This window comes from Trichosurus vulpecula, chromosome 2 (assembly GCF_011100635.1).
Source record: "Trichosurus vulpecula isolate mTriVul1 chromosome 2, mTriVul1.pri, whole genome shotgun sequence".
Lineage (NCBI taxonomy): Eukaryota > Metazoa > Chordata > Mammalia > Diprotodontia > Phalangeridae > Trichosurus > Trichosurus vulpecula.
In genome coordinates, this window is record NC_050574.1 from 46121316 (window position 1) to 46698031 (window position 576716).

General features: G+C 41.6%; 1 protein-coding gene across 1 annotated transcript; it reads left to right on the forward strand.

Annotated features, from left to right (window-relative positions):
• Nucleotides 1-49734: 49734 nt before the first annotated feature.
• On the forward strand, nt 49735-414010 carry LOC118836418 (putative uncharacterized protein C1orf196). The gene is made up of 3 exons (XM_036743722.1): nt 49735-49909; nt 375029-375186; nt 413924-414010. Exons 1-3 carry the CDS (start codon nt 49735-49737, stop codon nt 414008-414010), a joined length of 420 nt encoding a protein of 139 aa, XP_036599617.1.
• Nucleotides 414011-576716: the final 162706 nt, after the last annotated feature.

Genomic DNA, 576716 nt, shown 5'->3' on the forward strand with positions numbered 1-576716 from the left:
TAGTAACTCTTGAAGACTATCTCTAAACTCTCAGAGGGGCTGCTTTCTGCTTTGGTGGAGAGAGTGTCCATGATGACAAAATCACAAATACACAAAGTTAGCAAAATATTAAAATATACCATGGTCCTTGGGGCAAATCACCTCCAAGCTCTCTCTAGCCCTGACAGTGGTGCCCAAAGTGATGGCTCCTATTTCTGGTTAAAAGCAAGTCTTCCTTGTAGGTAGGCTACCCTGCCTGCTGACAAGAAAAGACTCCAGGTCAGCACATTGGTGTTGCATACAGTGAACACACAATGACCTTGACCTTGGGGTTGTGAGGAAGCACGGGACCAGCAAGCAAGGAGAGTCAGATGAAAATCAGCTGTCCAGAGGCATTTGTGCTCACCATGTGTAAATCCATTGACTCCTGCCCCCATCCCAGAACAGATGTTCATGGAGGTGGCCTGGGAAGGCTCAGCAAACAAGGGGACAATAAGCTGAGTAGACTTTCTCATTCTCTCCTCTCTGCAGTTGGTGACCCATATTATTTGACTTTTTAATCAGATGGAGGAACAGATTTTTTTTTTCTATTTTGGTCTTATGCATGTGTCATTAAATTTGCTTAATTTAACTATAACTTTTCTATAGCCTACTTAGTCTCTCTCCAGAATACTCAAGTAAGAATAGACATTATTAATTCATTTCATTTCAATTCAGTTGTACAAATACCTGTTAAGTACCTATCTATTTATGTATGTGCAAGGCAAAAACAATGGTGGGCATTTATTAAGTGGTGATACAAATGAAGGCAAAAAGAGGGCCTCTGCTCTCAAGGAGCTCACATTCTAAAGGGAGAGGCAATAGGCAAATAATACAAAATTCAGGAGGGGAGAATTCTAGTTTTTGGGTGGGGGAGGAAGAGAAGGTTTATAGAAGGTAGAACTTTAGGTAGGTCTTGATGGAAACCAGGGAAACTGAGATGTGATGGTAAGGGATTCCAGAAGGGTTGGGAGGGGGGCACAGCCAGTACAAACTCATGGAAGTGGGATATGGAATGTCATGTTTATAGCATTTCATAGTGAATAGGGGGCTGGCCTTGGAGTAAAAAAAAAAAAAGAGCTGGGTTCAAACCCTGCCTCTGAGAATTACTAGTTGTGAGACTTTGGGGCAAAGCAACTTTGTATTTCAAGCAACTAACTAAGACTTACTGACTAAAGGCACAGATGAGGGGTGATCTGGTAGAAGGAGTTTCCTCATCAGGAAACTTCCATGCTTGTGAAATCATTGATCTTTTGTCTGTTCGTACTCTGTGCAAGATACTAGGGATGCAGAAGCAGAAGTTTCTGCCCTCCAGAAGTCTACAATCTATTGCAGGGATACAACCTACATACAGATAAACAAATACAAAGTAACTTCAGAAGGCAGGGAGAACTAACAATTAGCGAGATCTGGAAACATTGTATGGAACAAATGGCACATGAGACCAGCCTTGAAGGAAGCGAGGGATGCTAAAAGATGGAGGGGAGGACAGAGCGTGCAAAGTTGCAGGAATGGGAAACGGAATGCTGAGCTGTCAAGCCACTAAGGCTGGAGCCTAGAATGCATGAAGAGGAAGGGTGGAGCGTAATGATGCTTGTGCAAAACTCAGCAGAGTTGGTGCTTCCCAACCTTGGCCGTCAGGTCGCATGGAGCAGAGCTGCAGCAAGACCCAGCAGGGAGCTATAGCACTTCTGCTTGGCCTACAACTCTTTCCTTCTGATTTGGCCATTACTATCTACTCCTGCTGCACCCGGTCACTTCCGTCCTTCCTTTCCTTGAAAGCCTCGAATGAAGGAGAGGGAGCTTGAGGATAAGGAGTGGGGTGGAGCGTTAGAATTCAATTAAAGGAATGTTCATTTAGTGTCCATGAACCAAGCTCTGGGCCAGGTGCTGGGATACAGAGACAAAAATTCAAAATCCCTTCCTTCAAGGAGTTTACATTCTACCAGATTTTGTTGTTTGTTGTTTGTCCTTTTTTCTTGAAGAAGACCAATGACATCAGGAAGCTGATGCCATGGCTTGCCAAGGGACCCGAGTGAAACTCTTCCTTGGGTACACTTGGTGCAAGCTATACCACTGTAAATTATTATTTCTTGCCATGGAAGGAAACATGCCACAGTGGAAAGAGGTTGCTATTTGTTCCTCATTCTTGAAGAGGACCATGACATCAAGGAGGTGATGCCGTGACATGTGAGTAAATTGGATTTAAGTGAGGGAGGGCTGTGCAAAGTCACCAGCCTCACTTTCTCCTCCAGAGCCATCTGGCTCCAGTGGCAAGGTATAGATCAGGATGACTGGATATGGCTCCTGGTGAAAGAAACAACCATGGCAATATAAGCCTAGGTCCTTGAAGAAAATGAAATCTTCAGCTGATTACTTTTTGAATGAAACTGTCAGCAGTTTCATTCTAATGTAGTATCTGGGGCCACTTTAGGGGACGTCTCACTTCCCCAACTCTTTGCCTGCACCCAAGCTGGAAACTTCCTGTCCAACACCACCTCCCCACGATATCTTCTCATAACTATCCCCATCATAAAGCTATTTATGGGTCACCCAAAGCAAACAGAGCTAATCTTATAATCCATAGATGTTTTAAGGCCTTTCAGTGAACAGAGGCAGCTATCCACAGCATGAACTGGAGTCCCTGGGATTTCCTCATATGGCTGTACCACACATCTGTCCTATTAAGGCTCTCTTTGTCTCCCAGTTCTGTGCCAGTCTCCACACCACTGCGCCTGTGGTTCTCCTGGGTTCCCAGCAGATGGCACCTGAACTCTTCGTCTGGTTTCTGAGTCCAACATGGGAGCTCTTGTTCTACTTCTCATGGAAATCTCTTTGTTCCCTTCCACCGTGGTGGGGTAGGGAGATTGCTTCAAGAGTTCCCTAATATTGGCCTGGAATATAGGGCTTCTGGCCATCAGTGTCAAGAGGTGTGAGAGCAAGAGGAACCAGCCTTGGAAGCAGGCAATGCACCTCCCCAGCTCAACCCTCCAATTACCTTTCATTTGTTTTGTGAATGTTGATAAATGTGCATATTGTATCCCTCTATAGAATGCAAACTTCTTGAAGGCAGGGGCTGTTTTGATTTTGTATTTATATTAGCACCTGGTATGGTGCCAGGCCCAGTAGTAGACACTTGGTGAATGCTCCTCGATTGATTATTTATATATGGCCTGTGATCGATTTCTGTGTGTCAATGGCGCTTGGTTCTGGATAGAATTTCTTTATCTCAGGGAAGGACTAGAGCCAAACAGAAGAGTTTAATGAAAAATAACCCATCCTTTCCTCACTCTTTTTTTTTAACTGGATAGGACATTGCATTGGTAGAGAGAACTCCCAGGGAAGACACTTTCTCCACCACTGGCACATCAATCCTATCTATCCCTGCCACTTGAGTCTTGGAGAGTTACATGGAGTATTGAGAGGTTAATGACTTGTCCTCGGTCACACAGCCATTTGTGGAGAACTGGAACCCAGTTCTCCTGACTCTGAGGATTGCTCTCTGTCCACTACACCATGACTGCCTTTCTTCCTTCATTAATCAAGTGAAAAGATTGTTCTGATATGTTGTCCCTCAAGAGTTTGCTGGCTCTTGGGAAAGTATGGAAGGAAAATCAGAGTGATTCGTATTGCTTTGATTGGGACTCAGGGACTACAATTCTGCCTCTGATAGATTTCTGGTGTGACCTTGCATAACTCATTTTATTTCTCTGAGCTCCGATTTGCCCTCATCTCTAAAAGGAAAGAACTGGATTGGATGACTTGGAAGGTCCTTTCCAGTTCTGATGCCATGATCTTATGACCGTTAATGATGTAAACCTTACAAGTCACTTTTCTCCCAATGACCTGGGGAGGCAGAAGACATGCAAGCATTAAGGCCATTTTCCACTGAAGCTCAGTCACTCAGTCAAGGAATACTAGAATCTCAGATTTTAGTGTAGCTGATATTTATATAACACTTTATTGTTTGCAAAACACTTGGATCTTCACAACAACCCTGGGTGGTTGTACTATTATTATCCTTTTTCAGACGAGAAAACTGAATCTGAGACAGAGTAGGTAACCTTCCCAGCTAGTACTCATCTGAGGCAGGGTTTGAACCCAGGTCTTCCTAGCTCCACATCCTATGCTCTATCCACTGTGCAACACTGCCACCTGTGGGACTCCCCTCTCCCACTTATCATCTAGTCCAAGCCATACTCCAAAAAAGAATCCCTCCTACAACATTCCCAGCCTCTGAACCCAGGTCTTCTCCTAACTCAGGTCTCAGAGCTATATAATAACTAGCAAGTTTTGAGCAGAATGAAATGTGACCTTAAATCAACTTTCTGAGGCAAATTCACTGGATAGAGGAGGCTGGCAGCAAAATAAATCTTGAGGCACCACATTGTGCCTAGGAGACAGAGATTCTGGGTTACCGTGAAGATTCAGGATTAGAAGAGTGTAGGAGAGTGGATGGGGCCAGGTCTGGTTGGAGGAAAGACATTGGGATTTAGGGACAAGTAGATTATCTGGAATTTTAACTAATTATTCTTGCCAAGTAGGTGCTAAATTCACTTGTTTTTCTGTTGGATACAGCTAGATGGTACAGTGGATAGAAGGCTGGCCCTTCCTTTGGCATGGAGGGGACAGTATCATATGTCCTGCATGCCCCACTGGGAAACTATGAGTTGAGATAAATGAATGAATTTTAAAAAAAAAATTAAATGCTTGCAATGTACCAAGTACTATGCTAAGTGCTAGAGACCAGAAGTAACAGGAAATGTGAGCTTCCAGGATCCCTTTCTCCTACAGAAATTCCAAACCTTATTACATCTCCCTCCCCTTTGGCATAAATGTCAGCCAACTTTCAAAGAGATGACGAAGAGCAAGATCCAAGGGTATTACCAGAGTTCAGTCATTTGGAAATTACTATAAGAATCATGCAGGGGGAATTACTTTGAAAAATATAAAGTGGCGCAGAAATGCAAGGTATTAATTAACAACTTCTGCTTTCAGACAATGGCAAGAAACATATTAGGGAAATGAGCCAGCTGTATTCTGGGAAAGTGGGGGGAGAGTTGAGCTGAGCTGAGCTCAGGAGAGGATAGGCTGTAGAATTCCGCAACTCTCAACCCAGCCCGTTTTCAGTTTATTTAGGCCACCTGGAGACCTATATCAGGTTTGGGATGCAACACCTCACCAATGAACTATTTTTGTATGAGAACCAGGGTTTAATTGGCACATCTGTTTTAAAAGCATTTTCTATCTCCAATGTAGTGGTGCTGGGGCATCTGCTTGCTTTTGACAGTGGTGGAGACACAAAGGAGAAGAAAGATTAGCACAGGTGAGCTCATGAAGATGGCAGGACAACTAGACATTCAGCCTCTGGGGAGGTAGCTACCCCAGTTAGTTCAAGACTCAAATTAAATGAATGAGTTGCAGAAAACCAAAGAAGAGAAACAGGAATGATTGAGCAGCTCATCCCAAAGAGGGAAAGGTTAAGAAATGCTAGTTGACTGGCTGACAAAACGTGTGATACAAGAGATAAGTCAGAAGGAATTGATTCTGGGAGAGAAAGAGAGTTTGAGTAGATAATTAAATTTCCCATCACTACTATATCATGCCTCCTATAATTTCATATCTATCTATCTGTCTGTCTATCTTTCTCTCTCTCTGTCTCTCTCTCTCTCTTTCTATCTGTCTGTCTGTCTATCTATCTTAGTCTTATAATTTCCCCCCTAAACACTTTATGTATTTCCTCTTTCAGTCCAGGTGGTCTGTATCCTACCCAGATGATAATATTACTTCTGTTTCAGTCTCCATGATCTTCAGCTATTATTCTCCACTAAAAGATGGGGGGAAGGGAACAAGTGTTTATTAAACACCTACTATGTGCTAAGCATTGTGCCAAGCACTTTGCAAATATTATCTCACTTTATCCTCACCATAACCCTGGGAGATAGGTAGTATTATGGTGACCATTTTCATAGCTAAGGAAATTGAGGTTAAATGACTTGCCCAGGGTCACACAGCTAGGAAGTGTCTAAGGCTGGATTTGAACTCAGTTCTTTCTGTGCCTCAGTCTGGTTCCTGGATTGAAAGATGTGTTTATGTAATACTGCTCTATTCCCCACCCCCACCCCACTGCCCACCTTTTTCTATCCTGCTCCACATAAATAAGGTATATCCAGAGCTATATTCTAGGCATGGGTCTCATCCCACCAAATTTGGGTGATAATCATGAAGTCAAACTTATCGCCCCGTGTTAGCATCTTGAGTTCACCTCTCTTGCTCTTTAGTTCATTCATTCAATAAGAATTTATTAAGTGCTTGTTATCTATTAAGTACCTAATATGGACTAGGAAACAGAGATCTGGTGAGATTAAATGATCAGAACCAAGAACCAGGTTTTCAACCCTGGTCCTTTGACTCGAAAGTCAATGCTCATTCCACAACAACCTTCTGGAGCACATTCTTTGGGGCTACCAGCCCAAACTTCTATTAGCATTGGTAGGTTGGGTCCCCAGAGGACTAATGCTGTTTCTCCCCTCAAGGTCCTAGAGGACCTTGGAGTGGGGGAGGGGGAGCAGGATAGGTGATTTTCTGCTACTCATATCTGCCTCCACTAGTGTGCTTCCCTCAATGATTAGCAGTTGATATAAATTAACTAGCCAGACAATTACATTTTAGATGGGAGTATTTTCTAATTTGATTGGCAGATAGTGCAGTAGATAGTATGTCAGGCCTGGAATCAGAAGGACCTGAGTTCAAATCAGGCCTCAGGCTCTGGGCAAGTCACTTAACCCTATCTGCCTCAGTTTCCTCATCTATAAAGTGAGCTGGAGAAGGAAATGTCAAAAAAAAAAACCCAAATGGGATCACAAAGAACTGGACACAAATGAACAGCAACATTTACTAATACTGGGGGTACTTGCTGATATAATAAAAATAGTTGGCACAAAACATCTCCTCCCTCCAAGTCTGGAACACATTCTCCCACAAGTACGCACAAAGTCCAGGGGAAAGTGGGCTCAAGCTTAGAAATTACATGAAGTAAAGGGACTAACTCATAGCTCTTGGAAGCCCTTTTGCTGTAAATCCTCCTTGGGCATAAGCTCCTCATGGGTACAGGTAGGGTTTTCTTCTGGATTTCCTTTTTTTAAGGGGGAAGGAAGGGCAATTGGGGTTAAGTGACTTGCCCAAGGTCACAAGCTAGCAAGTGTGTCAAGTGTCTGATGTTGGATTTGAACTCAGATCCTGTGCTCTACTTACTGCACCACCTAGCTGCCCCCTTTCTTCTAGATTTCTTGCAGTCTTGAAGCTTCCTTTTCTCAGTGCATCTTGTTTGTCCTTGGCTTCCAGTGCTGACACTGCTGCCTATGGTGCCTATTTCAAGGTCACTTCCAGGACTCTGATGAGAAATCCAAATCTTCTTGACCTTTTGAAGTTCTCAGAGACTTCCTCTGGTCAAGGAGGAATGGGGAGGAAGACAGAGACTCTTCTCTTTTCCTTCTCTCTCCTAGGTGATTCCTTCTTTAAAAAATTTTTTAAACATTTTTAAAGTTTTGACTTCCAAATTCTATCCTTCCTTTCCTCCCTCCCCTCCCCCGTTCCTGAGAGAGTAAGCAATCAGACATACATCATACATGTGTAATTATGTAAAACATTTCCATATTAGTCATTTTGTAAAAGAAAACTCGAATAAAAGAAAAAAATGAAAGAAAGAAAGTGAAAAATAGCTGCTTCATTCTGTATTCAAATAATACCAATTCTTTCTCTGGAGGCAGATAGTATGCTTCACCAGGCAATTCCTTCTTACAGGCTTGGGGGAACTGCTGTCCAGACACTAGAATGCTTGGGTTCCCAACAACGTTTCTATTTTATTCAAATCCCATGGGGCATGACTGAATGTCTTCAGCTAATTCCAATCCATCTTCTATGCTGAATCACTCCATTTAATCCAATGGCTTTCACTCCTTTCAAATTCATCAAGGACTTCTGGCCTCTGGTCTAATGCCTTTGATTTATTAATTCAATAGAGATCTCCTATTCATACCTAGTTCATTTCTCTGATTGATGGATTCAATACGGAAATCTGTAATCATTGTGATGGGGTGGGGGGGGGATGGAACACCTCTCTTAATATTTCTTTGTTCTAAGGATCCTACCAGCTCTGATATTCTGTATTCTACATTTCCTCCCAGCTCTGCCATTCTATATTCTCTGCTTTAAGGTCCTTTCTAGCTCTGTCATTCTCTCTTCCAAGATCCCTGCCCATGCTGTGGATCCTCTGCTCTAAGGGTCTTCCCAGCTCTCACATTCTATTCTATCATCCCCATTTTTGCATTCTGGAATTCCTCCTATCCTCTGTGGATTTTATCCCCAGGTGGCCTGGGGATAAATATGCCATTATGTATAGTAGTTTGTTTTAGACACATCTATGCTTGGGATAACCACAAGTGAGCCCTTTAGATTCCAGTCCTATCACGGGAAATGGGTATCATTCTGTGTTGGTACCAGATGATGAGTGATGTTTCACTGATGTATCTGATCTCAATGATCTAGATAGCCTAACAAATACGGCCAATCACAACCCATCTATAGGGCCAGTAAAGTAAAGGTCCATGCAAGAGGATGTCCAGTAACTTGAAAGACTGGTCCAGTAAAGGCAGCTTAGTGTTTGTTGTTGTCATGTCTGACTTATTGTGACTCCATTTGGGGTTTTCTTGGCAAAGATACTGGAGTGGTTTGCCATTTCCTTCTGCAGCTAATTTTGCAGATAAGGAAACTGAGGCAAACAGAGGTTAAGTGACCTGCCCAGGGTCACACAGCTAGGAAGTATCTGAAACCAGATTTGAACTTGGGTCTTCCTGATTCTAGGTCTGGTGCTGTATCCACTGCAGCACAATATAGCAAATAAAGCACCAGACCTTGAGCCTGGGAGACCTCAGTTCAGATCCCTCTTCTTGCATCTGTAAGCTATGTGACTCTGGGCAAATCACTTAACTTTTCTTCATCTTACTTTCCTCATCTAATATGAAGGGGCCAGACTGGATGGCTCCTAATGCCTCTTCCAGCTCAAAATCTTATGATCCATGTTCTCCCATAAGTTTCCTGCAGAGAATCCACCCAATGATTCCTCACTTTCTCTTGACTTGGCAAAGATACAAGTGGAACACAAGAACAAGGGAAGGAAACAAGCATTTATTAAGCACCTACCATGTGCCAGGCATTTTACTAAGCACTTTCCAAGGATCATCTCATTTAATCCTCAAAACAACCCTAAGAGGGAGGTGCTATTATCATCCCCATTTTATGGTTGAAGAAACTGAGGCACAAAGAGGTTTATGTGACATGCCCAGGGTCACACAGCTAGGAAGAGCCTGAGGCTGGATTTGAACTCAGGTCTTGCTGATCCCAAGCCCAGTGCCGTATCCACTGTACGACAGCCTCAGTGCCTAGAAGAAGGCCAGCTACTCGTTATCCCTCCCTCCATGTGACCAGCCCGGCTTCCCTTTTAACCATAGACTTCTCCGATGACTTTCTTTACTTGAATTTTTCTTGGTAGTTCCTTGTTTGTTATGTGTTACAGGCTTTCACACCTGCCCACGCCAGCCCCTCCACTGCCCAGGGAGTGAGTAATGTTGCTGCTCTGTAACTGGTGATTATTAATAGCAACAGGGGAAAACACAACCTAAGTGAGGAATTGCTTAGCCCAGTGCTGGGTTCTAAAGCCTGGTGACTAATAAATCCCTCTAAGTGACACTTGGCATCCAGCAGGGTGGTCTTTCTTCCTTGTAGGATCATCATAAAATCATGCAATGCTACGGCATGGAAAGGCCTGGAGAAAAGAATGTCAGACCTGGGAGGGCCCTTAGAACATAAAGTGTCAGACTTGGGAGGGACCCAGAACACAGAATGTCAGAGCTGGGAGGAGCCTTAGAATACAGAATGTCAGAGCTGGGAGGGAGGGCCCTTAGAACATAGGATGTCAGGCCTTAGAATGGAGAGTGTCTGACCTGGGCGGGCCCTTAGAACATAAAGTGTCAGACTTGGGAGGGACCCAGAACACAGAATGTCAGAGCTGGGAGGGGCCTTAGAATATGGAATGTCAGAGCTGGGAGGGCCCTTAGAACTCAGGATGTCAGAGCTGGGAGGGCCCTTAGAACACAGGATGTCAGAGCTGGGAGGGCCCTTAGAACACAGGATGTCAGAGCTGGGAGGGCCCTTAGAACACAGGATGTCAGAACTGGTAGGTACTTAAGAGTGTCTCTAAGTCTAACTTGGTCAGCAGGTCTCCTGACTCCCAGTGCAGTGTTTTCTCTACAGTGCTCTGTAGGTACTCAGAACCATGGTGTTGAAATTTAAACAGCATCAGAAATGAAGGCAGAGCCAGATGCTGTATGTAGCGCAGTCCAGACCAGCAGGAGCAGTCATTTCTTAACCACATGTCAGAAGCACCCCTGAACTGACTGTTCCTGCAGTGACATTCACGAGCCAGCAGCATGGTTCATGCTGTTCCTGTTTATTCAGGTAGCTGGCAGTGGAAAGAACTTTCAATCTGGAGTTAGAAGACCTGGGTTCAAATCCTGCTCTCTACTACCTCACTTCTCTGGACCTCAGTTTCCTGTATGTAACCAAAGGATGTTTGGCTGTATGGTGTCATGGAAGAAGCTCTGGACTTGAAGAAAGAGGGGCCTGGGCTGAAGTCCAGAAGCTGCCACTTGCTAACTGCTTGAGCAAATCACTTCCACTCCCTTGCTTTCAGTTTCTTCTTCTGCAAAATGAAGGCAGTTGTATAAGAAGACCTCTGAGATTACTTCTGGCTCTAAATATATTCTACTTTTATAATCTTAGGATGAAACTCCTTTATTTGGAATTTAAAGTCTGTCACAACCTTGCTTCAACCTATCTTTTCAATCTCTTTACATATTGTTCCCCTATGGGTCGAGGTGTCCCAAAAGTCTTAGTGCAGTTTTGAGCTACCAAAACTTAAAACTGCACTAAGATTTTTAGGACACTTGTATCTTATGGTCTGGCCCATTTGTTGTTTTTTTTTTTTTGAGCAGGGGAGACAAGGTAATTGGGGTTAAGTGACTTGCCCAATGTCACATAGCTAGTGTGTCAAGTGTCTGAGGCCTGATTTGAACTCAGGTCTTCCTGATTCCAGGGCTGGTGCTCTACTCACCGTGCCACCTAGTTGCCCCTCATTTATTGTTTTGAAAGAATAATGCTGCATCTCCTATCTCCATGTCTTTGTATGGGCTGGAATGCTTGCCTGGAACGCCCCTCTTTGCATCCTTAGTTCCCTTCAAAGGCTGTCTAAATGTCTTCACATGAAATCTTTCCTGATAATCCCAGATTCTGGTATTTTCCACCCTGTAATTTTTACTTATATCTGTTGTGTACATATTTTAAAAATCCTATGTTTGCATGTTATCTTCTACAATAGATTGCCAGTTCCTTGAGGGCAGGAACTATTTCCTTTTTTTTTGTCTTTATAGATACAGAACCTAGCTAAAGCATACAGTAGCCACTTAATAAATGTTTAGTGATGGGTTAGTTGATTCATTGCCCAATTATTTTTCTACTAAAACAATAAAAAACCCATAATTTGCCAGGAAGTCAGTTGCCAGAAGAATAAAGGACCAATGGTCCCTTTGAAGACAGTACTCCTAAAGTCAACCAAAGCTCCACAAATCTGATTAGAGTTGGAAGGATTTTGTTGAGGTCATTTAGGTCATTCCCTTGCCTCTGGACCATATTGTATCTAACAATGCCTTCCTGCTCCCCTGTTCTCTCCAGTCTCTTCTGTTCAAGTTGAACATGATCTCAACAGGCAGTGTCAAAGCAAGTCCTGTCTGTCCCTCATGACTCTGTCTGTGCTTTATGGGAAATCTTGTTCTGCTTTCCCAGACTTTTGGATGTGAGACTTTGTTTCCTCTATCAGACGTCACAGATGTAAATACAGAAGGGGCAAATCATTCTGTTTTCTCAAAGGGACATCCAGAACCGGCTTGATGGAAATGATTCTCATTGTTGGTGGAGCTTTTTATCCAGTATGAAGGATATAGCTGAAACCTGGAAGAGGTGGTTCTATGTTCTATCTGTGCCCAACCAAGTTCCTGCCTAGATACTGAGGTCAGGGAAGTTTCATTTCCAGAAGCAATTAAGATTCTTCTCTATGATTTTATGCATGTGCATGGAATGTACATGCCTACCATCCTTCATAGCTTGGCACAGGGACCACTACCTTCGAGAAGTCCTCCCAGTCTACAGAGATTCCTCTTCTAGATTTTAAGGGGCTGATTATTTGGCCCTCATAAGACACAGTCTTGCCTTCTCTTTTCTATGCATGCATGTGTCATCAGCCAGAGAGAGGCAGAGACCACAATTATAATAGATGACATTTTTATAGCACTTTAGAGTTTTGCAACATGCTTTTCATAGTTACAGTGTAATTCTCTGATCAACCTTGTGAAGTAGTTACTTACTATAGCTATTATCCTTATTTGGCAGAGGAGGAAACTGAGCACTCAAAGGGGTAAAAAGATTTGCCTGTCTGGTAGACTTTGGTAGACATGATCCAGCACACTGGGTGAGGCTGAGCATTAGAGAAATAGGATGACTGACGTTTCCATCTATTGGAAAAGAGATAGAAGGACAGGATCAAAGGTACATATGGAAGGATTGGCTTTGGCAAAGAGAAAGGCCAACTTGGGGGAGAGAATGGCCAATGATATCAACAGGTTTTGAGATGAAGAGAAGAGCTCATGTCAAATGGAGTGTTTTCTTAGGAAAGTAAAAGTCATGGTCCTCAGGGAAGAGGGTAGGGATAAGAGGAGAAAGGGAAAGTATGGGAGGCTTGAGGAAAGAAGAGAAGGTTTGGAAGGTTTGGTATAGCTTCTGAGGGGAGTGAGATTCAATTAGGGAATAAAATAAAAATTAGGAATAAAAAGATTGCCTTGCTGCACTGAGAGCTCATTTGAAGTTGGACACAAAAACCAAATATTTCAGTTGTATGACTTCCTGAAATTCCATTCAATAGCCTTGAGTAAAAATGGAGGAGGTAGATAGAGTAAAATAGGGCTGAGGTCTGGCAAGGATGAGCACTGGGTGATGAGACAAGGGGTATTATGCATTATAACTTCTTTAACCATTCCCCATTTAATGGGAATCTACCATTTTTCAAGTTCTTCGATACTATAAAAATACTGCTTCAAATATTTTTGGTGTATATAAGACTTCTTTCTTTCTTTCTTTCTTCCTTTCTTTCTTTCTTTCTTTCTTTCTTTCTTTCTTTCTTTCTTTCTTTCTTTCTTTCTATCTTTCCTTCCTTCCTTCCTTCCTTCCTTCCTTCCTTCCTTCCTTCCTTCCTTCTTTCTTTCTTTCTTTCTTTCTTTCTTTCTTTCTTTCTTTCTTTCTTTCTTTCTTTCTTTCTTTCTTTCTTTCTTTTTCTTATCAGTAACCTCATTGTGTTATACTCCTAGCACCAAAATCTCTGGGTTAAGGGGCATTTTAGTAACTTTTTACATAAAATAATTCCAAATTACTTTCTAGAATGGTAGAATCATCAATTCACAGTTCCTTGAACAGTGCAATTGTGTGCCTGTCTTTCCACAATCCTTCCAACATTGTCTATTTCCATCTTTTTTCCATCTTTGCCAATTTGCTAGGTATGAGGTGAAACCTCAGTATTGTTTTTATTTGCATTTCATTTATTGTCAGTGACATGGAACAAACTTTCATCTGGTTTTTAATGCTTTACAATTCTTTTGAGAACTGCTTATTCATATCCTTCTGCCCCCAATGTTTTGGAGAATGGGTTTTAGTCATATATTTCTGTTAATTGCCTATTGTGTATTTTGGTTATCATTTGGTTAACTCTTCTCAGAGATATTTGATACAAAGTTGTTTTTTTTGTAATTGATGGCTTCTTTTCTTATTCTGGTTGCATTAGATTTGTTTATGCAAAAGCTTTACAATTTCATATAATTGAAATTATCTCTCTTATCCTTTGTGTTAGGCTTTATCCCTTGTTTGGCTAAGAATTCACCACCTAACCATAGCTTCAACAAGCATTTATTAAGTATCTCCTATGTGCAAAGTATTATGCTAGGGGTTAGGGATCCGAAAACAAAATGGAAAAAACCATTCCTGCCCTCAAGACTCTCACATTGTCCAGTGATAACAGAGTATTTACATAGATGAAAAAATAAAAGATAATCTGAGACAAGAGAGAGCACTAAAATCTAACTAAGTCAAGAAATGTGACAGCAGAGTCCTCATCTCTCTTCAGAGCTCCAGACCTACCCATCTCTGCCTGGATGTCCCACAGTTATCTCAAACTTAACCGGTCCAAAACACAACTTCCCTGAAATCCACCCTTCTTCTGAACTTCCATATTTCTGTTGAAGACATTACAGACCCTCTCATCTCAGGGTCAAAATCTCTGAGTCTTCCTTGACTCTTTCTTCTACCTCACCCTGAATGTCTTATCAGTGGCCAAGTTAAATTGATTCTTCTGCCACCATATTTCTAGCCTCCATCCTCTTCTCTATGCTCACATGCCCACCACCCTAGCTAAGGCCTTCACCTTCTCTTGTCTGGGCTGTTGTGATGGCCTCCTAGTTGGTCTCCCTGTCTTGTGTCTCTCTCCTTACCAAATCATCTTTCACAAAACTTCTAAACTACAGATCAGAATATGTCATTTCCCTCGAGAAACTTCAGTGTCTCCCTCTTACCCCTAGGATAAAATACAAACTCCCATTTGGCCTTCAAAATCCTGTACAAACTACCATTCTTGACTGATCTATTATTTCCTCTCATATACTTAACATTTCTGCTAACTGGTGTCTTGTTCTCCACACACAACAATCTGTCTCCTATCTCTGGGCCTTTTCGTTGGCTGTCCTCCATGTCTGGAATGCTCTGCTCCTTCAAATCCAGCTTTTAGTTTCCCTGGATTCTGTTAAGATTCAGTTCCAATCTGACCTTCCTCATCCTCTCCACTGCTAACATCTTGTTGCCCTCACAGATTGCCTTCTGCCGACTGCTTATTTACCTTGTACATACAGTTAGCAAGTGATAAAGTCAAGATTCAAATCCCATGTCCTCTCAGTTCTGGTCTAGAACCCTTCCTTCCTTCCTTCCTTCTAAGCACAAACATTTTAGGTAGTGAGCTCCTTGAAAATACCGACTGTCTTTTTGTCTTTCTTTGTATCCTTAGTACTTAGCACAGTGTCTGGCACAGAGTAGGCTCTTAAAAATATTTATTGACTGAACAAAGAAAGACAGAAAAGAGGATTGCACATGGAACTGTGAATTTCTGTTCCATATGGTGGTTTTTTTTAAAAGTCTATATTAAATTTAACCCTATAGTAACAAAGCTGCCTGGTTTGTGTGTGTGTACTCTTAGGAGCTCCTTTTTCTCGTCTGTGTATTTTAAGAAATGTTTTACTGTTGCTCTTTTCTTATTTTTTTTTTGGCATCACAATCATGGCTTACAACTTTCCCCCTCTCCACAAAAGAAGTCCCCTCCATTATAAAAAATTATAGAAGAATGATTCAGGGGCAGTTAGGTAGTGTAGTGGATAGCGCACCGGGCTCTGGAGTCAGGAGTACCTGAGTTCAAATCTGGCCTCAGGCACTTGACACTTACTAGCTGTGTGACCCTGGGCAAGTCATTTAACCCTGATTGCTTAAAAAAAAAAAGAATGAATGAATCAACACATTGACCATATCTGAAAATGGATGACTCACTAAGCACCTCCAGTCCATCCATATTGACACAGTTGTCAAATGAATAGCGCACTCATTCTGGAGTCACAGGACCTATGTCCAAATCTGGCCTCAGACATTTGCTATGTGACCTTGGATAAGTAACTTCACCTCTCTGGGCCTCAGTGACCCCATCTGTAAAATGAGAAGGTTGGATAAGATAGCCTCTGAAGTCTCTTCCAGCATTGTGTCTGTGATCCTAATGGCCTTTCTGCTGATAAGAGGTGAACACTATCCAGCATCCGAAGTCATGGTTGATTATTGATTGCATTGATCATAGCTATTAAGTCTTTCAAAGATATTTTCCTTTACATTATTGTGGTCATTGTGTTAATTATTCCATAAGTTCTGCTCATTTCATACAAGACTTCCTGGGTTCTTCTCAATCTGTCATATTTGTCATTTCTTACAATGCAGTAATATTTCATTCCATTCCTTAAAATGCTATTCATAGAATATAATTTGTTCAGCCATTCCTCAGTTTATGGGCACCCATTTTGTATCCAGTTCTTTGCTACAACAAAAGATGCTACTATAAATATTTTTGTATATGTGTGCCTTTTTTCCTTCTGTCTTGGACCTCTTTGGCTGTATGTGCCTGGTAGTAGTATTACTGAGTAAAAGGGCAAGAAGAATTCAGTGATTTTTTTTTAGTATAGTTCCAAATTGCTTTCCAATTGGATGAACCAATTCACAGCTCCACCAACAGTGCATTAGTATGCTTGACTTTCCACATCTCCTCTTTGTCAATATGATGTGTGAGATGGAATGCCAAAATTGTTTCAAAATGTGCTTCTCACTTTTTACAAAATACTTTACTTTTTCTAATTACATGCAAAAACAATTTAACATTTAAAAAAATTTGAGTTCCAAATTCTTTCTCTCCCCTCCTCCTTCCTTGAGAAGGAAAGCAATTTGATATGTTTTGCAATCATGCAAAGCATATTTCCATATTAGTTGTGTTGTGAAAGAAAATGCAGACTAACCCCTCCCCCTCAAAAAAAGTTTTTAAAAAGTGTGCTTTGATTTGCGTTCAGACTCTTTGAGTTCCTTCTCTGAAGGCAGATTGCATTTTTTTTTTCATCAAAAGTCCTTCAGAATTCTCTTAAAATAGATCATTGTATTTCCAAGAACAGCTAAGCCATTCACAGTTGATCATTCTACAATGTTGCTGTTACTGCGTACAATGTTCTCCTGGTTCTGCTCACTTCACTTTGCATCAGTTGATGCAAGTCTTTCCAGGTTTTTCTGAAGTCTGCCTGCTCATCACTTCTTATAGCACGATACTATTCTATTATGATCACATGCCACAACTTGTTCAGCCATTTTCCAATTATTGGCATCCCCTTGATTTTCAATTCTTTGCCGCCACGAAAATAGCTGCTATAAATATTTTTGTACATATAGGTCCTTTTCCTTTTTAAAAATCTTTCTGGGATACAGACCAAGTAGTGGTTTTGATGGGTCAAAGGCTATGCACAGTTTTATAGCCCTTTGGGCATGGTTCCAAACTGCTCTCCAGAATGTGGCTTTCTAGGTCCTGAAGTACGTCTCTTTGACTGAATCCAGGCTTCACAGAACAAATCCCCTTAATAAAATGATTTGTTCTGCAAAACTTGGACTCAGTCAAAAGACTGCATCAAAGGACCTAGAAGGCCATTTGCCATTCCTGCTCTATATATTTGAGAAATGAGATTTTTAATCAGAGAAATTTTCTGTTTCTTTAGATCTTTGTATTTACCCAAACACTAGATTACTATGGTCATTTACTACTGTGTTTTGTATAGCAAATCTATTCCACCGACCTGCCACTTTCTTAGGGAGTATCAGATGGCTTTGATGATTACCATTTATGTAGTCTGAGACCTGGTGATGCTAGGCCACCTTGTTTCACTTTTTTTTTCTTTTCATCGATTCCTTTGATATTTTTGACCTTTGTTTTTCCAGATGAATTTTGTAATTATTTTTTTAGCTCTATAAAATAATTTTTGATAGTTTGGTATGGTACTGAATAGGTAAGTTAATTTAGGTAGAATTGTCATATTTATTGTATCAACTCAGCCTGTCCATGAACAATTAATGTTTTCTAATTGTTTAGATCTGACTTTATTTGTGTGAAAAGTGTTTTGTAATTGTGTCCATACAGTTCTGGATTTGCCTTGTCAGGTGGACTCCACATCTCTCTTATCAATGGTGATTTGGAACATTTTTAAAAATCTGGCTGCTGATAGCTTGCATTTATTCTTTTGAAAACTACCTGTTCATTTCCTTTAACCATTTATCTACTGGGGCAATGGATTTTGTACTTATATATTTGTACTAATTCCCTATAGGTCTTGGACACATTTTTCTGATAGTTTGGGTATTTAACATTTTAGAAGTATTCCTCTATTTCTTTTCTGTTCTCACTTTTGTTAATATGTAACTGTTAATATGTTCTGAGTATTCTTTTAATTTCTTTTGGTTTTGCTACGACTTCTCTTTGCTCATTTGCTATTGTATTGATTTGATGATCTGCTTTCTTCTTTTTTAATCATATTAGCTAAGGGTTTATCAATTTTATTAGTCTTTTCAAACTACCAGATTTTAGTTTTCATTATAATTTCGTGGTGTTCTTATTTCAATTTATCTATTTCCCCTGTAATTTTTAATATTGCCTCTTCTGTGCTTATTTTAGGTTGTTAATTTATTGGCTTTCTAATTTTTAAGATGCATATTCACTTCATTAATCTTTCCCTTTTCTATTTTTTAAAAATTTGTTTGAGGGGGGAAGGCTGGGCAATTGGGGTTAAGTGACTTGCCCAAGGTCATACAGCTAGTAAGTGTGTCAAGTGTCTGAGGCCGGATTTGAACTCATGTCTTCCTGACTCCAGGGCCGGTGCTCAGCTCACTGTGTCATCTAGCTGCCCCTATTTTCTTAATCTATTTTTGTAAAGATATGATTACCTCTACCTCTACCTCCAGGACTGCTTTAGCTGTATTCTTGAAATTTTGGTATGTTGTTCCATCATTATCATTTTCTTCTACATAGTTATTACTAGTGTCTGTGATTTGTTCTTTTACCCACAATTTAGAATTTCATCATTGTCTCCTTTTGGCCCATTTCTTTTGTTTGTGATCCTTGAACCAATTTCTATTTTTATTGCATTTTGTTCTATAAAGGATGTATTAATTTGCCTTTTTACATTTATTTGAAATATCTCTGTACCCTAGTACATGGTCATGTAGTTCTGGGAAATAAGTATATTCTTTTGCTGTACCATTTAGAAGATGCAATATGTCTTTTAAATCTATTTTTCTCTAGCAATTTGTTTGGTTCCATATTTTCCCTTTTGTTTATCTTTCTGTTAGGTTTCTCCAAAATGAAGAGAGGAATATTGAAGTCTCCTGTCACTCTTGTATTGATGTCTTCTTGTAGCTTAGATTTGGATGCCAAGGCATTTGGAGCTTATAAGTTTATCGTTGATATTAGTTTGATGTCTATGGTTCCTTTCAGCATAATGTAGTTCCCTTGTTCATAACCTTTTTATTTTTTGAATGTTTGTTTTTATTTTGTCAGAGAACATGATGGCAACTCCTGCTTTTTTGGATTTATTTGAAGCATATCAAATTTTTTCTCATCCTCTCAGTTTTATTTAATGTATGTGTTTGTTTAATAAATGTGTTTCTTGTAAGCAACAGATTGTCAAGTTTTGTTTTCTTATCCAATCTGTCACTCTTTTATTTTGTTGGATTATTTAATCCATTCACATTTTAAGTTGTAAGAGGTTTATATTTTCCTCCAACTGCCTCTAATATTGTTTTTTTTTTTGGAGGGTGGAAGGCAATTGGGGTTAAGTGACTTGCCGAAAGTCACACAGCTAGTAAATGTTTCAAGTGTCTGAGGTTAGATTTGAACTCAGGTCCTCCTGACTCCAGAGCCAGTGCTCTACTCACTGCACCACCTAGCTGCCCCCTAATATTGTTTTTTTAAAGTCATGATTTTCTCCCCTCTTCTGCTATAAACTACAATGTTATGTTCCTTCAGTAAGTTTAGTTTTTAAAAAGGTAGCTCTGTTTCCTCTGTATTTGAAGGTCTTTCTTCTGATCACTTGCAGAAGTCAGTTTCTGAACTGAATTGTTAAATTTAAACACGATATTTCTTGGAGTTCACAGCCTTGGCATTTTTCTCAAATGATCTGTGAGTTTTTTTTAATGGATAATTCACTTTCTACATTCAGAAGTTCTGGGCAGTTCTCTTCTATTATCTCCTGCCTTGTAGTATCAAGTTTTTTGTCTTGTCATGTTGTTCTGGGAGAACTATGATCCTTAGGATGTCTCTATATCTTGGTTTCAAGATCAGTACATTCTGCTTGCATAGTGAGCATGTTTTCTCTTAAGGTTTTTAATTTTTGTTTCTCTTCTAGGTTGTCCTTCACTTTTGTGTATTTGTCTTCCCAATATATTATTTTCTCTTTTGTTTCTTTGCTAAGGATTGCCAATACACACTCTATTATTTCTATTCTACCCATTATTTTGTTGAATTGGTCATAAATTCTGCTCTCATACTTCTCTTTTCTCCTTTGAACCTTCTCAGGAACAGAGTGTTGTGGTTTCATGTTTGCTTCAGTTTCCACAGCGTCCTCTGTTTCATAATGTGTTGGATCATTTTCCTTTGTTTTGCAGTATTTATTCACAGATGCCTGCACTTGTTTACTAGATCTGGAGCCCATATTTCCTTCTGTTGTTACTGCTGATTTATCTGATTATGTTCAAGGTCTTTGAATTTTCTTCTTCCTGAGGTCTTTAGTAATTTCGGTTCTCCCCCACCCTTTGTTTTCCCCTATTACTCACTTTCTTAGTCTCTCCCCTCTGATTTTAGTTTCCTTGGGAACTAGATCTTAAAGGATCTCAGCCATTTCCCACACCGGATTTGTGCTTTACCAGGGTAGATCTCTGTCACAAGTGACTTTTGGGTAGTTAGAACTGCCTCCAGCTGGATGCTGTGCTCTTCCCCTCAGGCTTAATGGAGTGTTGCCCCCCTCTCCCCGCCCCCCAACGCAGACAGTGTCTTGTCCTGGTGTTCTATCCCACTCCTTCTGTTCCTTAGTTCTTTTGCCTGTTATCTGTAGTTTAGAGCTTTGCAGTGCTGGTGCTACAGAGTTGTCTACCCCAGCACTGGCTCTGTTCTGTTATAGGGTTGCTAACTCCAGCATCAGCAGTTCAGAGCTTTGCAGTGCTAGTGCAATGGGTTGTGGCCCCTGGTAGGTTTTTGCTCCATAAGGGCTGCAGTTTTGCTGGCTATATCTCATGCCTAAAGCAAATTTCTGCAGTCTGGAACTGGGGTCTCCATGGAACTGGAAAGAGGAGGAGAGAGCAAGGTACAGGGATGAGTTTTGTTATAACCCTGAGTCATGTTCTAGGGTCTGCTAGTACAACCTCACTGCAAGTAGCTTGAGAGGTGAGGGAGGGGAGCTAAGTGAGTTCAGGTTCAGTGAACATCGGTTTGTGGATTTTTAAAAACCTTTTTTAGGGGGAAATCTGAGTGTCCTAGATCATGGAGACAGCTGAAGTTGCTTTATCTTTGGCACACAGTTTCTGTATTGGAGAAGTTTGTGAGGTCATGGGGATCAGAAAAAATGTCTAGTATTTCATCTTGTTGCTCAATCTGGAAGTCTTAGACATGTTTTTCTTTGCCTCTCCAGTGTTTAGTGCAGTACCTGGCACAGGGTAAGTGCTTATTAAATATCTGTAGGTTGACTGTTGAATGACATCAGACCTTCATCAGATAATTTTGCCTCACATTTTACCCCAGTTAAATGTTTACATTCTGATTCTAACATCCTTGTATATACATGTGGAGGAGGGGAAGGGAACAGATACAAGATTTTAATGTCTTAAATGAAGAACAAAGAAAGGTTTTCATTTGTTAGCCCTTTATGAAGTGTGAAGGTCTTCCTGATAGAATTTGAAGACCAGCTTTGGTCACTTGTTGGTCAAAGATTAGCCAGGGCCTAGCTATTCTTTAAAAAGTTGACTTTCCAGCTTGGGAGAAAGTGAGAGAAAGGAAGCAGTTGCAAGGAGTGGTGCAGTTCTAGAAGAGAACCACCGATTGAAGAAGTACCCAGCTCTTTTGAAGGGGATTGCTTTTCATCTTGTGCTCTACCGGACAGTCCTTAGGTAGGGAGGGGGGCATTATATCCATTAGGCATAAAATTTTCTAGCTAAGCTACTTTTCTAGTGGGAGACACAGCACCCAGCAAGGAGTGGGTCCAGAACTGAGAGTCTAGATGGTCTCTAGAGGCAGGTCTGAGGAGAGTGGCCCTTGGCAGCAGAGAAGAGAGCCCTGTATTTTTTTTTTTGATTTATATTTAGAATTCAGAGTTGATCTGTGAAGAGAAGCAGAACAAGAGAATACAATTGAGTGACCTAGCCACCAAATACTGCACCTGGAGGGGATATAGGGAAGGGGAATGGAATGAGGATACCATGAGAAGAGGAAGGACAGTGGGACCTTGCAGTACCAGAGCTATGAGTTGCCTTGGCCACATATGTTCCCTACATTCTTTCCTCAGTGCCTGTGTTTGTATGTTTGTATGTTCTCATTCTTTCCTCCAACATTATGTTTATTTGTGGGTGAGTGCTCCATAGGTTTATAGGGGAATGTTTTATAGGTACTACCCTTAGTATGTCAGCTTTGTAAATGCCTTTGGTTTGAGCTAATTGTATCTACTGGCTGACTGTTAAAGATAAGAGCACTGGTGGAGGCTTATGAGCTATAGTTTTAGGAGTGTAGACTTACAGAGTACCTTTTGACCCTGGGTAGTAGTTATTCTCTAGGAGTCTCAGCCTCTGAGTACAATTTTCTGTAATTAAAATTGTCTATTTTAACTTTTACAATCCTCTCTCTCCCTATCCATAGCAGGGACAGATCCTTTCCTTTGGTTATGATACAACCATTTTATTTAGGTTCTATGTCCATTTGGAACTTATTGTGATAGATGGTGTGAAATGCTCATCTAAACCTAATTTCTGCCACCCTGCTTTCCAGTCTTCCCGGAAGAATTTGTTGAATAAAGAAGCTTTATCCAGTTCTCTTTCCATAAGATTTCACATCTCACTTTGACATTTGTAAATCAATTTACATACATTGTCTCATTTGATCCTCACAACAATATTGTAAGGATTATCATGACCTACAGATGAGGAAACTGAGACTCAAAAAAGTTAAGTAACTTCTGTATGGTCACGTGTAGCGTGGCTTAGGAAATGTTAGAGGCAAGATGTGAACCCATTTTTCCTGACTCCAACTCCAATACTCTAGCCACGATGCAATGATATTTAAATCCTCTTGCTGATAAGGTGATGTGGAAGTTAGCTTGACATGTTTTGCAAAATCACTGCTAAAACTGCTGAATATATTTGTTACCAATGGCAAGAAACGAAATTATCTATTATAGATCAAGGTGATTGTGAATGGAACAAGCAAGTGAATTATTTACCATTTGAGTTGTCTTGTGTACTACAAACTAAGCTGTATAAATTAGGTGGAAATCTAACATGGATCCAGGGCAAAAATTCAGGGTGGTTATGTACTATTGGTGTCAGAAGTCATCAAGGCATAGCTTATAGGAGTAGAGGAGAAATAGTCCCACTGTACTTTGCCTGGTCGGACCATACCTGAAGTATTGGCTTTACTTCTGGGTGCCACAGTTCAAGAAGGAAAAGGGTTAAATGGGAGAGTATCTGAGGGAGGACTATCAGGGGGATGAAGAGACTGGAGTCCGTGTCATGAGCATCAGCTGACGGAACTGGGGATCAAAGTGAACCTAGAGAAGAGAAGACAGGGGATCAACATAACAGCTGTCTACAAGTATCTGAAAGACTGCCACATGAAAGAAGGATTATAATTGTTCTGCTTAGCCAAAGAAAGCAGAATCAGTAGCAGTCGGTGGAAGTTGTAAAGAAGGAAGTTCAGGCTTGGGGTGTGTGTGTGTGTGTGTGTGTGTGTGTGTGTGTGTGTGTATAAGTGCCTACTATGTGCAAGGTCCTGTGCTAATATGTCAGGGAAAAAATCTTCCTAAAAATAGGAATACATTCTCTGTGTCTCTGTCTCTCTCTGTCTCTCTGTCTCTGTCTGAGTCTCTCTCTCTCTCTCTCTCTCTCTCTCTCTCTCAAGCATTTATTAAATGCCTACTATGTGCAAGGTCCTGTGATAATATGTCAGGGAAAAAAGCTTCCTAAAAATAGGAATACATTCTCTGTGTCTCTGTCTCTCTGTCTCTGTTTCTCTGTCTCTGTCTCTGTCTGAGTCTCTCTCTCTCTCTCTCTCTCTCTCTCTCTCTCTCTCTCTCTCTCTCTCTCTCTCCAAGCATTTATTAAATGCCTACTATATGCAAGGTACTATGCTAAGTGCTTTACAAATATTATGTGAGGGGAAAAAACTTCCTAAAAGTAGGAGCTCTCTTTCTGTCTCTCTGTTTCTGTCTGTCTGTCTGTGTCTCTCTCTGGACAAGCATTTATTAAGTGTCTACTGTGTGCAAGGTACTTTGCTAAATGCTTTACAAATATTATGTCAGGGAAAAAAAAACTTCCTAAAAATAGGAACTCTCTGTCTCTCACTGGACAAGCATTTATTAAGTGCCTACTACGTCCAAGGTACTGTGCTAAGTGCTTTACATATATTATGTGAGGGGAAAAAACTTCCGAAAATAGGAGCTGTCTGTCTCTCTCCATTTCTGTCTGTCTGTCTGTCTGTCTGTGTCTCTCCCTGGACCAGTATTTATTAAGTGCCTAACTATGTCCAAGGTACTGTGCTAAGTGCTTTACAAATATTATGCTAGGGAAAAAAACTTCCTAAAAATAGTTGTTCAAAAGTGTAATGAGCTGCTTCTTGGGGTGATGGACTCCCCTCTTACAGAAGGTCTTCCAAAAAAGGTTATATGACCACTTCTCTGGTATGTTGTAGAGGGTATTGATGTTCAGGTATGGGGTTGGATTAGGTACCACTCTGATGCCTTCCAGCTCTAAGAGGGTAAGGTTCTGCCATCTCCCTGTGTCCCATACCCCCAGATTTCACAGATAAATGATACAGATGTGTTCAGTCTTAAAGCCCTAAGGTGTCATGATTTGCATCCAGTTTTAAAAGTACTGTTCCCTGTTCCTCTTGCTAGTCCCTAGGTGAAAAGGTAAGCTGTAATCCCCACCTCCAAGCTTAGAATCTCACAGTTGAGAGACTTCAGCAAGGATTGATTCTAATCCATACTTCACCAAGAACTTCCTCTCCAGAACTCGTGACATGAGTCACTCATTCAGTCTATGCTTGGAAACCACCAGTAACAGGGAGCTCATTTCTTCCTTGGACATTTCATTCTTTGGTAAACTTTTATTATTAGTAATTTTTTACTTAGATTGACTTAAACTCCACCTGAGGCTCCTCTTTTTTCTTTCTGGAGTCAAGTTGAAGAAGAATAAATCATTTTTTGAATAACAGCCCCTCCTTTTTTTTTAAACCTCAGATCATAGATTTAGAGCTGGAAGGAACCTTAGAGACCACTCCTCTCATTTCACAGGTGAGAAAACTGAGGTCCAGAGAGATGAATTGGCTTCTCCAAGGTAATTCATGCAGGAAAGAGGCAATATTTGAACTCAAGTCCTCTGACTCCCTTGCTCTGCATCTCCATTTTAAGGACATGTAGAGGACAGTGGTAGATTGATCTGACTAGACCTGAAGGCATGATGTAAAAGAGAAGAGTTATATTTGGATAGCCAGGGTGGGGCTCCATTATGGAGGCCTCAAATGCTTGGCTAAGCTTGGGTTTGGCATCAGAAGCCAACCTGGGAGGGAGATGATGAAAGTGGTGTTTTAGGAAGATTAATCTGGCAGCCGTGGGCAGGATGGATTGGAAGGATATAAGTGAGAAAGTGTCTTTCAGAACTTCAGCCAAGAAGTGAACACTTATGGAGAGAAGGGAGCGTACCCTGGACTGCCTGGTCTGATTGATCTGACTTTAGCTCAGACGCCCACCATGGCTTCCTCTAAGTAGGAAGTGGCAGATCCAATATTTGAACTCAGGTCTTCTGACTTCAGATCCAATCATCCACCCCAGATGGCTATCTTTTCCTGCTCTTTTCTAGGATCAACATCCATGATTTCCTTCCTTTCAAGAAGACATTTTCCTTTGAATGTGCTGAGATTCATCCCTGGGGAAGGACACCAGATAATCTGGATTTGAGTCTTGGTCAAGACCTGGAAGGATAATCTTGCTTCATTTCCAGGGTCAAAGGGGTGGGTGGGTGCATTTCCCATCCTATTCTTAGAGTTGAGAGATGATTGTGTGGGCTTTCTAGGGGGTGGGTGGAAATGGGAAGAATATCTTGGTTTTGCCTGTGTGATGTTGGATAAGTCACTTGCCATCTCTGGGCCTCAGTTTCCTAATCTTCAAAATGAGGAGATTGGAGCAGATAACTTTAAAGCTACAACGTTGAGAAGCCAGTCAGATTTGTAGCAGTGAATATCCATGAACATAGAACCTTTAACAACACTGTTACCAATGTTGTACTGTCTCACCTCTAGGCAACTCAAAAATGACTAACTGCAGAGAAGAAAGTAGGGTGGAGCAGCTAGGCCTTTGTCCTAGGGTGCCAACAGTACTTTCATTACTTCAGCTGCTCAAAGACAATTGAATTTGGCACCTAGTTACTAAGGACAGTGCATTACATTAGGAAGCTAGCAGTAGGCTTCACTTTAGTAAGCTTCTTGGTCTTGAATTTTCCTGAGTTTACTTTAAAATATTGATTTGAGGGCAATTTTTATGGGGCTTACTGCAGACCACATTCTATGAAACTTGTGCTGGGTGAAAAAAAATGCTAGAGTCAGTTGGCATGGAAGATAGGGAGATGACCTTAGAGCCTGGAACAGTTGGGTTCAAGGTACATCTCTAACCAGACAGCCTTATCTTATCTTGGGGAAATCGCTTAAACACTCAGTGGTCCAGCCAATTCTCTGAGCCTAGAAATTGCAAATAAGTCACCAATCTGTATTGGTAGAGGGAGTTTCCACACTGATTAAATCACAGATACGGACCAAAAATGTAAGTAACCAGGAGGACTGGATTATTTGACTTCTGTGATGCTGTTTATCCCATAGCTTATGATGGGGGTAGGATTTGGGGGGTAGGGGATGCTGTGCCCCAGCTACAGGACTTGCCCTGAGGTTCTGCCTGGACACTTGGGCCAGAATCAAAAGGTTTGATGCCTTCTCCAGTGAACTCTTATTTAAGATTCTCCCAACCAGAAATGGGTTAGGCAAACCATCTGCTGAAAAGTAGCAGGGGATCCTCTGGTGACTGAAAAGTATTTCTGTCAGGTGGCAGAATATCACAGGGTAGAACATGCTCCTCCATCCAGGGACATTGTAATAGAAATTGCTCCGTTTTCCCAGTAACCTCTGAATTCCTCTGTCTAGATTTCAGTTCTCATAGTGCTGGCTGGTCCAGTATAATGGAAAGAGTACTGAAGGTGGAATCAAAAGACTTGGATTCAGTCTTGGTTCTGCTGCAGGTCTGACGAGTCACTTAAAATCTTTAAACCTTGATTTCCCCATCTGTAAAATGACAGTATTGGATTTGATGCCTATCAGCCTTTCCAGTTCTAATTGCTATGACTCCAATGCCCTCTGTTCTTAGATTTCCTTCGATCTCTTTGAACATTTCTTCTCTGTCTCTTCAGTCGTCTTTCTTTTTCTCCTCACTCTCAAAATTCTGTTCACTATTTCCCTGGAGAGTCTCATCTCTTCCCACTGTTTTATCTATTTACTGCTAAGTTAATACCTTCCAAATTTCTGTTTGCCTTCCCAGTACCATCCAGTGTTCTCATTTAGTATTTCATGTGGGGTGTCTCCATGTGAGTGTCCAAACCCAAACTCTCTTCTCTCCCTCAGCCCCTCTCTTCCCATCCTCCTCCAACATATCAAAGCAGAACAAAGTGGCTTCTTAGTGTATGCAGTTCTCTCATGTACTGCATTGGAGAGGGTGCTGTGACAAATAAAAAAACCGCAAGAGACAGAGTTTCTGGGTAATTAATAATAACCAATTTATTTATTAGGCTAGCCGGCAATCAATAAATTGATGGTCAGTGGATTCACTTGGTAACCAAAGACAACCAGTGGAGACACTGAATGCCTTGAATATAGGGAATAAATGGGAATGCCTCTGACAAGGGAGAATCAATCCTGATTGGTGAACATTTAATGAGGAGGTGATCTGGAAGTCTTCAGCTCCTACTGCTGAGAATAAGGCTTGGTCATGAGACTCAGCTGCCTCCAGCAATCTGGACAGGGGAACTGATCTCTATTCATACCACTCTGACTGGTTTTTTCCTTCATGAACTGGGTCACTCTAAACTCTAATGGAGGCATACAAGGACAGGGGCTCATTCCCTGACCAAGAACCTGCCCAGACTGGATTCTATTTACATTCCAAACAGAAGATAGATCTCCTAGTTGGATGGGGAACCACCCAAGACTGCAGAGCATATTCCTTGAAGGCTAGGACTAATCTCATCCATCAGTCATGTCCTTCAAAGATTGACTTTAAGAAGAGCTGGGTCTTAATGAGGAAATAAAGGAGAGAAACCTGGATCCCAATTTAATAATTGGTAATTAATACAATAGTAAAATAATAAATTTTCTGGGCACTCTTCATGGAGTGACAAGGCCTGCTAGTGTGAGTGGAGGTTTGGGGTGAGTGATTTTTGCCAAGGCTATGTAAGGATCGGTCGATTCAGAAGATCTGAGTCAGAATACCGATTCTGAAATTTCCTGTGTGAGCTTGGATGAGACACTTAAACTCTATCAGAGCCTCACCTGGAGAATAAGGTTAATGAACCCGGTAATAGCCACCTCTCAGGGCAGCTGGGAGGAAAGCACTTTGTACACCTACCAGCACTTTGGAAAAGTTCTCCTTCACCTCTGCTTCTGGGCATCCCTATCTCTCTTCAAGACTTACCTCAAGGGCTATCTCCTCCCAGAGGCCTCTCCTGCTTCCCCAGGACCTAAACAGTGTATGGAGCACTTGCTGAATAAGTGAGTGAATGAAGGAAATTCATCTCAAACAATAAGAAAAGTGCTAACGCAGCTGGTGGGATGGTAGATAGAGCACTGGGCCTGGGTTCAGGAAGACCCAAGATCAAATCTGGACTTCGACACTTAGTAGCTGTGTGACCCTGGGCAAGTCACTTAAGCCCCCTGTTTGCCTCAGTTTCCTCACCTGTAAAATGAGCTGGAGAAGGAAAGGGCAAACCACTTCAGTATCTTAGCCAAGAAAACTCCAAATGGGGTCATGAAGAGTCAGACATGACTGAAAAAATGAACAACAATAAAGAGATCTCAAGTTGGATGAGATAATTTATTCTAACTCCCTCGTTTTAAAGATGAAGAAACTTTGGCTCTGAGAGGGTGACCTGGCCCATAAGTAATAAACATCAGAAGCAGGATCTGAACCCAAGGCCCTTTGAATCAAGGGCCAGCGTTCTTTCTACTGTATCAAGCTGACTTGTTATCCATGTTATCCATTACACTATCCTGCCCATTGTGGAGAGAGGAGAGGCCCTGAACACATTAAGCTTTAATTAACAAATGCTTCTTGAATTGAATTCGGCTCAGCATTTTGTTGTGTTTCTTATGGCCAAAATCAATTTTTTGCTTGTGGTTTTCTCCATTAGACCACGAGCTCCTTGGGAACAGGGACTGTCTTTCACTTTTTTGTGTGTGTGCTTAGCACAATGCCTGGCACATAGGAGGTGCTCACTAAATGCTTGTTGACTGACTGACTACTATTATTATCTTAATAATTTTTAAAATTCCAACGTTGCATGAAACAACAAAAAAAATCAGTTTGAGATCTCAAACATGCCTTGGAAGCCGGCAGTAGCTTTTATTTCCATTCTTTGATTAATTAACAATTCCTTATTCAGATGATAAATTGGCAATCACCAAGGGATTTTTTGAACAAATTATTGCTCTTAGACTGTTCCACCCGCCCGTCTGTTCCTTCATTGTGTGCACTGGGCTAATTAATGAAAGCCGAGTTAGTGCTTTTATGAGCCCTGTGTTTGGGTGAATTACTTCATCTGCAAACTGTATTTCTCTGATTAGGCTGATGAATTTGTTGCTCTTCCCTTTGAGAGTTAGCTCCTCCCTGACTAACTCTACCTCTCCCATCCTCCCACCCTTCACTAGATGGATATTTGGCCTCCGTTCCATTTAGGGACCTCATCATCACTCCTTCGTTGCAGTCAGAATTGAAATGCAACCCAGGAATCAAAATTAGATTCAGCCAGAGTCACGCTGTACTGGTGAGGAGCCCATGGAATGTTAGCTCATGCCCAAGGTGGGCAAGGAGTTCAGAGGCTGTAGTCTAATCTGTACTTGAACAAGAATCCCTTCTATAACCACCTCAACAGTCTTCCCTTGAAGACCTCCAAGGACCGGGAGAACCCACCATTTCTCTAGGCAGCTCATTGCACTTGGGGACAGCTCTGATGGTTAGGAAGTGGTTTTCTTCTCATCAAGTTGAAACTTAACCTCTTTGAATTCTGGACCTGGAGTCAGAAAGACCTGAGAACCTCCTAGGGTTGTTTTAGGGATCCAGTGAAAAAATATTGTAAAGCATTTTGCCGACCTTAAAGTGCTATATTATTTTAAGATGGGTGTATTGTACGGGGATGTTGTAGCCTAAAGGGAAGCAAGAATAGAAGACATTTCTAGGATCTCCTCCCTCCCAACCTTCTCCAAGGGAGACTTTGATTCCTTCCAGAAGGGGAAGTAAAAGGTTGGGACCACAGGCTAGCTACCACTCTGCTGTCCTCAGAGAGAGGGGGTACTAGGCTACCATGAGATCCACCTGCTCCCTTAAATATAATTAGTCTGGGGGAGCAATTCCTAGAAAACCTCACTCATTTATTTAAGTCAATAGCTGTAACCAGAATTGTCTTTGTTTTCTTTGAGTGACTCAATTTATCTCAGTGAGCTTTACTAGGTGCTAAGCCCCAGGCCCAAACGCCATTAGGTGTTAATGTAATCCATGTGGATGTGAACATCCCAGGGTCCTAAGGGGAGGGGCCAACTCAAGAACCATCACCAGAGCCTGAGCTCTGATGATTCAGATGATGTCTGATGATGTCTAAAGCCCTATAAGAAGGGAGGACAGAGCTATTGGTGCGGGGCTCTGGAGATGGTGTTGATGAGGAGACTCTGGGCAGCTGTAGCTAAGGAGCCCTCCAGCTTGTAAACCCGGATGTTGAAACTTTGTTGAACTGTGGTAACTATCTGTTGGGACTTGAATCAGACAAAGTCTATTGATGTCTGGAATTTGCATTTTGTTTTGAAGTTCAGGGTGCTGGTTTTTTTCCCCTGAACTAACTGAATGATATTTGAATTAAACCCCTTGTCAACCCCTTCACCTTGCTTTCCTTAATTAAGCAGATCAAAAGAACCTGTGCTGTTGGCAGCTTTCTGGGTGTTGGCTGTGGGTGAATCTTATACCCCCACAGAAGCTGCCAGCCGGGTTGTTGACACAATAGCAAAACAGAAATCAGAAAAAATATGGATAGAAGCTAGGCAGCTATTTGGTGCTATGGATAGAGTACCAGGTCTGGAGTCTGGAAGACCTGAATTCAAATGTGACTTCAGACACTTACTAGCTGTGTGACCCTGTTTGCCTCAGTTTCCTCATCTGTAAAATGAGATGCAGAAGGAAATGGCTAAACCACTCCAGTATCTCTGCCAAGAAAACTCCAAATGGGGTCCCTAAGAGTTGGACATGACTGAAATGACTGAATAATAACAACATAATAGGAGAATATATACCAGATACCACGTAATACTCATCATCTGACTCTGCTTTATTCTAGTTATAACCACTGCCCCCACGCCATGTTTGGAGGGTACTCTCTCTTCACCTTTATCTCTTATAACTTCTTTCCTTTACTTCTGGTGATTGCTTAACAACTGGCTCCATGGGGGAAAAATACAGATGATACCACTTTTCAGTTTGATCTGCATGATTTACTTTCTCAAGTCTAGACAATCATCAAAACTATCCAGGCATTTATAGCATTTGCTGATTTCCAAGGTAGAAATGCTCACTCTGAAAATTTAATAATTGGCTCTCATGAGCCCCTTTGACTTGGCTTCAGCATGTCCCTGCACCCTGGTTCTACCCTCTGGGGTCAAGCAGAATAAAGCTTAGCCCTCTTCCATGTGAAACCCTTCAAATAAGTGAAGGCAAGCGTCATGTCAGTCCTGAATCTTCTCAGGGCTAAAAATCTCCATTTTCTACAACTGATTGTCATGTGACGTGAGCTTAGGGCCCTCCACCACCCTGGTCACCCTCCTCTGCACACTCTTCAGCTTGGCCATGTCCTTCCCGTGCCATCTCTGAGCTGAACACAATATTCCCTATGTGTCCCACACAGAGCAGAGAACAGTGATACAGTCACTTCCTTGTTTCAGAACACCATGTCTCTTTTAGGAAATCTAAGATTATAGCTTTGGGGGATGGCCAGAGCACACCATTGAGTCAAATGGAGCTTGCAGTCAACTTGGTTGTCTTTTTTCCGGAAGAACTGCCTGTCGTTATGTCCCCGATCTTGTTCTTAGTTGATTAGAATAGATTTCAATTCAACAACAAAACCTTATTAAATGTCTGCTCTGAAATAAACAACACATTCCTACCCTTCAAGGAGCTTACACTCTGTTACGGGAAATTTAACATGTATAACACAAGGGGAATTGTGATGGGGGAATGGAAAAATCTAGATGACCACAGAACCTTAAACGTGCAATATTTCTCATTATCCCCTCTACAACATCTGGACACGTGATCATTCAGCTTTTGTGTGAAGGCTTCCAGTGATAAAACTCTGCATAAAACTCCGATCCAGCAATACCACTTCTAGGTCTGTATCCCAAAGAGATCACAAAACAGGGAAAAGGACCCACATGTACAAAAACATTTATAGCAGCTCTTCTTGTGGTGGCTAAGAATTGGAAGTTGAGGGGATGCCTATCAATTGGGGAACGGCTGAACAGGTTGTGAATGTAATGGAATACTATTGTGCTATAAGAAATAATGAACAGGCAGACTTCAGAAAAACCTGGAAAGACTTACATAAACTGATGCTGAGTGAAGTAAGCAGAAACAGAACACTGTACACAGTAACAGCCAGAGTGTGCGATGACCAGCTTTGATAGACTTAGCTCTTCTCAGCAGTGCAATGATCTAAGACAGTTCCTAAAGACTCATGATGGAAAATGCTATCCACATGCAGAGAAAGAGCTATGGAGTCCGAAGGCAGATCGAAGCACAGTATTTTCTCTTTTTGCTGTTATTTTTTCTTTCTTGTGGCTTTTCCCTTTTGTTCTGATTTTTCTTTCACAACATGACTAATGTGGAAATATGTTTAATATTTAATTCAATATTTATTTAATAGCCTATATCAGATTGTATGCCATCTTGAGGAGGAGGGGAGTGGAGGGAGGGGGAGAAAATTTAGAACTCACAATCTTATAGAAGTGAATGTTGAAAATGAAAAATAAATAAATATTTTTAAAAAAAGATAGTGAGAGGGAGCTCATTACCTCCCAAGGTAACCCATGCCACAAAATGCTCTAAGAATATCTGAGGAAGGAGAATCAGAGAAGACTGTATGTAGGAAGTGGCACTGAAACTGAGCCTTGAGAGAAGAGACTGATTTTAACTGGCAGAAGTAAGGATGGACACCCCTTCAGGAAGGGGGGATGGCCTACAGGAAGGCAGGGAAGTGGTGAGATGGCAGAAAGAGATCTGTGAACCACTACTGGTCTGGTTTGATAGGAGTGGGGAATGAGTCCACTGGAGGCAAGGGGAAAACACAGAAAGTTAGAATCACAGACGTTCCCAATGGGAAGAGGTCTCCAGTTCAACCTTGAATAATTTGAACTGGGACTTGAATAAGAGCCCAGTTAGCATCATAACTGACAAATAGTCATCTGGCCTCCTACTGAGGAGGAACCCACCTCCACCAGGCCAGCTTGTTTGACTTTTAGCCAATGTTAATTAGGAGAAAGTTCTTCCTCAGATCTGGCTGAAATTTGTCTTTTTGTAACTTTCTCCTTTTGCATCCACTTCTGCCCTCTGGAGCCAATCAGAGCAAAGAATCCCACTCCACAAGAGAGTCCTTCCAGTAACTGAAGACAGCTGTCATATATCCCTCCAATATTCTCTTGTCCAGGCTAAACACCCCCAGTTCCTTCAATGGCTCCTCATCCTTGGGGAGATGAGATCTCAACCTTGGATCACACAGGCTTCAAGGCTGTCTCTAGGAAGGCGGATGATAGGTATACACTTACAGCTTCAATTTTTTTCCTTTCCTTCAGGTCCTACTTTCTTAAAAGTTCCTCCTTCTCTTTTCCACCTTTCCTGTTAATCCTCCGAGTAGGTCCTGGCAGGTTAGTTATAGGCTCTTTCCTCCTCTCCACCTTCCCATCCCTGACCTCACACCCACCTTCCTGCTAATAAAGCCTTCCAGCCAGGCTTTTCCCCCAGCATCTGACTTCTTCCCTTTTTTCTTTCTCTTCCTTCCTACCTTCCCTTGCCCATCAGTACCAGGACCTTTAAGGTATAGATTAGTATTGTTTTCCCTCCAAACCTCTCTAGGCTTTCCCATCTCAATGTGAGGCTTGCCTCAAATGCAAGTTCTGTACATGGAGAGATTGAATCTGCCAGGTGAAGAAAAATTTTAAAAACCTTTTAATAAACATAGGCAAACACTGAGTGAAGTTATATAAAATATCAAGGACAGAAAGCTGTAACTCTCTGGTTCCACTAGATGCACCCAGGTTAAAATCAAGAGTGAGGCACCATGGGAAGAGTGCTGGCTCTATAGTCATAGGCTCTGAGTTCAAATTCTGCCCTTAATCCTATCTGGGTGACCTTGGCAAATTACTTCACCTCACCTGTGAAATGAGAGGGTTGGACATCCATGATCTATGAACAACAGCCAGGAGGGGAGAAAATAATTCCTCATATCTGAAGAGCTCTCCTCCCTCCTTGACATTCAATCTTAGAATCCTGGGCTTTCACCAAGGCTTAGCCCAGGTGCCACTTTCTGCTGGAAGCATTTCCTGATACCCTTTAGATGTGGATCTTCCAATGAAGATGTAGCGTGCTGTATTCCACCCCTTCCCCTCAGTAGAATTTAAGCTGCTTGAGAGCAGGGGCTGTTTTTCATTTTTGTTTCTGTATTTCCAGCATAGTTCCTAGCCCAATGGAGATGGCTGAAATGTACTGATTGAGCTAAATTCTACTTCTCATGTTCTGTGGTTTGAATGTGGCATTTCTGAATCCTCCAATGTTCTACGTGATGCCATGGGGATGGGGAGGGACAGTATGTCCCCTTGGACCATGATCCCTATTGTGAGCTTTCTCTGATGGTGAATGAAGAGAAATAATAGAATCCCAGAGCTGCAAGGGACCTCAGCCGTTGTCTAGTCCAAAGCCAGCCCACAATTGTATAGGAATCCTTTTCTCTGCAGCATCCTCTGATTCCAAGGACTCTCTGGCTGCCTACAAACAGGTGGGCAGAGAGAAGTGAAAGTAACAACTAGAGTGACCGATAAGGGCTATGCACTTAATCCAAGCTCTTTGATCTAAGACATATTCTCACCAGTTAAGGGATCACTTACTTTGAATGGGGGCGATTTGAATGATTTATTCAATCAGGCTCTTCCCTTACCCCTGTAATACCCAACACATACTTATACATTCTGCCTCTCTCTTCTCTGTCTCTGTCTATGTCTCTCTGTTTCTCTGTCTCTGTCTCTCTCTCTCTCTCTCTCTGTCTCTGCTTCTGTCTGTCTCTGTATCTGTGTCTCTCTCTCTTCTCTGTCTCTGTCTCTCTCTCTGTCTGTCTCTCTGTCTCGTTCTGTCTCTGTCTGTCTGTCTGTCTGTCTCTCTCTCTCTCTCTCTCTCTCTCTGTCTGTCTGTCTGTCTGTCTCTCTCTCTCTGTCTCTGTCTGTCTGTCTCTCTCTCTCTGTCTGTCTCTCTCTGTCTCTCTCTCTGTATCCGATGAGAGAATCTCAGGAAAATACTTTTCAAATGTTGAAAGGTTATATAAATGTCAATAGCACTCATGACTAAGTGAATGGAAAATCATTGGTGACGTATTCACTATGTGCCCAGCACTGTGTTAAGTTCTGGGGATACCATGAGAAAAGTGAATGATGCTTGCTTCTATGCTCAGACTCTAACTGGGAGAGGAGGAGGAGGAGGATGGCATGAAAGAAAATTCAGCTGCAGGGTGGATGGGAAGAGCCCAAAGTCCTGAGAGGGCAGCAGGGGGGATGATGGCAACAATAAGAGCGATGGGGAATATTTATGTAACATTTAAAATTTTGCAAAGTGCTTTACACAATGATCTCATTTTATCTGCCCTGGGAGGTAGGTATTGTTATCCCCATTTTACAAATGAAGAAATTGAGGCAAACAAAGGTTCAATAATTTGTCCAACATCAGGCAGCAGGTAAATGCCTGAGGCAGAATTTGTCTCTTCCTGACTCCAAGTCCAGCAGCCTCACTGCTCCCACCTATTGACCTAGATGACAAGGCTCTAGGCTCTAGGCTACATCTGTCAGTCAGATGAATCAGTGGGAGCCTGAAGGGCAAAAGCAGGGCAGATGTTAAGGCCTGGAGGTCCCCTATCTCACCAGAAGGGATGAAGTTGGTGATTGTCGTCTTATTTAAGCCATGTGAGCAGTCAAGCAGTGCATATGGGTTCTGAGTGGCCTGGGGCCAGTGGAGGGGGGCAAAGGGCAAGAACAGAGGGAGTGAGGGGATGTTCTTATAGGTTCTTAGAAGCCCCCCTAATTGGGGATGGGCCCAGTAGGGGAGGGAGGGATGGGTGGAAGGGGAAGGGGAAGGGAAACTCTGATGGTGGATGAGTTATCATCACCACCACCATCAGCACCACCATCACCACCACCACCACCATCACTACCACCATCACCACCATCATCACCACCATCACCATCACCAAACAGGCCCAGTGAGATTGGAATACAAGGTTCAACAAATGCTGTTGAATCATTGATCACTGATATGACCAGGTCCAGAAAGGGTTAACATTTTAAGGTCCTCCTTATCTAAACCGTTCACCTGCTATCACCTCTAAGGGTTGAATCCATAATGCTGTTTGGGTTTGGAAAATGGACAATGTACTCAAATAAGAAACCATGACTCATTGCAATATTCAGAAGCTGGTGACTCAGGATGACTCATCAGCACCAACAGTTTCATGCCCAGCCATATATGATGAAAGGCCACTTGGAGCCATGTATAGGAGGCAACATGAAGTGGTACCTGATTCATATCCCATCCTGGATCTCTGTGTGGCCATGAGCAAGTTACTATGCACTTCTCAAATGGTTTTCCTACCTATATAATAGGGATAATATTTGCATCAGTAAAATGATTTGATGCCAGAAGGCAGGTGGAAGTCATTTGGTCCAACTCCCTTTGTTTTAGAGATGAGGAAGCTGTGGCTTGGCCTGTGTCCTAAGGTCATGTAGAAAGTAGTAAAGCCATAGCTTAAACCCAGGTCTTTTGACTCACAGTCCGCCAGTAGTCTTCCCATTGCACCATGTGCCCCGCTTCCTTACTTTATGGGGTTACTTTAGGGAAAGCTCTTCCCCTCTCCCACCCCCTCCTCTTCTTTTGATCTTCCTTATTTCTGTTGAGGATGGTCTCTCAGAGTCATCCTTGATGCCTAAGTCTCCCTCACCACATGCAGCCAATTGCCAAGTCTTGTTGATTTTATCTCCACAATATCTCTTTTTTCCATCTCCTTGTCTACACTCCCAAGGTCAGCACTCTAGCTCAAGCTCTCATTAATTCACTTTTATCATTGATAAAATGGGGATAATGATGGCACCTCCTCACAAAATTGTTGTAAGGATCAAATGAGATAATGTGGGCAAACAATAGAGTTGGGTTAGGACTATTTCTCATTCTGAAGTGGGAATAGGTGTTGGCAATCTAAGACCTCAGGGTTCCTCCTAATTCTCTGCTTCCCTGTGTGACCTTGGGTAAATCACTTCCCTTCTCCCTTCCTCCACTGAGGAAAGACCTTCCCCCCTTTTTGAAATGTCTTAAATTCCAAAGGTCTACCCCTCCATGCCTTCTCCTTCTCTTTCTCCATGAAAGCCTCTTTTTTTAATAAATCATAAATAAATTTATTTTGTTTTTTTGGAGGCTGATGACTTTGTTTTATTTTTTTCTCTTAAACAATTATTTTATTATTTAATATTTTAGTTTCCAATGTTGATTTCCACAAGATTTTGAGTTACAAATTTTCTCCCCATTTCTACCCTCCCCCACGCTAAGATGGTGTATTTTCTGATTGCCCCGTTCCCCAGTCAGCCCTCCCTTCTGTCACCTCCCTCCCAATCCTCCCCATCCCCTTTCCCCTTACTTTCTTGTAGGGCAGGATAGATTTCTATGCCCCATTCCCTATATATCTTATTTCTCAGTTGCATGCAAAAACAACTTTTTTTTGAGCATCTGTTCTTAAAACTTTGAGTTCCAAATTCTCTCCCCTCTTCCCTTCCCACCCACCTTCCCTAAGAAGGCAAGCAATTCAACATAGGCCACACATGTATCATTGTGTAAAACACTTCCACAACACTCATGTTGTGAAAGACAAACTATATTTTTCTCCATCCTATGCTATCCCCCTTTATTCAATTTTTACCCTTGACCCTGTTCCTTTTCAAAAGTGTTTGATTTTGATTACCTCCTCCCCCATCTGCCCTCCCTTCTATCATTCCCTCTTTTTTATCTTCTTCCTCTTTCTTTCCTGTGGGGTAAGATACCTGATTGAGTGTATATGTTATTCCCTCCTCAGGTCAAATCCAATGAGAGCAAGATTCACTCATTCCCCCTTACTTGCCCCCTCTTCCCTTCCAACAGAAATGCTTTTTCTTTCCACTTTTATGTGAGATAATTTACCCCATTCTGTCTTTCCCTTTCTCCCTCTTTCAATATATTGCTCCCTCATCCCTTAATTTGAGTTTTTTAAAGATATTGACCCTTCATATTCAACTCACCCTGTGCCCTCTGTCTATATATATGTATATTCCCTTCAACTACCATAATACTGAGAAAGGTCTCATGAATTACACACATCATCTTTCCATGTAGGAATGCAAACAAAACACTTCAACTTTAGTAAGTCCCTTATGATTTCTCTTTCTTGTTTACCTTTTGTTGCTTGTCTTGATTCTTGTGTTTGAAAGTCAAATTTTCTATTCAGCTCTGGTCTTTTCACTAAGAAAGCTTGAAAGTCCTCTATTTTTTTTGAAAATCCATATTTTGCCTTGAAGCATTATACTCAGTTTTGCTGGGTAGGTAATTCTTGGTTTTAACCCTAGCTCCATTGACCTCTGGAATATCATATTCCATGCCCTTTGATCCCTTAATGTAGAAGCTACTAGATCTTGTGTTATCCTGATTGTGTTTCCTCAAAACTCAAATTGCTTCTTTCTGGCTGCTTGCAGTATTTTTTCCTTGATCTGGGAGCTCTGGGATTTGGCAACAATATTCCTAGGAGTTTTCTTTTTGTGATCTTTTTCAGGAGGCGATTGGTGGATTCTTTCAATTTCTATTTTACCCTCTGGCTCTAGAATATTAGGGCAGTTTTCCTTGATAATTTCTTGAAAGATGATGTCTAGGCTCTTTTGTTGATCATGGCTTTCAAGTAGTCCAATAATTTTTAAATTAATTCTCTTGGATCTATTCTCCAGGTCAGTGGTTTTTCCAATGAGATATTTCACATTGTCTTCCATTTTTTCAATTCCTTTGGTTCTTTTTTATAATGTCTTGATTTCTCATAAAGTCACTAACTTCCACTTGCTCCAATCTAATTTTTAAGGTGGTATTTTCTTCAGTGGTATTTTGGACCTCCTTTTCCATTTGGCTAATTCTGCCTTTCAAGGCATTCTTCTCCTCATTGGCTTTTTGGAGCTCTTTTGCCATTTGGGTTAGTCTATTTAAATTTTTAAATATTTTTAAATTTTTAAGGTGTTATTTTCTTCAGTATTTTTTTGAGTCTCCTTTAGCAAACCATTGATTTGTTTTTCATGGTTGTCTTGCATCACTCATTTATTTTCCCAAACTTTCCTCTCCTTTTCTTACTTGCTTTTCCAAATCCTTTTTGAGCTCTTCCATTGCCTGAGACCAATTCATATTTTTCTTGGAGGCTTTTGATGTAGGCTCTTTGACTTTGTTGACTACTTCTGGCTGTATGTTTTGATCTTCTTTGTCACCAAAAAAAGATTTTAAAGTCTTCTTTTGCTCCTTGGCCATGTTCCCAGCCAAGTATTTGACCTTTGAGCTTTTTGTCAGGGTATTACTGCTTGTAGAGTAGAGAGTGCTTTGTCCCATACTTTAGGGGCTGTGCTGCAGTTTTCAGAGCTACTTCTACTCCAACATTACCACAAGCTCTGCCACAGCAGCACTCCTCCTCCCCCAACAACTGCCAATGAGGATTGGGACCCAGATCCAAGCAGAGCAAAGCAACCCCTGCACTCCTTCTCTGGTCTCTGCTTGATTCCTCCCACCGTGTGAGCCAGGGACTCTGGAAGCAGCTGATGCTGGAGCTCTGGAAGCAGCTGCAGGAGCTTCCTCCTGCTGCTGACACCACTGCTACACCACCTCCACCACCCCCAGGGCTGGTGGCTGGACCGCTCTGTAAACTGATCTAGCAGTTTACCCACTAACCTGCTCCATGGTCTTTGGTGTTTGTGGGTTGAGAAGTCTGGTAACTGCCACAGCTCAGTGATTCATGGCCCTAAGGCTCTCTCCAGTCAACTCCCAGTCAGGTCTGTCCTGGCGTGGCCCATGCTGGGCTGTTCTCTGCTCCTAGCGCCATGTGATAGACCTTTCCCAGTGACCATCCTGGCCATTCTGGGCCGCAGACCTGCTTCCATCTGCTATTTCATGTGTTCTGCAGCTCTAGAATTTGTTCAGAGCCATTTTTTACAGGTGTTTGAAGGGATTTGGGGGAGAGCTTAAGCAAGTCCCTGCTTTCCAGTTGACATCTTGGCTCCACCCCCTGAAAGTTTCTTTTCTTGTGACCCCAAGGCATTGCTGTGATGTTTTCCAATATTCCCATGGATCCTTAAGGTCTCCAATGTGAGTATTCTTTCCAATAATATAGCTAGCTGGCATAGTGGATAGAGCACTTCCAGGAAGTCAGGAAGTCCAGGAGTCAGGAATTCAAGCCAAGAAGTCAAGTTCTACATGACACTTGCTTGGTGGGGCCATTGCTTATCTTGGCTTCTCCTCTTCCGTCTCTATTCTGCTTTAAGATGTTCTGTTTCTGTCTCTGATCTTTCCTTCTTTGGTTTCTTCTGTTTTCTCTACTTATGCTTTCTCCAGCGATTCACTTACTCCTCCTCAAAGGTAGGGTCTCCTTAAGTGAATTACCTTAGAGAAAATAAAATTTACTTTTCTATAAGACAAAACACGGAAAGGCAATGTATGCTTGTCCCATAGTCACTGAAAAGTTCTAGTTATCAGGATTTTCTACTTAGTCTCCAACAAAGCAGACATTTTGGCCATCTTTGCCTTTATAAAGTACCTTTTCTCAGAGGAGCTGTTTTCTCTCAAGTTCTCTCAGTATTTTTATTTACTTATTGCTTTTATTCACAAGTCCTCTGAGGTCCTTCTAAACACTGAGGTTCTACTTTCACAGAGATTAGGTTTGCTTAAAAATATCCAAGTATCTGCCCCTTCCTACAAATATAATTGCTTCATTCCAATAGGAACAGTACTTTACATGTACATAAAAGTTTTTGCAAACCTTAAAGCAGTATATATGTGAATTTTTATTCTCCCTGGAACTTTGTTCTTTAGCCTCCACTATAAAGGCTTGAGGCACAGGAGAGGTGATGTGATACATTAAAAAGGGTAGGGGATTTAGAGTTAAGACAATATGGGTCCAAATTCCATCTCTGCCTGTGAGCCCTTGGGAAATTCACTTAACCTCTTTGGGCCTCAGTTTCCTCACCTGTAAGAGGAAGTTGGATTTGACATTAATTGTGTCTTCCAGCTCTAAATCAATGAACCTATGAAAACAGTTTCAGTTGGGCAATCCCCACCTATACTTTATTTTTTTCCCCTACTTATACGTTAAACACTCCTAGATCTAGGGCTAGTGGCTTCATATATTTCACCTCTAGAGGAAGCCGCAGTGGCTCAGTCCTGCCTCTGTAATCCAGACCCCTTGACCTCCAAGTCTCAGCTATGTATACTCAGAATCATGGAATCTCAAAGTTGGAAGGGAACTCTGAGGCCATCTAGCTCAAGAACAATCCACCAATGAGCATTTATGAAGAGCCTCCTAGGGGCTAGTCACAGGATACAAAGACAAAGTGTGAAACCATCCCTGCCTTCAAGGACTTTACAATCATAAAGGGGAGATCACACACACATACACAGATACAGACACACAGATTATGTAGAAAATTGAGTATTCAGGGAGGGTATTAACAGCTGAAGGGATCAAGGAAAGATTCATGTAGAACGTAGCTCTTGTGTTGAGTTTTGAAGAAAGCCAGATGTGTCCAGAGGTAGAGGTGAGCAGGAATTGCAAATATGAGACAGGCCATACAATGTGTGTGACAGGAGGACAAGGAGGCCCGTGTGATTGTGTTTTAGAGTTGGGAAGGACCCTAGAGAGTATCTAGTCCAACGCCCTCATTTTATAGAGGTAATGGTGGTCTAGAGTGATGAAGTGACTCCCCTAAGGTCACATAGCTACCAGAGACAGGACCTGAACCTGGGTCTTCTGACTCCACAGTCAGTGCTCTCTCCACTGTCTCATGCTGCCGCAGTACATTTTCCTTGGTACAGGAAGCCTTTAGACTTGGTCTTGGTCACCATATTCCCTTTTTTCTGAATCTCATGATTCTTTTTATTCAGACTTTTTTTTTCTTTTTTGGCAATGGGGTTAAGTGACTTGTCTAGGGTCACTCAGCTCTTAAGTGTCTGAAAAAAGATTTGAACTCAGGTCCTCCTGACTCCAGGCCCAGTGCTCTATTCACTGCCCCACCTAGTTGTCCCAGCCTCTTTCAAAACTCTTTTCTGCACCTTCCTTGCCAGAATCTGCTCTGCTAAGGTACAGCAGGACTACAGGAAAGATCTCTGACTCCAGTTATAAGAAATATGGTGGAGCCAGGACCAAAACCCAGACCTTTAGACACGGAATCCACACTGTTACCACCACACTGTGCTGTCTTGCCTATCCATATTCTGCTCATGCTTCCGGATCCTGCTCAAGGTTCTCCCTCCTCTGACAACTCCAGTCCACACTAATCTCTTTCTTTTTTGATATTCTGTGAGTCATATAATCTAGCAGAAGTGTCTAACATGCAGTCCTCATGCTACAAGAGGCTCTCCACACTCTCTACTGTGGCCTGAACCAGATTAAAACACAATTGGGAAATATTTGATAAAATAAACAAAACTATAACAAAATATAGATGCTGTTGTTCAGTTACGTTCAACCCTCTGTGATCTCATTTGGGGTTTTCTTGGCAAAGATACTGGAGTGGTTTGCCATTTCTTTTTCCAAATCATCTTTACAGATGAGGAAACTGAGGCAAACAGCATTAAATGACTGGCCCAGGGTCACTGAGGCATAATTTGAACTCAGGAAAATGAGTCTTCCTGATGCCCGGCTCAGCACTCTTATGCGGTATGGCACCACCTAACTGCCCCCAAACATAGCTAACATTACATTTTAAAACTAAGTCAACATGTGGCTGGCAAGAATGCTTATGCATGGACTTTTTGTTATTGTTTACTCTATTAGTCATATCTGACTCTTCATGACCTCATTTGGGGTTTTCTTGGTAGAGATACTAGAGGAGTTTGCCATTTCCTTCTCCAGCTTATTTTACAGATGAGGAAACTGAGGCAAACAGGATAAGGTGACTTGCCCAGGGTCACACAGCTAGTAAGTGTCCAAGAATGGATTTGAACTTATATCTTCCTGATTCCTGGCCCAGTACGCTATCCATTGTGCCACTCAGCCGCATTATTGGAAGGAGTATTCATATTGAGGACCTTAAAAATTCATTGACGTAACAGATACCGTCGCAGCAGTGTCTTGGGATCACAGGAAAAGAAGCTTTTAGGGAGAACAGGAAGGAGGAGACTTGGAGTGTTTGGAGTAGAATTTAAGGTACTTCAAAAAGGGGGAAGATCTTTCCTCAGTTGAGTTGAAAAGGAGAATGATTTAGCCAAGATCACACGATGAGGCAGAGAGTTAGGAGGAACCCTGAGATCTTAGATTACCAACTCCTATTCCCACCCCAAAACTAGAAATAGCCTGACCCACCTTTGCTGATAGTAATCACACCAGAGGGCTCTAGTGATGAACAATTTCAATATGTCACACATATTTACCTATGTGCTTGTCTCATTAGTATGCAAGTCCCTTGAGGGCAGGGATTATTCAGTCTTTGTCTTTGTATCTTCATAGCCTGGCACACAGTAGGTGCTTAATACATGCTTGTTGGAGGATTAATAAGAGATTAATAATAAGGCTTTCTGAACCCTGAATAATAACGACAATATTGATGATGATGATAGTACCATCCCGATTATTCATGATCCGCAAGCTCCATGGAATGAAAAGCTTTCAAAGCATAGAGACCTAGTGGAGGAACAGCAGGCAGGTTCATGGCACCCCTTTGTCCTGCATGTTACTACAGATGCTTTCAGAGGACTTGCATGGGATCAGCTCAGAGTCGAATGTTTCTACTGTAAATTCAGCAAGCGGTATTTTACCTACCTATGTAATAGCCCATAAAACATTAACTATACAAGGATAGCGTAAAGATAGAGACTTATTCCAGGACCATTTCTATTTGAACTTCATTGGAAAAAAATGAGAAAAAGTTTATAATAATAGCAGCTAGCATCATATAGCCCTTTAAGGTTTGCAAAACCTTAATGTGCCTTACCTTCTCTGATTCTCACAACAACCCGGTAAGGTAAAGGCTATTATTATCTTCATTTAACAAATGAAGACACTGAAACCCAGGGACCCTAAGTGATTCAGGGCCATAAATCTAGAGCTGGAAGGGTCTTCTGAAGCCATTTAGGCATCCAGTCAATAAACATTTATTAAGGACCTATTATGGGCAGTTAGGTAGCCCAGTATACAGAGCACTGGACCTGGCGTTGGGAAGACTCATGTTCCTGAGTTCAAATCTAGCCTGACACTTACTAGCTATGTGACCCTGGGCAAGTCACCTACCTAGTTGCCAGAAAGAAAGAAAGGAAGAAAGAAAGAAAGGAAGGAAGGAAGGAAGAAAGAAAGAAAGGAAGAACAAAAGAAGGAAAGAAAGGAAGAAAGAGAAAGAAAGAAAGAAAGAAAGAAAGAAAGAAAGAAAGGAAAGAAAGAAAGAAAGAAAGAAAGAGAGAAAGAAAGAAAGAAAGACATCCTCACAGGTGCATCAAGGGACCTCAGAGGACATCTAGTCCTATCCTTTCATTTTACGGATGAGGAAACTGCGGTCAAGAGAAGTTAATGGTTTAGGACTACAATAACTAGATGGTATAGTACCCGAGTTTAAATCAAGCCTTAGATACCTACTACATGGGACCCTAGACAAGTCACTTAACCAATGTCTGCCTCATTTTCTCCATCTGTAAAATGTGGATAATAATAGCACCTACCTCCCAGGGTTGTTGTGAGGATCAACTGAGATATTTGTAAAGCATTTTGTGGTCCTTAAAGTGCTACATAAATACTAGCTGCTACGACTACTGCTCCTTCTACTACTACTTTTGCTACTACTGTTACTACTTCTGCTGATACTAATATCTCTGCTACTGTTGCTACTAGTGCTCTTCCTCCTCCTCCTCCTCCTCTTCCTCCTCCTCTTAGGATCTGGTACCTGGAATTACAAGAGACCTCACAGGCTATCTACTTCAATTCTTTATTTTACTGATAAAGAAACTGAGACCCAGGGAGTTTAAGTGGCTTAGGTTCCTACTTCTAGAGCTGGGTCTTCAGAGAGTATCTAGTTCAACACCCTCATTTTGCAAATCAGGAAACTGAGGCCCAACAGGATTAGGTGACTCGCCCAAGGTCACACAGATAGAATGTAGCAGAGGTGGCACTTTAGGTGTGAGTCTGAGCATCTCATTTTGTAAGTGAGGAAGCTGCAGCCCAGAGAGCTGAGCAATTCCTGAGGCCCCAGAGCTGAGAAATGAACCCAGGTCTTGACTCCAAAGCCAGGTCTCTTCCCATTCCAGGATACTGTCCCAGAGGTACCTTCCAATTCCACGTTTCCATGGTTCTCTGCTGTGTTTCCTGCCCCAGACAATTCATTTTTAAAACCTCACTGACCTGGATAACAGCCCCAGCAAAGAGGCAACTCAAATAAAGAGAATTGCTTCCATCAGAGAGACTCTCTGACCCCAATACCAGCTGTAATTTTATCTCTTGTCCTCTAAAAAAGGAGTCACTTCTTAAAACAGGAGCAATTCCTAGAGAATGGTAGATTTAGAGCTGGGATGGACCTCAGAGATCATCTTGTCCAATTTCCTGTTTCATTTTTATTTTCTTTTTCACTATGAATTTAACGATCAGCAACAGACAGGACCATTTCACTATATGAAGAACAAGAAAGAATACTACAGGTGAAATCTGGACTTATCTTTTGAACCTTTTAAACGGTATTTTTTATATTTTATTCTATTATTTTATACATTTAAGATTAAGTTTCCTGGCCCCCCTACCTTCCCTACACAACCAAGCTGGGAGGGCTCGGGCTGTTCCCAGGTTCAATGCTGTGACTGAGCTTCGATTTGTTCTGTTTCCAGCCTGGTCCATTCTTCTCTCCTTAAGCAACCTTCCCTCCCCCTTCCTGGTGGCTCAGCGTATGGTGTCAAATGGAGTGGACATCAGATCGACTTGGCCAAGCCCAGCTAGAGACTCCCAAGCATAAGAGGTCCAGGCTCAGACTGCTCAGCAGCCAAGATCACAGGCATTCACCACCACATCTGGTGCAAAAAATGTGTATTACATTGTAGGAATAAAATTACCATTTGCTTCCCCTTCTCATATTTTTATTTCTGTTTATTTCTGAAAATGTTTTATTGATGCTCTTTTTTGGTGATCTCTATTGCCACACTGTTATTATCATTCCCATTTCATAGGTGAGGAAACTGAGGCTCAGAGAGATTGACTCCCTGATGCAAATAATTCTTCCTTATAATAAACAAGGAAAATCACCATATCGTCCACATCTGAAAATGTGTCTCCTTTTGCATCTTTATTTTATAACCTCTTTGCTAAAGGTGGGCAACATGCTTCGCTGTCAGTCTTCTGAAGTCACTGTATTGAGCAAAAGCCTGTAGTCTTTTGGAGTTTTCCTTCACTTTATCGTGTCCATTGTGTGAATTATTCTCCTGGATCTGCTCACTTCACCCTGTGGCAGTTCATACAAGTCTTTGTTGGAGCTGCATCTTGTCTTTTGTCTTGCCACTGAATTCTGATGACTCCAGAGGAGAAAAAAGGGCTAATGATTCTGAAGATTCTGCCTCACTTAAATCCTTTTTCTTCGGAAGTCAAAACATCACTCTTATGTCATCGGTCCTCTTCCTGAATGAAGGATGACAACAACATCAGTATTCCATAACATCTGTTTGACTGTCTATCTATCTATCCATCCATCCATCTATCTATCTATCTATCTATCTATCTATCTATCCATCTATCTATCTATCTATCCATCCATCCATCCATACATACATCCATCCATCCATCCATCCATCCATCCATCCATCCATCCATCCATCTATGTATCTATCTATCCATCCATCTATCTATCTATCTATCTATCTATCTATCTATCTATCTGTCTAATCTATCCATCTATCTATCCATCCATCCATCCATCTTATCTATTTCATGATTTGTTCAGCCATTCCCAACTGATGGACAATCATTTTGTTTCCAATTCTTTGCCACAACACAAAGAAGTGCTCTAAACACGTGGGTCCTTTCCCTCTGTCTTTGGCTTCTTTGAGGTTCAGACTCAGTAGTGGCATTGCTGGGTCAAAGGGTATGCACATTTTACTGACTTGAATGGTATAGTTACAAAGTGTGTTTCAGAATGGTTGGAACAATTTACAACTCCACCAAAAATGAGTGCATTGGTGTGCCCATCTTCCCTCAGTCCTTCCAACAATTGTCATTTTCCTCTTGTCATTTTTTGCCAATCTGATGGAAACCCAGAGTTGCTTTAATATGTGTTTTTCTTATTGTTCGCAATTTGGAACATTTTTATGTGCCTGCTGGTTGATACGCTTCATTTCTTCATTTGAAAACTACCTGTTCATGTCCTCGTCGCTGGTTTTGTAGAAGAGCTATGACACATGGGCCTGTGGGGTACTGTTTCGGACTCACTTGCAGCTTTTCCCCTTCCTCTTTTGATGCTCATGAAGGGGAGCCTCTGAATTCCTCAAGAACACCACTGACTTACTGGCCTCAGATGATGCCGCCTCTCCAAATTTAGCATCCTTGGAAACAGCAGATGGGCTCCAATATAGAGTCCCTGCGGTGGCCATAACAGATGCTGGAAGGATTCGAGGAAAGCCCCTCTTGGTCCCTAGGTGGGGAAACTTCCCAGGTTTCCTTTGGAGCTAGAAGCTGACCTGGAGGGTTGGGGGCAGGGGGGAGTTATCTAGGAAGTCTGGCTTTGGCTTGAAACACCTCCAGCAGACACTCTCACTGCGGCTCTGGACTGACCCCTCCTGTCTGCTTCTGAATCGTCAGGGGCCTCCCTCTGCTGGTGAGGTGCCTTTTTTTTTTCCTGCTGCCAGGCGGGCTCTTACAATTTCTGGTCATGAATAGGTTAAAGCAGCAGCCAGCTCTGCCTGCCCGCCAGCCTGCCCGCCAGCCTGCCCGCCCGCCTGCCCGGGCTGAGTTAGCACTTCCCTGGGCTTGCTTGCAGAGCATCTCCAAGGAACAGCATTTTGCATCATGGAAAAGGGGTGGAGGTGGGGAAGAAGGGGGTAAACTGCGGGAGGTCGGAGGAGTCCTTATTTGACAACAGCTCCCTCCATCTCTTCCTCCTGGCTCGGCTGGGGGGAGGGGTGGAGAGGGAGTGAGAACACAATTTCGTAGGGAAGGATTAGCCCAGGCTGCCAGCCAAGAGGCTGTCTAGTGCCTACTGCGGATTGCTGCTGCTGCTGCTGAATTCAGCCGGGCAGAGACAGAGACAGACAGAGGCAGACTCTCACGCACAGCATCGGCTGGGCCAGCCACTATTTTGGGTGTGGGGGACCCCGGATCCTGGAGGTGGGCTCCCTCCAGGGCCAAGAAGACCACCGTTCCCCCAGCCCCTCCAACACACACCCCACCAGGACAAGCAGCGGGAGGAAGGAAGCTGGGGGCAGCTCTCCACAACAGCCCCAGTGCTGAACTTTCAAACCCTAAAGACACCAACCCCTTCCTAGTCTCTCAGGGTGAGTGGGGGGCAACCAGCCACCAGCTAGTCACCAACCAGCCAGGCCCACCAGAGGACTGTGCTGGAGGTGTGGCAAAGGGGACACTGTCCTCATCATCCCTTCTGGAGGAAGGGGAAACTTAGCATCCCTCCCCTTCCCTCCTACAGCTAGCCCAAGGCTTGCCTGGGTTTTTATTCTCTTATTTTTCCTTGACTGGGTAGCATTGTTTGAGATTTTGGAAGAGAGGGGCAGCAGGTCTAAGAGATGCTCCGATGTTTGTTTGGGCTGGACTGAATCGAAAGCTTCCCTGAAGGTTCCAGTGGCTGAGCCTTCACATCATTTGGACTCTTTACTCCCCTTACACCTGCCAGGGGGCCGATCTGGGGCCCTCGCCTCCAGTCCTGTGATGTCCTGTGAATGTGCAGGACACAGCAAGGGTGCCCAATACAGCTACATGACGACGACCAGGACTTCCAAGGACTCGGAGGAGAGAGCCATGGATTCGATGCTGGTGACCTCGGCTCCAGCTTCTGGGACCTTCTCTCATGTCTTCGGTCAGCAGTGCCAACTTATGGAGGCAGGTAGGAGGGTGTGTGTGTGTGTGTGTGTGTGTGTGTGTGTGTGTGTGCAAATGTGTGTGAGCTAGCATTGGTGGTGCTGGTTGGAGAGAGAAGTATGTGATCTGGCAAGATGGCTCATGGATTTGGAGACTGAGGCCCTGGGTTCAAATCACTACTTGTGTGACCTTGGACAAATCACTTAACTTCTATGGGTTTTCTTCCTATGTAAAAGAAGGGGGTTGAATGACATGATTTCTAACATCTCTTCCAGCTTTACATCTATGATCTGATGATGATGATGATGTGTATATGTGTGTGTGTGTGTGTGTGTGTGTGTGTGAGTGTTCTGATCAGGGAGTCCCATGTGGTCTTTATTCTGGAAGTATCCTGGAAACAAGATGAAAAATGGTAGAGCAGCCAAATGTTGTGTTGGCTATGAGGGGTGGGTTTGGTTTTGAAGGAACAAAAACTCCAATCAGCTTCAACCTGGGGCCTTGCCCCCCATCCCTTTCCCAAGGCTTGAAATGAAATTTTCAAGAGATGCTTCCCGAGCCTGTAGCTTTGGCCTAGTTGAGAGAATGTCCCCTAAGCTTGCTCTGCCATGATTTTTGTACCCTTTTTCTGGATAGTTGAAATGCACACATTCCTAGGGATGGGTTGCATGAGGGTGGGAGGGGGGAATGAGCCAAATTCTCATCGTATCCGTAGCTGTGAATCTTGGCCGGCTGACCTTTGGTGTGGGGAATGTCAGCCTTGGATGAGGCATTTAGGGTTAGTTAATTATTTTGGTACTTAAGTTTTTGACTTCAGCTTTCATGTGTAAGCTTCAAGGATACATAAAGATATCCTTATTTATTGTTGGAGGGATTCCTTTAAAATTTACTTGATGTCTTTACATCTCTGTCATTCCCCATTCCCTGGACCCCAACATTAAACCTTTCCTTTATGAGAAAGGAAAGCAGTCAATCAAAAAGCATTCGAAACATTGCGACGATGTATAACATATTCAATCTTAGTAATCCTCCACCTCTTTCATGAGACAGGAAGGTAGGTGCCTTATCTCTTTTTCAGGACTGCCAGTGTTTATTTGTTTTCATGATTCAAGCACAACTTCATGGCCTTCCATCCCAAAGGTCCCTCCAGGCCTTGGTTGAGCTGTGAGGATTTTTCCTTAGTCCCTGGATGAATTCCTCTTCCCCAGGGCCTGGAGAGTTGGTTTTGTTCATTGACTTGGATTGAATTGCTAACCTTGACTAGCTATATTACAAGTACACGGTCTTTTGGGGGACCAGGTCAAAGAGTGTGGATGACTCAGTGCACACTGATCCCACTAGCCAACTCCGTATATATTATTTATGGCGAGTCAGTCCCTCAGCCAGCAAGCATTTGTATAATCACTTAACCCTTCTGGGCCTCAGTTTCATTATATATAAAATTAGGGGGTTGGACTAGATGACCTTTAAGGTACCTTCCAGCTCTAAATTTATGATCCCGAGTGCCTGATATGTGCCAATTACTGTGCTAACACGAGGGATACAGAAACAAAAGTGAGGCAGTGTCTTGCCCTCAGGGAGCTTGTGTTTTACAGGAGTGTTTATAAGAGATATAGAATAGTTAAAATGAATATGATAATAACAGCATTTATACAGTACATTGTTTTATATGCACTTTATATACGACTTTTCGTTTGATCTTTACAATCATCCTGCAAGGCAGATGTTATTTATTATCTCCATTTTACATAGGAGGAGACTGAGGCAGGGAGAGGTGAAGTGGCTTACCCAGGATCACCTTCCTGAGTCCAAAGTCCAACCCTCTCTCCAGTGGGTCACTAATTGACAACCGTCAATTCAAGGGAGGACCCAGTGGCTGGGGGGTCGGGAAGGGCTTTGTGTAAAGGTTGGCACTTGAGTGAGTTTTGAAGGAAACCAGGAATTCCAAGAGGTAGAGGTAGGGCATGCCAGGTAGGGGGAACAGCCAATACAAAGGTGCAGATATGGGAAATGGAGTATAAAAAACAATAAGGAGGCCGTACCAGGCTGAACTATGCTGTGGATGGAAAGTTTGACATGAAATCCTCAGGCGATGCTTCCAGAGACCAAGCCTGCAACTCTGACCTAGTGGGGAGAACATCCCTAATTCTATTCTGCCATAATTTTTATGTACTGTATATGCAAGAAGACCAAAAATGTAAGGAGGGGCCAGCATGTACACATACATTTGTGTATGTGTGTGTATGTATATATGTACACACACACACACACATACACATATATATATAATCTACACACATACATATCTATAGGGATCTACTATGTGATAGACATTGTAAGGAGCACACACACACACACACACACATATTGAAATCTTGATTGCTTGAAGAACTTTTAAAAATGGCAAAATTTATATATGTGTCTGTGTTATACATATATCTGTATATCTATATATGAATCATATCTACATATGGATAGAGGGCTGGCTTTGTGGTCAGAAAGACTTGGATTCATATGAGCTGTGTAACAATGATCAAATCACTGAACCTCTCAGGGATGCTGTGGTGCTGGGAATTTGGAGAAGAGTTACAATTTGCATCAGTGCAGAGAGCTTCCATGAGAGGAGTAAGCATCTGACTCTGATGACACCGCAGGCCTGGATGACACACTCTGTCTCTCTATCTCTTTGTCTCTCTCTATCTCTCTGTCTCTGTCTCTCTCTACCCCCCTCTCCCTCTCCTCATCTATCTACCTGTTTATCTGTCTACTGACTTACCTGTCTCTCTACCTATCATCTACCTACCTACCTGCCTGTCTGTCTGCCCATCTACTTGTCATCTATCTACCTGCCTCCCTGTTTATCTGTCTGTGTCTCTCTCTCTCTCCGTATTTCTGTCTCTGTCTCTCTCTGATACACAGAGATACACACACACACACACACACACACACACACATGATCTGGTCCCTGAATTCTAGGAGACATGACATCATCACTGGAGACAAAACCCTGATTTAGGTTCCTAAAGGATGTATGAGCTACCCCTTAGGAGGCTCCCTGGAGGTCTTCAGACACACGTAAAATACATTGTAAAGGGGATTCTTTGCCTAGCAGGGCTTTGACTCAGTGCCCCTCTGGGAAACAGAACTGATCAACAGGAATTCCTGACTGTTCTGGGCTATCTGATGCTGAGCTAAGCTTCTGGGACAAACTGTGGAATCACCTTCTCTGAGGAGCCTTGAAGGCAGGAGTGATTCTCACTTCAATTCAGCAAGCCCTTATTAAATACATCCTGCCTCCCAGGATCTGTGCTAGGTACTGGCCTGCTGAAGAAAATGAGAAATGGCACCTGCTTGGAGTTGGAGGGCAAGGGATACAGCATCTACACTCATGGGTAAATACAAGCTAGTGAAGAGAAAGGCTTTCTGTAGAAGTGGGCACCTAAGCTGAGCCTGGAAGGAATCTACAAGGCGGAGAAGAAGAGGGATTGCATTCTGGCAGTGGGAACAGCCAATGTAAAGGAATGGAGATAGGAGATGAAGTGCCAGGATCAGGGAACAATTGGCCAAAAAAAAAAAGTCCATTTGACTTTTTTTTTTAAGAAGTGAGAAATCAGTAGTCTGGAAAAGGAGGCTAGAACTGGATTGGAAAGGGATTTAAATGCTGAGAGAGTAAGGGCTTTGGTTTTCATTTAGGGTCACTGACCTCCCCATTTGAGGCACAGTAGATAGAGCTGCTTCTGAAGAACTGGGTGCCTCATGCACATTTCATTCGTTCAAAGGGAGCCGACAGTAAAAATTCAAGTAGGTGATCATAATTGGGTTGAATTATTTGCATGTGGTCAAACAGTACCTAAATAACCCTTCAGATTTTTGTTTAAGCAATTTCAATGGGTGAGATCTCTCTTCATTTGATTGTGGGTGTTTGATTATATACCTTTTTTTTTGGTCACTTCGGTCAGTGTGGTACAAGTGAGATGGGACCTGGGGTTCCAAGCTCTGCCCTGAGGTTTACAAGTCATGTGATCTTGGCTGGGTCATAACCTTCCTCAGCTTATTCCTTCCTGAGGACGTTACCAGGGTTGGTCATTGCAATTAATTTGAGCTCATCACTCACCCTAGGTTTAAGCTCTTCATAGGATCATGGGCTGAGAAGTGAAAGGACCTTAGAGGACATCCAGTTCAACCCCTTCATTAGAAAAAATAGGCTTTTTACTAAAATCTCGTGTTTTTACGTCCTCTACGTTTCCCCAGTATTTCTCCATCTTTTTCCCTGCTCCCCGTGAGAGAGCCTCCTCTTATAAAAAAATGGAAGAAGAGAAAATATCATCAAAACTAATTAATATGTTGAAAAAAGTTGAAATTACATGCAATATTCCATACCTGTGGACCTCCGCCTCTGGAAAACAGTGCCAGGAGACGTCTCATAATAGAGGCAGCCAGGTAGCACCATAGCGCACAGAGCAAACCAGCCTCAGACACTTTCTAGCTGTGTGACCCTGGGCAAGTCACTTAATCCCCGTTTGCCTTCTCTTTTCTCATTTGTAAAATGGGGATAGTAATAGCACCAGTGTTGTTGTGAGAATCAAATGAGATAACATTTGTAAAGCACCTAGCACAGTACCTGGCACACAGTAGGTGCTTAATAAATGCTCATTCCCTTCCTCTTTACATCATTGTAGTCTTTCCTAATGCTGCCTGTGTTCCTGTCTCTTCTCTCTTTCCTTTGCATCAGTTCATTGAAGTCTTTCTCTGCTTTTCTGAATTTAGCATGTTCTTCCTTTCTTACAGCATAATAACATTCCTTTTCATTTATGTTCCAGAGTTTGTTAAGCCATGTCCGCAGCCAAAGGGCATTGACTTTGTTTCTAGCTCTTTGTTACCACAAAGCATGCTGCCATCAGTTTTTGGTGTCTGTGGAACCCTTCTTTTTGACCTCCTTGGCAGCCTCTTCATATTATAGATGGAGAAACCGAGTCTCCAAGAGATTAAGGACTTTTCCAGGGCTAGAAAGCTGGCAAGTATCTAGGGTAGGGTTTAAGCCCAGGTCTTCCTGACTCCGGGTCCATGCCTTAGCTGTGACATCGTGCTTTGTCCTGTCAGTTCTGACCAGGGTTGTGTTGCAACCAGCTCTAACAGGCTCATGAGATCCTATTGTTAAATTTCAGAATGAACATTTATGCCCCAGAAATTGGCAAGCATTTCCAAATCAGAGCTTGATTTATTCTTTTGTTGACTGTCTAGACTAGGGGTGGGGAACCTGTGGCCTTTGTTTTGTGAAGTTTAGATTTAAAATGCCACACTTGAGAACCTAGAGGGCCACATGTGGCCTTGAGGCTGTAGGTTCCCTACCCCTGGTCTAGACTTATAAAAATATTAACAATGCAGATTAAATTTAAAACCATGTCGCTATATATATTTGATTTTTTTCAGAGAGATAGTTGTTAAACATTTACCAGCAGCCCCCTGGCTCTGACTCAGTTGTCCATACCTATATACTCCACTAGCTTAAGTTTATGTTTTGAAATTAAATCTCTTTAAATTGGGAAGAATATCACTTTTTGGATTAATTTTTGGACTGCAATTTTGGGAGCTCATTCTTTTCAATTTGTTGACCAGATCCCACCCTCCCTCCTTGTGGAGGGAGGATGAAAGTGGTGAGATAATTCATGATGAGGTCAAGGCTAGAGCTAGGAGACCACACTGGAACAGTGGTTTGCTAGACCTTGCTCTTTTTCTGGATCAATAGAGAGAGAAATGATTATAATACCAATCACGGGACAGATCCAGGCTTTTCCCCTGTCTTATTTCCTTGTTCAAAGCCCAGCCTTTGAAAGGCATTATAGACCTAGCCAAAAATTTATCCCACCTAGACCATCTTATCTAAGGTGAATCCCTGCCCATTGTGTTCCACTCCAAGGGAGTCTGGGTGAAGGTAGATCCTTCCCGAAGATTGCCCAAGGCTGTTGGTGGTCTGGGTGTGGAGATAGTCTCTTTGTCCAAGAATGACTTACTCTCTCAGCCCCCATTGGACTGAGCCCACTTCCCATTTTAATATTCATTCTCTCATTAATTGTTAAACAATCAGCATTGATTGCCACCCTCAGGAACATCCACTCTTTCAAGGGCATGTAAGCTGTGAACCCACCACCATGAGAGGTCTTTGGCATTTGAGAGTGCCACTGACCTCTTTTATTAATAAAATTCTAGCATTATTGATAAAATGATTAATTATCCAGAAACTATGTCTCTGAAGCTTTTTAAAGGTCACAGCATTGCCTCTGCATAACCAGTTAGGGCTCTCTCCTTCAATGTCTGAGTCCAAAGTGAGAGAATCTGATTATTTTGACTTCCCCTCTTTGACATGTGGCTGGGATGAGACGTGAGTTAGCACGGTGCACTACAGAGATGAGCCTCTGACGTACCAACTGTGTGGATCGGTGCTCAGGAAGACCTGAGTTTGAATCCTGTCTTAGACATTTACCAGCTGTGTGACCATGGGCAAATTACTTAACCTCTGCCTCATCTTACACCCATGTAAGATGGGGGTGGTAATCACACCTGCCTCATGGGGTCATTTTGAGCATCAAATTGAATGAAACTTGTAAAGTGTCTTACTTTGCCAACCTTAAAGAGCTACAAAATATCAGATGACGATGATGATGACGATGATGATGATGATGATGATCTTCCCTCCTTCATCTGCCTCTCTCCTTGGTATCTTCCTAATTTTTTTTTTTTTGCAGGCTCTTTGTCTCTCCAAATTCTCCTGCCTTGAGGCTACCCGTTTGTTTCTTCACTGGGTATGGGTTCTCCACCCTCTTCTGCCTTTCCTATAAGACAAGACTCCTCCAAATTGTTTGGTGGTATCTTATAAGGTATTTTCCTTGAACAAAATTGTAGGTGACTGATAGGTTGTGTCTTGTCTGGGTGGATTTGGTGCCAAATAGCCCTAATAATAACTTAGAGGGAAAGAAAGACATCATTCCTTACCAATGAGAATGGATTACTTTGTACCTTTTGGTAGATTTGCTTGACTTGAACATCAAAGGAAGACAATAACTTATAAGTACCTGGCATGTAGTAAATACTTAATAAGTGCTTCTTGACTTGCTAAGACATAACACTTAGAAATGGGGATAGTCAGTCAACATGTATTTATTAAATGCTTACTGTGTATGAGACACTAAACATTTCTTCTCTCATCCATTTGTTCTATGTGTTATCCTATTCAGAGGATGCTAGAACAGCTTAAAGAGAACTGATTGGTATTATAAAGAGAACAATACAGCTAGCTGACATTTACACAGGCTCAGTGAGCACTTTATAGAGATTGTCTCATCTTATCCTTGAGATAACCCTGGGAGGTAGGTGCCATTATACCTATTTTGCAGAGGCCCAATGAAGATAAGGGACTCACCTGGGGCCACAGCTTGTGTCTACCCCCTGATTTGAACACAGGTCTCCGTGACTCTGGGTCCAACACTCTCACCACCGTGCCAACCCGATGTCTGCAGGTGGGTATTATAAGATAAACAGGTATTACAAAATCACAGAATCTCTGGGTTGGGAGCTTCTTCAGAGGGCATCTCCTCCAATGATTCGGAAGCCTGTGAACAGCAAACTCAACACATACTCATTCAATCTCCTTTTGAACCCATCACCTCCTAAGGCTGTTCCATTTCACTTTTGGAATCTGATTATTAGGAATCTTTTCCATGCATGGAGGCCAAATCTACCCTTCTGCAACTTCTCTTCCAATTGTTTCTTATTCTGCCCACTGGGGCCAGGCAGAATGACTAATTCCTCTACTCCACAGCAGTCTGTAAAAACAGCTATTGTGTACCCTCTGCATTTTTTCTTCTCCATCTCCAGTTTCTTCTACCTACCTCATCATTTTGGCTCCTCTGTAGGAATACTTCCAGGACCTTATGAGTTGTAATGCTGTTTCTCAACCAGGGACTCAGGGCACTTTGATGTGGTTAAGATATCCTCAGTGTGTTGTGCAATCTTGGGTTTCCTCATTCTCCTTTGTCACATTTTTTTTTAAACATGGAAGGTACATGTGGTTGGAGCCATAATTAATTTGGGACATCTGGGACTTAGCTTCAGGGTCCCAAATTTAGAGGATGCTGGCAATACTTACATTCTTTCAGCAGAATAGAAACAATAGAGCTTAGCGCCAACTTAGCAAGAATAGTTAAAATAGCAAACTATAAGTTGGGCAGCTAAGTGGTGCCTTAGTGCATAGCCTGCTGGGCCTGAAGTCAGGAAGATTCATCTTCATGAGTTCAAATCTGGCCTCAGACACTCACTAATTGTATGACCCTGGGCAAGTCGCTTAATCCTGTTTGCCTCCGTTTCCTCATCTATAAAGTGAGCTGGAGAAGGAAATGGCAAAGCACTCCAGTGTCTGCCAAGAAAACCCCAAATGGGGCCATGAAGAATAAGTTGATGGCTTCATCCTTTGTCCTCGCCTTGCCCTACCCTCTATCCCCCAAAGCTAAGGGCATCTGTATGTGGAGAACAGAGAGATAAACAGTTAGAATGGTACAATGGCAGTATTGACATTAAGGAGAATTGGACCTGAGTTCAGGTTTGTCATTTGCCAGCTGTGTGACTTTGGGCTTCAGTTTCTTAGTCACATGAATAGGTTGGACTTCATTTGTCTATAAGGCTCCTCCCAACTCCAACAATCTCTATGAATGTGTACATGAGGAGCTCGATCAAATTCATTCTATGGTCTCTTCTAATTCTACCAAGGATCGTAGATTCAGAGCTGGAAGGGACCTCAGAGACCCTCTAATTTAGCGCCCTCATTTTACAGATGAGGAAACGGGGATCCATGGAGGTGACTTTCCTAAGGTCACCTAGGTAATAAGCACAAAGCCAGAATTTGAACCCATGTCAGCTGCCCTATCATCTTTTGAATAGGATAACACATAGAAAGAATCGGTGAGAGAAGAAGAAATGCTTAGTGCCTTGTACATAGTGATCATTTAAAAATGCTTTTTGACTGACTGACTATCCCCATTTCCAGGTGGTATGTCATGGTATGTCCTAGCATGTCAGGCTAGGAAGAAGCATTTATTAAGCACTTACTAGGTGCCAGACACTTAGGAGTTATTGACCTTATATAAAACTGTAGGAGACAGAGTTATTGATTATCTGAATGGTTATGATGGCAGACATCCCTAATGATAACAAATAATATGCTGAGTTCTGGGCAAAGTCTCAAAGAAAGGCAAAACCAATCCATGCCCTCAGAGAGCTTATCCTACAACATACAAGCAACTACTTACACAGAAGATATAGACAGGCTGTACGGGAGACAATCTCGGAGGGGAGACATTAGCTTTGAAGGGGATCTGGGAAAGTCCCCTTTCGGAAGGTAGGATGTGAATGGATACTTGAAGGAAGCTGACTCTCACCCCTCCCCTACCTGGCCACTCCCTAAGCAGCCCTATCTATAGCCACATCAGCCCAGTCTTCAGCCCAGATGATGGTGGTAATGAAAACACTTCCAAAGCCCTTGGAACACCGGAAACAATGGAGGGGGCTATTCTAGACCACCACATTCAAGGATCTCTGTCTCTTCCTCTCCTACCACTTCCAAGATGACCCCATGTGTCCCCCAGCTCCTCCTTTGATTTTTAATCTCATTCTATCTGGGTATTTTCATCATTCAGCTTTTGGAGTGCACTTTCTTGATAGCATTCATTTTCCCCAATTCCCTGTAGACTGATAATGGGAAGAATGCCCAAGAATCCACCCCTAGGACTACTCCCAATAGGGCCCTCAATTGACTGGTGCTATTTAAGCTGAGAAGGGAGAGATAGACTTGAAAAACCTGAACTGGGTCAGTACATTTCTCACATGCTACTCTCAGGCAAAGTAGAGCTCCTTTATCTGTTTTATTTTATTGAAGTTTAAACGAATATAATTTTTACTAATTTTGAGTCCCCTCCCCTTAGATTTCCCTCTGCCTCACAAATGGAAAAGTTGAGAAACACTATATGAGAGGCTCCCTTAGAGGTCTAAGAGAGACAGAGATAATCAGAGCTTTTCCCCCAAAAGTGAGTTGACTCTCTCCCTGAGTTGTGTGTTTGCTGGGACTAGCATCCGTCAGTAGTTAACTAATGAGTAAACAGCGCCTGTTTTGACAGATCCATGGTTGCAATCCTGTGTTTTGTTTGTCCAATAGATGGCTCCTGTTTTCATTAGGAGCTATTAGCACAGCAAGATGGTGTTTGTGGGAACAGGCATCATGTTCAACTATCCCTCTTTTCAAGGCCAATCCTTGGTCTCTTGTTAAAAACCCTCTTTTGCTGAAGACCCTGGAACTAATGAGGGCAGCTTCCTGAATGAACTAAAAAAATATAAAATGAAATGGAAAAAAATATAAAATGAGTCACCCAAGTAGTCCACATTAATTGGGACAGGGGTTATAGGTAGAGAGGGAAGAATCCAAGCACTGTGGTGTAGGGAATACAGCCCTACATTTGGATTCAGGATCACCAGCCTCAGGAGCTTAACTAGCTGTGTGACCCTGGCTATATTATTTCACCTCTCTGGATCTGGGCTTCCTTATTTGCAAAATGGGGTGGACTGGAGTGGATTGAATGGCCTGCCTTCTAGCACTAAGTCTTATGAGAATACCCTTTTGTTTACTGGATTCCATCTCTCCACTCCTGGAAATCTGAAACAGTTTAATTGAGTTTTCCTTCCTCCAAGAGGGAAGATAGAAAACCAAATGACTGGAAGAAAGAGACTGAATGGCCCCCTTGAGCATTTTGGGCTTAAATGCTAGGATCAATCTCTCTAGAAACTGGGCAAATGTGGTGAAGAGATCGTGAAACAGGGTTTCACTCCAAAGCAGCAAGTCACCTAGAGAAGTGTTTGTCACCTCTTTGGGGTTAGCCAGTACAGTGGTATGGGTGTGTGTGTGTGAGAGCAGAGAGCCAAAATGATTCAGTGCCCTCTAGGTCCTGAGCAAGGCACCGTGGGGGTAGGGGTAAGGCAGGGAAAGAGACAGGAACCAACCCAACTGTGAAGAAATTAATTATTCTCTCCTACCCGCTGATTGTCTTCTTGGGAAACCAAGTGGAAAAACAACAGCCCATTACACCTGCCCTGTGAGAAACTAGCCTGTATCAGGCTCAGGAATTCCTAGGAGAGTGGGGCTTGATGGCCTCATTTTGTCAGGGTGTTGTTTGCAGATATCGGGCTGCTTTGATTGGGTGCTGCCCTGGCCCACCTCGTGAGTCTATCTGATGAGCTCCTCTGAGCTACCCTCTTACTTAGTCTGACCCGATTTCCTTCTCAGACTCCCACCAGTAATCCAGCTTCTTAGACATAACCCAACACTGGCTTTTCTTATCATTATCCCCCCAACCCTCAGCCTAGTGGGCGGCTTTGGAAGGAGGGCAAAGCACTTAACAGCAGCTCCCTTCTCCCCACTAATGAAGCTAAATTCAGCTGGAGCAGTATGCATAGAGACCCTGCCTCTTCCCCACCCAGCACACAAACACACACACACACACACACACACACACACACACACACACACACATACACTTCCACCAAGGTCAGTAGAATGCTGAAAATTTTTAAGGATTATCTGAAGAAGTAAAAAGTGATTTATCTTTTGGAGAGAAGGTTATCATGAATGCCCTAGAATGCTTTGAAGAATATTAAGTCATGTAGTGATATAAGGTCCTATTATTGTCTCCCTTCTACTATGGTGGCATCATTTGGGGGCAGTGAGGAGACTCAGGGTGTTGCTACTTACAGACTCATGTGTTTCAATTAATTCTTCACATGCATAGAAAATCGAGAGCTAGAAGGTTAAGTACAATGAAAAGTGCAATGAACCTTAAGTCAGAGGCCTCAGGTTCAAATCCCAACTCTGCTATTCACTACCTGAGAGGTCATTGAGTTGATTAATCTCTCTGGGCCTCAGTTTCTCCATCTGTAAAACAAAGGGGTCAAACTTGATAGCCCAAAATATTTCTGCCAGCTCTGAAACTGTGATCCCAGTGCATTTCTAGAAAACAGTCTTAATCAATAAATAGGCATTTATCAAGCACCTTCTACATAATAGACACTGTTTTACAGATGATGAAGCTGAGATCTAGAGAGGCAAAAGTTACATGCTGAGTCAAATAGCAGAGTCTGGATTCGAATCTAGATCTTCTGATTCTTAAGTTTTCTTTCTGTCATCTCACATGGCTTCCTTCCTGGGATGACTTCTCCCTTCCTCTCTGCCCAACCAGCAGTGGACCAGGAGTCAGGGGACCTGGATTCAAGTACCACTTACTTGATTCCAAAGCACTAAACCACCCAGAGAAGTTTTTGTCATCTCTTTGGGGTCAGTGGATACAGTTGTTTGGGGCATATGTGAGAGAACAGGGAGCCAAAGTGACTCAATTCCTTCTAGGTCCTTTTTTTGTCACTTACTATGTAAACTTGCTAGGGTCAGAGGTCAGAAAGACCTCACACAATATTAAGTCCAATTTTCCTAGTTTACAAAGGAGGAGACTGAAGCCAGCTCATGTCCTTCATTGTGTGCTACCCACTCTGCCTGGCACATAGAAAGTGATTGGTGGTTTACTTAGGTCCAGTTAGTTCAGAAGTGGCTTGGATTCTTGCTAATATAGGACATATGTGGTTGGTAGCTGTCCAATACAGAGATATGGCTGGACCAGGTGTGTTTTGATCTGAAAGCTGACCCACTCTACCTCTAAAGGAGACTTGGATTTCCACTTGTGTGAGAAGCAAAAAAAGGGTCATGTCTTCTCAGCTAGCTGGAAAGAGGCAGGCAGGATATCCAGGACTGTCAGGGCTGGGCAGTCTCTCTTGTACTCCTCTATCTCTCAGAGGTGTATTGGGCTAGAATTATACTTATCTATCACACTACAAATATCTGTAGTTTAAGGGTATAATAATCCACGATATTTCTCAAGGGGAGGGTATAATTTAGTCTATAATAGACAACTTAGCTCCCTCCCATCAAACAATAGTTACACAAAAGACTATTACAAGTAATTAGTAAACTTCTTTATCAAAGTAAGCAGTAAACACAAAGCCAACAGAAATCATGTGATTACCTCAACTGATAAAGAAAAAGCTTTTGATAAAACACAATTCTCATTTCTATTAAAAACACTAGAAAGCATAGGAATAAATGGCTCTTTCCTTAAAAGGATAAGCAGTATCTATCTAAAACCATCAGTAGACATTATCTGTAATGAGTGTAAGCTAAAAGCTTTACCAATAAGATCAGGGGTGAAGCAAGGATGCCTATTATCACCACCATTATTCAATACTATACTAGAAATTTCAGCTACAGCAATAAGAAAAGAAAAAGAAATTGAAGGAATTGGAACAGGCAGTGAGGAAACAAAGCTATCACTCTTTGCAGATGATATAATGGTACACTTAAAGAATCCTAGAGAATCAATTTAAAAACTAGTTGAAGTAATTATCAACTTTAGCAAAATTGCAGAATACAAAATAAACCCATATAAATCATCTGCTTTTCTATATACTACCAGCAAAGTCCAGAAGCAAGAGATAGAAAGAGAAGTTCCATTTAAAATAACATCAGGCATTCTAAAACACCTGGGAGTCCACCTGCCAAGACAACCCCATGAACTGTATGAACACAATTGCAAAACACTTTTCACACAAATAAAGTCAGATCTAAACAATTGAAAAAATATTAATTACTTATGGATAGGCTGAGCCAATATAATAAAAATGATAATCCTACCTAAATTAATTTACTTATTCAATGCCATTCCAATCAAACTACCAAAAATTATTTTACAGAGCTAGAAAAAATAACAAAATTCATCCAGAAGAACAAAAATTTGAGAATATCAAGGGAATCATTGAAAAAAATGTGAAAGAAGGTAGCCTAGCTGTACCAGATCTCAAACTATATTACAAATTGGTAATCATTAAACCAATCTGGTACTGCCGAAGAAATAGAGTGATGGATTTGTGGAATAGATTAGGTACATAATATACAGTAGTAAATGACCACAGTAATCTAGTATTTGATAAATCCAAAGATCCAAACTTTTGAGATAAGAACTCACTATTTGACAAGAATTGCTGGGAAAACTGGAATGCAGTTTGGTAAAACTGGACATAGGCCAATATCTTATACCATATACCCATATGAGGTCAAAATAGGTACATGACTTAAACATAAAGGGTGACGCCATAAGCAAATTAGGGAAGCATGGAGTAGTTTACTTGTCAGATCTATGGATAAAGGAAGAATTTATGACCAAACAAGAGATAGAGAGCATTATAGATGCAAAATGGATAATTTTGATTACATTAACTTATTTTTGCAAAAACAAAACCAGTGTAGCCAAGATCATAAGGAAAGCAGAAAACTAGGGGAAAATTTTGCATCAAGTTCCTTTGATAAAGGCATTTCTCAACTATATAGAGAATGGAGTCAAATTTATAACAATATACATTATTCTCCAATTAATAAATGGTCAAAGGAACAGGCAGTTTTCAGACAAAGAATCAAAGCTATCTATAGTCATATTAAGAAAAAGCACTAAATCACTATTGTTTAGAGAAATGCGACTTAAAACAACTCTGAGATATCACTTCACACTTATCAGATTGGCTAATTTGACAGAAAAGGAAAATGACAAATGTTGGAGGGGATGTGGGAAAATTGGGACACCAATGCATTGTTGTGAATTGATCCATTCTGGAGAACAATATGGAACTATGCCCAAAGGGCCACTACTGGGTTTGCATCCCAAACAGATTTTTTTAAAAAGGGAAAATGACGTATGTGCACAAAAATATATATAGCAACTTTTTGTGGTGGTAAAGAATTGGAAATCAAGGGGATGCCCATCAATTGGGGAATGGCTGAATAAATGTGTTGGTAATTAAGATGGAACTTTTTTTAACTGTTTTAGAATGCTAAATTAATTAAGTGTCTTTGATTGAGTCTTACTAGGTGCAAAACCCCAGGCTGGTTAGCAAACTAGTTCGCTAGTTTGAGAGAGGCGGGAAGCCCCCAGAGCTCTAAGGGGAGTTGCTAAGACCAGAGCCAGTAGTAGGAGCCTGAGTTCTGGTTGCTAAGATGATGTTTGATGATGTCTAAAGACCGTATAAAAAGAGAGAACAGAGTTGTTTGCTTGGGGCTCTCACTCCTGGAGGAATGTTGATGTGGAGACTCTGGGCAGCTGTAGTTAAGAGCCTGCCAGCTTGTGAACCCAGATGTTGATGATTTCTTGGTAACTATGAAATGTATTTGGTCTGTTTATAATGTATGTTTGCAATTTGTTTGTATTTTCTTTGTAGTTCAGGTTGCTAGCTTTTTCTCCTGAGATGAGTGATATTTGTATATTGGATTAAGGTAAGATTGTTAACCACCTAACATTATTTTACTTAGTAAAGCAGATCAAAAGAACCTGTGCTGGCAGCATTCTTGTTGTTGGGCTTGTGTTGGTCTTTCATCCCCACAGCAGCTGCTAGCCAAATTGTTGTTACAATTAATTATGGTAGATGATTGTGATGGAATAGTATTGTGCTAAAAGAAATGATGAGCGGATGCTTTTATAAAAACCTGGAAAGACTTACACGAACTGATGCAAAGTGGAGTAGAACCAGGAGAACATTGTACACAGTAACAGCAATATCATAGGATTATCAAATGTGAATGACAACTATTCTCAGCAATATAATGATCTAAGATAATTCCAAAGGACTCATGATGAAAAATGTTATCCACACCCAGAGAAAGAACTGATGGAGTCGAAATGCAGATTGAAGAATACTTTTTAACTTTATTTTCCTTGTTTTTTTTGGGGGGGGGTGTCTGTGTTTTCTTTCCCAACATTACCAATGTGGAACTATGTTTTGCATGACTGCATATGTAACCTATATTAAATTGCCTTCTCAATGAGGGGAAAGGGCAAGGTGGGAGGGAGAGAAGTGAGAACTTAAAAATCTTTTAAAATGTTAAAAATTTTTACATGTAATTGGAAAAAATAAAATATTATTTTGTTTTTCCTTAAAAAGTAAAGGAGAAATGAAAGAAAAAAGTAAGCAGTAAACAGAAATTACGGAAGGTATATCATTAGAAGTTGCATGAATATGTAAGAGTAAATAAGCTCTTTGGTTAGCAGTGAGAAAAGACCTTAGCACCTCCCCCCTAGAAAAATAGAATAATTTTGAGGAGGGGATTCCTCTCCTAGAAGTCTCTAGGGGTTCAGGTTCAAGGGACTTGGTTGGGGTCAGCTTCTTTACATGTCTGTGGATGCGGGGAAATCTATCCACCATTCAAAAGTTCATGCTTGCATTTCTCTTGGACATTTCACTCTCTTTTTCCAGCCAAAGAAAAACAAAGTTTATTAAAGATCTGCCATACTGGGTAGATGCTTAAGGAATCTGAGCATTTGTAATACTAATGTAAGCGGACCAGATTGAATCTGAGCCTGGACATTTCTCTTTGGAGAATTCTTTGAAAGTGTCTTCCCCTTTGGCAGATAATGTAGTGTCATCCTCAGAGGTCTCTTGGCCGATCAGGAGTCTCAGTAGCATGAAGGATCATAAAGCTGTTTCTCAGGAAAACCACCCCAGGCTTTAGTGGGAGTAGAGTTAAGCTGGTACCTTGAATGTTGTTACATAAAAGGGGCAATTTCTTTATAAAGGGTTTCACTGTTGTCTTCTGAGTGCTGTATATTACGATGGAATATCTCAGCCCATCACCCACAAGCTAATGATTTGGCATAGAGGTTCCATCTCCAATTTCCATGCTTCCCATAGTCTGTCTCCTATTCCTAAAATGTTCTCTTACACCTTTTGGAATCTCTGTCTCCAGTTAAAGGTCAGTACATGTTCCTTCTCCTACTTGAGTCTTTTTCTGATCCTCCAAAATGTTTCCATGAGAAACGTGCTCACTCTAGAAAGAACGGTGCTTGTTGTGAAGCCAGGAAAGCTTCATTTTATTCTTCTCATCTTCTCATTTTATTTTACATTTACTTTACATTTCTAGTGAACGGACAGCTCCGTAATAGAGGACACTTGCCCAGACAAATGCAATGCTATTTGAACCCCACCCCACCATTGGCTAGATGCAACCTCCTGAATCTCCCACTTCATGTTCTCTTACTTGGTATGTGCCCTCTCAAACAGCTCATTAAACATGCATACAAGCTTCTGACCTTTTACTTAATCGGAAGCCTGGTTCTGCTAGGTCACAGAACCAGTTACCTCTGACTTACATTCTGTTATCACTCAAAGCTGGGAGTAGCTTTAATCCTGTGGAAACAGAATTCCTTCTTTTGTTTCCCATATTCCTGATACTCCTTTTTTATGTATTTCATATTTATTTATCTGGCTATGTATTGTTTCTCTCTAGTAAAATGTAAGTTCCATAAAGGAGGGGGTTATTTTCATTTTATATCAGCTTAGCACAATTCCTAGCAAATAGCAGGTGCACATAAATCTTGTTGAAGGGAACCTTAGTGGGAGAGCCAAAACTAGGGTCAAGTAATCAGGACTTTAGCCCAGGATGCAGAAATTTTACATGGTACTCATAATATTTTTAGCCCTTCTGAGTATAGAAGCAGCTGAATTTTGCATCTAGTTAGTAAGAATAATTAATAAGCTAAAACAGCATGCACGATATGCTTCCTCTTTCCTACCTCTTTCCTAGCAATGATAATAATAAAAACGATAATAATTGTAGTTGAGTTATACCAGTCGTGTCTCATTCTTCATGACACCATTTGGGGTTTTCTTGGCAAAGATCCTGGAGTGGTTTGCCATTTCCTTCTTCAGGTCATTTTGCAGATGAGAAAACTGAGGCCAACAGGGTTAAGTGACTTGCCCAGGGTCACACAGCTAGTAAGTGTCTGAAGCCGAATTTCAACTTATGTCTTCTTGACTTCAGGCATGGCATCCTATGCACAGTACTGCCTAGCTGTTTCTAGCTGCCTCCTTGGCAATTATACCCTTGAAAGGTTTCCTCCTTAATCCTCAATTCAACCCTCTCCTTCCCTCTTTCCAAAGGCCTCCTAAAACATATTTTAGAGTATGTTTTCTTCTACTTGCTCCAGGTGCAACATTTGCCCATTCTGATTTTGTGGTACCACAACATAATTGAATAGGATTCCTCTCAACAATATCCAGGATGTGGTCATCCAAAATGAAGACCTTCAGTGATGAGGAACTCACCACCTTCTGAGGTTGCCTACTCCAGGCTTAAGCAATTCTAATTGTTATGACATTTGTCTTTATATCCAGATGATACTTGTGGGTGATAACCCCTGAAAATTGGTCCTATTGCTTCCCCTTGTCTGGGCAAAATGGTTCAGCAAAATGAGGCGGTTGGATTGTGTGATCCCTAAGTACCTTGCAGTTCTAAATCTTCTTATGCAATCATCCCATGAATCGGGTTAAGACATTAACCCATTTTTCATTTGCCACCTGCACTGATGACCCCCTCCATCACTCATCATGCCTTGTGGTTGACCTTGGGCTCTAGAAGGCTCTGCCAGCAGACTCTGAGCCCAGGCAGATCCTACCAAGCTGAAAAGCTGTCGGCCTGTCAAAAAGCATTTTTTTTAAAAGTGCCAGGCATTGTGCTAAGGATACAAAGGAAGGCAAAGAACCAGACCTCCAACAGTTCCCTTGGCTACTGTCCAGTGGTACTTGTTGGCCAGATCTTGCTATCTCTACCTTTATATCTGATCCCTTCTCTCTCCTCCCAGAGCTCCCAGGGCCCTTGTTTATCACCTCTGGTTTGGACTGCTAGAACAGCATCCTCATTTTGTCCCCCTGCCTCAGTCTGTCCTCACTCCGAGCCATTCCCCACATAACTGCCAAAGTGACTTTGCTTCCGGCAGGTTTGACCAGGTCACTTCCCAGTCAGTGAACTACCAGCGGCTCCCTATGAGCAGAGCATGTCCCAAAAGTCTTCATGCATTTTTAAGCTTTAGCAGATTAAAAAAACTCCATGAAGACTTTTGGAAACCCCATCTAGACTCCTTTGGCATTTAAAGTCCCAGCTGCACTTAAGGACCTAGAGGGCCATATGTGGCCTCGAGGTCACAGGTTCCCCACCCCTGCACAAGCCTTCTTCTCCCTCTTTGTTCCACCTGAAAGGACCCTCTTGTTGCAGCTCACACAAGAGCTTTCATCTCCCAGATTTAGCTGACAGTTTCAAACTGACTGTCCTAGAGACATCTCAGGTTCAGCATGTTTGAAACAGAATTCATTCCCTTTCTTCCTCAAACCCTCCCTTTTACCTAATTAGTTCCCTAGCAAGTTATTGGTAATTATTTATTTATAATTATTTATTATAAATTATTTATTTCGCTCAAAGACATCACCCAGGCTTGTGACCTCGGGATCATCTTCAACCCTTGACCCTCCTTCCCCCAACGTAACCCGTTCAGATGCTGAATCTTGCTGTTTCTACTGTGAAATCTTTTCCATCCTGCCCTTTCTCTCTCCTCTTGAGTGACCACTTTAGCTCAGGCCCCCACCCCTTCTCTTCTCCCATTATTACAGCCACCTCCTGATTGGTCTTCCTGCCTCCCAGCTTCCCCCAAATCCAATCCATCTTCCACAAAACTGACAAAGTGATTTTCCATAGATGAAACTCTTATCTCGTCACTCCCCTCCTCAGGCATCTCCGCTGGCTCCCCATGGCCTTCGGGATCAAATACACCCTCCTCTGCTTGGCTTTAGAGCCCTTCACTGCTTGTGTCTATTAAAGCCCTGCTAAACTTTCCAGTCTCATTATACATCACTCCCCTTTCTACTTTCTATGGTCCAGACAAACTGGCCATCTCTCTTCCTCACCTAGCACTCCATCTACCCTCTCTGTCCCTGACTGTCTCCCATCCCTGGAATGCACTTCACAGGATTTCAGATTTAGATTTGGAAGGGACCTTAGAGGTCATCTAGGCCAACCCCTCATTCTTTACAGATGGGGAAACTGAGGCCAAGCGGGACTAAGAGAATGGACCAAAGTCACACATGCAGTAATCCTGCAGAGGCAGGATTTGAATTCACATTCCTTCTTAGGAATTTCTCACTTACTCCAAGATGGGGCTGAAGCATCACCTTCTTGAAACCTTTTCTGACCCCCCTGTTAGCTAGGGCTCTTTCTTCTTCCCTCCTTCAGTTTTACTTTGTATTTATTCTGTTTATATTTAATCTCTTAATGTGTATGTGCATACCTCCATGCATGTGTTAATTTACATGTCTGCAATCTATTACCTATACACACATATCACTTACAATCTATCACATATATACATAGGGAATGTATGCTGAACAGAGGGGCCCTAGAGCTTCAGAGAAGGTGCTGATCTCCTTGCTAGAGGCGGTTCCTTATCAGAGCATTTTCTGAAATTGCCTGAAATCACATGGATAGACATATACATGTATAATATATACATGTTCACATGCACATGTCTCTCATTTCTATCCACCCACACATACACACTGCAGCTGGTGGTGCCATGGTACACCGAGCACTGGACCTGCAGTCAGGAAGACTTGAGTTCAAATGTGATCTTGCCAGAGGTCTGACCTCAAGCAAGGCATTTTACCACTGCCTGCCTCCTTTTCCTCTTCTGTGAAATGAAGATAAGACTAGCGCTTACCTCCCAGGGATGTTGTGAAGATAAAATGACATGACATGATATTTGTAAAGCACTTTGCAAACCTTAAAAGGCCATAGAAATGTTTGTTTGTATAATAGATACATATACATACATATCTATCCACACATTGTCTCTCCCTCTGGAATGCAAACTCTTTTTGGGGGAAGGGGCTGGGCGAGTTTTTATATACCCACGCTGTAGAACTGTTCCTGTGGCAGGTAATAGGTGCTTAATAAATACTGTTGATGAATTAACCGATTAATTCACCACTCCAACCAAATTTAAAGAGGCTCATGGGCGGGCCGGCTGAAGAGGGAGGATTATCGGGCTGTAGTAGCTCTCACATTCTGTCTACCACGTTATAGCAGGAGTTGAGATCAGCCTTGGTGGAGGGGTATACTCATACCACTGACTCCACCATTCAGGAGGGGACATCATGAACTCCTGAAGTGTGGAAGTCTTTTCTCCCATCCACAGAGAGCTGTCTCCAGAGCTGGCAGGATTCTCTTCCTTTGACTCTGGGAAAGTCCAGGGGGAGAGGTGAGGGAGGACTGCCATATGTTGTTTTCCATTTGTTTCCTAGGGACTTGATAGAGCTATATAACAAATGAGATGGATTCCCATGAGCCGCCCAGGGAACCCAAGTCCCAGAATTGATAGTCATGCTGGCCCTGGGATTCTGGGATTCTGTAAAGTGTGGCTGATGAGTAAGGAGGCTGGTTTTTTTCCATGTGGCTCAGGGAGAAATATGAAAGATCTGCTGTTTCTTCAGTATAGGGAGCTCCCTCTGTGGGAACAATCCACAGTCCAGGGGTGAGGAACCTGAGGCCTTGCGGCCACATGTGCTCAAGTGCGGCCCTTTGACTGAATCCAAAGTTCACTGAACAAATCCTTCTAGGTCCTCAAGGGTGGCCCTTTGACTGAATCCAAACTTTACAGAACAAATCCCCTTAGTAAAAGGATTTGTTCTGTAAAACTCGGACCCAGTCAAAAGGCCACACCTGAGGACCTAGAAGGCCACATGCAGCCTGGAGGCCACAGGTTCCCCACCCTGAACACTGTCATAGATTGCAACCTCTCTATGACTTAGTATGTAATAATCAAAGTGACTAACATTGATATGGATGGTGTTCTAGGGTTTGCATAAGGTTTGACACATCTTATTTGAGATCACAACAGCCTGGTGAGATAGATGCCCATTTTACAGATGAGGCTACTAAGGCTCCGAAAAGTTAGATGACTTGCAGAGGGTTTCACCACAAATAACCTTCAGAGGCAGGATTTGAACCCGCATCTTCTTGACTCCAAGTCCAGTGCTCTAACCACTGTAACCTGCAGTATTGTGATAATAGCAGATCACGTTTATTTAGTGTTTTGTATACATTATCTTAGTTGAGGAGATTAGATTTTCCCTCGGTCACATAGCTAGTCAGAGGTGGGATTAGACCCCGGGTAGGCAGACCCAGCAACAAGCATTTATTAAGTGCTTACTATGTGACAGGCACTGTGCTAAGCCCTTGGGATACAAATACAAGCAAAAAGAAAGACGAGTCCTGCCCTCAAGGAGATCATATTCTAGTGGAGGAAGAGAGCACATGGGAGCTGAAGAGGGGGCGGGGGCAGAGAGAGAGAGGAGCTGTCCATGCAGGGGGGTAAAGTCAAACCTGTAGAAAGTCAGAAGCATTTCCAAGAGCAGAATAGAGCACGAGCCATCTGGGCTCCTTCCCAAAATGGAGGCCCTGGAAAGAATTCACCAATGGGAGAAGAGATCCAGCATGGCAGGAAGGAGGTTCCAGCATGAGAAGGAAGTTGAACCATGGTGGCAAGGTCCAGAGAGACTCAGAAGCCTGGTTGGAAAGGGAACCCAAGCTTTCTTGACTCAAAGACTGGTATTAGATAAGTCCAAGGGAGTTGCCTTAGGTCTGTAGATATGAAAAGACTTGCTGTGGTTGGTTAAGTTGGTTAAGTGTCAGAGGTGGGATTGGACCCAAGTTATGCTGTCTCTAGTCTCTACCCATTATGCCGTACTGCCTTTTAGAAATCAGTTTAATTTTATTTGTAGCCATATCCTGTGCACAAAAAATAAGGAGAAGCAATCCATGGCCATCTTAAGGCTTTGACACACCCAGGCTTAGCCTTTCTACAAGATGTCTTTTCACAGGCAGGCTGAGCCCCAGACTCAGGGGTGGCAGGAGCAGGAAGGACCTTTGCTCGCTTCTCAGTGTCTCAGAGAATGATGCCAGCCCAAGAATTTATGAAACAGGAACCCAGAAGGCATCAGGAAAGGTCCCCAAGCGTAGTATGACCCTAGATGTGTCAAAGAGAGGAATGAGCATGGATGAGTTAGGGGAGAAGCAAGGGGTGTGTGTTTGTGTGTGTGTGTGTGTGTGTGTGTGTGTGTGTGTGTGTGTATGAGGAGGAAAAAGCCATATCCAGAGAAGCTCCTGTCCACCTCAGTCACTCAACGGGCACTGGTTAAGCACCTACTGTGTGCCAGATCAGAAAATATGCCGAAGCTTACCATCATTGAGAGTTGCCTGGAGGTTATGGGATATGGCCAAGGTGAGAGAATTAATAAGTGTCTGAAGTTAGATATGAACCCAGGTTTTCTTGATTCTTAGTCTAGGCCTCTCCCCACTGAGCCATAGAACAGAGATGGGATCAAAGCTCCACCCTCTGAAGTTAGCCCTCTGACCACTATTCCATGCATATTATTGTCCTCATTTTACAAATAACTTCTGTGACCTCTGTTCATTAAATGACTCGGCCAGTCCTGCAGCAGCTAGTAAGTTTCTGAGTTATAATTTGAGCCTAGAGTCTATTCACTATGCCAGGGGGACCTCTTGTCTCTGTGTGAGCTAGAATAATCCTGAAAGGCTCCCAGGAGGAGGTGACCCAATAGCTTGGGGCTTGAAGGTGCATTTTGTATGTGTTCTAAAACCCACAAATCAATGATGCTTCGCTTGAAGTGATTCAGGGTAAGATGTGGCTCCTTCTTCTAAACCACTTATGACCGGGGACTTGATTAGAAGTGCTTCCCCCAATACTATTTCTGATTTATAGAGTGGATAATGAGATTAATGAAAAATTTATGGTAGGGAGAGGAGGTGGGGGAGGGGTGAGGAAAAGCCTTTCTTTCGTTGGGCTGACTGAAAAGTTCAGACTCAGCAAAATCCAGAAGCATAAATGGAGATGAATGAAGCTGTACTGGCTTCTACCTTTCCCCCTCCTCTTTCATATTCTCTTCTGAAATATGGAAGGTTATGGCTGGTGACCGGTGCCCTGCACCTTGGGCACTCAGACCAGACCATCTCTAGGGACCAGTTTTGTAGGAAGTCTTTGTAATATGAATTAAGGTGGAACTTTTTTTAAAACTGTTTTCTCTTTTAGAATGCTAAAGTAATCAAATGCCTTGGATTAAGTCTTGCTAGGTGCTAAGCCCCAGGCCTACACCCTTTTGCTGTTTAGGTGTGAAGCCTTTGGGCCCTGAATAGGGTAAATAAACTCAGAGGTTAGTATTTTGTTTGGGGCTCTCACTCACTGGAAGAGTGTTGGTGTGGAGACTCTGGGTAGCCGCTGGAGCCCCCAGGCTTTGGAGAAAACCCAGATGTTGGTGCTTCTCTTTTGGTAATTATGTATGTGATGTCTTGATCAGACAAAGCCTGTCTGTTGAATTGTGTTATTTGATCTGTCGATATTTTCTGTTTGTAATTTCTATTTGTGTTTGCTCTGAAGTTCAGGGTGTTGGCTTTTCCCCCTGAACTAAGTGAATGTTACATGTATGATTGATTAAAGTGAGATTGTCAACCCCTTAAAGTTGTTTTCCTTAGAAAAGCAGATCAGAAGAACCTGTGCTGGCAGCTCTTGTTGCTGGTCTTGTTGGGTCTTACACCCCTACAGTAGCTGTTAGCCACGTCATTGTTACAGTCTTAGGCGTAGCCACTGCCTAAGCAGCCCCTGCAAAGCTTTGGCCCTGGAGTCTGAGGTGTCCTGGAGACATCCAATTCAAGAGTCAAAGTTCAGTGGTAAGTAATTGGTGGTTCCACCAACTCAACCAGGGCTAGTTACAGAGCTATCTGATGTCAGTCAGGTTCTAAAAGAAGCTATTTGTATTATTTTGTTAATGTTTTCTCAAGGCTTCTTTTTGTCCTTGTTACCATTGTCTAATCCCAAAGGATCTTCTCTCATAAAACCAACAGCAGCAACAACAAAACCAATTAACCAAACCAACTAGAATGGCATCTGTAACTGGCAGTGTATATGATAATCTGCACCCATAGTCCCCCACCTCTCAGTCCTAAGAGGAGGGAAATATTTGTAACCACCCATCTAGCCCCTCAGTCATCTCTATCTACTTACTAGCTGTATGACCTTGGGCAAGTCACTTCACCCTGTTTGCCTCAGTTTCCTCAACAGCAAACTAGAAATATTGCTAATAGCACCTGCCTCCCAAGGTTGTTATGAGGATCAGATGAGATAATAATTGTAAGGTGGATAGCACAATACCTGGCACATAGCAAGCACTATATAAATGTGAACTATTGTTAGTTATTATTATTGCTAATTTTGTGTAAATTCAGTATTTATAAGCAATATCCAACTGAGTGAAGCCCTTTACACTCACGAGTGAGGTTGACTGTATGAAGCTCAGTCAGTCATTTCACGGAGGTTCAGGTACTGATACAGTTCTTATCCCACGGGGGGATAAAGCCCCGCTTTTGTTTCTGTCCATAGGCACAAGGACCACCCAATTCTATTATTCTGTCTCACGAGAATGCTAGTGTCTCAGCTGTCAATTGCCTAACATCAGTATTCCCCATCTGCAAAAGGGCTGACCTGATAGATTTCTAGAGCACTTTTCTTTTAGTCAGTTAACAAGCATTTTTAAGGGTTTGCTCTGTATGCCCTAGGCATTGTACCAAGCGTTGGAGATACAAAGAAAGGGGAAAAAATACAGTCCTTGCCCTTGAGGGGCTTACATTTTAATGGGGAAGATGACACATAAGTGAGTAGGTGTATAGAAAGTACATACAGAGTAGATGGAAGGCGTTCGGAGGAGGGGGAAGGCATTGCTGGTTGGGGGGCTGTGAACAGCCTCTTGCCAAAGATGACCTTTGAACTGAGTCTTGAAGGAAGCCAGGGAGGCTAAGAGGCAGAGGTGAGGGGTCAGGGCATTCCAGGCATGTAGATGGTGGCGTGGGATGGAATATGTTGAGTCAGGAAGAAGTAGACCAACATATCTGGACCATGGTGTGTGTGAAGGGGAGTCAGGTGTGAAGCAGCTGAACAGGTAGGAAGAGGCTGGGTGTTAAAAGGAGCTTTAAATGCCAAACTGAAGAGTTCCCATTTGATCCTAGAGGTAATAGGGAACCAGTGTAGCTCATGGTGGAGGGGGTGTAAGCATGACCAGACTTGCACTTTAGATAAATCACTTTAGTGGCTGATTGAAGGATGGATTGGGGTAGGAATGACTTCTTTGCACAGCTCTGCCTCACTGAAATTCAATTCACGCACAAGTCAAGACATCAGCCTCATGTGAGGTCGTTGGTCCTCTTCAAGAAAGAAGGACAAGCAATAACAACAAAGCAGGAATATAATTTAGAAGAAGATGTAATCCAGGTGAAAGATGAGGAGGACCTAGACTAGGCTTGTGATTGGAGAAAGGGGAGACTGTGAAGGTTGGAGTTGGGAGAAACTTTTGAAATAATCTTGTTATAAGACTGTTAATGGATATACAGCTGGAAGGAACCCTAGAGGTAAGCTAGTCTAATGCCCCCATGGAGAGGCCATGTGGTAATGGATGGATTGATGACCTTGGAATGAGGGAAGACCTGGCAGGTCAATTCCTGCTTCTAATACTTCTTGGTGTATGTACTATGGGCAAGCCATGGAGAATTTCTCACTTACAGGAGTCTTCATCTGCAAAATGATAGAGATGGGATATACCTAGCAGGGGGCTTGTTGTAAGACTAAAATATTACCTGTGGGGTCAGGAGGATCTGAATTCAAATCTGGCTTCAGACACTAGCTGTGTGACCCTGTGTGTGGCAAGTCTGATTGCCTTAAAAAAATCACCTGTGTAAGATGCTTAAATCTTAGAGTGCTATATGAATTTCAGTTATTGTTATTAATAAAAATTAATAAATAAAACAAATGAATAAAATTAATAAAATAGAATAGGTAACATGGTATAGTGAGGAGAGTCAGGCAGAGATGGGTTCAAGTCTTGCCTCTGATACCCTTTGGTTGCATGACTCTGGGCAAGTTCTTGAATTTCAGTTCCCCAAGAAATTTGCTAAGATTAAATTGAAGGACAGATGATGAAGGACAGCTAGGAGGTGCAGCTGATAGAGCACTGGGCTTGGAATCAAAAAGACTCAGCTTTCAGGTGCAGCTAGGTGGTGCAGTGAGTAGGGCACCGGCCTTGGAGTCAGGAGGACCTGGATGCCTCAGACACTTGACACACTAGCTGCGTGACCTTGGGCTAGTCACTTAGCCCCAATTGCCCTGCCTTCCCCCCTCCAAGAAGACTCAGCTTTCTAACTTTAAATTTGACTTCAGACACTTACTAGCTGTATGACCCTGGGTAAGTCACTTTACCCTGTTTGCCTCAGTTTCCTCATCTGGAAAGCTGCTCCAGTAACTTTGCCAAAAAAGCCCCAAATGGGGTAACAGAGTTGGACATGACTTAGCAGCAATTGGTGAAGATCTCTGTTGGTATAAGGGGTCCCTTACCAGTATCTCCCTTTTGCCAATGAAATCACATGCCTAGCAATGTATATATACATATACATATATATACATTATATACATACATATATACATACGTACATATATATATATATATATATGTGTGTGTATATATATATATATAGTAGATGAAGAAATTGAGTCCAAGAGAGTTAAAATCATTTATTCAAGATCCTCAAGGGAGACAGAGCTGAGATTTGAATCCAGGTCCTCTGACTTAAAATCAAGGGCTCTTCTTTTTTTAATTAATTGGTGAGGAAACAGTCTGAGAGAAGGTGAGTGACTTACTCAAAGTAACATAGAGAATAAATGGCAGAGATGAAATTAGAACACAGGTTCTCTTAACTCCCGGGCTGGGGCTTATAATAATATTGGCTCCCTTTTCCGTAGCTTTTTTATGATTTCCAAAGCACGTTTCTCTTGGTAACCCTTGGAGGCAGGTGCTATGAGTCTTGTCCTCATTTTGTTGAGGAGTAAATTGAGTTTTGGGGGATTCCTGACCCCAGTAGAAAGTGTGTCAGCTAGGACAATCCCAGGTGTCCTCACTCCGAATCAAGGACTCTCTTCTCTACCTCTAAGGCCTCCTGCCACTCATTGTTAAGCCATTCATTTGCCCTTAAGGAGTATCTCTGTCACACGCCCCCATCCCCCTCCCACGTGCACACACCCTCATACCTGAGGAACCTAATGCAATATATCACTTCTTCCTTAAAAATTATATTTATTTAATGTATTCATTTACTACAATAATTTTATTTAATATTCACATTAATATAAATATTTTAAAATATTTACTTTTTAACAGTCATTTTTTTTAATCTCTTTTTTTTGAGGGGAGAAGGCAGGGCAATTGGGGTTAAGTGACCTACTCAAGGTCACATAGCTAATAAGTGTGTCAAATGTTTGAGGCCAGATTTGAACTCAGGTCCTCCTGACTCCAGGGCTAGTGCTCTACTCACTGCACCACCTAGCTGCCCCTTTAGTATTCTTTAAAAAATTAAGTTCCAAATTCTCCTCCTCCAGCCCCTCCTCTGCCCATGGAGAAGGCAAACAATATGATATTGATTATACATATGAAATCATGCAAAATATATTTCTATATTAGCCACATTGTAAAAAAAGCAAGAAAAATAAAAAAAGTGAGTAAAAATTATATTTCAATTTGTACTCAGAGTTCATCAGTTCTCCCTCTGGAGATGGCATTTTTCATCATGAGTCCTTTGTGGATGAATGGCACCACTTCTGAATGGTGGTTTATTGACATCACTTTAGATACAGCTGATGGAGCGATCCCCCTCAGCCCTTCCTGCACAGGCTCTCTCCTTTGATAAAAGACCCTCTGAAGCTTCTTTAGGCCATCTGGCCGCTGGCTAAGTGGGTGATCTAAGAACTCTTCATCACTACATCTTTGGTGGCAGGACACAGAGAGACATACTCTCTCAATACAGGTCAAAGGAGAAGATGGGGGGGCTGGAAACGGCGGTAACCTCTGAGGGAGTGTGGTTTCTCTACCTGGTCTGCACTAGTTGAGACCTGACTGTTCAAAAAGGGTAGAAATCCCCACTGCTTGCTCTGTAAGCTTAAAGTCGACTTGTGCAGCCAATGAGAAAATTTAAGCAAATGGAACGAGTGTTAGATTTGGCATCTGAGCCCTTGGGCTCAGCTCCTAGGTCTGTGTGACCTTAGACAAGTCATGACACTTCTCTGAGACTCAGTTACTCAAAATATTTGTAAGATAAGGGAATTGGAATGGATAACCCTTGGCTTCCCTTCTAGCTCTTGATCTTTCACCCTCTGAGCCTCAATTTCCTCATCTATAAGATGACCTCAAAGGGCTCTCTCAGCTCTAGGACCATGATCCATTGATGACATTTTGGTCATGCCTCCATGCCTCTTTCAGCTTATGTGGAATGTCCTCTCCACGCATTTCCACCTGTTTGAAGGTCTAGCTCAAGGTCTCACCTCTGATGAAGACTTTCTGGATATCACCCCAGCTGGAAGAGACCTTTCCCTCATGGAACTGATTGTATACAATTTAGGATTCTACACTGAGACCTGGAAGGAGCCTTCGAGGACTTTCAGAATACCTTCTTCTCATTTTACACATCAGAAAACTAAGGTCTACAGAGGGCAAAGTGACTTGCCCCAAGTCCCACAGCTAGTAAGAGGCAGAGCTGAGTCTTGAACCCAGGTCCTCGAACGGAACCTTTTCCACTCTCCCATGAAGCCTCTAATCCTTTTTCTTTAAAGATGAGCCAAACTGAAGCCCTGAAAAGTCATACGACTTGCCTAAAATCACATGATTTGGGCTACTACTACCAGCAGTGAGGGACGTTTCTTTAACCCTGTAAGGTTCACAAGGTGCTTTGCCCCCATTGTCTCATTTGAGCCTCCTCACAAGGCACATGCTCTGATCATTCCCATCTTATACAACCAAGGTCTTCAAATCCAGTGCTGGAGTACCCCATGCGATGCCACCTTTCTGGGTCTCTGTGTCCCTGCCATGGAGTCACAGATGCACAACTAGGAGGATCCTTGGAGATAATTTGGTCAACTCCTCCCATTTTATAGACGAGGAAACTGAGACTCAGATCAAATGACAGCTAGTTACTGGCAGAGGAGGACTCTGGACTTCTATACCTCCGTGTTTTCTCTGATATAGAATACTGACTCTTAACATCACCATTCAAGCTCAAGGCTAAGACCCTGGTTTATGTATGTTTGTCTTCGCCCTAGTGCGTAGCTTTGCCCAGAGTAGGCGGTTAATAAATCCTAAATGAATAAATAAAGGAGACAACAAAAGGTTGAAGGAGCATAAGGAAGTGTGTGTGTGTGTGTGTGTGTGTGTGTGTGAAAGAGAGACAGAGAGAGAGAGAGAGAGAGAGAGAGAGACAAGAGAGAGAGAGAGAGAGAGAGAGAGAGAGAGAGAGAGAGAGAGAGAGAGAGAGAGAGAAAGAGATAGAGAGAGACAGAGAAAGAGAGTGATAGAGACAGAGAAAGCTCCTTAAACAAGTGAAGGATCTTGGCTGAGATCATAGATTTAAAGCTGAAAATTATCTTAGAGGGCATTCCCTTCATTTTACAGATGAGGAAACTGAGGCCCAGAGAGGTTAAGTTGTCAAGTTGAAAAGCATTTATTAAGCACCTACTGTGTTCCAGCCACTTTGCTAAGCACTTGCTTAGTTGATTTGCCCAAGGTCACACAGATAATAAATAACAGAACTAGGATTTGAAGCCAGGTCCTCTGACTTCAAGCCAGCATTTCATTTATTTATCTATTTATTTATCTATCATTTGATTTATCTATTCTTTCTTTCATTTATATATCTATTTATTCATCCTTCCTTCCTTCCTTCCATCCATCCATCCATTCATCCATCCGTCTATCTGTCTATCTGTCTGCCTGTCTATCCGTCTGTCTGTCTGTCTATCTATGTATCTATCTATCTATTGCTTCAGCTCTTTCCAACTTCTGAAACCCTCTTTGGACCCTATTAATTTCTGCTGTTGGTTCTCTCCTGTCTAAGAAGGAGCAGGGTGGGGGTAGGGGAGCAGGCCAGAACAATAGATAGCAATGATCACTAATTCTGGATCCAAACTGGGACCTGAGTTCAAATTCTGACTCTGCTACTTATCAACTATGTGACCTTGGGCAAGTCATGTAAGCTGCCTGGGCCTCAGTTTCCTCACCCATTAAACGAGGGGGATTGGAACAGATCTCCTTGGAGGTTCTTCCACCTCTCAATCTATGATCCCAGGATCCCAAAGAAAGTCCTTTCTCTGAATCTCAGCGTCTTCATCTGTAAAAGGAGAGAAGTTGGAGTCACTGGCCTCCGAGGTAGGTCCCTCTTGGCTCTGGAGCTATCATCTATCCTATGATCTCTTCCATTTGTAAAGCATGTGAACCTTTCAGTCTTCACATGCTCCCCATTGCTGAAGGAACAGCTCGGGAGATGAAGGACTCTGGTACTTTCCCAGTGGCTGTCTCTGCCAGACAGAAGTAGGTTAGGTTAGATGATAAGATAAAAAGGCCTTGCATGTGATTTCAAGGACTGTCCTGCTCAAAGGCACTGGCCTCTTTAGGGCCCTTTCTTCTTAAGTGAGATTCTTTTTAACCCCTCAGAAACAGAGAGGTCTTTCTGGTCTCCTGTGAAGATAGTATGGATCAGGTTGCCTCCCTCTTCCCCTCTGGATTTTAAAATGGGTTCTTTTAAAATGCCTATCAGATTCTCCTAGCTCTGGGACCACATTGGTCAGGCACTAGGTGATGCAAGTTATGAACTCTCTCACACTCCCCCCTGACACATGCTAGCCCCACCCCCTACCCCATGAGACCACTTAGCAGAATGAATGAGGAATAAAGCAAAAATCACACAGATAAGAGATGCTTATTTAGTACCTGCTGGATTCAAGATCCTCCATCATCTGGGTTCAGTCCACCAAAGCAGCCTGCTCTTGGCCTACTGCCCTTGATATATTTTATATTTCAACCAAATTGGACTACTTGCTGTCTGTTCCCTGACTGTTGGCTTGTTCCTTTCCTCCTTTGTGTCTTTGCTCACATATTCCTTATGCCCTAATAGACCCCTTCCCCTCCATCTGTATCTGTTGAAGGCCCTCTCATTCCTTCAAGGCTCAACTCAAGCAATGCTTCCTCCATGAAGCCTTCCATGACCTCCTCAAAGGGTCACTTTGCTTCCTTCTACTTGAAAGACATTAGCAAAAAGAAATGTTTGTTGATTGATTGATCATCTGCAGGCATTTGCCAGGATCTCCTTTGCCTCATCATTCTCCACCTGGTGATAACAATAATAATAACGAGCATTGATATAGAATCATAGAGTCTGTAAAAAACACTTAACACATGTTATATCATACTTATTGGGTACATGACATATCTTTTATTCTTATTTTTAAATAATATTTTATTTTCCCCCCAAATTGCATGTTAAAACATTTTAAAATTTATTTTTAAAGTTTTGAGTTCCAAATTCTATCCCTTTCTCCCTCCCTTCCCTTCTCCCTGAGATGGTAAGCAATCCCATATAGATCATACATGTGTGATCGTGTAAAACGTTTCCATATTAGTCATTTTGTACAAGAAGACTCAAACAAAAAAAAGAATGAAAGAGAAAGGAAGGAAAGAAGAAAGAAACAAAGAAAGAAAGAAAGAAAGGTAATATGTCTCAGTCTGTACTCAGAAAATATCAGTTCTTTTTTTGGAAGCAGATAGCATGTTTCATAATGAGTCCTTTGGGGTTATCTTGGATCATTGTATTTCTGAGAATAGCTAAGTCATTCACAATTCATTGTGCTGTGCGCAATAGTTTCCTGGAGCTGCTTACTTCACTTCACATCAGTTCATATAAGTCTTTCCAAGTTTTTCTGAAATCATCCTGCTTGTCATTTCTTGTAGCACAATAACATTCCACCACAATCATGTAATGACATATCTTTTAATTAAACCATAAGCTTCTAGTTAAACTACAAGCTATTTTGTTGCTGTCCAGTTGTTTCAGTGGTGTCTGATTCTTTGTGATTTTCTTGGCAATGAGGCTGGAGTGGTTTGCCAAAGTTTAATATAAGCGATAGAACTTTGAAGTTCTAATTACACTAGAAGAGACTTGAGCCTCAGGGGTAATGTCATTTTTCATCTCCCCCAGCACCACTTCCACCCTTTAACACAGTGCCTGTGAGATTGAATGGAATTGGACTGTCAAGGTCTCTGCCATTGTAAGCTGTGGGTAGGATACTATTATTTACTATACAGGGTGTTCCTAAAGTCTTTTCACACAGGCCAAAAAACGTATTTTCAAGAAATGATACGAGTGAAATTTCCAACATTTTATTTAATTGGAATATTAACAAATAACATCTTCAATATGATTTCCATCATTTGTGATGCAAAGGTTGATGGGCTTTGAAAGATTTACATGAACTCAACGCAGTAACTCCATATGGCCTATGTGTCCAGACTTTAGGGACACCCGTAGAAGAAAACAATAAGGAAAGACTTTAGTGATCTTTGGGAAAGGAGGGTGGTGGTGATCCAGACCCTTTGCTTTCCCTCCCAACTCTCATCCCTGTACCTCCTCTGCCTTTGCTCTGGGCTGTGACCAAGATTTTGTTTCATCTTCCTCTGGTTATTTCCATACTCTTAAAGCTCACTTACTTTACGTAACTTTCTTTATGGAGAGAGATATGGGTAAGAAACCAGAGACACAGAAGGATTCAGAGCTGGGGGGGTGGGGTGTCCTCCCAGACCAGTTGCCTTCCCATCCCAGCAGAATCCTCTGCTCTGAGGGCTCCATCTCCTCACCTGCACCACTTTTTGAGGAAGGCCTCTAGCAATACTTCATTCTTCTCTCCCCTCAACTCATTCTCCAGACTTCCTTTCTTTACCAGCTGCCTTGCCTCCTCCTTTTCCAGAGCATCCTTCTCCGCCCCCATTTTCTCGCTCCCGTTTATGTGTTTTCTTCTTTCATTAGAATGTAAGCCCCTTGAGGGGAGGAACTGTATTGTTTGCTGGTATTTGTAGCCTCAGCTCTTTACTGTATGTGGCACACAGTAATTTACCTCTCTCTCTTTCTCCCTCTCCCAAGGGCAGCTAGGTTGTGCAGTGGATAGAGTGCTTGGCTTGAAGTCAAGAAGACTCATCTTCCGGAGTTCAAATCTGGCCTCAGACACTTACTAGCTGTGTGACCCTGGGCAAGTCACTTAATCCTGTTTGCCTTGGTTTCCTCATCTGTAAAAGTGAGCTGGGGAAGAAAATGGCAAACTATCTTTGCCAAGAAAACCCCAAATGGGGTCATGAAGAGTTGGGCACAACTGAAATGATTGAACATCGTCATCTCTCTCTCCCTTCCACGTAAACACTCGCTCACTCACACACACACACACACACACACACACACACACACTTCATAATTTTGTTGTTTTCTTGGCAAAGATATTGGAGTGATTGGCCATTTCCTTCTAGGACTCATTTTATGGATGAGGAAACTGAAGCAAAGAGGGTTAAGTGACTTGCCTAGGGTCACACAGCTAGTAAGTGTTTGAGTCCAGATTTGAACTGAGTAAAATGAGTCTTCCTGACTCCAGGCATGGTGCTCTATGCCCTATGGTGCCATGTAGCTGCCCTCCTTATTTTATGGATGAAGAAACCAAGCCACGGGCAGTTCACTGACTTCCCCAAGATTTGAATCCAGGTTCCTAACTCTAGAGCCAATGCTCTGTCCATGGTCCCAAACTGTCTCCTGAATAACTATATCTATAGCTCTGAATACTGGTACACTGGGCCAGTTTAGTTTGGGTGGTGGTCGTAATTTTGATTGGGAGCTCACTTCTCAGCTTACCTCTTGTCCCAGGGCTCCCCAAGTGCATTGCCTCTCTCTCTTTCTTGGCAGAATGTGCTCTGATAGTCCTAACATGCCATTTAAGAGGAGCAAGTGATATGGGAGTTCTACCACCAACTTGTTCTTGGGTTGCCCCTCTGCCCAGACACACCTGGTTCTGAATGAGTGAACCTGCATCATTAGAACTTGTTCCTGCCTGCTCCTTATCTCACCTGCTAGGGACTTCCTTCAAAGTTCAGTTCAAATGCCACCTTTTTCAATCCCCCAGCTGCTAGGACCTCCCCTTCCATCCCCCTAGATTACCTTGCATTTCCCTTGGATATAGTAAATATAGATTTATATGCATACATTTTTTTAATCTGCTCCAATAGAATAAGCTGTTTGAGGCACAATTTTATTTTTAAGGGACAATTTCATTTTGTTTTTGTATCATTATCACCTAGTACAATGCCTGGCATATAGTAGGTACATAATGAATGCCAATTGATTGACAGAGGACCACATGGGAAGAAAGTGTTCCCCCTGCCCCCAGATGTCAGCACCCCGAGGCACATAGTAGGTACATAATAAAATGTCAATTGATTGACAGAGGACCACACGGGAAGAAAGTGTTCCCCTCCCCCCAGATGTCAGCACCTTGAGGCAAAGCCTCTGTCCTCCCACTCTAGTTATGGCTCGGAAGAGAAATCTAACCTACTGATGCATTGTATTCCAGAGACCTGGTCCAGCACTTGAATTTTCTATACAGTCCTGACAACTCCAGCCATTGTCAATTTCTTCTGGAGTCCTAGGGCACTGTCTCGCCTCTCCTGCATCTTAACATTTAAAGATCCGCTATCTCATCACCGATGTTTCAAGTGTGTGTGTGTGAGTGACAGTAGACAGTTTCCTGGGATGCTTTTGCTCTTATCTTTGAGTAAATTCAGAAATTCAGGCATGCATCTCTTGTACTGTCTGACTTAGATGCTGTCTCATTAGTCTATCAGAGCTTCAAGGCTTCAGGTTTTGCTACAGGATGACCCTGAGTGGGAAGGATGTTAGCTCCCATTAAGCACAGCCTGGGGTCCTCATCTCCTTTCTTAATTGGTAGCTTCATATTCACAGTGACTGGTCACCCTGAAACGGCAAGAATCAGCAGAACACGCCTCCTCTCCTGCAGTATCTCTGCCTCCCTCCCAACCCCTTTCAAAGGGGAAAGATGCAGAGTTGAACCTTGGCATTCTAGAATAGCATTTCCCAACTGCTAGCCCCTCAGACAGACATTGAGTCATGGACAACTTGCTTGTGCTCAGGCGACAGTTTTAAAAGAAACTTGAATGCAGTGCTGTACTGCCAAAGGGGCTCCATTACTTACAGTTTCCTAACTGACTCTTCCTCTACTGTCCCCTCCTTGTTTCTGCTTCTCATATTTTTGAATCAACCTGTTAAAATTGATAAGAGCTCTGCACTGGAAGAGAGGGGACTTGGATTCAAATCTTGGCTACGATGCTTCCAAGCTGTGTAGACTTGGGCAAGTGACTTGGGCAAGTGACTCTGGGTTCCAGTTTCCTTGTCTGTAAAATGAAAGGACTGCATGATCTACCTCTAAGGTCCTTTTCACGTCTGGCCATCTATCCTTGCTCTAAATTTTCTTCCTAATCTAACATTGTATATTCTAAAGCAGTGGTATCAAAACCAAACAGAATCAGGGGCTACATATTGACTTAGAAAACCATATGTTTGTGTTACGTATGTTCTATTGTATTTTTATTTGTTTTATTAAATATTTCCCACTTACATTTTAACTGGGCTCTGCACATGGGAGTGTGGCAAGGTACACTTTTGTACTTTGCTCTTTATTCAGAGGGTATGCCATGCCATAACTTTATGTTTGTTTTTTGTTTTGTTTTGGAGGGGGGTAGGCAGGGCAATTGGGGTTAAGTGACTTGCCCAAGGTCACACAGCTAGTAAGTAAGTGTGTCAAGTGTCTGAGGCTGGATGTGAACTCAGGTCCTCCTCACTCCAGGGCCGGTGCTGTACTCACTGTGCCACCTAGCTGCCCCGATGCCATAACTTTAACAAGCCATTGCCAAGGTCATTTGGCATACTTGATCTGAATTTTGTTGCTATTTAGTACTGTTTTCATATATGAAGTTGTAGTTATGGTATATGTAGTTCTTTTGGGTGGCTTGGTGGAGCAGTGGATAGTGTTGGGCTTGGAGGCAGGAAGACTTTAGTTCAGATCCTGCCTCAGACACTGACTAGCTGTGTCACCTTGAGTGAGTCACTTAACCTGGGTCTGCCTCAGTTTCTTTATCTGTAAAATAAGCTAGAGAAGAAAATGGCAAACCATGATAGTATCTTTGCCACAAAAACTCCAAATGGAGTCACAAAAGGTTGGACAGGACTGAAAACAACTCAGCAACAGCAACCTTTGAAGGTTATTGTGAGGATTGAATGATATGTGTGTGTAAATATATGTATACACATACACATATATACACACACATACACACATATCTATGTATACTCACATTTATATATACATACATATATATATCTTTGCAAACCTTAAGATGCTATAGAAATGCTTATTAGAAATTTTTATTTTTAAATTATTTTTATTTCATTAAATATTTCCCAATTACATGTACAAATTTTTTAGCAATCTTTTTTTTAAATTTTGAGTCCCAAATCCTCTTCCTCCCTTCCATCCTCTTCCCTTCTTGGGAAAGCAAACAATTCGATTTCAATTATTCATGTGAAGTCACGTGAAACATTTTCATATTAGCTGTGTTGCAAAAGAAAACACAAACAAAATAAACAATAAAAATAAAGCTGAAAAAAGTATACTTTAATCTGCATTCAGGGTTCCTCAGTTCTCTCTCTGGAGGTAGATAGCATTTTTCCATCATGGGTCCTTTGGATTTGGCTGACTATTATGATTAATAGGGATCTATTTTCTTCTCTCTGCATCACTTCATATAGCTCTTTCTGTATTTCCTCAAATCTCTCCCATTCATTGTTCTTTATGGGACAGTAATATTGCATCACATTCATATACCACAGTTTGTTCATTTAGGTGTCACAGTGGTTAGAGCACCAGGTCTGGAGTCAGGAAGACTGGAGTTCAAATCTGCCCTCAGGCACTTACTATCAATGTGACACTAGGCAAATCACGTCACCCTGTTTGCCTCAGTTTCCTCATCTGTAAAATGAGCTAGAGAAGGAAATGGCTAACTACTCTAGTATCTCTGCCAAGAAAACCCCAAATGGGGTCATGGAGACCCCCCAAAAATGACTAAACCGCAGCAACAACAAGTTCAGCTATTTCCTAGACATTGGGCACATACTTTGCTTGGAGCTTTTTGCTGCTACAAATCATGCTGCTGTGAATATTTTGGTAAAGCCAAGTTGTTGGAGGCATAGACCTTGGAGATGGCGGGATGACTGCATCAAGGATATAGACACTTTTGTGACTTTTCTTTATAAAGTGTTTTTCTCTGTGTGTACACACACATATACATATATGCATGCACACATATATATTTATATATACATACATATGTATATATTTATATGAAATATAAAGCATATATATATATATATATATATGCTTTCCTCACTCTTGTACCCATTCACCCATAGTAAATGAATCCTGACTTTCTGTGTTGTATATTTTCTCAGCCCACTCCCATGTTCTTCAAAGAGGTCTTCTTCTCTCTCGGCTACTCTCAATAGTCTCTATTAAGATAGAGTTTAACAAAGTGGTCTGACCCTTTGTCTTGCAGGTGTATGGAATTGAATGTCTAATCTCCAACCTTTGGGGTACTGAGAAGGCCGATGACCAGAGAGGTCACTGCAGGCAGTGGAGAATCTAGACGTCCTAGCAGCCTATTGCATGTCGTAGGTTGGGAAATGTTATCCTAGAGCCTGCTGTGGCTCCAGGGGCTATGTTCCTGGCTCCGGCAGGCCAGTGCTTAAGCCAGGAAGGTTTCCTTGGTGGGTCATAGATGGCTGGAGAATCTGCCACTCCTTGAACACAGCCCTGCCTCTGCCAGCATGGGCTTGTTTTCCTGAGAGCCTTATGTATTTATTCTAAGGCTCAGGGCCTAGCATATGACTCAGCACACAGTGGGTGTTGGATGGCAAGGCAATGAGCTTGCAAAAGTGTGAATGTCCTCCTAGCATCATAGGACCAGAGCTGGAAGGGGCCTCAGAGATCATAGCCCAACCATCTCATATCACAGATAAGGAAGCTAAGGCCAGTAAGGTTAGGGAACTTGCCCAAAGCTCCACACGTAGTAAGTGAGAGAGACCATAAGCTCATAGATTTAGATCTGGAAGGGACCGTAGAGATCATTTAATACAGCTTTCTCCTTTTATAAATGGTGAACTGAGGCCCAAAGGTAGAATGACTAGTCCAAGGTCACACAGATAGTAAACATCAGAGCCTGGATTTTAAACCAGTCCCATGAGCTCTTTCCATTGTACCAAACAATCAATTAACACATTTATTTAGCATTTACTGTGTGCCAGATGCTGTGCAAGGCCCTGGGAATTCAGAGACAAAAATAAAAGGCCCTGCCTTCAAGGAGCTTCCATTCTACAGGGCTGCCAAAGAGGAAATGATGTTGATGACTGGACCAAAGAACTCTAAATGGTTCAGCATGCCCCCTAGATTGGGAAGGAAGCTTAGAAACAGTCAAATGAGGTAAAATTTGTAAAAATGCTCAGCACATAGTCAGTGCCGTTTAAAGGCCTATTCCCTCCCCCATCTTGTCCAACAATTCCGTTGTCATGAGGAACAAATGAGATGTTTGTAAAGTATTTAGCACATAGTAGGTGTGATATAGATGTTAGTTATAATGATGATGATAAAGTTGTAAGGGAGATAGTTTGGCAGATAATTAGGGCAAAACTGTCCAATAAGTAAAGAGGGAAGGAATAGCTGTATCATATAAGCTCCTTGAGGGCAGCGACTGTTTCATATTACAAAGGGGGAAACTAAGGCCCAGAGGGAAATGGCTTGCCCAAAATCATACAAGAAATCATACAATCATACAAGATCATAAAATCATATAAGAAATCATACAATCATACAAAATTATAAAATAAAACCATGCAAGAAATCATATGATTATACAAAATCATAAAATCATACAAGAAATCATACAAACAAAATCATAAAGTCATACAAGAAATCATACGATCATACAAAATCATAAAATCATACAAGAAATCATACAAAAAAATCATAAAATCATACAAGAAATCATACGATCAAACAAAATCATAAAATCATACAAGAAATCATACAAACAAAATCATAAAATCATACAAGAAGTCATACAATCATACAAAATCATAAAATCATACAAGAAATCGTACAATAACACAAAATCATAAAATCATACAAGAAATCATACGATCAAACAAAATCATAAAATCATACAAGAAGTCATACAATCATACAAAATCATAAAGTCATACAAGAAAGTAGAGGCCAGCAAAGCACAAGATTCGATTCAGATTCACAGATGACAAATTCTCTTGCCCTCCTCCTGCTACCCGATAGCTTGAATAAAACAAAATGAGTGTTTTTTTTAAACCCATGGTAATTTCTGTGATCAGGGACCAGAGGCACTACTTACTGTATGCAGTGATTAGATAGAGGTAATTCCTTGTAACCAGGTCAACAAAGCACCGATAGTATGAGCCATGGATATACTTTCGTGTTATAGAGCCTTTCTTTGTAATGATACTCCTTTATCTGCATGTACCCATTTCATAGACGGGTAAGTTCTAGGCCCAATCTTTGTATTTTCTTCTAGTCTAATCTACCAGGTATCTATTCTATACCTCCTATATGCTAGTTGTTTGTCTTGGTGCTTGGGACACTAGTGGTCTTTGGCACAAAGACAAAAATGAAATTGTCCCTTGCCATTAAGATGCTTACATTATGTTACTATTTCACTTACCAGACACAATTTTCCCCTAATTATCAGCCAGATCATCTCTGTTACCACTTTATCATCATCATCATCATAGCTAACATTTATATAGTACCTGCTATGTGCTAGGCCCTTTATAAATATTAACTTATTTGATCTTTACAACAGCCTTAACAAGGGTTAAGTGACTTGCCCAGGGTCACACAACTAGTAAGTGTCGAGGTTGGATTTGAACTCATGTCTTTCCAACTCCAGGCCTAGGGCTCTATCTATTGTACCACCTAGCTGCCTAATCTCCCTCTGTTTCCTCTCCAGCCTCCTTACTAACTGCAGTCTGAACAGACCATGACAGGATCCTGTTGCAACAATCTGCTAGCGACTGCTGAAGGGGTTTAAGACCCACCGACAACCAGCACATAGAAAGCTGCTAACGCAAGTTCTTTTGATCTGCTTTAGTAAGGAGAGCAACGTTAAGGGGTTAACAATCTTACTTTAATCCAACATACAAATATCATTCACTCAGCTCAGGGGGAAAAGCCAGCACCCTGCGCTTCAGAGCAAATACAAACAGAGCAAATAAACACAAATCAACTGATAGATTTCTATCTGACAAAATCACAATATACAGTTACCAGAGAAGCATCAACATCTGAGTTTTCTCCAAAGCCAGGGAACTTATAACAATGGCTGGCCCAGAGTCACGTGCCACTCCTGCTGTGGCTCAGAGCTCCAAAGGAGAAAGCCAACCTCTGGGTTTATATATCTTGTTCAGGGTCAAAGGTGTGTCACACATGCAACTCACCCACATGACCTAAAATCATCACAAAAATGCGACTTAAACCCACATGATCTGAAAACCTCTGATGTCACAAACATGTCACTCAAACCCATGTAAACTAGGCTTTCCCTTGAGGCAAGGACATCATCAAGGACTCCTAATTTAATCAAGGAAACAAAGGCCAAACTCTTCAAGGTCACTTGGTGGAGTAAGTGCTAAAAGCCCATCTTGATTGCCAATACAGGTCCTGATCTCTTGATTGGTGACTACCTTTCCTGAAATAGTGTTTCAGGAAAGGTCAAGGGGCAATGTAGTCATGCCTGGGAGGGCAGTTCTATTAGATCCTATAAAGTAGATGCCAGGGGTTACTGAGGTCATCAGCAACAATTCGGTCCATTAGCCATCCTCCTCTGGCATCCATTAACTATGAGCTTCCTACTTCATGGCCTTCCTGTGGCCTTCCTTATATGACCTTTATATGACCTTACGTGGTACAGAATCCCAGCCTCTGAGTTTACAAATGCAGGGCTCAACATTGAGGGGCTTCAACCCTTCAAACTCATAGACATTGACTCATTTTGCCTCCACCAAGTTGTTAACCAGGGCAAGGAAGTACTGCCTGGAAACCTCAAAATGTAGCTAATGTCTAGTTGTTCACATACGTGGCTAAGAGGACCAGATCCACCACAAATATTTGAGGTTACAGTGCTTATCACACAGAGGACAACCTTGATTTTAACCTACAGAAAGAATGCAGAAAGCATGAGGCCTCACAAAAGCCTGGACTTTGATCTTCTCAGTTTATTTTACTTGAAATTCTGTGACTGAACAGGCCTCTGAAGCATCAGCACCCTTTGAACCTTGCATAGTCTGATTCCTTTACCTCGAGAGGGTGCTTGAAAGCATTATTTTTGGGGAAGAAACCCTTAGGATTTCTATGCACAATGCTTGCTTGGTTACTAATCTTTCATCCTGTTGACTCATGAACATATGGTATGTAGTTGCTGAGAGGTCTGGCCTGTCCACTAGAATAATTATCTCATTTGACCAGATGAACCCAGGAATATTTATAAGTAGGGTTCAATGTTTTATTATCCCAGAATATGTTTTCCCTTTGCCCCTTTCTAGGTAAGGGGGAGGCAATATGTTGTGCTCGGAAGAGCCCTAGATAAGTAGCTAGATGGGGCCATGCATAGGGGTCAGACTTGGAATCAGAAACTCCTGAGTTCAAATCTAGCCTCAACCACTTACTAACTAGCTGTGTGACCCTGTGCACATCACTTAAATATCCTCAGTTTCCTTACATGTAAAATGGGATAATAATGTCACCTACCTCCCCCAAGGCTTGTTGCAAGAATCAAATGAGATGATATATGTAAAATGGTATATAAATGGTGATGGTATGAAGTCAGGGCACCTGGGTTAGAATCCTGTGTCTGATACTTGCTTCCAATGTATCTTTGGGCAAGTGATAATCTCTATGAGGCTCAGTTTTCCCATCTGTAAAATAAGGATGCTTGATTAGATGATCCTTGAGAATGCTTTTCTAGGTTCAGATCCGAAGATTGTGGTGGTGTATTCCCACCCTCCCCCCTAAAAGTACATGAAGATTAGCATTTTGAAAGAATCTGTCAACACTTCATCATAGGTGACCAGAAGATGCTAGGATTGGCCAAAGCAGTCAAGCTAAAGGCCAAAGGGATTCTGGATACTGAGGCTGGGGGATATCTGGTCCAAATGGGGAAACATGAACAAAGCTTAGATTCTGAGTGGATGTTGGAGATAGTGTTGAAAGGTCTAAGCCATATTGGGGTATTGGCAAAGGAAAGGTCAAAATACAGGAAACAGTGGTCAATGTCGAGGTTCAAACCAAACTGCAGGCAGAGCTGTAACTAAGGTGGGGAGCATAGGGCTCATACTCAATCAGAAACAACTCAATATGGCACCTCGAAAAGACTAATTATTTAGAAGAGGTAGCGGCTTCTTTCTCCTTGTGGCTGCCCTCCAGGTGAACTCCTTCTCTGCCTGGTCTTGCTCTGATTCCTCCCCCAGTCTTACCCCGACCCTGCCTGCCAATGGCCACCTCTCCAGCCAGGGCCCCTGGTATGTACGTTTGTGCCAGTTTGGGGGTGCTGGAGGCAGATGTATCAGCATGCCTGGATTGTTCAATTTTCAGCATGAGCTATAAATCAGGGCTTGATTTATTGTTTTGTTGATTGTCTAGGCTTAAGAAAGTGGAGGAGAAAATGTTAATATTGTGTCATGCATCTGCAGAGAGACAGTTAGTTATTAAATATTTACCAGCACATGGTGAGGTGAGGAGGGGGAAGACGTTTCTTCTAGTTGTTGAGACCATCCCCCTTCCCTTGCTGGCTAGTGGCCAGTGCCTTAGGGTCTCCATCTTCCTTCACCTTCTTCAGAGGTTGGTATACTCATGGGCACTTGAGACTTCAGGCATCCCCACAACTACATTTGTCTTAAAGAGTTGATTAGAAGGAACCTTTTGTTCTCCTTGCCCTGGGCACCAGAACTGCTAATTACGGCACTGCCAGAACATCAGAGGAGGCAACAGGGTCCAAATGTTTGGGCAGGGGTTGAGGCTCAGCCTGGGCATAACATGGAGATGGGGAGTGGAGTTTGTACAAGGAGACTGTGACCAGCATCTCAGGAAAGAATTGTTCTGTAGCTGGCTGGAACACTCTGGTCCTTGGCTTTTAGTGGTCTCTCTGGAGGATGGGGATAAAGGCTAGAAGATATGTCCTGGGTCTCCCCGCCCCCCCCGCATATTTTGGCCCCCGGCAAGTCACTTAACCTCTCCGTGCCTCAGTTTACTCATCTGTAAAAAGACAGAGTTAGATTGGAATGGCCTCTGAGGCCCGTTGATCTCTAAATCCATAAAATGAGGGCATTCTGAGGCTCTGGGATTCTGGGAGGATGCTCTCTGCAGTGAAACCAGCTGTAGCAACTCATGGTAACTGCAGAGGAGGGCCAGATCCTCTGGGGAGCCCTCATGATTCTATCTTGTTCTTCCTGATTCTATTTCAGTTAGCTCATTGACTACTGGAATTCTGGATATCCTAAGGGCTAAGGTCCTCGGGAATTTGAAGGGGATTTGGGAGAAGTAAACAGAACCTATGATAGAATTAAAGTGTTTCAAAATAACAAGCTCCCCTCCCCTCCCCTTAGGCAAGCCGTGTGGACTATTGATTAGTTTTGTCTTTGTGAGAAATCAAATCTCACACCTCTTTTTATCCTTGAGGATGCTTAACTAAATATGGGGTGGGGTGAGGCAGAGAGGAGGCCCACCCATAGAGCTTCCTGAGAAGGATGGCAAGGTCCCCCCACTATCATTTGGTCAGAATTTATTACCTTTGAAAATCCTGTGTTCCTTCACTCTGCAGCAAACAGTGTCTGTCCCCCTGCTAGGCTGACAGCAGCTGCAGCAAGTGTTGAGCCGGTCCTTAGCTCCCAGGGGTGGGGGCTTCATCCCTTGGCCATGTTGCTGACAGAATGGCTAGAGTTCAGATGGATTGTAAGTGGCCCGGGCAGAAGTCCATGGAGAGATTGGATCTGAGTTTACGTTTTGAAGTTAGACTTTGTAAGAGACCCCCAAGCTTTTGAGACTGATGTCAATACACAAAGTGTTACTCCTTAGGCCCTTAGATCGCCACCAGAATCTTGTCACTCGATCACTATCAGGGTGGTTTCATCTTGAAATCACTTTAGGAAATAGTCTTCATTGCTATAAGTCATTGAAATATGTGTTTATTGAAAGAAATAGTTAAATAAAACCAAAAGGCAGTGACTGTGCCTGATGCAGCACACACATGCACAGCAGTCCAAGTCAATAAACATTTATTAGGTGCTTACTGCATACTAAGCAAGGCATTGTGCTAAGCCTTAAGGAGATTGTAAGGGATACAGAGAGATAGAAAAAACCATGTTGTTCAAGTGACACAGTGGATGGAGTGCTGGGCCTGGAGTCAGGAAAGCCTGAGTTCACATCCAGCCTCAGACACTTACTAGCAGCGAGTCATTTAACACCTCTCTGCCTCAGTTTCCTCAATTGTTAAATGAGAATAATAATAGCATCCATCTCCCAGGGTGGTCATGAGGATCAGTTGAAATAATATTTGGAAAGTGCTCAGTGTTGTGTCGAGTGCACTGTTGTCCAGTCGTGTAGTTGTGTCAGACTCTTTATGACCGTTTTCTTGGTAAAGATACTGGAGTGGTTTGCTATTTACTTCTCCAGTGGATTAAAGCATGCAGAGGTTAAGTGACTTGCTTAGTGTCATACAGCTAGTAAGTATCTGAAGCCAGATTTGAACTCTGGCCTTCCAGACTCCAGGCCCAGTGCTCTATCCACTGAGCCATCTAGTTGTTACAACTGGTACATAGTAAGTGTTTAATAAATGCTTGATCCTTCCTTCCTCTCCCCCTCCCTTTCTCTTTTTCCTCCTCACTATCCTCCCTTCCTTCCTTCCTTTCTTCCTTCCTTCCCGCCCTCCCTCCTTCCCTTCTTCCTTCCTTCCTTCCTTCCTTCCTTCCTTCCATCTTACAGTCTCTAATGGAGACAACATGCAAACAACTATCCCAAAACAAGAGAGTGACAGGATAAATTGGAGATAATCAACAGAAGGAAAGGCCTAGCATTGAGGGGCATCTGGGAACGTCTTCTAGCTGAAGGTGAATTTTTAGCTGAGATTCAAAAGAAGCCGTGGATGCCTGGAGCTAAAGACGAAGAGGGTGAGAATTCCAACCCTGAGGGACAACCAGGGAAAATGGAGTTGGGCAATGGACTGTCTAGCCTGAGAGCAAGACCAAGAGAAAGAACATGTGTATGTATACATATACATATAGAAATACTTATACATACATGTGCATATATACATCTATACATGCATATACACATGTGTATATATTGTATGTATGTATGTGTATATATGTATATGTGTGTATATATATATGGGGCATGCATGTGTGTAATTCATGATTTAGAGCAAGACTTAAAGAAATATAAATTTGGGTATAATTTGGTATGTTAATTCCTTCCTCCCATATCTAGGTAGGAAATAATGTAACTCTTCCTGAACATTTTCTTGATACAAAAATTTCCTGGTAGTAGCTATGGGTTCTTGCTCTAGCATGACTAAGAGTCTTGGAGCTTCTGAATAGCTAAGCATCAAAATATTCAAATAGTTTTTATTTAATTTTTGACCCTTTCCCTAGCACAATATAACTTCAGCCACCAGCTGAATGAAAAGTCATATTTTTTTCTTGTTAAGTTGTCAACTCATAGCTCCTGTGTTTCCCTAATGCTGACGATCAGATATTAGAGAAAGACAAGGAAAATAATAGTTGTGTAAATGGTTAATGAATTTTTTGGGATATGCTTTTAAAAAATCTCACTAGACTTATCTGGTAACCTGTCTTATTAGCCCAATATCATTAAAACTGAAATTAATGTAGCTTGATTTCTTTAATAATTTCTTCAGGCTTCCAAAAATTTTACAGCTTTATTCTTGACATTTAAGGGATCGCCATTGGGGGTTAGACTAGCTCAGTATCCTTTTGTGTTAAGTGGACTCAAGGAATGTGCCATGTGAGGGTGTAGACATTTTCTCTGTTTTTGAATCACAGATTGCTGTAACCTCAAGGTCACTTAGATTTGGGATTTTGGAATTAAAAGGATTAGCTGGGAGGGCCCTTAGAACATAAAAGGTCAAAGTTGGGAAGGGTCTTAAAACACAGAATATAAGAAATGAGAGGGCCCTTGAAACACAGAATGTAAGAACTGGGAGGACCCTTAGAACACAGGATGTCAGAACTAGGAGGGGCTTTGGAACACAAAATGGTAACATACAGACTATTAGGACTGGAAGGGATCTTGGATACAGTTTCCAGAAAAGGATAAAGCACTAAGAAATCAATTTTTGGAGGTTACCTGACTAATTAATGGCAGACAGAGAAGTAGAATCCAGGTGTCTGCCACCATAAATGCAGATATATTGTGGTTTCTGTCAGTAGCCACTTATGACCCTGTTATTCATAAGACTTCACAAGATACATAAGACAAACTGTCTTTGAACATATGTACCAGTAAAACAAATCTTGAGTCCTCTTCCTCCATTTTTTAATCTTCTCTTTTATAAGGCATTTCAAGATAAGGATGTGAAGTGGTGGGAACCCTAGAGGATTTGAGGTCAAGAGACCTGGACTGGAAACTTGGCTCTGATCCCTGCTCCCTGCATGGCCTGGGCCAAGTCTCTCCCTCTCCTCTGGGCCTCAGTTTTTCATCTGTAAAGTCAGGGGTTTGGACTGGATGGCGTCTTGGCTCCTCCAGCATTGTCAATTTATCTTATATGATAGGGAGTCTGCTGCCTCTAATGACACCTTCCCCCATGGAGATGCTGGAGGGCCTGCTTTGGGGGAAGTCATGATGAAGTGCAATGGAAGGGCATGGAGACTGGAACATGCATGGACATTCTGCAGCTAGTTCTAGGTGGCAAACCTTTTGGTGAACAGGACGATCTCTGATGGCCTGCAGCGGCTTGAAAAGAAGCTTCTCAATTTATGCCACTCCCTCTTGGCCTCAATATTCTTAGGGGAGCATGGTGTGACCCCTCTAATGACTTGTTCCACTTATATGAACCAACCATGTAATCAACAAGCATTCATTAGCAACAAGTTAGAAGCAGCTGAGTTTCCAGCAGTGGATAGCACCCAGAATCAAGAAGACCGGAGTTCAGATCTTACATTTACTCATACTTACTAGTTGTGTGACCTTGGGTAAGTCATTTGGCTTTAGTTTCTTCATCTGTACAATCGGGATAATATCTCCCAGGGTTGCTGTGAGGACAAAATGAGATTGTATCTAACTATCTGTGTTGATAGATAGATGGATATAGATGCATGGATCAAAATTGTATATTGATTAAGGTGAAACTGACACTTCCCCATCATTAATGAACTCCAGGCACTGAAAAGGAGAGTGTGGAATTTATCTTTGTTTTAAAGGGTAAGATCTCCAGGGCATTTCAGTGCATTACTGAAATGAATGATCATGAATTTCCCAAAGCACAGATCAGTATTTCAAAGTGACTAAACACTCTACCTGCTCATCAGAATGATGGATGACATTTCATGTGGAGCTGACAGGTAAAATACTCGCCTCATTTGTTATTTTCCAAACCTAGAATTCAGAGGGAATGGATGGGGGTGGGGGGAGATGGAACATTGTGCATCGTTAAGTTTGTCTTCACCGCCTTTCGGAGGCTAATGTTGATAAGTCCAAAATGCACCAAGACATTTACAGAAATATTATAGAGTTCAAGAAAAAAATGACAACCAAAAACCCCTAGCTTCCAAATCAGGAAAGGTAGCAGTGTCCTTGTTGTTCCTTTATCTACCTCCAGAAAAATGATAAAATTCAGAGTTTTGAATTAAAATTCAAATTCTGAGTCATAGACGGCATTGCAGAGAAATTGGCTACGTGCTCAGGGCCATCATGAGCACCGAATCTCATTATTTCAGAGTTGGGAGGAAGGAAGTGTCATACCGTGGGGAGTAAGCTAGATTTGGAGTTAAAGGACCTGGGCTCAAATTCTAGCTCTGAGATGTGATCTGAGGCAGATCACTAAACCTCTCAGGGACTCGGTTTTTGTTGTTGTTCAGTCATTTCAGTCATGTCTGACTCTTTGTGACCCCATTTGGGATTTTCTTGGCAAAGATACTGAAGTGGTTTGCCATTTTCTTTTCCAGCTCATTTTACAGAGAAGGAAACTGAGGCAAACAGGGTGAAGTGACTTGCCCAGGGTCACACAGCTGGTAAGCATTTGAGGACAGATTTGAGCCCAGGTCTTCCTGACTTGAGGCCCAGCTCTCTATCCACTGAGCCACTTAGCCACCCCTGAGGGTTCAATTTCTTCCTCTATAAAATTAGAGGCTTGGACTAGATGGTTTCTGAGTTATCTTCCACCTTTAAATCTAGGGCCTGTGACCATAATAGCTTATTCATTGCACTTCTATGTAGCCCTATACAACTCACCTGACAGGTGACATCAGCATCTCCTTGGAGGCCTCCTGTAATGGGGAACCACTTGGCCCTGTAGGGCAGAGCCAGGCACAATGGGGAGAAGTTGAAAAGGGGCACATTTCAGCTTGATGTCAGGAAAAATCTTCCTGAGGACCAGAGCAGAATAGGCTGCCTCAGGCGATAGTGGGGTTGCTCATCTGCAGGCTGTAGAGGCAGGCCGAGCATGGTTTGGATATGCATTTCTCTTCTTATTAATGCTTTGGAGTGTTCTTTCCTATGGTTGTTAATAGTTTGTGTTTTTTTCTTTGGAGAACTATTTGTCCATATACTCTGACTACCTTTCTCTTTAGGCTCTATCTTCAAGAACATTTCCAGCTGGTGGTGGTGGTGTTTTTGAGAGGGGTAGGTGCTGGTGAAGACATTTAGTGCAGGGCTTGGGTGACTGATGTAGGGGAAAGAGTGGTGGCCTTGAAGTCAAGAGGACCTGGATTTTAATCCTCTCTCTGATTTTGGGCAAGGCCCTTAACTGCTCTGAGCCTCAGTTTCTCCCTATGTAAGAAGGAGATAATAATAGCATGTACCTCCAGAGGGTTCTTGTAAAGATCCAGTGAAATTGTTTGTGTCAAGGGCTGAGTAAACTGCGGAGCACTTTAGAAAAGTCAGCTAGTATTAGTATTATGTGGGCAAAACACTTCCCCCCCCCTCAAAAGGGGTTATTGCTTCAGGTATTGAAAGAAATTGAGTTATGGGGAGTGGAATAGTTAGGAGGAAAGAAAGAAAGGAAGGAAGAAAGAAAGAAAAGGAGAAAGAAAGAAAGGAAGAGAGGAAGGAAGAGAGAGAAAGAAAGACAGGAGGGTAGATAGATGGAAAAATTGAGAGAAAGACAGGTAGAAGATAGATGAGTAGATAGAGGACAATAGGTGGATAGGCAGATGGACAGATAGATGGATAGATGAATGCATAGATGGATGGATGGATGGATGGATGGATGGATGGATGGATGGATGGATGAATGAATGTATAGATGGATAGATGGATGGATGGATGGACAGATGGATGGAGGGATGGATAGATAGGTAGATAGATAGACAGACAGACAAAATGATGTATGGCTAGATGCATGGACAGATAGGCAGGTAGAGAGCATTTATTAATTGCTTATTATGTGCCAGGCCCTGTGGTAAATGCTGGGATACAAAGCAACGGAGGCTCTTTCTGCCCTCAAAGAGCTTCCATTTTTAATGACTCACAAAGAGGATTCAGACAAGCCCGTTGTGCAGATGGGCAGAAAGGAGAGGTAGTTCCTGGCAGGTGAAGGTGAAGCCCCCCTGTCTGAGCCCAGTAAAGCCACATTTTAGTGTTTTCAGGGTGTGGCTGAACTGTTTGCCATTTGCTATACCAGATTCATTACAATACAACCTGTCCACCACCCAGGATTTTAACCCAAGCATTTTCTGTCTGGATTCAACCAGTGACAGGCTTCTGCAGCAGACACTTCAGTGCGAATTGATTTGAGGGGCTGGGTTGTTGCGGGCTCTGGGCTGTGTGCCGTGGGCCCTGCGGAGGAGATAGATCACTGGGGCTGCCCACTGCCTCTCAGAATCCTGCAGTCATTAATCAGTGCCAAGCCTGGTTTATGGCCGGGATGACTTTGGCAACATTACTAGTAATGACACCCAGAGGTCTCTGGTGCAGGATATGGACACGCAGTCCAGGGGCAGCCACTTCTTACTTCTGAATGCCTGTCAGAATTGGGGCCTGTGGATGGAAGATGTAATGGAGAAGATTTTAGCTTAATTATGGGGGAAAAAATTCATAACAACTAGAAGTGCCCTCAAGTGGCATGGGTGGGCTCTGGAGGTAGCTGGAGATCTCCAAACAAAGGCTGGATAAGCACTTGGAAGAGATGCCACAGAGGTGCAGCCTGGACTAGGCAGCCTACGGGGGCTCTTTCAACTCTAACATTCTGTGATTCTTTGGCCAGATTTTGGAAAATTCAAGGGAGGTTGCAAAGATTGAAATTTTAGCAAGTTCTTTCTCATCTCTGGGCTTCTGTTTCCTTCTCCTTAAAGCCAGAGTTTGGTGATCTCCAAGGTCTCTTGACTATGAATGTTGGAACAAGTCAAAAGTGGGGAATCTTGTACTCATAGCTGCCTGGGAAGTCAGAGGTTCCTATGCTCAGTCAATCCTCAGGCCCATTTGGTAGTTTAGTTAGAGAGGATCACTATCATAGGAATATCTCTTCAGGGAAGGATCGACTTCCAAGGTCATCTAGTCCAACTATGAGGCCCAGAAAGATTATATGATCTGTCCAGGGCCACACAGCAGGGAGCCAAGCCAGGATATGAACCCAGGCCCCTGAAATCCAAATTAAATGCGTTTCTCTAAACCATACAACTTGTCAAATTGAAAATCTCAGAACCAAAAACCATAGAATTCAAGCCCTTCACTTTGCATGGGAGGTGGGATCACTCTTGTTCTGCTTGGCTTCCAATGGCACAACTAAGAACCATTAAGGAGGGCTGTAGGAAAATAAATTTTGACTTGATGTTAGGAAAAACATCCCCCTTATAGTTAAAGCTATCCCAAATGAAATGGGCTGCCATTCCATTGGAATGCCAGCTCCTGGAGGACAGAAACTGGGTTGGGGTTTTTTTTTAAAGTTTTTTTAGTTATTCCTGGTAGAAAAGCAAGGTCTGACACACAGGAAGTGCTTATAAATGCTTGTTGAATGATGAGTTGCCTGTAAAGATGATGAGTTCCCCATCACTGGAAGCCTTCAAATGAAGGCTGGATAACCTTTTTCAGGGATGTGGCAGAAGAGATTCTTTCACTTTTTAAAAATCATTATTTATTTATTTAATATTTTTAGTTTTCAGCATTAATTTTCAAGAGTTTGAATTACAAATTTTCTCCCCATTTCTACCCTCCCCCCACTCCAAGATGGCATATATTCTGATTGCCCCATTCCCCAGTCAGTACTCCCTTCTGTCACCCCACTCCCCCCAACCCCCGTTCCCTTACTTTCTTGTAGGGCAAGATAGATATTTATGCCCCATTGCCTGTATATCTTATTTCCTAGTTGCATGCAAAAACTTTTTTTTTGAACACCTTCTTTTAAAACTTTGAGTTCCAAATTCTCTCCCCTCTTCCCTCCCCACCCACCCTCCCTAAGAAGGCAAGTAATCCAACTTAGGCCACGTGTGTATCACAACTCATGTTGTGAAAGACTAACTATATTTTGCTCCTTCCTATCCTATTCCCCTTTATCCAGTTTTCTCCCTTGAGCCTGTCCCTTTTCAAAAGTGTTTGCTTTTGATTACCTCCTCCTCCACCTGCCCTCCCTTCTATCATCCCCCCCGCTTTTATCTCCTTCCTCTTTATTTCCTGTGGGGTAAGATAGCCAATTGGGTGTGTATGTTATTCCCTCCTCAGTTCAAATCCAATGAGAGCAAGATTCACTCATTCCCCCTCACCTGCCTCCTCTTCCCTCCCAACAGAACTGCTTTTTCTTGCCACTATTATGTGAGATAATTTACCCCATTCTATCTCTCCCTTTCTACCACTCTTAATATATTCCTCTCTCATCCCTTAATTTGATTTTTTTTTAGATATCATCCCTTCATATTCAACTCACCCTGTGCCCTCTGTCTATATATACATATATATATATATATACACATTTAAATACATATATATGTATATATGTATGTATGTATGTATATTCCCTTCAGCTACCCTAATACTGAGATCTCATGAATTATACACATCATTTTTCCATGTAGGAATGTAAACAAAACAGTTCCACTTTAGTAAGTCCCTTGTGATTTCTCTTTCTTGTTTACCTTTTCATGCTGCTCTTGATTCTTGTGTTTGAAAGTCAAATTTTCTATTCAGCTCTGGTCTTTTCACTGAGAAAGCTTGAAAGTCTTCTATTTTATTGAAAATCGATATTTTGCCTTGGAGCATGATACTCAGTTTTGCTGGGTAGGTGATTCTTGGTTTTAACCCTAGCTCCATTGACCTATGGAATATCATATTCCAAGTGGATCCCTTAATGTAGAAGCTGCTAGATCTTGTATTATCCTGATTATGTTTCCACAGTACTCAAATTGTTTCTTTCTGGCTTCTTGCAGTATTTTCTCCTTGATCTGGGAACTCTGGAATTTGGCGACAATATTCCTAGGAGTTTTCTTTTTGGGATCTTTTTCAGGAGGTGATTGGTAGATTCTTTCAATTTCTATTTTACCCTCTGGCTCTAGAATATCAGGAAAGTTCTCCTTGATAATTTCTTGAAAGATGGTATCTAGGCTATTTTTTTGATCATGGCTTTCAGATAGTCCAATAATTTTTAAATTATCTCTCCTGGATCTATTCTCCAGGTCAGTGGTTTTTCCAATGAGATATTTCACATTGTCTTCCACTTTTTCATTCCTTTGGTTCTGTTTTATACTATCTTGATTTATCATAAAGTCACTAGCTTCCGCTTGCTCCAATCTAATTTTTAAAGTAGTATTTTCTTCAGTGGTCTTTTGGACCTCCTTTTCCATTTGGCTAATTCTGCCTTTCAAGGCATTCTTCTCCTCACTGGCTTTTTGGAGCTCTTTTGCCATTTGAGTTAATCTATTTTTTAAGGTGTTGTTTTCTTCAGTATTTCTGGGTCTCCTTTAGCAAGTCATTGACTTGTTTTTCATGGTTTTCTCGCATGATTCTCATTTCTCTTCCCAATTTTTCCTCTACTCTTCTAACTTGCTTTTCCAAATCCTTTTCGAGCTCTTCCATGGCCTGAGACCAGTTCATGTTTTTCTTGGAGGCTTTTGATGTAGGCTCTTTGACTTTGCTGACTTCTTCTGGCTGTATGTTTTGGTCTTCTTTGTCACCAAAGAAAGATTCCGAAGTCTGAGTCTGAATCTGAGTCCATTTTCACTGCCTGTTCATGTGCCCAGCCAACTACTTGACCCTTGAGTTTTTCGTCGGGGTATGACTGCTTGTAGAGTAGAGAGTACTTTGTTCTAAGCTTGAGGGGATGTGCTATTATTTTCAGAGCTATTTCTACACAGCAAGCTCTGCCACACTAGTGCTCCTCCTCCCTCAAGAACCGCCAACCCCGGACCTGACTCAGATCTCAAGCATTCTCTGCACTCCTGCTCTGATCAGCCACTTAATTCCTCCCACCAGGTGGGCCTGGGGCCAGAAGCAACTGCAGCTGTAGTTCTGTAGCTGCACCACCTCCGCTGCCCCTGGGGTGGTGGCCCAACTGCGAACTCCTTTCACTCTGTCCCCGCAGCTTTTCCCACCAACCTTCTCTGTTGTCTTTGGTGTTTGTGGGTTGAGAAGTCTGATAACTGCCACAGCTCACTGATTCAGGGCACTAGGGCCTGTTCTGTCTGGCTTCTGGTCTGGTTGGTCTGGGTGCAGCCCACACTGGGCTCTGCTCTGCTCCCAAGTCTGTGTGCAATAGACCTTACCCAGTGACCATCCAGGCTGTCCTGGGCTGGAGTCCTGCTTTCCTCTGCCATTTTGTGGGTTCTGCAGTTCTAGAATTTGTTCAGAGACATTTTTTATTGGTGTTTGGAGGGTCCTGGGGGAGAGCCTTAGACAAGTCCCTGCTTTCCAGCTGCCATCTGGTAGAAGAGATTCTTATTGAGGCCTGGTATGGCCTAGGTGGTCTATAAAGCTCTTTCCAACTAAAAAAAAGTGATTCCTTGAACTCAGGGCCAGAACAGACATGTGATTTTCAAGTCAAATTAACAAACATTTCTATAGCACCTATTATGTTCTAGGGTCTGTACTAAGTGCTGGGGCTATAAAGAAAAGCAAAACAAAAACAAAACAGTCCTTGCCCTTCAAGGAGCTCACAGTCTACTAGGGAAGAAAACATGCAAACTCTGTACAAACAGAATAGTAAGAAGACTAATTGGGAAAGTTGGGACTTCAGCTGGGACTTGGAGGAAGCTGGGGAGCCAGGAGGCGGAGGTGAGGAGGGAGAGAATTCCAGGCCTGAGGGACAGCCAGGCAAAATGTAGTTGAGTTGGAGATAGGGAGTCCTGTCTATGGATTAGCAAAGAGGCCAGTATCACTGGATCTCAGAATACTGCAGAATGGGTCTAAGGTATAAGAAGACTGGAAAGGTAGGAAAGGGTCAGGTTAGGAAAGGCTTCAAAAGCTAAATAGAAGATTTGATATTTCTGGAGGTTATAGGGAGCCACTGAGGTTTACTGAGTGTGAGTGTGAGTGTGTGTGTGTGTGTGTGTGTGTGTGTGTGTGTGAGCGAGAGAGAAAGAGAGAGAGAGAGAGAGAGAGAGAGAGAGACAGAGACAGAGACAGAGATAGAGACAGAGACACAAAGACAGAGACACAGAGACAGAGAATCAGACCTGCACTTTAGGAAGGTGAATTTGACAGCTGAGTGGAAGATAGAGGGGAGTGAGGAAAGACTTGAGGCAGAGAGATCCACCAGCAGGATGCGTGTCCACAGTTGGTTAGAGGCACAGACAGTGCTAGAAGCCCAGAATTCTGACACTGAGGAAAGGGTTGGCTTGGATGATCCTTAAGGCTGACATTTGATGTTAATGTGATAACTAGTTCAAAAGTCTTTTCATTAGCTTAGAAAGCATCTTTAATTTCTGTAGGACCTACTTTCCATCATTTTAGTGTCTTTCCTCCGAAAACTCTGCCATCTTTGTCTGGCCCAGAGCAAGCCAAGCCAAGTGTTCCCACTGTCTCTGCTTGATGTCCCACCGTCAAAGCATCTGTGACCTAAACACTTGGCTTCCTCCTGATTAAATAATAGGGAGCCATTCATCTCTATCCCCAATGGGAGAGTTTAAACTTGCCAATTAATATCCACAAACAACAAGATTTCAAGAAATGATCATTTTTTTTAGAAATGGAAAGAAACCACCATATTTTTATTACCCAGCAGTCATGGTCCACAGGCACTGGGTAGATTGGATTTGAAAAATCTAAGCACCAATTAGCAACACTGCCTCCCTGGTGCTTTTTAAATGCTGTGCTTTGTGGCCAAGGAAAACCTGGCTGGGTCTGACAGGAACAAATTGGCTATTTGGTCTCTGCCAAGGATTCTGAGCCTCGGGGGCCTGCGTCTCTGCCTCTTCTTTCAGATAGCTGCTGTGTTGTGGAGGGGGTAGTATCGCTCAAGATGGAAACCAGCTTTCCTTTCTGAAAGTCTGAGAGTACAGTGGGCCTCTCATTGTATTCTCAGTGGAATCATAACGACCAGACAATTAAATATTTGAGTCTATGTTACGTCACCTCTGATAAGTTGTAAACTCCATTAGGGCAGGCCATCCATGTCAGTGAAACAATAAGCATTGATTAGCAAAGCAGAATTGAAGTAGCTCAAAAGAAATGCCAGATGCACAAATGTAGAGAATCCACCCCAAATGTCCACATGGATTATTTGTGCCTGACCTGTGGTAGTGCATTCCGAACTCATTTTGGTTTGATCAGCTACAGTTGGACACACCGTAACTTGACTCTAGCCTAGTTATGTCACTTTGGTCCTCTTGGAGAATGAAGGACAACAACCAACTGTTTTCCAAGCATTGTAATAAAGGCTTGGGATACAATGATGGTTTCTGCACCGAAGGAGCTTGGAATATAGCAAGGTGGGGTGGGGTGGGGGAGGGGAGCAGAGGGAAGAGCAACATGTATTCATAAAAGCACATACAAAATAAGTGTATATAAAATAGATACAAAGTAACAGGGAGGAGAGCAGCATCACACTGAATTTGAACTGAGCTTTGAAGAAAACTAGTTAGAGATTCTAAGAAGTAGAACTGAGGAGAGAGTGGATTCCAGGCACAGGCTGGGGTGGGGAGAGGGGGTGGTGGAGGGTGAAACCAGTGCAGACACATAGATGAGATGTCATTTATGGGGAACAGAACAACATCCAGCTAGCAGGAGGCCACTAGGTGGCGCCATAGTGCACAGGGTACGGAGTCAGGTAGACTCATCCTCTGGAGTTCAAATCTGGCCTTAAACACTTACTAGTTGTGTGACCCTGGGTAAATCACTTCACCCTGTTTGCCTCAGATTTCTCATCTGTAAAACAAGCTGGAGAAATGGCAAATCACTCTAGTATCTCTGCCAAGAAAACCCCAAATGTGGTCAACAAAGAGTCAAGGCAAATGACTTATTATCATCATCAACAACAGTCCTCAAGGGATTTGCCATTGGCATTGACCGCATTCTGTGTGTTTTCCGGTAAACTGGGTTTCCTCATTATCTTCAGCTTGTGCTACCATTATAATGAGTCAGAGTTCCGCCTTTTCCTCTGCCTGGAATGCCCCATCCCAGATTCCCCGCCCTTTTCCACAGCACTTATTTAGATGCTTATGTAGCTAATTATTCTGCCAGGAATTTACAGCCCAGAGGCAGAGCCAAGAAATGGATCATGAGATGGGAAGTTAAGGCCCTTGAGGGCAGGGTCCAAGACCATATCTTATATGCTACTTTATATATTTTCCTGGTGCCTAGCATGAGACCTTGAACACAGCAGGTTGAAATTAGGAGGATCATAGGATCGTCATATCTGGGGGAAGGGGAGATGGCACCTTGGAGCTAATCTAACGCTCACTTTACAGACGAGAAAACAATGGCCCTTGGAGCTTGTGACTTGCTTGAGGTTACACACTCCATAAATGTTTTTAATTAATTAAATCTTGATCACATCGGCTGATAGGTTGGGAGCTGTCCCCAGTATGTGATAGAGGCCAAGGATGGAGACAGGCTAAAGAGAAAAAGAAAGCAGGAAAAACCCCATCATGGGCAGCCTACCAGAACTCAAGTCACCAACAAGCATTTATAAGCACCTATTATGTGCCAGCCAGGCAGTGCACTGAGGGCTGGGGACACAGAGAGGCAAAACATCCCCTGCCCTCAAGGAGCTCATACTCTAATGGAGGAGAGAGATACAACAGCCTACAGCTGGGATGTGACAGTAGTGATCCCTTTTTAAGGCTGAGAGATGTAGGAATGGCATCTGGTGGGCACTCAATAGGGAAGAAATATGCCCGAATTGTGGCTGAGGCTTACAGGCAAAAAAAGAAACCATTGCTTTTCTGCCAGGCAAATTGTGACAAAATATTAAACAAGGCTGAATTGTCAAGGTCAAAGCACACCTCAGGTTTTCTCTAAGTTTATGCTGTGTTTGTGAAGTGCATGGCAATGGGGGCTGTCTCATTTTCTCTCATTTTCCCTCTTCTCGCCTGTAGCCCTCTTTTTTTTCCCCCTTAATCTCTCCTCCTCTGTGTCTTCTGCTTCTTTCTCTTTGCTCTCCTTCCCATTCCCTCTTCCTCCTCCTTTCCTCCTCTATTCCTCTCCTCTCCATCTTCCTTACCTCCCTTCCTTTCTCTCCCCCTCCCTCCTTTTCTCCCTCTCTCTTCCTTTCCACCTCTGCCTGCCTCTTCCTTAACTTTCTCCTATCTCTCTTCACTTTATTATTTTTTCTGTCCCTGTCTCAACCTCAGTTTCTGTAAAGCATACCCTATCCCTACTCTCTTGTCTCTCTTCTTTTTCTTTGTCTCTGTATTTCTCTTCTTTCTCTCTTCTTCCTTCCTTCTTTCCCTTCCTTTCTTCCTTCCTGCCTCCCTGCCTTCCTTTCTCCCCCCTTTCTCACTCTACCTTCTCCTTCTTCTCTATTCTGTCTCTTATTCTCTCTCTATCCTCATTCTCATTCTTTTCTTTCTCTCTCTTTTTTTTCTTTCTCTTCTCTCACACTGCTCTTTCAATTCTCCCCTAGCTCCCTTTTCTTTTTCTCTTCTCTTTACCACATTCCCTTCTCTTTCCTCAGTCTCTGTCTCTTTCAGTCTCTGTCTCTTCATCTCCATAACCTATCACCTATTCCTTCTTTCCACACTTCCTCTCTCATAAGAAAACCACAGACCAAGGAGGACTGGAGCTGGCAGTGTAGAATCCCTGAGTCCTGACTAACAGAAAATCATGATCTCTGAGATCCATGCAGTTTGTGATTTTGCCAAAATCCATGAAGTTTCTGCATAAACAATAAATGATTGAGCCTGAGAACAGAACCCTTGGGGATAATTCTGCTGCAGTAAAGAATGAACAGCCCAGAGGGGAAGCCCGGCTGGGAGGGGATATGTTTTCTCCTTATACCTACTGCTTTTGGGATTCATCAGAACCACTTAGAATCAAGAAGTTTTAGAAGTAAAGAGGGAACATTTATTCCAATCCCTTCATTTTATTTAATTTTAGTTTTGCTTTTTTTTAAACAGGAAAAGAGGAGTGCATATGAAACCCCCAAATCTCATTATGTACAGCTTAGAAAACTCCAAATATTTTCAACCATAAACATTAGTTCTAAAGGTTTCTTACTTGTCTCTGTTGCCCTCTGAACCTCCTTATGACCTCTTCTGTGCATTTTCTTTAAGTGCTTCCTTTCCTTTCTTTTTTTTGGGGAGCCATCATTTTCACTAAGCCCCTCTCCTCCTCCACCCTCTCTTCCTCCCCTCTCAAACTTAGCATAGTCAGGCAAAAGAAATCCACCCATTAGCCATGTACAAAAATGTATGACTCATTCTTTGTGTGTACCCCATCTCTTCCTGATAAGAGATGTTTTATCAAGATCTCTTGAAGTTATAATCTGTCATTCCCTTGGTCGAAAGTATTAAGACTTTCAAAGTTTATCTGCTTTACAATGCTATGATTATTGTATAAATTGTTCTCTTGGCTCTGCTCACTTCATCGTTCATCGGTTCATATAAGTCTTCTCAGGTTTCTCTGAATACACATCTTTCATCATTTTTAATGGTACAATAATATTCTGTTCCTTGCATATACATGCCCTATTTTGTTTAGCCATTTCCCAATTGATAGGACCTCGTTTAGTTTCCAGTTCTTTAATACAACCAAAAAATGCTGCCTTGAATATTTTTGTGCATATAGGACCCTCTTTCTCTTATCTCTTTAGGCTATCTGCCAAATAGTGCTATTGCTGGGTTTAAGAGTATCATAGTTTTGTGGCTTTTTAGATATAGTTCCAAATGGCTTTCTAGGATATTTGGATTGAACCACAGTTCCAGAAATATTGCACTAGTGTGCTTGTCCTCCCACATCCTCTCCAGCAATTGTCATTTTCCTTGTTTATAATCTTTGCCATATGATGGATGAGAAGTGGATTTTCAAAGCTGTGTTGATTTTCATTTCTCTAATTATTAGTAATTTTAAAAGCATTTTAATATGTTTTTTTGATAGCTTGCTTTTCTTCTTTTGAGAATTGTCCTTTCATATTTTTAGACCATTTAGCCTTTGGGGCATGGCTCTTATTATTATATATTTGAATCAGTTATCTCTCTTGCATATTAGACTTTTACCAGAAAAGCATGATGCAAAGATTTCCCCCCACCCCAGTTGATTGTTTTCCTTCTAATTTTAGACGTATTAATTGGTTCGTGTAAAAGTTTTCTAATTTTATATAATCAAAATTGTCTTCCTCTTTATCACTTGTATGGTAAAGAAAACTCATTTTCTATCCCTATTTGTGAAAAGTATCTTTTTCTATGTCCCTCTAATTTGTTTGTAACATAACCTCAAGTACCTATCTCCAAGGGCTGTTGTGACAATCCAGTAAGATAATAATTGTAAAGGACTTAGCGTAGTATCTGGCACACAGAATGCGTTATATAAATATTAGCTATTACTATTATAATTATTATTTTGAGCATCCATTTGTAACTTATTGCAGTATATGGTGTAAGATGTTGATCTAAATTGAATTTCTTCCAGATAGCTTTACAGTTTTCACAGATGTTTTTATTCAATGGTGAAACCTCATTCCAACAGTTGGGGTACTTGAGTTTATCAGATACTATGATGTGTATTTATTTGCTTCTGGATCTTGTGTTTTTATCTGTTCCACTGATCAACTTTTCTATTTTTTTAACCAGTCCTGTATAGTTTTTTAAAATCTCATTTTATTTATTTATTTTTGTTACATTTTAAGTTCTGAACTGTCTCCCTCCCCCTCTCCACCCCACACTAGAGAAGGTCATTTTTTCACACACACACACAGACACAAATATAAGGAGAAAACATATCCTCTCCCAGCCTGGCTTCCCCTCTGGGCTATTCATTCTTTACTACTGTGCCTGTGTATATAAAACCATACTATACGTACTTCTATTTTTTCAATTCTTTCTCTAGAGGTGGATAGCATCTTCCTTCATAGGTCCTTGGGAGTTGATTTGATAATACTCAGAATAACTTAGTCATTCACAGTTATTCTTTGAACAATATTGTTACTGTATACAGTGTTTTCTTGGTTCAGCTCATTTTCCTCTTCATTATTTCATGCAAATCGTTCCAAGTTTTTCTAAAATCTACCTGCTCATCATTTCTTACAGTGCTGTAGTATTCCATCACAATCACACATCACAACTTGTCTAACCATTCCCCAATTGATGGGCACCCCCTCAATTTCTAGTTCTTTGCCAAGTACTAAATAGTTTTTGATGATTATTTATGTATAGGATAGTTTGAGATCTGGTACAGCTAGATCTCTTTCCTTCCTACTCTCTCTCCCTTTTATTTCCCTTGAACTTCTTAATCTTTTATTTTTGCAGATAAATTTTGTGTCTCTTCCCCTGCCTCCCCAACTTTATAAAATAATACTTTGGTAGTCTAGTTGTTAAAGGATTGAATATGTAAATTAATTTATGTAGTGTTGGCATTTTTATTATATTGGTATGGCTGGCCAAACTATGAGAATTAATATCTCTCCAATTAATATTTCAGTATTTGTTTCTATACAATTGTTTTGTAGTTTTTTCATGTAATTCCTGTAGGTGTTTTACTAGATGAACTCCTAAATATTTTATATATTCTGTAAGTATTTTGGATGGATTTTTTAAAAAAATCTCTTCCTGCTTGGTTTTGTTGGTAATGTAGAAAAAACTCATGATTCATGTGGGCCCATTTTTTATCTTGCTACTTTTGTTGAAGTTATTGTTTCAATTAGGTTTTAGATGAAGGACCAAATGAGATAACATATGTAAATAACTTTGCAAATTTTAAAGTCCTATATAAATGCCTTAAATTATTACAAATAAGGTTCTCTAAAAAAACTATTATATACTCTGCATAAAGCTATGACTTTGTTGCCTATGCTTATTCTATTTATTTCTTTTTATTTCCTTCCTTATTTTGATAACTAACAGTTCAAAATCTATAACATGATTTCTTAAAACCTATAATGGTGATAATGAACATTTTTGATTTAGACCTGATGTTATTGGAGGACCTATAACATTTCTCTATTATAGATGCTGCTAAACTCTCAGTTTCAGATCTCTTTAACAGTAAGGAAAAATCCATTTATTCCTGTGCTTTCAAACATTTTTAATAGACATGGTTGTTATATTATCATAATACATTGTATTATATATTGTATTGTGTCAAAACCTTTTTCCATGGCTTTATATAATCATTAGTTTACTATTATTTTTATTAAAATAAATAATTTATATTTACTAAATTAATATTAACTGTTATTTATATTAATAGTCTATAATATCACACTGTAAACTATTTTAAATATATTACTGTATAGGCTGTTAACATTTTATTCAGTATTTTAATATTAATATTTATTAGGGTTATTATGTTGTGGTTTTCTTTCTCTGCATTATTTTTCTCTGGTTTAGGTATTAAAAACATATTTCCATCACAGAAGGAACTTGATAAGTAGGAATATTTGTTCTATTTTTACAGAGCTTATATAAGGCTGAAATTAATTGTTTTTTGAATGTTTGATGGAATTCACTTTTAAATTCATGTGGTTCCGAGTTCTGTTTCTTTGAGAGTTAATTTGTGGCTTGTTAAAATTCCTTTTCTGAGACTGATTTTTTAAATTCATTATGTCTTGTTTTGTTATCCCTCCACATTATGCACCAGGTATTATGCTGGGAGTTGGACATGAGCATAAATATGAAAGTATATTATAGTAGACAGAGACTCACCTCAGAGTCAGGGCACCTTGGGTTTAAGTCCTGCCTCTGACTCATAAAAGCCTCCTGACACTGAGCAAACCATTTAATCTCATGGTGTCCTAGGAAACCCTCTCAGACTATAAGTTGCAGAAAACTTGGAGATATGCTTTGGTGGAGGGAATTTTCTCACCAGAATATTTCCTAGACACACTAATGAAATCATAGGTACCAATTAAAAAATAAACACAATTAGAGTGGAAAAGATAGGGGATGCTCACATAGAGATGGGAGGGAGGGATCACATCTAGCTGAGAGGAGCAGGGTAGGTAGATGGGAGCTTCCTGGATAAAGCAGCAGCTCCAGTAAGCCTTGAGTTTTTGAGTGGAGGAGTTGGGGGATACATTCAGATACTGGAGAGGGCAAGCACAGAAGCATCAGATTAAATTAATGACACAAATCTACATTTTCTAAATGTTGGGGAATCAAGATGGGTTAGTCAAGGCGCTGCCCTCTCCCTTGGCTCACACTACACTACTAACAAAAGGGAGAAAAATAATTTGATAACAGATGATGTGTTATTGGGATAATTAAGGAAACAATCATAGCGGTAGCCTGCTTTAAGAAGATCTTGGTTTGTAATTTCAATGAATCTGTGATGTCTCTGATGAAGGAGTGACTTTCAGTGATGCTGATCACAGCCCTTTCATGCCCACCTGTCCTCCATGGCTCTTGTCAAAGTCACACAATATGCTAGAGGCCTTTCCGTAGTGTGGTCTCATGTAAAGAGACCTGGGTTTTGTGTCAAAAGGCACCTGAGGTCAAATTTTTGCCATTGACTAGCTGTGTTAGCCTCTCTGGATCTCAGTTTCCCCCTCTGTATAATCAGCGGGTTGGACTAGGTGGCATCTAAGGTGCCTTCTAGCTTTAGCTCTATGATCCTTTTACTCAGCATGAATATAATGGAGCACAGGGGCCATCCTCTGGTTAGGCAGATATCTGAATTAGCTTTGGTATTTTCCAGATTTGTGCTGGTGTCAAGCATTTTTGCTGGCTTTATTCCTGTGGCTCAGAGCCCATCCTGTGGGAGTCTCATCCTTGTCTTCCCATCAGATATCCCCCAATGCCCTGGACTCCCTCCTCTGCCTCTGGGAAATTTCCTATCTTGAAATCACTTGGGTACCAGCTTGGCTGTCCTTCTGAGCTTGAAAAGAAAGTGAATTATTGAACACTTGTTCCCATTATAAAAAGATCTTCCCTTTGCACAGAGGCTCTTCACTCTAGGTCTATGATCACACAAACTCTAAGATTCCTTTCAGGGGGCAGATCTGCAAGGTCCTTCCTCTAGCCAGGGCCATATCTGATCATCCTGCTCTATGCCTGACCACTGGACCCAGATGGCTCAGGAGGAGAAAGTGAGGCTGGTGATTTTGCACAGCCCTCCCTCACTTAAATCCAATTCACTCACATGTCATGATATCAACTCTATGATGTTGTGACCCTCTTCAAGAAAGAGGGGCAAACAACAAAAACAAGGTCCTCCAAACATACTCTGGTTTACAAAAATGTGAATGCTAGCCACACTATTCAGAAACACAGGTATGGCATACAGAAAGGGATGATGAGGTTGCCATTCATTCTCTCCTCCCTCCTTTCTCCCCTACCCATTTCTTGGAAACATGTTGTAATGGTAATGCAAATTTGAAGATCTTTCCCACTCATTAATAGGCCTATGTGACCTGTTTATGTCATAGGAAGCCTAAGTCACATGTGGTGGGAGGAGCTTGCTGAATGAGAGGAACAGGAAAGGGTGGAGCAGGAAATGATCAGAGCCATTAGAACTGAGGGAGAGAATAGATGTGTGCTAGCTGTGTTGTGAGTGCTTGTTGGTGGCAAAGCCCTAGCAGGGGGCAGGAATAGTTTTGAGATGGAGTTGTTTTCTGCTGTGATAATGACTATTAATTTCTTTGCTGCCATGATGGATTGGACTTACTGGTTTTGGGATCTGGTTCTCTGAATAAACGGTTGAATAAATGGTGTCTGAATAAATGGTTTACTTTTTCTACCTTCTATATGGAGAGTCTCTTATATTTTGCGATATGGAACTACATAGGTATATTTATAATTATCATCTACATTGTGATTATTGCCTTGCTAATACACACACACACACACACACACACACACACACACACACACACACACATACACAAGCACATGCTACCAGGTCCAGCCCTGACTCTTTCTCCACTAACTTTTGCCAGAAATGACTTCAGGACCTTTGACCAAGTAACAGGGAAAGGGGATGGTCCAGCTTAAAGGTGTTAAACTGAGGCAATGGGATTATAGGATCATAGGATTAGAGGTAAGTTAGTGGGTTGTACCAGATGATTTATTTTACAGATGAGGAAACTGAGGCACAGAGGCATGATGTAGCTTCTCCAAAGTTGCACAGTATCTGAAGTGGGATTTGAACCCAGGTCTTCCCAACTCCATATATGTATATGTATAAAGAAGTGAACAAAGTGAAAGAATGAGCTTGGCTAATTCATTTTTTCCTTTTGGGATCTCAGGTTCTTCAACTGAAAAATGAGAGGGTTGACTTAGATGGTCTCTGAACTCGCAGCTTTAGAGTTGTTCTCCAGTGACCCAATGGGCACCTCAGTACCGGCCATGTAGTAACTGGGAGGGGGCTGTCCTTCCTTGCCCTACTTACTGTGCTAATTTCTCTCAAGCCTTGCTCCTCTCATGTGTGATTCCCCTTTAAGGGCATCTTGGCAAGAGGAAGGTGGTGATGATGGTATGAAATCTTGATGGATCAGGGCAGATGCAGATGAATTTTTTATAATCACTGAGATGCCCACAGGAATGTCGGTCCTGGCAAGGCTATGTGAGATTGGGATCCAGGCTCAGAATGGCCAAGATTGCTCCTTTGTCTGTCTTCCCCATCCCTCTGCCCAGGCCACCATATGGCCACCATTTGTCCAGGCACTTTAAGGAATGATGATGATAGCTTTGTTTCCAAGAGCTTCCTGTGTCACCCAGAAAGAGGAGGCATGCAATGGTTGGAGTTCATCTGGCAGTCTTGTTCATTTAGTGGAGACCACCCTGGTAGATTCAGCTGTTGTGTTTTTGTACAAGCTATTCCAGAGTTCTCCCCTGATCTGAGCTCTAGAATCTTTCCTTCAAGGTTTCAAGGATCTGTGATTTTTTGGTGTGGGTACTTCTTTCACCAGTGCAGATTGCAGATCTACTGTGGTCAAAAAGAGGTAGGTGATCTTAGGAACTTCTGTAGGACTCACTCCAGAAAATATCCCCCTCTCCCCCACACATGGCTAATCTGGTGATGACACTCTGATCATGTCCAAAACAGAACTCATCATTCTCCCTCTCAACACACCGCCTTTCCTATGCCTGTTGAGATTGCCACCAAATTTCTAGTCTCTCGGGTTTACAGCCTCGGAGTCATCCTTAGCACCCTTCTTTCCCTGACTCCATATCCAAGCAATTGGAAAATGATGTCAGTTCTGCCTCCCAACATCTGTCCAATCCACTGACTTCTCTCACTCATACCATGACCACCCTAGTTCAAGGCCTTATTCCTTCACTCCTGGAATATTATTGTGGCCTCCAAATAGTTCTCACTGTCTCCAATCTCTTCTCTTTCCAGTCTATCCTCCACACAGCCACCAAAGGTCTTCTTTAAGCACAGGACTGACCACATCACTCCCCTACTCCTTGAACTCCTGTGGCTCCCTATTGCCTTTAGGATACAATATAAACTCTTCTCATATTTAAAGCCCTTTTCAGTCTAGCTGTTCATCCGCATGCACTGGAGTCCAGCAAAACTGGCCTTCTTGCTATTCCTCACATATACTACTATATCTCCAGTCTCCCTCCTTTGTCACAGGACAATCCCACATGCTTGGAATGTGCTTTCTCTTCACCCTTTCTTCTTAGAATCCCTAGATTCTTTTAGATGTCAGCTCAAGGGCCATCTTCTATGTGAAACCTTAACTGATCCCATCAGACAAAGTCTCCAAAAAATACTGAATTCGGAGTCAGAGGACCTGGATTCAAATCCAGGTTCTGCCATTGTGTTGGTAAGCAAAATGGGCTCTTAGCCCTTAGTTCAACAAGTGCCCTTGAAGAGTTTGGCTTTGTTTCTTTTGAGTAATTGAATGTATTTCATTAAGCCTTACTAGGTGCTAAGCCCCAGGCCCAAACTCCTATTAGGTGTGGAACCTATGTGTGTGTGGATTGGTGACTGGGGTGGGGCCCAAGGTGGGGCTGGCTAAGGGGAGGTGCTAACTCCAGAGCCATGCCCAGCTTGAGTCTTACTAAGTGCTAAGCCCCAGGCTCTAACCCCTATTAGGTGTTAACCTAACCTATGTGTTTGTGAACCTCCCAGGGTCCTAAGGGGAGGGGCTAACTCAAGAGCCAATCATAGCAGCCTAAGTTCTGGTCATTCAGATGACGTTTGATGATGGCTGAAGCCCTATAAGAAGAGAGGACAGGGCCATTTGTGCAGGGCTCTCACTTGTGCTGGTGTGCTGATGCAGAGACTCCAGGCAGCTGTAGCTAAGAGCCCTCCAGCTTGTAACCCGGATGCTGGGACTTTGTTAAACTCTGGTAACTATGTATTGGGATTTGAATCAGACAAAGTCTGTCTGTTGATGTTTGTAATTTGTTTGTATTTGTTCTGAAGTTCAGGATGCTGGTTTTTTCCCCTGAACTAAGTGAATGATATTTGTACGCTAAATTAAAAGGAAGATTGTCAACCCCTTCATGTAGCTTTCCTTAGTTAAGCAGATCAAAAGAACCTATGCTTTTGCAGTGTGCTGGTAGTGTTCTTGTTGTCGGGGTTGTGTTGGTCTTACACCCCCACAACAGCTGCTAGCTGGATTGTTGAAACAGCCATTTACTACCTACACGTCCTCAAGAGTTACTTACCTTTTTTGGGTCTCAGTTTCCTTATCTGTGAAGTGAGGGAGTTGGACTTGATGACCTCAGGGGTTCTTTCCAGCTTGTATTCCAACTCCATATATGCACATGTCTGCTTCCCATAGAAATAACTGACATTTATGTAGTCTATTTAAGTTTGCATAGTACTTTCTAAGTGCCATCTCACCTGAATCTCACAATAACCCTGGGAAGGAAGTGCTATAATGTTTATTTTACAGAGATGAGAACAGGCTTGGAGAAGTTTGTAGCTTAACTGCCCAGGGCTAGTCAATCAGCAAGCATTTATTAAGCATTTACTGCATATGCGCCTGATAGAGTGCTAAGTACTGAGCTTACAAAGAAAGGCACAAACAGGGTCCCTGCCCTCAAGCAGCTGCCATTTTAACGGAGGAGCCACATAACTAGATGCAAGATACAGGTAGAGGCAGGCAGCTAGTTCAATATCGGAGATGAAAGTTAAGCCAGATTTTCTCGACTCTAATGCCAATGTTCTAACTGCTGTATTACACTGTTAAGTCTCTATGGCCTCAAAGGTTCCAGTCCCTCTCCCCTGAATCCCATGTCAGGTCTGGCTCTAAGTACAAGGAAGCTCAGCAGTTGGGATGTGACTTGAAAAGCTCTGAGCCTGCCTGCAATGGCCCAAGTCTGGCCTCCAGATTCTGAGCTTTAGTAGTGATTCTCTGGGGGAGGTTTCCTCCAGCTTCTTCACTATCCAATCCACATACATCCAATCTCCAAGGTTCTCCTAATGCCAACAGGAGTTCTGTACGTAGACAGGTAGCATGAGGAGCAGATAAGAGATTGTCAGTACAGATCAGACAGGACAAGGAATGCACATTCCTGTGCAGAGACACGCATGGCTTCTTGTCTTCTCCCCAAATTCCTCCCTCCCAACCCATTTTTCACTAGGAAGTAATGGAATCTTGTCTGCTGTGGTTATTCATGCTCTCTGGGAAACTGAGGTCTCTAAGCTGTGCATCACCCTCAGAACTTATAGATGGAACTAACGAGAAGAAGGAAATAGATGGGCCTTTCCAGTATCGGTATTGATCTCATTATGGTTAGGTTATTGGCTTCATTATTGACTAAATAAAATAATATTTGCAAACACTTAGTATTTCTCTTTGGAACTACCCCCATGCCACTCTAAAAGCATTCTCACCTCTTGATGGCTCCACTTTCCCCAGGGGCCTCCTATTAGTTAGCCACCCATGATTTCTCAACAAGTCTCGCTCTTTTTGTTTACTGTTCCATCCTCCAGCCTTGTCTTGGGTTTCTTGCAAATTTGTCTTTGGCTTTGGACCTCAGTCTTTTTATCTATAAAATGAGGGAGTTAGACTACATGGGCTTCATAGCCTCTCCCAGCTCTGACATTCTCTATTCTAAGGGCCCTCCTAGCTCTGACATTCTGTGTTCTGAATCCTCTCCTAAATCTGGCATTTGTGTTCAAAGGACCCTCCTAACTCTTACATTCTGTGTTCTAAAGTGCCTGTTAACTCTAAATCCTATGACCCTATGATCTATAACAGCAGCTAGGTGGTGCAATGGATGGAGTACCAGACCTGGAGACAGTCATGGAGACTTATCTTCCTGAGTTCAAATCCAGCCTCAGACACTTATCAGCTGTGTGACCCTGGGCAAGTCACTTCACTTGTTTGCCTCAGTTTCTTCATCTGTAAAATGAGCTGGAGAAGGAAACGGCAAACCACTCAAGTATCTCTGCCAGGAAAACCCCAAATGGGGTCATGGAGACTTGGACATGACATAAGTGACTGAACAACAAAAATGATCTGTAAACCAACAGCTAGCAAAGTGATTTGGTCACAAAGAAGTCATGATAAGGTACACAGAACTAGACTAGAAGTTAGGAGACTGGGCTCTGGACTGGGTTTTCTTCCCCATTAACTGTGTAGCCTTGGGCAAGTCACTTCCCTTGTCTGGGCCCCATTTTCTTCACCTGTAAATTGAAGGACTTAGAGTAGTTGGTCTTCAAGGTCTTTTATATTAGTTTTGTGACTAATCCATCCTAATGGTTTGATAGGTTTAAATGAGTTCATTGATTCATTGACTTTCATTCATCTAGTACTTAATTGAGTAAATAAAAAAGAATTTATTACATGCTCACTATGTGCCAGGCACTGTTCTAAACCCTGGAGACACGAAGACAAAAGTGGAGACAATCCTTGACCTCAGGAAGCCTACATTCTAATAGAGGGAGATAGCACCTATTGGAAAATGGTGTCTAGGGAGGGCTACTTTGGTTTGGAAAGTTACAGCGATGGTGAATGGAGCAATAAGGGAATAAATTTCTAGTAGCAATATCAGTATTGACATTGTTATGGTTCAGATAATTGATTTCATTATGGATCAAACTATATAATATTTGGACACAGTGCCTGGCACATAATAGGTGCTTAATAAATGCTTGTTTCCCCATCCCAGAAACAGAAGGGCTTGGAGGGATGAGAAGAGTATGTAATAGCAAGGTGGCTGTTGAGAAGATGGCTAGTGAGTAAAATGGAGCACAGGAGGGGTATCCCTTTGTAAAGGGAGTTTTGTGAAGCCTTGACCAGTCAGGAGGAGGCAGGGTCAGGGTAGGAGTAACAGAGTTAAAAACGGTGAGTCCATTAGGGCAAGGCACCTACCACAAACATTGTCCAGTCTTTCTCTGTCCAAAAGGATAGCCACCTTCTCCTTTCTGATATCCCTTCTTTTCACTTCTCTAGAACCCCAGTATCTAGAAGATTCTATATTTGGCATAGTTTAAGCTAGAACCTTCAGGTTTTCTAGTTGATTGGAGATTTCCTACTCATGACCTCAGGGTTGGGAAACTGTTAAGATTAAGATCCACCTGTACCCCAGAAATAAGCTAGTCATCAGGACCCATTATGCCACTCTCTTCTCTACCTCCCATGAAAGTGTGGTTCCAAGAATCCTGGAGCAGTCTGGACCCCAGAACTTCCTGAGCTGATCTAAAATATAGACTCACAACTGGGGGTCAACAATTGTGGACTTCATCTTGGCAAGCTCCAATGATCATTGTGACTGATGCTCCCTGGTGGCATCTAGTGCTCATGGATCTTCTCACACCAGGCAGACCTGATTTGGAGGAATGAGTCTTAGAGCATTGAATTGGGAATCAAAGACCTGAATTCAAATCTCAGCCCTTCCACTTGTCACCTATGCAAACTTGGGCAAGTCAGTTTCCTCATCAGTAAAAAAATTAGAGTACCCCTAACGTCCTTTTCAGCTCTAGAAATCTGATCCTGTCATCAATGTTCGGGAGGTCAGTGGGCTACTCTCACTTGGAGGTGTTAGTCCTGATCCCATTGGGAAGGGGTGGATGAAATGACCCACTTTGGCGGCATCAGTCCTGGCTCCAACATAAATCAGGGTTTAGTGGGCTGCCTTAGTAATTTTCTATTCTTCCTACTTCCTTCTCCCTTGAGTGTTTACTGTTAAACCATGTGGCCTTCCCTTTTATTCCTTCTCCTAAACTCATGAAAGAAAAGAATCTATTCCTTTCAGCATTGACTGACTCTCCTAATTCTTCTGCAAAGCCTTTTTCGTCCCAGTAGTAGACTTGGACATGTTGATCTTCCTAAATCTCAACTCTGATTATGCCACTTACCTACTCAGAAACCTCTGATGGGTCCCCTCTGCCTCCAGGATGGAATCCAAACCCTTAGCCTGGTACTTAGGGCTTCCTTCACAATCTGTGCTCACTGTGTCTTGCCAATGTTATCTTTCCATGGTGACCCTGGCCTCCTCCTTGAATTTCCTGAAAGCTGAGCCTCTACCAGAGATCCATCCCATTATGTTTTCCCCTGTCACCAAAAGATCAGATTAACCCACAACTGGGTCAGTGCTGGCTCTGACATTGTCATTGCTACCTGGGCAGTCCCAGAAGAGCTTAAGTGGACTCAGCTGATGGCAGGAGGAGCCAGGATCTGAGCAAGGATAGAATTGGATTTGATCTGAGTCAGTGAGAAGAGGATGGCCAGAGAGGACACTGAGAACCGTCTGGCAGAAGCTGGACTGGGTCATCTTCCCTCTCCTTCCCCTTCTGACCTCCTTACCAACTCTGCCAAGTTCTCCTTTATCAACTGCTTCTCAACACTTATAACGTGTGTAATTGTAGATTGTTTAGAGCTAGAAGGAACCTCAGAGGCCATCTAGCTGAACCCATACCCAAACGAGAACCCCATCCCCTCCCCACCACAACACGGTCCCCCACCCTCTGCTTGAAGACCCCCAATAAAGGGGAGCCCACTCCCTCCTGAAGCTGCTCATTACACCATCTCTCTTCCAAAGTTTTCCCCTAACATTAGTTTAAACTTTCCTCTTTGTAACTTCCAAGCAGAAAATTCCTTCCAGATTTCTTATTCTATTTTCTAAGGCTCATTCCAGTTCTGACATTCTATGTTCTAAGGCTTTTTCTATATTGGATGTTCTGTGTTCTAAACTCCCTTTCAAACTCTGAAAATTTATGTTTTAAAAGCCCTCCCAGTTCTGACATTCTTTATTCCAAGTCCCCCTCCCCACCCAATTCTGACATTATCTGTTCTATCTATTCAGACCTCCTGGTTCTGACATTCTGTGTTTTAAGATCCCTCCCAGTTCTGGCATTCCCCATTCTAGGATATCTAGGACATTCTGTATCCTAAGACTCCTCCCAGCTTTAACATTCTGTGTTCTAAGGTCCCTTCTGGCTCTGACATTCTGTGTTCTAAGACTCCTCCCAGCTTTAACATTCTGTGTTCTAAGGGTCCACCCAGCTCTGACATTCTGTGTTCTAAGGCCCTTCTCAGCTCTGATATTCTGTGTTCTAAGGGTCCACCCAGCTCTGACATTCTGTGTTTTAAGGCCCCTCTCAGCTCTGACATTCTATATTCTAAGGGCCCTCTAGGACTGACATTCTGTGATGACTATGATCACTGAGAGTGGGCAGGTTATTTGCACCTCTCTGGGTCCCTCTTGCTTCCCACAGGTCTGAGATAGTTTCCCAGGATCAATAGGGAAGGGATTGCTTATCACCTCTATGCCTCCTGACTATGTGCCCCCCTTTTTGTTTTTAATCAAACCTTCCCCAGACACTTTTTGGTTATTTCAACTACAAAACTACTTTCTTGGTTGTACCTACAAAGGAGCTTTTCCTCTTATCAACTCCAGGCCACAAAGAATTCAACAATTTCTCTGACACAGTGGGATCCTGGTCTAGGATGCTGCTGAGAGGCAAGTAAGACTTTTTCTATACTGTGTGCATGAGTTTAAATAGTTTGTGTAGTTAGGCTGGCCTCTAGTGGTCCAATTCACTAATTGCACATTGATGTTCACTCATGGATCATAGGCCATTGAGTCTAATCCTTGAAGGAATTAAATTCCAATAAATCCAAATTTTTTAATTTAAAAGTAATTTTGTTATTTTTTTCAATTAACATGTATTTATTTTCTTTTTTCCTTTCCCTCTACTTTTCACCAACCTCCTCACCTCTCAGTCATGTCCTAAAATGTATGCCCCATTCTGCATTTTGAGTCCATTACCTCATTGTCACAAAGTAAACAGCATGTTTCATCTTTGGTCTTTTGGCATCATGTCAACTACTGTGTATTAAACTCCTACTGTATACAAGAGAGAGATAAAAATGAAATAATCTATGACCGTAAGAAGTTTACACTGGAAAACCATACAACCAACCTCAAATGATTTGTATTCACTCTTTCAATTGTTCAGTTAATCAACGGACATTTGTTCAGCTGGATAGGGGCAGCTAGATGGCTCAGTGGATAAAGAGAAGATCTGAGTTCAAATTTGGCTTCAGACACTTACTAGCTATGTGACCTTGGGCAAGCCATTTAACCTCTGTTTGCCTAGGAGACAGCCAGGTGGTGTTGCACTTAGAGTCAGGAAGACCTGAGTTCAAATATGACCTCAGACACTTACCAGGAAGCCAGAAGGTGGAGGTGAAAAGGATGGTCATTCCAGGCATGTAGGATAGCCCAGGAGTGAGGAACCTGTGGCCTCAAGGCCACATGTGGCCCTCTAGGGGCCACGCTTGAGGACCTAGAGGGTCACATGTGGCCTGAGGCTGCATGTTCCCCACCCCTGGTATAGCCTATCAAAGTCATGGAGCAGAGAGACTGAACTAAATGATCTTGAAGGTTCATTCTAGCTCCAAATCCCATGATTCCTATGATCGATAAGGTCTTTTCCAGCTACAAAGCTTGCTAAGTCTGCGACTTGTTCTAGGATGCCCTATGCTGACTCAGTAGGGATGAGGGTTAGGGATGGGGAGAGTGACAAGTTATATAGACCTGTAAGTAAGAGTGCTGGACCCTGGTGCAGACTCAGTTGAATGGTGGTTGCCAGGAAAGGGGGCACCCTGTCGACTAGAGAGTCAAGCCAGAGATTCCTTGGCTCAGCTGACAATTCCCAACCCATGACCTGTAGTTCCCCAACTTCTAGGTGAAGGGTTGAGGCAGTGGCAGAGGAATGAGGCAGTGGGGGAAGGTGGTCTCCAGAAGAAGGGTACCATGATGATAGTCCCTTCAGGACTGGCAGGTAGGGGATGTGCAAGGGAGGCTATGTGCACTACAGAGGGGAACAGGCTGATACACCTCTGTGATGTCTATTACTCTCAGCATGCCCAAACAAAGCTCCTGTCACACCGCCCTGGTTATGCTTCTCAATTTATGGCCAGTCCTATTCTATATACTTCTTTTTTTTAATTTTTATTTTTAGTTTACAACACACGGTTCTACATAATTTTGAGTTCCAGATTTTCTCCCCTCCCTCCCCCCTCCCTCTCCAAGACGGCATGGAATCTCATGTAACTACTACATATAACTTCGCATTGAATTAATTTATACACTAGTCAAGTTGCGGAGAAGAATTATGACCAATGGAATGACTCTTCTTTGTATCACAGTGGCTAGCAGTCTGATCTTGGAGTGCCTTGAAGGGACTGTGATGCTGGGTAAATTATTTAACCCTTTAGTGCCCCCAGGCAAATCTTTTAGAACTTTAAATTGCTGACTAGAATCTTCACTAATAGAGGAAGTTTCCTCAAACTGATATTAAATCATTCTCTTGCTTATTGAATGAATGATTGATTTTGTTAGTGTCCTTATAGCACAGAGCCTGGCACATAGTAGGCACTTAATAAATGCTAGATAATAAAGCCTGGGTAAATGATGGATTGATTTGTTTTGTCTCTGTTGCCTCCACCCCAAACATTCATACCAACCATTTGTGCCTGACCTGGGATGGAACATTCCAAACTCATATTGGCCTGATTAGCTGCAGTCAGACACACTGAAACTTGACTCTAGCATAGTGATGTCCTTTTGGTCCTCTTCTAGAATGGACAACAACTGCCACCAACCAGCCCCAATGCCTAGCACATGATAGTGGCTTAATAAATAAATACTATTGAATGGAATTTCATTGATGAAAGCCAGAAGTGGTTGGGAAGTCTTTCACTCAGTATTTCTCATAGACACAAAATTCACGCATCAGGTCTTTATTTCTGCTTTCTCTCCTTCCTTCTCTAGGACTTCAGCTTCAAAGCAGCTTTCAAGGAACAGTGTCTAGTTTTCATTTCAGAAAGATCTTTCTGGTAAAAGAACAGGGAGAGCCTCTCAGGAGACAATGGAATCTATGGTTTGGTTAGAATCATCCCTACTGTTCCTTCTTCCTTGGTGGGGGGATAGGAGTAGCACTGGCCTGCACTAGTGGGCACTCGACCCAATGGATGACCCAGCATCTATGACAGTCACTTTCATTCCAACTACTGCAGTGAGTGGCTCTCATTCCAACTGCTGCAGTAAATGACCTTACATAACATTCACCCCTGTTAGAGAAGGCATGCTTCGTTCTGTATCTCTAGTCTACTACTTCTGCCAAGAGATTGTTTCACCACGAGTCTTTCGAAGTCTTGATTGGTTATTGCTTTGATCAGACTTCTAAGGTCTTTCAAAGGTGTTTCCTCTCATCCTGTTATTGTGGGCAGGATGTATATCATTCTACTGGTTCTACTCATTTCACCCTGTGTCAGGTCATACAAGTCACCCCATGTTTCTCTGAATCCTTTATAGTAATCGTTTCTTATAACAGTGGAATTCCATTCCATTCATATACTATACTTTTTCAGCCATTCCTCAACTGATGGACTGAAAGATTTTTGATTCCCAGATCTTTTCTACAATCAAAAGTATAGCTATAAATATTTCTATACCTGTGGGTCCTTTCCTTCTGTCCTTGACTTCCTTGGGGGTATATGTCTAATAGCAGGATCCCTGGGTCAAAGTACAGTTAAGCGAATTTTGGAGTATGTTTCCAAAATATTTTCCAGAGTAGTTGCACCAATTTGTAGCTTCACTAACAGTGTGTTACTGTGCCCATCCTCTGACAGCCTCTCCAAAGTACCATATAATTTAACACTCGATTGTATACAGACAAACCTTGTCTAATGTTATTAACTGGTTTTGTAAAAAAAATGATGTTAGGTGAAACAACATTATAGGGGCCAGTTAATTCCACAAGAACACTGTCATAAATGCAATGACAGTGAGTTTTTAAGTCTTTATGATCAGGTTGCAAATATATTATGATTGTAATGATGCATGAGAAACAACACTGGTCAGAGGAAAATTACATCTGTGCTGTTTTGGAATGTTCTCTAATTGTCTCATCAGCATTATTAACCTTATTTTACAGTTACCTTGTAGGTTCCATGTGGGCGAGGACTGTTTTATTTTTATAGTGTGTCCCCTATGACATCTAGCCCAGGACTGTGCCGACACTGAATGAAGATTTACTGAATTGTCTTGAGATTGCTTGATTCCAATTCCATCTCTATGTTTCTTGAGCACACTCTCCACCATCTACCTCATGGGGTGATTGTGGGGCTGGTATCCTGTAAACTTTAATCAGGATGATTTTCATTTAGTGTTCTCCTTTATAAAATGAAGAGGTTTGACCGGATGACCTCTGCGTGCCTGCTGGTTTGAAATCCTATGATTCTGTATCAAAGGCCATATAAATGTGAAGCTATTGTTAATACGTTACAGATTGATAGCATTTTGTACTTGGTGTACTCTGGCCTGGCCAGGCCATACCTAAAGGACTGATCTCAGTTTGGGGCATCACATTTTAGGAATGATATGGAACACGGTGTTCAGAGGAGAGAGACCAGAACGATGAAGGTGGTTAGGATAAAGTGAAAGAACTAGAGATGTTTAGTTGAGAAAAGAGAAGGCTTGAGAGAAGTGTAGAATCAAGTATTTGACTTCCAGTGGAAGTCAAGTCAACAAGCATTTATTAGGTGCCTACTGTGTGCCAGGCACTGTGCTAAGTGCTGGGAATACAAAGAAAGGCAAAAGACAGTCCTTGCCTTCAAGGAGCCCACAACCTAATGGTGGAAACAATATGCAAACAATTCTTTATATACAAGACACATAATAAATTGGAGACAAATTGAATAATTTGGATAAATTGGAGATAATCAATAGAGGGAAGGAACTACCATTTAGGGACATCAGAAAAGTTTCTTGCAGGAGGGTTTTCTTTTAAAGCTGGAATTTGAAGGAAGCCAGAGAAGCTAGGGAGGGAGGAAGGAGAGAATTCCAGACATAGGTGACAGTCAGCAAAAGTACAAGAAGCCAGGAGATAGAGTTTCTTATGCCAAGAACAGCAAAGAGGCCAGTGTCACTGGGTAATAAAATATTTGGACAGGAGTAAGGTGTAAGAAGACTGGAAAGATAGAAAGGGTCCAGGTTATGAAGGGCTTTAAAAGCTGGATGATTTTCTATTTGATCTTGGAGGTAATATGGAGTCACTAGAGCTTATTGAATGGTGTTGGGGAGCAGGTGACATGGTCCAACCTACACTTAAGGAAGATCACTCTGGTTGTTGAGTGGAGGATGGGGATTATGAGACCAACCAGCAGCTACTGAAATAGTGCAGGTGGAACGTGATGAGAGCCTGCACCAGGATGGTGGCAGTGTCAGAGGAGAGAAGGGGGTGTATTTGAGAGATGTCATGAAGGCATGACTTTGTTCTGCTTAGTTCTAGGGGTCAGAGCAATGAGTAGTAGATGTTGGAGAGATGCAAGTTTAGGCTGGATGTCAGGGGGGAAAACAACAGCAGCAAAGACTTCATAACAATAAGAGTGATCCCCAAGTTGAACTGGCTGCCTTAGGAGGCAGAGGGAGTTCTCTCCTTTTGTGAGATGTCTTCAAACAGAAGTTTAGACAGGTCCTGGTTGGGGATGGTTTAGAGGAGACTTATATATGGGCATCTTTTGGATGGCATGGCTTCTGAGGTCCCTTCCCTGCTCTAAAATTCAGTGATTTGTGATGTGTATTTTTAAATTAAATAAATTAAAATTAAAATGTGTATTTTAAAATTAAAATTTAAAAATTTATAATTAAGAATTTTTTGTTGACATTTTCTGTTTCTTACATTGCCCCAATGCCCCACATATTACTCCCTTTCCCTTTCCAAAAGGGCAGACTCTTGACAGACTTTCCCAGAGAGCCATCCTATATGGCAGAGAATATATTTTTTAAGAGAGGAAAAAAAAATTCAGCACAAATGATCAATCCATTGAAAAAAGGCAGAAAACATGTACAATGTGTAACTCTTGTGGACCTCCCACATACACAATGGGATGGGTTGAGGGTATTTTCTCATCTCTCTTCATTTGAGTCTTTTCTTGGTGCATTAGTGATCTAGATGGGCTCTTAGCATTTATTCAACCAAGTGCCCTTGAAGAGTTTTGGCCTTTATCTCCTTGATTAAATTAGGTAATTAAGGTGGGGCTCCGGGTGGGGCCCATGGAGGGAGGTCTGATTATATCTTCAGTCTCAAGTAAAGAGTGCATAAAAAGAGAAGACAGAGCTATTTGCTTAGGGCTCTCACTCCTGCTGGTGTGCTGATGTGGAGACTCTGGGCAGCTGTAGTTAAGAGTGCTCCAGGTTGTAAACCCAGGTGTTCAGACTTTATTAAACTCTGGTAACTCTGGATTTCGATTTGAATCAGACAAGGTCTGTCTGTTGATGTTTGTAATTTGTTTGTATTTGCTCTGAGGTTCAGGGTGCTGGCTTTTTCCCCTAAACTAAGTGAATGATATTTGTATGCTGGATTAAAGTAAGCTTGTTAACCCCTTAACATTGCTTTCCCTAGTAAAGCAGATCAAAAGAATCTGGGCTTGCAGCATTCTGTGAGCTGGTTGTTGTTGGATTTACACAGCCACAATAGCCGCTAGTGGAATTGTTGAAACACTTGGTCTTTATAATTTGGTTACATTCATGTTTGAGTTTTTGGTGTGTCATCGCACTGTTTATTTACATTGTTACGATTGCCACATATAATGTTTCCTTGGCTCAGCTTCCTTTTCTCTGCAATCAGTTCATGCAGATCTTCCCATGGTTCTCTGTATTCATCATACGTTTCTTAGATCACAGTAATATTCCATTATATTCATGTAATACAATTTGTTTAGCCATTCCTCAACTGATGGACATTAACTTTGTTTCCAAATTCTCAGCTATCTGTGATCTGTTCTTTTTGGTATAGAGTGAGAGGCCACATGGTGTGGTGGAGAGAGAGCTAGCTGAGGGGTCAGAAAGGCCCGGCTTCAGGTTCTGCCTCTGATAAGTACCAGCGATATATCTGATCCAGATACGAGTTACAGAAGAGTTAGCAACCTGCACTGAGGAGGGGCTGGTGCCACAGAGGCACTTTCCATATCACAAGTTCCCCATAGTGATAACATTTCTGGACAGGTCCTGACCAAAACATCTCTATATCTCTATCTAAATCTAGGATCAGAGGAACACAGAAACTGAGACTTAAAGCTGGGAGGGACTTTTTAGGTGCCACATAGTCTAGCAGGAGCTATCTGATCGCGCTCGCGTGTGTATGTGTGTGTGTGTGTGTGTGTGTGTGTGTGTATTTTCAGGGCATAGCACAATTTCTGGCACATACTAGGTGTTAGATGTTTCCTAATGTTTATGGACTGACTGACTGATTTATAGATATTGAGGCCCAGAGAGGCTAAATAACCATAGTCACATAGGCAGTAAATAGCAGAGAGAGCCTTCTAGCACAGTAGCACAGTTCTCTCTCTCTCTCTCTCTCTCTCTCTCTCTCTCTCTCTCTCTCTCTCTCTCTTTCTCTCTCTGTCTCTCTGTCTGTCGGTATCTCTCACTCCATCTCTCTGTCTCTCTTCCCTCTCCCCCCTCCCTCCTCTTTGTCTTTCCCCGCTCTCTGTCTCTCTCCCTTCCTCCTTCCTCTTGTTCTCTTACCCTCTTTCCATCTCTCTTTTTCCCTTCCCCCTCTCTGCCTGTCCCCCCTCTCTTCTCTCTCCTCCTCTCTTTCTTTCTCTCCCTTTCTCTCTGTCTTTCCACTCCTCTGTCTCTCTCCCTCCCTCCTCTCTTTCTATCATTCTGTTTCCCTCTCTCTTTCTCTCTCCCTTTCCCCCTCTCTGTCCATCTCTCCTTCTCCCTTTCTCTCTCTCTTTCCCTCTTCCCCTCCCTCATTCTCTCTCTCTGTCTCTGTCTGTCTCCCCACCCTCCTCCTCCTCCTCTCCCTCTCTGTCTGTTCATACTTTAATGTTGTTTCTCACCTAGAGCAGTGATTTCCTCTAATGGAAAGTGTCTCATTGAAGCCAAAAAAGGCAGACTCTTGACAACTGGCTCTTTAATCTTAGAGCAAACCTTTCCAAGGCCCCCTTACTCTTTGCCATTCCCTCTCCCTTGATTTCTTTAGAGAGATGTTTTTATCTTTGGGGCTAGATCTAGGATTTACAGGGACAATTATCATGGCTTGGGGCTGGACTCTAAAGTCTGTACTTGGGATTTAAAAAATTGCATTAGGAAGATTTCAGCTATGGCCTTTAAAAACAAAACACCAAACCAAGATCCTGAGTCATCTGGTAGAGGGTTGTTACTTTCTGTCTCATCCATAGTGCTGAGGGTGTGATGGTCCAAGAGGGCCCTAGAAGCTGGGCTCTACAGAGGCTTTCTGCATTTCCTCATTTATGTGCTCCTTTGAGAGGATCCAGGAGAGGGAGACAGAGTCCATCAAGTCCATGTGAGCAGCGGAGGCTCTGAGGATTCTGCACATCCCCCTGGACTTCCCGGAATGGACTGTGCCCTCCCTCTGCAGCTGCCTTGGCCTCCAGGGGGTATGGAGTAGCTGGCCCATCCTCTCTTTCTCTGGCCTCTCAAACAGCCTACAGTGCTCTATCACTGGGAGAGAGGAACCCAGGCAGATGGAGAAGGGCTTCTAAGACTTAGAGGGATGGAGATGATGAAGGACCAGTTATTAACTTGTATCAGTGATAGGAAAAAGAAACACACACACACACACACACACACACACACACACACACACACACACACACCAGCTGGGGAGGGATTAAGGAAGAGGAATGAAAGGTCTTCCCTTTAGAGAATACTTCATGATTACAAATGACTGCTCTCTCCATAATCTCTTCAATTCTTGCAACAACTCTGATGATGCTACAGTAAGTGGTTATCATCCCCATTTCACAGATGGGGAGACTGAAACTTGAGAATAGGACTTTAAGGGAAGAAACAGACAACATGGTTGTCTGTTCCTAGAAACTGGGCTTCAGATTATCTTTCAGTTTCTTTTGAATTCGAACAGTCTATGTTCTAAGGCCACTCCTAGCTCTGACATCCTATGTTCTAAGGCCTCTCCTAGCTCCTACATTCTGTGTTCTAAGGCTCTCCCAGCTCTGACATCCTGTGTTCTAAGGCCCTCCCAGCTCTGACATCCTGTGTTCTAAGGCCCCCCCCAGCTCTGACATCCTGTGTTCTAAGGCCCTCTCAGCTCTGACATTCTGTGTTCTAAGGCCCTCTCAGCTCTGACATTCTGTGTTCTAAGGCCCTCCCAGTTCTGACATTCTGTGCTCTTCACTCTCTTCAAGCTTTCATATACCATGCTCTAAGATACCTTTCAGGGATGACAGCTGTGTTCTAAGGCTCCTCCCAGACATGACATTTTGTGTTTTGACATTCCATGTCTCCCAATCCCGCCTAACATTCTATGACCCTAATTTGTATCTGTCATGCCCTTCGTATTAGCAGTGATCTCACTCTATGCAGTGTCTGTGAGCGAATGTAGCAGACACTTGCAGACCAGCCCCTTAGAATCTGGCCTCATCCTGTTTTTCTTTAGCAGCTCTCAAATTACTACCATCTTTCCATCCTTTCCTTCCTTCTGGCAATGGCTGCTGATCTGCAGGGTGGGGGTGGGGGAGGATTCAGTGTGTAGAACTGGGTACGGCTCTCCACGGAGCCCTTGGTACCTAGTGAAGGCAGCCACGAAGGCAGAGAGGACTGGGAACCATGGAAACGGCATGAAGTCACCCATCCTCATAAGACTGTTCTGAGAACCATTCCTGAGCTTGGGGGCGTGGGGTGGGCAGGGAGGAGTCATCCAGCTTTCATTCACTCCCAGGTCCCTTCAACGGGTGATCTCCTGTCCCTCCCCCACCCCTTCCCATTATCTTGAGGCCTCTATTCTCTAAGAAAACCATACATTAAGAAGCCAGGCTGCATTAAAAATCCAGTATTTCATGGCCTCTGGAACAGCTTTGCCCCAAAGTCACTGGATGCCTGTGGGATAGATGGTCTGTCATCTTCCATCATCAAGGGCCTGCCAGCTCCAGTCTTAGGATATTGCAACACTGTGACTGATCCAGCGCTGGTCCATCTGAAGGAGCAAGACATTCTGGGACAGACTCTGTTTGCTATGTAGCTTGTCACACAGAAAGTGAAGTGCTGGGCCCCCTGCTCGCAGACACTGGGAGTTTATAGGCGCTCGTACCCTCAAAAGCTTATCAGGGCTCACATTCTGTCTCTCTTGCACTCTCAGATTTGTAAAGCATTTTTTGTCCTAGTGGAATTTCTCCTTTGATTCTCACAATGACCCTGTGAGGAAGGGTGTCACTTACCCCATTTTGCTGATGTGGAAACAGAGGCTCAAAGAGGTTAAATTACTTTTCTGGGAGTCACATAAGGGTCTGAGGCAAGATTTGAACTCAGGTCTTTCTGACTTGGTGCTCTATTGTATCTGTCATGCCCTCATGGTATGTATAGTATATAACATATAATATTATATTATATATAATATAAAATAATGTCTGTGTCATACGCTGTATAGTCAATGCTTTATAGGTCCTCTAGTTAGAATCCCCAAATCATAACATCATAGTATCATTGATTTGGGGCTGAAAGGAGTCCATTAGTCAGTCAGTCAGCAAGCATTTATTAAGCATTTACTGTATGCTAGGCACTGTGCTGACACCTGGGGATGCAAAGATTAAAAACAAAATAGCCTCTGCCCTCAAGGACTTCTCATTCTAATGGTAGCAACACCCACTCGTACATACACATATATACATACGGCATGTAGTTGTTGAGTTGTTTCAGTCGTGTCTGACTCTTTGTGACCTCATCTGGGGTTTCCTTGGCAGAGATACTGGAGCGGTTTACTATTTCCTTCTCTGGCTCATTTTCCAGATGAAGAAACTGAGGCAAATAGGGTCAAATGACTTGCCCAGGGTCACGCAGCTAGTAAGGGTCTGAGAATGGACAAGATTTGGCAATTGATTAGATAGCTGAGATTTGTGAGAATGAGGAGTGAAGGAGGACAAGGAAGGAAGGAAGAAGGGAGGGAGGGAGGGAAAGGGCAGAAGGGAATCTGGGCTACTAGATAGAGGTGTCCCTGATAGCAATAGGGCAGTTTGGAACAGGGGTGGGGGTTTGGGGAAAAGATATGAATTCTATTTTGAACATGCTGAGTTTGAGATGCCTGCGTCATATCCAATTTGAAATATTTAATAAGGCAGCTGGGGGTATGGTGCTGGGTTTTAGGAGGCAGTCCAAGCCCCTCCATTTATGGATGAGCAAGATAAGGTATCAGTGAGTTTAAGCAACTCGTTCAATGTTATATAGGTTGCAGATGATGGATCTAGGATTTGAATCCAGGTCCTTTGATTCCAAATCTGATACTTTCCCCACTATAACATGACTGAGAGAATCTAAGAACTTGATCATATTCCAGAAGATGCATTACCTAATGCATCATCTGATAGATTGGGAGACTAAAGCCCAAAGAGGGAAGTGGCTTGCCCAGGGTCTTACAGATGCTAAATAGCCAAGTCAGGTTTTGAATCTAAGTCCTTGAAATCTAGATCCAAAGAGTCTTTCATTATATCACCATTGAGAGGAGGTTAATTTGCTTGAGTAATCTTGGAGCTCTGCTCTGAATATCAAAGTTAATGACAGAAGTCAGAATGAGAAACTTCCTTCATTGCCTTCTTCTTCCTCCCTCCACTCCTTTTTCTTCCCCTTCTCCTTCCCCTTCCCACCCGTGGGGTAGCTAGGTGGTACAGGGGATAGATTGCTGGTCCTTAAGTCAGGAAGACCTGAGTTCAAATCTGCCATCAAACACTTACTAGCTGTCTGACCCTGGGTAAGTTACTTAACTTCTGCCTGTTTCAGTTTTCTCATCTGTAAAATGGGGAAATAATAAAGCACCTACCTCCCAGGGCAGTTGTGAGGATCAAATAAGATAATAGTTATAAAATGGTTAGCACAGTGCCTCCCACATAGCAGGCACTATGTAAAAGTTAGCTGCTGTTATCATCATCATCATCATCACCTTCATCTTCATCACCATCATCATTATTCCTTCTCTTCCTTCCTGTCCTTTCTCCTTTCCCTTTCTTCCCTTAATTTTTTTTCTTCCTTCTCTCTCCCTTCTTTCTCTACTCCTTCTCTCCCTTCTGTATGCCCATCTTTCTGGTTCTCTCTCTCTCTCTCTCTCTCTCTCTCTCTCTCTACCCCGTTAATGGGAAAAGGAGGAGGCAGATACTAAAGGCTAATAAGTTAGATAGACTGGCCTGGATTACGAAGGACTTCACCTTTCCCCGAAGCATTCCTTTCATGCATTATCTAAGAACCAGTTTCCATTTTTGTGAAACTCTAGTTGGGACTGGAGAACTCAGAACCCCCCCCCGCCCCCATCTTTCCCCTCCAATTTTTCTAGCTAAGCTTAGGGAAAGATCTGGAAGTTCTTCATCCTGGGCATCAAGTGGAAAGCTGAATTAGCATCTATGGAGTATTTATGTGACCTGTGCTCATGGAGGGGCCAGCGGCATGTTTCTATGATGATCTATAGTAACCATGGTAACTGGACAAATCTTAGAATGAGAAGGTCCAAGTTCCACCTCTGCCCTTTTCTGCTCACAATCTTGGGCAAACTTCCCTCTATCTCATCAGTTAAATGAGTGTCCTGATGCTTGCACTTCCTGCCTCACAAGGCTATGGTGAGGACTGTGCTTTATAAACCACCACAGAGTGAGAGCTGGGGGGACCCTGATGCTTCTATTCCAGCCTAGAGCTGAACAAGACTCCTCATATCCCAAATGGTCATCCTGCCTTTGCTTGAAACTTCAGTGAGGGAGAACCCCCAACTTCTAATGAGGAAAAGCCCACTAGCCACTGAAGCACCTCATCCCATCTTGAAAGTGCTTTAGGGAAGCAAGCCCTCATTATCTCTAAGGTCCCTTCCAATGCTAATATCCCATGGTTCCTTAATGCTGTCAACGATTCCCTGAGGTTCTGGGTTTGTTCTGTCCAGAGGAGGAGAGGCTAATGTAAGAAATGGGAGGAGGGATTTTGTTTCCACAGAATTGAAGGTGTACCTTTCCCCCTCCCCCACCCCAGCTTTAGCAGAAACCAGGCCTCAGGTCGGTCAGGTGAAAGGTCAGAGGCTTGTACGCAGGCTTAAACGAGCCATTTGAGGAGGGCATGATGTAGACAGTCAGGAGGTCGTATCTGGCTAATGAAGAGGCTGGTGGGAGATTCAAGGTGAGGGTCTATTAAAGGACTGGCGTCCATCTGAGTCCTTTGTACTTTCTCCTGTACTCTGTTCAGGGGAGGTACCCATTTATTCAGGGGGAATAAAAAATGTAAATTATAATTAAAATGTTCCTGACTTCCCAATGAGTCTTGCTTATTCCTAGACAATGTGAGTATGTTTCTAACAGCTAAAGACAAAAGTGAATTACAGCTTCAGGTTTTAAGCAGCCTAGGCATCTGCAGAGGCTCTGCCAGTGGCTATCTCTGCAGATGTGGTTGGCCTTCCTTATGACAGACTTGGACTGGGCAGAGGCTCTTGACCCTAAAAGGTGTTCTGTTCTGATGGATCCCTATAAGGAGAGAGTGATGGACTTGAAGTCAGGAAGATCCAGGTTTGAATCCCTCCTCAGACATTTATTAGCTGAGTCTTTCTGGGCCTCTGTTTCCCCTCCTCTAAAATGAGAGGCTTAGTTAGACTTGACCTCTAAGACCACTTCCTGCTCCAAATCTGATCTTCCAGAAGAGAAAGAATATTTGTCTGGGAGGTCTAGAATATCCTTCCTCTTTACCTTTCAGAAATTCAGAACCCCTTAAAAAGCTGAATGAGCATCCGTGGAATACTTAGTTCAGATGCTAGTGCTTATATGAAGACTTTCTTTATCCCCGGAGCCAAAAGACCTTGTATTTTTATCTTGTATGTACTGTAATCAATCAATCAACTTACACATGTGCACATAGCAACCTTTGAGAAAATGTAAGCTAGTTGAAGGCAGGGATGGTTTTAGTTTTTATTTTCTTGTAACCCTCAAACCTAGCAGAATGCCTGGCACCCAGTGAGCCCTGAATGGGGTTGATTGATTGTTTACTTAAATATGGTCAATTCAGTTCTAATCAGCCAGCAGGAATACGTGCCTGCTCAGTTCAAGGCATTGGCAATACAAAGACAAAAATCAAAATCAACCCCTGCCTTTGAGAAGCTTAGATTCTATTGTTCCTGCCCAAAGGCAGGGGCATGGACCAGTTGACCTCTCCAGGTCCTTTCTAACACAAAGGTGTTGCCAGGGAGCAGGATGCCTTTTTTTTCTTTCCTGACTCTTAGAAATCCTTTTGTTAAAGTATAGATAGAGTCCAGACTAACTGAAAGGCAAAGGGACTTTAGTGGCTTGTGTGGACTTCAATTTCATGGCTTGGCTAACTGATTTGACTCTTGTCATATCCAGTAAAATAAGCCACTCCAGGCTTCATGCATTTATGGCTTCTGTCTAATCGAGGATGGCCACCGAGATGCCAGATCGTGAAAAGGTGATGCCTTCAGGCATTAAATATCCTGGTAACAGAGATGGGAATGAGGAATGAAAGTGGGGGTAGCAGCCAACTCAAGCCTCCTGATGGCTTCAGGGGAGAAATGAAGAATACTGTAAATTTGCTGCCATTCTCCCTTATTATTCTCCAGAGCCGGAGGCCTTCTGGTCATCTCAGGATGCTGAGTTGACAGATGGCTTTGCTCATTTGTTTTACTGCCTGCAAAGATGCTTGTCCACCCTGGTCCCCGTAGGTTCATTCCTTCACTTTAGCAGAGAAGAATTTCGCCAACAAAACATGACTCTCAAAGAGCGCTGACTAACGTAATATAGAGAGATTTCTTGTGATAAATCAAAGTGGACGAGGGAGGCGCATGGGGAAAAGAGGTTTTCCGAGGATGCTGCGGTAAACAATGAAAAACTCCAAGTAGCAATCACCAGGGAATCCTTCAATAAATTGCTAATTTGGGTCCATCCACAAAACACCATCCTGGCTTTGAAATATTCAGAGATTTGGGGATTGGGCCCAAACTTGTTGAGTAAGTAGCCTGAGAGAAGGGTGGCTGATTCTATCCACACCCAGCAGGGAAATGCAATGAACAAGGATTAACCTGGGAGCCAGAGTAAAATGGAGGTTAAGTCAAGCCGAGTCATGTCAGCAAGCATTAATTGAGCTCTCTGTGCTAAGCTTTGAGATGGCAAAGCCTAGGCAGGTCCAAAACTTCCTCCTCTTTCCAGCGTTCTCTGTATTGTACCTCAAGATTGCACCAAAGGGTTTAATAATAATAGCTAGAGTTCATATAATGCTTTAAGATTTGCAAAACACTTTTTATACATTTTCTTATTTGAGCTTCTCAACAACCCTGTGGGTGGATGAGGGCTATTTTGATCTTCCTTTTACAGGTGAGGAAAATGTGGCCCAAAGTAGTTAAGTGACTTGCATAGGACTAGTCAGTATCAGGTAGGATTCTAACCCGGGTCCTCCTACCTCTAGGTTTAGCCTTCATTCCATTACCCCCACGCTGCCTCTACAGAGGACTGGCAGTTGAGAGACCAGACTTCTAGCCCCAGTTCTGTAGCTAGTGAGCTGAGTAACCTTAGACAAAATGTCACTTCCCTAAACCTTAGATCCTTCATCCATAAAGTGAGGGGGAAGCATCTCTTTTAAAAATTAGATGATTCAGATTTTTCCCCCTGATACTTCACCCTTGTTGCTTTGACTCTCCCCTTGGACTGTCAACTTACATTCTACACCAAATTCTCCCAAACCTTTCTGGTTGTTGGTTTCCATATTTGAGTAGGCTGGACCATATTCTTTCCTTATTTAACAAATGAAGAAGCTGAGGCATAGAGAGGTCAAGTGACTCATTCGAAGTCACAGGGCAAGTTAGTGACAGAGCTGAGGCTCGATCCCAGGTTTCTTAACTTCTAGTTCCAAGTGAACTCCTAATTCATTGTCCTATTGAACTCTTAGTCCATTGATCTTTCCATTATACTCTGAAGCAGTAATGGGTATCAAGAAAGAAATATAGGAATGAGAAAAGATGGGCAAGAGCAATGGAGAAGAGGTGGAGAACTCATGTTCACCGCTGGCATCCTCGTGAGGTCAAGAGAAAGGAAGGAAGGCCCCTGTGTGTAGGATGTGTCCCCTTTGTTGAGCTTATGGAAGTGGGATGGCATGGACAAGAGTAATGCTGGTTAGTCAAGGCATGGCTGGGTTGTGGTGGTCTTTATCATTTGGAAGGAACACCCACAGCTCCCTTGGGGGTACTTGGGTGTGATTATTTAATCCAAGTCTTCCTCCAATGGTCTGTGATGGCTTTATAAATGGTGGTGTCCACAAAACACAAGTTCTAGTTGGTCCTACCAAGCTAGACAAGCTCCTAGGATGGCTTCTTGGTGGGGGTGGGGGAGGTGTGTGTCTTGTTCAATTGTCAGTTGAGAGGGTCATAGGGAGTCAGGTTTATTTGATTTTCCCCTACCCTGCACACTCCAGATTTTTTGCCAGGCTACAGAGAGGGGTTATGTTCTGCATAGAATGGTAAAAAAATAGACCCACATTGATGAACTAAATCACAGAAGCATGGAAAGATTAAGGATAAATGCACCAGAAGATAGCTGTCCTTGGTCCTTAGTAGGACTAAGGAGCCCTATCATGAAGTTAGTGGCACTGTTGCTTTTAGGAGAGCAGCTAGGTGGCGCCTTGGTGCATAGAGCACAGGGCCTAGCATCAGAAAGACTCATCTCCCTTAGTTCACATCTGACCTTAGACACTTACTAGCTGTGTGACCATGAGCAAGTCGCTTAACCCTGTTTGCCTCAGTTTCCTCATCTGGAAAATGAGCTGGAGAAGGAAATGGCAAATCACTTTAGTATTTCTGCCAAGAAATCCCCAAACGGGGTCACAGAGGGTTAGACAGGACTCAACAACAACAAATGCTTTTAGGATCACAGCTCTGGGGACTGGAAGAGATATTAGAGATCATTTAGTCCCACCTCCTCATTTTACATGTAATCTAAGCCCTAGGGGGGTAGCCCCTTCCCATAAATTTGAACCTTAGATTTGGACCCACAGAGAGCTTGGATTCATCCTGTGAGGGTCCTGATCTCCAAGAGGGAAGTCAAGTTTTTCTCTCTATTACTGTTGAGGGCGCCATCATTTCCCCAAGGCTTCTCCAAGGCTCAGAACTTCAGCATCATCCTCAGTTCCCAACTCTTTCTCCCCTTCTCCCCCCACCCCATATCTACTTTGAGGCCAGGGCTTATTGATTTTACCTTTGTATCATTTCTCAATATACCCCTTCTCTCCTTGGGCATTTCTTCCTCCCTTGGGCTGGCCCTTATCTCCCCACACCTGGGCTCTTGCAATAACCAGCTACTGATTTTTCTCCCTGCCTCTCTCCCTCCGCCAATCTAGCCTCCACTCAGCTGTCAGACTGCCCTTTGTCAAGTACAGATCTGACCATGTCACCTCCCCTACTCCATAAACTCCAATGAGCACTAATAAATACTTAAAACATAAAACAGCCCTCTGCCACCTTAATTATACTGTTTTCAAACCTAAAGACCCTTTGTGGGACTGGGGGACAGGTATTTCATTTTTGATTTGGATGTGCATTGTTGGGGCAACTCACCTGGTCTAAATCTCTAGCATGGACCTCCTTTTTGTCCCTGTCTCTACCTACACCTACACAATTCAGTTATGTATGTGTTTATGCCCACTGCATACACATGAAAATAATTGAAACCAAGAGAGGGAAAGTGATCTGCCCAAGGTAACAAAGATATTAAACAATAGTTATCGTTGTTCAGCTGTGTCCAACGCTTCATGACCCCATTTGGAGTTTTCTTGGCAGAGATACTGGAGTGGTTCACCATTTCCTTCTCCAGCTCATTTCGCAGGTGAGGAAACTGAGGCAAACAGGGTTAAGTGACTTGCCCAGGGTCACATAGCCAGTAAGCATCTGAGGCTAGATTTGAACTCATGAAGATGAGCCTTCCTGACTCCAGGCCCCACATTCTGATCTACTTCGCCACCTAGCTGCCCCCTTAAACAATGGTACTGGGACTTAAATCCAAGCCTTTCCCATCAAGGTTGATACCTTTCAATGCAAAGTAATTTCAGGAGGGATAGAGGCCTAATATATTTGAGGACCCACCCAGGTAGTGCATTGAAGAAAACACATTCCTTGTGCCAGGCTCTGGGTGAGGTCCGAAGAGTGTGGCATCATGGGAGAGCTGTATATTTACAAAAGGAAGTCATGACTCTCTGAGTACTTGTTAAGTTTCTGAACTGAGGAAATTCTCCAGTGATGGGGAAGTCACTCCTCCAGAAAGCAGCCCACTTCATTTTTCCTGAGATTGAAGGGATTAGACAGAAATCCCTGAACACAAAGATTTGTCCTCCAAAGATTCCCTCCCCAATTCTGACTGTTCTCACGCTCTGGAAGTCTGTCTGGTGAGGCTGATTGATTCTCTTCTTACCACTAACACCCCATCTTGCTCTGCCCTCTTCACTGACTAGGTCCAGAGAATCTTCATTTCAGTGTAACTTTCCCACTCGGACTAATGACCATTCAGTTTAATTTCTTCCACAATATTTCCTGACCTTTGATCTTTGTGAGTGGTGAGGGGAGGGGGATGGTGGTGGAGTGAAGGAGAAATTGGCTCATAAAAATCGGCAACATCATCATTGCAATGAGTCCTGTGCTATGGCTGAACCAAGCCACCCCTTCACTGCTCAGGAGCTCATCAGATGGAATGACCTTCCCATCCAGAAAAATGATTCCATATGGTAATGCAATCACAAACGAGAAACATCATTTTCCTTTGGATAGTTCCCCGCAGAAAGCCTCCAAGAATGCCGTCCTCTTAAAGAATATCACAGGATGTCCAGGCCCCTGTCGGCAAATTTGATTGACTCTCCTTTATAGGGGAAGTGTACTTGGTTCGGGTTGGTAGCATCTTATTTTAAGGGTTCATTAGGCAGCTGTACAGTGCACGGGGCACCTGTAGAAGCAGAGATTATCTCAATATGAATATAAATGCCTTCGTTATGATCCACACCATTACAATCAATAACAGGTGACTTGTTAAAGACAGATACTTAAAATGAAGTGTGTGTGGCTGCATGCACTAATCTTCTGGCAAATGGAACGGTCTTGTTTCTTTTTTTTTCTTTTACATTTAAGAAGTCAGTATAAGGGAAGAATTAAAGCATTTATACTCTATTAGGCATCACCTTCAGAACCTAGTTGTAGGCAGGAAAACAAATATATGAAAATAGCATCTCACTTAATGAATCTTCTGTGTCTCTTTGAACTGTACTTGCCATGCTATGGAAAATATTTATTTTTCTGGCTTCCATCAGACAAACAGAGATGATTCAGCAGAGGCCTACCCTACTCGGGAGCTCTAATATATGCAGCAGAGTTCTTCATGCAGAAACACGGTTTTTCAAGTGAGGAGACTGGAAGGAAGAGCATGGGCTGGTCCATTGAATTCTGTCTTCAGAGAAGTTATTGTTGGGTCTAAGCAGGTTGCCTTGAGCCCCAAAGGTTCAGAGATGAAACTCTGGACCTGCAAACCACTGCTAATATTCTTGGCTCCCAGACTCAGGAGTCAGGACTACAAAATCTCAGAGGTAGAAGGATATTAGGGGTCAACTAGCCAAACTTGAACTGGAACAGGGAATTCCTTCAATCTGCAGGGGTGGAGAACCTGCAGCCTCCAGGTCACATGTGACCTTCTAGGTCCTCAAGTACAGCCCTTTGACTGAATCCAGAATCACAGAACAAATACCCTCAACAAAAAGATTTGGTCTATAGAACTTGGACTCAGTCAAAAGGCCACACCCAAGGACCTATAAGGCCACAAGTGGCCTCGAGGCCACAGGTTCCTCACTACTAATAGCCTCTTCTTGAAGGCCTCCAGTAATGGAGCCCATCCCAATTTTAGGAAGCTTAAAAATTTTTTTTTAAAAAAGTTTTATTGTTGTCCCATGTTTTTACATAGATCTCTTCTTAACCTACCCCACCTCCTCCCACCATCTTAATTATAATAGTGAACATTTATGTAGTGTTTACTGTATGCTAGGCACTGTACTAAATGCATTACAATTATCGTGTCATTTGATCCTCACAACACTCCTGGAAGGTGGATGCTCTTATTATCCCCATTTTACAGGTGAGGAAACTGAGACAAACAGAAGTCAAGTGACTTTCCCAGGGTCACACAGCTAGTATGTGTCAGAAACAGGATTTGAACTCAGGTCTTCGTGATTCTAGGCCTGGCACTCTGTATAGCTCTGAGCATCTAGGTGACTCAGTGGATAGAATGCCAGGCCTAGAAACACTCTTCTTGGTGAGTTCAAATCTGGCCTCAGACACTAGCTGTGCGACCCCGGGCGAGTCACGTTAAGTGTTTGAATGAGCTGGAGAAGGAAATGGCAAACCCTTCCCTTTTTTCTTCCTTCCTGCCCTCCTACCTCTCCATCTTTCCTTCCCTCTTTCCTTCCTTCTCTCAGTCATTAGCATCCCCTCTGTCCTCTGTTAAACCTGAAAATTTGGTTGAAGGAAACAACAGAGCTAGGTGAGAGAAAAATCCATGATGTTTATTATTTTCGCTTAAAGCATAGCGGAGCTAGCTTACTTGTATGTACAAGGAGTCAGAGCATAAGCTCTGGCTGTCTGAACAAAGCAATGAGAAAACTTATATACGTTATTTTAGCAGACCTAGCAAGCCTGTATGACCTCATGTTTATGACCCCCATGTATGTTTAACCATGATACGAGAAGAAGATTTTCCTTAATGGAATAGGGATGTAAAGAATATTGACAAAGGTCAGTTAAAACTACAGCCCAACATCTCTGTGTCTCATTGACATTCTATAACATAGTATATACCCGTAGAATATTAAGCGAGGTAGTCTCTTTTGGAGTTAGGGTCTCATCCTTTAACGGCTAACAGGGGTAAGAATGCCCCTAGGTCAGTCTAATCTGGCCTTGTTGACAGAGGTAAGGGTATTTCCTGAGCAAACTTTTAGAGAACAAAGAAGCCCAGGTCCTGGATCTTCTTCCAGTTACTCATTAATTCAGGCTCTGGGTCTAGTTGAAATAAGAAATGATATAAAATAGTATAAAACGTTCCACACCTCATGCACTCATGTTTACATGCCTTTCTGTGCAATAGCAAGTGTGTTTCCTTGGGGCTGGAGCTGTTCTTTTCATGTTGTCTTTGTATCCCTACTACTTTAGCATAATGCCAAGGGGATGCTTTATGCTAAGGGGATGATTATGTTAGGCATAATCCCTACCACTTTAGGATAATAACACAGCAGGTGTCTGATAACTGCTTTTTGCCTTTGCAATGGATGTTAATATCCACCCGGACCTTCTCCAATAGACTATAAGCTTCTTGAGGGCCAGGACTGCTTTGTGCAACATAGGTTACCAGACATATGAAGGGCTTAATCAATGTTTGTGGAAATAAAAGAACTAATGTAATTTTAAACTAATGTAATCACTTATGTGTCAAATGGTTTGTGTGTATTTTGGTTCCTTTCATTTGTCTTTACCTCATTTTGACTGAACATAAGAAATCAGGAACTCAGCTGGGGCTCCTTTGGCATCAAGGGAATCCTGATTGAGGTGTCATATTCACTTAACAGGAAGTTCCAGAGGAGAGGAAATCACTAAGTCTTATCCCCAGGAGGGAGGCCAGAGTGTCAAACCTACCCACATCTCAATCAGCAAATAATTGAAAGCAAAATGCATGTTTCAGTTTTAAATAGACCCTTTGGTAAAAGAAACTTGATGACAGTTTCATGGTTTCAAGGAGCATTTCCTGTGTTGGAGGCCCTGTAGGTGAATGCCCTATTACAGTTGATCTAGGTTTTTAGCAAAGCGTTTGGCAAAGTCCCTCCTACTGGGAGAGAAAAGCCTCCATCTGGAGTCGGGTGAGTGGGGATCAAACCCCTTGTTTGTCACTTGCCACTTGTATGACCCCAGGTAAATCACTTCCCCTTTCTTCAAGAGATTGAGGGCCTCAGTTTCTTCCTCTTTTTAAACTGGGAGGTTTGGATGAGAGGGTTTCCAATATCCTTTCCGGCTCTGGATCTACAATCCTGTGATTTTTTTTTATTTTTGTGGACGAGGTGGATAGATTTGGACTTAATAATGATAATGATGACGACTGGTACTAATATAATATTGAAATGCTTGCAAAGCATTTTGCAAATACTATCTCATTGAATTCACACAACAACCCTGAGAGCCAGGTGTGATCATTATCCCCATTTTATCGATAAGGAAACCATGACTAAGTGACTCACCAAAGGTCACTTGGCTTGTCGTTTTTCAGTCATGGCTGATTCTTCATGACCCCATTTGGGGTTTTCTTGGCAGAGATACTGGAGTGGTTTGCTATTTCTTCCTACAGCCCATTTTACAGTTGAGGAGACTGAGGCAAACAGGGTGAAGTGACTTGCCCAAGGTCACACAGCTAATAAGTGTCTGAGGCCAGATTTGAACTTACAAAGATGAATCTTCCTGACCCCAAGCCAGACTGTCTATCCATTATGTTGCCCAACTGCCCCCACTAGTAAATATCTAAGGTCAAATTTGAATTGTGTGGGACAAAAGACCACTACTCAATTAATCAAGACAACGGCTTGGATACCTTGAAAGCAGAAAGTAGTTTCTTTTTCCTGAGAAAGGGTACAGCCTCTTGTCGCTCAGCGTAGCAGCAGGGAGTACGGCTTGGGAACTGCGCCCCTGCCTTTTATCCCTAACACAACATTTCCCCTCCCTAACCCCCTGTTTCCTCTCCCCATTGGCTGGGTCTGGAGCTCACAACGTTTTTTGCGGGAATCTAACAAAAGGCAGTGGACAATGACAGGGTCTTGCCTGGAGACACAGAACAAAGGAGGTTTTTCTGCCACGTGTCCGAAAACAGGGTCTTGTGCTGCTGCAAAGCATGCTTTCACCAGGTCAGTTAGCTGTGGGTGCTGCTTTGTGAGGGAGTATGTTCTGACAAGCCCAAGGCTCATTTTCCCAAGGCCACCGAGGGGCTTCACAAGTTTTATTCCCATATAGAACTTATCTTCCTTATTCCAGAGCTCTTTCCATTGCACCTCCTAGAGGCTTCATTGTTAAGGAGTTTGTCACTACAGTGAACTTAAGCTTGACTCTGCAACTTTTGAGGATAAGATGAGATAAAATCTGTAAAGTGAAATTTATAAAATTTAAAATTTGTAAACTTTAAAGAGCTGTATAAATGCCAGCTGCTACTACAACCACCACCACCTCTACTACTACTAGTACCATTACTACCACTACTACTACTACCACCACCACCTCTACTACTACTACTACCATTACTACCACTACTACTACTACTACCGCTACTACTACTACTACCATTGCTACCACTACTACTACTACCACCACCACCTTTACTACTACTACTACCATTCCTACCACTACTACTACTACCACTACCACCTCTACTACTACTACTACCATTACTACCACTACTACTACTACCACCACCACCTCTACTACTACTACTACCATTACTACCACTACTACTACTACTACCGCTACTACTACTACTACCATTCCTACCACTACTACTACTACCACTACCACCATGACAACTACTACTACGACTACACTATTGCCACTGCTACTACCCCAAAGTGACCTGGGCTGCTTCTGGAGATCCCCCTCCCTCCCAGCAGATCTTTGAACAGGGGATATATGCCTCCTTGTAGCGATGCTGTAGTGAGACTGAGGGATTGGGCTGCTGAGGTCCCTTCTGCAGCTCTGAGAGTCACTGGTGCTACAATGATAAAGTAGATTCCCTCCTTCCTTCCCCCTCCCTCATGGAGCTGAGAGTCTAGAAGCAGAAATACTGTGAATATAAATACTTGTGATCCAGGCTAGAATGTGAATGAGCAGTAAAAGAGGGACAAAGCAAGTGCTTTAAGAGTTTGGAGGTGAGTCAGACCGACCAGATCACCTCTGGGGGATCAACAAGCATTTATGAATGCTTGTTGGGAGCTATGGGACAGAGAATGAAACTCCCCCAGCTCCCAAGGACTTGACATTGGGGAGATTCCAAGCACATCTAAAAACACACAGCATAAATATAAAGTTAATATATTCACACCTGTGCACCAAGTAGTTAGCTACAAGGTGGTTTGGGAGAGAGGATCGAGCAGGTGGTGGCAGTGAATCAGGAAAGAGTTCAAGTAGAAGATGGTGCTTTAGCTGCATGTTAAAGGAAGAGAAGGGCTCTCTGAGGCAGAGGTAGGGAGAGAGGGAGGGCATTCCAGGCATCTGGGATGTCTAGGGCAAAGGCACAGAAATGGGAAATGAGTGAAGAATTAAGAGGCCAGTTTGGCTAGATTGCACAGTTTGAGAGTTTCTATGTGAAGAAGAGGGGAACCAACAAAATCTTTCTGAAAGTGATGACATTTGAGGTAAATCTTTAAGGGTGTGTACAATGCTGTATAGAGAGTTAGTCTTGAAGCCAGGAAGACCTGGGTTCAAGCCTCACCCTTGACTTGCTCTGTGATCCTGGGACAAACCACTTAGCTTCTCCGTATTCTAGGTAGCTTTTAAAGACTATAGCTTGCAGAGTAGGTGGTTACCTGTATTTGTAGAGGGACTTTTCTCACCTGGGAGGTCCCTATACCATTAAAACCACAGGTTCAGTCCCAATTCCTTATCTCCTTGAAGAATGAGTAAGGATTAGAATGTGAGAGAAATATATCACAGTGACAGTAATAATTCTGACTCTCATTCAAACAGGGAACTCCCTTCATATATACAGATAGATAACTGTCTTTAACGTACACTTTGATAGAATTGCCTGGGGCCCTGAGAGATTGATTAAGTGACTCACCCAAGGTATCACAGATTGTAAAAGGCAAAGCCGTCATTTGACCCCTGGTCTTCTGAGCGTACTCTTTCTATTGAGCAACCAGAGGCCACAAGACCCTAAAAGAGATTCCAGAGATCATTTAGTCCAATCTGATTACAACTAGGGTCAGTAGAGGTCAGTAGGGCCAGTAGAGGTGAAGTGATTATACAAGATTGTCATTAACAAGCATTCATTAAGTTCCAGGCTCTTTACCAAGCATTCAGGTTACAAAGTAAGGCAAAAACATGGTTCCTGCCCTCAAGAAGCTTATAATCTAATAGGAAGGAGCAATAAAAAGAAGAACCAAAATTTGATCCTAGGTCTTCTAACTGGAAGACAGCAGAAAAGGGAAGTTACATAGACTTTACTAGTGTACAGCAATATTTAAAAAAAAAACTCCACTCAACTTTCCAATACAAACTACTTGGTCTGTGGTACCCAGGGTACAAGATGTTAATTTTATTTATTCTCACTACTGGCTTGACACACATTGCTAGCCCCAGGCCTAGGACTTTTTATAAACCTACCTTAATGACAATATAATTAGAGCCAATTCATCTCACCACTAATTGGATTGCCTTGCTGGTGGCATGTGCTCTATTCCCTGTAGAGAGAGGCTGCCCTTTTTTGAGACAGATGGGCTTTACTTGAGGCTAACTAGTTTGGTGGATGGAGCTTGGGACAAAGGTGGGGGGCTCTTGACCTTTTTGTGTATGTGTCCTGTGTGCCTTTGGCGATCTGCTAAAGTATATGGTTCCCTGCTCAGAATAATGCTTCTAAATAATGGAAGGAGCTGCTAAATTTAAGTTGGAGGTAAATGAAAATAAGTTGGAGGTAAATGAAATATTACCTCCATAATATGGAGGTAAATGAAAATAGATTGTAATATTTTCTCCATCCAAAATTTACAGAGCCTCCGGAATTTACTTGGAGGGAGTGGCCTGTGGATTACTGGTTGAGAATCCTTGGTCTAAGGCAGTGGTTCCCATGTAGTGGTTCATAAACCACTTGTGGGTTCACAGTGATGGTCTAAGGACTTTTCATTAATAATGTTTTAAGCAGTAAATATTTGCAGAATTTTAAGAGTACTATATTAAATTACTTTGGTTTACACCATACTTTTTTGGTCAAGGGGTTCACAAAACAAAAGCCATTTTCCTTTGCTAGAGTCAATTCCTTTAAGGGTGCGTCATGTTTGTAGTTGAGGTCCCTGAGTCCTAGGATAGGCCTAGAGGCTTCTCTTCTTCATTGGATCTAGGAGTTAAGAGATTATTGGTAATGGAGAAAGTGGTTTCAGTCCAGTGGCAGGGTCAGAAGTCAGATTGCAAAAAGGCCTATTCACTTGAAAAATGAATAGGAAAGAAGGAAATTGAAGCAATGGATGTAGATGTCTTTGCCAAGCAGGGAAATGTGGCAGCCAATTTGTAATATGAACTCAATTGTAAAATCTTGCAAAAGAGGATTGGTATTATGAGCAGTATCACCTCATTAAACAACAAAAAAAGTAGTAAGGGGGTTAATAAGTTTACAGCAAGCTTGATGAGAGACCTAATTAATCCAGATCATCACAAGAGCATTTAAGGATAAAATTGGAAATTGGGTAACAAACAGATGCAAGGTGGGGGGAATATTTCAAGATTTCTGTAACAAACTATTTTCTCCATCAATGATCATGGATCTACCATAGTTCAGCAATTCTTATCAGTGTCTGGTGTGATATTTGAGGAAGCAAAAATGGTATTAAAGGAAACAAACATGGGGTCCTGGGTTCATGGATTGAGAGGCAGAAGGAACCTTAGAAGTCATTTCATCCAAAACCTGAATTTAAGCAATTTGGAAACAGGTTAAGAAAGGCAGTGATGGGTAGGAAGTAGCAGAGTGGGATTTGAACCCAAGTTCAGTGATACCAAATCCAGTGGCACTAGTCACTGGATTAGGCCAAGTAGGTACCAAAGGTTTCAGAGATTAAAGTTCGAATTCCTTTCAGGCAGAATACCTGCAGGTAAGGGTGTGATACCCTATGTGGACAGAGGGAAGGGAGGTAAAGGAAGAAAGAAAGAGAATGAAGGAAAGAGAGAAAGAAAGGAAGAAAGAAAGCCATGTTGTCCAACTGGTCAGCTCGGTCCCCAGTGGGCAGCTCCTTTTCTACTCACAGAGATTGTTGTTTGTCCTTTATTCTTGAAGAAGACCATGACATCAGGGAGATGATGCCATGACATGCAAATGAATTGTATTTGAGTGAGGGAAGGCTGTGCAAAGTCACCAGCCTCACTTTCTTCTCTGGGGTCATCTGGGCTCAGACACCTTTGATAAAAGTTTGAGATAAGAATGGGTAGGTTTTCTAAATTATATTCTACAGCAGGCCACACCTTCGCAATCACTCAGTTTACTGAAAAAATGCAGGAAATACAAGATGCCACTGAAAAAAAGGGTTTTATTCAGTAGAGCAAAATGCTACCCCAACAATGTATTTCCTGTGCATATGCTAAATTCATACAAGGTTCCTTAAAAGATGCAACCACAGAAATAACTGTGTTCTACAACCTTCTGGTTAATTAATATCACATGAGGCATAAAATAAAGACCTTTAATCACTAAAGCTTTTTGCCACTTTTGTGGCACATGTCTAGGATAGAACCCAAATAGAAGAGCACTTCCCTACTGATGCTGTGGTCTGCTAGATGCCCCGAGTTGTGGATGACATTGTACTGATTGTATCAAATCCTGGAATATACAATGCCTCCTAAATGAGATTCATTATCACTCAAAAGTGTTTGGCCACATGGGAAAATCCGGGAAGATGAAAAATGTGTCTTGTCAAGGCTATGACGTGGAGTTGGATGGCCAATCCAAGATCCCATCCATCACCACGTCTCTCTTGAACAGATACTACAGTTGGACAATTAACTGGGCCTAGAATTGAATAAGAGGAAGTGAATAGTGTGAATTTCCTTTGGGAAATTGTGTGGGGCTTTTAATAACCCCCAATTCCTCCTGAAAAAAGGCCCATATTCTTCACACCAATATTCCTTCAGTGATGCTCTATGGCTGTGCCATAGAATGCCATGGCTCCAGAAGAATTAAAATCGTGGGTCACTGAAAGGATGATGGAGAGGCACATAGGAGGAGATTAAAAGGTTGAAAGCATATTATCAACAAAGAACAGTACAGGAGAAGAGCTGGGAAGGATAGCATCAGCTATGGAAAATGTTTCTGAACCACCTATTTAAGAACACATTTGAGAATTTTACTAGGAATTAATGTCGTACTTGACAGCCTGTAGTTTGAAATATCTATTTTCTCCCTTCTGTAAATTTGGAACATTTGCCCCTCTTTCAGTTCTTCTGCATGCCCCTCTTCTCCTTCTTCAAAGTTCACCAACACTGGCTCATCAATCCCATCGTCAATTAAAAAAAATGTTCTGGGGTCTAATTCAGCTGGGCCATGGAAGGTGGTTAATGAAGGCAGGCTTGCTCTATTGCCATTGTCTCAGTTGTCTCAGGCTTCAGTTCCCTGGAAACTATTCTCTCATTTCTCCTTACTGCCTGTTGTAAACATTACTCTCCTTGGGAGAGAAGAAAAATCCAAAATAGGAGTTGAGTAGTTCTGCCTTCTTTCTCTCATCCATCGGCATCTTTCCATGTACATTTTAGCAATGAACTTAGCTCTTTCTTTGTCTTCCTTTTGCCTCAAAGGTAGCTTTAAGTAATGTCCTGTTTGTTATCTTTAGCATTTACTGTAAGCCATTTACTTTTTTTCACATCAATCAACAAGTATTTATTAAACTTTTTTTTTTACTTTAGCATTTACTATAAGCCAGAGCATTTGGGTCATCCTCTTCATCCTCTTCCCAGAAAATCTAGGGCTCTGCCTGTGGGATTTGGAATCTCTGATAAGCATGTCTGGGATCCAGTCATTTACAAACCATGCCACTGTGCTCATAACACCTGTCCTTGCTTCCCACCCCTCTTTTAATGTATCTTCTCCCCCACCCTACTAGAATATGAGTAGCGTTTTGTTAGTATTTGTATCCCCAACACTTAGCATAGTACCTGGCACATAGTAAGCATTTAATAAAGGCCATTCATTCCTTCACAACTTAGACTGGGTTTTAGTCACCCTGAAATTGTTTTTAAAGGATATTGCCAACCGTTTGTATTTATCCTCAGCCATCTGCCCTTGCTCCCATCATAGACACACATGCACATAATACACGCATGTATACATATATAATGTTCATATATAACATATATTGATAATATGTTAATATATCAATATGTATTGCTATATGTCATTATGAGGAAAACCCAGCTGAAGACTTTTTACTTATATCTTGAATTAAGAGTAAACAAAATTTAAACAAAATTCTTCCATGTATCCTAGAAAGCAAGTGATTACGTAGATGGAAACACCAGAACCATTACTAGCCATGACTCTGCCCAGAGCAGGGTGCAGTGGTAGTGGCCCAGAGGAGAGAGCTCTTGTGAAATCACAACAGAACAGGGGGTGGCCCACCCCTAAAAGAGTCTGGTCCTCGCTCCATGAGAGCTGGGAGGAAGGTGGACTCCAAGAGTAGGAGTAATAGGATTTTAGGGGTGAGAGACCAAGGGTGATAATTATGCTCCTTTGCTAGAGGAAAGGGAAGGGAATAGCATTGCCATAAGGTAGGCATGTTTTCAAATTGTGTATGAAAAGTTTAAGACACAGAATAATTACTCCATTGGCATTGAGTGTAATCAGACCAAGACCATTTTTGCAAAGATCCAAGCAAAACTCCCTGACCTCACGATGAAAAAGGCAGAACAGCTCAGAAAACAGAAATCCAAGAGTTACTAAATTACCACTTAATAGTTATAACCAGTGCTCTGCATGCCCACAATCCCCACAAAGGAATATGCTCATTATCAGCATGAACTTGCTTTCCAAGCTTTTAAAAAAGTTAGCATACCTTTCTGGGGGATATTCAAATACCCAGTGTTTGCCTCCTGGGACAAAGCCCTAACCATCCCACACTAGTTAAAGGTTCTGGAAACACACATTAATATCTAATTATATTTTGGGGTTCTAGTTACTGAATAAGCTTTACTCCGAATCTCAATTTTGTTTAAAATTGTGTTTTTCAAAGTGGGCAAATTTTCCTCAACCTTATCACCTGTCTGAAAATCTTGACAATTTTCCTTGCTCTAGGCTAGGAGGAATTAAAAAAAAAACAATTTATAAGTCAGTTCATCACATTCCAAAACACGGAGGTCATTTTGAGCTCCCTTCTCTTTGAGAGGTATCATGTTATCATCATTGTCGACAGTATATCTAAAGTACTTTAAAGTTTGCAAAGTGTTTTATAAATATTACTTCATTTGATTCTCACAACAACCCTGGAAGTGAGGTGACACTATTTATCTCCATGTTACAATATAAGGTAGCTGAGATGGACCAAAGTTAAGTGACTAGCCCAGGGTTGCGTAACTAATAAGTGTCTAAGTCTAATTTTGAACTCAGACCTTCCAGACTCCATGTCCACTGAGCCACCTAGCTACCTAGTGACTACCACACTGGATGAGTCAGAAAGACCTGGGTTCAAATTCCTCCTCTGATATTTCCTAGTTATGTGACTCCAGGCAAATCACTTAACCTCTGCTTGCCTCAGTTTCCTCATATATGAAACAGGAGTACTGGATTTGATGTCCTCCAGGGTCTCTTCTGGCTCTAAAGCTATAATCTTATGATTCCTCTAAAAGTCCTGGGTTAAAATCCTTCTTCTGATACTTCTTAGATGAGTGATTGTAGTCAAGTTACTTCTTTGAGTCTCAGTTTCTTTGTTTATAAAATGGGGAAAATAATACCTGTAGTGCTTGGCTCTCAGGGTTCTTTTGAAACCCAGGTAAAATATGTAAAGTGCTTTGCAAACTTTCCTGCTGTGTAAATGTCAGTTATTTTTATCCAAAGGGATGCTAAGCCAGCAGCCCTTTAGGGGGTCTCTTACCTAAGCTGATCCATGGAACAGCCTCCCAGGCATTTCAGGACAATCTCACTCTGGTGCCATTTATGCGGGCTGAAATCAAGAGAACCAGTTCTTTGTTCGCTCCCTCCATCCTCACCTCTCATGTTCTGAGAGGAAGTTGTCACGTTGGGAGGAGGGAGTCATTGGTGGGGAAAAGCAATCTTTAAGAAAGCAAAGAAGGATGCCCCTTTACCGAAAGGTTATTCCTGAGAGTTGACTGCTGTTAGAGAAATTGGTTGGCCTTTTCTCTGCTAAGGGAACTCCATAGGATATGAAAGCATGGCTCCCTGATTAGAAGCAAATTGTTGGAACATGTGAAAGGAAAAATACCTACAACAACCCCCTCTCCCAACCTCCAACCTGCCAGGAACTGTTGCTATCCCTAGGAAGAGAGCAAGAGACAGGGAGGGGACTAATTGGCCTTTTACATCAATAGCTGCTCTTCCTCTCCTTTGGGATGGGGAATCCGGGTGGGGAGCTCAGGGAGAGGGAACAAGGTGTGGAGGAAGAGAGAGAGAGAGAGAGAGAGAGAGAGAGAGAGAGAGAGAGAGAGAGAGAGAGAGAGAATATCAAAGAATGAAAACGAGAATATGAATATCTGTCCCATTAAGGGAGGGGAGAATAAAGTGTCTGTCTCTGTTCCCCCCTTCATTTCCCATCTTCCTTTCTCTCCTTTCCCCCTTTCTCCCTCCCTCTGCCCCTTCCCATCCCTGATTCTGTCTTTGTCTCTCTGTCTCTGTCTCTCTTTGTCTTTCTGTCTCTGTCTCCATCTCCCTCTCCCTCCCTCCTTCCCTCCCTTCCTCCCTCCTTCCCTCCCTCTGCTCCCCAAGGTCACAATATGGGCAGAGATGGTTTGTCTACATCTGGTTTTCACAGGTAAAGTAGGAGGCATTTGAATTTATTTATTTATTTTTAAAGATTTTGATCTTAAAATCTGAAATTGTCCTCTGTCCTTGTTCCATCTTCTCCACCCTGACCCCCACCTCTGAGCTGACATCACAGTCACTCAGAGAGGATTACTAGACCTAGGATCATAGATTTAGAGCTAGAAGGGACCCTAGAGGTAATTTCATTTAAGACCCCCCCCTTCCCTTATAGATAAGGAAATGACTGCCTAGAGAACTGAAGAACTTGTCCAAGGTCATACAGGTAGGAAATAGCAAGGACACGATCTTGAACCCAGGCTTTTTGATTGCTAAGCCAATGCTCTGTGCTCTGTCCCACATCGTCACCTCCCATGGGGTGGTAAGAAGGGCTTTATTTACTTTCAGAGTGTTTCACTACCTTTCCAGTAACTTGTAGGATAGTCTGTAGCATTACTCATTGAGTAATTTTCTCCATTATGATATCTTAGACCTTGTAATGAGCCAGAGACAGACATTTTTATCATATTAAGATCTATTGCACTTTGACTTCCAATACAGCAAGCATTTTTAAGGACATCTCTTGTGTATAAATGTAAGGCAAGGAACAAGAATCTCAACTGAAAATGAGTAAGAAGGCAGAAGGAAAGGGAGAGCAAATGGTGGGTGGGAACCAATAGGAACTTTGAAGCATTGGAATACAGGGTGGCATCAGGAAAGTATATGAAGGAAAGAGAAGGTAGGCTGACTTGTGTGGTGAAGATGAAGCACGATGGGGGGAAGCCACAGTGCTTGCCTGGGGTGGGTGGGATGTCAGGAGAAAGTGAAAATATTCTCTAGCATGTTGGGTGAACTTTCTGTTGCAAATTTATGGAAGAACATGGATGACAGTTGCACAAGATGGGCAGGCATGGATAGGCTGCATTATGCACCACTGAAGAGAATATCCATATGAGTATTTGACATTAACTAGGGGCTGGGGATGCAAAGACAAAATTGAAACAAAGAATCTCTCACCTCAAGGAGCTTATATTCTACTGGGACAGTTTCTAGGAATCTGAGGGTAGGAAGTAATTTTACACAATAGTAAAAAAAGGTTTTGATCTTTTGTTTATTGACTCATTTTGTGGAAATTGTATTAATATCACCCTTGTGTCAGAGGCTCCTTTTTGATATTCAAAGCCCAGATTTTTTGGAGGGGACCTTGTACTTCTTTGGATCATTGCCCCCACCCAGGTGGAACTCAGGAACATTAACATCTGACATTCCCCTAAGAATAGTCACCAGTACCCCTTATAAGCCCTTAGGCTTTTAAGGTTTAAAATGTAAAATAGTTTTGTTTATCTGTGGAAACAGAAAGGACTTATATCTACTTCTTGTGGAAAACCCTCCATTCCTTCCCCACCGAGTCTTTTTTTTACAGTCCCCATGACCCATGGTACTGCTTTAGGTGGGTCCTCAGAGAAGAAGGTCTAAGTTTTCTCCTATACATCAGTGCTCATTTCTGTGGTCTCTTCATTTCTGCCATCTTGTTTTTTCACAGGTGGGTCTCACAGGCAGTCTAACACTTACCTTATATAGCTATATTAAGGTGCCAATAGGTGGTGGTTTCTTTTTACCATCCTCACTGCCCTCTTTATCTCTACCCAGCCCAGTTCTTGGCATTGCTTTTTACCATAGTAGAAACTACTATCACCAACGACTTCCTACAGTTAAGTTTCTCTGCTTGGTTCTGAAGTTCTACTACCCTCCAGCAGATGGTGCTTGTTACCTTCTTCAGGGGACTAGCTCTCTAGCAGCTGCTTCACATGGAGAGACCACACTAGAGCCATTGTCATTGGCTAAATGTATTTTTAGCTCAAAATCCAGGCCAGAATGCCTCTATTCTGCTGAATTTTTTTTTGTATACTCAGTCTTCATGACTCCTATGGGAAATGTATAAAGAAAGAGATGGGCTGATTGGTCATGTGATAAGGGTAAGAGATGGCACCTCTTACACAAATAGTCTCTCAAGGGACTATTACAACATTCCTTTCTTGCACTGGTGAAATAAATATTTGTTTTCAACTCTATACTGGCTTGTGGTGATTTCAGCCTTCTCTTTTTTCCAGCACCTTGGTGTTTTGTCTCCTTCTTGCATATGTACTTGTGATACGGAGAGATGCTCCTATGTTTTCTTCCTTTGTCTTGCTATCCCACATCTTTTCCCGAGGCATCTGAGCTAGGTTTTTCAAATTATTCTGAGGGTTTTTTCCCCACAAAAGACCTTCAAAAAATGAAGGAGGAGGCAAGAGAGGGAAGAGCCAGCTGCTCCCTGTGTATATGCCAGCTCTGGCAGAGAAGAGAATTTGCAGCTTCTTCCAAATCAAGAATAGCTCATGTTTGTATAATGTTTTAAGGGTTTCAAAGCCCTTTCCTCAGAACTGTGGAGTAAGTGACTTAGTAAAAGAGCAGGATGAAAAATGGCAGTACCAGCAGATGTGATTGCTAAGCTATTGGCAGTGATCTTTGAAAGGTCACAGAGAATAGGAGAGTACTGTAGGAATGGAGAGGGCAAATGTTGCTATAATTTCAAAAAAGAAAGAGAGTAGAGTCTTCAAACTATAGGCTGGCAAGCTTGACATTAACTCTGGGCAAAATTCTAAAACATATTATTAAGGGAGCAGCAGGGGTGACTTACAGCAGAAGCACATGGTAGTGAGAGAGGGAGCAGGTCCAAGGTGAACGAGGAGTATTTGTTTGGTGTAAATTGTCTTTAGATAGTGGAAGCATAATTGGTATAATGGGCTATTGGAGTGTTTTATGTTTCCAGTATTCACTCAGTCACCTGTGAAGCCTTTTCATTTTATTCATTTTCTGCAGTGGATGAAATAAAAGCTGTCCCACACAAAATATCCAGATTGTACATTGGGTATGTATGCTAAAGTGGAAATATTCCTACCTATGTTTGGGAAGACCTAGAGAAGAACCATATGTAAGCTTTGTGTTAGAGATTTCCTTGGAATTTTACTGTAGGATAGGAACACAACCATAAATGAGATACTGAGCCCTCTGGAAACAGGCCCCCAAGATTTAACCTGGTGTGTGTGAACCAAGAATCTTTTGGGGAGGGGGAGGGCTGGGCCATAAATGATATATATTTAGACCTAGGAGAGAAATATATTTAGATCTCCTAAGAGACCTTAGACGTCATCTAGTGCATCACTGGGCAGCTAGGTGACACAGTGGATAGAGCACTGGGCCTGGAGTCAGTACGACTCATCTTCCTGAGTTCAAATCTGGCCTCAGACACTTAGCAGCTGTTGTCACCCTGGGCAAATCACTTAACCCTGTTTGCCTCAATTTCCTCATCTGTGAAATGCGACATTAATAATAGCACCTACTGCCCAGGGTTCTTGTGTGGATCAAATGAGATAATATTGAAAATATTTGGCAAACCTTGAAGAGCTATCTAAATGTTAGTTATTATTATTATTATTATACTAATAAAGACATGATAGCTATGTTCAGTCTTTTGAAGGGGATTGGATTGGTTCTATTTGGCCTCAGAGGGCAGAGCTAGGAGCCCTGAGTAGATGTTACAAAACTAAATTTCCTGACAATGAAGGAAGGATTTAGAAGGAAGTGAGAGGAGCAGATGAAGTTTTCAAGGAGTTTAACCAAGAAGGAGAGAGAAGTTCTAATAACTAACATGAATGGTTGGATCAAGAGAGGATTTTTAAGGATGGCAGAAACATGGGCATGTTTGTGGGCAACAGGGAAGGAGCCAATAGATAGGAAGAGATTGAAGACAGGAGAGAGTGGGGATGATAGTTGAGGCAATCTTCTGGAGGAGATGGGAGGGCTTTAGATCAAGGGCACATGTAGAAGGCTTTGCCTTGGCAAGGAGAAGGGTGACCTTTTCACCTGAGATAGGCATGAAGGATGAATGAAGGGGAAAGATGTTGGAATGAAGAGATGAGGAAGAGAGGAAAAGGGAGCTTTTGGTGAATGGCTTAATTTTTGGGGGGGTAAAGAAAGAAGCAGGGTTCTCAGCTGAGAGAGGTATTTGGAAGCTTGATGAGGTACAGGAATGTTGCAAATAGCCACTGTGGAGAACTGGATATTGAATTATTCAGGGAGAAGTAGGATTACCTTGTATCCGTGAGTATCCAGTTGAGGTTCGATAACAAATTTATAGTGGACTCAATCAGCACAATTTTGTGATTTTTTTCCATTTCTATAAGTGAGTAGGAGCAAAGGAAGTACATGGGGAGAGTAATCTTAGGTTGAGGTTTGGCAAGGTATGATGGATAAATGACAAGGGGCAAGAGATTGAGAGTAGAGGGTAGTGTGGAGTTGGATTGGTTCACCGAGGCATTGAAATAGGGAAGGGAGGATACTGTCACTAGTAAAAAGGTGATGGTCTTAGACAAAACCGAGGGGTGAAGGGAATGGAGGCCCCAGAGAAGAACAGGGTTAGGGTTGTAAGACATTGAGAAAGATGGAATGATAAAGGATGATGATTATCTAAAGGAATTTCAGAATTCACAAATGGGGAAATGAAACATTGGCTTGGAATCACAGAGGCTCACCCTCCCTTTCTCTCTCCCTCTCTCTTTCCCCTCTCTCTTTCTCTCCTCTCTCTTTCTCTCTCTCTCTCCTCTCTCTCCTCTCTCTCTCTTTCCCTCCTTCCCTCTCTCTTTCTATCCTTCTCTCTGTCCTCTCTCTCCTTATTTCGCTTTCTCTCCTTCTCTCTCTCTTCTCTCTCTCTCCCTCTCCTCTCTCCTCTTTCCTTCTCTCTCTCCTTTCTTCTTCTTCTTCTTCTTCTTCTTCTTCTTCTTCTTCTTCTTCTTCTTCTTCTTCTTCTTCTTCTTCTTCTTCTTCTTCTTCTTCTTCTTCTTCTTCTTCTCTCTCTCTCCTCTCCCCTCCCCCCCATCTCTCTCTCAGGAAGGACTTGAATCCAGGTATTCCTGATTTCAAGAATGGCTGTGTCACTCTGGCTCTTGTCCTGGCATTTACAACTCTCCACCATTGGCTTCAACATGCCTTCTGGACTTATTTTATACTTCTCCCCTTTGCTCACTCTATAATCTAACCAAAATAGAATATGAGTCATTCCCTTGGGGAGATAATGTGCATATAGTATGGACTTGGAGCCAGGAAGAAGAGCCAGGTTCAAATCCTGCCTCTGCTACTTAACAGTTGTGTGACCCAGTACATATCACTCAACTCCTCTCAGTTTCCTCATCTTAACAATGGGTGGTGGTGGTAGATAGTTGGACCAGATGGCCTTTGAAGCATGTTCTAGCTATAAATCTAGGATCTTTATCTCAATTTGAACACACCTTCCTCCGAATACTTGTGCTAGCCTTTTTCCATGCCTGGATTGGGGGGCCTTTAAGTCACAAAAAGTTACTTCTAGTTTTATTCTTGTCTTGAATTTGTGTCCTGATTTGTATTACAGTTATTTGTGTGTGACAGTATTTGACATAGCCCCCTACTAGACTCTCAGTGAGGGTAAAGACTATGTATTACTATTTGTCTTTGAATCTCTTCCAGTGCTGATCACAGGACCTTACATATCGTGGTTGTGCTTCCTAAACATTTCTTGCAGGACACTCAAGTCTCCACACCCTTCTTTGTCACTAGACATGGTGCCCAGGATGACTGCTATGGGCCTGTGAACAAGCCAAGCAATCCCCCTGTTTTCTTAAGGCTGTTTTCCCAGGCACCTTTTGGCTCCATTCTGAACATTGGATAGATTGCCTTTAGGTCAAGGAACTAGGGGCGTGAGTCTAAATAGTAAGTGATAGTGAGGCAGATCATGGAAGAGGTTGAGAAAGTGGAACCATGTTTAAAATAATGAGCCACAAGATGAGTTAATAAGATAACTCTGTCAAAATGATACCGATCTAATCAGATTCTTGCTTGAGCCAAAGCTATAATGTGCCTGGTAGATGAAAGGAAATAGAGGCTTGGTGACACTAATATCAAGCAATTTACCAAGTGATAAAACTAAAGTAATTTATTATAATTTTAATCCCAGATCTTTTTTCCTTGGCTTTGCAAAGGTTTTTATTGCCTCAAGTGTAGCAATTTCCCTCTTACTAATATTGATTTTGCTATAATATCTTTCCCCTTTTTTATACTTTCTGGAGCTATTTCTTGATTTGGAAAAAATTCACATTTTTAGTGCGGTAGAAGATAGAACAGTGGAGCTTGGAGAAAATGTATTATGATAATTTTATTTTCTTGCTGGTTGCTAATGTTGTGTGTGTCCTGGAGAAAAAAAAATACTTCTCATGGCTCTGTGCTTAATCTTCTCTTCTCTCTGTCCACTTTTGGTTGTAAACAAAAAAGAGGTGATGGGCACCTCTCAGATTTTCAGTAAATAACTCACCTTGTTAGTTTAAAAAAGCTTCATTTCTTATTGGAATCTACTTTTGATTCAACTTAACTAACATTTATTAAAGCATCTACTATGTACTGAGCAATATTTTAGATGTTGTGGATATAAGGATAAAAATGAAAGAGTCTCTCCCCTCAGGGAGCTTACATTCTATTGGGATGAGTAACATGTTTTCAGAGAAGTTGATTGAAATAATATAAATACAAAGTGATTGGGGGTGGTGGTGCTGGGGAAGGTACTAACAACTGGGGGAGGGGTGGGGTGGAATCAGGGAAAGCATCAAGAAACAGGTGGTACTTGAGTTGAAACTTGAAGGAAGCCAGGGATTCTAGAAAGCAGACAAAAGGAGAGGGTGAATTCCAGGCATAAGAGATGGCCTGTTCAAAGGCAGAAGTGAGAAATGACATGTGGAGCTTGGAGAGTAGTAAGTCAACACCTTTGGTTGGAACCTGGAATATGGGGATGAGAGTTTTAGAAAGAAAGAAAGGTAGAAGAGTTGTTTGTGAGTCTGTCTCAAATCATTATTCTAGTAGAGGAGGTTTCATTAGCTTGGGATGATTTCATCATCTCCTCTTATCCCATTTATCAAGAAAATCCTCTCTAGAATACAATCTCCTAGAGGGCAGGGAGTGTCTTATTTTTGTTTCTGCATCCTCAGCACCTAATCCAGAGCCTTACATATAACAAGCACTTAATAAATGCTTGAGCAGCTAGGTGGCGCCATAGTGGATAGAGTGCCAGGCCTAGAGTCAAGGAAGACTCATCTTTGTGAGTTCAAATATGGCCTCAGACACTTAATAGCTGTGTGACCCCAGGCAAGTCACTTCACCCTGTTTTCCTCAGTTTCTTGGAGAAGAAAGTGGCAAACTACTTCAGTATCTTTGCCAAGAAAACCCCAAACGGGGTCACGAAGAGCCGGCTATGACTGAAAGATGACTGAACAACAACAATTCATGCTTATGAATACAGAGCATAGCCTCATTACCTTTAGTGCAGGTAATGCTGGCTAATTAATTAATTAAACAAATGTTTTTAGTACTTCCCATGAGCATTGTAATATCCTAGGGGCCAAGAGAGATAAGAATATTTCTAAAATAATCCTCAAGAAGTTCAGAGTTTAGTAGGGGGATGCAATATAAGTGCTTCCACAGAGGCCTACGATATTGTGGAACTGGAGAGACCTAGGTTTGAATCCTGTCCCTTAATGTTATGTCTATAGGTGTCTATGGACCCTCAGTTTCCTTGTCTGTAAAACAAGGCTAACACTATTGATGTGTGGATTAAACATATTAATGCATGTGTGCCTGTGTGTGAATGCTGGTGGTTTCAGGGGGAGCTTCTTAGTAGAGATTTTTCTGAGCTAAGCCTTGAAGGAAGAAAGATAAGAATTCTGAGAGAAAAAGATGAAAAAGAATTGCATCCTGAATGTGGGGAATGGTTTTGTCGAGAGGAAAAAAATCTCTCCTCTTCTTGTTAGTATTTTCACCATGACTGGATGTTGGTTTTCATCCAAGGCATTTTCAGCACCTATTGATATAATCACATGAATTTTTTAGTATAACATATTTTATTATTCCTATTGTTTTTCGGCTGCTGAGCCATCTTTGTATACTTGGTATAAATCCTGCTTTATATACCCGGTATAAATAAGTCATGTTAAACAATTTTAAGTGTATGGCTGAGCTCTGTTGGCTGATAATTTCAGAATCATGGGATCTCAGAATTCTAGTCCAACCTATATGAAAAGAAGAATTCCCCATTGTAACATAACTGACAAGTGTTTACTTAGCCTCTGCTTAGAGTCCTCCAAGAACAGAGAGCTCACTACCTCCCAGGTAGCTCATCTAACTTTGGAACAGCTCTCATTGTCAGGAAATTTTTCCTGACTTTGAACCCAAGTTGGCCTTTCTTCACCTTCTCCCTGTTGCTACTGGTTCTGTCCTCCGGGGCCAAACAGAAAGTCTAATCCATTTTCCACTAGATAGCCCTCAAAAACTTGAACAATCACGTCCCCTCTTCAGTCTTTTTTTTTCCTGGCTAAATAACCCCTGTGCCTTCAATTGGGCCTCATCTGAGATAGACTTGAGATGTTTCACTGTCCTGTTTGAGAAAGACAGTGTGGTGTAGTGGATGGTCCTGGGCCTGGCATTAGGAAGTCACTGTTCAGTTCTTTCAGTTGTGTCTGAGTCTTTGTGACCCCATTTGGGTTTTGCTTGGCAAAGATAGTGGAATAGTTTGCTATTTCCTTCTCTAGCTCATTTTATTTCTTTTCTTTTCCTTTTCTTTTCTTTTCCTTTCTTTTCTTTTCTTTTCCTTTCCTTTCTTTTCTTTTCTTTTCTTTCTTTTCTTAGGCAAGTGACTTGCCTTGAGTAATACAGCTAGTGAGTATCTGAGGCTAGATTTGAACTCAGCTCATCCTAACTCCAGGGCCAGTGCACCAGCTTATTTTACAGATGAGAAAGCTGAGGCAAACAGGGGTGAGTGAATTGTCTAGGGTCACACAGTTAAGTGTCTAGGGCCAGATTTGGACTCATGAAGATGAATCTTCCTGATTCCAAGCCCAGCACTCTATCCATGATGGTGCCCCCTAGCTGCCCTTGGCATTAGGAAGACTCGTGTTCAAATACTACCTCTGACACTTACTAGTGTGGTGTGAATATGGGACAAATTGTTTAAATCTGCCTGAACTTCAGTTTCCTTATCTTCAGATAGCAATATCACACCTAGTGATAGTGACAACACAAAATTATGGTACTTGAAGCATGGTGCAGAATTTTAAGTGCTTTGTAGATGAAGTTTATTATTATTACCCTCCCCTGGATTCTCCCCAGCTGATCACTGCCCTTTCTAAAATTTGGTTCTCAGAACTGAACACAGTGCTACAGATATGGCCAGACTGGGGCCACTTACGGCAGTCCTATCATCTTGCTGGGCCTTGATAACAGGCTTCTTTCAATGCAGGCTAAGATCATGTTCTCTTTCTTTGCTGTCTTATCCCATCATTGATTCAAATTGTGCTTGAGGTTTACTAATCAATCAATCAATCAAAGAGCATTTATTGAATGTTTATTGTGTACCAGGTGCTGTTAGGCACTGGGTAAGCAAAGACAAAAAGGAGGATGTTCCTGGGCTCAAGGAGCTTACATTTTATTGGGAAGGCACCAGCCACTGGAAAGTCTGGAAAGACTTCTTGTAAGAGATGACCACTGAGCTGAGCTTTGAAGGGAACTAGGGATTCTTAGAGGCAAAGTAAAGGAGGGAGATCATTCCAAAAAGAGGGAGACAGGAGGAATCAAGCAATAAACAAACATTTCTTAAGTGCCTACTATGTGCTGGACACTGTGAAAAGCACTGGGGATACAAAAAGAGGCAAAAGATAGTTCTTGCTGTCAAGGAGCTTACAGATCTAATCGGGGAGACAATAAGAAAGGACAGATATTGAACAAGGAAGAATATTGCATGGGAGAAATGACAGGAAGAACTATATTGTTTGATCATAGGGTTTGTGAAAGAGGTTAATGTATAGTAAATCTGGGAAATTGGGTCAAAGTCAGGTTATAAAGGGACCGTGAAGATAAATAGGAACTTGCATTTGACCCTGGAGGTAACAGAAAGCAACAGGATTTATTGAGCTGGTGAGTAGTGTGGACAGATCAGTGCATTAGAAATATCATTTTGGAGCTTCCCCATTTGGAAGGCAGATTGGAGGGAAGACATATTGGAGACTGGGAAACCGATCAAGGAGCTATTGTAATAGCTCAGGTGAATGATGCTAAGGCTCTGGCTAGGGTGGTTATGTTGTAAGTGAAGCAAAGTGGATTGATACAAGAGATACTGTGCAAGTAGAATGTACAAGACTTAGTAACTGATTGGATATGTCAAATGATGGAGAGTAGTGAGCTGATTATGCCTCTGAAGCTGTATACCAGGGTGATAAAAAAGATGGTGATGTCCTCTATAGAAGGGCAGCTATTAGATAAAGTTCTGGGCTTGGAATCAGGAAGACTCATCTTCCTGAGTTCCAATCCGATCTCAGAGACTTACTAGCTATGTTACCCTGGGCAAGTCACTTCACCCTGTTTCTCAGTTTCTTCATCTGTAAAATGAACTGGAGAAAGAAATGGCAAACCACCCCAGTATCTCTGCCAAGAAAAGCCCAGATGGGATCACAAAATGTAATACATGACTGAAAGGACTAAACAACAACAACAATTCTTCTATAGGAATAGAGAAATTTAGAAGAGGTGTGGGTTTGGGGGAAGTTAATGAGTTCTGTTTTGGATGTATCAAATTTAAGACACCTACAGGACATCAATTCACAGTGCCAGTTAGATAGTTGGTCATGGCACTAGAGCTCTGGAGTAACCTGGGCTATATCTATATTAATATTGACATCAATAGATAAATAGGTAAGTAGGTAGATAGATAGGTAGAGGAATCATCCTCATAGAGATGATAATGATGATGAAGAAGAAGATGATGATGATGAAGAAGATGATGATGAAAAACATGACAACAATGATGGAGTTGATGACTATGAATATGACTGTGAAGAAGATGATGACTATGAAGAAGATGATGAAGAAGAAAAGAAGAAAAAAGAAGAAAAGAAGAAGTTGAAGAAGAAGTAGTAGAAGGAGATGAAGTAGAAGAAAAAGAAGAAGAAGAAGAGGAAGAGGAAGAAGAGGAAGAGGAAGAGGAGAAAGAGGAGGAGGAGGAAGAAGAAGAGGAGGAAGAGGAAGAAGAGGAAGGAGAAGGAGAAGAAGGAGAAGAAGGAGAAGGAGAAGAAGGAGAAGAAGGAGAAGGAGGAGAAGAAGGAGAAGAAGGAGAAGGAGGAGAAGAAGGAGAAGAAGAAGGAGGAGGAGAAGAAGGAGAAGGAGAAGAAGAAGGAGAAGGAGGAGAAGGAGAAGGAGGAGAAGAAGGAGAAGAAGAAGGAGGAGGAGGAGAAGAAGGAGAAGGAGAAGAAAAAGGAGAAGGAGGAGAAGGAGAAGGAGAAGAAGAAGGAGAAGAGGAAGAGGAAGACGAAGACGAAGGGGAAGGGGAAGGGGAAGAGGAAGAGGAAGAGGAAGGGGAAGGGGAAGGGGAAGGGGAAGGAGAAGGAGAAGGAGAAGGAGAAGGAGAAGGAGAAGGAGAAGGAGAAGGAGAAGGAGAAGGAGAAGGAGAAGGAGAAGGAGAAGGAGAAGGAGAAGGAGAAGGAGAAGGAGAAGGAGAAGGAGAAGGAGAAGGAGAAGGAGAAGGAGAAGGAGAAGGAGAAGGAGAAAGAGAAGGAGAAGGAGAAGAGGAAGAAGCAGTAGTTCATAGGAGCTGTTGAGGTCACCAAGAGAGAGGATATAGTGAGAGAAGAATCAAAAGCCCTAGAAGGAGCATTCGATTAGGGTTAGGATTACAGTTCAAAGGGAAGGCCACGGGTGATGATCCCACAAAGCCTGAGAAGTGGTCAGACAGGTACAAGTAAAACCAAGATGGAGCACAGTAATACAAACTCCTGGAGGAGATCATGTCCTCTAACAGCCCCTGGGCATTTTCAGACATACTGTTAGCCAGCCACACCTCCTCTAGTTGGTACTGATGAAACTGATTATTTGAACCCGCGTTTAAGACTTTAAACTTATCCCTATTAAATTTCATGTTATTATTCAGTACAATGTTTAAGACTCTCAAGCTCTTTTGGGATTGTGATTGTCATTCATTTGTGTTCATTAGGGAAATGGAGATGTGACTTTCTTTTTTATTGTTGTCTTGGCTAGGTTTTAAATTAATTCCATATCTGCCTCATAAAAGATATTCAGCAGTCTCTCATATTTTCTGTATTTATGAATAATCTACGTCATATACGATGATTTGTACTTTGAAGATTTGAATAAATCTACTAATTGAACACTAATTGAAAAAATGAACTAATTTTAAGGGTGATTATTTAATGACTTGTCTTATTTCTTCCTCTGAAATCAGTCTATTGAAATTGTTGTTTTCCTATTGTGTCTGTTCTGACTCTCTCTCTCTCTCCCTTTCTCTCTCCATAAATATATATGTTTACACGCACATTTGTTGTTCAGGTGTTTCAATTTTGTCTGACTCTTTGCGACTCCATTTGGGGTTTTCTTGGCAAGGGTACTGGAGTGATTTGCCATTTCCTTCTCCAGCTCATTTTACAGATGAGGAAATTAAGGCAAACAGGGTTAAGTGGCTTGTCCAAGGTCACACAGCTAGGAAGTATCTGAGGCTGGATTTGAACTCACAAAGATGAATCTTCCTGACTTCAGATCCAGAGCCATATGCACTATGGTTCTCCCAGCTACCCCACATGTACACACACACACACACACACACACACACACACACACACACACACACACATTAATCATTCTTTTTACTTACGTACTCTAATTTGATGAGTGAGAAAGTAGTGTAGCATACTGGCTAGAGCAAAAGCCTTGGAGTTAGAAAGAACTAGGTTCACATCCTGCCTCTGATGCACCGTGGTTGTGTGACCAAAGACAAATCTCTTAACCTCTTAGTCCTCTACGGGACTCAGTAAGATTGTAAATGACCATGGAGAGAGTTGCCCTATCAGGAGCCCCACATTTAAGATGTAACGGGCTTGTCATATTCCTGGCTCTGAAGACTTCCAGGCCCAACGACAACAACAATACCCAACATATTTTAGCTCATTTAACTCTGCATGTGGAATTTATTCCATTCATAATCTAGCAGGGGAGACCATGGGGTTATAGATTTATAACTGGAAAGGGCTTTAGGAATTATATAGTAATAATATAAATAGAATGTATTAAACTTAGGAATTTAAAATTCAACTTAGGAACTTAGGCCTTAGGAATTATATAGTAATAATATAGATAGAATGTATTGAATTTATTTGTAGGGTGGATTGGAGGGGGAATTCAGTCCTGTTCCCATTCTCCCATGTGGTTCCCACACTCTTTCTAGAGGCCTCGTTTGAAAGTCACCAATATAGTCAAGGAGTTTTTTTTGGACGGCAGAAGGCAAGGCAATCAGGGGGAAATGACTTGTCCAATGTCATACAGCTAGTAAGTGTCAAGTGTCTGAGGCCAGATTTGAACTCAGATCCTCCTGACTCCAGGGCCGGTGCTCTACTCACTGTACCACCTAGCTGCCCCATTTCTACCTAGCTACCCCCAAGGACTCTTAAAGTCCAGCTGAAGTGACCTCTTTGCTGTTCCCCATACAGGACGTTCAATCTCCTGTCTGCACAAGTACCTTTGCAAAGGCTGGAGGTCTCATGCCTAGAAGACACACCTCCCTCACTTCTGCCTACTGAATTTCATTGTTAGCTACTAGGTTTAGCTCAGGTGCCGCCTCTAACAGGATCCTTTGCTCACTTATCCAGTTGCTAGTGATTCCCTTCTCTCATTAGTCTGTATTTACTTTGTATATGTCTTATATTTAATTATCTGCCTACCTGATACCTCCCCTTCCCCAATAGAATGTAGGTTCCTTGAGAACAGGGTCTTTAAAAATTATTTATTCATGTTTAACATTTTTTTATATCCCCAGCTCTTAGCACGATGCCTTATTTATTGCAAACATTTTAGAAATAGTTTTGAATTGAATCGAATTATTGGCTACTACCTTTCCTTTCATCATAAATCTCCCAAAGTCTGATGCTTTGCCTTGCTGGAAAGGCAATATTCTCTTGGGCTCATTGGTATGTATTAGAATAAGGCAGTTCCTTACAAATTGGGGTCTCTTGGGCCCAGTAGAAATTATTTTCAAATAATCTAGAAAGAGGTAGAACATAAGATCATAGATCTAGAACTGGAAAGAACCTTAGAGGTTATTGGGTTTAACTCCTTCATTTTACAGATGAGGAAACTGAGTCCCAGAATGGGCAATTTATTTGTCCTAAGTCCTCCAGTTGCTAAATGGCAGAGCTAGGATTTCCACTCAGGTCCTGTGACTCCATGCTGCCTCACATAGAAAGCTTTTCGTATTCTCACCATTTGCTCTCTCCCCAAATAGATTTCACTGTGGTTTTATATTTTGACACACCCTTGGCTCCATTTGAATGGCTTTGATTTCCTGTTCAGTGCTTAGGATTTTCATGTCTTGGTGGGTTATAAATATATAAAAAATGCCACAAGACCAAAGATTTCAATGGAGGATCCAGAGAGAGTAAACAGGAAAACAGGGCAATCAGAAAGGGTCCTGTTGTCCACCGGTTCTGGTTTCTCACTTATTGTCTTTCAGGTCTTTGTTTAAATTAGGAAGAGATGATTAGTTGGGTTTGGGGTTTTGTTTTTGGCAGCTAGTCCTGGGCCAGCTTACCTTCATAAAAATTCCTTTGCGGCTACAGAGCTTTCTTGGAAAGGGTTTGTGTTCATCAAGGTTCTATTTTCCTATATCCTCTTAAGAAAATACTGAAATGACTTGGCAGGGATTCTGGAACTTTCCTGCCAACTATCCAGCAGCAGTAGAGGCTTGCAAATGCCTTCTGTTGTCGTTCTTTTCAGAAGGAATCATAGATGTGCAGATTTCAGAGCTGTAAGACACCTCACAGTGTGGTGCAGTGGCTTTCAGAGATGAGTTCGAATCTTGTCTCAGACACCTATTAGCTTTGTGACCCTGGCCAAGTTATTTCATCACTGTGGGCTTCACTTTCTTCACCTGTAAAAGGGGTTGGGGTGGTCGTGCCCTTGATGAACTTGAAGATTCCTTCCTATCCTTTCCATGATTCTATGATCACAGGCTGTCTCGTTGAACACATACATGAACAAAGACCTCTTCCACAACGTATCCAACAGGTGGTCATGTAGTCTTTCCTTGAATAGCTCAAAGGATGCCAAGGCAGGTTTTCCATGGTTGTATAGGTCTAAGTGTTAGGAAGATTCTCCTGATATAAAGCAGCTTCCATTCTTCTTGGTTCTGCCCAGAGGAGTCAAGAAGAATATGTGTAATTCCTCTTCTGATCATTCTTCAAGCAGTTGGTGACAACCATCAAGGCTTTCTTAAGCCTTCTCTTTTCCAGGCTAATTATGCTTATCCTCTCCAATCAATCTTCTCTTACAAATAGGGGGAAAGAAGATGTAATGAAGTGGCCAAATCTATCCCAAGGTCTAGAGCCAACAGATGGATTTCTTTGGAGGACTTCAGGCCTGGGATAACCTTATTTTCCATCCCATTTTCCCCCTGGAGATCCTCTGGTTTGGTCAAATAGGGTTGGGACAATGATGTCATTGATCAGAATTGCAGAGTTGGGAGGGACCCCAAAGCAATCTGGCATAATCAGTGCCTGAACAAAAACTCTATCTATGATATTGCCAGTAAGTAGTCATCTAGCCTTTTCTTGAAGATCATCAGTGAAGTGGAAGCCCCTCCCTCCAGAGGGGAGTGGCCCAGGCCACTTTAAGAAAAAGGACTAGGTATGTTTGCAAATAGAGTAGACAATTTTTTATCTTTACAAAAAGTGTGGCCACTTCTAAGTGGACTTTTGGTTATTCTGCCTTGAAGATTTTCTGTCCTCTCCATGCTGCTCTTTTCCTGGACTAGCTATATTTATTTCCTCTTCTTTGGTTCTAATTTTAACCTTCTTCTCTACATACAGAAGAACATAATGGAGTGGGACTCATATTTACCAATTTCTGCTAGCATTGGAGTCAGAAGTTCTCAAATATTGGCCCTACCAGTTTCTACCTGTGTGATGGTGGGCAGATCACTTAAACTTCTCAGGTCTTACTTTCCTTATCTGTAAAATGAGAGCATTGGACCAGTTGACTGATAAAGTCCATTCCAACTCTCAATCTATGATGTTAAGTTCACATGATAATAATCATAAGAATAATGATAATAATCACTAGCATTTATATAGTACCTACTATGTGCCAGGTGCTATGCTAAGCCCTTTACAAATACTAATGCATTTGATCCTTGCAAGAATCTTGGGAGGTAGGTACTATGATTCCCCCCATTTTAAAGATGGGGAAACTGAGTCAAACAGTGATTTTTTTTTACATTTTTTCTTTAAATTTATTTAATATACTTAGTTTTCAGCATTGATTTTCACAAGAGTTTGAATTACGAATTTTCTCCCCATTTCTACCCTCCCACCCACTCCCAGATGGTATATATTCTGGTTGCCCTGTTCCCCAGTCAGCCCTCCCTTCTGTCACCCCACTCCCCTCCCATCCCCCTTTCCCTTTTTCTCTTGTAGGGCCAGATAAATTTCTACGCCCCATTGCCTGTGTATCTTATTTCCTAGTTGCATGCAAAAACTTTTTTCTTGTTTTTGAATGTCTGTTTTTAAAACTTTGAGTTCCAAATTCTTTCCCCTCTTCCCTCCCCATCCACCCTCCCTAAGAAGGCAAACAATTCAACATAGGCCACATGCATATCATTATGTAAAACCCTTCCACAATACTCATGTTGGGAAAGATTGACTATGTTTTGGTCCTTCCTAACCTATCCCCCTTTATTAAATTTGCTCCCTTGACCCTGTCCCTTTTTGAAAGTGTTTGTTTTTGATTACCTCCTCCCCGTGTCTGTCTTCCCTTCTATCATCCCCCCTTTTTTATCTTCTTCCTCCTTCTTTCCTGTGGGGTAAGACATCCAATTGAGTGTGTATGATATTCCCTCCTCAGGTCAAATCTGATGAGAGCAAGATTTACTCATTCCCCCTCACCTGCCCCCTCTTCCCTTCCTACAGAACCACTTTTTCTTGCCACTTTTATGTGAGATAATTTATCCCATTCTATCTCTTCCTTTCTCCCTCTCTCAATATATTCCTCTCTTATTCCTTAATTTGATTTTACTTTTTTTTAGATATCATCTCTTCATATTCAACTCACTCTGTGCCCTCTGTCAAATTATATATACATATACATATATATATACATACATATATACACATATACCCACACATATACATACATAGACACACACATATGTGTATATATACATACACACATATATATGCATATTCCTTTCAGCTACTATGATACTGAGGTCTCATGAATCATACACATCATCTTTCCATGTAGGAATGCAAACAAAACAGTTCACCTGTAGTAAGTCCCTTATGATTTCTCTTTCTTGTTTACCTTTTCTTGCTTCTCTTGATTCTTGTGTTTGAAAATCAAATTTTCTATTCAGCTCTGGTCTTTTCACTGAGAAAGCTTGAAAGTCCTCTATTTTGTTGAAAATCCATATTTTGCCTTGGAGCATGATACTCAGTTTTGCTGGGTAGGTAATTCTTGGTTTTAATCCTAGCTCCATCGACCTCTGGCATATCATATTCCAAGCCCTTTGGTCCCTTAATGTGGAAGCTGCTAGATCCTGTGTTATCCTGATTGTTTTTCCACAATACTCAAATTGTTTCTTTCTCGCTGCTTGCAGGATTTTCTCCTTGACCTGGGAGCTGTGGAATTTGGTGACAATATTCCTAGGAGTTTTCTTTTTGGGATCATTATGAGGAGGCGATCTGTGGATTCTTTCAATTTCTATTTTACCCTCTGGCTCTAGAATATCAGGGCAGTTCTCCTTGATAATTTCTTGAAAGATGATATCTAGGCTTTTTTTTTGATCATGGCTTTCAGGTAGTCCAATAATTTTTAAATTATCTCTCCTGGATCTATTTTCCAGGTCAGTGGTTTTTCCAATGAGATATTTCACATTATTTTACACTTTTTCATTCCTTTGGTTCTGTTTTATAATATCTTGATTTCTCATCAAGTCACCAGTTTCCACTTGCTCCAATCTAATTTTTAAAGTAGTATTTTCTTCAGTGGTCTTTTGGACCTCCTTTTCCATTTGGCTAATTCTGCCTTTCAAGGCATTCTTCTCTTCATTGGCTTTTTGTATCTCTTTTGCCATTTGAGTTAGTCTATTTTTTAAGGTGTTGTTTTCTTCAATATTTTTTTCAGTATTTTTTTTGGGTCTCCTTTAGCAATTCATTGACTTGTTTTTCATGGTTTTCTTGCATCATTCTCATTTCTCTTCCCAATTTTTCCTCTACTTCTCTAACTTGCTTTTTCAAATCCTTTTAGAGCTCTTCCATGGCCTGAGACCAGTTCATGTTTTTCTTGGAGGCTTTTGATGTAGGCTCTTTGACTTTGTTGACTTCTTCTGGCTGTATGTTTTGGTCTTCTTTGTCACCAAAGAAAGATTCCAAAGTCTGAGAATGAATCTGAGTGCATTTTCACTGCCTGGCCATGTTCCCAGCCAACTTACTTGACCCTTGAGTTTTTCAGCAGGATATGACTGCTTGTAAAGAGTACTTTGTTTCAAGTTTGAGGGGATGTGCTGTTGATTTCAGAGCTATTTCTATACAGCCAGCTCTGCCACACCAGCACTCCTCCTTCCCCAAGAACCATGAACCCAGACATGATGCAAATCTTAAGCAGGCTCTGCACTCCTGCTCTGATCCACCACTTAATTCCTCCCACCAGGTGGGCCTGGGGCCGGAAGCAACTGCAGTTGTAGTTCTGTAGCTGCACCTCCCCCTGCTGCCCCCGGGGAGGTGGCCAAACTGTGAACTCTATTCACTCTGTCCCCTGCAGCTTTTCCCACTAACCTTCTCTGTTGTCTTTGGTGTTTGTGGGTTGAGAAGTCTGGTAAGTGCCACAGCTCACTGATTCAGGGCACCAGGGCTTGTTCCGCCCGGCTCCTGGTCTGGTTGGTCCTGCTGTCGGCCACGCTGGGCTCCGCTCCTCTCCACTCCATGCGCGATAGACCTCACCCAGCAATCATGCAGGCTGTCCTGGGCTGGATTCCTGCTTCCCTCTGCTATTTTGTGGGTTTTGCAGTTCTAGAATTTGTTCAGAGCCATTTTTATAGGTATTTGGAGGGACCTGGCGGGGAGCTCACACAAGTCCCTGCTTTCCAGCTGCCATCTTGGCTCTGCCCCCAGTGATTTTTTTTTTTTAAAATGACTTGCCCAAAGTCACACCACTAGTAAGTGTCTGAGGCTGTATTTGAACTCAGGTCTTCTTGACTTCACAAAGATAAGAGTTCCTGCCTCCATTTCCCTCATTTTCCAATATAATAAAATCTTAATTAACTAGAACCCACACATAAACAGAACTAGTATATTTTTAGGGGAAGGATAGGGGTGAAGGACACCTTATTTGTCCTATTTTTATGAGAGTAGGAAATGACAAAATGACTGGCAATTATAAGTGAGTTAGTCAAAAGACAAAAACATTCTGTTGGTACTGTGGTTCAGGGGTAACAGGGTTGAACCTAGAATCAAAAGTCCTGGGTTCAAAATCTTAGTCTTTCACTTACCTGTGTGACCTTGGACAAGTCACTTCCTTCTCTAGTCCGGAAGCCTCCATACCTATAGAGTGGAGGTGGTTAGTCCAGATGACCTCTGAAATCCTTTCAGCTTTAAATCCTGGACCCTACGAACCAAATCCAATCTGAATTGGGAAAACTTTCTCATTGATAGAGGTGGTGTAGTGTGTTACAAAACAGCACGCTGGACTTCTATGGTAGGGAAGACCTGAGTTCAAATCTTTCTTTTGGCACTTACTAGCTGGGTGACCATAAGTACGTCACTCCTCTCTGAGCCTCATCTTTTCTATCTGTACAATTGACACTATAATGAGTATAGTTAATGTCTTATATTGTTGTGAGGCTTAAATCACATGATGCATATAAAATACTTTGCAAACTTTAAAGGGCTATATAACTCCAGTTATTGCTTTTAAGTATTTGAAATTGTCAAACAGATAACAGGTAGGGAGTTGATTCATTCTTATAGATTTTCAGGCTAGAAAGGGCTTGTTTCTATCATACACTTTCAAGTTTATGTTGCTGTTCAGTCATTTCAGTCATGTCCAACTCTCTCTGACCCCACTTTCTTGATAGAGACACCATGGAGATTTGCCATTTCCTTCTCCTGCTCATTTTCCAGATGAGGAAACTGAAGCAAACAGGGTTGAGTGATTAACCCAAGGTCACACAGCCAGCAAGTGTCTGAGACTGGATTTGAACTCACAAAGTTGAGTCTTTCTCACTCCAGGATCAGTGCTTTATCTGCTGTGCCACCTGATACATTTGATAAACTCAATCTTTCATAGGATCATAGATGGAAAGCTGAATGGGACCTCATAGGACATCTAGACCAATTTCATCATTTTATACATGAGGAAATTGAGGCTACCCAGGTTGAGTGACTTGTCAGTGATTATTTTTTAGGAATTTGACATTAACAAACAGGTCATTAACCAAGCAGGTGGGGATCTGAGTGCCTGGCCCAAGGTCACATAGGTGTGTTTGAATTGCTGAGGCCCTGGTGTGCCTAGGAAATTGGCCCGCCTCCCCTGATAATGGCTACCTGTCGTTTGAACAGTGTTAAAAAGGTGTCTGTGTGTTTCTCTCCCGATGAGAAAAATGTCAGCAAAAGACACTCTAAGAGGGCATCTGGCTAGATCAGGTGTCCTGAGCCCTTTTCATCAGAACTGGCTGCTCAGGCTGTGTGAAAACCAACCTGAATTAGGGAAGATAGATTGCATCAGCCTTTCTCAGCAGCTTGGGTCATTGGGAAAAATCAGCACTGAATATTGAAATGTATCTTTATCTCTGGAGAGTGTAACACAAACACAGTATCATTGCTATGTCATTGCAGCAAAATTGGACATGATGGAAAGACTGAGGTGGTTCAGCTCCCTGCTGCGGTAGATGGGGGATTCCTGAATCTGCACCATTTGAGAAACTCTGCAGGTGTGCTAATTACCTACAGTGCAGATGAACTCCCAAATCATAGGTGAGGTAGAGTAGCAAAATGATTAGAATTCGGGACTTGGAACTAGGAAGGCCAGGGCTTCCACCACTGATGCTTGCTATCTACATGGCATTGGGCTAGTTGGAGTCTTAGTTTCTTAAACTGTAAAATGAGGGATAAATTAAGCCCACAGCTCTAGAGCTGTAAGGCATGTCAGAGGTCATCTAGTCCAGCCCCTCCTGAAGAAAATGAGGCTTAGGGAGGTTAATTGACTGACCCATTTACATGGTTATAAGTATTAGAGGAATGATCTGAACCCAGGTCTTCTGACCCCTTGGCCAGGTATTGTTGCACTATGAGAAATGATGGAAGGGAAAGTATCAGAAAAACTTCAGAAGACTTGTATGAACTGAAACAGAGTTCAAACGTATCCCTTCAGTGTGAACATTTCCAGCTCTAAATGTATGACTGTGCGGTTGTGTTAATTCACTCTGGGATGAGCCAAACGCCTCAGTCATTTGAGAGGTAGTGGGGCATGGTAGATAATATATTGTACTTAGCAAAACCTGGGTTCAGATCCCAGCTCTTACACTTACTAGCTGTATGACCAAGGGCAAGACAGCCCCCCGCAGCTTCAGTTTCCTTATCTGAAAATGGAGTTAGACTTTACCTTGTGGGGTTGTTAGGCTCTCTCATAAGATGATGTAGGTGAAGGGCTTCACAAACTTTGTAAAGCCATATGAATGTTAGCCATTTCTATACCCAATTTTGTTGAGCTAACATAGACCCAGTCAAATATTCTATAGCAGTGGTTCTTAGAGTGGAGTCTGGGGATCCTTGGGATCTTTGATACCCTTTCATGGAATCTTCAAGGTAAAAAATATATTCATAATAGTAAGATGCTTTTAAATAATTTTTGAATAAATATTTTGAATACAGTGAATGTTGATGAATATAACCCATGTAGACTAAAGCTCTTTAGGTGGTCTTTAGCAATTTTAAAGAATATAATGGAGGCCTGACCCAAATGTTTGAGAATAGCTGCTTTATATTAATTTTTCATTTTTGAAAACATACAATATTGATGCTTTCCCCTTCTATTTTTATCACTCTCTATTCCCAATTCCCCCTACCCTCTTCTTTTTTTTAAACAAACATTTGGATCCATATTTGTTTTTATATCACCTTCATTCTGAATAGATTCCTCCATTTCCTAGCAAGAGAGTCATCTCTTGAACAAATGATAAAACAAAAGAAAGAAAACAATTGTACAAAAATTAGCAACATGTTAACCAATTCTGATAGTATATTCCTTGTTCTACACCCATAGTCCCCTATCTGTACAAAGAAAGGAGGAAGATAACATTTTCACCTCTCTCCTTCAGGGCCAATCCAGATCATTATAATCACACAAAAATCAGGATTTTTTTCCTTTCTTTCCATTTACATTTTTTTGGTTTAGTACATAGAGCACCTGGCCTGGAGTCATGAAGACTCATGTTTGTGAGTTCAAATCTGTCCTCAGACACTTACTAGCTGTATGACCCTGGACAAGTCACTTCACCCTCTTTGCCTCAGTTTCCTCATCTGTAAAATGAGCTGGAGAAGGAAACAGCAAACCACTCCAGTATTTTTGTTAAGAAAATGCCAAATGGGGTCATGAAAGTTGAATACGACTGAAAAATGACTCGACGACAAATTTATCATGTAAGCTGTTTTCCTCCTTCTGCTTACTTTATTTTGTATCTGTTCACATCTGTCTCTCTATATTTCTCTTTATCAATCATATTTATCACTTTTTATAGTTCATTAATGTTTCATTATATTCATGTACCATAATTTGTTTAGCTATTCCCTAGTCACTGGGCATCTACTTTGTTTCCAGTTCTTTGCTATTCCAAAAAATGATGCTTTGAATATTTTGGTGTGTATGGGACCTTTTTTGTGTCCTTGTACTCCTTGGGGCATATCCCTAGCAGTGGAATATCTGGTTTAAAAAAATCATCATTTTAATTACCTTATTAACACAATTCCAAATTGCTTTCCAAAATAGTTGGACCAATTCAGTTTCAGCAAGTAAGTGTATTAATTTGTCTGTCCTTTTCCAACATCAGTCATTTTCCTCTTTCCTCATCTTTGTCAGTTTTCTGAGTGCTTGGTGGAATCTCACAATAATTTTGATTTGCACTTTCCTTATTACTAGTGACGTCGATCAATATTTCATGCGACTAATAGGTTGTAATTCTTTTTGTTTAGTATTTTATTTTTCCTCCAGTTACATGTGAATACAATTTTAACATTTGTTTTAAAAATTTTGAATTCTGAATTCTCTCCCTTCCTCCCCTACTCCAGTCCCCCTCATTGAAAAGGCAAGCAATTCGTTATAGGTCATACATGTGTAGCCATGCAAAACATTTCCATAACAGTCATGTTGTGAAATAAAACATAGCCCCCTCCCAAAAAAGCCCTCAAGAAAAATAAAGAAAGCAAAAAAGTGTGCTTCAATCTGTATTCAGACACCATTAGTCCTTTCTCTGTGGATGGATAGCATTTTTCATCATAAATCCTTCAGAGTTGTCATGGATCATTGTATTGCTGGGAATAGCTAAGTCATTCACGGCTGATCATCTTACAGTTTTGCTGTTACTTTGTACACAGTGTTGTCATTCTTTTGAGAACAGCTTATTCATATACTTTGATCATATTCATTGGAGAAACTCCATTCTTGCAACAAATAAATAGTTAAGCAAAGCAATAGAAAATATTGGACATATCTGAAAATGTTTACCCCATTTTGTAGCTGTAGTCTACCATTTCTTTCTCAAAAGGTAGGATTCACATTTTTCCTTCAGGCCTCTGAAGTCATGATTAGATGTTAGAACAGTCTTTCCCTACATTATCAGTCCCTGATTCAATTAAATTCAATATAACAAGCATGTGTTTAGTCTGTGTGATGTGCAAGGCTCTGCCCTAAGAACAGAAGAGACCCTAGAACTTGAATGGGATTAGTGAGCTTAGGAATGAAGGCATTCCTTTCCATGATGCTGCTCCTAGACCATCTAGTCTGGTGTGTTTTGGGTAGCTCTTGTCCATGTCTTCTAGGTTCACCACTGATGGTCCGCCCAGTGTGCTGGGGAGCTGATTCATGAGCGCTCTTCCTTTGTTCTCATTCCAGCTCTGTGACTAACAAGGCGCCTCCCACACATGTGTCAAGATGACTTGAAAGCTATAACAACTGAGATAGCCTTGTTCAATCAATGGTTATTAATATCACACAAGGTATAAAGCAGAGAGACAGATTCTTGCCTCACGAATTTCTTTATCCCAATTCATCCTTCACAGAGCCGCCATGGTGATCTCGCTAAAGCTGACCATGTCAATTCCGTCCCCTTGCTTTGAATAAATTCCACGGCTCTATATTATTCTTAGGATCAAATATGTACTCTTCCGATTGTCATTTAGAACTCTTTGCTATTCAGGCCTTCTTACCTTGCTAGCCTCAATAATGCACCCCCCAATCCTGCCACCCCCATTTTCTAGTTCATCCACACTGGGCTACTTGTTTATCCAAGTCTGCCTTGCAGAATGCCTGGCTTCAGGGCTACCCCTTGCAGAAGCTATTATTCCCCCTCCCCAACTTTCACTGCTTCCACCCCCCCCACCCTCCCCTACATCAGTGCATGGAATGCTGGATTTGGAGTCAGAAAGATCTGAATTCAAATCCTGCCTCAGACACTTAATAGCTGTATGATACAAGGTCAATAACTTAACCTCTCTCAGGCTATTTCCTCATCTCCAAAATGGATTTCATAAAAGCACCTATTTCACAGGGTTGTTTGGAAAACCAAATAAGATGGTATAAAATTTCCCAAATGTAATGCCATTCTAAGCTCTAATAGCTTTTAAAGACTTTTGGAACACCCTTTCTAGGTAAGACACTTTGCAAACATTAAAGTTCTCTGTAAAAGTAAGCTACTACAATTACTATGACTATTAGCAAATACTTTTCTCTCTAAGGTTACCTTCTATCTCCTCTGTATTTATCTTGTATGTACCAGTTTATATAGCTGATGCGTTGGTCCCTTATTAGAACTTAAACTCCTTAAGGGCAGAGACTGATTTTCCCTTTTAGCTGTATCCCTAGCACTTGGCACAGTGGCTGGCACATAGTAGGTGTTTAATAATGCGTATTGATGGGCTGATGGATTGCCAAAGTTATTTACTCCTCGCTGGACTCCTCATTTGGACTCCTTGGCAGAGTCCAAATGGAAGAGAGGTTCCCTGTGAAACATGCTATCCTTCCAATGTTCCTGTTTGCATATGACATTATCCTGATTGCATCAGGCCCCAGAAGAGTTTAAATCCTCCTAAATGAGACCTTTACATTGCTCAAAAGAGTTAGTCTAACTATCCACACATGAAAAACCAAATGGATAAAGAGTGTACATTTCTAGATGAGGGCACTGTAACAGCAAGCACCCTAGTGTACCCAGGATTGCCTGTTAGCACAAGTTCTTTAATCTGCTTTTAAAGGAAAGGTAGCTTTTAAAGGGGTTAACCATCTTCACTAGTTCAGGGGAAGGGTCAGCGCCCTGAACATGGAGAAAATAGAAGCAGAGAAAGTTCAGAGAATACAAGCAGAGAAATTAGCATAAAGGCCAACAGACAGGGCTCTTAACTGCCTGAACCAAAGCAATATTGCTATACACTTTACATACACTGGATCGAGAGACCCTTTACATTTGAGCAATCAGGGAATTCTGAACATATGACTACTCAGAGTCTCAACCAGGGAATCACAAGGCCCTTCCCATAAGCAAACCCCCAAAGCAAATGCCAACTCAGAGTATATATACACTTATCAGAGTCAGAAGGCATCACAGTCCTTGTGACTCAGCACCTAATTAGAAATTAGCAAAAGGTGTGAAAGCCTTCCTACAAGCAAGCCTCCCCTAAGCAAGCCTTCCTCCCCCAATGGCCTCTGTGACTCAGGATGTATCACAGCTGTGAGCTGGGTCAGAGCTCAAAGCAGGTCATGTAGGCCTATTAATGGCTGGGGAAGATCTTCCTATTCCATTAACATCACAGGCTCTTAGTCTTTTTGTGTGTCCCGGACTCCTTTGGCAGTTTGATAAAGACGATGTACCACTTCTCAGAATCATATTTTGAAATTCATAAAATAAAATATATAAAATTACAAAGGAAACCAGTTATATTGGAATATTGTTGTTCAGTCATTTTAGTCATGTCAGACTCTTTGTGACCCAGTTGAGGTTTTCTTTGCATAGATACTGGAGTGGTTTGCCATGTCATTTTCCATCCCATTTTATAGATGAGAAAACTGAGGCAAACAGTGTTAAGTGACTTGCCTAGGGTCACAGAGCTAGTAAATGTCTGTAAGTTTGAGCTCAGGAAGAGAAGTCTTCCTGATTCCACGTCCAGTACTCTAACCATTAAACCGTCTAGCTGTCTTTTTATTGCAATATATTTATTCACATATTAAAAACAAGTTCCTAGACTTCAGCTTAAGGAGCCTATGCTTGCCTAGGATACATATATTTGGACTGAAAATGAGTTGGACCAGAATGAAACAGGATGGGGAAGACTGGGCTGATTTCCTCTGGAGAATTTGAAAGTTCTTTCCTTGACCAATACCTTCTCCCTGTAGCAAAGGTCTACCTTTTTAACTGCGTGCTCTTCCTGTGTCACAGAAGCTTGGATGCTTGGGTTCAACTCCCTTCTCTGAGGCTGAGAAAATGAGTTCATTTTGTTATGTTTCAGTTTCCTTTCATGTAAGAAGATTATTCACTTCAATTTAACAAACATTTATTAAGTGCCTACTATGAGTCAGGAACTATGCTAAGTGTTGGGGATACAAGTAAGGGATAGAAAGATGTTCCTCCCCTCAAGGAGCTTATAATCTAATGGGGGAAGACTATACAAAAGGAAGCGGAAAAGGTGGAAGGGGAGGCACCAGGTGGTATGATGTTTCCCTAGAATCAAAACCAAACAGAGCTGCTAATGGAAAATGGAGAGTTAGCTGGAAAGTTCTGAGCCCTCTATGATAGAAGGTTTTGGGAAGATTTTATTGCTCTATCCTCCAGCCTTCCAGGCAGAGGGGGTAATTTATTCACTGTCTCTCCAGCGTTTTGGGAGGAAGGCGCCTAGTATTTCTTGTAGTGCTATAGAAACAGGAGTGTTTATTATCAGGACCTCTTTGTAAATAGCTTCCTGTTTGGACTTTGGGGTTCCTCCCATTGATGAGTCCTCACTGAGGTCTCCAAACTCCTCAGCCCAGGCTAATGTTCTTTCTGAGCTATTCTTCCAAATGACCCTGAAACATCTGGATGAAGCATGAAAAATATAAGTTGGTCTTCTGGACATCTGGAGACATCTGGGCATTTGTAAACATCCAAGTAAACTGACCAAAATGTGTACATTCTCTCTGAATGTCTGGCATCCTGTAGACCAGACTCAAGCATCAAACATCCCAGATTCCCATTAGGCTCACACAAATAGTCTGACCTCTTGTGGCTATGGACCTGAGGGGGTAAAATGGATCCTGCCAGACCATCTAATTTATCACTGCGGCAGCTGACTCATCCCTCCCTGCAAACTGTTCCTGTCTTCAGGTCCTTCTGTCAGTAAGAATCATAATAGTTAGGCACATGTGCTAGTGAGTGTTGTGGTTAAAGCATGGGACCTGGAGTCAGGAAGAACTGAGTTTGAAACCTGGCTCACCTAACCATTAGCTGTGCAATCCTAGATAAATCACAGGATCTCAGTCTCAGTTTCTTTCTCTGTAAAATGGGGTTAATAATAGAATATTCGAATAATAGAGCCTCCCTCAAAGAATTACTATGAGGATCAAATGAGAAAATACCTATAAAGGTACTTTGCAAACCCCAAAGTGCTTGGTGAACAGGAGTTATTATTGTTATTTGTTAATATAGTATAGGATGGCATCTTAGGGGTTATCTACCTTAGCCCCCTCATTTTACCAATGAGGAAACTGAGGTCCAGAGACATTAAATATGTTTTCAAAGAAAATGTATGTGTGTGTATGTCTATGTCTCTCTCTCTCTATGTATGTATATATGTGAATATATGTATATATGTGTATATACATGTATATATGTGTATATATGTATATACACATACACATATACATACATACATATATGTGTGTGTATGTATGTATGTGTCTATATATATGTGTGTATGTATGACAAAATTTGAACCCAGATTCTTTTGCACGACATCTCTTGCTCTTTCTGGTATACCAAGCGACCTTCCTCTTTTTATTTCATTTGACTTGGCCTCTCAGAATAGCTCAAAGCCTTAATGAGAAGTGTCATGGCATGAGAAGCCCAATGAGACAATGGAAAGAACAGTGGACTCGGAAAGAAACATGGGTTCAAATCCCACCTCTGTGTACACTGGCTGTGTACACAGCCAAGTCACTTAACCTTTCTGGGCTGAGTTCCCTCGTTTCTCCAATAGAGTTATTAATTCCTTTAGAACTTACTTCACCAGCCTGTTGTGAAGCTTCAATGAGGTAATGTCTGTAAAGAGTGATGTTGACATAGTTATCATGTCAGTGTTGGATGGGGCCTCAGAGGCTGTCTAGTCCAATCCATATAAAAATGTCAGCTCTTAAATATTAATGCTGCAGATCCAAAGCGGGGGGAGTAGGGGGAAGCTGGATTGAGGTAAAAACAAAATCCTGGGTATTTTCCAAGCTAAGACATCACCATGGGATTACTGAAGGAATATTTCAAAAGGAGATGCTTTGCTTGAGGTGTCCTGTTGGTCAAAATTATATCAAATTCCCAGAATTATCTAAATCATATGGGGGGGGGTAGCAGATAGAGCACTATACAAGGAGTCAGTAGACCTGGGTTTGAATCCCACCCCAGACCCTTATCCATATAAGCTTCAGCACATCACTTAAATTCAATATGCCACAATTTTCTTTGTAAATGGAGGATCATAATTGCACCTGACATAAAATTGTTAATATAATGACAGAAATTGCTAATACCAAACATAATATAGACTACCACTCCTTTAACTGATCTTTGCAATGTCAGAATTTTAGTAATGTCCTTGTATTCCTACTTTTAAGCTGTTTACTTTAGATTAGTTGAGCTGAACCACACCCTAAGTCCCCCCACCCTGGGATTTTACCTTGTAAAGGAACCTAGCTTGAGCTGAATTGAGCTCCTGATGTCCTTGCCCCCTTCCATTGGGATTCATGGCATGAAGGGCAAAACAGCTAGAATGAAGTGATTTTCCTTATCTGGATTGTCAAGGGCCATTGGGGTCTCTTGACTAGGCCTTGCTACCTCATACTGCCTCCTTCCCCTCTCCTCCTAAAATGTAAAAACTTTTTCATCGGTCTCTTTGGTTGGGAAATCCACTGGACATCCCCCAGGGTCGCAGGTTTACTACCCTGTAATCTCAATTAAAGAAGTTTTATTCCTTAACTCATGGCTTTGTTTTATTTCAGGACTTGACATAGCTATCTGAAATGGTTGTTGTGGGGATCAAATGAAATAAGGGATGAAGAAAGATTTCTTAAACTGTTAAAGTTCTAATAATAATAATGATTAATTTCTCCCTAGCTCATCATATTTAGTTCTTGCAATAACTCTGGTAGGTAGGTGCTATGATTACCCTCACTTTAAAGATGGGTAAACTGAGACTGAGAGAGGTTCAATGACTTACCCGGGGTCACCCAGTTCAGGAGTGTCTGATGCAGGATTTAAACTCAGCTCTTCCCAGTTCTACATCCAGCTCCCTACCTACTTAGTTACAGAAATGTGAGTTGTCATAACAACAAGGATCCCAGAGATAATACCAATATCCATCTCAGTGTCTGGCATCATGTCCTGCACATAGTAGGTACCTAATGAATGCTGCTTGAATGAATGAATAAGTCAGAGGAAGTAGGAACCTTCTATTCTCAAGAGCAAAGCAATTTGAACAACTGTCTTCCAAATTGCAATTCTCAAAGTGTGCTGGCTTATGAGATGCAAACTGGAAACGGTTTTCTCTTGGGTCGATACTCTCCAGGAAGAAATATAATGTGAATAAACATGTACTTCTTCATAAGCCTCCCTTTGTGCTGCAGGCCTGGAGCCCTTCTACACTTGGATAAGCATCGATGTCAGCCCGATTTCCTGTCCTCTACCTTGTAAATAAATGGTGACAACTGATTTCTCAGTGGGGGGGAGGGGGTGGTTAGAAGGATAGGGAGAGTGATGAATATTGGGGTTTTTTTTTGGTTTATCTTTTCTTTTGCTCTGTTTTTTTCAACATGGCAAAAACAAAATTGAATCTTCTTTCTATCTGGTTCATTAAATCCTGTGATGGTACTTTGTATATAATCTTAGGGGTTTAAAATCTCTTTCAATAACGTCACCTTTGCAAATCCACTGTAAGCATTGTATAAATGTGAGCCCGAAGGCTGCAATTATCAGAGAATTGCAAAGACAAGAGAAATGATGGCATTTGGGATTATTAAGGGCCCTTTGACCTCCATACGATACATGTGCCAAAAAAGAACCAAGGGTATCACAGTGCGCATTTATTAACAGCAAAGAAAATGACTTTGTGGGATGCAGTGGGTCATACTGAGCCTCTTTCCCCTCTCACTCTAACAGTATTTTAAGACAAAGGATGACATGCTTCCCCTTCTGACAAGTTGGCTGCCCTATTCTCTCAACTGATTCCAGGCTATACCATTTTTAGACGTGCTATTTTTCTTCCAAAATGAATAATGATAATAATAAAAAGAATATCCCAGATACTCTTGTGACATCTCCCATGAGGGAGGAAGAGAGATTATAGGGAGAAGGAAGCAGAGGCAAAGGATGAGCAAGAGAGCTGACCGCTCAGGAGCCCCTCATTCTGGCTCCTGAGAGCTGATTGTTAAATGGCAAATGTTATAAAGCAGGGCTGGATTTATTGTTTTGTTGATTGTCTAGACTAAAAGTGATGGAGAAAAGAGTGTAAATTTAAAACTGTGTCCCACATGCATTTCTTTTTTCATCAGGATCTGGTAGTTAAACATTTACCAACATACCCCTGCCTCTAATGAAGTTGAGATAGATAGATGGAGTGTAGTGGAAAGAGCCCTGGATTGAGAGTCAGCAGAGTTGGACCCAAATTTGCTCCTTTCTACCTTGGCAGCTAGGTGGTGCAGTGGATAGGGTAGAATCAAGAAGATCTGAGTTCAAATTCAACCTCAGACATTTAACTAGCTGGGACAGTGAGCAGATCACAAATAATCTGCCTCAGTTTCTTCACCTGTTAAATGGAGATAATAGCACCTACCTCCCGTGGTTGTTGTGAGGATATGATGAGATAATATTTGTAGGGCACTTGGCAAACCTTAAATAACCTTGTATAAAGGGTCTCCTGGCTGGTCCACAAAGGACAGTCCATTTCTGTGCTCCTGGCATTTTCTCTGATTGTCCCCCATGCTTAGGAGAGTTATCTGTCTTCTCATTTTTGCTTACTGCCTTCCCTGAAGTTCCAGCTCAAACTCTCATCTTCTTCAGGAAGCTTTTCCCATTCCATCTTAGTCCTAGTGCCTTTCCCCCTGTTGATTATTTCCTATTTATCCTGTCTATAGCTTGTTTCTATATATTTACTCGCTTGTTGTCTCCCCTATTACATTGTGAGCTCCTTGAGGGCAAGGACTGTCTTTTGCCTCTTTTTGTATCCCCAGCATTTAGCACAGTGCCTGGCACATGGCTGATGCTTAATAAGTGTTTTTTGACTCTCTGAAATGCTAGCTATTATTGTCACTTAATGTCACTTAACCTGTCTAGGTCACAGCTTTCTCAATCAAAGAATCAATCGATAAGTATTCATTAAGTGCCTACCATGTGCCAGGTATTGTGCCAAGTGTAGGGGTACAAAGACCAAAGTAAAAGCCTGAGGTGGAATTCGATAGAGTCTTAATGAAGAATTCTGTGTGCCTGGGGAAAACACTATAAACTAAGCCACAGGAGGGAAGCAGCAGAGATCATCCCATGGGGGAGAGGAGGTATCCCTGCCCTGTGAAGGGGAGACAGAGACCTCAAGAATCTAGGCTTGAGGCAATCTCTAGGGAGACTGACATGTGGGGGAGGGGCAATCAGTATGGGATGCAGAGAAGCTCACCCCAGCCTACCATCTGGTGGCTCTTTAGTTTAACCCATTTTTCTCACTAACCAGGCACTAAACCCAGTTATCTTTACATTGTTGAAGGGTTATATGTCTCATCAAGCCTCCACTAAATTTAGCCCCCTGGGGCAATACCCAGTTACCTCCCTCCTAGGTATGGCTTTAGGATTCTATGGTCCTTTATGATCTATGTATCCCACAAACATTGGAAACAGTGGAGCTGGGCATGTTCTCCCTGTCTTGCTGACTTTCCAGCAGATATAACCAATCTGTGAAATTGAGAAAGGGATGCCTGGTGTGAGGGAGTATGTTCATCTGATCCTGGGTACTAGAACTAAATGTCTCTCCTGAAATCTTATAGCAAGTACAACGTTAAGGAAGGAGAACCAACCAAAGCAATATTCTGCTTTACAAAGTAATAATAATAATAATTAATAATAACAACTAGCTGGCCTTTACATAACACAGATTTAGGATTGGTGCCTACTGTGTGCCAGGCACTGTGCTAAGCACTTTATAAATATTGCCTCATTTGATCCTCACAGCAACTGTGGGAGGTAGGTGCTTTTATGATTCCCATTTTACAGTTGAGGAAACAGAGGCAAATAGAGGCTAAATGACTTTCCCAAAGTCACACAGCTAATGTGAAGCCAAATTTGAAAACCGAATTTGAACTTTCTGATTCTAAAAAGCAGTGAATATTTATAGAGGGCTCATAACAAAGTAAATTAAATGATACTAATTTAGTAGGGATACCTATAAGGCTAGGATAGCTGTGGTAAGTCAGCATGGCACTGTATATAGAATTCTGGCTTTGGAAGACCTGGGCTCAATCTTGCCTTTGACACTTCCTGCATCAGCTATACGCTTGGTGGCTCATTTTCACCAGGGCAAGTCGCTGTAACTTCTATTTACTTTATGTAACTTCCTAAGGTTTCAGGTTATTGTTCCTCCTCCTCCTCTTCCTCCTTCTCCCTCCTCCTCCTTCTTTTCCTCCTCATCCCTTTTCTCATCATTTTCCTCACTCTTCTTATCCTCTTCTTCCCACCTCCTCCTCTTGTCTTCCTCCTCCTCTTCCTCCTTTTCCTTCTTCTCTTCTTCCTTTCTCTTCCTCCTTCTTCTTCTTGTCCTCCGCATCCTCCTCTTCCTTCTTCCTTCTTTTTATTCCTCCTCCTCTTCCTCCCCTTTCCTCTTTTTCTTTCTCCTCCTCCTCCCCTTTTCCCCTGTATCCCACACAGTGCTGGGTACATTGTAAGCTCTAAATAAATGCATTTTCATCCATACATTCATATTTTAGGAAGGACATGGTTATGCTCGGGAACATCAAAAGGAGGGCCACTAACATGGTGAGCTAACCTTAAGTTTATACTATATGACAACTGACTGGAGGCAGCAGAACTCTTCAAACTGGAGAAGACAGGGGACCATGCTAAGCATTTCAAGGACCTTAGACTTCTTCCATTTGGTTCTAGGGGACAGAATTGGGAGGAATGGCTAGAAATTGCAAAGAGAAAAAAATAGGCTTTAAAAACAAACAAAAAAACCCTTCCTGACATGGAGAGCTATGTCACAGTGAATGAGATGTCTGTAGAGGTGGTGAATTTCCCTCACTGAAGATCTTCAAAGGACAGAGTGCTGGGCCTGGAGCCAAGAAGACCTTAGTTCAAATCTGATCTTAGACATTTACTAGCAGTGTGATTCTGGGCAAGTCATTTAACTTCTTTGTGCCTCAGTTTCCCAACTATAAAATAAGGATCACAATAACATCTGTTTCCCAGAGTTATGAGGATTAAACCAGATATTTGTAAAGTGCTTGTTAGCACAGTGCCCAGTACACAGTAGGTGCTTAAAAAATACTTGTTCCCTTCCCTTCTCCTTCCTTAATTGTTGGGTACATTCAAGAGAGGATTAATTTTCCGGTATGGGTTAGACTGTATAGCTTTTGAGTTCTTTTTCAATTCTGAAAAAAATAGGGCATTGAGAAAGGGCCACATCAGATTCATTTGATGGAATCGCTCATGTTATCTATGTGAACAATGTGGAGAAACGTGAACTGGATGAGAATCTGGTTAGGTAGACCTGTAGTTGGTCAAATGACCATACCCAAAAATTAATGTGTTCATGTTACCCTAAATGGAGGTCCTAGGGAGCAGGCTGCAGGATTCTTTACTGAGCCATGCGATGCTCAACATTTTTATGAAAGATTTGTCCAAATACAGAGATGGCGTGCTTATCAAACTTGCAGATAACACAGGATTAGTAGAGATATCTAGTGTGTTGGGCAACAGAATCAGAAACTAAAATGTTCCCAGCAGTACAGAATGATGACACAGTGCCGTAAACATAATAACCTCTCAGTAAATATTTGTTTTTCAAATAAATGACCCCAAACTAACAAAATGAAACTCAATTGGGACAGAAGGGAAATCTCCAGTAGGTGTTGCTATTGTTTTAAAAGCTGTACAAGTAAAGAATTGGAAAGAATGGGTTTAACAATATTTCTTAGGAAAATGATGGTGGAGGAGAAGGTTCTTAGTGTGCTTAGGCTCATCATAAATCATTGGTGTGATATACCAGTATTACAGTCAGAGAAGATAATATGATCCTTTAAAATACATTTTGTTGGTATCTTCTGTTTTTTCACTATCTATATTTTTCAATGTATTCCTTCCATTTCTCCTCCAAGAGAATCATCGCTGATAGCAAAGAATGAGTGAAAAAAAGTTCAGTAAAACTTAACACACCAACAATATCTACCTGCAGCGTTCCACTCCCATCATCTCTCCTGTCTGTAAAGAATGGAGGGCAGTGCCTTCTTAATATATTTTCTTTGGAGTCAACTTTCTTAATTATAATTGAAGGACATTTGGTTTTTATGATTGTGTATTATTCTTTCCATTTCCAGGTTGTAGTTGCCTATATTGTTTAACTGGTTCTATTTCACTGTGCATCAGTGTTTATAAGTCTTCTTATACTTCTCTGTATTCATCATATTCATGATTTCTTGTAGCATAGTAATATTACATTTCATTCCCATAACACAACTTGTTTAGCCATTTCCTAATCAATGAGCATATACTTTGTTTTCAGTTCTCTGCTATTCCAAAAAAGTGCTGTTATAGATGTTTTTGGTCTATATGGGGACCTTCTTTTTATCATTGACCTTTCTGGGGAATATACCCAGCAATAGACTCTGGGTCAAAGGGGTGTGAACTTTTCTCTCTTCTTTCTGGAAGCTCCATCAACAGTGCATTAGAAGGTCTGGTTTCCCACAACCCCTCAAACATTGACTATACCCATCTTTTGTCATCTTTGCTGATTTTTGATACACGAGGTAAAATCTCAAGGCCTTTTATTTGTTTTTGTTTTTGTTTTTGGTTTGCTTTTATTTTACTGTTAGTGATTTCAAATTTTCTTGCGTGTGATTGTTAATACTTGGAAATTCTCTTGAGAACTACTTGTTTACGTTCTTTCACCACTGTCTATTGCAGAATGGCTTCTGGGCATGTATTTTGATTAGTTACCTATATGTCTTGAATATCAGACCTTTATCAGAGATATTACAGATAAAAAATTCTCAGTCAACTGCTTCCTTTCTTATCCTACTTGCATTAATTTTGTTATGCAAAATATTTTCATTTTCCTGGGACCAAAGTGATCTATTTTATCTTTTATAATCACCTCTAGCCCTTGCTTGGTTAAGAATTCATTTCCTCTCCAAACCTATGAAAAGTAGGTTCTGATTTGGTTATCTTCTAATTTTTTAAAAGTGATATGACCTTTAATATTTTCAAGTTTTGCATATATTTGAGTTCATTGTAGCATATGGAGTAAGATAGTGGTTTTAACATAATTTCTGCCTGACTGCCTCCTGGCTTTCCAAGCAAACCTTGTTAAATAGGGAGCTCTTTCCTAGGTAGTTTATATTTTTAGGATGTTTTTATTTTCACTGTGTTCTTGAATTGAGTTATTAACTACTCTCTCATAGGCTATCCCTTGGTGATAATGTCAGAAGCAGGCTACTGGGCTGGATAGATCACTTACTATCAGTCCCAATGAGGTCTTTCAATGAATAGGAAGTAAGGAAGGAAGGAAGAGAAATTTGGGCAAATGGTACAGTTTCTTCCTTTATTTTTAGAATAATTATACTTTATTTTAACATTCATTTAAAAAATTTGAGTTCTCAATTCTCTCCCTCCCTCCAATCCCTTCCCTACCTGTTGAGAAGGCAAACAATTTATCAGTTATACAAGTAAAACCATGAAAAAATTATTTCCATATTACCCTTGTTGCAAGAAAGAAAAAAAAGAGAGAAAGTGGAAAAATATCCTTCATTATGCACTCACAGGTCAACAATTCTCTCTCTGGATATAGAGAATGTTTTCTTTATGCAATTTGTGGAATTGTCTTGGATCATTTTATTCAGTAGAGTAGCTAAGTCTTTCACAGTTGATCATTGCTATAATATTGCTGTTACTGTATACAATGTTTTCCTGACTCTTCTCATTTCATTTTGCAATCAGTTCATTAAGTCTTTCCAGGTTAGAGGGTTTTTTTAGAGGTACATTCTTGTTCTTCTGTACCCTGAAATCTAGGAACAGTGCTTGATTCTTGCTTGTTTTTCAGCTCAACAAGGATTTATACAGGTTTTTTTTTTTTTTTTTTATTACACACCAGTATGCTAGGTGCTGGGGATGCAAAGACAAAAGAGGAAAAATCTCTGCCCTCAAAGTGTTTACATTCTTTTGAGGAGTTACAACATACACACAGAGTATGTAGGAAGTTATACAAAGTAATTCTAAGAGAACTTTAGCAGAAAAGATCAGAAAAGTCTCCCATAGGAGGTGGTGCTTGAGCTATGCTTTGGAAGAAGCTAAGTGTGTTGGTAAGCAAAATGGGCTCCTTAGCATTTAGTTCAACCAAGTGCCCTTGAATACTTTGGCTTTTGTTCCCTTTGAGTAATTTAGTGTATTTCATTGAGCCTTACTAGGTGCTAAGCCCCAGGCCCAAACCCCTATTAAGTGTAAAACCTTAGTGGATGTGGATTGGCAACTAAGGTGGGGCCCAAGGTGGGACTAACTGCAGGGAGGGCCTAGTTTGCATGTCTGGGAGAGCAGAGGCTCTTAGACCTCGTGGGTTTAAGTCACTTGTTTGTGAGGATTCTAGGTCACCTGGGTGAGTCGCATGTGTGACTCGCCCCTGATGCTGAAAACGATATAAAACAAGGGGTTGGCCTTCTCTTCCTGGGAGCTCCTACCTACAGCAGTGGTGGCGCGTAACTCTGGGCCAGCCATTGTTCTGAGCTCCCAGGCTGAACCTAGATGTTGGTAACTATGAATCTGTATTTGATCTGTCTGCTAATGTTTGTTATTTGTTTGTAATTTGCTCTGAAGTTCAGTGTACTGGTCTCTTCCCCTGAACTAAGTGAATGATATTTGTAAGCTGAATTAAAGTAAGCTTGTGAACCCCTTCACCTTGCTTTCCTTAGTTAAGCAGATCAAAAGAACCTGTGCTGTTGGCAGCTTTCTGGGTGCTGGCTGTGGGTGGATCTTATACCCCGACAGAAGCTGCTAGCCGGATTGTTGAAACACTAAGAGACTTTCAGAGGGAAGGAATGAATTCTGGATCAGTCTTGACCTCAAAGAGCTTCCGTTATATTTGGTACACAATGGCTTATGTAGCTTCAGAATAGAAGATTTAGTCATTGGTCATAAACCAAACGAGACTCTCAAAAACCCCAGGGATGCTGAGTCTGAAGACTGCATCAAGATTATAGTCTTTAAAGGGCTGATCTATGGGAGAGAGATTGGACTTTTCTGCTTGAACCTAGAAGGTCCCTTCTTATTCTGAGATTCAGAAACTGCCAATCTCCATGTATTTAATTCCTTCTTCATAACCTTCTATGGTGCTCTAAAAGCAGACTCCTTTCCATTTTCTCTATGCTGTACATGCATTTCCCCACATAGTGCCTGGCATGCAATAGATCCTTAATAAATGCTCATTGGTTTGACCTGAAATATCAAGACAGTGACCAGTCTGTGGGTCAATCAACAAGCATTTATTAAATACCTAACATGTGCCAGGCACTATACTAAGTGCCAGAGATATAAAAAGAGTCAAGTTCTTTATTTTAAACAGATTTTTATTGCTACCTTTTATTTTCACATCACCAGATTTCTCCCTGTAACCTTCCCTCATTCCCAAATAGTCATCCCTTGTAACAAATAATTTTTAAAGGAGGAAGAAGGAGGGGAGAATCAGTAAGACCAATTAATATACTGAAAAATGATGTTATATGCAATGTTTTGTATCCGTGGACCTCCCTTCCCCTGTTCCTCCACACCTCTGCAAGGATTGATGGGGGAGGTATCTTTCTTATCTCTTCTTATTTCTCCATAATTTTGCAGCATTCATCATTAGTTGTTAGGTAATTATTCCCTCTTTTCCATTTGTTACTGTGTTTTGTTTTCCTGGATTTGCTTTCTTTGCTTAGCATTAGTTCCATGCTTCTCTGATTTCATCACTTTTAAAATTTCTCTTAGCACCATAATTTGTTTAGCAGTTCCCCAAATGGTGGGCATCTGCTCTCTTTGCTGTTCTTTGCTACTACAAAAAGAGCTGCTGTCAGTGTTTTGGTGTGTATGGGGCATTTCTTTTTGTCAGTGATGCCCTTGGTATATATGACTAGCAGTGAGTCTCTAGTATAAAAGGTAGGGAAATTCTGGGTGGTTGACTGTTCTCATCAAAAAATAAAAAGCATCTCCTCTATGATCATGAGACTTGGAGCTGGAAGAGACCTTTGGAGATACTTAGATCAAAAAAGAAAACCCATAATAATCCTTGCCTTCAAGAAGCTTACATTCTAGAAGTATTTAGTGGCACAGATCTTTTTTTTAGGTCTTCTGATACCAAATCGAGGACTCTTTTATCTGGGCCATCTTACTGGTCATGCTCAAAACAATCTCCATTCTCTTTCACCAATTAGAATACATTTTTACCCTAAAAGCCATTTCTTTGGGTCTAAGATCATGGATTTTCTCTATTGTAGGATAGATGCCATGTTACCCATGGATAAACAGCCTCTTCTGAACCTAGCTCCGCAAGTCCTGCACATATCAGATATTGTATCATTGCTCGGCTCCAGCTGAGATCCCTCCTTGTCAGCCTGATGTTTGGCATCCTCAGCCCACTCCTCCCCAGCTTCACGCAAGGCTCTAGCTTCCCCTGGAAGTCTAATGAGCAGGTTGCTATGGTAACTGGATGACATCCCCCCAGCTCCCTGCTAACTCGGCACCTCCCTAACCCCTGTGCCTGTTTCCCTGTTTGGTAAATTAATAACATTTAAATTAAACATATTAACTGACTTTGTGTCAATTAATTTGTATGTTAAGCTGGATATTGGCTTTACTCTTCTCTTCTCCCCCCTCCCTCGCCAGCACCCATTAATTAACTCCAGCAGAGCTGGGATCCCATCATCCTTGAAGCAGGCTTGTGGTGGCTTCCAGCGATCTGCAATTACCATCCTGGGCTCCCGTGTAGAAAGTAATCAATGTCAGAATAATTGCTTTTCACAGGTCTACAGTCAGTTGTCTTGTCAGACAGTTAACTTATAATTATGGCTGTTTGGGTTTCAAAAAAAATGTAACCAAAATATGACAGAGGGGCCCGTGATGGCTGCTAATAAAATTATTTGTTTTGTTCAGAGACCCTGTGTTTCATCTTCCCCCTTTTCTTATCTTCATTTTTCCCCTTCTGGCAGTCAGAATGCTCCCTCCCAGATGGATGGGTTCCCCTTGATACTTTGTAGTGTAAATTTTAGTCCCATAGATGAGGCAGGTATTCAGCAACAGCCAATACGGGAAAGAGGAAAAACGAAATGGAAGTGATCTGACCCAAATGAGATTGGTTCCCACTTTCCTTTTTCCTTTAGATATATCAAGGGAAGATTGGGCCCTCCACTTCCACCCCCAATGAGATTAGCTTCTTGGAGGCAGGAGCTGACTTAATGGATATCGATGCTGCCAGGACCATCGAATGTCCTGAGCTCATCGGGCATTGTATATCTAAAATGAACAAGTGATTTGCAGAATCCCAGAATCTCAACATCACTGAGCTGGAAGGGATCCCGGAAGCCATCTAATCTAAATTATACCTCGAACAGAAATTCCCTCTTTATGAAGAATTCTAAACCTGGGGTCAGTGAATTTTTTTTTAAGTAGATTGTTTGTTATCGTTCAGTTTTTTTTTCAGTGGTGTCTGACTTTTTGTGATCCCCTTTGGGGTTTTCTTGGCAAAGATACTGGAGTGGTTTGCTATTTTTTTCTCCAGCCCATTTTACAGATGAGGAAACTGAGGTAAACAGGGTTAAGTGACTTGCCCAGGGTCACAGAGGTAGTAAGTGGATTTGAATTTGAGCCTTCCTGCCCCCATGCCCAGTGCTCTATCTACTGTGCCACCTAGCTACTCCTAGTAGGTTGATAATTGTATTTCAATATAATCGGCTTCTTTTGTAGTCCTAAACATTTCGTTATATGCATTTAAAAATATGATTCTAAGAAGGGTTTTATAGGCTTCCTCAGACACTACCAAAGGACTCTGTGAAAGAAAAATGATTAAAGACTCTTAATTTTCAGAATCTCCAATGAGTGAGGGGAAACTTGTTCTCTCCCAAGACAGCCCTTTTGGATAGCTCTTAGTTTTAGGAGGGGCAGCTTGGTGGCACAGTGGATAGAGTGCTGGGCCTGGAATCAGAAAGACCTGAGCTCAAATCCAACCTCAGTCACTTACTGGCTGTGTGACCCTGGGCAAGTCATTTAACCCTGTGTGCCTCAGTTTCCTCATCTATAAAATGAACTGGAGAAGGAAATGACAAATTACTTTAGTATCCTTGCCAAGAAAATCCCAAACAGGGTCATGAAGAGTTGGACATGACTGAAACAACGACAAAGGAGTTTTAGGAAATTGTAACTGACATCAAGTCTCAATTTTCCTCTTTGCAAGTTTTTGCTCCCCAGTTCTGTCCTCAGGGAATAAGTGGAACAAAGTTCATTCTTCTTCCGCATGACAGTCCTTTGAACATTTGAAGGCAGAGATCGTGCTGCCTCTAAATTTTTTCTTTTCCATCTGAACACCACCGGTTCCTGAATGGCATTCAATGCTAACCAGCTCTTTTCTCTGGGTTACATTTTGTGGTGTCATATTTATGAGCAAGGGTTCTGATCCCAAAATAAAGTCCTCTAGGAAAGTACTTGGGGTTACATTCTTTTGCCATGGCTTGTCCCACAGAGGACCCAGCTCGAGGCAATCTTACTCAATTCTGGGGAACTGAGTTTGCCAAGAAGGATTAGATGCATCACTCTGAGGCTGAATTGGCAGATCATACTGCCATGCCTCAGAAAATCCTTCCTGGGTCATATTATTGTTTGTCCCTTCTCCCAAGCAGCATAGGGACTGATCTTAATTTTCAAGGAAGTGTAGCATCTCACGAAGATATATAGCAGCCAAGGCCCCACACAGTCACTCTAGAGAAGACCTGTATCATTACATCCAAGGTAGGACAAGCTCCTTGGAACCTCACCTGTTACCTGTTTTCCAACTCTTTCACATGCCCCACTGCAAGTCACACAAGATTTAGGCTGTTCTGATGGCAGTATGCCAGCAGAGAGTAGAACAAAACTGATTTAAAGACCTATTATTCCTGCCCTCCTGGATAGGGGTAAAGTTCATGATGTCTCTCTATAGGGTACCCTTACTACCTCAGCTAAGATCTTATTTTAGAGTAGAACTCTGAGAACCAGAGGGATCAAGTGTCTTCAAACCCAGGTCCTTCCAGCTCCAAGGCCTGTCCTCAGTATAATGTACTATACCATGCTGTCTCACCAGGGTCAAGCCTCTGCCCCAACAGTCTTTCCTTTAGGATATGGACAGCTTTGTGAGGTCTCTATTTATCACAGCCAGTCCCTACTTTTGACTTAAGATTAAAAACATTTATCGTTCAAGCCAAAATATTCTTCTGAGGCTTAAACTTCACTCTTCCCTCTACCCTTAATGAAGCTCACAATGTCATTGGTTTAGAAGGGAAGGCATAGATCAGAGGTGGGGAACCTGCGGCCTCAAGGCCAGATGTGGACCTCTAGGTCCTCAAGTGCGGCCCTTTGACTGAATCCAAACTTCACAGAACAAGTATCCTTAATAAAAGGATTTGTTCCGTGAAGTTTGTATTCATCGGGTCACACTTGAGGACCTCAAAGGCAGCGCATGGCCTCAAGGCTGCAGCTTCCCTGCCCCTGGTGTAGATTATCTAATTCAACATCCCTTTATAAGAGGAGGAAACTGAAGTCCAAAGAGATCACATGACTTGTTCAAGGGCACATAGCAGAAAGAGACTAGAACTTGAACCTTCTGGTTCCAAATCCAGTGTTCTTCCTACTACACCACACAACACCTGAGGATCTTCCACTCTACTGGCATATAACCAACCATAGCAACAATAACCACAATTTAGATTTTTATAGCACTTTAAGGTTTGCAAAGAGCTTTATAAATATTATCTCACTTGATCCTCACAACAATTCTGGAAGGTACATGCTGTTGCTGTTATTATCTCCATTTTGCAGATAAAGAATCTGAGGCAGGCAGAGGTTAAGTCACTTGTCCAGGGCCAAAAAGCTAGTAAATTTTAGAGTCAAGTTTTGAATCTGGATCTTCTAACTCTGAGTTCATCCCTCTATAAACTTCACCATCTGCAATGATCACAAGATCACCAAAGCTAATAGTTGCGAAGGACCTTGGTGACAGCCTAATGTAATGCATAAATGATTATTATAAGGTATCCAGCAAGAGGTCACTCAGACTCCACTTGAAGACCATGAAGGAGGGGGGTACCCACCAGCCCTTTAGGAGTCCCATTCCACTTGGGGACAGCTTCAACTGTTGGGAAGAATTTCCTAACCTCAAGCCTACATTGACCCCTTTGTAATTTCTACTCATTGCTCCTGGTTTGGCTGATGGTGGGTCTGTGAAATGGTGAGCATTTGAGCTTAGGTTTTCTAACCCCATATAACTCTCACTTCTCAGGTGAACTGTGCAACGTCAGTTGCTTTTTTTTTAATCTGTTTCTTCAATTGCCAGAGAAGGGTGCAGGGTATTGTATCAGTAATTAAGGTGGGACTTTCTTTTACTGTTTTCTCCTTTAGCACTTATTTAATCAAGTGCCCTTGAAGAGTCTGGCCCTTGTTTCTTTGATTGGATCGGGAGTCTTTGATGACTTGCTTGCCTCAAGGGAAAGCCTAGTTTACATGGGTTTGAGTCACATGTTTGTGATGCTTTTAGGTCACGTGGGTTTGAGTCTTATGTTGTGACGCCCTTTGACCCTGAACAAGATATATAAACTCAGAGGTTGGCGTTTTTTCTTTGGGGCTCTCACTCGCTGGAAGAGTAGCTTGTGACTCTGGGCAAGCTGTTGTTAAGAGCCTCTCAGCTTTGAAGAAACCCAGATGTTTTGTTTGGGGCTCTCACTCACTCAGAGAGTGGCATGTGACTCTGGGCAAGCCATTGTAACTGCCCCCTGGCTTTGCTAACCCGGACCCATTGGTTCTTTGGTAACTATGAATTGTGATTTGGTCTGTCTATATTGTATGTTTGTAATTTGTATTTGCTCTGAAGTTCAGGTTGCTGGCTTTTCCTCCTGAACTAAGTGAATGATATTTGTATGTTTAATTAAAGTGAGATTGTCAACCCCTTAAAGTTACTTTCCTTAGTAAAACAGATCAAGAGAACCTGTGTTAGCAGCCCTCTGCGTGCTGGTCGTTGTTGGTTTTACACAGCCACAGTAGCTGCTGGCAAGATTGTTGCTACATCTATCCATGCAGTTAGAAGTTGACTGGGATAGATAGCACTTTGCCTTTGAAGCATTATATAGGTTATCATGCTTCATCTTCTTGCCAGTTTTGTTCCGTGGGTGCCCTTAGTATCTTCATTTTCTATATGAAGCAACTGAGGCTGCATATGGGCAATTGATAAAGTTACCTGTCCAATTTCACCCAACTAGTAAATGATAGTGGCAGAATTTGAACCAAGATCTCTGCTTATTCTAAGCCCATCCCTTGTAATGGATGACCAGCCAAAGCATTGTGCTGGTAACTTCAGCACATTAAAAACAAGCAGAGGAAAGCTTCCAATATATTAGGCATATGTGCTGCCCAGGATTAGCAAAATAGGCATGGCATATGAGATGGTATAGATAGATGGGTTGTGACCTCTACTGGTAGAACTACCTACCTAGAGGATATCATGGATCCATTGAAGTTTTGACTTCTACAGTTCTTATTTCTTTTCCTTATTTTGGGCCTAAACCTGTGATTTCTTCAATGTGTGGCTCATAGAATCATAAATTTTGTGCTGGAAGGCACCTTAGGGGCCACTGAGTTCAACTGCTTCACTTTACAGATGAGAAAGCTGAGACACAGAGCAGTACCCTGCATCACACAGCTATTAAGCAAGACTCAAACTCATCTTCTTGACTCCAAGTCCAATGTCCTATTGATCACTTGACCCTAGTTGCAAGGGTGAGGACTCCTGGTTGGGGCCATCCCTCTACTGATGTAACTCAATAATGTTTTGTAACTCATAGTCTTCAAGCACTGCCTGGGGCACTGAGAGCTTAGGTTGGGGGGGAAGGAAACAAGCATTTATTAGGCCCCTACTCTGCCAGGTACTGTGTTAAACACTTTAAAAATATTATCACATCCTCATAATAACCCTGTGATTTTGTTATCCACATTTTACAGTTGGGAAAACTGAGGCAGATAGTATTTAAATGACTTGTACAGAGTCACAGGGCTGGGAAGCATTTGAACTCAGATCTTTCCCATTCTAGGCCCAGCACTCTATCCACTGTGTCTTCTAGCCACCTCAGACCCAGAGGAAAAACAACTTTTTTTTAGGGTGAACTCTTTTGGGTCTCCTTGACCCCAAGGTCATCTGCTATACCATCATGCCTTTATTTCATAGAGTTCTTATATTTTTGGATGGTGTATTTCACCCAAAATACACACCCTAAAATTACTGTATTTGGAATGAGACAAAGTGGGATCTGGGCAGTGAGGTGGCGCCATAGTGCACAGAGCACTAGGCTAGAAGTCAGAAAGGCCCGAGTTCAAATGTAGCCTCAGACACTTCCAAACTGCGTGATCCTGGGAGAGTCACTTCACCCTGTTTGCCTCAATTTCCTCATCTGTAAAATGAGCTGGAGAAGGAAATGGTAAACCGCTCCAGTATCTCTGCCAAGAAAACCTCAAATGGGGTCACAAAGAGTCAGATATGACTGAATAACAATGTGCAATCTGGTCCTGATTCTGCAGCTGGTTAGCCCTCACTGGCCCTGGACAAGTCTCTTCCACCAACAAATGCACAGCTCTGATGAGATCATTTCTACAGTCTCTTCCTGCTCCAACTCTCTCTAAGTCTAATTATAATGACTTTCCACAGTCACAGAATACAGAGAATCTACCCACGGGGCAGGCAGGGAATCTAGAGTAAATAATTTTCATTTCTATTGCTTGTTAGGAGGATTCATGAGCTCATTCCTATAGAATGATGAGAGCTATGTGGATAAAAAATGCCAAGGAAGGACATTGCAGAGGAAAGTATCAACGCAGCTGTGGAGATGGAGATTGTCCGTCTGTCGTGGGAACCCTGGGGGGCATTGCTGCTTGGGTCACGTCTTATTTTCAAGGAAAGAGAAAAAAATCCTACTGCCTTTGAGGATGTGTGCTCTCATCAGTCGCGGTGCTGGGGAGGTGAGCTTCATGCCCCTCTTCAGCTGCATCTTCAGCTAGATCTTTGCCACAGGATTGGAAAATAATGGAGTTGGGTTGCCATGGAAACTCATTCTGCTATAGTTTTGATATTATGGTTGAGTCTTTGTTGCTACTTTTATCTTGGGAAAGTTTCACGCAAATGTTTGTAATACTCCTGGCCTCCAAGGGCAGGGAGACAGTTAGCTGAGGTGTCTGATGAAGAGGGGATGTGGGATGGGGACCTGGCATATGGCTGTAAAAAGAGGACTGCGCTTCAAGTCCAAAGATCTGGGTTCAGGTCTTGCCTTTTGCGACTTCTTAGTGTATGACATTGACATCTCTGGGCCTCAACTTCTTCATCTGTCAAATGGTGGGGCTGGACTAGATAGAAGTTCTTAAACTGGGGTCCCTGTAAGGATGTTATTAAATGGAATGAGTTCTCCTTGGAGAGGCAAGGAAAGGGTGACAGATTTTGTGCTAGAATGGCCCTAGGAGATGAATTGAGTCCAATCCTTTCTTTTTACACAGAGGGGAAACTGAGGTCTAGAGAGGTTAAGTGGCTTGGCCAAGGTCACACTGGTAGCAAGTAGCAGACCGCAGATTCAGCTTCAGGGCAACTGAGAGAACTTTTTCCAACACATTGCACTGTCTCTAGCATTGGTTTTGTCCCCTGCCCCAAGGTAACAAGGGACATCATCTCCTGGGACATGGGGTCATCTTGTCTCGCAGTGCTCATGAACAAGATGAGCAGAGAATGCACCACGCGACTTCCTACACCTTGTGCACCAATGTCTGTCACACAGACAGATGACCAAAGCAGATCAGCATTTACTCTGTACCTTCATAGTCTACAGAGAGTTGCCTGAGTCTCTCAGGCGTTAATTAGCAGGGTCACACAGCTCTAGGATGAAGTCAGAGAAATTTTGTTTCAGAACATCACCGAGACCTACCAACTAAGTTGGCGTAGACCAGCAGTTCTTTACAGGGGATCTGTGGTTAGATTTCAGTGGGTCTCCATGAACTTAGAAGGGAAATAAGATATATCTGTATTTTGATATTATTAGTTTCCTTAGTATATTTCCTATGTCTTTTATTTTGTGTGTCTAAAAACATGATGCTGAGAAGGAGGCCCTAGGCTTCACCAGATAGTACCCAAGGGGTCCTGGACCCCAAAATGGTTCAGAGCCCTTGCCACAGAAATATTTAACTGATTATTTCAATGGGAATGTGGATATAGCAGAGGACAACGAAAAATGTTGGAAAATATGGTTCAGGATTAAGAAATGAACTTTAAAGCAATATATCATGAGTGATTTCTCCTAAAGAATGCAAACTCCTTGAAGGAAGGTGCCATTTTGTTTTTGTCTTTGTGGGAAAAGCATGTTGTAGGCAGCCTAGTGTAGTGGGTAGAGGGCCAATCTTAGAGTCAGGAAGCCCTGAGTTCAGGTGATCCACACTTAGCTGGATGACTCTAAGCGTGTCACTTTACTTCTGGGGTTGTTGTGAGGATGATAGAGGTAATATTTATAAAGTGCTTAGCACTTTGTACCTGGCATACAGTAGGTACTTAATAAATGCTTGTCCCCTTCCCCTCTCAGAAACATTTAAGAACAGTTGCAGAACATTTCTGGGTTTGCATTGGTGAAATCAGGTCCGGAAAGAAAAAAAAAATCTCTAGAGCCTAGTACAGTTTCTAGGACACACAGTAGGTGCTTAATAAATGCTTGTTGAGTTGTGAAAGAAGAGAGGCAGATGAGAATAGACATAGAGAACAAGCACTGAGTAAAATCATCCCCCTGCTCCTCCTGAAATTGACTCTCTCTTAACAGACAGGAAATGATTGATTGTTTATGTGGAGGTCATTTCCAAATGAGCTGTTTGGGTGCAGTCAGACTGTCAACTTTTCAGAGAGAAGGTCAAAGTAAGCATCCGATGAGAAAAAAGGCTGAAGATGAGAAGATTGTGCTCCAGGCAATTAAATCGGGTCCATCTGCTCTATTTAAACCAGCTGCAGGTGCCAAAAGATTGCATGAGAAGTAGATTTTGGAGTAAATGTGGTACAGTGGGCAGAGAGCTGGTCCAGGAGTCAGCCAGACCTGGGGTCGTCTCCTCTCTGACATATATTGTCTGGGTGATCTTGGGCCCGTCAGACAACTCTCTAAGAAAATCATCTGTGGAGTGGGTGTTGGTCTCCAATGCTAGATGGAGCTTTGTCACCAGGAGCTTCTTACATGGATGAAGTCACGGATTTGGCCCAATGCCCAGGCACGTTAGAGAGAAGCAAAGGAAAGTATTGTCTGAGGTTGCAGGAGAAAGGTCATTATTGATAGGGGGATCAAGAAAGGCTTCTTGGAGGAGATGGCATTTGAATTAGGCTTTAAAGGATTGGTAGGAATTCACCATAGGGAGGACAGTCATTCTGGGCAGAGGGGATAGCTAAGCAAGGGTAGATGGATGATGGATAGATAGATAGATAGATAGATAGATAGATAGATGGGATAAGCAGACAGACAGACAGACAGACAGACAGATAGATAGATGGGAAATTAGATGGGAAGACAGATAGATGTGACATTATAGAAGAATATATGGCAAGATAGACTGGGGGATACACAAATAAACGAGATGATAGATGGGAAGATAGACCATTTATGCAGCAATTATTGTGTGTTTTGTACTGTTATTAAGTGCTGGGTATACAAATATAAGCAAGGAAGACGACACCTGCCCTCGAGAAGCTTATGTTCAAAAGTAGGGAAGACAACCTATAAAGAAGAGCTGGAAATGGGGAAGAGGGGAGCCAGTATGATGTGAAGATGGCCGAGAAGTGTCATGGAGGTCTAGTTCCAGACAAGGTGAGGTGAAAGGCCAACTATCAGAGCTAGCAAACTCAGGGGCAGAGACAAAGTTTGTAGTATAGGAGAGATGAGAATGATGCCCAGAGAAGTACAAAAGCGTGTTGAGGGAGTAGGAGAGAACAAGTGAATAGACCAGCTTGGCTAGAGCATGAAGTCCATGGAAGGGACTCTGTGACCGTAGAAAGTAGAGTGACCATAGATTATAGGAAACTAATAGAAAAATAAATTTATTGTTTATTTTTAATATTTAAAAATTTTGAGTCCTAGATTCTCTCCTTTTCTCCCTCACCCATTGAGAAGACAAGCAATATAATAACAATTACATGTGTGAAGTCATGCAAAACATATTTCTATATTAGCCAGGCTGGAAAAAAGGAAAAAAAAATAAAATGAAAAGTTATACTTGAATCTTGTCGAGGAATGTCAAGGTCCCCTGAACTTGTCATTTTGAGTTGCCGAGTTTTCTAGAAACACTAGACCCAGACTATGCATGAAATCCTAAATGTGGAAAGGCCAAAATCCACCCCCCACAGCTGACATAATGTGTTTTTGCATCCCAAACTGGACCCCCTGTGTGTCCTTGGGAGTCGAGACAAGCACCAGTCATACTGCACTAGACTGGGAAATTGTTTGTGCAGCTGTTCCCAGGAAAAGAATTCGGCTTTTGCCATCACCTTGCTCCTCCCCATTCTGAAGAGGTTTTGTCCTTTTCCCACCTTTATGGCATCTTTCTCCTTCTCAGACCATGCTCCTTTAGGTGGAGATTTGTGTTTTCTCCTCCTTCCTTGGTCCACCTGTTAGAAATATGCAAACTTCTGTATGGATTGTGAACTCTTTGGGTTCCACATGCATATTGATTTCTTTCATAATAAACCTAGTTTTCACATAAGTTTTGTGAAGTTGTGATTCCCTATTGACAAGCTACACTCAGAATTCATCAGTTCTCTTTCTGGAGGTGGAGAGCATTTTTCAACCCTCATTTTTTGGAATTATCTCAGACCAGTGTATTGATCAGAGGAGCCAAATCTTTCAAGTTGATCATCATTACAATATTGCTGTTACTATGGACAATGTTCTCCTGGTTCTGCTCATTTCACTTTATATCAGTTCATATAAGTCTTCTTAGGTTTTTCTGAAACCATACTGCTTGTCATTTCTCATAGCACAATAGTATTCCACCACAAACTCTACAAATCATCTAACCGTTACCTCCTCAATTTCCAATTCTTTGCCACCACGAAAGAGCTGCTATGAATATTTTTATATACGTAAGTCTTTTTCCTTTTTCTTTCATCTCTCTGGGATACAGATCTAGGAGCAGAATTGCTGGGTCAAAGGGTATGCACAGTTTTATAGCCCATTGGGCGTAGTTCCACATAGTTCTCCAGAATGGTTGGACCAGTCCACAATTCCAGCAACAGTGCATTAGTGTCCCAATTTTTCCACATCTCCTCCAGCATTTATCATTTGTGGGAAAAGAGTTTGAACTGACTTGGGAGGCAATTGGGAACCACTGAGGTTATTTCCCCTTCTCCCCAGAGTGCAGAACCAGAAACAATCGGTAGACTTAAAAACAAGTATCACACAGAGGGCAATAAAATGATGCATAGTGGGCACGAGCAGTCTGCCACATAAAGCCAACAAGGGATTTTGAAGAACATCAGTAAAAGATGTCATTAGGTAATTGTATGACAGGAAGAGAAGATTGGCTGATCACGTGGGAAGAGTGAGGGATGACAGAAAGATGGCCACAGTGCTTCCCTGGCACCTTTGTGATGCTAGGAGGAAGTGAAGGAATACTCCAGCATGGATACTACGAGAATCCCACAGGAAGGGCAAGTGTGAATGGGAACTCTCAAATCAATGCCATTATAGACACATTTGAGTATTTAATATTCTAATTACAGTTTTTACAAAAGTGTGTTTTGTAAGCCAATCAGTGCGGCATATGGCCAGTGTGGTATGAAAGGGAGGACATTTCCTTGAGTAGGAGATTAAGTGACTTACCTAAGATCACTGTGCCACCAGTAAGTGGCACAGTCCCCTGGTTCTTATGCAGTGATCTTCCTTTTGCATTATGATATGGATCCTCAGATAACTATCTTCCTTTCTTTTCCCCCTTTCTACTCTTTCACCAAGTACACACTTAAATACAGGGTGCACAAAAGTCTTAGCTTCTATAACTTAAAAATTACATTAAGACTTTGGGATACCCTGTATAGACAAAGTCAACTCAAGTCCTGTCATCATCTCCCGGATGTCATGGTTCTCTTCGAGAACAAAGGACAAACACAACCTGTGAGTAGTCTGAGCTGCCTGAATGGGGACCCAACTCAGCTCATCCTCTCCTTCTTACTCTCCTTTTCCTCTCCAAAAGAAGGTAAATTTTGATGTCTAAAAGCTGCCCAGTTAACTTGGAGTTCACTGCCTACATTTCTCTTTCTTTTCTCTCTTTCTTTCTTTCTTTTTTCCTTCCTCCCTCCCTCCCTCCCTTCCTCCCTTCCTCCCTTCCTTCCTTCCTTCCTTCCTTCCTTCCTTCCGTCCTTCCTTCCTTACGTCCTTCCTTCCTCCCTTCCTTCCTTCCTTCCTTCCTTCCTTTCTTCCTTCCTTCCTTCCTTCCTTCCTTCCTTCCTTCCTTCTTTCCCTCCCTCCTTCCTTCCTTCTCCTTCCTTCCCATAGATGGGACAATAATAGGTCCCTGCCCAAGCACCACTTAATGCCTAATTTTGGGCCCTCCTGGTTCAGAGAGAATGTAAATAGTAACTGTTTCTCTTTTGGCCAGAAACTCTGAGGGTCTTCACCTCCCAGTGTGATTTTTTTGAGTTTTTGATTGAAGGGGCCATCCCTTGATTAACTTCTTAAAGAGGCCTATTCACCCAATGAACATTACCTCACTCACAGGGATCACCTGAAAAGACCTTAGCCTAAAAGGGCCGGGGTCTCCCAGTGCATCTTGGGCCATCTCTAGTTATCCTGGTGAATATCAATCCACTGGACCCAGACGGCTCTCGAGGATAAAGTGAGGCTGGTGATCTTGCACAGCACCTCCCTCACTCAAATCAAAGTCAAGTGCAAGTTATGTCATCATTTCCCTGATGTCATGGTCCTCTTTGAGAATGAAGGACAAATACAGCTTGAAGTGTAAACTTGTGAATCAGTACCCAATTCTCCATGAACTGAGCTCACTGATTGCTGAAGTTGGAAATAGTTTTCCACTTTCATCCAGGCAAAGCAGAAATCTGTTGGGGTAAGGAGCATGGAAATCTCTGGACCAAAATGATGTTGGAGCCAGAGACACTGTTGTTTGCCTTGCCTGTCTTTGGTTACTGAACTGAGTTATTAGATATTCTAAGAATGTAATTTAAATGGAAATCTGTTCTCAGACCAACAGATACATGTTTTTCTTCCTTTCCTTTTTGGTTTCCAAGTTTCCAATTTCATATATCATATGAACGTAGCTAATATGCCATCCGACCTGGATGGTTTTGCATAGTAAAGGGAAAAAAAGATATTTGTGAACATAAAGTGATTTCAATGCAGGAGAATCCTAGCTGTAATTTTACCTTTCCTAATGGCTTACTGGTTCTTGTGCTTCATCCATGACTTTTTGTACAGATTTGCAAATTATCATGCATAGGCTTTGTATTTACTTATGTAGCAAGGAGGAAGATGCTGTGACCATTTCTACTAGTTAATAGGACTGACCAGGTGCTATCAGTTACTTATCTATACTGCTTGATACCAGCGGATGCTCTGGGGGAATGTCTAAGCTCTCTCTGGCCCTCAGAGAGCTGGCTGCCTCTCTCCCCTTTGTTCTTGCCCTTTGAGGCTCGTGTCACACTGTCTTGTTGGTCTAGGGGTCCATGTATGTTGGTTATTTTTTAGTTGGTTCTAGTTCCCGCTTGTTTTTTGTAAATTCTGATCTTACCTCTGATGATTCTGACTGTTCACAGATAGCACGCTCAAGGATAACTCTTAACGTCAATATTAAGTCATTTTCTGTGAGTTTAAATGTAGTCAATTTCATTCTTTGTGATGTCATTTGGTTATCACCACATACAGTCCCTGCCAGCTTTTTTTTTTAAAGAAAGTGTTCATAGCATAGAGGTTTGAGTCTTTGGTTTCTTTCTTTAACCATACTTTCTCACGTATTTTCTCCCATCTTTACCCTTTTCCACCTTTGTTTTGATGTCACAAAGACTGAGTCTTTGCTGATCTTATTTGGAGATTTTTGTCAAGTTCTTCATAGAATTTCTCTGCCTCATTATCCTCCTCAACAGATGCATAAGCTATAATTATTTCCATGATGGTCTTTATGCAAATACTTATCATTAGGACTACTATACACAATGACAGAATGTTCCATGAAATAGTATTTCAAAGAAAGTTGACTATATTCTTTGAACCTCTTTGTTGTTTGGTCATTTTAGTCATGTCCAATGCTTTGTGAACCCATTTGGGTATTCTTGGCAAAGATACTAGAATGATCTGCCATTTCTTTCTCCAGCCCATTTTACAAATGAGGAAACTGTGGTGAACAAGGTTAAGTGACTTGCCAGGGTCACCCAGCTAGTAAGTATCTGAGGCTGGATTTAAATTCAGGTCTTACTGACTCAGGCCCAGTGCTCTATTCATTACCCCACCTACCTGCCTTTTGCCTCTCTAAGGAGTACCTTAGTTGCAAATTTCCAATTAGTTCAAACTTGCTTCTTTCATCTGGTTTAGTTTATAGCAAAACTGTCAAGATTGATATTGATTGATCAATTTGATTAATTGCTTCAAATTCTCCAGCAACCTGTCCACTGGTTGGTTACTTGTCTTAGACCTCACATTAGAATACCAACTGACAAATTAAAAATTATTGGTGGTCTAAAAACCACGTGATTCTTAGCACCCTTGGTCTCCTTTCCCTCAATTCTTCCACTCTCATTATAGAAGTCGAAGAGGGCTACATAGAAGCAAGGGCCACTTTAAATGTTTCTTTGTTTCATGTGTTGCTGTGGCCCAAAACATCTCTTCACCAGATAGCAGCCTATTGGTGATGTGTGCTCTGTGATAGGCTAGACTGATTTTTATAAAGCAGACTCAGTCTGTTCCTAGGGCCACAGTGGCTTTGCTTGTAGATGTTTTCAAGCCATTGTCTTCTGTGTTTATGCCTTGAGCTTCCCTGTCACCATAGTAGTTTTTTTATGGTTAGGTTCTTTTTTTGGTCCTTCATATTTCTAGCCTTCTTCTTAATTTTGGACTTTATGTTAGTGCTGAGCTCAGCTCACCTTTGGGGTAGGGGATGTGTAGCCTAAGTTTCAGTCTTTTATGTCCTTCTGCTGATTTAAAAGCTCAGTCTAGAGGCCTGGGGGTTTTTAGTACTGCCAAAGTGATGTTATCTGGGGATGATGTCTGTTTCTTGCCCTCCTGGTCTGTACTCTTCAAACTACTGATGTGGTTTGAGTCTATTGGCTTATGAGTGGTTGAATTGTGGTAGACTATATTGTTGGACATAGGCCACTGGGAGGTTCTATAGGTTTAGAGTGACTGAACTGCTTATTCCCTTTTGGTTTTGGTCTCCTGCTGTGGTTGATTCCATTGCAGATTTGTGTGGGGGGCTAAAAGGTAGTGAGTTCCCCCTCCGCTCTTGGGATCAGAGCCACATAGCTATATACATATGGGATTTGTTCTTTGCTTCATATATAGATAGGGACTTTGATCCCTCATAACTGCCACTGCCTTCTTTGTCTAAGAACTGTGACCCCACACCAGGTAGTCATTGACAGAGCTACTAGGTGGTACCCATTCCTGGTCCCAGTGATAGTACAGGGGTCCCTGGAATCTCTTTCTGTCTTGGTTTTAAGCCCCTTTATTGTCCCTGGGTTCTGGGATGCTCCCTACTGCTGCCATCCATGATAGTCTTGCTGCTGCTGCACCATGCTTTTGGTCAGCCCCTACCTCAGTGTCTGCAGACCTTTTTGTCTTTCTTCCTAAGCCTCTCTGGGCTATAAAGACTTGCTGTGACTTCTTCTTGCTTTTCCCAATTTGGTTTGGCATGTTTTCTAGGTTGTTGGGGAGGAGGTTGCAAAGGAGCAAAATTGCTGCCATCTTGATTTCACCCCTGGGACCATACTGGAAGCTATTCGGTCATAGGGGAACCTGCCAGAACTTAGGCTCCATTGGGAGCCTTTGAGAACCTCCATACTATGATGAGACAATAGAATCAGAATACTAGATATATAGATTGACGCATGAATGCTCTCCCTAAAACCCCTCCTCCTTCACTTCATACCATGCAATCCTCTTTAGACAAGGTAGCAACATTCTTGTCTCCAAGGAAGTCAAAAAGCCCCTGAAATCTCACTTGCTCCTCTGCCCTTCCCCCTGCTGCTCCCACAGAAAGCTGGCAAGGTCACAAGTCATAGATCACATGGATCATAGACTAAGATCTGGAAGAGACATTAGAAGCCACCTAATCCAACCACCTCATTTTATAGGTGGGGAAACTGAGGCTCAGGGAGGTGAAAGGAGCCTCAATACAGAGCTGGAAAAGACCTTGAGGTCAATGAGTCCAACCCCCTCTTTTTGCAGATTAGGACAAAGATGAGGACTTTTTCAAAGTTATATAGGCATTAAGTGACAGACATGAGATTGGAACCCACTTGGTCTCCCTGGATCTTTTCCATTCACAACAAAATCTTCTGGTGGGTCAATGTCTTGAAGATAACTCAGGAACTCAAACAGCTGCATAAGCATTTTCTTTGGTGGTGTAGGCTCTACAGACAGATTGTATCTAGCACTGTGGTCTTGTCCACCTGACTGCATTTTCTGCCCTGATATCTCTATTGCTTTCTGAGTGCAACTCTGCCCCTTTCACACTGGACAAGTGTGATGAGGTGGGTTGGAGATTTTCCCCTATAGGTCATAGACAACCTAGGTTATGAAAGGTCTGCTTTGAGGACCAGAGAAGAATGCTCTGGCTCTTCCCAAACAGGACTTATTGGGTCTCTTCAAAGATCCCTATGGGCTGCTATGACCTTATACATTCATAGGCACAATCCTTTTTTAACTTAACTACAGGGTTTATTAAATGATATCCAAACCACATGTTCCTATAAAGAACAGATCCAAGAAAACATATCCAATACAGCTAAGATTAAAAGGGACATAAATTAACTTGAAAAAATATCTTTGCTACAAGTTTCTCCAATAACGTCCTAATGTTTAACATTAACGTCCAACATGTTTAAGAAACTGATTCAAATAAATAAAAGTAAGAGCCATTCCCCAAAGGATAAATGGGGCACAATTCCCTCATTACCCCACCTCTGGTGTATACCATTGTTAATTTCTACCTTGTTACTCTTATCTATGTACATGTTGTATCTTCTCCTAGAATGTAAACTCCTTGAAGGTAGGGACAGTATTGTTTCTGTAGTTGACTCTCCAACATCTACCATAGTGCCTTGGACATAGTAGATACCTAATATATGTATGTCAAATTGAATTAAATCAATGGGGCTGCTCACTAGAGAGCCCGAGTTGGTTAATTCTAACATAGCATTCTTAAGGGAAGAGATTTCTTTTGGGTGTGAGGCAAATTGAGTTAATCATATGCACCCAGGGTGTGCTTATTATTATTTTTTAAAAAGGCCTAATTCAAAGGTTTCAAGCTGGGTCATGCACGAATTGGTTCTTTGTTTTTAACAACTGGAAGGAGTTTGCCATTTAAACTCTGAATTAGATGCACGAGATCTGAAAACATGAGTGCCCATCAAGAGTTGGATGATGAGCCTCAGTAGATTTTTTTTTCTCCCCTTTTCTTAATTATACAACAATGTCTCCAATTACTTTCAGTTGAATTAAGACATAGCCAGAAGGGAATGTTGTGCATGGTTCGCTGGGTGCATTTATTGGCTAATAGTAATGCCTATCACCACAATTCTGGTGAGCGCCTGATTATCAGCCTGCTTTATATGGCTAAGTGATAAGCTCTGGCCCAGCTGTCTTTTAGTGGTCCAATAAGGTTGATAGGAAAAGCTGAGGCCTTGGAAGAAAATCTGGCCTGCCCCTCCAAACCTCTTCCAGTATACACTGGACAATGGAAGGATGAGAGGGAAGCCGCTTGGCTTTCTACAGGGTCTCTGTGTGTATGAGGTCAGCTTTAGAAACTCTGAGTGCTTTCAGACTGGCCTTAGACCAAATGATTTCTCTTCAGTTTCTATCTGCCTCCCTTCACTTTCCTCTATTTAAATTTTTATTAATGTTTTATTTTATTTTATTTTAGTGAAAAAAAATATATTTTCTCTCTCCCAGCACCTCCTCATTGGGAAAAAGAAAAAAAAGAAAATTCTTGTGTAACCTCTATAATGAGTTTTCTTACATTGTTGCCATCCTACACAATAGAGCAGTCCCTTATAACAAGAAATTGCAGGTAAGCAAAATAAACAGAAATATTTGACAGTGCCTAATCACACATGCCTCATTTTGTGTACGTAGTTCTCTATCTCTCTGCTGAGAAAGTGGTTGGCCTCATCATATGTCTTCTGGAGTCACAACTGATTAGTGCATTAGGGCAAGTTCTGATGTCTTTTGCCATAGCTTTCCTTTCCTTTTTTTGTGGTGCTCATTGTCTATAAAGTATGTCCCAAAAGTCTTAGTGCAGCCTCAGCTTTAATAGCTTAAGCCTGCCCTAAGATTTTTGGGACACCTTGTATTGTTCTTGTGGTTTTCCTCCCTCTCTTCTGCCTTACTTCATATAAACCTTCACAAACATCTCTTAGATTGCTTTCATTTCTTTGTTCTCACAGTGCCATGGCATTCCATCACATCTATATGCCGTAGTTTGTTTGACCATTGACAAATCAGTGTGTACCCATTTTATTTTCTAGTCTTTTACTACCACAAAAAATGTGCCTCCCTCTTTTCCATGTAACCTCCAGCTGTAAGCCATTCCTCTCACTTTTTCAAAAGCCTGGTCCCTTCATGCTGCTGTGTGGGAGTCCAGCTTTCTCCCCAGCTGGGCCTTCACACTGGGCCTGTCATAAAATGATAAAAATGCTAAAAAGATCTAAACTATACTCTTGCCTATTGGAATGGTTTGTTGTGGGGAGAGAGAGAGACAGAGACAGACAGAGAGAATGACAGAGACAGAGAGACAAACACAGAGACACACACACAGATTGCCCATGCTTCCATTTATATACGTTCATCCTACTGTAATCTTCTGCTAAAATCAAAACTTACTTGTCCTGTGTCCCTCCCTCTTAAGACTTTGCCAAGTGACTTTCTAGTCTGATAAACATTTTCACATTAATTGCTGATAATGACTTAATTGACTTACTCCTCTCTAGAGTATTTGCATCTAATTTAGTTCCACAAACCTTTATTAAAACTTTCTATGCAGAGACCTATTCTGGGTAATGAAGGCAACACAAAGATAAATAGATTTCAAAGGATTTAGTCTGGAAGAAACCTTTGGGGGTGATGAGTCCAACTCTATTATTTTGCCATCTACAAATCTGAGGTGTAGAGGGTTTGGGCAACTTACCCAAGGTTACCTGGGTCCTTCTGCCTGAGACATTTCCTACTTACCTGGGGAGATAAAAATAAAAATAGAAGCAATGTGGTATAGAGGATAGAATGTTAAATGTGGAGTCAGGAGGACAGGTTTAAAATCCTAACTCAGTTGCTAGCTACGTGATCCTGGAAAAGTAATTTAACCTCTCTGGGTCTCAGTTCCTCATCTGTAAAATAAGCAGGGTTTTTGTTTGTTTGTTTTGCCTCACCTTCACTTGGATCAAAAAAAATTCAATCTTTGACTTTTTCCAATTTGCCATGGGAATGAGATATGATTTCTTACAAACATAACCACCCCATTTATGAAACTTTCTTTAACTTCAGTAGATTTGAGATCTCCCAGATAGCAGTACTCCCTCCAGTGATGCAGATGTCAACCTACCCATGGCTTCCCATCCAGTAAGATGATTGTCTGGGTCTTCCTGAACCTCCTCCAGAGGGCAGTTTACTCAACGCAATGGAAACCTTCCCTTGGTTCTTGCAATACTTTATCCATAGTAGTCCAGTACTATATTACACCTTATACTTTTTCAAGAGAAGGGAAATACCTTGAGGGCAGGAACTCTTTCATTGTTATCTTTGTATTCCCAACACCCAGATGGAAAGGTAGAGGGATAATCAGTCAGACAGATATAGATTATATTAATCACTGTTTCTTCTTTTTGCTCTTGTTCATGTTCTTCTTCTTGTTCTCATATGTTCTTGTCCTTCTCCTTATTCTTGTTTGCGTTCTTGTCCTTCTCCTTTTTCTTCTTCTTGTTCTTGTTTTTCTCCTCATTCTTGGTTTCTGTGCTTGTTCTTGTTTTTGTTCCCATTTGTGTTTTTGTTCTTGTCCTTCTTATTCTTGTTTCTTGTATTTGTTTTTGTTCTTGTTCTTTTTGTTCTCATTTGTGTTCTTGTTCTTGTTTGTGTTCTTGTTCTTCTCCTTATTCTTGATATTGTTCGCCTTCTTGTTCTTGCTTTTTTCATTGTTTTTGTTCTTCTTTTTCTTGTTTGTATTCTTGTTCTTTTTATGCTTCTTTTTCTTCTCGTTTTTGCTGTTTTGTTTTTTCTTCTTATTTTTGTTCTTGTTCTTGTTCCTGTTCTTCATATTCTTCTTCTTCCTCTCCTCCTCCTTCTCTCCCATTCTTTCTCTCCCTCTCCCTTCTCTGTCTTTCCATCTCTTTCTCTATCTCTCAGTCTCTCTATCTCCCTCGCAGTCTCTGTCACTCAATCTCTGGTAAATGGTCTAACCATTTTTTGCCGTTCTCTTCTCACAATTCTCCGTTGCTCTCCAGAGTGGGCAGTCCATTTCCAAGCTCCCCAGACAGCGCCTTGGTGCAGCCGTCTGACCACAACCACAACAACATTGACTGTTCCCACCTTTTGGCATCTTCACTGGCATGTGGGTGTGACGTAAAATCTCAGCGTGGCTCTGGTGTGCCTTTCGCTTATTGTCAGTGATGTGGAGCAATCGTTCCCAGTTGTTAACAGTTTGCCATTCTACTTTTGGTAACTACCAGTTCACATCCTTTGATTGGACAGTGTTTTCAGTGAAACTTTAATATATGGAAAAATCTTTGTATTGACTTTTCTGGAGCAGGTTCTTCTTGCTCCTCCCCCTCCCCCAAGTGTCCTTGCCTTGTTGGCAAAAGATAAGGAATGCATTCAGGACACTGGAGCTTCAAGATTCCCAGCCCATCTATAATTCCATCAACATTAACTCGTCTGCCCTTGGTTCTCTATCTCAGCTCACAGGAGACAACCTCGGCATGTCAGTCTGGAGGTGGCCTTACAGGCCACCTAATCTGACCTGAACAGGACTGCCCTCTACAAAATGAGGGACAGTGTGGCATAGGAGATCATGGCCTGACACAGAGGACCTGAGTTTATTTCCCAGCTCAACTATTTACTAATTTGCATGAGCTTAGGCAATCAGTCACCACGTATTTATTAAGTGAATTGGTGCTAGGTACCAGGAATATAGAGATAAAAGGGAAATAATCCCTGTCCTCAAGGAGCATTCCATAGGATGCCATGCATATCTATATAAGCATATATTTATGTATGTACATAGATTGATACACATAGGGTGTACCAAGAGTCTTAGTGCAGTTTTAAACTGTATATAGGTGTGTGTACGTGGGAGTGAGGGAGGGAGGGAGGGAGAGGGAGAAAGAGAGAGAGAGAGAGAGAGAGAGAGAGAGAGAGAGAGAGAGAGAGAGAGAGAGGAGGAGGAGGAGGAGAAGGAGACAGGGAGAGAGGAGAGAGAGGGGGGATGGAGGGGGAAGGCAGAGAAAGAGAAAGAAGAGAGAAAAGAGATAGAGAGGTTGGGAAAAAGAAGAGAGAGAAAACAGGAGATAGAGAAAGAAGAGAGAAAAGGGATAAATAGAGAGGGAAAGAAGGAGGAGAGTGAGGGAGGGAGAAAGAGAAGAGAGAGAGACGAAGGAGGGAGAGAGGGAGGGAGGAGGAGAAAGAAAGAGAAGGAAAAGAGAAAAGGGATGGAGAGAGAGGGAGGGAGAGAGGAGAAGGAGGGAGAGAGAGAATGTGAGAGAATGTTTTTTCCAGAAGCACACTAGCCACCTGGGGAGATCAAGAAAGGCCTCATATAGAAGGTGGTACTTGCTTTGAAGGAAACTGAAAATCCTAAAAGGTGGAGGTGAGGAAGAACATTCCAGTCATACAGGCAAATCCCTTAACTCTTTTGGGTCTCATATTCCTCGACTGTAAAATGAGAAGGCTGGATTTAAGCAAAACAGAACCAAAAACTTGTCAGGTAATATTGTAGATGTAAATTCTTATTCAGGTATAAAGTGAACTCTTGGCTTCCGAGGTCCTTTCCAGCTCTGCCATTGTATGATTCTGAGATGACCACCAAACACTCATCTCACGTCTGCTGGAAGCATTTGCCCTATGCCCTCTGCCTCTCAGTTTCTCTGGCCCCCTTCAAGATTCAGCTTTGAGCCACCTTCTGCAGGAAGCCTTTCCCTGTGCCCCTAGCCACCAATGCCTTCTTCTCTCAGATTGCCTCCCATTGACTCTATATTTCTTGTATGTGGTTAGCCATTTACATGTTGTCTCTCCCGTTACCATGTGAGCTTCTAGAGAGCAGGTACTATCTCTGCCCATCTTAGCATGCCTCAGCTCTTAGAACAGTGCCTGGCACATAGTAGCCCTTACTAAGTGCTTATTGACTGACTCACTGACTGCGTGAAGACCGAAAATAGCTCACTCCATTTCTAGGTAACTTTAACTGGCAGGAAATTTCCTCCTACATTGATCCTAAATCTACTCCTTGGCCATTTATACTCACTGTGCCAAGTTCTGCCCTCTGGGGCCCAGCAGAACAAATCAAATCCCTCTTCTAGGTAAGAAAAAAATCTTTGATTTGGAAATTTCTCTGACTGCTTCTGAAAGGTAGGCAGTGTTAGCTTATTGCAGTACATTTTGTTGGGTGGTCATCTGGCCTGTAAATGCTGCTTGTCCCTTGAAGACCTGAGGTTCGATGAAGCCTCTTAAGCCACTTGCATATCCTGCCTGTCATCCATGTTGGGCCGACTGCCCTCCAGACCTTGGCTGAATGAAATACCATTTCTGCATCACTGCACCAGTTCAGACTGCTTTTTTAAATAAGCCTGCCTTTGCCCGATGCTTGAATATCTGTCATACGTGTGCCCTGGGGACATATTAGGTGGCTGTGCATGTGGTAGCTTCGTGGGGTTTATGGCCCATTTTCCTTTTACTGTTACTCCCAGATGTGAGATACCCTCATGGCCCCTTCTGCCTCTGCCCGTAGACAGTTCTGGATTCTTTTCTGATCCAGCTTGTTGGTAACAAATTCCTTAGACTTCACATCACTTAGACTTCATGTCAGTAGTAAAGGGACAGGACAGATACTCCATTTATAGTAGCAACAACTGTGACATTAATGAAATCCATCAGCAGCAAATACTCCCAGTGTTTATAACTCCAGGCAAGCCACCTTGACTCCTGCCAATCTGTCCGGGGATAGAAAGTGGTGAATCTAGCCTATTACTCCAGACCACCAAGAGCAAAACAAGGAAGGATAGAAACACCAGGAATACAAATTTGGGTTGGATTATCTAGAAGTAGAAGGGGCCTTAGAGGTCAGCTCTCCCTCCTACCCCTGATTTTGTAGGGAAACTGAGGCCCAGAATTAAAAAGACTTGCCCAGAGTCGTACAGATAGGAAGCATGAGAAGTGGGATTTGAACCCACATCTTCTGATTTCCAAAGAACTGCCTCTTCTCCTCTTTCATACTATCTCCCTTTGTTAGTTGTCACAGAATCACAGAATCTTCAGGAGTGGGGAGTCAGTGTTGTATAATGCAGGAGCTCTGCTCTCCAGTGAGAGGTATACTCCTTCCAGAGAATGAATGAATGCAAGCAAAAGCATTTACTAAGCTTCTACTATGTGCCAGACACAGTACTAACCACTAGGGATCCAAATACAGGCAAGCAAGGCAGATTCTGCCTTCAAGGAGTTTACTTTCTAGAGGAAAACAACACATATAGGGGAGCTAGGGTTGGACAGTGTGGGTGGGAGAGTTGGCTGGTTTGAACTGGCCAGGAAATGACCTGGTGACCTGCATCTGGGTGGGATCATTTTATTCAGAAGAGCTGGGGACTCAGGGACCATAATCTGAGTTCCCATGAGAGGCAGAGGAGGGTCAGAGTGACTTTGGCATGGTTTGGAGTGGGATGTGAAGTAGGTGGCCAGGCAATGAGAGAAGAGCCCAGGATCCCAGAGATGGCAGTGAGTTCTAATGGGAATCACAAGACTCAAGCATGGTAAGGAGCTGATTGGGAAGAGATTTTCTGCAAAGTGGGGCTGGGCAGGAACACAGAGAGTTCTCCACACTGTAGTGATCACGTTGTATCAGCATCCCTCATTCAAACTAGGGAGAAGGGGAGGGGAAATGTGGAGTTCTCAAACTTCCAGTAAAGCATGGGGTGCCCTTCCTTCCTTCCTTCCTTCCTTCCTTCCTTCCTTCCTTCCTTCCTTCCTTCCTTCCTTCCTTCCTTCCTTCCTTCCTTCCTTCCTTCTTCCTTCCCTCCTTCCTCTTTCTTCCTCTCTTCCTTCCCTTCTTCCTTCCATTCTCTCTTTTCCTCTCTTTTTCTCTCTCTTTCCTTCCCTTCCCTCCCTTCCTCCCTCCCTTCCTTTCTTCCTTTTCCCAATGTTCAATTCCAAACTTCCTCATCCTGGTTGTGTTTTTTTTTGCCTCAAAGACGTTTGAGAGATGCAGTTCAGAGATCTCCTTGCCTACCAAGACACAGGTGTGTCCCAAAGCTTTCTATTGGGTACCATACCCTTATATCCATATATTGTAGGATCTAGAATGGGAAGAGACCTTAGAAGTCTCCAAAGATGATCCCTTCCATTTACAGAGAAGGAAGGCCTCTTGCCCAAGGTCACACAGTAGTAAGGAACAGGGAAAAGATTTGAACCCAAGTCCTTTGACTATAACCCCAGTGAAATTTTGATTGCAGCACTTTGCATAGTTGTCCATAGGGTAAAAAACCAAAAGTCAAGTTGTTCACTTATCAACAATGCTTAAAAGTTTCTCCATAACATCCAGGTAAAGAAAGAAAACACAGATTTGTTGATGGCAGAGGCAACCATAACCCCAACCCCCGCCATTACTTCTGCCATCTGGGGTCAAGCAAATCAAGTCTAGAGTTGTCCCTTCCATGTTGTGGGGGTTAGGGGTGCAGTACCCAAATGATCTGGAAAATCTGCATAAAATTTTTGGCCCTCACTTCATACCAGACAAGAAGTCTGATTTTTTTCTTTTTCTTTTATGAGGTGTTTACAGTACCTTATCATAAAATGTGGGTTAAGTATTTGGTCGTAGGCTCTCTGCCATCTACTGGCTTTCACCCATCAGCCATGGCTTCTGCAAAACTCCCCCCAAATTCCCATTCAATTTCTCGTGCCGATTCATGATATTTCAAAACCAAGATGGGGAAAGTCGTGATATGGAAGGGATAACTGCAGCCCCTCTTCTCTTTGCCAAGTCCAGACCTAAAGACAGTTCTCAGGATCCCCCAACCCTTCTCTTCTCCAGTTCGATTGAAACATTTTCTTTCAGTCCACCCTTGGCAACCTCTAAAGAACATGAATGTGTTCATACCATGAGGTGTCTCCTCCCCTTGAGGCCCATGACCTCCTCTATTTGAGGAAAGGAGCTGGAGACAGCTTTCTGGATTTTTCCTCCCTCCTTATTAGGAGTGACCCAGGTTAACCATACAGGTAAGATCATTCTGTGCATACATTTCAATATTAAATTTCCAGCAATGTGATTGACATTCACCCAGCTCTTGGATTTTAGCATTTCATTATTAACTGTAGCTCAAACTCAATGGAATAAGTGATCTCACTTTGTTAGGCCCAGCAGGCAAATCAATCCATCCATCAATTAATACATCTTTATTAAGTGGCGTCTATGGACAGCGTACTATGCTAGGGGCTTGGGATGCAGAAACCAGAGGGAAACAGCTACTGCCTTCGATGACCTTCTGTTCCATTGGAGGGAGAGAAGTTCAGAGGTAAGCAAGAATAGGACAGTATAATAATAAAAATAAGGGACATATGGTGCTTTAGAGTTTGTGTATATATAATACACACATTTATAAATGCACATGCATATACACATTCATATATCTCATTTAATACTCACAACAACCATGGGAGGTAGGTGCTATTATCACCATTTTATAGATGGAAACTGAGGCAAACAGAGGTTAAGTAACTCATCTAGAGTCACACAGCTGGTAAGTGTCTGAGGCAAGATTTGAATTCAGGTCTTCTGGCTCCAGGTCCAGCACTCTTTCCACTACACTATATAGCCTGTATCCATATCTAGATAGGTATGTGTATGTGTATATATATATATATATATATATATATATATATACATACATACATACATACATACACATGGAGAGAGAGAGAGAGAGAGAGAGAGAGAGAGAGAGAGAGAGAGAGAGAGAAATGAATGAGGGAGGGGAAGGGGAGGAAGAGGGAGACAGAGAGAGACTGGACCAGTGATGTCATTTTTATTGATTGTCATTGTTATTGGTGAGGAAACACTTCCTGCCAATATAGATTGGCATCTTTTCAGCAATTTGTAGTCTTAGACAGCCCTCTCCAGTTACCAAGTGGTTTAGTGACTTACCCAGGGTCACACATTAAGTATATGTCAGAGGTAGTGGAACCCAGGTCTTCCTGGCTCTGAAACCAGCTTTATATCCATGCCAAATTGTCATATATTCATCTATATAATCTATATTTATATCTATCTAGCTAATAGATAACTTGAGGAGGTAGGAAGGTAGAGAGACAGAGAGATGGATGGGTGGAGAGATAAATAGATAGATAGATAGACATAGGTGATAGGCAGATGAAAGATAAATAGCTCGATAGAATGATTGGTGAGGCACTGTGTGTGTCTATGTTTGGAATGGGAGTTTGGTGTGTCTGATATTTTCAAATGGAAATTGGGAAAATATGAATTCTCTCAGTTTCATATTTACTTGGCTCAGAAAGTAAACTCAGACTGGCCTGCTTACTTTCTCATCACATACAAAATCCCAGAAATAAGTAACATTTGCACCTGACATTTCCTGTTTGAAAATTGCACAGACTTCCATCCATTTCCAGCAGAGAAGAGTCAGTTATCTGCCACAGGTAGCCTAGATCCTGCCCTTTCTCTGACCTCAGTCCCTGCTAAGTGGTGCCTGAGCCTTGCCAGGAGGCTCCAACCAGCCCCACAGCCAGGATTCCTCTGCTTTCCTTGTTTAGCTCACCTTCAATTTTGATATCTAGAATGGGCATGATAATGGTACCTACTTCATAAGGTTGTTGTGAGGATCAGATGAAATAATGTGTGCAAAGTGCTTTACAAACCTTAAAACACTGTACAGGGGTGGGGAACCTGAGGCCACATGTAGCCCTTTGGCTGGATCCAAACTTCAAAGAGTAAATAATTTGGATTCAGTCCAAGGGATGCACTTGAAGACCTAGAGAGCCACACGTGGCCTTGAGGCCACAGGTTCCCCACCCCTACACTAGATGAATGGCGGCTGCTATCATCATCATCATCATCATCATCATCATCATCATCATCATCATCATCATCATTCTGAGATGGTGCTGTCCCATGATTCTCATAGACAGTACCCCGCCTCTCCTGCATCGTACCCATCACAGAGTTTCCACTTAAAAACTACTTTTTGAGTTGGATCTGTTTTAACAATCCAGCTAGCAGCTTCTGTGGGGGTGTAAGATCCACCCACAGCCAGCACCCAGAAAGCTGCTGGCACACTGGGAAAGCACAGGTTCTTTTGATCTGCTTAACCAAGGAAAGCAAGGTGAAGGGGTTGATGAGCTTACTTTAATCCAGCATACAGACAGCATTCAGTTAGTTCAGGGGAGCATACAGACAACATTCAGTTAGTTCAGGGGAAAAAGCCAGCACCCTGAACTTCAGAGCAAATTACAAACAAATTACAAGCATCAACAGACAGACCAAATATAGATTCATTCACTTGCTTCAGGGGAAGAGATCAGCACCCTGAACTTCAGAATATTCATTTAGTTCAGGGGAAAAAACCAGCACCCTAAACTTCAGAACAAAATGCAAACAGATTACAAATATCAACAGACAGATCCAATACAGTTCATAGTTACCAACATCTAGGTTCAGTCCGGGAGCTCAGAACAAGGGCTGGCACAGAGTCACAGTCACCACCACTGCTGCTCCAACCGAAAAGGGATCTTCAAGCTGTCTTCTCTCCTCTTATAGAGTTTTTGACATCATCAAGCATTGCCTGAATGACCAGAGCCAATTGGTTCTTGAGTTTGCCCCTCCCCTTAGGACCCTGGGAGGTTCACATCCATGTAGATTAGGTTAACACCCAATAGGGCATGGCTCTGGAGTTAACACCTCCCCTTAGCCAGCCCCATGAATTGTCACAAAGAGGCGGACTTAAACCCACGTGGTCTAAAAGCCTCTGCTGTCCCAGACATGTAAACTAGGCCCTCCCTGGAGTTAGCCCTACCTTGGGCCCCAAGGGCCCAGCACCTAGTAAGGCTTAATGAAATAAACTGAGTTACTCAAAGAAAACAAAGGCCATTTTGCCTACCGACACAAGATCACAGGGAAAAGTGGGTGTCAAAATGGACTTTGGTGTGTTACAAATAAAATTCTGAGAGACAAATTTTCCAGGTATTAATAATCAGTTTATCAACTAGCCTAGCCAACAATCAATCAGTTGGTGGTCAATGGTTTCTCTCAATCACCAAAGACAAGAAATGTAGATTCTGAAACACCTTAAACCAAGAGTGTGCCTTCTGACTGGGAACACCCTTGACAGTGAAGCTCAACCATGATTGGTGGACAGTTAATGAGGAGGAGGGCTAGAAACTCCCAGTTCCTTCCAATTACCACATCAATGAAGGTGAGAAGGTCAGCTGAGAGAGTGGCCTGGTCATGAGTTTTGAGTTCTCTCTAGGAATCTTGGCACCCTGACCAGGTTCTCTTCTGATTTGGTTTCTCTTTTATGAGTTGAGTTGCCCTGAACTATAATGAAGGGGGCCAAGGACAGGGTTTCTTTCCCCCAGAGAGGGACCTCACTCAAAGTGGATTCTGTTTATACCCTAAAGCGGTCCCTTGAGCAAAGCTGGAATGCTTCTGACATTCTTCAGCCAAGGAAGGACTCCACTCTAAGCTAGCCTTTTTACAGAGAAGGGAATATTCCAAATTATTGTTAATAATTAAAGGGTGCAGCATTAAAATTAATTTCTCTCAGATGGTAGGGAATATCTAGGAATTACCAAAAGCACTGCATACTTTTTCACTCCTTTTCCATTCCCATTCCCTTTCTTCTGGTCAATTCTGGGCCCAGCTCATTGCAGGGCTGCCTAATTTAGGGGTGACATCCCTTCTTACCTCATCTAGGCACATTGCAAATGTGACTGTTGGAAGAGATAATTTTGTAGGTATCACGTTGATTTGATTTAAGTCAACAAGCATTTATTAAGTGCTTATTGAGTGCCAGGCACTGTGCTAAGTGCCAAAGATACAAAGAAAGGCAAAAATAGACCCTGCCTTCAAGGAGCTCATATTCTAACAGGTTGAAGGTGACCTAAGAGCTCATTCAGTCCCTCACTGTTCTGATAAATGATAAAATTGAGGCCCAAGGAGGAAAAATGTCCTTTCCTATTTTTAATACTATTTAAAAATTTGAGTTCCAAATTATCTTCCTTTTTCTATTCCCTCTCCCACTCATTGAAAAGGCAAGCAATAGGATACCCATTATACATGTGAGGTCATGCATACAAGAAAAAGTGAAAAAAATATGCTTTGATTTGCATTCAGTTCATCAGTTGTCTCTCTGATGGGAAACATTTTCCATCAGGAGTCCTTTGGAATGGTCTCAGATCATTGTATTGATCAGAGTAGCTAAGCCTTTGACAGACAATCACCTTGACAATATTACTATTACTGTGTATGATGCTCCCCAGCTCTGCTCACTTCCCTTGGCATTGGTTCATGTAGGTCTTCCCAGGTTTTTCTGAAATCATCCTACTTGTCATTTCTTATAGCACAATGGTATTCCACCACAATTATATGCCACAACTTGTTCAGCCATTCCCCAATTGATGAACATCCCTTCAGTTTCCTATTCTTTGCTACCACAAAATAAGCTACTATAAATATTTTTGTACATATGAGTCCTCCCCCTTTTCTTTGATCTCTTTGGGATGCAGACCTAGTAGGCCTCTTGGCTGTTCCATGAACAAGACACTGCATCTCTTGCCTCTGGGTATTCTCTTTGGCTGTCCCTATGCCTGGAATGCTCTCCCTCTTCCATTCTGCCTATTGACCTCCTTGGCTTCCTTTAAACCCCAGCTAGAATCCCTCCTCCTATGGAAAGCCTTCCCAATCCCTGTAAATTCCAATGCTTTCCTTCTGTTAATTATTTCCTGTTTATCCTGTATACATCTTGCTTTGTATATAATCGGTCTTTCCCATTAGATCATAAGCTCCATGAAGGCAGGGACTGTCTTTTGCCTCTTTTTGTATCCCTAGTGCTTAACACATTTCCTGGCACATAGTAGGCACTTTATAAATGTTTATTGAATTGAATAGTGGTCTGGCTGGGTCAAAAGGTATACAAAATTTTATAGCCCTTTGGGCATAAGGAAATATACTTCTTAAATTCACATAGCTAATAAGAGACAAGACCAAGACCAGAATTCAAGCCCCTGACTCTTTATCCAATATTTTCCTGGTTGTGTCATTGTATCATATGAGACTGTGAAGGGAAGGCACAGGAAAGTCTAATGATTCAAAAATAGAGGCAGGGACCATAGCTCCTAATTTTCCTGCTTTGGGAAATACACTTAAATTCTCAATGGCATAATCAGAAAGCAAGACCACAGAAGCTCTGATTTGGTGGGGGCCTCAGAGGCCATCTACTTCAGTCTCCTCCTGAGCAAGCCCGCCTTCTCTGGCAGGTGACAAGTGGTCAAGCAGCCTCCACCTGAAGCAGTTGTTATTATGGAGCTGGAAGTCATCAGCGGCTTGGAATAAAGTGCCTCCCTGATGGCGGCTGCGCCTGAGGGTGCTGATGAATGGAGAGCATCTGTTCTGAGTTCTGCGGAGCTAGCTGCTCAGAATATCGGCTTCAATGTTTCATGTTCCTTCTCACCAGATGAAGGATTCATTTGAAATCCCCATCCTAAATGCAGCCAGCACAAACATTCCCTGAGCCAAAAAATGGGAACAAATGCATCTTAAATCTGTGGGGGCCATGCCCTTGCAGAGTTTATATTCATGAGTCTGAGAGTGAAAAGCCACATTTTGTATTTTTTTACAATAGTCAATTAAAAAAACCCACCCACCAACCTGGAGGGGAGGTGGGGTGGATAGTAAAATGGTAAAGAACACTCCAACATCTCTTTCTATTTACTGGTCTTTTGACACAAAACACAGGCCATTTTCCTTGGGGCTTTGCTTTGAGATGATTAAAGACAGCTGCAGAGAGGACTGGTGGAAACTTTCTCTTGGCCCTGGATGTAATGACAGTGTCCATTTCATGGTGATGAAATAAGACAAGTGAGGGATGATGTTGAGCTGATGATCAGCCACAGATATGCGTCTTTCTCCACTCATTTTCACTGACTTTCTACCTGCATATAGCATGTAGGTGGCAGTGTAGTGCAATGGATGGCACTGGATTCAGCATTGGATCTGGTTTTGAGTTCCAGATCTGCTGCTTCTTACCTGGGTGATCTCAGGCAAGTCACTGTCCCTCTCTGGGCCAGAGGACAGAGCTGGACTAAATGGTTTTTAAGGTCCTTTCCTGCTTTAAATATATGATCCTGTGATTCAGAACCCAGAGTGGGTAGGGATCGCAAGAGTATGGATTTAGGTCTTGGCATGACTTTTTATGGCAGATTTCTTTCCTCATCTATAAAAGGAAGGGTCTAGTTTAGAAGGCCTTTGAGATTCTTTCCAGCTTTGAATCTGTATCGCTTATGCCTGGAAAGTCCTCCTTCCTTACGTCTACATTTTGGAATGCAGAGAGAGGGCAAATATCTTGATTAGTAATAATAACTGGCATCTATATAGCACTTTAAAATATTATGTCATTTGAGCTTCATAACAACTCTATAAGGTAGGTACTGTTATGATTCCCATTTTACAGATGAATCTACTGAGGCAGGCAGAAGTTAAGTGACTTACCTAAGATGACACAGCTAGTAAGTGTCTGATGTTGGATTTGGACTTGGGTTTTTCTGACTCCAGGTCCAGTGCTCTCTATCTGTGGGGTGCCATGAGGATAAGATTTGTCATATAAGAGAATCTTTATTTTCAGGGAAGAACCAGAAATGGAAGCCGAGATTTCTGGAAGGTCTCTTTTGTGAACTCTCAGCTGTTTCTTCTTGAACACATTCCTGCCCTGGATAAATGTTACGTGTTGAATCTAGTGCTCCTAGTCCCTATGGAGCTCTCCTGTGAGATGCTACTCCAGAGCCTGGCCACAAGACCCCTCCTTGCTAGGCTACTGCTTAGTCTATCAGTCAATAAATCAGCAAGCAAATATATAACACCTACTGTGCAAAGTTTTGGGATACAAATTATTATTGTTCAGTCATTTCAGTCATGTCCAACTCTTTGTCAAGGCACTTGGGGATTTCTTGGCAAAGGTAATGGAATGGTATGCCATTTCCTTCTCCAGCTTGTTTTCTATAAAAACTGAAGCAAACAGGGTTAAATGACTTGCCCAGGGTCGCACAGCTAGTAAATATCTGAGGCCATATTTGAACAGGAAGATGAGTCTTCCTGACTCTGGGCCCAGTACTCTGTCCGTTGTGCCAGGGGTATAAATATGAAATGAATAAAAATGAAATGATACCACCTCACAAGAAATTTACATTTTAATGTGTAAAATGAGTGTGTACATACACATATATACATGTATAAATTTGTATATATATGTGTATTTATATAAACAGAGAATGAGTATTAGGTATTAGATACAAGGTAACTAGGATGGAAGGCACTAGAAGTTGGGGGGTCAGGGAAGGCTTCATGTAGAAGATTGTGCTTGAATTATGTCTTGAAGGAAGAAAGGGATCCTATGAGGTAGAGGTGAGTGGGGGGGGTCATTCTGGGCCTGGGGGACTCCCAGGGCAAAAGCACAAAGGTTGTAGATGGATTGCCATGAGTGAGGAATGGAGAAGAGTCCAGTTTGGTCAAACCATAGAGGAAGAGGAGAAGAAAGTTTTATGAGCCTGGAATTGGTAGGTTGGGGCCAGGCTGTGAATGATTTTATAAGCCTAATGAAAGTATTTATATTTTATCCCAGCAGCAATAAAGAACCATGAGAATTTACTGAGTAGGAGAGTGATGTGATTTTATATATATATATATATATATATATATATATATATATATATATATATATATACATATATATATATATATACACATATATGTATATATATACATACATATATATATGTATAAATAGAAGAAAAGTCATTTTGGCAGCTGTGTGGAGGATGGATCAGAGTGGGGAGAGACTTGAGGCAAGTCTTTCGTTATCATCTGGATGAGAGGTAATGAGGGTGGGGAACCTGTGGCCTCGAGGCCACCTGTGACTCTCTAGGTCCTCAAGTGCATCCTTTTGATGGAATCTGTCACCCTCTAGGTCCTCAAGTGTGGCCCAGCCAAAAGGCTGCATTTTAGGACCTAGAGGACCACATATGGACTTGAGGTCACAGGTTTCCCACCCCTATTACACCATACTATATTTTTGTAGTACTCTATGGTACTGACTAAAATGCAATAAGGGTTCTGAGAAGAAAGAGGGCGTTATGGACTGCAGTAGTCTAGGAAAACTTCCTAGAGGAGATGGTATTTGGACAAGGGAGAGGAGACAGAAAATAACATCAGCAAAAGCATGGAGAGATGTTCCAATCAATCCATTTTAATTATTTTCTCATTATTATTCTAAAAATATTTGACACATTTTGTTTTTGTGTCAACTACATTTCACTATACAAGGTGTCCCCAAAGTCTTAGTGCAGTTTTCAGCTTTAATAGCTATTAATTTAATTTAAAAATTCAATAGCTATTAACTGCACTAAGACTTTTGGGACATGTGGTACATTTCTTCTCTTCCCAGAGGAATAGAAACAAAGAATAGAAAAGAGAGACCAGAAAATTCAGCAAAACTAACCAACATATGTTAAAAAAGTCTGCTGTTATATACATTGTTGCAGCATTCTACATCCACACCCACAATCTCTCACTTCTACAAAGAAGTTGGGAGAGATACCTTCTTGCATCTTGTAGCCAAGCTTGGTCATTATAATCTCTCAGTATTCAGTTACAATTGTTTTGTCTTTGTTGTTTTTTATTTTTACAACATTGTAACCATTGTGTATATTGTTTTCCTGGCTCTTCTTATTTCACTGCATCAGTTCATATAAACCTTCTCATGTTGTCATCCTATTCATTGTTTCTTATAACTTAGGAATACTCCATTACATTTAAGTGCCATGATTTAGTCATTGTCATTCTCAAATTGATGGGCATACATTTGGGGCCTAGTTCTATGTTACTAAAAAAGCTGCTGCTATAGTCTGGTGTATGTGGGATCTTCATTTTGATTTTTTTCCTCCTTGGAGTACATGCCTAATGGTGGAATCTCTGGGTCAAAAGGTGTGGACATTTCCCTCATTTTCTTAGTGTAATTCCAAACTGTTTTCTGAAATGGTTGGACCATTTCACAGTTCTACCAATAGTGAATTAGTGTGGCTGTCTTTTCATAATCCTTCTTATACTGACTGGTCTCCTACCCCTCTTTTTTTTAGTCATCTTAGCCAACTTGCTGGGTATGAAGTGACACCTCAAGGTTGCTTTGATTTACATTTTTATTCCTATTAATGATTTGGAGCAATCTTTCACATGATTGCTAATAATTTGCAATTCTTTTGAGAATGGTTTTCTCATATCTTTTGAACATTTATCTAAATGGAGCTTTGGTCTTATATACTTCTGTTAGTTGACTATATCTTGGATACCAGACCCTTATCAGAGATGTTTGATAGAAAGTGTTTTTTCTCCAGTTAATCCCTTTGCTTCTTATCATAGTTGCATGAATTTTATACATGCAAAAGCTTTTCAATTTCATGTAATCAAAAATATCTATCTTATCTTTTATAATTACCTCTATTCCTTTGTTCATTTAAGAATTCATCCTTTTGCTATAGCTAATCTTCAAGATTCAGATCCTATGTCTTTTTTGAGTGTATTAGGATATATGGCATAAAATGCCCTCCTTATCTTCTCTTGTCAATGTTTCCTCAATGGCTACGCAATGGGTTTTTCCACTGGAGTTGAAGTCAAAGGATTGGTTCAATTTGTACCTCTTAAATTACTATTTGTTTGACCTCAGACAAGTTCCTTGACCTCTCTAGAGCTAATTTGTAAAGTAATGGCATTGGATTAGATGGCTGAGGTAGCTTCCAGTTCTAGAGTTAGGTTCCCATGATCCCAAGTATTTATATAAAGAAATGTTGGGGAGGGTGCAGAGGAATGCATAGCTCTTGATTAACTAAGGAGTTGCCTAAATTGGCCATACTCTGCCAGATCACGGGGCATCTGAAAGCTCCTTCAGTCCCTGGCTTTTGGCCTTATAGACTATTTCTCCTATGTAACTGGGCCAGCAGAGTGTTGATATTCTTGTCCCTCTATTGGAAATACAATTTGACTTTAATTCTCTGCCTAATGCCCTTTTATTGACATTACATTAAATTTGTAAGTTACTTTGGAAAGTACTATAATGCTGACTATTGATGAGCATCACTTTCTGTGTTCCTAGGAAGGGACTCTGCTGCTAATAGATAGACAGATAGATAGATAGATAGATAGATAGATAGATAGATAAATGGACTGATGGATGCATAGATAGATAGATGGATAGATAGAGGGATGGATAGACAGATAGTAGATGAATAGATGGATGGATGGGTAGACGGATGGATAGGTGGATAGATGCATGGATAGATAGATGGATGGATACATAGAGAGAGAGATAGATGGATAGATAGATAGATGGGTGGATAGATGGATAGACACATGGATAGATAGATGGATAGATGGATGGATAGATGGGTGGAAACACAGATCGATAGATAGATAATGGATAGATACATAGGTAGATAGGTAGATGGATAGAGAGATGGATGGATACATAGATACATAGATAGATAGATGGATAGATACATGGTTAGATGGATAGATACATGGATAAATAGATGGATGGATGGGTACATAGATAGAAAGATAGATAGATGGATAGATAGGTGGATAGGTGGATAGATGGGTAGATACATGGATGGATAGATAGATGGATGGATACATAGATAGATAGATAGATAGATGAATGGATGGATAAGTAGATAGATGGATAACCATAGATGATAGAGACAGAGGTAGATAGAAAATAGCAGATGATAGCGATAGATGATAGCAGGGTCATAGGACTCCCAGTTAGAAGAAGATTTTGAGATCATCTAGTCCATGATCCTTAAGTTTCAGAAAAGGAAACCAGGGACCAGAGAAGGACAGAAGAATGTAAGCTCATCACAGGCAAAGATGCTTCATATCTGCACACTAGCACTGTGCCTGATGCAGGGAAGGTACTTAATCAGGGATGATTGAATTGAGTTGTACCAAATTGACATTATGACTTGGCCAAAGTCACGACTAGTCTAGGCATGAATGTTATTCTCAGTGTCATTATGCATGCCAATGTCATTGTCTTTCCACCTGGACCATGTTCATCCTCATTCCCTCTGTCTTTCCTATCTCTACTTCTCACATTGGTACTCATCCTCTAATGCTCATCGTCCTTATCCTGGAGGATCCTCAACCAGGTATATTTAGGCTTGGCGCAAAGAATGATTTCTTACTCGCTGGAGCTATCCAAGAGTGGAGCAAGCTGCCTGGGGAGGAAGTGGCTTCCCCCTTCCTGGAGATCTTCAAGGAAAGGCTGGAGGACCACCTGTCGAGGTGGGGCTGCTGGCTGGATTCTTTCCTCGGTGCGGCTTGGACTAGATGGCTGCGGAGGTCCGTTTCCACTCTGAAGTTATGTGATTCAGAGCTGGAATGGACCTCAGAGGTCATCTAGTCTCATCTCTTCTTTGCACAGATGAAGAAACCAAGGCCCAGTGATGCTCCTTGCCCAAAGTCATGCAGATAGTAAGTTGCACAGCCATGTCCTCTGATATCAAATCCAGAATTCTTTCCATGCTTCTCCCTCCTCTGAACCAATGTAATAACTACAGCTATGATATTTTGTAATATTTAAGGTTTGCAAAAGCACTTATGCATATTATTTCATTTGATCTTTACAACAACCCCTATGAGGGAGATTTTATTATCTCCATTTTACAGATGAGAGAATTGAGGCTTAGAGAAACTAAGAGGCTTGCCTAGTAAGTATCCGAGGCAAGATTAGCACTCAAATCTTCCTGACTCCAGTACCAACCCACTGTTCACTGAACAACCTAATTCCCTTCTGTCACCTTGTGTATTTCTTATTACACTGTCACAATCTACCTTGTTTAGTTCTGTATATTGGTCTTATTCCCACTCACCTCTACTTCAATGTAATAAGTGTCCTCTATGTAGCAGGTACTGTGCCGGGCAGTAGGGATACAGAGCGAAAAAAGAAACAGTCCCTTTCCCGAAAGAGATTACATTTGACATGGAGCTTCAGGAGGGCAGGGCCATATTTAATTCATCTTTGTGTCTGCCATATTAGTTTGCATATAGCAGGTCTCCAATAAATATCCATTGGTGTTTAATGCACGCTCATCTGTGCTCTCTCTGTATAGAATAAACACTTACTGTTTGTTCACTTGGATGTATTGCTTGTATGAATGAGAAAACCTGTCAGATGCTCATAACTTGGGATGAATTAAGAAAGGAAGATTGAATGAAAGAGATAATCATTCAGTCAATAAGCATGAACACGATGTGCTCTTTGTTGTTATTGTTTAGTTATTTTCAGTTGTATCTGACTCTTTGTGACCTCTTTGGGGGCTTTCTTGGCAAAGATACTGGAGTGGTTTGCCATTTCCTTCTCCAGCTCATTTTACAGATGAGGAAATGGAGGCAAACAGGGTTAAGTGACTTGCCCAGGGTCACATAACTCATAAGTGTTTGAGGGCAAATTTGAACTCAGGTCTTTCTGACTACAGGCCTGGCTCTCTAGCCACTACACCACCTAGTTGCCCTTACTAGGTTCTAAACAGTTGTATCAGTAAGGCAAGAAATAGTTGAAACAAGAGATGACAAGGGTCTGTGCTAGGGTGCTGGCTGTGTGAGTAGAGAGAAGAGGACAAATATTAGGGATGTTGCAGAGGTTAAAAGGTACAGACTCGATGTCAGTTTGGATACGTTACAGTGAGTGTGAGTGAGGAGTTGAGGATGACGTTGAGATTGTCCGCCTGATTGACTGGAAGGATGGTGGTATCCCCTGAGAGTAATAAGGAAGATGGGAAGAGAGGAGGGTTTGGAGCAGGGAAAGATAATGAATTCTGTTTTGGACACATTGAGTCAAAATTCAACATGTAGAGAGCTAGCCTCAGAGTCAGAAGCTGTGATTCAAGTTCCAATTCTAATCTATATTGGCTGTGTCAATAAATAGCAGAATTTTAATTCAAACAACAGTCTAGCAACTTCTAAGTTAACCATGGGATGACCCTGGGAAAGTCAGTTAACTTCTAAGTTCCCTCAGGTAAGCTTCTAAGTCTATACGTTACAAGGAAAATGTCCATCTTGTTTGGTAGAGGAATTTGCTCTATGGACCTTCCTGACAGTGACAAAATCAAAGGTCCAGTAAAAAAACAAACAAAAAATAAAAACAAAACAAAACAACCCACAAAGCATAGTCAAGTGGGAAAAAGTACCACACCAGGAGTCAAGGTACTTGGTTTCAAGTCTGAGTTCTGACAGTAGCCACATGACTTTGGGAAAATTACTTTTTTGTTCTTAGCCTCAGTTTCTACAACCTTACTATGAGGGGAGTGGACTAAATAATATATATTACTTTCATCTTTGGCATCATATAATCCCATGGTCTCAGACCATATCATCCTTCTATTCTCCCAAACTTATCTGCCCCTTTGAGGCGAGACGAGAATCTTATCTAGGAAGTTTTTCACCAGGGGAAGTACTACAAGCCAAGGCCAGGGTAAGTGGCAATGAAATGTCCCCTGAGTTCGCTGAAAGTGGCAATGGCAGGGAGGACAGAGCTCCTTCCACTTGACCTTTTTTTTTTTTTTGGAGGGAAGGCAGGGCAATTGGGGTTAAGTGACTTGCCCAAAATCACACAGCTAGTAAGTGTGTCAAGTGTCTGAGGCTGGATTTGAACTCAGGTCCTCCTGACTCCAGGGCCCCTCATAGCTGCCCCTCTACTTGACCTTTTGGTAGCTCCTAATTTTAGCTAGTTACTGGGTGCTAAGCTCTGTTATTTCTATACTGCAGGTGGACAGCAAATGCTGCCATCGGCATCCTGGGACAAAGCCCCATTCATCCTATCCTACTTCCAGCTCTGGGAAAGATGGTTGAATGTGTAGTTAGAACACTGGAATTCAGATCCTGGTTCTGCTATTTAATACTGTTGTGACCTTGGGCAAGTCACTTCATGGTCCCTGTATTTCATTTTCTTGCTCTTCAGAATGAGAAGGGTCATAAATATTCTATGAGGTTCCCTCCAGTTTGTGATCCTATGTCTTTCAAGGTAGAAAGAAGAGACAGGAAGAGGAGGACAAAAGAGGAGTGTGTCAGTGAGACAGTTTAGGCAGGGAACTGAGCTTTCACAGGTAAGTAGTATAGGATACATATGGCATCCATTTTCTCATATAGCCTCATTTAGTCAGTGTGGTTAGTTAAGTGTTCCATGCACTAGGCAGCAAGCTCAGTGCTATGGAAACCACATACTCTAGCTCCCTGGGCGGGGAGAAGGAGGGGAAGAGCTGGAGTTCCTCTGTGGTGAATGAGATGAATAAAGGGGCCTTGTTAAGCCCAGTTGTTTGTGTTGGAGCTCATTACAGGATCTACCCTTTCCTATTTTAAAAGACAATGAGAAAGGAATGTTACTGTTTACAAGCAGAACAGTCTGAAAGGTATGCCCAGCACTCAGCCACAAGGAATATTAACTCTTCTCCTTCCCTGCAAAATTTGCCACTGGAACTATTTTTCAAGAAGCTATATAACAATAAACATTTCCTCAGCTGCCTTAAGATTTGTAAAGCACTTTCTCTGGCAACTTTGTGAGGAAGGTACCTTGGGAATTATTATTGTTTTTATTATTCCCATTTTATAGAGGAGAGAATTGAGGCTTGGGGAGGAGTAGAGTGATTTTCCCAGGATATCACAGCTAGTAGATTACCAGAGCTAAGAATAGAACTCAAATCTCCTCACTTCACATTCCTAGCTATTTCTAGGCACTACTCTATCACGTTATTCTCTTGTTTAACCATCAGGTGGCATGGTTAGCCACTACATTGAGCCTACTCAACAAGAAGGATCAGGTATTGGGCAAGTCCCTAACTTTTATGTGTTTCATTCCAATGAGGGGGCATTGTAGGGAGGTGCGAAGTTCTATGAATTAATGAAAATTCATTTATTAAGTACTTACTGCATTTCAAAATGAAATATAACAAGGTGAACAACCTTCTGTCTTCCAGCTATGCTTCTCTCTGGGTAGCGATGCTATCTCATTAGTCTAAGGCATGTATATAGTGTGGATTTACTCAATCAAAATAATTTTAAGCCCCCACCTAATGGAAATATTGCTTTTTTCTTGAATCAGCCATAGTCACATGAACTTTGCATAATCAAGGCACATTCCTTATGAAATCAGATAGTCATGCTTGGATAATACATAAAATGTTTTGTTCTTTCTGCATAGAATCAAGTAATAAATAATACATAATAGAACATTTATAATATGGCTGCTTACCTGTAGCTTTTCTATGACCTAGGACAACCTCTTGCTGTATATAAAAATTCTCTAGACCCAGAAATTCCAGGAATGACACAATTCATTTGTTTAGTCCTTTCATGGGCTCTTTGCCTATATATTTACAAAAAGTGTAAGTAATACAACACAGTTCCCACCTGATGTCTAACTCATTGCTTCTGGAAAGGTTGATCATTGGATGAAAAACTCCAGACCTTTGCTCCAAGCTGTGGTTGCCTCTTATATCATGGGACATGAACTCTGAAGAGCTCACATTATGAAAAGAAGCTCCTACAATCAGTGCTTTTGATTCAGGGACTTGTCATTGTAAGAGATGTCTTGATTGTTTCTCAAAGCAGCTGGTTCATAGATAGCAGGGTGGTGGAATTTAGGCAAGGGCCAGATGGAGAGAGAAAATTTCTCTGTTCTCTTCATCATCTGGCTTCCTCTGTCCTCCTATGTCCTTAACCTATCTGTCATGTTTCTCCTTTAGCAGCTAGGTGGCACAGTGGATAGAGTGTTGGGCTTAGAGTTATGGAGACCTGAGTTCAAATGATGTCCACCTTCACAGGTCTTCATGAGTGGGGGCTTAACCTGATACATGGGGACCTGTGAAGTGGTATGCTGGAGCCAGCTCTAATCAGCCCCAGAAAACTGATTATTAAAATTTCAGTGAGAGCATTTTCAGTATACCTCAGAAATTAGCAAATGCTACCAATTAGGCTTGATTTATTGGCTTATCAATTGTCTAGATTTAAGAAAGCAATGGAGAAAATATTAATGATGCAGATTAAACTTAAAAGTGCGTTGTTTGTACATTTTTGGGGAGCATATCCCTGACCATGTTATATTTCTGTAGTCTTTTTTACTTTAGTCAAAATAACCAGGTCCTTGCTAGGTTTGTTGCATTTTCCTCTTTTTAATTTTGGGCTTTTATACTGTCCCATATTGCTGGAATAGCCCAGTTATTTTCAGCATGTTATCATGAAAAGAAACATTTGGTTTGGAGTCAGATTCTGTGTTGTTTCCTGTTATGTGTGGCCTTGGGAAATCTAATCTTGTTGGTAAAGTTAAAAGTGAAATGATCACTGGTCTCAGGTAGCTTACAGTCTAACAGAAGACATAATATTCTCATACATAGGTATCCACAAAACAAATAAAAGGTAATTTTGTGGGGTTGGGAGAAGGGGGACGGCACTAGCAATTGGAGAATTCAGGTAAAGTTTCATGGAAAAGATGACTTTTGAGCTGAGCCTTGAAGGAAACTAGTTATTTGAAGAGAAAGAAGTGAGGAGAGAGTGAATTCCAGGCCTGGAGGACAGACATTGCAATGGTAAAGACATGAGGGTTGGGTAACCTGTATAAGGAACAGTGAGAAGGTCAGGTTAGCTGGACTGTAGCATATGGGAAGGTAGTATGCACTGTATGTCAGGGACTGTGCTAAGTGCTAGAGACATTCTATCAGGTTTTTTCCAGTTGTGTCTGACTTTTTGTGACCCCATTTAGGAAGCTATAGCTATGTAGCTATTTCTAGGCACTACTCTATCATGCTATTCTCATGTTTAACCATCAGGTGGCATTGTTAGCCACTATCTTGAGCCTAAAATGGTAATCCAGTTCATTTTACAGATGAGGAAATTGAGGCATATAAGATAAGTGACTTGTCCAGGAAGATGAATCTTTCTGATTCCAAGCCCAGTGCTCTAGCCACTGGACCATGTAGCTGCCCTGCTGGGGGACACAAAGAAAGGCAAATGACAGTCTTGCAGTCTAATGGAGAAGACAATCTCTAAACAAGATACATAACAGGATAAATGGGAAATAATCAACAGAGGGAAGGCAGAAGGGAAGAAATGAAAGATTAGGAAAGGTTTCTTGTAAGTGGAATATTATCTGGGATTTGAAGGACATCAAGGAAATTTCAATTTGATCCTTGCCTCACTTAAATCCAGTTCACATACAAGTCATAACAGCACCCCATGATGTCATTGGTTCTCTTTGAAAACAAAGGGTGAACAACAACATTGTAGCTTAGTCTCCACATGCTCCTAAATTTATTAGTGTCTTTCTTGAAATGTGGTGCCTGGAACTGAACCCAACACTTCAGGGGTGGCAATTGGTGAGTAATTAGCTTTCTTTTTGACCATGAAGGGACAACACAGTTTGTGTGTGTGTGTGTGTGTGTGTGTGTGTGTGTGTGTGTGTGTGACTGTATGTATGTATGTGTTCTATCACCCCTGAACACAAGCTCTTGAAGCAATGAGTCATCATTTTATAGTGGAGAGGGCAATAACCCTGAAGTCAGAGGAACTGGATTCAAATCCTGCCTCTGATACTTAGGGCCTGAGTAATTTTGGGCAACTCACTTCCCGGGGTCTTAGTTTCCTTATAAAATGAGGGAGTTGGACTAGATGGTCTCTGAGGTAGGACCTTTCCAGCTTTAGGCCCATGATCCTATGGCTACAGAATCCATCTTAAGCATTTTTTTTTACATCATCTAGTAGTTTGGTTGTTGTCGTTAAGTCATTTTTTAGTTCTGTCCAACTCTTTGTGACCCCATTTGGGGTTTTCTTGGCAGAGATATTGAAGCTGTTCGCCATTTCCTTCTCCAGCTCATTTTACAGATGAGGAAACTGAGGCAAACAGGGTGAGTTACTTGACCAGGGTCATACAGCTTACAAATGTCTGGGGCCAGATTTAAACTCAGATCTTCCTGACTCCAGGCCTGGCACTCTATCCACTGTACCATCTAGCCTCCCTCATCTAGTACTTTCTGAAAGTTCAAATATTAAATAAGTCTGGCTCCAACAAAGTTCTTCCTTCTAGAAATAATTACAAATGAATAAAATGCAATTCCTTCTCAGGTTCTCTGGTTTCCACAGTATTACTAGCGATGGCGATATACTTCCCTTGTACAGCCACGTTACGTGCAGACGAACTCATGCAAATATAGATATCTGATTACTGGTTGACCTGGTTCTGTGGAATGATGATCTGGCATGAATTGGCATCATTGGTATTCTTAATTGGGTGGCTTAGGATACAGCCAACTCTGATCACCTGGCCTACTTTTTTTCCCTCTTTCTTTCATATATCTAGGGTCACAGATGAGCTGCTTGCAACGAGCAATGTCTCCTTCAAATTTTACACCAATATTGTCCATCTTTTACAATTTAATTTCTTCAATTGGCTTGTCCAACGTATAGGTACCTCTATAAATAGCATTTAGACTTGCAAACTTCTGAGGCAGCTCTCCAAGGCCATAGAGTAGATAAAGATGTGGGCTCTTGCCAGATCTTGCCAAAGAGTCACTATAAAGTTTAATCCTGTTGATGATTTCATGACATGGTTGATCTAAGGAGTCTTAGTTCTGTAAAGGGTGAGGCCGTGACCAGTGAAATCGATGACATCTTGGCCCAAATCAAACTTCTTGTGCACATCTTGCATTGTAGTCTTACTAGGATCAACACCCTCAAAAGGTCCAGATTCTTTCTTATCAAAGTGGGCACTGTGTGATCTGAGATTTTAGGACAGGAAGGAAGAGGGGGGATCCCATCCAGCTGTAACTACTTAGGGGCCTCTTGTGGATCATCTCTCCAATCCAGTCTCTTCATTTTACAAGAGGAAAGTGACAGCTAAAGGGGTTAAGAATTGCCCGCAGTCACCCAGATAGTTAAATAGGGGAGCCAGGAATTGAACCCGGGGCCTCCTGACCCCATTCTAGTTCCCTTTCATAGGGTTTTGCATTAGGGTAGGAAATCATATTAAACCAAGACTTTTGGAAGGTAGTCTATTTGCAAAACCAACCAACCAATCAACCATACACACATATTTGTGTATGGGTGTGTGCATGTATATACACATGCATGCATATGTATATGCACACATGCATACACACCACACATATATGTACACACATATATACATACACTATACAGGGGGTCTCAAGTCTTAGTGTAGCTTTAAGCTACTAAAAGCTTAAAAAGAAGGAAATAAGCATTTATTATGTGCCGGGCACTATGGCTAAGGGCTGCACTAAGACTTTTGGGACATGCATGTATACACACACGTGTACATATGTGTCTCTATATACACATATGTGTATATATATACCACAATGCACATATACGTATAATGTATACACACATGTAACACAGACCCACATGGAGGTTTTAGTCTTTCAGAGACACAAATAACTATACATTTTTTTTGGAGGGGGGAAGGCAAGACAATTGGGGTTAAGTGACCTGTCCAAGGTCACACAGCTAGTAAGTGTCAAGTGTCTGAGGCTGGATTTGAACTAAGGTCCTCCTGACTCCAGGGCAGGTGCTCTATTCATTGCACCACCTAGCTGCCCCGCAAGTAACTACAATTCATAAGAAAATATGACAAGAACCATAAGGAAGATAAAAGCAAGATGCTATAGGGGTTTGGGCCTTTCCGTCTACCGTGCTGCTGCCCCTTTTATGTGTCATTCAACCCCCATTAGAGTGTGAGCTTGGCAGGAGCAGGGACCACCTTACTTTACTATTTATAGCTCCAGTGCTAATCCCCAGGGGCAGTGCGGTGCAGTGGGTAGAGTGTTGGGCTTGGAGTCGAGGAGACCTTGGTTTGAATGCTGCATCTGTCCATGACAGTGGCCCTGGGAATACTTTTAAGTACCTTTAACCTCTGGCGTGTCCCTTAATGAAGCTCAGATGGAAGGTGTGCTCTTCACAAGCCACACAGGGGCAGTATGGTGCAGTTGATGGAGCGTTGAATGTGCAGTCAAGGAAGCCTGGGTTTGGCTCCCCACTCTGGTGCTCACTATGACCTGGCCAAGCCCCTTACCCACCTTATGGGGTTGCTGTTGTCTGGACCCATTGTTTCATGAGCTAGAGCCATTCTGAGTGAGGACATTCCCTTCAGCTAAGGCAGATTGGGTTTGGAGAATTGCCTGAGGACATAAAGAGGTTTAGTGACTGGTCCAAAGTCACACAGACAGGGATGTATTAGAGTCAGTGCCTGATCCCACGTCTCTGATTTGGGAGCTGACAGTCCATCCACCGTGCCATGTTGGGGTGTTAAGAAGGAAAAATAAAAGATAATGTATATCAAGCACTCCACATAATCAGTTATAATTATTATAAGTTAACTTCTCTCCCTGTCCCATGATGCAAACTGTCCCCCCCTGCCGTCCTCTATCTTCCCCCAGACCTGACCAGCCATCGTCTGAAGGCTACTGCTTTTAGCAAAATTAAATTAAATTAAATTAAAATTTAATCACAAGGGGGAAAGAAAAAAGGAGAATAGTTCCCTTCAGCCTAACTCCACTATTAAAAAAGCAAATCAGCCAGTAAGGGATGCTCCTCCAGGAGAGACAGCATGGCCAAGTGGAAAGTATCTCAGGACCGGGAGTCAGGAGAGAGCTGGGTTTGAATTCTGTCCCTCATACTCACTGGCTGTGTGACCTTAGGCTTCACATCTTGGAGACCCCATTTCCTCTTCTGTGCAATGGGGAAACCTTGCTTCATGAGGTGGTTGGTACGCTCCATAAATCAAAAGAAAGCGAGGATACCCCTCTCCCCACCCCTGCAGCAGATTGGTTGAACTTTTGGTGAACAGATGGGAGAATTTGGCCGGCAATCCCACTGACTGTGCAGGCGGTCATCTGCGTTACTGGAGGCAACATCCAATTTGATAACATCATAGATGCATTGGAGTCTTTCACTTGGTCCTCACAGGGTGTTATATGGCAGAGGGAAATAAGCACTTATTAAGCACCTACTATATTCTTTACACATATTATCTCGTTTGATCTTCGCAACAGTCCTGCAAGGTAGGTGCTGTTGTTAGCTCCATTTTACGGGTAAGGAAACTGAGGCAGAATGAAGTGACTTGTCCAGGATCTCACAGATACTAAGTGTCTGAGTCCAGATTTGAACTCAGGTCTTTCTGACTCCAGGCCCACATGCTCTATGTACTGACCCACCTAGCAGCTCCCTTTGTCGAAAGGAGTAAACAGGTATCTTTCATCACCTCTTTGTGTGCATATAGAGCTCTAGAGAAGCACCAGCAATTATTATCATGCATCTTTCTGTGTCTACCTTCACAATTTCTGTCCATCCAACCACTTCTCTCCGCTTGCATATCTGACACCTTAGTTCAGGCCCTCATCACCGCCTCTCATCTGGGTTATTTCCCAACTGGCCCCTCTACCTCAAGTCTCTCTTCTCCAATCCTTTCTACACTGTCATTGAAATACTTTCCTTTAAGTACAGATATGACCGTGTCCCTCTCTTCCTCAACTAACTTTAGTGGCTCCCTATTACTTTTAGAAGAAAATAAAAACTCTATTTACCTTCTAAAACTATACAACCTGATTTCAACATCTTTCCATCCTCACTGGCATTACTCTCCCTTGGACAATCTGTCTTTCAGCCAAACTGACTTTCTATTCCTCACTCCCTAGCAGCCATCCCCTGCCTCCATTCTAACCCTCATGCTTGGACTGAACTCCCTCCTTATTGCTGCCTTATAATGTCTCTTCCTTTTTTAAAGATACAGCTAAAACACCATCGCTAAAGCCTTCCGTATGAGGCTTTCCCTGATTCCTCATCCTCTGCCAATTGCCAGTATCCTCCCTCCTAAACGGCTTCGTTTCTAATTGCTTCGTTCGCAGGTATATAAACTTTGTATTTATGCTGTGTGTGTATGTACACACATTTATATGTATACACACATATATGTATACACACACATATATGTATATACACATACATACCTACGCATACATATACATAAACAAATACATACACACACATATATTCTTCTTGTCTCTTCTATTCAATTTTGTGAGTAGGGATTGTTTTATTCTTTGTGCCTGTATGCCCAGTGACCAGCAACGTGCCCAGCATATAACAGGTGATTAATATATACTTGTTGAATGATTGATGCTGCAAGAGATCATATCTCCTAATATATTGACCTTAGTTATTTAGATGGTGAGCTCTCAGACCAACCCTGGGTTTGCCTTCTATGCTAAGAGATTTAGGTTGATTTTGTTAATAGGAGATGTGAACCAATGACTATGAATCCTTAGTTTTAGGAGGAAGGAACTGGGCATGGATAAGCTTTAAAAGGAAGATTCAGGGAGAACACAGTAGCAGCCTTCACATGTTTAACGGGTTGTTCTATGGAGGAGGGTCTAGATTAATTTCATTTGGCCCCAGAAGGTAGAAGCAGGAGCTACTATATGCAGCTAAATTATTATTTTATTTTAAATTTAACATGGTAGTTCTAAAATTGTCTTGCTTGCCTACATTCCCTTCTCCTCTTCCTTCTGCTCTTTTGTTTGTTGTTAAAAATTATTCACATAATATCCAACCATTTTGGAGAGCAATTTGGGACTATGCTAAAAGGGCTGTCAAACTGTGCATATCCTTCGATTCAGTAATACCACTTCTAGGTCTGTATTCCAAAGAGATCAAAGAAGAGGGAAAAGACCCCACATGTACAAATATATTTATAGCACCTCTTTTTGTATGGCAAAGAATTGGAAACTGAGGGGATGCCCATCAGTAGGGGAATGGCTGAGCAAGTTGTGGTATATGAATGTAATGGAATCATATTGTTCTATAAGAAATGATGAGCAGGAGGATTTCAGAAAAAACCTGGGAAGATTTATATGAATTGATGCAAAGTGAATTAAACATAACCAGGAGAATGTTATACACACTAACAGCAATACTGGACCTTAAAGAATTGTGAATGATTTAACTATTCTCAGCAATACAGTGATCCAAGACAATCCCAAAGAACTCATGATGAAACGTTCCACCTGCCTCCAGAGAAAGAACTGACGTTGTATGAATATGCACTGAAGCTTGCTATTTTTTACTTTCTTTCTTTCTTTATTTTTTTTGTTTGTTTGAGTCTTCTTATACAAAAAGACTAATATGCAAAGTTGTACATGATTGAACATGTATAACCTATATTGGATCGATTACTGTCTTGGGGTGGGGGGAAAGGGGAGAAGGGAGGGATAGATGGACTTTGGAACTCAAAACTTAAAAAACCCATGCATTACAAATTGTTTTAGCATGCATTTGGGGAAAAATGAAACATTATTAAAAATAATTATGATCGAAAAATTATTCATTGACCATCTTTTGTTTCTTTTCTTCCTGTTTTAAGATATCACTAATACTATTACCACTCCTTCCCCAATTCCGCCCTGCCTTGAAAAAAGCCCTCCCTCATAACAAATAAGTATAGTCGGGCAAATCAAATCCAAACACTGGCTGCATCTGATATTCTGTGTCTCATTCTTCACCTCTGATGCACCATTGTCTCTCTGCCAAGAGGTGGGAAGCATGCTTCATCATTAGTATTCAGCAGTTATCATTGTCCATTGTACAGTTCATAGGTCTTGAGTCTTTCACATTTGTTCCTGTATAATGTTGTGGTCGCTATAGAAATTCTCCTTCCAGTTTTGCTCACTTCACTTGGAACCAGTTTGTACAAATCCTGCCCGGTGTCACTGAATCCATTTATTTGATCATCTCCTAAGCTCCAGTCGTCCTGATCTATATCTGGGCGCTGGACTCAGATGGCTCTGGAGGAGAAAGTGAGGCCGGTGACTTTGCACAGCCCTCCCTCACTTAAATCCAATTTACTTTCAAGTCACAGCATCACCTTCCTGATGTCACGGTCCTCTTCGAGAACGAAGGACAAACAACAACAAGGCGCAATAATATTCCATCACATTGACATAATTGGATTTGTTCAACCATTTTCCAATCGATGGGCACTTTTAGATTGTAGCTCCAAATTGCTCTCCAGAATGTTTGGACCACTTCACAGCTCCATTAATAGTCAGTTGGATGTGCTGTTGACTGCCCCTTAATCCCTGCTCTTGGGGAAGCTGGTAGATCATGTGAGTAATGGGAGTTCTGACATATAGGTCAAAAAGTGCCCATTGATTGGAATCTTATATGTTTGTTGGCAGCTTGGATTTCTTTCCAGTACAGCCTATTCTTAGCCTTTGATTATTGGGAAATAATTTCATCTTTGTACCTGTGGCTTGTAGGTTACCCTCAATCTGATTTAGCTCATCTGCCAAGATGGTTTTACCAAGGTGTGGCCACTGAGCATGCTACAGCTTGTTGGATTCACAGGTGAGAGTTGGGTGAATCAGGTGACCACCCGAGATGGATGAGCAGCTCTAAAAAGGGCACCAGAGCTGCTAGTCCTCCTGAACACTCCACACACCCCAGCATGTACTCCTACAATACCTCTAGCACAGATACCTTCCCTCTGCTCTCATGGCCCCTGCCTCAGTTCAGTCACTCATCATTTCTAACTTGGATTATTTCAATGGCATCCTACTTGGCCTCTCTTCCTCTTGTCTTTCCACATTTTAGTCTATCCTCTACACTTCTTCCAATTGAGTTTACTTAAATGCAGATCTGACCCTATCAATCTCTTACTCAACATACTTCAATTTCTGCCTCTTACTTCTAAGATAAGATATAAAATCCTTTGTTTAGGTTTTAAAGCCCTTTACAACCTTATTTGAACCTAACATTTGAGCCTCATTGGGCATTATTCCCCCTCCTACTGTCTTCCAGTTATCTAGCCAAACTGGCCTTGTATCTGCCCCTCACACACAACACTCATTTCCTATCTCCAGGCTTTTGCACTGGCCGTACCTCATGCTTGCAATGCCCTCCTTCTTTGTTTCATAGTAGCTCTCTCTTCCTTCAAGATGCACTTTCTGCATGATGCCTTTCCTGATCCCCTCAATTTCTAGTGTACCCCCTTCCAAGCTACCTTGCATTTATCTTCCTTGTATTTGTTTATATTTCACTGGGGCCAGCTAGCTGGTGCAGTGGATAGAGTATGACACCTAGAGTCAAGAACACCTGAGTTCAAATCTGGCTTCAGACACTTACTAGCTGTGTGACCCTGGGCAAGTCACTTCACTCTGTTTGCCTTAATTTCCTCATCTGTAAAATGAGCTGGAGAAGAAAATGGCAAACTATCCCAGTATCTTTGCCAAGAAAAGCCCAGATGGAGTCACAAAGAGTTAGGCACAACGGAAAAATATTATTTCATGGCTTATAGGATCATAGATGTAGAGTTGAAAGGAATGTTCTAAACCAGGGCTATCCAAAATGCAGCCTGCGGGCCATGTGCAGCCTGTAGTGCGATTTATGCAGCCTCCTACAAGCGTACAAATTTACATAAATGCTTTAGTAAACGAAGCCGAGCTACCACAGAGCTCTCACTAAAATGGCAAATCAAAATAAAAACCTAAGGTTGGACAGCCCTGTTCTAAACCACTGGATCTAGTTTCCTCATTTTACATATGAGGAAACTGAGGCACAGAGGGTTTAAGTGACTTGCTCCAGGTTACATCTAGTTAGTGTCTAAGGCAGGATTTGAACTTGGGTCTTTTCCACTTTTACTCTATCAACACTATCCTGCCTCAATGTCTTCACATTTATTCTGTCTACACTTGTGTTTACTCTTATTGTCTCTCCTGTTAGAATGGGAACTCCTGGAGAATAGTGATTATTTCACTCATTGTGTTTGTTCCCCTAGCAGTTAGCACAAAGACTAGCAAATAGTAGGTGCCTAATAAATGCTTGTTGATTGATTTTCACAATGCCTGTTTGTGACATAGAGGTGATCCTGGCTTCCTGAAGAAGAATATGTGCTTTAGTGGGTCCTAAGTGCTTCAGGTACATACCTAGGGATGAGCTGTGCATCAGTCCTCTGAGGACCAGCCCAGCCCATTTTAGAGAAGGTCACTACCAGGAGAATGGCCACCAGGTGATATGTATTGCAACTACTGACACTCAAGGAAACAGTCTACTAAGGCATGGAGAGATTACTATCTATGACTCTTAATGCATCAAAACCAACAATAATAATTTATTAGGTGCTTACTGGGTATAGATTTGTACTAGGCAATAAGAAATATGCAGAGTTTAGGTTGACTTCCTAAATAGGGAGACCTCTCTACAAGTGCAATGCATTGCTGCATTACCCAGTGATGGCAGTCTTTAGGCAGAGGTTGGATGACCATTTGGGGGGACGGGAGGGTAGAGATTCTTGGTCAGGTATGGCTTGGAAGAGCTAACTTCTGTGCTCACTTCAGACTCTTAAATTTTGTGAAATGATGAAAGAGTATGATAAAAAGGGAATCCCCCTCCACCTAGAAGAACTTTTGAGTCAAATGGTCACATGACCAGGGATATGCTGGTAAATGTTTAACAACCAGTTTTCCAACAATCACAACACAATTTTAAATTTGATCTTTATTATATTAACATTTTCTCTATTGCTTTCTTAAGTTTAAACCAACCAATAAAACAATAAATCAAGCCATGATTTGTAGTATTTGTAGATTTCTGAGCACACTAAAAATTTGGCAGCTGGCTCTTGGGAGTCCTTATAAGTTGGCCCTGGCATACCCCTGGATATGACACAGAAACAGATAAGCACAATGCATGATATGGTATGCTAGGTGCTTTAGAGCAGTTTGGACTAAAGTGAGGAGGGGCAAAGGGATCAGTTATTATGGATCTTAGGGATGCACTGAAAGAAATTGGCTAGTTAGAGTCTCTCATGCTTTGGGGAATGTTCTCCTAGAATCAAAATATAGCAGCACTTGTTTTCAGTGCTGGGGTTGGAGAAAGGACTTCTATCATATAGACTGTTCTATAAATAATTTATTTCTGGAGTTGTTCACTTAGGGCAGTGTGATTTAATCTGTAGCACCATGGACAGCACAATGTGGTGGATAGAAGAGTGGCCTTGGAGTCAGGAAGACCATAGCCTTCCTCTGCTCAAGAATCTTCAAAGGCTCCCTATATCTTATAGGAAAAATTGTAAATCCCTTCATTTGGCACGTGAAGCCCTTCCAAATCTTGTTCCAGGCCACCATTCCAGACTTAGTTCCTATTATTTCCCTTCATACTTCCATTTTCTAGGAAATCTTGGCATTTCCCAACTTGGCATCTCATCTGCCATCTCTGCCTTTGCACAGACTAGCTCCCATACCTGGAATGCTGTCCCTCCTCCCTTTGCCTTTCCTGAATCTCCAGCTTCTTCCTAAAGTGAACAGAACACTGTGCCTAGAGTCAGGAGCAACAACAACTATTTATACAGCACCTACTGTGTGCCAGGCACTATACTAAGTGATTTACAAATATGGTCTCAGTTGATCCTCACCACAACCCTGAGAAGTAGGCACTGTTATTATCCTTATTTTGCAGATTAAGGAAACTGAGGCAAACAGAGGTTAAGTGACTGGACCAGGGTCACACAGCTAGCATTTTGAACTTAGGTCTTCTTCCTGACTTTATCCACTGTACCCCCTAGTTGTCCCTTTGAACCTAGAGAAAGACCCAAGTTCAAAACGATCCTCAGACTCTTATTAACCATGTGACTCTGGGTGGCTCATTTAGCTTCAGTTTGCCTCAGTTTCCTCGACTGAAAATGGGGGTAACAATAATACCTAACCTCCCACGGTTGTGGTGAGGATCAAATGAATGATATTTGTAAATTACATAGCTCAGTGCCCTCACACAGTAGGCACTTAATAAATGCTGATTTCCTTCCATTCTCCTTTTCCCTGTTCCCTTTAGTTGTTAGTGTTTATTTCCCCCTCAATTGTATTTATCTTGAATTTAATTTGTATTTATGTTTTGTATTCTGTTTTTGTATTTATTTTGTATTGTATTTATTTATATACTATATTGTATTTATTTATTTATTGTATTTATTTATGTTTCAATGTTGCTCCTCCCTTTCCTTGGCCTGAATAGTGTCTACTACGCTTTTTGCCTCGTAGGCTAGGCTAATCTTTCCCTAAAAGGTTAACGAAACTGTTGAGACTTAATTGGTTCAGGGCATTAAGCTGCGAGCAGTTTACTTGGTGATCTGGTGTCCTGAGTGCCAAGGTCCAGCCCCCACAGAGTACCCTCTGATGGCAGACTGAAACAGTAAGGCAATAATAGCAACGTAGATGATAATTGTCAAAATGCCTATGCAGTTCTGTATCGCAAAGTATACAAGACTCTCCACATAGAAGGTAGAAGAAGTGAACCACTTATTCAGACACCAGAGAACCAAATGCTCAGCTCTCAAAGCCAGTCAGTCCACTTTATCATAACAGCAAGGAACTTAAAACATTCAATACAGAAAATCACAACAGGGATCCTCAGCATCCCTAAACCTCTCTGACCCCCTGCTCGAACCTTCCCCAAAACAAACTCACAGTACAGCTAAGTCAGCCTGTTCATTCTAACCACCATGAGGGTAGCCACTAGCAGCCGCTAGCAGCCATATTGTCTCTCTATTTCTCGGCATTTTCTGTGACATAACTTCCTTTGCCTGTCAGGAAACTCCTCCCACCACATATGATTCAGGCTCCCTGTGACATAAGCAGGTCACGTGGCCTATTAATGGGTGGGAAAGATCTTCAAATCAAAATTGCTAATACACAGACCACCAGGGGAGCTGTGCCAGGAGGGACAGATGCAGAGTCCTTGATGAATGCCCTCCCCCCTCCAAGACCTAGGTTTGATGCTTACCTCTGACACTCACCAGAAGGCAAGACTCATTACCTCTCAAAGCCCTGACCAACCCTCTGAGGTTCTGAGTCACAGAGAAGGAGTTGATCATCATTAGAGGAGGAGCAGTTATCACCTGGGAGTTCCCGATAAAGTGAAATCGTTGTTTTTATCCTTGGATGGTCTGTCAGTATTTTATTCTGTCCCAATCCTGAGCATCACACACAATGGCACACTGGGCTTGGCTCAGGCCTGGCCCAGAACACCCTTTTATGAGGTTTCTTCCCCTTCTCCTGCAAAACACAGACTCCTTAAAGTCAGGGACTATATTTTCATTTTGTTTATACCCCTAATACCTAGTAGTCAGTCAGTCAGCAAGCATTTATTAAGCACCTACTATGTGTCAGGCACTGTGCTAAGTACTGGGGATACAAAGAATGGCAAAATACCAAAAAAGAAAAAAAAAGTATCCCAGGAGCTCACAGACTAAGGGAGGAGACAACATGTAAGCAACTCTGTACTGATAAGATTAGAAATACCTGACAAGGGAAGGCACTAGAATTGGGGGGCATTGGGAAAGGCTCTTTGCAAAAGGTTGGAATTTAGCTGAGACTTGAAGGAAACTAGGGAAGCCAGGAGGCAGAGATGAGGGGTGACACAGTTCCAGGCACCAAGGACAGCCAGAGAGATGCCTGGTGAGGAGCCATTGTCACTGGATTGAAGAGTGGGGGGAGGGGGTGGTTGGTAGAAGGTTAGAAAGCTAGGAAGGGAACCAGGTTAGGAAGGGCTTTATCACTTCAAAAGGGTTTTATGTTTTATTCCAGAGGCAACAGGAAGGCAACGGAGTTGGTGGAATGGGAATGGGACAGGGCATGACGTGGTCCAATTTCCAATTTAGGAAGACCTGTTTGACAGCTGAGTAGACGAGGAGGGACCTGAGGCATGGGGACCAACCAGCAGGCTACTGCAGTAAGGCAGGCATGAGGTGGTGCAGGTCACTGACCCTAGAAGCACATCTTGTTGTTCAGTCATGACTGACATTTTGTGACCCCATTTGGTGTTTTCTTTGGAAAGGTGGTGATGTGATTTGCCATTTCCTTCTCCAGCTCATTTTACAGATGAGGAAACTGAGGCCAATCGGGTGAAATGACTCACCCAGGGTCACATAGCTAGTAAGTATCTGAGGCTGGATTTGAACTCAGGTCATCCTGATTCCTGGCCCAGTGTTTTATCCATTGGGCTACTTCTGGATGCTTAGAAGTACATAGTATATACTTAATAACCACTTTTTGGTTATGACTGGATTCCACACTTACCTCCACACTGGTGAAATCATAGGTCCTTGACATCTTAATGTATACTCAGACGGGTAGGCTGAAAATTTGTACTGCGGTAGGATTCTTCTGTAAAAGCAAGCTTCCTCTGCGGAGGGGAACCAGGCTTTCCATTAAGCATCCTCCTCCAGAAGAATGATTTATAAAGACTGGCAATCACCCAGTCCCTTAAGGAGTGGGCACGTGAGAAACTGGTTCGTTTTTTTTTTCCTTTTAAATCCTAGCACAATGACTGGCTGAGATGGATGAAATGCCCCATGCTAAATAGCAACTACAAAGGAGAAATGAGGACTCAGAGCAAGGGTAATGTATCTGGCACAGAGAAATATTAACCACAAAAGAATAATATGAAATGGAGTCAATTACAAGGAATAATCCCCAAAGCAGGAAAAAAGTGAGTGATTCAAGCTGGAACGACATCATTTTCACACGTGGCACAAAGGAAGGACGGCTGAGCTGAGTGGAGAAAGCCACCATAATTACTCTTATTTCCATTGTGACTTTCATCCAGAAATCTTAAACCTGGGGAAGGCAGTTGGGTATTGGCCCCAACTGGGCAAGGCTCTGACCCTGTATGTTCGGTTGCTCATAGCCCCGCAGAGAATTCATAATCCAAGCTGTAGAACTAAAAAGGAGAAACAGGAAGAAGTATAATCTGGCTCCTCCAACACATCTCTTCTACAAAGGTCTAGAAAATGCACCAGACCAAGTGCTAATTAGACAATCCAAGAAAAAAAAACAACCTCAGGGAATAATTTTTCCAGGCCAACTCAGCACAGGGAAACATACAAAATGGTCTGTGGATACTGGGGACAGGGTGTGGCTAGGGGGAATTCTTTGTAGAGTATTCTAGCACTCAGGATTGAAAAAGTGCCAAAGCTGTGCCCAAGAGCAAGAAGAGGACCCATACCAGGGCACCTCAGCCTCATGTAGAATGCAGGAACAGGTGCCACCTGGCATCTCGGTCACTCACTACCTAGTTTCGGGTCATAGATGCAGAGTAGACTGAAGAGAGGACTTTCAGCTGTGGATGGGGTAGCATTCTGGAGTAGGGAACCATGGCATGCCCTAGGCTGTTTACTGAGCATAGAACATGTTCAGAAGCAAGCCTCAGCTATGCAAGGTGGTCTTGACCCTAGGAGAGGTACAGGATCTCAGTGCTAGCCTCCAGCCCAGTCTGAAGCCTACAGTGGCAGGAATCCCAGACTAATGATGAGCCCAAAGTTTTATTGTTCTGAACCTACAGAGCTTCCCAGATGGTTGGTTGTAGCTGAGTCTAGCAGCAGTCTACTGAAACTTCCAACCAGGGACAGACCCACAGGAGTGCTGCTCAGATCCAGACCTGGGGCTGGGTTGAGCACAGACCAGCAGGGCAGTGATCAGACAGCCCTATAGCATACTACTCTGGGAGCACTGACAGCTTGTAGGTTCCCATTTCCTGAACTGTGGTGTTTAAGATGCCTTTTCAACTCTGCAATACTTTGATTTTCAGAACTCTAGCTAATGAGTGACAAAGTATTCCCAAGGACAGAATCTTCCAGGTCTGGTTTAATGAATTGAGGCTACTCAGAAAATTAAGAGATTGAACTCAATGACCTCTAGGGTCCTTTCAAAGTCTAAGAACTGTGATCTTAAAACCCTAACATGTATGATCACTCAAATATGCAAGCCTATCCTTTATGTCATGCACTTGCACATTCCCTTCAAAGGTACAGATTGTGACCCCTTTGTGCCTGCCCTTCTTGTCCACATCCTCCCATGAATCATTGTGGGGGTAAATTGGGTTAGAGCCCTTCCTCATTTTCTCCTGAAATGTTCATCTTTGACACATGATCAACCCATTTTTTCCCTTTTTCATCCAAATCTTCCCCTCTTCTTAAGATCCCTATTACTATCTAAGGCATCAAGATCCCCCCAGTCTGTCAATCTAGGTGTTAACCCTCACTCCTTACTCTCCCTCACTCCCCATAGACAATCTTTTGCCAAGTTCTGTTGTTTTAATCTTCATAACATTGCTTGTATATGTTCCCATTCTCCTCTGATATTGCCACTATCTTGGTGCAGACCCTCCTCACCTCCCTAGCCTGGACTCATGCAATTGGAAGCACCAATCTCTCCCTTCAACCCACCCAATCCATCCAATCCAACCTTCTCTCAGCTATCAAAGAGTCACCCCCTCATTCAATAACTCCAGTGGCTCCCTGTTGATTCCAGGACCAAATGTAAGATCCCCTGTTTGGCTTTTAAAGCCCTTCAAAACCTGACCCTTTCTAGTCTTCTTCTACTCTATCATCCAGTCACTCTGGCCTCTTAACTGTCCCTCCTTCATGATATTCCATCTCCTGACTCCATTTCTTAATACTGGTTGTCCCCATACTTGGAATGATCTCCTTCTTCTTCTCTCCCTCCTGGCACCCCTCTCCTCTTTATAGCCCCTGCACCTTCTACAAGAGTCTCTCCTCATCCCTCTTAATGCTCGGGCCAGCCCTTTGTTGATTAGCTCCAGTTTTTTCTGTATGTGGCTTGTTTGCGGTTTGCATTTAGTCTTCCCCATCAGAATGTGGACTAACTGAGGGACTGTTTTTGCTTTTCTTCGTAGCCCCAGTATTTAGCGCAGTGCCAGGTACACAGAAGGTGCTTAATAAATGACATCTTTCTATCATGCATTTCTCTGATGACACTCTTTCCTTTATTTGTTTCCTTCAAAGTTTTTCAGTGAAGGGAAGGTTTCAGAGAAGCCTGGTAAGATTTGTGTGGGTTGTACCTCGGAGGGAAATGAGCAAAGCCAGGAGAACAAGGAATACAATAATAACGTTGTAGTGGCAACGACTTCAAATTCAGAGCAGAGATTAACCATGATTCTGGAGGACCAATGATGAATCACACTGTCCTTTTTTGTTGTTGTTCAGTGGTGTCTGACTCACTGTGATCCCATTTGGGGTTTTCTTGGCAAAGATACTAGAGTGGTTTGCCATTTCTTTCTCTAGCTCATTTTACAGGTGAGGAAACTGAAGCAAAGAGGCTAAGTGACTTGCCCAAGGTCACACAGCTAGTAAGTGTCTGAGGCTGGATTTGAGCTCAAGTCTTCCTCCTTCAAGGCCCAGAGCTCTATCCGTTGAACCACTTGTCTGCTGTCCATATAAGTAATGGACTCAAGATGCACAAGGAGGCACACATTTGGGATAAGACTACTATGGGAATTTGTTTTGCTTAACTATGCATATTTGTTCCAAGGGTTTTCTTTTTCTTTTTTCAATTTACTAGGGGTGGGATGGTTATATGATGCAAATTGCTCATACCTACCATGTGCCTTGTCATTGCTCTTGGTGTAATATTTATTTTTGGTTCTTTAAGACAAGAGATTGATGTATTTTATGTCTGGTCACCCTATTTAAGACCAACTCCCACTTCTATACTCTTTTTAAGTTTATAACACATCTTCCCCACAACAACCCTGTGAAACACTATGCCCACCTCGGAGATGATGAAACTGATGCTTAGTGAAGTTACCTAACTTGTTCTTGTCATAGAGCTAGGAAGTCTCAGAGCCAGGATTCACACTCAGATCCTTTGACTCCAGTTCCCTGGTTCTTTCCACTACACAAATCTGCATCTCAATAACACATTTCCAAAGTTCAGTTCAATAAAATTTATTAAGCACAATGTGCCAACCATGGAACTAAGTGCTACAAATAAGAAAAAAGGCCCTACCCCCAAGGGGCTTACAATCTAGTGGGAGAAGACAACACACAAACAGAAGCTGAAAGGTGGTGAAGGAGAAAGGGCCATCAGAGGGTTCCTCGTGTCAAGGCATGATGTTCTGTGGATTTGAGACCAAGCAGAGAAACTTGATTTACCTGGAAAGTTCTGAAAGTTCTGAACCCTCTAGAAAAAATAGGCTTTGGGAGTTTATTGCTTCACCTTCTATTCCTCAAATGAGGCAGGTGAGACAACAGAGTTGAGTTGAGAAGGTATCAGAAACTGATTCAATCCGCATGGTGAGGAGATTTCAGGTGATCAGTTTAAGAATTACAAAATGCTTTCCTCATACCAACTCTATGGTCCTATAAAGTGACCAGGGGAACTATTCCTCTGACCTTAAACTGACCAACCAAAGAGGAAGAACTTATTGGTAAGAGTGATGCTGGAGGAACCTTGGAAGAAAGAGAATATCGTCTAATAGCCAAGAGGAAAAAATATAGGAAGTAGTCAGATATGTACCTTGGGCACAATTTCATGTAGTAAAAATGAAAAATATGATCTCAACACCTGAAACTCAGAAGGGGAGCTCAGGATATCTGGGAAGCTGTCGATAATATGATTCTGACCTATTTTGTGTTTTTGTATCCCCAGTACCTGGAACATAGTAGGGGCTTAATAAATGCTTATTGATTGGTGCAGTATCCATGTGTGTCTGTGTGCACATTTTAGCTATCAAGTTACTCATTATATCTGTAGTTTCCCTGCTGTTTTTTTTCCACAAAATTCTAGTGTGAAGGGATTGCAGAAGTCACTGAGTCCAACCAGTACTTGGAAAAAAGAATTTGGGATGGCTGGGGTACAAATTGGCTTTTGTGAACCAGGCTAAAAAGCAGATCCTTGGTAGAGTCAGCAAGATATTAACATGCCTTCAATGACCACAATGATGAATACAGTCAATTATTCCTCTGAACCACCGATCCAAACCAAATTCGGCAAACCTAATCTGCTTTCCCAACATCAACTACACTGCTATGTTTTCTCCAACAGAACAAATGGTCAGATGGATCCTTATTGCAAGGAACCTAAGGCAGAGTATGATGCCCCCTACCTGCCCCGACAAAACCCTTCCATTAGACCACAAATTCCAACCCCAGTATCTTCAAAAAGCCAGGAAGGAGGGGATTAGAAAAACACTTTTCTTTCCTTCTTTGAGACCAGCCAGCAGGCTTGCAACAGCTGTATCTTGACAGGCAAAGCCCGCCTCGACATCCTATACATCGATTCTGAAGCAAGTTAAGAAGAGTCTGGATTAGCTATCCAACCCAAACCTGCTCCAGTAATTGGTGGATCAGACATTTTCTTTCATGTTCTATTTGAAACCATCTCCCTTGGGGGGCCATTTTAAGAAAAAATGCATTTCTGATTTGGCCCAGGATTTTAGAATAATAGTAGCTGGTGTGCGCTTAGAGATAGGAAAAAGAAAACAAAATGATTCTAACCAGGCTTTTAGCTCACAAAGGAATGCAATCCTTTCAGAAGCAATTGTTTCATCATGCATTAACCTCCCGTGCCCAGACACTCTCTCTGCTCTTCCTCTTGTCGATTTTCTAATACTTGAAAGGCCTGCTTCTTCTAGCCTTAGGTTTAAGGGTCTGTCTGCCCAGATCTGGCCAGGAGATATGTGTTGATGGGTATTTTCTTCCAAAACATCCAGGGCCTTTGCCATCTTGTACCTAAATGAGCTTCAGTCTATTATCAAGGAAGCACAGAAAGAGGCAACTTAATTGGTCATCCTGGGAATCATTTGGCAGGGTGGGGTGTGGGGATCTTATAGCACAGGCAGCAGTACTCAGGCAGAGTGTAAGTTGTGTCTGAACTCACCAGGTTTTCAGGTTAATCAGCATCCCTCCACATTATCAAGTGGTGGTGTGGTGTAGTAGAAAGATCCTTTGGAGTCAAGAAGACATCATTTCAAAGCCTGCTTCTGACATTTCCTATCTGAGTGATCACAGGCAAGTTGGCCTGGTGCAGTAGAAAGAATGCTAGACTTAGAATCTGAAGACCTGAGTTCAAATCTTCCTTTTGCTTCCTAGGTGATTTTGGGTAAGCAATTTTAATGAATGTGAACTTGAATGGACTTCAAGAAATAGTGGAGCTTGGCATGCTGTGGTCATTGGGGTCACGAAGAGTCGGACGCAACTGAAGGACTGAACAAAATTTTACCTCCCTGGGTCTCTGTCTCCTAATGTGCAAAATATGCATAATAATACCTCTAGAACCTAACTCACAGATTGTTGGAAGATCAACTGAGGTAAATCCAGCAGGGGCAGCTAGGTGGCCCAGTGGATAGAGTGCCAGGCCTGGAGAGAGGAAGACCAGAATTCAAATCCAGCCTTACTTACTTACTAGCTGTGTGACCCTGGGTAAGTGACTTCACTCTGTTTGCCTCAGTTTCCTCATCTGTAAAATGAGCTTGAGAAGCAAATGGCAAGCCACTACAGTATCTGCCAAGAAAACCCCAGATGGGGTCACGAAGAGTCAGATATGACTGAAATGACCAAAATACAACAAAAGTTTGCAATCGTTTAAAAGCACTTTATAGATGCCAATTGTTAACATTCTGAGTTATAACCTTACCCCTAAGACGGGGCTCTTCAAAGGATCTTCGATGCATCTCACCATTTTAAATTAGGAGCTGGAAGTGATGTTAGAGATCATCCTATCCCCTCATTTTCACAGATGAAGAAACTGCAGGGTTAGTTCTCCAAGGACTCAAACTCAGGTTTTCTGACTCTAAATCCAGCACCATGTTGCCTGGTCAAGAGAGGTGGGGAAATCAGTCCAGGGTATAACAAACATATTGGGGAGGACACCACAGCCTCTTCCTCTTTTTACCCCTCAGAAGTTGGCTGAGCTATGAGGCACCACTGGCCCAGCCAGCAATAGCTTGGAATCACTGATTGACCATTCATCCTGCTAGGGACAGGGAGCATAGGAACTCTTCAGATTCATGGAATCACTGAAACCTAATATGGACTGCGGCTTCAAAGGCAGGGCTGTGACTGGGAATTGTTGTATGTAGGGCAAGGGTCACATAATGCACACTCATGTGTCTAGGGTGGGACATCAACCTGGAGTCAGAAAACCCAGGAAACTGATGGCAGGCTGCTAGATGAGACCAGATGGGGAAAGGAGCTCACTGTAGGGGGTCATCTGCTAGCTTTTTACTTAAACTAAATATTCTTGTAAACAACAGGCTAGGCTCCATTATTTCTACATTGCTGAAAATGGCAATTCTAAATTTGGTGCCTTCTAAATTTGGTACACTGAGGCAAAACCCCATTTGTCTTGCCCTAGTTACAACTATTTGCATTCTTTTGAAGTATTTGCATTATTTTATCTCTTTTAACTGGACCATATGGTGCTAGATTTAGAGTTGGAAAACCTGGGCTTGAATCTCAGTCTTGTGTCCTTGGGCAGCTAGCTCCCTCTTCCACTCTGGGCCTGTTTACTTATCGATGAAATGAGAGAATTGGATGTCTAAAGTCAAAACTCCTAATTTAAAATTGTGAGATTCTTTTGTAGTCTTGAGAAAAGTCCTGAATTGAGGAGCAAGTTTGTAATTCAGAATTATAAAAAGTGGCATCTATAAAGTCCTTTAAATAAAATGGCTATTCAGTGAAACCAATCACTAAGAAAGAAGAAGGAAGTGTGGCAATCTGTAACAATTATGGTATAGGGGGTTAAGATGGTTATCTCTTCCACATTGGGGGTGGGAGTGGCTTGGAGAGCCACGTCCCTTCAATTTGGAAAATCTGAGTAAAATTTTTTGGCCCTGTCTTCCTACCAGAGAAGAAGTCTGAATTTTTTCTTTTTCTTTATGGGGTGTTTATAGTATTAAAAGATAAAATATGTTGATATTATATAATGCTATATAAATATTTTATGTATTTCTGAGTTTCTGAACTTTTTCTGTGTTGTATGCTGGCCCTATGGCTTCTGCAAAACTCCCCTCAAATTCCCATTTAATTTTTTATGCAGACTCGAGATATATAAAAGCTATGATGAGGGAAGTAGCAATGTAGAAGGGGTACCTGTACTTGGTATCGGGAAGACCTAAATTCAGATCTTACCTCAAATTCTGCCTAGCCATGTGATCTTCAGAAAGCCAACTAATTTTTCTCCATTTTTCCTCATTTATAGAGATAGTAATAGAACCTACTTTGTAGGATTATTGTGAGTATTAAATGAGATAGTATATGTAAAGTTCTTTGTAAACCTTAAAATGCTGTATAAACATTAGCTAAAATTTTTAATGATTTCTAAGGATAGAGAATCATTTTTTCCCCCTGCCTGTTGGGACAGCTCTGGTTCTAATATTTTTTTTACAGGAATCCTAAATCTACTCCAATTTTAATTAGAGCTCCAGACAGCAGATCTTTGGTGATAATCCAGTGGGTGGTAGGGTGGTAGGTGGGTGGGTGGGTGGTACTGAATCTCTACCACCTGGGAGAATGGATGGCGCCAGTAATGGAAGATCCTTAAGAGGCCATGAGGGAAGAATCTTTCTGGGGAAAGAGGTCATAGTCCAAGTTGTGATCAGAGAGAGAAAATCGCCATTGAGCCAGATGAAGATCAAGTTCATCAAGATAAAAGTGTGAGGCAAGAATAGAGTCTGTAGCAGTGATTGCCAGAGGCTGGGAAGTAAGCATTGGGGTCTTTCAGAACAGAGTTGTAACTAGGGAGAGACAATGGGGGTCTTCCCTAGGATCTGGGGATGTGGCAGGAATGCTTCCTACACACAGTGGTTCCAAGGTACATGGCCATCCTGTGCAACCCTGGCCCCTACAGCTCCAGTCCCAGAATCCTGCCCTCATGACATTCTTCCTCCAGGGCCTTTCTCCTCAGTTTCCGTGAAAGAATGAGTGGGACTCTTTGGGAAACAAGCAATTGCCCTGTCCAAGTGAGACTACATCCAGTGGTCTTTTGTCTAGCACTCTTCCCCTTCTCTGTCCCTATTCCCTTCAACTGCTCAAGTAAAGAAGAATTTTCTAGTTATGGCTCTGTCTTAATGGGGAAGCCTCCAAATAGGAATCTGTAAAAGAACTTAGAACAGAGGACATCAGAGCTGGAAGGGCCCTTAGAACCCAGAATGTCAGAGCTGGCGGGGGCCTTAGAACACAGAATGCCAGAGCTGGGGTGGGGGTCCTTAGAACATAGAATGTTAGAGCTGGGAGTGATTTTAGACATCTGTTTAGATCATCTCTTCTATTTTTTTTTTATAGAAGGGGTAATCAAGCCTTGGAAAAGGGCAATGACATTTCCAAGGTCCTGCACGTAATTAACTAGTAGCAGTGCTGGTATTTGAACCTAGAAGTTGCATGACTTCAAATCCAGTTCTCTTTCCACTACATGATCCACTCCTCTCCATTGGTAAGAGGTTGGTTTTTCCCTCAACTTCCTTGCCCCAGTGAACACTCCTTTTGCCTGTTGCTCTACTGAATGACCTCCTTGCTCCATCTGCATTGATTCATTGAAGGACAAAGAAGTAAGGTGGGCTAGAGCATGGAGTGGAGAAAGGAAAACAACATCCTTGCCTCTGAATGGACTTTGAGACACAGTACCAGCCTCCCTTCCCCAGTGTTGCCCAGGAGAGCCCTGCTCAGCTCAGTGCAGGGAAATGTGTTGTGACACACACACACACACACATGTATATATATGTGTGTGTGTGTATGTATGTATATAATTTTAATATAATTTATCTTAATTAAATTTTAATTTATATATACATATATTGTATATATGTATATGTGTATATATATGTATATAACATTTTCCTTGCATTGACCTGTTATTTGGCTCACTTGACAGGATCGATCAGAGTTTTTGGTGTCACACAAACACAATCCTCCTTTCACTTCCTTTGTTCTGCATTCTGTCACATGACTGGCGTGTCAGATCCATTAAGTACACATGCCTAAAGGCAGACTTCTAAGAGCAGGACATTGAGAGGGACAGACAGGCTTAGGAAGACTCATTTTTAAAAGCAGCCATCCTCAGAGGACCATTACGTAGGTGGGGGAAGTGGTAAGAAACTTTTTCTCTTTCATTTGTTGTGAGATGGTTTTCTCCTGGGTTTCCTTCTTCCTATCTAATTTCTCCTTTCTCCTTCTTAGTCTCCTTTGCTGAACCAGCATTCATGTCTGGTACTTTCATCTTAGATGTCCCTCAAGTCTTTGGCCTGTCCCCCCTCACCTCCTCTTTCCTTCCCTCCTCTCTCTCTCTCTCTCTCTCTCTCTCTGTCTCTCTCTCTCCCCCAGCCAGATGATGCAGTCAATAGAGGGTTTGTAGTCTAGAAGAACTAAGTTAAAATCCTGGCTCAGATGCTAAATATATTCTCCTAGCCAAATACCATTCTCAGTTTCCTCTTCTGTAAAGTGGGGATCATAACAACACCTAGCTCCCAGGGATGTTGTGAAGATCAGATGAGTTAACATGTGAAGTGCTTTAAAAACTCAGAGTACTTTATAGATGCTAGCTATTATTGTTTTTATTATTTTTTTCCTATAAATTTTTATTATCTCAACTATCTTCTCTTTGCCAATGTTTCCTGGTTCTCTGCATCTAGCCCAAGTCTGTTCAGGGCCTAAAGCCCAGTGCCAAATCTCCAAATTGCCCTTTGGATGTCTCCAACTGGATCATCTGATACTCAACATGTCCAGAATAAAACTTGTCTTCCTCGTTAGGTTCATCATCCTTCCTTCAGACTGTTCATTTCCACCGAGGACACCACCATTCTCCTCATCCAGGGTCATAGCCTCAACGTTTTTCTTAATACCTCTCTCCTCCTTACTCCACAAATGCAACAAGAAGCCAGATCTTAGCATTTCTTTGTCCACAACATCTCCCGCACCTTGCCTCCACTACCATGGGCACCACCCCTTATTTAGACCCTCATCACCTCTTGCCTGGACTATTGCAATAGCCTAGAAATTGGATTCCCTATTTCCAGTGTCTCCTCTTGCCAATTCATCTTCTCTATAGCTGCCAAAATGTCTTCCTAAAGCACAAGTCTCACCATATTGCTATCCTTAGAACCCAGAATGTCTAAGATGGAAAGGATCATAGAATCTAGAATGGCAGGTCTAGGATGGGCTTTAGAACATGGAATGGCAGAATTGGGAAGGAACTTACAACAGAAAATGTCAGAACTGGCAGGGCCCTTAGAACACTGAATGTCAGAGCTGGTAGGGGCCTTAGAACATGGAATGTCAGAGCTGGGAGGGCCCTTAGAATAGAGAATCCAATGTTAGGAGAGCCCTTAGTTATCGTCTAATTCAACCCTCTCATTTTATGGATGAGGAAACTGAGGCCCAGAGAATAAGTGACTTGCCCAGGGTCACACAGGTAGTAGGTATCAAGACTTATGATGTAAAGTCTAATCCTCTGACATCACAACCCAGTGATCCTTTTACATCACCGTAAGCCTTCTGAAGTCCCAGGTCAAATGAGTACTTCAAGGTCACAGAGATAGTAAGTACTTACGTAGTATAGTGGACAGAACACTGGATTTGGAGTCTGAAAGAACTAAGTTTGAATTTTGCCTCAGATACTTCCTAGCTGTCTGACCCTGGGCAAGTATCTTAACCTCTCTGTGCCTCAGTTTCTACATCCATTAAATAGGGATGGATTATAACAGAGCTGCCTCTTAGAGTTGTATCAAATGAGATAATGTAAACCACTCTGCAAACCTTAATATGCAATAGAAATGCTAGTGATGATTATGGTGGTGACGATGGTGATGGTGAAGGTGATGATGATAACGAGGAAGAATTAGGACCTGAACCCAACCCGCCTGACTTCTGGTACCATGCATATCCCACCAGCATGCTGAGATCCTGAAACAATGCTGGGTTTGAAGGTGAGGTGGAAAGGAGGGGAGCTGTGTTATTCCCAGTGGAGAAGTTCTCAAGAAGAGGCAAGAAAAGAAAGCTAGGGACATAAATGGAGGTTATACAGAGATAGCAGGGATTGTACTGTTGCCTTACTCTCTACTATGTTTTCCCTCCACGATGGTTAATTACAGTTAAGGTCTCGTAGATGCTGAGTGAAAGACTGGACAAATTATTTTCCCCAATTCAGAGAATTGTGTCCACGATTCCAGCTGGACTTTAGACAAAATGAAGACAACAGTTCATATGAAAAGGGATATTATTCTCACCAAGTTTCAAGTCCAAAGCACCCTTTCCTCCTCATTCCCTTCTCAGGGCTTCCCTGCTGGTCTAGCTACAACTTCTGGCTTAGAATCCTGGGCTCCGTGATATTCATGCCTTACGTTCCTGGGCTTAGGATGCCATTCTTTGTACCTAGAACTTAAAAAAGACAAATTCCATACCTCAAGCTCCTGGTCTGGGGACTCAATTGTGTGTACCTAGAACTTAAAAAAGAAAAACAAAACAGACCAAAATTCCATGCCTCAAGCTTCTGGTTTGGGGATTCCACTCTTTGTACCTAGAGCTTAAGCTCCTGGGTTGGGGACTCTACTCTTTGTACTTAGAACTTAAAAAAGACAAATAAAATAGACCAAAATTCCAGACTCATATTTTGAGGACCACATAGGCTGGGGATGGGGAGGGGAAAGTGGCCTTCAGATCCTTCCTTGCTTACTGCACGGTATCATCTGCTGAGAGTGAATGAGTCCTCTACCCCTAGATCCTACATAAAACACTTCTATACACTTCCTAGTGAAATCATGAATGGGGCATTCCCGGGTTCACACCCTTTATAATCTGCAAATAGGTCAGCCAGGGTGGTCATTTGAGGTCTCACACTCTTTACTAGCTGCAAAATGATCCAGTAAAAATCTGAAAGAAACCATTTAGGGTGGCCATTTGAGGTTTCACACTTTTACAAGGTGAAAAATGACACTCTGAAAATTTCATTCTACTTCTCCCTGACACTTGTCCTTTACATTCTATAATTTAATCAAGTGAGACTTGGGGGACTTAATTGAAAAGGGGTCCCATGAACAATACTGCCACAGAATATGTGCCAGTGGGCAAGTTCTATTGTTTGTCTACCCAACTTCATGTTGCCATTTGGAATAGGAGAATAACATTATGTATAGACAAAGGTACCCCCAGCTTTGTTAATGATAAAAGACTGGCCAAGTGAGCCAAATACCAATTGGTTGGCCACCTTAGTTGGAATACAGGGGGTATTCCATCCTATTATGCTCATTTCTAAAGCACCCACCATTTTGGAATAGAATCATCATAAATTTGGCTCCTTGCCCAGGGGATTCAAAGCTCTAACTACATCTATAAATGCAAGACCTCTGTTTCCTAAAAGACGTAATTAAAAATATCAAACCATCTCTAGTTCATGAATATCCCCAGATGATAATGATCTGTTCATTTGGGGCATGTCTAACTTGCAGAGATGCTTTGTCTGGTTTTTATCATCTCTTTGGAAATAATTCTAGGGCAGGGAAACATTGAACACCTTAGATTTCATGCCAAACATGCACCATTTGAATGACAGTCTATATTTTTCCTCTTTCTCATTTTAATTTCTCTGATTCATTTAGTTATTCATCCCTTCAGTATGCTTATATTAAGCACCCATGTTGTGCAGAGGGACTGTCCGAGTTCCCTAGGATACAAAGCCAGAATCGAAATAGTCTCTGTTCTCAAGGAGCATGGATTCTATTGGGATATACCATATACACAGATGAATAAACTACATACAAAGAGTTTTTGAGGGGCCGGAATGGAGAATATGAATAACTGGGGGTCAGCAAAGACTTCATGGAGGAGACACCCAAGTCAAACCTTCAAGGAAACAAGGGATTTACAAGAGGTGTAGGTAAGGAGGGAGAGCATTCTAGTTGAGGTTGGGGATGGGGGAGGTGGTAATCTGTGAAAAGGTAAAGAAATGAGAGAATGTCTTAGATAGAAAACAGGAAGTGGATCAGTTGGGTTAGAATCTAGATTGTGTGAGAGGGAGTGGTAGAGTAAACTGAATCCCAATTGTGAATGGCTTTAAATGCCAAACAGGAGAGTCAGTACTTTATTTTAGCAGAACATAGAGAGCTATTGAAGCTTCAATGCTACAGCCCCTGACTCCTTAGCAACTCTAGTTACTGAAAACCCAAAAAGAAAGTTCTCCCCACCAAAGTCCTTGGCACTGTCAAATAGTTCAGTATTAGAAATGACTGTGGTGTTATCAAAGAAGATCTCATTACAGAAGATGCATTACCATCTGTTCTACTACCACATCTGGGCTCTCCCATATGACTTGCAGCTGAAACCTCCTCTATATACTCTCTCCCCCATTAGAAGGTGATTTCTTTGAGAGCGAGGACTATCTTCCTTTTCTGTTTGTATGTCCAGGGTTTAGCTTCATGCTTAACATATAGTAGGCAATTAATAATTTTTTTTCATTCATTCTTGAACAGGGGGTGGGAGTGGGAGACATAGTTAGATCTGTGCCTTAGGAAGATCAGTGTAGTGGAGCTTATGTGGAACATAAACTGGAGAGAGAAGAAACTGGCAGCTCTGGGGTTAACTAGGAGGCTGTTGGAATAACCCAGGCAAAAGGTGATGAGGGACTCCACAAAGTGATGGTCATGTAAATATAGAGGAGACTGATGTGGGAGATGTCATGGAGAGAAAATGCAAATTAGGGCTGCTGAAAAGCAGTCACTTAGGGAGAAGGGGGGATAGCCTTTCCTGGGGTATGATATTTGTCATTGTTTTCCCTTTATCAGTAGCAAGCCACAGACAATTTTAAATGAAGCTGGGTTGTCCCGGAGTTCATTTGTGCTCATCTTTGTAAGGCATTAAGAAGAGAGGGAGGGTAGAAGAGGGCAGGTTCACGCTACCCTTCGCTGCTTATTTTAAAACAGGAGACAAAGTTGCATGGCGTCACCGATTCAAATGCAACTCCGTGTTTGTAAGCCATTGCAAAATAATCAATTCATATTTAAAGTAAAATCCAGTCAAAACACCCCAATCAGAACCCAGCAAGTGGTTTGATGATGATTTGGAAGGCAGATGAGCAGTGAAGCTGAGAAGCTTAGATTTGGAAAGGACCTCAGAGGTCATTTAGTTCAACCTCCTGTCTGAAACTTTCCTCTTCTCTTTGTCATTGCTGACAGGTGACAGTCACCTAGTCCCAGTTTGAACTCCTGTAGTGACTAGGAACTTAACCACCTCCCAAACAGCCCTTTACACTTTGGTGCCAGGCAAATTTCTTCCTTCCTTTCTTTCTTTTTTCCTCCCTCCCTCCCTCCCTCCCTTCCTTCCTTCCTTCCTTCCTTCCTCTCTCTCTCTCCTGTCTCTCTCTCCTCTCTCTCTCTCTCTCCTCTCTTTCTCATCTCTCTTTCTTTGTCTCTCTCTCTCTCCCTCTCTCCCTTCCTTCCTTCCTTTGTTTCTTTCTTTCTCGTAAATAGTATCTTCCAATTACATGTATAGGTTTCAGCATTCTTTTTTTAAATAAGATTTTGAGTTTCTAATTTTTTTCTCCCTCCCTCCCTTTCATATTCCCTCCCCAAGATGGCAAGCAATCTGATATAGGTTATCCATGTGCAATCATGAAAAACACATTTCCATTTTAGTCATATTGTGAAAGAAAACACAGAACAAAAGGGAAAAGCCACAAAAACAAAACAAAACAAAACAAAAAGTGAAAATAGTATGCTTCCATCTGCATTCAGTCTCCATAGTTCTTTCCCTGGATGTGGATGGCATTTTCTATCATGAGTAATTTGGAATTGTCTTGGATCATTGTGCTGCTGAGAGGAGCTAAATAAATCATAGTAGATCATTGTACAATGTTGCTGCTATGGTATACAGTGTTCTCTTGGTTCTGCTCATTTCACTCAGCATCAATTCATTTAAGTCCAGGTTTTCCTGAAATCGCCTGCTCATAATTTCTTATAGCACAATAGTATTCCATTACATTCATAAACCACAACTTGTTCAGCCATTCCCCAAATGATGGGCATTACCTCAATTACCAATTCTTTGCCACCACAAAAAGAACTGCTATAAATATTTTTGTACATGTGGGTCCTTTTTCCTTTTTATCATCTCTTTGGAATATAGACCTAGTGGTAGTATTGCTGCATCAGAGGGTATAAACAGTTTGATTACTCATTAGGCATAGTTCCAGATTGCTCTCCAGAATGATCAGATCAGTTCACAACTCCACTAACAATGCATTAGTGTTCTGATTCTCCCACATCTTCTCTAATATGTATCATTTTTCTTTTCTGTCATATTAGCCAGTCCATTAGGTAGTACTCCAGAGTTGTTTTTATTTGCTTTTCCCTAACCAGTAGTTATTTAGAGCATTTTTTTGTGTGATTGTAGATAGCTTTAAGCAAATCTCTAAGAAAGGTCCTTCCTTATGCAGCAGTACTCTACCACTCCCCTCCCTGACCCCTATATTCTCCCAACTTGCACTGGACAAATAGGTTAGTTTTCCAGAATATGGAATACTACATCTCAGTCAAGGGTAATTCAGAGGGATAATGGTTTTTAATACACTGTTACTCACAAGCCCCCACTGGTATTCTTTCCGCTGATTATCAGCCGGTAGCCCCTATTAGTTTTTAGCAAAGGTATTTATTAAGGTGGTTTAATACAAAACTATTGTTGGCTGGTATAAAAGACTTCCCCCCACAAGTTTGAGGCACATTCTCCCACAAGTACAGGATCTTGAGGAAGCATGTGGTTAAGCTTAGAGGATGATGATAGCGAGGCCCACATAGAGAAAGCACATGTGCTCAAAGTGTATACTCACAAATCCTGGTTACTAGAAGTCTTTTCTTGAATACATAGTTGGCATACTTTTCTGCTTCAAGGGGTCATGTACCTTGAAGCTTCTTCCTCCCTTGGGTGTTTATTTTTCTGTATGCATGCTTGTCCTCAGTCTCTTGTGTTTCTTTCTCCGATCCTGTCTGGATATATTTGTTACCAGTCCAGCCCTTGATGTTCTTCCATGCATGGATGCTGGGTTTGCTTTTTTGCTACTTCTGCCCCAGCTTTTCCTGTCCTCCTTCCCTCCTTTGCACTGGGGTGGGAGTAGAGTCAGTCTGGTCCCAGTTTTGCACAGGAACAAAGATTAAGAGCTGGAAAGGACCAGGCTGACTTCTTAGAATCCTAGATCAAGAGCCGGAAGGGATGCTGGACATTATCTGGTCAATCCTCTCATTTTACAGATGAGGAAATTGAAGCTTGACAAGGTTAAGGAACTTGTCATGTCATACAGGGAATGGGTAGCAGAGTCTGCCTCCTCAATGTGCTTCTCTCCTTGGAAGGGCCAGAAATTTGAAATATTTCACTGACTGACTCCAGACCAATTTGCTCTTTTTAGATGTGACCTAAGAAGCATGAACTGACCTTTTTTTTAGTGACAAAGTGTTTTCCCTGTGGCATTATTTGTCTTCATTCAATGTTGTTGTTGTTGTTCGGTCAAGTCCAATTCTTCATACCCATTTTTGGAATTTTCTTGAAAGAGATACTGGAGCGGTTTGCCATTTCCTTCTCCAGTTCATTTTACAGAAGAGGAAACTGAGGCAAATGGTAAAATGACTTGCCCAGGGTCCCATAGCTGTTAAGTGTTGAGGCTGAATTTGAACTCAGATCTTCCTGACTTGAGACGGGAGCTCTATCTGCTTCCCACAGTGCACCTGGCCTTAGAACACAGAATGTCAGAGCTGGGAAGGACCTTAGAACAGAGGATGTCAGAGCTGGGAGGGACCTTAGAACAGAGGATGTCAGAGCTGGGAGGGACCTTAGAACAGAGAATGTGAAAGCTGGGAGGACCTTAGAATATAGAGTTCAGAGATATTAGAGGCCTTAGAACACAGATCTAGAACTTGAAACCACTCGGGGTCATCTAGTTCAACCCCTTCATTTAATAGAAAAGGAAATTGGGGCCTCCAGAATTTAAGAACTTGTCTGAGATGATTTAAATGTGTTCGAAGGGCATTTGATTTCTGATTACAGGTATCCAAGTGGGAAAGTGAACAGAACAAAACAAAACAAAACAAAACAAAAACCCAGATTGGTTAGAATCCTTTAATTTTATTTCCTCAGCTAGCCTGTCTATAACTGCTCTGGTGCAGGCCTGCCTCTAGGAAAGTTATACCTGATAAATTAATAAAATGTGAAAAATTCCTTGTATCACCCTCACCTGCGGTCTCCAGGCCTCATCTGCACTGCTATAACCTTCAGACCCAGCCAACTTCTGCCCCTTTTTTTGGCACCCTGATCTGTACAGTGGTAGATAAATAGGCCTCCAGAAATTCTATTTCCCCTTGGCCTCAGCAGCAGGCAAACCAAGGTCTGCCAATGTCCATCAGAAAAAGCCTGAGTCACCTCGAAGAGGTTGTACACACACACACACACACACACACACACACACACACACACACACACATGCTACAATTATTCAACTTATGTATATTTCAGGGAAGGGAGACCAAGTGGTAAATAAAAAAAAAATAAAATTAACATTCAAATGAACTTTGATTGCACTTGAGAAGCTGTTATTCACACTGCTAAGTGTTAGACTTAAAAGAAAATGCATTTATATTCAAATTCCCCATTACACCCGTGCTTTGCAGCAGTAATTAGCATAGGACAAAACTCCTTTTTTCCCCCAGGAATCGCTTTCCTCCCTAACACACACACACACACACACACACACACACACACACACACACACACACACTCACACACACTCACACACGCACACACTCTCTCTCTCTTTCTCTCTGACATACACACATATTCTTTCTGTTTCTCTCTCTCTCACATACACACACATATATATACACATACTCACATTCATACTTTCTCTGTGTCTCTGTTTCTCTCTCTCACACACATACATACACAAACTCATATTCTCTCTCCTCTCTCTTTCTCTGTCTCTTTCTTACACTCTCACACATACACACACATACACTCACACTCTGTCTCTCTTTCTCACACACATGCACATCCTTTCTCTCACACACACACTCATATTCTCTCTGTGTCTCCCTGTTTCTCACTCACACATGCACACTCCCATATATACTCACACTTGTACTCTCTCACACACACATATGCACATTCTCTCTCTCTCTCTCTCTCTCTCTCTCTCTCTCTCTCACACACACACACACACATACACACCTATCTTTTTTTCCCATCGAATGACCATTCAGAAGATCATTGGCTACATTCTGAAAATCCCAAGGTAGTGAAAGGACCATCTGTTTGGAGCTCGAAGGGACCCCCCACCAAGGCCAACTCCTTTATTTTATAGACAAGAAAACCGAGCCTCCAGGAGATTAATGTGTTTTCCCAAGCTTAGGAACTACAGATGTTTGACTTAGGGAAGAGAAAACGGAGGCTGAACCTGGTAGCTGTCCTCAAGTATTCACTGACTAAGGGGAACAGTACAGAGAAGGTTAGACTTGGAGACCGGGAGACTTGAATTTGAATCCTGTCTCTGGCAATTTCTACCTGTGTGACCTTGGGTAAATCATTGAATCACCCTGTGCCTCAGTTTCCTCATCTGTAAAAATGGGGATAATAATAGCACTATGAAGGATTGAGGTTAGGATCAAATGAGGTATTCCATGCAAAGTGCTTTGCGGAATTTCAAGCATTATTTAAATGCTGGCTATTATTATTATTATATTTGAAGGCCTGTCACATGGAAAAGTGATTAGAATTTTTCTGTTTGGAGGGTAATATTAGGGACAATGAGTAGAAATTGCAGAGTCAAATTTAGGCTTGATGAAAGGGGAAAAAAAGCTTACTAATAATAAAAGATGTTCAAAAAGTAGAATGAGTTGCCTTGGGAGGCCGTCAATTCCTCCTCCAAAGAGGGGTATTCAAGAAAAGGATGGATAACCATCTGTCTCAATCAATCAATAAACACTTATTAAGCACCTACTATGTGCCAGGCCCTCTGCCAAATGTCAGGGATACAAAAAGTGGCAAGAGATCATCCCTGCCCCCAAAGAGCTTATAATCTCATGGCAGGGGAGGGGAGACAATGGGCAAACAAATATATACAAATGAAGCTATATAGAAGATAAATAGGATAACAGAAGGAAGATACTGGAATTTAGAAGAGTTAGGGAAGGCTTCCAGTAAATATGAGGTTTTAATTGGGACTTAAAGGAAGTCAGGGAGGTCAATAGTTGGAGCAGAGGAAGGAGGGCTTTGTCTGTGATGTTGTAAGAGATCATTCCTCTTCAGATATTTGTGGGTTGCACTGGATAGCCAGCGAGGTCCTTTCCAATTCTGAAATTTTGTGATTATGCAAGTTTGTGTCTAGAGAAACAGCGGGGAACTGGCTTTTTCCTGGTAATACATTTTTTAAAATTTATCTTATACTTTTGCTCAGCCTCCCAATTTGTGAGTGACAAAGGACACATGGGCTATTAACCCAATCATTGGTTTGTAGGATCAGCTCTGCATTAAAGAGAAGAGCCCTCTCCCTGTGCTGATATCACATTCAAGGTGTACGATGTGTTCAGGGAAGACTAGCACCTCTGGTGGGAAGGCTGCTGAACCTTTTCAGGGCTGCTTTCCACTTTTGGTATCCACCTGGTTCACTCAACTCTCACCTGTGGCTCTGTGTAGCTGTATTGCTCACAGTAGTCATACCCCGATAAACTGTTTTGGCAGATGGGCTAAATGACGCCCAAAGAACACAGAAGAGCTTGGATGTTCCTCTTGGAATATAGTGGAAAGGCAAGTGGATATCTCCAAAGAGATAACAAAGAGAGTAGAGATGAGTTTTAGCTCATGAAACTCACTCACCAGGAGATCACTCTGTTTCTTATTCGGGATATGCAGATTAGTTTAAATTATTCACGGCAATGCTTACTACAACAGGACATAAGCAAAGTGATGAAATATTCTGTGTCAAGGAAGCTCTAGCCGAGAAGTACCTGGGGGAAGAAAATAGTGCGAAGCTGTTATGTTGCTTGTGTGTATGTGTGTTGGGATGGAAAAGAGTAGGCTTTGGTGGCAGAAAAGAAAGATGAGAGGATTGAAAGTGACAAATTGTATTTCCCCTCTGTATTTCTACTATGAAAATATCCTGGCGATCAGGTAAATGAAGCTCAGGTTTGATCTGAGGGTCAGATACTTTTCTCTCTCAGGTATGGCCGGTTATGTCATTGCTATTCAGATTCTGAGATCAGGAATGAAAAAAGTCTTTTGTCTTTGTATGCCCAGGCTTAGCATAGTTCTTAGCAAAAGGCCAGACTATAGACTAGCTGAAACATCTGGAGGAAGCCAGACATGACCTATAACCTCCCAGCTGCCTTCCCCCAGAGGTGTAGGAGCCAGGGCTATGCCCAAACTGTCAAGGAAGAGGAGAGGGAAGAAATCAGATGTCCACAGTCAAGTTACTCCAACGCTCTCAGAGCTTTTCTTGGAATTCATATATAACTCCATTTCCCCGAAGACTGAGGACTCTGATGCTTACAAAGGAGGGCCTGTTTGACCAACATCCACCAGTCCCGAAGGCAGCACAAAGCCAGGTCTTCGTTAGGGTGGAGCCCTGATGTTTGCCCGTGTTGCCCACTCCCGGCCAATGACTATCACTGCCAATTGTTACCTGCTCTGAACAGTTTGATTACGATGTCATATTTATTCACAGGTGCTGTTTGTGTACTGTCTCAAGTAGCCCTGTGGTACCACTAACACCATGTAAATCAATTCTGGAATTTGTTTTATCAATTGGAGGACAGCGCTATGCAGAACTGCTGTGACCAGCGCACTGTTAACCCTCCCTATTGTGGCCTAGAGATTATATCAAACAGCACCATCGGAAATAAAATGTTCCCAATCCACGGACATCTTCCATGACGGGGCCCCAAGTGATACAGTAATGTTCAATAGTAAGGTCTTGGGGTATAACCATCTTAATTAACATCAACATTTAATTGACAATTCCTCTCTAGCAGGCTTTCTTCCTTAATGAATCAGACAGGGGATTTATTTAGAGGTTTGTTTTAAAATATCGCTCAGGAGAAAACAATTATTTTTTTCTATTCCTCCTTACCCCCACTACCCCATATACACAAGCACATTAATAACAACAACACCACACATACACACACACACACATACACACACACACACACACACACACAACATGAATAACTAGTCTTTTGAAAAGACATTCATTTCTGAATCAAAGAGAACGAACCTTAGCAAGCTAAAAGGTTTTTCTTAGGAAAAAGGTCCCAAGCAATTGCCCCAGTGACGCTTTTCTTGCTGTTCATTAGCTTCTGCTGGGGTATTGGATAGAGATTTCATAACTACTTCCAAAAAGCTCTCTCCTTCCTTTGGGATTGTCTAATGATGGGATCTCCTAAAGTCACACAGGGATAACTGTATAGTAGAGAGCAGAGAGCTCTAGGATGGACAAAAGGGAGGAGCCAGGCCTGGTTCTTCTGCTCTGCTACAAAAAAAAAAGATCTTTGCTGAGCTGCTTCATCACTCGATGCAAATGGTGTTTTAGGAGAATAGTCAATGAAATTCAAACACTCCATCAATGTGAATTTATTAAGGGCCTGATTATTATGGGCTTGGGGACAGCTAGGTGGCACAGTGGATAGAGCACTGGGCCTGGAGTCAGGAAGATTCCAAACACTTACTGTGTGACCCTGGGCAAGTCACTTAACCCTGTTTGCCTCAGTTTCCTTATTTGTAAAATGAGCTGGAGAAGGCAATGGCAAACTATTCCAGTATTTTTACCAAGAAAAGTCCCAAATGGGGTTACAAAGAGTCAGACATGACTGAAAAAGAAATGAACAACATTATGTGTTATACACTGTGCTAGGCACCGGGGACACAAACATGAAAAATGAACAAAAATTCAGATCTTACATTCTTTTGGGAAAGAAGGCATGGTGCATATGGAAAAATAGCAAAGTACATGCAGATATACCACTTCCTCCTAAATAATTCAGGGATCTACAATTTCATTGGTACAAAGACCTCCATCACCACCATACACCCCTATATGGCATATTTTAGGTTGTATCCTTACCATGGTACATGTAAGCAGCATGTGTAAGCGTTAATACTTGTATATATCTCTCTAATTCATTCAATTGTGTGACATGGGAGACACTGGCACAGGACCTCTCAGCATGGTGTGGCCACATCAGAGAAAGTGCTGTGCTCTATGAGCAAAGCAGAATTGAAACATCTCAAAGGAAACACAGGATGCGCAAGTTTGGAGTATCCACCCCAAATGTTCACATGGACTATTTGTGCCCGACCCTGCGGTAGAGCATTCTGAGCTCGTATTGGTCTGATCAGCCAGTCGTTGAATCTTGACTCAAGCATAGTGATGTCATTTTGGTCCTCTTGGAGAATGGAGAAGAACAACCAACCAACCATGAATCACCTACATATGTGTTAGGCACTCTGTTAGATCTTCTGGATATAAAGACAAAAACAAAACAGTGCCTGCCCTCAGACGGCTCATATTCAGTTTGGGGGGAAACAGATACAGATTGATAATTATGAAATAATTACACACTAAATCATTTGAGGGGTGTTGCATAGCAGTGTATTAGTGCACGAGCAAAGACATATCACACATTCCATTTACATTCTCTCCGAACTTGGTACACCCCTCTGAAGGCTTTCCATGCCAGATGCACACCAGTAAGCTGGGAATTAAGGGCAATGAATAGAGAATCCTATGTAACAACTTACAGGATGATGCCCACTATTTGCTTTTATGCCCCTGAATGACATTTCAATGAAGTTGCCTTTATTAATATTTTTTAAACCTCTCTATCTCATTGAGGGTGTCTTAGGTCATTAAAATAGTCATTTTAGAAAAATGTATACAGATCAGTAAAAAAATGAATCGCTGTAGGTTTAGATTGGCTTCCTGGGACTATTTGAATCACCAGGGAATTATTCCATTCTTAGCATTCGGAAGATTCCCACTTCTCTGTCTATACTATAATCCCCTGGAGGAGACAGCTCTCTTTGGAAATACCCTTGGGTTTGCTGCCCTGTCAGTATGAGTGCACTAATCTCTTCTAACCCAACTGCTTTGTCTGGCATTTGATGTAGAGCCCCCAATGCCCTTTGGGTGGGTAGGAGCAAATTGGATGCTTGGTCTTGGTGTTGATGCATCTATATATGGGTCTGGGTCAAACTTGGTAGTTATGATATAAGATTAATCCAATGTGGCTGTATAAAATACTTATTCCAATTATGGAAAATCAATATTCCCTTTTCCTTCCAGTTCATGCAGGCTTTGTTTGCTTAGTGGTGTGATTGAAATGTGAAAAGTGGCTCTTTAAATGCCAGTGGTTAATTCTCATCGCTGGGTAGGGTTTTCCTTTCTTCTTCTCCTTTTAAGAAATTCTTAGATTTATAGCCCCTTTTCTCCAAAGAGCTCATAATACTAGCAGGCAGTGGCAATCCATTTGCATTGGCAAATTTCCTCCTGTCCTTTATTTTCTCCCCAGCTCCATGTCTCTTGGTTGAGTAACCGACCTGCAAGTTTATACATTTGCCCATCGATTGATACGGCTAAGTGTGGTGTAATGTACTTTGTGGATTTCATTTGGGCATGTTATTAAGTCAATAAATACATAATTTAAAGTCTAATTTTAGCCAGGTAGCTCTCTGAACTGGTTATGGTTTGTTATCCCCTGTTCAATAATTCAAGGCTCCATCTTTCGAGAGGGCCAAAGCTATGTTACACTGTTAGGAGCGGAGAGAACCATGGTTACAAAATTTTGAGTGGCGGCAAATAGATCAGTACTTTAAGGCCATTTTTGAGGTTCCTGCGTGAACCAGAATGAACAATAACCTAGGAGACACTGATCCCAGATCCAGAATGTCTTCAGTTTCGTAGGGTCTTAGATTGAGAACGGAAAGGATTTTAGAGCATAGTACCTAACATGTTGGACATTTAATAATTAATAAATCTTGTTGTCTGATTGATCACTCAATCTGGTCCAGCTCCCTCATTTTGCAGGAGAAGAAATTTAGACAGAAGGGGGTTACATTGCTTGTACAGGGTCACACAGGTAGTGAGTGGGAACATTGATTCCAATCCAGGACCCCGACTCCAACTCTGGCTTTCTTTTTCTCCCTGCCACGTTTTTTCTTGCTCTGTCAAATGAGAAGGTTGAGTAGTCCTCTCTAAAATCTTTGTTAGTTCTAAAACCTACAATTTGTAAGATGACCCAGCCTAGTCCAATTCCTTTGTTTGAGCGAGAAGGAAAATGAGTCCTGAGACAGGGAAGCAACTGGCTAGTCTTTGTCAGCTGGGATGGAAGCACAGGTATTCAAGCACTAGATGGCTATTACAATCCCAGGATGGCTAGGTGGCACCATAGTGCTTAGGGCACTGGACCTGGAGTCAGGAAGTCTCATCGTTTTGGGTTCAAATCCAGCCTCAGACACTTACTAGCTGGGTGACCCTGGGCAAGACACTTAACCCTGTTTACCTCAGTTTCCTCATCTGTAAAATGAACTGAAGAAGGATGCTCCTCCAGTATCTTTGCCAAGAAAACCCCAAATGGGGTCACGGACAGTCAGACACAACTGAAGTGACTGAACAACATTATGGTCTAACGCTATGATTCTATAGTCCTGGATTTGGAGTCCTTTCCACCCCACCACATTGTCCCATGGAAAGGAAAACCTAACTGTTACAGATTTAGATGTTGAAGGGACTTTGGAGGTTATCAGAGAATGGATTCAGAACTGAAAGAGATATCAGAGGCCAACAATCCTCATTTGACAGACGAGGAAACTGAGTCCCTCCCCACCTCAGAAGTGAAGTGATTTACCCAAGGTCACACATGTCATAAGCATCAGTGCTGGGATTTGAACTGAGGGGCACTCAGGGATGGGGAATCTGCAGCCCTGAGGCCACATGTTGCCCTCTAGGTCCTCAAGTTTAGGCCCTTTGACTAAATCCAAACTTCACAGAACAAATCCCCTTAATAAAAGGACTAGTTCTTTAAAACTTGGTCTCAGTCAAAGGCTGCACCTAGAATGCCACATGTACCCCTGAGGCCGCAAGTTCCCCACCCTTGATCTAGTCACTTCACACCCCTCACCCTACCCCCACCTCCCACCAAAGGTGTATTGGCAAAAGTTTAACAATTGTCTCTCCAAAAAAAGTATGCACTACACACTTTTAAGTTTAATTTTCATTAATAACTTTTCCCCCATCTCTTTCTTAAGCCTAATACAATCAGCAAAACAACAAAACAAGCCCTGATTTGTACTGTTTGCTGATTTCCAAGGTGTAAATGCTCACAACGAACAATTTGAGCTGGCTCTGACATATTTCTCTTCTAGCCTGTAGTACTGGGACAGCCTTTAACTACACACACACACACACACACACACACACACACACACACAAATGCATATATATATTTGTTATATATATATACATATACATAAATATATACATATACATATATATATATATACATATATATATATATATATATATATACCATGTTAGATAATTTAGAGAGTTGATTAAATGGGTACTTATCTGTCAGTAGTTCATGAGAGTGTAAGTTGAGGTAAACAATTCTATGTAGGACTTTGACAGTGGCTCCTCACTGGCTGTGGAAGAAAAAAAAAACATAGTGATTGACAGCACAGTGACTGAGGTAGCTAGGTTGAGCAGCGGATAAAGTGCTAAGCTTTAAGTCAAATAGACCTGAGTTCAAATCCTGTTCTTGCCTAGGTGTCCCTGGGCAAGTCATATCCCTACTCTGGGTCTTGGTTTCCTCAACTGTAATTTGAGAGGGCATGAATTAAATGGCCTTGAAAGCCCCTTCCAACTTCAGGTTGATGGTCTTATGAATGGAATATTCCCTAAATGACCCAAAGAGAAAGACTAGCTCCCTATGATTTCTGGCCCTCCCTTCAAAATATGGCCCATCCTTTGCATCCTCCCGCCCCTGCCCCCCTTCATTTCCCTTGGCTTCTTCCCTTCAGGTCCAGGAGACATTTATCTTTTCTGGGCCCCATTCTAGGTCTGTGCCTTTAAGTGGTGATAAACATCTCGTGTATTTTACATGCTATCCTATCTTCCCTGGGGCTTTCCAGCTGCCTCATTACCCTAGTCCCTTCTTTGATTTCTCTCCATTTATATTCTCTTGTACATAGCTGCTGTCCTCAGGGGACTATGGCTTGGTGTGAACAGTGCTTTGCAAAGCAGTGGGTAATATTTATCCACAGCACACACATGGTATTCAAAGCGTGCCCCCATGCATGATGGGACTGGGCTTTGTACACATTACCCCATCCTGAGTTTTTGGATTTTATTTCCTATCACAGTTTGTATAGAATGATGGAGAGATAGTGTGGGCTAGTGGAGAATACTGGGTTTGAAATCGGATGACCTTCAAGAAGACAGTGTGGAAGAGTAAGCAGTGTAGTAGACTTGGAGTTCGGGTGCCTGGGTGTGGATACAACTCTGCTGCTGGCTACCTGTGTGACCCTGGGCAAGTGACTTACCTGCTCTGGGGCCTCAGATTCCTTTTTTTTGGAAGGGGGAAGGCAGGGCAATTGGGGCCCAAGGTCACACAGCTAGTAAGTGTGTCAAGTGTCTGAGGACGGATTTGAACTCAGGTCCTCCTGACTCCAGGGCCAGTGCTCTACTCACTGCACCACCTAGCTGCCCCTCACCCTCAGATTCCTAATATGATAAATTAGGGGGTTGGAACAGATGACATCTGGGGTCCCTTCTACATCTATGGCCCAGATTGAAATCCTATTTAGGCTTTCTACCTGTGTTACCTTGGGAAATTAGCTTAATTTCTCTGGGTCTTAGTTTGATTGGATGCTATTCATATGGGTCCCTTCCTGCACTAAATCTGAGATCTTAAACTCTGGGTTTGAATGATTCTGCTGCTCATTACCTGTGTGAAGGTGGGCAAGGTTCTTTCTGTTTCTAGCTTTACTTGTCTTAGAGGTAAGGGAGATTGGACTAGATCCTAAATCTAGAGCTGGAAGGGGTCTCAGAGGCCATCTAATACCACCCCTCCATTTATCAGATTAGGGAACTGAGGCCTGGGCTTCAATGGTCGTTTACCCAAAGTCACAGTCTGTAAGCACGAGAAGGAGGGTTGGAAGCTGTGGCCTCTGACCCCAAAGGTCCCATAAGTAATAAGTAGCCTGAGTTTTCTATTTCCTTTTTTAAATGGTTTATTGATGTCCTTTGTTTTGCAAATTAAAGTCACTTCCCAACAGGCCCTTCATCCCATCTGACCCTTCCTTGTGACAAAGAAAGGCATTGAGAAAAAACAGATATAGCAATGTATAGGACAGAGCAGGCAACAGTCTGCTCCCCATAGTCCTCCACAATTCTACGGAGGGGAAGGAAAATGGCCTCCTGATCTGTCCTCCAGAACCAAGAGGAATTTTTGAAATCAGTCTTAGTAGTGGCCTTCTGGTTGTTCTCTCTGCCCAAAGTCTCTCTCCACTTCAGTCTATCCTCCACTCAGCCATTACCGATTTCCCTAAATCACAGGTTTGACCATGTCATCCCAAAACTAGATAAATTCCAGTGGCTCCCTATTATGTCCAAGGTCAAATACAGAAGCCTCTACTTTTAAATCCCTTTATAACCTCACTCCCTCTTTACCCTTCTAGGTCTCTTAGTCCTTCTTCTAAACATTCTGTGATCCAGTGACACTGGCTTCCTTGCTGTTCCGCCCACACATGATGCTCCATATTTCTACTCGGTACATATTCATTGGCTTAATGTCCCCCATACATGCAATGTTTACCTCCCCTCCATCCCCTCCCTTTGACATCCTGCAAGTCTCAGCTAACATTCCATGTTCTGCAAAACCATTTGCTGATTTTCCTTTTATTCCAGTGCCTTCTTTGTTGGTGATATCCATCATCCTGTCTATAGATTGTTTGCTGCACGTTGTCTCCCCAATTAGGATGGAATCTCCCTGTGGGCAATGACTCTCTCTTTGCTGACATAGCCCTTTAAATTTCCTCAACTGTAAAATGGGGATAATAGTAACACAACAGGGTTGTTGTGAAGATCAAATGATGTGAAATCTGTAAAGTGCTTAGCACAGTGCCTGGCACATAGTAGGCATTTAATAAATGATTGTTCTCTTCCTTTCTCAAAAGATCAGGTGATTTTCATTAAGTGATTCACAAAAACCATCTCTAGGAAGAAGGAGGGTACAAAAGAAAGATTATTGGGTTTCTAGTTAGAAGATCGACTGCCGTTGATTACCTGTGTGACCTCGAACAAGTCTCTTGGTCTCTCTAGGCCTCAGTTTACCCATCTGTAAAATAAAGGGCAGTTAAAATAAAGGGCCTACCTCTGTGTCTATGAGCCCATGATCTTCCTAAGGAGTTCAGGGTGGGCACTGTTTTGCATTGGTAGAAACATCAGCAAGAGTGGGATTTTGAAATGTTGAATTTTACCAATAAATGCTAATTGCTCAATGACAGCTTGTTCTCTTGAGTAGGTTAAACATGGCCCCCACCATGTTATTTACTCTATGACTTTGCTTAGCAAAAACCTTTCTTTCCTGATACCGACAATATCAACAGCAGCTCAGCCAGGTGGAACGATCCCCGATTTTATCCCACTTGATGAAAAAGTCTAGTTCAAATATAAGGGCTCACCTTGGGCTTCTCCCCATTGGATTAAGGAATCTGAGCTCTTACCTCCTTCAGATTTTAAAAAGACTTGACAATTTTTTTCTTACTAACTGCAGCCAGGATACTAATGCCTAACTTAGAATGGGTTTAATGCTTTTGAAAATTTTTTTTTGCGTTCAACATGAGATAAACTCACTGCAGGGGAAGCAAGGCTCGGCCAAGGCAGAAACAGGTGTGTGCAGCAGTACCAGAGCCAAAGCAGACCCCCTCAAACCCTCCCCCATGGCTCTCAGTTATAACTAGGGTAGGGGAACCTGTGTTTTGCCCTAAGCCTGTGAAATTTAGAAGATGCAGAAATTAACAAATGCATTTTCCAGAAATGATTTGTTAAAATAGGGAGCTACCAGGTAGAGCACATGCTTTGTTAATAGCACCCATCTGCGATCCCCTTTGGTAAATAGTCCCCCTCCCCTCTCAACTGCAATTGTCTTAATTGCTTCTCCTATTGCCTTTTCATCAGCAATTGCTCCGTTGATTGAAGGGTGCGTTTTCCCTCACTTACCATGGGTGACAAAATTGCTAGCTATTGCTCTGATCACACTTATGGGGAAAGTTGACTTTTTCCACTTTGTAGCACGGTATCTCATTGTACGAGGTGGAGCTCAGTCCTTTTCATGCTGAGGAAGAATATGATATGATGTGGTTATGGGAAAGAGAGTAGCTGAGGGAGATCAGAAGCCTGGGATTTAGTCTGTCCATGTGCTAGCTATGTAACCTTGAGCAAATCAGAAAGGTTTAGTTGGTTGCACACAAAGTCTGGCAGGGATTATGAGCTCAAAGGGCTGTATATCTGAATGAATGAATGAATGAATGAATAAATGAATGAATGAATAAGTTTTTAGTAAGCACTTATTATATGCCAAACACTGTGCTAAGTGTTTGAGACATAACCGCTAAAAACTTTTCTCACTAACCTCAGGGATGGCTTAAGAGCCCCAGGTATACAGTTATCACTTCCACATCATGGCTTTCCCCATGGTGGTTTTGAGATATATACATACACACACACACACACATATTTATATATACACACACATACATACATACATGCATATATCTATATCTATATCTCTCTCTCTCTATATATATATAGGCGTAAGAAATTGAATGGGAATTTTTTGGGAGTTTTGCGGAAGCCATAGACCATACATGAAGGCCAGCAGATGACACAGAAAAACTTTAGCCGTGCATTTTTTTTCCTTAAAATTAAATTTTTAGTAAAAGAACTGTGGCTCTATGCACTGGTGTGGGGATTTCAAGCAGGTTTATGGCAATCTTTTATGTGATATCTTGTGGTGACCTTGCAGAGATCTTTGTGTCTCAAGTTTCTTGTACCTTGTGTCATTTACATTGCAAAGGGAGGGCCAAAATTTTTTACACAGATTTTCCAGACCATGGGGGCATTTACATCTCTAACCTCTGTGATGTGGAAGGGATAACTGTAATGAAGTCCCTGACCTCAAGAAGCTTATACTCCAATAGGAGATTTAACACACATAGAGGAATGGTAGCCAGGTAGTGGTATTTTGGTTTTGGTTTGGAAAATTATAAGGATACTGAGTAGAACCCCAGAGTTACACACATATCCCTTCTTTTTTGTAGTAACAGTGGTATTGATTTGATTATAGGTATGGAACTGGAAAGGGGAGTAGTAGAGGAGAAGTTATATAAGTGTCAGCAAGGCAGCTGTTGAGAAGATGGTAAGGCAATAAAGTAACGCATGACCCACCACTGATATGTACATTTGAGGCACTTACCAGTCAGGCCCTCCCACAATGGGAATTCTGGAGCTGAAAGGGTTAAGTCTTCCAGGGCATGACCTCAGCTCCAGGTGGTGAGATGTCTGTCTGAGGACCAGCCTAGTCAAATTTGGAGAGCGTTGTCACCAGGTTGGCTATAGGGTAATGAATTTGTATGCCTAGTAACTCAGAGGTCATATGCTAAGTCCCAAAAGGCATTGCCTATTGTGCCAATGGAGGGAGTGCTCAACCTGATGAAGACACAGATAGTTGAAGTCTTTCAGTCTTCTTCTAGGGTTCTAATACTGTTCCTGATCCCCCCAGTGCCTTGTCAGGGCTGTCCCCAGGACAGCACAGTTTGGAGTGATTACCCTTCACTTTAAGGAGACAATGGCCTCTTTAATGGGAGACAATGGTGTGTCACCAGGGCTTGTAGAGCTGAGAGGGATGAATGGAACTGCCCTTCAAGGGAAGGCCCAATGAGGGGACCTGTGAAAGGAAATGGAATTTGTTATCTTCCTACAACCAGTTCTCCTGCAAGTGGCTATGCAGTCCTCCTGAAGCTCTCTCCCTGGAATAGTTTTCATGACTCTTTGCACTGGGTCTGTCGGCACTAAGGCCTTCCTGACCCTGCTTCTATCCATTTGAGGTATGCCAACAGTTTCTCCCAGGAGGGAAAGTGTGCCTTCCTCAGCCAAGTTATCTCATTCATGAAGGAGTCCTGCAAACAAATAAGATCTTTCACTACTGAAAACATTCTGCTATGGTTGTCTGACATAGGGATAAATGGATCCAGACAAAAGGTCTTATACCATATGGTTTGGTAAAGGTGGTGAGAAAATGATTTGCCCCTCCTGTCATTTCCTTAGAAGTTTGGGAAGAACCTTAGGACACAGTATGTCAGAGCTGGGAGGGCCCTTAGAACCCAGAGTATGAGAGCTGGGTGGGCCCTTAGAACCCAGTATATAAGAGCTGGGAGGGCCCTTAGAACACAGAATGTAATAGCTGGGAGGGCCTTTAGAACACAGGATGATAGAGCTGGGTGGACCTTTAGAACCCAGAATATGAGAGCTGGGTGGGCCCTTAGAACCCAGTATATAAGAGCTGGGAGGGCCCTTAGAACACAGAATGTAATAGCTGGGAGGGCCTTTAGAACACAGGATGACAGAGCTGGGAGGGCCTTTAGAACACAGGATGACAGAGCTGGGTGGACCTTTAGAACCGAGAATATGAGAGCTGGGTGGGCCCTTAGAACCCAGTATATAAGAGCTGGGAGGGCCCTTAGAACACAGAATGTAATAGCTGGGAGGGCCTTTAGAACACAGGATGACAGAGCTGGGAGGGCCTTTAGAACACAGGATGACAGAGCTGGGTGGACCTTTAGAACCCAGAATATGAGAGCTGGGTGGGCCCTTAGAACCCAGAATGTGAGAGGTGGGAGGGCCCTTAGAACCCAGAATGGGGAGAGAGAGAGAGAGAGAGAGAGAGAGAGAGAGAGAGAGAGAGAGAGAGAGAGAGAGAGAGAGAGAATTATTATTTCAGGTCACCCAGTAAGTTCTGGAGCCCAGAGAAGAATCCAAGCTTCCTAGGTCCTTGCCTAGCGTACCCACTTTGTCTCCATTGTACTTTTACAATTTTAGTTTTGGATAAAAAAGATTCTTTTTTGTGCACCTCTTCACACTTTTTGTTCCATATCTGAAGTTTCCAGAAAGTGTTTGCCCTGTATCTTTTGATTGTAGTTCCCCTCTCACTCAAACTAAAACATTCACAGAAACATAGATTCTGTGCTGAAAGGGACCTTCCAAGGCTCTAGTTCAACCCTCCAATTTCCAGGAGCAATCTGCGGCTTCAAGGGATTGGTGCTTCGTCACTATCTACCAGGGAGCAGAGGACAGGGCCAATATTTGTACCCAGCTCCTCTTCCTTCAAATCCCATTGTGTCTTCTTCACCAACTTGCCTCTATTGCTTATTCATCTTCCTTATAATATTCACCTTCTCCAATTTCTGAGCCTAGGCTTGTGACATTCCTAGATCATAGCTGGAAGAGACTTGAGTCATCTGGTACATCCCTACTATTTTTCAGAGGAGGAAACAGGCTCAGCGAGGGAAGGTGACTTGCCCAAGGCCATACAGGATGCAGGTTGCAGGGATTTGAGTCTAGTTCCACAGTCTCCAGGTCCAGAGCCCCTGTCACTGCTTCATGTTGCTCATCAGATCATAAAATATTAGAGTTGGGGAGGGATCTTAGCTTTCATCTAGTCCAGTAACATCAACCTTGAATAGAAATGGGGGCCATTAAACAGTGCATAAAGATTCCTGACCATCCCATATTGACTTAGAAAACCATGTATTAATATTATCTATGTTACAGTGTGTTTTTATATATTTTGCTGAATGTTTCCCAATTATATTTTAATCTGCTTTAGGCAGGACCAGGGAATGTTGCTGGCCACATGCAGCCAGTGTTTGCCACCACTGATCAAGGCTAACCCACTCATTTTCAGAGGATGGAAACAAGGCCAGAGAAGGGAAGAAGCTTGCTCACAATCATATACAGATTGACCAAATGGGGTTCCTTATGTAGAAATGAGAAAGCTACAACCAGAGGAATGGGTCCAAAGATATGAAAAGATGTAATTCACAAAAACCATCAAGTTTATTTCAACTTACTTTACTATGAAAAAGTGGCTATGTGTGTTATGTCTGGGGCTCTCAAGCCATTCCTGAGGTTAGGGAGGCAGGTTCTTAGCTATTATCAGAGATTATTATCACCCCAACATACCATTGAATCAATGACCTGTGCCTTTGACAATGGGGATTCTCTTCACCCAAGCACTTTGTAACCAGCCTATAAAGCAATAGCCAAGCTTAAGAAAGGGAAATGATTTGGTCAAGTCACATAGCTAGTCTATATATCATTGGAATATTTTGAACCCTGTTCTGGCTGACTCCAAAACTAGCCCACTGTTCACTATGTCTTCCTCTTCCATCCCACACTGAACTAAGACCAGAAGTCTGACCTCCAGCTAATGAGGAAGCAGTAAATATTGCCAAAACATACAGAATACTCATTGAGAAGACAAACACAGACACCAGAGTTGGAAGAGATATCAAAGACCATCTAGTTTGACCTGTAATTGAATAATAATTCCTTTTACCACATCCCTTATGAGCCTTTATCCAACCTTCTCTTAAATATTTGAAGTGAGGAGGAACTTTTTATCTCTCAAGGCAACATATCTCACTTTTGTCAGCTCTGATTATTAGGAAGTTTTTTTCTTACATTGAACTCTGCCAATTCTCAGGTTTTTTCCTGAAAGCAACCAAAATTGATAAAGAGTTCCAAAAGGGCACCTAGTCTATTATTACTATTATCATTATTATATTTCTACAAAGAAAGATAGAGGCTAAATGACGTAGGTCCCACAGCTAGCATCTGAAGCCAGATTCAAATTCTGGTCTTTCTGGCTCCAGGATTAGCATTCTATCCACTGTGCTACCAAACTGCTGGTCGTAAGGTCCACTTTTTCTCCGGCTTACAGCCTCCCTTATCTATCTCCTCTCTCTACCCCTACCTATGTGTCTACAATGGTGACAGGATACAGCTTGGGGCTACCCACTTGGTGCTGTCACTTGCTGTAGTTCTGAATCATCTTATCTCTCTTAGCTTTGACACCGCCTCTGGCCAAGGTGCTGGCAATACATTATGCATCACTTTTAGGAAAGTAGATGGGAATTTGCTGTGAAACTAGTCACTTGCACATCTAACAATAACTGAGTTTCTTTTTCCAATTTATAGTTGTGATCTTGCCTTCATCCTTATGCAGATATTGAGATCTGTTGATTGTCCGTTGGTAGCTTGAAAAGGATGCAGACAACCCATATAGCTTAAAGAGACCAATTTGCCCTGTTCTGCATAATGTTCAGGTTTTGACTCTGGCTTATATTCTTCTCGAATGCTGCCAAAGGGAACCTCTGTTTCCTGGTCCTTGATAATGAATAGTTTGCCCTGGTAATATCCTGCTGCGCCCACTGGTTTCCTTGAAAGGTGGATAACTGCCAAGGGAGTCTTTAGGCCAGACTGTGACCATATGGAACTTGAGTCAGAGAAAAAGCAAATGCTTGTTTTTCATGTTCTGATTCAATAATTACCAAAAATGTCTTGTCTGTTCCAGTAAAAATATGTGATCATATCCTACATGGGACAAATCATTTTAAAACCGTTCCAACCTTCTAAAATGCATTACTCAACTCAGCTGGACCCTAGCTCTTCTGGGGTCCAGAATGCTGACAATGCCATATCCTCTCTGTCTCTTAATTAAAGGGGATTGTTTGGAATGCCAGGTGTCTACACCCTGCAAAGTAACTCTCTATTTAGCCAACCTCAGTGCTGGATCAGTCGATATCCTCTGCTATATGAAGGTTAGTGGGAGGCTATTTTTGATGTAAAATTGAACTACTTATAGCATACAGCCTGTTGTTGACATCAACATCTGAAGTCATTTCAAGGTCTGTGATATTTCAGCAATACAGTGAGAGAAGAAACACAGAAAGTGGTGAATCCAGGAGGAATGCTACCTACATGGAAAAGGGTGAGGGGCTTGGCCCATGGAGTGAGCATGTTAACTCTTCCTCTCCATCTGGAAAGTCCATTATGCCCCCATAGGATTTTCCAAATGGCCTGACAAGAAACAGCATAGGTCCAGGCCAAACATTCTTTTCCCATGTTTTCACAGCAAACACCAAGATGCATGTTTCAACAGTCACCAGTTGGTGCCCTGGGTTTTAACAGGAAAAAGAAAGAGATTTGGCCCAAATCAGATTATATAATTAGACCAAAGACTCCCCAGCAAGGTCAGCATGCAAGGTCAGACAGAGCTGTTGGTGAGGAGAGAACCTCCTTTTAATTTATGCCTAGGGAAGACCTGAGGCAAAATTATGAAGTAGGTGAAATTTTCTAGTGCCTTCTTACATCCCTCTGTCCTTCCACCTTCTGGTAGCCCCTCATCTCTGATTTCTAGTTACTCAATGCCCTTTATCTGAACTCTGTGTGCTCAAAGCCTCTTGTGACACACTCTGTTACTCTGTCCTAAAATTATCACATATTAAAATTTTACCTCCACCCCACCTCCTTGACTCAGTGACACTGAGCTCATCCATGTGTCAAGGAGGGGGGCGGAGCCAAGATGGCGGCTGGTAAGCACGGACTAGAGTGAGCTCCGTACCCGAGTCCCTCCAAAAACCTATAAAAATGGCTCTGAACCAATTCTAGAACGGCAGAACCCACAGAACAGCAGAGGGAAGCAGGGCTCCAGCCTAGGACCGCCCGGATGGTCTCTGGGTGAGCTCTATTCCACACGGAACTGGGAGCGGGGAGCTGGGAGCTGGGAACGGAGTGGAGCAGAGCCCAGCCTGAGCGGCGTGGACGATCCAGAGCAGAAGCCGGGTGGAGGGGGCCCTAGCGCCCTGAATACGTGAGCAGTTACCAGACCCCTCGACCCACAAACACCAAAGACTGCGGAGAAGGTTAGTGGGAAAAGCTGCGGGAGTGGAAGGAGTTCGCGGTTCGGCTTCCAGCCCCGGGGGCAGCGGAGGTGGGGCAGCTACAGCTGTTGTTACTTCCGGCTCCAGGCTCACCTGGTGGGGGGAATTAAGTGGTGGATCACAGCAGGGGTGCACAGCCTGCCGAAGATCTGAGCCCAGTCTGGACTGGGGGTCCTTGGGGAAGGAGGAGTGCGGCTCTGACAGAGCTGGCACCTCCCCCCCAAACGTAGAACATAGAACTCTGTAATCTACAAGCAGTCATACCCCACTGAAAAACTCAAGGGTCAAGTTAGTTGGTTGGGAATATGGCCAGGACGCGAAAACGCGCCCAGATTCAGTCTCAGACTTTGGATTCTTTCTTTGGTGACAAAGAAGACCAAAACATACAGCCTAAAGAAGACAGCAAAGTCATAGAGCCTACAACCAAAGCCTCCAAGAAAAACATGAACTGGCCCCAGACCATAGAAGAACTCAAAAAGGATTTGGAAAAGCAAGTTAGAGAAGTAGAGGAAAAATTGGGAAGAGAAATAAGAAGGATGCGAGAAAACCATGAAAAACAAGTCAATGACTTGCTAAAGGAGACCCAAAAAATACTGAAAAATACACTGAAGAAAACACCTTACAAAATAGACTAACTCAAATGGCAAAAGAGCTCCAAAAAGCCAATGAGGAGAAGAATTCCTTGAAAGGCAGAATTAGCCAAATGGAAAAGGAGGTCCAAAAGACCACTGAAGAAAATACTACTTTAAAAATTAGATTGGAGCAAGTGGAAGCTAGTGACTTTATGAGAAATCAGGATATTATAAAACAGAACCAGAGGAATGAAAAAATGGAAGACAATGTGAAATATCTCCTTGGAAAAACCACTGACCTGGAAAATAGATCCAGGAGAGATAATTTAAAAATTATTGGACTACCTGAAAGCCATGATCAAAAAAAGAGCCTAGATACCATCTTTCAGGAAATTATCAAGGAGAACTGCCCTGATATTCTAGAGCCACAGGGCAAAATAGAAATTGAAAGAATCCATCGATCGCCTCCGCAAATAGATCCCAAAAAGAAATCTCCTAGGAATATTGTTGCCAAATTCCAGAGCTCCCAGATCAAGGAGAAAATACTGCAAGCAGCCAGAAAGAAACAATTTGAATATTGTGGAAACCCAATCAGAATAACCCAAGACCTGGCAGCTTCTACATTAAGAGATCGAAGGGCTTGGAATGCGATATTCCGGAGGTCAATGGAGCTAGGATTAAAACCTAGAATCACCTACCCAGCAAAACTGAGTATCATGTTCCAAGGCAAAATATGGACTTTCAATAAAATGGAGGACTTTCAAGCTTTCTCAGTGAAAAGACCAGAACTGAATAGAAAATTTGACTTTCAAACACAAGAATCAACAGAAGCATGAAAAGGTAATCAAGAAACGGAAATTGCAAGGGACTTACTAAAGTTGAACTGTTTTGTTTACATTCCTACATGGAAAGATGATGAGTATGATTCATGAGACTTCAGTATTAGGGTAGTTGAAGGGAATATGCATATATATATATGCATATATATATATGTTTATGTATATATATAAGTGAATGTGTATGTATGCATGTATCTATGTGTATATGTATGTATGTGTATGTATGTGTATATATATATATATATGTAAAAGAAAGAGAGCAGACACAGGGTGAGTTGAGGATGAAGGGAAGATAGCTAAAAGAAATAAAATGAAATTAAGGGATGAGAGAGTAACTTACTGAGAGAGGGAGATAGGGAGAGATAGAATGGGGTGGATTATCTCCCATAAAGGTGGCAAGAGGAAGCAGTTCTAGGAGAGGAGGGGAGTGGGCAGGTGAGGGGGGAATGAGTGAACCTTGCTCTCATCAGATTTGGCCTGAGGGGGAATACCATACATACTCAGTTGGGTATCTTACCCCACAGGAAAGAAGAGGGAGGAAGATAAAAAAAAAAAATAAAAGGCATGTGTCAAGGAGAAAGCATGCTGATTGGATGTGCACCAAAGTGTAGATTTCTTAATTATTTGCAGGCCAGGCAGTGTGCTGCGTGTTGAATATATACAAAGACAAAAATGAAGACTTTTCTTGCCCCCAGGGAACTTGTATTCTATGAGGGTAGACACCATATATATAAACAGGTTGTCCCAAAAATCTTATTTCTGAAATTTTAAGCTTTAATAGCTTTTACCCTAAGTGTATGCAAAATAGAGATAGGGTGGTTTTTGGAAGAGAGGGTCCTGGCAGTTAGTGGGAGGAATGGCAGGGATCAGGAAAAGCCCCATTTAAGAGACTGCATTTGAGATGAGCTCAGAAGGAAACTAGAAATTCTAAGAGATGGGGATGAAGAATGGGGGCCAGATAGCACTAAGGGTCAGGGATGGGAGGTAGAATGCTGTATGTGAAGAACAGCAAGAATACCATTTAATTAGGTTGTACTGTTTGTAGAGGGGAGTATTATATAATATGACTGGAAACATAGGTTGGAACCCAATTGTGAAAGATTTTAAAAATTGAAAATTTGATTTTGCATTCGATCCTAGAGGTAATAGGGTGCCATTGGAATTTATCAAGGAGGGCAGTGACGTGCTCAGACGTGTGCTTTAGGAAAATTGTTTGGTGACTATGTATTAACCCTTCCCTTTTATTTACATTTTAAAAGTGAATGTTTTGCAAACCCAAATTATCTTTTCGTAACTGGTGGAATTTCTGGCCGCATGGTAGTCATATTTGGGGGACAGAGGAAAACATTTCTCAAGCCCCATAAATCGCCTTTTATTTATAGAGTCCTAGAATCTCAGAAGCCTCAGGGAAGCTCAAAGTTTGCCAGTCTCAGATATTTCTTACTGAGAATCTCCTCTACAGGGTGCCATCTCCAGTCCTCCTCAACTACATCTGGCCACCAGACCCAGATGACTCTGGAGGAGAAAGTGAGGCTGGTGACTTTGCGTAGCCCAATCTTACTTCAATCCAATTCATTTGCAAGTCATGGTATCACTTTCCTGATGACATGGTCCTCTCTGAGAACACAGGACAAGCAACAATATCCTCTACAGTATTTCTCCTCTACAATATTTCTGATGAGTGCTGATCCAGTCTCTTCTGGAAGACCTCTAGTGAGGGGGAAATGCATTGCCTCCTGAGGCAGTCCACTCTCCTTTTTCATTGCTTCCCTCCTTGCCTCTGCCACATAGAATCATTAGCTTCCTCCAAAGCTATCCAAGGTGCCACATAATACCTGAGCTCTTGCCAGATTCCCCCCAGTCAGGGCTATCTTCCCATTGAAATAGCTTTGTGTTAACTTTACTGTATACATATGCATCCCAATGATAGAACGTAAGCCCCTTGAGGGTAGGAACTGTTTCATTTCTATCTTTTTACCTTTACAATCTAGTCAAGTGAAGTCAATAAGCATTTATTAGGCAGCTACTATGTTCAGGCACTGTGCTAAGCACTGGGAATACAAAGAAAGGCAAAAAATAGTCCCTGCCCTCAATAAGCTCACTTTCTAATGGTGGAAACAACATGCAAACAACTGTATAAGCAAAAAAATGCAGGATAGATTGGAGATGACTTCAGAGGGAAGGCACTAGGATTAAGGAGGACTGGTAGGGCTTCGTGAACAAGATGGATTAATCTGAGACTTGAAAAAAGCTGGGTTAGCCAGTGGTAACACATGGTGGGTGCTTAACAAATATAGAACTATTTAATTGCGTTCAGTTGTCTTTGTTGAAGTTTTCCCCATATATCAAGGCTGTCTACCTTCCTGAAATTTCCTCCTATAATACAGTGCTTGGCACAGAGCAGGTATTTGATAAATGCTTGCTGATTATTTGATTACTCCTAATCAATTGACTACCCTCCAGGACCAACTAGTAAGTCCTCAAAGACTTGAAGATAAGCTATCACGAACCCTCAGGTCTTCTCAAGGCTACATTCCAACTCCTTCAATCAGTTCTCATCATGGTATGGTCCCCTCCCCCCCACCCTAGCCATCTTTTATGTCAATGGTCCTCCTGAAATAAGGAGAGAAATGGACATCATTCTGCAGATATACTCTTCCTTCAAGTACCCGAGCCTAGCCTAGGTTTTCTAACAGTGACAGCTGTCCCTCGGTGGTAGATCCTGCACTGCTGTTCCTCAATTGGCAACATGCTGGCTTCCTTATTTCTTCATTTTTGGCTGCTACTGTCTTACTTCTCTCTACTGCCCTCTGAGGTGTAAATTACAGGGTCGAGGGATCATCATTAGGGATTTTTCTCTCCAGCACCATTTGGAGTCACACTCGATTTCCTAACTTGAGTGGAACCTTTGGGTCAATCATACCATTTCCCAGGGCCTTAATTTGGACCTTAAATCCAACTCAGAATGGGAGTGAGTTAGACAACAACTCAAACTAGCAATTTGGGGCTCAAGCATTCTGCCACTTCCTGTTTTCTATAGATCTTTTTCTGGCCTTGTTCTGTCTCAAGACACCTCTTTTTATCATAGAAAGACATAACTCAAGGTAATCCTTTCCCTATGCAAATTCCTTGCTCTCTACCAACCTGGATTTATCAGAATTAGAAACTTGTTTTGGCATTGAACACTTCAGAAATTATGTTAGACCTTGAAGAAGAATAAAATTGTGAGTTATATATGTATTATTTCTCTCTCCATATATGTGTATATACATATATACATACACACACATATGTGGATATGTATGTATATACATATTCATATACACACATACTCTTATCTGTCAATATCCTTCCTAAAATGTAACATTCAGAACTCAACAGAATCCTCCAGAGATGAATTTTGCTTGTGTGTGTGTGTGTGTGTGTGTGTGTGTGTGTGTGTGATGTTTCTACCACAGGGAGCTGTCCTTAGTATACACCTAAAAGTTATACTTATGGGCAGCTATGCCTGGGAGAAACATGGACCAGGCCCAGCTATCAATGGGCAAAGTACTATCTGGAGAACTCTGTTCAATCCTACATACTGCATTTTAGGAAGGATATTGTCAGATAAGGGTGTGTGTATGTGTGTGTGTGTGTGTGTGTGTCTGTAGTGTGGGGCTTTCAAGCTTAGTATCACACTTCCTACTTAGCCTTCCAATCTAGATCATCCCAGAGAATTTCCTGCCTCATGTTCTAGGAGACAGTGAAGCTAGATATCCTGGGAAGTCTCTTCCAACTCAAATTGTTGCATGGGAGAAATAACACTAAGAGTTGGAAGATCTGGATTCAAAGACTTGTTACTAGCTACCTATATGACCATGGTTCTATCATGTCAACTCTCTGAGCCTTGGTTTCCTTGTCTGTAAAATAAGGCATGTTGAAAAGGGGCTCCTCATTTGGATATGGTATATGTTAGGTGGCACAGTGGACAGAGAACCGGGCTTGGAATCAGGTAGAGTCATCTTCATGAGTTCAAATCTGGCCTTAGACACTAAATAACTGTGTGATTGTGAGCAAGTCACTGTTTGCCTCAGATCTTCATCTGTAAAATGAGCTGGAGAAGGACATGGCAAACCTCTCCAGTATCTTTGCCAAGAAAACCAGAAATGGGGTCACAGAGTTGGACATGACTGAAATGACTCAACAAATGGGATTTATCTTCTAATTCTGAGACTCCTGTTCTATAACAGAACAGATTCCTGTTCTGTAAAGGTGAGGGTCTTCTTCACTTTCTCTTGACATCCTGAGAATAGGGATGCTATGCTGCCTTAACATCTCCTTGACATCCTTTGCCTTCACCACATGACCCATCCATTTTTTTTCTTCCTCTTTGCCTTACAAGAGTGTTGGCCACACTTCCAGTGATGACTGTCCATGAGTCCCTACATAAAGGATGATCATAGATTCGGAGCTAGAGGGAACCTGAGAGATCAATTAGCTAACCCCTCTCATTTTACAGTTGGGGAATCTTAGACCCAGAGAAGAGAAGAAACTTGCTTGAGATCATGCAGCTATGAAATGGTGGAAGTAGGATTTGTCATGAGGTCCTCTGTCTTCAAGCCCTGCTCCCTTTACACTAGACCACCCCACTCTCGGCTTCTTCAGCTTAGCAGGTCCTGCTGGAGTTTACACTCAGCTGGTGAAGCTTTAAAGAAACCAGGATTGGCTCTAAGCACCAATAGGGCAGTGAAGGAGGACACCAAGGGAGAAATATCAACTCACATTTCTTCATGGCACATAGAGATCATTTGATCTTTTTTGTGTGGATGGTCAGACCAAACTTCTTGGAATGATTACAGATCTCTTTGAGGCGGCCCCACCATGCTCTGAGGGTTGATGCGATCAATACATCATCTACAAACAGGAGCAGCTGGAGGACCTCACTATCCAGAGGGAATCCATTTTTCAGTATATTCTGCACTGGATTTCCACTATGGCAAATACCATTGGTGAGCAAGAGATCTCCCAATTTTATGCCTCTTCTGCTATTTATAATCAGAGAGTTTTTGAACAAAGCCATATATATGGTTATATCTTTCAAGGAATCCTGCATGATTTTAATTCTACAGTTAGGAGACATATTTTTGGTATTTTTACTATCCAATTGCATGATTTTCCCACATAAATGAACAAACAGTAATGCACAGACAAAAAGCACAGTGAGATTTTATAGTCTCTACATCATTCAGCTAATGGAAAATGATAACGATATGGTTCATTATTGAAGATCATTTATGAAAGCCTGCTTATTTTCTCTTAATACCCTCATTGAAGATGCTTTCAACTGTTGGAGAGATAACTCTCATAAAGATTTTGTAGAGATGGGAAAATAAGCACATAGTTTGGTAGCTATTAATGTTTTCTTGCTCAACATCTTCAGTATCAGTATGATTTGCTCCCCCTCTCCTTTTTGAAATAAGTTTTTCCAATAAACTGGGAAGTATAAGGTTTTCAAAAAAATATTTATTTATTATTAATTAAGTTATTTTTAGTTTTCAACTTTCACTTCCACAATATTTTGAGTTCCAAATTTTCTCCTTATCTCTCCCCTCCACCTGCCCCAAGATGGCATGTATTCTGATTACCTCTTCCCCCAATCTACCCTCCCTTCTATCACCCCCCTCCTCTTATCCCTTCCCCTTCCATTTTCTATAGGGCAAAATAGATTTCTATACCCTATTGTATCTTACATGTATCTTGCATCACAGTTGCATATATAAACAATTTTTAACATTTGTTTTTAAAACTTTTAGTTCCAAATTATTTTTGATATGGGTTATACATGTGTAGTCATGCAAAACACTTCCATAATAGTCATGTTGTTAAAGACTAACTATATTTCCCTCCATCCTATCCTGCCCTCTATCTATTCTATTCTTTCCTTTGACCCTGTCCCTCCTCAAAAGTGCTTGCTTTTGATTACCCCCTCCCCCAATCTGCCCTTCCTTCTATTGTCCTCTCCTTCTTATCACCTCCCCACCCCATTTTCCTGTAGGGTAAGATAGACTTCCATACCCAATTGAGTGTGTATGTTGTTCTCTCCTTAAGTCAAATCCAATGAGAGTAAGGTTCACTCATTCCCTCTCATCTCCCCTCCAATGTAAAAGCTTTCTCTTGCCACTTTTTTGTGAGATAATTTATCCCATTCCACCTCTTCCTTTCTCCTCCTCCCAATACATTCTTTTCTCTCCTCTTAATTTTATTTTTTTAGATATTATCCATTCATATTCAACTCACCCTGTGCCCTCCATCTATGTATATATTCCTTCCAACTACCCTAATATTGAGAAAGATCTCATGAGTTACAAATATCATCTTTCCATGAAGGAATGTAAACAGTTCAACTTTAATAAGTCCCTTATTTTTTCTCTTTTCTGTTTACATTTTCATGCTTCTCTCAAGAATGATTGAAAGTTCTCTATTTCATTGAATATCCATTTTCCCCCTGAAGGATTATACTCAGTTTTGCTGGGTGATTCTTGGTTTTAATCCTAACTCCTTTGACTCCAGAATATCATATTCCAAGCCCTCTAATCCTTTAATATAGAAGCTGCTAAATCCTGATTGTGTTTCCACAATACTTGAATTGTTTCTTTCTGGCTGCTTGCAATATTTTCTCCTTGACTTGGGAGCTGTGGAATTTGGCTACAATATTCCTAGGAGTTTTCCTTTTGGAATCTCTTTCAGGAGGTGATGGGTGGAGTCTTTCCATTTCTATTTTACTCTCTGGTTCTAGAATATCAGAGCAGTTTTCCTTGATAATTTCTTGAAAGATGATGTCTAGGCTCTTTTTTTGATTATGGCTTTCAGGTAGTCTAATAATTTTTAAATGATCTCTCCTGGATCTATTTTCCAGGTCAGTTGTTTTTCCAATGAGATATTTCACATTGCCTTCTATTTTTTTCATTCTTTTGGTTCTATTTTATAATGTTTTGATTTCTCATAGAATCATAAACTTCCATTTGCTCCATTCTAATTTTTAAGGAATTATTTTCTTCAGTGAGCTTTTGTACATTTTTCCCATTTGGTCAATTCTGCTTTTTAAGGCATTCTTCTCTTTATTGGTTTTTTGGGCCTCTTTTGCCATTTGTGTTAGTCTATTTTTAAGGTGTTATTTTCTTCAGTATTTTTTGAGTTTCCTTTACCAAGCTGTTGACTCATTTTTTATGATTTTCTTGCATCACATGCTCATTTCTCTTCCCAATTTTTGCTTTATTTCTCTTATTTGATTTTCAAAATCCCTTTTGAGCTCTTCCATGGCCTAGGACCAATTCATATTTTTCAGAGGCTTTGGATGTAGGAACTTTGACTTTGTTGTCTTCTTATTGCCATATGTTTTGATCTTCTTTGTCTTCAAAATAGGATTCTATAGTCTGAGTTTTTAATGCTGTTTGCTCGTTTTCCAAGCCAATTACTTGATTTTTAAACTCTTTTTTAAAGTAGGTCTCTGCTTTCAGTGTCGAGGGCATACTGTCCCAAGTTTCAGAGGTTTTGTGCAGCTCTTTTCAGAGATACTTCTAGGGGCCTGTACATTTTCATTTCTTCCAAGGTGGTATGATCAAAGGAGAAGTGTTTACTCCTTTCCTGTGTTCTGGTCTGTGAGTGACCACAAACACTCTTTTCTGCCTTGGAACTGAGAGGCAGATTCCCTCTCCACCACCACCACAAGCTCCACCACATCAATGCTCCTTATCACTCCATAACCACCACCCAGGACTGAGACCCAGATCCAAGCAGGGCAAAGCAAGAGAATCCTGCCTCAGTAGCAGCAAAGAGATCCCTGCAATCCCCCTCTGATTAGCCACTGCATTCCCTCCATCATCTGTGGGCCTAGAGCTCCAGAAGCAGCCACTGCTGCTGCCACCACTGCCTCCATCACTCAGGGGCTGGGGCTGGACAGCACTCCTCTCTCACCTAGGTACCAACAAACCTTTCCTACTGACCTTCTAAGTTGTCTTTGGTGCTTGTGGGTGGAGAAGTCTGGAAACTGCCACAGCTGTCAATTATTCAGTCCCCTGAGGCCTGGGGTTCACTAGAGCCCCAGCTGTGCCAGTACAGCCTATGCTAGACTGTGCTGTCTCCCAGCCCCAGTGCAACAGACATTTTTTGTTGACTTTCTAGGTTGTCTTGGGCTGGAAATTTATTTTACTCTGTCATTTTGTGGGTTCTGTTGCTCTAGAATTTGTTTGGAGTCATTTTTACAGATATTTGGAGGGGTTTGGGGGAGAGCTCAAGCAAGTCCCTGCTTTTACTCCACCATCTTGGCTCTGCCCCAAAGTATAAGGTTTTATTGATAACCTTCCCTTAAAATAATATTAATTAATTAATAATTTTTTTTTTACTAAAGTCTTCCTGTAAAGACTTGTGGTGCATGAAGATCATTTGTGGTTCTTAAGGGGCTCTGTCAAGGGAGCATGAATTCTGGCAGGGTATGTAGGGGTCAGGGAGAGCTAACACCTTTCGTGTGAGAGCTGCTGAGCCTTTTTTAGCACTACTTATCCTCCTTTGGTGTCCACCTGCCACCCAACTCTCACATGTGGCTCCTAGAAGCTGTAGCATGTATAGTGGCCACACCCTGGTGAACTGTTTCAGCAGATGGGCTAAACCAGGCTGAGAGTAACTGATGGGCCTCAAACCTGTTAATGAGTTGGTGTGTGTGTGGGGGGGTCTACCCCAAGCATATGAAGACTTTTCCCAGCAGAATTGGCATATGTGAACAATTTGTTCCAACAGCCATGAAGGTGGCTGAAGCAGGGTCTGTGAAACACTCAGAGGTGTTGGTCAGACATCGAAGGTACCAAGGTCATCTACTATATCCTGGGCTATTGTCAGTTGTCCTGACTTTTGTTTTGCTACTAAACTTCAATGACTCTGGAAGAGAGAGTGAGGCCAATAACTTTGCCTCACTTAAATCCAATTTATGTACAAGTCAAAAGACATCATCCGTACCCCCGAGATAGTGATGTCATTTTGGTCTTCTTTGAGGAAGAAGGACAACAACCAACCATAAATTCTGGCAGATACTGCCAAGCTGAAAAGGCTTTAAACAAAAAGGCCCCAGGTCTGTTTCTCAAGGCCAGTAAGTGCCTTTGAGGGTAAGGATTGTCTTTTGCCACTTTTTGTATCCCTAGCACTTAACAAAGTACCTGGCATATAGTAGGCAATTAATAAATGTTTATTGTTGGTTTGATTAAAATGTTTTAGATCTCCTTAAAACACATTGAATTAATAAGTTACTCAATGCTACCTGTTCTTTTGGCCTGAATGAGTTGACTCGGTTTTTTCAAGTCCTTGGACTCTTGGAGGTAGACGCCTCCAAGGGCCCTAGAACTAGGTCTAATGTGTTTCCTGTGCTCTAATGTACCTGTAGATTGACCTTATATCAAGGATCTTTATAACCTTTTTATTCCCTGTGGACTCCTTGGTCAGTATCTGGTGAAGCCCATGAACTTCTCAGAACAGGGTTTTTAATGCATAAAATAAAATACATAGGATTGCAAAGGGAAACAGATTATATCGATTTACAGTTATCAAAATATAAAAAAAATTTCATGGACTCCAGTTTAAGAACCCCTACCCTATATCTATTTTTTATGCTTTTACTTTGGCATAGAAGATGCATCCCAGGTGCCTCAGGCACTTACTGGTTGTGTGACCTTGGACAAGCTACTTAACTGCTGTTTGCCTCAGTTTCCAAAATGAATAACAGTATCATTCCTCTCATCATTCGTTCTGGTATAGTTGTTGTTGAAAGGGATCACAGTATTCCAGAATATTCATTCGCCATAATTTCTTCTGCCATTGCCCATTTGCTAGTTTTTTTTAAATGTATTTTTATATAATGTTCATTGTCTCTCTCTCCTACTGTCTCTCCCCAACAGCATGATAACACAGCCCTCACAACAAATTTCCATAATCCTGCAAAACAAATTTCCACACTGACCATGTTTGATTTTATGCTTCATTCTGGATTTTAAGTCCATCTCCTCTCTGGCAGGAGGCAGGCAGTATGATCTATCTTTAGTCTGCTAGACTCAAGGTTTGTTAGTTCAATAATCAGTGTTCTAAAGTCTTTCAAATTGTGTTCCTCTCTCTCCTACTTATGCTTACTTCAGTATGCATCAGATCCTAGGAATCTTCTCAGTTTCATTTAAAGCCGCCTGTTCCATAATTTCTTATGGCACAGTAATATTGCACCATATCCATATGCCACAATTTGTTTAGCCATTTTCCAGAGCTGGGCTCCCCTTTAGCTTCCAGGTACAAAAAAAGATGTTGCCCAGTCATTAGGCATGTAATTTTCCCTCCTTGCTCCCTTTTTGATATACACAAGGGCTGCTATGAGTATTTTTGTATGCATGTCTTTTCTTGCTGTTATTAACCTTATTTGGATACAAACCTAGGATTAAAAGATAATATTTTCTACTTTTTGCCATATAGTTCCTGTAGCTGGGTAATTGGGACACCTTCTGATGGCTGTTCCAACAATGAATCTTCACATCACTGCCAATTTGGTGGGTATGTGGTGATTCCTTGGAATCATTCAATTTGAATTTTGAATGACTTTTGATCTCTAAGGTATTCTGGGAATTTTGTGGACTTTCCAGTTCATTTCTCATTTCAAGCATAAAGTTTAGCTTCCCACCAGGTGAGGCCCTCCAGAGTTGAGGGCATCTTGGCAGGCTGATTTTCTGGTCCAATTCAGTCAATCATCTTTAGGCTTTGGCAGGGAGACAAGTACTCAGCTTTGCATGCACCAACGCCAACATACTTCTAATTCCATCACAAGTGACAGGGAATGTTGAGGGTAATTGATGGCATTTTAAGAGACTTTAAAAAGCAACACCTCCACTGTAGTCACACTTTTATGCTTCATTGTTGTGGAGAGGTGACCTTGGGCTCTTGAAAGGTATAACAATGGAGCATAAGCCCTGACAGGGCCTACCAAGTGGCAGAGGCTTTAGGCTGAGGCACAGAGTAGACTAGTTGAGGCTGCCAAAAGATATCTTCAGAGTGTTTCACACATCAGAACTTACTTGATCCTCACAATAACCTCATCATTGTAGAATTTTTCAGGTGTAATTATACACATATCACATATGAGGAAAACGAGATTCAGAAAGGTTACCTGACTTTCTCATGGTCACACAGATTGGGGATAGGAACCCAGGTTTCTCCTAATTTCAAATCTAAACCTTCTTTCTTTCTCCCTTTCTCCCTCCCTCCCTCCCTCCCTCCCTCCCTTCCTTCCTTCCTTCCTTCCTTCCTTCCTTCCTTCCTTCCTTCCTTCCTTCCTTCCTTCCTTCCTTCATTCATTCCTTCCTTCCTTTTTCCTTCCTTCCTTCCTTCCTTCCTTCCTTCCTTCCTTCCTTCCTTCCTCCCTCCCTCCCTTCCTTCCTCTCTCTCTTCCTTCCTTCCTTCCTTCCTCCCTCCCTCCCTTCCTCTTTCCCTTCCTCCTTCCTTCCTCCCTCCCTTCCTTCCTCTCTCTCTTCCTTCCTTCCTTCCTTCCTCCCTCCCTCCCTTCCTCCTTCCCTTCCTCCTTCCCTCCCTCCCTCCCTTCCTCCCTTCCTTCCTCCCTCCTTTCCTCCTTCGCTCCCTTTCTTTCTTTCTTCCTTCCTTCCTCCCTCCCTCCCTTCCTCCCTTCCTTCCTTTTCTCCCTTAAAAATTCCTGATATCCCCACTCCCCAAAGAACTCCCCTGTGACACCAAGTAAAGCAGTTAAGCAAAGCCAAGCAACAACAGCAGCAGTTATCAGTTATCAGACCACAGACACCACTTTTGGCACCAATGGTGCCTAACCTGCCTGCCGAGAGGGGAGGGAGGTGTGTTTTACCTCTGTCCTACAGAATGAACACTGATCCTTACCTTCAGTTTGATTTCAGCTGCATTTCAGAATAATTTTCATTTCTCCTGTTATAGTCATTAGCGAATTATTCTTTTTTCTGCTTCTTTCGCTCAGAATCAGCACATACACATCTTCCAATTCCCAATACTTTCCCCATTACATTGTATTCCCTTCCTGTTACATAGCTAGGTTCGGAAGCACTCGTTAATAGAGTCCTGTCACTGAGAAGACTCTTTTAGCCACAGTAGCTCACGAAGACAGAAGCAGCATGGTGAAGTAGTGGATAGAGTGATGGACTGGGAGCCAGGAAGACCTGAGTTCAAATTCTGTCTCAGATATTTACTAGATGGGCAAGGCATAGCTTCTCTGGGCCTCATATAAAATAAACGCTTTACTCAATGGCTTCTAACGTCCTTTCCAACTGTAAATCTATGATCTATGATTGCTCATCAAGGAAACAAGTGTATGACAGACACGACACAGTGTTGGACTTGCAGTTGGGAAGACCTGGGTTCAAATTCCATCTCTGACACTTGTCATCTCTGTGACCCTGGGCGAGGCACTTTGTCTCAGTTTCTTTATCTGCAAAATGGGGGAAATTATGATACCTTCATCACTGGGTCTTTGCTAGTATTAAATGAAATTATGTAATGTGCCTTGCAAAATTAAAACACTATATAAATTCAAGAGTGCTACTCAACAAACATTTATTCAACACTTTCTTTGCACCAGATGCAGCTCTAGATGCTGCGGATATAAAGACAAAAACAAAAAAGTCCCTGCCCTCAAGGAACTTACATGCTATTGGAATGTGAGCTGCTATCACTCTACTGTAGCAGTGGAGGGAAAGCCCAAACGGATGAAATCATGGCTGGGAGACCCAATCAACCAGCATTTATTAAAGGCCTGCTACGTTTTAGACACTTTGGCTAGTCAAAAGTGAAAGTCTCTGACCCCAAGGAGCTTATGTTATTTGGGCAATTAAGCTACATCTAGTAAGTGCCTACTATGTGTCAGACACTCTGCTGGGGACCTCCTAACAGGGGAGAAGGGGAAAGGGAAGATACTAGTAACAGGGTGTGTGTGTGTGTGTGTGTGTGTGTGTGTGTGAGAGAGAGAGAGAGAGAGAGAGAGAGAGAGAGAGACAGAGAGAGAGAGACAGAGAGAGAGAGACAGAGAGAGAGAGAGAAACAGAGACAGAAAGACACACACAGAGACATAGAGAAACAGAGAAACACAGACATAGAAAAACATACAGAGAGACACATAGAGAGGGACAGAGAGATGGAGAGACACACACAGAGACATATAAAAGGACAGAGAGAGTGACACAGCGAAAGAGACAGAGACAGAGTGACAAAGACAGAGACACACAGAGATATAGAGAGAAACACACACAGAGACACAGAAAGACATACAGAGAGGCACACAGAGAGGAACTGAGAGATGGAGAGAGACACACAGAGAGACATACAAAGGGACAGAGAGGTAGACAGAGAGAGACAGATAAAGAGACACACGTAGAGAGGGACACACACAGAGACATAGACAAACACAGACACACATACAGACAGACAGAGAGAGTGACACATACATACAGAGATAGAGAGAGAGAGAGAGAGAGAGAGAGAAACAGAGAAACAGACAGAGAGAGAGAGAGACAGGGAAAGATAGAGACAAAGAGGGAGAGAAAGGGAGGAAGAGAGCGAGAAAGAGGCGGAGAGAAAGATACAGAAATATAGAGAGAAAAGAGACAGACAAACCAAAAGTTCTATCCCAGAAGGTGATGCTTGAATTGAGGATTCCTTTTATCTGAAACTGTTCAAATCATTAAAGTGAAAAAGAAAACCAACAACAAAACACCCCCTGTCCACCAAAGTGCATGAATGCTTGCCTCCCTTCTGGAATTCTAAATGGAAGAGAAGCCACATTATGAGTGATTTCCCATCCCTTTCTTGCTCAGTGGTCTTTGACCTTTAATTTAGGATCAAAGTAGCAGGTAGACAGGACAAAAGAGCACTGCCTTTCTCAGGTGTTGTCATCTTCTAACTGGTATCAGGAGCCTGAGCCATGGTCCAAAGGTGATGCTGATAAAAAGGCCAGGTCCAATCTTGAGGCAGGCTCTGAGCATGGCTTCTGTGCCCTCTGGTTCTTGACCCTTTGCTCCCATAAAGAGCTTCAGGTAGGGGACAAATTGGTCTTGTCTGAGGGATAGACCTCCTGTCATGTGCATCCTCTGCCCTGTTTTAAACTCGTATGATACAGATAGAAAATGTCATTGACTCTGAAGTCTGCTTTGATGACAGTCAGGTAAAGGGCCCAGTGCTCAAAGCCTTTGATATCTCTCAGGTATTTGGGTCTTTTAAAGTGTCTTTGTCTCTCCCATCACTGCTCTGGCTTTCTCTGAACCTCCCGTAGACGTCTCCCTGGAATCTTCACCTAACCGTACCCTCTCCTTTTGTTCCCTATCACAGTCCACCACGGCACCCTTGTCTCTGGGTCAGCGACAGCCATGGCCCTTACCCTCCCTTTGCCACACTCTGATTCAGGTTCTCCTTGTTCCAGGCTTGGGCAGGTGTTAGGTACTTTCCTGGCCCAGCAAGAGTGGGGAAGCAATTGTCCTCTTAGGTGAGCATGGAGGGAGGGTTGCTGGGAAAGCAGACTTGAACACTTCTGATTTAAACTCAGCCTCTGTCCCCACACTCTCAAATGCCATTCCTTATCAAAATGATTAAAATAATAATAATAATGATCTCCAGGCAGACATTTTCTTCTCTTTACCCTTTTTCTTTGTGATCGATGTGAAAAGCTGTCTTTCTGAAGAGGGGAGATTTTCCCCCCTGGTTTTAGCCTATGTTAATTTTGCTCTTTTCGTGCAATTCAATTTCATTGCCTTCAGCTCTGTTCTCAGCTGGATCCTGGTGTTTCACTCCATCTATTGAACTAGCTGAGCAGTCATGTTAGGATGAATAAGTAGCCTGACAGGCAGAAAAAAGCAAATCTTATTTCTTTGCTGATAATTTGCACATACACTGTTTTTCTAATCTGATTAATCAGCTATTTGGCTTTTGTCTGGGACTGGCCTGCTTTCTGCTCTCCCCCCACCCCTGCACCCTTCCAACACACACACACACACACACACACACACACACACACACACACACCTCCCCCACATTCCAGCCAGACCATCTCTGTTTTCACCACTTACAGACCCCATGCTAACCGAATTTGGGGTTTGGTTATGGTCTTCCAAGGAATTCAATTTACCACAACAAACATTTATTAAATACCTATTAGGATGCCAGGCGCTAGTAATATAAAGACAAAAAAGAAATAGTACCTGCCCTCAAGAAGCCTATAATTACCTGGGGGGTGTAACACATATATGTGCATGTACAGGTAAGTAAAAAGCATACACACATAACCTGTGGAGCCCCCTCCCTCCATCAACTCTGAACTTAGATTGGGCCTAATCTCAGGGTCTAAACTAAAAGAGTTCCCTGCCATAACCTACCACACAACCCTTGTCACTGGCCCAGTTATGGCCATGGACCTTCCCTTCACTTCGCCACACTCTGATTTAGGTTTCCTTTTTCTCTTGGCTCAGACAATTGATTAGTATTATTTAGTATTATTTATTTGACTTATTATATCCTGTCTTGGAGTTTTTTGTTTTTATTAAAGCTCCAAATATATTCATGTTTAGGTTTCCACTAATGTGAGTAAAAGGATCTCCACATACTATATAAGTATTAAAGATTACAAATGTATATCAAGTATAGTGCATATTTTGCCTCACCTACAGAAAACTTAGAATATATGAAGGATTCATAGGAGTTTATAAATAATTACAGAAAACACATAAGGCCCTCAAAATCCTTGCTATCAGAAGGAATTGAATTTGGCATTTCTATTGGGATAATAATTTGACATTCTGGTGTATTTCATAAAAGACACAGAAAGAGACAGAAAGATAGAGACAGAGAATGACATTTTATGAAACTTTTCCACTAGATCCTACATATTTCTTGCCTGACTTCATAGTGTCCCCTGTGGTTTGTATTCCCATCAGAAGGCAAATACATTTTATATCTCCTGGTGAGGCAATCCTCCTCTCATTGGACTTTCATTGTCTGGGTTGCTCATGGTAATGGTGGGGGCGATATCCAAGCCTAGAACTCTTGCGCCTACTCCTTACCCCTGCCCAACTTGATTCATTAGTTTGGCCCTTTAGGAGCAAAGGCCATGTGGAAGGATGATCATTATTTCTTCAAGAAATATGCTGCTTAAGAAATCCCTTCTCTTGCTAGAACTTTCTCTGAATTCCTGGATTGGATGTTGCTCATGGAGTGACCCCCCCCCCCCCCACCAAGGCTGACACTCTACCCAAGGAATTTCCCTTTTATGGCGAGAAGGCTAGATTCTAGGATCATACTGTCTAGGAAATCAAAATCCACTAACCTATATATCTCCATAGGACTTTGAATTTCAAGAACTTCATTTTCCATGACTTCCACCCTCAGATTACCTGGGCAAGTCATGGCAAAAAGCAGTTCTCATTGTGGGGAAAAAAATAAAGTTCCCAGTACAGAAACATTATCATTTCCCTAGCAACTGAACTCTCTGGGGCTGGGAAGAGTCTGGACCAAGTGCTCAAGAATTCTGTGAGTACGCACACGTAACTTCTGTGTGCTTTTGTCCTGTTATTGGCAGTTGTTACTGGTTCCCATGTTCCCTTTCCTCTAACCCCCTAGAACATGGATTCCTTCATTTATGTGTTGTAAAGGGTGAAAAAAGAGCTGGAAGCAATTTGCTATTCTCTTTGAAAGGCAGACCCAGAGGAGCGGCTCTTCCAATAACAGTCCTTCCTTCCTGGAGTCCTAGCCAATCAGTTCATCTTAGAGGCAGCCCCAGTCATTAAAATCCAGTCATGACCCTTTTCCTTTAAACAAAGTCTAGGTGGAGATGCCCACGTTCCCCATGGAAAGCTGCCCATCAGATGCCTCTAAAGTTCACTACTCTGTAAGTGAATCAAGTCAATTGGGGAACTCATAATTAATCCCCTTAAAAACAATGTAATTGGTGGGAGGAGGGAGAACATTGATAATTAGGAGAATCAGGAAAGGCATCTTATAGGAGATGGCAACAGGGCTGAGCCCTGAAGGGATCTAGAGATTCCAAAAGGCAAAAGAGAAGAGAGACATCATTCAATGATGAGGTGAGCAGCCTGTTCGAAGGCATAAAAATGTATAAAAGCTGAGATCACTTCTGGGCAAGTCAACAATTATTAAATACCTACTATGGGCTAGGCACTAAGGACACTGACTTTGATGCTTTGTTGAATCCACAATATCATCAAAGTTGGGGCTCCCTCCAATGGTGGTGAAGTTTAGCCATGTAAGTTATCTCTTCCTGTGGGACTTCTGTCTGTCTTCTCAGGAAATCTCTTCAGTGTGCCCATATAGTCAATCAATCAATAAATATTAGTTAAACATTTACTATTTGCCTAAGCATGATGTCAAGTCCTGGGTGATACAAAGAAAAATTTAAAAATAGTCTCTGTCTTTAAGGAGCTTATAATCTTAATAGGGAAAACAACATGCCGGGGACCTTCTATATTTCTTGATATTGCGCAGATAACAATCACTTCTGTACCTAGTTCTTCAGTAGTTCTTCATTCTTGTTACAAGTCTGCCTTCTTTGCCTCAATTCTATGTTACAAAATTCTTTGCCCCAAAAATGTAGATTTTCTGCTTACATTTACAGTATCTCTCCAAGATAAATAAGCTAATGTCCATCTTTATGGGTTGTTTATAATTGAATGCCACTATAAGTATTATTCATCCACTTTGTTTTTCTTTAGTGGATAGTTAGCCTGAACTGAGGGTATGTGGATAAAATATGACACTGTCATGTCTGCCTACTAAGCACAGACCCTGATAGACTTCTCAGAACCCCTTACTGAGGAGTTCACATTCAACTGGGGGAAGGGAATGATGTACATGTAGATAAATAACAGAATGTGATATGGGTGAAGGAAAGATGCCACACAAAATGCTCTAAAACAATCTAGAAGGGAGAAAATTTTTCAGTTGTGGAAGTGGGTGGGAATCAATGAAGGTATTCCTCAATGGGGTATCATCTGAGTTGATCCTTGATAGTGGGGAGAGGAAGATAAAAGACAGACAGATGGGTAGCAGATGGAAGGAAAGATAGATTATAGATGGATAGATTATAGATAGGTAGAGAGATAGATGAATAGGTAGATATGGATAGATAGATAGATAGATAGATAGATAGATAGACAGATATGATAGATAGGTAGATAGATAGATATGATAGGTAGGTAGATAGATAGATATGATAGGTAGATAGATAGAGAGATAGATAGATAGATGGATAGACAGACAGATAGATGGATGGATAGATAGATAGATAGATAGATGGAAAGACAGACAGACAGATAGATAGATAGATAGATAGATAGATAGATAGATAGATAGATGGAAAGATAGACAGACAGACAGATAGATGGATAGATAGATGAATGGATTATGATAAATAAATAGATAAGTTTTCTTCGATAGAATTAAACTCCTTGAGAGTAGTATTCCATTCTTTATTTTATATTCCTAGTACCTAGCACAGTTCAAGGTACATAGTAGGCACCTGAAAGTTTGTTGGCCAGTTGAATGATGGCTTCAAAGGAAGGCAGAAATTCTGCCTCTGAGAGGCAGAAATGAGGAAGGAACATATCCTAGCATGTAGAATGATCCTGGCAAATGCATGGAGGTGGGAGATTTCACATCAGGTTCTATGAATAGAGATTAGTCCAGTTTGGCTAGACTATAAAGTATGAAGGGGAGAGATGTGAAATAAAACCAGAAAGGTAGGTTGCAGTCAGATTGTAGAGAACTTTAAATGCCAAGTGAGACTGAAGGTAGAATGAAGAAAGAGTAAAAAATAAGGGTAAGCATGTTTCAACATATTATTTGTGTGAGAAATGCTTAGTAAATATTTAATGCAAGATTTCATAGAAGTTGGCAGTAAATAGTTATTTCCTTAAGCTGGGTTGTAACATTAGAAAAAGATAAAAGATTAAGAGCTGGAGGGAACCTCAGAGGTCATCACTTTGTCCAGCCCCTTGTTTTCTAGACAAGGAAATAGAAGCTCAGGGGGATGGGGTGACTTGCTTCATATAGGTACTAAATGATAGAACCAGAATTCTATATTTTTAATGTAATTTCCATTTAAAAAATCTATTCTTAGGCCATGTATATATTTTATTGGGATGTTCTGTATTTCAGACAATGCTCTCCTTTCTTTTAATACTGAACACATATTTTTCACTAATGTCCAGTGGGGACAAATTCTTTCTAAATATCTGTTGATAGATTTAGTGACAAGTTTCTGAAATTTATAAATGGGGAAAAAAGGGGAGAGAGGCAGAATCTACATCTCCATTCAGTATGAAATAGTGGAAAATATGCTGAACTTTGAGTCCAGAAACTTGGATTTGAACTCTGCCTTTGCTACATACTAGTTGTGTGAAATGGGGCAAATCACTCTCCTTCCTGACCCTCAGTTCCCTCGTCTATAAAATGGGTCTAATTAATAATGGCAATACAGTCCAACAGTTTCACAGACATTCATTAAATATCTATGATGTTCAAGCACTATGGATTTAAAGACAAAAGCTCAAGGAGTTTTGAGGGGACATAGTGTATGTATTTGTGTATTATATAAATATATATTATGTACAACATACACATATATGTAAATGTAATTTATACATATGTACATTTATACCAAATATTTGAGAGGGAGGGAAGACTGATAGTTGGGGAGGGGATCAGGAAAGTCTTCATGTAGGAGGTTTCACTTGATCAGTGCTTTCAAGGAAGCTAAGGATTCTAAGAAATGTGGATGAAGAAGGAGTGCATGGCTACCCACTTGTGCAAAGGCGTGGAGGTGAGAGATGAAACTGCATCACTTACTTTTTAAGGTGATTTAGAGAAAAGGGCTTTGTACATCATAAACTGCTGTGGAAATAAGAGTTGTCATTCTAGGATTGCTAAGAAAGTCCTATGGATAGGATTCAGACCTCTGTTCTGGATTATACATTTTTTTCCCATTCATGAACATCCCAGTGAAACAACTTTGCTTCTTTCTATCTTCTTTGAAAAGTGTCCTGTAGTAGGCACTGAGCTAATTGTTTGTTAAGGACTAGATGATTTCATTCCAGGAAATCAAAGCTCCTCCTTATATAAACCTAAGATGCAGCCTGGAGACCAGGTGCTGTTTAAGATTCACCACCGAGGGAAGGGATGCCTTTGTTCACCTCTCCCCATTCCCATTACCAATCTGTTGCCATCTTGTATTTATGCTTTCCCAAACTCTCTTAACATTTCCTCCTCTCTTCTGGCACTGCCATCTCACACCCAGACTATTTCACTAGCTGCGGCGGGGGTGGGGCTGCCTGCCTCAAGTCTCTCTCCCACTCCAATCCATCCTCCATTCAGCTCCTAATGTGATTTTCTTAAAGTGTGGGGCTGATGATGGCGGTCCTTCCCTTACTCAATAACCACTAGGGGCTCCCTATGACCTCCAGAATCAAATAGAAAATCATCTTAACCTGGTTGCCTCCTGCCTTTCCCGTAGGACTTTGCTACGTTCGCACTTTACTGCTCTCTTCTCACCCTAGGATCTAGGAACACTGGCAGCTAGGCAAATAGAACACAGGGCCTGGAGCCAGGAAGACCTGAGTTTCAATTCAGTCTCAGATACCTACTGTGTGATCCTGCGTAAATCACTCCACTGTCTGCCTCAGTTTGCTCAACTATAAAATGGGGATATTAAGAGCCTCTACCTGCCAGGGTGGTTTTGAGAATCAAATGAGATAAAATTTGTAAAATGCCTAGGCCAGTGTATCCTTAGTAAATCCATCCTTCCTACCTTCATTCCTTCCTTCCTTCCTTTCTTCCACTTTTCTTTCCCTCCTTCTATCCTTCCCTCCCTCCCTCAATCCCTCCCTTTCTCCCTCTCTCCCTTTATCCCTCCCTCCCTCTCTCCTTCCCTTCCTTCCTTCCTTCCTTTTCTTTCCCATGATAAGTTCTGCCTCTGACATATACTGACTATGTGACCCTGGACAAGCTATGGTAGGGGTAGACAGGAGGCTTCCAAGTAAGGCTGCCTTCTAGCTCTCCCGGCTGCCTTGGCATCCCAGTGACAACGCCCTTAGATGGCCACGCTAACTCACAGTACATGAAAATGAGGAAGATTCCCATGTATCTCCCTGTCCTTCTCAGTAAGGTTCTTTCCAGCCTGATAGACACAGATAAGGAGATGAGATGGGGCCTGAATGTGGGCTTCTTATGATTAGGGATCCTCTCAATTTTGCTTGTATCCCTAGTACCTGGCACAGCACCTGGAACATAGTAGGTGTTTAATAAACCCCCTCTACCAATGCAGGTCGTAGCTTCCCCCCTCCCTCCAATTTATAATCTTAGAAAAATGCCTGGAGCTTGGAGAGAAAAAGAATTTGCCTGGGGTGACACAGCCACTATGTGTTAGAGGCAGAACTCTGACCAGGCCTTAATGCCTTCAGGGCGGGCTTTGTCACTAAGCACAGGGAGAATGCAAATGTTTCTCAGGACACTTGTGAGTTTGGCATGATATCATAACATCACAGAACAGTGCCAGTCACTCCTGCTCTTTTGATAAGTAAAGTCTCCAGGTATTTATTCACCACCTGTTTCCTTTCTGGCCACTACTCGACTGCTTTGGGGAATCTGAAGGGGGGAGGGGTTGTTCTCTGCCCTTGAGGTGCTGGTAAGTGAGTTGTAGACAAGAGCTTCATACCTGGAATAAGAAGGGAACGATAGAAGTCAGGCAGCACTAAATCAAAGGCTAAATTGTGTGGAACAGACAAGAATTGCTAAAGAATTCAGACAAGGGGATTAGATGTGGAGTTCAGCCACTGATATTTGGGTACCTTATCTGGTCCGTATCTGTAGACTTCGGTACCACGAGGATCTGTGCTTTCCTCAATCTGACTAGTCTCCCCAAGCCAGTCTACATCACAACCCTCAAAGACTTAAGCAGATGACATTTCAGAGCTACTGTGGCCAGAAATTCTCCTGCTTTGGTACTAACTCTTATGATTTTAAGCCTTGTGCAGATATTAAAATATTGCTCCTGCCAATGTATCCTCAGGGAAAGGAAAGCTTCTCTTACTGATGCAAAGCCTGACTGTTATGCCCAGGGCCTTGGGCTTGTGAGCATGATTCACCTTTGCTATTGTTTCTTGGATTCTTTCTAGTAAAGCAGCCTGGGGAGCAGTTGACTGGGGCTGTCCTCTCCTGAAAATTGAGGGACCGTGGTGCCATGGAAAAAGATCTCAGTTTGGAATTGGGGGTCCTGGGTTCCAATCTTGGCTCTGCCATTGTACTATCTGTTTGATCTTGTACAAATTACTCAGCCTCTCTGGGCCTCTGTATCTTCATCTGAACCAGCAAGACATAAAGTCATAGTCTTGGACTCAGTCCTTGGTTCAAATCTCTTTTGATACTTAGTAGGTGTGTAGGTATGGGTGAATAGTGAATCTCTAGCCTCAGCTTCCTCTTCTGTAAAATGGGGGTAATACCAGTAGCATTTACCTCTCAGGGTGGTTGTGAAACTAAGAGATAAAAAGTCTTAGTTAAGTTTTAAACTATTAAATCTCAAAACGGCACTGAGACTTTTGGGACATCCTGTACCAGTAAAAGTCTATTTGTACTTTAAAGTGATTATTCCCTGCAGAATGGGTGGGGGAAGAGCCATGCCAAGGTTCCTCCTGGCTCAACATCTGTTATTTTGGCAGTCTAAGGTCACCCTGGCACTGGACTTTGTGGGATTACAATCTTGGGGTTCCAGAACCTTGGAAAAAATCATGGGATTCTGTTTTCAGAGCAGCTGACTGGAGACTGTTTCTAAGCAGAAAAGGAGCTTTCTGAACACTCCCTGATAAAGCAGAAGCATTTTTCATTTTATGTCTAAACTTCTTAACAGTGGGAGCTGCCCCAGAGTGGAATGAGCTGCCTTGGGAGGTGATGAGCTCCTTGTCCTTGGAGGTCCTGAGGAAGAGGCTGGCTGGCCAGTTGGTCAAGCATGTGATAGAGGGGACCCATTTGGTGTATGAGTTGGGCTAGATGGCCCCTTCTGGCTCCCAAATTCTGTGCTACTATCTCATCCATTCCCCCTATGCTTCCACCTCCAATAGCAAACAGGACCTGGGTTTTCTGCAGCTGAGGAGACAGGAAGATAGAGGTTTTCTGTTTTGTTCTCTGACTCCCTGGGGCTTTGAGATTGGAGGATTTTGCTTCCCAGAACATCAGCAGAGCTAACTTCCCTTCTCATTTCATCTAAGGTTTTTTCCTAGAAGTCCTATAAAAGAGACCATTTAGAACAGAAAGAGACCATCTTGTCCAACATCCTCATTTCTCAGATGAGGAAAATGGGGGCCTACAGATGATGACTTGTCCAAGGTCAAACGGGAAGTAGTTGGCAAAACAGGGATTCCAACCCAGGGCATTTGGCCCTCAATTATATCATCCTTTCTCTGTGCCAGGCTGCCTTTCAGTTGGTGAATTTTAGAGAGATTTAAGCACTCATTTGTGGTCACCAATCTGGTTAGTGTCACAGGTAGGATTTGAACCCAGGTTTTTCTTGGTAGCTAATTCACTTGTGTGTTTAGATGGAGAAACCAAGGCCCAGAGAAGCTAATAGACCCATCCGTAGTCATCTAGGCATTAAGTAGCAGAACAGGGATGTGAACCCAGAGCCCTTAGATTTAAATCAAGCACTGTCTACCATTACCATTTTGCTTCTCACTACATGGTATGCTTGTGGCTTGAAAGAGCTAAAATCCTTCCAGAAGTGAGCAGTCACTGATATTTTTAGTGAAGGAAGCAGGCCTTCTGTCGTTCCACCATCCCTCTATCTTCTGTGTGCGTGACATTAGCATCAGCACGGGACCAAAGGTGCAGGAAACATATGTTGGGGAAACAGATTCATTCTCTATTCACGGCATTCAGACTGAGCTAGGTTTTGCACCAAGACTGATAGGAAGGCGACCAGCATCGGGATTGTTCCTGGGTAAGGACTCAGGTCTGAAGTAGGGTAACTGGGAAGGCAGAACTCCTGGCTTCTGGTCCAACCTCCATCAATTGGATGTGAAAAGTAGACCATGTAGCAGAAAGCAAGCTGGATTTGGAGCGGGAGTCTGGCACTTACTAGAATTGCGATTCTGGACAAGTCATTCCATTTCCTGAGCCTCCCTTTTCCTCATCTGTAAAATGTGGATAGTAGTGGAGGGATGTTGTGAAGATCAGTGGAGGCAATGGGTAGAAAACACTTTGCAAATCTGAAGATACTGTGCAAATACTGGGGGAGCTTATTATTGGCTCATTTGTTCCATAACTGAGGGTGCACTCACAGAGATGAGCTCAGAGACAGTCCCTGAGTATGAATGAGCAAAGGATCCTTGATATTATAGGGTGTGTGTGTGTGTGTGTGTGTGTGTGTGTGTGTGTGTGTGTGTGTTTTGGGTGAAGGGATCTTACCTTTCAACCACTCTATAACTTAGTGAATAAATCTGGGGGAGAAAAGGACCCACAAGTACAAAAATATTTATAGCAGTTCTCTTTGTGGTGGCCAAGAACTAGAAATTGAGGGGATGCCCATCAACTGGGGAATGGCTGAACAAGTTGTGGTATATGAATGTAGTGGATTACTATTATCCAATAAGAAATGATGAACAGGTGAACTTCGGAAAAACCTAGAAAGATTTATATGAACTGATGCTGAGTGAGGGGAGCAGAACCAGGAGAATATTGTACACAGTAACAGCCACAGTGTTCGATGACTGATTTTGACAGACTTAACTCTTCTCGGCAATTCAAGGACCTAAAATATTTCCAAAGGACTCATGATGGAAAGTGCTATCCACATCCAGAGAAAGAACTACGGAGTAGGAATGCAGAGTGAAACAGACTATTTTCTTTTTTGTTTTGTTTTTCTTTCTCATGGTTTCTCCCATTCCTTATAATTCTTTTATGCAACATGACTAATGTGAATATATGTTTAATAAGAATGTATTGTAGAGCCCATGCCAGATTGCATGCCATCTTGGAGAAGGAGTGAGGAGGGAGGAGGAGAAAATTTAAAACTTATGGAAGTAAATGTTGAAAACTAAAAAATAAATAAATTAATAAATTGGAAAAAAATAAGTCTGGGAGAGTGACGTGAGACTGACAGCATAACTGACCTGCCCAGAGTAAAAAATAAAAAAAAATGTAGGAAGCAGAATTTGAACCCAAGTCTTGCTGACTGTGCACTCCATATTCCATCCAATGATGCTATCCTGCCTGTCAAGTAAAAATCCCAAGAATGGCCTTTCATGTGCTGCTAAATCAACAGCTCTTCAAAGAAGTGGGCAGGGAGAAGATCAAGGTGAGTCAGTGTGGTACAGTGGGGAGACCCCTGGGTTCAGAGTCAGGAGACCTGGGTTCGATACCAGCTCTGTCACTCAGAACTGTGGGGATCTTGGGAAATCACTCCCCATCTCTTGTTATGTTTCCTTGCCCATAAGATGAAGGGAATGGACTGGGTCATCACTAATCTTTCTAGTTTTAGGTTAAAAAAATCATTTGCTTTTGTGAGCCTCCTTGCTGTTCCTGGCTGCACTGGGGCAATGTTTATATGTTTGGTAGTTGTTCCTTCAATGCTTACCTTGTGTTCAGCCTAGCCCAGAAGGATGCAATAAAAAGAACTCATTGGGCAGAGCAAGTGATGGTAGGTGAGCTGTTCAGGGATAGCCAAGCACTCTTTAAACACCAGGTCATAAACCTGGAAAATAATGTCAAAGAGTGAAGCAAATATTAGAATCTTTGCAGGGTGTTTCAAATATGTCTTTGTGCCGATCAGGGCTTAACAGAGACTTAAGCTCCAATATAAAAAATTGGCCGGCATCTGATGTTGTTGGAGGGCGTCTTGCTGGTATGAGGCCATCACTGCTGAATCCTTCCTGGATTAGGCACCAGTTTTCCTGGCTTCCATCTCTGCTTCTCTGGGAAGAGGGAGTGAGCACCTTAAAAACGTCCAGGGGAGGGCACCCTTCTCTCACGACTTGGGAACATCTTCCAAGACTGTCTCCTCACAGATGCTGAAGGTTCACAGCCTTTTCTGATTTTTTCCAAAGCCTGAAACATGTCCATCATCGAGAAATGACAGTCACAGAGGGAACGATGGCTGAGCTAGAGGTTTAGCAAGTGATGGTAGGGAACATTGGCTCGGTCCAGATGGCTTCGAAGCAACTGGAGAATAAATCAGGTTTCTGAGACAGAAATTGGTCCTGTGTAGAACAAGGAAGCATCAGGGTAACTGAAATTTGTTTTTGCTTTTTGACTGCTTGCCTGGGCCCTGCATCAACATGGGATTAATGTGCTTAGTGTTTTTATGGAGTAAAATTTAATCCATGGACTCAGAGTCCCTCAGCAGGAAGGGCTGTCAGTGGCTTTCTAGTCTATGCAGTACCTGAAGGTGCATCCCTTCTCCGTGGCACTCAACAAGGGGACAGAGCCTGAGATCTGGAGTCAAGACTTAGAGTCAGGAAGGTTTGAGTTCAAATCCAGCCTCAGATACTTGCTAGCTGTGCATCTCTAGGCAAGTCATTTAATTTGTATTGGCCTCAGCTTCCCCATCTGTAAAGTGGGGATAAAAATGGCACCTATCTCCAAATCCTGATCCTGGGTTTTGGCCCCAGGCACTAAGCTCTGTGTGCTATGGTTAGACCCTTCCCAAAAGGACTTAGAACAAAGCTGGATAATCCCCACTGTTGAGTGCTATGGGGAAGGGATTCTTGTGATGTGGAAAATCGTTGTGTTAGGACTAAATGAGATAATATAATAGGCAGTTGTTGAGGGTTTGCTCTCTCCCCTCCCCAATATTATTATCATCATTAATTCACTCAGTCAACTATTATTTTTAAAACACCTACTATGTGCTGGTCCCTGTACTAAAGGCTGAATTAATGAGGTTCCATGATGTTCCATGATCTAACTGGATATCTCAGGGGAAAGGCCTGGGTTTGGATCCCAGCTCTCCTGTTATAACCTGAACGACTTTGGGCAAGTCACCGCCGCTCTCTGGGCCTCAATTTTACCATCTGTAAAAGAAGTGGGCTGGACTAGATGACTTTCTAAGGTCTCTTCCAGCTCTAATCTAGGTCCCAGGTACTTTTTCTTTCTCCCAGGGTGATGGTTGGAGGGCCAGAGCAAACCAGAAAATTGTCAAACAGGATCATAGGTCTTGAAAGCTGGAAGTGGCCAGAGAGAGAGATCTTTCTAGTTTAGATCCCTCATTGAACAGATGGAAACTTAGTCTCAGAAGGAACAGTGACTTATCCAAGATCACACAGTTATAAATAACAGTGCTGGAATTTGAAGTGAGGTCTTCTGGCTCCTTAACCAGTGGTTTTCTCTGTACAGCTCAGCTATCTCCTCAAGCAGATGATGTTTATTGGGGGTGGGGGAACATTTCCTCATCTCTTCTACCCTATTTCTCTCATTCCCATCCTCAGCTCTGTCTCTGAACATGAACTTCCTTCCTAGATGCCCATTTCTCCAACTGTCCAAATAGGGCTGAGCTCTCAAATACAGATCAGTATTCCTAGCCTTTTACCCCCTCTCCCCCTCCCCCAGTACCATAAAACTACTTCCTATTCGCTAATCTCATAAGAAATTTTGTATTAATGGCTGTGATGTCATCAGAATAGAGGACTCCTGGTATGGGGACTCCTTCCTCCCAAACAGAAAGTCACCTGCCCTGGCTCAGAGCCTTGCAGAATTGCCTGAGGCAAGGAGTGGTCATATGACCTTCTTATGGTCACATGGCTAATGTATATATATATATGTATATATATATATGTATATGTGTATATATATATACACATATGCATATATACACATATACACATGTATGTATATGTGTATATATACATATGTATACATATATAGTATATATGTGTATATATAACATGTACATATATAGCATACATGTGTATAGAGTATATATGTGTATATAGTATAGTATATACTACTATAAAGTATATGATATGCATGTAGTATATGTGCACATATATATAAAATACACACACATATAAATATATACATGTGTAAATTACTCAATTAGCATGCATTTATTAAACATTTTTAGGTGCCAAAACTGTGTGAAATACTGGAGATAGAAAGAAAAAGCAAAGATAGTCCCTGTACTCAAATCCTGTTTGGTTGATATATATATAAATCAGTACATGCAAGATAGGGTGGCTAGGTATAGGAGATGGAGCACCAGGCCTGGAGTCAGGAAGACTCATCTTTGTGAGTTCGAATGCAGCCTCAGACATTTCCTAGCTGTGTGACCCTGGACAAGTCACTTAACCCTATTTGCCTCAGTTTCCTTATCTGTCAAAGGAACTGGAGAAGGAAATGGCAAACCACCCTAGTATCGCTGCCAAGAAAACACCAAATGGGATCAGGAAGGGTCAGATATGACTGAAAATGACCAAACAACAGGTGATTAATAGGCTCCCTGTCTTGTCCCTGGGTTCAAAGAATTCCTGTATTCTAAAGTGGTGGCATGTCACACTCACAGTTGGTTGGCTGGCATAGATTTTGTTGAAAGATCCAACAGGACATGAGGAAGTTAGCCATCCCTAGATGACCCTAAGCATTCAAGGCTACTGTCACATTATTACCCTGCTGGGTCAGCAGCCTGAGCTTGTGAGACTCAGTGCTGGGAGCTCGAATAACATAAATTGGGACTTTTTTAGAGCAGAGGATGTTACTTTTGTGTGTGTGTGTGTGTGTGTGTGTGTGTGTGTGTGTGTGTGACTTAAATGGGGTCATGAGGAACTTAGAAAGGATTATTTAAAAAGATGACTCAACTCAGGATTTTCCCTGATTGGGTTGGGGTTACCATTCCGAGAGATTTCTTTTCCAAGGGTCCATTGCCAGGCATATTCCCAGGGGCAGGGGTGATACGTGCAGGCCTCAAGAAGCTATCATGGTCCAGTCAAGATCTTCCCTCTTCTTGGTGTTTTCCTGCCGCTCCATTCAAACGTTTGTTCAAAAGATGGCCAGTGGAACTCAGAGGGGCTGAAGGTAACGGAGGGGATGGATGGAGGGGAAGATGGCCGCATAAAGGGCAGTTCTTCCCATCATTCACTCAGGATATCTAACTGCTTATCTCTAGAAAATCCCATTATAGGACCAAGAAGCTTGGCGACGTCTCAAGGTTTTGCCATGAGTCGTATTTATTAAAGTGCTCTATGGTGGGCCCCACTCTTGTTGTCATGGCAAACCTGCAATGAGCTGTTTTCCACAGCACCTTAGGTGAGAGGAGCCAATCTCCTGCTTTTCTTTGATAATCTCACAAGCTTCAAGCAAAATTTGAGCTCAGATTGCAGGATCTTCAAACTGGAAGCATTCTTAGAGATGCTCTAGTCCAGCCCCATCTCCCCCAACCCCCATCATTTGTTTTGTTGAGGAAAACAAGATGCAGACAGGTTACAATGACTTATCTGAGGCCACAAACCTAATAGCAGAACCTGGATTTGAACTCAGGTCTATTGACTCCAGAGTCAGAACTGTAGCTACAGGACCAAAGTCAGCTCTATGGAATGTTCAGTGTTCACTCATTCATCCATTTGCTTATTCATTCTATAATATAACTACATGCCAGGCGCCATACTGGGCACTGGAGAGAGAGACCAAATAAGCAGTTCCTGCCTCAAGGAGCTAACATTCTATTGGGATGGGAATACGTAAGTAGCATATAATGTACATGTGTGGATATAGAAATACATATATGTGTGTAAACTAGACATGCGTATGTGTACATGGATATACGTGTATGTGTTTATATATATGTACATGCCTACATATATTCATAGGCATATTGTGTATGTACACACACACCTGTCTATGTATCTATCTATCTATCTACCTATCTATCTATGTATGTATACACACACACACACACAAAACTTTTAAAGGTGTGTGTGTGTATGCAGAAGGTGGTGGGGCAGATGGAACACTGCCACTGGTTACTTCAAAGGAATAGGAAGACCTTAGGATGAATTCAGAAGAGGATTTTCAAAGAGAAGGGAGAGGAGGCTGAGACAGCCAATGGCAGATGAGAGACTCAGAGCTGGCAATGACCTCAGAAGCCAGAGTTCAACCCTATAATTTTACAGAGGGTCCTGAGGGCCAGCGAGATCCTGTGACTTAATCACATGGCTGGTGAGCTACAGAGTCCAGGCAGGAGCCTGGGCTTTCTGGATCCCAGGGCCAGCCCCTCCTCACTGCAGTGGCTGCTGCATCATGTGTGCTACCTGCCCTGCCCCCACACACACCAGAGAAACCAATGGAGTTCTCAGAATCATCTCATTAGATACCAAAAACAAAACACCAAGCATTACAAAGGAAACCAGGTTTATTGAAATACAGTTGTTAATATGTGAACTTGGTCATATATGTGTACGTAAATATGAATATAAATATGTAGCATCTATACATATACACATACGTTTGTGTTTGTGTGTGTGTGTAAAACTTCGTTGGCTGCAGGTTAAGAATCTTTTATTTGGTATCTGTCTCATTAGCTCTCTGTCTCTCTTCTTTCCCTCCCCTCGCCTCCCCTCCTTCCCTCACTCTCTATCTCGGCGTCTCCATACCTCCCTCTCCCTCTGTCTTGATGCCCTATAAATATTATTGATATGATATTTAATAAACATTTTGATGGGCTTTTTAATCATTGGTTTTTCTTGTGACTTAGGCATCAAGGTACAGTAGAAAAAAGGGCACAGGACCTGGAGTCAGAGGAATTGCCTTTGAATCTTGGCTCAGTTATTTAATACCTATATGTGTGTGTGTGTGTGTGTGTGTGTGTGTGTGTATATATGTATATAGATATGTATATGGATATGTATGTTTGATATACCTGTGTACCTAATTATAACATAATATCATAATTACCTTTGGCAATATACTTAAGCTTCATATGCCTCAGTTTCCATATTTGTAAAATGAGGAAGTTGGAAGACATGACCTCTAATCATGGCACAGTAGAAAGAGCCCTGGCTCTAGGGTTAGAGGAACGGGGTTCTAGTAACACCTGCTCGACTGTTTACTGACTGGGAGACTGTATAATCCACTTCTTCTTTCTGAACCTCAGTTTCCTTACAGATAAATTGAGGAGACTGGGCTAGATGACTAGCAAGATCAGTCCCAGCTCCAAATCTCTGACTTTCTGGTCTTTTCCCACTCTAACCTTGCACCAGGCTGGACTATCCCCATGGCTCACACCAAGGTCCTTTTTTTCTGTCAGAGTCGGTATTCTCTTTGGTCTTCCTCTTTTCTCTCCAGGAGGGTGCCCCCACAGTTGTTTCCACTAATAGTAGCATCAGCTGCTATTATCCCTCCTCTGGTGGTAAAATGATGAGTAATTACATCTGAAAAAGGTTTCTTTTAGCTAGTCTGTGAGCCCTGGTGATTTTAAGCAGAAAAAACATCTAATGCAATGAAAAAAAGGGTTATGTTTGTAAGCTTGGCTTAAGCTCTCTCTCTCTCCCTCCCTCCCTCCTTTCTTCCCTCCCTTCCTTCCTTTCTTCCTTCATCTCTCCATCTCTCTCTCTCTCTCTCTCTCTCTCTCTCTCTCTCTCTCTCTCTCACACACACACACACACACACACACACACACTCCTCCATCAGCTTCCATTTGCTTGGAACTCTCCCAAATGCTGCGCATTAAATCTCGAAGCTTCTGTGCCTGTCGGTGGCCCCAAAGTGCAAATGTAGACTATTTTCTAGAGCTAAACTTGTCCTGCTCATCTGTTGTCACTGTTGCTGGGCAACACACGCTTTCCTCCTCACTTAGATTCAAGATGCATCTCTTCCTCCTATATAAATAACTTTTAAGTACGTTTTTTCCCCTTAAACCTTAGATTTTCCTCATTCATTTTGAGAAAGCAGGAATCATGGGACCTCAGAGCTGGGAAGGATCTCAGACACCATGTAGTGTGACCGGAGCCCAAGCAGTTATCATTCCTGGCGAGTGGTCATTGAGTTCCTGCTTGGATACTTCCAGTGATGGGAAGCCATCTCATCTTCCAGGACATTATATGCCTCATTTATAGATTTTTCTCTTGTGTCTTTATAAGCCTCTTTCCCCCCCAACGGCTCCTTGTTCTGCCCGTTATCATCATGTATAACAAGCAATTAACCCTTGAGATGACTTTGAAAACGGTGACTTTGTCCTTTCTAGTTTTCTCTTTTCCAGGTTAAACATTCCTAATTCTTTCAACTGTCTCTGGTTTCCTCACTGTACTGCCTGCCATAAGATAGACGTATTATAGGATCATAGGATTTAGAGATGGAAGGCATCTTAGCAATTACCTAGTCCCATTTTGTGGATGAAGAAACTGAGACCCAGAGAGGTTGCCCAAGGTCACAGAAGTTGTCATTAGCAGATTTGTGATTTAAACCTTGGTCTTCTCACCCCCAAAAGTTCAGTCATTTTTTAGTTGTGTCTAACTCTTTGTGACCCCATTTGGGCTTTTGTTGGAAAAGATACAGGAGTGGTTTGCCATTTCCTTCTTCAGTGGATCGTCATTTGTCAGAGTCTCACTTTTCCTCATCTTTTAAAATGGAGATAACCATTTACCAGAATTCTCCACTATGATCTGTCTGTCTTGGGTAATCCTGTACAACTTAGCTCAGAGTTCCATTGAGCTCACAAGCCCCTCCAACAAGACAAGGCAGTGATCTAGGAGGGGTCATCTCTGGTAGGCCCCTTATCTACCACTTTTTTCCCATTATTTTCCTTGAGATTCTTGACCTCCTCCAGTAAGTTTTGTTATTTTTTTCCTGGCAGTATCAAATAATCCTTTGGTAGTTTCATTGGTATGACACATTAAGTAAATCACTTTAGGTCATCTTATATTGGCTCAACCTACCCATAAGCAATGAATATTTCCCCAGTTATTTAGACTTGTCTATACTAGCCTTATTTTCATAGAAAGCATTTTGTAGTTGCATTTATATAGTTACTGTATATGTCTTGGTAAATAGACTCCCAAGAATTTTATACATCCTGTAGTTATTTTAAATCCTTTCCTTGATGTTTTACTATCTCTTTTAAACTCATGACATGACCCATGAAAAAAATGCCCTTATTTTTTGTTTTAAATTCTTAAATTTTATTTTTTTCTAATTACATGTAAAACAATTTTTAGCATTCTTTTTTTAAAAAACATTTTGAATTTTCAATTCTCTCTCTCCCTCCCTCTGCCCCCCTCTTTTTAAAGCTGCATTCATTCAGCATGAATGTTATAGCTTTAAACCAAGTCTGCAAATACAGCTATTGTGGGGTTCTTCTGGCACTGCAGAGAAACAGGAAGCTCTTGTAGAAGTCAGCCTGGGGAATATGCAGATGCCATGTAGTCAGCTCAGACACCCCTTTGCAGCACCCCTGTTAACTCCCCTTAGCAGCCAATGGAACTGAGTGCCTGAATGGGGAGAAAAGGTTCCTGGTGAGCTTTCCAGTTTACATTGGAGGGAGTCAGGCTCCGGAATGCAGGGAAGAAGGAAAGGGAGGCAGAGAGAGAAAAAGAGAGAAAATAGAGACAGAAGTAGTGAGAGGCTGTCTCCCAAGACCAAGAGCCCAGCACGGACCCTAATGGGTTAGTCTTGCAGGGCTGGATGACTTCGTGCTGGGTTATTGCAGGCTCTTCTTCCTGCCTTCATTTACGCCCCTTCAAAAACCCTTTCTATGCACTACTGTGGATTAATCTTCCCAGACCACCACATCCATCAAGTCATTCCCCTGATGAAAAGTCTACAATGGCTCTCTGTGGCTTTTCAGATGAGTGTGAGTTCCTCCTCTGTCTATAGCTTGGGGGGAGTGGAAGGAGTCAGAGGACCTGGCTGAGAATCAGTTGATCAGTCATTCAATTGACAGGCATTCCTTATGCTCCTAAAATCTGCCAGACACCAAGCTAGGTGTTGAATTGTATTAGCCTTGTGATTATGCGAGAGACATTAAACTTCAGGTCCTTTTCTGCCCCACCTCAGCTCTCTTTTCTTTCTTCCCCTGTCTCTGTGTCTCTGTATCTGTGTCTGTCTGTCTCTCTTTTTTTTCTCATTCTCTCTTCTCTCTCTTCTGTCTCCTTTCTCTTTTCTTCTCTTCTCTTTCACCTCTTTCTCTCCTCTTTCTCTGTATCTCTTCTCTCTCTCCCTCTCTCTCTTCTTTCTTTTCTCTTTCTTCTCTCCTATTCTAGTCTTCTCTCTCTCTTTTCTCTCCTCTCTTCTCTCTCTTCTCTTCTCTCTCTCTCTCTCTCACTCTCTCTCTCACACACACACGCACACGCACACACACACGCACACGCACACGCACACGCACACACATACTATTGATGCATTCTGCTTTTACATCACAGTTATTTGCAGACATGCCCCATCCCCCTCCACTGAGCTCTTCTTCGTAACAAAGGAAACACAGCTAAGGGCAAAGCAAAGCCAACACACTGAGCTGGTGTGATATACACAACACCCCTCACCCGAAGCCCCACCTCTTCCCTCTAGTAAAAATCGGGTGCTTTATTTCCTCATCTGCTCTCTCTGGGACCAAAATCCTTCACGGCAGTTACTCCAAGTTCAGGTCCCTTTCAGTGAGCCTTTAGTTGCTCAATGGTTGCCCATCCACAATGAGGTTCCCAAAGGGGAATGGAAAGCTGTCTGGAAGAAGTGTTTCAAGGGCTGCAGAACATAATTAGCCACCACAGTAGCTAGAATTTGTATAGCACTTTAAGGCCTGCATAGTACAAACATCATCTCATTTTATCCTCCTGACAACCACAGGAAGGAAGTGTTACTATAATTCCCATTTTACAGGTGAGGAAACTGAGGTACATAGCGGTTAGGTGACTTGCCTGAGGTTACCCAGCTAATAAATATCATAGGCTGAATTTGAACTCAGGTCTTCCTGTGTGAGGTAAATAAAATGTGAAGACTTCACAGAGAAGATATATATATATATATATATATATATATATACACACATATATGTACATATATATACATATATATAAAGAAATGTTTAAAAATCAAGAAATAGGGAAATATGGAAGTAAAAAAAAATTCTGAGGTCGTGAGAGACTGATGGCTCAGCCTCTGGGAAAGTTTACCCTGAAACTTTTTGTTCTTTCTTCTGGTTCTGGTTTAAAGATTTGCTCAGTAAGAATAGGGTCACTGTGACCTGCTTTCCTTTACTGTAAAAGTATTGTAAGAGAATGGAGAGGGTCTCCCCCTCTCCTTACCCTATTCTCCTTCTTTAGATTTATAGATATCACCTCAGCTGTAATCTTCGTCTAGCTTTTGTGTTCAAATTGTAAGCCCACCTCCCAGCCAATGGTGAGAAGGGTCAGAGGTGGGTGGGAATTCTCTTGTGTTAGGTATAATTATTGGTGCTTTGCCCCTTTGTAAAGCACCTCCCTTGCTAGATCTGTTCTAGCAGAGGATGCCTTATTCTTGTGAATTGAATAAAATTTATATCTGTTCCCACCCTGAGATGGCTTCTTATTGTAAATTTAATTGGTGAAGGTCTTTCACCCTACACATTCCTGACTCCAGGTCCAGGACTCTACCTACTGCACCATCCTGGCTTAACACTCAAGGTGCACTCGGTGCCAGGGATGACAACTTTTATACAAACAAGTAGGGCAGAAGATCTCAGTCTGGAAATTTGTAATCAGAAGAGGAGTCAGGGTTGGTTTGGCAGTGAGAAAGAGGGCTCCTGTGTAGATGGCTTCAGAGCTGCCTGATACCTATAGAATGTTCAGTGTCCTAGAGGAAGGCTTCAGGCATCATGGCCCGAGTAAACCTCAATGGATGATTTGTGGGAGGACACGGACAAGAAGGCATCAGCTTTCAGCACTGATGGGTTGTGATATGCACCACTGAAGGGACTGCCTACTTCAGGGAGCTCACAGATCTTCAGAAAAAGAAAAAAAAGAGGAAGCTCCAGCTTTCTCATCAGTGAGATGAGGATGATCATAATGTTTGCAATTCAATCCCCAGATTCAGGTTCAATTGGTGTGGCCCAAGGCAATGGCCTGATGACTTCAGGGGGAGAATTATTTTGATACAAGTTGCAAGACTCCCTCAACCCCCAGAAGCACTTTCTATCTTGCAGGGAGTTGTGAGTCCTAAGGCAAGAAAAATCATTTAACTATAATTAGAATACATATGTATAGGGGAATAAGTAGCTGAAATTGGTAGCTACCAGATAGTCCTTCTTCCTCCCTTTCCCTCCAGTGGCTATATTCCAATTGACCCCTCCCCTGTCTAGCCCACCCTGACACCATCCCCCTCAAACTTTAACGAGTTGATTTGAGGTTGCCTTATGCCACTTGCCTTAGGTAGAGTTTGTTGGGTGTCCCAGGAGGGGTTCTGTAATAAAAATTCTGATTGAATGAATGAATATCCAAAAATTTCACTGAGGAATGAGGGTGGTTATTGGAGTTACTATCAGTACGCTGACATTCTGGGCTTAGTGGACATTGGATGGGTCGTTTGGTCTTTTGGATATACTACTACTTATATATTCCCTGCTTAGATAGATGGACGGACGGATGGACGGACAGACAGACAGATAGATGGATATATAGATGAAGCATTTGTTAAGTGCTTATTATAAATCAGCTTCTCCCTTCAGGAAGTTTGCATTCTAATGTGTGTGGGGGGAGACAACATATAAAGAGATGCTGGAAATCATGGGGGTGGGGGATTGGGTCCAGGTGACTAGGAAATAGCATGGAAGCCTGCTTCTAGGCAAGATAAGGCAGAGGCTCACCCATCTGACCCAGGAGGCCCAGGCAGGGGCATAGTCCAATGGATGGGGGTGGAGGTCTGATGAGAATGATGGCTGGAAGGTGGGCAACATAGTGAGGAGAAGGCCAGGAGGTAGAATCATAGGAACCGAGGATTTTGACACAGAAGGGAACATCTAGTCATAGAACCACTGGATTTTAGAAGTGGAAGAGACCTTAGCTACCATCTCATCAAACCTATATCTGAGTAAGAATTTACTCTATCACAAGGGTACTTAACCTGGGGTCCACAGATAGATTTCTGGGGATCTGTGAACTTTAATGGAAAAAATCTCTCTCTCTCTCTCTCTCTCTCTCTCTCTCTCTCTCTCTCCATATACACATATGTATGTGTATATATGTATATGTTGGGTTCAAAGTATAGTGTGTCCAACTGTGGCTGATTAGACCAGTACAAGGTTAAAAAGCTCTGCCACAGGTCAGGCACAAATAATCCATGTGAACATCTGGAGAGAAGACATCTCTAAATCTCTCATCTCGTGTTTCTTTTGAGCTACTGTAATCCTGCTTTGGTCATAGAGCACAGTGTCTTCTTTGATGAGGGCACACCATGCTGGATGGTCCTTTGTCAACATCTCCCATGTCCCACAATCTATTCCAAAGTTCTAAAGAGAGAGACCTTGGGAGTCGATAATGAAGGACAACAATCAACCAAAAACCAATCTATATAGATATCTCTATCTGTATATATCTATAATCTATATATTTTCCATATAGAGATATATCTATTTGTTTTCACTAACCATTGGTTTCCTTTTTAATCCTATGTATCTGATCTTGCACATTGAAAATCATTATTATAAGGAGGGGTATGTAAGCTTCACCAGACCCTGCCAGAGGGATCCAGAACACCCATAAAACAGTCCTGTTCTACATAGTTCCCAACAAGGGAACACTGTTCACTTGAAGCCTACTAGTGAGGGGCAAACTGCTATTGCCGAAGCAGACCATTGTCCTTTTGGACTGTGCTACTGTGGGGTTTTCTATTTAATAGTATGAGCCTAAATGTGCTACTTTGTATCCCCTGCCCTATTATTCCTTGTTCCTTTCTCTGGGAAGTGAGGAGAACTAGTTAACCCCCTCAGTTTGACAGTTGAACAAACTGAGACGTGGAGAATGCAGTCACCTAGGAACATCCATTTAGAATTGGAGAGACATTAGAAGTTTAATGGAGCCCACCATTTTGCAGAATACAAAAGCGAGGACCATAGAGGCGATAGGACTTGGCTGATATCAGCCAGGGTCTAAGTAGCAATGCTAGGATCAGGCTTTGATCTGTAATCGGATCATAGGCTTAGAACTAGAAAGGACCTCAGAGGCCATCTATTACAACACCTTCATTTTACAGAGGGGGAAACTGAGGTCAAGAGAGGGGCAGTGATTTGCCCAAGGTCACTTGGGTAATAATTACCAGTATGGGGATCAAGCATTGGTCTTGCAGCACCATTGATGTGGGTAAGCATGATTCTGGTATTTGTGTGTGTGTGTGTGTGTGTGTGTGTGTGTGTGTGTGCGCGCGCGCACGTGCGCGTGTGTGCGTGTGTGTATGTGAATGTGTGTGTGTGTGTGTGTTTTTGTATGTGTTGTGGTCCTGCTTTAGAAGCCCACACAGTAAACCATCCCTTGCTGGGCTGCTCTCCCATGGGGCCTAGGAAATGCCAACAAGGCTGCCCGACTCTTAAAAGCCCTCCTCCTGTTTCCCACCAACTCTTTGCTCCCTGTGACTTCTTTCCAACCTGAAAAGACTCCTGTTTTGGTTTCACACTGTTTCTTGCCCTTTAGGCAAGTTGGATTTCATTGTATCGACTCAGAACTGTTTCACTGTAAAGGCTGCACATACAATTTTTTAAAAAGACAGAGGGAAAGGGTCGAGGGAGTCCATGCTGGATACAAAACCACTTCAGAGGGAATATGGGTGCTTTGAGGTCCTTGTAGCTAAGAAAAGCATCCCAGGGAACTCTGTTATGGCCTAAGGTGTGCTTTGCAGACACGAAGAGCCCGAGGTTCTCGTGGTACTTGAGGTGTGAGAAAAACCCATAATGGCTGGCTGGGAGATCGGGTACCAATAACAATGACCCGTTACTCAGTGCGAATGTGAAAAAAAAGAAACAACATGGACATTACAAGACACCAAGAAATAATAAAACTAGAAAAAAAACAGAAGAAAATCTGAAACACTTCTCTAGAAAAACAACTGAACTGGAGAACAGACAGAGGAGAGACAATATAAGAATTGTCAGACTTCCCGAGACAACATGTTTCCTCTGTGTCTTTACCTGTAGGAGATAGTATAGCCCAGTGGAAAGATTGCTGATGATGGGAGTCCAGAGTCTTGGGTTCAAATCCTGACTGTGACAATGATTATTTGTATGACCTTGAGTAAGTCTTTTTAACCCCTGTGGGCCTCAGTTTCTTCATATGTAAAATGAGAGAGTTGGCCTTGATGGTCTCTGAGCTCCCATCAGTTCTAGAGCTGTGATCCTATGCTTCCACCTCAGCGTCTCCCGATCTGTCTCCTTGTCTCTCGTCTCTCATCCACCATCCACAGAGCTTCCAAACTGATTATCCTGTAATGCAATGTTTTGACAAAGACAGGTATTTGGGTGTCTCTCCTCTCCCCTCTTTCTCATCTGTTTGTTTTACTTTGATTCATAATTTCACCCTTTCACAACCACGAAGTTTCCCATCACAAAAGGAGATGTGACTTTCTCCTAAAGCTCAATTGGATGGAATAGAGATTGGCAGGGCAAACTCACTAGGGAGAGCAAGGAAGGAAGCCTCTCAGATTATTACAGCACACACATGTACACACCCTCCAATTTTCCAGTGAAGGGAAAGGAAAAAGCATTTATTAAGCACCTACTGTGTGCCAGGCACTATGCTAAACACTTTACAGTAATTATTTCATTTTGTCCACACTACAACTTTGTGAGGTAGGTGCTATTATTCCCATATTGCAGTTAAGGAAACTGAGACAGACAGTTCTGTGAGTTGCCCACTCCTAGCTAGGGAGCGACGGAGGCTGGGCTTGAGCTCAGGTATTCCTAAATCAGGGCAGCTAGGTGGTGCAATGTACAGGGTGCCTGGCCTGAAGTCAGGAAGACTCCTCTCTTCCAGTTCAAATCTGATCTCAGACACTTACTAGCTGTGTGACCCTGGGCAAGTCACTTCACCTCAGTTTCCTTATCTGTAAAAAGAGCTGGAGAAGGAAATGCAAATACTGCAGTATCTTTGCCAAGAAAACCCCAAATGGGGTCACAGAGCCAGACAGGACTGAAATGAGAGAAGGAAATGGCAAACCAGCATCCCTGAATCAGGCCCAGCACTCGGTCTGCTGTACCACCCAGCTGCTTAGTCATTCCAACTTGGTTTCCTCAATTATAAAACAGGGATATTATCGCACCTCCCTCTCAGGGTTGTTGGGAAGATTAAATGAGATAGTATTTGTGGGGGACTTAGCCAAGTGCCTGGCATATAGATACTTCTTTCTCTCTTCCTTTTTTCCTCTTTCTCTCCTCTCCTTCCAACTTTCCTTCCTTCCCTCTCCTTCCCTCCTTCTCTCCTTTCCTTTTTCCCTTTTTCCTCCCTCTCTTCCTACTTCCCTCCTTTCCTCTCCTTCCTCTCCTTCCTTCCTTCCATCCTTCCTTCCTTTCTTCTTCTCCTTCCTTCCTCTCCTTTCTTCCTCCCTTCCTTCCTTCTTCCCTCCCTTCCTCTCCTTCCTTCCTTCATCTTCAGTGGTTCCCTACTGTCTCTAGGATAAAATAAAAAAAGAATCTTCAACCAGGTATTTAAAGACCTTCATAATATGGCTTCCACCCACCTCTCCAGCTTTATTTAATATTATTCCCTTCCCCTTTCTACAGCCTCCATTCCAGTCAATATGGTCCCTGGGCATAATATTCCATCTTTCTCCTCAGTGCTTTGATCAGGCCCTCTCTCTTACCTGGTAGGCTTCTCCCCCCCCCCACCCCAGCCCCTACTCTCTTCAAAGTACAACTCTATCCTCCAAAGCTGTATGAGATCTTTTCCAATCCCCTGCCCCCTCAACTGATAATGTTCACTATTTGTTGAGTTCATTCTGTAAATATTCTGTATTTATCGATTTATGCTACAGGTCATATTCTCTCCCTCTACCTCCCTTAGGAGTGTCATTGAAGGCGAGGGAGTTTTGTTTTTGCCTTGGTATCCCAAGGACCTTAGCATGGTGCCTTCCATACAGTAGGTGCTTAATAAAAAGCTCGAATTTCTGTAATACTTTAAGATGTGCAAAGCACTTCACATGTATATTTCACAACAGCCCCGTGGGATAGTTATTACTGCAGCTAGATAGAAGCAGCTAGGGTATTTTGCCTCCTTGTAACTACTCTCTGAGGCTCCTAGTTCTACCTTCTGGGGCCAAGTAAAGCAAATGTGATCCCTCCATTGCATGAGAGCCCTTCAAATACCTGAATACAGATATCATGCCATCTGGAGGCTTCTCTTCTTTAATCTAAACATTGCCCTTCCTTCCTTCCTTTGTTTCTCTTTCTTTCTTCCTTCCTTCCTTTCTTTGTTTTTTTCTTTCCTTCTTTCTTTTTCTTTCTCTCTCTCTTGCTCTTTCTCTTTCTTTCTCTCTCTCTTTCTCTCTCTCTTTGTTTTTCTTTCTCTCTCTCTTTCTTCCTTCCTTCCTTCCTTCCTTCCTCTCTGTCTCTGTCTCTCTCTCTCTCTCTGTCTCTCTCTCTCTCTCTCTCTCTTTCTTCCCTTCTTTGTATAATAACTTTCTCATTGAGATTTTAATGCAGATGTACAGGAAATTTATATTAAAAAATACATCTCCTATTCTTTCACTTGAAGTGGACAGAACACTAGCACTAGCCCTGGAGGCAGGAAGACCTGAGTTCAAATGTGGCTTCAGACACTAGCTGTTTGACCCTGGGCATATCACTTAACCCTGGTTTGCTTCATTTTTCTCGACTATAAAATGGGGGGCCAACCCTTCTCGCAGGGTTGTTGTGAGAACCAAATGAGACATTTGTAAAAGCACTCAGCCCAGTGCCCAACACATGGTAGGTGCTATGTAAATGCTTATTCCTGCCCCTCCTTCTCACAGCTTGATTGCCTTCCTCTGAATGTTCTCTGGGATATCGTTGTCTTTCTCAAAGTGTATATTCAGAGCTGGAAAGCCCTTTACTGTTAGGAGAAAAGGAAACAGTTAAATTGAAGGCCGCTAGTCATTCTTCATTGTTCAAACATGTGGGTCGACATCTTATAGCAGCCACTCTCTAAATAATCTAGATGGTGCCTTAGAAGCTGGGAATCTGAAGGGCCTGAGTTCAAATCCTGCCACAGACAAGTATCCCTAATTCTCCATTTCCTCACCTGTGAAACGAGGCAGTTGGATTTGATGCCCCCCCAAGTCCTTTCCAGCTCAAAATCTGTGATTTCACAATCTCAACCTTATCCTATAGCGTCCCTGGCAAATCTAGTCTTATGATTCTATTCAGTTGAAACAGCAGATCATGGAAAACACAGTTCATCTGTGAATGCTTCCCTTTCAGCTGAAAAATCCAGGGATAGTCCATCAGGCCTAAATGAAAGGGTTATAAAAGACAGAAACAGCGGCCCCAGCCAAAGGCCACTCCCAGAATCCTCTGCTGTACTAAGTATACACAGGGAACTCAAGACCCTTAGCTGGCTGCCCACAGTGGTGTGGAATGTGAGCTCTGGCTCTAGAGAAAAGAAACCAGGGCTACACATCTTAGGAAGCAGGCTTTTGTTGGCTCCCCAATCAACACATTCCCCTCATGTTCACAAGGGATGCCTTGCCACTGAAGTTCAAACCTTTCATTTTTCCTGGCTACATCAAGGGAGGAGAAAGACATGAGTGAGGAAAAACAAACAAATGACATTTCTCCAGAAAAACCCAAAAGAAAACCCAAACCACAAAAAAGCAAAAACTCAAAAAGCTCCAGCGGATGTGTGAGCTTTGCTATTTGCGTGTTTACTGTAATGGCGGCCTCCATCCAAGGAAAATGTTTCAAGTTGGAATTTAGTCTGATGGAAAAAAATTAAGGGATCAGAAAGAGATAAATCAAAAGAACAGAAACATTGTGTCACATTTTATGTATGCAGATAATTGAAAGAGAAAGAACAAACAGGTAGGGGAGAGCAAACTTGAATGCATGTGTTAACTTATCGAGCAGAACACATTTTTAATGAATGGGATTCAGAGACCGTATCAATTACATTTTACAACAGTGGGCTGGCCAGTTTCTTTCCTTTTGCTGACCATAACTGAATTGTCACACCATGATTAAAAGCGTTTTCAGTTTAAAATTATCAAGACACCAACCCAACCCCATAGTTCCTTGGATGGACGATGTGTACGGCTGGTTCCTTGAGACATTTATCTTGCACAGATGCTGCAAATGGACAAATTCTGGGCTTAGGGTTGAGCAGGAGGAGGAGGAGGAGAGAGGGGGTTAGATTGCCTCTGGAAAACTGTGCAATGTTTTTAATGACCTGAGGCCTCAACCTAAAAAAAATGTACTGATCTTTTTTAAAAAATAATTTTCAGGTTGGCACCGTATATGGCCACAAGTGATGGAAAACCAGTCTATTAGGAATTAAAATTGAGGGTCACCCAGAGGGCAGTGGAGAGGTGCCTGGTGGATGTGAGCAGGCTGAAGCAAACTATCAATATAAGATCAGGATATCACTAGAGAGATGGATGCCTGGAAGGGGGAGGGGGACCCAGTCATGTAGTGCAAGCGAGAGGTAGGGACAAGTGATGCTCAGACCGTGGGTTCTATCAGTACCCATGAAATGTCAGGAGAGCCAGAGGAAGGCTCTTAGCAGGTTGGTGGATCTCCATGGAGGTTGTATGGGAGGACATGAATGGGAGTCACTCAGGATGGGTAGGTATGAATGGACTGCAATCCACCTCTTTGGAAGGAGTGCAAATATTGAGAGCTAGGAGGGATTGAAGGAGGCAGTCTGGTATAGAGGCAAGACCGCTGGCTCTGGAGTCTGAGAACCTGGGTTCAAATCCTGCCTTTGCTTAATACTTACTCTGTCCTTACTACTTAGTCTACTTTGAGTAAGCCACTTAATCTTCCACAGTTTCCTCCTCTGTAAAATAAGCGGGGTTAGAGAAAATGACCTCTGAGGTCCTTCACCAAACTCCCATTATCCTAAGTTTCTACTCTTAGATATTTCTTTTATAATCTACCTTTCTGCTTCATGAAACTAAGTGATAGAAGGGCAGCCTAACTGCTGCTGTGGCGCCCATGGACATTAATAGCAACAGAAGTTAGTGTTCAAGGTTAGGTGACTCCTCCATAGCGGATTTAGGGTGGAAATGGACAGGAACTGCCCAGAATGAAAAGGCATGGATGGAGTGCAACCTGCACCAGTGGAGGGAGGCCCCATTCCTAAGAAAGTATAGATCCACAGATCCATCCAGGTGTCAAATCAACATTGCCTAAAAAAATCCTTATATTCCACTATATATTTCTTAAGTGACTACTCTCTGTGAGGCCAAGATTCAAAGGGAAAAACAAGAGAGCCTGCCCTCAAGGAGATGACATTCTATTGTTGATTGCTGGCCACTCCATAATCACCCTTGTCTATGCTTATCTTCCAAACATCAGAGTAATTTAATATCTATAATCTTGCAGCTGTAAACAGCCCCTTGGAATGCCCAGATCATTAACAACCTTCCCTTCATTTTAGGCCTCTTCATTTCATATTCCTTCCACCATCTTATAGTTCCAGAAACCTGCCTTCCCATAGGAGACACGGAGTCTGTAGCCAACTTCTCCAGTGTGGGTGTTTCTTCCCTTCTATACCCGCTCCTGCACACTGGGCCAGTAGGAGGGTCATAGGATGATGAGGTTAGAGCTGGCCGTCAAATTTAACCCCTTCATTTTACAAATAAGGAAACTGAGGCACAAAAAGTCACATACCTAGTAAGTATATGAAGTAAGATTTGAACACGGATCTTCTTAATTCCAAGTTCATTATGCCGCACAGTCTCAAGGAGTAGATGTCATTGCTCCCCAGTGCTACTTCCAGACTCTCTCCCTGCTTCCATCACTCAGAAAACTCTTTTCTTTGAAGGTTCACTCCATCTGTATTATCCTATCCACATCCTAATTGCTGTTACTTGTTATATCCACATCATCGTCCCTCCTTTCTCGAGGGAGTTAGCACAGTCTTCCTCTCCAGTCCATCCCACTCTCATACTTGGTCATTTCAATCTGTGTGTTATTGTTCTCTTAAGCACCCTGTCTTCCTCAATCATCAACCTTCTCAACTCCCATGCTCAAACCTTCTATTCTATTTCAATGATACATGGGATGGGGAAAAACGTTCTTTCACCTTTACCCTTAACTATTTGACCTCCAAGATGTAGAATCCTGAAATCCTTCCCTTTGAATGAAAACTACCTTTCTATCTCTACTGCCTCTAACTTTTATACTTTCTGAGACCTTCCTTCATTTTACCCCTTCTCTGTACCACCCCCTCCTCCAGTCCATGACACCTGCTTTGGACCTACTTTCCTCCCTTCAAAACTTTGGACCCTTTAGTTAGCAGGTTCAACTTTATACCTCCCTCTGTCCATAAATCCCTTGTGCTTTTGTCCTATCATCATTCATGCCTTGTCAAAAATCGATCCTAGGCTACCCCCACCATCTATCCACTTTCTCTACTCCTATTGACCTTCTGCTAAACAGACAACCTTAACTGAGTCTCCTCTGTGTTATCTATTTCATTTGGGTCTTCACTACTGCATGGCAATCTTAGGGTCATAGAAACAGAGCTGGAAGGTTTCGCCTAGTTCATCTGTTTCGATGCGTTCATCTTGTAGATAAGAAAACTGAAGCCTAGGGAGCTGTCCTTTTATCCCTCCCTGACTGACTCTCTGTCATACATTCCACATGGGCTTTGTGGCAGTAAGGGAGTGAGAGGGGAAGTGTAAAACAGAAAGTGAGACTATGAAGACAAAGGAGGAAGGTGCTGCCTATGGTATCTAGGTCAGAGATATAAGAAAGACACTAGCGTAGAATCGTGGCAAGCTTCTGTTGCTAGGGCTGGTCACCATATCCATACTTCCTGGTCCAAATGTGATGAGAAGCAGTACTAAGTCAAGTCAATAGGCACTTATTAAGTGCCTACTGTGTGCCAGACATGCTGGTAATGACAGGGCACTGAATAGAGAATCACGGGCCGTTGAGAGTTCCCATTTACACTTGACCTTAAGTCCATGATCCATGCCATGAGAAGTCCTGGGTCAAGAATTACTGAGTTTTTGTCTAAAGACTAGTCCTACTGGTGAGCAAGGCCTATATCAATTATGAACTATACTGTATTGTCTACCAATCAGAACACTAAACAAATTGAGCTGGGTATTTCCCCAAACTCCTGGGTTGGAAACGGCTAATATATTCTCTGAATACTGCCTGGGTTTGTGAAATGCTGTGGGCATGGAACTGAGTGACAGATGTATTATTATGTATTATATAATTTATTACTTTCCTTATCCCAATGTCAGGAGATAAGACACTGTATATAGTTTAGCATATTTCATCTAATCCTGCAGTGAAGCAGCGCCATTATGCCAAGGCCATGTGACTAAGGTTCAGTGAAATATAGCAAAAGCAAGTAACTGGGTGGCGTTTGCTATCAGTGGGGGCTCAAGCACTTAACAAATATTGACTTTATTGATTACATACTCTATATAAAAGGGAGAAAAGAGTTAGTCATTGAAGCTATGTCTTTGTTTTTAAAGGACTAGCCTGTTTCATGAGATAGTGAGTTCTTTGTACCTGGAGTTCTTCAAGTGGAGGTCAGATGTATACACTTGTTTCGAATATTGAAGAGAATTTTCATGTTTCATTGCATGTTGTCAAGATATGACCCTTGAGGTCTCTTTCATCTTTAAGATTCTGTGATTCTGCTCTGAGAAATAGGTAAAGATAGGGGAGAAGAAAATTTTAGGGCAAATATGATGGTCACCTTTCAAAATTTGAAGATCCCAAACACACACAAACACATATGTGCATATGCGTACATGTATGTATATACACACAACAATCTGTTACACACATGTGTATTACATGTGTATGCACACATCTATATGCATGCATGTGTGCACATACATACAAATATACACATGTATATACACATACATGCACTATATATTTTTATATACAGAAAATATTCATTAAATATTCTGATATTTCTGTGTGTGTATATGTATATATGTGTGTATATATACACATATATACATATACACACACTATATATACACATATACATACATACATACATATACACACACACACATACATACATAGACAGCACCTATGATTCCATCACTGTCAAGGAAGTCCTGATAAGAAACTCCTTCTCTACTAATTCAGGTTGCAGCCTCTCTGTAACTTCTAGTCTTAGAGAATTGTCTGGGGCCACTGAGAGTTAAGTGACTATCTCTGGATACCATACACAGTATGTATCAGAAGTGGGACTTGAATCTACGTCTTCTCTATTCCATGTCTAATTATGTGATACTGCTTCTCTGTGATTATTATAATGTCCACATTACAGATGAGAAAACAGGCTGAGAAGGGCTAAATCATTTGCCCAGGTTATAGAGCTGGTAAGTGTTCCAAGAAGTCATGGGCAGTGAGGTGGGTCAAAGGATAGATTGCTGGGCCTGGAGTCAGGAAGACCTGAGTTCAGACATTTGTTAGCAGCGTGACCCTGGGCAAGTCACTTAACCCTGTTTATCTCAGTTTTCTCATCTGTAAAATGAGCTGGAGAAGGAAATGGCAAACCACTCCAGTATCTCTGCCAAGAAAATTCCAAATGGGATCACGAAGAGTCGGACACGACTGAACAACAATCTTGTCTGCTTTTCACCACACAATCTGTATCCTCACTGCCAAGCCCCCTCAATCCCACATTCACACATGCCTATATACATTATGCTGCTGTGATTTGTTTCCTTTTCCAAAAAGTACTGAGTTATTTCAGATTTAAAGGGCTCTGATTTGGCTGTTACCGGGCTCTCTGTCTTGGCAGGCCTCTTGATATTTCTGAAAATCTGACATCCTTCCTGGCCCTGCCATCTGATTGCACGTGGTTCTCTGGGGGATTAAAAATTAGCAGCCTGCTGTCTGAAATGTTTATGAAAACAGCTAAATTTAGACCCTCCCAAATTTCGGGAACCTCACACACTCTAGAGGCTACAGGCTGTTGACATCTCCCCAGTGCCTGTTCAATAACGGAGCTCCTTCTCCCCAGGACCCTTTTAAAGGCGTTTAAAGTCTTCCTCTGAAGCTGTTTGATTTCTTGTTAATTGACTGAATGAAGTCAGGATTCCTTTCAACTCAACCACTTGGCATTTCTCACTGGTGGGGCCTCAGTTCGGGAATTGCTTTGGAAGGATGCTACTGATTTTGATCAGATTCCATGTGTCTCTAAAGGGTATCTTTGGGTTTGATTTGTGGCTTATGATGGTGTTCTTGAAGAAAACAACAAATGAGTTCCTCTTTTCATACTTTTGCTAAGACTGCAGGAACATAGATTTAGAGCTGGCAAGGATCTTGGAGGCCATCTGATCGACTCTCCTTTATTTATTATAATGAGGAAACTAAAGCTCAGAGAGGTCACACAGCTGGCACACAGGGCCACATTCACACAATGGTGGAACCTGGGTTTGACCCTGGGTCTTCTGACTTCCAATCCAGCCGTGCTATATAGAATCAGAAGAAGCAAAGAGCGCTGGCGTTGCTTTTGGATAAAGAGAGAGCTGCGGGTCACCTCAGAGGCCTTTTAGGACAGCTCTCTCATTTTACAGATGAGGAAATGGAGGTCCAGAAGTGAAATTACTAGGCCAGAGTCACACAGGAAATAAATAGTAGATCTGGCTTTCAAATCTAGGTCCTCTGATTTTAAAAGAAAGAAAAAGGATTGTGTGTATGTATGTGTGTGTGTGTGTGTGTGTGTGTGTGCATGTGCGCGCATATGTGTGTGTGTGTAGGGCAGCTAGACAACTAAATGGAAGAGTAGAGAGACACTGGGCTTGGAATCAGGAAGACTCATCTTTATGAGTTCAAATCCAGCCTCAGACACTTACTAGCTGTGTGACCCTGGACAAGTCATTTAACCCTGTTTGCCTCAGTTTCCTCAATCGTAAAATGAGCTGGAGAAGAAAATGACAACCACTCCAGTATCTCTGCCAAGAAAACCCCAAATGGGGTCATGAAGAGTCAGATATGACTGAAAAGATGTGTGTGTGTGTATGTGTGTGTGTGTGTGTGTGTGTGTGTGTGTATGTGTGTGTGTGTGTGTGTCTTGCTTGTACATATCACCAAGCACCAATTATCTACCACAGGGTGGAAAAAAAAGATGCTTCTTCTTTGAATTTAAAAAGAAAGAAAAGGGAAAAAAAATTCAGTTAAAATATCAGAAGTGCCCAGAGGCAGAGCCTTCTTCCCAGTGACTGAGATGCTGCATTCTCACTCTTGCCTCTGGGCAAGCCCCAGTTCAGTCTTTAAAAGGTTAGTTTGTCAACAGACAGCTCTCAAGCTGCATTTCTTTGCCAACCCTGCCAAACACTGCAAAGGCTCCTAATGAGGTGGTAGGTTAGTCATTCTGTGATGAGATCTGCTTCAGGCTTTGACATTTGTCATTCGATGCAGATGAGATTCATTTTTTCCCCCTCTTCAGTCTAGATTAACAACAGAACCTTTGGCAGACATAGAGGGTTGTGGTCAGGCAGTCAATGAGCATTTATTAAGAGATCAGACCTGTCCTAGGTGCTGGGGCTACGTATTCAGAAATGAGGCCATTTTTTCTCACTGAGAGGTTACATTTGAATAGGGGGAGACATTACTGATAAAGGAATGAGAGATTAGAAAGAGGGTTTGGTCTTTTTTTTCTTTTTAATCAATGTTACCATATGCCAGGTTGTGTGTTAAGGGCCAGAGATACAAAGGCAAGCAAACACATGGCCCCTGACCTCAAGCAGCTCACGAGGGGTTGTCAGCATGTAAAATACTGTACATACAACACAGATACAGGGTAAATGGAAGGGAAGAGGGAGAGGGGTGATCTGTAGAAAAGAGGGATCTGGACTGAGTCCTGGAGGAAGTGAGGGAGGTTAGCAGGCAGAGAGGAGGAAGGAGAGCATTGGGCATGTGGGACAGCAGCCCGTACAATGGCAGACAGGATGGATGATAAACTCCCCCCCCCAACACACACGCATACACACAGACACTCGCACAGACAGACACTCACACATACTCACACACACACACACACAGACACACCCACACAGTCACAGACACATCCACTCACACACACACAGACACTCTCATACTCACAGACACATGCACTCACACATAGACACTCACACTCACACAGACACACACACACAGGCACACACACTCACAGACACACACAGACACACAGACACTCATAGACATACACACTCACACACACATGCACAGACACACACACTCACAAAGACACACAGACACACACTCACACACATTCATTCCCTTCTCTCTGGTGAGGTTCCCTCTGAAGCTTGCAGAAGGATTTCTGTTCTTTGTTTTGAGGGCAGAAACTAGATCTTCATGGCTTCCATTGGCCAAAGTATTCTAAACCAAAGGAAAAGGCTCATTATCTTGCAGAGGTCATCCAGGCCTGGGCTGGAGAGGTCCTTTTCCTGGCCCAGCCCATGACCATAGGAAATCCCTTGTGTCAAGTTCCCCTCCCTCAGGTCATCTAAACAGAAGAGTGACCATCTTGGGTCAGAACCATGACTTCCCCTCTGGCTTTAAAAATAGCCAAGAGGAACAATAGTTGAAATTCTCTGGCTGGGGATATAGCTCTCTCTGCCCTCCCACCTTCCCCCTCTTCCACCTTCCCCCCCCATCCCAGGGAGCAGTGCTGGAGCCCCACCTCTCTAAGTGTGATCTGGTCCAAAGCTCCATGTTTCTCAGGGTGGATGGCACTGATCCCGTTGAACCAGAGGACCAAGTGGGCTTCAACTGGCCATGAATCTTGGCTCTGGTTCAGAGGAATGTGCAATTCAGCTATGTCTCATCCCATTGACTCAAAGATGCTGTAGTAACTGATACATAAAATACAAGGGGCGTGCTTTTAGTACGTGTTCCTTCTGAAGCAAAAATACCTGAAAGATTTAATTCATAGTCAGACAAAAAGCATTTATTAAGGACTTATTATATATTAGATACTGTGCCAACCTCCAAGAATACAAAGAAAGGCCAAAATAAAATTGATCTTTGTCCTTAAGGAGTTCACATTCAAATGGGAAAGACAACATGAAGGGACTTAGGACTTAATGTCAGAGCTGGAAGGGCTTTTGAACAGGAAATGCCAGAGCTGGGAAGAGTCTTAGAACAGGGAATGTCAGAGACAGAAAAGAACCTAGAACAGAGAATATCAGAGGTGGGAGGGGCCTTAGAACTCAGAATGACAGAACTAGGAGGGATCTTAGAACCCAGAATGTCACAACTAAGAAGGGTGTTAGAACCCAGAATGTTGGGGTTGTAAGGGCCCTTAGAACAGAGAATGTTAGATCTGGGAGGGCCCTTAGAACACAGGATGTCAGAGCTGGGAGGGGTCTTATGGATGACCTCATACAATTTTCTCATTTTTATAGGAAAAGAAACTCAGAGACAGAACCTTACTTGACAAACATCATTTATTTAATAACTAGCAGAACCAGTAATAATTTCACTCCAGCCTCCTGCCTCCCAGTTCTCTTTTCTTCCTTCCTACACAGTCTTACCCCCTTCCCTCTATCTATTAAGTGAGTGCCCCTCCTTTCCTTCTCTTTTCCCTCCCTCCCTTTGCTCACTATTTTTTCCCTGGCCTCCTGGAATGAAGGGACTTCTTGGGCTGTATTCATATTTGTGCATTTGGTCAGAACTTTTACTCAAGAGAAATAAATCCTTTCACCATCCCTCACCACATTTTTAAGCCAGCATACTTTCTATTGTAACATATAGAATCAGGGGACCAAAGATTCATGTTGTGGTCAAAGGATTTATTCATATCTTGGTCTCCTGGGCCAACACCTCATTTTATGGAGGAGGAAATCGAAGCTTAGAGTTGAAATGACTTTGCCAAGTCATTTCATTATTCCTAATCTATGTCTTACCCTTTCTGCCCACCATGATTTCCCATGTCTTTGCAGAGGTGGAAAACCATTGACTTCTTTGAAATGTTGGTTAGTCGTGCTAAACTTTCTTTTCTCCTTTGTTATATATATAAGGGGACCTTCTCTAAGATGAATATGGTTTGAAATATAGATTATTTTGAAAAATGAATAAAAGTACATAGGAAAAAGAAGTCTAGGTATTTCTCCTTTGTCTTGGTAGCTCCCAAATGCCTTTTATCCAGCTTTAGTCTTCTATAGAAGCTTCACATTTTACTGATGACATTCATCTTATCAATTTTAAGACCCATTGAACTGAAGCCTGTCTCTTCTTGGGTCAAGTTTGAATGGTGGAGAGGTGGCCACAGAGATACTCTGGTTCTTAGTGAGGAAAGAGACATGTCTAGTTAATCCTTTTAAGAAGAGAGGAGACGTTGTTTTCCCCAGTTGACACCTCCAGCCTCCTTTATGCCGAGAATGAGCAACATATAAATGAGGCTGATCCCTGCAACTCTGGGCACCTCACCCAGCCCAGCTGTGACTGGCCCCATGGCTGCCCAAAGGACTCTGCCAAGATTCCTGGGGCCATGAAGAAGTCAGCCAGCCCCAAGTTCCGTTCTTGCAGATTGGTTGGCCTTCAAGCTGTTCTTCCATCAGTGACTGCAACTTCTAAAAATCTGCAGAAAAAGACTAGGAAAACTGGCAATCTCCACTGAGAAGAAGTAGCTGAGTCTTCTCAGTTAAGCCTCCTTTGGGTGGCTATCATTTTGAGTGTGTGTGTGTATACACATACATGTGTATGCATGTACAATAGTCCAACCACTGTGAGTTGGCTAAATCTTGCATTTGTGTTGTCGTTATCCTTCGTCTTGAAGAGGATCATAACATCAGGAAGGTGATGCCATGACTTGCAAGTGAATTGGATTTAAGTGAGAGGGCTGTGCAAAGTCACCAGCCTCATTCTCTCCTCCAGAGCTCAGTGGCAAGATATAGGTCAGGATGACTGGAGATGGCCCTGGATGCAGTGGGAGACCTTGGCCTTTTTAAGCTAAGATCTTTCCAGGTCTCAGTTTGACCGAGGTAATGCCCATTCAGTGATTAAGGCTAGGTAAGAAATGAGGCAAAAATGGCCTCAAAAAATGAATCTGGGAGAAGACCCTTAGGGTTTCTGGCCAGTAAAGAAACAACTGCTACTTACACTCACTCTGAGCTATCAGGGCCCAAAGAATGGCCAAGTGAGGCTTAGTCTGGGACCTAGAATGATTTAGGTTTAAGGCATGGTCCTTAAAAAGAAATCTAGCTCATAAATCCCAAGATATCTTGTGAGGTTTCAGTGATCAAAATTTATATTCCTTTGGGCAGAGCTCCTGAAGGTAAGGATACGATACCCCATGTGAACAGAGGGAGAGGAAGGAGGAGAAGGAGGGAGGGAGGTAAGAAGGGAAGGAAGGACATACATCTAATCCTCTTTTACCATGAGAGGTATGTCCAGCACCAGCAGTATGGCAGATCCAGTGCTCAGCTTGGAATCTGTAAGACCTAGGTGTGTATCCTGCCTCTGACACTACCTATGGAACCAAGGGCAAGTCATTGAACATTGGTGGCTAGGCCCCAAAGTAGATAGAGTGCTGGACTTGGAGTTAGAAAGACCTGAGTTCAAATGTGGCCTCAAACACTTACTTGCTGTTTGACCATGGATAGATCACTTCACCACTGTCTGCCTCAGTTTACCTATCTGTAAAAATGATAATAATAGCACCTCCCTTCCAGGGTTGTTGTGAAGATCAACTGAAATAATACTTGTATAGCACTTTGCCAAAAAGCGTTATATAAATACTAGTTACTATTACTACTACTACTACCACCACCGCAACTACTACTGCTGCTGCTGCTGCTGCTACCACTGTTACTACTACTAACCTTTCAGTGCCCTGGATAACTAAGATTACAAGTTGCAGAGAAGGGGTGCTGACTTGCACTGGTAGATGAAGTTTCTTACCCTGAGTTCTCTGTAGGTTCAGTTAAAAAAATTCCATGATCTCTTCAGGCTTTAACTCCTATGGTCTCGGAGTCTAGCTCCTTTCCCTTCTTCCCATCCCAAATAGCACTTTGAAAAGAAAGGGCTCGGGGCAGCTAGGTGGCACAGTGAGTAGAGCACCTGCCCTGAAGCCAGGAGGACCTGAGTTCAAATGTGGCCTCAGATACTTGACACACTTACTAGCTGTGTGACCTTGGGCAAGTCACTTAACCCCAATTGCCCTGCCTTCCCCCCTGCAAAAAAAAAAAAGAAAAGAAAGGGCTCATTTACACTGAAAAACAAATCTTTCTACTTTCTGTGATGCCTCTGCTGGGAAGGGAAGTTATTTTGTTGGTAGGCATTCACTGCTTTGCTCAAATTCTTCCCTCTCTCTTCCTCCTCACCCCCAAGATTTTCTAAGGATTTGAAGGGGGCAATCCAGGAAGGCAGTTTGGTTTCAATACTTGAGACACTGCAAGGTTGAAAACCTGGGCACCTACTGCCAAATGCTTTGTCCTAAAGCAGATAAACATAAAAGAGGAAGCAAAATGACAAGTTTTGGAAGCTGAAACACTGAAGGCAATTCTTTAAAAAGAAGGAAGGGGGGGAAAGGAAGGTGTGAAGCAGAAAGAAAGAAAAGAAAGAAAGGAAAGAGGGAAGGAAGGAGGAAAGAATAGAAGGAAAGAAAGAAGAAAAAGGAAGGAAAGAGAGGAAGAAGGAAGGAAGCAAGAAAGAAGGAAAGAGGAGAGAAGGAAGCAAGAAAGAAGGAAAGTGTGAGGCAGATACTGAGAGGAGGGAGTCAAACTTAACCATCTGTTTTCTAGAGCCAAGATTGGTCATTATAATTAATCAGAGTTTAGATTGACTTCTAATGTTGCTCTAATTTAATAATAACTAGAATTTATATAGAGCTTTAAAGTTTACAAAATGCTTCCATGTGATCATATTTGCTCCCTACAACAACTCTGAATAGGTGCGGTTACTGTCCCCATTTCACAGATGAGGAAACTGAGGCACAGAGAGATTAAGTGACTTCCTGAGTTTAACATAGGGTCTGAAGCAGAATTCAAACTCAAGTCTTCCTGACTTCAAGCCCAGTATTCTATCCACCATGTGCCATTACCTTTGATGTGGCCATTTTATATATTCATTTGGTTCTGGTTACTTTGCTCTGCATCAGTTCATGCAAGTCTTTCCAGGTTTCTCTGAATTTCATATATTCCTCATGTCTTAATGGCACAATAGTATCCCAGTGCTCTTCTCTTCTCGTTCCTTCCCATTGTCCAGGTTTTATGAACAGTGTGGATTGACTGCCAACAGTGGCTCCAGTTCAGGTGAAAATGGCACCCTAACCCTGCGGAAACCTCACACTGTCTTCACTACCCTCGTCGTTTTAGTATTCTGAGAGCGTGTGTCCATTAGTGGTAACTGGCTCCCAGAAACAATGAATTGAGCTCTCTGTGTGTGTATGTGTGTGAACTAAATGGAGGACTTTTCACTTAACCCACAACAAAGACCCACATGACCTCAGAACTCCCAAATCTATTCTAGCCCAGAAATCTATCCTTTTCAGTCTATGCTCTTAGCTTTCCCTGGGAGTTATCACTCTGGGCCTGGTTCTATCTCTGGCAAGGGATTTGAGAAGCTCTCTCATTTGTATGTTAATAGGGGCCCAGGCCTGTGAAAAGATGGTATCACCTAACAAGGCAATATTAACCTATTGTTAGAACCTGTGTCTGGGAAGAGACGATTCCACTTTTCTATTAAGGCAATGGAGAGGCACCCTGGTGGGTGTGATTAGGCTGTATCACATATAAACAGGGAATTATGAAGGAGAAGGAAAATAAAGGCTGTCATCAAAGAAATATATGAGAAAAAAACAAAACAAAACTAGGTCTGGTTACAATGGGGTAAAGAGTATTTGTCTTTTAAGTCAAAGGACCTTAATTTGAATTGTAGATTCACCACCTGTCACCTGTGGGACCTTGCCAAATGACCACCTCTCTGGGCCTCAACTTAATTCTCTGTAAAACAAGGAGGCTGGGAGAACTGGCCTCTATATCCCCTTCTTGTTCTCTAAGATCCTGTCATTCTGTTATAATTCACAGATGTGTCATGGAAAGCCCATCCCACCCTGTCCCCTTCCTAGCTTTCTAGTCTTCTTATAACTGCATTCTCTCTTTGCAATCTACAATCCAGCCTGCTTATTGTTCCTCCCATAGGACACTGGGTGCCTTTGCAAAGAATCTATCCCCCATGCCTGGAATGTTCTCTTTCCTCACAGCCATCTCTTCATTTCTCTGGCTTCCTTCAAGACTCAATCCAACTTCTATAGGAGTCCTTTCCCAATTCCCTCCCCTCCCCACTCCTGAACTGAGATGATTTTTCATTTATTCTGTTTGCTTGTTGTCTTCCTCATTAGTCTGTGAATTCTTCAAGAACACGGGCTATTTATTTTGTATAGCCCCAGTGCTTAGCACAGTACCTGGCACATAGTAAGTGCCTAATAAATATTTGTTCACTGATACCTCTTGCCCACAAATAGGAATTTAACACATAGTAACCTTGTTCTATGATTTGCTATTATAAAGTAATTTGGCTGGGGTGGTATTTACTTCTCTTTTAAATTTTGTTTTATTTTTCAATTAGAAATCATTCATTTTTCTCCCCACCATGTTGGCATGCAGTTGTGTCTTTGTGACACCATTTGGGGTTTTTCTTGGCAAAGATACTGGAGTGGCTTGCCATTTACTTCACTAGCTCAAGTGACTTGCACAGGGTCACACAGCTACTAAAGGTCTGAGGCCAAATTCAAACTCAGGAGGATGAGTCTTCATAAATCTAGGGTCTGGCGCTCTATCCGCTGTGCCTAGCTGTCCCTTCTCCCTGCCACGTCCTATTTCAATAGGAAAGAAAAACAAAACCCTTGTAACAAATAATCATAGTCAAGGAAAACAAATTGTCCACATCTAAAAATGTATGTCTCATTCTGTACCTTTAACCTGTCACCTGTATGTGAATAGCATAGGTCATCAGATCTCTAGAATGATTCTTGGTTATTGTGCTGATTAGAGATCTTGAGTCTTTCAAAGTTATATGTCATTGTAATGTTGTTTTTGCATAAATTGTTCTCTTGGTTCCCCTCATTTCACTCTGTGTCAGTTCATACAAGTCTTCCCAGGTTTCTCTGAAGGCATCCCTTTTGTCATTTCTTACAGCACAATAATAATCCATAACATTCATAGATCACAATTTATTCAGATGTTCCCCAATTGATGGATATCCCCTTAGTTTCTCATTCTTTGCCATTACCAAAAGAGATGTTATAAATGCTTTAGAACACATAAGACCTTTTCTTCTTTTATTTCATTGGAGTATGGGTCTTATAGTGGTATTGCTGGGTCAAAAAGTATGTTCAGTTTGCTGAGTTTTGTGGCATAGTTTCAAATCGCTCTCCAGAATAGCCAGACCAGTTTATACCTCTACCCAAAGTACATTAATATGCCTGCTTTTCTGTAGCCCCTCTAATGTTTGCCATTTTTCTTTATTCGCAACTGTCGATTTGATAGGTGTGAGATAGAACCTCAAAGCTGTTTTGTTTAATTTTATTTTTTAATGTTTTTATTTATTTAATATTTTTAGTTTTCTGCATTGATTTTCACAAGAGTTTGAATTACAAATTTTCTCTGCATTTCTACCCTTCCCCAACTCCAAGATGGCATATATTCTTATTGCCCCATTCCCCAGTCAGCCTTCCCTTCTGTCACCCCACTCCTCCCCATCCCCTCTTCCCTTACTTTCTTGTAAGGCAAGATAGATTTCTATGCTCCATTGCCTGTATATCTTATTTCCTAGTTGCATGCAAAAACTTTTTTTTGAACATCTGATTTTAAAACTTTGAGTTTCAAATTTTCTCCCCTCTTCCCCCCCCCATAAGAAGTCAAGTAATTCAACATAGGCCACATGTGTGTCTTTATGCAAAACTCTTCCACAATACTCATGTTGTGAAAGACTAACTATATTTTGCTCCTTCCTATCCTATTCCCCCTTTATTCAGTTTTCTCCCTTGACCCTGTCCCTTTTTGAAAGCATTTGCTTTTGATTACTTCCTCCCCCTATCTACCCTCCCTTCTGTTGTTCCCCCTTTTAATCTTCTTTCTCCTTCTTTCCTGTGGGGTAAGATACCCAATTGAGTGTGGATGTTATTCCCTCCTCAGGTCAAATCTGATGAGAGCAAGATTCACTCATTCCCCCTCACCTGCCCCATCTTCCCTTCCTGGAGAACTGCTTTTTCCTGACACTTTTATGTGAGATAATTTGCTCCACTCTATCTCTCCTTTTCTCCCTCTCTCAATGTATTCCTCTCTCACCCTTTAATTTAATTTTATTTTTTTAGATATCATCCCTTCATATTCAACTCACACTGTGCCTTCTGTCTCTGTCTCTGTCTCTGTCTCTCTCTCTCTCTCTCTCTCTCTCTCTCTCTCGAGAAATATATATATATTTCCTTTAGCTACCCTAATACTGAGGCCTCATGAATTACACATATCATCTTTCCATGTAAGAATGTAAACAAAACAGTTCACTTTAGTAAGTCCCTTATGATTTCTCTTTCTTGTTTACCTTTTCATGCTTCTCTTGATTCTTGTGTTTGAAAGTCAAATTTTCTATTCAGCTCTGGTCTTTTCACTGAGAAAGCTTGAAAGTCCTCTATTGTATTGAAAATCAATATTTCGCCTTGAAGCATGATACTCAGTTTTGCTGGGTAGGTTATTCTTAGTTGTAATCCTAGCTCCATTGACCTATGGAACATCATATTCCAAGCCCTTCAATCCCTTAATGTAGAAGCTGCTAGATCTTGTGTTATCCTAGTTGTGTTTCCACAATACTCAAATTGTTTCTTTCTGGCTGCTTGCAGTATTTTTTCCTTGATCTGGGAGCTCTGGAATTTGGCAACAATATTCCTAGGAATTTTCTTTTTGGGATCTTTTTCAGGAGGTGATGGGTGGAGTCTTTTCATTTCTATTTTACCCTCTGACTGTAGAATATCAGGTCAGTTCTCCTTGATAATTTCTTGAAAGATGACATCTAAGCTCTTTTTTTGATCATGGCTTTCAGGTAGTCCAATAATTTTTAAATTATCTCTCCTGGATCTATTTTCCAGGTCATTGGTTTTTCCGATGAGATATTTCACATTGTCTTCCACTTTTTCATTCCTTTGGTTCTGTTTTATAATATCTTGATTTCTCATCAAGTCACTAGCTTCCACTTGCTCCAATCTAATTTTTAAGCTAGTATTTTCTTCAGTGGTCTTTTGGACCTCCTTTTCCATTTGGCTAATTCTGCCTTTCAAGGCATTCTTCTCCTCATTGGCTTTTTGGAGCTCTTTTGCCAAGATGGCCGCATGAAGGCAGCGTCTTACCGGAGCTCTCTCACAAGGTCTGTCAGATTCCTATAAAAAAGTGAATTTGAGCAGATCTGAGAGAGTCAGAAACCGCGAGCAGTCTGTGTGGGGCAAATTTCCGAGCCGGGAGAGTCTGAAAGGCCGGAGGCACGAACCTGTAGGCTCGGAGAGTGCTCGGTGCGGAGCTGCTCCAGACCAAGGCGGAAGTGGCTGGCCGGGAAATCCACGTGGGAGACGGGCTGGGAGAAAGCTGGGCACCCAAAACTGGCAGAGATCCCCAGGCCTCCCAACACAGGATGGCAGTCTGTGGAAGCGACGAGAGGCAGCGCAATGCCGCCCATGAAACACCGTCTCCAGAAGTTTGCAGCCCAAATGTATTAAACGTGGCTTCTTGAACTTCCAGGAGTTCTTAATGTCCAGGTAAACAGCTCTAATCCTTCCCCTCCCCACCCAGAGAATCCCTCGGGGGGGGAAAAAAAAAGAACGCTTGAACTGAGCAGAAAGTAGTGGGGCTTCAGTGGTCAAATAGCAGAAGTTCATTAGTCCCATAGGGGCAGAGTTGGCAGGGGTCAACGCCAGGAGCCCAGACGTAACCTTGCTCCCCCAGAGTTAGTCTATTTTTAAGGCGTTATTTTCTTCAGTATTTTTTGGGTCTCCTTTAACCAGTCATTGACTTGTTTTTCATGGTTTTCTTGCATCATTTTCATTTCTCTTTCCAGTTTTTCCTCTACTTCTCTAATTTGCTTTTCCAAATCCTTTTTCAGCTCTTCCATGGCCTGAGGCCAGTTCATGTTTTTCTTGGAGGCTTTTAATGTAGGCTCTTTCACTTTGTTGACTTCTTCTGGCTGTATGTTTTGGTCTTCTTTGTCACTAAAGAAAGATTCCAAAGTCTGAGTCTGAATCTGAGTCTGTTTTCACTGCCTAATCATGTTCCCAGCCAACTACTTGACCCTTGAGTTTTTCAGTGGGGTATGACTTCTTACAGAGTAGAGAGGACTTTGTTCCAAGCTTGAGGGGCTGTGCTGCTGTTTTCAGAGGTATTTCTACACAGCAAGCTCTGCCACACAAGCATTCCTCATCCCCCAAGAACCGGCAACCCAGATAGTGACTCACATCTTAAGCAGGCTCTGCACTCCTGCTCTGATCTGCCACTTAATTCCTCCCACCAGGTGGGCCTGGGGCCAGAAGCAACTGTGGCTGTAGTTCTGTAGCTGCACCACCTCCGCTGCCCCTGGGATGGTGGGCAAAATGTGAACTCCCTTCCCTCTGTCCCCGCAGTTTTTCCCACTAACCTTCTCTGTTGTCTTTGGTGGTTTTGGGTTGAAAAGTCTGTTACCTGCCACAGCTCACTGATTCAGGGTGTCAGGGCCTGTTCTGCCTGGCTCCCACTCTTGTTGGTCCAGGGCACAGCCCACGCTGGGTTCTGCTCCACTCCGCTCCCAGCTCCATGTGATAGACCCTACCCAGCAACCATCCAGGCTGTCCTGGGCTGGAGCCCTGCTTCCCTCTGCTATTCCATGGGTTTTGCAGTTCTAGAATTTTTTCAGAGCCATTTTTTATGGGTGTTTGGAGGGTCCTGGGTGGGGGAGCCCTAGGCAAGTCCCTGCTTTGCAGCTGCCATCTGCCCCCCTCAAAGTTGTTTTAATTTATATTTTCCTAGTTATTATTGACTCAAAGTGCTTCTTCATGTGATTATTCATAGCTTGGGTGTTTTCCTTCAGAACAGTCAATTCATATCCTTTGATGACTTATCAGCTGAGGAATGGTACCTATTCTTATAAATCTGAATCAATTCCTTTTATATCTTGGAAATTAAACCTTTATCAGGAAGCCTTGTGGCTTCCTTCAAGTACCAAGTAAAATCCCACCTTCTAAAAGAAGCCTTTCTTATCCCTTAATTCTAATAATGCCTTCCCTCTGTGGACTCTCTCTAATATATCCTGTATGTATGTGTGCATAGTTGTTTGCATATTATCTTCTCAATTATGTTTTGAGCTCTTTCAAAGCAAGGACTATCTTTTGCCTTTCTCTCTGTCCCTACCTCTTAGTGCATTGCCTGATATGTTGTAGGTACTTAATAATGGTTTTTTGACCAATTGGTGAATAATTCTGTGCAGACTGGTTCTACTTCTGCATTGACAGTTGCAGAGTAGAAGGAAATGGACTAGAAGGTGCAAGAATTACATAATTTTTATATTATCTATTTACTTTAATTTAGCTATTGGTACTCTAAGTTGCAATTCTGGTCTCATGTCAGTGACATGGAAGAACTGAACTGTATCATTCTTGACATTCTCAGTACAAACCAAACCAAAAGAAAGCTGCAGCTAAATGGATGAAAGACTCACAGGCTTTCAGAGGAGAAGGACAGAGTTGGCGGAGTTGGTTTTATTGGGTTCTCAAAAGCAACAAGAAGCACCATTTCATGAGACACTTGTTCTAATATTACAGTGCCAAAGGAGCACCATGAAAATAATCATAGCTTTTGCTTCAATATAAGTTTTAGAGGATAAACAGGTACACAAATGCAACAAAGAAGTCATTCAAAGAAGCTCTAATTTACATCAACCTGTACTATGATTCTTATGGTCTTCAGTGTAAAGGTAGGAACAAGTGAGGATGGTAAGAAATATATTGGACAACATGGATCAGAAATGAGAGAGGCCAAGGACTTGTAGATCACCTAAAAGCCTGAGAAAAGAACCTTTCTCAAAGTAAAGAATCAGAAGGCACTGGAACAAATAATGCCACCAGGGAAAAAAGGAATTGATTATATCTTACAAACAGGAAATGACTCATTGCTTATGTAGGAATCATTCATGAATCAGCTGTTCTGAGACCACAGAATGGCTAAAGAAGCAAAGAACAAAATTAGTAAAAAGCCAGGAGAGAGAAAGAGACAGCCAGGCACATGGACAGACAGAGGGAAAGACAGATATGTGCATCTGTCAATGTGCAAGTATGGTGTGTTGCAGAGATTAATATAATCACAGAAGGACCGGATCCCTCACCTGAATCTATAGGAGATACGTTAAAGCATTTGCCTACAATTCCACAAAAATATTATCAATCATATTTAGGCTATAATGCGTAAATTATTTATTTTTGGCCTTGATTACTTTATCAAGTGCAAATCCTTTCTAATTGGGTCGAGAAAAAAATAATTTAAATTTGGGTTTGTTAAATCACTCATACCTCTTAGGCCAATGTATTTAAAAAAAAAGGAGTGAGTCCAGGAATTAGCCAGTTCAGTTATAGAAGAGTTTCAGTTTTACAGTTTGTCATTTTGAGAGTTGGAGCCAGAAGTAGTGAAAAGCCAGGCCTTGAATGGAACTTGATTGTGAGAGGAGGAAGAGGAAACTTTCAGACTTTCCTCCCCTCCATATTCCCATCAATCATGCTATCATAGAGTCTGAACCTGTAGAAAGTAATGCATTCTTCTAGGAGTAAAAAAAATAACAAGCAGAGACATGGATATAAAAGAAAATATTCACCCAGAGGAAGAAGCAGCTTCAAGGAGTGTGACCCCTTGCACCAAAGAAGAATGTCAGTATGGATTCAGTAAAGGACTTCTAGACAATAAAGTATCAGAAATTGCAAGTTACCTTTTGCAATACATGTAATCCTACACATATGCCTCGTTACCATTGTACTTTAAATTTTAATTCACCTAACATTTATTAAGTGCCTACTCTACACATGTCACTGTGCTAAGCTCTTTACAAATGTTCTCATTTGTTCTGAAGAGAACAAAGAGAAGGAAAGTAGATAGATTAGACCAAGTATTCCCAGATGAGTCCATCTCCCAGAAGGCAGAGTTCTCAGGCAATTGAGGGATCAATTCAAAAAAGAGATCACATTGAGGGATCAATTTTCTCTTGTAGAAGGTAAATATTCCCCCAAATGGGGGAAAAGTCTTGGAATTCAATACCCAGAAGAGGCAACTCAACCATCCTGAGATGTTGTGTATATTTGTGGGAGAATATGCCCCAGGATTTTGGGTACTAATTGCTTCTTGCTTGTGTCAGCTGTTTAAATGCCTTTGAGAAGAGCTGAGCTTATTGGCTGATTGTTAGTGGGAAGCACACTGGTGGGGGCTCACAAGCTGTTGTTGTTGTTGTTGTTGTTGTTGTTGTTGTTGTTATTGTTGTTGTTGTTGTAGTAACTGTAGTAGTTGTAGTAGCAGTAGTAACAGTAATAGCAGTAGTAGGAGTAGTAACAGCAGCAGCAGGAGGAGGAGGAGGAGGAAGAAGAGAAGGTGACACTCACAGGTTTATTCATTGAGTCAGAGAGCAGCAGTTTCCACTTTGGGGACCCAGTCAGAGTGCTAGTTGGAGGAAGAGTACATAGGAAATGTTACATAAGAATAAGCATATAGTTTGTAATTAAGATAACTTCATCCTAACTTATTTAATCAAGTTATTGATGATAGAAAATGGGATTTGGATGAAAGAAAGGACACAGATTACATTCATATGGAAGTTTAACCAATGGAAATAAATTGCCAGCATGAGATCAAAAGAGCCTTAAAAGTATCTTATGTGGGAAACACTTGGCTTACTTGCCAATGACAAAGATGTAGAAGCCAAGGGCAATGGCAGTTTAAAATAAAAAAGACAAAACTCTTTTGTCGGATCTTCTAGGGAAGGCAATGCAAGATTGTAAGCATTATCACTTGATTAAATAAAGAGAGGCAGTGGAGAATAAAACCAGTCCCAAGAAAAGTTGGCAATAAATTCAACTAAGCAAAATCATCCCAAGGGAATTTAAGTATGAAAATGGAAGAAGGATACAAACAGAATGATAATGAAAAAAAATTGCAAAGACCTTTTATCACTCTTTTTTCACCTTCAAGGACCATGCAGCCACCAAACTTAGACTCATAATGGACCTAAATTTCCTTGTAGAATAGATAGAAATGTCACTTTGTTAGTGACAGTGGAGGAACAAACATTTCTTAAGTGCCTACTCTACACATGTCACTGTGCTAAGCTCTTTACAAATGTTCTCATTTGTTCTGAAGAGAACAAAGAGAAGGGAAGTAGATAGATTAGACCAAATATTCCCAGATGAGTCCATCTCCCAGGAGGCAGAGTTCTCAGGCAATTGAGGGATCAATTGAAAAAAGGTATCACATTGAGGGATCAATTTTCTTTTGTAGAAGGGAAATATTCCCCCAAAATGGGGGGAAAGTCTTGGAATTCAATACCAAGAAGAGGCAACTCAACCATCCTGAGTACCTACTTTTATGTCTATATAAGTTTTGAATGAGAATAATCTATACATATATCCAGAGAATCCTCAGTTAGAGGACTAGTAGGAAACATCCAGGTTTTCCCAAGCAATATTCCACAATAAATCCCTTTCACCAACCTGACTGCAAGATTGCAGAATATATTGAATTGCAGAATATATTGTTTGTTGGGTTTTTTAAAAGCTGTAGAACAAAGGCTTTCTTCCAACAACATGTCTGTCACAAATGTCAAAATTATTCAAGATTTTGCAAAACAGAGATACGCTTGTCTGAACATTCAATCAATTAATAAACAAACATATCAAGAAGAGAGTCAAATAGGGAGATTTTTGCTCACCAATGGAACACTACCTTAGAAGAGACCCAACGTGGATACCAAGTGGAAGAGGAATTCCTTATGGAGGGCGATATTGTATAGATATCTGTGTTTTAGAATACCATGCTGGTTAGGTATAGCAAGGCCCAGAAGATTACAGAGCCTCCTGGATAACATTTCCAGCTACTCAAAAGAATTTGACTTAATTTTCCACACAGGAAAAGAGAAATGGATGAAGAGTTCATTTGTTCAGGTTATAACGTAGTTAAATGGATCACCTGTAGAGCTCATTCATCCATTTATATGTGACAGACACTGCAAGTAGAAGAAAAAGCATGTTGGAGCTAGAATTAAATGGGAGAAGAGTAGATTAGATTGCCTTTTAAAAATTTTGAAGCTCTTTTAATGACTATAAACTTCTCCAAGAAACAAAAATTCATCTTTTTTTTAAAAAAATAATGATATTTGTTCACTTATTTTTGTGTCTGTGAATCAAGGAACATTACATTCATGGATGAATTAAAAATTCATGTCATCATTCAAAGAACAGTAGGAAGACTCATGGAGCACACAAGTAGGCTACAGCATGTTACAGATAAGGAACTAGGAAGACCTAGAGTAAAGGGTGTCATCAAAGAAATGTACAATTGAGAGAGAAGATGGTGAGAGTGAGAGATAACCATTGGATAGCCTATGTGTTTGCTAGAGAAAGCAAAGTCAGCCTACCCCGCTCCCAATATTTTGGGTGCTTCTACTATTACTGATGTATAGGAAGATGGGAGACAAGACTCACAAAAAATGGGTAGGTATGGATAAGTTTCAATCTGCATCATTGGAGAGAATATCCACAGAGGAAATCAGAGATCCATTTGAGTTTTGAAAATCCTAAGCTACCACTGTTTATCCTGTTTTGTATATATCCTCCACCTTAGCAAGAAGGACCTTTGTAACCAAGAGATTTCACTACGTCCCCTATTCTAGACAAAGGGTAAAGGAGGGTGGCTATGTGTATTTTGGTTCATTCTGATACTGGTATAGTAGAAAGAGCACTGGAGTTAGGGTCAAAAGAATTTGGCTTCAAATCATGGCTCTTGATACTCCTATTATTTTGGGCAGGTAGCAACCTCTCCGGGCCTCAGTTTCTCAGTCTATAAAGTGAGGGGTTTGGGTGAGTTGACTTTGAGTATCTCTTCTAGCTCTCAATCTATGATCCCATGATGCATCCCTTTGAGTACAGAGCCTTGTGTAGGATTATATTACCTGTTATCAAGTATTTGAAAGGCTGTCACAGAGGAGGAATCAGACTTGTTTTGCTTGGCCTGGGGAGGAGTAGAGGGAGAAGGGAGAAATAAGATCAGTGAGTAGAAGCTGAGAAGAAGCAGATTTTGACTTGATGTAAAGAGAATCTTCCTGACAGAGAGAGCTGTTCCAAAGGGGAAGGGAGGGAGTTCATTCTCCTTCCCCTGAGTAAAGGCCAAATGAACCTTTGCCAGGGATGCTCAAGGTGGGATGGGTTGGAGCTGGTGGCCTCCGAGGGACACAGGCCAATGTTAGCCTGCTTTTAGTACATGGACTTGGAAAGAAACGATTTCACTTTTATAGTGGGGTAATGGAACGGTGCCCTGGCTGGTGTGGGTAGGCTGTAACTCATTAAAAAAAGGAAATGATGAAGGAGAATAAACTGAATGAATGTTGTCAAAGAAACATGATTAAAAAAGAGTCAGGGTATTTCAGAGGAAAGTGAGTTATCTTTGGAGGCTGTAAGCTGTAGGTGCTATTTCATGGGAATGGGTGTTTTTGTTAACTGTTGAGGGGTGTGTGTGTGTGTGTGTGTGTGTGTGTGTGTGTGTTTAGGGAGATAAAGTTAGCGAGGCAGTTAAATGGAGTGTTGGGCTTGTAGTCAGCAAGTTACTGTTGCTCATTCATTTTCAGTTGTATCCGACTCTCCATGACCCCATTTGGGGTTTTCTTGGCAAAGATATTGGAGTGTTTGCCATTTCCTTTTCCAGCTTGTTTTACAGATGAGGAAACTGAGGCAAACAGGGTGAAGTGACTTGCCAAGGGTCACACACCTACTAAGGGCCTGAGGCCAGATTTGACCACAGGAAGTTGTCTCCTTGACTCCAGGCCTGGGTACTCTGTCCACTCTATCCACTGAACTTCTCCATCCTCTCCATCCACTATCCACTATCCACCACTCTGTCTACTGCATTCACTCTATCCCCTGCATCACCTAGCTGCCCCACCTAAGTTTAAATCCTGCCACAGAGACTTCCTGACTGCATGACCCTAGGCATCTCACTTCTTGAGTTTCATCTTTTGTGAAATGAGTGTAAGAGTGGTACTTACTTCAGAGTTGTGAGAATGAAGTGAGATAACATGAATACTATATAAATGCCAGCTACTAGAAGGGGAGTCCTATGGGAGCATGGGAGATTATCGAGTAGCAATTGTGATGTAAAGAACAAAATACATTAATAAAGCTTCCAAAATTACAATAAAATCGTCTCCTGAATGAGTCCCTTCCAGGTCCTCCTTATCCATCTTGAGCCCCATGCCAGCGCTGCCTCATTTCGATCAATCAGCAGGCCTCATTTAATTTTCAGCATTTGCTTCTAAGAAATGTTATGTTTGCAGTCCAGGCTCCTGGAAGGTGCTCTCTCCCACCTCCTGCAGAACTGGGCACAAGGAAAGCAGATGAGGGTTTGAGTAATGCTGTACTCATCAGCCTTGGCCTTCCTCCAACATCTTGACAACAGATTCCATCCTACGTGCAACCTTCTACCCTGAGAGAAGCAAGCATTTCACAGCTGCTTAATTCTGCCCAGCTTTGCCTCCTTTCCAAATAAAGATGGACAGTCACGCCCACTAGGAAAATGGCTTTGGTGCTTATGTGTTTGAAGGGCCAGTCACAACACAACAGCCAAGATTCCAATAAGCTATAAAGATAAGTACTCTTGTCAGCAAGGAATTATTTACACCGATAAAACTGAAGAAGGATATAATCCTTTATTTACTATCAGATACAGTCCTCTGAAAAAGCCAATCTGAGCAAGGGAAAACAACTTTAAGGAATGAGGGTCATTGGCTCAGCTGAGATTAGAGCCAGAACTAGATCAAGGGGACCACAGATTTTCCTCAAAGATTCACATTTGGTTTGCAAGTAAAAATGGACAGTCACACCCACCAGCAAGATGGCACTGGAGGCTTGTGTTGGAAAGGCCAGTCACAACACAACCAAGATTCCAATGAGCTGATGGTACTTGTGAATCTTCAAAGAATCACCTCTCCCACCCTACTGTGCTTCTCAGCTCTGTCCCCCATTTTTCATCCTCCCACACACGTACTTGGGTTTCTTTTCTGGCCACTTCTTGGATAACAAATGAAGAAATATGCAAAAAATATTTTCTAATGGTATATATTGAGAAAAAGCATGGCCTGTTGGCCAAAATCAGGAAGATCTGGGTTTAAGTCCTGCTTTGGACACTTACTGACAACAAGACCCTGGGCAAGTGATTTTAACCTCTTAGTGGCCCAGACAACTCAGCAGATGACTTGTTGCTCTTAGAGAAGGAGCACGGTGCCATGAAGATGATAGGGTTTGGATTCAGAAAACCTACCTGGAGCTAAATTGCTCCATCTGTAAAATAGAGATGAGGGACAGTGTGATACAGGAAGGAAGGAAGCAAAGAAGGGAAGGAGGGAAAGAAGGAAACAAGAATTTATTAAGCACCTACTATGTGCTAAGCATTTTACAAATATTATCTCATTCCATCCTCAGAGCAATGCTATGAGGTAAATAGGAAGGTGGCCTCAGAGGCACAGAGATCTGTGTTTATGCTCTACCTCTGACATGCATTGGTTGTACCAGTTAGTCATTTAACCTAAGTTACACTCTCTAAGATAATAATTTAAAGAGAAGGTGCCAACTTATATTGGTAGAAGGAGCTTCTTCAACCAAAAGCTCCCTCTACTAATGAAATTATAGGTCTCTATCCCTATGTATTCAACATTTATTAAATGCCTACTTTATGCAAAACACCATGTTGGGGCGCTGGGAGAGAAAGTTTTGGTTAAATACCATGATATTTTTCTCAAGGGACTTACAGTCTAGGAGGGAGAAAAGATACAACGTAACAATTCTGCACAGTATTATGATATAAAGCAAAGTACACAATGAGATACTGATGGGGAGAAATCAATGAATCCTTCCTGTAGGAGACAGCAGTTGAGTTGGCCTATAACATTTGAGGGTGAGTGGAATTTCAGTGCTCCCCTGTTGGTATAGCTAAAGGCACGCTCCATTAATATCTAAGAAATCACAGCATCTGAGAAATACAGTTATGTCATGCTTGTGACCTAAAAGAACCCCTATGCCATTTAAAAGGAAAAGAACTTAGGCAGTTAGGTGATGCAGTGAATAGAGTGCTGGTCCTAGAGTCAGGAGGACCTAAGTTCAAATATGACTTCAGATACTTACTAGCTGTGTGATCCTAGGTATGCCACATAACCCAATTCCACCCAAAAGAAAAGAACTGACAATGCCTCCTCTGGATTGAATTCATCCTATTAGCCCTTCCTTAAGTGGTACATGTTACTTTCTATTTTCTAAAATTTTCTCTAGTAGATCTAGGAGTGAAAATTAGATTAAAACTATCCCTAGCATGCCACATACCAAGTTTAGCTCCTAATGGATTGTGTGACTTAGGAAGAGGTTGAAGTTAAGTGAGAGTTTGGGCACAGGGCAATCTGCTGGAGAAATTGGGATGAAATGAGATCACTTGTGCATGCAGAGGGGTTTGCCTTGGCAAGGAAAGAGGCTACCACCTACCTCTTCATATGGGACCAGAGTAAAGGGGATGATAGCAGGGTAAGACATTTATCTTAGCAATGTAAGATGGAGAGGAGAGGAGAAAAGGGAGCTCCCAGCAAATGGCTTCAATTTCTTCAGTAAAATATGAGGCTTCATGTTCTTGGCTGAGAAGGTGGGGGGTAGGGGAGCCATGAGAGGTTTGAGAAGGGATGAAAAGCTTTGGAAGAGTGGCTGTGGAGAATAGATACTGAGTTAATTTGATTTAAAAGGATTACCTTGTAGCAGTGAGAGCCCAGCTGAGATTATGTAACATACATCTATGGTGGACTCAGTTGACAATTTCACGATGTTCTCTGGCTTCATTTAGCAACATGCAATTTTGAATTTTTCTTGTTTTCATGTGTTGCCATGGCAAAAAGTTCATCCCCAAATGGTTAGTCTACTGCTGAGCCTCTCTGTGCTTTGCTGGCTAGTCCTGAGAAAATGGAATCGTTCTGTTACTATTACTTTTACAGACATCAGTGGCATAGTAGATACAACGCTGGACTTGGAAATCAGAAAGATCTGAATTCAGCTATTGCCTAGGACACTTACTAAGTAGCTATGTGACTGGGGGCAGGTTATTTATCCTCTCAGCCTCAGTTTCCTCTTCTATAAAATGGAGATAATTGTACCTACCTCATAGGGCTGTTTTGAAGCACAAATGAGATAACTTATGCAAAATACTTTGCCAATCTTAAAGTAGTGCATACATGTTAACTATCTTTATTATGATTGGGCCATGCTTTTTTTCTTTTCCAGAATGATAGAACCTGCCAGAGCTTATGCTCTGTTGGCAGAGCTTTGGATTCCAAGGGTCACTTCCATACCAAGATGAGACATTGGATTAGGGCATCCTAAAAATGAATGAAAATAAATAAGTCTTGCCAAAAAGATATGTTTCCAGGGGATTTCTGGAGCCAGCTCCAACAGTTCTGATTGTTAAATTACCAGTATGAGCATGCACCTTGTAAATGGGCAAAGGCTATAAATCAGGGTCTGTTTTGCTATTTTCTTGATTGGCTAGACTTAAGAAAGGGATGAAGAAAAAGAAAATAGCTCAAATTAAATGTAAAAGTCCTCATGGGTAATTTTTTTTCCCTTTCTCAGAGAACCGGTTGTTAAACATTTGCCAGCATCTTGCTGTCTCAGATAAATGAGACACTCTAGAGTAGTGGAAGGATAAATGGGGGTAGAGTCAGAGCACTTAGGGTCAAATCCCCTATCTGCCACTCACTGCCAGCATGGTATTGGGACAGTCACTTACTGTTTATGATGAGGTCTAGAATGCTCTCTTTTCTCCCTTTTATATATACAGATATATACACATATAATGTTTTATATATAATATGCACGTCATACGTATGTACATGTACATATAGAACATACATGATATATTATGTATATATACACATCCATAATCTATATGTTAAAAAAAATCCAATCCTTCCTCTCCTTCATCCTATATATCCAACCACATGCTAAGTCTTGGCAATTCTATTTCTGAAAGAATTTCTCCTGTGCTTTCCCTCTGAGTTACCTTCTATTTTCACTGACTATATCTTGTATCACTTGTATGCTGTTTCCCATATTAGACTGTAAGCTTCTTGAGGGTAGGGACTTTGCTTTTACATTTTTTTTGGTATCCTCAGCATTTGACACAGTGTTTGGCACATAGTTTTATATAGCCCAAATGTTATAGCCCAACTCAAATGCTACCTCCTACAGAAAGCATTCCCTGATTTCTCCCCATCAGTACCTCCCTGTGTACTTTGCTTTATACCATAATACTGTGAAGAATGGCTGTGTTGTGTTTTCTCTCCTTCCCAAACTGTAATTTCCTTGAGGCAACATGGCTTGTTGTTTATGATGAGGTCTAGAATGCTCTATTTTCTCCCCTTTGACTTTTAAAATCCTTGGCTTTTTTCAAGAATCACTTCATTAATTCAAAGGATTCTTTAAGTGCCTACATATTGTGTTTCAGGCACTGTACTAAGTAAGAGCTGAGGATACAATGATAAAAGTGAAGGTCTGTAGCTCAGAGGGGTTAGTGGATTCAAGTGGAGTCAACCCCACCATCCTACACACACATATATAATATACCAGTTTACATATATGCAACTACACAAATGTATAAATATAATACACATCCTATGCCTACACATATAACATGTACCTTTATATAATTTATACATTATATACATATACACACATACACATATATACATATAATGTTTTACATATAATATACACATTATATGTATATACACATACATATAGAATATACATGATATATTATGTGTGTATGCACATCCATAATATATAAATTATATACTGTGCACACGATATACACATGATATATGCATATATACATTATATAATATACATTATACTCATACATACATACATGCATGCATGCATACATACTATACACATGACTATATGGAAGGGGGATTGGAGTGAGGAGAGAGTTACAACAGGAAGAGATTAAATAGGAGTCTATTATAATTGTATACATTATTACATAATATAAGGGAAACTAGGTGGCTCAATGGATAGAGTACCAAGCCTGGAGTTAGGAAGAACTGAGTTCAAATCTGACCTCAGAAACTTAGTAGCTGGGTGACCCTGGGCAAGTCACTTTACTTTGCCTCAGTTTCCTCATCTGTAAAATGTGCTGGAGAAGGAAATGGCAAACCACTCCATTGTCTTTGCCAAGAAAATCCCAAATGGGGTCACAAAGAGTTGGACATGACTGAATTGACTAAACAACGACATAGTAGTATATATGTATAGTATATACAATATAGTATTCAGTATACATACATATACATATATATATCTATATACACATACATGGATAGACAGACAGACAGATACATACATAGATAGAGAGATAGATAGATAGATAGATAGATAGATAGATGGATAGATAGGTAGATAGATATATAGACACGTAGGTAGATAGATGGATAGATAGGTAGATAGATGGATAGATAGATAGGTAGATAGATATATAGATAGAGATGGATGGATAGACAGGTAGATAGACAGATAGATACATGGATAGATAGATAGATAGATAGATAGATAGATAGATAGATAGATGGATAGATGGGTAGATAGATGGATAGATGGGTAGATAGACAGACAGATAGATAGATAGATAGATAGATAGATAGATAGATAGATAGATAGATAGATGGAAAGCAGATATATACAAATCAGGTACGATGGCCTTGGGGAAGAAGTCACTATCATTTAGGAGGCTGGTAAGTGAGAAGCAGGAAAAGACTTCTGTAATTAGTCATGCTGAGCTGAGTCTTGAAGGACCAGGGATCGAAAGAGATAGAAATGAGGAAGGGAACCTTCCAGGAATGGAGAACAGTCAATGCAAAAACCTGGATTTGGGAGCAGGCAGGCTAATATTCCTGGACTTTGGAAAGCATGGAAAGGAGGAATGTGTCATGACTAGAAAGGTAGGAAGCAATCTGCTTATAAGGAGCTTTTAATGCCAAACAGCAGAGTTTCTGTATTTGGTCCAGAATCAATAGGGAGTTATGGGAGTTCGCTGGGGTGAGATCTGTGCTTGAAGGAAACTATGACTTTATGGAAGGTGGATTGGAGTAGGGAGAATGTCGAGTCTGGAAGAACATCAAATAGATGTCTTGTGTAGTAGTCCAGGCAAAATGTGAGCGGGTGGCTATGTGAGTGGAGGAAGGGGGAACATATATGAAAGATTGGGCACTGGATTAGCTATACGGGAGAGTGTGTGTGAGGAACTGTGGATGACACTGAGGTGGTGACCCTGGGTGACTTGAAGCATGATGGTCCCCTTGATAATAACAGAGAAGTTCAGAAGAAGGGCTCGGAAGAAGGATTTGGCTGGGGAGAGAGAATTAATGAGTTCTGTTTTATATATGTTGACTTTGAGATGCCTACTGGATATCCAGTTCAAAATATCTATTGGGCAGCCTATAATGAAAAACAGGAACTCAGATCATAGATTTATAGCTGGAATAGAGCTTAGGGACCATTTGGTCCAATCCCTTCCTTTTACATATGAGGAAACCAAGGCACTGAGAGGTTAAGGGACTTATCCAGGGTCATGTGGTTTATAAGTATCTGAAGCAAGATTTGAACCCAAGTAACTCCAGTCTTCCTGTCTCCAGGCCCAATGCTCTGTCCACCAGATCACGCTGCTTCTCGGAGAGTAAGCTTCCTGAAGGCAGGGCTCTCTCCCTGCTTTTTCTATTTTTATTTTTCTTTCTATCTCTGCATCCCTAGCCCCTGGCATAGCGCCTTGTAAGTATATACTTAATAAACATTTTCTGCATTTGAATTTTGAAGCCCTCATGATACAAAATGCCTCCAGCCTTTTCACTTCATCCGTCCAGATTTGTGGAAGGCTCAGTTGATTGTACCTGGCTCCCAGCCTTGAAGCCTATGATTCTTCACTGATGATTGGAGCCTCTCCTAATTTTTGCTCTCTCCTAAGCAGAAAACCATGATCTGTCCCTACCCACCCTCTGGTTCACTAAATCCTTCCTCCACTTATCTCCTTCTTGTGTTTTTGAATGGTAGCTTCTCATTAGCAGCTCTTTGGAACCTCTGGGTCCTCATCATCCATAATGTAGCATCCTACGGACTGAGTGAGGGCAGGCAGAGAAATTCTGTTGGCAGGTCCGGCTCTCCACTCAAGTCAGACATCTATTTCACAATGTAAATGGGAGCAGCTCTCATGCTGATACGGCCGTGCCTACATCATGACAACTGGCAATGGGGCATACCTGACAGAGTACTGGCCTTGGAATCAGAAAGATATACATTCAAATCCCACCTTTAGTGTGACCTGATCAAGTCACTTGACCGATTGGGGTCTCAATTTCCTGGTCTGTAAAATGGGTATAGTAATAACACCTACCTCAAGGGGAGTTGAGATAATGTGGCAAACTTGAAAGAGACAGAGTATTATTATTATTTTAAATGGGGCTTCCTTAGGCTGTTTCCTGCTAAGCTTCTATTTCCTAATAAAAATTTATATGATATTTTAAGCCCTACACACATTATTTCATTGATTTTGACAACTCCGCAAGGCTGCACTTGTCTTCATTTTATAAGTGAGCAAACCGAGACTCAGAAGTACAATGCTTTGCTCAGAGGCATACGACTGATACGTGTCTGAAACAGGATTTGAACCCGAGTCCTCCAAATCCAACCTTTTATCCCCTACACTGTGGCATAGCTCACTGCAAAACTAGAAAAGGCAAAAGCTTGGAAGCAAACCAGAGAAGGACCGCAAAGAAAAGATGCAGTCGATCCCAGGGGTCAGGAAGAATGGTCCGAGACCAGGGAAAGGAAGTTGGGCCGAGTCATTAAGCCTTTGGTCGCTTAGCTGATAGGAACTGTGTCTGAACCCTATCAAACTCTAATAGATTTTCTGCTTTTTTTTCTGAGTGTTTATTGGTACTGAGCGAGAACTCAGCCACTGGTATGGAAAGCTTTTCTCTAAGTACAACTGTTAAGATATGAAATCTTCAGTCGCTTTGGGGTTGATATACCCGTGGCCCTGTGTCTAGCCTACTGGAGGCAACGTCCGTGTTCCTATTGTAGCTATTACCTGGATTCAAAGGAAAATTTGTGGTTTCTGCCCTAGTAGTTCTTCAGGCTCTGTGACTTTATCATATTTTTTTCCATGCGAGGCGATTTTGTCATAATTTATTGTCTCCTAATTTTCATTAAGATGAAATGGACTTGACCTTGCTCCCGTCATCAAGCTCTTTGAGAAGCATTGCGGAACTCAGAATTTCTCTTGGAGGAGTGCGTAGGCTCAGGTCTGAGCTGGCAAAAGGGGGGATGGGCAGATTAATGAAGTGATTTCAGGAAGGAAGTATCTCTAACAGCAGTTGGAGGACTCGGGGATGGCATCACAGACTAGAGCCAATGAACTGAGGATTGACGGAAGTCTAGGCTTCTGAGGCATAGATGAGAAGATGAAGTTCCCTCTGGGTCTAGAGGGTTATCTGGGCAAAGAATAGAGTGAGGAAATGGCAAGTGGAGTTTGGAGAGCAGCTCCTAGACTGTTTGGGCTGGAATGGAGACTAAATTACATGGCATAATGAAATAAATCTGGACAGCAGGGTGGCTGGCCCATCCTACTCTGTTGTTCTTGTTCAGTCATTTTCAGTCATATCTGACTCTTCGTGACCCCATTTGGAGTTTCCTTGGCAAAGATACCGGAGTGGTTTGTCATTTCCTTCTCCAGCTCATTTTATAGATGGGGAAACTGAGGCAAACAGGGTGAAGTAACTTGCCCAGGGTCACACAGCTAGTAAGTGTCTGGGGCCAGATTTGAATTCAAAGTCTTCTTGACTCCAGAGCTAGCATTCTATCCTTTGCACCAGTTAGCTGCCCATGCTACTCTGGGATAACTCTAATTTTTAGGCATTTTTTCCTTATGTAGATTACACTGCACAACCTGATGCCCTGCCTTCCTGCCTTCCCTATTACTGTTGAAGGTGCTGCCATCTTCTCAGTCCCCCAGGCTCACAGCCTGTCATCCTCAACTCCTCATTCTCTTCACCCCGACCCCCCTCCATATAATTCTGTTACTAAAGACCTGTTATTTCATAATATGTCTCACATCTGCCCTATTCTCTCTTTTGAGACAAGTACCTGGAGCAGGTCCTCATCACCTCATCCTCCACCATTGCAACAGCCTCTCGGTTAGTCTTCCTGCTTTCATTCCCTCCCCACTCCCCTCAGCTGTCAAGTTCAGGTCTGACCATGTCATCTCCTCCCATTCAACAAATTCTAGAGCCTCTCTATTGCCTCCTGGATTAAATATAAAATCCTCTGTCTGGAGTACAAAGCCCTTCATACTCTTCCTTGTTTTCTAACACCTTACTCCCCTCCATGTACTCTACAATCCAGTGACATTGGCTTCCCTGTGATTCCCCCCATTAGACATGCCATCTGCATTGGTAACTAAGGTGGGGCTCCAGGTGGGGCCAATGAAGGGAGGTCTGATTATATCTTCACTCCCAAGTAGGCCCCAAACCCCTAGCTATTAGGTGCTAAACTGGTGTGGGCGTGAAGCCCCCAGGGTCCTAAGGGGAGTTGCTAAGACCAGAGCCAATAGTAAGAGCTTAAGTTCTGGTCGCTCAGAGGACATTTGATGATGGCTAAAGAGTACATAAAAAGAGAACACAGAGCTATTTGCTTAGAACTCCTACTCTTGCTGGTGTGCTGATGTGGAGACTCTGGGCAGCTGTAGAGTGCTCCAGGTTGTAAAATCGGATGTTTGGACTTTGTTAAGCTCTGGTAACTATGCATTGAGATTTGAATCAGACAAGGTCTGTCTGTTGATGTTCATAATTTGTTTGCATTTTCTCTGAAGTTCAGGGTGCTGGCTTTCTCCTCAGAACTGCGTGAATGATATTTGTATGCTGGATTAAAGTAAGATTGTTAACCCCTTAATGTTGCTTTCCTTAGTAAAGCAGATCAAAAGAACCTGGGCTTGCAGCATTCTTGTTGTTGGACTTGTGTTGGTTTTTCACCCCCACAGCAGCTGCTGGCCGAATTGTTGAAACACCACCCCCCAATTGGGTGACATCTATATCATACTCCCTTACTGGGGGGATTCTCCAAGGCTCTTTCTTGGGTCTCCATCTATTGTCTCTCTCTTCCAAGTGATCTCATTACCAAGCTCCCTTGGCTTTAATGTTTTCCCTGCAGATGGCTCACAGATGCATATATTCTGCCCTAGGCTCTCTTCTGAGCTCCAGTCCTACATCACCAACTCCTACTAGACACTTAGAACTGAATGTCTTGTAGGCTCATTCTAAACTCAAAAAGTCAATTTGTAATATCCCCACCAAACAAATCCTTCTGAACTTCCATTTTTCTATCAAATAAACCCTTGTCCTTCCAGTCTCTTATCTTCATCATTTGGGCATTTTTCTTCCTCCCTCTCATTTGCTCTTCCTCTCTCTTCCTTTTTCTGGGTGTATATAAACATATTCACTCAAAAATGCCACAGATACATGTGTGTATACATGTATATTTGAACACACATATATTGTACACATGTGTACACATACAAATACACTATATACATATATGAACATATGATGTATACATGCTTAAATGCACATACATACACAAACATATAATGCATATATACATATATGCATATACAAACATATTTTGAGCTCATGCACATATTTGCATGTGTATATACATGTATGAATATATATTGTACGCACATAATATATGTAATACATGCACAAACCTATATTGTGCATACACATAATATATGTATGCATATGTGAACAATATAGTACATATACACATTTTAATATATAAATATATAATACATTGAATACACACATGTATACATACACACATGTGTGTATACACACACATATATATACATAGACATATATTGTTATAATTATTTAATATAATTTATTAATTCTATCTGTATATCTGTATCTATATCTATAATCTATATCTATCTATTTCTATCTCTATCTCTAAAATCAGTGGCTAATTCTGAAAATTCCTTCACCTGGCCTTTCTCAATAGCCCCCAAACATGTTCCTATTACTAAGACTACTCATCTTAGTGCTGGCTCTCATCACCTCTTGCCTAGATTATTATAACAGCCACCTATCCTACCTGCCTTGAGTATTTCTTTACTCCAATCTCTCCACTACACAGCTTCCAACAGATTTTCCTTAATTCCAAATCTGACCATGCCACACCCTCATTCAACAAATCTCAATGGCTTTCTGTTGCCCCTGGGATACAATATAAACTCTCCTGTTTAGCTTGTAAAGCCTTAGGCAACCTGGCCCCAGTCTATCCAGACTCATTGGTTATTATTGCCTCCTCCACGCTTTGAGATCCAACCAAATCAGCCTTCTCTCTGTACCTCATACACGGTATTTTCTCTCCTGTTTCTGTGTCTTTGTGACGGTTCCTTCATGACTGAAATGTACTCCTGCTTTACCTGCCTCTCCCCTCTTCCTAGAATCTTTTACTTCCTTCAAGACTTAGCTCAAATTCCACTTTCCTGATTCCCTCCCCCAACTGTTGATACCTTCTCTCATTAATTACTTTATATTTAACTGCTTTTTATTTATTTTGCATTTTTAGGCATATAATTGTTCCATAATATAAAAGTAATAGCCAGCATTTTTATAGCACTTTAAGGTCTGCAAAGTGGTTTACAAATATTATCTCATTTTTTTGCTCACAACAACCCTAGGAAGTAGGTGTTATTACTATCCCCCTTTTTACAGATGAATAAACTGAGACTGATCAAGGTTAAGGCTTTGGGGTCATACAGTCAGTAAGTGTCCATGGCAAATTTGAACTTAGGTCTTCGTGACTCTTGGCCCAGCAGTCTTTCCCCTGATAGCATGTCAACTCCTTACAAGCGAGAACTGTTTAATTGTTATCTTTATATCACTAGCACCTAGTGATAGGTGCTTGGCATATAATAGGTGTTTAATAAATGCTTGCCAATTGATTGGTTAGGAGAAACTAGGTGGTACAGTGGAAAGAATTCTGGGCCTGTAGTCAGGAAGACCTAAGTTCAAATTTGACCTTAGACACTAGCTGTGTGATCCTGGGCAAGTCACTTTACTCCATTTGCCTCAGTTTCTTCATCTGTAAAATGAGCTGAAGAAGGAAATAGCAAACCAATCCAGGAGCTTTACCAAGAAAACCCCAAAGAGTGGGGACATGACCTGAAGAAAAGATTGAACAACAATAAAATATGATTGTTTCTCTGCTTCCAAAGAAGGGAAGATGCTGAGAGTGAAAGTGCATTCTAAATTTCTGTCCCTGGGGCAAAACCCCAGTCCCGGGTCTTGTGGAGTTTCTACTAGACTTGTCTTTATACCCCAGGAGCTACCAATTTTCATTATTAGCTGGGACGGAGGGGGGCCACAATGTTCCATCATCAACATTAGATATGTAGGAAGAGTTTTATTCCTTCATTTAGTTTTAATTAATTAAATTATTTATTTTTTTTTAAAGAATTGCATGAATTATTTAGGTTCCATTTATTTAATGAAACTAGATTTAGGGACAAACTGGAAACTTGCGAGCGTCTGAATGCAGAATTCGTTGTAGAATTTCAGATACAAGAAAAAGCCTTTTAAAACCCAGCGATAAATGTGCCTGTTAGTTCACATCCATGGACCATTTGAATGAGGAATCCATAAAATTCCTAATATTTCCAAGCTGTGGGTTGGGGGAGTGTGTATTATTCTTTGTTAATCTGGTATAGCTTTCCGTAAAAACGTACAAAGGCCATTCTAAACGACAGCTAGACTTGCCTCCCTAAAATGAATGTTTTGGGTCCCGTTATTATAATTTCATGTTCTACGTGGTCTGATGAAAGGAAATGGGGCCACCACCTGGTATGCTGTCACTGTCCAGCCCCTTTCCTGGAAACATTATGGAATTTTATGTGAACATTCTATTTTTGCTAATGAAACGAAAATGCTGAAATTTGTAATTTATTCCTTACTCCCGCACATGAATGTGCCGTCTTTGCCAGTAGCCCCCAAATAAATACTTGTTAATGGACAGTGGGATTCAAATGATCTCCTTTATATAAATAAGCCTGGCATAGAAATGCTTGTTTTCTGTAGCCACAGACCAAGAGAATGCAAAATAAGTTTAACTTCTATTCCTATTTTTTTAAAAAAATAATCCACCAAAGAACTATTTTAAAGGCGTTAATTTCTTAAACTCAGGTAGGTAAGAAAGTGTATTTATTTGTGTGCTGTTTAAAAAGGTTCAAGAGATATCATTTCTGGGTAATTTATTCATTTTTTTAATAAGGCCAGCAGGCTATTAATAAAAGGATAGTCATTTTACCCTCTCTCTCAGACCAAAAACAATCATGGCGGCAGGTTCAAAGTTTATATACCTTTCCAATGAGAGGCCAATGTCACCTATCATCAAGTCACCCTTGGATAGAGAAAATATCTCTATAGCAGACCACTCCCAGTTATACCAGACCACTCCCAGCCTTGGGCTAGGTAGACAAAAAGATCTGTCTCCATTCAAGCTTGAGTAGAGCACAATGGGTTTCCCCACCTTAGATTAAATTCCTTGGAAGGCTGGGTGGGGTCTGACCAAGATGAGGAGAGTTAATGTAATCTCATTATCAGTAATGTCCTTCAGACTGAACTTTTAAAGGAATAGAAGAAGGGGAGAGCTGTGCATCTCCCCCCAAATTATTGGTTATTAATAATTTCTCACACTTGGTAATCCATCACATGCTTCATCCTCTTCCTCTGATTGGTCAGTTAGTTCCTTCTGTAACCCCCATTTAAGGGAAAATGCCCAGGCCAGGCATATTCACTCCTTCATTCCTCTCTGGATTCCATTCCTGACTCCTTGGACATCTTTCTTTGCTTGAGAGTACCTTTTCCCATAGCCCTTGGCTTTTCAACTTCTCATGTGTTGTTGTTTGGTCATGTTCAACTCTTTGTGATCCCATTTGAGGTTTTCTTAGGAAAGATGCTGGAGTAGTTTGCTATTTCCTTCACCAATTCATTTTTACTGAGGAAAATGAGGCAAACAGGGTTAAGCGACTTGCCCAGGGTCACATAGCTAGTAAGTGTCTCAGTCCAGATTTGAACTTAGGTCTTTCTGACTCCAGGCTGGGTACTCTCTCCACTGTATCATCTAGCTGCTCTCATATGTTATCTTCTCTCATTCTCTCCACTGTATCATCTAGCTGCTCTCATATGTTATCTTCTCTCGTTAGAGCATAAGCTTCTTGAGAGCAGGAACCATCCTTGTTTTTGCTTATATTTCTATTCTCTGTGTTTAGCACAATGCCTGGCACTTAGCGAGGGCTTAATAAATACTTGCTGCTGCTGATGTAATTCTAACCCAGAATAGTTCTTGTGGTATTTTTATATTTAAAATGAGAGCTGAGCATGCAGACCATGGTATAGTAAGGCTTCCTGATTTCCTCGAGCAGCCCTGAGGTTCTTTGTGACCTCATCTGCTTCCTTGGCTTTCTACCTGTCCAGTTCCTTAAGGGAGGCTGTCAGACCCAGGTAGGTACAGAACATTATGCTCATTTGCTGGAATTTATGTGATGCCTTATGGTTTGCAAAGTGCATTCCTTACAAGGAGTAAGGGGTGCAAACCAGTACCAAGCTTCCAGTCTTCCTCCTCATCCTCACCCGTGCTCTCATATTCATGCTAATTACAGAAGGCCTTTCTTTCTCCATCTTGCATTGACTTTATGTACTGTGTATTCTCTTAGGAATGTGTAAATTCCTTAATGGCAGAAAGTACTTTTTATTCTTGTCTTTATATGTCAGGGGTCTAGTATCATGCTTGCACCCAGTGTCTCCCTTTCCCCTAGTCTCCCCCCACTCTTACCCCCAAGCTCTAGGCTAACACAGACTTGGTCCAGTTTTGAGAGTTGACCCCAAAAGATCAATATCTTTTTGACTCATTATGGTCCCACCTGGAGTTTACACTGGGAAATCTCTACACATAACTTATGTGGAGCTCATTTCTAGATGTCCGCAAATGTGAGTAACAGAGTCCCCAGCTCCCATTCAAGCATTCAAGTTAACATGCATATTGGTAGAAGGCCACCTTTATTTCTCCCCTAGAAAATACAGATGGTACACAGGACTCATGGGAATCCAGAAATTGAAATAAGAAACACATAAAGAATTCACCATTACCACTCTTGACTTTTCTGGGGGTCTCATTTTTACATCAGCTCCTCAGACTCCTTGTAATTCAACGTCACCCTGTAGTTGGACTCCATCATTTCAGAAAGGCTTACACTTGGGGTCATCAGTGAGTCAACACCCTGATATTGTGGTGAATCTCTAACTCTCCCTCAATTTCCCATAGTCTCTTCCAATCAGTCAATAAACATTTATTTAGTATCTGCTATGTGCCAGGCACTATGCTAAGTGCTGAGGTTACAAAGAAAGGCAAAAAGCAGTCCCTGCTCTCAAAAAGCTTCCAGGCAAATGGGAGAAACATCATGCAAACAATCATGTACAAACAAGTTATAGAGAGGATAAACTGGAAATAATCACTGGAGAGAAGACTTTGGAATTAGGAGGAATTGATAAAGGCTTCTTGTACAAGGTTGGGACTTGAAGGAAGCAGGGGGGTGAAGATGAAGAGGGAGAACATTCTAGGCATGGAGGACAGCCAGAGAAAATTGTCAAAGTCAGGAGTTGCAGCATCTTGTTCGAAGGAAGCAAGTTTTACAAAGACATATACATATACAAAGTGTATATGGTGGTGGGAAAGACATATACATGTACAAAGACAAATACATACAAAAGACAAAGACATACATATACACAGAGTATATGGTGGTGGGAAAATGTATAAGGTATAAGAAAAATGATGAAATGGAGAGAGGCAGTGCTAGGTAATGAAGGACTTTGAACTCCAAATAGAGAATTTTTTTCCAGGCTTGTACTGTTAGCTTGTGCTCCCTGGAAGGGCTGTTGGAAGAGAACCTTTTCCACCAGAAGAATTCGCAGTAACAACAGAAAGCAAAACACAGAATTTTTTGCTTTCTTATTTATAGACCTTGTCTCCCACTGCTAATCTAGCTTTGGAGAGCCACATGAAAATTTCTTTTTTCTATTTCCTAAAGGCCTACTGCTCAAGAACTCCCTCCTGTTAAGGGGCAGATCTTTGAACTCTGAAACTTGGCTGTTAATCTCAATGGCACCCTTCTCCCAAATGCCTTCTTTTTGTTAATGGGACCACCATCCTCATGGGCACTGGAGCTTAAAAATTTCAAATCATCTTTGATTCTCTCTCTCCCTTTAGCCCTCATACTCAAGCACTTAGCAAAAGCTGCCTCTTCTGTCTCTTAGCTCTTGAACTGAAAGGGACCTCAAAGGCCTAATCCAACCCCTTCATGTTCCAGATAAGGAAACCGATGTTGAAGTATGTGAAACGATGTGTTGGCTGATCTGGTCATCTACTATCTAACAATCATCAGAGACAGGATTTGAACTCAGGTCCTCTGTTTCAAGAGTCATTACTCTTTTACCTGTGTATTGCAGTTTCCCAAACCATCCCCCTCTGCTCAGTCTCATTGTCGCTGCCTTAATTCAAGTCTTTTTCACCTATCACCTGGACTACTGACCTTCCAGCCTTCAGTCTTTCTCTTTTCTCCAATTCATCCTTCATATAGTGACACAATAATCTTTTGAAAGCACTGGTTCAAACCATCAACCTTAATCGATGAACATTTATTAAGCACTTACTATGTTTCTGGCACTGTACTAGTCACTGGAAATATGAAGAAAAAATGGAAATTCCTACCCTTGTGGAGCCTATATTCTATGGGGGGGTTTGGAGGTGGGGCACATGTAGTAATAAATGTATAAAATATATACAAATAAATTTAAGGAACTTTTCAGGTGGTTTGAGAGCATCGACAATTGAGTGGGGAATCAAAAAAGGCTTCATGTGGAAGGTGCCATTTTAGCAGAGTTTTGAACAAAAGTAGGGATTCTCAAAGACGAATGTAAGGTTCGAGGGCATTCTAGACAGCTCATGGGCTCTGAGCACCTTGAGAAGCCTGGTTACACTCAGGTTTGCCACTTCTTTTCCTTTCATTCTCTTCTTAACTCTCTGTAGTCTGGCTTCTGACCTCATCATGCAACTGAAAATGTTCTCTCCAAAGTTACTAACAGTCTCTTGATTGTCAAATCCAATGTTTTTTTTTCTCAATCCTTAGGCTTCTTGACCTCTCCGTAGCCTTTGACACTGTTGATCCCTCTCCACACTCTCTCTTCTCTAGGCTTTTGTGACACAGCTTTCCCCTGGTTCTCCTCCAACTTATCTGATCAATCTTTTTCAGTCTTCTTTGTTTGATCTTCATCTAGGTCATGTATATTAACATTGGGTATCCACTAAGAATTTCTCTTGGTCCCTCTTCTCTTCTCTCTGCATAACATTTCTCTGGTTGATCTCATCATCTTCCTTGGATTTAGTGATCATCTCTGGGCAGAGAACTCTCAGATCTTTTCATCTAGACCCATCCTCTCTCCTGAGCTCCAGTCTTACATCACCAATTGCCCATTGGATATCTTGAATTGGATATCATCTTACACTCAATATCTCCAAAACTGAACTCATTGTCTTCCCCTACTCCCTTCTCACTAACTTCTCTGGTATTATTGAGGGTACCTCCATCTTCCCAGTCATCTAGGACTCTCAACCTAGGTGTCATTCTCAACTCCCCACTTTCTTTTATGCTCCATAACTAATCTGTTCCCAAGTCCTGTTGTTTCCACCTCCTCTTCATCTCCTTTATATGTCCCTTTATCTCTTCTGACACTGCCAGCTCATCTCGGGGTAGCATTTCATCATTACATCCCTTTGCAATCATAATAACCTTCTTTTTGATCTTTCTTTCCCCAAATCTTTCCCCATATCAGTTCATCCTCTACTCTTCTATCAGTGATTTTTCTAAAGTATCAGTTGGACCATGTTACTATCCCTACTTAATAAACTCTGGTGGCTCCCTATTACCTCTAGGATCTAATACAAAATCTTCTGTTTGGCTTTTAAAACCCTCCATAGCTTGCCTCCTTCCTATTTTTCCATCCTTCTTATATTTTACTTTCCTCCACATATTCTGGGATCCAGTGACATTGGCCTTCCTATTGTTCTTTGAACAGAACAATCCATCTCTCGACTCCAGGCCTTTGCATTAGCCTTTCCCCATGCCTGGAATGCCCTCTTTCCTTCCAACTTTTGGCTTTCCTGACTTCCTCGCCAAATCCTATCTTTTTCAAGAAGTCTTTCCCATCCCCCTACCAATGCCATCTTTCTCAGACAACCTCCAATTTACCCTGTTTCTTTCTTGTAACACAGTTACTTCCTTATTATCTCCCCCATTAAAATGTGAGCTTCTTGAGGGTTGGGACTATTTTTTAATGTTTTTTTTTCCTGTATTCCTAGTCCCTGACACATAATTAGTGCTTAGTGAGCACTTGTTGACTTGGCTTGATGAGATGGGAGACAGAGCATCATGCATGAGAACCAGCCAGAAGGCATCTACCAAGTGCTTGGCACTGGGGATGTGAGGATTTTTTTTTAAAGTGACACAATTCTTGTGCTCAAGGGCCTTATACTCTACCCCAAAAATATATCAAAATCAATTCAACAAAAATGAAATACTGACTATGTGGTAAAGCACTGTGCTAGTGTTAGGAATACACAATTTTCAAGCTATAAAGATTTTAAAAATAAAAGACAAAGATTTAAAAAAATATTAAGTTCCTGCCCTCAAGGAGTTTGCATTACTTTGGGGATATAACATACATATGGTGCATACATATATATATATATATATATGTATATAGAATATAAACACAGTATATACATATATACATACATACACACATAGCTGTGTGCACGTGTATGTTATATCATACACATCTACACCCATGATATATGTATGTATTGTTGCTGCTGTCGTTCAGTAGTTTCAGTTATTTCTGATTCTTTGTGACCCCATATTGGGGTTTCTTGGCAGAGATCCTGGACTGGTTCACCATTTACTTCTCCAGCTCATTGTACAGATGTGGAAACTGAGGCAACCAGGGTAAAGTGACTTGCCCACATAGCTACTAAAAGTTGGAAGCCAGATTCGAACTCAGGAAGATGAATGTTCCTGATTCTGAGCCCAATGCTCTATCCACTGGACCATCAAGCTATCCTATAATGCATATATGCTATGATGTAACAATAGAAATGTTTTTATATGTGTATATATATGTATATACAAAGTAATTAAAGTGACTTAAAGAGAGAAATGATGCTAATGAGTGGAAGGGGAGGCAGCAAAGGCTTCATCTAGGAGGAATCATATAAGAAAGATTTTATAGCATGTACACAGATGAGTCAACTATCAGATGGTGAGGGATGGTGACAAAGACATGATCTAAACAATCAACTAAGCAGTCAACAAACACTTAGTGAACCCTCACTATGTACCAAGTACTGTACTAATACCCTGGGGATAGAAAGGCATATTCAAAAATACCCTCTGCCCTCAGAGAATTTCCCATCTATCATGGGGAGTGAAAGTATACAATATAGAATCTTCTCCCCTAATACCCACCTGATTCGATGCCTTTCTCCTTTGTCTCCTGTATTTTGTTTTTTTACAGCTGTGCAGTCCTTACATACCTTAAATGACCAGATCTCCCACTTTGTGGTCACCAAGTCGAAGACCCTAGAGGAGGATAAAGACCCCTTTCTACCCACAGAAAAAGAATCTCTGAAGAACTCAATGACATTGATGAGACATCTCCTAATGGATGCCCAGGTACAAAGCACCAAGGAAAAGCCTTTGCTGGAACCTTTGGAATGTTTATTTTCCCCTCCCCCTCCCCCACTGTCTGAATGGGGGGAGGAGGCTGTTCTCTGGGCATCTAATCTGTGGGAACAAGTACAACTCTCATATTCACTGATAGCTGCCTTGCAGTGTGAGACAAATGGCCATGAAGGATGCGTTCTATGATATGGAAGATCAGATTGTTGAATAGGTCATGTTTCAAGTTCAGGGTTTAAAAAAGCTTATTTTATGCCAAAGTCATGAGGCTTTAAAAGAAAAAAAAGAATATAGTTGTTGTCTCTGAGAATCTAGCAAATCTTTCATTATCTCTGGAAAAGTTAAAATCCATTTACTGGCAAGCTTGACAGGTCACAGCCTTCAAAGGCTCTTGGAGTAAATACTGTTGCCTGAAAGCCAAGCCAACTAATGCATGACTTTTAGGTAGATTGAATAGATTAGTGAGTAGGCAGGCCAGTGCCTTGGGTCGGTTTTTTTTTTAACTTGCTAACATGTTTTATTTGGTTTCTATCAGGGCTTTGTTCTTTTACACATCTTATGGACAGCTTCATTTATATTTCATGCGAGCTCGAAATATTAATAATGTACCTATTTCTAGCTACACTGGTGGGTGATTCTCCCCTGAGAGGCAGGTGAGAAAACACTGGGTGTTTTAGTAATGGTTTTTCATGGTAGAGAAACCCAATGAAATGAAGCTTTGTGGGATAGTCTTCTCCGGTCTCCAGCTGTAACCACTTCAGAACCGTCATTATTTCCAACAAGTTGACTCAAGATCAATTTCCCCTGCTCTCCTTCTGGTTGAGCACCACCAAGGAAGGAATTATCACCATGTTTTTCTGTGAAAAATCTTAGACCAATGTTCCATTTGGCATGTGTCTCTGTATTTTTGTGTGGTAGTGGTAATCAATACACACATGTGTCTGTACATATAGACATACCAATAATGTGTATATATACATGTAAAGTTGTTTATATATACATACACCTTTATTTATTTTCTCCTTTTTAACCAGTGACCTTGTAAACTGAGTCCCGTATCAATGAGGTCTAGCTTTTTTGGGGGATGTTACAGAAAGGATTACTGCTTCAGGTCAGAGTAGGACAAGGTGACCTCGAAAGCCCCTTCTGACTCCAAGAGTCTATGATTCCACCTCTTAACTGGGCAAAGCTTTTAATCATTCCCACTGCATTAACCAGAGTTCCATGGGATTTGTGTGCTGAAAATACCCCAAATTATGCAAATCCTTTCATTGCTATTCACAGCTCCCCTCCTCTCTCCTTCACAATGAGTGGCTCACTCAGCCTTCCTCCTTTACTCTAGAGAGTCTGGTAGAGAATGGAAGTATTCTGAGGATACAACAACTGATTTAAAAGCCCAGAGAAAAGAGAAATTTTTAAACAATTTACACAATAAAAGAGAGCAAATTGTCCTCCCAAAGGATTAGCTATCCCATGTGCAGATCCCCTAGGCTTAGGCCCTAAACACTCCATTTGAGGGAAGCATCTGGATGGATCGCTAACAATATTCTCCGAGCTCCAGGTTGCCAGGCTTCCAGCTATAGAAATGGCTGGGCACATCTGTCCCCCTCCCGCACTGTGTCATGCCCGTTCATTTCTAGGACTTGACTTTGAAAACCGAGCCTTTGTTAAGGACGCCCCACACCCCACCCCCATCAAAGCACTTGGCACAGTGAGTCCTGAGTGGTCTCAGTAATGAAAGATTCTCTCTCAGGCAGTTATAATGGACTCAGGATTTACACATTTTTAAGAATGTTCAGGAATGTCAGAGATCTTGTTATCTCTACTCTAGTGCTAAATCAATGCATCTTGGTGTTTTGTTTTCTCCTGTGAAGTGACTTGGTATATGGGGATGGGGCGGACTCTTTATGAGTTAGCTATCCTCCACAATGGGGGGATTGAGGCTAATGTTCCCATCACACCGGGAAGATGTGAAAAGTTAGGAAGGGAAATGAGTATGTGTGTGTGTGCGTGCGCGTGCGCGTGCATGCGTGCGTGTGTACACACAATATATGCATATGCACGTGCATGCACACACATAAACACACACCACAACATACTATATATACACACGTGTGCAGTGTGCATACATGTATAAACAAGCATATCTATGTACATATGTATATAAGCATGCACACAAATATAGATATATCCACGTCCACATATACATATGCACACACATATATGCACATTGATATCTACATATGTATACGTGTCTGTCTGTCTCTCCCTCTACACACACACATATACACGCACACACACACATACACACACACACACACTCCTAGAGTGCTTTAAGATTCGCAGATCACTTTCTCTGCATACATTTGATCACCCAGATGATGCTGTGAAGTAGTTACTGTTGTTATCTATAGGCTAGCATTGGGACTTGGTAATGATGATGATAACTCATTCATCTTTAGTCTTAAAGTCTGTGAAGGGCCTTCCTTCTGACAAGTGGAGGTACAATGCAAAGAAAACTAGGACTGAGAGTCAGAGAACCTAGAATCTTGGGTCTGCCACCTGCTACCTGTAGGAGAAGGTAGTCACTTAACCTTTCTGGGACTCAGTTTCCACATTTGCAAAAAAAAAGGGGTGGGGTGGGGTGGTGGTGGTTAAAAGTCAGTTTCAGGCACTATTGCCGCTTGTGATGACATCCAGGCCTCTAATAGCTATGAGTTTCTCCAATTTGCCCTAGCTTTCAAATCCAGACAGGATTGAGGAGGTTGCTGTCAGCCTTAGTCTAAAGAGACAGCAATTCATGTCCTTCCTCTCCGGGCCTGCTAACTCCCTGAAACATTGCAGGGGGTTATGATTGACTGTGGGTCCCCTGGTGAAGTCAGCGAGAGCCAGGCTGCCAAGGAAATCAGCAGCAGCATAGGAAAATGAGGAGGGTCTGTGATCGGTGAGAGACTCCTGGCCTTCCACAAGCTCAGATTACAGCCTGTCAGTCTCCCAGTAGCCGAGGCCTAGAATATGCAGTAGAAAGATGCCTGTAACTGGAAACAAACAGCAAAAAACCTGCATTCAAATTCCAGTTTTGCTCTCCAGTGTGACTCTGGGCACACTGCCTAATCCCTTGGGGTCTAAATTTCCTCCTTTGTAAAATTCAGGGGTGGTACAGAGGACATCTAAAGCCACAGCTCTATGACCCTAGGGAGTTTGCTTGAGGCAAGCTGAGATTCCGAGGCTCACCCAGAGCCCCTGGGATTTTCTTGACTGCAAGGTTAACATCTCTCTACCTCAAAAAGTGTCCTCTTGTATAATTCTGAAAGTATACCTTTGAAAGGAACACAATTCAATCTATGAAAGCCTTAAGGAAGCATCAACAGCTGAAGAAATGTCTGGGGTGATGCCTTTCCAGCAACGAGGTGAGGTAGGCGATAAAGTAGAGAAAAATCCAGCCAAGAAGTCAAAAGAAACCTGAGTTCAAATCCCACCCTGAGACATGCCCTGGGCAATTTGTATAGCTCATGGGAGATCATGTATGTCAATGTTTTACACACCGATGTACCTTCCCTCTGTTGATTGTCCCCACTTTACCCTGTCTCTACCTTGTTTGTACATAGTAATTTGTATGTTGTCTCCCCTATTAGGTTACAAACTCCTTAGGGGCAGAGGCTGGTTTCCCCCTCTTCCTTTGAATCTCCAGCACTTAGCACAAGGCCTGGCACATAACAGGTGCTCAATAAACGCTTGTCGATTGAACGATTGACCAGCTACCCTCATAGAAGCTTGAGTTTCCTTCAAAGCCCATTACCTTCTACAGGAGGCCTTTCCTGGTCCCCTAATCTGTACAGGAGAAAGAGCATCGGCCCTGGAATTTGGGGTCTTGGGTCCAAATCTCACCTCTGATGCATATCACCAGTCTGATCTCAGATTACTTACACTTTCTGTACCTCAGTTTCTTCATCTGTAAAATAAGTCAATTGTACTAGATGACATCTAAATCATTTCTAGTTCTTGATCTATGATATATAAATCATTGTTGTTGCATTCAACTCTTCATGATCCAGTTTTGGGGGTTTCATTGGTAAAGATACTAGAGTTGTTTGCCATTTCCTTCTCCAGCTCATTTGACAGATGAGGAAACTGAGGCCAACAGGATGAAGTGGCTTGCCCAGGGTCGCAGAGCTAGTAAGTGTCTGAGGCCAGATTTGAACTCAGGAAGATGAGTCTTCCTAATTCCAAGCCCAGTGCTCTATCCACTGAGTCAACTATGACAACTCCATTTTTAAACCACCTTGTATTAATTCCATTTATGTATGTGTATATGTATATGCGTATGCGTATGTGTATGTGTATGTATATGTATATACACATGATATATGCACAATATATACATACACACATTCTGTGCATATATGTATACATTCCATATACATATATGTACATATTAGTATTCCATAGATATTTATAATGCACATTTCTGTGCTTATATCTACGCATGCAAGAATATATCTCTATTTCTCTATCTCTATAGAATATATACACATTTTCTCTGCCTAGATTAATAAGAGTTCTCCACCTGGGGTCTGTAAACTTGAGTTAAAAGATATTTTGATAATTCTTTTAACATAAAAGGTAGCATTTTAGATCCTATGTATTTTTTTTTATTCATTTCAAACCAGACTATCGAGAGGAGTCCATGACTCAAAACAAGTTTAATGCCAACCCTAGAATGTAAACTCCCGAGGGCAGGGACAGTTTAACTGTTTTTTGTGTTTGTACCCCCAGCACCTAGCACAGTGCCTGGCATGTAGCAGATGCTTAATAAATGCTTGTTGATGGACGGATGTCAGCTGTTATCATTGTTCAAGCAGCATGGCTGTGTCCGTTGGCTCCAGGTGCCTCTCAGATAACCCTGTGTGCCTGCCTACTTGAGGCAAGCCTGTTCTCACTGTTAGAGCCAGTAAGCCCTTCTCCAGCTAGTCATAGAATCCATTCCTTCTCCTGGCCCCATAATAAGCTTAGCACCATGCTTATAAAGTCTGTTAAGAGCATTGATGATGATGAAACACTCTGACATCAACTTACAGCCTGAATGAAGTCAAGCACAAATACCCTCCAAGAACCCGGAGGCAGATCCAAGGATGACGGAGGAAAAGGTGTCATCCATTCAAGTCACATCTGTCTTGGAAGCAATAAATCCTGTATGGAAAGAAGTCAGCCGCTGAGCAGTGCCTGGCGACAAAATTCTGCTACTGAAGATCAGAGCCGAGAGCAAACATATCTTCCCAGCATAATAGGGGTGCCAGGAGTGATGGACTGCCTTGACAATCCTTCGAATTGAATGCAATCCAGGAATAACATCTCTTAGGGGGCAGCGGAGGAGGCCCTGTGATTGTCTATTCACTTAATTCACTTAATATATTCCACATACTGGTAGTGGTTATGATGGGGAGGGGCCATAGCATGAAGGTGAAGCATCCTCAGTTACATTCCTTTCCACTGATGTCTTACCAATCCCCCTAGAATGCTGTGCTTGGAATGTTTGAATTGATTCAGAAACTTGACTCAGTGTCTTTCACTCTTCCAGGACTCAGTCTCCAACAAAATTGCCGACTCAGCCCTTGGTGATGAGATGCATAACACTGAGGGGAGGGGATGATACTTTGTGGGAGAAGATGAATTCTTTACACTCAGGCTGTGTGACTCTGCATACTAAAAGGCGTTGATTACAGCAAATTAAATCTCCCATTGGCATTTCTTTTCTTTCCTCCTCTCCCCAAAGATAGCATGCTGTTTATTAAGTAGAAAAATGACTATTTTGGGGCAAGCAACACAATCTTCTCATTTGGTTGAAAGAGCATTGGTCTTGGAGTCAAAAGACCTGGGTTCAAATTCCATCTCTGGTGCTTGCCACCTGTCTGAGGGCAGCTAGGTGGCACAGTGCATAGAGCTCCAGGCCTGGAGTCAGGAAGACCTGAGTTCAAATCTGACCTCAGACACTTACTAGCCATGTGACCCTGGGCAAGTCACTTCAACCTGTTTGCCTCAGTTTCCTCATCTGTAAAATGAACTGGAGAAGGCAATGACAAACCACTCCGGTATCTTTGCCAAGGAAATTCCAAATGGGGTCATGAAGAGTCAGATACAACTGAAATGACTAAACAACAAAAGGCTGTGTGACCTTAGGCAAATCCTTTAATCTCCCCAGGCCTTAGTTTTCTGACCTGTAAAATGAAGGTGTTGGACTAGACAGCCTCTGAGACTCCTTCCAACTCTAGAGTTATGATCCTATCATTTCTAATGGCAGTGTTGGCTGCTTAGTTCTCTAGTGACATCAAGAAATTTCCAGTGTCAGTCAACAAACATCTATTAAGTACATGTTGCCCACAGGCCAACAATGTCAGATATTGCTTATAGGACTTGTACGGATCCTGCGCTAGCTAATGGTGGCTGGAAGGTGTCCCGTAGACGTACGATGGTACCTGAAGGGAGCGAGCTGCCTTCTCCAGACATGGTCACAAGGTGGTAGGATTGAAGGAATGTTTTGCTCTTCGGGAATTGAACCAAAATGTTTGAAGCTAGTATGTCTATTGCCAAGTGGGAAAGACGAACCCCAAACCACTTTAGTTGTAATCTCTGAGTAGTGCCTAAAGGGCATTTTTGAGAAGATGCTGATGAGCCAGAGGACAACCAGAGGAGGACAAGGGAGATGATGAGGGTCCTTGGTATGTGGCACATAAGGAACTGGACTGGCTGCCCAGTGATAGAGGAGCAGGGGAGTCATCTTCAAGTATTTGAAAGCCTGTGCTGGGGAAGGATTGCAATTGTTCGGCTTGGCCCCAGAGGGCAGAACCAGGAGCAGGGGAGAGACAATTGCAAAGAGGCAAATTATTTAGATGGAAAAATTTGCTGACAAGAAGAGAACCAAGTCCAAGTTCAATGAGTGCCTCTGGAGGTGGCTTTCCCCTCCCTGGAGTTCTTAAATGGCAGGCCAGATGAAGACTTTTAGGTGTGTGGTGAAAGGAAATTTATTTTTTCAGGGATGGATTCTAAAGTCTCTTCCAAAGCTGAGATTCTGTAATTTTCTGAAAGTAAATGGATGCCCAGGACATAAAGAAAATCAGTCAGTGGGCCCTAAAGAAATACAATTTTTTTAAATCACTCTGTCAACGATTCTTTATGGAACACCTACTACATGCCAGTCATTGTACTAGGTGTTAGTGATATATGTTGGTTGGCTGGTTGTTATCCTTCATGCTTGAAGAAGACAAAATGACATCATGATGTCAGGGTCAAGGGACAATGTGTCTGACTGTGGGTGATCAGACCAATACAAACTCAGAAGGCTCTACCACGGGTTGGGCACGAATAATCCATATGAACATTTAGAGTGGAGATGGCTCTAAATTTACACATCTCATGTTTCTTTTGAGCTACTGCAATTCCACTTTGCTCATAGAGCACAGCGCCTTCTTTGATGTGGGCACATCATGCTGGGTTGTCCTGTGCCAGTGTCACTAATGATGTATGCACAAAAAAATGAACCAATCCCTAATTGAAATGATTTTATATTCTAATGGAGGAAACAACAAATCACATGCATACACACACATAAACAGCATACAAATATATACAAAGTAGTTAAATACATGTTCATTTGGGAGGCAGGTCTCTAGCACTTGCGGGGGCAGAGAAGGCTTTATACTGAAGATGGTGTGTAAGCTGAACTCTAAGAGTGGACTTCTATGAGTCAGACATAAGGAGGAAAGGCATTCCAGGCATGGATGTCTAGAACAAAGGTCATAGAGATGGAAGACGGAATGTCATATGGGAGGGACGGAGAGAAAACCAGTTTAGATAGCACAATTGTGGGAGGGGAGAATAATGTCCAATAAGCCTGGAAAGATAGGTTATGATCAGGTTGGTGTAGGGTTTAAAAGCAAAACAGAGGAATTTATATTTTATCTTAGAGGTAATAGGAAGCCACTGGAGTTGATTTAGTGGTCAGAGCTGTGTTTGGCATCAATGTGTAGAATGGACTGAGATGGGAAGAGGCTTGAGACAGGGTGATCAATCAGGAAGGTTTTTTCAATAATCTAGGTGAGAGGTCACAAGGACTGAACATGCTCCCGGTGTGGGTGGAGAGAAGGGATCAGATGAGAGAAATGTTAAGAATATGTAAATGGCAAAGTTTGGCAAACTGACCGGATGTTTGGGGTGAGGGAAAGTTGAAGACTCAGGATAATACCTAGATTATGAACCTGAAACACTGATAGGATGTTGATGCCTTAGACAGAAAGAGGAAGAAGGAAGAGGTGAGAGGCTAAGACAATGAGGTCAACTTCAGACTCGTTGAGTTTAGGATATCTCCCAGACCTCCCATTTGAAAAGTTCAGTAAGCAATTGGTTATATTTGACCTAAGCTCGGTGGAGAGATTGGGGCTGGATATGTAGACCTGGGAATCACAAGAATAGAGATAATACTTAAATCCATGGGAACTGAGGAGGTCAGGAATCTTAGAAGTCATTGGTATTGATCTCTCATCTCTCCTCTCTGTCCCTTTGCTTTCATCTCCTTCTGTTTACTTTAGATGGAACACAGGAGGTGGTGGGGTAGACCAAGGCTGACTTTTGTTGATGAGAAAGGGGAGCATTGATTAACACAATGGGATAGGTCTAACTTTGTGTTGTGTTGTGTTGTGTTGTATGCATGTGTTTTAATTTCAATTTAATTGCTCCTCATGACCAGAGATTTTTGCCCTTTTTTGTGCCCTGGACTTTTCTAGCAGTCTGATGAAGCTTATGGAGCCCTTGGCAGAATAATGTTTTTAAATGCATAAAATAAAATATATAGGATTATAAAGGAAATTGTTTCGGAATATTGTTATCCAAATATTTTAAAAAACAAGTTCATGGCCCCAGATTAAGAAACCTTGCTCTAGACTGAGAAGGTGGTTCATGTTTACTTGTTTTTAAGTACCTGAAAGGCTGTCATTGTGAAGAGACATTAAAATTAAACTGGTTCTACTTGGCTCCAAAAGGCAACTAGGAGGAAGGAAGAAAGGAAAGAAGAAAAGGAGAGAAAGAAGGAAGGAAGGAAAGAGGGAAAGAGGGAGACAGGAAAGGAAGGAGGTGAGGAGGGAGAGAAGGCAAGAAGGAAAGAAAAAAGGGAAGGAGGGAGAGAGGGAAGGAAGGAAAGAAGGAAGAAGGGAAGGAAGGAAGGAAGGAAGGAAGGAAGGAAAGAAAAAGGGAAGGAGGGAGGGAAGGAGGGAATGAGGGAAGGAAAGAAAGAAAGAGGGAGGGAAGGAGGGAATGAGGGAAGGAAGGAAAGAAAGAGGGAGGGAAGGAGAGAATGAGGGAAGGAAGGAAAGAAAGAAGGAGGAAAGGAAGAAAGGAAGAAGGAAAGGAAAGAAGGAAGGAAGGAAGGAACAAGGGAAGGAAGGAAGGAACAAGGGAAGGAAGGAAGGAAGGGAGGACGGAAGGAAGGGAGGAAGGAAGGAAAGAAGGAAGGATTTATCAAGTGCTTATTATACTCCAGGCACTGTGCTGAGTGCTTTACAAGTATCTCATTTGATACTCACAATAACTCTAGAGGAAAGTGCTTTTATTATCCCCATTTTATAGTTGTGGAAACTGAAGCAGACTGAGGCTAAGTGACTTGCCCAGGGTCACTGCTAGTGAGTGTCTGAGACCAGATTCAAGCTCAGGACTTCCTGACTCCAGGCCGGGTGCTCCATCCACTTAACTGCCTGTGTTAGTACCAAAGACTGGATTTTAGGCTTGACAGAGGGGATTGGGGGGCAACTCCTCAATAATCTGAACTACATAAAATGGGAAAGGGCTGTGTCTCTTGGCATCAGGGATGTCCACTCCTTGGGAATGCCACGGAGGGGGTCCTTGTTCAGATCTGGGCGGGACTCGATGGCCTGGGTGGTCCCTCCAGCTCTTGACATGCTGAGATGCTGGGCTGCTGTTCCAGGACCCTCAGTTGCCTTTCCTTTTGGGTCAATTTCACCTGTGTAATGTACACTGTTGGGCTGGTTTTCTGCCCCACTATTGGATTCTAAACAAGACCATTTTAGCTAAAATTTTTTGAAGATCTTGATGAATTGTGGTTTGGATAGGAAAACTTACATCTGATTTTTCACTAGGAGAGCTCTGGTCCTGCCAGGCAATATCACCTTTTGTGCAGGAAGCCTTAGGAGTGGGATAGTACACACACACACACACACACACACACACACACACACACACTCATCACAGATCATACTCCAAAATGATTTCTTCCTGTTGCCCAGCACTTTTAATCCCTAAAGTATTTTCTAAATTCAGCGACACACTGCGGGTAGCACACGGCTATTACTAAATTGTTCTGGGAGCTAACACAGCAGAGAAGAGCAACTTCTGGCCTTAGAGTCAGAAGACATCTGCTGCTTCCTGCCTGTGTATCACCAGATAAGCTGCTTAACATTTCTGGGGCTCACTTTCCTCCTCTCCACAAAGATGGAACTAACTGGACTAAATGAACCTCAAGGTTCCTATAACGGAACCTCATAGAGTCATGGTACGGTGGAAAGAAGCCTTCTTTGAAAGTCAGAAGACTTTCCTGCTTCTGCAACCATGACCTCGGGTAAGCCAAGTTCTCCAGACCTCAGTCCTCCTCTGTAAAGCAAGGAGATTGGATGGGAAGACTTTTAATTTTGGGAGAGACTAGGTAGTATAGTGGATGGAGTGCTGGGCTTAGAGTCAGGAAGACCCGAGTTCAAACCTGACCTCAGACACTCACTAGTTATGTGACCCTGGGCACTCTGCCTCAATGTTCTCATCTGTAAAATTGGGATAATAAGTACCTACTTCCCAGGGTTGTGGTGAAGATCAAGTGAGATAATAATTCTAAAGGGCTCAGCACAGTGCCTGGCACATAGTAGGTACCATGTAAATATTATTATTATTATTCCAATGTAATATGATATGATATGATGTAATGTAACATAATATATATAACATAATATGATATAATATATAATATAATATAATATATAATATACAACATAGTATAACATATAATATAACATAATATTATATATAATATATACATTATATTACATTATATTATATTATATCATATTACATTACATTATATTATATTATATTATATTATATTATATTATATTATATTACATTACATTACATTACATTATATTACATTACATTATATTTTATTACATTACATTACATTATATTACATTATATTATATTATATCATATTATATTATATTACATTATATTATATTATATTATATTACATTACATTACATTACATTATATTATATCATATTATATCATATTACATCACATTACATCACATTACATTATATCACATTACATTACATTACATTATATTATATTATATTATATTATATTATATTATATTATATTACATTACATTACATTATATTATATTATGTTATATTATTTTATATCTACAATGTATTTTTTGAATATCTTTATTAATGTCCCACTGATAGCCTGGGGAAAGGAACAGACCTCATTTGCGGAAAAGTGTAACCTGTGAAAGTCACTTAGCTCATCTGAAGTTGCATAAGATGAGTCGACTCGAGAAGCATTTGTTGAATGCCTTGCATGTGCCAAGCACAATTTTAGACATTAAGGATATGTAGAAAAAAGGAAAGATTGCTTGCTCTCAAGAAGCTTATATTCTACTGTGAAAAATCACCATATCCTCAGATAAAGCATAGGGGATAGACCTGGGATTTCATTTGTATGTGGAACTCCCAGGTGTAGAAACTCCTTCTGCCAATATAGGTTGGCACCTTCCCTGAAACTTAGCATCTTAGGGAGTTGCCTAGGATACAGCCATACCTCAGAGATACTGCTGGTTTGGTTCCTTTCCTGGTGCATATAAAAGTTATGTTTACACTATACTGTAGTCTATTGAGTATGCAATAGTATTACAAGTTTAAAAAATGTGTACACCTTAATGAAAAAAAAATACTTTGCTGCTAACAAATGCTAACCATCATCTGAACCTTCAGCAAGTTGTAATTTTGTTGCTGGTGGAGGGTTTTGCCTCGATGCTGATGGCTGCTGATTGATCAGGGTGGTAGCTGCCGAAGGTTGGGGTGGCTGTGGTAATTTGTTAAAATAAGACAACAGTGAAGCTTGCTGCATCGATCGACTCTTCCACTTGAATGCTAGGAGGCCATTGTAAGGTTATTAATTGGCCTAATTTCAATATCATTGAGTCTCAGGGAATGGGGAGGCCCGAGGAGGGGGAGAGAGATGGGCGAAGGGCAGTCAGTGGAGCTGTCAGGATACACCCAACATTTATTGATTAAGTTTGCCGTCTTACATGGGTGTGGTTCATGACATCCCCAAAATAATTATAATGCATCACTGATCACAAATCACCATAACAGAGAGAATAATAATAATGGAAAAAGTTTGAAATATTGTGAGAAGAACCAAAATATGACACAGAGACACAGAGTAGCCACAAACCTTCAGTTTGTAAAAAGTGCAATATCTACAAAACACAGTAAAGTGAAGTGCAATAAAACAAGGTATGCCTGTACTGAAAAATGATTTACCCAGGGTTACATGACCAGTACATGTCAGAGGCGGGGCTTGAACTTGTGTTCCTGACTCCAAGGCCAGCTTCCTAGCTACTCTGTGATGCTGTTTCTTACACACAGCTAAGGAAGTACAAAATAATTTGGGTAAAGGAGAACAGTAACAATCTGGGAGAGGATCGGGACAGACCTCATGAGGAAGCTGGCATCTGAGCTAAGCCTCAAAGGGAGCTCAGGATTCTAGAACTAGGTGAAGAGGAGAGCATTTCAGAGGTAAAGGCATAGGGTTGGTGGATGGAATATTCCGTATGGGTCCAGAACTAGTAACAAGGGCTAGATGATACAATGGGTAGGTGGCTTGCTGTCACACAGATAGATAACGCATGTTATTGGGAACTTATTATGCCAGGCACTGTGCTAAATGCTGGGAGTGAAAATAAAGGTATGTTAATCACCCCTGTCAGGAAAACAAAACAAAACAAAACAAAACAAAAACTTTATAACAGCAAGAGCTGTCCAAAAATGCAGTGGGCTGCCTTGGGAGAGAGCAGATTGCCTTTTCTTCATTGCCTCTAGAGATCTTTGAGAAAACCGTTCCAAGATGACCACTTTCAGGGCATGTTGTAATAAGATTTTTTTTTCAAGTGTAGCTTGGATTGGATGGTCACAGATGATTATTCCAACTCTGAGGCTCTATAAACATCACATAAGCTAGTTTGGCTAGATGGTAGAGTTGGGCAAAAGAAATCAACCTGGAAAAGTAGGCTGGGATCAGACTCAGAAGGGATTTCAATGCAAAATGGAAGAATTTTTCATTTTAATTTTTTCCTAGAGCCCCTCAAGCTTCTTAAGCTGTGGAGTGATCTAATCAGAATTATAATCGATCTCACTTTAAATAAGAGTCAAGGTCAGTACTGGTAGCAGGGCTCTGCCTTGTTGGTGTTGAACTGTGGGACATCGTTTGGCACATTGATGGTTTAGAATGAGTGTAAATAGCAATTGTTTTCTATTCTGGCTGGAACCTCTGAGGGTCTTCCCCAACGAGAGAGATCTCTCTGGGATGGTGCATTGGGTCATCTTTTGTCTCAATTTTTAGCAAGCCCTTGTCATTGAATGGGTGTTGCCTCAGACTAACTAAGATCTGGGAAAGACCTTAATTTAGAAAGGCCAAGGTCACCCACTGCACCCTGGGCTGTCACCAGTCATCTTGACCTTTATCTTGGCACTGGACCCAGATGACTTTGGAGGAGAGAGTGAGGCTGATGACTTAGCTGACTCGAATCCAACTCAGGCATCATGCTTGTGATGTCTTTGGTCCTTTTGGAGAATGAAGGACAAACAACAACAGCAATTTGAACTACAATATTAATGTGTGAAGTGGAATATGACTCTTGCCTAGTTGTTGTGTGTCTGACCTTCATTTTCGAAGAGGACCATGACATCAGGGAAATGATGACACGACTTGCAGCTGACTTTGCTTTGAGTGAGGAAGGGCTGTGCAAGATCACCAACCGCACTTTCTCCTTCAGAGACATCTGGGTCCAGTGACCAGATATTCTTCAGGATGACTAGAGATGAGAAAGTAAAGAAGAAGCTTTGATATCAGACCCAGGAAGTGGAGATGATGACTTTTATTTTAAGAAAAAAAATGGCTAAATCTGTGATTTCATCATTATCAAGAGTTCTTAGACATCACCAATTTAAATCAGTAACTTAGTTGCAGGTCATAGATTTAGAAAATTGCCCGAGTCACTGAGAGATATCTTAAGTGACTTTCCCAATGTCACACAGACACAGTGCATGTCAGAGGTGGGAATTAAACCAGGTCTTCTTCCCTTAGAGACCAATGCTTTCTTAACGATCTGAAGCTGCTTCTCTTAAGAAACTGATCCCAGGGCATCTTGAAAACCTATGAATGCAAGCCAGCCTCCAGCTCTGAAAGGTCATCCAGGCAAGAAAACATTTAAGCAAGCTTGTATCTAGCCAGAAAGATAAAACACGAAGTTGACCCTTCAAGGGAGTCTCAGGTCATCCCCTCAAGCAATCTGGTAATATGTGTGGTTCATTACACATCCTTTCCCAAAACACCTTTAAAAGCAACACCTATATCCCATTCTCTGACTGTGAAATTATGGAATGAGCCTGACTCATGCTCAAAGCCGTTCGTCCACACTCCTTGCAAACCCACTTTCCACTCAGCCACGGCTGTTCTGACCTTTTAAAAGTATTTGATGAAATGGAACCCGCAGGCATTGCCAGGTAGAAGGTCCCATCCCATCAATTACGGTGGCTCGGCGGCGGCTCTCCTCATCCAGGAAAAATGGAGGGTGAAGAATTTAATTGCCACTGCTCTGCTCACTGCTTAGCTTATTCCTGGGTTTATTTATTTGTTTGTTTGTTTGTTTAGCTCATTATAGAAAGGCCTTACCTGTGCTAACATTGTAAGATAAGTTTTTTAATTTAATTTTTTTTTCAATTAAAAAGAGTTCATTTTCTCTCAGCCCCACCACCCCCATTGGAAAAGGAAAAAGAAGAAAAAAGAAAAGGAAGACTCCTTCCTATTTTTTAAAGAGGCATAGTTAAGCAAAAACAAATGTTTATGTAGCCCATGTTCAAAAATGTTTGTGACATTCTGTGTCTTGAATATACCACCTTTCTGTCAGGAGGTAGGTTCATCTTTGGTCCTCTACTAGCATGCTGGTTACTGCACTGAGAATTCTTCTGTCTTTCAAAATTGTTCGTCTTTATAGTATTGTTGTTGTATAAATTGTCCTGGTTCTGCTTACTTTACAGCAATCCATACAGGTTTTCCCAAGTTTCTCTGAGGCCTCTTTTTTAAAAACAATTTCTCCTTCCATTGATACACCATAGTTTGTTCACCCATTCCTCAATTGATGGCACCCTTAGTTTCTAGTTTAGATCAGTTTTCTAAGCCCTGCAATGGGCATTTGGATTAATGTGGAAAGCCACTGTATTTGACAATGTCACAAGAGTGGTTTGAGGTAAGACTCAAAATAAGACTAGATTCCATTTGCCTATGGTGCACAGGCTACCATGAAGTAATGAAATTCTAGAGCACTGGGCTAGGGGTCAGGTGCCTGACATTTCTATAACCTTCAGTACCCCCGGATAGAAGTAGAAATACTGACTAGACCCATGATTTCATTAGTATAGAGAATTTCCAGATGAGGGCACTTCCTCTACTGCAACTTACAATTTTGGAGAGTTGTCCAGAGCACCTAAAGGTTAAGTGACTTGCCTAGGGTCACACAGCCAGTATGGGTCAGAGATGGGACTTGAACACTGATCTTCATGGATATGAGTCTGCCTTTCTATCCGCTATATCAAATTGCCTCTCATCTCTTATATATGCAACATCATTTGCCGTTCAGTGTTATTATTCCATTTCAGGTAGTGACTCTGAGGGGCATGAGGGCTGACCTAAGAGTCAGGAGGACCTTGGCTCCAATCCTGCCTCGGATACCATCACTCAGCTGCTTTATGTGTTGTCCTCCTCTATAAACACACTGTAGGCAGACAACTGGCTTGCTTGTATTTGTATCTCCAGAGCCTGTCACAGTTCCTGGTATATAGTAAGTGCTTAGTAAGTGGATTCTCTCTCTCTCCTCTCCTTTCCTTCTCTCTCTGTCTCTCTGTCTCTCCTCTCTCTCTGACTGTCTCTGTTTCTCTCTGTCTCTGTCTCTGTCTCTCTCTCTCTCTGTCTCTTTTTCTCTCTCTTCTCTCTCCTCTCTCTCTCCTCCCTCCCTCCCCCGCCTCTCCATCTCTCCATCTCTCCCCCCTCCATAGATACATAGCACACTTGGTAAAAAGATCACCACACAATAGATGGAAAGTCACAGAGATCTGGATTCTCCAGGTAACTAACCTTGAACAAGTGATCTTTTTGTGTCTCAATTTCTCCTACAAAAGGAGGGGATTGGACTAGATTGTTCTAAGGTCCATTCTAGCACTAATGTTGTAGAATTCTGGGCATTTTGAGGTCCTCTGTAACTCTGATTATTATGATTTTTCATTTGGAGTTGGAAACAGAGGTAGGTACTCTCACCCTTGAGAAGGTAAAAAGTGGAAGGTGGCTCCAAAGAGAGGTCCCATTCAGACAGAACCCTGGAGGTGTGGGCCAAGTACAGTGGCAGGCAGAACCATACATGGTGTGGCTAGACAAGCCAGCAAAGGACCAGGAACTGAGGTATGGGGATGACACTTGCTGCCAAGAAGATATGTGCCCCCTTGGATGCAGATGCCCCCAAATAAACAGCTTTAATGTTTACCTCCTAATTCTCATTATCATTAAACTCTGAATCAATCTTTACCCCATTTCCAGGTAAGTTGAGGCATGGCATTCCTAAAAAAATGCCCATTTAAATCAGTGGTAGATCTGGGAGCAGAGCCAAAATATCTTTTTGTTGCCAACTCAAGCCAATAGTCCATGTTCTTTCTCTTCCTTCTCTGCGTAAATCACATTTTAACAGCAGTTTAATAGAGAGATGGCAATTTGAGCATTCCAAAGCACCCACTTGTCCCTGTGGGACCTGAAAAAAATCCTTCACTTTTGGCAGCTTAGTAGCCCTGTTAATTGGTTTCCGAATATGAGATGGATGTTGTTGTCTTGAATGAACTGCCTGAGGTCATTCCTCTTTCCTGCCAGCTCCCCTCTGGGAATTTATGTGTATGTGTGTGTGTGTGTGTGTATGTATACACACATACACATACATATATGTATATGTATATATACACACATTTGTGTACACATATATGTATATATACACACATATATACATATACATATCTATGTATATATACGTATACACACGTACACACATGTTGGTTGGTTGTTGTCTTTCATTTTCAAAGAGGACCAAAATGACATCACTACATTAAAATCAAGTTACATTGTGTCTCACTGTGGCTGATCAGATCAATACAAGCTTGAAACGCTCAACCACAGGTCAGGCGTCTGTGTGAACGTTTGGGGTGGATTCTCCAAATTTCTGCATCTTGCATTTTTTTTGAGCTACTTCAATTCTGCTTTGCTCATAAAGCATGATGACTTCTCTGATGAGAGCACCCCACGCTGGGTAGCCCAGGGCCAGTGTCTTCCATGTCATGAAATCAATTCTAAAGCTCTATACGCACACACAACCATAAACACACATGCATGTATACATATAATAGAATATATAATAACTATATAATTGGATAGGGGCCATGTTGTTGTTGGGTCATTTCAGCTGTGTACAACTGTGACTCCATTTGGGGTTGTCTTAGCAAAGACACTGGGGTAGTTTGCCATTTCCTTCTCCAGCTCATTTGACAGATGCAGAAACTGATGCAAACAGGGTTAAGTGACTTGTCCAAGGTCATACAGCTAGTAAGTGTCTGAGGTCAAATTTGAACTCACAAAGATGAGTCTTCCTGACTACTGACCTGGTGCTCTGTTGTGACCTACAGTTTAAGAAGTGCTGAAGGGGTCAAGAGTGGAAAAAGTTTGAGAAGCCCTGCTCTATGCAAAATGGTGCCACCTAGAAGCCCTTATACGGGCTATACCTGTGATTTGATTGGTACAAAGAACTCCCAGGTGAAGAAACTGCCTCTGCCAATGCAAATTGACATTTTCTAGGAAACTGATACTCTCAGAGAGTTATGTAGAGGACCGTGAGGTTGAGTTACCTTCCTGGGGTCACAGAGTCAGAGGTAGATTTTGAACTCAGGTCTTCCTGATTATCAGAGATAGGACTTGAACTTCCAGGGTTCTTCCTGGGTTCAAGACCAAATTGTCTTCCATCCATTCCTACTCGTCCTCTGTAACTCTTGTGCTTGTCTTCCTAAAAGACCTTAGCCTAAAAGGGCCAGGGTCTCCCAGTGCATCCTGGAAAATCACCAACCATCCTGGTGAATATCAGGACCCAGATGGCTCTGGAGTAGAGAGTAAGGCTGGTGACTTTGCATAGCCCTCCTTCACTCAATCAAAGTCAATTGGAAGTTATGTCATCATTTTCCTGATTTCATGGTCCTCTTTGAGAACAAAGAACAAACACAACGACAGCTACAACCTTCCATGGAGGGTGGGTGGGACCCACTGTGCTGGAGACCTTCCTCCAGAACTTCTGATGTCATGTAAGATCTCATGAATAAACTGGAGTTCAAGGGCTGTCCATTAGTTTTCCTGTGCTCTTCCTAATGTGATAAACCCATCTTTTCTTCTGGTTATATATGTTTATAATAATATCCTTTATACCACTTTTCCTATATGATTCTTTAACTGTAATGTATTACAGACTTCGTGTGTCTGCCATGCACTTTTATGTCTACTTGGTGTTATCCTCAACATCCATTCTTCAGAGTCTGGGGTATTCCATGACTGAGCAGCTATGTGATACTGCTGGGAGAATGTTAGTGTTCTAAGAAAGTTTGTTTCAGAGAGAAGTTAGGAATCGTGGTAAGAATCATATAATTTCTAAAAGGCAGTGGAGGAAAAAGTCAATTCATTTTGGTCAATTTGGAGCCCACCCTATTCCCTTACAGGATTTGTCTCATACACACACACACACACACACACACACACACACACACACACACACTAATAGATCTGTTCTGTGTACCATCCATCCAACTGCATATCATATTCTGGATAGTAGACATTTTTCATCCAGTTGGGGTTTTTTTTTTGCATGGAGAGTTAAACTGAACTCTTTTGTAAAATTCAGATTTCATTTGAGAGACTGCAGCGTTCTGGGACTTGATGCAATTAGCATCATGTCACCTGCAAATGAGAGTGTCTAGAGCCAGTCAGTCAACAAATGTATTAAATGCCTACTTTGTGCCAGGCACTGTGCTAAGTTCTGGGGATAGAAAGAGAAATAAAAGACAATTCTACCTTTCAAGGAGCTAACGGTTTAGTGGGGAAGACAATATGTGGAAAACTATGTACAGATGAGCTATGTACAGAACAAATTGATAATAATCAAGAGCGAGTATTCCTCTTTAACTTGGGTGCTGTGTGAAAGAGTGTCCTTGAACGGCAAAAACCTTTGGTGAGCATAAATCTCCTTGTTTCATGCCTCACTTGATATTAATAATCAGTGTAGCAGAACACAGTTTTTTTTCTTTCAATTGTTATATCTTTCAGAAATCTTTTGTCATTTTGAGGCATGTGCAGGAGATTCTTCATTGGAGGAAGACTCGAGAGTGGTTTTATGGTTTACTCTACCAAATCAAATGCTTTTATAGTCAAAAAACAACAAACATGGTGGGATTTTATATCCTCTACACTTTTAAGGCATGCATGTGATGGAGGGCTATGGTCTTCAATTGAAGATCATTTGTAAAAGCCTCCTTTTTTCTCTTCTCATCTCATCATCAAGGATGCCCTTGATACAAGGTTAGATTTTTCTCATAAATATGTTGCATATGTGATAAAGGAGGCATAAGATCAAGTTGGTATTGATGTTGTTTCGGCTGATGTTTTTCTGATAATAAAGTCTGAAATTTTGCTCCACACACTTTGTAGTATTTTCCCTTCATCCAATCCTTTGGGAATCAATTCCTTAATGCCCTAAAAATGATGGCAACTTGAGCACTTATCTCCTTTGTGTACACTTAATCTTGTCAAGCTTCCTCTTCCTTCTTTGTTTTCCTCGATGCCATTTCCACTTTCTCTTGAAACGTATCTGAGACTTTGATGTGAGAGTCTAAATGTGGTAACTCCAGTGTTCTTGATGGTGCAAAGAGTTTGTTGTTAAACATGTTTGCATGTACTTTCTATTTTTTTCTGTCTACTGCTCTTCCAGTTTCATCCTTAAATGGCCTCAGGATGACTCTTTTTGGTTCTTTTTCAAAACTTCTTTTCACCTTGTTTTTCCCTCCACTGCTTATCAATGTTTTTTTGAGATTATGCTGCACATAATCTTCCACCATCCCTCTTTGTAGGGTGTTAGCTGGTGTTGCCCTTGGCTGCCATATCTCTGTTTGACAAGGAGATTAAGTGTTTGCTGATTGAATTGATTCTAAGCTTTTAAAAATCTCCTTTGATGTCTCTTACCAGGGTCAAATACCTAGTAAGCATCTAAGTCTTTCAGACTCTAAACCCAGTGTTCTATCCAGTGCAATTAAAATATTTTCAGAGTTTCCTATTAAAAAAAGGTATGGATGACAAAACAAGGGAAATGAATGGAGAAACAGATATCGACACCGATCGTTAACACCTTCCTAAAGAAGCAAGACAGCTAGGAAGCTTACATGGGTTATACTTCTTTATTGTTACTGTTGTTTAGTTGTATTTGACTCTTCATGGGCTGGACCATCTCTAAGTGTCCTGATCTATGTCTTGCCACTGGACTAGATAGCTCCAGAGGAGAAAGTGAGGCTGGTGATTTTGCACAGCCCTCCCTCACTTAAATCCAATTCACTTGCAAGTCATGGCATTATCTTCTTGATGCCAAAGTCCTCTTTGAAAATGAAGGAAAAATCACACAACTACAACCATGACTCTTCATGAACACATTTGGGGTTTCCTTGGCAAAGATACTACAGTGATTTGCCATTTCCAGATCATCGTATTGATGAGGAAACTGAGGCAAATGGGCTTAAGTAACTTGCTCAGGATCACACAGCTAGTAAGTGTCTGAGGCCAGATTTGACTCATGAAGATGCTGCCCTGCTTCTTTAGGAAGGAGTTAACTGATCAGTATCAATATCTGTTTCTCTATTAATTTCCCCCTCCCCTTTTTTGGTCATCCATAGCTTCTATCCAATAGTTACTTTTGGAAATATTTTAATTGGGTTTGGAATCTGAAGGATCTGCATCCACATCCCTTAGATACTTACCAGCTATTGGGCCCTGGCAAATCTTTTAACCTTTCTTTACACTAGTTTCCTCATCTATAAAATGAGAGGGTAAGCTCAATCATCTCTAAGGTCACTTCCCACTCAAAATCTATTATCCAAGTTTTGTATGAATTTTTATCTTTGCACTAAAAAGACAGTATTCTGACTGCACAAACAGCTGATTCCCTAATGTATCCTACATCATTCATAATCTGTTTCATTATCGGTTAAAAAGTAATTTCATCTTGTTATGTTTTTTGGTACATAGCAAATCCAGTACCTCCCAATTCTTTTCTTCCAAGAAAATTCTCATGATATATAGGCTGGAGGATTCCACATACAGAGACTTCTCTTGTTTCTTCCTCCCAAACCTTGTTTTTCACCATCCTTCCCACTGGCCACTTTTGCATCAGATTCTTCCAGTATCTGAGTGTATGCTGATTTTATTTGTAGGGGTTCATTGAGTTCTTTGTAGGAAATTTTCTATCTCTCTTGCTCAGCAACAGATGTTGGGGAATAAGCTGCAATTATGTTTGTGATGGTCTTTTTTGCACATAATTAGCAGGCATGCTGCAATACAAGCTGACCCAACATCCCATGAAATGATGTTACTTGTTGCCACTGGATACATGATAAAACAAACTTAAAGAGAGTACATTCTCAGGAGCACCTGCCTGCTCTTTTTTTCTAGGAGTGCCTACTGTGTGGAAGAGTCTATGTCTAGATCTTCCCCATTTTCCCTTAAGGAAGGCAGGATTATTCTCCCTCTTTCTCAAGCCTGTCCCCTGAAAAACTAGTAGTGTTTTTTTTTTTTCCCTAGAGGCATCTCGGTGGTGTAGTAGTTATCATGTTAGGTTTGGAGTCAGGAAGATCTGAGTTCAAATCTTGTCTCTAATAATCACTAGTTCTATGATCCTGGAAAAGTCACTTAAACTCTCAGCCTCATTTTCCTCATCTGCAGAGTTGGAAGGGTGGACTTGATGGTTCCTCTCAATTCAAAATCTATGATTTCTTTTTATTTTTTATAATGTAAGAGCTCTTAAACTGTGGTCCGTGGATATATTTCAGGTGACTCATGAACTTGGATGGAAAAAATATGACTTTATTTTCACTAAGCTCTAATTGAAATTTAGTATTTCCTTCCATTGTTTAGCAACACGATTCTGAGGAGTCAATTGATTTCACCAGACTGCTAAATGGGCTATGGTAGGAAAAAAATTAAGAAAGCCTAGTATAGTGAGAAGAGTGCTGGATGCAGAGCTAGGAGGGACTTGTTTCAAGTCCTGCCTCTGACACTAAGCTGTGCAGCTGTGAGAAAATCAGTCCCTTTTTGAGCTTCAGCCATATCATCATCTGTCTTTGCCTTACCTTGGACTTACTTTGCCGTGTATGTTTGTGTTGCATCCTCCAAGTGGAAGGTAAGCTCCTTGAAGGCAGAGCCTATTTAATTAAATCAATCAACTAACTTATTTTATTTTTGTATCTCTAGTAACTTGCTTGATGTCTTGCACACAGTGGATGCTTTAGGTTTACTGAAGTACAGATAAGGAAACTATGCTCCCAAGAGGGGTCATATAGTCAATAAGGAGCAGAACTAGGAATTTAATTCAGATCGCCTGGTTCCTACTCCATTGTTCTTCACACTGGGCCATGGTGCATGCCAGTAGGTCTTGGGAGAGAATGAGGCAAGCTGAAAAGAGCCTTGAATGCCAGACTAAGGACTTTGGAATTCTTCAATAAAGTTGAGAGGGCACCAAGAGCCTCCTTCTGCATAGCAGGGGGCTAGGTTTGATCCACATCTTGATTGCACAGGTTTTTGCTTTCACTGTTTGATGCCTATGTGATGTCTGTTGGGCTCCTTGCTGCATTGTGTGGGTCTGTGTTGGGGCAGTTATCACCTGATTCCCACCTCTTTTTTTTGGCTCATCCTTGCTTCCTCTATCTTGATGTCTTTCCAACTATAAATCAAAGAAAAACTTGCAGATTATCATCTGGGACATGGGCCAGGTGAGTATTATTAGAACAGAGAAGCACTTGACATTTCCTATCATTATTAGAGCTCACTAATCAAATTCAGTCTCATGGTAGCATTTCAGCAGGCGTAAGAGAGAAGCAGAGGGGGCCAGAAGCTCTAGCAGAGCTTTGGGATGGATTTGGCTCCCTCTGGAGAGATCAACCATGGATTCCCTAGAAAGGAGCCTTGGGGAGAACTGCAAAGCTCTCCCCACTCATCCCTTACTAACCTGATACTTTTGGCAGTAGCAAGTGTGTTTTACCTGCCTAACCTGTGGGATTCCTGATTGCTTATTAAAGCTCAACCCAACTAAAGTGTCACCTCTTCTAGAAAGACTCCTGTGATATCCTCTAGTTACTGGTGACCTCCCCATCCCACACCTCATATACCAACATATTGTACAACTTTGCAATGAAATTATCAGCTAGAAGCGACTTTAGAGGTTGTTGAATACAACTTTTTCATTTGGCAAATGAGGAAGTGGAGTCAAGTGACTTGTCCACAGTCACAGAGCTAATAAGTGTGTGAGGCAATTTTTAAACTCAAGTCTTTCTGACTCTGGGCAGCTAGATGGTGCCACAGTGGATAGAGCACCGGTCCTGGAGTCAGAAAGATTCATCTTCATGAGTTCAAATCTTGCCTCAGACACTTACTATCTGTGTGACCATGGACAAGTCACTCAACCGTGTTTGCCTCAGTTTCTTCATCTATAAAGTGAGCTGGAGAAGGAAATGGTGAACAGCTCTAGAAGCTTTGCCGAGAAAACCCCAAATGGGGTCATAAAGAGTCAGACACAACTGAAACAACTAAATAACAACAAAACTTCCTAACTCCAAGCCAAGTTTTCCATCCACTGAGCCACATATTGTGTGTTATGTGAAGCAGAATAGCAGTGGATAGAGGGTCAGCCTTAGAGCCAAGAAAACTCAAGTACAGATCTTGCCACTTACATAGATAAGCATGTCCAAGTCACCTGACTTCTCAGGCTTATAGGTAATTCTCTAAGGGTTTAGGTGGTGGTGTGGACCTGCATTGATACAGGGAGTTTCCTTACCTGGGAGTCCTCTTTACCAATAATGTCAGAGATCTAATCTCTGTCCTATAGTAAACAGGAAAGTAAAGAAATGAATTAATTGGAGAAGTTAATTCAGGCTATTCACTAGAAGGTCAAATCCTGATGCTTAAATACTTTGGCCACATAATGAACAGATGGGCTCATTGGAAAAATCCCTGATGTTGGGAAAGATCGAAGGCAAAAGGGGAAGGGGATGGTGGAGGATGAGATGGATAGATGGTGTCATGGAAACAACAAACATGAACTTGGACAGACTTTGGGAGATACTGGAGGACAGAACGGCCTGGCATGCCAAGGAATGTGGGATCATCAGGAGTTGGACATGACTGAGTGACCGAACTACAAAGGGTAGAGAAGAGGCTGTAAGCGATTCATGTTGGGCTTTAGTGAGATTCCTAGTATCCTCCAGGGGAACTTGGGAATCTCCATCCAAATCAACATCATTCATGGAAACTCCACGCGATGGTTTGGGTCATGTTATGGTAAGGGTCATGTTACCACCCAGGTCTCTGCAGAACGTCATCTCAACCAAATGGACATGGCATCTAAATAAAATAGACAAACAAATGAGTCGTTGGAGCATTGTCACCAGGATGGTTTACATATAGCTACTTAGCCCAAGCTCCCCCTCCTGTTGATATTTTTCCCACATAACACACGATCCCTGTTTCTGTACATTTACATGCATATGATTTTTTAAAAATATTCTTTTTAATACACTGTTTTGGGGGAAGCAATTGGGGTTAAGTGACTTGCCTACGTATCTGAGATTGGATTTGAACTCAGGTCCTCCTGACTGCAAGGCAGTCCTCTATCCACTGTGCTACCTAGCTACCCCTGTGTATATGATGTTAAGGGAATTCATGTTCATGTCTGAGTCAGGCTTGATGGAGGCTAATCTCTTTTCCAACTCTGAGGTTCTGTTTCTGAAACTGTGCTCTGCTGGAAAAGACGCCCTATTTGTCCTGCTTGTCTTTGGCTTCTCGCTCGATCGACATCCACGTTCTTGCTTCCTTCCCCTCCTACCACCCAGTCCTTTGCCAGTAATAAATCTCTAGGACTCCATTAATGTTGTATTTTTTAATAGCAATATCTTTCAGCACAACAGGGCTGCACTGCCAATGCTGCTAGGGGAAAAAAATAATGGGCCTACCATTTCATCCATTTTTTTGAGTTACTTAAAAGAAACAACCCTTATATTGATTACAGTAGTTAAAAATAGGTTACTTATACTAGTCCATGTCCTCATAATGCTTCCTTTGCTATTTAAGAGCTTCCCACTAATTATAGTGCAGGAATTGATTTACAAAGTTAGCATTGCATCTGGTCATTCATTCATTCACAGTATATATGTTAAGCACCTCTTATAATAAGGCAGCATTGGGGTAATTGATAGAGAGCTGGCCTCAGAGTGAGGAAGATCTGAGTTCAAGTTCTGATTGTGACAAAATACTGTCTGTATGACATTGGACAAGTCATTTAATTTCTAATAGCCCCAGGCAACTCTCTAAGAAAACAAACAAACTGGAAAAAAAAAGAAATTGCATAGCTGGTACCATCCGCAATACTGGGGTGATTCTTAGCCAGGAACTCTCTCCATAGAAGAAATGACAAGTTTGCTTTTAAAAATTCACAATAGTAACTGATATTTGCATAGCCCTTTAAAGCTGGCAAAGCATTTGACACACATCATCTGAATCTGAGCCTTAAAACAGGAACCACATTACTTCCCCTATTTTGCAGATGAGAAAACAGGCTGAGGAAACCTAAAATACTTCTTGTATGTGGTATCATAGCTAGTAAGAGTAGGGTGGGATTTGAATTCAGGTCTTCCAAGCCTAGCATTGTGTTGCCTCTGGACTACACAGAGGAGATGGATGAGAGCTAAGATTTGGATAAGACAGAATGCTGCCTTCATGAAGGTTTTAGTCTAGTAAGGGGAGAAGCCATTCATCCAGATAGCTATGATTCATAATACCTAAGCTCCTTGGAGGGGTGCAAAATGGAGTATTCAGTGAAGGGAGAATGAATGGGTAAGACCATTAATGACTGGGAAGAGGCGGGGTTGGGGTAGATCAGATGGGGAAGGGTTCTCGGAGGAAGAAGCATTTGAATCAAGTTTTAATTGATGACTTTAAGGGAAAGACAAGGACATTTGAAGAATAGGAACAGGGTGACCAAAAATAGAGAGACAGGATGGCACACAGCAAATTGGAGGCCAGAGAGTGTGTGGAGCCCGGGGTGACAGCTTAGAATGTGAGGTTTGTAGTAATAGAAATTGTGTCATATTGGAGAAGACCTTGAATGACAGGTCAAGGAGTCTGATCTTTTTATTCAGGAAATTAGAAGACACTGAAGGTTTTTAAGTTAGAAGGCAACAGCTACCAGCTATCTACAAGGGAAAGATGGGGCAGCTAGGTGGCACCATAGGGCATAGAGTGTTGGTCCTGGAATCAGAAGACTCATTTTCCTTAGTTCAAACCTGGCTTCAGATACTTCCTAGCTATGTGACCCTGGGCAAGTCACTTTACCCTGTTTGCCTCAGTTTCCTCATCTGTAAAATGAGCGAGAGAAGGAAATGGCAAAATGACTCCAGTATCTTTGTCAAGAAAACCCCAAATGAGGTCATGAAGAGTCAAACACAACTGAAAATGACTGAACTGACCAAAGGGAAAATTAATCTGAGAAAAAATTCAGATTGGATATAGGTCTTCACCGCATTTTGGTTTGTTTAAATAAATAATAGCCATTTAAGAAAATGTCAGTGTAACCTTGTGTTTTTCTTATCAGTTCTCTACTTGGAATCCATGGTCAGTGAACTTGTTTTAAGAATAAAATAATAAAAATAACAATAGCAATACATAATAACTGTAATATATATGTATATATATGTGTGTGTGTATATATGTATATATATGTATATATATATGTGTATATATATGTATACATATATATATATATATATGTCTGCTGTGTGTTGGGGACTGTGCTAAGTACTTTACAAGTATCTCATTTGGTCCTGCTAACACCCAGGGAGGTAAATGCTTTTATGATCCCTATTTTATGGTTGAGAAGATTGAAGCAAACAGAGATTAAGTGACTTGCCCAGGATCACATAGTTAGGAAGTATCTGAAGCAGGATTTGAATTCAGGTGTTACTGACTCAAGACCCAGAGTTCTATTCATGGCACCACCTGGGGGCAGGGTGGGAGGGTGGGGGATGGAGGGAAGAGACAGAGAGAGACAGAGACAGAGAGAGGGGGGAGAGAGAGAGAAAGAGAGAGAGAGATAGAGCGATAGAGAGAGGGAGAAATAGAGAGAGGGAGAGAGAGAGAGAGAGAGAGAGAGAGAGAGATTTTTATTGGTACTCTACGTTGGACACAATGAACTGCCAGTTTTGATATTATTTGCATGTTAATTACTAGAAGTTCTAACTACCTTTTGATTTCCTTATCTTATAGAAATTATTCTGATTATTTAAAATTCTGAGCCTCCATGAAATTTGGAGACTTACAGCTTGTGTCTTTTATGTTTCTGTCAGACCTTGTTCTTCAGTATTCTCAGGGATTAAAGAACAAACAAACCCGTCCTGAAAATTAGTTATATTAATAATCACCAGTCACATTAACGCAAGTTTCTAATGGTTGTTTAAAAATAAATCCATCTTACAACAGTTTCTAAACCAAGTCTTAGAACTAATGGCTTATATTTGGCAAGATTCAATAAAGGGTAACATCTCAAGTTCCCCATCCTATGGAATCTGTGAGGCTCCTCTCCCCACCCCCACACAGTTAAGCAGTCACTCTGAGAATGGGAAAGGCAGAAGGAAAGTCATTTGACTACTCTGCCCTTTGATATTCTCAGCTGGAAGACAAGGCTGTTGGAGGAGATAGCCCCTAAGGTCCCTTCCAACTCTCAGACTATGATGCCATGATGTCTATGTGCCAGAAACATGTCACAACCCAGTCCCAATTTATTCAGGACTGGGTGGTTGAAAGGAAGCACGGTGAGCGGGGATGAGCATTGCATTAGGAGTCAGACTTCAGTTCAAACCCCATTTCTGTCAATTATCTTTTGTGTGACCTTTGGATGAGATACTTCCCTTTCTGGGATTTAGTTTTGTTTTTTAGTTCAATTAAATAATATTTATTGAATGCCTACTCAGTGCAAGGCACTGTGTGAGGTGCTAGGGATACAAGAAAAGGAATGAAACCTTCCACTTTGCATCTGCCTGGTTTCAACTTCATGGAATAAGATGTCCTTCCCAAGATAAGCTAATAATTTCTAAATTCACTATTGTTGTTGAGTCATGCCCTACTCTTTGTGACCCCACTTGGAGTTTTCTTGGCAGACATACTGGAGTGGTTCTCCATTTACTTCTTGGGCTCATTTTACAGATGAGGAAACTGAGGTAAACAGGGTGAAGTGACTTGCCCAGGATCACACAGCTAGTAAGTGTCCAAGGCTAGATTTGAACCCAGGACTTCCTTCCTTCCTGCCACTCCTTCCTGCCTCCTTTTGTGTGTTGAATTCTCCCCTTCCTAATTGGATTGTAAGCTCCTTGAGAACAGGGACCATTTCTAAAATTATTATTATTAACTGTGTCCCCTGCACTTAGTGCAGTGCCTGGTACATAGTAGGCACTTAAATGTTTATTGGATTGGATTGGGAATGATCCTTGCTCTCAAGGAACTTATGTTCTACTTGAGACATAGGGTATGGAGGGAATTCTATAGTTGCAGAGATAAGTCAAGTCAAGAAACATTTATTAAGTGCCTACTATGTGCCAGGCACTGTGCTAAGCACTATGGATACAAAGAAAGGTGAAAACAAAACAAAACAAAACAAGTCCCTGCTCTCAAGGAACCCCCCAGGCTAATGGGGGAGACAACATGCAAACAATTACATGCAAACAAGATATATACAGGGCAAATTGGGGGTAACTCAGAGAATTCTCTAAGACTAAAGAGCACTAAGAAAGGCTTCTTGCAGAAGGTGGGATTTTATCTGGGTTTGAAGAAAGACATGGAAGCAAGGAGTTGGAAATGAGGAGGGAGAGAGTTCCAGGCATGAGGGTCATTGGGGAAAATGCCCCAGCTGGAAAATGGAGCTTCTTAGTCAAGAGATGGAAAGGAGGCCAGTGTCACTGGAGTAGCATATACAAAGTCACACACACTTCGGGAGGGAGAGAACACCAGCTCCTGGGCGAGGGAGCTCCCCTCCCCTGAGGAAGGGGAGATTAAGGAAAGGAGATGTTGGAGGTGATATCTGAGTTGTGTTTTGAAGGAAGCTTGGGATTCTAAGAGGTCAAAGTGATGAGGGAATATATTCCAAGCACCAGTGTGAAGGCAGAGTGTCAGGACATGGAATGTTACGAATGGAGGAAAGCTATCAGGCAGTTTGACTAAAATGGAGAGTGGATGAAGAGGACTAATATGAAATGATAAGAAAGGTAGGTAGGAACCAGATTGTGAAGGCCATTAAATGCTAGGCTCAGCCTCTTGCATTTTATTTCAAAGACAGTTCATCAGGAGAAGAGGTATTCCCTCCCCAGGGCAGATTATAGCTTATCTACACATCCTTCTCCTCGGCAACTGCAATCCATATCTTTCTATAATCTTCAACAGAGGTTCTACACACAGACTAGTGAAGGCCTTCCTCTAACCCTTTTCATATTTCTTGGAATCCATCAGAGTCCATTTATTATCCTTTGCCATGGCCATGTGGACAGTATCATCCGCTTGCCTGTGTCCTTGATGATGCCTTTCATGCATCTTTTTGAGCACAAGTCATGGTTGGCAATATGCCACAGCCCACTTATGCCCACATGGCTCTTCCCATTGCCCTTTGAATCACCTGCACTTGTGATTCTGCTGAGATCCTGGGGTTCGATTGCTTGTGGTCATACACCGCCATCCATTCTGAGGATATGGGCTTTTGTGGCAGCAAGCAATTTGGGATCATTGAAAGGACTGGACAGCTTCCCAAATGAGATGCAGCTGCATCTCCTCCTCTTTGGACTCATACTTATGAATATGTGCAGTGTTTTAGATTAAATTTGATTCAATAAGCATTTTTAAGTGCCTACTATGTGCCAGACCTCATGCTAGGTACTGGAGATACAAAAACAAGGATGAAGCAGTCCTGTCCTCAAGGAGATTCCCTTCTACTATATGTTACATATTATAAATGAAGATTATATATCTAATGCTCAGATTGAATATTACTCAGAGAATCGATCTCTCCTTTCTCTCTCCCCCTCCGTCTTCCTCTCCCTCTCTCCTTCTCTCCCCTCCCTTTCTCCTTCTCTCTCTCTCTCTCTCTCTCTCTCCCTTCCTTCTTCTATTAGAAATAAATAAGTAATAAATAAATAAATAAATAATTTTCAAGCACCTACATGTGCCTGGCATTGTGCTAGCTGCCGGGAATATGAAAATGAAATGAAAATGAATCAAATGAAAAACACTAGCTGCTGCCAAGGAACTTCTATTCTACTGGGAGTTACAAGATGCCGCAGAGAAGTGGACCCTAAATAGACACTTTGTCCCACCTTCCTCATCTTGCTCTGCTGGCTCCATTTTCCCATGGGAAACATTTCATTCACTTACTTTCGGATTCTAGATTCACATCATGAAGTCGCCTATCAGACCTGCACTGAAAACGAACACAAAAGAATATATTTTCTTTCTATCTTTTTTTAAGGAAGATAAAATGCCTGGGCTGTTGATTTCATTCAAGACCATGTTGTGCCTAATGACATCATTAGTATTTGTTACAGGAGTCAGGTTTGCAAACCATTTCCCTAAAAGTGCCCCTGACAGTCCCTTGTTGCTTCCATGGACTGGAAAGGAGAGAATTGATGAGTGCACTGGCCCTACCATCCTAGTCTGTTTGGGGAAATGATGGGTTAGGACTTAAGAATTGAATGATGATAAAAGGAAGCCTTTAAAGATCCAGTTACACATTAGAACTTACATTCTTTTGTCCCAAATGCTCTAAAAATTCATTTTCAACCATTTCAATATGCATATGCATATTCTTATATGTGTGTCTGAATGTGTGTGTATGGGCATAAACACACATATATGCCTAGGGAGGCAATTCTATTTTTCTATTCTAATTATTTCTGCTATGTAGGCCATAAATTCTGCCATTTTTTTTTCTTTCAAGACTATAATTTGTCTCTTGAACTGTATGGCAACATCTTGTCTCAGTTCCATGCTTTCTCAAGAATCCACAGAGTTTTCTGTTTCATCAGCTGTTGGTTCAATTTCCTTGGACTTACAATATTGATTTAGAGATTTTTGTAAGCATTTAGATGTCTTGGTAGCCATCTTTCCTTCTGATCTTAGTCAACAAGCGTTTATTAAAGACTTACTATGTGACAGTCAGTAGACTGAGTGCTGGAAATGTAAATACCAGCAAAAAGAAAGGCAGTCTCTGCTGTCGAGAATATTGTTAACACCAAAAGGAAGCTGACCAGCAGAGGAGAAGGGAGCAGAGGGAGAAGGTATCTGTGTGGGGTCATGACAGAGAAGCCTGGAGATTTTACTCTAAGACTTTTGGATTTCTCTGCTTGTGCTCCAGGGTTTTTAAGCATTTTCTTCCTCCTTAGATCTTTGATTGTTTTAATCTTTTCCCCCTGACATTCCCCTATGGTTCCCTTTCCAATTTCTCCTTTGATGGTGGGTTTGCTTCTGGGGACTAGACCTGAGAGCTGTCTCAACCCCCTCCTACATTAGCAAATTCATATTTCTCTGTCCCCAGTCCCATCCCAAGTGACATCTGTGGGGACTAGGTTGGCCTCAGCTAGATGCCAGTCTTCTTTCCTTCAGGCCAAGTGCAGCCCCATACACTGGCACCCCGAACCAATTCCTTTAGCTCTTTAGTTCTCTGGCTGAGTCCAGAGGAGTCCCATCTTTCTCTACCTCTCCCCTCCTCTGCAAATGGCTGCAAATAAATGAAGTCCTCTGCTTGCTGCAAGAAGCAACGGCAGCTACAGCAGGGAAATTTCTGAGAGGATCCCAGAACGTGAGAAGTGTGGGGGGATACTAACTGAGCTCAAGGGGGATTAGCACTGTTTGCTGTTAATTCATAAGGCATAATTCAAGATGAAATATTGTTTTGTAGGCTCCTTGGTGTTTTAGCCTACCAAAAGAAGACAGCTATAATTATTCTTTTTTTGGTGAATAATTCCTCTTTTGAGGAGTTCTGAGAATTAAAAGGACATTTTGTCCAGCCTGCCATCTTGCTGGTCACATGACCCAAGATTTCAAGAGCTCACATTCCAATGAGTGGAGTTAACATGTAAGCAATAGGAAAATAAAAGATATAGATAGAATAATAGAGATTGAAATAGAGTGGAGGTAGAAATAGAGTAGAGACAGAGATAGATTAGAGACAGATAGAGATAGAGTAGAGACAGAGAGTCGAGATAGAGACAGAGACTAGAGACAGAGATAGAGAGAGAGTAGCGACAGACATAGTAAATTACCTTCCATATGTATACGTATATGTACAGCAACACACCACATACACATGTATGCCTAGGAACACATAGAGATAGAGTACTAAGATATAGAAGGTAATCTCAGCTGGAGGGATCAGGAAAGTCCTCCTCCAGAAAGTGGGATTTGGGTTCAAACCTGAAGGAAGCCACGAAAGCTCAGACGAGCAAGGAGAGCATTTCAGACCCTACAAGTTCTCATAAGGTCGCTTCATGCACTAAATCCTAGGAAACCCCATAACGTTCATAACTTGCTACATTTGACCAGGATTCTTTATCCCTTTATGGCTCAGTGAGTGTATCCATTGTTTAGCTAGCCTTGCTCACCTGCCTGAATTCTGTGTCATGCAAAGGGCTCTTGTGTCTAGTCTGAGGAAGACAAAGCCTCTCCTCCTCCTCTTTCTTCTCTTCTTCTTCTTCCTCTTTTTCCTCCTCCTCTTCCTCACTTTCCTCTTCCTCTTCATCCTTTCCTCTTCTTCCTTCTCATTCTCCTCCTCCTCTTCCTCTTTGTCCTCTTTTTTGTCTTCCTCTCCCTCTGCCTCCTCTTCCTCATTTTCTTCCTCCTCCTCTTCATTTTCTTCCTTTTCCTCATCCTCTTCCCCCTCAATCTCCTACTCCTTTTTGTCCTCTTTTTCCTCTTCCTCCTCCTCTTCCTCATTTTCCTCTTCTTCTTCCTTTTTCTCCTCTTCCTTTCTTGTAGAGGTGCAATTAGTAATTTTGGTGCTAGGACAAAACCAAATGAAAAGTACCCTCCTATACTGAGAGTCTGGTTAAGCTTCCCTGCAGGGTAACCATTGGTGTACCATTTAGTAACTTCCTAATAAACTAATTATTCCTGCTAACAAAGTGCTGAGTTCAGTTGTTTCTAAGATGCTGAAGGGACTACAAGTGCCCAAAACATCTATAAATTTTGGTGCTTTGGGAAAAAGTCCAGGCAGCCTTGTCCTAGCTATAGTTTGATGGCTTTGTGCTGAGAATCCTGATTCAGTAGGATTGTAGAGATCTGGGATTTTCTTGTCTTTACTATCTGAGGGTCTCAGTCTGTGTTAGGTAGAATGGGCCAGTGGAGTTTAAAGGCTGGGAGTGAAGAGGCCTGGATTCTAGTCTCTGCTATCTTACCCACTGCTTGAGAGGCTCTGAGCACACCTCACACTCCCATGATTCACAGCTGTCAAAGGACTTGCTTCGGAGTTGATAGTGGGACAGTTATTATTATTCACCATTTTATAGAGAAGGAACCTAAGACAGGGTTTTAAGTGATTTTTGCCAAGGTCATCTAGCTAATGGGGCAAGTAGGTGGTTTAGTGTTTAGAGCACTAGATCTGGAGTCAGGAGGACCTGAATTCAAATCCAGCCTCAGATACTTACTAGCTGTATGACCCTGGGCAAGTCACTTCCTCCTTCTGTTTTAGTTTCCTCGTCTGTCAAATGAGCTGGAGAAGGAAATGGTAAACCACTCCAGTATTTTTGCCAAGAAAACTCTAAATAGGGTCATGAAGAGTTGGATAGGATTGAAGTGACAGAAGAAGAAAGAGGAGTAGGAGGAGGAGGAGGAAGAGGAGGGGAATGGGAAGGGGAAGGAGAAAGAGAAGGAGAAGGAGGAGGAGGGGAAGGGGAAGAGGAAAGAGGAGGAGGAGGAGAGCAAGAAGAAGGAGGAGGAGGAGAAGGAGAAGAAGGAGAAAGGATAAGGAGGAGAAGGAGAAGGAGAAGGAGGAGGAGAAGAAGCAGAAGCAGAAACAGAAGAAGGAGAAGAAGAAGCAGAAGAAGAAGAAGAAGAAGAAGAAGAAGAAGAAGAAGAAGAAGAAGAAGAAGCAGAAGCAGAAGAAGAAGAAGAAGAAGAAGAAGAAGAAGAAGAAGCAGAAGAAGGAGATGGAGAAGAAGAAGAAGGAGATGGAGAAGAAGAAGGAGAAGAAGGAGATGGAGAAGAAGAAGAAGAAGAAGGAGATGGAGAAGAAGGAGATGGAGAAGAAGAAGGAGATGGAGAAGAAGAAGAAGAAGAAGAGGAAGAAGAAGAAGAAGAAGAAGAAGAAGAAGAAGAAGAAGAAGAAGAAGAAGAAGAAGAAGATGAAGAAGAAGAAGAAGAAGAAGAAGAAGAAGAAGAAGAAGAAGAAGAAGAAGAAGAAGAAGAAGAAGAAGAAGAAGAAGAAGAAGAAGAAGAAGAAGAAAGCAGGAGAAGAAGAACCACAACAACAACATCCAGCTACCAATGACCAGAGTTGGGATTTAAAGCCCGGTCACCCTAGTCAAGGTCCAGCCCCCTTTTCACCTACCCTGTGGGCTGCCTTTACACCATTCAGCTCTCTCTGCCTCAGTTTCCTCATACATAAAATGGAGATCAGAAAACTTCCCTTGTCTATGTGCCTCTCATGATGGTTGTGATCAATGAATGTGAAAATGTTTTGAAATGTAAAGTGAAAAGGAAAGGGAAGGGATGCTGATTATGGCGTTTTAAACATACGAATGTACATGTATATGCGTATACATATAGTAAATAATGATTACTAATTGGGACAAGGCCTGGGCCTGTGGGATCTCCAGGATGATGAATCTTTTTTTAATGACAGGTTGGCACCTCTTCTTTTTCACACCTCATAGCCTTAGAAAGTCACCTCTAGCACTGAGATTTTAAGTGACTTTCCCAGGGTCACACAGTCAGTATGGGTCAGGAGCGGGCCTTGAATGCAGATCTTCCTGGCTCAGAGGCCAGCTCTCTTTCTCCTCTGCCATGGTGACTCTCTTGATAGGTTGGTCTATATTAAAAATATAGCTCTTTCTTTTTCCTTGAGGGGAGGGCCCCTCCTAAGACATGAGCACGTGTCCTTGTACACTTGGTGTGTCTGCTCAGGAGAATGTAAGTGCCCTGTGGGCAGGAACCGGTTTTGTTTTTCTATCTCTGGAGTCTAGCACAGAGTAGACATAACAGCTCTTTATTTCTGGTTTGTATTTATTTGTATAGCACTTTAAATTGTGCAAATATCTTTACCCATATCTCGTTTGAGTCTCACAACGCCTGGGAGGTAGCTGCTGTTATTATCCTCATCTTATAGATGAGGTTTAGTGACTTGTCTAGGGTCACGTAGCTAGTGTCTGAGGCCAGATTTGAACTCAGGTCTTCCTGACTCCAAATCCAGTGCTCTGAACACTAAGCCATGTGGCTGCTTGTTGGATAAATGAATGAGCATATACATCAGTCTATCTGTATTTCATGCAGACCCATACATGTGCCTACCATTCACATGTAAATACCAAAAGGCCAGCACTGGATGCTTGTCACAAGTGATATCAGAAAATAATTAAGTTAATTTAATTATCAATAATAAATAATTAACAATAATTAAATTAATTTAATTAAATTAAAATTTTGCATTTCAGTTGCTTCATCTATAAAAAAATATTTAGTTGGATGAGATCAAAGATTTGGGAGGCCCAGTAGTTTATTCTTACTACCCTCATGACTTTGGACAAGTCACTTCCTTCCATGACCCCTATCTGTCTCCTCATCAATGAAATAAGGGGGTTGGATAGAGACAGCCAGGTGGTGTAGTGGATAGAGCCCTGGACTGGGAGTCAGGAAGACCTGAATTTAAATCCAACCTCAGACAGTTACAGAGTGATCCTGGGTAAGTTATTTAACTTCTATTTACCTCTGTTTCCTCACCTGTAAAATGGGGATAATAATAGCACCTACCTCCCAGGGTTATTATGAAGATTAAATCAAGTACTATTTGTAATTAAGGGCCACTAGGTGGCGCTGCAGTGCATAGAGTGCCAGGTCTGGAGTCAGGAAGACTCATCTTCCTGAGTTCAAATCCAGCCTCAGGCACATACTAGTTGGATGACCCTGGGCAAGTCATTCAACTCTGTTTGCCTCAGTTTCCTCATCTGTAAAATGAGCTGGAGAAGGAAATGGCAAACCACTCTAGTATCTCTGCCAAGAAAACCCCAAATGAGGTCACGAAGACTTGGACAGGACTAAACAAGAACGAATAACAAAATATTTGCAAAGCATTTAGCCAAGTGTCTCCTGGCATGTAGTAGGCAGTACATAAATGCTTATTCCCTTCCCCCCACCCCCAAGGTGGCCTCTGAGGCCTCTTCCAGCTTTAAAATTTGCCTTTGTTCTCTTTTCTGAATTTTAGCTTGTGCCTCTCCCAGCATTCCCACCATTTTTTCTCTCTGGGTCTCAGACACTCAGAACAAATTTAGAGGTGTTTATTTCTGGAATGCAGGCATTCTGTTCTCCCTCCAGGGCAAATGCTGTGAAAGTCCATTCTCTCTGAGTCCCAGTCCACCCGGCCCAGAGAATCCATAAGAATGAGAGATTCTGCTGTGATGTTAGAACTCTGGAAGGAGGAGCCCTCAGGCAGTTTGGAACAGGCAGATAGCAAGCTGGCTTGGGAGCCGGAAAGACCTCACTTCTAGTCTGGCCTCTGAAGCACATTGGCCATGAGACTTCGGGAAGGGAGGAGAAAGAAAAAAGCATTTATAGGGTACCTACTATGTGTGACACACTGTGCTATGAGCTTTACAAATATTACCTCATTGGATCCTCATGACAACCCTTCGAGGTAGGTCCTGTAACAAAGGGAAAGTCCCTTAACATCTGAGCTAGCCTCGAAGGATTATGAGTGGGACGGTGAAGACCTCTCATAAAGTCTAAATCTTAATCTTTCTGTAAATTGAGTGGGATAAATAAAAATGAGGACTTTTCAGCATGGCTCAGGTCTTCTAAATGACAGCTAGGCCTAAGTTTCGAGTTACTAAAAATCACCTGGCCTGTAGGAATCCTAAACTTAGAGCAGCCTGACTCACCTCAGCAGCAGCCTGGACAAATAAGGATAAAAGTGTTTTTAATAGTTGGTATTGGCTGAATTAGCGTTTCCTTGTTCCTTGTACCTGGGTAGATTTCTGCTTAGATTGTGAGCCTGAACTCCACCAATGAGAGGAAAGGTCAGTGGTGGGTGGAGGTTTTTTGCGTTGGGGTATATAGCTGAGTTCTGCCCTCTGGGCGCTGCCTCTCTCTACCTATAGTCTGTTGGTTCAGAGAGCGCCCTTTCTTGAGAGATGGTAAATCAAGACTCTTTTTTGTTTTTGCTTCTACCTTGAGAAATCTCTGAATGTTACTTGAATTGTCTCACACAATTACAAGGTGCTGAATAGGTTTATTGGTGGAGGGAATTTTCTTGCCAGGATTTCCCTATAACATTGAGCATTTCAGCTTCTATCATTACTGTTGTCTTTACTATTGTGACAGCATGCCTATTAGTAGGTGCCTAAGAATGTTAAAAAAAAAGCCTGTCCAAAAAATTTGGTACCTTCTGTATGATATACAACCAAATCCCAGCTTCTTAAATTATCACTTGAGAGGGGTGAGAAAGAACATTCACCCTTGGGTTCAAATTCTACCTCCGCATGACCATGGGCAAGTCACTTAACCTCTCTGGGGCTCAGTTTTCTCAACTGTAAAATGAATGTGTTGGACTCCATATTTTCTGATGCCAATTGCACTTCTAAGTCTAATTGTTTTTATAATCTTTTATATAATTATTATGTGTATAATTGTAATATGTAATTATACACATAATTATATAAAAGATTATATATAATACATAATTAGAATAATTATATAATCTTCATAATCTTTTACCAAGGAATACCAAGGTGAGAGCTGGACTGTCAGGACAAATGGCAGTGTTTCCTCTCTGCAGATTTGGCCAGAAGGAGCCGTGGATCCTGACGTCTTCTCCAAAGATGTACTTTACTTGAAACAAAGCTGTTGTTCCATTCTCCAATGAGCTTGGGTGAATTTGATATTCACTGACGTCCTTCTAGTGGCCATCACTCCCTTTCAGCAATAGCTGCCTCTCCAACTTCTCTGAATTCCCCATTAAGATGCTGTGGTAGGCTAAGTGAAAAAATCATTTAGTGCAATCAATTCATTTCAGTGTCCCAAATGGTCTGAGCGTCAGGAGCATGCACACTTGCAGCTGCTGCTGTGGTCTACCTCCTGTCACAGGCAAAAACAAATGACCCTCTCCTTTCCCCTCACCCCCCACCCCCAACCTGTATTGCCTGCATGACAGGGGATCAATCACTCTCCTCCAAAATGGGAAATAGAACCAGCATTTGAGCATCTTGCAAATTAAACTTTTAATAGAAACCCAATGAAGATGGCTTCACGCATTTATATTAAGAGCTTATTCTTTTTAAGGGGAGGGGGGCATAGGAGTTGGGGCATGGTGAATTTCCATTGTTCTCTAATTTGCCTTTTGAGATACTTGTGGGTTTTGCCAGGCTTGGCATCACTCTTCCCTTTGACATCTGGTATATCTCTGAATGTTCCTGTTTTGTGATTTGCTTTGTTTAATGGAGTAAAACTCTGTCTTTTTTTTAATTATTCAGGTTGTGTGTATATGTCTGCACATACACACATACATGCATTCAATTCTCTTTCTCCTCCCCCTTTCCCATTTTGTTTCTTTTTCTTCACAAAGTAACTCTGAACTGATTTGATATATTCTTTATTTTTTAGAATTTTGGAGAGAGACTAGTCTTTTCCCTAACTCATAAAATCACAGAGTTGGAAAGCTGGCAGGATCTTTAGTGGCCATCTTGTCCAAGCCCATGCTCTAGAGGACTCCCCACCATGACACACCTGGCAAGCAGTCATCCTGCCTGTATTTGAAGATCTCAAAGGAAAGGGAACATACCAGAGGTGGATCTTTTTCTCACCAAAAAGGGAGGACCACTGAAGCTTCTCAAGAATTCCCCCAATGGTCAATTTCATCCATCAATTGAAACTCACATGTGTTGGGAGGCTATAAGGTGGGTGGGGTTGCGTTTTTCCTCCTTACCCTCTTTTTTGGAGGATGTTTCAAAATAATTTACTTTATATAAACTCTACCAAGTAGAAGAGTGAGTCTGAGTAGACACATTTCAAGAAAATGTTCAAACTATTGAATTTTTCTTTTCTACTGTACTCCCTTGTCCATTCCCCAGCACACCAAAAGGAAAGTGTCATATTCAGCTAGTATTCAGTAAGTCATCATGACCATTCGAAAGCACCAGAATAAATGCAGAGACCTGTCCAAGCAGCTGGGAAAAATAAACACAGAGATCCATTACTGAAAATGTAAAGAATTCCAAACATAGAGAATTGACGAACTAGTGAACTAAGTCATGGAAAACAACTTGAAGTGTCAACATATTAAGGATAGTTCCCTTTAAGGATTCCTATTTGGAGTTTTGACCCAAGCGTTACTATCTTCTATACTTCCTGGAGGAGTGGAAGCCCTCATATCAGCTCATTTATATGGCCTACTGTAAATATTTAGAATATGAGACGAAGAGGGAAGGAAAGAATTCTAAGGGCTGTTGAAATGGGCTTAGGGAATCCTTAGGCATAGGAAAGTTTCCTGTGATGTGAATGTGTGGGGCAGAGAATCCTGGGGCAGAACCTAGATTTAGCAAGCGGGGGCCTGCTACAAAGGCATAACACAGCTCATGTCAAGTGATGTTCAACGTGCAGTTAGGCAAACACTGTAACCCCTTTCTAACCAAAACCTGGATAGGGAATCTGGCATAGTGAATAAAGGGCCAGCCTTAGGGTCAAGAAGCTCTGGGTTCAAACTCTGCCTCTCAAAAGAATGGCTATACGACCAAAGCAACTTATGGAACATCTCTTTGCCTTGGGTACCTCTCCAAGGCAAATTACAAGCAAGTGGTCTATTGCCCTTCTGCAATGGTGGAGAGAGCTTCCTCATCAGGAGTTCCTTACTTTGAAGAACTCACCAGCAGAGAATCCTCCTTCCAATCCCCACCCACACAGCCAAAAAAACCATAGCTATTCATTTTTTTAAAAAATTATTTTATTTTTAGTTTCAACATTCACTTCCATAAGCTTTTGAGTTTTCAATTTTATCTCCTTCCCTCCCCTTCCCCCTCCCCAACATGGCATGCAATGTGATATAGGCTTTACATATACATTGATATTAAACATATTTACACATTAGTCATGTTGCAAAGAAGAATTAGAACCAATGGGAGGAACCATGAAAAAGAAGAAACAAAACAAAACAACAACCAAAAGACAGCAAATAGTCTGCTTCCATCTGTATTCAGACTCCTGAGTTCTTTCTCTGGATGTGATGAGCATTTTCCATCATGAGTCTTTTGGAGTTGTCTTAGATCCTTGCATTGCTGAGAAGAGCTAAGTCTATTAGAGTCAGCCATTGCACGTTGTGGTTGTTACTGTGTACAGTGTTCTCCTGGTTCTGCTCACTTCACTCAGCATCAGTTCATATAAGTCTTTCCAGGTTTTTCTGAAGTCTGCCTGCTCATCATTTCTTATAGCACAATAGTATTCCATTATATTCATATACCACAACTTATCCAGCCATTCCCCAGTTGATGGGCATTCCCTCAGTTTCCAATTCTTTGCCACCACAAAAAGAGCTGCTATAAATATTTTTGTATATGTGGGTCCTTTTCCCATTTTTATGATCTCTTTGGGATACTGCCCTAGAAGCGGTATTGCTGGGCCACAGTTTTATAGCCCTTTAGGCATAGTTTCAAATTGTTCTCCAGAATTATTGGATCAGTTCACAACTCCACCAATAATGCATTGGTGTTCCAATTTTCCCACATTTTCTCCAACATTTATCATTTTCCTATTTTATCATGTTAGCCAATCTGATACATGTGATGTGGTGCCTCAGAGTTATTTTGATTTGCATTTCTTAAATCAATAGTGATTTAGAGCATTTTTGTATATGACTATAGATAGCTTTAATTTCTTCATCTGAAAACTGCCTGTTTGTATCCTTTGACCATTTATTAATTGGAGAATGACTTGTATTCTTATAAATTTGACTCAGTGACTATATTATAGTATTCATTTTATTGTAGGTTTTCTTCTTTATTTTATGTGTGAATGTACCTCTGTTTTTTTTTTCCCATGGAAAAAATGAGATGGATTTTATGGAAACTCACTTTATAGTCAATGTATCTGGAATCCATATCCATTCCATAAGTGAAGGACCTCTGTGGCATCCAAATGAAGAGGTAGAATGGTGTGGAGGCACAGGGTTCTAATCCTGCCTCTGCTGCTTACTATCTGGGTAACCTTGAAAAGGTTACTTCTCCCTTGGGGACCCCAGTTTCCATCCCTATAAAATAAGTCTGTTTGGATTGCAATTAGGTCCCTTCTGGTACAAATAATAAATCCCCTGAAGTGGTTGCATATATTCAAATTTGTACTATTTGAAATTATAATTATTAAATATGGTGGTATGGAAATATACATGACAAGTTAGGATGATGCAACCACTTAAAGGATTCATTATTTGCACTAATCTGGACATAGCTGAAGATGACACTGGAGATTTCTAATAGCTCTGAGTTTATAGTTCTATGATCTCCAGTGCAGCTCAATAACTAGTGGCAATTTGTACCCTGGAAATCCATGGAATAGATCATAGAGCTATATTCCTTCTGACCCTCCAGTTTCTATACAGGCTTATAAATTTATTTTGTGAATGAAGAGATAAATATACATTAAACAGAGAGAACATGGGTTGTGTGGTTGTGTGCATTCATAGCACTGAGCTATGTGCCCCATGCCAAATCCTTATACCTCCCTCAGACTCAATTTTCCCATTTGTAAAATGGGGATAATAGTTGAATCATCTCACAGGAAGACTCTGAGCTGGTCTAGTCCCACTTCTTCAGTGGTTAAGTCACTTATCTGCTCAAGGCTGCCAGTGGCAGAGCTGGGCTATTAACATTTTAGATGCAGTTTTGAGTCTCGGTTGATCCCATCAGAGAATCATTCCTGAGTGGAGGAGAATTCAAAAATAGAATATTTTCATTCATTCAGCTTGTTATTCAGAACACAATGCCCTGAGCCTTTCCAAACCAGTTGAGGAGATGCAATCTCCAGCAAAAGTCTATTATTCTCCATGAGAACTGTTTGGTGTTTTGGTGTACAAGGTCTGTCTAAATGTAGAAATAGCAGCTAGGAGCGATAAGACGTTGCCTCCCTTATCTTTTATAAAAACAGTATCCAGCAAGATGGAGAACATTTAAAACAAGCTTCACGGCAGCACTTTTGGAAGAGTTTGCCAATAACATGCCCTGCAAATCTAGTTCTATGATCAAATGGTACCTTCTTCGTGGCACCTAGTTCCTCCTATCAGGAGGCAGCTAATGGGCTGGTGGGCAGGGGCAGGGAGGGATGAACTTGGAAAATTCAAGGTGAATAGGCAGGAGAGCCTCAAGAGGGATGGCATCATAGTCAGTCAACAACTATTTATTAAGCAACCAGGGGCAGCTGGGTGGTACAGTGGATAGAGCATCAGGCCTTCTGGAGTCAGGAGGACCTGAGTTCAAATCCAGTCTCATACACTTTCTAGCTATGTGACCTTGGGCGAGTCACTTAACCTCAGTTTCCTTATCTTTAAAATGGGGATGATAATAGCACCTGCTTCTTAGGGTTGTTGTGAGGATCAATTGAGATAATATTCATAAAGCTTTTAGCACAATGCCTGGCACATAGTAAGTCCTAAATAAATGCTTGTTCCCTTTTTTTTTCCTTTCCAATTCAGAGTAGGTGCTATAAAAAAATGTCAGCTCCTATTACTCCCAAAGGATAGGCCCTGCCCTCAAGGAACTCATAGTCTGATGGGAGAGACAGCATGCAAACAACTATGTACAAAGGAGATATAGAGAGGGGCGATCAGAGATAACCACCATATTTAATAATTATAATTTCAAATAGTACAAATTTGAGATGGTTCTCTCTTGAGAAGAGAGAGAAGGTGTGAGATGAAAGAGGCCTGGGAAAGGATTCTGGCAGAAGATGGGACTTCAGCTGAGAGTTAAAGGAACTCATTCTTTTCAGGAGGCCCTGATACTTCCCACCAACTAGACTGGACCATTATCTCTCTTATCGTTCCTAAAACATTCCCTTTGACTTCCTCACCCTTCAGACTCTTAGGGTTGTGATGATTGATTCTCATGTGCTTTTATAATTATTTTGATTATCTGATCCTTATATTTGACTGTTGTCCCCCATCGGTGACACTGGACTTAAAGACTATTACCCTGTTGACGTTATGAACATTGGAGTGGGGTGGAAACAACATTGGATTTAGGGAAAGAGGAGCCTACCTCTATCACTTCCTACTTGTGTGACCTTAGGTTTGTCATTCAGGTTCCTTGGGATTCAATTTCTTCTGCTGTTAAATGAAGTGGTGGAAATAGATGGTCTTTAAGGTCCCTTTCTGCCCCTTTCTCAGATTCTGTCATTGAGGCAGGGTAGCTAGGTGAGGCAAAGACTGGATAGAGACATGGAGTCAGACCAAATGATCCTTAAGTTGGTTTTGAACTGAATCTAAGATCATACTTGTGCTATATGGCCATAGATGCTAGGCCTTTTGCCATCACAGTGGCCTGCCTCTGAACCATCTTGAACTGTAGTGCCCAGGACTGAACACAACACCAGGCATGAGGGATGGAAGTGGGAGAGAAGCAGATTTAGGTTCATAGTAAGGAAGAAACAAACAAACAACAGATGAAAGCTTTCTAACAGGGAATGTTCTCCCAAAGTAGATTGGGCTGCCTTGGGGTGGGGAGTTTGTTCTCATAAAAGTTTAACAACCAGCTCTCCCAAACACAGGGCACACTTTTGAATTTAATTTACATTACCAACATTCCCTCCATCGCTTTCTTAAGTCTAGACAATCAACAAAATAATAAATCAAGACTTCATTTGTAGCATTTGCTGATTTTTGAGGTGTACATGCCCATACTAAAAATTTAACAATTGACTCTCTGAAGCCAGTCAGAGCTGGCCCCCTGAAGTTAATAAGTTCCTGCTCAGGAGGCTCTATGACCCTAGGATGATGGATTTAGAATGGAAAGAGACCTCAGAGGGCATCCAGTCCAACCTTTTTATTTTACATGTGAGGAAATTGAGGCCCAGTGAGGTTAAGTGATTTACTTAAGGTTATAAAGGCAGAATTTGAACCCAGCACCATTGACTCCAGAGCCATTTAGAATGATTACTTGCTAAGCAGATTAAAGAACTTGAGGGAAGGGAAAGTTTTATTTCTATTTTTGTATTCTCAACATGCAGCACATGCCTGCCACATAGTAGGCGCTTCATAACTGCTTGCGGATTGATGGCCTGACTGGTTGGACCAGATGGCCTCTGCATTCCCTTCCAAATCTGAGGTTCTGGTACCCTGTGATTCTGAAACAGACAGGAGCCAGTCTGCTGTAGCATCATTGTAAACAAGCTGTTATTTTTCCCATGATGCATTAACTACACAAAGGCTCCTACTGAGTCTTCTGGCCTCTTCCCCCAGCTAAAAATACCATTTGCTGGTGCTGTGTGTCCTATTACCTCGTGCTTTGATCTTCGAGTCTAATTACAGACTGAGAGAGGGTCCGTGCTGTTTGTGCTGACTTAATACCCGAGCAAATGAGATTATCCACAGCTTCTCTGAAGGATGCTTCATGATTCCCCGTGGCCCAGAGGCTGCTCGGGGTTGCGGCTACTAGACAGACAGAGGGTGGGTTCTGTTGTACATGTTGTGAAATCCATCCTCTTCCACACCCGTGACGGACGTGAGCTAACATCCAGGCAACAATATTAGCTGAAAGATTACGTTACTGTATTGTAGCTTTGCAAGCCTTAACATTATATATAATTATTGTCAATGAAGATTGCATATTATGTTGAGGTTTGCAAAGCCCTTTCTTTACTTAGACGAACTCATTTGGACTTTACAACAGTGGAGGTGCTATTAGCATCTCCCTTTTGCCGATGAGGAAATTGAGACTTTGAACATGACTTGCAAAGGATCACAGTTAGCAATCATCAGAGTGGGGATTTAGAACCAGATTTCTCCTGAATCTAAGTCCTACAGCTAGGTGTTGTAATGGTTAAATGCGCTGGACTTGATGTCGGGAAGACTTGAGTTCAAATCCTACCTCAGATGCTTACTAACTGTGTGATCTGGGCAAGTGACTTAACTTCTCTGGGCCTCAGTTTTCCTCCCAGGGTTGTTGTAAGGTCCAAATGAAATAACCAATATAAGGACCTTAGCAAACCCTAAAACACTTAGAGATATCATTATTATTTAATTATATGTAATTCTAGTATAATAATACAACACATTATAATATATGATATAATAATGATCATTTTTCTTTCCACTACACCATCTACCTCCAAAAAGGCAACAAATGCCAACTAATCATTCAGAAGTGTCATCGTAGGACATTAGAGCTGACGGCTAATAAATTCTTAAGGTCAAAGGTAAGGGAAGCTACTGTCCTACCTTAATCCACCCTGGCTAGACTCCATCTGGAGGACTGGTCTCTGCTCTAGCAACACTCATTGGGAAGGACATGGACAAACTGGAGTGGGTCCAGAAGATGCAATCATCATGCTGAGGGTCATGGAGAGAAGTATGGTTTTCTTTGGGACTTAGTGTATCTATCTACCTAACTATTCATTCATTCATCTATCTATCTACCTATCTATCTATCTATCTATCTATCTATCTATCTATCTATCCATCCATCCATCCATTTATCTATCATATCTATCTATCTATCTATCTATCTATCTATCTATCTATCTATCTACCTATCTTATATATATCATATATATATACTACATGTATATATAATATATTAGTATATATCAGTATATATATTGCACACTTTCTAGGTTCCAGGCCCTGTGCTAATTATTGGGGGTACAATGACTAAAGCAGAAACAGTCCCTGTCCTCGAGGATCTTATATTTTAAGTGGGAGGAAAAAATGCACAATTATTGGTATATTCGAAACACCTACAAAATAGGGGGCATTGAGTGTTGTGTGTGTGTGTGTGTGTGTGTGTGTGTGTGTAGGGGCAAGGCTAAGGTGAAAACAACTGGGAGGACCAGGAAAGGTCTCATGCAGAAGATGACACAAGCTACATCTTGGAAACCAAGAAGGAACTATAACTCTGCCATGCAAGGTGTAGAAATGGGACATAGAGATAGAGGTGGGAGGAAAAGCAAGAAAGCCAGCTTGGAAGGACCATAGAGTAGATGCAGGGGTTTAATGTGTCATTTGGCTAACCACAGAGTTTGGAGTCAGGTCGTAAAGAGTTTCTATTTGTTCATGGAGGTAATAGAGTCCCATGGTAGCATGGTCAGATCCCCACTTTAGGAATATCACTTTGGCAGCTGGGTAGACGATGGATTGTAGCAAGGAGAGATTGATTTAAGGTTAAGAGGTTACTACAATAGTCTAGGCTAGAGGTTATGAGGACCTGAACTAGGGTGGTGATGGTCATTTGAGTCCAGGGAAGGGAGACAGGTGCAAGATGTGTTGTAGAAATAGAAACCACAGTATTGGACAGCTGATGGAATATACGGGGCGAGTGAGAGTGAGGAGTTAAGTAAGTATGACACGAAGGTGGGAAACTGAATAACTAGAAAAATGGCATTGCCCTCAACAGAAATAGGGAAGTTCAGAAGAAGACGGTTTTGGGGGGAAACAAAGTTCTGTTTTGAACACACTAAGTTTGAGATACCTATAGGACATCTAAATGGAAACTATTAACAGACAGCTGGTGAAATAACCTTGAGTTTAGGAGATCTAAGAGTTATCTGATGAGAGATTATATTAAATCCATGGGATTTGAGATTACCAAGCAAGAGCCTTGGAGTACATCCATAGTAAAGATATGAGTTATGGATGATGAGATAGCAAAAGAGATTGAGAAGGAATGGTGAGATAGGTAGGAGCACCAAGAGAGATGCTAGGGTCAGGAAAACCAAGAGAAGAGAGGGTATCGAGAAGGAAAAAAATCATCCAGTGGTAAATGCTGCAGTAAGGTTGAGATAGATGAGGATTGAGAAAAGGCCATCAGAGTTGGCAATTAAGAGGTTATTGGTAACTTTGGAGAGGGCAGTTTCAGTTGAACCATGAGGTTGGAAGCCAGAGTGCAGAGGATTTAGAAGCGAGTGAGAGGAGTGGTGGCAGGGGTAACCAGCAGCCAGCCCTCCCATTGCCAAAGCAGCATCGGAGCCTGGTGAGAGCTGCTCAGACAGTTGGCGTTATCCCCTACAATGATTTCCTCTTATTTGAAAATTAATGATGGGTCCATGTTTTCAAGGAATCTGTGATTTACGAACCACTCTTTAGCCATCTGTTCACTTGTTTTTAGATGTTGCTTTTTTTTCTGCTTTGGAGTTTGCGGGAAATTATGTTAAATTATCACTGAAAGGAAAGAGGCCTCTTAGGGGGAAAAAGCTTTTAAAATATCTACAGAAAGCTTTTGCTGTAGGTCAGTATACTTGTCTCTAATTGTGAAAAACGAGCAAAGTAAGGTTTTGTCTTGTTTTTTTTTTTAAGTGAAGTCCTAAATCTTGCATTTTTTTCAGGTTTATCTGGTAAAGGACATTGACTCAGGGACCCCCAGTAGTAGATTTCACAAAAAAATTGCCCATGAGCAAGAGTTAGGGCTTCTGGAGGAGCTGCTCCAGCTCTTTGGTCAACAGACTTTCAATTAAACAAGCATTTATTAAATGATTACTTTGGGACAGGTGCTGGGCTAGAATCTCAGACTACAAAGATAAGAAGCTTCCATTCCATTCTGGGATGTAACCTGTACACAGATTACTAAATGTAAAAACGCACAAAGGAAATACCAACTAATTTTGAGGAACTGGGAAACATTAACAACCAGGGGAATAAGGCAAGACATCAGATAGGAATCCTTGAAGGATGATAGTGGTTCCAAGAGATGAAGTTGTAGAGAGTGAGCGTTCCAGGCATGAAGGAGCAGGGAGACTTTGCTTGTGCAAAGATTGGGACATAGGAGATGGAAGACTTTGATACCAGTAGCTCAACTCACTGATTCAAGCCCTTACTTGGCAGTGTATTGTACTGATCCTATCTAAGGGAGGGGATTTTAGAAGGTTTTTAATTTTGTTTTTTAGAAATATTGAAGAAGACTCCACAAGCCCTCATACTGAAGCTCATACTGATCTATGCGTCTATTGATCTAAAGAGACAATATGCGAGCATTCAGACTTACATAAATTCATAAATCAGGCTGGTTCTACCTTATTAATGGATTCATTGCTGAATTCTTATGACAGGTTTCTGAAGTGAAGTTAAAATAATTGCCATGATAATAATAGCTACCATGTATGTGTGTGTGTGTGTGTGTGTGTATGTGTGTGTGTATATGCATAAACCTTAAAAGCACATAAAGTTTCTTACATATAATTATTCATTTGAGCCTCACAGAAACCCTGTGTGGTAGCTGTAACAGATATTAGCAGTCTCATTTTACGGATGTGAAACTCGAGGCCCAAAGGATGCAAATGACCTGTCCAGGGTCACACAACTACTGTCAGAAACAGGATTCTTCCCCAGGTCCTCCTGACTCAGAGCACAATACTCCATCAACTATGTCTCACTATCTCTTCCCAAGAGGAATGTGAGTGCTGAGAATCCAATTTACATGCAACTTTTTCTATAAATTTTTATTTTATCAAACTTGTATTTAACAAATCTTACTCTTGGGAAGTTCTTCTGAAGATCTAATCACATGTCTATTATTGGTTAGGATGGTGACCAGAAAATCAGCTCTATTTCCGTAGTCCTTTTTTCTGTCTCTATCAATTTTAGTTAAACCCCATTATAATGTATCTCATTTCCAAGGTTTGGCATGTTGATGGTCAGCTTACTCAAGGCCTCAGAAACAAAAGGTCATATAGGCGAAGCAAGACAAGTACTTACCATGTCCTTCTCCTTGTTCAGTTATTACAGTTGTTTCTGATTCTTCATGACCCCATTTGGGGTTTTCTTGGCAAAGATACTGGAGTGGTTTGCCTTTTCCTTTTCCAGCTCATTTTATAGATGAGGAAACTGAGGCATATAGAGTTAAGTGACTTACTCAGGGTCACACAGCTAGTAAATGTCTGAGGTCACATTTGAACTCAGGTCTTCCTGACATTGGACTCACTGGTATCCCCTAGTGCCCACCATGTGCCTAGCACTATGCTAAAAGTCATCATGGAGAAAAACCCTGCTCTTCACCTCAAACTCACCCGTCCAGCAAACTCCCTTTCCCTATGAAGAGCACTGTTGTCCTTCCAGTCTCCCATGTTTGCAGCCTCAGAGTCAGTATCAACTCCTCAATCTCTCATGCTCCCTGTATCCCTTCAGTTGCCAAGTCTTGCCATCACCCTTATATGTACACATTTCTTTTTACTCCTGTTTAGGCCACTCTAGTTTAGGCCTTCATTATATCTTGTCTGGACAGCTTATAATTGTATGCTATCTCTCCAGTAGTATATAATCCTCTTGAGGATAGAGACTGTTTTTTCCCATCTAGCACAGTACATGGTTCATAGTAAGCACGAGTAACTGCCTTTGGGCTTGGATTGGAGGCATGGCTCATTCCAGCCATCAACGTAGCATCTCTTGTATCCAACCCTTACTTTTTATTTACATGATTACCACCCTGGTTCAGGCCCTCATCATCTCCTGCCTGAAATATCTGTAATTAGACTCTCTCTCCTCTCCAACTCATCCTCCATATAACTGTCAAAATCATCTTCCTAAAACACAAATATGATGATGCTGTTTCCTTGATCAAGGGCCTTCAGTGGTACTCTGTTTTTTCTATCACTAACTGTGTGACCTTGGGCAAATCACTTGACTTTTCTAGGCCTCTGCTTCACCACCTGCTAATTAGGAAGTTGGACTAAATTAAGTCTAAGGCACACTCCAACTCTACCTCTAAATCTATGATTTGATGATATTATGACAATCTAAATTCCTCAGCTTATCAGTTAAAGCCTTTCCCAATATGGCTCCAGCCAGTTTCTAGATTTATACATTATTGCCCTTCACATACTCTATGGTCCAACCAAGCTGTCTTTTTTGTTGTTATTCAAACATAACCTTTGATCCCCCATTTCTAAGTCTTTGCATTGACTGTCCCCCACACCTGAAATGCTTTCCTTCCTTGCCTCTGACTCTCAGTATCCTTAACTCTCTTTAGTTCTCAAGCCATATCCAACCTTTTTGGGAAGCCTTTCCTGCTCTTCTCCTGGTTTTTATTCCTCCTCAAATTTCTTATATAGATTTAATTGCTCATATATATCCATCTACCTAACAGAATGTAAACTTCTAGAGGGAAACACTGTTTGTTTTTCTGCCTAGCATAGTACATAGCACATGGTTGGTTCCTAATAATTGCCAAAGGCTTAGATTGAAAACATGGCTTGGTCCTGTCCCCAATATTAGCATTATGAGAAGGGTTTCACTGCATTCCCCATGTCCAGTTATATGTGTTGATTAAGGAGAAAGCACTAACTTGGAAAAATACATGGGAACTAGACTTGTGATTTCGTTGGTGTATGGAATTCCCAGATGAGGAATCTGCCTCTACCAAAAACAGGCTGTCACCTTCTTTGTAACTAATAGTCTTAGAGAGTTGCCTAAGGACCAAGAGGTTAAGTGACTTGCCCAGGGTCACATAGCCAAAATGCATCAGAAGACGGCTCTGGAAACCAGGTGTTCTTTCTTCCAAAGCTGGCTGTCCACAATACCAGGCTGCCTCCCCAAACCTACTCCACAGTAGTCTCACATCTCACTTTAGCCAATAATCTCACCCTTTGCTCCCATTAGCTAATCACAGGAGCTGATTAGAAAGATAGCAGAACAGTAGAGTTTTAGAGCTGGGAGAGGCATCTGAGTCCATCATGTGCAGCCCATTCCTGAGCAAGAATGCTCTGCCTGGCACTTCTGAGAAGAGGGCATCCAACAGCCTTGGAGAGGAACTTAGCGCTCCCAAGATAGCCTCTCTGACTTTGGGGCAGGGGTATTGGCACCACTTCCATAGGATTCTGTAATGAGAATGCTAATCTTCATTATTATCATCATAGTTAATATTTGCATAGCACTTGAGGTTTGCTGAACACTCTGCAATACTGCGAGCTAGGTGCTTATTATTATTATAATAAGCTTACTATGCTTATTATTAGGAGGCACAGTGGATAGAGGGGCTTGGATTCAGGAAGGCTTATCTTCATGAGTTCAAATCCAACCTCACACATTAGTTGTGCGATCCTGGGCAAATCACTTTACCCTGGTTGCCTCAGTTTCCTCATCCATGAAATGAACTGGAGAAGGAAATGGCAAACCAGTCAGGTGTCTTTGCCAAGAAAACCCCAAATGGGGTCGTGAAGAGTCAGACATGACTGAAAAGCAACAGATGCTGTCATCATCATTCTCGTTATTATCATTTTGCAAATGAGGAAACTGAAGCTGAGAGAGGTGAAAGTGATCTGACCAGGGCCCTCTAGTCAGCAAGTGTCTGATGTGAGATTCAAACCCAGGTCTTCCTAGGGCCAATGTCCATACTCTCTCCACTGCACCATGTTTTCCATTCATTTATTTGTCGAACCAACCTTTGTTAAGCATGCATCATGTGTGCAGGGCTGGAGGTCACTGGAGATTAAAAAGGACACATAAGACACTGTTCCTTGATAAATATGCCTGCTAAAGCATTTTAGGGATTAACCTTTAGCAATATCCTATCTGAGGAGACTAAGATATAAACATTGAAAGACATTTTTCCTTCTCTGAAACTTGGAGAGCAAACTAAATTGATTCTTTGGGGCAAAGGATATTGCCATTCGGAATCATGGAATCTAGACTTGAGTATTGGAAGGGACCTCCCAGGATAGCTATTCCATGTTGCTCATCCTTCACCATGAGTCTTACCAACAGCAGGACTCATTCTCTGATTTATTTTTCCAGCACTTGGTGTTTCAGCTGTACTTTCTTCCTTGCCCTTAGGACCATTGGTTTGCCAACAAGAGAGCTTGCTGGGACTCCAGACAGTCTTTGAGCCTTGAAGAGATTTGTGGGATCATAGCATCTTGTATTTAGAGCTGGAAGGTACCTCAGAGGTAATCTGGTCCAACACATCCTCACTATGCAGATGAGGAAAATGAAGCCTAGGGAGGCTGCATAGCTCAAGGTCACATGGGAAGTGAGTTCAAGACCTGAGATTCAAACATAGGTCTTTGAACTCCAAATCCATCATCTTATTGATTGAAGCTAGCATTCGGATTCTTAGGAATCCTTTAAAACTTTAAGTGAATGTCACCTTCCTCAGGAAGCCACCCCTACCTGAGAATGGACTTCTTATTTTAAATTTGGAAAGGTTTTTTATAGATGGTTTCCCCTTCATTAGTGGTCTTCAAATGGAGGTTAGGTGACTACTTTTTGGGGATATAGTAGGAGAGAGTCTTGGTCAGGTATAAGTTGAATCTGATGGCTTCTGAGCTTCCTTCAGAATCTCAGAGGCTTTCATTTAGTAGGTGGTTTTCACCACCATTCTTCCATGGTCATTGGCACACACCCATCCAGACAATATCCACTGGGGCTGATGGGATGGCATCCTGAGTCTCTGTGGCCCCAGAACAAAACAATGCACTTCACATCAGCAACTCTAAAAACTACAGCTATTAGGATTGATGTGGCCATGGGCATTGAAAAGCTAAATTAAGCTTACAAGATTTCAGATGCAATTATGGAAACCTGGCCAATGGCAAGGGCTGCTGAGCATACATTTCACCTCCCCTCCTACTGGTCCCCAATCTACTTGTGCCTATCACATTACTTTCCTCTGCCTAAGGCAGTGTCCTTGATTTGCATTGATTTTTTGCTTAATGCAGACAAAGCACCTGTCTCTTTCTGATTGCAGGTAAGGCCAATTCAGTGCAATAATATTTATTACACATGTGCTATATATGTGCAGAGTTTTCTTCTTGGCTTTGGCAGAGATAAAAAGAGCCATTGATTCATTCAACAAGCAATTATTAAGCACTCACTGTGTGCATAGCCTTTACTAAAGTCCTCTTCCAAAGCCTCATTGTAATGGGAAGGTGATCTAGGCCAGCCAACCTTTCATTGCCCATCTGCTGAACTCATTTGATCTGTACTCCATGATGTCCCCAGAAAATCTCATCATCAGGAAACTCATTGTCCTTCAGATTACATGAGTCCTGGTACTCACACCTCAATGGTACCCTCAGAACTCTCTGCCCCTCCGATTGGAGGATTGGGGGGTAGACCAAAGAACTAATTTCTAGAAAGCTCCCAGGCCAGCCATCTCTTTATAGCCCACTAGCTGAGCTCCCTTGGACTGGACTCGATCATGCCTCCAAGCTCCATTTTCAGCTTCCTTTTGTATGTTGTCTTCTCTCGTTAGATTATAAGCTCTTTGAGGGAAAGTACAGTCTTTTGCCTCTCTTCATATCCCCACAGAGTACCAGGCACCTAGTAGATATTTAATAAAATGTATTGAACACCTGACTATTGACTGACCCTATCTTCTTTGAAGTTGTGCCAGAGAGGCACAAGGTCTGGCAGGTTCAAACAAGAAAGGTTAGTTTTTGAGTAGAATTTGGGCTATGGCCCACATTACTATGTTTAAGACTGAAAGGAATGCAGAGAAAAAGACCAAACATCAGTTTGAGCATAGGGAGCTATGGACTTTTCAGTTGCCATAATTCCTGAAGACCATCCATTTAAGGTAAATTCATAGAATTCAAACTGCAGACTAACTAGTCCTAGGACCTCTCATTTTGCAGATTGGGAAGTAGAAATCCAGAATGGGCAAGAGTCCTGCCTATAATCACCCGGGTATTAAGGAGGCAGACTCAGGATTCAAACCCTTCTTCTGACTCCCAAGCCTTTTTCCATTATATCACAGAGGGATTGTGACCTTTGGTGGTAGACCGAGTGACCAAACAGATGAAATAAGAGATCCTTGAAATATTATATCTAAGAAATAAGGGGAACACTGCCTTAGGGCAGATACACTGTTTTGATAAGACAAGTTCCTGCCTTCATGGAGCCCCATATTCTAGTGGAGGTAGGGGATAAGATGGAAACAGCTAATGTACAGACGTGAAGATACTTGCTTAACACATTAGAGAGGTGCAAAACATTGTGTGACCTTAAAGGGGAAAGATCAAAGGCAGTTAGGAAGCATAGCTGGGTCTGCAGGCAGGAAGTCCTGAGTTCAAACCAGTCTCTAACACTTGCTACATGACCTGGGAAAAGCTGCTTCATCTTTGTCTGCCTCAGTTTTCTCAAATGTAAAATGGGTATAATATTAGCACCTACCTTGTAGGATTATTGTGTAGATAAAAAGAGATAATATTTGTAAATCACGTAACATAGTACCTGGCACATAGTAACTGGTATAGTGTAACATAATATAATATAATATAATATGATATGATATGATATGATATGATGTGATGTGATGTGATGTGATGTGACGTGACGTGACGTGACGTGATATGATATAACACAACACAACAAAATACAACATAACATAATATAATATAATATGATGTGATGTGATGTGATGTGATATGATATGATATAACATAACACAACACAACACAATACAACATAACATAACATAACATAACATAATATAACATATCATAACATAACATATAACATAACATAACGTGATGTGATGTGATGTGATATGATATAACATAACACAATACAACACAACACAATGTAACGTGACGTGACGTGATATGATATAACACAACACAATACAACATAACATAACATAACATAATATAACATATCATAACATAACATATAACATAACATAACATAACATGACGTGATGTGATGTGATGTGATGTGATATGATATAATATAACGTAACATAAGACAACACAATACAACATAACGTAACGTAACATGACGTGACGTGATGTGATATGATATAATATAACATAACACAACACAACACAATACAACATAACATAACATAACATAACATAACATAACATAACATAACATAATATAATATAACATAGCATAACATAATATAATATAACATAGTATAACAACATAACATAACATGTAATATAATATAATACAATACAATATAATATAATATAACATAGTATAACATAATATAACATAACATAACGTAACGTAATGTAACGTGACGTGACGTGACGTGACGTGACATGATATGATATAACATAACACAACACAACACAACACAACGTAACGTGACGTGACGTGATATGATATAACACAACACAACATAACATAACATAACATAATATAACATAACATAACATGATGTGATGTGATGTGATATGATATAATATAACATAACACAACACAACACAACACAATACAACATAACATAACATAACATAACATCATATAACATAACATAACATAACATGACGTGACGTGACGTGATGTGATATAACATAACATAACATAACATAACATAACATAACATAACATAATATAATATAATATAACATAGCATAACATAATATAATATAACATAATATAATATAACATAGTATAACAACATAACATAACATGTAATATAATATAATACAATACAGTATAATATAATATAATATAACATAGTATAACAACATAACATGTAATATAATACAATACAGTATAATATAATATAATATAACATAATATAACATAACATAACATAACGTAACGTAACGTAACGTAACGTAACGTAACGTAACGTAACGTAACGTAACATAACATAACATGACATGATATGATATGATATGATATGATATGATATGATGCGATGTGATGTGATGTGATATAACATAACACAACACAACACAACACAACTTAACATAACATAACATAACATAACATAACATAACATAACATAACATAACATAACATAATATAACATAACATAACCTAATATAACATAACGTAACATAACATAATGTAACATAACATAACATAAATGCTAGCTATTTTCGTCATCCTCACCTAAGGACACTGGGAGATGATACTATAGACAGGGTTAAGATAAGTGCATAGGAAAGTGGCCACTATTCCTCAAGGCACTCTGAAACTTTAAAGTGCTATACAAATGACTAGCTCCTAATGTTGCTTACTATTATTGCTTCCAAAGGATAGCTACACTGCTTGTGATTGCTTATTCAGTGTCCACTGAGCTCCTGTGGTGTTTTTGGCCCTATCCAGACACAATATCTCTCATATTCTTTAAGAATTTACTAATATAATGCTAGTATATCTAATATAATGCTCACTATTGCCATTGGGGGAGCCATGTTTCAAGAAGGAAATTGACAAGCCATAGAATGCCCAAAACAGAGTGAACAGGCCTGGGAGGGACCTGGAGACTCTGCCATAACAGGCCCATTCAAAGGAACTAGAAATATTTAGCCCAGAGAAGATTTTGGAAGGGGTGGCGTGATGGCTGTCTTTACCTATTTGAAAGGCTGTCTTGTGAAAGAGAGAGATTGATTAGGTTTGTCCTGCTTGGCTAGAAATTGGAAGAATGGGAAAGGGAGGGTAGGAAGTCTGCATGATACCATGGAAGGAGCATTAAATCTGGAGTCGGAGGACCAGGGTTTAATCATCACTCCTCTGGTCGTTAGCCAGGTGATCATGGACAAGGCATTTGTACATTGGTGGATTTCATTTTCTTCTTCAGTAAAAATAAGGAGCTTGGATTCAATTATATCTAATGTCTCTTCTAATTCTAATCTTTTGAACCAAACTCTGAATAAGTTTCAGAAATGAATTTTGCCACAATGAAGCAAAAAATCTTCTTAATAATTCAAAATGCTTTGGGAAGTAATGAGTTCATTGTCATTGGAAGTCTTTGGAAGTCATTGGAAGTCCATCACAGGGAGAGGCCAGATTAATACTTATAGAAGAAATTGTTGATGGAGGCTTGGGTAACATAACCTTGAAAACCACTTTCAGCACTGAGATTCTAAGACAGCCATCCTTCTGGATTTGAAATTCTTTTATCCCTCTCATTCTTTGGTAGCAGCAATGGGGCTTCTCAGCTCTAAGCACATATAATTAGCACCTATACCTTTGAGAGGTTTGTGGAATAGTGGCTGGAGAACCAGTCTCTAAGCCAAGAGGGTCTGGGTTTGAGTCCTACCTCTGATTTATAATGACTGTGTCACCTTGGGAAAGTCACTTAACCTCTTAGTGGATCAGGTAACTTTGCAAAATTAAGTTTCTTTCTTTACTTTTTTTAAGTTAATTAATTTATTTTTATTTTTCAACATTCACTTCCATAAGTTTTAAATTTTCTCCACCTCCTTCCCCTCCTCCATCCCCAAGATGGTGTGCAATCTGATATAGGCTCTACATGTACATTTCTATTAAACATATTTTCACATACTCATGTTGTATAGAAGAATTAGATTAAAAGGAAAGAACCATGAGAAAGAAAAAAACAAAACAAAACAAAAAAAGAAAATAGTCTACTTTGCTCTGCATTTAGACTCCATAGTTCTTTCTCTGGGTGTGGATGGCATTTTCCACCATGAATCTTTTGGAATTGTTTCAGGTCCTTGCATTGCTGAGAAGGACTAAGTCTATCAAAGTCAGTCACCACACACTGCGGCTGTTACTGTGTACAATGTTCTCCTGGTTCTGCTCACTTCACTCAGCATCAGTTCATGTAAGTCTTTCCAGGTTTTTCTGAAGTTCTCCTGTTCATCATTTCTTCTAAGTGAGAACCTGAAAAGACTTAGCCGGAAAGGGCCAAGGTATCCCAATGCATCCTGGGCCATCTCCAGTTGTCCTCATGAATAGCAGGCTACTGGACCCAGATGGGTCTGGAGGAGAAAGTGAGGCTGGTGACCTTGCACAGCCCTCCCTCGCTCAAATCAAAGTCAGCTGCAAGTCATGTCATCATTTCCCTGGTGTCATGGTCCTCTTTGAGAACAAGGGACAGACACAACAACAATAGCACAATAATATTCCGTTACATTCATATGCCACAACTTGTTCAGCCATTCCCCACTTGATGAGCATCCCCTCAATTTCCAGTTCTTGGCCACCACAAAAAGAGCTGGATATAGCCCTAGAAGTGGTATTGTTGGGTCAAAGGGTATGCACACTTTTATAGCCCTTTGGGCATAGTTCCAAATTGTTCTCCAGAATGGTTGGATCAGCTCACAACTCCATCAACAATGCATTAGTGTTCCAACTTTCCCCACATCTTCCCCAACATTTGTCATTTTCCTGTTTTGTCATATTAGCCAATCTGATAGGTGTGATGTGGTACCTGAGAGTTGTTTTGATTTACATTTCTTTAACCAATAGTGATTTAGAGCATTTTTGTATATGACTACAGATAGCTTTAATTTCTTCCTCTGACAAATGCCTGTTCATATCCTTTGACCATTTATCAATTGGGGAATGACTTGTATTCTTGTAAATTTGACTCAGTTCTGTATATATTTTAGAAATGAGGCCTTTATCAGAAACACTTGTGTTGCGAGTACTAACTTGTGTGGCCTCGCAACCAAATCGTGGGGGTCTGTGTTAGCCTCCCACACCCAGGCCTTTGTCTAGCAAAGGGCCTGATCTTGAGGACAACGTATGGGGCGGGAGCTGAAAGGTGGTGAATGACTCCGTTTATTATTTCAGCAAGCAGCATTTTTATATCTTCAGTGACGTACGTACATTCTTTGGTTACGTGGGTGAAAGAACAGGTAAAATTAAGACACCTGGGTACTAGGACTACCCGTACTCCACCTACTCTCCTCCCCTTCTCTTCCCACGCTAACCCGAAGCTCCCTGCGGTCAGGCAGTCCAGGCAAAAAACCGGAAGTTCCATGTGCTCTGGCAAGCCCAGACAGAGAGCTGGAAGTTCCATGTGCTCAAGCAGGTCTGGGCAAAGACCTGGAATTGCTAGGGAGGCAACAAAGGCGAGACCCCTCCCCCTGGCTCCACCCATATCTCAGAGCCCTGAGTTTATCTCAGCAGGCCCTAGGTCTGAGGAGGGCAGGGCTCGGCTCTAATTCGGCCTGTAACACACTTGTAAAAATTCTTTCCCAGTTTTCTGCTTCCCTCCTAATTTTAGTTGCATTGGCTTCATTTGTGCAAAAACTTTTCAATTTAATGTAATCAAAATTATCCATTTTGCATTTCATAATGATCTCTATCTCTTGTTTGGTCACAAATTCTTCCATTCTCCATAAATCTGACAGAAAAAGTATTCCTTGCTCCCCTAATTTGTTTATAGTATCAGCCTTCATATCTAAATCATGTACCCATTTGGACTTTATTTTGGTATACGGTGTCAGACGTTGGTCTATGCCCAGTTTCTGCCATACCATTAAGTTTCAAGGAAGGTACCATCATGCTTTAGTAGAGGGAGTTCCTCATCTGAGACTTCCCTACACCAAAGTCTATCTCTGTTAAGAGTAAATAATTGAATAAATAGACTCTGCTTCTCTATAAGACCTTTAATGCAGAGATTGCCAGGAAAGGGAGCAGCCCCAGCTAATCATATTTCAAGGTGTCTGTTGACATCATGCATCCTAAACAATACCTTCACGGAGACAAGGTAGCAATCAGCACACGTGGAACACCATATAATTTTCATGCCTTTGAAAATTCAGGAAGAAGGAGGGAGAAAAGTGAGACCAGAAAGTTTTCTTTTTATAAAGTGCCTTGGGTAATCAGGGATGGTTTACAGAAAGCCCCTCTTAAATATACACTCACGTCCCTTTATGCCTGTCAAGATAAAACTTGTCATCTTGGTTGATGGATGACAAGGAACCAGGCCCCGTTAATCAGAGCGATGTTTTGCCATTTAGTTTATAGAGGAGAAGGTAGATGAAGGTCATGAATAAGGAAACAAAGCAACTTGAGATTCTTAGTGATTGGGATTTCTGGAAGAACTCATTTCCACAGGAAGCTGAGAAGCCATACATTTCGCCCTCCTGGTGCTATTTTTCTAAGGGACTAGAAATATGAGTCAGAGCAGATTGGGATGATTCTGTCTCTCTCTTAGGACACATAAATTGAGGAAAAGAGAATTAAAAGGGGTGATAATCCCATGGTACTTGGCTCTGATCAGGACCCAGCTAGAGTATTGTGGTCTGTTCCAGGCGTGGTGGTTTAAGAAGGACATATATAGTCTGGAGTGTGTTCAGAGGAGTTAGACCAGGAGGAGCTTTGTTGTTATTCAGTTATTTCAGTTGTGTCCAAGTCTTTGTGACCCCATTTGGGGTTTCTTCACAAAGATATTGCAGTGGTTTGCAATTTCCTTCTCCAGTTCATTTTACAGATGAGGAAACTGAGGCAAAAAGGTTGAAGTGACATGCCCAGGGTCACATAGCTGGTGAGTGCCTGAGGCCCGATTTAAACTCAGGAAGATGAGTCTTTTGGGCCTGGAGTTCTGTGCAAATATAAATGGCTGAGTCAGAACTTGAATTCGTCTCTTGACTCTAAATCCTGTGCTTTTTTCCTGCTCTCCTCTGCTCTCCCCTGCTAGAATTCTGGCCTACAAATACTTTTCTGAGGAAATGGTCCAGATGTCAACTGTATCCTAGCTACCCCAAAGGGCTTTGAGTCTATGCTTTATGGGGATCAGCTAAAGGATGTGGGGATGTTTAGTCTGGAGAAGAAAAGACTTGGGGGGAGGAGATGGAATTGAGGGGTGGGGGAAAGGAATAGTAGCTGCCTTCAAATATTTGAAGGGCTGTCAGATGGAAGAGGGATTTGACTAGTTTGTTAATGTCATGAAATAAATTTTCTCATAACTAAGGCTAACTGGATAATTGGCTATCTCAATAACTGGAATGAGGTGAGGCGGATGCTGCTCATCAGTTACCCATGTACATTAATAGTTATATGGTTTAGAGTCATTTCACTTAATGCATTTGTATTCCCATAGCCTAGCCTAGTGCCTGGCACATAGTAGGGACTTAATAAATACTTGCTGATTGATTTCCTTTTTAGGTACGGTTTAGGCAAGATGGCAAATGTGGTCCTTTCCTTGTCTAAAATTCTGTGGTTCTGTGATTGGAGCTGAATTGTATGATAAAAGACTGGAAGACTAGAGCATAGAACAAGGAATGCCAGATCTGGAAGGGATCTTAGAAGACCATCTAATTTAGTCCTCTGATTTTACAGATAGGGACACTGAGGCCCGGAAAGGAGACCTAATTTACTCAGGTCATACAGCAAATATAAATGACTGAGTCGGGACTTGAATTCATCTCTTTTGACTCCAAATTATGTGCTTTCCCCCCCCCCTGTTCTGCCCTGCCCTGCTAGAATTCTGGCCTCCAACTGCTTTTCTGAAGAAATGGTCCAGATATCAACTGTATCCTCAGTCTGAGGCTTCAGTTGAGATTATATATGACAAAGGGACTTTCAACATAGTTGAGTTTTTTCAATTGGGACAAATCCAGTTGGATACATCAGGGGTCAGGGATTACTGGGATTGAATGAGCTGAGGGTTTTGTTTGTCTAGGCTTGTGATTCTATCAATATAAGGAATTCCATCTGTGAAAACTCTGTCTAATGATACGGATTGGCATCTGATTTGTGGCTAATAGTTTTACAGAGTTTCTTGGGGCCCTGACGGTTTAAGTCAGAGGTGAGGAACCTGCGGCCTCGAGGTCACATGTGGCCCTGAAGGTCCACAAGTGAGGCCATAGAGGGCCACATGTGGCCTCAAGGCTGCAGGTTCCCCATTCCTGGTTAAATTATCTGCCCAAGGTTATACAGCATGGAACACAAAAGGCTTGAAAAAAAAAAGGTTATGCTTACCTCAAGGTCAGCCTTCTGTCTACTAGGCTACTTATTTTCTTTTCAAAAATTTTCTTTTTTCCAATTACATGTAAATAATTTTAACATTTGTTTTTTAGAATTTTGAGTTCTAAAGTTTTTCCTCTTCCTCTCCTCTCCTCCTCATTGAGAAGGCAAACAATTTGATATAGGTTATACATGTGCAGCCATGCAAAATATATTTTCAAATTAGTCATGTTGTGAAAGAAAACACAGACCAAAAAATATCCCAAGAAAAATAAAGTTTTAAAAAAAGGAAGCTTTGATCTGCATTCAGACTTCATCAGTTCTTTGGAAGTGGAGAGCATTTTTTGTCACGTGTCCTTTGGAATTGTTTTGGATCATTGTATTTCTGAGAATAGCTAAGTCATCTACAATTGATGTTTGGACTACATGGCTGCTACTGTGTACAATGTTCTCCTGGTTCTGCTCACTTCACTTTGCATCAGTTCATGTAAGTCTTTCCAGTTTTTTTTTTCTGAAATCTGCCTGCTCATCATATCTTATGGCACAATAATATTCCATTACAATTGTATACCACAACTTGTTCAGCCATCTCCCAATTGATGGGCATCCTCTCAATTTCCAGTTCTTTGCCACCACAAAAAGAGCTGCTATAAATATTTTTGTACAAATAGATTCCCCACCCCCCTTTTTCTCTTTGGGATACAAACCTAGTAGTGTATTGCTGGGTCAAAGAGTATACACAGCTTTATAGCCTTTGGAGTATAGTTAAACTTAGAAGAATTATCCAAGAGAAACATTGTATAGCTGGGTTGCACAGTGGATAGAGCATCGCCCTGGAATCAGGAAGAACTGAGTTCAAATCCTGCCTCAACACTTAGCTAAATAACATAGGATAAATCACTTCACCTTTGTTTGCCTCAATTTCCTCATCTGTAAAATGGGGATAATAATAGATCCTACCTCTCAGAGTTATTGTGAGGATTAAGGGAGATGATCTTTTTAAAGTGTTTAGCACAGTGTCTGGCACATGGTGTGTACTATATGAATGTTAGCTATTATTATTATTATTATTAGTTTGGTGCCTAATGAAATACCTTGCATGTAGTAGTTCAAAAATATTTAAATTTTTAATGTTAAATTTATTAAATTGTTCATGTTAAATTTGTTAAATTGTTAATGTTAAAGCTGGAAAGGACCTTAGATATCCTCTTGTCCAACTCTCTTATCTCATAGATAAGGAAACTGAGGGCCAGAGAGGTTGTTTTACTTCCCCAAGGTCAAAGGTTGATTTTGAACCAGCATCATAGACTCTCAGCATTGGAAGGGACCCCAGTGGCCATCTAGGACAACTAGTCTATGAAGAAGAATTCCCTTTCCAACATACCCAAGAAACAATCATCCGGCCCCTACTTGAAGACCTCAGGGAAGGGATGGGGCTTACTCATTCACTCCCAAAGCAACCCATTTCACTTTTGGAGAGCTCCAATTTGCCATGTTTCTTATCCCTGGCTTCTACCCTCTTGAGCCAAATGGAATAAATGAATGCTTCCCTTATCTGAAAGTCCTTTAGGTGCTTGAATACAGCTGCTATAGAACCTTAACTGCCTTAATTCCTTCCACTGATCAGCCTTCATATGGGCTAATCTTGATACTCTTTGATATCCTGTTACCTTGGTCTGGATGGTCCCTTGCTGATCGGTGTCTCTTTTTAAATATGGCGCCTGTGATATGTTCCAACTAAGGATGAAAGCAATGGGAATACCAGCAAACCAGTCCTGGGCACTAGAACTCTCTTAAAGCAGCCTTTGATTGTATTTACTTGGGTTTTGTTTTGTTTGCCTTGTTTTTTGGGTGACTACATATCACTGTTGACTATTATATAAGGCAAGCTACTATCTAGCTGCTCTCTTGACCATGTTGTCCTTGTGAAGTTGTTTTATTTTTTTTTTAAATCCCAAGAGAAGAATTCATCTTTATCTCTATTAACTTTCATCTTCTGAGTTTGGACCCAATGTTCTTCCCTCTCATGTCTGGCTTTGGATTCTGGTTCTGTCTTCCAATGTGGCAACCATTCCACTTAGCTCTAGATATTCTGGAAGTTTGATGTATGCTATCTGGGTCTTGATCTGATAAAGAGTGATACACTACAGGGTCATGGCAGAGTCAGTGCTCTGCCAGGGACCAGCGGAGTGACCTGGTGAAAGTCATCTAAGCTGTCTGAGTCAATTTAGCCCATAGTAAGTATTTAATAAATGCATCACCTCTCTGGGTCTCAGTTTCCTCATGTCTTTTGGGGATTGGACTAGTTGACCTCCAAAGTGCTTTTAAACGTATGATCCTAATTCTCCAAGTGTTTGCATAAAGACCATCTTCCCAGCTTCCCCAGGAGGTCAGCAGCATTGGCTAGTCCATGAATCACTGTGGGAAAGGGCTTTGAGAATTAACATAAACCTCCAGCACAAGGCAACTTACCAGCTGTTCAGGGCATTTTTCCCCTTTGGACATTATTTATATTACTCTATTTTGTTAATACATTACCTTCCTTTCCAAGTACGTTCTATTCCCTCTCCTGTCCAGCAAGCCACATCTTTTATAACAAAGATTTTTAAGAAGAGAAAAACAAAATTCATTTCAGCAACACCAATCACTACATCATTTGAGGCTAACAGTATATGCAATATTCCACCTCCATGGTTCTCTTTGCTCTCCACTTCTCCAGGTTACATTTCTTCTTCAAATAATCTTACTTTTGCTGTTATTCAATCATGTCTGACTCTTTGTGGCTCCATTTGAGGTTTTCTTGCCAAAGACACTGGCGTGGTTTGCCATTTCCTTCTCCAGCCCATTGTACAGATAAGGAAACTGAGACAAACAGGGTGAAGTGACTTGCCCAGGGTCACACAGCTAGCAAGTGAAAGAGGTCAGATTTGAACTCAGAAGATGAGTCTTCCTGACCCCCGACCTGGTGCTCTATGCACTACGGAGCCACCTAACTGCCCCAATTTCAAACCAGTCAAGCTCTCCTTGCCTAGATGTTAGGACATTCTGATTTCTGATACTCATCTTCCCAGAATCCCTGTGGTGTTTCCCTCTCCTCATATCCCCCAGTTTGTTTTGCAGCACACTGAAAAAATCACCCCATGAGCTTCATGAGCGCAAAGATTGTACTTTATCAATTTATTGAATCTCCTTTGATCCTTAGTGCAATGCTCTCTAAGTAGCAGATACTTACTTAATCCTTCAAGGACCCAGGGCTTCCTTTGGTGACCTCATCAGCTCTTCTGGGTTCAATGATCGCCCCTATGTAAATGACTTCCAAATCTCTCTATCCATTTCTAAGCTTTCTCCTGAGCTTCAGTCCCGCATCACCGACTGCCTGTTGGACATCACCTGGATATCCTAGAGGCATTTCAAATGCAACATGTCCAAGCCAGAGGCAGTTTTATTAAACCCCAGATACATCTGTTATTAGGCTGATCTAAATTTGGGGCAATGGGTGAGACACTTCTAGCCAGCTGGATGACCAGGGTGAATAACAGGATAGGACTGCCCTTGGGGGCCATCAGGAAGGGAAGGGCTTCTCCCCTCTGGAAGTATGCTCTGAGGTACTCCTGAGGCATTGTCCCTGGGGAACACCTCACACCTCACAGAACAACTATAATAACACATTCACCTGGGGTTCGTGAGCATTCCTTTGTGGATATAGGAGCTGTACTCACTATGGATTTGAGTGCTGCCTTCAAGACTCAACTCATTCTTCTCCAACAGACATTTTCTGATAGAATGAGAGAATATTTGTAAAGCACTCAGCATGGTCCTTGGCAGATAGCAAGGTCTTAAAAAATAAAAGCTTTTTCCTTTCTCACTTCCTTCCTCGGGCTGCTAGTACCTTCCCCTATGAGGTTACCTTCCATGTACATAGTACACATCTGGTGCATTTATATGTCATCTCTCCCCTTACTATGTAAGCTCCTTGAGACCAAGGATTATGTTTTGCCTTTCTTTATATCCCCAGAACCTAGCCCAGTGCCTGGAACATATTCGATGTTTAATAAATGTTTTTTGATAGACTGACTCATTATCATATTCAGTACTTTGAGAGTACCTTCTGTCCTCCAAACATTTCTGTTTCTGTTGAGAATACCGTCATTGTTCCAGTCACCCAGGGCTTGTATCCTTGAGGCTTTTAGGTCATCGTTGTATCCAATCAGTCTCCAAGTATTGCCAATTCTACCTGCAATGCATCTCTTACTTGCATCTCTCCCGTTCTCTTCACTCACATAGCCCATACCTTAATACAGGCAGTTACCAACACTCCAACACTTACATGAACTATGGCAGTAGTCTCTTAATCTCTGGCTCCATTTACTCTTCTCTGTAGTCCATCCTCCACACAGCTGCCTAAATGATATTCCTAAAGCATAGATCTGACCTAACCAGAAATCTTCAGTGGCTCCCATTATCTCTAGGATAGGATATGAAATCCTCGGTCTGGCATTTATAGTCATCCATAACTTGGCTTTCTCATACCTTTTCAATTTTATTTCATCTTATTCCCCTTTATGCTCTCTACGTGCCAGACAGTTTGGCTTACAAGGTCTTCCCCATACTCGATATTCCTTCTCCCTCCTCTGTGATTTTGCATAAATGGTGCCGATTTCTGGAATGCCCTCCCTCTTCACCATAGACTCCCCAGCTTCCTTCAAAGCCCAGCCCAGGTACTACCTCCTATCTATTCAGCTCTAACCTACATGTTAATTAGGGCTTTCTCTTTCCTGACCTGACTTTGCATTACTGTACTTTATATAGACTTCACATTTGTGTGTTTGGGTACAGATGGTAGCTCCTCTTTCCAGTAGAATGGAACCTCCTTGAGGGCAGGAGCTTTGTATCTTCGTCTCCAGTATGGTGCCTGACACATGGTGAGTGCTCCATAACTGTCAGTTGACCACGTTTATAAAAATATTTGTAGCAGCTCTTTTTGTGTTGGCCAAGAACTGGAAATTGAGGGAATGCCCGTCAGTTGGAGGATATCTAAACAAGTTGTGGTATATGAATGTAATGGAATACTATTGCACTATAAGAAATGATGAGCGGGTGGATTTTAGAAAAACCTGGAAAGGTATGAACTGATGCTGAGTGAGGAGAGCAGAACCAGGAGAACATTGTACACAGTGACAGGAACATTGTGAGATGATCAGCTATGACTGACTTAGCTCTTATCGACAACACAATGATCCAAGATAATTTCAAAAGATTCATGGTAGAAAACGTTGTCTACATCCAGAGAAAGAAATTATGGAATTTGAATGCAGATTGAGGCATACGATTTTCCCTTTTTTCTGTTTGTTTTTCTTTTGTTCTGTTTCTTCTCTCACAACACGACTGATACGGAAATATGTTTTACATTAATGGCACATGTGTAACCTATGTCAGATTGCATGCCGTCTTGGGCAGGGGGAAGAGAAGGAAGGAGGGAGAAAAATTTGGAACTCAAATTCTTTCTGAAAATGAATGTTGCAAATTGTCTTTACATGTTATTGGAAAAAATAAAGTACCATTAAAAATAACTGTCAGTCTAATTGAATTAAATTTCATGTGTATGGATACATCTTCCCTCTGACATAGACTGCAATGACTCCTTGTCTTAGTAGATGGTCTTTGGGAGCTGCTGTGGCTAAAAACATTCATCTGGTGGCCAACTTGCCCTCAAGTCTCTTTGAGTTTACTGAGGCCATCGTTGGACTTGTATTTAAAGCCTTTCCAGCTCCATGATCAAATGGAACATAGTAGGTACTTTAAGATTCTTGTTCCCTTCCCTCTGAGATTTGTCACAACTGGCATCTGCTGATATAATCTAGGGTCACCTCCATGCTATGGTGAAGCACTTATTAGAGTTTGAATGGAGGATATAGTCAACTCTTTTCTGGTACAAGGAACAATGTTCTGCCTAGGAACCATCCTTCCCTGCTTCCCTGTCAGTAGGTAACCAGCATTTGCTGCTGTTCAGTCATTTTCAGTCATGTCTGACTCTCCATGACTCCCATTTGGGGTTTTCTTGGAAAAGATACAGTCATGGTTTGCCATTTCCTTCTCTACCTCATTTGACAAATGAGGAAACTGAGGAAGACAGGGTAAAATGACTTGCCCAGGGTCACACAGCTACCAAGTGTCAGAGGGGGGATTTGAACTCATGAAGATGAGTCTTCCTGACTCCAGGCCCAGCATTTTGTGCACTACAGTGCCCCCAGCTCCCCTTCCTTCTCCACTCTATATCAGGCCCCATGTGAGCTCATGAACCTGAGTCTTGGGTGGGGGGAAGAGAAGGAGGGAGAGAGAAAAATTTGGAACTCAAATTCTTTCTTAAAATGAATGTTGAAAATTGTCTTTATGTGTTATTGGAACTCCAGACCCAGCACTCTGTGCACTATGGCGCTCCGTAGTGGCTCTTCCATCTTCACTCTATATCATGCACCATGGGAGCTCATGAAGATGGGTCTTCCTGACTCCAGACCCAGTGCTTGGGCACTATGGCGCCCCCTAGCTGTCTGGTAAGCAAAGGAGATGAGATCTGGAGTCAGAGGACCTAGTTTCCCATCCCACCTCTGACACTTGACCTGTGTGACTGTAGATAAGTCACTTAACACCCCTGGGCCTCAGTGTCCTCCTCTTCTCTAAAAGGAGGTGGCTGAGAACCAAGAGAACAATTTATATGATAACAACATTGTAAAGACAAACGACTTTAAAAGACTTGAGTGTGATCAATGCAGTGACCTACCTTCACTGTAGAGGACACATGATGAAGCATGTTACCCACCTCCTGCCAGAAAGGGAATGAGTGCAGGGGCAGATTGAGACAGGTTTTTTGGATGCTGCTGATGCAGGGATTCGTTTTGCTTCCTTGGCTATGGCTTGCTTATATGTTACCAAGATTTTGTTTTTCTTTCTTTTTGTGAGGAGAGGAGATGGGAGAGAAGAGAAGGTGAATTTCTGTTCATTGAAAAAAAAGTAAAAATAAATTTGTCTTTGAGTTGTTACAAATAAATAAAATTGTATCTGGCTGAATTGGATGGCTTCTTTTTGCTTTAGGCCTATGATCTTCTCCTCCCTTTGAAACATGGGAAAGTGCTGAGTGGTTCAGGAGACCGAGCAAGCCCACAGCTGCCTCGAATAACTGAAGATCTGCCAAGCTCTTCTAAAGTATCACAAGGTCTTTACAATATTTCAAACACAAACTTGGGTCTATTACTAATTCATTTGCAGCAAATCTCCAAGGTCAACTTTCAGTTTAGCAAGAGGATTGTTCTTATCCAGTGTGTGTGCCCTCACTTGGCTCCTGCCCTGTGTGGGAATGTGGTATTAAAATGGCGGGGGATGAGAACCAGGGCCAGCCGCTGGATGCTCCCACCATTGCAGAATTATTTCAACCCAATTCGACAAGCTTTTCTAAGTGACCACTAAATTTTCAGGACGCTCTTCCTCCTTACCCCTCCCTCTTCACTTTCTCAATTTCCTTCGAGGCACCACTTCTGTTAGGAAGGCAGTCCCCTCAGCTGTTAGTGCCCTCCTCCCCCAGATTACCTCCCATCTGGCCTATACCTAGTTATTTATATGCTGTCCAGCCCATTAGAATGTAATCTCTTGGAAGGCAAGGACTGTTTCCTCTTTGCCTTTACATTCTCAGATCCTAGCACAGGGAATAAAATCATAGCTAACATTTATATTGCTATGGTTTGCAAAGTCCTTCACAGATATTATTCCATTTGATCCTTACAATAACCCCGGGAAGTAGGTGCTGTTAACTATCCCCGTTTTACAGATGAAGAAACTGAGACTGTGTGAAGTGACTTGCCCAGAGTCACAGTGTCTGAGGCAGAATTTGAACACAGTTCTCCCCGATAACTCCAAGACTAGCCTTTGCTCCCTACGCCGCCTAGCAGCCAGCTTCATAGCAGGTATTTAATTGATGCTTATTTGTTTACACGTTGCCATAGATGCTGTAACAAAATGAAAAGAGCTTATGTTTTATTGGGGGAGGGGAAGGAGTGGTGCAACATGTTAAGAGATAATTAAATACAAGATAATTTTAAGAGATAATTAAACACAAGATAATTTGAGGCAGGAGATAGTACCAACAAACAGCTAGGGGGAAATCAGGAAATGCATCATGTAGGAGTTGTTTCCTAAGACTTGGAGGAAACTAAAGATTCTAGGGTGTGGGCAGGGGTGACGGAGTGCATTCCAGGCAGGGGAACACCTATGAAAAGTCATGGAGGTGGGAGATGGAGTGTTCAGCTCATGAAACAACAAGGAGGACATCCCAGTTTGTCTGGGATGCAGAATACAGGAAGGGGGAGGTAAGGGACATAGTACTAGGAAGGCAGAAGGACAACTGCAGTCAGACTGTGAGACTACACGATAATGGGAGGAATTTACTTTGTACCATAGAGCCAACAGGGATCACTTAGGATTCTTAGGCAGAGGAGTGACAAGGTCAGCCCTCTGTTTGAGGAAAATCATCTTGTGTCTATCTGGGGGGACGGATTAGGGCAGGAAAAGATTGGAAGCCAGGAGACCAATTAGGAATATTTTTTTCAATAGTTTGGGAGAGAGGTGATGAGGACCTGAGTTAGTGTGGTGGAATGGATAGAGTCCCAGGCTTGGAATCAGGAAGACCTGAGTTCAAATCTAGCCTTAGACACTTATTAGCTGTGTGACTCTGGGCAAGTTTGCCTCAGTTTCCTCATCTTTAAAATGAGCTGGAGAAGAAAATGGCAAACCATTCTCTAGTATCTCTGCTATGAAAATCCCAGATGGGATGACGAAGAGATAGACATGACTGAAAAATGACTCAATAGCAACAAACATGTGAGTAAATCCGCCATTAAGTTGGATGAGGGAATGCATGGATACGTGAGGCTTTTGTTCATATTTCCCAAGAGGATAGGAAGGAAATTCAAAAGGAGAGGTAGGAAGGGACTGAATACAAACTTGGCCTGTTTCATACTCTGCCTTGGGCTGGCCATGATTGAACCATATGCAAGAAGGTTGTTCTAGTGGGCTATCCGAAGGATTATGGACCATACAACAATATAGGGAGAGCAGATTATTTCCCTCTCTTTCCCCCAATGTGCCTGATGGATGGCCCATCAGCCAGAAACAGCAAAGACAACAATAGCTTTACTCTGTTGCAGCAACTGGCTAGGTCCATGCCAAAAACAGGTTGATGGGGAGATGGGTCCTCCTCCTTTTCTAGCTGATTTAACATAAGAAAAATGTTCTAAGCAGCAGTCCAGTGATGCAAACCTAACCCTAGGCGATCTGATGATGCCCAAGCTTCAAGCCTATACTACTTAATCCTTCAAAAGCAATAACAAAAACACACGATCATTATGCATTGACTGTGAGCAGAGCTTTGTGCTAGGTTCTTTGTTGTTGTCAGTCACATCTGACTCTTCATGACCCCATTTGGGATTTTCTTGGCAAAGATACTGGACTGGTGTGCCATTTCCTTCTCCGGCTCATTTGAAACTGAGGTAAATGGGGTTAAGTGACTTGCCCAGGGTCACACAACTAGTAAGTGTCTGAGACTAGATTTGAACTCAGGAAGATGAGTCTTCCTGGCTCCAGGCCCAATACTCTATCTCCACTGTGCCACCTTCTAGGTTCCGGGTAGATATAAAGCTTGAATATGGCATGGTCCTTGCTCTAATGGAATGCATAATCTAGTACAGGAATAAGATATAAACCCAGATATCTATAAAAGATCACATTATAGGAAAATTGGATTTGAGAATTATAGAACACATAACAAGGTGAGGCTCAAGGGGGTAGGTTGTTACAGAAGTCAGGGATCAGGGATGGCTTCCTGGAGGAGGTGGCATTCAACTGCTTCTTATCATTTTTCTGGCTCTTACAGGAGACAGGAGCTTCCTCCTGGGCCAGTATCTCTGTGTAACCGCAGGTGTGAAATGCAATCTGGCAAATGCTTTATAATCCTGGTTCTACACTTGAATAGGAGGACAGGTGAATTCATTCCATTTCACTTCCCTTGCTGGGAGAAAGGGGCAAGATTGTAGTGACTTTCACCTAACAACAGAGAGTACTGTGGGTGCCAGCTAAGCTCCCTGCTTCTCTCATGATTTAAGGGCAGCCAACTATCCCTTAGCTCTGCTCCTTCATAAAGAGGTCCAGGTTCCACATAGGTTTATGTCTCCATGAGTCAAAATCCTGGGCTGTGGCCCCTGCTCGCCGATGGCTCTCCTTTGTTTTCTACCCACCCTTCCCCTTTTCTGTGAGAGATAGCGTGGAACAATAGAGAGTTTTTTAGTAGCACTAGATTGAGTTTCAGAGGGCCTGGGGTTCAAATTCTGGCCCTGTTATTAACTGGCTTTATAGTCCTGAACAAATTATCTAATCTTTTCGGGTCTATGATTCCTTATCTACAAAATGAGAGGGTTGAAAAAGATGACCCCCAAGGTCTTCTCTGGGTCTAGAAATCTCTGGTCTAAGCTTCAGTGAGTCACTTTTCCCCATGTCATACCTTTAGGATATAATTGAATCAAAGTAGAAACACAAACAGGTATGCTAAAACCAGCTAAATAGCCAAAGTAATAGCGATCAGCAGTCTGTTCCTCTGGGCATTAAGAATCTCAGGATGTAAACCAGGTAAATGAAACCATGCCAGTAGTCAACGGACTATTGGCCTCAAGGCTTGAATACCTCACTCCAATATTTTTAGTAGTAATTTTAGATTCTTGCTGTAAGGGAGATGATGTAGTAGGAAGATCCTCAAAGGGAAATTGTAGCACATAGCAGGGAGAGGCCTGAATCTGGACATAGAAAGAAGGAAGGAGAGAGGGAAGGAAGGAGGGAAGGAAGGAGGGAAAGAAGGAAAGAGGAAGGAGGGAAAGAAGGAAAGAGGAAGGAGAGAAGGAAGGAGGGAAAGAAGGAAAGGAAGGAAGGAAGGAAGGAAGGAAGGAAGGAAGGAAGGAAGGAAAGAAGGAAGGGAGGGAAGAAGGGAGGGAGGTAAGAAGGGAGGGAGGGAGGGAAGGAGGAAAGAAAAAAAGGATGAAAAAAGGAAGGGGAGAGAGAGGGAGGGAAGGAAGGAAAGAGAGGGAGGAGGGAGGGAAGGAAGGAGAAAAAGAGAGAAGGAAGGAGTAAAAGAGGGAAGGAAGTAGGGAAAGAGAGAGGGAAGGGAGAGAGGGGGTGAGGGAAGGAAGGGAGGGAAGAAGGAAGGGAGGGAGAAAGAAGGGAAGGAAAGAAGGAAGGCAAGGAGGGAGAAAGAGAGGAAAAAAGGGAGAGAAAGAGGGAAGGAGGGAAGGAAAGGAGAAAGGAAGGAAGGAGGGAAAGAAAGAAGGAAGGAAATGAATGCTTATTAAGAACCTATTATGCGCCTAGTTTGGTGCTAAGTAAGGTCTTAACAAATATCTCCTTTCTTCACAACAACCCTTCAAGGTAGGAAGACCTGAGTTTGCCACTTATTCCCCATATGACCTTCAACAAATCATTTCCCTAGGCATCACGATCCTCATCTATAAAATGAGGGGATTGGAGTAGATTATTTAAATGAGCTTATTTTTCTGTTACTATTTGATTAAATGCTATTCTTAAGTTATGACTTTGATAGGAGTTCCACAAAGAAGCATTTCGAGCTGGAGAAGACACCCGGGGTTCCTTTCAGCTCCCGATGCTACGATCTTTTTAAAATTTATTTTATTTTATATTTTTAGTTTCCAACACTCAGTTCCACAAGTTTTGGGGTGCCAAATTTTCTCTCCCTCCCTCTCCTCCTCTTCCCTACCCCAGATGGCATGGAATCCAAAGTAGGTTCTACATTTACCTTCACATTGAACTTATTTATATAACAGTCCAGTTGTAAAGAAGAATTATAACCAATGGAATGAATCATGAGAAAGAAAAAACTAAACCAAAAAAGAAGGAAGAAAAGAACAAATAGTTTGCCTCCATCTGCATTCAGACTCCGTAATTCTTTCTCTGGAAGTGCCTAGCTTGCTCCCATGGTCTTCTGAGCTGAATTAGTGTGATAGTATCATTTCCTCGTCTCTGGGCATCTTCCACGCTCCCTTCACTTGTATGTTGGTCACATGACCCCTATAGGTATTTTAGCAGGATCAGAAAGCTGTGTTTCTGGGCCTAGGTTTTGAAGATCTATGGTCCAATTGAAGAAAATCCAGTTAGAGAAACAGCTTTTGACATGACAGACTTGAACAGCATATCCACTGAGTTCCCTGCATTTACTGTGAAAACAATTCTAATAGCTATTTTAAGCAATTTTGAAAGAAAAAAAAGTAAAGATTGCGGCATGGACCGTAAAAAGGCAAGAATGAAAAATTGCTCGCAATTCCTTAATTCAATTGCAGCCAATTTTGTCTCTCTCTCTTCTCGGCTTTGCTTTTTATATGTATATTTTTAACAAAACAAATTATAATACAAATACATTGGGGGGAGGTGCTGTAACAGATTCCGTTTTAACATTGCATATTTGTATCTTAAAAATGTGTTTATAAAAAGCCTTTAAGTGCTTCTTGGAAATCTCACAACATTTTTTTCAAAAAACGTGTTATTGCAGCGGCATTCTCAGAATTTGAAGAGAATCTGAATGTAACATATTGTATATCCATGTAGAATATTTTATAGGAAAAATGTAGTCATTTGTGTTGGGGGGAGGGCGCAAATGACTAACAGATGCAAGGAGAGTGCGTGATCCATTTGCTTTGACCATCACTTAGACTGCAGTCAACATTCTTAATGTTGCTCTGTTTCCTCTGAATCACATTCGCCTGGCAACTAAGACAATCTGACTTATAAAACCCGACCCTGTTGCCATGTCTTCTCCTCACATGATGCATATGCCATTAGTCCTGGAGCCCTGGTGATTCAGCTGGGCTAAAGAGAGGTATGTTCTATCAGGAGAAGCAAAAAGCAGATAATTGCAATCCCAGCTGACATTTGTAATCACTCACAATAATAATACCTAACATTTACATAATAATAGCTAGCATTTACATATAGATTTAAGGTTTGCAAAACACTTTACAAATATTAAATCATTTTACCCTCATGGGATGTGGGTGCTAGCATTATCCCCATTTTAGAGATGAGGAAACTGAGCCAGAGGTTTAGCGATGTGCCCTCCATCACAGAGTCAGTAAACACCTGAGGCAGGTTTCAGACATAGGCCTTCCTGATTCCAAGTTGGGTGGCTTTCTCTACCATGCCATCTAACTACTTCCTTTTTTTTGACTCAATCAGGGATAAGTGACTTGCCTAGGGTCACACAGCTAGTAAGTATCTGAGGCCAGATTTGAAACTCAGGAAGATGAATCCTCCTCACTCTAGGACTAGTCCTCTACCCACAGCACTGCCTGGCTGTCTCCATTTAAAGACTTCCAAGTTCTGTTCCCAACAACTCTGTTTGGTAAGCACTATTGACATGATAAGGCCCATTTTACAGATGGGACACTGAGGCTCAGAAAGGGGTAGTGATTTGCCCAGATTAAAACTGCAAGTAAGTGTTAAGGGTAGAATTTGAACTAGGGCCCCCTGGGTTGAAGTTGAACTGGCTAGCCTTTCTGCTATTCTTCCTCTTGTGCATAAAAAAGTATAAATTCCATTTTGGAAATTTCTATTCCACAATAATGACCTATCACACAGTCCTGAGAAAATGTCATGTACAACTGATGAATCTCTCCAGGAGTTTCACAGGATCCTATATACGAAGTTAACTCCTAAGGGCTCATCTTGTTCATTCCCCTGTCTCCAGAATTATTATCTTTAATTATTCCCCACGAATGACTCTATACCCTAATCTCTGTTTTTGTCTCCTCTGTCTCTGTTACTCTGTCTCTCTGTCTGTCTCTGTCTCTCTCCGATCTTCATCTTTCATCTCCCTCTCCCTCCCCCCTTCTCTCTCTCTCTCTCTCTCTCTCTCTCTCTCTCTCTCTCTCTTCCCTCTCCTTCCTTTCCCTGTTTTTTCTCCTTCTCTCTTCCTTCTTCTCCTTCCCTGCTCTCTCTCCCTCTCCTCCTTCACCCACTTCCTCCTCTCTTGGTGGTAAACAAGCACCAGAACTAGGGGTATGAACCCAACACCTCTAAAGATACTAAATCTCACTCTCTTTCCACTACCCTTTCCTTTCTTTGGAAAATATATCTGAAATAAGCAGAAACAGAAGACTGATTTACATGTTGACCAAGCAATCAATAAGTAAGCCTTTATTAAAAACCTACTCTGTGCCAGACACTGCACTTGGCACAATGGCTACAAATCGAATGACTGGAATGGTCCCTCGTCATGGGGAGCATGCATTCTCAATGGGAAGATAAGGACAGATAGAAATATATGTAAAATAAGTAAAAAGAAAATCAATAGGAAGGAGTTAAATTCGGGGTAATTGAGAAGAAGAGCACCAGCTTTTGGGCGAACAGGAAAGGTGTCTTATAGCTGCTGGTGCTTGAGCCTAGTCTCAAAGGAAGAAGAGAATTCTTGGAAGCGCATTCGAGGAGGGAGTACAGTCCAGGTAGAGAGAACAGCCGATGTGAAGGAAGGGAAATGGGAAATGGAGCTTCTGCGTCTGGAGAGCAGAAAGAAGGCCAGTTTGGCTTGATCGCCGACCGTGGGAGGGGGAATAATGTTCAATGAGGCTGAAAAGATAGGTTGGGGCCAGGTTGTGACAGGCTCTAAAAACTAAACAGAGAAGTTAATATTTTATCCTGCAGGCAGGCAATAGGGAGTCCCTGGAATTGATTGAGGAAGGGAATAACGTGGTCAGATGTGTGCTTAAGGAAAATCAATTTGGAAGCAGTGTGTAGGATGGACAAGAGAAGAAGGAAACCTGAGGCAGGGGTGCCGATTGGGAGGCCATTGAAATGATTAAGGCAAGAGATGACGAAGACCTGAACTAAGGTGGTAGCTGTGTGGGTAAAGAGGCGGGGTCTGATGCAAAAGTTGGGAGAGGGTAGAAATGGCCAGATTGGTCAAGGATAATGTCTAGGCTACAAAACGGGGAGATTGGAGGGATGGTGATCTCTTCAACAGAAATAGGGGCATTTGGAAGATAGGGAAAGATTAGGGAGAAAGATTGTGAGTGCAGTTTTGAATACGTACAGTTTGTGACGACTCTGGGACATCTATTGTGAAATGTCTCATAAGCAGTTAGTTCCTGGTGCAAACCTGAAACTCAGGGGAGAGACTGGTACTGGATATACAGCTCCATTGGGTCATTTGCATAAAAGTCACGGTTAAACCTATGGTTGCTGATGTGGTTACTAAGAAGAAAAGCAGAGAGCCTGGGTCAGAACGCTGGGTGACCACAAACACGTAAAGGCTGGCAATACCAAAGACATCCAAATTCTCATCAGTGAGCTGGCTGCTCACAGCTTTCCAGGCCTGATGGTAAAGCACACCTCCAGCTTCTTAGCAGAGGTGTGTTAGATCCCAGGTGCCAAATGCAGCATGTTTTGTCATGCTGGGAGTTCTGTTGTGAGAATGGGAGAAGCCATGGGAGAATGTTAACTACTTAAAAAGAAAAAGAAATACCATGAAAAATGCATATGAAGATTTTAATCATGTAATTGGGGAAAAAATAAAATAATATATGAACTTTTTTTAAAAAAAGATATATATGAAGAAAGAAAAGAATATCTAAGATTAGTGAAATTTGCTGAAATTGCATTTGAGGGCTTCTCCTGATATTCATTTGGGGCTCATCTAATTGCTGATGTGAAAATGAGGCCCCAGAGAGTCTGCAACCCAGACCAGGAAATGTTATTGAATCCCTGGAGTGTGTTCTATGTTGGAGGGGCGTGGGTGTATTTTTCTATTAGCATCGTTGTTAATAGCCATGGAGTCATCTAGGCCTGCAGAGCCTCCCAAGACCCATCGCTCAGGAAACTAATTGCAACCAGCTCTGACCTTTTGCTTTAAATCAGCAGCTGCTGTAAGAAGAAAAAAAACCTTCCTTGCATTCACTGGCCTTTGTCCTGTCTGGTTTCCATGGCTGTCTAGGAAGCTTTGTTCACCTGTCATGTAACTTGCAGGCATTCTTCTGTAGGCGCATTGGAGGAAATGGAGTTGCCAAAGCACTGGCCTGGGAGTCAGGAAGACCTAGGTTCAAATTCTGCCTCTGATGTTTATTAGCTGGGGCATCCATAGGAATCCTCAGTTTCCTTACCTGTAAAATGAGAGGATTGGATGGATGGGATGATCTTGGAAGTACGTTTCAGCTTTGAATCTTATCACCTCTTAGCTACCATCCCTCATTATTGAGACACAATCTGGAAATGCAAATGCCTTCATCTTGAGGCTATGAAAGGAACAGAGAGCTTTGCAAAAATTAAAGTGTCCTATAAACACCAGCTTTTTTTTTTGTTTTTTTTTTTTAAATTTTTTATTTATTTATTTTTAGTTTACCACACACGGTTCTACATAGTTTTGAGTTCCAGTTTTTCTCCCCTCCCTCCCCCCTCCCTCCCCAAGACGGCATGAAGTCTCATATAACTGTCATGTATAACTTCGCATTGAATTAATTTATGCTCTAGTCAAGTCGTGGAGAAGAATTTTGACCAATGGAATGAATCATGAGAAAGAAGAAACAGAACCAAAAAAAAACAAACAAAAAAAAAACAAAAAAAAACCCCAAAAACAAAAACAAAAGAGAAGCAGAAAAGGCAAGCATGTAGTGTGCCTCAGTCTGTATTCAAACTTCGCAGTTCTTTCTCTGAATGAAGATAGCATTCTCCATCGTGAGTCCCCTGGAGTTGTCCTTGCCCCTTTAGGTTGCTGAGAGAAGCGCAGTATGTCAGGGTTGGTCCTCACGGAATCCACATATCTGTGGCTGTGCACAACGTTCTCCTGGCTCTGCTCCGCTCACTCAGCATTATGTCGTGTAGGTTTTTCCAGGTTGTTATGAAGTCTGCATCATCCCCATTTCTTATGGCACAATAGTATTCCATCACCTTCATATACCACAGCTTGTTCAGCCATTCCCCAATTGATGGGCATCCCTTTGCTTTCCAATTCTTGGCTACCACAAAGAGAGCTGCTATAAATATTCTTGTACATATGGGTCCTTTTCCCGCTTGCGTGATTTCTTTGGGATACAACCCTAGAAGTGGTATTACTGGGTCAAAGGGTATGAACATTTCTATAGCCCTTTGGGCATAGTTCCACACCGCCCTCCAAAATGGCTGGATCAGCTCACAACTCCACCAGCAATGCAACAATGTTCCAATTTCCCCACATCCTTTCCAGCATTTATCATTCTCCTGATTTGTTATTTTAGCCAATCTGACAGGAGAGTTGTGGTATCTAAGAGTTGTTTTGATTTGCATTTCTCTAATCAGCAGCGATCCAGAGCATTTTTCCATATGCCTGTAGATAGCTTTAATTTCTTCCTCTGAAAACTGCCTGTTCATATCCTTTGACCATTTCTCAATTGGGGAATGGCTTGTATTCCTATATATTTGGCTTAGCTCCCTGTATATTTTAGAGATGAGGCCTTTATCAGAGATACTAGCTGCAAAGATTTTCTCCCAATTTTCTGCTTCCCTCCTAATTCTTGTTGCATTGGCTTTTTTTGTACAAAAACATTTCAATTTGACATAATCAAAATTATCCATTTTGCATTTTGTAATGCTCTCTATCTCTTGTTGGGTCATGAATTCTTTACTTTTCCACAAATCTGATAAGTAAACTATTCCTTGCTTTCCCAAATTACTTAGAGTATCAACTTTTACTCCTAAATCATGAACCCATTTTGACTTTATTTTGGTATATGGTGTAAGATATTGGTCTATGCCCAGTTTTTGCCCTACCATTTTCCAATTTTCCCAACAGTTTTTGTGAAATAGTGAATTATTAGCCCAGAAACTGGCTTCTTTGGGTTTATCAAAGAGTAGATTGCTAAACTTGTTGATTTCACCTACTTGTGTACCTATCCTATTCCACTGATCCACACCCCTGTTTCTTAACCAGTACCAGGCAGTTTTGATGACTGCTGCTGTGTAGTACAGTTTAATATCTGGTGTGGCTAAACCACCATCTCTAGCATGTCTTTTCATTAATATCCTAGATACTCTAGACCTCTTGTTTTTCCAAATGAATTTTGTTATTATTTTGTCCAGCTCAGTAAAAAATTTTTTTGGTAGTTCGATTGGTATGGCACTGAATACATAGATTAATTTAGGTAGAATTGTCATTTTTATTATATTAGCTCGGCCTAACCATGAGCAACTGATATTTCTCCATTTATTTAGATCTGATTTTATTCGCGTGAAAAGTGTTTCATAGTTATGTTCATATAGGCCCTGGGTTTGTCTTGGCAAATAGACTCCCAAATATTTTATAGTGCCTTCAGTAACTTTGAATGGAATTTCTCTTTCTATCTCTTGCTGTTGGGCTTTGTCAGTAATGTATAGGAATGCTGAGGATTTATGTGGGTTTATTTTATATCCTGCAACTTTGCTAAAGTTGTTTATTATTTCAAGTAGTTTTTTACTTGATTCTCTAGGATTCTCTAGATAAATCATCATATCATCTGCAAAAAGTGATAATTTAGTTTCTTCTTTTCCTATTCTAATTCCTTCAATTTCTTTTTCTTCTCTTATTGCTACAGCTAATGTTTCTAGAACCAAATTGAATAATAGGGGTGATAATGGACATCCTTGTTTCACCCCTGATCTTATTGGGAATGCATCTAGTTTATCCCCATTACAAATAATGCTTGTTGATGGTTTTAGGTAGATGCTATTTATAATTTTGAGGAAGGTTCCCCTTATTCCTATGCTTTCTAGTGTTTTTAATAGGAATGGGTGTTGTACTTTGTCAAAGGCTTTTTCTGCGTCTATTGAGATGATCATATGGTTTCTGCTAGTTTTGTTGTTGATATGGTCAATTATGCTAATAGTTTTCCTAATATTGAACCAGCCTTGCATTCCTGGAATAAATCCTACCTGGTCATGGTGTATTATTCTCGTAATGAGTTGCTGCAATCTTTTTGCTAATATTTTATTTAAAATTTTTGCATCAATATTCATTAGAGAAATTGGTCTATAATTTTCTTTCTCTGTTTTAACTCTACCTGGTTTGGGTATTAGTACCATATTTGTGTCATAAAAAGAATTTGGTAGGACTCCTTCTTCACCTATTTTCCCAAATAGTCTACAAAGTATTGGAATTAGTTGTTCTTTAAATGTTTGATAGAATTCACATGTAAAACCATCTGGCCCTGGAGATTTTTTCCTAGGGAGTTCGTTGATAGCCTGCTCAATTTCTTTTTCTGATATGGGGTCATTAAGAAATTTCACTTCCTTCTCTGTTAGTCTGGGCAGTTTATGTTTTTGTAGATATTCATCCATATCTCTAAGGTTGTCAAATTTATGGGCATACAGTTGGGCAAAATAATTCCTAATTATTGTTTTGATTTCCTCTTCATTAGAGGTGACCTCACCCTTTTCATTTTTTATACTGGTAATTTGATTTTCTTCTTTCTTTTTTTTAATCAAATTGGCCAAAGGTTTGTCAATTTTATTGGTTTTTTCATAAAACCAGCTCTTTGTTTTATTTATTAATTCAATAGTTTTCTTGGTTTCAATTTTACTAATCTCTCCTTTGATTTTCAGTATTTCTAATTTGGTATTTAATTGGGGGTTTTCAATTTGCTCTTTTTCTAGCTTTTTCAGCTGTATGCCTAGATCATTGATCTCCTCTTTCCCTATTTTATTCATGTAGGCATTTAGAGATATAAAACTTCCCCTAAGAACTGCTTTTGCTGCATCACATAAGTTTTGGTATGTTGTTTCATTATTGTCATTCTCTTGAATGAAATTATTAATTGTTTCTCTGATTTGATCTTTGGCCCACTCACTCTTTAGAATTAAATTATTTAGTTTCCAATTAGTTTTTAGCTTATTTTTCCATGGTACTTTATTAAAAATGATTCTTATTGCATCATGATCTGAAAAGTATGCATTGACTACTTCTGCTTTTCTGCACTGGATTGTGAGGTTTTTATGCCCTAGTACATGGTCAATTTTTGAGTATGTGCCATGTACTTTTGAGAAGAAAGTATGTTCCTTTTTATCCCCATTCAGTTTTCTCCAGAGGTCTATCATATGTGCCTTTTCTAAAATTCTGTTTACCTCCTTAACTTTTTTCTTATTTATTTTGAGGTTAGATTTATCAAGTTCAGAAAGGGGGAGGTTGAGGTCTCCCAATATTATAGTTTTGCTGTCTATTTCTTCCTGTAACTCCCTTAACCTCTCCTCTAAGAATTTGTATGCCTTACCACTTGGTGCATATATGTTAAGCAATGATATTGCTTCATTGTTTATGGTGCCTTTTAGCAGGATATAATGTCCTTCCTTATCTCTTTTAATTAGATCTATCTTTACTTTTGCTTTGTCTGAGATTAGGATTGCTACACCTGCTTTTTTTACTTTAGCTGAGGCACAATATATTTTACTCCAGCCTTTTACCTTAACCCTATGTGTATCCCCCTGTTTCAGATGCGTTTCTTGTAAACAGCATATTGTAGGATTATGGTTTTTAATCCATTCTGCTATCTGCTTCTGTTTTGTGAGAATGTTCATCCCCTGCACGTTCAGGGTTATGATTTCTATCTGTGTCTTTTTCTCCATCCTAATTCCCCCTGTTTATGCTTTTATTTCTCCCTTTCCCCTTCTCCTCCCCAACAAAGTTTTGCTTTTGACCGCCGCTTTCCTCAGTTAACCCTCCCTCTTTATTCCCCTCCCTTATCTTACCATTACCCACTTGCTACTTCTCCTCTTCCTTCTGCCCTCCCCCCTCCCTTTTTCCCCCCCTTCCCTCCCACTTCCCGTAGGACAAGTTAGATTTCTAAACTTATCAGAGTATGTTATTCCCTTCTTGAACTAGATCAGGTGACAGTAAAGCTCAAATACTGCTCTTCTCCCTCCCTTCTTTCCCTCTACTATAATATGTTTTTTTGCCACTTCCTTTGGTGTAATTTACCCTTTTCTACAACCTCCTTACCACTTCCCTCATAGCCCTCCCTTTATATCTCTTATTTATATTTTATATCTTTACATCAGTTAATTTATACAGGCATTCACAACCTATGTATATCCCTTTCATTTGTCACAATAGTTGTACCATTCACAAGAATGACTTATATATGTATATGCATATATATATATATACATAAAAAACATACATAAGATGATATAATCCCACATAAAGATGTAAACAACCTAAGCTTATTGGTTAATGAAGATTGTGGGGTTTTTCCCCCTGGTTACCTTTTTATGTCTCTCTTGAGGTTTGTATTTGGAGATCAAATTTTCCATTGAGTTCTGGCCTTTTCATCAGGAAGGTCTGGAATTCCCTTATTTCATTGAATGTCCATCGCCTTGCCTGGAAAATTATGCTTAGTTTTGCTGGGTAGTTGATCCTTGGTTGTAGTCCCAGCTCCTTTGCCCTTCGGAATATCATATTCCAATTTCTCCTGTCTTTTAATGTGGAAGCTGAGAGATCCTGCGTGATCCTGACTTGTAGTTCCACGATATTTGAATTGCTTCTTTTTGGCTGCTTGCAGTATTTTCTCCTTGAGTTTATAGCTCTGAAATTTGGCTATAATATTTCTTGGTGTTTTCAGTTTGGGATCTCTTTCAGGGGGTGATCGGTGAATTCTTTCAATGACTATTTTGCCCTCTGGTTCTAGGACCTCTGGGCAGTTGTCTTTGATAATTTCTTCGAAGATACTGTCAAGGCTCCTTTTTTCATCGTGGATTTCCGGTAGACCAATAACTCTCAAATTGTCTCTCCTGGATCTATTTTCCAGGTCAGTTGTTTTGCCAATCAGATATTTCACATTTTTTTCTATTTTTTCATTCTTTACGTTTTGTTTTATTACTTCTTGATGCCTCATAGATTCATTAGCTTCTACTTGCTCAAGTCTAATTTTAAATGAGTTAGTGTTTACATTTTGCTTTTGAGCCTCCATTTTCAATTGGTTGATTTCACCTCTCAGGGTGTCCTTTTCTCTCTCTAGATTCTGAATCTCCATAGCCATTTCGCCAATCTTATTCTTTAGGGACTTGATTTCATCAGTGGATTTTTTCTCCCTTTTTTCCATTTTTCCATATTTTCTTTTAACTCCCTAATTTGGTTTTTAAAATCCTCTTTTAGCTCTTCCAGCAGTGCTTTTTGGGCTGGAGACCAGATCATATTAGCTTTTGAGGTATCTGATGTATCTACCGTGTCATTGCTATCTTCTTCTATGTCGATATTTTGATCCTGCCTGTCTCCATAAAAAGAATCTATTGTCCTCGGTTTTTTTGTGTTCTTCTTCATGTTGGTTTGCCTTTTGCTGGCTTTACAACGAATTTCTATCTGTGAGTCTCAGGGCTTTCTGTCCCAGCTTTCTTATTCTGGGGGTTGTGAGTCTAGAATTATAACCTTCAGTTTCCTGAGGTGTGGGGGAGGGGTCTGGCTCCCTGGCATCTCACTCCCTATGGGTGCTCTCCAGCACTTGCTTTTCAGCAATGGTCTCAGCTGTTTGTTGTTTGAGCTGATGACTGGCGCTTCCCCTGGGGGAGCAAGGTTACGTCTGGGCTCCTGGCTTGGCCCCCTGCTGACTCTTCCCCTCGGGGACTAATGAGCTTCTAGTATTTGTCCTGTGAAGCCCCGCTACTCTCTCCTCTGTTTCAGTTCTCTTTTTTTTTTTTCCCGAGGAATTCTCTGGGTGAGGGGGGAGGGATTAGAGTCGTTTACCTGGCCATTGAGTCTTCCGGAAGTTCAAGAAGCCGAGTTCCTGGGTTTTGCAAGCGTCAGGACTGGGTGTTTTCGCGGCTGTTGGCGTTGCGCTGCCTCTCGTCGCTCCCAGAGACTGCCGTCCTGCGTTGGGAGGCCTGGGGATCTCTGCCGGTTTCGGGCGCCCAGCTTTCTCCCAGCCCGTCTCCCACGTGGATTTCCCGGCCGGCCTCTTCCGCCTTGGTCTGGAGCAGCTCCGCACCGAGTACTCTCCGAGCCTGCAGGTTCGTTCCTCCGGCCTTTCAGACTCTCCCGGCTCGGAAATTTGCCCCACGCACACTGCTCGCGGTTTCTGACTCTCTCAAATCTGCTCAAATTCACTTTTTTATGGGAATCTGACAGACCTTGTGAGAGAGCTCCGGTAAGACGCTGCCTTCATGCGGCCATCTTGGCTCCGCCCCAGCTTTTTTTTTTTTTTTAAAGATAGAGCCCTGGGCTTTGAGTAGATAAGTCCTAATGTGTTGCCTGAGTAAATTTATGGACTTGTCCAGATCACATGGCTACTGAGTGTCAGAGGTCTTGCACATACCAAGATTTTTAATAAATGGATGAGAACATAGGAGATATGTTGAGAGGCAGTTCTCAGCTCCATTTGGAGGCAGGGTGGGACATAACTTTCTTTTTTCATATTTTATTATTTAATATTTTAGTTTTCAACATTGATTTCCACAAGATTTTGAGTTACAAATTTTCTACCCATTTCTACCCTCCCCCCATTCCAAGATGGCATATATTCTGATTGTCCCATTCTCCAGTCAGCCCTCCCTTCTGTCACCCCACTCCCTGCCCCTGTCCCCTTTCCCTTTACTTTCTTATAGGGCAGGGTAGATTTCTATGCCCCATTACCTATATATCTTATTTCTCAGTTGCATGCAAAACAACTTTTTTTTGAGCATCTGCTTTTAAAACTTTGAGTTCCAAATTCTCTCCCCTCTTCTCTTTCCACCCACCCTCCCTAAGAAGACAAGCAATTCAACATAGGCCACACATGTATCATTATGCAAAACACTTCCACAATAATCATGTTGTGAAAGACTAACTATATTTCCCTCCACCCTATCCTGTACCCCTTTATTCAATTTTCTCCCTTGATCCTGTCCCTTTTCAAAAGTTTTTGCTTTGGAATACCTCCTCCCCTATCTGCCCTCCCTTCTATCATCCTCTCTTTTTTAACCCTTCCCCTTATTTTCCTGTGGGGTAAGATACCCAATTGAGTGTATATGTTATTCCCTCCTCAAGTTAAATCTGATGAGAGCAAGATTCACTCATTACCCCTCACCTGTCCCCTCTTCCCTTCCAACAGAACTGATTTTTCTTGCCACTTTTATGTGAGATAATTTACCCCATTCTATCTCTCTCTTTCTCCCCCTCTCAATATATTGCTCTCTCACCCCTTAATTTTATTTTATTTTTTAGATATCATCCCTTCATATTCAACTCACCCTGTGCCCTCTGTCTACACATATGCATATTCCCTTCAACTACCCTAATACTGAGAAAGGTCTCATGAATTACACACATCATCTTTCCATGTAGGAATGTAAACAAAATAGTTCAACTTTAGTAAGTCCCTTATGATTTCTCTTTCCCTGATTACCTTTTCATGCTTCTCTTGATTCTTGTGTTTGAAAGTTGAATTTTCTATTCAGCTCTGGTCTTTTCATTGAGAAAGCTTGAAAGTCCTCTATTTTATTGAAAATCCATATTTTGCCTTGGAGAATTATGCTCAGTTTTGCTGGGTAGATGATTCTTGGTTTTAATCCTAGCTCCTTTGACTTCCAGAATATTATGTTCCAAGCCCTTTGATCCCTTAATGTAGAAGCCGCTAGATCTTGTATTATCTTGATTATGTTTCCACAGTACTCAAATTGTTTCTTTCTGGCTGCTTGTGGTATTTTCTCCTTGATCTGGGAACTCTGGAATTTGGCAACAATATTCTTAGTAGTTTTCTCTTTGGGGTCTTTTTCAAGAGGTGATTGGTGGATTCTTTCAATTTCTATTTTACCCTCTGGCTCTAGAATATAGAGCAATTTTCCTTGATAATTTCTTGAAAGATGATATCTAGGCTCTTTTTTTGATCATGGCTTTCAGGTAGTCCAATAATTTTAAAATTATCTCTCCTGGATCTATTTTCCAAGTCAGTGGTTTTTCCAATGATATATTTCACATCATCTTCCATTTTTTCATTCCTTTGGTTGTGTTTCATAATATCTTGATTTCTCATAAAGTCACTAGGTTCCACTTTCTCCAATCTAATTTTTAAGGTGAAATTTTCTTCAGTGGTCTTTTGGACCTCCTTTTTCATTTGGCTAATTCTGCCTTTCAAGGCATTCTTCTCCTCATTGGCTTTTTGGAGCTCTTTTGACATTTGGGTTAATCTATTTTTTAAGGTGTTATTTTCTTCAGTACTTTTTTGGTTCTCCTTTAGCAAATCATCAACTTGTTTTTCATGGTTTTCTTGCGTCACTCTCATTTCTCTCCACTCCCAGCACCATGTGATAGACCCTTCCCAGCAACCATCCAGGCTGTCCTAGGCTGGAGACCTGCTTCTCTCTGCTATTTTGTTGGTTCCACAGCTCTAGAATTTGTTCAGAGCCATTTTTTACAGGTGTTTGGAGGGATTTGGGGGAGACCTTGAGCAAGTCCCTGCTTTCTAGCTGCCATCTTGGCTCTGCCCCTCGGGACATAACTTTCTAAAAATAGTTTATTATTATTGTTGAGTTGTTCCTGGGTCATTTAGTTGTGCCCTGTCCAACTCTTTCTGACCATATATTGGCCAATAATGTCTGTGGGATTTTCTTGTTAAAGAAACTAAAGTGGTTTGCTATTTCATTCTCCAGCTCATTTTTACAAATGAGGAAACTGAGGCAAACATGGTGAAATGACTTGTCTGAGGGTATGCTTGAACTTAAGTCTTGCTGATTTCAGGAAGGCCCCTCCAAGCTCTGACATTCTGTGTTCTAAGGGCCCTCCCAGCTCTAACATTCTGTGTTTTAAGGGCCCTTCCAGCTCTGACATCTTGTGTCCTAAGGCCCTCTAGCTCTGACAGTCTGGGTTCCAACGGCCCCCATAGCCCTGACATCCTATGTTCTAAGTGCCCTCACAGCTCTGACATCTTGTGTTCTAAGGCCCTCCCAGCTCTGACAGTCTGGGTTCTAAGGGCCCTCCCAGCGCTAACATTCTGTGTTCTGAGGTCCTTCTAGTCCTAGGATCTGATGTTCAATTCCATTCCAGAAATGATTATTAAGTGCCTGCTTAAAATTGGGCACTATGGATACGGAGTCAAAAAAGCAAACACGTCCATTCTCCTGGAGCCTTCCAGCTCTGATACACCACACGTTTTTTTGCTCTTCATTTGATAGCTTCCCTATTAAGGCTTCATAATGAAACAAAACACCAGACAGGTAAGTTTTACTTCTGGTGGGTCAGAGTGGGACTGTAGTACTGCCTAGGGGCAGAAAGCTTGGTGCAATACAAGAGTAACTCTGTAGGTAGGGGCCTGGATTAGGCTGAGGACACTGGAGCTCCATCAGGGAGGGCAAGAAAAGGTGTGGCCAGGAGCAAGGGGACCAAATGAAGAGCCCCAAAATGAGCATTCAGCTATTTCAGGCAACTCATGGTGTAGTGGACAGAATGCTGCTCTTGGGTCTCAGAGATGGACTAGCTGTGTATGACCTTTACCTTTTTCAATCAAAATTTCCTTATCTTCAAAACGGAGGTGGTGATGACACGATGATGATGGAGATGATAATAATAGTAGGTAGCTCCTACCTCCCTGGGTTGTTGTGAGAAATGACTGAAGGAAGTATGGCCCTTGGTAAACCTTAAATCAATAAGTAAATGCTAGCCACTATTATTTCCAAATATTGCTAACCCTTAGGGCATCCAGGCTCTTCCTACAGATGGAGAAAACAGACTGAACTACTTAGCGCTCAGTAGAATGTCTTCTAGTGCCAATATCAAGCCATAAATGATCAGATGACAGATGTCTGGACAGGAGTGTATGACCCATGTGTGTGTGTGTGTGTGTGTGTGTGTGTGTGTGTGTGTTATATAGGATACAACCTTACACATGGAATAACTAACAGCTTCTATCTCAACATCCTAGGTATATCTGATTGTGGCTGTCTTTGTGTACTAGGACAATGGGCAGCTGGGTGGCACTATAGTGCACAGAATGCTGGGGCTGGAGTCAGAAAGACTCCTCTTCATGAGTTCAAATCCAGCCTCAGACACTTCCTAGCTGTGTGACTCTGGGCAAGTCCCTTACCCCTTTTTTGTCTCAATTTCCTCATCTGCAAAATGAGCTCGAGAAGGAAATAGCAAACCACTCCAGTACTTTTGCCAGGAAAACCCCAAATGGGGTCATGAAGAGTGAGACATGACTGAAAATGACTGAATAGCCACAAACTAGTACATTACTCTTATCTTTCCTGGAATCATCTCATTTCCTGTAGCCTCGCAGCTGGCCTTCATAGCATACAGGACTGAACCCAGCTGGCGTACTTCAAGCCAAATAGGAATGGAATTGAGAAATTGCATTTTTGATATGTTTGGGACCTGGGGGTTCTGAACTCTTTCAATCGAAACAAAATCTCAGCATTTTTCTTAAGTTGTGTTTGCTCTGTATGGGTGTGGATGCACCTTCTCTAGGACCTGCTTTTCATGACTGCCCCAGCTGAACAAGTTCAATTAAATGAGTCAAATCAATTTAAGGAATGCTTATTAAATACCTACATAACCTGGCACCTTCCTACTTTTCCTGACTTCTGATGCCTTATTCCCCTCCAAGAACTAGGGAATCCAATGACACAGGCTTTCTTGCTGTTCCTTAAACAAGGCACCTTAACTCTCAGTTCCATGCATTTTCCCTAGCTGTTCTCCCATGCCCAGAATACTCTCCTTCCTCATCTCCACTTCCAGAATTCCTTATCTTCCTTCAATTGCCAGTTAAAATTCCAACATCTATATAAAGCATTTCCTGATCCCCCTTAATGCTAGTACTTTCCCTCTGTTGATTTTCACCATTTTATCCTGTATAAAGCTTGTTTGTTCATAGCAGTTTGGGTGTTGTCTCCCCCTTTAGAATGTGAGCTCCCGTTTTGGCCTTTCTTTGAGTCCTTGGGACTTAGCACTATGCCTGACATATAGTAAACACTTAATATATGCTTGTTGACTAACTTTTGACTTACTGCTAGGCGCTGTGCTAAGCACTGATGATATAAAGAAAAATCTGTCCCTGTCCTCAAGGAGTTTGTATTCCTCTAGGACAAGGGTTCTTAACCTGGGACCCATGAACTTTTATCTGTATCTATATAGGCATATATAGTTATAGATAGATAGGTATAGACAGATATAGAAAGCTGTATGCCAGTGTAATTTATTTTGCTTGTAATTCTATGTATTTTATTTTTTACATAAAAAACTATTATCCATGGCCCACAAAAAGTTTAGAACAAGGGTTCACTAGAAGGCTACAATGAGACAGGGTAATCAGTGTGCTACAACAGAAAGTTTTCAAGAATTTCTACAATAATTTTTTAATAGGTTGAGTTTTCAGCAGGCTCAATGTTGACTTCAGCCTTATATATGAAAATATGATATTAGAAAATCATGCCTACAAATACTTCAGAGGAACGGTTCCATGCCTATGCAGAGGATACTTTGGGTGAGCACTCAGACTTCCTTGAAAAAGTAAGAGATGTGTGGTAGAGGTAGAATAAAGAGATAGGGTAATTGGAGATAAATGGAAATTATTGAAACAGTTGCGTATACCCAAGGGTAGGGAGTTATTAAAAAAAGGATTTGAGGGAATTGTATTATCCCATGCACAAAAGTTTCTCAATGCATCCTCCATATAATGGTTAACATTGTTGTTGAGTTGTTTGAGTTACGTCTGACTTTTCATGGCCCCACTGGAGATTTTCTTGGTAAAGATACTGAAGTGGTTTGCCATTTCTTTTCCCCCACTCATTTTATAGATGAGAAAACTGAGGCAAACAGGGTTAAGTGACTGGCCCAGGGTGGTCACATAGCTAGGGTCTAAGGCTGAATTTGAATTCATAAAGGTGAGTGTCCTTGATTCCAAGCCCAGTGTCCTATCCACTGTGCCCCCTAGCTGTCCCTAATGGTCAACATAATTTTTGCTAAAGCAGAGGTCTGACCATGACACTTTCCAGGTCCCCCTTCCTTGCCCTAAACCCTGTTGGCTCCCTACTCTCCTGGATTATACCTCACTAAGGCATCCTTAAATGATCAGGTAGAATAACCACTTGCTGGGGATGTTGTTGTTAAAATCAGTAAAGATTGAAGTCCCTTCCATTTGTGAGATTCTAAAAGAAACAAAAATAACAATAAATTGAGGGGAGAGGAGGAAGAGAACAGGAGAGGAGAAGAGGGAAAAGGAAAATAAGACAGGGGGAAAAAGGGAATGAGTAGGAAGAGAAAGGAAGGGAAGAGAAGACAAAAGAGAACCAGGGGAGGGCAGTGTCAGGAAGACCTAGAAAGGAGAGAGTAGGTAAGAGGATAGGATGATCAACAGTATCAAATGATGCAAAGAGATCAAGAAAAATAAAGATTGAGATTACTTAACCTTTTCAGCCTCAGTTTTTTCATCTGTAAGTGGGGATAATATTACCCACTGTGCAAGTTTGTATGAGGTATAAATGGAATAGTATGTGTGAAGTGCTTCACAAACCTTAAAATGCTATATAACAATAATTATCTATAGGTGTATCTACATATATTATATGAATGTATAATATGTATATATATATACACATGCAAATTATTTTGCATTAGCTATCTCATATTGTCCCTCATAACACTTCTACAGTTAAGTACACAAAAACTATAAAGTAAATACAAATTAATTTCAAAAGGGAGAGAGCACTATGTGTTGGGGACATCAGGAATAGCTTTATTTAGGAAGTGGCACCTGAACCTGGCTTTGAAATAATGATACTAATAAGAAAATACCAATAAAAGCAATTATATAGCACTTTAAGGTTGGTAAAATACTTTTCAAATATATTAATAATAATAGCAGCTAGCATTTCAATAGTGATTTAAATTTTGCAAATAACTCTACAAATACATTTCATTTTATCCTCACAACAACCCTATGAAGTAGGTACTAGTATCCCAATTTTGTAGATAAGGAAACTGAGGTAGGTAGAAGTTGTGATTTACCTAGATTTATACACCTAGGGAAGTATCTGAGTACAGAACTGAATTCAGTTCTTCCTGACCTCAGGTTCAGACTTCCATCTATTGTACCGCTTTGGAGTGGAAATGAAGAGTGAGTGCATTCCAGGCATCAGTCACTAACTTTGTAATGGCACAGATGGGAGAGATGTAAAGTACGAAGCTAGTAGTTCAGTTTGATTGGAATGGAGAGTGAATGTTTATACACAGGTTGAGCATTTTCTTTTGAATGCTTAGCAAGAACTTACTTTAAACTTCCATTGATGCTTTCTTCGTAGTATTAGAGGATGGAAGCTTTCTTTTCCTATTGTAAGAAAACCGATATCGTTTCTGGTAGAATTTCAGATAAAGAGCATGAACTTTTTTTAAAGTGGGTTGCCTAAGCTGCTGAGATCCCATTCATCTAATAATTTATTTCTGTAACAAAATCACAACAATAATGATGAAAAAATCTACTCCTCCCATGTTTTCAACCAATAGCATTTATGCCTCTAGCTTTGACATAAAAACGGATCATGTGCACTCAAGGATAAGCAGAGATAAAACCCTGAGTCTCAGCTTGCTCCAGAAATAGTATTTGTTAATCCCTTTTTGTCCATTGTGTTATCAAGAATTTTTTATAAAGAAGGAAGAAAGAAAAGAAAACCCTAGCATAGAATTCTCTGAATTACTCAGGCACCAAAATCAGCTTTCTAAGTCCGAGGGAGCCAAAATCACAGTAAGCATCACAGCTCAGGAACTTTTCATTGGTTGTGGTGATGACAGCGGTGGTGGTAGTAGTGGTTATTTTTTTCCTGGTAGCAAACCATGTGCATCTAATTGGGATTTATTAAGCAGAATTTTATAATTCCAGTGGAAATAACTTTGCCTGAAGTATGGCCTCAAGCATCAATTCAGTTGCATTTTTGTTGCTGAGGTAAGTTAAAGATTTTGGATCAGGACCAGCATTGAGATAATATGACTTGAGGAAATATTGGAAGCTCCTTCATCTTCAGTCCATTCTCCTCCCCATAATATATGGTATGGACCTATGACTTTATGGGTAGGGCACTCTTATTGAGGAAACTGCCTTTGCCAGTGGAAATATCCTGATCTTAGAGAGTTGCTTGGGGACATTGAGAGGGAAAGTAATTTGCCTAGCATCACACAGCCAGCCAGCATCTGACAGAAGGAAGGCACAAACCCAGGTCCTTTTCACCTCAAGACAAGTTCTCAATTCAATGCGCCATGTTACCTCCCCCCTCACCATCCCATTCCCCCTCCCTCTGCCCTCTCACTTCTTCCCTCTCTTTTTCCTCTCTCCTTTCTCTTCTTCACCTTCTCCCTCTCCTCTCCATTTATTATAATTTAGACCTCAACCTCCCAACCTACACCTAACAAAAGCCCCTCTACCTCAAACCCTACAAGTATTTTTCAGCCTTGTCGTCTAAGAAAGTCTAGTGGGGGAAAGCTCATTACTTCATGAGGTAATAGGGAGCCAATAGAATTTTGTGAGCAAGGGAATTTCATGGTCAAATTTATGCTTTAGAAAAATTATTTTGACAACTGTGTAGAATGTAGGTTGGAGATGTAAGGTGTACATAAGGTGTTTATGATATCTCCTTTAAGAAATACTTTTGTTCTATTTCTGTTTTGATGATTTCTGTTTTTCCCTATCCATGCTATATCTCTATTCCAGCTCTACCCAATGCCCTTTATTCATGCAAGGAATTCTGAGTACTCACAGCAAATAACCTCTGTGTGGGTGTAGGACAGTTTCTATGATGTATTTGAGGGTGTAATTTGCTAATATATTTTCAGGCACAAGGCTGAGCCTCCTGGAACAATGAGCCTGCTGAAACACTCATCCCATTGAATGAATATTGTATGAATTCTTGGAAACTCTCCAAAAAGTATGGTCTGAACCAAAATTTTCCCAATCTGAAAATCTTTGATTTTCTCCTAAGATGTCTTTCTCTTAGAATTTAGTTTAAATAGCAAAGAAGGAAATAAATCCATGAATTGCAGACTGTTCAACAGAAAGAGGCATTAAATAGATAGATGGGTTATATGTCTGTTTGTAGCTGCCAGGCATGAAAAATAATAATGAAGGAAAACTTGGTAGGGGGAAGAGGGGAGGCAAGGAAGGGAATTACATGAACTAATGGCTCTAACTTTCAGAGAATGTCCAAAGGGAAGACTAACTAATGTTGTGGGGCCTGTTCCTAAGAAGTAAGCCACTGGGAAAATTGGTTGGAAGAAAAAACACAAAAAATAGTATGACTCTATCAGTTACCAAGGATTTTGAATACCAACTCTGTGCCCAGGGCTGAGCAAGCATTTTTGAGGCATTGGCCAGGACGGGGGAAGGCAGTTAAGATGGGCAGATGAAGAACTTATGATCTACATGGAACAATATGATGTTTTAATTAAAAGTCGTGTTTTGTACACTGTTTACAATAAATCTCAGTGAAGACCTTGTCTGATTGTTTATCTATCTACAGTGTCAGTCTGGGTTTGAATTCTACTTCAAACACATACTAACTGGTTGACCTTAATATCCTGGAGTCTCACTCTTCCCATCTATAAAATAGAATTTTTAAGATTATAGAATTCAAAGCTTGAAAGTATCTTTGAGATAGTCCAATCCAATTCCTTCATGTTATATGAGAGAAAAATAAGGCCTACCCAAACCAAGGGGTTTGCCCTAGGACACACAGCTAGTAAGTACCAGAAGTATTCAAATCCTCATCCTCTGAATGCAGACCAAGCATCATTATACTACACTACAATATAAAAATTATTGAAAATCACAAATTCATAGACTTAGAACTAGAAAGGATCTTGAATGCCAGTTGGTCTAGCCTCCTCATTTTACAGACGAGAAAAGCAAAATGACTTGCTTAAGGTCACAGTTATCAAGTGGCATGACTGTGATTTAAAATCTGGCACTCTAGCTTGGATTCAATATTCTTTCCATTGTATTGTTCCACCGCTCATTCCCTCTTTTATTATTTAAATTTTTAAAAGGTAGATTTCTTTAAATATAGGATGTCAAACATCTGCCCCACACATTTTGGGGAGCTAGTCAGGCTTGTTCAGCACATTTCAGCTGAGAAGTGGAGTCTGCTGACAAAATTCATAACCTAATTAGGTGTGAACTATAACACAATCGGTTCTTGTTTCTGCAAATGTAAAATGCCACTTTCAATCTATTGTATTTTCTTCCCTTGCCTAGCAGCATTTCAAATTAGTGGGTTTGAAAAAGCTTATAGTTTTCAGAGGCAGGAGTTCATGGCAGAAGCTATACTGGTTTCATTGTAGTTAGGGGAAGCAAGCTTTTATAAGGTATAGGTACTGTCCATGGTTCTGACCTTGGGACTGTTGGGACAGAGGCAACAGGACTGGTAGACAGCAAGTTATGCCCTGCCTCCACAAGTCACAAGGGATGTGACCATGAGGGCACATCACAATTTATCAATTTTAAAACGTCATTTTGAACATGCCAAACACCAATAAACATGAACCTTTCAATATGAAAAACTTGTTTGTGTTTGTTTCTTGTTCTTTAAATACACACACACACACACACACGCGCACACACACACACACACACACACACAGAATTTAGCTCATTAGATATAAAAGCATTTTCATTTGTTTGTTTCCTTCTGAACCTTCTGTCTTCTGTGTGTTTTAATCCTTCCTTCCATTTTTCTGTCTGCCCTCCCTCCTTCCTTTCCTTTCCCTTCCTCTTCCTTCCTTCCTTCCCCCTTTCTCTCTCCTCATCACTAGTTCTTTTTTTGGCTTCAAAATTCTCTCCATTTCACAAGTTAGTATAGCATTGCAAAACAGACCCACATATTATGCATGTCTGAAAATGCATATTTCATTCTGCACCTCTAGTTCCTCACTTCTCTTTCAAATGATTGGAAGCATTCTTCATCCTCAGTCCTCTGGAATCATGGTTGGTCTCTGCATTGATGAGAATAAAGGTTTTCAAAGTTTTTTTTCACTTTTCATTGCTGTAGTCATTTTATAATAAATTTTCTTTTGCTTTTCCTCATTTCATTCTGACTTAGTTCATTCAAGTCTTCCCAAGTTTCTTTGAATTTGTCCTTTTCATCATTTCTTATGGTATAATATTTCATTACATTCGTATATCTTAATTTATTTAGCTATTCCCAAATTCAGAGATGCTTTATTAGTTCCCAATTCCTTGCTAGATATAACCAAAAGTATTGCTATGAATATTTTTTCATAGTCTGGGTTCCTTCCCTCTTCTTTTTATTACTATTCCCCTTCTAATTTTAACTGTATTAATTTTTGGCTATGCAAATGCTTTTCAATTTTATATAATCAAATTTATCTCCTCGGATTTTCTCTATTGCTTGTTTGATTCAGAAATATGACATTATCCATAGTTATGGGAACTAGCTCTTAATATTCTCCTTGAATTTGTTTATGATGTGATCTTTTATGTCATGTAGACATTTGAAGATTTTTGTAGTATGTGGTATGCAATGTTGGTCTAAATGAAATTTCTTCCAGACTGCTTTCCAGTACTCCAAATGGCTTTTATTGAATGAGTCTGTACTCTAGTAGTTACTTATTTCTGGATTTTGTGTTCCTAATCTCTTCCACTGATAAATTTTTCTAGTTTTTAACAAGGGCCAAAATAGTTTTAATGATTACTGCTTTCAGAATAGTATGGGACCTGGTATTACTAGGGCCTATTCTCATTTTTCATCATTTTCCTTAAGATTCTTGATGTTTTGTCTTCCAAATGGATTTTTAATTGTTTTTTTTTGCTGTATAAAGTAATCCTCTAGTACTTTGATTGGCATGGCACTGAACATGCAAAATTTAGGTAGTATTTTCAATTTTATTATATTGGCATGCTGAGTAATTGATATTCTCTAACTTAGCTCCATATTTCTTTAACGAATTCAAATAATTCTTGGATATATCTTTGTAGTCAGACTCCCAAGTAGCTTATACATTCTCTAGTTATTTTGAATGGAATTTTCCCTTATACTGTTTCCGACTACATTTTGTAAATAATAATCAAAATAAACAGTAAGCCTGACAATTTGTGTTGCCTTATTTAATATCCTGCTACTAATTATTTCAATTAATTTTAGTTCAATTTTTAGAGTTCTCTAAGTAGAAAATTATATCTGCAAAAGCAATTTTTTTCTTTCCTCATGCTTGTCACCTCAATTTCTTTTCCTTGTCTTATTGCCAACACAGGAATTTCTATCACTACATGAAATAATTGTGGTAGTCATTCTTGCCTCACCAGACTACTTTTCCACCTCCTCCCCAGTGACCTTCTTCTACTGGAGACACCACTACCTCTGTGACCCTACTCCAATTGGTGAGCTCCTCCTTGGAAGTTTCATTTGTGGAAATACCCATGCAAGTCATGCTCACTTCAAACCCTGACTCTCTAGACTACTTTTCCACCTTGACTTTACTTGAGTACCTTTCCCCTTGCCCCACTTTTCAGCTCCCTTTTATGAGTTGTCTTCTCTCATTAGAATATGAGATCCTTGAAGGCATATGTCTTTCTTTTTGCTTGCTTTTGTAGTCCTGGTGCTTGGCATAGTGCCTGGAACATAGTAACTACTTATTAATACTTTATCCAATCTATCTAATCTGATCTCTGGTAATGGAGATTCTTACTTTATCTTTAATCTTTTTGGAAGGACCTCTAACATTTCTCCATTACATATAATACCAACTTTTAGTTTTAGATAGATTATGTTTATTATTTGAAGTTTCATTTATTAATTTTTTGGTTAATTGAAATGGATGTTATATTTTCTCAAAGTATTTTTATATCTATTACGCCAATAGATATAAAATTATCAGTAGATTTTAAATCACGTGATTTTTTCCCTCATTAATATGATCCATTGTGCTGGTAGTTGTCCTAATATTGAGCCAAACCTGAATTCTTTTTTGAATCTAAAATAGACATAGTGCACATTTTCTCATTATATTACTATATCTTTTTGTTGATATTTAATTTAACATTTGTCTATCCATATTCATTATGCATATTGGCCTATAGTTATCTTTTTCTGATCTGTCTCTCCCTCGTTTAAGTTGTTTTATTTGTATCAGAAGAAATTTCATCAGATCCCATTTATTCCTGGTTTTGAAATGTTTATATAGTATAATAATCAATTTCTCTTTAAAATTGATAGAATTAGGTAGAATAGATAAATCTGATAGAATTTATTTTTAAATCCATCTGGTCCTGGACTTCCTCTCCCCTCCCCCAGTTTGGGACTTCATTTACAACTTATTCCACTTCTTTTTCTAAGATTTTCATTGCCTATAAATTGATTACACATAGTTATTTGCAAGTTATCCCCTCCATTAGAAGGAAGAGAACACATCTTTATGTTTCTTTGTATCCCTAGTGCTTAGCATGGTGCCTGCCATAAAGTAGTCACTCAATAAATGTTTATTATTGTACTTGTTGATGATGATAGTGATATTTAATTATCTATAATACCTTTAATCATATTTGATATTTATCTTTTAGTCATGTCTATTTTTACTGTTGCCTTATCTGAGATCATGATTACTATACCTGCTTTTTAAAGTTCACATGAAGCATAAATAAATTCTGCTCTAGACCTCCCATTTTAACTCTGTGTGAATATTTATGTTTCTGTTTTGTTTGTTGTAAACACATATTGTTGGATTCTTCGTTCTAATCCATTTTGCTATCTTCCTTTGTTTTGTGGATGAGTATGAACTCATCCTTTAATAGATTGTCTATTTCCCTACAACCTGTCCTTTAATACTCTCCCTTCTCTTTGCTCCCCATCTCTGTCTTTTGATATTGTTTTATTATTTCTTGTTGTCTCATTGAGTTGTCATGTTCTATTGGGTCTATTCTAATTTTCAGGTAGTCTTGAACAAGTTTTGCATGTTCTGTTCTAAGCTATTTGTTTTCTTTGTATCGTTTTCCTCCAATACTCTTACTTTGTGTTGTCTAATGCTTGCTTCTGAGATAAAAAAAATAAAGTAAGAGTTCTGGAGGAAAACAATACAAAGAGAATAAATCACTTCATTTCCTCTAGGTACTCTGTACAAAGACATTTTCCCCTATGAATCTCTTATTGTAATTGTAAAATTATTCTTTTCTTCTGATTTTCCTTCCAGATGTCTATTGTCCCACTTCATAATATTTGGTGTCTTATTCTACTTACCATATTCTGCTCAGTTCCAGCGTTCTTTTTTTTCCCGAGGGATTCTCTGGGTGGGGAGGGGAGGGATTAGAGCTGTTTACCTGGCCATTAAGCGTCCCAGAAGTTCAAGAAACCGCGTTTAATACGTTTGGGCTGCAAACTTCTGGAGATAGTATTTCACGGCCGGTGGCATTGCGCTGCCTCTCGTCGCTTCCACAGACTGCCGTCCTGTGTTGGGAGGCCTGGGGATCTCCGCCGGTTTTGGGCATCCAGCTTTCTCCAAGCCCATCTCCCACGTGGATTTCCCAGCCAGCCGCTTCCGCCTTGGTCTCTACTTACCATATTCTAAGTTCAGTTATAGAGCCTGGGTCAAGGCCAGGCTTTAAGTAATTCTGGACTCTTAGATTAGGGGAACCAGGTTCTGTTTGGTCTAGCACTTGATTTCATGGGTTCCTGCCAGTGACTTTCACTCTTTGAATATGTCTTGGATCAGAGTACTGGCAAGTTTCTATGTCTCTGGTCAGAGATCTGTGATTGCATGTTCCCATTCAGGGTGCTGCTGAAGGCTTCTATTCTTCCTGGGTTTTCTCCAGTTAAAACTATGCTACAGACTTCCTGACTATTAACCTAAACTCATACTGGCTTTCCTACTGGGACCATTTTAGCCCTGGTTGTATGTAGTTGTAGGCTGGTTGAAGGAGATCACTAACATTTATCTAAGGAATTCTTGATTATTTTTGATCTTGGGGACTTTTGGAGTAATTTTGAGAATACTCTTTACCCTTTCAAGGCATCTTCTTAATGCAATCTCAGATGCTTAGTATGTAATGTATGTTGGTAGATCAAGCACTAAATTGGGATTTAGAGGACCTGTGTTTAAAGTTCAGTTCTATTATTACCTGTGTGACTTTGGGCAAGTTATTTAACCTCCTAAGTCCCAGTTTTCACATCTGTAAGATGAAGTGGGATTGGATTTAATGGCCTTTGAGGGCTATTATCCTATAACCTTATGACATCTCTGTTTATTACACCTGTTTCCTCATTTGTAAGATATGGGCACGGGACCAGGTTCCCTCTGACTTCCTTGGACTCCAAATCTATCATCTTATGAACGTGCATTATTTGGATAGAATGATCCTTATGTAGCACAATTTCATTAACCAATGGATTTTCCAGCTAGATATGATTCTAGAAGGGTCCAGATGTTGATAGTGGAAGTGTATTCCATCATGGTTCCATTTGAGGGGTGTGGATGGGATGATATGGATATGTTTTTGGCAGGTTCATTAACCTAGTGATGACAAGTTGATGAGTGAAACTGGAATTCCCATTTCTTCTCATTCACTATACCTGCTAAGCCCTGTCTACACTTCTGTAGCACTATTTACTAGACACCAGGCTTTATCACAAAGTTAAATCTTCTTTGAAAAGCAATATGCTGCAGCATATAAGGAACACCAATCAGGTTAGATTTATGGGAGAAGGTAGACCAAAGCCACACAATATGAGAGGATGTTGATGGGCTACAATCAACACTTCTGGACAGAGAAACTACATCAGTGAGAAAAACCAGTCATAAGGCCACATGCATATTTCTGTGAAGTCCTCCAGAACACCCCTCCATCAGTCAATAGCCAGCAGCTGTTACTGAGCACCTACCAAGTGTAAGGCAGGCCTTATGGCTAAGTCAAATGTCAAGACTCTGTTCCTGGAAGAAGAATTGCTATGCTATACCCTTGGGTTTCTGTTTTATTAACTTATTTTTCAAGTATTTGGAGTTTAAAAATCTATAACAGAAGCATTTCCAGAGTGTGGAAGTGACCTTGGATTCTTTAAGACCCTGTAATAGAGCATAGGCTCTGGATGGTTCTGCCAGTCTGGGCCAGTGATGGCATGACTGTAAACTCTGTAGAATATAAACTCCTTGAGGGCAAGGACTGTCTTTTGCCTCTCTTTGTATCACCAATGCTTAGCATAGTGCCTGGCACACAACAAAGTCTTGTTACCTGATTGTGTGCCTGCTCCTTGAAGATCCTCCTTGCTAAGTTAAGATGTCTAGACACTGCCATCAGCCCTACTATTGCACCCTTAACATTTCTGTGTTCTCCCAACCTCCAAGCAACTGACCGCTCCTACACATCTTGTTTGGCTCAATTAGAGTGTCTGCTCTGTGGCAGCAGGGACTATTTTGATTTATTAATTTTATCCCTAGTACTTAGCACCATGCTTGGCACAAAGTAAGTGTTTGACAAATTCATTCATTCATTTACATATGATCTTATTAACGGGGTAATATTTTTTGGTCCTAGTCATCTATTGGCTTTTTTTGAGTAGTATATAGAGTTATTTAATGCCTCAGTAATACAGTGTGCTCATCTGTCAAGTGGGGATGATATTGTCTACACTTCCTGTTTCACAGGGTAGAAGTTATTTTAGGGAGAAAGTGTTTCACAAATACTAAATCATTTCATAAATGCATTATTGCTGTTCATATTATTCATCTGGTTTCCAACTTTTCTAGTGAAGCTCATTTAAAGACAATTCTGGAACAAGTTGCTATTCTGCTATAATTACTTTAAATCTACCATTCTGTGGACTCTCGCACAGGTGAGTAAAATAATGGCTTTTTGTAATTCAAGAAAAGTATGTAGACAGAAGATCATCTTCTGTAGGCTCATGAAAAGCATCTTTGGGGGGGTGATGGGGATGAGGCTTGTGATGATGGCAGTAGTGGTCGTGTTGTGATAGGCTTCTTGTGAACCTTGTTAACGCAGGGATAATCTGCAAAGACCTGATCAAAAAGTTCCAAAGTAAAAGGATATTGATGCCTCTATTAGAAGAACTATGGCTCTGCAATCTTCCAGATTTTCCCCCACCCTCCCGTTGAGGAAAAAAAGTTAAATACATCCTCTCTATCTGGGCTGTCTGCTCATTATTTTTAATCCTTTGCTTTACTAATTAGAAAAGAAAAGTAGAGTTTTCTTCCAACACCCATCATGGAGTGGGGCTGTGTTTCAATTATAAATATTTTTCTTTCAGCTGGATAAGGGTAATGAATAGATCCTTATCAAATAATTTGATAGACTTTCCAAGATCCAACAACTTGTGCTAATGAAGTGCATAGCAATATCTCTGGTACTTGAATTTTGGGTTCTGTTCTAGACAAGGACAGAGAAAGGGTTCTCGGGGGTGAGCTGTCATTTCTGGTCAGTTTTGTTTGCAACAGCAGAAGCTGCCTCAACTCATTTCCCTTTGGTGCCAAATCAAGCCAACGACTCCTGAAACCTGTTACAATGGGTGGTAGTGAAAAGAGCTCTGGATAGAGGGTCAGCAAGCCTATGTTCACATCCCAATTTCGCCATTTGCTATCTGTGTGATCTTGGCAGGTCGTTTTTAACTTTTCCTAGCCTCAGTTTCCTCATCTGTAAATGAGCGGTTTGGACAAAATGATCTCTCAGGCCTTTTGCAGTGCTAAATTATGATCCTATGAGTTACAGAGAGGTTGATTTTGAATTGATGGAAGGGCAAAACTTCCTAATAAGTAAGAGCTATCTAAAAGAATGGGCAGGTTGAGCAGGTACTAAGTTCTCTATCACTAGAAATTTTCAAACAGAGGCTGAATATTAATCCACTTATTCAGATGAGGTCATGGGGATTTCTGTTCAGGTACACATTGGACTATCACAGGATTGTAAATTGAGAGCTTAGAGTCCAACACTTTTCATTTTACAGATATGAAAACTGAGGCCCATAGAGATAAAATGACTTCCTTGATATCACACAGAACATAAATGGCAGAAGTGGGATTCGAACCCATGTTCTCTGACTCTAAATCCAGCTCTCTCTCTCTTCTCTCCCATGCTGCCTAAACGAATAGAGAGCCCATAAGGTTCCACCAACTCAGATATCTCATACGCATTCCCCGAGGTGAAGACCTCACTTTAATTCTTTAAAATTATTGATGTTTTATTTTTACATCATTTCAATTTTCCATAATATCCCTACCCCAGCCAGAGAGTCATCCCTTACAGTCACCATCAACAACTCCCCCCCCCCCAAAAAAAAAGAAGAGAAAAGAAAAACAAAGAAAAAATAGTCGAGGAAAACTAACCTACTGTGACCCACCAAGTTGGATATGATATGTGGTTGTTCATACTCATAGCAAAGATGAGAAGGGTAAATTCTCTTTAAGGCCGTGCTTGGTTGTTTTAATTACACAGCAATAATTTTCTTGATTTACCTGGCAGGTTCCCTCTACTAATTGTGACTTTTCCTCTCCACCATCTGCACCCCAACTCTTATACACACACATACACACACACATGTGCACACGTCCGCGCACGCGCACACACACACACACACACACACACACACATGTGCACACGTCCGCACATGCACACACACACACACACACACACACACACACGCACACTTTTCTCATGGAAACCACTCAAGCTTAGTTGAGTGTGAACTTTCCACCACAAAGTCCCAGAGAGTTACTAAACAGAGGAGCGAGGTTGTTGCCAGAGGTGTGAGATTGACAAATGCCTGCTCAGAAACACTCTAGCATGGTGCTGCTCTTTCGAAGACAGTTGTTTTTGAAGATTGGGACTAACTCAGCTTATGCCTTGTCAGGAACAAAGCCTGAGTGAGCACCTAGATTTTGCTTACAGGAGAGCAATTCTGGAGGAGAGGGAAATGACCAGCCATTACCTATTATTAGCTGGCAGGAAATCAGAAGCCTAGGCATTTTGTTGGGGAAAGTTGCCAACCCAAGAGGCACCCTCTAAAGAAAGGAAGACTGAAGAGAAAAGAAAACAGAAAAGGAAAGAAAACAGAAAAGGACAAGGGTTTTCTGCCTCTGTGAGCTGACTTTAGAAAGTAAAATAGCTATGAAATAAATGGATGGACGGATATGTTGCGCCATGCTACGAGTGTGACTGTCCCTAGAAAGACTGCTGGAATTTGGCGCCAAAGGACAAAGTCAGCAAATTCAGACTCTGTTATTTATAATATTTGCAACTTCGAACAATTCACTTCTCCCTCTACAGGCCTTAGTTTCTCCCTCTGTAAGAAGAGGAGGGTGGTTTCTAAGGTCCCTGAAAGCTCTAAACCTCTGATCCTGTAATTCCACACCCACTCAACTCTAGAGGCACATCCTATCATAGGGTCATAGATTTAAAGGTAGAGGGAACTTCAGAGTTCATTGAGTTCAACGCCCTCATTTTACAGAAGAGGAAACTGAGGAACAGAGAAGTTAAGTGATCTGTCCAAAATCACAGCTTAGTGTCTGAGAGAGGGCATCCTATTGAAAAAGGAACTATGATACATGATCATTGCTGATTACTCACTCAACCATCTCTTCTACTATTTTCTACCTCATTGAGAAACAACAATAAAATGCTTAAAACTCAACGATATGGGAATAGAGATAGTCCCAATGATAAACCTTTATCACTTCCTTTAGGGGATAGGAATGGTGGAGGGAAGGTAGGTCAGTGACATTGGCAGCTCCTCTCTAGAAATAAAAAGTAGAGAAAAGAGTCAGAGTGACATAAGAAATTACTGTGCAAACTTTTAAGCACCATGGAAATCCTAGTTATGTTTGGTATAGGAACTCATAGTGTGTAAACTTCCACTGATAAAGATTAGCAACCAATCTGTCACTATACAGTCTTCTGGAGTTGCCTGGGGATGCCAAGAGGTTGAGCAAGTTTGCCATGCATAGGTCACATAGCCAGTACGTGCTGGAGGTAAGACTTGAACCCAAGACTTCTCAACTCTGAGGCCAACTCTATTTTTTATACCACGCTGCTTTCTTTGGTTGTTGCTGGTGGTGATGTTATTAGCTAGAATAATAATATTATTATTAGCAATAACAATAATAATGATATTAAGTACACTCCAAGTGGCTGAAGAATGTCTATTGACCAGATTCTCTCACATAGTCCTCTATTCTCAAATCCCTTGCTCCACTGTCCTACCAACACTCACCCCTTGCCAAACCCAGTCCTACATTACTCACACCATCTGTCTCTGATACTCCTACTCAAATCCTCCCGAACAGAGCTAGGGAAAGTATAATTAGTTTCTTCTAGCAATTACTCTTCTCTGGTTGATTCTCTATTCACAGAGGCTATTCCAAGCCATCTCTCATTTTTTTTATATCTCCCCTCCCCCTCTCCCCGCCATGCTCTCAGCCAAGTCTCTTACCACATCACTTACTAAGATATGGAGAATGTTTGCAGTGAGTTTCCTCTTGACCTCTTTTCTACATCTCAAAACCCCTTAAAGTCATCTCCACACAATCTTCTGTTTCACTACAATCTTATGTGGGGTTCACATTTCTGCTTGCTAAGATGTGTCCTTGATACTACCCCTTCCTGTCTTCTCTGGAAGATTCCCACTTCTGCTCTCTCTAATCTTCAATTTCTCCCTATGTGCTCACTCTTTCCCTCTTGCCCTCAAACACATCAGTCTATTCCATCTTTAAAAATCTCTCAGTAAACGCTACCATCTCCTCAAGCTATTGTGCTATATCTGTCCTCACTTTCTCAGCCAAACTCCTAGAAAAAAAGGTCGATATTATCTGCCTCTACTCTTCTCACTCACTTCTCTATCCTTTGAAATCTAATATCTGACTTCAGTACTCAATTGAAACTTACATCTCTAAAGTTACTACTGATCCTTAACTGGGAAATTTGATAGTCTTTCCTTAATCCTCCTCTTTTTAGACCTATCATGTACATTTGACACTGTTGGCTACTCACTAAACCTGGGTACTCTCTCTTCAATGGGTTTTCATGACACTAATGCTCTCCTGGTCTTCCTTCTACCTATCTGACAATTCCTTCTTAGTTCCCTTTGCAGTTTATCATTCATATTTTCTTCTTCTTTTTCTCTTCCTCTTCCTCCTTCTTTTGTGATCACGTGCCCTGCCCAGGGTCACATAGCTAAAGTGTCTGAGGCCAGATTTGAACTCAGGTCATCCTGACTTCAGAAGTGTGCACTCTCCACTGTACCACTTAGCTGCCCTTTATATCATATTATCTAACTTTGGGGTGCTCCACCCTAGACTCCTCTTTTAGCCTTGCCTTACCTCATCAGCTCCCACAGGTCTCATTACCATCCCTGGGCAGATCACCTAACGCTAAGTTAAATAACCCAGGAAATCTGTTAAAACTCACAGATCTAAGTACGCTTCTCTTTCCTAAACTCTAGTTGTGTGTGTGTCCATTTGTTATTGTTCAGTCATTTCAGTCATGTCTGACTTTCTGTGACCACATTTGGGGTTTTCTTGGCAAAAACACCAGAGTGGTTTGTCATTTCCATCTCTGGCTCATTTTACAGATAGGGAAACTGAGACAAACAGGATTAAGTGCCTAGCCCAGGGTCACACAGCTGAGGGCAGATTTCAACTCAGGTCTTCCTGACTCCAGGCCCAGTACACTACCCACTGTGCCACCCAAATATTTCAAACTGGATGTCCCAAAGGTATCTAAAACTCACCATGTCCAAAACCACAGCTCATTATCTCTTCCCCCAAACCCTCCTTATTCTCAACTTCCCTATTTTTATTACAGACATTACTATCCTTCTAGTCACCTGAGTTTCCAACCATAGCATTATCCTTGGTACCCCATGTCTCTCACATCATATATCCCTTAGTATTCCTAGCTCCCAACATCTTTCCCATTCATCACATCTTTCTATATACGCATAACCACCACCAATACACAAGCCCTTATCACTTCTCCCTTGGACTCCTGTGATAATCTTCTAATTGGACTCCTTGTCTCAAGCCTCTGCCTTCTCCAACCCATCCTTGACTCAAATGCTAAAACGATCTTCCTAAAGTTCCTGACTTCTTAAAGCTCTGACCACATCACTACTCTACTCTGTAAATATCGAGGCTCTTTATCACCCTTAGGACAAAATCTAAACACCTTTCTTTGGCTTTTAAAGTCCTTTACAGCCTGCCCCCAGCTTATGTCCCATCTTTGCCACACATTTCTGTCTTTCTTGCTCATGTGGTCCAGCCAAACTCTTTTTGTTCACACAAGACAATCCATGATCTACTCTGGGCCTTTACACTGGCTGTCCTCCATGCCTGGAATACCTTCTCTCTTCACCTCTGCCTCTTAGAATCATCGCCATTTTCCTTCATAATTCGACTTGAGGGGCACCTTTTGTATGAAGCCTTTACTCCTCCTTGCCCCACCTCCATTACTCTATTCTCTAAAATGGCCTCAAATTTATTTTCTTAATGTATTTTGGTAACAGGGATCTGGCCACCACATGGTGTCAGATGGGGCAGGATCAAGGCCCTTTGATCACCAGGAAAGCACTTCTTGCTTTGCTCACCACGAGGAAGACTCAATGAGTTTGTGCTTTTTGTATTCAAAATCCATTTTGGATGAGCAGTCAATCAAAAGGTATCTCCTCAGGAAGAAGTAACATCATGGACCCCTTTTCAGAATATTATTTTTAAATGAATAAATAAAATTCATAGGATTATAAAGCATATTTAATATATAATGAACATAATAATATATTTATACAGAAAATTGGTTTTCTTTGTAATCCTATGTATTTTATCCACTTGTATACACTATATACATACAAATATATATTCTATATTATGCATATATACTATATATAAATATTCATTCATATATATTTGTATTCATTTATCTATATATACACACATATGTATACATACATGCATATATGTGCACACATGTTTATATACATATATAGAGGAAGAGAGAGAGAATGAAGCAGCTCGGGTTAGGAAAACTGTAAAGGTGAGGGGAAAAGGACAAAAGTAAAAAAAAAAATCCCGTGCTTTTAAGGGACACATTGTCCCAGGGAGGCTGCAATATGTATACAGATAAGCAAATAAAAGATAATTTGAGAAAAGAGGCATGTTGTCAGGCTCCAATGAGGTAAAAGATATAAACCACTTTACAAACTGTCTAGTACTACATAAATGCCAGCAATTAAGATTATTTTTACCTATAGTCACTAGGCCTCCAGTCTGGTGATGACAATTCCCTACGCCTTCTACTGCACCCCTGAGCCCAAGTAATGTTTATAGAACAATCCAAAGTTGTCCTGGTAATGCTTAATAGCATACACATTTTTAACTTTATTCAGCATTATTAACACTTTTTAAAATCTAGATGATCAACAAAACAATAAATCAAGCCCTAATTTGTACTAATTGCTGATTTCTGAGATATAAATATTTGCACTGAAAATTTAAGAAAGGAATCTCAAGAGCTGGTTAGAGCTGGCTCCAGGATTTCCCTGGAAACGTTATTAAAAAGGAGATTGGGAGAGGCATCTAAATTGAGCCTTGAAGGAAGGAAAGGGATCTAAGAGGTAGAGTTAGGGAGGTAGTGCATTCTGGGTATAGGGAAACCCACGTCCCAAGTGAAGATGCCACAGTTGACCCTTGCTGGGTGGGACAGTTCTACATCAGTGTTGTTGGCATGAAACAAACAGGAGGGAAATTGTCTATTGTAGCTTTTATTCTGATAATACTCTTAGAACGTAATTCTCAGAAGAAGCATGACTTGATGACACAATGCATTTTGTAAGGCATTGTACGTTAATTTTAAATGGGAAAAATGGGTGATCGACAAAGACTGTTTCCCAATACACTATGTCCATTTATGTTCTAGTGCCTTAATTTCTTAAATTTACTTCTACATTTTTGTTATATGACATACATGTGAGTGTTTATTTTTAATTTAGATGGCTATGCATACAAAATGTATGCAGTCAAACCAATCAGATCAAACCGCTGTACTCAGAGTTTGAAACTGGTTTTTTTCTGTGATCCCGTACAAGAAAAATAAAAATAATTAAATTTAAAAACAAAACAAAACAAAAGGGATGGTGCCAGGCTGAGGAATTGTTATTTTCTCCTGGAGACAATAGGGAGCTATGGATAATTCTCAAGCCAGGGAGTGACATGGTCATATCTATGCTTTATTTTGGCATCTGTGTGGAAGATGAATTGGAGTCATGGAGAGAATGGAGGCAGTGACTCCCAAGGAAATTCTGATTCATTAAGAATCCCCTCATGTAGCAGAAAGAGCACTGGTCTTAGGATCAGAAGACCTGGGTTCAAGCCCTGATTCTTCCACTAACTTGCCTGTGTGAGCCTGAATGAGTGCCTTTTCCTCCCTGGGTCTCAGTTTCCTCTCTCATTAAATGAGGGGGTTGGACCTGATGCCTCTCAGCACCCTTTCAGCACTACCACTCTCCATTCTATGGCCTGTCCCAGTTACAGCATGCTATTCTCTAAAGGCCCTCCTTTTTCTCACATTCAATGTTCTGAGATAGTTCCCTCTCAGCTCTAACTTTCTATGATTTGTGAGTATAGGGTTTAATCCATCAGGAAGAGTCAGATATAGCTGCGAGTTGGGCTTTGTTTTGGAGAACAAAACCCTCTCCCTGGTGGATGTTTGGCTTCAGAGCATCTTTTCAACACCAGGAGAGGCCTTTTGAATTTTTACAACTCCAGACCAAATCAGAGCAGCCCAAGGGCTAAACAGAGAAGTAAATAATGATGGAAAGAAGCAGGGAACAGGGATTGAAGCCAAAAGGCCTTTGAGTTATTTACAATTCAGGGGAACTGCAGGGCAGGCGACTGACAAAGCTCCTGCACACTTAGATGGGAATAAATGAAAGCAAAAAGTTTCTGGCTCATTGCTGAGTAAAATGGAGGTAAGATGATCATTACCCATCCAGGGCTGATCCCTCGAAGCACTTCTGGCTCTCACTTCAGCCTCAAAGTCAGGAAGAGAATGTCAGGAGCTCTCCTATGTTTATTTTTCCTATAGACCATTTTATTCCAGCTGGGCACACCTGGGTATCTGCCATGATGTTGTACTTTCTAGTAATTAATAATATACTCAAACTCCTTCATAGTAAGTCAGGGCCTAGTCCAGGTCTTAACCTGAGATCGGTGGAGAGATTTCAGGGAGTTCATGAATTTGGATTGGGGAAAAATGATATCTTTATTTTCACAAATCTATAATTAAAAATTAGAGTTTCCTTCAATTATTTAAAAATGTTTTTCTGAGAAGGGGTTCTTGACTTCAGCAGACTGCCAAAGGGATTCATGATACACAAAACTATAAGTTAAGAACCCCTAGTCTAGCCCCACAGAAGGTCTATTTCATTGTTCACTTGTAGGACATCAGCTATGGCACAAGGAAAGGAAGGAAAGCTTGTCATTTCTGCAGTCAGTCTCAGGAACATCTTCAGGAAGTCTTCTTTTTTAAATTCTTGTGAGTATATGAGCTAAAAAACAAAACTAGAAGTAAAGTCAGGGTCCATGGATTGGTGAATGGGCAAACCAATTATGGCATGTGGATGCAATGGAATATTATCACACCATAAAAGTTGTGATGAAGAATTTAAAGAATCACACAAAAAGTGATGAAAACTGAGCCAAAGCAAGGCTAATAAAGTGGAAGAAAATGAATTCACAAAATTACAGTACTATAAATGAAAATAGGCAGCTAGGTGGCACCGTGGACAGAGTGCCAGGCCTGGAGTCAGGAAGACTTATCTTTGTGAGTACCAATGTGGCCTCAGACACTTACTAGCTGTGTGATCCTGAGCAAGTCACTGAAGCCCATTTACCTCAGTTTCCTCAACTATAAAATGAGCTGGAGAAGGAAATGGGAAACCACTCCAGTATCTTTATCAAGAGAACACCAAATGTGGTCCTGAAGAGTAGGACACAACTTAAAAAACTGAACAACAACAACAACAACATGAAAACAAGAGAAGACCACTGAAATCAGATCAAATACCATCTCAAATCTCAGGCCTGAAGAAATGATGTTGGCACTTGCTTCCTGCTTCTCAGCAGAGAGAAATAGAGGACCACAAAATAGGGAAGTGCAGGTGCTGCCAGACATTTTGTCAAGTGGTTTTGCTGAAACCTGTCCCTTTGTTATAAGGGTTAGTGGGATGGTTAGGGAGAATTCTAAGACATGACAGTGATGGAAAAAATAAAGGGCATTATTACAACTTAGAAAGAAAAAAATAAAGGAAGGAAGGAAGGAAGAAAGGGAGGAAGGAAGAAAGGAAGGAAGGAAGGGAGAAAAAGGAAAGAAGGAAGGAAGAGAAAAGAAGGAAGGAAGAGAAAGAAAAGAAAGAAAGGAAGGAAGGAAGGAAAGAAGGAAGGAAGGAAGGAAGGAAGGAAAAAAGAAAGAAAGGAAGGAAGGAGAAAGAAAGAAAATGAGGAAGAGAAAGAAGAAAGAGAAAAAAAGGAAAAAAGAGAGAGGGAGGAAGGAAAGAAAGGGAAAAGGAAGGAAAGAAAAAAGGAGAGATGGAAAGAAAGGAGAGAAAGAAGAAAGGAACAGGAAAGAAAGAAAGGAGAAAGAGAGGAAGGAAGCAAGCAAGGAAGGAAGGAAAGAAGAATGGAAAGAAGGACAGATGAAGGAAGGATAGAGGAAGGAAGGAAAGGAGGGAAAGAAGAAGGAAGATAAGGAAAGAAAGGAGGGAGAGAGAAAGGAAGGAAGGAAGAAAAAGAAAGAAAAATTACAGGAAGGAAGAAAAGGAAAGGTGGAAAAGAGGAAGGAATGAAGCGAACAAGGCAGGAAGGCAGGAAGGCAGGAAGGCAGAAAAGAAGGAAGGAAGGAAGGAAGGAAGGAAGGAAGGAAGGAAGGAAGGAAGGAAGGAAGGAAGAACTTGATTATATTATAAGAAGGACCTTAGGTGAGCCACTTCTTCGAGGGCCTTAGTTTCTTCACATGGAATATGAAGCAGGTTGGACTTGATCTCTGAGGTCTAAATTGCTGATCTTCTGAGTTTAAAGAAGCTGGACTAGTTAGAGGGGTTCTTAACCTTCTTGGTGTCATGGAACCTTTGGGCAGTCTGGTGCAACCCATGGATAATAATGATAACAACGAGAGCAATAACTCAGTAAAAACAGGGCCTCCTATGTTCCAGGCGCTGTTATAAATGCTGTTTGATAAATATCTTCTCAGTTGATCCTCACAGCAATCCTGAGATAGGTACTGTTATTATCCACATTTTCAAGTTGAGGAAGCCGAAGCAGGCAGAGGCTAAGTGACTTCCTCAGGGTCACATAGCTAGGAAGTATCTGAAGTCCTTATTTGAACTCAGGTCCTCCTGGCTCCAGGGTACTCCATCCACTGAACCATCTAGTCCCTCCTCCAAATAACGTTTCTAAGGGCACAAAATAAAACACCGAGCGGTAAAAAGGAAACCAATTGTGCTGAAAAACAGTTTCCAAAATATTTGAAAAGAGCAAGTCCACAGAGCTCTAGAAACCTGTCGACGGCCCCCAGTTTAAGCGTCCCTAGGCTAAAGGACCTCTGAGAGCCTGGGTAGTTCTCAAAAAGAAAACAACATTTGAAAAGGAAAATCTATGAACTGCACTTCTCATCCGGACTCAAGTGTTTGAAATCTCTTTTTGCTTTTAAAATACAAGTGAGTCTCCTGCACAGTTTTTCATCCATTAGAGAGGCAATGTGGTATCGTGAATAAAGTGCTAGGCTTAGAGTCAGGAAGGCTTTGGTTTAAATCCTCCCTGTCTGATATTGACTATCTGCGTAACTGGGCCAATCGCTTCATCTATACGCACCTCAGTCCACTCGTCTGTAACATAGGCATCCTACTAAACACCTTCCTCACAAGGTTGCGGGAAGGATCAATTGAGATAATACTTTTAATTGTCGTGGTATCACAAAAGTGATAGATTTTGTTGTCGAGTTATTTTCAGTCAGACTCCTCATGATCCTATTTGGGGTTTTCTCAGCAAAGATACTGGAGTGCTTTGCCATTTCTTTCTCCAGCTCATTTTAGAGATGAGGAAACTGAGGTAAAAAGGGTTAAATGATTTGCCCAGGGTCACACAGCTGGTGAGTGTTTGAGGCTGGATTTGAACTCATGAAGATGGGTCTTCCTGACTCCAGGCCAGTGCTTTATGCACTATGGCGCCACCTAGCTGCCCATAATAGTGATAAAAATAAATAGTGATATCAAAGTCATATAGACACAGGGGTCACCAACCCATACATAAGGATCCCTGTGGGCCTTATGTTGACTTAGAAAACTAAACATGTCTGTAATGGTTCTTTTTTTAAATTAATGCATCAACACATTGAAATCAGATAGAAATTACATTTTAATCTAGTTTGGACCAGACTTGATTTTGCATGTGTTTGAGCCCTCTGTTTAAAAGTGCTATGTAAATGACAGGGCTGGTATCCCCTGCTCTGACCTGGCTGTACTTATCCACAAACAAACAGGTGGAATTAAATGTTTCTTGCAGTTAAGATAATAATATTTGACCATCACATAGTACCTTAAAGTCTCTACAGGACTTGTCATACATTGTCTCCTTTGTGCTGCCAAAAACCGCCTGAGATCGGTATTATAGTCCTTATTATTATCATTTTACCGATGGGGAAACTGAGGTTCAGAGAGATTCAATCACTTCCGGATGGTCACATATCTAGTATCAGAGGCCAGACCCAAAGTCCAGTCCCTATCCACCAAACCATGCTTCCTGGAGTTGAGAATTACCCCATGTGAGCTGGAGTCACGAAGACCTGCATTCAGACACTTCCTAGTTGTGTGACCCTGGGCAAGTCACATCACTCAGTTTGCCTCAGTTTCTTCATCGGTAAAATGAGCTGGAGAAGGAAATGGCAAACCACTCCAGTATCTCTGCCAAGAAAATCCCAAGTGGGGTCATGAAGAGTCAGACACAACTGAAGAACCACTGAACAACAAGAAATCCTGAGTCTATAATGGTTGCCTTCTTTGATGCTCAGGCGTTTCTAAATATGAAATGTTTGGGGCAGTACATGAACATCTGTTACAGACCCAGAGAAATAAACCAGACTGAGATACAGAGGATGCCTTTATTGCATCATGGGGACCTCCTGGAGCCCTGGATATCCTCTGTGCCCGAGGATGACTTCATCCTGCTCCTTCCCACCAAGACGACTTTGGATGACCTTGGGCAGTCTGATTGTGGCAAGGTAATGTGAGACCTGCTGAGATGTGGGCTGCTCTCTCCCCTTGGCGCTCAATATACTGTTACCAAGTAGTGAGGCAGCCCAGAAGTGTGGGTAGGGCGAGATGGATTTTATTTCTGAAAAGTCAGCATCACTAACTTTATCTTTCCTCCCATTTTTTAAGTGAGCTGCTCCTTGCTCTTCTGACTTTTTGGCCATGTGAAATAGAGCATCTACCTCATTTCCTAAAGGTTTCCTTAAGCCATTTCCTATTTTGCTTCCCCACCCGCATCCCTACCTTTTGTGTTCCCTAAAATAAAAGTCCTTAGTCTTTAACAGAATACATTATTTCTCAAAGTTCACTTGTAGAATCACAGATTTAGAGCTGAAAGTGACCTTATAGGCAACTGAATCCAATTTCTTTATTTTACAGATGAGGAAACTGAGTCAGGCAGAGGTTAAGTGACTTGAACAGGGTGACACAACTAGTGACTGTCTGAGGCCAAATTTGAACTCAGTTCTTCCTGATTCTAGGCTCAGGGCTCTTTCCATTAAACCACCTCCTAGGCAAACAGAATTGCCAAGTGACTTGCCCAAGGTCACACCGCTAGTAAGTGATTCAGGCTAGATTTGACCTCAGGTCTCTCTGACTCCAGGCTGGGCACTCTATCCACTGAGCTGCCTGGCTCCTCTTGCTGTGTGAATCAATGGATACCCACTTCCCTTCTAGTACTTTGTTACTATGAAAAAAATTATTCTATTTTTTTGGTATATCCATAGGCTTTGCCAGACTGTTAAGAGAGAGAGAGAGTGAGCGAGAGAGAGAGAGAGAGAGAGAGAGAGAGAGAGAGAGAGAGAGAGAGAGAGAGAGAAACTCCTGTACTGGAAAGTATATTGGAGAGTGGTGGCCAAGGAAGGGAGTTTGGTCATAGGCCTTGTGAATGGAGTCATAGGGCAGTTGATTGCTGCCCCCTTTCCAAAAGCAATAGTTGCATTGTTTTGTTTATTGTTGCAGGCATAGAAAGCAGAAGGGATGCTAATGGAACTTTCCCCTTTGTCGTTCATCTTCTTAGAGACATCTACTTAGTATTGTCATCTCTGGGTTCAAGTCACTCTTTAGTAACTGTTTTTAGGGTAGTTCTGAGTCATTTTCTGCAATAATTAGACCAATTTGCAGCTCCACCAGTAATGCATTAGTGGCCCTGTCATCCCACACACCAGGGCTTGTTCCAACATTTTGTGCTGATCTTTTTTTTCATTAAACTGGTAATTCCCTGAGAGCAGGGATTGTCTCTTGCTTTTTTGTATGCCCAGAACTTAGCACAGTTCCTGGCACATCATAGGCCCTTAATAAATGTTTATTGATTGATAGTTCTTTTTGTTTTGTTTTAAAGACTGAGTCTCCCTATCTCACTTAGTGCTGGAGCTGCTTAAGGGCTGATCTCACCACTGATCAGCATAGGAGCTTTGATGTGCTCCATTTCCAGGATGGGCTGGTTCAATCTTTAGCTTCCTCCCCCTTAAGTTCACCTGGTGGCCTCCAGCTCCCTGGGGGTTCAGCATGGTGATGCCAAACTTAGTGTGGACATCCAATCATCATAGCCCACTGCAGCTCAGAGCCCTGGATCTAAAAAGATGCAAGGACCTTAGCTTCTCTGGCAGTTTGGTATGTTTTGAGGTTAAGATGAGTTAATTCTCCTGTACGAGAGAGGAGCATCCGCCAGAATTACAAACATGTGCTGTGGCTTCTGTGTTGAGAATTCACGTCAGCCTCACTGGATGACTCCCTCTGCACCAGCAGCTCCACCACCTATGAGGCACTCAACCCTTCCAGAGGCTCATCTGGGTCTGAACAAGTCATTTGTAAAATCATTGTGACATCTGCATTTAAATGTAGAGTGAGACATCTCTCTATAAATCTCTCCTAGAGTCCAATTGACACTTTGCTTTTAAAGGTCACTTAGACAGCTGAGGCTTGCTTTGGTACTTGGAGCAAATTGTCTTAGAAGTTGAGTTCTGTGCCTCGGGGGGTGATTCTAGTCTGCTCTCTGTTTTGAAAGCCTCTGAATCACAGGGTAAAATCTCAAGGGTTCTGTTCCATTTCCCACTATTGACTTACTACGTTGCCCTCATAAAGTTACCTTTTCCTTTTTCTGAGACACTGTCACCCACTTAAAAGAGGAGAGGAGGAAGGATGGGTCAGTGGAAAGAGAGTCAGATCTGGAGTCCAAGGCCTTGGGTTCTAATTTCAGCTTGGTCAATTACTGGTTTTGTAACCTGGACAAGTCTACTACCCTCTTGGAAACTCAATTTCCCCACCTCTAAAATGAAGGGATTAGAGTAGATAACCTCTAAATTCCCTTCAAACTGTACATCTATGACCCAATGATGCCTTTCAGTTACTATTTGTGTGACCTTGGACAAGTCACCTAATCTAGGTGGAGAGTGAATAAAAGCATGGTACTTAGAGTCAGGAAGATCTGAATTTGAATCTGGCCTCAGATACTAGCTGTGTGACCCTGCATAAGTCACTTAACCTCTGCCTCATTTTCTCATCTGTAAAGTGGGGATAATAATAGGACCTGCCTCCCAGGATTGTTGTGAGGATCAAATGAGTTAATGTATGTAAAGCTCTTCACAAGTCTTAAAGTGCTATATAAATGCTGCCACCATCATCATTATCCTCTTCGTCATTATCCTCTTCATCATCATCGTCCCAGGACTGGCTTTGTTATCTAAGGATTTATTTCACTTGCTGTCTGTGTGATCTTGGACCAGTCACCCAACCTTTTTCAATTTCCTCTTCTGTAAAAAGAAGGGGTTAGACTAGATGGTCTCTGGCTCCCTTCCAGCTCTAGCATGGTGATTCCAAGATGATTATTATAATCAGAGATACAACTAGGGTGTGGTAAACAGGATTTTGATGAATTTAAGTGGCAGGGGCAGTACTGACAGGATTCGCAGTTCTTTCATAATCGTGGAGCTCAGTGAGAATAATCATTTCAAGTAGAAAGATACCACGTGGTATCAGAATGAGCTGAGCCCCTTCCTCCAGCCAACTTGTTTTCTCTATCTTCTGTTTAAATGAGGACATGCTTCCTGAGACCTATGATCTACTGACATTGGTCCCTTTGCTGTTCTCCTCACAGGACACCCAGTCTCCCAACTCTGGGTATTTTCACTGGCTAGCTCTCATGTTCGGAACTCTCTCTCTCTCTCTCTCTCTCTCTCTCTCTCTCTCTCTCTCTCTCTCTCTCTCTCTCTCTCCCTCCCTCCCTCTCTCCCTCTCTCCCTCCCTCCCTCCCTCCCTCCCTCTCTCTCTCTCTCTCTCTCTCTCTCTCTCTCTCTCTCTCTCTCTCTCTCTCTCTCTCTCTCTCTCTCTCTCTCTCTCTCTCTCTTTCTCTCCCTCCCTCTCTCTTTCTCTCTCCCCCCTCCCCCCCCTCTCTCCTAGAGTCCAACTTTCTAGAAGAAGCCTTTCTTAGTCCTTCTCAATCTTAGTGCTTTTCCTTTGTGATTATCCACAATTACCCCTCTCACAATCTTGTATAGACATACCTCATTAGACTGAGGTCCTTGAGAGCAGAGTTTTTTTATCTTTCTTTGTATCTTCAGTGCTTAGCACAGTGCCTGACATTTAGTAAGTACTCAATGTTTGTTGACTTTTCTTAGCTTGCTTTATGATTCTTACTTCAAGGAGAGAAATTCTTAGCTCTTGCTCTGACTATAATTCTACCATGGCATGGTGGGAGAGTGTTGGGCTTAGTGTCAGGCAGACATGGGTTTAAATTCTGTCACTGTGAGACTATGGGCAAGTTACTTAACCTTTTCTGAGCTGTAGACAGCTAATTTTCACTTTTGTTTTCCTCCTTTTCTATAGTAAAACTTAGCAAAATCATCATCATCTCTACCATCACCACCTTATTTTTTTAAAAAATTATTATTTATTTATAACATTCTTTTTAAATTTTCAATTTCAAATTTTTCCTTATCTCTCATCCCCTTCCCGACCAACTGAAAAAGGAGTCAATATGATATCAATAATACACTTGAAATCATGCAAATTTCATATTAGCCATATTACAAAAACAAAACCAAAAATACAGTGAGAAAATTATATTTCATTTTGCACTCAGAGTTCATCAGTTCTCTCTCTGGGGGTGAATAGTATTTTTTTCATCATGAGTCCTTTGGAATTGTCTTGGATCATTGTAGCCAAGTATTTCCCAGTTGGTTTTCATTACAACATTGCCATTACTGTGCACAATGACCTCCTGTTTCTTCTCATTTCACTTTGCATCAGTTCACATAGGTCTTGCTATGTTTTTCTGAAACCAATCCCCTCATCATTTCTCATAGTACAGTAGTACTCCATTACAATCAGGTGCCACAACTTGTTCAGCCATTCCCCAAATGATGAGCATCTCCTCAATTTCAAGTTTTTTGCCATCACAAAAGAGTTGCTATCGATATTTTTGTACATACTGGTGCTTTTCTTTTTATATCTTTGCCACAGATCTAATATTGGTATTGCTAGATCAAAGGGTATGCACAGTTTTACAGCCCTTTGGGCATAGTTCCAAATTGTTCTCCACAAGGGGTGGACCAGTTCACTACTCCACCAACAATTCACAAGCATACCTAATTTTCCTCATTCCCTTTAGCAATTGTCATTTCTGATAGATGTGAGATGATACCTTAGAGATTCTAATTTGCATTTCTCTAATAAATAGAGATTGTCTTTTAAAAAATATGACTATAGATTTGATTTCTTCTGAGAACTGCATGTTCATGTTCTTTGACCATTTATCAATTGGAGAAGAGCTCTTATTTTTTATAAATTTGACTCAGTTCTCAATGTATTTGAGAAATGAGGCTTTTCTCAGAGAAACTTGCTATAAAAATTTTTGATATTACTTGCATGTGGTACCTTCTAACAAAATGTATATTTCCAGATTGTCTCTTTTAATTAGTTTTATTTTTACTTTATCTGGGATCATAATTTTTACTTCAGCTGAAGCATATTAGATACTACTCCAGCCCTTTATTATAGCTCTCTGTGTGTGTCTTTCCATTTCAACTATGTCTCTTGTAAATAATATATTGTTGGATTCTGGTTGTTAATCCATTCTGCTATCATCTTCCCCTTTTTGGGTGAGCTTATCCTATTCACATTCACAGTTATGACTACGATGTATTTCCCTCCATCCTATTTTCATCTATTTATTTTTCTCTTTCTTTTTTTATCCTGTCCCTCCTCAAAAGTAACTTTGCTTCTAATCACTGCCTCCCTTAATGTACCCTCCCTTCTATCATCCCTCCTCTATTTCTCTATTCCTCTTTCCCTCCTACTATATGTACAACTGGGTGTGTATCAATCTATCTATCTATCTATCTTCCCTCTTTGAACCAATTCTGCTGAGAGTGAGGCTCAGGCATTGCCCTCCACCCTCCCCCATTTTCCTCTTCACTCTAAAAGCTCTTCCTTGTGTACCTCTTTTATGTGAGAAAATTTCCCCATTCTATCTCTCCCTTTCCCCCCCTCTCCCAATGCATCTCTCTTTCTTATCCTTTCATTTTTTTTTGGAAAACATTCCAATATAATCAACTCATACCCATGCCTTCTGTCTATGAAACTCCTTTTAACTGCCCTAATAAAGATATAATTCTTGGAATTTGCATGTATCATTCTCCCATATAGAAATGTAAACAGTTTAACCTTATTGAGTCCCTTATGATTTTTCTTTCATGTTTACCTATGTTTCTCTTGACTCTTGTGTTTGAATATCAAATTTTTCTATTAATTTCTGATCTTTTTATGAGGAATGCTTGAAATTAAGTCCTCTATTTTATTAAGTGTCTTTGTTTCTCCTGAGAGATTATACTCAGTTTTGCTGGGTAGGTGATTCTTGGTTGTAATCCTAGCTCCTTTGCCTTCTGGAATATCATATTCCAACCCATCTGTTCCTTTAATGTGGAAGTCACTAAATCTTGTGTGATCCCGATTGTGACTCAATGATAGCTGAATGATTTCTTTCTTTCTATTTGCAATATTTTCTCCTTATTCTAGGAGTTCTGGAATTTTGCTATTACATTCCTTGGAGTTTTCATTTTGAGATCTCTTTTAGGAGCTGATCGGTTGATTGTTTCAATTTTTATTTTACCCTCTGGATCTAAGATATCAAGGGAGATTTCCTTCATAATTTCTTGAAATATGATGTGTAGGCTCTTCTTTTGATTGTGGCTTTCTGGCAGTCCAATAATTCTTAAATTATTTCTCCTCGATCTGTTTTCCAGGTCAGTTATTTTTCCAGTGAAATGTTTCACATTTTCTTCTGTTTTTTAAATTCTTTTGACTTTGTTTTATTATTTCTTGAAGTCTCTGAGAGTTATTAGCTTCCACTTGGCCAATTCTAATTTTTAAATAATTATTTTTGTCAGTGAGCTTTTGTACATTTTTTTCCATTTGGTCAATTTTGCTTTTTAAGTTTTTTTCTTCAGTGAATTTTTCTGCCTCTTTTACCCTTAGGCCACTTTTGGTTTTTAATCTGTTATTTTCTTCAATATCTTGTGTCTCTTTTACCAAGTTGTTAATTTTCTTCATAAATTTCTTGCCTTACTCTAATTTCTTTCCTCAGTTTTTCCTCTACCACTCTTATCTCTTTCTTTAACTCTTTCAGGGATTCTTGTTAGGTTTGTGCCCTAGCAATTTTCTTTGAGACTTTGTTTGTAGCTGTTTTCACATAGTTGTCTTCTTCTATCTTTGTGTCTGTGTCTCCCTTGCCTTTTATGTCAATATGTTGTTGTTGTTGTTATTTGCTTATTTTCCCAGCCTATTTCTTGACTTGGAACATTATATTGAAGCTGGGCTCTGCTCACCCTGGGAATGAGGAGGCTCGGTCTCAAGTTTCAGGCTTTTTTGCGCTACTGTTTTCAGGGCTGGTTCTGGGACTCTACAAGTTTTCAGCACCTCCAAGGTGGTCTGATCCAGGAAGAGGTGTGGTCACTGCTATCCTTGTTTATGTTCTAGTCTTTACCCAGGAAAGGCGTCTGGTCCCATGTAGCTACAAGCATTAGCACCCCTCATGGCCCTTGAACTGTGACCAGGTCCCCTGCTCTCCTGCAGTCGCAAGTGCTAGCACTTGATCCAGCATTACTTATAGGTAATAGAGTTGCCAGTCTTCACCAGCTGTACCCAGTGCAAGCAAAGGGTCCCCTATAATCTCTTTATGACCAGTTGTCTGACCCCTTATCAACTCTGGGCTGAGACTTCCCGAAGATGCTGCTGCAGCCACCATTGCTGACTCTAGATAGGCCTCCACCCCGGTGTCATTGATCTCTCCTATCAACTTGCTAAGTTTCCTTAGGCCAGAAAAAATGACTCACCCTGACCTTTTGTTGGCTCTGCCATTTCAAAAATTGATTTGAGGCATTATTTTAAAGTTGGGAATGTCGAGAGAGCTCAGCTGGGTTTCTGCCTCTACCTTTTTGACTCTGGTCCTTCATTATCACTTTTCTACAAAGTAATAGATGTGTTTCAAACTTCACACCATGGGTGTTGATGAGGTTAGGAAGAGCAAGACTGAGAGAAGAGTGCCCAGGACAGTCCTGTAGTATACCCACCCAAAGGAGATAGAGCACAGATGCTGAACAAACAAAGGAGGCTGAGAAGTAATATCAGATGGGTAGGAGGAGAACCTGGAGGGGACAGTGCAGATAGACAGACAGATAGATAGATAGATAGATAGATAGATAGATAGGTGGATGGATGGATATAGATGGATAGACTAGACAGATAGAATAAATAAATAGGATAGATAGATAGATAGATATAGAATAGATAGAGATAGACTAGAGACAAAGAGACTAGATAGATGGATAAATAGACAGAAATAGACTAAATAAAGATAAGATAGATAGACAGAAATAGACTAAATAAAGATAAGATAGATAGATAGATAGATAGATAGATAGACAGGCAAACAGACAAATAGATAGATAGATAGATAGATAGATAGATAGATAGATAGAGATGGATAGACTAGTTAGAATAAATAAACAGGATAGATAGATGTAGAATAGATAGAGATAGACTAGAGATAAAGAGACTAGATAGATGGATAGACAGAGATAGAATAAATAGAGATGAGTGAGAGAGAGAGAGAGAGAGAGAGAGAGAGAGAGAGAGAGAGAGATGAAACCTGGGGAGGAGAGAGCACCCAGGAGAAAAAAGTAGTCAACATGGAAGTATCAAAGTATTGAAACAAGGGAAACACTTTTTAAATGTTGCTTGAGGCGCATGGGAAGAAGGACCCACAAGTCATTTTTTGGGCTTTGCCCAAGACAATGACAAAAAAGGCTTTAAATTATTTTCCCCTCACTTCCTCCTCCTTCATTTTCATTAAACTATATCACTCTGTTCCCCTAGGCCTGCTACTTCTTTGGAGCAGGGCAGATAAAGTGGATGTAACATGAATGGCAGCTAATTGCCCAGCACTGGGTAATTGTAATGAGGGAAAAAGGGATCCACGTCTTGACGGAGGAAATAAGCAGGGATCCGTGTGCCCCTTGCTTAGAGATGACAAGCAGAAATGTCACGGGGTGTGCGCTCATCTGTCATCTCCTAATGCAATTAGACAAGATAATTGGGGAGGCTGGGCTTACTGATGGCTGACAAACATATTAGTCTAATTGCATTTAATAATAGCCAGCATTTACATAGCACTTTAAAGTTTGCAAAGTGCTTTATAAATATGATATCATTTTATCCTCATAACAACCCTGGGAGATAGATATCATTATTATCCATATTTTACAGATGGGGAAACTGAGGCAGGCAGTAGTTAAAGTGAATTTTTTGGGTCACAAAGCTAATAAGGTTCAGAGTTGAGATTTGAACCTGGGTTTTCCTGTATCTATTGCACCATGTAGCTCCTCATTTGCTAGGGTAATAACATGGTAACATACTGTCTGTGCTTGAGTCATATCACAGGAAGAGAACAAAAACTGATAATAAAGTGATTCTTTGATTCTAAAGATGTAAGGGAGGCACTATGGTATATTACAGCAAAGGGGTCAAACATTGACCCATAACCCTCCTGTTGGAACCTTCTCTAATTATAAAGGGAAAATATTTAACACAATAAATAAAATACAAATAGACATATACAATGTTAATATGTGGTTTTCATGCCACAGGGATCCTTAAATAAGGTTTAGTGACCCCATTTCTATTTGAGTTTGCCACACCTGGTCTAGAGCGATGGGCTAGAAATCAGGAAGACCTGGTTTTAAAACCCTGCCCAGGGTTTTGCTGTGTGCCCAGGACAAATCATTTAGCCTCAATTTCCTCAATTCAGAAAATGAGAATAGCACCTGCTTTATAGGGCTGTTGTGAGAATCAAATGAGATAATGAACTTCAAGACCTTCAAAAATATGAAGATGCTATTTGGCAATCTGGAACTTGGTATGAGAAAGAGCAAATTGGCCACAGATCTGGAGAGACACGAAATCAAATCCCACTTCTGACACCTACTGTATGACCCTGGACAAGTGACTTAACCTCTTAGTGCTCTAGGCAATCTCTAAGGTTGTCAATTGCAGAGAACATGCCAACTCCCCAGGATCGTAGAATTTGGGAGTTGGCAGGAACACCAGTAGCCATCCAGTCCAACCCATATATGAACGGAATCTTCCCCTGTCACACACCTGACAAGTGTTTATCTGTCCTATGCTTTGAAGACATCTGCATTGGTAGGAGGAGTTTCTTTGTCCAGGAATTCTCTATTGCAGTGAAATCCCAGGTTCAGGTAAGAGGCCTCTCTTACCTCTCCCTATTTATAATGTTACTCCCACTCTTATCACCATTAGCCCCAGGATCTGATCCTGATGCTACTCATATTGGTATACAAAGTGCAGTACGAATCAACATTATGGTTTGGAAACTCAAAAAGATAACGTAGCCTTGGATTATATCCTTGGGAGGGCAAGATCTTCCAGCAATGGGGTGGTGATGGTCCCACGGCCCTCTGTCATGATGTATTGTATACTGTGTTTCATTCTTCTGGTGCCATGGCTTAAGAGAGACATTGATGAACAAGAAGTGTGTCCAGAGGAGAGCAAGGGCTTTGACTTCATGCTAGATGAGGCTCGATCGAAGGAGCTGGGGATGTTTAACCTACAGTAGACTCAGGGAGGATATGATAGCTGACTGCAAGTTTTTAAAGGGTTGCCCCATGAAATGGGGATGAGACTTGTCCTGTTTGACCTCAGAGGGCAGAACCTGGAATGATGGGTGAAAGTCTAAAGAGGTCAGTTTAGGCTTCAGGTCAGAAAGACCTTCTAGTTGATGAGAACTATCCCAAAGTGGGATGGTCTGTCTTGAGAGGTAGCAAGTTCCCTGTCTTTAGAGGTCTTCATGCAGCAGGTAGAGGACTACTTGTAGGGTATGATATTATGGCCATTCTTCTTATATTTGGATTAGATTAGATGGCACATTGTTGTTGTTCAGTCATGTCCCAATATCTGTGACCCCATCCGGGGTTTTCTTGGTAAAAACACTGGAGTGGTTTGCCATTTCCTTCTCTGGCTCATTTTACAGATGAGGAAACTGAGGAAAACAGGGTTAAGTGACTTGATCAGGGTCACATAACTAGTAAGTGTCTGAGGTCAAATTTGAACTCAGGAAAATGAATCTTCCTGACTCCAGGTATGGTACTCTATGCACTATGGTGCCACCTAGCCATCCCCAGATAGCCATCCCCTTTCAATTCTCAAATTTCTGTGCTATAGCTATCCAGGAGGCACAGTAGAGAACTGGGCCTGGAATAAGGAAGACTTGAGTTCAAATCCAGCCTAAGACACATACTAGTCGTGTAGTCCTGAGCCAAACGCTTCACCTCTGTTTTCCTCAGTTCTCTCATCTGAAAACTGAGGACAATAATTATACCCATCTCCCAGGGTTGTCTTCAGGACCAAATGAGGTAAAATTTGTAAAGCACTTAACACAATGCCTAGCACATAGTAGGCACTGTATGGGTATTAGCTATGATGATGATGATGACGTTGGTGACGATGATGATGATAATAATGATGATATTACTATGACGATGACAACGATGATGCTGATGGTGACAGAGGTGACAATTGCTGCTCCTGTTGCTACTCCTGAATTGGGAAATGTATACATCTCAAAAAATTTACAATGGATAAGCAATAATTTTGGAAAAATTAAATGATAAACCCATTCTGATTATAAGGTACTTATCACCTTGGTATTATAGGAAGAGTGCTGGATTGAGTTAGAGAATATGGGTTTGAATCTCTTCACTCTCAATCTCTAGGAGACCTTGAACAAGATGCTTTACCTCCCTGTGCCTCAGTTTTCCTTATTTGTCAAATGAAGGAACTGGATCAGATGATCTCTTAAGGTTTGTTCCAGATTAAAATCATATGAATCTAAGTTTTTCTACTTGCAGGAGCTCTGGAATTGGAGTCAGAAGGGCCAAGTTCAAATCTTTATTTTGCCGTCTATTACCTCTGTGACTTTGAACACTGAGTACTACTAGTATTAATACTATTATAGCTGTTACTCTTGCTCCTGAATGTGGAGACATACATTTTTTATTTTATTTTTATTTTTTAAATGCTATCCATCTTTTTTAAAAAAATTTTTGGAGGGGGGAAATTCAGGGCAATTGGGGTCAAGTGGATTGCCCAAGGTCACACAACTAGTAAATGTGTCAAGTGTCTGAGGCTGGATTTGAACTCAGGTCCTCCTGACTCCAGGGCTGGTGCTCTATTCACTGCACCACCTAGCTGCCTCAGAAACATACATTTAAAAAAATCTAATGAAGTCTCAATAATCTGGATTAATTAAGGCTATCATCTCTCCATCCCACCTGGGATGTTTACTCAGTTTATGTTTGGCATCTATCTGCATATGTCGTTCTTTCCTCCCTCTCTCCAGGAGAGTGTAAGCCATTTGAGGGTAAGGACAATTTTGTTCTTAACTTAGCACCTTTGTATCTCTGAGAGGGTGCTGTGTCACAGTGGTTAGACAACTGGCTTTGTAGTCAAAAAGTCCTGGATTCAAATATTGCCTCTGATAATAGCTGGGCAACCTCTGGTCAAGTCACTTAACCTCTAAATTCTCTAGTCGACTCTAAGATGATAAGATACCAAGAAGGTGCCACCTTGCATTGGTATATGTGTATATATCTCCATTTTTGTCCCTATCAACATATATAGTCATACATACATATCCAAAGTCATATAAGTAATCCTATCTACATATAAAGTCACATATAGAGTCACATATGCATATAGGTGCGTGTCTATAGGGGCTGCTCAAGGGGGAAGCCGCCTTACTCTGTAACAGACATTAACTTGCAGCACCAACTCCTCTTTTTGGGCTTAACTCTACCTTCATCTTGCTTTCCCATAAGTTCATCTCTAGGAAACTCATTGTGGATGTTGCTTTTGCTTCAGTGCTCCCTCCTCATCAATCCCTTCAGTGGCCTCTGTTCCTCCATTGGAGATCTGGCAGACAGAGCAAAGAACTCCTCCCAAAGCCTCCCTTTAAAGACAGCCCAGAAATTCGGCCAGTTCTTCATTTCCTACCAGCTGCCCTTCTTGTGGTGGTTGTTGTTCAGTCATCTTCAGTTGTTTCTGACTCTTTGTGACCTCATTGGGGGTTTTCTTGGCAAAGATACTGGAGTGGTTTGCCAGTTGCTTCTCTAGCTCGTTTTACAGATGAGGAAACTGAGGCAAACAAGGTGAAGTGACTTGCCCAGGGTCACTTAGCTAATAAGTGTCTGAGGCCGGATTTGAACTCAGGAAGATGAGTCTTCATGACTCCTTTATCCTAGCGACTCTACTTAGCTTCAACTCTATGTTTCCACAATCCGGCTAGCAGCTTCTGTGGGGGTGTATGATCCACCCACAGCCAGAACCCAGAAAGCTGCCAACAGCACAGGTTCTTTTGATCTGCTTAACTAAGGAAAGCAAGGTGAAGGGGTTGACAAGCTTACTTTGATTCAGCATACAAATATCATTCACTTACTTCAGGGGAAGAGACCAGCACCCTGAACTTGAGAACAAATACAAACAAATTACAAGCATCAACAGACAGACCAAATACAGATTCATAGTTACCAAAATCTAGGTTCAGCCCGGGAGCTCAGAACAAGGGCTGGCCCAGAATCATGCGCACCACCACTGCTGTGAGTAAGAGAGCTCCAAAGAACAGACAGCCAACCCCTGATTTTTATATCGTTTTCAGCGTCAGGGATGAGTCACACATGCGACTCACCCACGTGGCCTAGAATTGTCACAAAGAGGCGGACTTAAACCCATGTGGTCTAAAAGCCTCTGCTCTCCCAGACATGTAAATGAGGCCCTCCCTGGAGTTAGCCCCACCTTGGGCCCCACCTTAGCTGCCAATCCACACCCACTAAGGTTTTACACCTAATAGGGGTTTGGGCCTGGGACTTAGCACCTAGTAAGGCTCAATGAATTGCTCAAAAGGGAACAAAAGCCAAACTCTTCAAAGGCACTTGTTGAACTAAGTGCTAAGGAGTCCATTTTTGCTTACCAACACACTCTACCATCATCATACCCCTACAATGGGTATTTTCCTACAGTGGGTGCCCTCTTCCTCTCCTCCTTTCAGCTTCCTTTTGTATGTGTTATCTTCCCCTCATTAAATTTTAAGCTCCTTGAGGGCAGGGACTGTCTTTTGCCTCTTTTGGTATCATCAGTGCTTAGCACATTGCATGGCACATAGTAGGAAGTTTAACAAATGTCTATTATATAGCTAATATTATATATTAGCATTTAAACAGCATATTAAGATCTGCAAAGAATTTACAAATATTATTTCATTGATCCTCACAAAAATCCTGGGAGGTGGGTCCTATTTTTATCCCCATTTTACAGATGGTGAAACTTGGGAAGACAGAATTTAAGCAACTTGTCAGTGCCACATAGCTAGTAATTGTTCAAGGCAGAATTTGTACCCAGGCTTTCTTGACTCCAGGTCTATCACTTTATCCACCATGCCATGTAGCTACCATGGAAAGAGCCATAAGCTGAATAAACACATATTTTATATATAGTCGCATATTTTAACACATACTTCATAGATGGTATCAGTAGGTGGTATTGCATAGCAGATAGAGTCCGGAGGGCTCAGAATCCAGAGGGCCTGGGTTCCCTGTGCTGACAAAACCCACCTTCATGTATTCGTATAGAAGTATAAACTGGAGCCCATCCGCATCCTAATCAACACAAACTCCAACTTGGTGATATTTAAGACTGCTCTATGATGAAAAATAAATGTAGGAGAAGGGCTAGAAGGAAGTGATTGGCCTGCTTTTGAACTCTCATGTCCTGTGGGGCTCTGAGACTAAGAATACTTAGTCAGACAATGAACAAATACAATGAATGAAATATGACTCTGTCGTTCTAAGTAGAATAGCTCCAGGAGGTAGCTAGGATCGTTAGAAGAGCCTTTTTTCTTAGGTGTAGCTAGAAATGCCTCTATATGATCAGCAGACTTGTGTAGATTCCCAGGAGAAGCAAGAAAGGCAGCATCAGAGAGAAAAGATACAAAAACAATTGGGTGTACGCCTGTGATTTGGATCTGATGACAGAGTTGTGCCTGCCAAAATCGTTCATCCGCTCTTTAGTGCTGATTCTGGAATTGGGAACAAACATCCCTTTTTCTATCCTAATACAGAAATGATCAGAGACACGATCTCCTCCCACCCTCCCATCTCCTCTCTCCAGGTACCTAGCAAGTCAAGCCAAGTCAACAAGTATTTAATAGGCATTTACTTTATGATGAGCACTTCTCTGGGGATACCAAAAAATGCAAAAAGCAAAAAAGAATCTCTGTCCCCATGGAGCTAATGTTCTAGGCAGGAAACAACCAGTAAAGGACTAGGTAAATACCTGATGCATACAGAGCAGATGGAAAATTGTCTTAGGAGGGAAGGTTTTGTAGCTGGGGAAAAGGTGAGATTTGAACTGGGACTTCAAAGAAGCCAAGGAAATCGAGAGGCAGAAGTGAAGAGGCTGAAGATTGTTACTGTTGATCATCCTTTGTTTATGAAGAGGACCAATGACATCATGGGGTCATGGGTGATGTCTTGACTTGTGCATGAACTGGATTTAAGTGAGGCAGAGTTGTACAAAGTCAGCAGCCTCAATCTCTCTCTTCCAGAATCATTAAAGTCCAATGACAAGACAAAAGTCAGGATGACTGGTGATGGTCTGGGATGACTGGTGGCTTCAATGTCTGGCCAAGATCTAAACACTCCACAGCACCTGCTTCATCTGCCTTCATGGTGATTGGAACATATTGTTCTCATCTGCCCATTCCACCAGGGGAATTCTGTACATGCTTGGGGTAGACATCTCTGTAACACACCGACAGGTTTTAGGTCTGCCAATTACCCTCAAACTGGTTTAGCCCATCTGCCAAGATGGTTTACCAGGGTGTGGCCACTGTGCATGCTACAGCTTCTTGGAGCTGCAGTAGACAGTTGGGTAAAAGGCCAGAATATTCCAAACATGGGAGACAGCCAGTGTAAAGAAATAGAGATAGGAGACATAGTATCATATAACCAGGCGAGTAAATGTCTGAGGTAGGGTTCGAACTCAAGCCTTCCTGACTCCAGGTCCAGCATCTTATCCCCTTATCTGTCATGGAAAGAGTCATGAGCTAAATATACACATATGATAAATTTATACACACTCCATAGATGCTCTTAGTAGGCAATATCATACCATGGCTAGAAATGAGGGAAGAGGATAAAAGAAAAAAAAGGACTCTGAAATCATGCAACAAAAGCAGAAGGTTTCTAATGAGAAGAAATCTCTGCAGACAGAAGAAAAATGACCTGCAATAATATGAAGAATCAGTTAGATTATAGGATCTGAAATCAAGAGTTTACAGAATGGCTTGCTATTAAATATCAAACAATTCATCATATCCCTGCCCTTGTTTACTTCCTAATTGTTCTTTTTTAGCTCATAATAACTTAAGCTACATGGAATTTAGACTAGTTCTTCTAAGAAATGGAACATTAGTGTTTCATGCTTGTGAAAGTGCTGTAAATTAATGACTCCCTGTGGTTTCTATTAACGTCTCGGATTGTGTAGATAAATAGTTTGACACCAGCATTTCAGCTTTAAATCTTCCTCCTCTCCATCATAGCCTCATGATATATTAACTTTGTTTAAAGTAAATCATTAAGATCCATTACAACTTTTTGTGATTGGATCTACATAGGTCAAGTTTTCATGGAACTTTTTAGAACACTTTTTTTGCATGAAGTATCTAAAATAAAGCACTTCATTTCAGAGTTGTAAAGAAATGTCTTAAAAATAGAAGAAAAAAGGTGTCTCAACTGTGATGCCCCCTCCTTTAGAAGTCAGGTTTAATTCTCATTTCCAGCTTCATGTGTGTGTGTGTGTGTGTGTGTGTGTGTGTGTGTGTTTCGGGGTGGGGGACTATGGGAAAACAGGTACATTAATGCTCTGTTAGTGGAACTAATGTACTGCTAGTGGACAAAACTCATATTTTGTCATGAGTCCTCTGGAATTATGGTTGATCAGAGCTCCTAAGTCTTTCAAAGTAGTTTGTCTTTACAATATTGTTGTGATTGTATAAATGATTCTCCTATTTCTGCTCAATTTAATCTGCATCAAAGCCTTCCTCTTCACAATTTCCTACCAAACAGTAGTATTCTATCACTTTCATGCACCATAATTTGTCCAGTTGTTCCCCAATTGATGGGCACCCCTACAATTTCCAATTCTTTGCCACCATAAAAAGCTATTATAAATATTTTTGTATGTATTCCTTTCCCTGTTTCTCTTATTTTTGAGGGATATAGACCTAATACTGGTATCAATGGGTCAAAGGGTTTGTATAGTTTAAAAACTTTGGGGGTATAGTTCCACATTGTTTTTCAGAATGACTAGACCAGTTCAAAGTTCGGCTAATCTGCATTAATGTACCTATTTTCCCATAGTCCCCCTGCCCCTCCACCAAGGTTGGTACTTGTCATTTTCCCTTTCTGTTAACTTTGCTAGTCTGATAGGTGCAAGGTGGAACGTTTGATAAACATTGACCCTCAAGGGAGCTCTCTGCAAGTTCAGGACCATGGACATCACTTGATTCTTGAGGATACAAGAAACCTGTGCTGGCTCTGGGCCTTGACATCTCTGTGTGGCTACTGCATATTCACCCCAAGTCTGATTATCATTAGAAACCAGGAGCAGGATAAAGCGTGTTCCTTCAGGTCATAGGTCTGTGTGGAGTTGGTGGGGATGTTCTACATCAGCTAATCCTGTTCTTGAATTTTCGAGATGAGAAGACTGAGGGAAGGGAAGTGACTTACCCAACATATACACAGTTAATAGATATTTGAGTTGGGATTTGAACTTAATCTAGCTAGAATGAACTGATGCTCTTTCTCTTTTTTTGGTCTTTATTTTTAATAATATTTAATTTCCCCCCAATAACATGTAAATGTTTTTTAACATTTTTTAAAGCTTAAAATTCTATCTCCCCCCTCTTTCTCTCCTCCCAGAGGAAGTAAGGAATCAAGAAAAAAGGAAGGAAGGAAGGAAGGAAGGAAGGAAGGAAGGAAGGAAGGAAGGAAGGAAGGAAAGAAGGAAGGAAGAAAAAGAAAAATAGATACAGTATGTTCCAGTCTATATTAAGACAACATCAGTTCTTCTTCTGGAGGTGGACCAGTGTTCTTTCCACTGTACCATACTCCTTTCTGGGGCAACTAGAATCAAGCAGAAATTATGGTAGACAACTCCATGTGCCACAATCTGAAGGTTCTTTCAGATGGATATTCCTGTTGTGAGCTACAGGAGGGAGGTTGTTTTCTGATAGGCATCCTAAGCAGAATGGAGCAGAATGTCCTTTGGAAATTAAGAAAAAAGACAGCTGACCATCTTCTTTAGAAGAATTGGGCACTGATAGAATATTAGAACTCTTAGGGAGCTCAAATCATGGAATGTTAAAGCTGGAAGTGACCTTAGGTTATAGCCTTGACCACACAGAACATTAAAGCTCGAAGGACCTTACTTAGAATTAGAGAGTGGAGAAAAATTTTGAAATAGAGAGTGACAGAGCTAGACATAAGGCAACCTAGTACAATGGAACTAGTGCTGCACTGGGAGTCAGGGAACATGGGTTCAAATATTAGATCAGCCATCTGTTCCTTGGGTGACTTTAGAAAAGACATTTAACCCTCTTGGCCTCAGTTTATGCACTTGTAAAATGATTACATTTGTACTGGGTGGCTTCTAAACTTTGTAACAGTTTAAACTCTTGGAATACAGAATATCAGAACTTAAAACATAGAGCATTAGATCTGAAAGTGTCCTTAAAACATTAACTGCCAAAGTTGGGACAGACCTTAGAAGATAAAACACAGAATGTCAGAGCTGGGAGATGCTTTAGAACATTCAACGTCAGAGCTGATAGGGTGCTTAGAAACCAGAATATATAGACTGTCAGAGCCAGGAATAGGGGAGCGGGGGTGTACCCTATATCATAGAATTCCAGAAAAAAGGGGAACTCTTGGAAATCAATTAATCTTCAATTTCCAAGGAATTCTCTGAGGTTCAGGGTTATGAAAGGACCTACGTAAGGTCACTTTTCCTAGTGGGAAAAAACCCTGGACTGACTCAGGAGCTTCAGTCTCTAGTTCTCCTGTGGATACGTGTGACCCTGAAGGAGTGAATTCATCTTCCTGTTCCTCTGTGAAAAGGCGAGATATTGCTTGTCTCACCACAATGCCTCAAAGGCAAAGGGAATGATTCATTTAAGAAATTTTCTGCATTTCAAGCTTGGTGGAAGAAAGATGGCCTGGGTCCTTCCTTTCCAGTCCTCTTTCTTTAGCTTATCCCCCTCTGTACTCTCAGTGACATAGTAACAGGAACAGATTTGCTGTTCCTTGTCCACAGCACCCTGTCTCTGATCTCTAGGTCTTTTCACTGGTTGTTCCCCATGTTTGGAATCTTCTGCCCTCTATCTTCAGCCTCCCTGTTTCCTTGGGTCCCTTCATGTCTCAGCTCAAATCCCACTTTTTTGCACAAAACTTTTCCCTTCCTCCCTCTCCCCACTTTGAAAGCCTTCCCCACTAAGATCACTTTCCATCTACCCTGTAGAGATGTGCGTAAGTGTGTGTGTGTGTACAGGGATGTATTGTATAGGCATGTGTGCCTGCATGTGTGTATATGTAGGTTTGTGTATGGCATATACATATGTGGTGGGTATATACACATGGCTACACACACACACATGCCTATATACATGCTCTCTTAGTTCACTGGCTTTCTATCAGGATGTATGTATGCTCATATGTGTATGTGTTGAAAATTACACACACCTATATGTATATATATGTACGTGTACATGTGTATACCTTTATTTACTTATATACATGTGTGTATGTGTATATGTGCATATATGTATTTAGGTGTATGTGTATACATATATGCACAAATTGGTGATAACAGGGATAGGGCTCCAGGACCAGGAGTCAGGAAGACCTGACATTTATTTACTAGCTGTGTAGTCCTGGGTAAGTCACTTAACCTTATCCTCAGTTTCTTCATCTGCAAAATGATCTTGAAAAGGAAGTGGCAACTACTACAAACTTTGCCAAGTCAATTCCAAAAGGAGTCACAGATAGCTTAAAAGAGCTGAAAATGATTAAACTTATATGAACATGCATGCATGTATATATTAATATGTGTATGTATGTATACACTTAGATATATACATGCCGAAATACACACCCTCTCAGTCCATTGACTTCTTATCAGAAGGTGGATATATATGTATATGTATATATATATATATACACACACACACACACACACATATATATGTATATATGTACCCATACACACATATATTTGTTATAGTTGTGTTGTTTCTGTCATTTCCAGCTCTTTGTGACTCCATCTGGGGTTTTCTTGGCAAAAATACTGGAGTGGTTTCCAACTTCCTTCTCCAGCTCATTTTACAGGTAAGGAAACTGAGGCAAACAGGGTGAAGTGACTTGCCCAGGGTCACACAGCTAGCAAGTGTCTGAGGCCAGATTTGAACTCAGTAAGATGAGTCTTTCTGCTTCCAAGCCCAATGCTCCATATGATGATAGATAGATAGATAGATAGATAGATAGATAGATAGATGGACAGATGGACAGACAGACAGACAGATAGATAGATAGAAAAATAGATAGATAGACAGACAGACATACAGATAGATAGAAAAATAGATAGATAGACAGACAGATAGATAGATAGATAGATAGATAGATAGATAGATAGATAGATAGATACACACACATACATCTCTGTGTGTATATGTAGATGCAGTAAAAAAAAGAACCCTGGACTGAATCAGGAGACTTGGCTACTGAGATGTGGCACTGAATAAGTTCATTAATTTACCTGTTCCTCTGCAAAAGATTATAAAGACACACATATACATATACATATATACATACACACAAATATATATGAGGCACACTTGTTTGACATGTATGCCATATATATGAGATATAGAACACATGACATGTGTGTGTTTATACACTAGCAGTTGGGAAAGAGAATCAAGACCAGCTTCCTAGAGGAAGAGGCATAAGAGGTGAGCCTGGAAGCATCCCAAGGACAAGGGGGAGTCAGGGAGCTCAGACTGCCATTGGTTTGAAAAAAAATCTGGGCATTTGAGTAAACTGCAGACTTATGTTACAGTTTGCAGTAGTGTGATATGACATCCAGGAAAGCCAATGTGATCCTTTTTTGAGAGAGAGAGACAGAGAAAGAGAGAGAGAGAGAGAGAGAGAGAGAGAGAGAGAGAGAGAGAGAGAGAGAGAGAGAAGAGAAGAGAAGAGAAGAGAAGAGAAGAGAAGAGAAGAGAAGAGAAGAGAAGAGAAGAGAAGAGAAGAGAAGAGAAGAGAAGAGAAGAGAAGAGAAGAGAAGAGAAGGGAGGGGAGGGGAGGGGAGGGGAGGGGAGGAGAGGGGAGGGGAGGGGAGGGGAGGGAGGAATGTGTCCTGTGATTTCGTTGAAACAGGCAGCTCTTGCCTGGATGAGATGGCAGGTTGTAGATGGGGATCCTTTTAAAGTCCCGATTCAACCAGTTGACCTTTGAGGCTCTGTGGTGCTGGGAGTCAAAAGGTTGAAGGAAAAGGATTAACTAGTAACAGCAAATGCTCAGGGTCCGAGGTAGCAGGAGGAGGAGGAAAGCTGGCTCCCCTCTAAAGACACTCCACTCCATTCCCCATGGCTGATTGCCTCCCTCCCCTCCCTTCTGTTTTCCACTGGAAGTTTAATCGGATGATGATATACACCGCCATGAAACCTCGAATTTGACCTGCTAGGTTAATAAACACTAGCAGTGCCTGCAACTCACAAATTACAGGGCCCAATTTTCACAGCCGGATTGCAGGCATTAATTAGAGCCAGTGTTACAAATCACAGTATTGTGGAGTGACTGCGATATTTAAATTATCAATGGTGTTGCTACCTTAATTTAAAAAAAAAAGCAAATCCCATCATTTTTCAAAGAGGAGCACCCTAAGCCAGAATGGGCCTATCACTTATGCTCCCTAAGCCATTAATTCTATTGGAGCAAATGAGGGTTTTAATGTCCTCTGATGTGTTCAAGTACAAATTTACCAGCCTGGAGTCCTAGACTTACTCTGCCCATTATAAAATACAGAATAATTACAGAAGCAGCCACTGGCAAGTCAGGCTTCCTTTTCCCCCACCAGGATGACTTATATACCCTTTATTTTCTGCTATTCATCCCTCCCACTTGATGAGAGGAAATACATCCTAATGATTAAAGAAAACTAATCACAACAAAGATAAAAGTATTTTTTAAAAAGCCCAAATAAATTTCCAACGTGCAGAGCATACATCGAACACAACCAGGAGGAGCCAGGAGGAAGTGAAGGCTGGTGTTGGGGGAGGGAAGAGAATAAATACCTTTGAGAGCCAAGAATTGGAATGCAATTGTGTGAGAGAAATATGGGATGGAGAAGCTTGTAATTAAAGAACTCAGAGAGTGGGATTGGAGAGAATTATGTGTGGGCTGGGCAGAGCAACTAAGGAATAAGAAGAGAAATATAGCTTCAGCGTAGTTATCAAATGCATTCTCTGGCCTCCAATCCCCAAAGACTCAGCAGATGGGATGCATTTTACCTCCCCACCCCTATTTTTCTAGTGGTCCTGGGGGGCTGGGGGGTCTATACCCCTCACTGATTTTATTCCCCCAATTTTAAGGACTCTAGTTCTCTCTAATCATTTAACAGCCAACATAGTTTTTACAAATGAATATTGACTTCAAATGTATAGGAAGAGCAAGAATACAAACATTTCTCCCCAATACCTAAAAGGCGTAATCTCCTTTTCCATCATCTCTGTCTCTGGGAAGGGTGGAGGATCATCTCAGTTTCTATATAGTATTTATCCTACCAAATGCCAAGTCCAAAGCTCTCCCCTGGGATTAGCTCTGGAGACCATGGCTCCTCAGAGCCTCCCTGCTGGTTTAAATGCTGGGCTTAAAGTTCTGGGCTTCAAATGTCTTATGGCTGGTGCTTCCCAGATCCAGGACTCCACTCCCTGTATCTAGAACTGAAAAGGACAAATGAAACAAAGCCAAAATCTGAAGATCATTTTTAAGGGCCATGGCAGCCAAGGGAAGGGGAAGATTGCCCACCAGGCCTGACCTGACCCTGCTGTGAATGAAATAGTCCCTCCACTCTGGATGCAGCCAGAATGAGAGACCATGACAGTGAGGTAGATCAATCCTGGATGCAGCCGATAAGAGACACCATGACTTCGAGGTAGATTTAAAGATGCAGGCCCTTCTAGCTAAACAGCCAATAGAAAGATACTGCTTCCCACCATGGGTAGTAGGCCAACACATTGTATCCTGTCTTCCAAGAGCAGGTTCCAAGTGTCTCCATCTTACGTGGTCTGAACATGAGCCAGACTCCTGTTATTTAAGTCATAGTGGAAATCGAATTTATGTAGAACATGGATGAGCTGGGAAACATACAGAGAAAGAAAACCAGAATGATGAAGGGCCTTGAGTTCTGCCAAATAAAAATTGTTTGAAGGAACTGGGATTCTTAGCCTGGAGAAGAGAAAACTCTAGGGTTAGTCTCTTTAAGTATTTGAAAGGCTGTTATATAGGAGGAGGGATTAGACATGCCCTAAAGCAACAGGGAGAAGTTGCAAAGGGGTATATTTAGGCTAGATTCCAGGGAAAACTTCATAATAATTAGAATGGTCAAGCAGTGACATTGGCCTTCTTATTCACTCCTTCCTTAGATTCACTCCTTCCAATTCCACGAATTTTAACTGACTCTCCCTCATGCCTGGAATTCTCCCCCTCTCTCTGGTCTCTGCTATAGGACTTGTCTGGTTTCCTTCAAACCCCAGCTAAAATCCCACCTTCCACAATAAACCTTTCCTCATTATCCCCTAAAGCTAGTGCCTTTCCTCTAAGATCATTTCCAATTTATCATGTCTGTACCTTGTTCATACATAATTGTTAATGTGTTGTCTCTTTCATTAGACTGGGAGCTCCTTGAGAGCAGGGACTCTTTTTATTTTTATTTTTTTTGCCTTTCTTTGTATCCCCAGTGCTTAGCACAGAGCTTGGCACATAGTAGGTGCTTCATAAATGCCTATTGACATGAACTGTCTTAGGAGGTAGCGGCTTCCATCTCACAGAGTCTTTGGACGACCATTTGTCAAGGGTGTTATAATGGGAATTCTTCCTGGAGATGACTTGGACTACATGATGGATGAGATCCCCCCCCCCCCAACTCTATGATTCTTAGAACAGAAAACCTCAAATCACTGGTAATTATTCTGGACTCTGACAGGGACCCTTCCTCACACAGAATCAAATTCACAGTTACTTAGACTTCCGAACATAATAAAGAAGCAAAGTAAACTGTGTTGATTAATATCTGTCCTCAATGAACTGTAGAATGAAGGGAATTGATAATGAAATTCATAATCCACTAATTGTGTGCTTTCACTGAGCTAATTAACTTACTAATTCTCAGTAGGGTACCTTTCTGATTCTTCTCCCAATATACCTCTTTTTCTTATATTCACTTTTCCCCAGCACCCTTAGAAGCCTCTGATGCAGTGGACAGTCTATCTTGGATCTCCCTGTCTTTCTACCCTCCCATGATCAGTATGGGATGGTAAAACCCGCCTGCATTAAGGGGCAGAAAATTAGAATCTATATAGTGTGGGGCCAGAGCACATGCATCTCATTCTCATAGAATTAAATTTTCATAGGATTAAATTCCCTTCCATGAGTATTTATTAAGCTCCAACTATGGGTAGGGAGAAACAAAGTCCATAAGAAAGCAGTTCCTGCCTCTCCCTTCTCCCCAAGAAACTTATATCCTAGAGGGTATTCAAGACATATCCAGATAGGCAAATGCACAACATATATAAAGGAAATATAAAGCAATTTGGGGGAAGAGGGGTTAACTTATGGGGGAATTAGAAGAGGGCTTATATAGGAGGGGGCAGTTGTAGTGCCATAGTGCATAGATTTCCAGGCCTAGAGTCAGGAAGACCTGAGTTCAAATCCTGCCTCAGACACTTCCTAGCTGTGTGACCTTGGGCAAGTCACTTAACCCCATTTGTTGCAATTTCCTCATCTATAAAGTGAGCTAGAGAAGGAAATGGCAAACCACCCCGGTATCTTTGCCATGAAAACCCCAAGTGGCATCACAAAAAGTTGGACAACACTGAAACGACTGAGCAGCACATAGGAGGGGTGCCTAAGAGGAGTCTTGAAGGAAATTAGAGATTCCAAGAGAAGGATATTAGAAATGGTGGAAGAAAACAAGCATTCATTAAGTGCTACTATATACCAGCAACTGTGCTACGTGCTTTACAAAATTATTTTATTTGCTCCCTATAAGAGGGAATGTATTCCTAGCAGAGACATCCTGTACAAAGATCTGAAGGCAGGGAATGAAGTACCTTGTAGGAGGAATGGCAGTTACTAAAGTCCCAGCAACTTCTCCCTTGGTTTTCAAAAAATTGACCAAGGTACTATACAACAGCTTTACACTACCATTTGACAGTGAAAGGTAATGTTCAAATAAAAAAAATGCATTTACTGTACAGTATTTATGGGGTACTGTAGATTTCATGCTTTATGAAAAGTGAATATTGTCTAACATCAATGTTTTTTATTGAGATGTTAACACAAAAGGTCACAGAATTCTAAATTATTATTAGTGAGAAAAATGTTTTGCATGTTACCAATTTTATTTTGTATACTGCATTTTCTGGGTTATTTCACAGTTATTGTGTTAGAAAAGTACATATTATCAGAATTAACATTTTGTTATAAAGAATTGTATGCAGAAAAGTGTATTTTCAGCAACCTCTAGCAAAAGATTGCAGTTTTTGGTGGTCATGGGAACTTAATCCTCTATTTCTCATAGGTTCAATGTATCAACATTTGCACTTCTTACTTTCTTACCAGTTTCTAGGAATGTTGCCCCTACTAAAGTTGCAGATTGACTTTAATATAATATGTAGAGATCAGGCTCTCAATCCCATATGGGTGATTGAAATCTTAAATTCAAACTCGATATAGAGATTCTTCCCTGCCAATTTTTTTCAGCAGTAACACAATTAGCAAACTAGTGAATTGTGATTCTATTTATACCCCAATATTCAAGGCTGACAATATGTATGAGAACGTATGGTGTCAGTACTTTGAGGACCTGTGAGTTTTGCTTGTGTGGTACCCTCTCCACTAATGCAAAGCATGACCCTTTCGCAGCCTAACAGACCATAAACAGGACCTCAGAGCTAGAAGGAACACAGAGGATGGTCTAGTCTAATTAGTAATTGAGCAAAAATTCTCTGTCCAAAATAAAAGTCAAGTGCTTGTGCCTGAAGATCTGTAGTGAAGGGTAAACTGATTCCTTCTGCAAGAAACTCATTCCACTTTGGGATATCCCTGATTGTTCTAGTAGCTAGTGGTGGGGGTGGGAGGTAGAGATTAGGAAAGAAGATGAGTTGAGCCCAAAAGGAGACATTCTGTGAAACAGAGGTAAAGAGGGAGTAGATTTCAATCATGGTGGACAGCCAATGCACAAAATCTTGGGGGCAGAAAGGTAAGCAGTAGAGCATGACTGGAGGGCAGAGTATGGAGAGTAAAGACTAGCACTGGAAAAGTGGGAAGAGAACTGGTTATAAAGAAATTTAAATATTAAACAGAGGAGTTTCTTTTTGATCCTAGAGGTAATAGAGAGCTAGTGGAGTTTATAGTGGGAGGGAGGGTGACAGAATCACAATTCAGTTTTGGGAAAGTTGGTTTGGTAATAGGGTGCAGAATGGAATAGAGAAACATCTTAGGATCACAAGTTTAGATAGAAGGGTACTTGGAGGACATTGATTTGAGCCCCGTCATCTAATAGATGAAGAAATTAAGTTAAGTGATTCACCCAGGTTCATATGGTTAGTAAGCACCTGAGGAAGGATTGGAACTTGTATCTTCCTCACTCCAGGTCCAGTGGTCTATTTATGAAGTCCTCTGAGACAGGGAGACCAAGTAAGGTTCTATTGTAGTAGTTGGACCTCCTTGGATACCCTGACCCTAACCCATCAAGTAGAGACTGGATGGTCATTTGTCACATGGTATAGTGAGATTTCCTTCCATCCATGTGTGGACTCTACTAAACAGCCACTAAAGTACCTTGTAACTTTCCAATTCAGTGATTCCATGAGATGCTTATTATCAGTATCTTAAACTCTTCATTTATTTCCTTCCTTAGTGGTTGTGCCCTGCCCCTCCTACCAAGGGCATATCATTCAAGGACACAAGGTCCCATCCCAGTTAGGATCCAGTGGAAGATTTTAATGAAGGGATGCTCTGAGTCTATGTTAGAAAAACTTCTGAGCAAGGATCCCTGCTGTGTATAGCAAGACACATCAGAATCAAAACACACTTAGGTCAATTGTAGCAGATTTTATTAATTTTTGGCTACTAATGACACGAAAGAGACCATATTCCTTTTAAAAATGGCATATAAACAAAACCCTAATTTGCAAATTTGCCAGTTTCTGTTTCCTGCTGTTCAATATTAGCTGATGCTTAGTCCTTCCCCAGGACAGATGTACTAATAATGGATAGAGAGAATAAGAAAGTATAACCCAATTTATCTAGTAATATAATTAACAACACAGCTTAAATCCAAAGCTTATAATACGACTAAAGTTGAGAAGTGCTGGCACAGTGATATGTAGAAATCACAAAAATGGACATTTTGATGCCTCAGGAAATACCAGTGGAGTGATCTGTCTCACTAAATAATGGCAAATCTTCAGAAATACACATATATAATATTCATATGTAGGTATATATACACAGACATATATACACACATACATATATGTATACATATATATACACATATACATATACATATATATATATATATATAAATAAATAACATGCCTACTATGTTCGAGATACTCACCTCTTGGGAATGTACTCAATGTACATGCACATAGGGGAGGCAAAGATAAAGAATAGAAAAAAAATCCTTGCTCTAGAGAAATGTACATGCTTCCTTCTCTTCCGCCTCCTCTCCCTCCTTCTCCCTCCCTTTCCCTCCCTCCCTCTCCCTCTCCCTCCCTCTGTCTCTCTGTCTCTCTTTCTCAACTCCCTCTCTCCCTCCCTCTTTCCCTCCCTCCCCCACTCTGTCTCCCTTTCCCCACTTTCTCTCTCTCTTCCTCTTCCTCTCTTCCTCTCCCCCCCCCTCTCTCCTTCTCTCCCTCTCCTTTCTGCCAAAGTAGCAGAGAGAAATACCTTGAAAATAAATATTTGCCAGTAAATCTAAAACTGATTTTTAGGGGATGACCTCATGTTTTATTTCTGTCTCAGCTTTTTGGAAAAACAAAAGCAAACAAACAAAAAACAAAAACCCCAAACCTTTTCACACTGGCTTCATATTATTCTCCTAAAATATTGTTACTCCTTTCGCAGCTATGTTATACACTGGATAGAATGCTGGATGGAAGTCAGGAAGACCTGAGTTTGAATCTAGCCTCAGACACTTACTAGCTGCAGGATCCTAGGTAAATCACTTAGCTTCCATCTGCCTCGGTTTCTTTATCTGTAGAATGGGGCTAATATAATAGCATCTACCTGCCACGGTTGTTGGGAGGATCAAATGAAATAACATTTGTAAAGCTCTTAGCTCAGTGCCTAGCACACAGTAGGTGCTTAATAAATTCTCATTCCTTTCCCTCTCCCTCAGCTCCAGCCAAACTGGACAATTTGTTGGTCTTTCTTTTATATATAATTACATCTCCTGTCCCCATGCCTGAAATACATGTCCTCTTCATATCCACCTCGTTGGAATCTTAAATTTCCTTGAAGGCTCAGCTCGAGTGCCATCTTGGATGTAAGACCTTTCCTGATTCCCTTAATTATTGATTCTCTACTGAAATAATAAAAGTCATCTAAGTTGTACAGTGGGTAGAGTGCTGGACTCAGAGTTAGGGAGACCTGAGTTTAAATCCTATCTCAAACACTCTCTAGCTGAATTCCTTGCTCCATTGTTTTTTAATTATTTCTGACTCTTCAGGACCCCATTTAGGGTTTTCGTGGCAAAGATACCAGAGTGGTTTGCCATTGTCTTCTCCAGCTCATTTTACAGAGGAAACTGAGGCAAACAGTTAAGTGACTTGCCCAGGGTCACACATCTATTAAGTGTCTGACACAAGATTTGAACTCATGAAGATGAGCCTTCCTGATTCCAGTACTGGCATTCTATCCACTGTTCCACCTAGCTGAATGGCACTGGGTAAATCACTTTAACTTCCAGTCTCAGTTTCTGCATCTGTTAAATGAGCTGGAGAAGGAAATGGCAAACCACTCCAGGATCTTTGCCAAGAAAACCCCAAATGGGGTCATGAAGGGTCAGACAGAGTTGTAAGAATTAAATGAAATATTTTGTAAAGTGCTTTGCTAACCTTAAAGTTAGCATGTGTAAATGCCAGTTACTATTATAGCTACTATTACCATTTATTTTGTATTTACTCATCTGTACACAGTTTGTCTCTCAGCCCTGCCCACCACCCCCCATCCCCCTAGCACAATGCAAACATGTTGCGGACAGCATCATTTTCTTTTCATCTTCATAACTCCAGCCTAGCCCAGGCCCTGGTGCAGAGGAGGTGCTTAATCTTTCTTTAATCAAATTCGATCAAATTTTAGTAAAACTTTTGGGTTAAAACAATAGAACCAGGATATGCAAACTGTCAGTAACTTATTCCGCATTCCCATCAGAAGCCCAACTCCTACTGACCTCCAATGTAGCTCTCCTGTATGGAATGACCAAGGCTTGCTTTGCTTTGTCTGTTTCAGCACTTTTAGTTGGGGGGGGGGAGTGGGATGGGGGCAGGGGGAGTGGAGGAGAGCAGGGACCCAGAAAACAAAGGCAGCTTCACTAAAATATCATCTACTTTGCTCATGTGCAAGGTAACAGCCTGTGGCTGAATGTTTGTTTCCATGTAAATGTGATGGAATGGAGGTTTACACATTACTAATTACTACTGCCCTTTTAAAGGACAACACTTTGTTGTCTGAAATTGGACAGCTGCCCCACTTTTGCCTAAAGCCTTTAACCTCAGGAAGGAAGTGCAGCGCCATGATGCATACAGCACCAGACCTGGAGTTAGGAAGACACAATCCTGAGTTCAAATCTGGCCTCAGACACTTACTAGCTGGGTGACCCTGGGCGAGTCGCTTAATCCTTGCCTCAGTTTCCTCATTTGTAAAGTGATAAAAGCACTCCAGTATCTTTGCCAAGAAAACCCCAAATGGGATGACAAAGATGACAAAAGAAATGAAAACAATGCTAGATTTAGAGTTGGAGAGCCTAGGCTTAAAATCCTGCCTTTGTAACTTACTACCTACAAGACAGTAAGGAAGTAATCACAGTAGTATCCTCCTCCTCCTCCCTCTTCTCTCCCCTCTCCCTCCTCCTCTTTGAATAAACTTGTTGCCTGTAATCTGGGTTTAAATCTTGGCTTTGTCATATGTACCACATGTGTGACCTTGAACAAATCATCTAACTGCTCTAGACCTGTGTCTCCTCATGTAAAATCAGGGGGCAAAGCCTTAACCTTGCTTAACCTTGTTGGCCTCTGTTTCCTCACCTGTAAAATGAAGGAGCTGGATCAGGTGGTCTCTAAGATCTTTTCTAGATCTAGAATCTAAATTTGCCTCCTTCCCCCGTGACGTCTTTTTATTTTTTACGACATTGAAAACAAACAAAGAACTTCCTACATGGGTGAGGACTCTCTTACCAAATGTAAGGAAAACACAAATATCTTGATGGTCTCATTGGTTCTCCTCTCTCAAAGTGCCATGTTCCCTATGGAATATGTGCCCTAAGTAAGGGCTTCTCTTATTAGGATCTCAGATTTAGAGGAGGAAGGGAATTTTACCGGCTACTGAATCCAAATCCTTTATTTTATAGATGAGAACAATGAGTTTGAAAGAAATTATGTGACTTGCCCAAGGTCACACAGCTAGGAACTATCTAAGGCAAGATTCGAACCCAAGTCTTCCTGACCCTCAATTCAGTGCTCCATCCATCCCTTCTGTCTGCTTTTTCCAAGGTCTGGAAATAGGACTGAACTACAACAAATTTCCCACTTCTTCAGTGACACTGAGGAAGGGTCAGAGAGTAACTAGATTTAAGATTAAGAGCCAGATAGGACCTTGGAGGTCTTTAGCTTAGCCCTCTGATTTTACTAGGGCACTAAAATGATTTGTTCATGGTCACACATGTAGTAATATGAGAAAGCCAAGATTTAAACCCAGATTACAGGCAACAAATTTATTCAGGTTAATTGGGTTACTGAGAGTGAAGTGAGGAGGAGAGGGGAAGGGATGGGTAGGGTGAAGGAGGAGGAGGAAGTGGGGAGAGAGGAGGGAGGAGGGGGAGGTAAAAGAGGGGAAGGAAGGAGGTAGGAGAGAGGAGGAGGAAGGGAGGGAGGGGGAAATGGAAAGTGGAAGAGTGGGAGGAGGAAAGGGGAGAGTGGAAAGAAGAGGGGAAGGGGAAGTGAGGAAGGAGGGGGAGGAGGAAGAAAAGGTTAAAGGGGGAGAAAGGAGGAGGAGGGAGGAAGGGGGAGGGGCACATCTTTTGTTCCAAGTCCTTTCAAGATGGGCAGAGGTTTTCCAGGCCAATTTGTAATTCTCCTCCCCTTCCCTTTGTTTCTTCTGCAGACACACAAATTGTTTAAGTCCAGCACTCTCAGGAGAGTTTGCTGAGCTGGTGGTGTACTTGGAAACTAATAACTCACATTGGCAGTTTACACAAGCAGTCCCTTGGTCCCAATTAAAGAGCTCTTGGTCCAACTAAATGGCTTATGTGTATAGACCCATACTAGCTTTCGGTTTTCATTGGAGCGACATTCTGACTAGTATTGCTGATCTGGAAACCTCTCAAGAGCAAGCTTCCTCTCATTCACTTCTAGGCTTTTGTGAGCACTGACATCACTGACACAGGAGGCGTAAGGTCTGGGTTCAAATATTGACACTGACACTGACACAGGAGGCGTAAGATCTGGGTTCAAATCTTGGCTCTCTCATTTCTGGTCTAAGTGAACTTGGACAGATTTCTTTCTTCCTCTAGTCCGCAGCTTCTTCCTCTGTAAAATGAGGGGGCTGAATTGGACTCGATTATTGTTAAGCTGTCTCTCTGCTCTAAAATTAGATGGCAAATTATTGCATGGGTGTGAGAGTGTGGATGCATGCATCCACATCTGAGATAGGAGAGGACTTAGATCATAAAGCATTGCATGTATATGTGCATGTATGTGTATGTATACCCAGTTACATATGCCATGCAGACTTACACTCTAATGTTTATATGCATACATACATAAGCATATGTATGTCTATACTATAGATACAAATATATATATATACTTTATACATATATGAAACATATTTATTTGCAGCTACATACATACATATGGGGACAGCTAAGTGATGCAATGGATAGACTGTTGGCTCTAGAGTCAGGAAGACTCATCTTCCTGAGTTCAAATCCGGCCTCGGACAGTGTGTGATCCTGGCAAGTCACTTAACCCTATTTGCCTCAGTTTCTTCAACTATAAAAAATGAGCTAAAGAAGGAAATGGAAAACCATGTCAGTATCTTTGCCAAGAAACCCCGAAATGGAGTCATGAAGTGTCAGACGTGACTGAAAAACCACTGAACAGCAACACATATATACATATACATGTAAATGTGTCTTTGTCTATTTGCGTATGTGTGTTTATATGTATGTCTATACAAATATAGAAACACTATGTGAATGATATATTTATGCTTATATATAATATGCACGGTGATATACATATATGCATATAAACATAAGACATATGTGTATATATATAAACATATACACACATACGATACATGCATATATGCAATATGCAATGAGTCATAAGACAAATCATACCTTTGTGACCTGGTGATTCCATTTCTAGGATTCTTTCCCCTCATTAACCACTCAATAAGCCTTTCTTTGGCCTCTGTGGGCAGGCTTGGGAGGCAACGTGACCTAGTGAATGGAGAACCTAGCTCAGAATTAGACCTATCTGTTTTCATGACCCTTTTCTGACATGTAGCTGTGGGATCCTGAGTAAATCGCTTATGCACTCAGTGCCTTAGGCACTGTATGCCTATAACTATGCCTATAACTGGGGAGTTTTCTCATGAGGAGATCCCTACACCAATGTGATCATTTGTCTGTTCTAAAAAAAAAAAAAAAACAACTGTATGAGCCGTTGTGCTGGACGCCTGGGTTGCAAGGCAAAAATGAAAAAGCTTCTGCCCCCAGGGAGCCTGGATACTATGGGCTGACATTATAGATAAGGACACTGGAGTATTTGCTGTTTTGATGATTATTAAGCTTATAGGATATTTTTTAAAAGTTAGATATTTTCTGGGGTATCCCCGCCAACTTCTGTCCACCATCACCATTTCTTTTAATCAAACTGGTCAATGTAAAATGCCAGGATTATATTTCCATTGATCATCATCTCATCTTCTTCAACAAAGGGGCAGTGTGGAGTAGTGGATAGAGTGACAGAGGTGGAGTCGGGAAGATTTGGGTTCAAATCCTGCCTCAGTTACACCCTCACTGTGTGCCTCTGGGCAAGCCCCCCCCATGATCTCTTCTTCCCAGAGAACTTCCTTAGATCTTTAGTTGTAAAAAAAGATGTTAATCTCTGGATGAGGGATATTCCTCACTGGGAATTCTTTATGAATTCACAGTTCTTTATTAAAAGCTGAGGTTTTAAAACTGCAATTTTATGTGTGCCTCCCAGTCCAAAAACCAATAATCAACTCACCCACCTTTTTTATCCTTTTCTTACCTACCCTGCTGTGCCATAGGACCTGAAAGATGAAGGCAGTTAGGAAGAGCACAAATATTTTACCGGTAGCAGCATGGAAGGGTGGGTTTCTCTGCAGATAAATCGAGTCAGCTGTAAGGCGAATGGAAGCAATCTGACTTAGTAGCAACTTAGGAACAAGGCAGAATATGAATCCCAAGGTGCCCAAGGTTCATTATTTAGAAGGGGAAGGAATGGTTCATGGCCACATTCACCGAGCAAGGGGAGGCAGCTTCAGGCAGGGGTGAGCATTCTCTGCCAGGTTCATTTGGGAGAGTGATAGTACTTCCTACTTTGTCTCAGGTCTGAATATCTTTGTTAGAAAATAGTCAGAATCCATCATAGCCCAACCCAGAGACTCAGCAGCAGCCAGGAGCCCCTTGCTTTTGAGTCTCAATCCTGGTGAGGAGCAACTAAAGTAATAATAATAATAATAATGATGATGGTGATGATGATGATGATAAATCAGAAGAAAAGGAAGAAGAAGAAGAAGAAGAAGAAGAAGCAAAAGAAGAAGACGAAGAAGAAGAAGACGAAGAAGAAGAAGAAGAAGAAGAAGAAGAAGAAGAAGAAGAAGAAGACGAAGAAGACAAGAGCGAAGAAGAGAAGAGAGAAAGAAGAAGAAGAAGAAGTAAGAATAATAAAGAATAAGAAGAAGAAGAAGAAGATAAGAAGGAAGAGGAGGAGGAGGAGGTGGAGGAGAAGGAGGAGGAGGAGGAGAAGCAGGAGGAGGAGGAGGAAGAGGAGAAGCGTCCTTTATATAATGCTTTAAGGTTTGCAGAGTGTTGTACATATGTTATCTCATTTGATCCTCACAACAACCCTTCAAGGATTTTGGACCAGGTTTTATTATTAACTCCATTTTACACATAAAGGACAGTGGTTAAATGACTGGCCAAGAGTCACACAGCTAGCATGTGTCTGAAGTAGGATTTAATCTCCAGTCTCTCTGACTCCGAGTCCATCTGTTTGTCCAGCATGCTAGCTAGGTTCCTTTTATTATTTCTAACTCTGATGATCTATTCATTGCACCACCTTGCTGAAAGCCCTCTAGCTGTTTATGCAATGGGGGCAGCAGGGATGATGTATGTTGCTGGGCTCTAACCTGGCCAGCTGGTTAAGAAGCAATTTTGGCAGATTGAGTGTGTATGGAGGAGGGGACAGAAGGAGAATTGTAGCTGAGCATACTTGGCCAAGACAATGATGGCTCAGAGTCAAGGTGGGGAAGTTGGCAAATTCAGAAAGAATGAGGATAACCTAGAGAGTCCTCAGGGGACAACCAGGGTGACAAAGGTCCATGGTTCCCTATCACGTGAGGATCGACGATATTTAGCCTGGAGAAGAGAAGACTTGGAGAATACGTGAATGGGCATTTATTAAGCATTTATTCTGTGTCCATTTTATAGGTGATGTGAATAAGGATAGGGACCAAACCTATGATTGCATTGATATAATGGAACTCCTTGGTGAGTAAACTCTGTCCATCAATGCAGGTCTGTCCGTTCTCTGAAATTTAGACTCTTAATTTCCTAAAGCAATGAGAGGTTTAGCGACTTTCCTAGGATCACATAGCTTTTAGTGGTGGGACTTGAACCCAGTTCTTCCTGGGTCCTAAGTAAGTTAGCTCTCTAGCTACTATACCACTGGGTTATAAATACAAAGGAGAAAGTCCCTACCTTCAAGCAGCTGCTGTTTAAATAGGAAGATAGTACAGGAATGGTGAAGGGAAGGAGTTTTAGCATGGGAAATCTCTGTATGGCTAGTTTGACACAACGTGGTTGCTGTTGTTGTTGAGTTGTTTTCAGTTCTGTCTGACTCTCCATGACCCCATTTGGGGCTTTCTTGGCAGAGATACTAGTGTTTACCATTGCCTTCTCTAGCTCATTTGACAGATGAGGAAACTGAGGCAAACAGGGTGAAATGACTTGTCCAGGGTCACACAGCTAGTGAGTGTCTGAGGCTGGATTTGAACTTAGGTCTTCCCGACTCCAGGCAGCTAGATGGTGCAGTGGATAGAGCACTGTTTTGTAATCAGGAAGACTCATTTTCATGAGTTAAAATCTAGCCTCAGACACCCATATCCCCAAAGCCTAGCATAGCTTCTGGCATATGTCAGGTGCTTCAAAAATGCTCTTCTTTCCTTCCTCCCTCCCTTCCTCCCTCCCTTCCTCCCTCCCTTCCTCCCTCCCTTCCTCCCTCCCTTCCTCCCTCCCTTCCTTCCTTCCTTCCTTCCTTCCTTCCTTCCTTCCTTCCTTCCTTCCTTCCTTCCTTCCTTCCCTCCCTCCTTCCCTCCCCCATTCCCTTCCCCCCAACAGATGGCAGAACTAGGAACAATGTGGGGAAGTGGCAGAGACAGATTTAGGCTTGATATAAAAATTTCGAACAATTTGGAACTGTCCAAAAATGAAATGGGCTACTTCAGGAGGAGTCTCCTCTATCTGAAGTATTCAAGAAGACTGAATATATCCACTTTTTAAAGACCTTTTAGAGTATAATTCCTTAACCATTTTTAGTATCATCGACCCCCTTTGGTAGTCTGGTAAAGCTTGTCAACCCCCTTTTAGAATAATGTTTTTAATGTATAAAATAAAATGCAGAGAATTATAAAGGAAACAAAAAGTTAGTGAAAGTAATGATAAATTATTCCCCATCCTAATTTGCAGACCCCCTGAAATCTATCCAATGACCCTTTAGTCTTAGCCATAGGTTAAGAACCCCTGTTTAAGGAGGATTCCTGTTCCATCATTCCTGCTCTAAGATTTTGTATTTATACAAATAAATACACTTGGCAACAGAACTCTGCCAACCCACCCCTTTCTCCTAACAATAATGATGGGAGTGCAGTGACTAAAGCTTGTTTGAAAAGGCCACAGAGATTCCAAGATGGTGAATTTCCACATTAGCACATCGAAAGCATATTCTAAATTTAAAACTTCTCCCCTGAAACACATCCTACAGCACCATCAGGAGTGCAGCCTCTGTACTTAAGGATTCATCAAGTACCATTCTTTAGAACATAGCCACCACAGTCCACCCACCATGTCCTGAGAGCGTGAGAGCATTCAAGGAACTTGCCTTGAAAGATAATTCTGCAGTCTGTTTCATTTCTGGGGATTTGAAGGAATCAACCTCTAGTTCATGTCAAGATCCTGATTCCTTTTTGAGCAAAAGCTAGTTAGATCCTGAGTATTATGAAAATTCTAATGAGCTCTAAATGGTTTGCACCTAGGCAACAGAGGCTTTACATGTCCTCACTGCTAGTTTCTGGGATTAATTACACTGTAGAAGTCAGAGTAGCTCCCCTCTATCCTGAAAGGTCGGCCCTCAGTTTATTTTCTGCCTTTACTAGAGTTTGCAGTGGTAAGATTTCCTTGACGCTGGACAATGGCAACTGTCCTTTAGAGAAGACTTCAGTAAGGATGATAATAGATGCTAATGTCAAAAAGCAAAGTCCTGTGGGGAAAGAGGCAGGAGAAGACTCACCATGTAAGAATTTGAGGACTGTTTCCATAATTTCCTTGTGGAACTAAGATCTGCTCTTGCTGGGGAATGGGGTCAGACAAATGAATTTATTTATTCTCTAGGGTGAATTGCAGACTGTGAAAGTGGCGAATAGACAAGGATGTCGGGAACAGACCCCAATTAGTTCCTATGCCCAGAACTCTATTCTTCTGAGATTTTCCCCCCTATTTCAAAATAGTAATTGACATGCTCATTTTTCAGATGAAACAATTCCCTGTAGCGTAGTTCTCCCCCCTTGGAACTTATGCAGACTGTATCATGCCACTTTGCCAAGTCCCCTGATTTGAAATTATTTTAGAGGTTGAACACTGTATTGTGTCACAGCAGAAATGCATTCTTAATTTTAAGAGGAGATCTAGCCTTGGTGCTAAAGAGGACCTTGATCGCAAAGGTCATTGGTTTCAAAGGTAAAGAGATATTAGAAGAAAGAAATTTAGACTTTAACAGAATTTGTGGAGGAACAATACAGTAAGAAACATAAATTAAGTATAATTAACTCTAAGAGAAAGAGTGAAGAAAAAATCCTGGTCCTGATTGATTAAAAGGAGAATTCCATCAAACTTTTAAAGAGCAATGAGTACTAATACTATGAAAATTATTCTCAAAAATTGAGACCAAAAGCCCCTACCTGATACCTTTTATGAGGCAAATATAGTCTGATTACCTAAACCAAGGAAAGATTTGCACAGGAGGAGACCTATAGACCAATATCACTAATAAACATCCACTGAGATATTTTAAATAAAGCCCCATCTGACTACAGTAACTCATCCAAGAAAAATAAATTGAAATTTGAAAAAGCATAGGCAAAATTATCACTATTCAAAGAAAATATGTTGATTCGCTTAGAAGATCCTAGGAATTCAATGAAAAAAAGTCAAAATAATTAGGAATTCAGTAAAGTAGCAAGATATGCAGGTCCACATAAATCATTAGCCTTTCTATATATCTCTAACTAAACCTAGCAGGAAGGAATAGAAAAAGAAATTATGTAGAAAATAACTACAAAATACATCAAATATCCTTGAGTCAACCTATTGAGATAGAGGTAGAACTTATATGAATAAAACTACGAAGCATTCTTTACAAAAAGAAAGACTAATAATTGGAGAAATGGGTATTGTTCACATTTGGACAATGTTGATGTAATAACTTGATGAAATTTCCTAAGTTAATTTGCACATTTAGTGCAATCAAATTACAACTGGTTACTTTATGGCAGTCAAGAAGATTATAACAGATTCGGAATCTCAAGGGAAAAAAATGAAAAAGGAAATAAAGCAGGCAAAGGGCAACACCCGATCTCAGATAATACTATGAATCGATAATCGTCAAAGCAGTTTGGTTCTGGTTAGTCAACAAGTTAAGGCACTGGGCATTCATTAAGCATCTACTATGTGCCAGGCACTGAGCTAAGTGCACAGTGGTTAAAAAATAGAAATGATGGTCTACAAAACTAGAACCAGGAATGATAGAATACAATAGCCTTGTGCTTGAAAAATCCAAGGACAGCTGCTTGGTTAGGATCCTTTCTCTGATATAAACTTCTAGGGAAATTGCCCTCTCCAGCAGTCTAACAGACATTGAGATTTGATCAACATCTCACACCATATACCATAAAAAATAGTCCAAAGAAATATACAACCTAAATATAAGAGGTCACATGATTTTTAAAAAGGTAGAAAATGATGGAAGCAGGTATCTTGAACAAATATAGCTAGAGGAGGGAATTCTTAAATAAACAAGTTCTAAAGTGTGATCATTAAAGATAAATTAGACAACTTACAATGTTTCATTGAGGATTTTTTAATATCACCATTGCTTCTCAATGACTTCCTCTTATAGGATCCTGCCTTATAATATATATATATATATATATATATACATATACATATACATATACACACACACACACACACACACACACACACACACACACACACACATATATATATATATATAAAATAAAATAAAATCAAGGAAAGAAAATCAGCACACTGGCTGTATCTGAAAATGTATATTTCATTTAGCACTTGTATTCCAGCACATCTCTGCCAAGAGTAAGGACACATATTTTACCAAGAGCACTTTGAAGTCAACATTGAGTAGAATTCTGAAGTCTTCCTATATTGTTTTCCTTTGCATTATTGTGGTCATCTTGTATATTTTTCTCCTGGTTCTTTAAAGCCTTTCATTCTTTATCAGTTTATACAAATCTTCCCAAGTTTCTCTGAATTATTTATGTTCATAATTTTTTATGGTATAGTAATATTCTATTATATTTATATGTCATGATTTATTCAGCCATTTCCTAATTAATAGGTTTTTGTTTTTTATCTTTTTAAAAATAAGTTTTGTTCACCTTTTCACAAAAAAAAAGAAACGCTGCCATTTCCTACTGACCCTTTCCACTCTTCAATAGGATTCTTCCTTGAAACAAATAAGTATAATTAAAGAAAATGAACCAGTAGCAGCTAGGTAGCACAATGGTTAAAATTCTGGGTTTGAAGTCAGGAAGACCAGAGTTCAAATCCTGTCTCTGACATTTACTAGTTCTGCGTCTTTGGATAAGTCATTTACATCTCATTCTCAGATCCCTTAATCATATAATGAGAGGGTAGGACTTAGCCTTTAAGATCTCTTCACATTCTAAATCCTATAACATTGACTGTTGTCTGGAAATGTATTTTGCATTCTGCATCTCTCTGCCCATAGGGGGATGGCAGACTTCATCACTCTTCTGAAGAAATGACTGATCACTGCATTGGTCTGAGTGAAGTTTTTTATGTCATTTTCTTTTACATTATTGTAGTCATCATGTAAAATCAGTGGCATCAAATGCAAGTAGAAATTTAGGCAGTACATAGGGATCCCTGCAGGCCACATATTGACTGAGTTTTAAAATGTAGTATTATCTATGTTTAATGTATTTTTAATTTTTTTAAATATTTGCCAACTTTTTAATATTTGCCAATTTTAATCTGGTTGAAGTCACACTTGGAAATGTTTGGTCCTCATGAGTGTCGTGGGTCACATGTGGCCTGCTGACCATATGATTGACATCTCTGGCATAAATTGTTCCCCTGGTTCTGCTCACTTCACTGTATTAGTTAATGTTAAGTCTTTCCATGTGTCTCTGAATTCTTCATATTTGATATTTCTTACAGGGCAATAATATTCCATTATATTAATATGCTACAATTTGTTCAACTATTCACCAATGAATGACCCCTGGTTTGTTTTCCAGTTCTCTGCAACTATGGGGAGAGAGAGAGGGAGAGGGAGAGAGCAAGAGCAAGAGAGAGAGAGCGAGAGCGAGAGAGAGCGAGAGCTAGAGAGAGACAGAGAGACAGAGAGAGACAGAGACAGAGAGACAGACAGAGACAGAGAGACAGACAGAGACAGAGACAGATAGACACTGACACACACACAGAGACAGAGATCAAGCACTGATATATGTATTTTTGTAAATATGAGCCCTCTTTTTCCTATTTTTCACTTCCTTGGGGCATATGCTTAATTAAGGTACTGATAGATCAAGGGATGTGTACAATGATGGTCTCTTGAATTCTGACTGCCTCAGTCTCAGGCTGGAATGATAAGCCAGGAATAGGTATTCCCCCCTTAGGCAGTCTGGGATGATAGTGCCAAGCCCAAGCTCCACCTCTTCCTACAGTCCTGGCTAGAGTAGGGTATGGAGGTAAGGAATCCCACTCCCTGATCTCTTCCCCTTCCTGCAGTTCTAGGTGGGAGGTTGAGCTCATCCTCTATTCCTTGCTCCTCTGCATTTGAGAAGTTAAGGATTCGTGACTCCCAGCCTGAGACCTGGAGGCAGAAATACAGAAGTGGGAATTCTAGTCTCTAAGACCTGCTTCTTCCCCCAGTTCTGGATAGGCCTGCTGAGGGAGGACACAGACGTCCCTATTGCCAATGATCCCCTAATTGCCAAATCCAGTGGCCTTTTCTCAATCCTTATTTTCCTCAACCTCTCTGCAGACTTTGACATCGTTGATTGCTCTCTTCTCCTTGATACCCTCTTCTCTCTAGGTTTTCAGGACACTGCTCTCTGCTGGTTCTCCTCCTTCCTATTTGGTTGCTCCTTCTCTGTTCCTTTTGCTGGTTACACTTGCTAACCCTGGGCATCCTTCAAGGTTTTATCCTGGGCCTTCTCCTCTTCTTTCTCTATAATATTATGCTTGGTTATCTCATCAGCTCCAATGGATTCAACCATTATCCCTGTGCAGATGCTTCTCAGATCAAATTATCTAGCCTTAATCTCTCTTGACTTCCTTTCTTACATCTCCAATTGCCTATCAGACATCTTGAAATGGATATCTTGTAACTATCTTAAACTCAACATGTCCAAAACAGAGCTCATTCTCTTTCCCACAAAACCATCCCCTTCCAAACTGCCCTATTACTATTGAGGGCACCACTAATGTCCCAAAAAACCAGGCTTGCAACCTAAGTGTCTTTCTTGACTCTTCCCTCTCTCTCACCTCCCTTGATCCCATCCAATCTGTTGTCAAGTCCTATAAAATTTTGCCTTCATAACATCTATTGTATATGCCCCTTTCTCTCTTCTGACACTATCACCACCTTGGCACATGCCCTCATCACCTCACACCTAGACTATAACAATAGCCTGCTGGTTGGTCTCTCTACCTCAAGTCTCTCTCTATGCCACTCAGCTGTCAAAATGATCTTCCTAAAGTGTAGGTCTGACCATGTTACAGCTTTCTCTTTTTCTCTTGCCTCCAGGATAAAACACAAAAATCTTCTGTTTGGCATTCAAAGTCCTTTATAACCTAGCCTCCTACTTCCTTCATAACCTCCTACCTTTGCAGTCTTCTCATACCTTACTCTCCAGTATGTACTCTTCAGTCCAGTGACACTGGCCTCCTGGCTGTTCCACAGACAGGACACTCCACCTTTCAGATCTGGGCATTTCCCCCATTCCTGGAATGCTTTTCCTCCTCAACTTTCAACTTCCTTTAAGTCCCAACTTAAAGGCCACCTTCTATGGGAAGCCTTTCCCAACCCCTGTTAATTCCATCACTTTCCCTCTGTGAATTATCTCCTATTTATCCTGTATGTAGCTTGCTTTGTATCTGTTTGTTTGCATCTTGTCTCCCCCATTAGATTATAAGCTCCTTGAAGGCAGGGACTGTCTTTTGCCTCTTTTTGTATCCCCATGACTTAGCACAGTGCCTGGCACATAGTAGGTGCTTAATAAATACTGATTGATTAATGCAGCAATATTGACCTTCTTGCTGTTCCTTGCACACAACATTCCATATTGTGCCTTTTCTGTTCCTGTCCCCCTGTTGCCATCCCTGGAATGTTTTCCATCCTCTCATCTGACTCTTGATCTCCTTTAAGACACAACTGAGATTTCACCTTCTGCAGAAGGATTTTCCCAGTGCCCTCCCACTACCCTACCTTTGCTAGTCGCTTCCCTCTAAGATTGCTTTCCTTTTGGTTGTTGTTGTCATGTCTGACCTTACTTGGGGTTTTCTTGGCAAAGATATTGGAGTGGTTTGCTCTTTCCTTCTCCAGCTCATTTTACAGATGAGGAAACTGAGGCCAACAGGGTAACATGACTTGCTCAGGGTCACACAGCTAGTATCTGAAATCTTCCTTTCATATTGTATAGATAACATATTTGTACATGTTTGTTTACATGTCCTCTCTCTCTTGACCATATTCTTATCTTTGTTTGTTGCCCCGGTGTTAGCATGGTGCCTGGCACATAGTAAGGGCTTACCAAATGCTTGTTGACTGACTTTTATTTCCATTGTTGTCATCTTTGTGTATACTATTCTCTTGGTTCTGCTTATTTCTCACAGAATCATGTCTTTCCAACCACTCGGTACTTTTCTGACTTTCCCCTCATGGGCCATGGTGGGAGGAGATGTAGCATGCCCCACATGCTAGCAGGCCCTGCAGTCTCTACAAAGGTCCGGAGTCGCAATGACAAAGGTCTTGGGAGATGACATCTCGACTTCTCAGGTGTTCGCAGCAGACTCAAAAATGGATGGGGAGCCTTGTGTTGAAAGGCTGTGTTCCCTCACCACTCCTTTTCCAGGTATTACAACTTTAGGGAGGAAGAACTACATGATGGAGGGGGCAGATGCTGCTGTTGATAAGAATTGGCAGAGACTGATCAATACTAGACATTCAGGAGGCAGGTGTGGGGTGGACAATCGGGGCCTCCCCTTAGGTAACTGACTTTTGTGGTGCTGCCTGCTCCTGAGTAGAGCCATGTATCTCCTTCCCCTGCCATTCTTGGGAGGGGGGAAGGAGGAGGGAGGAGCACAGCTGGCAGGCTATTTGCTGATGAATGGCCCCACTGTCTTCCTACCTTTCCTCTTCGCTCTTTGTGTCTGAGCCCGCTGTTCATCATTTCTCATGTCTGCTGGCTGTGTAGTGTGCTGATGAATGATCCAGAATAGGCTGTCGTTCACAAGGTGCATCTGTTTTCTTCCAAACCCCCCATGCCTGACATTTCGCCTCTGCTTTGCTGGATGCAAATGAGCGTGGTTATTTGTGGAAAGAGCGATGATGGAGGACCACCACTGCCCTTGGCTGGTTTGCAATAGGTGCACTTTACCATGTATCATGGGGCCACCATGTGTGTGTGTGTGTGTGTGTGTGTGTGTATGTGTGTGTGTGCGTGTCCATATGAAAGTGTTCTCATGTGTGTGAATGTGTGGATATACCAGAGCAAGAGGCAGCATACCATGACAGAAGAAGGCCTGGGCTGGGTGTTGAAATTTCTGGATTCTGATCTCACTTCCTCTCCCAACTAGTTTTGCAAACTTAGGTGAATTCCACCTTTGCCTCTCAGTTTTCTCCCCTCTCAGGTGCTGCCCCAGGTAATTTATTTTTCAGGTCCCTCCACTTCTGCCATTCTATGTTCTAAAGAGTTTTCTCGCCAGAGAGCTCCCTACCCCAATTCAATCACACGTGCAGACAAATTCTCGGGTTTGCCAAGAGCTAAGGCTAGTTTTTTCAGACTAATGAAAGAATGCGATTATTGCCAGCATCCTCTAAATCCCAGTGTCCTAGGAGGAGACCCCATTGCCCTGTTCTAGGTAAGACTCCAGGAACAGAGTATCATTGAAGCATTCATCATCAGGGTAACGGCTAAGCACAGTTTGAGCCTGACTGATTATTTGATGCTACGGTTATAGCTTGATGTCCTATTATAATGATAAGACTCCAATACAGAACTGCTTAGGCTAAGCGGCCCTAATGCCCATGAAGCATATAGGCAAAACAGACAGCTTGTGCTTTTTCACTGTTAACTCTGCATTAGGAAGATAAGACTTGCAGCTTTTTTGATTGGATGAAATCTTGATTTGCTTCAGCAGCCTTGAGTCATTCTCCTTTGGCTCCCTTAGATAGTTAAGGTTGGATCTTTCTGCTAGTATGTTGTCCTGATAGAGAAATCCCCCCTTACCTGAGTTTCACTTCAGCCTGGTATCAATAGGTAACCTTAAGAACTTGGCCACTACATCTGGGTTTCATGAGGAATGTCTCTTCCTACATCTGGCACTGATTATATTTTCCACCACGCCCATTCTTAGGATATACAATCTTGCCATCTGAACCTCAACTTTGAACATTGTTTTTCCCTGACATTTCCCTCACCCCCCTGGTGCATGGCAGCTATATGGCACAGTGGATAGAGCACTTAGCTGGAAATCAGGAAGACTCACCTTCTTGAGTTCCAAGACTTACTAGCTATGTGACCCTGGGCAAGTCACTTAACCCTGTTTGCCTCAGTTTCCTCATCTATAAAATGAGCTGGAGAAGAAAATGGCAAACCACTCTAGCGTCTTTGCCAAGAAAGAACTGAAGAACAACAAAAACAACATGGTAGGTGAGTTTCTGGCATTTATGGGAATGGACCTCTGTCTTTTCATTTGCCATGTAGTGTGATTCTGTGTATATGCTTTCTTTGCCTGCTTGCTGTGCTGCATAACAATAAAGCTCATGATTGTATAATTTTCCTGAGTTCCAGTTTTCTAGAAATTCTCCCTCCAACCCAAGTATTTGCTTTATCTGAGCCATGAGATCTAATAAAGCAGTGAGCAAGACTTCGCTCTACCACATGTCCATCAAGTGGTCATCTACCCTTTACTTGAAGACCTCCTGGGATGGGACCCCTTTGCTCTTTGGGAGCTTTTCATGACGTTGAGCTTTAATTTGTTTCTGCAACTTCTCTCCTTTGTTATCAGTTCTGTCCTCTGGAACTAAGCCTTAGATGTACAATCCCACTTCCATGGGCCATCCGCCAAATCCTTGAAGATAGTTATTGTATCCCGCTCTATCAAGTCTTTCTCTAAGCCAGATATATCCCCAGTTTATCCATCTAATTCTCATATAGCAGGAATTTTTCAACTCAATAAGCATTTGCTAAGTGCCTTTAATATGGCAGGCAATTTACAGACACTGAAGGTAGAAAGATGAAAACAGAATTATCCCTACCCCTAATAAGTTTGCATACTGTCTTCTATGGCTCTTCCCTGGGAGATCAATTCCCTACCTAAAATATGGCACCCCAAACTGAACATACCACTGCAGGTATGGTTGAGCAGGGCAGAATACAGTGGGACTATCCCCTTCCTAGTCTTGGCTACTGTTCCCCATTAGCATGAGTTTCCTCTTTACAAAAATGGGGAAAATAGAACTTTTATTAAGTGTAAATCAAATGAAATATTGAATGTGAAGAGCTTTGTAAACCTGGAAACTACACACACACCCACCTACACACACATACATGTATACATATATATATATATACACATATACATACACACACACACACACACACACACACACACATATATATATATATATGCACACATTAGGGCACGTATTGTTAATGTTCTTACTAAGTGATCAAAATATGCCCGTCACTAAAGGAGTTGATGGCCCATTGGCAGAGGAGAGGGGACAAAACATGTAAAGACAGTACAGTACACTATTTTTGGTTTGTACTCTTTTTTTGACCTGTATTTTTACTGGTATAGGGAATTCCCAGGGAGCAAACTTTTTCTACCAATGTAAACCAGGCACACCGAAAGATTGCTACATGTGCAGAATAATTTAGCCGGTATATGTTTGAAGTGGACCTATCTCTTCCTAAACCCAAAGCTAGTTCTCTACCCATCATACCATCTGCCTCTCACAAAGTAGAGTGTCTAAGTTTATATTTATTTCATAGGTTCATAAGTTTAAGGCTGGAAGGGACCTTAGAGACTACTTAGTACAACCCTTCATTTCAGGTGAGGAAACAGAGGCCCAGAGAGGCAAATTGGCTTACTCAAGGTATCGAGTGGCAGAGCCAGGAATTGAACCCAGGTCCTATAGAGTGAGAACTCTTTCACTATTCCACAGTGTACCACTACTATCCAGAAGTAATGTGAAAAATATCATCTAAGACACAGCTGTCCAACTTTAGGTTTATATTGAAACAATAGACAATATATTTTGATTTGCTGTTTTGGTGAGAGCTCTGCAGTAGCTCGGCTTCGTTTACTGTGGCATTTATGTAAATTTTTATGCTTGTAGGCAGGCTGCATAAATCTCACTGCTGGCTGCATTTTGGACAGCCCTGATCTAAGAGATATATATTCAGAAAAGGAGGCAGGTACAGTCATCATGTACTGAGTGTAAAGTTCAACAGATAGATACTCACATAAAAGATAGAGGAACTACTAGAAGGTTTCCATCCTGTTAGTGGAATGAGGTATTCTAGGACATAGTGGGATGCTTTAGAATGAAGGGCTTTGGGGAAAACATGGATGACCACTTGTTGGGATTCTGTAGAGGAGACTCTCCATTATATAAGCATTGAGCTAGCTGACCTGTTAAGTCTATTTCTACTCAGAGATTCTGGGATGTTAGAGGTGGGAGGAACTTTCAATACTTTAAGGATCTATGGTTGTGGGGGAATTCACCACTTAGTGTCCAGTCTTCAGTTGATGTGCCCTTCTTCCTTTGTCTGTGTTAGTCCTGTGACTTTAGACACCCAGATTATATTTGATCTTGTCATAGAAGCTCTCTCAGGTTAGTAAAACCTGGCAAGTATTATGCCCCGTTGGCAGTGCCACTAAGGACTCTGGATCAACTCCATGCCATGGGACAGAGACATTGGAAGGTTAAATACCACAATGGCTCTTAAGCATGACAACTTGCTGGCTACCTGCCTCTTCACATCCTTCCATCTGGGTCCTGGCCTTTAAGTCTTGGAGAATAAAGTTCTTTTCATCCCACTTTACGGATTCTTGACTTTTGTTTTTCCCTGTAACAGTATCTTAATGTTCTTTCAATGTAGATGTCTTCTCTCTCTCTCTTTAATGACTATGGATTATTTTTAGTTCATTGTCTAATATTTAATAAGGGAAAGAAAGTACACAGGTAGGCAGATGGAGTGGTAGCAACTTTTTGCTCTCTCTTTCTGTGTGTGTGTGTGTGTGTGTGTGTGTCTGTCTGTCTGTCTCTCCCCATCTGTCTCCTCTCTCTCCATGTATATACAATGCACACACGTTCTCTCTCTCTCTCTCTCTCTCTCTCTCTCTCTCTCTCTCTCTCTCTCTGTCTCCCTCTCTCTCTCTTTCTCTCTCTCTTTAAAGTTTAGACACGTTAACTTTGCTGCTCTACGGAGCTGGAGGCACGATATAATCATTCATACTTGTAGACTATTTTAGAGTTTAGTAAATGCTTCTCTTATAGTGACTCCAGGAGGAAAGGTAGCACTAAGATTATTATCCCCATTTTTCTAGAGGAGAAGACTGAGGTTCAGTGAAGCAACTTGCCTGGGAACATACTTCAAGTATTCTTAGCCCCTCTCAAAGGTCAGCTTATGGGCCACCTTCTATATGAGACCTTTCTTGATTTCCCTCCCCCTCCCCTGCTTGAGCTACTAATGATCCCACCCCCAAATTGCTGTGTGTTTATATTGTTTGTATTTCGTCAGCCTAAGGAAGCCTTTCATGATTCTCCCTCATCAAGACTTCCTCCCTCCTCCAACTTTCTTGTATTTCTATCTCCACACCTTTCTGTCTCCATTCTGATCACCATTCCCCTCTCCCTCCAGCTGCAACTCTAGCCTCTGTCCCTGGTCTGAAATGTGATTTTTTTTGCCTTCTCTTGTCCAGGGCCAGGCCTCCACAACACTTCTGCACATCTTTACATTTATCCCTAGCAAGCCTTCACCTCTACTCCCCTTTTCCAGATTCCCTTTATGTGATATCTTTCCTCCATTAGAATATAATTTCTTTGAGGACAGGAACTGTCTAGATTGTATTTGAATCCCAGTGCTTAACTCAGTGCATGGTATAAGGAAAGTATTTAATAGATGTTATCTATCTATCTATCTATCTATCTATCTATCTATCTATCTATCCATCTACCTGTCTGTCTGTCTGTCTGTCTATCTGTCTATTCATTTATCTGCCTATCTATCCATCCATCTGCCTATATATCCTTCTATCTATCTATCCATCCATCCATCCATCCACCCATCATCTTGATCTATGATTTCATCTCAGAAATAAGAACACTGCCATTCCCAAAGCAGACCAGTCTGCCCCTTAAAATCTCAGAGAAGTGCCTTGGCTTCAGAAAGGTGGAGTGACTTGTCCAGGGTCACTGAGCCAGGATGAGCCTGAGGCAGGGCTCAGCAAAGGTCTTCCTGACTGATTCTGGCCGCCAGCTCTCTCTATTCACTACTCCATGTTTAAAAAGTCTGAAGGTGACAAACCCCAGATAAAACTATCCTTCCATATACACAACAGGACATAAAAACAGGAGTGTACATGAAACTGATACACAGCTCCTTTTCCTTTTTAAGTATGTAATCAATTCAACACATAACTCTTAAAGCTACCCAGCTTGCCTGTGATCCCTTGTGGCCTTCCTTCAGTTTCCCCCTTTGCATTTTAAAGATGCTTTGATGACCCTCCTTGCTTTCTTTTCTTTTTTCTTCCTTTCTTTTTTTTGGCAACTCTCTCTCTAGTCCCTTCTGCCCTCCCTCTTACCTACCCAGACTGAATTTTTTAAAAAGAAAAGAAAACCTTTATAACTAATATGCATAGTTGAGTGAAAGAAATCCCTCCATTGTGGCTGTCCAAAAATGTCCATCTCCTTCTTCACCTTGAGCCCACCACTTCTCTGTGAGGAGGTGGGCAGTACATTATGTCAGGCTGACTCTCACCTGGTACATAGTTAATAAATGCTCATCGATTAATTGAATGAAAGTGGTGGGGCCAGGGTTCAGAACACAATTTAGAGCCAGAGGACACTCTAGTGATAATCTAGTCCAACCTTCTTATTCACCAGATAAGGAAAGTGAGGCCCAGAGATATGAAGCCATTTGTCCAACATCACACAGGTGATTCAGAGCTGGGATCTGAACCCAGGTCTTCTGTCTTCAAGTCAAGTCCTTGATCCTCTGGAGCCCAGCCATCTCTTGGGTCCTGTGAGGCCACATTCCTAGGCTTTCCCCCATGTCGGGCTATTAGAGACATCTATCCTCGTGACTCACCCAGCTAGAGTTCCTTCCTCATGTAACATTTAGATATTTGGATTATGTTCATCCATGAAAAAGACCCTCTCTGTTCCAAATGCAGCCTCAGCCAAGGAGAGATCTGACAAGAGCCACATGTTGGGGTGGAGAAGCCTCAATACAAGGAACCATCTGAAATCTTCACCTTCCAGTCCAGCTGGCTCAGAGTGGGTTATTTTAAGGAACATTGAGCCAAGACCAGGACTTCAGAGTCTCCAGAGAGTAGCACCTCCTTTGCCAAACAGTACTTTCTGTCCTAGCTGAAGGCACCCAAGGTCCCAGAGGATGATGGTGGCCAGCTGGACGCTGCTTAGCATTCCAGTGTCTGGTGAGGTTGCTACACCTGCTGAGAGGAAAATCAATGACAAAAGTGACTTATAAGCCACACACAATCAAGGCACTTTTGAGGCTAGGATATTGCTTGCCAAATTGAGACACAGAGTCTAAGATTGTGTCTCCGTTTGCAGATGACTCTTTCATTGGCTCTCATGATTTGAATTCCCTAATATCTCTCCAGAATGTCCCCTTCTCTCCACTTAAATGGTGAGCACCCTACTTCACCCTCTTCATGTCTCCACCTCAAACCTAGACTACTGAGACAGCTTTCTTATTGATTTCCCTGCCTCCATTTTTTTTTTTTTACCATTTCCAATCAACCAAACACAAAACTGCCTATTTAATATTTCTAAAACACAGACCTGAACTTGTCACTCCCCTACTCAGATATCCTCACTGGCTCCCCATTGCCTCTAAGATAAAGCACAAACTCCCCAGCTTGGCATTTAGAGTCCTTCCTAACCTAGTTCCAAATTGCCTTTATAAACTTATTTCATGCTACTCTTTTCTCAATTCTGTGCTTCAGCCAAACTGACCTGCAGACTGTTCCTCGAACTCTACGTGTCACCCCTCTGCTGCCAAACTGGCACAGACTGTTCCCTGTGCCTGAAATGCCCTCCCTTCACACCTGCACCTTTTCAAATGCTTTTTCAGGGTTCAGCTCATGAGTCATTGCCCAGGTGAAACCTTTCCTGGCGCCCTTAGTTGTTGGGGTTTTCTACCTCCTCCAGTTATGAGCTATCTGTGTACAAACCACTCCCTCTTATCAGAGAAGAAAGTAAGCCCCCTGAGGGTGGGAACTGTTTCTCTGGATACTGTCTATTACCCAGAACACATTAAGCAATTAACAAATACTTATTAGATTATTGTTGTTGTGTTTGTCCTTCGTTCTTGAAGAGGACCATGACATCAGAGAAATGATAACATGACCTGCAGTTAATTTCAGTGAGGGAGGGCTGTGCAAGGTCAGCAGCCTCACTTTCTCCTCCAGAGCCACCTGGGTCCAGTGGCCTGATATTCACCAGGATGACTGGAGATGGCCAAGGATGCATTGGGAGACCCTGGTCCTTTTAGGCTAAGATGTTCTCAGGTTCTCACTTAGAGTGAGGTAAAGCCCATTCAGTGAAGAGGCCTCTTTAGAAGTGAGATTAGCTTGGGTAAGGGATCACAGTTCTGGTTAAAACACAGCTATTGTTTCTCAGCAGCTTTTCCAAAGGGTTGCACAAATACTTGGAAGCTCAGGACTGTGTAGACACAACCCATTTCAAGACATTGATTTTTCCCCCGGCTGTCTGCTCTGATGACTCAAAGCAAACTTTGAGCCTTCACTTTTTCTCCCCTCTAAAAACGACATTCAGCCTGACAGGAAACTGGGGTGGATGCTTCATGCAGCCCTGTCAGCAGATGTAGCGAAGCAGCTGTCACTAGCACAAATTCTATATAAAACCCAGAAACTTCACCCAGCTCCCATAAGCTGACCCATTCGAGATGTGAAAAATACTTGGCTTCATTAATAGGAGTCATACCAAGGGAACCTGGAGAGGGTGTGTATGTGGTGGTGGGAGGGTAGAAGGAAGCAGGAAGGGGGAAAAGAGGGAGGGAAAGAGGAATGGAGGAAGGAAGGAAGGAAGGAGGGAAGTAAGGAAGGGACAGATGAAGGGAAGGAAGGAAGGAAGAGTGAGGGAAGGAAGATAAGGAAGGAAGGGACAGATGGAGGGAAGGAAGGAAAGAAGAGAGGGAGGGAGGGAAGGAATGAAGGAAGAAAGGAAAGAAGAAAGGAAGGGAAGAAGGAAGGAAGGGAGAAAGGAATGAAAGAGGGGAGGGAGGAAGATAGGAGAAGAAAGGAAAAAGAAAAAGGAAGGAAAGAAAGAAGGAGAAAAGGAAGAAAGGAAGGAAAGAAGAAAAGGAAGGGAGAAAGGAAGAAAAGAAGGAAGGAAGCAAAAGAACACTTTTCTTTGTTTCTTTTGTTTTTTGTTCTTTGCTCTCTATGTTCCACAAAGCTCATTTGTGACAGGCTGCCTTTGCTATTTACATCCTCTACAATTTTTGCAGGCTGCCCAAAATCCTTTGGTGGGCCATAAATGGTGCATGGGCCTTATGCTGTGCAGGCCTGCTCTAGATATACCTCCTAACTACTGCCTCCCCTGTCCTAGTCACCCAACCCCTTTTTTTCTCTTTTCTGGACACTTCCATGTTCCATAATAGATTCCTTACTTGATTCTCTGGCCGAATCACTAGTATTTCTTTTCCTGTTACATTAGAGACAAAAAGAAATCAACCTCATAAACCCAAGTGAGAACCCTGCCACTTCTCTCTGACTAGTATTCAAGGCCTGTGTTGGTGAGCTACCCTAATGCGGGCATGCTGGGATCCTGGCTATTTCTTGGTTGGTGGGGGGGAGTGTCAGGGAAGGTTTCATGTGGAAGGTGGCTTTTGGGCTTGGTCTGGAAGGAAACCAGGTTTTCTGAGAGGTGGAGATGAGGAAGGCATGTATTCCAGGCAAAGGGTTTAGCCAATGTCCCATAGTTAGCACTTAATCGATAGTTGTTGAATTAACTGATTTGATTGACCATAACTCATTTTTTCCTTCTAGCTATAACCTAAAAACGATTGGTACCCAAAGTCTAGCAACTTCCCTGCCTATACCCTTCCGTCGTCATCCCTTCTATCCATGCCTCCACCCCTGGACATTTCCTGTTAAGCCTAGGGCCTTCCTATATCGCTAATAAAGGTCTACTGCTTTGCACCTTTCTGACCTGGCTGATCCATATTTGAATCATCTTTTTGGTCCCTAAATGGATGGAACAGACTGGGCCATGGTCCACATTCATCAGAAAAGTCATTTTCTGAGGCAGAAGAGAAGATTTTCTTCTGAAACATTTCCAGCTAAATGCCTTGACTGTAATGAATGGCAGGAGCCGATGCCTGGAGCCCATCCCTGATTCCCTGGAGTCTCAGGGAAGGGAACAGGTAAGAGATAACAGAAAGTCATATAATGAACTTGTCACTTCCACCCCAACCAATACCAGTGATAAAGTTGAGGCGAGAAGGGGCTTCTTCCATCCTGATACAAGGAAACATGAAATGAAAGCCTTGGTTTGATGCGTAAGTAGGAATCTGAATAGGATATTAGTGATTTTTTTTAAGCCAGAAGACAGTAATGTCTGAGAGTGACAAGATGATGTGACTGAGTCTGCCAGGGGCTAGAAGGGGAGAAGTCATTAAAATAAAGTGAACCTACATGAGACATCAGAAAAGATTCCTAAAGTCCCAGAGTCTGATGAGAGCTTCTGGGTTGATATTTCACCTTGTGGAAAGTAAAGAGTAGGAGGTAGTTTTGGGGGGCTCAGGAAAAAAAGGATAAAACTTAGACAGCCTGGTTCAATCAAAAACATGCTAGATTTCCAATCAGAGAATGTTGTTTCAGAGCCGTTGCGTCTGATGCTATGCAAGGTATACAACCTCTTTGGGCCTCAGTTTCCTCATCTGTAAAATGAGGGGGTTTGACTAGATGGCCTTGGGATATCTTCTAAATCTATTGTCCTGTGACCCCTGTAGACATGGATTGATAGAAATTAAAGACGGAATGGGAAAGGGAAGTCCTGTACTTAGCTTGCTAAGGGCTTGCTTCTCCAGTACATAGTATCAGCAACTTTTCCAACTTTGTATACCCAGCAAGGAGCAGAGTCTTAAACCTGGCTACGCACCCACCTCAACTTGTAAAGTTGGGTTTATGTTCATGAAACATGCCCCCTCTCCATCTTCCTATTTCTTTCTTTCCCCCAAAAGCTGTTTTTAAAAAAAAAACAGTTTTATTGATATGAGTTAGATGGGGAAATAAATAGAACACTGCACCTAGAATCAAGAAGCTTTGAGTTCAAATCCAGCTGCAAACACTTACTAGCTGTGTGACCCTGGTTGTGTCTCTTGATCTGTGTTTGCTTCAGTTTCCTCTTCTGTATAATGGGGATGATACAGTTATCCCACATTGTGGGAGGTTAGGGGCGTGGCTTCTCTGTGACGTGGAAAATCCATGTAAAATTTTTTGACTTTTCCTTCATACCAGAGAAGAAGTCTGAATTTTTTTCTTTTTCGGGGTGTTTACAGTGCCTTATTGTAAAATTTGGGTTAAGTATTTTGTCACAGGCTCTGTTTTGTCTTCCCATGTCATCTGCGGCTTCTGTAAAACTTCCCCCAAATTCCCATTTAATTTCTTATGCTGACTTGCGGTATATAGAAACCATGATGGGAAAAGTGGATGTGGAAAGGATAACTGTAATAGCTCCTACGGCCCAGGGTTGTTGTGAAGATCATATGAGATAATAATTGTATACCACTTCACAAATTTTAAAGCACTATGTATATGCTAGGTGCGATAATTAATTATTATTATGACATCACAGTAATTTATACACATGTCATTCCTGCCCTAACTTCCACGAACTTCTCTTCTCTCATAAGGAAGAAAATCAGTTAAGTAAAGTTAACAGCAAGAGTAACCATGTCTGATAGTGTATGCAACATTCAGCACCCATGGTCCCTCACCTCTCCAAGGAAACGAGAGAGTCCAAAGCCTATTCTTGATACCAATATTCCCTTTTGAAGTGGAAAGAAATGGACCAAAAAGATGAATTCCTTTCCTTCTGTTCAAAGATCTGCTCTTTCAATGGGTCTCAGAGAGTTCATATTGTTTTTTATCCATAGACCATTTTTAAAACCAAATTTCAGAGACCTTAGGGAAAGGTTTTTTAAGCTTAGAGTTTCTAAGCACAGCCTGAGAAGAGACAGTATCAGGACACTCAGGGAATAGGCCAAGATATTTGTGACCAGCTAAGTGCCTGGATTTCTCAATCATAAGTTTCCTATAAGGACCTGGCCTCTAGGAAGCTTTGCTGAAGTCACAATCTCCAGGCCCTCCAGGCCCTCCCCTTCTCCCATCTTTCCAAATGGTTCCTACTTAGATGCCCCACCCCATGTCAGAGATTTCCCTAAAGGAATGTCCATTCATTATAATTGATTTCAAAAGATCTGGCTCAGATCTGAAGACCAATGGCTTCCATCACTATCTCGGGGGCACTATCTCAAGAGTACTCTTTGAGTGATACTATTAGGCTGCAATCATGATAAAGAATACGATTTACTTCCCCTTGACCATTCATTCTGGTAGAGGTAGCTGCTTATAGTCTACTGGCTTTTATTACTAAGTTGTCCAAGGTTAAAGTCGATGGATCCCTGGGTCTTTGGGCCCTCATGCAATTCACCAGAATATTCTTTTAAAGCACCCTTGAAAAACTTACATTGCCTAATCCAAAGCATGTATATTTTGATATTGAGGGTTGGAGGATGCCACTTTGAAAAAGGTTAGCTTTTTAAAAACCAATATGGTGGCACTTTCCTCATCCTCTTGCCTTTTGGCTTTCACACCCAAAGATTTTCAAGTTTACTTCAGTTGGATTTTCCCATAAAATTAGTAACAGCTTTAGAATCTGACCAGGCATGACATCCTAGAATTTGAAGGCTTTAAAGGGACCTCAGTGACCATCTAGTCCAACTGAGCCCTAACCAAGAATCCCTCCTTTATGGTTTGCACCCCCTCCTTCATGAAGCAGCCCATTTCACTTTTGGATTACTCTCTCTTTTATGATTCTTCCCCTCCCTGCCTTTTATACAGAATCTAAATGTGCCTCTTTGCAACTTTCACTCATAGCTCCCAGCCCTTCTCAGTTGGGCCAAGACAAACATGACTAATTCTTTTTTTTTTTTTCTGTAGGACATCTCTTCAAATAAATGAAGACTGCTGTCATGTTTCCCTTTGTTATTATTATCTTCTCTAGGCTAAACATCCCCAGTTCCTCTGACTAGTCCTCATACAGCATGACTGATTGCCCTTCTCTGAACCCTTTCCACCTTATCGATGTCCTTACTAGATTATGATGACCAGAACTGAGGACAGTTCTCTAGGTATGGTCTCTCAGGCTTGTGGAAGGGTGAGTAGTCACTTTGAAAGGAACCAATGAAGAAACTCTCATGCAAGTAGGAGACCTCAGTAAATCTCATGAAAAGAATAGGTATTTTCTTTATTGGTAGGAGAGAAAAGAAAATGAGAAGTGGATCCAATCACAGTAGAGGATTCTATTCAGTACAATTAGATAAACATTTACATATTGATAATTTATTTAGAGAGGCTACTATGGCACAGAGACTTGGGCTCAAGACCAGCCTTTGATGGTAATGGTGCAATTCTAGGCAGGTCACCTATCCTGTCTGAGACTTGGTTCCTCATCTGTAAAATGAGGGTATTGGAGGTAATATGGCACATTGGAAAGTCAACCAGCTCTGAAGTCTGAGGACATGGATTCAAGTTCTTATTTTGACATTCCCTTTGTGGTGATCTTAGGCAAGTTGCTTAGCCTCTTTGGGCCCCATTTTCCTCATCTGAAAAATGAGAGTGTTGGACTCAGGTCTTTTGCAGCTCTAGATTTATGATTCCAAAGATAACAGAGAGTTTAGACAGTTAGACCTACCCTACAGGAAAATCATTTGAGCAGATGAGTGGAGAATGGGTTGGAATGGGGAGAAACTTGAGTCAGGAAGACTGGTTAGAAGATTATTGCAGTAGTTCAGAGGTGAGAGGTGGTGAGATCCTCAACTAGAGAGTTTGTTGTGAAAGTAGAAAGATGGTAAGCTTTGTGAGGGATTTTGCAAAGGTAACAATTGTAAGATTTGGCAATGTGGTTTTACTATGTGGATTTTAAAAAATCAGATGTTCATTCAATTTCCTTTGACTTGAAATATTATTTAAAGTGGTTTGTAATCTCCTAGATCTCTTGTCACTCGTATTCCCTTCTAATTTTAATATCTTATCTTTTGATTTATCTGCTTGTGCTCTAGGTTTTTAATTGAATTTTCTCACTCCTAAGATCATTGGTGGTTTTACTCTTTTTTAGCTTAACCCTAAAAAAATTTCTCTGTTGGTCACTTTTTGACTTCTCCCCACTTTGGTAGTAAACTTAGATGCTGTTTCAACCTCCTCCCATTTTGTGGGACTTACTTCTTGCAGTTCCTATTCTAAATATCTTTGGAACTGGAAGTGAGAGGAGATAGGTTTCAAGTAGATTCCAGTGCCATTTTCTTTAGACCTGCTCTAGGCTCAAATACTCTCCCTATGCTCCAATCCCCTCAATTCTTTAGTTATCTAAAAATAGAGGCTAAGCTGAGTTAGTGTCTTCCATTGTTAACAGGCTTGAAGGAAAGCTAGATGGGTGCCCTTGGCAAAGCCTTTGCAGTTTTGGGATTCTATGACCTAGGAGATGCCACAGACTAATGGAAAGTACCTTCCTTTCCTATGCCTTCTCCTCCTCCACATGTGAGTTGAGGTTTGTACAATTAGCAACAAAACCCTGGTGGAAAGACAAGGGGTGGGACACACTAGCAGAAAATACAGCAAGATGGTAGTCTCTCAGTAGGTCTCAAAGCACAAGCTTAGGTGATGATTTGTGGTCCCTGTCAGAGTGAGAAGGCTGGTAGGGAACGGGTGCTGAGTGTACTCACTAAGGATTAGCATTTTCCACTGTTAATTCACAAACTTATCTTGTTAGACTTCCTATGTTCTGGAAATAGCTGAAATTAAAATAGCCATTGGTGTATAATTCCTCTTCCTCTTTGGGTTTGTATATTTTGAGAGTTACTGGGCACAGGAGAAAACATCTAGTCATCGGTCTTATTGGTCATGTGAGACCTGAGGTATGCGGGTTAAGAATGAGGAATTGAGGATGATACTAAGATTGGGAGCCTGGGTGACTGGGAGGTGCTCTCAACAGTAACAGGAAAGTTCAGAAGAGGAGAGAGATTTGGGAGAAAGATAATGAATTGTTACAGACATATTTGAAATATCTATAGGACATCCAGTTGGAGATGTCCAAAAGGCAGTTGATGATCTGGGGCTATATCTCAGGAAAGAGAATCAGGCCTGGATAAAGATCTAGAGAATCATCTGCCTAAAGATGATCCTTGAATCTATTGAATCAGATTCTGCTGAAATTACAAAGCAAGATAGTATAAGAAGAAGAAAAGAAGGTCCAAGAAAGACCCTTGTGGGATACTCAGGGTAGTGAGCATAGCCTGGTAGAAGATGTAGCAAGAAAGACTAAGAAGGGTTCATAGAAGTGGAAGGAGAACCAGTTATCTGGGAACAGTGGGATTGACAATGGTAAAGAGAGATCAGGCAGACCACAGAGATATCAAAAAGGATGAGGATTGCAAAATGGCCATCAGATTTGGTGATTAAGAAATCCCTGGTGACTTTGAGCACTAGCAATGGGGTGCGTAGATAAGGGGAGGCTTCTCATAGTGGGAGATGGTGCTTATTTTGAACCTGGAAGGGAGATAGGGATTCCAAAGCACAGGAGGCAGAGCGCTCCAGGGATGAGAGAGAGCCTATGTGAAGACTGGGGGATGGATGAGGACGATGCTGGAGAACAGAAGAAGCAAGAGGCATGCAGCCTATTTTCTACAGCCAGGAAGACTCCACTTGCCTCTGAAATGATAGCCAGCCAACTTCCTCTGGGTCACTTTAAATGAAAAACTAAAACTCTAACATTCATCTTTTCTGTAGGGAGTAGAGGAATTCTGATGTTAATGGGCTGATAAAAGGAGGGCCTTGATGCCTGTAGAAACCCTGCAAGCATCCCGAAAATGTTTCGACTTTCCCACCCCTGCAAATCACGCCTGGCCTAGCTGACTCTGACTTTCAACTGCCTGTTTGTGCAGCCTTTTCCCCAACAGGGGAGGAACACAACAATTTCTGTTTCCAGACAGTAAATTGCTTGGCCCACTGTTGCAGCCCTGGGTGGGAAGAACATAGAAATCATTAATGGGAATATCTTGCTGCAATTTTTTTTTCCTTTGGTCGTTTTTTGAAAAAGTATTTAACTGGAGAATATTTGCACAGCTTGGGCAGAAGTGCTTTGTGGGGAAATTAATTCTTCATATTTCTCATCTCCAACTGCTCCCCAGCACAGTCTTTTCAAAGGGAGGAAGGAGAAGGGACTGCCAGAGACCAAGAATTTCTAGAACAGTGGAAAGAGTTCTCAGCCTGGACCAGAGGACCTGCGTTCAAATCCTACTGATGGGACCTCTACTTAACATGTCCAGGCCTTGATTTCCTCATGTGTGAATAAAAGAGAAAAAAAGAAAAGAAAAGGAGTGACAGAGGGGGGAAATCAAATGACCTTTGAGGTCCTTTCCAACTCAAGATCTCTGGTGTTATCAATGTAGCCTGAACTCAGGCATGACCAGCAGGGTGTGCCAGGATGTCCCACACCATCCTTGAGCCTGGGCACTGTCAGTCAATACACATTTATTAAGTTCTATGTGCCAGGCACTGTAAGCCCTGGGAATACAAATATAAGTAGAAAGATGGTCCCTGCCCTCAAGGAGCTTCCATTCTAGTTGAAAAGACAATACATAAGAGGAAACTGGAGGTGGGGAGGTGAGTCAGCGGTAGTGGTGAAAAAATCCAGGGCAGCGGCATTTTAGAGAAAGTCTGGGAGGGAGGTCAAGGATATAGCCTGGAGAAGAATGAATATACAGGTGGCCTGAGCATTCTCCTTAAAAGAACTAGCTAGTCAGAGGGAGAGGGTGGAGGGACGCAGGGAGGGAAGTTACTTCCATGTGAAGTCCAGGGCTGAAGCTGGCATCTAGGGTGGAGAGGTTTCTGAGACCTTATAGCAAATGTCTGGGAGGAGAGTCAAGAGTGTAGTCTGCAGAGGAATATTTAGTTCAAAGAACTGTAGTATTGTGATGAGAGCATTTGATGTGGAGTCAGGAGACCCACATTCAAACCCTGGATCTGGAGTTTATCAAGTAAGCAAGCAACATACATTTATTAGATTCCCACTCTATGTCAGGTACTGTTCAAGGTGCTGAGGATACAAAGTTCCTGCCCTCAAGGAGCTTGCAATCTAGCTAGGAGAGATGAAGGAGCAAATAAATGAGCTTCTCTAAGCCTCAGAGAGTTCATCTGTAAAATGGGTCTAGGAGTATTCATACTTCCTCCATCATGGGGATGTTGAGTGAAAAGTACTTTGAAACTTGAAATTTCTCCAGATATGTGAATCCTTGGTCTCCCTGATGGATACTCCATAATCTAGCCAAATCAGCCTGCTTACTTCTCCCCACACACGGCAATGGTTAGCATACTCCCATCCCAGGGATTCTGAATCCCCCACTGCCAATGTTTAAACCTCTTTCCCCATGCTTAACTGCCCTCTACCTTACTCTCATCTATCCCAACCCTACCCGTCAATGTCTCATTCCAGATCTGCCCCTCGCTTTTGCTCTGCTATTTAGAATGCCTGCTTCCTTTCATCTTATACCTCTTCCTTTCTCCCTCCTTCATCTTTTGGAACTCACTGAGATCTGGCTTCCTTCTAATTGCATACATCATTTCCCTTCTTACCCTTATACATAGTTTTCCCTCTGAATTGTGAAGAGGGAGTCAGAAGATTTTTTGCTCCCCATTGCCATTTGTGGACTCTCCCTTTACTATCATTGCTGAGCAATCTCTCTCCCTTTGAAGTTCATTTTATCCAAATTTATCACTGCATCAATATTCTGATGTCCATTATTTATTGACCTTTCGGGGCTTTCTCCTTTTTTCTTCATGAGTTCTATGTCTGATTCAGTCTTTGTACCCCTACTCTTACCCTTACACTAGGGAACTTCAACATACATACTGATTTCAACTACCCTAACCCCTCAGTTCCTGAATTTGCTAATTTCCCATGAACTATCCCCTCATTCCACTCAGCTATACACAGACCCAGTCACACCTTTCTTGTCTTCACCCATAATTATTCCAACTCACTGGGTCAGTAGATAATTCCTGACAGCTCCAAGACTCACTTGTCCATCCATCTTGTTCTCACTCATAATTATTTCACTTCTATGGTAATAAACTCTAAAATTCCTTTATCTGATCATCATCGTTTATCATTCCATCTTTCTCTGAACCTTTGAACCCCTAACCCTGTTCTTCAGTCTCACCATTCCCTCGACCCTCATTGCTTTTCCAGGCTATCAGTCCTGAACTAACTATACTCTTCTCCCTTTCTTACCTTAACCCCTTCCTGAACTGTCTCACCTCCTCACTATCCCCCATTTTGGTATTGTTTGCCCTCTCATCCTATTGCTAATCACATTTTTCCAAACACTAACCTTGCATTACTCCAACCTTCTGCCTCCTTTGCTCCTTATTCACATGATACCGAATAGAGCTGGAGAAAATCACGAAATTGTGCTGAGTGAGTCCACTGCAAATTTACATCTTGTCATCTCAATGGGGCTCTCATTTCATCAAGGCAATCATTCTACTCTTCCTTAATTGATTCACAGTCATACTCTGAACAGAGGCTGTTCAGTAGCTTCTCATATCCCTTCAAGCCTCCCCATCCCCCTCACCATCTCTGCCAAGGAGATCTCTTCTCATAAAGAAATTGAGGACATTCTCCAAGACCTCCTTCTCTCCTCCTCTTCACCTCACATCACTCAGCCATCTTCACTCACTAATTCATCTTTGCCTCTGGTCAAAGACAGCTCCTATACCCATGCTTCTAATCTAATCCCCTCTTGTGTTTTCTAGGATGCTGCCCCTACTATCACTCCCATTCTCTCTTTTATATTCAATCTCTCCTTGTCTACTGGCTCCTTCCGTATTTTCTACAAAAATAACAAAGACAAAACCCAAAAGTCTTTATTTATTTCTGCTGTTCCTGTTAGCTATTACCTCGTATCTCTCCTTGAGAGATACTTGAGAACTGGACTATTTGGCTCTACTTCTTCTCCTCTAACCCTTTTCTTAACCCTGTATAGTTGAGAGTTCTCTGACCTCCAGCTTCTGACCTTATCATTCACCTGAAACTTCTCCCCTCCAAAGTCACCAATGACTAAAAACTGGCAGACCCAATGGTCTTCTTAACTGCTGCAGCATGTGACATTGTGGATCAGCCCAGGCTCCTGGATACTCTCTCCTCTCTGTATTCTTCTGACTTTGCACTCTCCTGGTTCTTCTTTAACTGATCTGATGGTGCCTTCTCAGCCTCCTTTATTGGTCCTTCATCTATACTATACCTGATAAGCATGGATTTTCACTAAGGTTTTGTCCTGTGTTCTTTTCTCTATCTGTCCTATTATTTCACTTGGTGATCTCATCAGTTTCCATGTGTACAATTATCATCTCTATGTAGATTATATATAGATACATATGCACACATATACACAAGTCTATATACATATATATATATACATATTCACATATGTAAATTTGTGTTGTAATACAACACTGAAGTAAATGCCCCCATTATCTCCACTTTACAAATAGGGAAACAGACTGAGAGACATTGAGTGATTTTCCCATGATTACGTAGCTAATACTTATTCGAGTCATGATTTGATCTTGTATCTTTTTCTCTATCACTTCGATTCCTCGTAACTTGTTCTCTTCTCATTTTGATATTCTTCTTACCCTTCACTCTCCTCCTGGCCCTCTATGACCCTGTCATACTGGCCTACTGGCTCTCCTTCCATACCAGACTACATCCATCTTTGAGCCTTCCACTAGCTATCTCCCATACTTGGAAGGCTCTTCTTCCTTTCCTCCTGACATCCTCATATCCCACCTTCTGCCTCAAGTCTCTCCCCACTCCAGTTCTTCCCAAAGCTCAGGTCTTCAGGTCTCACCATCTCTCTCTCTCTTTCTCACACACACACACACACACACACACACACACACACACACACATACGCACATGCCCCGATCAAGTCTAGTGGCTTCCTACCACCTCCAGAATCAAACATAAAATCCTCCCTTGGCTTTGAAAGCCCTTCATAACCTAGATCCTTCCTGTTTTTCCTTTCTCCTTGTCCCTTCCTCACACCTCCCTCCTATTTCCCATTCACTCTGTGATACAGTGATGTCAGTCTCCTTGCCATTCCTCACAGAGGACACTCTCTCTCCCAATTCCAGGCAATTTCTTGGCCATGCCAATGCCTGGAAGGCTCTTCCCCTACCTCGTCCTCCAGGCCTCCATGGCTTCCTTCATCTCAGCTCAAATCCCACCTTCTACAAGAAGACTTTCCTCCTTGACCTTAGTGCCTTCCCTCAGTTGCTCATCTCCAGTTAATATGTTATCCTTTATATTATCTTTATATCATCTTGTTGGTATATAATTAGTTGTCTGTTGTCATCTGCACTAGATGGTGAGGTCCCCAAGGACAGGACCTGTCTTTTACCTTTCTTTGTATCTTCAGTGCTGGCACATAGTAGGAGCTTACTAAATGCTTGCTGTCTGTACTTCTGTAGAAAGTCTTTATAGTCCCTCAAGCCTTTGGTGTTTCTCCTCTAAGATAGTCCCATCTAGTCCATATATGGTCTATATGAACCCAGTTATTTATCATTGTCTTACCTGTTAGAATGGGAGCTCCTTTTAGTACAGTCTGTTTTTACTTTTAAAAAGAAATATCCCCAGTGCTTAGCACTGGCCTGACACTTAGCAAAATCTTGATAATAAATACTTTTGACTGATTCATTGATTGATTGGTGATTTAGAAATCCTGTCAAAAAAGGAGATGAAGTTAGTCTGGCATGACCTGCTTTTGATGAAATCATACTGGCTGGCTCTTTGTAATTGCCATTTCACTTTCAAGATTTTTGCCATCCATATCTTTAATGGCCCTTTCTAGACTTTTCCCAGAAATCAAAGTCAAGTTTGCTGGTTTATAGTTTACAGACTCTGTTTTCTCCCTTTTTGGAAAATTGAGGTAATATTTGTCCTTCTCCAATCTTGTGGTTCCTCTCTCTTTTTCCGTGATCTTTCATACATCTCTGACAAGGACTCAGTAATCACATCTGCCAGCTCTTTCAGGACCACTAATAGCAGCAATGTAGGTACAATGGAATAAATGCTATCAGAAGGGTACAAAGTTGTATCCCAATCCAGACAGAGAAAGCACTTAGAACCGAGCAGGATTGAAGAGTACATCCAGGAGGAGAGAAAATTTGAGAAGCATGGGAAGGATTTTCCAAAATGGTTTTGCAGGTTCTCCCATCTCCAACCCTGAAAGCTTTAATTCAGTTTAAAAGAAATCTATTCAATTCACTTTATCAATTATGTATTATGTGTAGAAGCATTGAGTTAATGGGAATAAGAAGACAAAAAGAAAATTAATCTGCCCTCAAAAAGCTTACATTCTATGGAGGATATTGCATTTAAACATAAATACAATAGAATTTGTGGATGAGAGCAGTAACTCTTGGGCTGGTCAGGAAAGATTTTTCCATAGGAGAAAACCTGTGAGTTAAGGTAAGGATTCCAAGAAGTTTAGAATACTAAGGAGCCATTCTGCGATTATCCAAAGTGATTTTCTAGTTAGGGAGAAAGGAGGAGAGATGAGAACATGCATTTATTAAGCACCTATTATATACTGGGCACCTACTATGTACTGCTAGACACTGTACAAGTACTACCTCAATCTATGCCCACAACAACCCTGGGAGGTAGGTACTATTACCACTTCCACTTTCCAGTTGAGAAAACAGACAAACAGAGGTTATGTGACTTGCCCCAGGTCATACTGCTAAGTGCTTGAGGCTGAATTTGAACTTGGGTCTTTCTGACTCAGACCCAGTGTTCTATTCACCATGCGATCTCTGAGCTGTATCTATCATCTTAGGCAGATCACTTAATCTCTCAGTGCTCCTTGGAAGCTCTTTGAGACTAAAAGGTTACAGAACAGTTGCCCATAAGTCACGGTAGAGTTTCACATAAGAATTTCCCCTGCACCATTGACATCCCAGGTCTAACCCTCCTCTCCCAACAAAAAGCTGAGGGAAAAAAATAATCCCTAGTCCACTCTCAGAAGTGACTTTCCCTGAGTCATATGGCTAGGAAAAAAACTGGAACCCAAACTTCCATATTAAGTACTTTCCCCAGAGATTCCTCTGTCTTCCCAATAGCCATTCCAATATTTAACAACCAGATTTGGAGAGGTTCTATAGGGTCAGTGAAGAATCACAAGTGGGCTGTGCCAGTACATCACTAGTACCCACAGATTGATTTTAAAAATAATGAAGAAAAAGAACTAGAGGATGGCTACCAGCACATTGGGCTGATCCTCTGTGGATCACTTGAGGGAGAACATAGACAAGAATAACATGGAATGAGAAGGCATAGAGGAGGGGTTGCTATTTGAGATCAAGAGATTAATGATACCATGAGTCCATAGATACAGAGACAGAGGGGCCCCCAGAAACCATTTAGTCCAAATTCCTAAGTTTACATTTGGAGACACTGAGCCCTGGAAAAGCAAAATGACTTACCCACATTCACACAGGTAGAGGTAGTAAGTAGTAAGTAGCAGAATCATGAACCCAGGTCATTTCACTCCAAATCAAGCATTTTTAAGGTATTCTTTTTTTTTGCCTTATGTGAATTCCTCTACTGCTTGTCTTGAGACACACACACACACACACACACATACACACACACAATTGATTTTTTTAACGGTACCATTCACTTTTAAGGCTGCTGGTGGCCTCATATATATTGAGTAGACCTTTTGTCGGTTTCATACTTTCCAATTACAGTCATCAACCTCGACGAATAAAAGATCCTTATGTTTCCCGATTGTAAAATTTTCCAGTCATTTCTTTCCCCAGAACTCCGTCTGTGCCCGTGTTCAGAAGTGCAGCAAATACATCTGCTTGCTGCTGTACTTGAAGACTCTAGAGGAAAAAAAAGCCTTTTCTGTTGTAAAAAGTTCTTGTAATCATTGCACTTTCAGAAAGATGCTACAAAAGTGTGACTGTTGTGGAAAGTGAAATTGTGATGAAGAGGAAATCAGTGCAGGCACCACAGCTGACTTTTTGGAACAGAAGGGGGTGGGGTGGTCTTAGTAGACCCTAAAAATCCATATGAATCAACAGTGTGATATGGCATCCTGAAATCCTGGCCCAATCATTGACTCCAGTAAGAGGCGTAGTATCCCGATCTACACGGGAAAGAGTCCCACTATGCTCTGCCCTGATCAGACTATATCTGGAGAATCTTGCCCATTCTGTGCTCCTCATTTTAGAAAAATGGAGGCCTTCCATAAAAAAGCCACTGAGATGCTGAAAGGGCCTTGAGCTAATGTCAAATGATTATTAGTTGAAAGAAGTGGGAATCTTTAGTCTAGAAAAGAGAAAACCCAGGAGGAGGAGGGATGTGATAGCTGCGTTTCAAGTATTGTCATGTAGAAGAGATATTAGCCTTATTCTGCATTAGCCCAGGAGCAATGGGAAAAGCTGTGCAGAAAAGGAGATTTTGGCTTAATTTAAGGGAAAATAAAAACCTTTACCAAAACAGAGCTATCTGAAAGTGGTTTGGGTTTAAATAGGAGCATATAGGAACTGTTTGCTGGAAGTCTTCAAATCCAGGTTGCATGACCACTTGTCAGTGATATCATAGGTTTTAGTTTTAAAGCTGAAAAGGACCTTTGTGGTCATCTAATCAGTTTAATCGTTTTACAGATGACAAAAATGAGGCACCTAGAGATTAAGTGACTTGCCTGAGATTGGATAGGTAAAGGAGTCAGGAGCTGAACCTGAGTCTTCTGGCTCCAAATCCAGAGCCTTTTTATTGTACTCTGATGCTGTTAAAATGATTCTAGTTTGGGTACATTTGGCTGCTGAGGCACCTTTTGATTCTGAGATTCTGTGATTCTATTGGGGCATTGTTATTAGGGATAAAGTTGGAGTACAAGACCTACTGGGTATGGTGGCTGCTTGTCATTTTATCTATCAGTACTAGGATCTAGGACGGGAGATGCAAATGAACCATAAAACACAGCCCCTGTTCTTACATCCTAGCTGGGGCAACAGTATTAATACACAGGGAATAATTGGAGAATAGTATGATATGACATGGGTCACGCATATCGTGTAGTACTTTTGTTAATTCCCAGCTGCTTCCAACCCAATAACTCAACTTCTGAATTCTATTCAGAATTCCATTTGGAATCCACTCCCTGGTGTTGGTGAATGGCTATCAATCATGAAAGACCATAAATTCTGAAGAATTTCAGGTGATGCAGAGACAAGAGAGTTCCACATAGTAGCTGTACTTATATGCCCTGTGGCATTAGAAATCAGAACTCAGGGATAGAAGAGAGCCAGATGGGCAAGAGACCAATCAAGGGAAGTTTGATGGAGGAATGGGACATGAGCTAGAACTGGAACACATAAAGAATGAAGGGAGATGTGATAGCTATCTCCAAGCATTTGAAGAAGTGTCATATGAAAGAGATTGTTCAAGTCAAGTAACTAGAATTTAGTAATCACTGTTTGCAATGTCCTGTGCTATGCATTGGGGATGCAAAGGAAAAGGAAAGCAGTCCTCACATTCAAGGCACTTGAATTCCAATGGCAGAGATAACATGGATGCAAGCATTGAGAGAGAGACAGAGAGAGAGAGACAGAGAGAGAGAGAGAGACAGAGAGAGAGAGAGAGACAGAGAGAGAGAGAGAGACAGAGAGACAGAGAGAGACAGAGAGACACAGAGACAGAGAGACAGAGAGACACAGAGAGACACAGAGACAGAGAGACAGGATAAATTGGAGAAGAGGTTAGTAGTGTGGAAGGAGAGGGAAAGAGGAGAAATAGGGGAGAGCTGAGAGGGTTTGGAGGAGAGAAGGTCAATGATGGAGAAGGAGTGAAGATTAGACTTGTTCTTGTTGCTGGTGGTGGTTGTTTAGTCATTTTCAGTTGTGTCTTGACTCTTTCTGACTTGCCCAGGGTAATTGCAGCTGGTATCTGAGTCAGGATTAAAACTCAGGTCTTCCTGCCTGCCATCCAGTGCTCTAACCTTTCACACACTTAACTTCCTTATTCATGTAACACTGGAAGAAGTTGTTAGGAGAAAGGTACAGATCAATCTTTCACTTAAGAACCAAAGATGAAGATGATGGCAGGCTGAACGCTCCTCATGCCTTCCTAAACACCCAAACAATTAAATTCAGTTGGGATGGTTGAGACAGGGAGCCCTGATCACACTATGAATCATTACTGCTACAAGCAGGAAAAAGAGAAATAAAATGTTTTCTTCCAAATGTTTTAGTGTCCCCTTTAGACAAGCTAAAACACCAGAAACAAAACTAAAAATAGACATGGCTAGTACTTGGTTTGAAATAAAAGCTATTTGGACCTGGCCTTTTCTGATAATCGCAGAATGAAATGAAAAAAGACATTAAAATTCAAGCAAACAGCATTTATTAATCACCCCAGTGTGCCAATATTGATAAGCATTAGGGATATCAATGCTAAAGCGCCCTTGGGAAGTTTACATTCTAATAGAAGAGATAGCACATCTACAGAGTGGTGGCCAGGGATGGGTGTCTTGGTTTGGAGATTCACAGGAAGATGAATGGAGTCCTAGGAGAGGTAATTGGCATGACCTTTCCAGCTAGAGCAATGGGAATCCTGATTTGATTAGGTTGGTTGGAGAATGATAGTTTCTTCCAAAGAAATCTGGGAGTGTCAGTGAACTACCAGCTCACCATGAGTCAAAAGTGTTCTATGGCACCCCAAATGCCAATGCTTCTCTTCAGTGCTTAGGATAGTGTCTGGCACATAGCAAGCCCATAATAAATGCTTATTGGTTGACTGACTAATGCAAGTTCAGGCTTCCATAGGAGACATTGTAAGAAAGGAAGAGGAAGAGGTAAAGAAAGAAAAGAAGGAAGGGGAGGGATGGAAGAGGAGGAGGAGAAGAGGAAGAGGACAGAGAAGAAGGAAAGGAAGAGAAGGAGAAAGAAGAAAAAGAAGAAGAAGAAGGAGAAGGAAAAGAAGAAGAAGAAGAAGAAGAAGAAGAAGAAGAAGAAGAAGAAGGAGAAGGAAAAGAAGAAGAAGAAAGAAATCATACCTAGGACTAGGCACGTATGAAAGCATCTTTGTCCTCTGCCCTGGCTTCAGACCACATATACCTAGAGTTTTATGTTCAGTCTTATTTTTAGGAGGGATATTGATAAGCTGGAGAGCATTCCAGTGGGTTAAGGTAAACAGAGGTTACCAGGGCCACACAGCTAGTAAGTATTGGAGGCCACATTTGAACTCAGGTCTTCCTGATTCCAGACCCAGCGCTCTATCCAATGATCTACCTAGCGGCTTCCAGAGCCTCAGTTTACTCATTTGTAAAATGAGACAGTTGGACTAGATAACCTCTGAAGTCCATTCTAGCTCCAGACCTATAAGCCTATTCCTCATAGCATCTAGCGTATAGCGGTAGGACAAATAATCTGGGCTACGATTCCAAAAGGACTGGAGATCAGAGGCTTGGGGGAATCATAGTTACTTCTTTTTAGTGGAAAGTTAATCCAAGAAATACAAATGATGATGATAATTGCCTGGTTCTCATCAGCAACAGATTATAGGTAAGTGACTAAACAGATAAATATTCCCAGGGAAAACCAGTTGTTCCATATCACACATGTTTTTAAAGAATTAAGATGCGAATGAAAATGCCATTTGATCCCCATGAGTTATCTCCTCCCATCTGTATGTGTAAATGTTTTGCTTAACTTGTGTTTTCAATGTCTGTACAACTATGGGTATGTGTTCATGCAAGGAAGGAATTGGACAGATTGTAGAAAGGGGAGCTGGTGTGTTTATTTGGATACAAGCCTGTGAAATGGTACTGGGTTTCACTTTTATATGTGTAGGTTTGCCAGCTCAACTTCCGGAGTGTTTATACGTTATTATATGAAAAGTGGGTACTGAAGCGAGGCCATGCTGCTACCAGGTGCACTGCTTGCTGGGACCAATCTAAAAGCTTCCTGCTTTCTCCGAGCTGCCTGGGGTGGCCCTCTGCTTGAGGCTGCCAAATTCAGACCTGAATGACAAAAAGTCAATGCTAAAATGACTAAACATTAACAGAGAAGAAATAGACAATTAGGTAGATTTGTAAAAGAAAATGACGTCAAATTCAGTACCTTTCTCTCCAATCCTTAACTTATTCCAATATTGCTTTTAGACACAGGTTTTGATTAGAATATTCATTTATAACTTACCCCTATTTCTTTTAAGCTATCAAAAATCAATCAGTATACACTTGTTACACATTCACTATGGGCCAGACACTATGCTATGGACTTGGGATACAAAAAGGGCAAAAGACAATTCCTGCCCTCAAGGAACTTACAATCAAATGGAGGAGACAACATGCAAACAAATATATGCAAAGCAAGCTATTTACAGGATATGTAGGAAATAATTAACAGAGAACTGGCTCTAGAATTAAGAGGAAATGGAAAAGCCTTCCTGTAAAAGATGAGATTTTAGGTGGGACTTAAATGAAGCAAAAGTAGCCCAGGGACACCCACACCACTTATGTATGGCTTCTCTATTTTATCTGTGTGTCCAATTCGCTGGCTTACTGGGTGATAGAATTCTTTGTGACTTCCTCCTGCTAATTATAGGATAGGCTTTAGTTTGTCTTTCTCATCACATATAAGGGCTCTGGGTCCTTTCCATCAAGCCAAAAAAGAAGGTGGGGGGAGTACAACTTTCTGTAAGCATGCCATGAAATTGTGGGTATCATCTTACTGAAGATCAAAAAAGTTTGTAAATAATTTTGTTCAATATATTTTTACTTACATATCTTACATAGTTTCTGGGGCTTCTTCCAAATTCACATTCACTTCAGTGAGCTGGGTCCCCAGAGGATGGATATCTCCTACCTTCAGCTCCTAGGGTAATCATGAGGAGTTGAGGATGGTTTCTGATGCTATCGCTCATGAACCTCTATCTGGTATAAGCCAGTACCATTTAACTAGTTACTATCTCTTCAATATCATGCAACCAATTAATATTATTTAGTGTATGCAAAAGGATATTTGTTGACCTTTTCCTCAATAGTCAGAAATACATTCCCCTAAAAATGTAAACCAAACTCAGGTAAGAGTGGGCTCAAGTTTTGTGTGTGTGAATTGGTGGGTGATGATAGTGGACCTAAGCATGTATGGACAAGGAAGAATGCCCAGTTCTTGGTTAGATGCAAGCCTTCTTCTAATAGCTGAGGAAAATAATAGTTGACATTTATATGATGCTTTAAAATTTCTTAAGTGCTTTGCATGTTCTATCTCATTTTGTGGAGAACTCATGAAATTCCCCTAAGGGGTATGTGGTTTTCTATTGGACTCCAGAATCAGAAACTACTTTTCCTCATACATCTAATTTGTCTCCTCACTTCCTGAGTGAATTCATTGTTCATTTGTTTGTTTTGTTACTAACCCAGTATCTCCAACGCCATGGTCAAGAGGGTAAGGGTTAAGGGCAATACAACAATCCCTCTGGGCATACTCCTCCCTTACCTCCCTCAAGGAGGGCTTGTCACTGCAGAGCCTGACCCTCAGAGCACTTGCTGGAATTTCCTTTTCTTGATAAGCATTGGCCCAGGGGTATGTCAAATTCTTTCAACCAACCCCAATATATTTCCTACATTTGTACCTACCTTCTACCATTGATTGAGTAACTCATTCCATAGAACATCCAGGAATTGTTCACACCTAGACCACGCTCTTGTTTGACTCTGAAACTCCATCAAACAGATGCTCACGCTTGATGGAAACATCTTGGGGCACTAACATTTTATCAGTGACATGGATTGGATTGGGAACGATTGACTGACTCAGTGAGCTCACCCTTTCAGTAGCATGACACATGTATTATTGCAAAATAATCTAAAGTTGTTCATTATATGTACATAGTAACTTCAAAACCATAGACCCTAAACTTGTAAATAATTCAACAGCAACAACTGCCCTTATTGAAGGGAAACTATTCATGGGTGAGTCTCCCAACTCTTCTACATAGTAGCAAGAGTGCCAGATCTCAATTCTGAGGACCTGAGTTCAAATCTCGGCTCTGCTACTTTTTAGCTGTGTGATTTTAGATTAGTTTAGTTAAATCAGTTTAGATTTAGATTTAGTTTTAGATTAGATTAGTTACTTAATGTCTCTGTGTAAAATTAGGTGGCTTGGTTAAATGCTCTCTAAGATACTTCTGGCTTTACATCTATGAGCTTGTGATCCCATCATTCCTCATCACAAAGAATGCTATATTGTGAGCAATTAAAAAGTTTGAGTAGGGGCAGTGGTTAGAATGCTGGGCTGGGAACCAGGAAGACTCATCTTTCTTGAGTTCAAATCTGGCCTCAGACGCTTACTACCTGGTGACCTTGGGCAAGTCATTCAACCCTGCTTGCTTCGGTTTTCTCATCTATAAAATGAGCTAGAGAAGGAAATGGCAAACCACTTCAGTATCTTTGCCAAGAAAACCCCAAATGGAGTCACAAAGAGTTGGACATGAATGAAATGATGAAACAACACCAATAACATCAAAAAGTTTGAGAACTAGGTTTAATCCAGAGCCCAGCAAGCTTAAGTGATTTATTTGTGCAAGATCACACAGCTATCATTATACATATCATACACACATCATTAAGTGTAAGAGCCAGGATTTGAACCCAAGTTTTCCCATTCCAAATACATCACTTTCTTCATTATACATTGCCTTGGGTTCTTTGTTCATACACTGTGCAGCATTCCCTGACAGCCCAGAGTGGAAGTCAACACACACTATAGGATCCAGCAATGTCTTCTATTCAGAATTAACCAAATTTTCCATATCTAAACTGTTAATCCAGTTGCTTCACGGAATTCATTATAGCTTTGGTTTGTCAAGACAAAAAAGACTTATTGGTAGACTAGTAGGCAAGCAAATGTAGGAAATGCTAAACATTAAACACAGAGAGACATATTTCAAAGACAAAACTAACCAGAAAATCATATATTGCAAACGCTCCATTGAAAAGAAAAGAATGTTTGTCTGTGCTAAGAACTGGCACGTCCAATCTTCATCTGACTCCAGTGGAAGCCACTGGGTTATGAAATCGTGTTATGTTCTGACTGTCTCTTAATTACCACCAAGCAAATCTCTATTTGTGTCAGCTCTGTCTACAGAAAGGCTATTTAGTTACATAGGGACACACCACCATTTTTAACCTGAATCTGGAGTTCATTGCCAAGAGTGTGAAAGCCAATAACAGACGTTGATACTTATTTGGCTGCTCACAGACTTGCTGATGCCACCCTGACAGCTGTGCCACCAAAGTTATTTGCATCTACTTTCTCCAAAAATGATCATCGTGAGTTATAAAAGCTGCATTTATTTCCCATTACCCCTGATCCCTGTACAGTTTTTATTCAGACCTCACCGGATGCCAAGAATTGTAAATGGCAGGTGGTATGGCAACATTTTACTCTTGTTAATTGTATATTCCAAAATCAGTGATTGTGTCTCATTAAAATGAGCCAATCTCTTATTAGCGCATGCTCAGCGCTGGCACTAGACACTCTGAAGTTATGAACCTGGGGGAAAAAAACTGAACAGCAAATTTTAGAAGCAGAGATCTGATCTGACAACATTCTTAATATCTTCAAATTCTGTGACATTCTGAATGATCTTCAGAAGCCCCAGGAAATGAGTTGTAAGCTACTGAGGGAATGAATTTCCCCAATATTGCTAGAGTCTTCTTTTCACCCAGATTTGTGGGTCCCAGGATGATTTAATTTCTAACTGCTGCTGCTTCCCTGGTCATCTCTTGCTACTTTTTTGCTGACACCAAACATAGAGTGGAGAAAAAAGAACATTTGATATGGTGTCATGGGTCCTGGGTTATGACCATAGGCAAATTACTTTACCTCTGTTCCCTCACCTATAAAATGAAAATGATTCTACTAGAGCCACCTAACTACCAGGGTTAATTATGGGGATCAAATAAAATCAGGCTCTAAGAAGCACTGTATAAATGTGAGCTTTGGTTGTCATGAATGACTTGATGGATTGCCTATAACCTTGGAGGCATGGGGCCTTCATCAAAAACATACTTTAACATTTCAGGGACTCCGTGAGCTCATCAGTTCATATACTTCTCCCAACAGTACAAGTCACAACCCATCTAGGCCACCCCATCTCAAGCATAAGTAATAGGCCTTGGCCATTCCCTTTCATAAATCTGCCATCAGGGGTCTACCCCCATGTTGGTTAGTCTTGACAACTTAACATTTCAAGGATACCAATGAAGGCTTTCTATGTGAAGCACGCAAAATCCTTTGGCAAAATTAAAAAAAAATGCATCTGACCATTATCAATTCTTCTGCCTCCCGACTTGGGACTGGATGAACATCTGTAGTACCAATAATTAGAAAGGAAATAGAAAGACTCTGCAATCAAAATCATAGCAGGCTTTCCATGTAGGCAGAATAGGTGAGCCTAGGGCCATATTTCTTTATCATGCAAAAGCTTCATTTCTTTGTGATTTCAATTCAGTTCAACTGGTGTTTGTTGATCACTTACACTGGATACTGGAGATATAAACTAAAAAATAAAAACCGAAACGAAGTTGTCCTTGGGTGCTCACAGTCTACTGGGGTGGAGGGGGTTGTGAATACAACATTGACTCTCCCTCAGCTCCCTGAGGGCTGGGACTATCTTTTGCCTTTTTTTTTTCCAGTGCTTAGGACAGTGTCTGGCACATAGTAGGCACTTAATAAATGGGCAGCTAGGTGGCACAGTGGATAGAGCACCAGGATTAGAATCAGGAAGACCTAAGTTCAAATGTGGCTTCAGACACTTACTAGCTATGGCAAGACACTTAACCCTGTTTGCCTCAGTTTCCCCCTCTGCAAAATGAGCTGGAGAAGGAAATGGCAAGCCACTCCAGTACCTTTGCCAGAAAACCCCAAATCGGGTCATAAATAATCAGACATGACTGAATAATAACAACAAATAAATGCTTATTAAGTAATAAATAAACTCAAAATATATAAAAATAAATTTGATTTTGGCACAGAGAAGAACATAGACGAACTGGGGAATCAGAAAAGAATGGAGCATTGAAAGGAGTCTAAGATGCTGAGATGCAGATGTGTTCTGGGCAAGGCCTGAGGTGTGGGCTGGGTCTGTCTTGTTCCAGTAACCTGGAAGTTTGTACTAGATACCAAAACTAAGGCACTTGTAAGTCACGTACAGTCAACAAATGAAGATTTACTTAGACATACTAGAGCATGCTATGAACTGACAACTCCATCAGTTGATTCCCTGCCACCTCTGAGTTGCCCAGAGTGGTCCTCCAGCAAAGCATCCAACATCATCCGGAGCTACTCATGACTGTTTTATACTCAATGAAGAATAACATATGTCAATAACATATGCCTTTAGTTCAACTGAACAAATCACACCTTGACGATGGTTTCAAAACCTTTTTAAGAAAAGGACACAGTCTAACTTGCGTGTGGGTGGAAAGGCTAGTGTATTGATTCTGCCATTATAGGTGATAAGAGAGAACATTCTAGATAAGGATGAGGACCAGCCTGGGCAAAGGCACTGAGGTGGGAGATGAAACATTGTGTATGGGGGACAGTGAGTTGATCAATTCAGCTAAAATGTGGGTTGTATGAAGGGAATAATATAAAACCTTTTTATTACCCTGATCAAATTGATGAAAACGAAAACCTTTAGGGTAGAAAGAATGTCACCTCAAACCCTTATCTGCTAACACCTTAACTTCAACTAAGACTTGAGATAGTGAGAGATGCCGAAGTCAGGGAAGGAGGGTCAATTAAAAGGGAAATTGAGGATAATTCAAGTGCCATTGACTGAGTCCCGACTATAGGCAAGATACAAAGATAAAATTGAAACTCTTCTTGTCCTCAAAAGGCTTATCTACTAAAGCAGGTAACATGTATACAGATAAGTAAAAACAAAGTAATTTAAAGTGAGAACAATTACTAATGACTGGGGAGTGTAAGGAGAAGCTTCACAAAGGAGATGTTAACTGAACTGAGCATTACAGTCAACTGGAGATTCTAGGACGTAAAGATGAGGAGGGAATATATTTTGGGGCGGGGACAGCCAATATGAAGATATAAAAATGAGGTTTGAAATACAAACAGGAAATAGCTAGTAATTCAGGGTGGTTAGATAATAGAGCACAGCAAGGAGCCCAATATGAAATAAGTCTGGGAAGGTAGGTGGGACCAGATTGTGTGTGTATGTGTGTGCATGTGTGTGTGCACGCATGTACACATGTGTACATGTGTTTGTAGGGGGCTTTAAAACCATGCCAAAAAGTTCATGCTTAGAAGCAATATGGAGTCATTGAAGGTTCTTGCGGGGTGACATGATCAGACCTATACATTTCAAAGATTATTTTCACAGCTGAGTGAAGGATGGTTCCTTGTGGGTAGAGAGAAAAGGACATATTCAAGAGATACCGTGGCAGTCAGGTCAACAAGTCTTGGCAACTGTCTGGATATGAAGGATGGATTGAGACAAATGAAAGAATGAATATTGTCATAATGTCAAATGTTCCATGATCTGCGTCAGCTCATCTAAGTCTTCCTCTGTTTTTTTTCAGAATCCTTCATATTCATCATTTCTGATGTCATAATAATATGCTACTATATTTGCATACTATAGTTTGTTTAGCCATTCCTCTACTTGATAGCCACTTACTTTGCTTTCAATTCTTTACTACTACCAAAAACAGTGATATAAATATTCACATACATATGTTGATTTGTTTTTGCTGGAATTTATGTGTGTATTTTTTCCAGGATGAACTTCTGTGTAAGGGGGTCTTGGTTAGCAGGTAGTAACAGATATGGAAAGTATCAGTTTGAATGATATTAATGCCCCCAAAATGAAAAGAGCAGGCAAAGGCACAGATACAGAAGTTATATTAGTACCTTGTTAAACTATGCATGTGCACACACACACACATACAAAGAAAGAATGAAAGAAAGAAAGGAAGAAAGAAAGAAAGAAAGAAAGAAAGAAAGAAAGAAAGAAAGAAAGAAAGAAAGAAAGAGAAAGAAAGAAAGTAGGAAGGAAGGAAGAGAAAGAAGAGAGAGAGAAAGGAAGAAATAAAGGGAGGAAGAAAAGAAGAAAGAAAGAATAAAAGAAAGGAAGGAAGGAAGGAAAGAAAGAAGGAAGACCTGGTCTTATTCCACCCCCCAAAAAAATCCATTAATTTTGGCAGGCTGAAGTCTCACAGAATTACTAATTACTTCTCCCCGCAAGATTCTGGGGGTAACCCTGAGGGGTTCAGAGCTTTCTAATACCTAAGTGGGAACTCATAGATTTGCCAAGGACAAACTAGATTCACCAAAGACAGGCAGCTTTAGGACTCTATAAAAACACCAAACTTTGGGCCCAGCAGAGAGTTTCATCAAAGGGGAAAGTTACAGGGGTACTTCTATCAGCCAAGAGCTATGAGTTACCTATTGACCGTAGGTGCTTTATAAGTTTTAGTCTACTGTCTTCTTGATTCTGTATGTACTTGTAGGAGAGGGTATCTCAGACATTTTAGGGGAATGTTTTGTACCAACTGTCCTTAGTATATTATGTCAATAAACACCCTAAAAGTTAATTAACTGTGATATTTGGCTAATTGGCAATCAAAGGGAAGTATCCTGGATAGGAGACTTATAAGCAATAGTATTAGAATACACACACACATACACATATACACATTACTTCTATATGCACATACAATTACATATATACACATAAATATATAATTACATATGTACACACATACAGTTACATACATACATATAGATACTTCTTAAAAATTAAACCGTATGTAGGAGAAATTCAGCATCTAATACAGGTGTCTGTCTTAACAGAACTAAACGTGGTAACTTTGTGCTTCCTGGTGTTTGTAACATTCACAATAATTTCTTGTGTCAAGGATGAATCCAGCTTTGGAAGCCCAAGTGACTAGAGGCATAGTAATGAGAAAAGGGAAATCAGGAGGGAGATGAAGGGAGGAAGGTAATGAATGGACTCTGTTTGGGACGTGGTGAGTTTGAGATGCCCACAGAACTTCCAAGAACTGATAGAGGAAATAGAAAAGTGCCCCAAACACAGCATATTCTAGTGGAAGGAGCCCTGACTTGGGTGGGGGTCAGGCGAACAGGACAAGGACTTGAATTAGCCTCCTGCTTCTGCCCTTTACTCTCTGTGCAAACTTAAACAAGTTGCTTGCCATCTCTGTGACTCCTCTATAAAAAGTAAGTTGGACCAGATGATCCCTAAAATCTTTCTTGCTAAAGTCTAAATCCTATGGTTGAAAGTCATCTTCAGCTATTTTGTAGTTGTCCCTGTGGGCAGACTTGCCAGGCATCTACCCAGGTACCTGCTCACTTCCTGGCTTGTCACTGCTTTACAAATATTGAACAATATTGTGAAGAGAAAGGAGAAAATTCAGACAATTGAATAAAAATCAAAGGACCACCTTGCAGAGGTGTTAGACTGGTACATTAGGGCTGTAAGAAGCTGGGAAAAGTCCTGAGCTCAGCCCAGATTAAAATGTAATTGGAAAATGTTTAAGAAAATAAAACTACAATGCAACATAGATATAGTTAATTTGTGGTTTTCTAAGTCAATATGCTCCTGGCCAGCAGAAATCCAGTTTGTATTTGAGTCTGATACTACTGCCTTGGGTAGCTAGGTGACTCAGTGGGTAGCGCTCCAGGTCAGGAGTCAGAAGACCTGAGTTAAATCATGTCTCAGCCACTTCCTAGCTGTGTGACCCTGGCCAAGTCACTTCACCCTCTTTGCCTCAGTTTCCTCATCTGTAAAATGAGCTGGAGAAGGAAATGGTAAAGTTGCTCCAGGACCTTTTCCAAAGGAAACCCCAAGTGGGGTCACAAAGAGTTGGACACCACTGAAAAAATTCAACAAAATCACCCCTGCCTTAGATAACTGTGAGCTCCAATGTGGTCAGCTTAATAACCTGAAGAGGAATTTGATAGCCCGAAAGGAAGTCAAAGATCGTCTGATCTGATCTTCTCATTTTACAGATGAGGAAACCGAGGCTTAAGTAAGTTGGATGATTTGCCTGAGGTCACTCAGGGAAGTGTTAGAGGCAGGATTTGAATCTAGATCCTCTTGTTCCAATCAGTAGGCTTTCCCCATCCTGAACTACTTCTGCATATAAATATTCATCATCATTATTATTATTTTTCGAGACAGTTGGGGTGAAGTGACTCACCCAGGGTCACACGGCTAGTAAGTGTCTGAGGTCAGATTTGAACTCAGGTCCTCCTGACTCCAGCTGCCCCTATTATTATCATCGTTGGTGTTGTCATTGCTGTTCTTATAATTATAGAGGCAGTGCTTCCTGGGGGCCAGAGGGCTGGATTTAAGTCAGAAAGATTCAGATTGAAACCTTGGCTTCACTCTCCTGATCCGTGACTGCTTCTCCCAGTCCGTTGTTTTAGCAAAAACTGTAGACATTCCTTGCCTCGCTCTCAGCTCTCATCATTTCCCCCTCTTCTCCAGCCACCTTGCGTACTCTTTCCTTCTCCCCTCCCTAATTCTGCCGTTTTTCCTGGATAGGGTTGATCACTCTACTTCCATAGACTCACTCTCCAGCCCCGGAACAAAGTGCTTCAACCAGGCTTTGGATAGTCTCTTCCACCAGGATGCAAGCTCCCTGAGGGCAGGGCCTATCTTTGCTTCTTGTATTTGTATCCCCAAACCTTATTATTTTCTCATTCATTAATTCATTCAATCATATCAACCCTCTTAATTTCATCATAAACCAAAAGGGGACGCTAATAGAATCTGAGATAGTATTTAGCCTAGAACTGGAAGGTTCTCTACTCCAACCCTTTATTTTTCCAGATGAGGAAAAGTAAGACCCACAGAATAAAAGTGTTTTACTTAAGTTCGCTCAGTAAGTGTCCAAGCTAGGATTGGAACCCAGGTCCTTTAACTCCGCAGATAGCGCTCTTTCCAATGTATTATGTGGGATATTCACCTCCCAGCATCTTTGAGAGGATCAATTGAATTGATAGGTCTAAAGTCCTTTCTGAATCTTAAAACACTGTGTAAATGTCAGCTTTTGGTATTATAAAACCATCCCAGACACAACTCTTTACATGTCACTCATTGAAGACCCTGGCCTGGAGTCTGGCCAGCAGATTCTGGGCTGCTTCGCAAGAAGAGAAACAGAGGTCTTCCCCTCCTCCCCAGAATGTGTGCAGATGGGCGGCCAAGCATCTTGCATATTCAAAACCCAAATGTGGCCATAGGAAATCACATCCTGTTACTGACCATGGAAGATCATTGTGTTCACATGAGATAGCTCTGAAACGGGGGGAATTAAACAGTGCGGCCTCACTAAGCTATCTGAAAAGGGAATCTCTCAGAATAAAATCATATTAGCATCAGGGATTGCAATATCTAAGCCTCTGGAGCCATCATTTTTTCCTTGTAATTTTTTATATATCTATTTGTATACAATGCCAACACCTAAAATTGCTTCTTTCTCTTTCAATGGGAATGTTATTTTTTCATAAAAATATAGAATAGTTACAAAATCTCAGATTTGGAAGGAAACCCAGTGGCCATTTAGTCCCACAGCAATCCCTTTCCAATATATATAGCCAAGGAGCTGTCATTCTTCCTCCCTCCCTTCTTTCTTTCTTTCTTTCTTTCTTTCTTTCTTTCTTTCTTTCTTTCTTTCTTTCTTCCTTCCTTCCTTTCTTTCTTTCTCTCTCTTCCTTCCTTCCTTTCTTTCTTCCTTCCTTCCTTTCTTTCTTTCTTTCTTTCTTTCTTTCTTTCTTTCTTTCTTTCTTTCTTTCTTTCTTTCTTTCTTTCTACCAAGGGGGCACAGCAAAGCATTTGAAGTTAAGTGAGTTACCCAGGGTCACACAACTAGTAAGTGTCAAATGTCTGAAGTCAAATTTGAACTCAGGTCCTCCTGACTCCAGGGCTGGTGCTCTAGTCACTGTGCCACCTAGTTGCCCCTTGGCCTCTTCTAAGAGAGGGAACTACAGTAAGATGGCTTCCCTCATTGGCCCACTTGGGGACCTCTGTGACTGTTAAGAAGTATTTACAACTCGTACTCATTTCTCTTAATTTGGCCTTCTGGGAACAAGCAAAACAAGTCTATTCCCTGAGTCTCTGTTTGGTCAAGGCAGTCAACAAAATAAGCATTTATTAAGCACTTACTGTGTCCCAGGCTGTCTGGGAATGCAAACATAACCAAACACACAATCCCTGCCCTCAAGGAACTTATATGCTAATGGAAGGACAATAATAATAATAATAATAATAACAATAATAATAAATATATATTAATATACATAGAGAGAAGGAGGAAATGGGGAGAGAGTGGGGAGAGGGAGGAAAGAGAATGGGGTGGGGGAAAGGGAGGGGAGAGAAAAAGAGAGAGAGAGACAGAAGGAAAAAGAGAGAGAGAGAAAGAGAGGGAGAGAGAGAGAGAGAGAGAGAGAGAGAGAGAGAGGGAGAGATAGAAAGAGAGAGTTCCTAATATGTGCCATGCTCTGTGCTAAGTGCTACATCCCTAGAAGCTAACATCAGCTTTACTCATGTGGTTGCTGTTGTTTAGTCATCTTTAGTCCTATCTGACTCTTTGTGATCCCCTTTGGGGTCTGATTGGCAAAGATGTTGGAGTGCCTTGCCATTGCCTTCTCCAGCTCATTTAACAGATGAGGAAACTGAGACAAACAGGGTGAAGTAACTTACCCAGGATCACACAGCTAGGAAGTGTTTGAATCTGGAATTGAACTCAAATCCTCCTGACCCTAGGGCTGGCACTCTATCTACTGTGCCGCCTAGCTGCCCTCACTTTACTCATGGTGGATACTTAATAAATTCATATTAAATGTACACAGTTGTAGCTCAGTGCTTGCCAGAAGGGATATTAAAAATCATCTAACACATTCCTCCCCTCCTGCCATTTACAGATCAGGACACTGAGGTCAATTAAGGTTAAATCCCAAAGTCACCATTTAGTAAAGGGTAAAATCAGAGTTTGAACTCAGATCTTTGAGCAAGAGAACATTCCTAGCACCTGCTAAAACTTGGTCCAGCTTGCCTCTTTATGTGAATAGGAAATTGCCAATTTTAAACCTATGGAAACTTCTGGGGAAGAATGTAGCCCAGGAGGGGTTTTCTCATTCTCAATGAATCCATTCATTCTCCCTGAAATTCTTCTGGGCAAAAGCCAATGGGAACCTTTCTAACAAAGAAAATCTCCCCCACCCCAGCTCAGCTTTGAACTGGAATTCAGGATGAGAGAAAGGGGGTCATAGTCTTCTTTCTGGAGGAGTCCTGCTGCCAGTAATGGGTCCCAGTCCAAAATCATTAGCCTTGTGTTGAGGGAAATGGAACAGCCTGTTGGAAGGAGCTCATGGAAGAGCGGGTGGTCTGCTCTTTCTTACCAAGCTATCCTCCCCTTCCAGACAGAGAAAAGCCTTTCAAATAGAGGGTTTCCACTAACTTGCCCCAAAGCTTCTCATGAATGAATGAATGAATAAAAAAAGATTTACTAAGTGCTTACTATGTGCCAAGCACTGTGTTGATGAGCTTCCAAACAAACAGGCTGATGACATTGGTCCTTGCCCATTCATTGTCTCCCCCACCCCCACCTTAATGTCATATTTGACTTCCCTTTAAGCTACAGTAATTTAGAGAAAAGGGTTATGGATGGGAGATAAGGTTTACAAGAACATGAATAAGGAGAATTATAATCCAAGTTCATTACCTCTGTAACCTCTTTCCCAAAGCCCACACATCTTCTTCTACTTGTCATACTCCGTTCTCTAGTCAAACTGGTCCGCTTCATCTTCCTGGAGTGTGATGCTTTATATCTGTCTCCTCTGTCCAGTGGAACCCCTTACCTAGGGTACACTCTGTCTACACGGCTGCCTCTTAGAATCCCCAGCTTGCTTCCATGCTCACCTCAGGAGCCACCTCATAATAGAGGAGTTTCTTGACCCCAAGGTTGTTAGTGCATACCCCCCAAATTACTATGAAGATATTTTCTATTTACTCATTTGCTCAGACATTGCCCCCCACTAATAAGATGTAAACTTGAAGACATAAACTATGTGCTTTTTTTCCTGTTGTGTCCCTAGTATCTAACACAGTGCCTGTTACATGATATTGTGGCTGGTTTTTGTCCTTCATTCTCGAAGAGGACCATGAAATCACCCAGTCCCTGTTACATGATAAATGCTTTAATGAATGAATTAATGAATGAATGAATGACCCCTTAAACAAATAATTACTGGGGGTTTCATTATACCTATCATCAATAACCCTGGAAAGAAAATCTTATCCTTTCCTCTCCTTCCTTTCTACCCCGCCCCCTTCTTCCTCTTTCATGCTTGCACAGCTCTGCCTTACTCAAAGTCACACACAAGTCATGACCTCACGCTTGTGATGTCATAGGTCCTTTATGCTAATGAAGAACAAACAATAACAGGCATGGAAGATGGCCCCCAGATTATTTCTCATGGGTAACATGTGCTTCCTCTTCATCTCCCCAGAATCCCTTGCAGAAAGAACATGAGATCTAAAGACAGATGGCCTGGTTTCAAATACCATTCTGCTACTTGTTATCTGTGTGACCTTGGACAAATCGCTTTACCTCTATGAGGCTCAGTTTCCTCATCTGTAAAAGTGAGGGTGCTGGACTAGGTGACCTCCAATACCCCACTCTGGCTCTAAATCTACCTCCCTGCTCCAGGCCTCAGTTTCCACATCTGCAGAAAGAGAATATGGGACTGGGCATCTTCCAGCTTTAAATCTATGCCCCCTCTTTGGACCTCGGTTTCCTCATCAACAGAATGAGGACCTCTGAGGTCCCTTCCAGCTCTAAATCTATGCCTTGTCTCTTCAACAGGCACCTATCAAGCCCCAGCTCAGGTGCCATCTCTTCCATGAAGCCTTCCTTCTGAGCCCTCAGGCTGCCAGCTTTGTCTTCCCTCATGTTCCTCAGAGCCTGGAGTTCTTCTCCCAGTCTACCTCGTACGCCCAATACTGAAATACTGCCCCAAGAATATGATCTCATCAAGATTCAAGTGCTGATCCAAATGTGCCTGCCTGTCCTATGGGTTCTTGTCCTCATTCTCCCATAAGTCCACCACAAGACATCTGCCTAACACACCAGAGCTGTCCCCCTCTCATTGGCTTCTTAGCTTGCTGGGATAAGGAAGGCAACCAATGTACTCTCCATTGGACATCCCTCCTCTTACTATGTGTGCAGCCCTTGTCCTTAGATAGTACATTGACCTGATGACATTTTAGAGAAAATCAGGAAAACTCTGCATTGTTCTTTTGGCCTTATAGAATGTCTTGGCTCCTCCTCTTGGGACATCAATCAAGTCTTATCATTTATCATGTTTCTGCAAAACTCCTCTCAATTTCAGAAAGAAACTCACAGGAGATGTCCATCTCCCTCTTCCTGACTCATTATCACAGCCAGCCACCTTCCTCCTACCAGGCTTTGGGCTGAATTTTTCCAGCTGTAGTTTTTTATAACACTTGGCACGGCATGGGGCATATTTAATGTCCTGAGAGTTTCATCTTCCTCATTGCAAATGCAAAGCCTAGAGATGCAGATAGAATCAGGACCATGGAGGCCGTGGCTAGAGGCTTTATTAGAGCAGGGCTTCTGCAGCGTTCTCAGCATCTAAAGAAGGGATCTGGCTTCCTTTTCCCGGATTTCTTTGTTTATGTTTGTCTTAAATTAATTACTCAATCAACAAGCCCTCATTAAGCACTGTGCTAAATAAACTGCAGATACAAAGAAAATTCAAAAACAGTCCCTGCCCTCAAGGAACTTAGATTCTAAGGGAAGACACACATGCATGCATGTAGATGTGTATATATGAATGTATTTATGTATGTAAACATATATAAACATATAAGGTACACATAAAAGAGAAGACAACCTTAGAAAAGAAGGCATGAGTAGCTTGTGGGACCAGGAAAAAAACCATCTCCAATTAAAAAAAAATCTCCCTTAAGCTGAGTCTTAAAGGAAGTCAGCAATTATAAGAGGTAGAGTTTAGGAGGGAGTGCATTTCATACGTGGGAGGCAGACAGGACAAAAGCACAGAGACATGGGGGATAGTAGAGTAGAATAGAAAGGGTGGCAGCTGGATGGTGCAGTGGATAGGACACTTTGCCTGGAGTTAGGAAATCCTGAGTTCAAATTTGGTCTAAAGCTGTATAACCCTGGGCAAGTCACTTAACCACTATCTGACTCAGTTTCGTTATCTGTAAAAAGGGGATAATAGTAACAACCACCTCCTCTGGTGGTTGTAAAGATAAAATGAGATAGCATTTGTAAAGAGCTTCGCAGACCTGAGAGCGTTATATAAATGGTAGCTATTATTATGTTTACCATCACCATCATTACTGCCAATAATGATGATGACAAATGCTACACTTAGAGCCAGGAAACTCTGAGTTTGAATCCTGTCTCAGACATTCACTAGCTGTATAAGGCTGGCCAAGTCACTTAACCTCTCTATCTGCTTCAGTTTTCTCATCTGTAAAATGTGAGCATTGGACTCAATGACTTCTGAAGTCTCTCCAAGTTCTAGATCTGGGTTCTTCTGATACTGAGTTGGCTGGGAAGGCTGGTCCATAGAGGATGTGGAAGAGAGTGCTGGGTGAGAAGACTAGGGAGCTAAAATAGATGAATGATAATAGCAACAATAAGAAGAAATTACATTTACAAAGTACTTTAAGGTTTTCAAAGCTCCTTAAATACATGAGCTGGTTGACTCAGTCCATCTTCACACTTGTCCTTACTGTTTTTACTCAGAAATGTGAGAGATTAATCCATCACTTAATTAAAAAAGATTCTACACAGTGCCTATGCTTTTATTCTTTTTTTCTCCTTCATTTTTTTACATGTAGATAAATGGATTAGAAAATGCATTTCAAGGAGTTATAGCAGGGCTTGGGTAGAGGCAATGAGTTGTGATAGAATGTATACTGGCTCTGGACCTGGGTTCAAATTCTGGGCTTTCTTTATGACCTTGGCCAAGTCACCTCCCTTTTCTGGGTCTCGGTTTCCTCCTCTGTAAAAATAGGGTTGGGGAGGAGGGGCAGTCAATCTGACCCTATGAATTTAGAACTTGAAGGGACCTTAGGAAATCTTCAAGCCCCTTCCTAATTTTGCAGATGGGGAAACTGAGGCCAACAGAAGGGATACAACTTACCCAAAGTTCCATAGATATTCAGTGTTAAAGAAGAGTCGAATACCTATTGTCTGACTCCAAGCTAAACATTCTTTCTGGGAGGCCTTGGTACTAAATGATGACTGAATTCCTAAATCCTGTCAGACTTGTAACCTTCTGCCATGAAAGCTAGGAGCTCAGCTAGGACTCCAGAGGGCTCTCCGGCCAATGGTTTGGACTGAATTAAGTAACAAAGACATGAACTCTTTCCCCTGCCTCACCAAAAGAGTTATACCTAGCATGGGGAAAATGGAGCTTGGGTCTAGGACACCAGTATATGTGTATAGGGTGAAAGAGGCTCACTTCTTTCCTGGGGCTGTTGATGATGATGATGATAAGGAGGAGGAGGAAGAGGAGGAGGAGGAGAAAGAGGAGGAGGAGGAGGAGGAGGAGTTGTCATTTTCCACTTGTGTCCAACTCTTCATGACCCCATTTGGGGTTTTCTTGGCAA

Excerpts from the sequence above, each read along its gene's own strand:
- LOC118836418 (XM_036743722.1), top strand. The coding sequence starts at position 49,735 with ATGTCCTGTGAATGTGCAGGACACAGCAAGGGTGCCCAATACAGCTAC. Across the intron at positions 49,910-375,028 it reads GTGCCAACTTATGGAGGCAG|CTGTGCAGTCCTTACATACC; the intron begins GTAGGAGGGTGT and ends GTTTTTTTACAG. Across the intron at positions 375,187-413,923 it reads ATCTCCTAATGGATGCCCAG|ATTTGGCCAGAAGGAGCCGT; the intron begins GTACAAAGCACC and ends TCCTCTCTGCAG.